Source organism: Heteronotia binoei, chromosome 6 (assembly GCF_032191835.1).
Source record: "Heteronotia binoei isolate CCM8104 ecotype False Entrance Well chromosome 6, APGP_CSIRO_Hbin_v1, whole genome shotgun sequence".
NCBI classification, from domain to species: domain Eukaryota; kingdom Metazoa; phylum Chordata; class Lepidosauria; order Squamata; family Gekkonidae; genus Heteronotia; species Heteronotia binoei.
In genome coordinates, this window is record NC_083228.1 from 22,283,057 (window position 1) to 22,859,772 (window position 576,716).

The 576,716-nt window shown below is 43.9% G+C and overlaps 4 protein-coding genes across 8 annotated transcripts; 3 read left to right on the plus strand and 1 right to left on the minus strand.

Annotated features, from left to right (window-relative positions):
- Positions 1–50,708: 50,708 nt before the first annotated feature.
- Positions 50,709–318,307, plus strand: ARID5B (AT-rich interaction domain 5B). Of its 3 annotated transcripts, none has more exons than XM_060241097.1 (10): positions 50,709–51,274; positions 51,765–52,019; positions 102,492–102,717; positions 181,911–182,141; positions 247,898–248,010; positions 265,565–265,766; positions 270,032–270,060; positions 284,190–284,287; positions 304,524–304,722; positions 310,594–318,307. In XM_060241097.1, the coding sequence occupies exons 1-10, from the start codon at positions 51,254–51,256 to the stop codon at positions 312,736–312,738; spliced, it is 3,519 nt and encodes a 1,172-aa protein (XP_060097080.1). In that variant the 5' UTR covers positions 50,709–51,253; the 3' UTR covers positions 312,739–318,307. The 3 variants fall into 3 exon arrangements, with proteins under 3 accessions (XP_060097080.1, XP_060097079.1, XP_060097081.1); XM_060241096.1 differs by having other exon boundaries at positions 51,021–51,274; positions 270,008–270,060; XM_060241098.1 differs by lacking the exons at positions 50,709–51,274; positions 51,765–52,019 and adding an exon at positions 52,236–52,358 and having other exon boundaries at positions 270,008–270,060.
- A 36,391-nt stretch (positions 318,308–354,698) lies between these two features.
- RTKN2 (rhotekin 2) lies at positions 354,699–419,287 on the minus strand. The gene is made up of 11 exons (XM_060241104.1): positions 419,130–419,287; positions 411,598–411,656; positions 404,862–404,915; positions 402,926–403,043; positions 402,020–402,223; positions 386,867–386,961; positions 385,037–385,143; positions 371,213–371,344; positions 360,630–360,795; positions 359,800–359,907; positions 354,699–358,163 (listed from the first exon to the last, which is right to left on the minus strand). Exons 1-11 carry the CDS (start codon positions 419,255–419,257, stop codon positions 357,637–357,639), a joined length of 1,698 nt encoding a protein of 565 aa, XP_060097087.1. The 5' UTR covers positions 419,258–419,287; the 3' UTR covers positions 354,699–357,636.
- A 24,294-nt stretch (positions 419,288–443,581) lies between these two features.
- On the plus strand, positions 443,582–465,771 carry ZNF365 (zinc finger protein 365). 3 transcript variants are annotated; one of them, XM_060241105.1, is made up of 5 exons: positions 443,582–443,680; positions 447,045–447,788; positions 456,516–456,696; positions 465,008–465,045; positions 465,193–465,771. In XM_060241105.1, exons 2-5 carry the CDS (start codon positions 447,058–447,060, stop codon positions 465,440–465,442), a joined length of 1,200 nt encoding a protein of 399 aa, XP_060097088.1. In that variant the 5' UTR covers positions 443,582–443,680; positions 447,045–447,057; the 3' UTR covers positions 465,443–465,771. The 3 variants fall into 3 exon arrangements, with proteins under 3 accessions (XP_060097088.1, XP_060097090.1, XP_060097089.1); XM_060241107.1 differs by having other exon boundaries at positions 465,196–465,771; XM_060241106.1 differs by lacking the exon at positions 443,582–443,680 and adding an exon at positions 443,870–443,917.
- Positions 465,772–497,576: 31,805 nt separating this feature from the next.
- Positions 497,577–498,269, plus strand: LOC132573294 (membrane protein BRI3-like). Its single transcript, XM_060240799.1, has one exon. It carries the CDS (start codon positions 497,577–497,579, stop codon positions 497,988–497,990), a length of 414 nt encoding a protein of 137 aa, XP_060096782.1. The 3' UTR covers positions 497,991–498,269.
- Positions 498,270–576,716: the final 78,447 nt, after the last annotated feature.

Below are 576,716 nucleotides of genomic sequence, written 5' to 3' on the forward strand. Positions count from 1 at the left end.
TGAAGAGCAAGAGAAAGCGAGGAGGGGCTGCAGGAATGTTTCTGGCCACCACTGACATCAAATGATTAAAAAAATAAGCTGAATGTGAGCTTGAAAGAATTTATTAGCTTCATCCAGAATTGCGTACATGGTAAGAATGTTAATTGTAAAAATCTGCAATGTAGCATTTCTGGTAAGCACAAGAGCTGAATTTAAGAGGAGATCACAGCTGTGCTTCCCCCTCCACACACACACACACACACATACACACACACTTTCTCTCTCACACACACATACACACACACACACTCTCTCTCTCTTCTTGATTCTTTGTATATTTGGAGGCCAAGAATATCCTCTCAGCAATCAAATTAGCGAGATGTGAGAAGGAGGTCTTTACAGAATTAAGGAACCCAGTGTTAAGCTAATATGTTCCTTTAGGCACACAACTGAACATTGGTAACATTTTGTTCTCCTGTTTCTGCGCTAAGGCGGCAGCAGATCAAGAATCGGTCGAAAGCACATTAGAGTCCTGAGTCAGCCCTGAAGAAGTGATGTTTCAAAATACAGAACTTGAAGTTCTTGTGAAGCTGAAGGAAAAGGGAGTGCAGCCGTGAAGCCAACTCCAAAACAAAGGCCTCCCTCGTCACTTAAATGTGAACAGAAAAGTCTAACAGGAAATTGTTTCCACCATTGGTACATTTTTGATTTGCTACTGAAAGCATCACTAAAGGTTAATTGGGGTTAATTTTCTTTCTTTTCCCCTAAGCTGTGGTATAATCAGAATGCAAACTCCAAAGTGTAACTAAAATGTATAATTTTAGAACCTTTGTGTTATATCAGGGTGGGCCGAAACCTTTGAAAAGGTTCTTCATTATTCCCAAATATAAATACCCCTTAGGACAGGGGTGTCAAGCATGCGGCCTGGGGGCCAAATCAAGCCCCCAGAGGGCTCCTATCAGGCCTCCAAGCAACTGGCTGTTATCTGCTTCCTTCTCCGTCTCTTGCTTCCATCTGCATCACAACTTGCTTTGCCAGGCTTGCTCAATCACACAGGAGCTACAGAGCAAAGCCTCTGTTTTCTCCCTTGGCTGAGGCTCCTCCCTTGGGGTGGAGGGGGGAGGAAAAGCTTGCTTTGTCAGACTCTGTCGCACAGCAGAGCTACCGAGTCTAGCCTCTCTTCCTTCTGTTGACTGAGGCTTCCTCCCCCTCCTGGTTCCCTGGGGAAGGATGGAAAGAGCCAGAGTTTCCTGGATCACACCGGAGAGATACAAAGAAAGCACCTTTAAGACAGAGTGCTAATATTTTAAACATGTTTTATTTTAAGCTTTTAAAAAATCTTTGTTTCTGTGTCCTTTATAAAGTTTATAGCTCTGCTACCTGGCATTACATTTTATGACACACATGGCCCGGCCCGACAAGATCTCATTTATGTTAGATCCGGCCCTCATAACAAATGAGTTTGACACCTCTGCCTTAGAATGTAGTTCTGGAGAGTTGGCATTCCATATTGGCCAGAGCCGGGTTAACAATTAGGCCAAGTAGGCACCCCCCTTAAATGGGCCCCATGCCTTTAGGGGCCCCAGGCTGGCTTTTCCCCCCAGTTTCCCCCCTGCTTGCAGCCCTCCCAGCCTGCATGAGCAGCCAGCAACTGAGCTGCTTTTTGCCTGACTTGCTTGGCGTGGGCGTGCAGCTGCTGCTGACATTCCCATGTTTGCCACTCTCTGCCTCTTCCCCGCAGCTTAGTAAAAGGGGCTTTTGAGAAGGTGCCTGCAGGCTGCAGTGGGGGCCATGGGCAGCGGGGTGGGTGCTCAGACTCTGAGATGATTTGTGAAGAGGGCCCCAAGATTTAAATTGCCTAGGGGCCTCCACAGGGTTTAATCCAGCACTGATATCAAGCTTAGAGAGTCGGGTGGCAAGCCCTTACATCTTCTGCCATAACCTTCCCACCAATAATATGAAGGTGATAATTCTACTGACAACCACACAGTACGTGTTCCTAGACTCTGCTTATCAGGATCAGTCTTGAGCTGGGGAATTCCTTTTTAAAAAGAGCTGTGAAAGTTGCACATGCGCAGTAGCTGCACACGCTCTCTAGGACTGAATGTTGCTGAATATCCTTGCCTTGCAGTGACTCTGCAATGAGGAGCAAACTTGATGAGATTCTATTAAGCATCTTAAGAAAGAGACCAAGTGTGACCAGTATGTCACGACTTGTACGTTTGCCTGTCTCCAAATGGGGCTCTTGGAGGATTGGCTACATTGGGGGTGTGGCCTAATATGCAAAGGAGTTCCTGCTAGAATTCCACCCCTGTGTGGCCTAATATGCAGAGGAGTTCCTGCTACAAAAAAAAAAGCCCTGGATACAAGCAGTGCTCATTAAAGGGAAGGCTGGCTACCCCTGCCGTCATCTGAGTGATGCTGCATTCCACAGTTAGCTGTCACCTTGTAAAGGGAGTATTCTGTGATTCACTGTAAATGCTTTAATTGGATTACTGATTAGCTAAATCTGCATAACTTTTGCATGTGAATAAAAACCAAGACCTGTGAAAGGGAAATAAAAGCATTTTTGTATTCAGATGATGCATGCATCAGTCATAGGAGGCACCATCTTGAAAGAAGCCGTTTTCCTTTTCTCTCCCCGAAGAAGGAATGCTTTCTCTGGGAGGGTGCCTGCCTCTTGTATTGCAAATTATTATTATTTTTAAGAAATCCCTGCTGCTGCTTTAAATGCAGGAACCTTTTTTAAAAAGTTAATCATAAGGTTGGTTAGCTGGTTAACAAGAACACCACAGTCTCATTACCTGTCTGTGCAAAATGGCTTCCAGCATCGCCTCTCTCTGAAGCAACTGCTGATGTGGGCAGGGAAGCTTAAGAGTGAGCTCTTCTCTTCTGCCTAGTAACCTCTCATTTGCTGCAACAGTTTGCCAAGGAGTCATCCTACCAATATAGCACTAACAGGAGGCTGCAGATGGCTTTAAGTAAATAGTATTTCCCATGGTTTTTTTGTAGAAAAAGCCAGCAGGAACTCATTTGCATATTAGGCCACACCCCCTGACATCACCATTATTTATCACTATGGTTTGTGTTCTTGAAGCAGGCACAAGCACCAGTGTGTCCTGTGAAGAAACTCCATTATACAGGAAATCATAAGCTGGTCTTGGGTAGATCAGTTTCTTTCAGGAATATGGTAATCATACAGACTTGTTTCTTAGAGGTATCATGAGGATAAGAAGGTGAAGTTCTTTGGGAGGGAGGGATTTGTGAATGTCCTGCATTGTGCAAGGGGTTGGACTAGATGACCCTGAAGGCCCCTTCCATCTCTACGATTCTATGATCCTACAAATGTTAAATGGTTTGCTTCATGTTTATTAGTATCATTTTTGTACATCTGTAGCCTCCCACAGATTGGAAACTACTCCATGTACATACCAGTTCCTTAAAAAGGGGACATCAAAGACTGCAGCAGCTAATAAACAGTCACATTAATTTTTCATGTAAGTAAAGTGTGGCTCAAATTCTTATACTAAAGACTGTTCCCATATATGGAATAAGAAATCCCAGATGTTTAAGCTGCACTCATAAAGGAAGAGGCACCAGAGATCATTGCAGATTTATGTTGGTTACTGCAGCGTACAAGAGAATTTCAGAAGAAAATCAGCTTGTGTTTCATAGATTGCAGCAAAGCTTTTACTGTGAAGATCATGAAAAGTCATGGTTGGCTTTAAAAGAAATGGGTGTGCCACAATATCTGATGGTTTTGATGTACGAGTTGTATTGTGGACAATAAGTCTACTGTTAGGACAGAATTCAGAGAAGCAGAATAGCTTCCATTTGTCAGACAAGGATCTATTTTATCTCCCTATCTCTTCGTTCTATATGCAGAACTTATTATAAGGAAAGTTGGATTAGAGTTAGATGAAGGTGAAGTGGAAATGGGTGGAAGGAACATTAACAATACGAGATATGCAGATGACACCACATTACTGGCAGAAGACAGTGAAGACTTGAAATGACTACTGATGAAGGTTAAAGCACGAAGTGCCAAAGCAGGATTAAAACTGAACATCAAGAAGCCAAAAATAATGACTGCTGGGGAATTTCACGACTTTAAAGTTAACAATGAAGGAACTGAAATTGTTCCAAGATCAAGGAAGGTTTGATCGTCAACCCGAAGGGTTCCAAGATCGTCAACCTGAAGGGTTCCAAGATCAACCTTCCTTGATCTTGGAACTCAAATCAGAAGGCGATTGAGTCTGGGAAGGACCACCAGGAAGGACCTAGAAAAGATTCTTGAGTGTAAGGATGTGTCAATGGCGACCAAGATAAAGATAAGTCATGCCATAGAACGCCCTATTACTATGTATGGTTGTGAAAGTTGGACAGTGAAGAAAGGTGTCAGGAAGAAACTGGATCCATTTGAAACGTGATGTCTTATGGATACCATCAGCTGCCAACGAGACAAATGAGTGAGTTCTAAATCAAATCAAGCCTGAACTTTCCCTAGAAGCTAAAATGACTATACTGAGGCTATCGTGCTTTGGTTATATCATGAGAAGACAAGAGTCACCAGAAAAGACAATAATGCTGGGGAAAGTTGAAGGCAGCAGGGAAAGAGGAAGACCCAACATGAGATGGACAGACTCAGTCAAGGAAGCCACAAAAGCCCTTAGTTTGCAAGACCTGAGCAGGGGTGTCAACAGTAGGACTTTTAGAGGACATTAATTCACAGATCTCCATAAGTCAGAAGCCACTTGACATCACCAAACACACAACCTCCTAGGGTTGCCAACTCCGAATTGGGAAATTCCTGATTTGAGGAGTGGAGTAGGGTTGTCAGGCTGACTTTTAACTGGTGGGAGGGTTGGGGGTGGGGACATGTGGGGGCAGAGCATAGCATTTCCATTAATTCCTAGATTGACTTGACATCACTTCCTGATTTTCCCTGGAAGTGACACTGTCACTCTGGCGAAGCTGCCAGTTTCACCTCCTGCCATCGCTTGGAATAGGAGCTCAGGCAGAGCCTTGTTACGGAAGGTCTTGGGTAGGGAGGGATCTTAGCAGGGTATTGATATCCTAGAGTTCACTCTCCAAAGCAGCCATTTTCTCTAGGGGAACTGGTCTCTCTCTTTTGGGAGATCTCCAGGTTCCCTCATGGAAGTTGCAAGCCTACATTTTAGCCAACTAGATTTCTTCAGTATGCGGCACTGGAGAGAGAAATAATAACAATTCATCTTCCTCATCATTCCTGTGGAATGCTCAGAGACATGCACTACCTCAGCAATCCTTACAACGATCCTATAAGGTAGGCTGCAATAGACTCCTGCAATAAACAATTTAAAGCATATGGAACGCAACAGAAAATAATCTTTTTTCTGTAACAAGTTTCTTCTGAAAATAATGACTCAGTGTTTCTTCAGAGCAAGATTTTGAGGCACACCCGACTATTTTACACATTTTATAACTGTGGCTAATTAAGTCTTCACCTTCCCTCCCATTCGTCCTTGCCTATTCTTTTTCTGGTTTCGGGCCAATCTGGTTTAATAGGTTACTTGCTGCAAGCGAGCTGTCAGCTCACAGAGGTTTGTGAGGCTTTGTCTGGGACTGAGGCTTGAGCCCTTGCAGAAAAAAAAAATTATATTTGTCCACCAAGTTTTAACCATCCAGGAAGCGATAGCTTTCACAAGCCACTTGGAAGGGTGTGAAGACCGCTTTGGAGGGGGGAACAGAATACAAAATTGAAACAGTTTATTCCAAAGTCGATTGGGCTGAATAAGACTATAATTTCTGGCCCATGGATGCCAATAATTCCATTGCCAAGCCAGAGTCTTATATAACTTTAATTCACTCTACAAATTAGGTTAGTCAAAGGAAGTGTAAACATAAAACAACACTCCCGGGTGAGCTATTAAACATTAACTTTTTGCAGATTTTTTTTTTAAAATCTGGTTTACAGTCTTGCACAAGACATGCAGGGAGTGAAATAATGTTAGAATCATTGAGGAAACCAAAGGAATGGCTCTGGAGGAAGAAGAGATGACTGTACCAGTTGAACTCTGTGTGTGTGTGTGTGTGTTTGTGGTTAAGACCATTTGAAAATATTAACCTAACTTATGTATATTAAAAATATTTATATGCCTGATTTCTTCCTGACCAAGTTGGGACAAAAATGCAATAAAACCATGTAAAATCACATAATTAAAAACATTAAATATTAAAACAATAAATAAAATACATTTGCAACGACGTGAAAAGCCATTACTATAAAAACACTATATGCTCATGTTCTTGTTGGCCTAGACTCAAATCAGTCCTGAAGCTCTGTAAAATAGTTCTGTTTTATGGCCCCCCTGGAAGTCCAGCATTTGGGTACCATTTTGGTCCCTGTAGGTTGGATTTTGGCTCCATTTGCCCAATGAACATCTCCCCAGTGCAGCAAAAAAGAAGAATATGAATAAACTGGAAATCAGCTGAGAGGATAAAAATAAAGCAGTTTTGAGATGCTGTTCTGTGGTTCCTAAACACATAATAAACCATCCATCAATGATTAATGTCTTTACAGAAGAATAATCACAACATTTTATAGAGCTGTTGAGAATGCTTCATGTACAGATCTGGTCATCTTTCCTTAATGTTTAATCATTTATGTAATTGGAATTATAGAATGGGTTGGAAACTATAATTTTGTGAGTGGAAAGAAGATCCTTTTCCCCACAGTACTTCTTTACAAGCCCCAAATAGGCATTGCTGAGGTCATGAAACCCCCCTTTGGCCCAAAAACCCCATTGTTCGGGGTGGGGCAGCTGCAGTGAGAAAAGGGAATTGGGTGAAATCACCCCAATTTGCTCTTCCTTTGATGGAAGCTCAGAAGAGCAAAATGTCTATTAATCAAATAACATGATGGAGTAACTTCACCATATTTATTCTCCTAACTACACTGTCCATGCACCCAGTGGCTCTTTCTCCATCCATATCCCAGAGTCACCAGCACTGCTTTTTGGCATTCACAGATGGCTGCCATAGAGATGGGATAGATGGAAGAAAAGTTGCCACCACAGGCCACCTTCTGCTCACAAAAATGTAATATCCATCCTCAATTGCACAGAGAGAACATACATGTGGGGCCAGTAGAAATATATACATGAATTGTTATTGACTTTTACCACCTCATCCCATTATATAGAGCAGGGGTGGCCAAACTTGCTTAACGTAAGAGCCACACAGAATAAACGTTGGATGTTGGAGGGAGGGAGGGAAGGAAAATAGATGGGAAGGGGAAAGTGGAAAGAAAGCAACTTTAACTTTAAATGAACTCCCCAATCTGCTGGCTGGCTTGGCTTGGAGAAGTGATTTAAAGAAATGAATGCCACAGTTTGGCCACCCCTGATACAGAGTGACATCTGCAGTGGGGCCAGCAATGGTTTGTACTACCTTAACTGAAGTCAGGTGACACTATCTCTTTCTTTAGTACAGTGGCGTCCAAACTGAGTTGGGCACCCAGGAAGTTCCTTGCAAGCTTCTCCACTGTTCCTTCACATGAGCTGATAAGAAATTAGGGACACGCTTGTCAGTAACTGAAACTGTGCCCTGGACCCCTGGTGTTCACTTTGTGGGCAAGGACCCCAAACTGGGTTGTGGCCAACTTAAAGTGGGTTGCACCAGGGTAAGTTGTCAACTCCAGGTGGTAGCTGGCGATCTCCAAGGATTACAACAGGTGACAGAGATCAGTTCTTCTGGAGGAAAGGGTTGCTTTGGAAGGTGGACTCTATGGTATTCAACCCCATTGAAGCCCCTCCCCAAACCCTGCCTTTCTCAGGCTCCACCCATCCAAAAAAACCCTCCAATTATTTTCCAACCCTACACCAGGGGCACAGCCACTATTTCCAGCCCACAGGATGCTTTTCTCAAGGCCTGTTCTCTCTGTCCCCGCGTCCTGAGGTCTCACTTCATCAAAGCAAGGCACACACAGCGAGAACAATGGAAAAAACAAACCTTTGTCCAAAAACCTTAATACAAGTCACATTGAGGACAGCCCCTCTCCCTCCCAGAATGCCCTCCAAAGCACCCCGCAGAGGAACAGTTGGGACCTGACAAGCCTATCTCTGTAGTTTGGAGATCAGTTGTAATTCCAGAAGAGCTCCAGGCCCCATGTGGAACCTCGCAGCCATGTTGTTTGCCTGGTCTGCACAGAGCAAGACAAGCCAGTCTTTCTCCTTGACCAACGTAATTAGACAATTCTTTGAAGTACAGTATCTCAGGCATCTTATGATAATTCTGTCAAGCAGACCCAAGCACTCTTCTTGTATTAGAGATGCAAGGTTGAGCCCATGAGGGGGAGAGTGAGGTGTCAGGGTGGTGTAGTGGTTAAGAACAGGGGACTTTAATTGGGAGGACCAGGTTTGATTCCCCACTCCTCCTCCACACAAAACCTACTGGGTGACCTTGGGGCCAGTCACAGTTCTCTCAGAGCTTTCTCAGACCCACCCACCACACCTGGTGCCTGTTGTGGGGAGGGGAAGGGAACACGACTGTAGGCCACATTGAGACTCCTTCCTTAGGGTAAAGTGGGGTATAAAATTCTTCTCTGCTTCTTTTCTAGGACTATAGAATGGGATCATAGCACAGGCTGTTGTTTTGTACTTTGATTTTGAGGTGCTGCCAACTGCCAGTTGTTTACTTTGCCCTTTTTGCCTCTGGTTTGTGGTCCAGGATTTTGTCCAGTCAACTAGAGGTTTAGGATCTGAAACGTTCCTTTTTGTGTTTCCCCTCCCTCCACAAAGAGCCACCCGTCGACCAAAGACTTGGCAAAGCTGAAACAGGCAATTGCATTGGAAAGGAGTTTCTCCTTACAACCCTTGCTGCTTCTTTGAAGGGCCGCTTACCCCTGTGTTGCCCGTAATTAAACTCATGACAGTACTTAGCAGGGAAATAAATAACCTATCAGTGAAGCCGTAAATAATTATGTGCATGCAAACAACAGAAGCCATTACCCATCAAGCAACAGCCGTAAGCATTAGTTGTTTAATCAATAATGTTACATAATAGTTGAATAGATGCTGGTCCAGCCCCCAGGGGAATCACCTATACTTTTCTAAATGACCGTGTGCCACATTTAGCCAGGCTTTTCAACAGCATTTTCAATTAACTGTGATGCCCAAGAGCGCCTTCCTCAGTTCTGGGCTACCATTTCCAAATACTATGTCAATTAAATCAGGTACAAGTCAGTAGGAGTAACGCTGAAAAACAAACATATCTTATTGCCTGAAATACAGCTTCCAAATGAAGGCGGGATCATTTACCGTCAAAAGGAGATCATGTTTGAAATGGTTATTCATAAGTTGACACTGTGGAGGTGGTTAGAGCTTGGATCAAATATCTTTTAGACACAAGTGGGGCCGTGGCTTTGTGGTAGAGCATCTGCTTTGAATGCAGGTAATCCCAGGTTCAATCCCCAGCATCTCCAGTTTTAAAAAGTATCAAGTATTTGGTGATATAAAAGACCTCTACCTGAGAACCAGCTGCCAGTCAGAGCAGATAATACCTGTTATGTATTGTGTTGTTGCCTGAGCTTGAGGCAGGCACTCCTTGGAAACCAGGATCCTGAAGCCTTACATATTGTCTTGTTGCCTGAGCTTGAGGCAGGCACTCCTTGGAAACCAGGATCCTGAAGCCTGGAAGAATTGGCCAATCAGGATGCTAGGCATGTAACAACTTGTAACAAAGAGATGCAAATGAAGGATTCTAAAATGAACCAATAGGAGTCAACTGTTGCCTGCTGGGGGGCATGGTTAACCATGGCCAACGTGTATATAATGAATGAAGTGCCTATGCTGTTTGTGACTGTTTCTTCTTGCAAGAAAGTGTTCTTGATTGATTCAGAGCTGGCTGAACTCACTTTACAATAATACCAACCTTAAGGGTTTGACTCCATGTAAGTGAGCTTCATTTATTCCTGGGGGAGGGTGGTGTTGTCTGTGGCTTATTGGCAGAGCAGTCTGCTTTGCATGCAGAAGGTCCCAGGTGGAGTCCCTAATAGGTGAAAGAATCAAGTATTGTAGGTGATGTGAAAGACCCTGCTCTGTCCATCAGGGTGGACAAAGCTGAGCTTGATAGTCCAATGATTGACCCAGGAGAAGGTGGTTTCATGTATTCATATCAGGTCAGTGAAGCTCTCATATTTTCAGTTGACCACTCACTGTTTGATGATAGCCGAATATTTCATGAAGTCAGCAATGCTACTGTATAGGTGGCAACTTTTTTTGTATTTTTGTGTTTGTGTCTATGTCTGGAAGTCATATCAACCTCTGGTGACTGACCCCTACTGGGGGCCTGGGGGATATTCAGAGAGGTGGCTGAAAGCCTACCACCAATGTTCCCTCTAAGCTGCAGAGTCTTGTGAGCAAAAATTCTTCTTTGTGAGCTACTAGCATTAAAGATGTGAGCTACTGCATACATCATTGTGCTCTGGGGGCATTTTTCCTGAGCTAAGGCAGAAAGGTGTGAGCTGGAGGCTAAAAATCTGTGAGCTAGCTCACGATAACTCAGCTTAGAGGGAATACTGCCTACCACTATCTTCTTGATTTGGTATTTCAAGGAGGTCTCCCATCTGAGTACTAACCAGAATTCACCCTGCTTAGCTTCCGAGATCTGATGAGACTGGGCTTGCCTGGCCTATCCAGGTCAGGGTGGTGACCACTTCTAACACTAAATTATGATGTTGTCCGTTGGTTGCAAGGGCTGTTAGCAGTAAGGCACAAACCCAGCTCAAGTTGTTGTGTATCATTCCCTGCTACTCCATGTTCATAACAATCCTGTGATGTGGGTTCATTTGAGACTAGGAGAGCAACTGACCCAAGATTGTGCAATGAGGTTCATAGAAGATGTGGGATTTGAACCCAAATCTTGCTGGTCCTAGCCCAATCTCTGTACCACTGCACTGGACCCCCCCCCCCCCACAGCACATATTCAGCCTGTGTTGTTCAAGCTGCACTGGCTTCTAGTGAAGTACCAGATCACGTTCAGGCTCTCGGTGTTAACCTTTAAGGCACTTAATGATCTAGGACCCGTGTATCTTCACGCCTGTTCTCCTGGAAAAACCCCAAAAGAGCATTGTACTCGGCAGATAAGGACTAATTGGTGGTCCCGAGCCCGAAAGGTATCCAGCTGTCCTCAACCAGGGACAAGATATTTTCCATCCTGGTTCCAGCCTGGTGGAACTCTCTGCCCAACAACATCTGCGCCTAGTGGAACTTTATGCAGTTCTGCAGGGCCCGTATGGCAGAGATCCTTCTCCAAGCATTCTGTTGAGGACAGTGACGATTCCATCTACCTGGCACACCCAATCCCTGCCTTCCCTCCATGAGGTGGTGGCATAACTGGAAGTTCTGAGCATCATCTATTCACGCTGGTGGTTGTGGTTTTTATTGTATTTTATTGTTTTAATTATGTCTTTATTATATTCTACTGCTGTGCACTGTCCTCAGCACTATCTTTACAGGAGACGGAGGTTTAAAAATCCAGTTTAATACATAATAATAAGAACAGCCCAAACTCAGCAAAGGTAACAACAGTTCCCAGTTTCATTCATTCATCCATCTATCTTAAAAGCTCCCAGTTTCTTCTCAACAGCCTTGGATAGCAGTTCACTACCATTCCCATTTTTCAGAAGACTGAAACTGCAAGATTTTTGCTCATGAAATCTGAATACTGAGTTCATTCCTTTTCATCCCCAGTGTTGCCAGTTTCCAGGCTGTGACTTAGGGCTGCCAAGCCCACAGTCTGGGCGGGGATTCCCCCGCCCGGGAGGTTCCCAACCGACCAGCACACATTGGGCTAGTGGGGGGAACCTCCCCCTACGTCGCCAGCACAATAACGTCACCCAGAAGTGACATCATTGCGCCGGCAACATCGCACAGCAGCCACTCTAGGTGTTTCTGGGAAAATTCTATGGTTTTCCCAGAGGCTCTAGCCATTTGGGAGGGAAAACTCTATGGTACAATGGGTACCATTGACTTTTTCCCTCCCAAATGGCTAGAGTGTCTGGGAAAACCATAGAGTTTTCCCAGAAACACCTAGAGCAGCTGCGCGCGATGTCGCCAGCACAATGATGCCACTTCCGGGTGATGTCATTTTGTCTCGCACGCACTCTGTGCGCACAAAAGTTCCCCGCTCCAGAATGCTGGGGACTTGGCAATCCTATTGTGGCTGGAGATCTCCTGGGATTACAATTGAGCTCCAGTCAAAAGAGATCAGTTCACCTGGTGAAAATGGCCACCTTGGAAGGTGGACTTTATGGCATTTTATCCCACTGCACTCCCTCCCCTTCCCAAACCCCACCTTCTTCAGGCTGTATCCCCAAAATCTCCAGGCATTTCTCAACCTGAAGCTGGCAACCCAATGGCCACATTTTAAAAATGTTGTCCTGAATTGGTACTAAACAATAATTATGAGAGATGCAAAACCCAATATGGTGCTTTATTCATTAGGTGATAGTAGATATGAACATAAGAGTAGCCAAGATGATCCATGGCCCATCGCATTTCCATCTGCAGCAAGTCAGATACCAACAAGGAAGACAACAGCCCTCCACTGCTGACCACTCCCCAATATTTGACAATTAGAGATATTCTGCCTTTTGGTCTGTGAGTCCCATTTCAGCTATCATGATAAACCTATCCTCTAACACTGGTAGTCTGTGAGCTAATTCTTCCATTCTCGGAAGACAAAATCTGGCTACAGGAACCCAGAACTTGACTAAAGGGTAAGTTTGCACCTAGGAGTCTCGACTGAGGATTGAGCCCTACCCAATCTCTTTTACAAGAAAAAGCATTTGCTTTTCTGTTGTTTTCCTGTGGTTGAGCCGCCTTATGAGAACTCTCCCATGTAATCATATATATTTAAACGCATTTTGAAGTCACTAATGTTTGAAAATTCATGTGGGAGAGCTGGTACAAGAGACAATCTAAATGAGAAGGAAAGCCAGCGTACAGTCAAGAAATTACTGTATGATCACACCCAATATCAGGATTCTACAGGAAATGTGTGTGTGAGAATGGGGGATTCAAAACAGCTTTCCAAGTAAAATATTTATAATTGAAAAAAGAAAACTTGAACAGGCTCCCAGTCAATCTTAAAACAAATGATGAACCACAAGGATGCCCTAGGCTGGTTGTAGCAGGGTTGCCACCTCTTGGTTGGGAAATTCCTGGAGATTGGGGGGAAGAAGCCCAGGGGAGAGAAGAGTTTGAGGAGGGACCATGGAATGGAATGCTGTGGAATCCGCCTTCCAAAGCAGCCATTTTCCCAAAGACAATGGATCTCTCTTGCCTGGAGATGTAATTCCAGAAGATCTCAAGCTACCATCTGGAGGCTGAGCAAAATAAAAAAAGTGAGAAACACGGAAAGTAGGAAACCATCCAGGCACAAGCCTCCATGTAAATAAAGTCTCAACAACCAAGGGTGGACTTCAAGGAGTAGCTCCTTTGCATATTAGGCCACACACCCCTGATGTAGCCAATCCTCCAAGAGCTTACAAAAAAGAGCGTTGTAAGCTCTTGGAGGATTGACTACATCAGGGGTGTGTGGCCTAATGTGCAAAGGAGCTCCTGCTAGAATTCCGCCCCGTCAACAATAATAAACTTTTTTTAAACCATTGAGAAGAGAACAAAGCTAGAGTGCACATGGTGAGATTTTTTTTTTTCCATTTGGATTGTAATAAAGCATATAGCGGAATGAGACCACAGTATTCCCAGATTGCTTGTAAACGACTATTTGGAACCACAATGGATTTGTAATATTTGGTATAATTTCAGCATTGGAATTGAAGGTATCTTCCATATGTAAGTGATTGGTTCACATTTTGAAAGACTCACCTGTTGGATTTGCACGTTTGGATTACCTGCTCCAAGCTGGATTTGTTCCATGTATTGCAGAAAAGAATTTGGACTTTGAATTACTGCATAATCTTTTGAGACTTCATTACAATATTTTGACCAAAATTCTTTATTCTTCTTGAGACTTTGTTTACACAGAGGCTTGTGCTCGGTTGGTTTACCACCTGGAGGCTGACACCCCTGGGTGGTGGATCTACTAGCACAGGGGTGGCCAAACTGGGCTTGGGACCCACAAGTGGCTCTTTCACACACAGTCTGTGGCTCTCAAAGCCCCCACCACCCCCATTGACCAGTTTGAAGAAGGCATTTGTCTCTTTAAATCACTTCTCCAAGCCAAGCCAGCCGGTGGGTTGGAAAATGCATTTTAAGTTAAAATTGCTTTTTTTCCACCTCTCCCTTCCTCCCTCTCCCCCCATCTATTTGCCTGCCTGCCACCTTGTCTTACTGCTCTTAAACATCTGACATTCATGTCCTGCGGCTCTCAAACACCTGACGTTTATTCTGTGTGGCTCTTGCATAAAGCATATTTGGCCACCCCTGTGCTAGCATTATTCACGCTAAGCCACAAGCTGCAAGCCATGAGCTCCCACCAAAGTCTCATACCTCTGGCCACACTCAGGCAAAAAGGGAGGAGCAGATCAACTTATTTATTTAGATCATATTTTATACTCTGCTTTTCTCCCCAATGGGGACACAGAGTGGTTTACAACAATGTACTCCCCTCCTCCCTTTTATCTTCACAAGAACCACCCTGTGAAGGATAGGGCTGCCAAGTTCCTGGGCCAGCAGGGGTTCTCCCGCCCTGGAGGTTCTCAACCTGCCTCCCCCAATGTCGCTGGCATAATGACATCACTTGGAAGTGATGTCATTGTGCCAGCAATGTCGTGCTCCAGCCACTCTAGGAGTGTCCAGGAAAACTCTATGGTTTTCCCAGACACTCTAGCAATTTGAGAGGAAACCTCTATGGTACCATAGAGTTTTGTGTGACTCTTGAAGCCACAGAGTTTTCCCTCCCAAATTACTAAAGCGTCCAGGAAAACCATAGAGTTTTCTCAGACGCTCCTAGAGCAGCTGGTTTGCAACATCACCGGCTCAATGATGTCACTTCCAAGTGGCATCATTGCACCGCAGGTGCTTGGCGCACACGTAAACAGTTCCCCGCCAAAAGCCACAGGGGCCTTGGCAGCCCTAGTGAAGGAGGTAATACTGGGAGATGGGGACTGGCTGGACCAGCTTCTGTGGCAGAGTGGGGATTCGAACCTGGTTCGCTCAGCTGCTAGTCTGGCACTCTGGATGAGCCCAGGTCTTCTTCAGCTGGCTCACACATTCTCAGAGTTCCTGATTCCCTCCTCGCTTGTGCTTATCATGATCAAAGACAGAAGACCCAAATTTGCTAATGTCTACAGATGTTGATCTGGCTGCCTATAAATTAATGGCATTTGGTCATTGGGTGATCAAACTTCTGGCACTGAATGAGCGAGAAAGGAGCCAAAGGGAAGACAAAAAAGGAAATGGGCAGAGAGGCGTGCGTTCGTGTGGCGGAGCTGGCTGCCTGACCTCCTGCTGTGTTAGTGTCCACTGTGGTTCTGGGGTTAATTAGTTTTGCAGAAATAATCCATAATCTTGCTGAATCGTCGTTCCACCCTGGTGAATGGCATATACTCAAATCAAGTGAGATGTCTGCTCGGAAAGAAAATGAAAAATGCCTCGACGTATTGGAGAAACCTCTTGGCTCGGGACATGACCGAGAGCCAATGAGATCGTTCGTGCCTCTTTTCAATGATCACTGTGTCTCATTCATTTCCCCCAAATTGCATGTAATGTCTTTCATAACATTCATAACACTGTGAAAACAAAGAGCACATTAAAAAAAAGGAGATCTGGATTAAATTTAACCAGGGGGCGTTTTAGTACATCCAATCACCACAGCATACACAGACACACAAGTCTGCTGACAGGATTTTCTAGGCCTCACAGTATTTCTCTTCAGGCCTTTCTCTTCAGCTTGCCAGGTTTCTTAGAAACACTCGTTGGTAAGCCCTATGAGAACTGTATGGGAACTGTGGAAGACGAGTAGGTTTTTACACCCCGCTTTTCTCTACCCTAAGGAGTCTCGAAACAGCTTACAATCACCTTCCCTTTCTCTTCCCACAACAACCACCTTGTGAGCTGGTTTTGAGCGAATTGTACCTGGCTCAAGGTCATGCAGCGGACCTCATGTAGAGGAGTAGTGGGGAATCAAACCCAGTTCTCCAGGTTGGAGTCCACTGCTCTTAACAACTACTCCATGCTTAGGGTTGCCAATCCCCAGGTGGGTAGCAGGGGAGCCCCTAAGGGTTCTGTGATTAAACCAGCCTCCAATATAATCAACAAGTTTTCATTGAAATTAATAAAGGATGCATAAACAACCACTTAAAGCCGTGAATTGTACATAAGGTGAAATCATACAGTATGCTCAGTCCTTCATAAGGACAAAATGAGGTGAAGTATTATAATAGGCACAGTCTTTCATGGGACCAATAGGCCTCCAAATGGTTTCAGCCAAGAACTGGCAAAGTAGAGTCTTCTTCACAAGTCAAACTGCTGTAGAAAAAAGCCAACAGTAGCAGACAGCTACGAAGGCGGCGCCTCTCTGCCTCCGTTTCTCTGAAGCTTCCACAGGCTGAGTGAAAAAGAATACAAACTAAATATACAGATAATTCATACAAAAATAGTTTCAAATAACCAATTTGAACCATTTTACCTTAATGCAAAAGATTACAAAGTTGATAATGGAAATCAATCCTTCAAGTACAATGAAAGTTATGTTTATAATGAGGTGCTCCAGCATCAATATCTTAAAACTGGGTTATTTAATCCCCAGGTGGGGGCAGGGGATCCCCTGGTTTGGAGGCCCTCCCCCTGCTTCAGGCTCATCAGAAAGCAGGAGGGGGTCAGAGAAGGAAAATGTCTGCTGGGCACTCTATTATTCTCTATGGAGACCGATTCCCATAGGGTATGATGGAGAATTGATCCTCGTGTATCTGGGGCTCTGGAGGGGCTGTTTTGAGATAGAGGCACCAGATTTTCAGCATAGCATCCAGTGCCTCTCCCCAAAGCACCCTCCAAGTTTCAAAAAGATTGAACCAGGGGGTCCAATTCTGTGAACCCCCAAAGAAGGTGTGTGATCATTTTAAACGTGATGACCCGAACTCCCTTTGGAGTTCAATCATGCTTGTCACAACCTTGATCCTCACTCCACCTCAAAGTCTCCTGGCTCCACCCCCAAAGTCCCCAGATATTTCTTGAATTGGACTTGGCAACCCTTTCCATGCTGGCTCTGTAGACCCTTCATCTGTAGTTGAAAATTACATCTCCCACCAGCCATTTCTGTCTGATAATCTATGCTAACTAAGAAGGAAGAACTCCAGCTTTCTCACTTTCTTTTATGGCATTTGGTAGGAGAAGAAAAAATCCGATGTGCTTTCCCTAGCCCTGAATCCTGTCCTGTATATTCTATGTCCCTATAGACCAGGGATGGCCGAAGTTGATTAATGTAAGAGCCACAGAGAATAAACATCAGATATTTGAGAGCCGCAAGACATGAATGCCAGATCTTGGAAGGAAGGAAGAAGGATTGGGGAGGGGTCAGGAGGGAGAGGTGGAAAGAAAGCCACTTTAACTTTAAATGCATTCTCCGAGCTGCCAGCTGTCTTGACAAAGTGATTTAAAGAGACAAATGCCTTCTCAAAGCAGGGTGGTAGGGGCTTTGAGAGCCATGCGATATGTGTGAAAGAGCCACATGTGGCTCCCAAGCTGCAGTTTGGCCACCCCTGCTATAGACAAATGTTGGTGCAGAAGTATGGTTGCCAGGTCCCTCTTGGCCACAAGTGGAGGATGGGGGGGGGGGGGCGTAGGTTTCCCAGATTGGAAAACTGGAAATTTGGGGGTGGAGCCTGGAGAGGACAGGGACCTCATTGGGGATATAATGCCGTATAAAGTCCACCCTCCAAAGCAGCCATTTTCTCCAGGAGAACTGACCTCTGTAGTCTGGAGATGAGCTGTAAGTCCAGGGGGATCCCCAGGTCCCACTTGGAAACTGGCATCCCTATCAGAAGGCTGTGAAACATGTATAAAGCTGTCCTAGTTTTAAGAGCATCATTTGAAGCATTCTCCGTGTTCTACTTTCAGTGATGAAGTAGTTGGGGTGGCCAATAAGAACAGGACCTTTTTGGTTGTAGAAACCTCAGGAATTTGCCATTTGGAAGAGCTGTGGAATGAGTGAACTGCAAAACAACCCCAACCCTCCATCCCAGGACTTTTTTTGTAGCAGGAACTCCTTTGCATATTAGGCCACCCCCGTAATGTAGCCAATCCTTCAAGAGCTTACAGGGCTCTTATAACACCTACTGTAAGCTCTTGGAGGATTGGCGACATCAGGGGCGTGTGGCCTAATATGCAAAGGAGTTCCTGCTACAATAAAAGCCCTGCTCCCTCCCTCCCTCCCTCCAAGCAAGATTTGTGGATTTTTAAAAATCAGACAACTGGTCTATCCACAGGAAGATAAGAGCCAGTTTACACATTCCAAGGGAATAGCCTTTCTGGGATTGTACCAGTTCAAAACTCACAAAATTGTGTTATTGAGCATTTCTCTAATTTAAGAATTAATTATTTCCTACAAATGGACACATACAACGAGAAGGTTTTTTTTCCTAATCTGCTTCCTGGTTTCCTCCTTGTAGTCAATATCTTACATGGAGAGGCATCCAATCTCATGTGTTCCCCCTCATGCATATTGAAGTAGTACAGTCTGGCGCAAAAAGTATTAGTTTGTCTCATTACCCAGCCTGGTAGAACACCCTTCAAGTTGAGATCTGGACCCTGCAGAACCTGATTCAGTTCTAAAAAGGAAGTGTTCTGCCAGGTATACGGTTGAGGTAGTGAGGTCTTTCATGTAGTCTGGCCTAGGGATGCCAGGTCCCCTTGCTGTCACAGCAGGAGGATTTGGGGAGAGTTCTGGGGGTGGAAGGACTGCAATGATGTTACCTGGAAGTGATATTGCGTCAGCACAACATTCTGGTTTGGGGGCAGAACGGGAGTTGTCTTCAAAACCATAGAGTTTAAGCCCTGACCTGGATAGTCCAGGCAAGCAGATTTCATCAGATCTCAGAAGCTAAGCAGGGTCGACCACTTGGGTGGGAGACTTCCTTGATATACCCAGTCTAGAGGACAGGGGCAGGCTGTATTCAGTCACCTCTCTGAATATCCTCTAGGCCCCCAGTAGGGGTCAGTCATCAGAGATTGACATGACTTACAGGTGCAGACACACACACACACACACACTTAAAATATACAAAAATACCCCCAATAAAACCCAAAACCATAGAGTATGCTTAAAAACCAGAGTGTTGACATTTGATGTCCCTAGCTTGATGGTGTCATCTGGAAGTGATGTCATTATGTCAGGGATGTCACGCAGCAATGTCCCTGTTTGGGGGTGGGATTTTCTCCACTGGCCAGCCGTGAGTCAAAGTCCCCCAAAGCAGGGGAAACCCCACAGGGAACTGGGGGCTGGCAACCCTAGTCTGGCCTCCCCCAGCTCTCCTCTCCCCACCCCATCTCACTGTTCAATACACTGATAAACTCTATAAACCACACTGTTGCACACCTGGCTGCTACCTGTCAGAGCCTAAGGTAAATTTTAGCTTTGGTTATTATTGTATGAAATTGTTTTTAATATAACTATTGTTTTTTGTACCCCAGTGTGAGCCTTGCTATGCAATGAAGGGCAGGTTAGAAATCTAATTAAATAAATACAGGCTGCACCACTCAGTTGTTTTAAGCATATAGGTCACCCTAGAGTCTAGACTATATCCATGTTATAGTCCTGAAATGCAGTTTTGCTCTGGGTCTCTAAGAAAGGAGATTCTTGAGCAGCTGCCTACATTGAAGCGAAGGGGGGCTCAATTTGTTTCATAAACTCTTGAATTGTTCTCGGAAGTCAGTAAGGTGATACCCTTTCACCGGACAAACGTGTGCTGATATGAGCATTTGCGCTGTTTCACCAACAAAGATTGAAAGAAATCACTGGGCCTACTTTAACATGCTGGATGTGATGATAGGATGGGAAACTCCTAGCCAAATATTTCTTCAGTGTTTGTCTATGGGTTGTTGTGAAATATCAAAACGAAATAGGATTTCCAGAGATACATTGGTTTTTAACTCCAGAAAATCAATATATTTTTACACTGATAAATGTAGTCAAATCTGAGTGACACATAAAGGATCTCAAAGAAAACTTACATTCCCCCCCCCCCTGAAGCTGTGTGAGATACAAGACTGTGACCAGTAATGGTGTTCCCAAATTCATTGGCATTTTCCCATAATGGGCATCTTCAATTGGCAGAGAAGGGGAAAACATGAGGTAAGTGACTGTACATTGTTCCACACATGATGAGAGAAGACTACATTTGCCACAGGGATTCCATTTTCAGCAGCAGTTCCACATTGAGTGTAATGTGTAGTTCATCCCTATAGTACAGGGACTCAGAATGAGCTGTTGAAATCTCCTCTCAGACACAAACACAATAGCTGCATTTAGGTAGACCATTCTTTTTCCTTAGCCCCTCATTGTATAAAATATCAGGGCAATCGTACTGGCTTCCATCTAAAGATAAATATTAAATATTGTGAATACTCTATAAAACTGCTAAGTTTTTTTTTTTCTCACTCCAGTGAATATTCTCTTAACTGGAATTGTATCTGACATGCTTTCAAGGCCTTGGTTTCCAAGGTAACTAGGGTGTGAGGACATTGTTCACCCTGAATCTCTAACCACTTTAGTAACAGGTGGTATGTGTTTTTTCCCCCTTATAACTTTTCTTTTGTGGAAATGACTATCTTTTGTGACTGTGGTGATATCTGAGTTCTTTAATTCCATACACACATAATTTAAAAGTCTCTGAACCAACCCAGTTACAACCAATCCAGTTACCAAATACATAGCATCAGTATCTTAAAATTGCCTTTATAACTTATTTGTTCATTTTCAGCATTTCATACCTGACTCCTTGTACAGCACTGGGAGGAAAATAACATATAATATTATTTTTCACAGTGGGGGGAAATGTGTGTATATATACTCCCCACCCCCCTCTTTCCCCATTATGGAGTCTCTCACCGAGTTTCACAACGGCTAAAACACAAACAGGAATATTTGGTAGGAAGGGGAAACACAAGAAGGTTGTCTTTCCTTGCCATTCCCTTCAGATTCCCCCTCATGTAAATCTGACAGATGGACATACTCATTCACAAACCAAGGGAGGAGAAATCTCTACCTTTAGCCCCCTTCCCTCAAACCCTCTGCTATCTTCCCTCCCTCCTTTTCTCATACTATCCTCTTGTCCTGGGGGTGGAAAGTGCTGTACAGTCACAACTGACTTATGGCAACCTTATAGGCTTTTCAAGGCAAGAAAAGTTCAGGGGTGGTTTCCCATTGCCTACCTCTACATAGTGACCCTGAACTTCCTTGGTGGTCTCCTATCCAAACTCTAACCAGGGCCAACCCTCCTCACCTTCTGAGATCTGCTGAGAACAGACTAGCTTGGGCCATTCAAGTCAGAGATCTCTTGTCCTAGATTCTAGGACCTAGAATATACTAAATTGTAGTAGGGAAGCTGAACATTTCTTCTAGAAACTAGCTTGACTGAAAAATCCCACCCTCCGGCTGTTTTCAGTTGACTCCACCCATGTTCTCCTGTTGCCTGGAGCTCCATCCCAGAACACCTGTGGATTTTTAAATCCTTCCTGAAAAGTCACATTTCTACAAAGTCAATTGTAGAACCCAGCAACTGCTGATGTAATGCCTGTGGGGGCCTTGGCACGTATCAGTGTTTCCTGGCACCCAGTTGCTGCTTCTTCAGAGTATCATCCCTTCCCCAAATCCAAGAGAACATCCTGGCTTTCTTCTGCTTCGTTGGATCAGGAAGTGCTTCAGAGAAGCAGATGAGCATCACCTTGCTGGCTATGGGAACACCAGTTTAGAAACAGCTGCTTCCAGATGCCTGGTGCAGAACCTCTTAATATTTTGTTCAACTGCCTAATGTTTAGTAATTGCACCCAGCCCTCAGGGCAGCCATTTTGTGGTTGGTCTCACCCCTCATGGTTGCCATTTTGTTGCAGCCCTACGGTATATTTTTATGAGAGGCAGTGTGGCCTAGTGGTTAAGAGGAGTGGTCGACTAGTGTCTGGAAGACCAGGGCTTGAATCCCCACTCATGCCATGGAAGCGCATTACCTCACAGCCTAACCTATATATATAATTTCTTTGGCCACTGTGTGACACAGAGTGTTGGATTGGATGGGCCATTGGCCTGATCCAACATGGCTTCTCTTATGTTCTATCTCACAGAGTGGTTATGAGGATAAAATGAAGGAGAGGAGAATGGTAGAAGCCACTTTGGGTACCCATTGGGGAGAAAAGTAGGGTACGAATGATGTAACTTCCGAAAATGCTCACAGTTTCAACAAGGATGGGGACCCCTGGCTTAACCCCTTGGTTTTCATCCCCAACCCAAAATGAAGCCTTAAAATATCCATCTCTGCTTTCCCTTACCTTTTCCTATCCCTCCCCCTCTTTCCCTCCCCGAATGAACTCACAGCTTCTGACAAAGATGCCCTTTGCACTTGCGCCTTCTTAATCTTCACAAGGGTGTAGATGAGATGCTTGATTAGAACATGTATCCATGCTTTCCTAGACTTCCTGGTCACTCAGAATTTTGTAACTTTAGTTTCTCTACTTCTTGGCAGCCCTGTACACCCGCTGATGAAAGTTAAGCTTCTTAGGTGCAGGCACCTGTTCATTTTGTCATGTCCCTGTGTGATGCACCATGTACGCAGATGGTGTTCTGCATGCTATGGTAGCAAAATCAGGGCTCTTTTTGTAGCAGGAACTCCTTTGCATATTAGACCACACACCCCTGATGTAACCAATCCTCCAAGAGCTTACAGGAATCTTAGACCAGTGCCTACTATAAGCTCTTGGAGGATTGGCTACAGCAGGGGTGTGTGGCCTAATATGCAAAGGAGTTCCTGCTACAAAAGGAGCCCTGGACGAGCAATTATTCCCCTGGTCTTCCCAGCGCAGGCAAATGCAAGTGAGAAGCATGGTACGATCATCTCAGATTTGCACATATTGCAATGAAAATCCGTTGCAGTTTAGGCCAATGTTCCTGGATAAATAAGGGTGCTTCCCCCCCCCCCCCCCGCAACCCCAACGGAACAATCGCAAGAGTCATTAGTTGCCCTGTTCATCATTTAAGTACAGCCTCATCCAGAGCTCCCTTCGAAATGAATGTGCACAACACAATTACACAACGGAAGGGCTGTAGGCTATTCAGTGCAGTTAAAAATAATCAGGCTAGGTATATAATGAAGAAGGAGAGCGAGAGCATCTGTCTCTCCAGAGGATTAAAATAAATACCATCATCCCTGGAGGCTCAGTTGCTTAATAGTTAGAACTCAAGGATTCTTATGTCCCTGGGAAATTGTCCAAAGTCCTCTTCAGTCAGAATAGAATATGGTGCAAAGCTGGGATGGGGGGGAAGGGGGGAGAAGAGACAGAAGACACAATTTTTGTTAGCGATTTCTCTGTGGCTTTCATACTGTGTTCCAGTGAAGGCTGAGGTTCCTCAGAAGCTAACGGGTCCCTGAAGTGAGAAGAATATAAATGTGTTTTGAGGGACAGATTTCCCATCACTATCCAGTTGAAGAGACAGGGGGACTGTTAAAGATTGTTCTGAGCCCACGTTCTCATTTTGTGTGGGAGAAATCATGAGGACCAACAGGCCTGGTTGGCTAATACCACACATTTGTTGAGTGGGCATTCTAGCACATGCCCCACGAATCATCTACTTATGTGCTAGGTTTCTAAGGAGTAGAGTTACCAGCTCTGGGTTGAGAAATACCTGGAGTTTTGGGGGCTGAAGCCTGAGGAGGGTGGGGTTTCGGGAGGGGAGGGACTTCAGTGAATCCGCCTTCCAAAGCAGCCACTTTCTCCAGGGGATCTGACCTATGTTTCCTGGAGATCAGTTGTAATCCCAGGAGAGCTCCAGCCATCACCTGGAGGTTTGGTAACACAAGTGAGAAACATGGAAGGAAGTGAGAGAATCAAGGCTGAGCCTCCACGTGAAGAAAAAGAGGGGGAGGGAAATATACAAAAACCTTATGTAAGTTTATCTCATTCAACAACCATCACACTTAATAACATCCAAGTCAGACCTTTAAACATACACAGACCAAAAATAGTAAGAACAGGAACATCCCAAAGTGTTTCACCCATATAGTTCAAAATAGTGTTGCAATCACAAATTCCACCATTTCCAAAATTTCATAGCAAGGGGGTGTTCTCTGTTCCACAGAATGCTGGAATCACACCATTCAATGTATTAATCCAAAAGAAGACCGGAGCAACTTCCCAAAGATAAGGCAGCCACAGCTGGAAAAGAAAATGAGTCTCAGTTCCCACAGAGAAAATGCCTGCTTTGGAAGGTGGACTCTATGGCATTGAAGCCTCCTGAGGTCCCTGTCCTCCCCTGCATTGAAGCCTCCTGTCCTCCCCAGGGTGTATCCTCAAATCTCCAAGAGTTTCCTAACCTGGATCTGGCAACTCTACCCCACCTCTGCGGGTGGCCAGGGAGGGCATGGTAACTCCAGGGCTGGATTAACAATTAGGCAAATGAGGCACTTGCCTATGGGCCCCCATGCCTTTAGGGGCCCCGGGCCAGCTTTCCCCCCACCTCAGCTTCCCCCTGCAGCTAGTTTGCCTCTTCCTCCATTGGCCCCTTCCCCTCAGCTTGCCTGCCTCATCTCCTCCCCATTGCCTCCCCCTTTGTCCGCACGCCCCCTCCCTCCCCATCGCTTCCCTCATTGTTGCTTTGCTGTTCTTGCTTCACTGTTCGGCCGCTTCCCTCTTCACCTAACCCCTCCCCATTGTATCCTTCCTTGTCTGCCTGCCCCACCTCCTCCCATCTGTCAGCCCAGCCCCAGGGAAACCCATCTCTGGAGCAAGAAAACTGCTTCTGCGCTCACCGGGCTTGCAAGGCACTTTCAGACGAGTCAGGTCAGGAGGAAAGGGAAGTCGTTGAAAAACTCCTTCTGAGCTCTGATTGAGTGGTGGGCAGCGGGCACAGGACACTCCCCCCCCCATGCAGAAATCCAAATTGCCTGCAGCAAAAAAAGTGAGAAAGCCAGCCAGGCAAGCGGGCTCCCTCAGGCTTGCCTGCCCTTCAGCAGCTCCTCAGCCCCTCTTCTGCATCTGGCAGCACCAGGCCAGCCAACACTTTAACTCCTGGGGGGAACTGGGGGCTGCTTTTGCTGCAGGCTCAGCCCTGTAGCCAGAAATTTCTGGGGGGGGGGGCACGGCATAAATTTGGGGTGGGGCCATGGAGGCTTGGCTGCTTTTTCCAGCGGCCAGTTGCCTGGCCCCAGCTCACTCGTTCTCATGCTCTTGAGGGTGGGAAGAGCCCGGGGGAGCGGCAGCAGCGAAAATGGGGCCGTGGGGAGAGCGGGGGAGGCAGGGGATAGCCCGGGGAGAGCGGCAGTAGGGAAAATGGGGCCGCGGGGAGAGCGGGTGAGGAAGGGAAGAGCCTGGGGAGAGCGGCAGCGAGGAAAATGGGGCTGCAGGGAGACGGGGGGGGAAGCAGGGAAGAGCCCGGGGAGGGTGGCAGTGGGGAAAATGGGTCTGCAGGGAGAGCGGTGAAGGCAGGGAAGAGCCTGGGGAGAGCGGCAGTGGGGAAAATGGGACCGTGGAGAGAGTGGGGGTGGCAGGGGCAAAAACGGGGCTGTGGGGAGACCGTGGGAGGCAGGAATGGGGTGGGAAGAGCCTGGAGAGAGCGGCAGCGCAAAAATGGGGGGATGCCTTTTTAGCCACCCTTTCCTGCTGGCTGACACAGGAGCCCCGTGGCGCAGAGTGTTAAAGCTGCAGTACTGCAGTGCTAAACTCTGCTCACGACCTGAGTTCGATCCCAGTGGAAGCTGGGTTTTCAGGTAGCTGTTCAAGGTTGACTCAGCCTTCCATCCTTCTGAGGTTGGTAAAATCAGTACCCAGCTTGCTGGGGGGAAAGTGTAGATGACTGGGGAAGGCAATGGCAAACCACCCCATAAAAGTCTGCCGTGAAAACGTTGTGAAAGCAACGTCACCCCAGAGTCAGAAACGACTGGTGCTTGCACAGGGGAACTTTCCTTCCTTTTCCTGCCGGTTGTAGCAGGAGGCACGGGCAGTGGGGCGGATGCTGCAACTCAGAGATAATTTGCGAGGGGGGGGCAAGATTTCAACTGCCTATAGGCCTCCACAGGGTTTAATCTGGCTCTGGATAACCATCCTTAAAACCCTTCTCCCTGCCTGCAGTCATCTTGCTACAGACTGCGACCCCCCCCCCAACACACACTTTGGGACACATGGAATTCCCAGACTTCATCTTTCATCCTAACTCAGGGGGACATACCTAGAAAAACTGTTGTATCTTGCATTTCAGTCCTGAAGTTACAACGCAGCTAACGCTACAGAGGTGACCAGTGGGAGTCCACTGGTCCCTGGGTGTAAGCTTGCAAATACGTTCTGCCAATCAAGATCTGTGGCGGGAAGTTTAACTGGCCAGGATTGGACCTGGCCAGGCTAAGGGTTGTTCCGGGTTATGTATATAATCGGGACCCGGCCCGCATTTCTCTTTCTTGTGATGTACTCGCTAATAATAACTCGCATGTTGCTTTCAACACGCCTCGTCACTCAGTACATTACAAAAAGTCTACCATGTATTTAAGCCCTCTGAATTCTATAAATCTGTTGTTTGAGATTGTTGGCCCCTATTCTGGCCAAATCTTGTGATTTAAAGCAGCTCACATATGGTGCTTGTTGTGCATAATCCATCCTTCGATGAGCCTGTGCCCTGAATTCTGCCGAATGCAAAAATCTTCAGAAGGCTGAGAAGCTGGACTTCAGTTACCAGCACCAATATCTTTTTGGGGAGTCAATAATATACAACCCCTTTGTACTGAGATTTTAGACACATGGATGACTTGGAGATACAGTGCATGGTTTAGTGGCTAAAATAACAAATCGGGATGTGAAAGAACTGGGCTCGAATTTCTACTCTGCCATGCAAGCTTCCCAGGTGAGCTTGGGCCCATCCCTCTCTGTCAGACTAATCTGTCTCACAGGGGGGTGGCCGTCTGAGGATAAAGTGGATGAAGAGAGAATGATTAGATAAATCAATCCAGGTTCCTGTTGGGAAGAACATTAAGATACAAATTAATTAAAATTGACAGAGCACTTCCAACAGCTTAAATGTAACAAAAACAGTTCTGCATACTAGTTCGGAGTGGGCAGGATTTGAACTCAAGTCCAAGGCCCAAATTATCTATCTTTGTCTCTAAAGAAAGACCTGATTTATATTTTACACAGCTTATGTAGTGAATATATACTGATATATACTGATGACACACTGATATACACAGATTATATACTTATAGGTGTATATGTTCCATGCCCACTCTTGTCACATTTAAACACAGCATATTTATTTATTTAAAACTTTTATTAGCTGCCTTTTTGCCTTATAGGAACTCAAGGGACTTACAATGTAAAGAATAATAAAATACTTAAGAAACACTAGTTAAAATCGATTTTTTTTAAATGCTGGCAAACGCTGTCATGAATAACTGTCTTTAGCTGCTTTCTGAGATTGAGGAGGCCAGGCACGCCTCCCTGGGGAGGTGTAACCATGGGGCTGCCACTGAAAAGGCCCTCCCTTGTGGTAATTACCATGGATACTAGTGTGAGGTAAATAGTGTTACCAGGCCAGTGGAAGGAGGCCCGCCCTGCCAACAGTTTTACATGCTAATGTTGCAGGCGGATGGGCCAGTCCATGGAATTAATACTTTTAAATATGAGAAGAACAAGTAGAATGCTTACAGAAGAATCTGTGCTTTACCTGAGGTCTGAGTCACATGTAAATTAGAATCGCCATATCTGAGGCAGCCATGATATTAGTTAGCTACTTCAGATGGTGGATGGGCTGCAGCACTGTTTCTTCGCTAGAGCTCTCTGGATGGCATACTACCAAAAATGTAGGAGTGGCTGGGATCATGCCCAAAATTTCCCGGGGCAGACACAAGGATGTCTGTCAGCAAAGGGTAATTTCCTGGGGAGACCCCCAGTCCATAATGCCTCCTAAATGCTGCTCCTGGGAGGGCCACCAGGAATAGGGTTACCAGATGTCCTCTGGTAGAATAGGATTACCAGAGCCAGTTCGGTGTAGTGCTTAAGTGTGTGGACTCTTATCTGGGAGAACCAGGTTTGATTCCCCACTCCTCCACTTGCTGGAATGGCCTTGGGTCAGCCATAGCTCTCATTGAGCCATCCTTGAAAGGGCAGCTTCTGGGAGAGCTCTCTCAGCCCCACCCACCTCACAGGGTGTCCATTCTGGAGGGGGGGAGGTAAAGGAGATTGTAAGCCGCTCTTTGAGATTTGGGGTGGAAAGTGGGGTATAAATCCAATTTCTTCTTCCTTCTCTTTTTAGAGGACATATCCTTGTATGTTTCCATCCACTTTTGGGCTCTAAGGAAATTGTCCTCTTTTTGGGTTGGGAGGCTGAGCCTGTTTTGCCCTCTAGTCCCCCAGTGGAGGCAAACTTCAGCTTAAATAGGAGCACTTGATACGATATTTGTCATAGTGATCAGTTGTTTGAAGTAATCATTTGGGAAATATGTCCTCTTTTTTGCTTTTCAAAATATGGTAACCCTAACCAAGTATAATGGGGAGGGGGAGAGTTGGAGGTCAGTCTCATGAGGGGGGGGTGTGTGGAATCAACAAAAATTGCCCTTCATTCCGATTGTGGAAATTTTAGGCATGATCCAAGCAAATTGTGCCACTACTTGCTGCATTAAGGTAGCTGAGTGAGTTGCCAACTCCCAGACGGGACCGGAAGTTCCCCTGGAATAACAACTGGTCCCCAGATTGCAACAATCAGTTCCTCTGGAGGAAATGGCAGCTTTTGATGGTGAAGTCTACACTCTACAGCATCACATCTCTGCCCCCCAGATCTGATCTCTCTACAGGCCACACAAACCCAGATCTTCAGGAATCTCCCAGGCTGGAGCTGGCAAGCCTAGCTCTGGTACATCTATTGTATTTCAGTGTGCAAGAGAACTTCTGGGTGCATTGGCATTTAGATGTTTCAGATGAGTTGGAGGCAGGGCCGGTCCTAGATTGTCTGGCACTAACTTCTAGCACCCCCCTCTGCACAGACAGTGTCACCGAGCCACATGAGGCTGGCGCCCTAGTTTGCCTGGTGGCAGCTGCAGCCCTGGTTGGAGAGCCATGGTTTCTGTCTTGGGGCTAGGCCTAAAGGCAAATCCACACACTGTAAGTCCACAACATGCACAGATTGTAAATGCACAACGTACACAATCCACGGACTGTAAATCCACAACATACAAGCCCCTGTCGTTTTTCAAGAAACAGTCAGCCAGTTCTCTTGTCTCTTGTTGTCCATCGACAACCAATTGTATTAGTAATGATCATTTTGGCTATTCTTGTTCTTCTACAAAGCTGTTACACAAATCCGAAGGGTTAGAGAGCCACGTGCCCTTATTTGCTGAGAAAATGAATTTGCTCTACCCAAAGGACTTCAGTCATGGATTGTATTATATAGTGGGTTCTATACAGTAATGAGGCAAGGTGGTAGTGAACGTAGCTCTTTTATTGAATACAGCATGGTATAGTACTGCCTACAAAGGCTGACTGCTAAGGCCACGGGGCCCTCTATATATACACACCCAAAGTTCCCGTGCTGCCTGTGACTGGACCGTTCAAACCAGTCGGGGGCTCTTGAGTGGAGCAGGGCTCTGGATTTGGATCCTGCTGCCTCTTGTTCCCGAGTTCCCCAAGCTCTGTCCTTCAGGCCCCAGTGAGCCAGTCAAGAACTCCAGCTTATAGATGCAATTCTAAGCACATACGCAACAGATTGAATATGGAAGTGAGGCCCAGCTCCAAGGAAATGTCCTTTCTGGAAAGAAATCTCTTTGGGCTGCAGCTCAGAAGACTGGGAAACTGGAGAAAGACACTTTGCTCATCTGGAGCTCTTTTACTTGAGGGTCACTAGGGTACGGCTTATGCCATAGCCTCATAACTAGCCATGATGTGTTCAGAAGTCTCCAGGTGACTGTAGCAGTAGCTGTCAAAAACAACAGCTACAGGCAGCTGTGGACAGCTCCCTCTCAGCACAGCCTCTGGATGCCAGTTCTTCAACCTCTGACTACTCCTGTTTTTTTCTAAAAACAGTGCAGAATAAAAAGGCTATAAGGGAAGTCATAATGCTTTCCTTGCTGCTGTTAGAAGAAATGAGATACTGGCCAGAGGTTTGGATGAGTAAGCAAGTGGGGAAGCAGCAGCGAGAGGGGCAGATCTGGCCCTGCCATTAGGCAAACTAGGTGATTGCCTAGGGTCCCTGCCTTCTGAGGGCACCAAATTGGGCGCCCCCCCATGTGACTCTGAGATGTTATCAGTGTGGGGTGGGGTGCCAGAAGTTAGCCCTGCCCAGGTCTTTTTTGTAGCAGGAACTCCTTTGCATATTAGGCCATACCCACCTGATGTAGCCCATCCTCCTGGAGCTTACAGTAGGCCCTGTAATAAAAGCCCTGTAAGCTCTTGTAGGATTGGCTACATCAGGGGGTAGGGCCTAATATGCAAATGAGCTTCTGCTACAAAAAAGCCCTGGCATTGACTAGGGTGCCTGACAGTTTAGGGCCAGCCCTGGAGAGCGGTTTCAACAGTAAGAAGCTATCAAATGGATGGTTAGCGTGACAGTTTGGTGTAGTGGCTAAGTTATCAGACTGGGATTTGGGAGGCCCAGGTTCAAATACCCACTCTGCCATGGATGCTCACTGGGGTGTCCTTGGGCCAGTCTTTCTTCTCAGTCTAGCTTACCTCAAAGGGTTGGAGTGGGGATTAAGCAGAGGAGAAGAGAGTGATGCTGGAAGTCACTTTGGGTCCCCTGGGGGGAGGGAAAGTGGAGTATAAACATCTAAATAAGTAATAGTGTTGTTCCCAAGCTAAACTCATGTGATCGTTCAATAAAGGGAGACCCCACCTTAGATACCTTCATCCTAACCAAAAGACTGTGGCTCCCCTCACACTGGGCGGTAGTTTTGTTTTGCAGAAATACACCTCAACTTTACAACAACTCACCCTTCTAACTGCCTTTCTTATTTGTTCATAGTTAGTGCTGAAACTTGAGGAAAAACTCAGCTCTCTGTCACTTTCCAAATTCCAAGCTGGTTTACATGTACCTTGTTTTCTCATCTGTTCACTGAATGTGTGAACTCGCTCAATGGAAAAGAACAGTGTGCAGTCATGGAAGTGCTCTCTGTGGCTGTTTCAATCTGTGACCACTCATGGATACTTTCCACTTGATGCTCTAGACAAGTAAGGACCATTCATGGACAATTCCAGAGTCGGTCAATTTGAACATAAAATTTGAAATGGTGCATTTCCATGATTAGAGGCAAAGGCAGGCCATCTACTCCCCTCCAATGAAGGAAGGCTCAGACAATTAATCTTAATCGTAGGTGTTTTGTTGACTGAGCAATTATATTTGCATATGAATAACAACATTTTAAAGAAGAAAACAGCATACTCTGTTTCTAGATTACCTGTATATATGCTGCAAATGGTGCTATCTGAGCTCCAATTTAAATGAAAAACTGGCAAGCAAGAAGAAATAGCCCAGGATGCATGCACAGAGTGTGTAGTTTAACCTAGACCCTGAATCACTGTGGACACATAGGCAGATGTTGCATTGGCATGCTAACACAGCAGTGGTGCACTCATTGCCATACAGTATAAATGAAAATCTGAGCATGTATTTTGCTCCCTGAATGGAGACACAACGTAGAGCTACGATTCACACTGATATTGCTTACAGAGATATTTGGACCATGAATAACAACAGTCTGAAAAATGAAGGGGGGATTATCTAGTTAAAGAACTGACTCTACTTCTTGTGTGTGCTTTAAAGCTCAGGTCAGAAATGTTGTGCTTTGAAAAAAAAAAAGCTTTATAGCATGAATTTTGACAATTTGTCCCACCCAGGAAGAACTTGTGGCCAAACCCCATTTGGCTTTAATGTCATTTTTTACTAATTGTATTGCATCACAAGAGATTTCCAGGTGACTGAGATCAGTCCACCTGGAGAAAATGGTTGCTTTGGAAGGGGAACTCTCTGGCATTGTATCCCAATGAAAGTCCTTCCCCTCCCCAAACCCCGCCCTTCTCAGGCTCCACCCCCAAATCTCCAGATTTTCCCCAACCTGCAGCTGGCAGCCTTAGCTCTTCGGTAAAATGAGTTTGAAGTAAAATTGGGTCTGTAGCAAAAAATCTCAACTGCCAGATTTACTGATTTAATTCATTCATTTATGACATTCTTTTATAAAAATGTAGCCTTTCTATGGCTTGGGGGGGGATAGGATTCCAGTGATGGTTTCCTTATTGACTAAGTATTGATTTCCCGACCTGGTGCCTCAAGAATAGCCCCGTGTATTGAGTACACGTTTTATATTCGAAATATGTATTTTAAATATTACATGTTTATTAATATTTTGATTGTCATTGTTATGTGTATTTAAAATCTTTTTTTCCAAAATCTTTATCCCTTTTTCTTCTTTTTTGACTGTGCCTTATACATTTTAAAAATAAAAACTTAGAAAAGAATAGCCCCTTGTGTCCACAGCTACCTTTGGTACCCACTAGGGCTGTCAAGTCCTAACTTGGTCTTGGTGGGGGACTCTGTCAGCACATGTGAAGCGCAAGGAGCACAATGATGTCACCTGGAAGTGACATCATTGTGCCTGGCACATCACACTAGGAACACTCTGGGATTAAGGTTAAAAAACCCCTCTATGGTACCAAAGAGTTTTCACCCAAATGCTAGAGTGTCCCCAGTGCAATGTGCCTGACACAATAATGTCTCTTCTGGGTGACATCATCAGGTTGGGCATATAGCTCTTTGGAGGCGGGCACATAGCTCTTTGGGAACGTGGATCCCCCCACCAGTCAGCTCCATGCCAGTGGGTTGAGCCTCCCAAAGTGGAGGAAACCCCGCCCCCAGTGGGCGCTTGGGAGCCACAAAAAAACATTCCAAGACTTGGATTTCCAGCTTCAGGTTGGCAGGGTTGCAGGCAGTGTTGCCAGATCCCTCTAGGCAGCTGGTAGGGGATGGAGAGTGGGCTTACCAGGATTAGGGAGTCTCACCCAATGTTTCAGTAATGTACCCATGTGACTTATGATGTGACCCAGGGCAGTGCTCTGGTTTTGGGGCAAAAACTCTATGGCAGAATTAGCTTCTACCATAGAGTTTTTGTCCTAAAATCAGAGGTTTACCCCAATGTCCCCGACATGCCTATGTCACTTCCAGGTCACACTGAAGTCATGTAGGCACATCTCTAAAACATTTGCTATTCCTCCCTTTTTTTGCAGTAAGTCTCCCCTGATGGTCAGCTGATCAGCAGCAGAGAGGTGGGGCCTGAGAGCAGGGGATCTGGCATCCCTAATTGCAGACCTCTCCCCAGCCCCCAGATCATCATATTGTCACTTTAAAAAGCAGTTTGACCTAATTATTTCCAGTATATTGTTTGGAGGGGGGGGAGGAATTACCTTTGAAAGTAGGGATGCCAGTCTCCAGGTGGGACCAGGGGATCCCCCAGAAATACAGCTGGTCTCCAGACCGCAGGCATCAGTTCCCCTGGAAAAAATGGATGCTTTGGAGGGTGGACTCTATGACTTTGTACTCAGGGCCAGCCCTGTCACTAGGTAAACTAGGTGATTGCCTGGGGCACTGCCCTTCGGGGGGCCACAAATTTGGTGCCCCTGTGTGGCTCAGTGGTATTATCAGTGAGGGGGGGGGGTGCCAGAAGTTAGCCTTGCCTAGGGCGCTAGACAGTCTAAGGCTGGCCCTGTTTGTACCCCAATGAGTCCTCCCCAGGCTTCATCCCCAAATCTCCAGGAGTTCGCAGCCTGCATCTGGCAAAACTGCCCCCTATTCCCTGCTGGGGGCCATGAGAAACCTGCTAACCCTATGTGGAAGTCATTATCAGGCCCAACTCTGTACGCTGTGTTATGAATAAAAACTTCAGCTTGCTTCTTGTTGTTCCTATAAAATGGATATATTTTAAAGTCCTATGGGGGGGGGGGGGGGTTAAAATAACAACTATGTTTCAGTAGGGGAAGCTAGCTATTTTTTTTTTAATTTTCATGTTTGTCTAAGGAAGGGTAGACAGAAAGCATGCTGGAGACGAGCAAGACTCTTGCTTTTAAGTAATGAGTCCATTCTCAATGCGAAAGATAAAAAGCACTCCGTGTTCTCCGGTCTCCTGATTCTTTCTCAGGTGTACGCTCTAATCTCAGACATAACAGGGTATAATTTTATAGAATTAGCCAACTGAGCCCTGAGCCCCATCCGCAAATTGTATCTGTTTGAATATCGCCATTCCCGAACTGCGGCTTAATCATATTTGCTTTTCAAGTTCCGTGAGCAAAAAATAATGTTCATTTTTAATTAAACGGATGCTCAGGGATGACATTTGAGACTATGATGCTGTTTCTCCTATTACTCTTAAAGGTACTAACAAGGCATGACAGGACGTTATTGGATACCGCTCAAAATCCCAACTGTTTGTTTTTCTTTTTCTTCCTCGCCCATCTCCTAAGTAATTGGGGGGACTTGATTTTTATGTGTTGTGGCTGTGATGTCACTTGTTTTCACCCATAATGGGTCTCTTTGGTGCAAAAAAAAAATTATCAGCCAAAATTGCTAATATCTAAAGTGTACACTTTGGTTAATTGCTAGTCGAGTGGGAATCGGATGTATTTGATTTGAACCGATCCAATCTCCTGTGGTGTTTGAAGGTAAGAACAATATTCACATTATAGGTTTAGAGCAAGTTAGTCGCACTGAAGTTCTGTTGAAATCAGTGACCTCTTTGAGGGCTTGATGGTGGAAAAGCAGCATATAAATGTGTTGATTTCTAGGGGGTGTGAAGCATGACTAAGATCTTTTTCACACAGCCTAAGTATTCTGGTATGGCAGCTGGTCAGTTACTGAACAGTAACGGGTTTCTGTTGGCATTTCAGACAGACCCGATTCAGTAACTGGCTGCTACCGGAATACTCTCACCTTTTCACACCGTCCCGCGGCTGTCCCGGTAGTGAGGCATGCCTGAGTCGTTACTAACAAAGAGCAGCTTCTTCCACTTTTCAACCCCTCCTTCTAGGTTGAAATCGCTATGGGGCGCTGTGTGAAATGTCCAGTATCTAACCCGGGAGCAGTTTTTGCGCCCTTTTTCGCCCGCCGGTGTGCGATCGACGGCTTTTTTTTTTTTGGAACGTCGGCTAAAATCGCTATAGCGCTATAGTGATATATCACAACAGCATCACCATAGATCGCCGCCGCTGAAACTTGGTAACTTATCTCAATGGAGCCTAGCCATCTCTATGGTGGTGCTGTTGTGATACGATGCTATAGCGCTATAGCGATCTTTGCCGACGTTCCAAAAAAAAAAAAAGCCGGAGATCGCGCGCCGGCAGGCGAAAACGGCTGGCGCTGGTGGAAGCGAGATAAAAGCGAAACAGTGTGAAATGGCTTGCTTCAATCACGGAACCCTACCAGGAAAAAAAACATGTGTCTGAAAACTCCCATCCCTGTCTCGGATTACTGCAAGGCGGCACAATACCGACTCCCTTCCGGCTTCCACTGATAAGTGTGAAAAGGGCCTAAGTTTCTTTCAATGGAGGCCAGTAAGAAAATATTTCAGTCTTGTCATTATTAAAATTAACCTTTAGGTGCGCCTAAAGGCTCTCTATGATAAGGGCTGCATATTGCCTGATCTTATCAGAGTTTGCTGAGTAGGGTTAGCCTTGCTTAGTACTTGGATGGGGTGGAGCCTGGAGGGAAGGATTTGGAGAAGAGAGAGACCTCAGTGGGGTATAATTCCATACAGTCCACTCTCCAAGGAGCCATTTTCTCCAAGGGAACCAATCTCTGTAAGGAGTTTTAACTCCTGAAGATCTCAGGTCCCACCTACAGGTTGGCAACTCTAGATAGCTAGTGACAAGTCCAGGGCACTGAAGTGCGGGTCAGCATCCGAGCGATGTGGGGCTGGAGGAAACAGCTCTGCCATTTGAATTGGAAACAAGAAAGAGACCCACATTTTGCAGCCAGCTGACAAGAACTAGCCTTGGGAAGCTTCTCAAGGGTGTGTTGCTACTGGGTGTGCATGTGCGCGCGTGTGTGTGTGCTGTTACTGCCTCTTGCTTAGTTTGTGTATTTGTAGACACATCTTGAAACACCCTAAATTTTCTTCATTTTTCTCTCATTCAGAAAGTGGCCCTGTAGAAATTTGACATGGTCGTTTGTGAAGGATGAAGGGGGGGGGGAAGCACACTGCACCCTGTCTCTCCTTAAAGGGCAACAGTGGGATGCAAACAGTGACTTTCCTCACATCTGGTGCAAAAAGCACACTGACTTCTCACATGCGCCAGCAGCAGTTAGTGTGCAAAATTACTCCTGAAACCCTCCCTACACACACACACACACACCCCTTCATGTCTGCAACTCTGATGAATATAACATCCCGTTTTTGTTCCTGGATTATGGTGGGTTTTGTTTCTGTTGTTTAAGAAAATAGATTTCGAAGACTTCAGTTTAAATGGTTTCCGGCCTCTTAGGTACATTTAACCACAAATGTTTCTCACTGTAAGCCGTCAAAACAGCCTGGCTTTATAAATTAACACTTGCAATTCTGGGGGGGGAGGGGGAGACAGAAAATTTTGCTTTTAAAAAAACCACACTTAGCTCATGTATAACCATAGCTCTGCCTCTGCTACCTTTTATTTTATTTTTTTTGCGTGTAATCTACTGCTTTTTTCTCATTTGTCATTGCTGCATTTAATAGTTTTACTTTGCTTTATTGACTTATTAAATTGCAACATTCCAACCACCTTCTGCTCTGAAAATAGCTTTTTATTAGAAGCGTAAGTAAAAACCTTGGAATGCTGAAAAGGAAAGCACAGGAACATTACAACATTGTGCAATTTTTTTTCCCGGCCAGAAAAAAAAAAAGCCAAAAATGTTCACACAGAGAAACGCAGCCAGCATTTGCAATATAAAGTCCAACTTACAATTAAACTAGAATTTTAAATTCCTTTGTGAGTGTGTGCGTATGTGTGTGTGTTTAACCAAGCTGGGGTTGGGGTGTAGTTTAGATAATGATGTTGACAGAACCATCATAAATATCTATAGCAAAAGAGCAACTAGCAATGTTATTCGTCTTCAGATACAGACTGCGGTCTCTACTGCTCTGTATATCTTATTGTAAGTAGGAGCCTATTATGTAATTTCTATACAACATAATGTGTCATTTTAATATTTATGCTATGTTTCAGTTCTTTCTGGGGGCTCCAAACTTCCCAAATCCTACTTATTTATATTATAGTGGGTTCAATGAAAGGAGAAGACGCTGATTTAGTGATCATAGCTCTTTTATTAAGTACAGCATGGTAACGGCTGAACTCAAAGACTGCTGAACTGGGCCAACTATATACATTTCAAGGTTCCTGCACTAGGCGCCATTGGATCATTTAAGCCAGCAGGGGGCTCGTGATTGGAGCAGGCCAGCAGGGATTTGGATCCTACTGTCCATTGTTCCTGAGTCCCCAAGCTCAGTCCTCAAGGCTCCAATGAGCCAGGCAGGAACACTACTAATAACATACACATTAGTCCACGTACACAACATGATTGTACAATTTTGTTCATTGTATTGACTCACCTTCATGTAATTCACCTACAGACAACCTACAGACTACCGAGATCAGAGCCAGTTTGGTGTAGTGGTTAAGTGTGTGAACTCTTATCTGGGAGAAACAGGTTTGATTCCCCACTCCTCCACTTGCAGCTGCTGGGATGGCCTTGGGTCAGCCATAGCTCTGGCAGAGGTTGCCCTTGAAAGGGCAGCTGCTGTGAGAGTCCTCTCAGCCCCACCCTCTTCACAGGGTGTCTGTTGTGGGGGAGGAAGATAAAGGCGATTGTGAGCCACTCTGAGATTCGGAGTGGAGTGCGGGATATAAATCCAGTATCATCTTCATCACCATCATCAGTACTTCTGGAGCAATGGATGCTTTGGAGGATGGGTTCTATGGCATTGCAGTCCACTGAGGTCCCTGTCCTCCCCAGACTCCACCCTGCCCTGCTCTCAGACTTTTATATTTTTATGATGTTCCTATATTTTGTTGTAAGCCACCCTGAGTTTGCTTGTGGGAAAGGGCAGGATATAAATCCAAAAATTAAATTAAATTAAATCCCCAGTTCTTCAAAACTTCTGCAACCTGGAGCTGACCACCCTAATCCTCATCCCCTACCAGTAGCCTGGGATGTCGGGAACTGCATATGTCTTAATCAACCCTCTTCATGCCCTGCCCTGGGTAGTCCAGGTCAACTTGACCTTGTCAAATCTCGGAAGCTAAGCAGGGCCCACCCTGGTTAGTATTTGGGTGGGAGACCTTCAAGGAATACCAGGGTCATGATGCAGAGGCAGGCGATGGAGAGCCATGTCTGGATGTCCCTTGCCTTCGAGCCCCACTAGGGGTTGCCAGAAGTCAGCTTGACTTGATGGCAAAAAAAAAAAAAATCCTCTTCAGCAAGAGCAAATATTCTACTGGAAGAAGAAGAAGATATTGGATTTATATCCTGCCCTATACTCTGGATCTCAGAGTCTCAGAGAAGTCACAATCTCCCTTACCTTCCCCCCCCCCCCGCAAAAAAAAAAAAAACAGACACCCTGTGAGATAGGTGGAGCTGAGAGAGCTCTTACAGCAGCTGCCCTTTCAAGGACAACTCCTACGAAAGCTATGGCTGACCCAAGGCCATTCCAGCAGATGCAAGTGGAGGAGTGGAGAATCAAACCCGGTTCTCCCAGATAAGAGTCCACACCGTTAACCACTACACCAAACTGGCTCCACCAAGCTGGAATATTGACCAATGGAACTGAGGCCATGAACATATTCCTTGAAGAGGAAGCATAGAAATAAAAGACTAATGTATGTAATTTAATGGATATTGTCACTACAGATGAGCCATATACAAGCTCTCCACCCCCAAACTCACCTGATTGCAGACAGTTTTTATACTAATCTTGGGTGGCTGAGGTGGAATTGCTCCTGACCTGCCCATCAGCATCAGCACTAAAAGTCTCTATTTTGGTTCTCAACATGGCTGTGACATTGCATCTAAAAACATATATTTGTGGGTAGTAACGTTGGCAGATGCTGCCTTGAATTGTGAAGTAGGACAGACGACTTGGAGACTCTGACCAAGGGATTGACACAAACCACAAAATGGTGGTTCGTTTCATGGTTCATCGGACTGGATAAACCATAGTTCATGATTCATCATGAAATTTTTCATTTCCTGAATGAATTCATGGTTCGTTCAGAAGTTTGGGAGGCTATGGAACGGCTCCTGTGTGAGTTAGAGACTCCAAACTTGCAGGGAGTCTTCAGCAGGCTCTCCTCCACCTGCCCTCCAAAGTTTGGCAAAGGTTTTACCTAATCAAGGTTTTACCTAATCAAGTCTGACCCTGCTTAGCGTCAGAGATCTGAAGAGAATGGTTTAGCCTGGGCCAGGGGTGGCCAAACTGTGGCTCAGGGGTCACATATGGCTCTTTCATACATATCCTGCGGCTTTTGAAGCCTCACCACTGCATTGAGAAGGCATTTGTTCTTTAAATCACTTCTCCAAGCCAAGCCAGCCAGCAGCTTGGAGAATACATTTAAAGTTAAAGTTGCTTTCTTTCCACCTCTCTCTTCATTTTCCCCCCTCCCTCCCTTTCTTGTGGCTCTCAAGCATCTGACATTCATGCCTTGTGGCTCTCAGACATCTGACATTTATTCTATGTGGCTCTTACATTAAGCAAGTTTGGCCACCCCTGGCTTGGGCCATCCTCTGTGACTGAGCTCAAAAAGCCAGAGAGGTGTTGTTATCAGCAGGAGCAGGCATGAAGTTGGTCGATGAAGAGGGTAAGAGCCTTGAGTCAAACAAGACTTTCCTCTTACAAAGGGGAAGCTTCCTTTGGAAGCTGGAGTGATCTCACATTTTATCATTGGGTAGACGTCACCCCAGAGTCAGAAACCACTGGTGCTTGCACAGGGGACTACCTTTACCTTTAGAAGGTTCTTTGGAAACCTGGCTGAAAGTGACACATGCGCAAGACCTGAACACTCAGGTTGTCCCAGAAAAAGTAAGTTCTGTTTTATGATTTGTCACCCCATGGATCCCCGTATTTCAGACGTGTGTTCTTTGTTTTCTCTTCATTTCTTACAACATACATTCAGAAACAAAAGCTACCAGGTATGCATGTCACAACCCTGGGATTCCCATGCAGGTTTCATGATAAAACAACATGAAATGCAGTTCAGGATTGAAACCAAGTTATTATATAGGTTAGGAAATAAAATATATATTTCTGCTATCAAGTCACAATGGACACAAGGCCAGCCCTAGACCGTCTGGCACCCTAGGCGAGGCTAACTTCTCCCCCCCCCCCCGCACTGATAACATCACCAAGTCATATGATGGGCACCCAGTTCTGCCCCTCCAGAAGGCTGGCGCCCTAGGCAATCACCTAGTTTGCCTAGTGGCAGGACCAGCCTTGAAGGTTTTAAATGGGTTTAAATGATTTTAATAAGCTTCCCATTAACTGTGATCCCTTTTTCGTTGTTACACTATTGAATGGGCATATGGCAACCCCAGCTAGGGGCTTTGAAGGCAAGTGAGAAGCAGAGGTGGTCTGCCACTGCCTTCCTTTGCAGAGTCTTCCTTGGTGGTCTGTCTTCCATCCAAAAGCAGACCCTGATTAGCTTCCAAGATCTGATGAAATCAGGCCAGACCATGCTGCCTTCTCTCCCAGATATAGCAGGATATAGACCAGGGGTGGCCAAACTTGCTTACTGTAAGAGCCACACAGAATAAATATCGGATGTCTGAGAGCCACAAGGCATGAATGTCAGATGTCTGAGAGTCGCACGATAGGGAGGGAAGAAAGCAAATAGGAGGTGGAAAGGTGGAAAGAAAGCAACTTTAACTTTAAATGCATTCTCCAAGCTGCCAGCTGGCTTGGCTTGAAGAAGTGATTTAAAGAGACAAATGCCTTCTCCAAACTGGCTGAGGAGACAGTGGGGGCTTCAAGAGCCACACAATATGCATGAAAGAGCCACATGTGGCTCCTGAGCCACAGTTTGGCCACCCCTGATATAGATGCGTGTTATTTTGAACAAGCTAAGTCTGAAGGCTGGTCCAGCAGAGGCTGGTCTGGTAGTTCACTGGAAGATTTGGTAGTTCATTTATTCATTCATCTGCACTCATCTCAAAATAGCTTCCCCTCCCCCCAAACAGTGACAATATAATGTAAGCAAACAAAAAAAAACCCTGGGAAAATGATATAGCATAACTCTGAGCTGTTCCTGGATTCACTGGACTGTGGACTCCGTGCCTCAGGCTGCTATCCACAGGCCAAGAGCCCCTTAGCCTCTTGCCTTTCAACCCATGCCCAAAATGCAAGCCTCTGAGCATAGCCACATGGAATATCTGTAGCAGTGATGGAACAGAAGTCCCCCCTGGACAGGACCGGATCGACATGTTTTTTGAGGGGGGACAAAATTAAAAAATGATGCCCCCTTTTGGGCCATTCTATCTTATGGTCCCATAGGATACAATGGACTCCATACCCAATTTGGCGTCCCCCCTCCGTTGGCGCCCAGGGCAAGCACCCCCCTCTGCCCCCCTGCTAGATCCAGCCCTGCACCTGGATCTCCTACAGCTGGCCCAAAGCTCCTGTTGCCGTGTGCTGCTGAACAGGAGAGGGGTCTCTGAAGGACCTTCAAGGCAGAGCACAGCAAAGGGACACAGTGGCTGCTGTATCAGCACCTGAGTACAATAAGGGCGGCAGCGCTCTGCTCCAGCTGCCAATGTTCTCACGCTAGCGGTGTGCCACAAATAACTGAGTATGTGCATGCTATTGAAGGGCCAGCCCCTGTTTCCCCATCGATGCCTTGTGATGCCCTCTGGCATCAAAACCAGGGCTTTTTTTGTAGCAGGAACCCCTTTGCATATTAGGCCACACACCCCTGATGCAGCCAATCCTCCAAAAGCTTACATGGCTCTTAGTACAGGTCTACTGTAAGCTCCAGAAGGATTGGCTACATCAGGGGTGTGTGGCCTAATAGGCAAAGGCGCTTTTGCTACAAAAAAAAAAGCCCCAATCAAAACCATCCCATTATCTTGACTATCCTGCAACTCTGGTGTCTGTTTCATGTAGAGGGGTCTTGGCTTGGACTTCCCTTTGAGAGACCCAGCTGGCCTCGAACTCTGGCCACACTCTTGCTTTGCAGTGTGGAGTCACGACCTCTGCTTGAGTGGCGTGAAGACTGTAAGCGTTCCCTCAGCCCTCTTGGAACTTGGCCTGAGGTTTGAAGAGCAAGTGCAGAGCGCTTTTGCCTTGATCACAAAGCAGCTGAGACTTCCCTCTGCAACGAGGAGCCAATTCATACAAGGCAAGTTTTACATTTGTGCCACTCATGTTTTATGAATGAAACCTGGCTGCTGCTGCTTTATCAATAGAGGACTGTACAACCAGAGAATCTTGTCAGTTGTGCAGAGCTGGGGATTTCCTTCATTTAGAGCACAAATGGTTCAGAGGCTGTTTTTATCAGTGTGTGGAAATTCAAACCCAATAAATCTGCTGGGGTCAATAAAGTTCCAGAGGTGAATGGCTGTGAGCATAATAAACTCATGTACTTTGGGCCTTAAGGAAATAGATCGTTTATAAATAAAGATGCTTAGAGCTCATTCACTTGTTGATCAAAATGTGGGAAATAATCCTGCCATATATAGAACCACAGGGCAAGCAGGCATTGGCTATTAAAGTCTGGGAAATGGAGGTGGTTATCTCCCTTCCTGAAAATGCACAGATGTGATAGATGCATTATAACAGGGCCCTTCAGCTCACAGCACCACAAGATGCAGATGGGGCAGAAGAATGGAAGGTTCGGGGAGTTTTACCATGTACACTTGGAACACTAGTAGCCCTATGCCCAAGTCGCATTGAACACTTGTACATCCTGCATGTGTTTGTAAGAAAGAGCCATAGCAAGTTCACTTTGCAGTTGGAAGCAAGGACTAGAACCAGGATAAGTACAGGGGTTAAACTACACGTTGAGCTGTCTCTTTGTTGAATATAACACTTAACCCGATACATGTTTAAAGAAAAATCAAGTGTACTTTGCACAAAGATTGCAAAGCATTCCATGTAACTTGTGAATTGGGCTCGTGCAGAAGGGAGTGAGCAGGGGTGGAATTCTAGCAGGAGCTCCTTTGCATAGTAGGCCACACACCCCTGATGTAGCCAAACCTCCAAGAGCTTACAAAAAAGAGCCTTGTAAGCTCTTGGAGGATTGGCTACATCAGGGGTGTGTGGCCTGCTATGCAAAGGAGCTCCTGCTAGAATTCCACCCCTGGAAGTGAGGGTTGTAGTAGCAGCCAGGAACATAACTGAGCAACAGAGAAGCCCAGGACGCATGAGGCTATCCACTGCATGTGGGGGCAGAATGTGCTGTCAAGTCACAGCCAATTTAGGATGACCCCTTATGGAGCTTTCAAGGCAAGAGGTGGTTTGCTGTTGCCTACTTCTGTGTCACGGCCCTGGTCTTCCTTGGATATCTCCCACCCAAGAACTAGCCAGGGCAACCCCTGCTTAGCTTCCAAGATCTGGCGAGATCAGGCTAGCCTGGGCTATCTGCTACATATTTCCATCCTGAGACTGAAGGAGGAGAGGGATTGGGGTTCCCAGTGCCAGACAGGGGCCTTCAAAAAGCATCTTGTGAATGGTCCTGAACCATCTATGGTCATATGAAGCAAGACAGTGCTGGCTGGAACGCTGCCTCCTCTTCCTCAGCAAAAGACACATCCAAGTCAGCTGGGTTGGGGCCTGCCTAAGATCTGCTTGAAGGGGCTTTTGCACGGCTGCCTGGGGAAGGCAGCTTTCTCAGGTGGGTCCCCTTGTTCTGCATCAACGCAGATGTTTCAGCAGATGTGCAGAAAGCTATTTCTAAGCACGGAGAAGAGGCAAGGTGGTGGTTTCCACATGCTGGCTGTGAGGTGTGAATTGCCCCAAGAGAACAAGTGCACTTAGGGTTAAGATTGCAATCCTGGACCCATTTACTGAGGAGCAAGCCCTGTTGAACGACTGCAACTTTTTGTGGGGGGCGGGGAGACACAGTGGTGGGAAAGGCAGTATTTACTTCTTTTGTGGATATTAAAGGAATGGGAGTTCCTTATAAGTTGTGGCTAAGAACATGTCATGGACTCATAGGTCACCTGAGGCAAACCATCTTCTTCCATCTGCAATATAGGTGTACATGGCAGGGCTTTTTTTGAGCAGGAATGCGATTTCTGCTGGCTTGGCATCAGAGGGTGTGGCCTAATATGCAAATCTGTCCCTGCTGGGTATTTTCTACAAAAAAGCCCTGTGTGAAACAATGGTGATGTTAGGGGTGTGGCCTAATATGCAAATGAATTCCTGCTAGGCTTTTTCTACAAAAGCCCTGATATATGGAGGAGTAGCAGTAGTAGTAATATAACAACAACTGGAAGCCTCAGCGTGGCTTACAAGCTCTTTCTCCTCCTTTCCCCACACCCTGTGAGGTAGGTGGGGCTGAGAGAGCTCTGGCAGAAACTGCTCTTGAGAAGAACAGCTCTGCAAGAGTAATGACTGACCCAAGCTCACGCCAACAGGTGCAGGTGGAGGAGTGGGGAATCAAACCCGGTTCTCCAGATCAGAGTCTGCCGCTCTTAACCACTACACCAAACTGGCTCACATAATAGCGCTGACCTTGAAAATAAAAAAAAAAAGAAATAGCGCTGAACTACCTTCTAGGGCTGTCATAAAGATTCGTGAGATAATAAAGCACTTTGAGCCAATGTTCCCTCTAATTCCACCCCCTACTAAGCAGAGCAGTTCACACTCTGAGCAGAGTATAACTACTGTCATCTTAACATGGGCAATGAGCAGTGCAAGATCCTGTACAGTTCCGAATTACTGCTGAGCAGTTTGGTGTAGTGGTTAAGTGTGCGGACTCTTATCTGGGAGAACCGGGTTTGATTCCCCACTCCTCCACTTGCAGCTGCTGGAATAGCCTTGGGTCAGCCATAGCTCTGGCAGAGGTTGTCCTTGAAAGGGCAGCTGCTGTGAGAGCCCTTTCCAGCCCCACCCACCTCACAGGGTGTCTGTTGTGGGGGAGGAAGATAAAAGAGACTGTGAGCCGCTCTGAGACTCTGAGATTCGGAGTGGAGGGCGGGATATAAATCCAATATCTTCATCTTCTTCTTGTGTTAACGAGTGGCCACTCATGCACACCGCTGAAAGAGAACACTGCTTTGAGCAAAAGAGGAAATGTGATATAGGAATGCTACTCTTAGTGTAATAACGTAGTATTTATTATGTTGTGGTTAGTCTTTAAGATGCAACAAACTGGAACTAAGCGCCAGTGGATATGGTGTTCTCCCCTCAGCACAGAGGAATAAGAGGAGTTAAGGGAAATAAAACAGGTTTGTGGAGGTGAGGGCCATCAGTGGCTACTAGCCTTGGAGAGGAAAGTGAACATCCATAGTAAAAGCCTTTCATTCCTTTGGGGCACTTCCTACATTCACAAAACTCCTGCCGCCCCCCGCCCCCCGCCCCCCGCCCCCCGCCCTTCAGCATGAGTGATCTGTCGACTCTCTAACAGTCTGTGGAAAAGCTCATTCCACTCACTTTATCGAAGCCAGTAATTTATTCCTAGTCTCCTCACAGGCTCACCCCGAACATTAACCCTGAAAACAACCGGTTTAATTGAAAACCAACCCGGGTGCCAAGCCCGTTTCGAACGCTAGGGGTCGCAGGGGGGGGGAAGCGATGACCCGGGACCTGAATCAGCAGACTTGTTGCTTATTTCGGTTCTCACCGGGCGGATCTTGGGGTGTGTTTAATGCTGAGTGATCCTTAGGCAGCGCCGTAACAAGGCTGCTGACATCTCCGGAATGTGCTTCGTATTCTGGTGTGTGGGGGGACAGCGGTGGGGGAGAAGGCAAGATCCCCCCCTCCATAATAGAGCTTTGAAATTTCCTCGTTATCTCTCCCCCCCCCTCCAAAAATATTTCATTTCATTTCATTGGGTTGAGGGGGGTGGGTGGAGTTACAATCCTGCCTGCTGGAAGGAGGCGGGGGGGGGGAGACGATTGGTTAACAGATTCCTGGTCTTGAAAACAATGGGCCGCGCTTATGCACACACAGCAAAGGAGCTATTATTATCATCGCTTTAGATCGGCCAAGGGCGCCAAAGATCGCCTCCGCCGCTCTCTTTTTTTTAATGCCGTCCCCGGATCGTAACGCAGTGACGTGCCTGACATGTTGATAAGAGATCGAGAAGCAAATTTTCTCTTCCGATCTTCGGCGTCCAGGCTGGGGGGAGGGGGGGAGACAAACCGAGGAAGAGCTTTTCGAAAAGGGGAGACGAGAGGGCTCTACAGCCGCGGCGCTCTGCCCAGCCCAGCCCTGCAGTCTCGAGCGAGGCAACTGACGCCCCAATAATAGTCATCACGACAGACCTGCAGTTGCAGCGCGGAGCCGCTCGCGGGCCTCGGTAGCAATTAGCAGCCAGATTTGCTGACTAAAGAGGTAGCTGCAACATGGCAGGCTGCTCCAAGCCGGGCCGGAGGGGGAAGGGGAAGGTCGGGGCGTGTGGGGAGAAACCGGGGCTAGGCCGCGCTCCGAGTCTGCACCGGGCGGCCGCTCACCTGCCTTGCCCACCAGCCCAGTCCTTAGAAAGTGAGCCGACTACTAACCCCCTGTGCCGTTCTTCATTGTTATCACTGACTTTATTCTCCCCAGCGGGGATTCAAAGGGACTTCACGGTGACTCTTCTTGCCCGCCGTTTTATCCTCACAACAACCCCGTGAGGTAGGTTAGGCGGAGAGCGTGGGGCTGGCCCAAGGTCACCCAGCGAGCTTCCATTGGCAGGGTGAGGGGATTCGAACCTGCGTCTCCCAGGTCGTGGGCCGGCACTCTAAGCACTACGCTAGCATAGCGAGGCATATTGCGTTGAAAACCAACGCTGCCATCATTTTCTTGTGCTTTTTTGATTGATAGATTGGATAGCTATGCAGCCTGACAGGAGGGAGGGGATATTTTATAAGTAAAGAGCCCAGTGAGCGCAGAGTTCTGAGCCACAGAGCAAAAAGAAAAAAATGTACCCGTTCACACAAGACGTAACTGCAAACCCGGGTCTGTGTGTACACGTGATAGGGCGCCACCTTCAAGCCTGGGTCTCGCTCCTGTACATGGGTGATGCACGTGTTTGCCTTATTTCGAAGTGCATCTGTAAGATGCACTTTTTAACAAACGTAACGTGTGAATCCTCCGGCACGTGTCCAAACACACCTCCGGCTAAGACAAAAGTTCCCGCGGTTGTCTGTCTTTAACCGCTCTCTTTGGGCTGAAGCGTGCCTTCCTTCCCCGCTCCCCGGGATTCAGAGTATTTACTTTACATTAGCCGAAAGAGGCCCCGCACTGCGGGAGGACGACTCCCCCTCCCCCTCCCGTGTCACTGTCTGGAGCCTCACATCTGCTGGGGTGATTGATGGAGCCTTGAATACAACGTTATTACTCTCTCGCAAGCCGAAATCAAACAGGCTATTAACTACATTACTTCAAAGAACACAGTTCTCAATACAATCTACTTATCTTAATTGAAACTTTCTCTGCATGGGTATTTGCAGAGCAGATAATTTACAGGTGCGTGGCCGCGGCGGGCGTCACGGTCGGAGGAAGGAGTGGCCACCACCAACCCCTCCCCCACGGGAAATATACCTCTCTAAAAACTGGGATGGGGAATCTGGAGATGGGATGCATCTTGGGTCTGTGCAGCAGGAATGTAATTATTACTAGGATGGATTGCAATTGTTATTAGGATTGCAGTGTGGGCCCCCCCCCTCCCCCCCACTAAGGGGGGACAGTCAGAGACTCATTTCTGGTACATTTCTCTATTTTCCTTGTTGGATTGCACAGCAGCCTCTACTTCCCTCCTTTGAGAAGAGGTCGGCGGGGAGGGAGACAGCGAGCCCAGAGAGCTAGTCCCTTTAAGGAATACAGTTCCAGTCCCCCTGCAATCCGAAGTTGCTCCTCTGGCGTGTAAAACGTTTGTGTTTTCAGATGACGGGGGGGGGGGGAGAAATGAGCGAAAGGAGTGGGATGTTAATATTAAGAGAGAGAGCCGAAGGGGGCTTTTTTGCCCCCCCCTTTAATACTGAGGTTCCCTGGACAAATTCCCCTCCTGCTGCCGCTCTGCATATACAGGAAGCTGACTCAGAGTCAATCTTCAAGGCGATCGGGAGGGGGGGAGAGAGGAGAATTCTGCAACTCCAGTTCCTTAAAAGCCGGCTCTAGAGATGTTACCAGAACAATGCAGAGAGAGACTGAAAAAGATACACATATTAATCATAAGCCTCAGCGGAGGGAGGGCGGGAGGGGGGGAGAGGAAGGAGAAAGCAATATTCCAGCTACTTTGAACGTTCAGGATCCCAGTTCCCGCTCACTTTACATCAGAGTAGGTGCACTGAAGCCAATGGACTACTCGTGTAAGGGGATCGTGCCCATGCCCATAGTGGGGGGGCAGGCTTGAGCCAGGCTGACAGCTTCCTCAAGCGTCATCTCTTAATTCCGAAGTAAGGCCCAAAGAACTCGCAACGATGAGCTGCTTACTCGGGAGTAAACGCGCAGGATCGGCCGGGAAGCGTGTTTAGGATCGCTGCCCAGTCCCGGATAGGGGAGGCGTGCCTTGAATGAACCGCCTTCCCAAGAGGTTGAAAGGCGGGCCAGAGTCTGCCTTTTGGAACAGGCTGGTCGCAGCGGCTTAAACGCAAACGTTCCGGCTTAACTGGTTGGGGGACCGGCCGCCGGCGGGCACTTAATGCCGCTGCAGCGTCTTGAAAGGCTGGCGAGAGGAGTATGTAAATAGCGCTCAGGGGGAAAAAAGCCACACACACTCACAGTCCTCTGCATGTTACTGTCCCTTTAAATTATTAAAATAGTTTTCGACAGCTCTCCGCTCTTTGGAATGGTGGGGGGGGGGAGAGACTTTTATTACTTCTTGTAATTTGAGGCTCTGCCATGTTCGTTCTCTCTCTTTATCTCTCTGCCTGGATGAGAACAGGCGAGAGCTCTTGTGTGTGTTTTTCTACTCGCTGCCCTTAAAAAAAAAAAGAAATATGGATTAGATAAGGTTAACTCGCCTAATTCGCACTGCGATATGAACAAGCAATTATGAACACGGGGGGGGGGAGGAAAAATCCAGGGGGGGGTAGTTGCTTGTAAGCCGGGACTCGCTGAAGATCGCCAACCCAGCCCCTCCTGCTTTCTTTTGCCCCCCCCACGCGGTTGCATTAACTTCAGCCACGTGAATATCATTTTCATTTTTTAAAACAACCCTAAATCCTTGTTCCAGCGAGACGCCGCGATTTTTGCAGAAGGCGCAGCGTTGCGAAAGAGTTAAAAATAGGTTGCCAGTCATGTCGACATCCTGTAATTTTATCGCGGATCAGATTACAACTGTCATACTGTACAGACCTTTTATTTCCCTGTATAGTACATCATGTTACTTTTTTTTTTTTAAGTGTGTGTGTGTGTGCGCGCGCGGGGGGTTGGAGGGGTGGAGATCGGCGCCGCGAGCTTCGGTGCCAGCGGTGTAAAATCCGGAGAGAGAGAGAGGATAAATTGCACCATTTTCTATCAACACTGCGAAAAGGAGAAAGGGGGGAAATAATAATAAAAGCGCCGTTTTATAGGGCTACTAGTGGTGGGAAAGCAGCGGTATTGCTACCGCTGGATCGTTTCGGCTATTAGATGGCATTTGCTCTCTGTGCTCTCTCTGATCCCACCCCCCTCCTCCCCAACCCGCGCCCTGTTTCTGGGGCTCTTTAAGTTTTCTCGGGATTTTGCATAATAACTCCGCATGCAGAACAATCGGTAAATCAACCTCCCCCCCCCTCCGCAGTGACTGTCTTACAGTTGGCATGCCCCCTCCCGCTTGCAGTCCCGGGCAGTTGCATTCCGGATTGCATTTGGACCGGGTGCCTAGCGGATCACGCTCCCCCCCCCCGCCGCCAATATTAATGTGAGCGGGCCACACTGCATGCTTTTTAAAAAGTATTCCTGTAGCCCTGGATTATATAAACACATTAGTCTTGGAGCGCGCCCTTGCCTAAAATCTGCATTGTAAACACGTAACTCGTCTGCGCGTGTGTATGTGCCGCCAGAATGACAAGAATGCCGACGCCGATCCGCCCCCCCCCGTCGATCCCTATATATTGATTTCATTGTTCTAGCGGCTAGCCTTATAAATGCAATCGCTGCCTCTCTCTCTATCTTCCCCGCTTGCAAAGTCCGTGATCGGTGTGCTTGTGTGTTCTCTCGCCCCTCCTCTTGTTTGTGTATGTGTTGCAAAAGAGAACAAATGCATTAATATTTATATGTTTATATAATCGATAACCCACTTTTCTCCCCTCCCCACTCCTTCCCCTATGTTAAAATAACTAGCACCGGGCAGCTAATCTACCCGATTAAGTTCCAGAGGAGGAGGCGAGCGGGGGGGGGGAGAGAAATATGGCAGTGAGGGGACGTAATTTAACTATCAAACAAATCTACATGTCTAATAAAAGCAAATCTGCTAAAGAGAATTAGAAAGAAGAACAGCGCCTCTGACTCTCTGCAGGAAATGTTCTTTATATTAGACATATACAAGCAGGTCCTGTCAGATGAGCAACTCAGCCAGCTCGCCTCGCAGCCCGGCAAAAATGGAACGACCCCTTTTGGCGGGGCTTTGGGGGCTCCGAGGGGGTGCGACCGAGTCCCTGCAGAGATCCGGGCGCCGTCCGATTTTGCAAGGGCTTCCGATCCCGACTTTGCCTTGATCTGGTCGCCTCTCAGCCGCGGCTGGCTTAGGCACTGACTTGTATCGCCTGTGCAGGCGGGCAGGAATCGGGCGAAAAGCCGGGCGTCTGCCACACGACTGGGAAGTCGGGGGTCGTGAGAAGAGCTGGGCGGGATTTGGGGATATTTTGGGTGAGCCCGAAGGCTACGATTCAGGTTTTATATTGAGCCTGGGCGCCGGCTGCAGGGAGAGATCGCTTTTCCCTGCCAGGACCTGATGCAATCCATTCAAGCCAACAAGTTTGGAGAGAATGTTGAGTTCAATCAATTCAGAACGTCGAGATGGAGTCCAATTCAGTTCAGGTATTCGGTTCTCCTCTTCCCCTCCGCCTCTGCCCCCCGGATCCCGGCACCCCGCGCCCCCTGGACACCCACCTCCGCCTCCCCCAAACTTTCCAAGAACTTTCCCTCTTCTAATTTCCATTCTCCGCCTCCCCCCCCCTTTTTTTAAAAAAATATGCCCTTGCTTGATCACATAGAGAGAGAGACACACACAAATTATTATCATGGTGCCTATGATCGGATTCCCCCCCCCCCTCCCCATCGGAGGATAACCAGCCAGTCCCCCTAAACAAGCTTCCCCCCCTTTCATTTTGATATTATTTCCACCTTATTCTGGGTCTATTGTAGAAAGGTGTCTCTCCAATATTTCCTGGTCAGATTTGGGTGGTTATGATTATTATTTTTAATGAATTGATCCGCAGTTGCTGGCATGTGCCCCCCCTTCCTCAACCCTCCCCCCTCCCCTTCTTTATTTTATTTACTTATTGTTGTTATTATTATTATTTTCTAGTGGGTCGGCTCGCCGTGCGGCTTACACGGACCTTACATTTTCTACAAGGCTTTTCAATTCCACCTGGAAGGCAAACCGAGGATTTTGTCCCTGGGCGATTTTTTCTTTGTACGTTGTAAGCCGGAGGATCCGATGTGCATAGCGGAGCTACAGCTCTTGTGGGAAGAGAGGACGAGCAGGCAACTTTTATCCAGCTCCAAACTTTATTTCCTACCCGAAGATACTCCCCAAGGCAGAAGCAGTGACCATGGCGAGGTGGTAAACATAAACCTTCTCGGCGGCGTGTGTGTGTGTGTGTGTGTGTTTCTGCGGGTGTCATGGTGTGTGTGTGCAGGACTGCTGTTGTGGATTGCCCCCCCCCCCCCGGCTTGTAATGTTTATTAAAGGACAAGATTGAAATGTCCCCTTTTCTGCCGGCAATGTGAACGGCTGTGCTTTTAAAGGGCTAGCGCCGCGGGAGGAAAAGGGGGCTTGCAAGCTCGCTTCGCGTTGCCAAAACTGGGACTGTCATTTTTAAACAAAAAACGAGGGCTCGGCAGAACGGGGCATGTTTTCAAGCCGCGATCCAGCAACTTGGTGTCTTGTATGCTGAAGGTGATCTTTACTTACATCACCCCCTCCCTCCCCCCCTCCCCCCTCCCCTCCAACGTTGCTGTTTAAACGGCGTCACATGCTTTACTGATTCTCTTCATTTTCAGAGCTTGTTTTTTCCCTCCCCCCCTCTCTACCTCCCCCCTCTCTAAATGGATTTAAATATCGTTCACATCGAATTAGGATTGGGGTGTGTGTGTCTAAGTGTTAGATGGAGGCTTGCGTATGTGCTTTTGGGGGGGGGGGGAAGAGACGAGAGGGGGGTTGGTGGCTCTCCTGGAGTATTTGGGTATGGGGGGGGACAGCAGGCGGAAATTACGAAAGGGGAGGCGAGCGAAGTGAGATCAAAAGCGATTCTTCGCTGGCAAAAAAGAAAAAAAGGAGACGTGTTGAATAAAGTGATAAATGACGGGTCCTGGAAATAATGCATTCAAATAACTCGCAGCTCTGCCTGGGCGGATTTTCAAAGCGCTCCGGTGTGTAATAACCAGCACAAACACGTTAAGCATTAACAGCCAGCCGAACGGCGTGGGGCTGGTGCTTTCTCCAAGTGCACTTACTTTAACACAATTACTATTTTTAAAAAAGAAAAAGCTGAGCATTTCCCCCAAAAGACAGACTCGTGGGGCAGAAGAGTGAATGCCCCCCGCCCCCCCCCCCATCTAAACCCGCCTCCAGATCTTCGCCTTGAGACTGCAAGGGGTCTTGCTGTAGCTTGGGGCCCCGTTGAGTTGCAGTGGGGCAGGCTTACTCTAGAGCAGGGGTGGCCAAACTTGCTTTAATGTAAGAGCCACATAGGATAAACGTCAGATGTTTGAGAGCTACAAGAACAGGCAGGCAGGCAAATAGATGGGAGGAAAGGAGGAAGGTGGAAAGAAAGCAACTTTAAATGTATTATCCAAGCCACCAGCCGGCTTGACTTGGATAAATGCCTTCTCCAAGCTGGCCAGTGGAAGGGGGGGGGGGGGCTTTGAGAGCCACACAGTATGTGTGGAAGAGCCACCCCTGCTGTAGAGTAACACAGCTTTGGCTGCAGTCCCCGGCAGGTCGTCTGAAGAGCCGGCGGCGTGCTTCATTCTTGCTCCTAGGGGGGAGGTGGGGAGAGAGAGAGAACACCTTCGGTCTCCCATTCAGGAAAAGTTTGGGGTCTTTGAAAGTGCCCCGCGGTAGTGGCGGAAGGCGAAAGTAGTCTAGTCCCTCCGGATCGCGGGGGGGGGGGGCGTTCAAAGCGGCAGGGCTGGCGCTGGCTCCCCCTTCCGACCGCTGTGTCCTCTCTCTTCTCCCCCCCCCCCCGGGTAATCCGGAGCCTGCCCGCAATTCGGCTGGCGACTGGAGTCAGCTGACTGCGAGCCGCTGTTCTTGAGGAAGGAACTATTTTAAGGGCCGGGGACGAGCTGTGTTTATGCGGAGAGGAGAGAGAGGTGGGCGAGATATAGATAGATCTAATATATATATTGCAACGGCGCATCCTCCTCGGCATAATAATGCACGGCGGCCAGATGTGGGCGCTTTTGCAGGCGCAATCTGGTGTGGGGGGGGGGCTTCCTCATGTCCACAAAGCCCCCCCCCCGCTGCTCCGCCACCCCAGCTGCCAGACCCTTCAACGATCAATAGGCTGATGGAGTTAATTGTACTCTCCTTCCCACCCACCACCCACCCCGGTTCCTCGAGCCTCCTGCCCCCGCCCCCGCCCGGAGATCATTAATTCGGATTACGTGTTCCTTAATGGCTCCGCTGTGTGTCATGTTCGCCGTACATGAGATCTCGAACAGGAATGGATATATTTCAAGTGGGAGCTTTGGCAAGCCCCTTGTTTTTAACCTGCACTGTGTAATCAGATTCTGCGATTCTTAGCCAAGGGTGTCGTTTTGATGCCCTTCTCTTCTCCCGACCCCCTCCCCCTTCCATCTTTCCTGAATTGACATTTTGGAATATGGATAAGTTATACAAGGAGGGGGGGAGAAGGAACTCTAGAAAGCACAAAGTGGGCGACCTCTCTCTTTCAACTGTGCCCCCCCCACCTCTGCCCTGCAGCTGTCTCCCCTCCTCTCCTCCCTCCTTTCAGGAATACTTATTATTTGCTTTTCAAATTTATTGCTACAACATGGGCTGTGATCTGGAAAGGGAAAGGATTAAATATCCTCTCCCCCCCCACCCATCCCCCTCATCAAAAAGGCTACAGGAATACTAGACCGAGCACTAAACCAGACAGGAAATGATTGAAAATGCTATTAAATCATTTGGAGGTAACTTTGGTGGTTTGGGTTAAGATATTGGAAAAGGGTAAATGGTTGCTATGTCATGTACACATGGCTGACTTTTCAGCCTGATCCTGTGTGTTACTCTAAAGTATGTTGACTCCCAAAGAGGCGTGGATAGTATTTTGCATTCCTGGTCATTTATCTTTCCTTTTATTTTAAACCTGTTTATGAGTGATGGCTCTCTCCACCTCCATAGAGCAGGTTGTGATGAGTAATCAAGTTGTTTACAGTAAGAATGCAGGCTGCAACCGGTAGAGGTGTACTGGCAATCCTAACCAGAGTTATGCCCTTCTAAACCTATAGAAGTTAATGGGCTAACAAAGGTGTAACTTTGTTTAGGACTGCACCACTGGGATTTTAGTGGGCTAAAACAACTGTCCCCAGAGTAGCAGGTCACCTGCTCATGTGTATACTTAGGAGTGAGCAAGGAGGGACTTCCTTGTGGATAATTATGCATTGGATCAGGCTGCAGGATTAAAAAAAAAATTTCGAAATCTCTGGTGGTGAATATTTATAAGCTAGCCGAGTTCTGTGTCTATGTATTTTTTTAATGAAAGGGTTTAGGAAGGGTGTGGGGGATGGGCCACAAATCATTTTAATATGTTTTAATGACCATCTCATGTTATTGTGGTAGGAACATCAGAGAAAATTAATCTTGCCATTACAAGCCCTGAATGTTCCTTAGATTCACTAATGCTCATCTGCATATACATTCCTAATAACTATGCCTGCTTTTAATTATGTTCTTTTTTAAAAAAAATGCAAACTGCTAACAATTAGCTGAATGATTACAGTGGTGTATTTCATCAGGTTTCCAACTGACATGTCTCCGAATTATTCAGCCTATATGAAAATCATTTTTTTAAGGGAGGTGGAGGCACGCCTCAAAAGACAGCAAATGTCTCCTGTTGGAATGTTGGTGACCAGACTGTGGAGCAGGTAGAAAGTTGGTCCCCCCCCCCCCGTTCAGTTGTACACCCCAAGTGATGTCATTTCCCCCGCCGGCCCAAGCTTAGTCATTCATTAGCAGAGTAGCAGCAGCAGCAGTACACACTGATACTTCACTGGCACTGAGCCTACAGAAACTCGCACTGAGAGCCAGGGCCTAGAGAGGGCAACATAACACTCTCATTAAGAACCGTACTCCGTTTTCACTTTACTCCATTAACTTGTTTATAGTCGCTGAAATGATTTTTTTTTTTTAATCATTGATTTTAAATTGTTTTGGATGATAAATCCTGTTCCGAAATGTGCAGCCCAGAGACTGAAAGGGTTTTTGTTTTTTTTACTGATTGGCAGTTTGTTACTTAAGGGAAAGATTTCAGCATTCTTTCTCGGTACAGAGAGCAGTTATTTCAAGTAACTTAACCACAGTAATAATTCTTTTATGTAAATGACATCAACAGCTATTTTTGAAGCTGAGAGAGAGAGACAAGGCTGTATTTAACTGAAAAAAATCTCATGTAACCCTTTGTAAGGCTGCATCCTCCTGTCTGGGAAAAATTGCACTGTGGATAATATATAGAGAAAATAACAGAACCTGGTTTAGAAATTTAATTATGCAGGGAAGACAGTGTGATAAAGTGTGGTTGAAACCCCCACCCCTTTTTTTGGGGGGGGGGATTGGGATTATAAATCTTGCCATGTCAGAGGTTTGGGGTGAGGTCAGAGGTCAACAGAGGCACTTGCTGTGAGTAAAACTGATTATTAGCAGAACGCTGGATCTTATCAGGAGCTGGTATTCAGCTGCATCAAAGACTTGCCCTTTGTTGTATGTAGGGATCTTGGCTTGTCTGAGGAAGGCAGCGGTGACAACTGAGTTCTCAGAATAGCTCTCAGAATTGTAATGTTTTAGATGGGGTCACGGATTGATGGAAGCGACAAAAATAACTGTTAGGGGAACGGTGTGTTCAGCAAATGGGTGCATCCTGGGCTGGTTTGGATAAGAAATGATGCCTATGAAGCTTGCATGGAATCAGCCACATGTGACAAGTGCATGCAAATCTGTACGGCCCATGTATATGCCTGGTAAAATAAGCGCATGCGCATTGTGTGCAGTAGATTGCTTATGGAGTTCATTCATTCATTGTGTGCAGTAGACTGCTTCTGGGGTTCATTATGGGGATTTAGCCAGAAAGTGACTTGTCAGCAATGGCTGGGGCTGATGGGAGTTGTAGGCAAAAACATCTGGAAAGCTACCGTTGGCCACCCCTGCTTAGTATAGTCCATACGGGGAAGGGCTGTGGCTCAGTAATAGCGCATCTGCTTGGCATGCAGAAGGTCCCACATTCAATCCCCGGCATCTCCAGTTGAAGGGTCTGGCAGTAGGTGATGTAAAAGGCCTCTGTCTGAGATGCTGCAGAACTGACTACGATGGACCAGAGATGTGATTTAGCAGAAGGCAGCGTCATGTGTTCATTGGGCCATTATAATAGTATGGAATTTGGTGCCATTCCTAGTCAGTCTTGGCATGCAGAAAGTCCCTGGTTAATTCCCGGCATCTACAATTAAGGGATCTGGCATTCGATGGTGCAAATGACCTCTGCCCGAGACCCTGGAGAGCTGTTGCCAGTCTGCATAGGCAGTGACTTTGTTGGACCAAAGGTCTGATTCTGTCTAAAGCAGCTTCATGCATTCGTAGGGCTGTTTGGATGGTATGGAATTTGGTGCCCTTCCTAGGTGTTGGTAAAGGCAGAAGTCTAGAGGTCTAGCTGAAGGTTCAGAAAGCACACGTCCTCCCTCAGACTGCTGTCTAATAAAAGAAATAACTACTGAATTTATTACAGTACATAAATCAAGCCACTCTCACATGTAGCAGCTGGGCTGGAAAGGAAAATAGAAGTGTGATACACTTGATACTCTAAACCGGACAGCGACTTGGCCTTCTTGCCGAGTGAAAGAAGTTCCTACTCTCGTCCCAGGGTTGAGGGTTCTAAGAGTGGTGAATGCATGAAGATACCACTTCTTCAGATACCGCATATTGTGAGCAGTGACTCACGAAAGCTCCAACCCTGCTGCAAATTTTGTTAGTCTTTAAGGTGCTACTGGGCACTTACTCTTTTATCTGCAATATATGATAGTAACAGGCACTCTCACTGCATGTAACATTTGCTTGTGCTACATTGGAGCCTCCCAATGCATGTTGTTTCCATTTTGTGTGAATGGCGCAAAGCGCATTTTCCATGTGTGTACAGCATGGATTGAACCTAGATTTTAGAGGGAACACATTTGCATACCAGGAAAAATAAGTTTGTTGCCCCATTAGGGCTGGTGCTAGGGTTTTTGGTGCCCTAGGCAAGCTGCCCTCCCCAGAAATTTAAAAAACAGAGAACTGTAGGAGAAATGAAGAAACTTGAAACCATTTACATTTTTAATTTACAGTTGTTTATTTCAAATTTTATTTTATTTTTTTTTAATTGTGAGATTAAGCAGTAAAAATTGTGATAACACTACTTGATTTTTTAAGCTGGAGGTGCTTCACAAGACCTTCACATGACCATTTCTACTTGATCGCTTTAGTTGGAGGTGCCGGTGAGAAGACCTTGTGCATGTGAGAAAGATGCTCTAACACTGAGCTAGGGTTCCCACCCCATGGCTCTGTTAGAGTAGGAAGGATGAGAGGCAGCATACAGCTTCAACAAGAGCCAGTTTTTAGAAACTGTAATTGGCTCTTCAGTTTTTACAATTGGTTAATTTATCCCTGACGGGCTCTGTAACAGACCTGGAGAATGCAAAACTGGCAGGGCAGCCTCTGCACTCCATGGAGACTGCTTTCCATTGAGGAAGGCAGACTCCAAGGAGCACACAAGCTGCGTGGGAAGGGGGGGCACCTGGCAACACCCCCTAGGTCAGGTGGCACCCTAGGGCACTGCCACACACCAGCCATGGCCCCATTCATATGAATTGGTGCTTGCATTTTTCAGGAGGACCATGCATAATGCCTCCCATTATGCACAACTGGGACAGCAAACTTTAGTATCTGAATAGGGCTAATATCAATTGCCTTTTCAGGTTAGCTGCAGGAATGATGGCTTTGCATTGTGGTCTAAACAGTCAAAATTAAGTATGGAATCGAGACAGAATATTATCAGTCAAGGTATACCTGACTCGCTACTTCCAGATTTTAGAGGGTGATGACTGCAATCCTAAAAACAGTAACTATTGAGTAAGTCCCATTGAATGTAGTGGGATTTGCTTCTGGGTATGCAGGTTTAGGATTGCACTTCAGCCACTGTGGCCTGTAATGGGTATGAGTCAATATCTGCAGCTTAAAGCAGGCTTTTCAGTATTACTCAGTGTCCAGGAAGAATATCCACATTCCAGGAATTCTTTGAGGAACAACCTATCTCAGCTTAGTGGGGTGAAAATGTTGTGAAAGCAACGTCACCCCAGAGTCGAAAGTGACTGGTGCTTCTTTACCTTTACTTGTACATGAGTAACACACTATATAAAAACAGTGGGCTGATTTTCCAGATTTACAGTTTGAAAGCCTTGGATTGGCTTGTGCTCCATGTCCCCCCCCCCTTGAGATGTTTTTGATGCTATCATCCCCCCCCCCCCCCTCCTCCCTAGTGTACTGCTGTGAATTTCCCCCAGGAACCCAAGGAGAGTACTGAGAATTTCAGGGCATGAGGGTTACTATAGCACCAAGCTATTCCAGACTCTCTCTTCTCTTGCTCTGATTGCATCAGGCCTGGCACAGGGCAGGGTAGGGTGGGGGAAACCATTGCAAGGATTGGTGTTGCTCCAGTGATTCACAGCATTAACCCCAAGCTGGAAATTTGGTAACAGTTCCTTGAGAAATAGAGTGCTGTTTAGTGCAGGAGAGCCTCATGCCTAGTCAAGGTGAGCGTGAACACATGAAGTTGTCAGCATTGTTTGGCAACAGCTCTCAGGGGTGTTGAACTCATTTGTTATGAAGGCCGGATCTGACATAAATGAGACTTTGTCAGGCCGGGCCACATGTGTTGTGGTGTAGTGGTTAAGTGTGTGGACTCTTATCTGGGAGAACCGGGTTTGATTCCCCACTCCTCCATTGGCAGCTGCTGGCATGGCCTTGGGTCAGCCATAGTTCTGACAGAGGTTGTCCTTGAAAGGGCAGCTGCTGTAAGAAGCCTCTCAGCCCCACCCACCTCACAGGGTGTATGTCGTGGGGGAGGAAGATAAAGGGGATTGTGAGCCGCTCTGAGACTCTTCGGAGTGGAGGGCAGGATATAAATCCAATATCATCATCATCATCATCATCAATATAATCATCAAAAATGTAATGCCAGTAGTGGAGATATAAACTTTATAAAGGACACAGACAAACACAAAGATTTTTTAAAACTTTTAAATATGCTTAAAAGAGTAGCACTCTTGCAGTAGTTTGTTTATTTAACAGTTTCTGATAACTGACACCTCTTGCTCTGAATTATTGCATCAACATTTGGAGACAATGTCTGTGCTGTAGCAATACTGAATAGGCTGTTTAGGTGTTCAGGTGTGTGTAAGCTTCAAACCTACTTTTGATTTATTGACATTCATTGCAGAAATCTCATGGTCGATGCCTTGAGCCTAATACCCAGGGGAAAACATGAAAGGGCTGGGCATTGTAAATTTTTGTACATAAGTTGCTTCATGCGCTGGTCAACCAATGAAGAAAATAGAGGCTTTGCTCTGTAGCTCCTGTGTGATTGAGCCAGCCTGGCAAGGCAAACTGTGATGCAGACAGAAGCAAGAGAGAGAAGGAAGCAGATGATAGTGAGGTGCTCGCAAGCCTGATAAGAGCCCTCCAGGGGCCTGATCTGGCCCTCAGGACACATGTTTGACACCCTTGCTCTAGGGTCTCAGGCAGAGGTCTTTCACATCACCCAACCAGCATTGCAAAGGGATGTGATTTTTTTATTTCTGTTGGCAACAGGGTTGCTGGGTCCCCTGCTATGGCAGGAGATGACTTGCAGGTAACCCTCTCTGAGCTGTATTGCGACAAAGTTACCAATGGGATAATGGTGTGATACTACTTCCTGGGAAACCCTGGAAGTGATGTCAGTCTTATCTAGGAATTTACAGAAACTCTAGGGCTTCCATAGTATCCATCAATTCCTAGAGAGGCATGTTGTCACTTCCAGGTTTTCCCCGGAAGTGACATCATGGTATCACTGACAGCACCCCCCCATCCCTGCCCCCCCCAGAGTCCTGCAGGTTGCCAGGTCATGCCTGACACCCCTTGTTGGTAACTGTACCTTTATTCAGGAATGCCTTAGAAAGTGCCTTCCCCAAAATTTAAACCTCCCCTCCTGAATGACATCACTGGAGAGAGATGCTGCTTTGAAGGCTGCCACTGTCTCAGTTGTTTCCCCCCACCAAAAATAGGGCTTTTTCCTTCTGCCTGACCAGCTTGCTCCATTAAAACATTTATGCCCTCCATAAAGAACCTAATTGCTTCGCCGAGCTTTTCAAGTTCCAGGAATTCATTTGTTGCTGTACAATTTGTTACTAATTTTAGGACTAAGTGTATTAATTCTTTTTTAAAAAAATGAATTATTTATTGTGATGCAGTGCATTTAATTATTTTTACTGTCATCCACTTTGAGGGCCACGTGACAGAAAGGCAGTCTATAAATCCAAACAGAAAGAAAATGGTGCACTGACGTCTCTGCCAGTCACTCAGCAGTACTGGGTGATTTGAGACGTCAAAGATTCACCCTCTCGACTCCCCCACCCCTTTTTTCTCCCTGTGGAGTGACCAAGAGGATGTGGTCCATGCAGGGGTGGAATTCTAGCAGGAACTTCTTTACATATTAGGTCACACCTTCTGATGTAGCCAATCCTGTAAGAGCTTACAAGGCTCTTTTTTTGTAAGCTTTTGGAGGATTGACTACATCAGGAGTGTGTGGCCTAATATGCAAAGGAGCTCCTGCAAGAATTCCACCTCTGGGTCCATGTGTATGGGAGTGCTCCAACCTCATTAAAGAAATCCTTTCCTTTTCAGCCTCTCTTGCTCAGTTAAGATGCTCTACTGCAATAACTCACTACTAACCAAGAGGTTGGGAAATTTCTGGAGATCTGAGCATGCAGCCTGGGGAGGGCACGGTTTGGGAGGGGATAGTGCCACAGAGTCCACCCTTCAATGTAGCCATTTTCTCCAGGGGAACTGACCTCGGTGGTTTGGAGCTTGGAATTCTGGGAGATCTCTGGGCCCCACCTCTAAGTTGGCACCTCTGCTGGTTTGCGATGTAGTCCTGATTCAGGGGGAACTAACCCTTACCCTAAATTATGTGTTTGCTGGAATGGCAAGTTTTCGATTCATCGTCATCTGAGTGCACCTATTTCAGTAGCGTTACTGTTGCTGAGGAGGTATAGAGCAAATCATTGTCTAGCTGGAAGGATCCAAAGGGGTGTCATGTAAATGGTTCTGGGAAGGTAGATTCAGGCGGGTAGCTGTGTTGGTCTGAAGCAGCAGAACCAAGACTGAGTCCAGTGGCACCTTTAAGACCAACAACTACCTTGAATAAAACTGTGTTGGCCTTAAAGGTGTCACTGGACTCAAACTTGGTTCTGCTCTGGGAAGAGCAGAAGTCCCTCAGCGCTGCCACCCTATTGGAGAGCAGTCTTGATGACTTCATGTAATCTACTCAAGAGGAAAACTACTTACCCCTTACAGAATGTGTTGCCATCTCATGGATGCATGAGGGGCTGTAGCTCAGTTTTGGAGTGTGTCTGTTGTGTATGTGGACTCATGTGTATGCTCCTCACCAGCGTTCCTTCCTGGCTCATTGGAGCCTGGAGGACTGAGCTTTGGGACTCCAGAACAAAGGGCAGTAAGATCCAAATCCCTTCTGCCCTGGCCCAACCAGAAGTCCCTTGCTGGTTCAAATGATCTAATGGCGTTCTAGTGTGGGAACCCAGGACTGTATATAGTTGGCCCCATTGGCCCAGTTGGGCAGTCTTCTTTAGCTACTAGTTACCATGCTATAACTCAATAAAGAGCTATGATCACTGCAACTGCATCTCCTCTATGCATTGAACCCCACCATATCATAGTGTCCTTGGATGTTCAAAGCATGAGGTGTCCTGGTTTCAATTTCAGGCGTCCCTACAAGTTTGGAGGGCTGGGTAAGGCCTCTGTGAGACTTTGGAGAAGAGCAGGGGCCATGGCTGAGTGGTAGAGCATGGGCTTGGCATGCAGAAGGTCTCAGGTTCAATCTTTGTTATCTCCACTTCAAAGAATCAGGTAAGAGGTGGTGTGAAAGACCTCTCTGCCTGAGACCCTGGAGACAGCCGCTGCTGACCTGAGTAGACAATAGTGGCCATTGATGGAACAAGGGTCTGATTCCAAGTAAGGCAGCTTCATGTGTGTTCATGTTGCCCGTCAGATTAGGTCATGCACTAGGCTTCAGGTGAGCTGGCTCCTCTTTTGCTATTGCTGCGTGCGCATGAGAAACAGGCACTTCTGCTTGAGGTTGTACCACGCTTCTAAATCAAAATGTAAGAAGATAGTTTTTGCAGTACATTTGAGCCTCTCTCTGCTTTACAAGGCAAATGTGATTTTGGTCTAAGAGGGAGAGCTGGGTCAAAGCTCATCTTGGCCAAGAACCCACTATAAGCTAAAGGCTTGGATCCAAGGGACCGTTTCTGCCCACGGAAAGATCTCTGCCCACAGAGCATCACTTTCTCACTGCTCACCCCAGTACCCCAGATGCCCCCCCCCCGGCACTGTAAGGACATGCTTTATATTAGATGCTTTCTCTTCCATTAGATTCAAGCCCCTCTTGCCTACAAGTAGTGGTTAAGTACACAGACTTTTATCTGGGAGAACCGGGTTTGATTCCCCACTCCTCCACTTGCACCTGCTGGAATGGCCTTGGGTCAGCCATAGCTCTGGCAGAGTTGTCCTTGAAAGGGCAGCTGCTGTAAGAGCCTCTCTAGCCCCACCCACCTCACAGGGTGTCTGTTGTGGGGGAAGGAGATAAAGGAGATTGGAAGTCACTCTGAGACTCTGATTCAGAGAGAAGGGCGGGGTATAAATCTGCGGTCTTCTTCTTCTCTTTCCCAGCTGCACTCTTCCCATGTGCAGTTTCAAACAGCAACATTGGCTTGCTTTGCAGGATGGGTGTGAGAAGGACTGAGATAACGCACATGCTGGAAAAGCTGTTAGAACGAAGCACAAGTTAAAATGCTAATTTGTCATTGTAGTTGTACAGGGATTGACGCTTTGACTTAGCATAATGTAGCTCTTTGGACTCCTTTTCTTGCTGCGTTTGGGGTGTGTGGAATTTTGTTTTCTGTTTATGTGGGAATTGTTTGAGACCACCCCTTTCTGATATTCAGGAGTTTGTATTCTCGGTTTAAATGGGACTTGAAAAGTGTTCCTCCTTCTCTCATCTGTTACCCTCAGCCACGGCAACGCATTTCAGACATGCAGATTACACTTATTAAAGGGTAGACTGAAAACAATCCTGCTAATGTAGCATCCATCTCCAAGCAGGCATTTGCTCAAATTAATTCCCATTTGGAAATCTGGCAGACTCGTAATTGCAATATTAGAGATGCATGTTTGACATTTATCGTCAGCTATTCCTGAAATTGATAATGCATAATCACTCCTTGAAACTTTCTCCTGGAGCCTGTCTTGCTACCAGCTGTAGCCACTGGGATCAGAAAAAGGGTGTTAACTTGAAGATTCCACATAACAAATTTGTGCTCAGCCTGGTGACTGCTCGGGGCTGGCTACATGATCTCTTCTACCTTCATCCTCCTCCCAGTTCCTTGTTTGTTTCCTGCTATAGTGTATGTTTACTCCAAAGTTAGCCCCAGTAAAGGCTGGTGCTGTGTTGCTACCTGTCAGTTCAAACTCCTCCCTCTGGAAAGTGCAACAGATAGAGCGTGGTCAAGCAGTGTTCCTTCTTAGCTGAGATAGTGTGAGGTAGCTCACAGATTTTTTAGTCTTCGGCTCACACATTTTTCTCTTAGCTCAGGTGAAATGGTGCCAGAGCAAACTAACATATGCAGCAGCTCACAGCTTCAATGCCGGTAACTCAGAAAGTAGAATTTTTGCTCAGGAGATACCACAGCTTAGAGGGAGTATTGCTGTGGTGTGGTGGTTAGGGGAGCGGACTAGGCTCTGGGAGACCCAGGTTTGAATTGCCACGCTGCCCATGGAAGCTTGCTGTCGGTCACTCTCAGCCTAACCTACCTTGCAGGGTTGTTGCTGTGAGGATACAATGCAGGAGAGGAGAATGGTAGGGTAAGCTGCTTTGTTTGGATTCCCCCATTGGGGAGAAAAATGGGTTGTAAATATTAGATCAGTAAGTGTTGGAGCAAGACCTAGGGTAACCTTGGTATAGCCGCTGGTAACCTTACTCTCTCTTTTTTGAACCTGAGAGCCAACATGATCATAGAATCATAGAGTTGGAAGGGACCTCCAGGGTCATCTAGTCTAACCCCATGCACAAGGCAGGGAAATCACAAATGCCTCCCCCTAAATTCACAGGATCCTCATTGCTGTCGGCCCTCTACCCTCTGTTTAAAAACCCCAAGGAAGGAGAGTTCACCACCTCCCAAGGAAGCCTGTTCCACTGAGGAATCACTCTAACGGTCATGCAGTTCTTCCTAATGTTGAACCGGAAACTCTTTTGATTTAATTTCAACCCACTGGTTCTGGTCCTGCCTTTTGGGGCCACAGAAAACAATTCCACACCATCCTCTATATGACAGCCCTTCAAGTACTTGAAGATGGAGTGGTTCGTTTCAGGATCTGTGGGACCCATGTTCGAATCGCCACTTGAATCAAGTTTGTATGATGGAAAGTAGATTATAGTTGAAAGTATAATTGCAGTCATGAACCTTTTAAAATATTATATCGTTTTATCTGAACTACTATGTTAGTGGTAATAATTACCTGTAATAAAATGGTTGCTCGGTTACTTTATGATATTTGAATGTAGATTGTAGAATGCGGAATTTTTTATATTAATAAATTTAATCTGAGGTCCCCCCCCCCCAAAAAAAGGGAAAAAAGTTTGTATGATGGAACTCACCCTGAGCCTATTTGCAAGGTCGGTGGGTACGGAAGGGAGGGAGGGAGGAAGGAAGGCCTGCTGCGTGACTTTCAGCCAGTTGCACACTTTCAACCTAACCTACCTCGCTGGGTTGTTTTTGTAAGGTTAAAATGGAGGGAAGGAGAACGATGTAAACCACTTTGGGCCCACGCTGAGGAGAAAAGTGAGGTATAAATGAAGTAATAAATAAGCCTTAATGTACCCTACTGGGCTCTTGGGAGTGGAGGGCATATGCTGTACTAGTTCCATCCTTTTATTATGTAAACTTTTGGTTCTGCATTGTGTTTATTTGCATACTGTACCTTACTGAATGCGTGGATTAGTTCCAGCCTGAGTACGTCCAAGAAGCCATTGTGCTTTATGGAGTATTTTATTGAGAGTAAAGTCATTTGAGACGTTGTGCTCCATTCCAAACTTCCTGGAGAGAGAACATCATTCAATTATAAAAGTGGGACTAGTCCCTCACAGAAGTATTAGCACTACAGACATTAAAGGATGGTACATTATACAGATAGACTGCTCTTGATCAGCAAGTGCGTTGGAGAAAGCCTGCTGGCTGTGATAGTCCCATTGCCACAATCCTCCAGTTTTTCACCACCCCCACTAGCAGCATTTCATAACTAAAAGTGCTTTCAAAAGTTGGGGTGTTGGCCAATTGGGTTCTACTCTGTCTGACCTGCCGCCCTTACCAAGCCTCGGAGAAAGGTGACATCTGGCTTATCCTATAACTTAAGATATGGATAACATAGCATGGTTTTAATACCTGCCATCTTATCCACAAGAGTTTTAGTGCTTTGGCACACTTGTCCTTCTTGTATGGATGTCCCAGTTGCCCTCTCCTGGGTACGCATGGCTCAGGGTCTCCAATTCACCAGCTGTTCTCCAGAGCTTGATCCAAGCCTGATCAGTGACGCTCCATGTTAGACTCTTGTCTTTGCAAAATAAAAAGGGTTTTACATGCTACACCCTCAAGCATGTTAAGATACTGAGCGAGATGGAAAATAAAAAAGAAAGAATGTTCTAATTGAGTGTTTTAAATAAGCATAGGGGTGAATTAATTAGGCTATGCTTTATTTTTAGTTGCCTAGTTACACAGTAGTATATTCCCGAGCACAAGTGAGATAAATTGGCTCTTTTTTTCCCCCTGCTACTTATCCCTTAATCATACTTACTGAATTGCTCAAGAGGCTACAGCATATATAGATTTTGTGTTTCTTAATAATGCAATTACAAAGTGCATAAGATGCAGAATGTATACTCCATCTCTGCCTTCACGGTATCTTTAATTCAGGCTGTTCTTTCGGAAGGGAGGAGTAGTTGGTGAGAGGTGGAGCTGAGGGAAATCTGTCATTGAAATGTTCTTGAAGTGCTCAGTCGGCCCTTTCATCAGCGTTCAATCCGACAATGGCCTAAACTCATAGAACAGTTACACACTTAAATGCGTTTCTCTCTGTGTGTTTGATTCGACTTCTCAACCAGCTTTACTTCTATGGAAACTGGCAGTATGTTAGAGAGGCATTTCTTGTTTTGTAGGCTTGTTGTGGAAAGAGCTAGAGGATGCTGTCGTTTGGTGGACTTAGCCTTTGTCTGCTAGCACGAGTCGCTGAGGGCCAAATTAGATGTGGAAGTCATTTTGTTATGTGCACATGAGACTCTTTCAATATGAAACAGGAGGGCCTGTGTGGAAGTTTTGCAGTTCAAAGGTGTGCGTGGATGAGGGGAACAGGAATCCTCTTTATTTCCCCACATTCCTTTGTTGTTGCGGACACTTTTATTACAACTAAGTGATGGAGTATGGGCAGGTGAGGGCAGGGCTGGCCTAGACTGTCTGGCACCCTAGGCAAGGCTAACTTCTGGTGCCCCCCCCCACTGATAATGTTATTAAGTCACATGGGAGTGCCCAATTTGGCACACCCAGAAGGTCAGCGCCCTAGGCAATCACCTAGTTTGTCTAGTGGCAGGACTGGCCCGGGGTGATGAGGGGAAAGGTGCAAGTTCCCTCACCTGTGTTAAAATGACACACATCATTATTATTTTATTATTACCTTTAATATGTATCCTGCCCTCTCCGCAAGTGGACTCAGTGCGGCTAACACTCAGTTAGTTGTAATAAAAGTGTCCGCAACGACAAACTCCCATTGGCAGTCCCTGCTTTGTACGTAAATAGTGTTGACGCAACCATGGAGGAGAAACTCAGCCACAGTGAAGAAAAAACCCTCCGTGTAAAATGCAATTCTAACTTGTTATGAATAATAAGTATCAAAATACACAAAGGATATGTATCTGATGTGTACTGGTAATATTCTTTTTGTATTTTGATACTTATTATTCATAACAAGTTAGAATTGCATTTTATAGGGAAAGTTTTTTCTTCGCTTTGTATGTAAACAGGGCAGGCCCATGTGTAAGACACATGGTATCTGTCCACATCTTGGCTCCTTTGGCTCTTGGAGACTGAGATATTAACCAGGAAATCCCAGGTTCAAATTTCCTCAGGTCTTCTGGCTTGCTGGGTAGCTGCTTTTTTCTTCCACTCTGCAGAAGTGGAGATGATAATTCTGAGCTCTCTTTCAGGGAAAGATTAGTGAAAAGAAAACAGAATGTGAAATGTTTGAAACAAACCAAAGTGCCACATAATTGCTAAATATTGTTGTCACAGTTAGGACCTGCACTTAGACGGCAAGCTCTAATCAGCAGATTAATCAACTTAAACCTCTAGTTGATTAATTGGTATGGGACAGTTTTGATCGGTGAGGATAAATTAAGAGCTCACTCCAAGTTATTTTGTTTCTGGTGTGTATGTGTTTTAATGAAGGTGCTGAGGTTATATACACAGTAGGTGAGCTTTTCTTTTTAAAAATTAATTTTGGGGGGAAGGTTACGTGTTTTTTGAAGGGTGGGCACTTTTGTCTCGTGTGAAGACTCCAAGCCTATGATTCGGGACACCACCCCCCGCCGCACATTTTAAATGTTGGCTGTGAATGATGCCTTGATTAATAGAGATATCAAACAATAGAAGATTTTTGCAAGAAACCCAAGTGTTCAGGCTTGGTAGAAGTTTGTGAAAACTGCCCCCATTGTTCTGTTACATGGAGAAGCTGGTGAATTATTTACAGATATTTGCTAATTAAAGCACAGATTGTTTTTCTCAGCACAATGGGACACAATGCAAACAAAAGCCAAAAAAGAAATCAGCTTGCATAATTTCATTCTGCTAATGCAGTCTATGTGACTCCTCGGGAAGCAAAGGGGGGGGGGAATATGTATGTAATCTGCACAAGAAAGCTTTTCTCAAGGAAACCGGAGAAGGCAAAAGCGGCAATAAATTGCTTGTCAACTTGCTGAAACTTCAACGGAGCCTGGAGTTCAGTAGGCCATCTGATAGGAAAACATTGTGCCTGAACCTTATTTTCCCCCTCCCTCCCTTCCTCCCTCCCATCTTCTGGTAGGAGAGGAGGAGCCGCTCCCCGCTGTACATTTCCAAAAGAGAAATGTTGGTGCTCACCTTTCTAAGCTCCTCCCTTGCAGCCATACACGGCTTTACTAATAACTTTAGAGAAATTGCAACATTCTACCGTTTGGGTTGGTTCTCTTGCATCAGGGGAAGGCTCTGTATGCCGGAGGAAGGCACCTCTGCTAATAACTCAGATCCGCAGGATCCAGCCTTTGGAGAGCTGCCGTAGCAGCGTAGCGAAGAGGCTGACCTTTGAACCAGGAGGGGTTCGAGTGACACCTCTGCCAGGGACTTAGTAGCAGCCTGATCCTACCTGTGCTAAAAGTCATCTATTTCAGTGAGCATGAAGGATTGTAGTTTAGGTGGTATTCAGCAAGCTTCTGTAAGGCTCAGTTCCTCTGCAACGTGGGGATAATAGTGCTTACCTACCTCATAGGAGTGTTGTAAGGATTACCGAAGTCGGACGAAAATGTGATGCTGGGCAGAGGGGGAGGGGAACTTCTACCCCCATAGTGTTTCACCTTCTATATGTGAGGTGTCATGTTTAAACTGGCACTGTGAGTGTGCCCTAGGACAGGGGTGGCCAACGGTAGCTCTCCAGATGTTTTTTGCCTACAACTCCCATCAGCCCCAGCCATGCTGATATAACCGCCGTTATATGTTTTATATGTTTTATTATTCTACTGTTTTAACTGTGTAAGATGTTTTAAATTCAAATTATGTTAGATTTTTATGTGTTGTGAGTCGCCCTGAGCCACTTCGGTGGGAAGGGCGGGATATAAATAAACTTGAACAGAAGTGAACAGAACAGAACAGAGTTATAGGCAAAAAACATCTGGAGAGCTACTGTTGGCCACCCCTGCCTTAGGGTCTTGCCCAGCTGTCAGCTGGAAAATTCATGGAGATTTGGGGAGGTGGAGCCTGGGGAGGGTGGAGTTTGGGGAAGGGAGGAAGCTCAGAGAGCTATAATGCCATAGAGTCGACTTTCTGAAGCAGCCATTTTCTCAAGGGGAACAGTTCTCTGTTGTCTGGAGATCAGTTGTAATTGCGGAAGACCTCCGGGTGATGTTGCCAGGCTTCTGGTCTGCAAACAAAAATACAAATTGTTTAAACAATAATACCAGTATATTCTCAAATAGACAACTCCATCGGTCCTTAATACAAAGCAAGGAACGTATTCACCGGAAACCAGTCGTATTTTTCTTTCAGCAAATTAATGCCAATGATTGAAGTGTTATTAATTGTTGAAAGTTGTTGGTGTTCTTTCCCAGTGGAAGGAATTCTTTGTGAGAAGCTTGAGAATGCTAATGTGAAACAAGGGCACCAGTACGACCTTGTTGCTATATGGACTGCACATATCAAGAAATATTGGAAAGTCTGACATCATCTTTTACTTCACCTGGATTTTCCCGATGTGATTTAACATTAATTTGCTGAAAGAAAAATAGGACTGGTTTCTGGTGAATAAGTTCCTTGCTTTGTATTAAGGACTGATGGAGTTGTCCATTTCAGAATATACTGGTCTTATTGTTTAAACAAATTGTATTTTTGTTTTTGTTTGTAGGCTGGTTTTCACGGAAGCTTCCTGCTTTTGATTCCCCTGTCCTTCTTTGCCGTGATTCTCTGTTTTGGTTGCACAGACCTCTGGTCTGGGCAGAGGTTCCTATGCTTTTGTGGGCCCCTTCCACTGGGGGAGGAAATGTGCCCACAAATGCCTCCAAATGTGATGTAACGACATCACCTGTAAGTGACATCTTATTGCTGATGTCAGAGGGTGACACTCTAGTTTTGGGGCAAACCTCTATGGTAAAATTGGTCTCAAACTATAGAGTTTTGTCCAAAACCCAGAGCATCATCCCCTGATGTTGTCATTTCCCATTGATGCTGTCAATGTGATGACATCATCAAGGGTGGAATTCTAGCAGGAGCTCCTTTGCATACTAGGCCACACACTCCCTGATGTAGCCAATCCTTCAAGAGCTTACAAGACTCTTTTTTGTAAGCTCTTGGAGGATTGGTTACATCAGGGGTGTGTGGCCTAATATGCAAAGGAGCTCCTGCTAGAATTCCACCCCTGGACATCATTTCTGGCATGTGCCAGAAGATCCCAGAACAGATCCTGGAGCACCCTGCTGGTAGCCAGGTAGGACCTGACAACCCTACCTCCAGGTGGGGCCTAGAAATCTCCCAGGACTACAGCTGATCTCCAGATGACAGAGATCAGTTCCCCTGGAGCAAACAGCTGCTTTGGAGGGTGAGCTGCTGGCACTGAGCCCTGCTGATGCTCCCCCCACTTCTCAAAACCTGTCCTCTCCAGCTTAACCCCCAAATCTCTAGGTATTTCAGAAGCAGGATTTGGCAACCCTAAGGTGGAGTTTGACAACCTTAGTGTGCTTGCACAAGGCACCACTGACCTGGTTTAAACATGATTACAAGTTCATTCAGTCCTCAACTGGCGATTTTTTTTCTAATATGTCCTCCATTAGGCCTGAGTGGATACAGATGACGCGTGTCAAACACTCCGGGTCCACTGTAAATGCTGAGTACGATGATCAGATGTCGGAGTTGCACAGTCATATCCCACAGATGGGCGACATGTTGCGCTTCTTCCAGAATGCCATATGCACGCTTTTCTGTGCACAACTACAAATGGCAATCCTTTATGTCTTGGAGACAGTTGTCGGTTAATTATGCTTACAATTTGCATGCTTTCAGTCGGCATGTTGTTGGTTCAGAACTGCCAAACTTTCCGTGGGTTGTCTTCCAGCTAGCCCTCCCCCTTCCTCGTTGCAAAAAACCTGCCACTCAGTCCAGGTAACTCGAAAGCCTTGCTGCCGCCAGCTCCCAGTGCTCGGAAGTCACGGTTCAGCCTTTGGACCGCTGCTTGTTGGCTAGGTAAGAAAGGCTTTGCTAATGTGAAAAGCCGGGCCTTGTGTTCGAGTCCTTTTATCACTCTTCAGGGTGACCAAGAAGTGCAACCCCAGGGGAGCCCGAATAGGTTCGGTTTTCAGTGTCTTCCACCGCATTCGGTTGGGCAGTGCAGTTGGAGAGATGGCACTTTGCCAGATGACTGAATTTGTGACTGAGGAGGGATTTGAACTGGAGATAATTCACTAGTTCTCCCTGTATGTTTTCTATGTGACTTTTCTGCAAAAAGAAGCTGCTGGCTGTCTATGCTTATGCGCCTTTTGACTAAAGCAGGTGTATCTGTCTCCTGTTAAGTGCAGGTCAAGTGATCCTTTTTGTTGGATAGCAAACTTTCCCAATTGTGTGGAATTCTGCAGGCAAGAATGACGACTTGTCAAAAGTCTGACATTCCGCTGTGCCAACACTGAGGGTCTTATTAAAAATGACCCTTGGGGAACTAGTAGTGCTTTAATTCAGGCCAATTCAGTGATAGCGGTTTTCATCAACAATTGCCTAGGAAAATTAGGCACCAATTAAACAGCTCTCCTCCATACTATACTGTATTCCCTTCCCCAACAAAATTGTCAGCACTTGGCTTTCCATTTCAACAGACTTTGTTCACCTAAACATCTTTTGGGAAAATTGCTTCGACTGAAAGGTAGTTTGTTGAAATATTCACCAGAGAGCGAAACGCTGAAGAAACTTGTGGGGAGATGGGTTTGTGGGGGACTTTTCTGTTTCAATAAAGGATTTAAGTTTTTTAAAAAGCGAAGTAGAATCATTATAGTCGTTCTCTTCAGGCTTGCAGACAGCAGCTCAAAGATTGCCTCTCGGTGTCCAGACGGGAAAGTACTTGTACAATATAAAAGACGGAGGCTGGTCTATACCTGGACCAAAATTAGGTGTTTGAGTCTGGGGAAGGAGAGGGTAGCATGAACTGGACCACTCTGGAGGAGGGATGCACCATTTTTGAATGCTTTCTTATGTGTAAACCTTGACCTTTTAAAAAACCTAGCAGAGAGAGTTGTTGTTGCACAGTATACTCCCTGATGACCTAGCTTTCTACATAGAAGGAGGATTAAAAATGCATTCTTCCTGCTGCAGATTGGGTGAAATGGTGCTGTCAGAACTATACTCCTCCAATCCTCAGCATGTTCTTGCCCCCCCCCCTTCAGGTTGCATTGGTATGCCCCAAATGTATTAGCAGTTTGACTAGTCGAGGGGGGGGAGTGCAAACTAGTATCTTCCATGGACAGACCTGAAATGCTGCATGTCTATCACAGGCCTTTCCGGTGTCATTACTGAACTGGGTTTGCCAGGCAGTTTTGTCTTTGCAAGAAAGTATTTTCTCACATGTGTTTATTTTTCTTTTTTTTTCTTTAAAGAACTATCAAGTCTAATAGTTTAGTTATTTCTTCTCTGCTTTTCTCCCCGACACAGTTCTGAAACAGCTTACAGTGGCCTTCCCTCCTCCTTTTTTATGCTCTCAGTAAACCACCCTGGAAAGGTAGGTTAGGCTGAGAGAAAGTGACTGGAACAAGGTCACCCAGTGAGCTTCTGTGGCATTACATGGTTTTGAACCTGGACCTCTTTGTGGGAATACCTCTAAACTTTTGGGACATGTGTCTGATACATTTTTATGGTCTGATTTCTGAAAGGGGGTGCACTTCCCAGATTGTCCACAGCAATTCATACGCAGGACCTGCCCTGCCACTGGGCAAGCTAGGTGATTGCCTAGGACGCCATCCTTCTAGGGGGGATGAATTGGGTGCGCCCCCCATGTCATTTGGGGATGTTATCAGTGCAGGGGTGGGCCCCCCAAAGTTAGCCTTGCCTAGGGTTCCAGACAGTCTAGGACTGGCCCTGTTCATACAGTGTCCACATTGCCAAAGGTTCTTTCTCTTAAAAGAGATTAATGATTTATTGTAGCATAGTCCATGCCGAAAACTGGAAGTGGGAGGGTTGAAGATATTTTCCCTAATGCAAATTATTACTGGCCAGTTAAATGGCAGCCAGCGTGGCTTGTAATTAACCAGAGATTTCTGCCACATTTCCTTTGCCCCATTTGGCCCATATGTCTGATGTTAAGACTGGAGAAGCTGAGCAGAGAGTAATACGGAGGTGTTCAAATCATTCCTGGCTCCCGGAAGTCCTTAAATGACCCCTGGGTGTAGGGGATGGTTGCCAGCCTCCAGGTGGAGCCTTGAGATCTCCCACGTTTACAACTGATATCCAACTGGCAGAGATCAGCTCCCTTGGAGAAAATGGCTGCTTTGAAGGGTGGACTCTGTGACATTGGATCATACGGAGGCCCCTCCCCTTCCTTCCCCCAGACCCACCCCCCCAAAGTCTCCAGGTATTTTCCAACACAGACCTGGCAACACTAATGGGTGGGGACATTCTTAGCCTGTCTGTTGCAATCCTTTAATATAAAAGCCTTTCAGTTTGTCTTAATATATTTTTAAAAAAAACAAGTGGTTAGCACCATTCAGTGCTCTGTATTTTTTCCTGTCCCAATTAAGTCATACGCACTTGTGCTAAATTGTATTGTGACAGTTCAGCTCTTAATTTCCCCCCATCTTCGCTTTCTTATTAGATATAATAATCTGACCCCCCCCTCTATTTTGATGCATAAAAATCCCAACCATCTGCTGAGTCAGACAATTTTGATTTCTTTGTATTCAGAAGTCCGAGCTGGTGGTTGCTTAGACAACAGGGACATAATATTTACAGGATAATGATTCTCAAAGAAAGGGCTGGCCAGGGTTTTGCCAGCAATTGTTGTTTCAAGCTTGCAGGATAAATTATATGACCATTTTTTTTGTCTACGCACACACCATGTTACCAGTGATGAGCCAGCGTAATCCTAAACAGTTATACCTTATGAAATCCACTGAATTCAATTAGGTTGGAATGGTATTATATTAATGCCATTTAGTACTGTGCTTAAAAGGTAAAGATAATTCCCTGTGCAAGCACCAGTTGTTTCCGACTTTGGAGTGACATTGCGTCATGATGTTTTCACATCAGACTTTTAACAGGGTGGTTTGCCATTGCCTTCCCCAGTCATCTACACTTTCCTCCCAGCAAGCAGGGTACTCATTTTACCGACCTTGGAAGGATGGAAGGCTGAGTCAACCTTGAGCCGGCTACCTGAACCCAACTTCCGCTGGGATCGGACTCAGGACTGTGCTTACTCGGGTCTATTTGTGACAAATCTGAGTGATTGGATGTCACAGATTTTACAGGCATCAGATAGGGTTCTCAGGTCCCCCGTGGCCATTGGTAGGGAATGGGATGGGGACAGGGTCAGCCCTAGACTGTCTGGCAGCCTAGGCAAGACTAACTTCTGGTGCCCTCCCTTGCACCAGATAACATCACTGAGCTATGAGGATATGTGTGCCCAATTTGGTGCCTCCAGAAGGCTGGCGCCCTAGGCAGTCACCTATTTTGACTAGTGGCAGAGCCGGCCTTGGATGGGGAATAGGTTTGCCAGATCCAGGTTGGGAAATGCCTACAGATTTGGGGATGTAGCCTGGAGAGGTCAGGGACCTCAGTGAGCTCCAACGCCATATCAGGTCCACCCTTTAAACATTGATTTTCTCCAGAGGAACTGATCTCTGCGGTCCAGAGATGAGCTATAATTCTAGGGGATCCACACAGATTCCACCTGGTATCCCTAGCGTTAGAGGTGCCAACTGACAAGAAAACAATAGACTGCCCTGCTCTTATGACTTTAGGATGAGTGGGTGGATCTCCAGGGAAAGGATTTCATGTAGATGGAAGTCAGGAAAGACTTATTTCTTGAGATCCTGGAGAACCACAGCCAATCAGAACCATCGTTACTGAGCTAGTGGTTAATTGCTAACAGTTTAACTGAATATAAGGTAGTTTCATATATCTGTATTATTTGTGTGTGTGTGTATTCAGCAGCACATTAAGCTTGCAGGAAGATGAGCATTGTTGCTTACTAAGGCTTATTAATGTCAGTGGGTCAAGGCACTGTGAAAGGCACCAGGGTTGAAGGGAAATACCCTAATTGGGTTTGGGTGGAATCAGACTCTTCTGGATAATTCATAATGAAAGTGACATTGATTTATGTACAATTGGGGGGGGGGGGGCAAGGAGACAATGCCTTCAACTATTAAAATAATATTTATATAGGTGGTGTGTTTTTGTTTGAGATCTTCATTTTAGGTTGTAGAAAGTAGTTTGTGGGTATAATTGCCAGTAGGTTAAATAAAGGACTTAATCTGTTGTTGGGTTGTTAAAATACACTGAGCAAGAGGCATCCTGGGTGGCTTTTCACGTCTGTCTAGATCTATAATTATAGATGACATCAGTGTAATACAGCCGATTCCTTTAATCTTCTAAGATCTGTGTAAGTCGTCTGTCACAGAATACTAAATTTCTATGGGTTTTAATATTGCTGTTTCTCGGTTGGTTGGTTTGATTTGAAGGGAGCCACTGCAAAGAACTGAAAACTTTGAATTGAAAAAAATATTAGCCCCTCTAGATAGCACTTGGGGCCAAAGTTCAGAAAGTCAGGAACAAAGCTAGGGATGACTTTGGGTTGCCAACCTCCAGATGGTAGCTGGAGATCTCCTAGAATTACAGCTAATCTCCAGAAGACAGAGACCAGCTCCCAGAGGTGGAATTCTAGCAGGAGTTCCTTTGCATATAGACCACACCCCATGATGTAGCCAATCCTCCAAGAGCTTACAAGGCTTTTTTTGTAAGCTCTTGGAGGATTGGCTACATCAGGGGTGTGTGGCCTAATATGCAAAGGAGCTTCTGCTAGAATCCCACCCCTGCCAATTCCCCTGGAGACAATGGCTGCATTGGAAGGTGGACTCTTCCAGCATTATACCTTGCCAAAGTCCTTCCCCTCTCCTCCAACAGACTCCATCCTCAAAATCTCCAAGAATTTCTCAACCTGGAGTTGGCAGACTTACAGATGAGGGTGGAGTTGGGAGAATGGCCAATCAGGGATTAATTGATGATAGAACATGGAATGTGGGAAATGAAAAAGTATGTTGTGCTGGAAAGCTTATGAATCATGGCATGTACTGTAAAGTAGGGTCACAATAAAACATGAAAAGGTGGAGCAAGTACATATCCTATCCATAACAGACCTTTACAGATGTTGCATTTGGCAAAATCCAACTGTGCTGTCAGGAGCATGCGTTACCCACAATTCTTCCAATACACGTGGCCAACATTTTGTCAGAATAGGAAAATATGTGTATTTTCAATCCCCAGATGTAACAACTGAGAAGGTCTAATTTTTATGCTATTGTAATGGTTTTAAAAATTAAAAAATGTGAATGTAACTGCATATGCAGGAGAGGTTTCAGAAGGTAGCCATACTGGTCTGCAGAAGAAAAGCTAGGTTCGAGTTCCGCAGCACCATAGAGATTTTAGGGGTATGAGCTTTCAAGAGTCAAAAACTCGATGGCTCCTTGAGCTCATATCCCCAAAATCTTAATGTTCTCTAAGGTGCTTCTTGGACTTGAATGTAGCTCTTCCATTGCAGACCAACATGGCTGAATGTAGATATTTCACTTAAAATTATAGAGTTGGTAGGGACCAGACAGGCTATCTAGTCCACCCCCCTGCTTAATGCAGGATCAGCCTAAAGCAACCCTGACAAGTGTTCACACAGCTGCTGTTTGAGGACTGCCAGTGAGGCAGAGCTAGGGTTGCCAAGTCCAATTCAAGAAATATCTGGGGACTTTGGGGGTGGAGCCAGGAGACATTGGGGGTGGAGCCAGCAATAATTGAACTCCAAAGCATAATTGAACTCCAAAGGAAGTTCTGGCCATCACATTTAAAGGGACCGCACACCTTTCCAATGCCTTCCTTCCATAGGAAATAATGAAAGATAGAGGCACCTTCTTTTGGGGCTCATAGAATTGGAACCCCTAGTCCAATCTTTTGGAAACTTGGAAGGGATTTTGGGGAGAGGCATTGGATGCTATACTGAAAATTTGGTGCCTCGACCTCAAAACACAGCCCCCCCTTGAGCCTCAGATACCTGCAGATCAATTTTCCATTATTTTCTATGGGAATAAGTCTCCATAGGGAATAATAGAGTTCCCAGCAGACTTTTCCATCCCCTCCCCTTTCTGATGACCCTGAAGTGGCGGGACGGCCTCCAAACTGAGGGATCCCCTGTCCCCACCTGGGGATTGGCCACTCTAGGCAGAGCTCACCACATACAGTTGCCAGATTCCCTGGTGAAGGCAGGAGTCTCCCACTTCTAGACCCCACCTTCCCACTGCCAATCGGCTGGATGGCAGGGAGGAGGGGAAAAGAGAGATCCGGCATCATTACCCAGGTGACCTGGAAGTGATGTCACCACTTCTGGGACACGGCGGGGGGTGGGTTCTGGTATTTTGACAGTATGGCAGAAGCCAGATTTACCACAGAGTTGAAGAGGTTGGATTTATACCCTGCCCTTGTAGTCTCAGAGTGGCTTACAATCTCCTTTCCCTACAATAGACAGCCTGTGAGGTAGATAGGGATGAGAGCTCTGTCAAGAATTGCTCTTTCAAGAGCAGCTCTGAAAGAACTAGTGACTACTCAAGATCACACCCAGCAGATGCATGTGGAGAAGTGGGGAATCAAACCCAGTTCTCCCAGATTAGTGTCCATACTCCTAACCACTTTAAAAAAAAAATCCTAATATCCTGCCAGTACCTTTCCAATATCTTTCTAACTGTATTTAAACCCATTATTACAAGTCTTGTTCTCTGCTGCCCGGAGAGAACAAACAGCCACGTTTATTTTCCATTATCTTTCACCCCGGAGTAGAGCACTGGTTCCTAATAGATCTGTGAGGAAAAGAAATATGTTTCATCATTTGAGAGATGAATGAGGCGGGTCAATATACAGTCTTCTTGACTGACAGGCCTCTCAGAGACTTGGGACATGTAGACTTCAGTTTCCTATCCGTCTTTCCCTCTACCTTGCACACGTTGGGTTACTACTACATGAGAGTTCCAGCAGGAAATTTTGTCAGCTGTGTATTTATGGCTGATTTCACTGGAAAAGCATCCCTCCACCCACTCTTTATCTACTGTAATCTTGAAAGTGCCTGAATAATGTGCCATGGATCACTGGTCTACAAACTGCTTTTTTTAGAATCACAGTTTGGTAAGCACACTCTAAAATAATACCCATATTTCATAATGATGGCGGCTTCTTTGTTTGCGGCTGCCAACTTGGTATGAGCCTTAAAGTGTCTGGGAACAGTCAGGAAGATGCCAGGGGAAGGGGTAGCAAAGGCAAGGGCATTCCAATTTGATTACAGTCAGAAGACGCCTGGAAGAAAAGTGCAGCTCATGGACTGTTCCCCCCAACCCTACTTAGCTGTCCCCATGTCAAAGGCTTATGTAGGTTCAATACTGCAAAATCACTGGAGCCCATCCCTGGGTGATTTTGCAGTATCATCATTTGCTAAAGTCCACCTAGGGCTGCTGGCTCATTGCTTTTCAATGGAGCCCGTACCCAAATTTAACTGCCAGGCAGAAAGCGCTGAGATGTCAAGCCATATACATATGTCATTCAGTCAGGTGTGCATCTCATATCTATGTGATGCAGGATGAAAGAAGAAACACATCAGGAAGTCATGACATACACACACACATAAGGCACAAAAAAATTATGTAGGAAGCAGGACTTTTTTTGTAGCAGGAACTCCTTTGCATATTAGGCTGCACCCCCCTGATGTGGCCAATCCACCAAGAGCTTACAGTCGGCCCTGTAAGAAGAGCCCAGCAAACTCTTGGCGGATTGGCTATATTGGGGTGTGTGGCTTGATATGCAAAGGAGTTTCTGCTACAAAAAAAGCCCTGAGGAAGGAAGGAAGGAAGGAAGGAAGGAAGGAAGGAAGGAAGGAAGGAAGGAAGGAAGGAAGGAAGGAAGGAAGGAAGGAAGACATAATGAAATCTAAGTGCCAGTGGTTTGTAGCAGTTTCTATAACTGAAAAATATGTTGTTATGCTGATGGGATTAACTGTGGACCTCTTGGCATGAGAACTGAGATGTTTTGTTCCACCTGGCTGGTACCCTTTGGGGATACAGAAAAGGGGCTTTGTATCCCATATCGTATGCCTTGTTGGTACATTTATCTCCCTGAAACCACACCAGTGACGCAGCAGCGGTAAAACAAGTTTCTGAAATGATTTCTGAAAATGTTCTGACTGGAATACATATTTCTGTGGGCTCTAATCAAAGGCTTCCATCTGGGATCAGTTTAGGTTAGGCCATAAAGCCCATAATGAGCTGCAGGAGGCCTGAGTCACTCCTCTGTGCGCGCATTTGGCAGTGGTGATAACAGGGTGCCTCGGCCATCATGAGGAATGCCCCTTTTTTTCCTTGCCATTTATGTGTGCACCATCATGCAGAGAAGTGTAATGTGTGAACTGGGACATCATGGGTATCGTTGGCAGCAATTAAAACAAACTTGTGTGCTTAGGGTTGCCAAGTCCAATTCAAGAAATATCTGGGGACTTTGGGGGTGGAGCCAGGAGACATTGGGGGCAGAGCCAGGAGCAAGGGTGTGACAAGCATAATTGAACTCCAAGGGAGTGCTGGCCATCACATTTAAAGGGACAGCACACCTTTTTAAATTGCCTTCCTTCCATAGGAAATAATAAAGGATAGGGGCACCTTCTTTTGGTGCTTTGAAACTTGAGGTTTTTTGAAACTTGGGGGGTATTTTGAGGAGAGGCACTAGATGCTATACTGAAAATTTGGTGCCTCTACCTCAAAAAACAGCCCCCCCCCAGAGCCCCCGATACCTCTAGATCAATTCCCCATTATACCCTATGAGAATCGATCTCCACATAGAGAATAATGAAGTGCCCAGCAGACATTTCCTCTCCTCCCTCCTGTTTCTGGTGACTCGGAAGCAAGGGATTGGCATCTCTACTCATGAGTTGCTGCCAGCTTCTTCAAAGTAACACAGACACACCATCCCAAGAGGAAGCCTTTCCAATTGGAGACCGAAGCCTCTAGAGGTGGAAAGTCACATGGTGGCTTGGGGGGCGGAGCTTCCCCCCACTGGCAGCTGCCTGGGGGCAGGAAGGAACCTGGGAAAGCGGAAGAACCCCTGCTGGGACCTGGGGATTGGCAAGCCTATGTGTGCTGAATGGGGGCGAGAGTGTTTTTGGGCCACTGAGAATTGCTTCAAACCACAACACAAATCAGTAAAGCTCTGCCATTTCTTATACTGAGTTTCCCCGAATTGTAGTGAAAAATTTTTTTGGCAAAAATCTTCAATCATGTTCAAGGCACTGCCCTTAACATTTAAAGCAAAAGAGTCTGAGCCTTGCACATTTGGGAAATTAGTTTAATACAATTTTCTGCCCTGAATCACTGCAAAGATACAAATAACCCCCCCTGTGCTATAAACATTTAGCAACTGGAATATCATTTGAGAGTGTGGGATAACTGGTGGGAAAACATATCTGGTTTTGGTTGGAGGGTGATTTCTACCCCCCTTCCCTGTGCAAAGCTTTTCCACCTCTATGTGGATCCATCAGAGGTGAAACTAAATTGGGTTTAGCTGTCTCTTTTATGTTTCTCTTAATATGACTCAAGCTGAGTGTTTTGTGTTGGAGGCAGTTTTAATTGCACAACATTGAAATGGTCACATACAGGCTTTGAAGTTAACACCCCATTAAGCTGAGTGTGGGAAGTTCGTGGCTCCGTTGGTGCCCCGTTGTCGGGCTGGATGTGACTGCAAGGCTTGCGCAGACAAAAAACCCCCTCCAAAACGCACAATGGTTGCATTTCTGCTCTGTTGCCACAGGTAACATACAGAAATGCAGCTGCATTAAAATATAGATATTTCATCCTCTAATGGGCTGGGAGTTGGAGACAAAAATAGATTATGGAAACTGAGAAATTTTGTAGAAGTTGCAACAGTTGCAAAATCTGGTTTTGAGGAAGATTTCCAGATGGGTAACTGAGTTTGTTACTGAGTAACAAAATGAAACAAGGGTCCAGTGACTGTACCTTAAAAGAGTAACACATTTTATTCCAGAGTTCACTGCATCAGATGTATCTGTTTTTTCTCCAGGGAAAGGTCAGGACATCAGAACATTCCCAGCACCTGAGCAAGTGAATTCTGACTCATTAAATGTTGGAATAAATGATGTTAGGTTGTTTTAGGTGTCAGTGGACTTCTATTGTTCAGGAGAAATCGAAAGTGTTTACAGAGTACATGTGTGTATAGAAGGAAATCTTACAATGTGCACCTTCGGCTTAATTGACTATGTTAATATGCAGGACTTTTTTGTGGCAGGAACTCCTTTGCATATTAGGCCACACCCCCTGATGTAGCCAATTCTCCTGGAGCTTACAAAAGGCCCTGTGCTAAGAGACCTGTAAGATCTTGGAGGATTGGCTACATCAGGGGTGTGTGGCCTAATATGCAAATGAATTCCTACTCCAAAAAAGCCCTGTTAATATGTTTGTAATCATGAGGTCTAGGAAAGTATAGAAATTTAAAACAAAAAAGCTTTGATTCCTCAGGTGCAGTACATACAACTGGGTGGTGTGCTAGATAGGCAGTGTTGCAAAAAAAAGAGTCATCATCCACCAGGCCCCCATAAAAACTCCTTTCTCCTCCCTTGTAGAGTCTGACCTCTTCTATAATTTTGCTGATAATTGGAATGCTCCATACTTTTGCAATCCAGTTATGCTCAGACACAGGTTCTGGCTTCTCCTGTTGTTGCAGCATGATTGTGAGGTGAATAGCTGTTAATAAAAACGTCATGTTTTTATGAAAATGCGCTGCATCTTCATCAGATACGCAGGGCTTTTTTTGTAGAAAAAGCCCAGCAGGAACTCATTTGCATATTAGGCCACTCCCCCTGATGTCACCATTGTTTCACACAGGGCTTTTTTAATAGAAAAAGTCCAGAAGGGACTCATTTATATATTAGACCACACCCCCTGATGTAAAGTCAGCCAGAACTGTGTTACTGTGCGTTCCCGCTCAAAAAAAGCCCTGCAGGTGTGTATCCAAAAAGCATGGTCACAGGGGGCAAAGTGTAACACAGCTTATGTACTTGATATTCACATAGATTTCCCCCCAAAACAGTTGTGTTTTAAAATAGCTCCACTCAATACACAAATGTGGACCTGCTTCAGCTACATATAATGTGTGTACCTTTCCACTCCACTCCACCAAGTTGGTAGCCTTTCTCCAGCTGAAGCAGCCTTTCTCCAATTTAAGAGAAGGATTAGAGTCTGAGATCACACACAGTAAATAATGCACTTTCAATCCTCTTTCAATGCACTTTACAACTGGATTTTACTGTGTGAACTGGCAAAATCCAGTTGGAAAGTGGATTGAAAGTGCATTACTTAGTGTGTGTGATCGCAGCCCAAGAGTACCGTATGATCAACACAATTTTCAAGTATAAAGTCCTGAGCGTCAAAGTTCTCTTTGTCAGATACCTTCATCAGATACCTTCATTGGAGCTTTGAATGTCAAAACTTATACCCTGAAAATCTGGTTGGCCTTTAAGGTGCTTCTGAACTTGAATCTGGCTCTTGTACCAGAGACCAACACGTCTACTGTAGAGAGAGAGCCGGTTTGGTGTAGTGGTTAAGTGTGCAGTCTCTTATTTGAGAGAACCAGGTTTAATTTCCCACCCCTCCACTTGCAGCTGCTGGAATGGCCTTGGGTCAACCATAGCTATGGCAGGAGTTGTCCTTGAAAGGGCAACTTCTGGGAGAGTTCTATCAGCCCCACCTACCTCACAGGGTTTCTGTTGTGGGGGAGGGGAAAAGGTGAAGGAGATTGTGATTGCTCTGAGATTCAGAGTATAGGGCGGGATATAAATCCAATTTCTTCTACTACTCAGCAGAAACTTACTCCAATTTATGTGGATGAAGAACCTCTTCTGTTAGAGAATGCCTCCTTAGGTAGGCAGAAGTATTCTGCAATTACAACAAATCATATTTTTTCCTCATAATCAGGGCTTTTTTTGTAGCAGGAACATCTTTGCATATTAGGCTACACCCCCCTGATGTAGGCAATCCTCCTGGAGCTTTCAGTAGGCTCTGTACTAAGAACCCTGTAAGCTCTTGAAGGATTGGCTACATCAGGGGTGTGTGGCCTCATATGCAAAGGAGTGAGTTCCTGCTACAAAAAGAAGCCCTGCTCATAATATTTTTGTTGATGGATTGGTTCTACTGAAATATTTGATGCTGTGGAACCCTGATCAGTGAGTGATTGTCCTTGAGAGATGTTTTCCCACACTCTCAAATGATATCCCAGTTGCTAAATGTTTATAGCAAAGGGTGGGTTATACGTATCTTTGCAGTGATTCAGGGCAGAAAATTGTATTAAACTAATTCCCAAATGTGCAAGGCCCCAGTTTGGATTGGGAACATAGTGTAGCAGGTGGAGATAGAGATGTAAAATTTCCGGAAATTATGAAGCTTGGGGAAAAAAAACAGTTTTTTTCCAGTTTTTTTTTGGGGGGGGGGGATGAAAAGTATCGGGAAAATTGGGGGGGAAAGCTACATTTGCACTTCTTTTTTCTTTTCCAGATTGAAAGTCATTCTGTTACTTTAGGAACATAAAATATGACTATGGACAATTTTACTTGGGATGAAATTATAACTAGCATATTAAAAATATAGTGTATCCAAACAATTATTACAAATAGAATTTACTTTTAAAATATTTATTTTTAATTATAACAAATGGAGCAACAATCTCCTGAACTGTTTACTAGTTTATATGGAACAGACAAAAAACCTCCACAAAACAATTTTTAAAAATCCAGAAGTAACAATTATTCATATTGCCTCTCCACAGTATTAAATAAAAATAAAAAAAACTAATTCTCATAAAAATAACTGAAGAGGGGGGAAGTGATTAAAGGGCTGGAGCACTTTCCCTATGAAGAAAGGTTGAAACGCTTGGGACTCTTTAGCTTGGAGAAACGTCGACTGCGGGGTGACATGATAGAGGTTTACAAGATTATGCATGGGATGGAGAAAGTAGAGAAAGAAGTACTTTTCTCCCTTTCTCACAATACAAGAACTCGTGGGCATTCAATGAAATTGCTGAGCAGACAGGTTAAAACGGATAAAAGGAAGTACTTCTTCACCCAAAGGGTGATTAACATGTGGAATTCACTGCCACAGGAGGTGGTGGCGGCCACAAGTATAGCCACCTTCAAGAAGGGTTTAGATAAAAATATGGAGCACAGGTCCATCAGTGGCTATTAGCCACAGTGTATGTGTGTATATAAAAAATTTTTGCCACTGTGTGACACAGAGTGTTGGACTTGATGGGCCGTTGGCCTGATCCAACATGGCTTCTCTTATGTTCTTATGTTCTAAGTGTATAGAAGGGAGTGTAGGACTAAGTTTCAGTGAATAGGCATGACCTAGGGCTTGCTTGTCCTCAGTGCACAGAAATTAGAACAATCTGATACCATACATATTTTTTGAAAATGATTTGGAAAACCTTTGAACACCTTGTCTTAAAATACTTTATTCATCATGTTACAACAAAATGTTCCATAATACATTTCTTTTCTTTTCTTTTTTTCAATTTTTCGGGGGGGGGGGGAGAAAGGCTTCAGGGAAAAAAATGGGGGGAAAACCCCGGGTTTTTTTTCCAAATTTTTCTGTTTTTTTCCGGGCCTTCACATCTCTAGGTGGAGAAGGGGCTTTTTTGCCACTTGAAACCCTAGTGGTGCTATTTGCCCCTTTGTCCCCCATTGGGGGCTGACGTATGACCCATCAGGCCATGTGAGCACCCCAGGGGGGCAGGTTGCATAGGGGGAGGAGCATGTAAACTTCAGGAGCACCCTGAAACACTTGACCATGCATAAGAGATCAGGGAAGTGATGTCATAACCATTCTTCATTGTTTAGCTGGTTTTAAACGATTGTCGTGTCTCTTGTATTGTACACCGCTTTGTGCCTTTTTGGAACTGAAGAGCGAGACAGAATTTTGATCAACAGCAAACCATTTGATCCACCGTCAAGACTGTAAGATTATTGTCTGGCCTCTTACCAGCATACTTAGCCGAAGAAAGGAGCCTGAAAGGGTATGGTAGGAGAGGGAAGTTGTGTTTTGTCGTAACTGCAGATAATTACTAAAATTTTAGCGCCGCATTATTCAGTCTAAATAGGCAATTAGACAACATAATTATTTGCCTACAAGATGTCTGTAATGACTTTAATACCTGTGATGCTTTAGCTGTTCCCAGTCCTAACTGTTGTTGTTCTTGTGTTACAGTCAAGATAGCTGGGGTTTTTAAAAATGGTTTTAATGAATTCCTTCTATTTTAAGAATGGCTAAACCCTACAAAGCCTATTCAAAGAATCCTTCTGAGAATCTCAGATTTTAGTTCCTTCACTACCTGATGTTTTGGAGGTGAGGAAGCGACTTGCTGAAAGTTTTCTAGTGAGAGCTCATGTCTGAGGCAAGGCGCAGCTTCCCTTCATCTGTTTGCACAACAAAATGAGCAGATGTTCATGAGTGTAATAGTATGCATGCTTTTTCTCATTTAGGGTTGCCAGCCTCCAGGTGGGGCCTAGAGATCTTCTACTTTTACAACTGATCTCCAGCTGGCAGAGATCAGTTCCCCTGGAGAAAATGGCTGCTTTGAAGGGTGGGTTTTATGGCATTGTACCATGCGAAGGCCCCTCCCCTCCCCAAACCCCACCCTCTCCCAGCTCCACCTCTAACATCTCCAGGTATTTTCCAACTCAGACCCGGCAACCCTATGTGAATCACTTTTTACAGGAAATTATTGGGGTTTTCCACCTTTTTAATCATTCTGGCCCTGTCTGGCCTTCACTTTGTGTACATCTCACTTTGTGTACATCTCACTTTGTGTACATGCAGTCTGTGTACATCTCAGGGGTTATATATGGGACAACACATGGGGATGCACTTTCACATCCCTACTCCTCCACTTGCACCTGCTGGAATGGCCTTGGGTCAGCCATAGCTATCGCAGAGTTGTCCTTGAAAGGGCAGCTGCTGTGAGATCCCTCTCAGCCCCACCCACCTCACAGGGTGTCTGTTGTGGGGGAGAAGATATAGGAGATTGTAAGCCGCTCTGAGTCTCTGATTCAGAGAGAAGGGCGAGGTATAAATCTGCAGTCTTCTTCTTCTTGACAGACCTCCAGACAGGGCCTGGAGAACTGCCAGAATTACAACTGATCTCCAGACAATGGAGGTCAGTTCCCCTGGATAAATTGGCTTATTTGGAAGATGAACGATACGGTATTATACCCTGCTGAGCTCTTTCCTACTCTCCCCAAGCTCTGCTCCCAAAACCCCCTGGAATTTCCCAACTTAGAGTTGGCAACCCTAGCAAGAAGTTCCCACTTTAACCATTTATCCACCGCCATGAGCCAGCTGAGTAGAGGCTTCTGAGACATAGATATTTCATGTATGGGGCTGTTTTATATTGAAGGTTGTATGTTTGGGCAGGGGAGGATGCCTGAGGCAACTTTAATGCTTCTCTACATGTCAAGTCTACCTGCTGACCCAGGTGTGAACCTGTTCTTTACTCTTATGATATCACATGTTTTTGTGCATAAATCACAAGCAAACATTAGCTTAGTATGTTTAGTATTAGCTTAGTGTGTTTTGGAGGACATTGTTTGATAGTTTGGTATGAGCGCCTCTAGGGATTTTGGGGGTGGGGGGGTCTTTCTTCCCATTTTACTTCATAGCAGACCTGCCTGGTAGGTTAAACCAAAAAGACTGACCTTAATTCTAGGGTTGAATAGGGCTTTGGACTCCAGTCCCCCATACAGGGTTGCCAATCTCCAGTTGGGGACAGGGGATCCCCCGGTTTGGAGGGCCCCCCCCGCTTCATTCTTATCAGAAAATGGGGGAGTGGAAATGTCTGTTGGGCACTCCATGATACCCTATGAAGACTGATTCCCATAGGATATAATGGAGAATCAGTCTCTGGAGCTCTGGGGAGCCAGTTTTTTGAAGTAGAGGCACCAGATTTTCAGCATAGCACCTGGTGTCTCTCTTCAAAACACCCCACCACTCAAGTTTCAAAAAGATTGCACCAGGCGGTCCAATTCACTGAGCCCCCAAAGAAAACACTCCTATCCTTTATTATTTATAAACTGGCTAATTAATAGGAAGCAAACTGACTAAATAAATAGGAAGCAGAAAGTATAAATGGGCAGTCTTCACAGTGGAGGACGGTAAGCAGTGGGGTGCCGCAGGGCTCAGTACTGGGTCCCATGCTCTTTAACTTGTTCATAAATGATTTGGAGTTGAGAGTAAGCAGTGAAGTGGCCAAGTTTGTAGATGACACTAAATTGTTCAGGGTGGTGAGAATCAGAGAGGATTGTGAGGCACTCCAAAGGGATCTGTTGAGGCTGAGTGAGTGGGTGTCAACGTGGCAGATGAGGTTCAGTGTGGCCAAGTGCAAAGTAATGCACATTGGGGCCAAGAATCCCAGCTACAAATACAAGTTGATGGGGTGTGAACTGGCAGAGACTGACCAAGAGAGAGATCTTGGGATCATGGTAGATAACTCACTGAAAATGTCAAGACAGTGTGCGATGGCAATAAAAAAGGCCAACGCCATGCTGGGAATTATTAGGAAGGGAATTGAAAACAAATCAGCCAGTATCATAATGCCCCTGTATAAATAGATGGTGGGGTCTCATTTGGAATACTGTTTGCAATTCTGGTCACCGCACCTCAAAAAGGATATTCTAGCATTGGAAAAAGTCCATAAAAGGGCAACTAGAATGATTAAAGGGTTGGAACACTTTCCCTATGAAGAAAGGTTAAAACGCTTGGGGCTCTTTAGCTTGGAGAAACGTCGATTGCAGGGTGACATGATAGAGGTTTACAAGATAATGCATGGGATGGAAAAAGTAGAGAAAGAAGTACTTTTCTCCCTTTCTCACAATACAAGAACTCGTGGGCATTCGATGAAATTGCTGAGCAGACAGGTTAAAACAGATAAAAGGAAGTACTTCTTCACCCAAAGGGTGATTAACATGTGGAATTCACTGCCACAGGAGGTGGTGGCAGCTACAAGTATAGACAGCTTCAAGAGGGGGTTAGAGAAAAATATGGAGCAGAGGTCCATCAGTGGCTATTAGCCACAGTGTGTGTATATATATAATTTTTTTGGCCACTGTGTGACACTGAGTGTTGGACTTGATGGGCCATTGACCTGATCTGACATGGCTTCTCTTATGTTCTATGTTCTTATTTCCAAATGGAGGGAAGGCATTTAAAAGGCACATGACCCCTTTAAATATGATGGCCAGAACTCCCTTTGGAGCTTGCCACACCCATGCTCCTGGCTCCAACCCCAAAGTCTCCTGTCTCCACCCCCAACTGCCTTGAGTTTTTCAACCCTACCCTCCGACTACGTTTGACATTGTAACTACTCTACTAGGGTCTTATAAGAATACAGACTTCTGTTTCATCAGGCATTAACTTTGATCACTGTATTAATTAAAAGAAATGGGACTTCAGAAGTGCGAGAATTTAAAGGCAGTGTTTGAAATTATATGTTTTGACATTGCTTTAGTTAAAAGTGTAACATGCAGGGAAAATTGCATGAAATTTAGTGCCTGGCTTGTAATTTTAAAATATACATGTATGTGTGCTGGGAGGTTCTGAAGTCAACTTCTTGGTCAATAAAAATTCACGACCATATTTCTAACAAAGTCACCCTTCACTTATTGATTGATGAGCCCATTTGACAAGCTGCATTTCAGCAGATGACGTTGTTGCAGTATGTTGCAACCAGGACTTCTAGATTCAGATAGATTAGGGCAGAGAGAAACGTTGCAGTCTTTTTACTTGAATAAAACTGCCCACAGGTTTATATTGAAATTTCCCCTTAAATGGGGCTTGAGAACAGCAAGCTATATGTTTTGCCAAACACAAGATGGGCTGAACATCTTGACATATGCATTAAGGTCCTTGAGCACAAATCTCGTGTTCGTTTGTCCATGCCTGATGCTCCTCTCGTGGGCCATTTCACTGAGATGGGCCATGGGGTGGAGGATTTTCGATTTTTTATACTGTACAAATATGAGGGGAGGGTTGGTCATGAACAGGATGTACGTAAGGTGTTGCTTAAAGAAGAGACTTTTTGGTCCTTTAAATTAGGCACCCTGGCTCCCAATGGTCGTAATGTCAGTTTGGATTTTTCTTATTATTTATGATTCATGATTTAGGTGTTTTCCAATTAATTGCTCTTCTTGTTACGGTTAAAAAAATTTTTGTACTTGTGTACTGTGGTACTGCATCTTTAAACTTGTAGCGGCTTGCATGCAGCTGAATGCAATTAAGATCTTTTAGATTGTGAGACTCCCGGGCGTTCTTGCTGGACTTCCTGGGAGGAGCCAGCAATCTTGACTCGGAATGTTGAATGTATTTACTATGAATGTAAGTCTTATCAATTATTTTTTAATAATCCACTATATTTATTTAAGCCCAGAATTGTATGGTTTGTAAGGTTGTTTATGTTTAGATATGAAATACTGCAAGACTCCGGTGTGAACATCTGACGAAGCCGTTCAGTGTGAGACGGCCGGCTCCCCATGATCAACTCATGGAATTGGGGTTTAGCTCTTGCACCACTGACAGTCTCGGAAGAATGGCACTGGGATTGCCTCATAAAGTGTGGAAATGATTGTGGTGGAATCTGTTGTATTTTGAACTGATGATTCAAGTTTTTCCGGTTTTGTCGGATTTTTGCCGAGTCAATTTGAAGTCATAGGAATTCACTTGTATAAATTGATGTTTGTGCCAATTTCCCCTTAAATAAATTTGCCAAACACAAGATGGGCTGAACATCTTGACATATGAATTAATAATATTGTTTTTTTTCAGTACTGACTGGGGTTCGCAAACAAAACACTATAGCAACATGAGGTTTGGAAGCTACCTTATGTGTGTATTTTACAATTCTGGTCAGATGCAAAATAATTGAGATGGATACGTTATTTAGTTTCCCAAGAGTCCCAGCTTTCCTTTTGCATCGTTGTGATTCTTTTCTTAAAAGGAAAAAGGGAATTTCTATCCCTTGTTGCTACAGATAAATTCTTTGAAGCAGGTGAGCTACACCTAGTGAAATTTCAGACTTCAGAGAGGTTATATAGGAGACAACACATATATGGACAACATATATAATCTTTTGACCCAGATTCAAATCCCCACTCTGCCATTGGAACATGTTGGATGATCTTGAAGCAGTCATAGGCTCTGAGGCTAGCCTACCTGACAGGATTATGAGGATCAGGGCTTTTATTGTAGTAAAAAGCCAGCAGGAGCTCATTTGCATATTAGGCCACACTCCTTGACATCACCATTGTTTCGCATAGGGCTTTTTAATAGGGAAAGCCCAACAAGGACTCATTTGCATATTAGGCCACACCCCCTGGTGCCAAGCCAGCGGAAACTGTGTTCCTGTATGTTCCTGCTTTAAAAAAAAAAAAAGCCCTGGTGAGGATAAAGTGGAGCGAAAGCGAACATTGTAAGCCGTGGAAAAATTGTCTTCCACAAAACCCGTCCCTGGGGACCACTAGTCTAATGCTTGCAAACCTTTGCTATAGCTATATGCACTAGTTTTAGAATCAATTTATTTGTATAGTCAGGTTTCCAACCCATTTTTGAGCCCCCTCCCCCACTAGGTGCCCTCAAATTGGCTTCCAAATTACATCCCTAATGATACCATCAACTGAAACAAAGCCAGTTTGCTAGACAATCTTTTTAAAATCCTGATGGAATTAAAACAGTGCCTGGCTAAAGACCTTCAAATGCCTTCTGGAATAAAGGGTGCTGTCATTAGCCATCTAAAATGCAACAAGAGAGGCTGCCTGGCAGGCTTGCCTGGGCATGGAGTTCTCCAGTGAGGGTGCCACCACTCCGAAGGCCACCTTGTTTCTCTCACTAGGTTAAGGCTCCCAAAGCAAGGTGTCTGTTAACCACTTTTGGTATAGCAGGAGGGACCATACAGGAGATCAGATTCCTTTGGGATATCCTCAAAAGCATACCTCCTCCTTGTTTTGAATTTTTAAGAACCTCAAGAAGAGTGCATCACCAGTTTCGTTGCTTTACCCTACATCCTGTATTCATATACTTTGTTTTGTTCTGACCCACCCTCTTCCTCTCCACCCTGTGATGTAGAAAATTATACACACGCCCATCCATCTGACTTTGTATCATGCACACGGCTTACTGTTGACTGGATTTACACACAGTGTGCAAGTTCTGCTAATATCACATTACTGTTATTGTTGTTATTACTATTATTTTTGCAAAGACTCTTTAATGTGGTCCTGTATGCTGAGATCAATGATGTAATTATAATCAGACCTGATAATAGTGATTATTAATGTGTCATGAACTTGCCACAATGTACCTAATAATAATGATGATGATGATGATAACATCTACAACCTGGGCTTTTTTTGTGGTGGGAACTTTTTTGCATATTAGGCCACACACCCCTGATGTAGTCAATCCTCCAAGAGCTTACAGAGCTCTTAGTACAAGGCCTACTGTAAGCTCCAGGAGGATTGGCTACATTGAGGGGGTGTGGCATAATATGCAAAGTTGTTCCTGCTACAAAAAAGTCCTGACTCTACAACTATTATTATTATTACTATTGTTGTTCTTGTTATTTTACCTTGGTTGGGCCCTCAAGGTGTCTTGTGGACTAGAAATTCTATTTGCAAACAAATTAAAACCCATGTTTTCATCGGTATTCCTTGCAAACCCCTCCCCCAAGTTTACAGTCTAAATTCAGAACATGGGAAGATGACAAAGAGTTGGTACCAACCAGGTTTTCTGCTTTATTGTACCCATTTCTCCTCCCTATGGCATCCTATCTCATGTGCCCTTTGTCCGTGCAGGTCCTGTTACACCCCTCCCCCCCCCAACCTTTTCAGTCATCAAAAGGGGCTCTTCCTCCCTCTTTACCCAATGGAAACGAAGTGGGTAGGTTTAGGGTTTCCAATTCTGGCTTTGGGAATTCCTTGAGATTTAGGGGAAGTACCTGTGGAAGGTGGAGTTTGGGGACCGAGTTTAGCAGGGGCATGTTGCCATAAAGTCTACCCTTAGGAGTTCCCATCTTCTCTAGGAGAACTGATCTCTGTAACCCAAAGTTATAATTCTGGGAGAACTTGAGTCCCCACACGGATGTTGAACAACTTCTATGTAGGAGCCAACCTGAGGGGAGAGGAAGGGTGATGTAAGCATGGCATATGTACCTCTTATGGAGCTTCTGATATTTGAAACTCCCAGTTTTTATTTGTTCCTTTTTTAAAACAAAATCATGAATGCATTGTGAAATAAATTTGGCAGGAAGCCTGAGTACACCGTTGATTTTAGAAGGGAAATGGTTGCTCGCACAGCATATCAGTAAACAGTTTATGGTCTTTGTGTGTACCTTGAAATACTTCTGTGTCAGAATACAAAGGCTGTATTCTCAATAACAGGATTATTCATTGGTGATGTAGTAATGATTGTACTCGTCTTTTGGTTATTAAATTGTTTGCTTTCTTCGCTTTGAATGCCAACCAAAAGTTAGTCATCGCAATTCTTGGAAAGGATGTGAACAAACTGGTAATGAAAGTAATCATCATTTGGTCATAACAGCTACTTTGGAAAAAAAAAACCCAGCACTTTAACCAAGGCCGATCTGGGGCTCTGATATATATGAAAAATAACCTTTGTCTTGATGAGCCACCGGGAAAAGGTTTAAATTTTGCACAAACAGGTTTATGCCTCAAAACCATCTGTGGGCCATGTTTTGTTTAATACATTATAGAATCAGCATGTATACTGCCTGTGTGGAAAAGCTGAGGGCTTTTACCGCCTCCTGGCTTTTTTTCACAGCATATTTACACCGTGCATAAAAGTGGTAATTTAATTGACCGGTTAAACATTGGTCGGATGGTGGTCAACTGCAGAAAGCAGTAACTGACTAGAACCGTGACAAAGAGAGATTTATGCTAATTACACAGAATCGAGTTAGGTAGCATTTATAGGCCTTTTCCAGCTTTCAAAGCACTTCACTGTGACTTTACCTGAAATAATCCTTACAACAAGTCTATAAAAGAGGCCATGCTACAGATGAGGAGGGAGCCGGGCCGGAATGAACAGTGGCTCACCTCAAGCCTTCTAGTTAATTTGTGGATGTGTTAAGATTAGTGGCCCTGTGGCGCAGAGTGGTAAAGCAGCAGTACTGCAGTACTGTGGTCTGAACTCTCTGCTCACGACCTGAGTTCGATTCCGGCGGATGCTGGATTCAGGTAGCCAGCCCAAGGTTGACTCAGCCTTCCATCCTTTTGAGGTTGGTAAAATGAGTACCCAGCTTGCTAGGAGGAAAGTGTAAAAAAAGACTGGGGAAGGCAAAGGCAAACCGCCCCGTAAAAAGTCTGCCATGAAAATGTGAAAGCAACGTCACCCCAGAGTCAGAAACGACTGGTGTTTGCACAGGGGACCTTTCCTTTCCTTTCCTTTCCTTTCCTTTCCTAAGATTTGAATCTGGGCCTTCCTTATCTCATGCTAGCCACACTATGCTGTAACAGCTCTTCATTTTGCCGTTTACTCTGACAATGTTTGTTTCACACAGAAAGCTTTGGACTGTGTTGTTGCTATTCAGTTATCTGGTTGGAGGTCATAAAAGATTCTAATCTTTAAAAAGTCAGTCAGTTTACAAACCTGTCTTTAGATTTTGGTATTGTTCTAAATATGATAGGATGCTGATATTCTGAGTCATACAGGGAAGGGGGGATTATTAACAGTGCTGTCTTCGCAAAATATGACCTCCAAGTCCTTTATAATAAATGGGTTTAGAAGGGTCTGTCTCTGCACGGGTTTGCACTGGTGATCAGTTTTTTCTTATAATCGAAAGCAACTGTGGGCTCTTTCTAGAATGTGTAATTTATCCCTAGACTTACTCTTCTCCCCTGTTGTTTGTTTTCTGAGTCAGTATGTTACTATTTGAGCAAATTATGCATTAAAAAAGAGAGGCATTTGTGTCCTCATGTGAGTTTATCCCACCCCACCCCCCCGATCGCTTGAGAGAGAAAATCATTTGTGAACAATAAATTCAGAAGATTTAAAACATTTATTAGGGAAAGTATACCAAATGCTATTGCAATATGAAACAGAAGCAGAACAAGTGAAAGATTGTATGATTAAATGGATGAACAATTTTGGAGAGAATATATCCCTATGAGCCAGTGGGAAAACTTATGGACTAAAGAAATTAAATCTTCCGAGTCCCAAATGTTAAGGAGAATTGGTATAAAATGTTTTTAGATGACGCATTACACCCAAAGAAATGGCAAAAAGGAACAGGAGTTGCAATGGAAAATGCTGGAAATGTCAAAGTACAGATGCAACATTTTATCATATGTAGTAGACATGCAATAAAGCAAGACAGTATTGGATAAAATCCAATTTAAAATTATTAAAATTTAAGTTTGCTTAAATACTCTATCCAGCAACATTACAAGAATGCGCAGTGAACTGTTTAAATATATAGTAATAGCGACAAGGGTGATATTTGCTGAAAAATGGCAGGTTGAAAAATGCAATAAAGTAAGCTCTGATAAATGTAATAGATGAATAAAATTAAATTAGACAATAGATAAAGTCAGGGCTTTTTTTGAACAGGAACGCACAGGAATGCAGTTCTTGCTGGCTTGGCACCAGAGAGTGTGGCCTAATATGCAAATGAGTCCCTGCTGGGCTTTTTCTACAAAAAAAGCCCGGGATAAGGTAGATGAGCATGAATGATTGTCTATCTCTTTATCTGTGCTTATGTTTATGTTCATGAAATATGATTATTTATGTATAATTACAGTAAGGTATTTCCAAGTGGGTAGTCCTGATGATTTGAAGCAACAGAACAAAGTTAGAGTCCAGTGGCACCTTTAAGACCAACAAAGTTTTATTCAGGGTGTGAGCTTTCATGTGCATGCAGTCTTGCTCAGACTGAATGAAATGGAAACAGAAATGACAATCTTACATATAGAAGGGGGGACAGTAAATTAGCATGTAAGATTCTATATGTAAGATTGTCATTTCTGTTTCCATTTCACTTTGTCTGAGGAAGTGTGGGTGCTCATGAAAGCTCACACCCTGAATAAAAGTTCATTGGTCTTCAAGGTGCCATTGGACTCTAACTTGACAGCAAGGGATTATGTTAGGGTTGCCAGGTCTGTGTTGGGAAATACCTGGAGACCTTGTGGGTGAATCTGGGAGTGGATGGGGTTTGGGGAGGGGCCTCAGCATGGTACAATGCCATAGACTCCACCCTCCCAAGTGGCCATTTTCTCCAGGGGAGCTGATCTCTGCCCGCTGGAGATCAGTTGTAAAAGTGGGAGATCTCCAGGCCCCACCTGAAGTCTGGCAACCCTATTTGTGTGTGTTTGTGTGTTCTTGTTTGTTTTTGTTAGTAAAATAGAAAATAAAAACATTTATTCTCCCCCTTTAATTAGGGACTAATTCACATAAGCTTGTATGAATGGACATAATTAGATATGAGACACATGGTACTCAAGGGAATTGGTTCCCACACTCAGCAACAAAATCACAAAGCAAGGGCTGTTGTGAGAACAACACACAAGGGTGGTCTTAGTCAGGGGTTTTTTGGTAGAAAAAGCCCAGCAGGGACTCATTTGCATATTAGACCACACCCCCGACATCGCCATTGTTTCACACAGGGCTTTTTTTGCAGAAAAAGCTCAGCAGGAACTCATATGCACATTAGGCCACACCCCCTGATGCCAAGCCAGCCGGGACTGCGTTCCTGTGTGTTCCTTCTCAAAAAAAGTCCTGGTCTTAGTAGTTCTAGGGCACTGGGCAGGAGTTCAGGATAGGACCCCAGAATCACTGCCATCCTCCCCCTTGGCCAGGCAGTGGGCTACCCACATCCCAGGCAGACACAAGCAGTGGAAGTGATGGCAGCCTGTTCCTCTTTTCTCTCCTCTGTTGGGGCTGGGAGGGACCATTTGTGGTCAGCCCCCCTCAGTACCTTTGGGGCTGAAACAGCTACTCCAGTTGCACTTTGGCTAAGACCTCCCCTGACAGTATGATATAATGTAAGCTGACTGGAAGGATAGGATAAAAATGTGTGTGTGGTAGTGGTGGTGGGGGACTGGTTACGACAAAAATACAAATTTAGACAAAAATCCAGCTAACACTTGAGAGTTCAAAGTTCTTCCTGCGAATTTGCTTGTAATGAGTGCCAATGCAGTTTGGTTTAAGGCTACATTCTTCAAATAATTTACTTCAGAATCATTCAGTTGGCATAACCTAGTTCACAGTGCTCTTGGTGACTAAGCTTTGCCTGGTTTAAAATATCTAATTCAAATAATTAATTGTTCCCAGTATCTGACTTAAACTTTCTTTTGCCAGTAAGGTTACACAGCACCCCAGAAACACACACACAACATTTAACAAACTTCTACCACTTCATATTCCATGTATTCCTCAAGAACAATGGTTGTGTCTCACAGTTCCTGCCCCCCAGGGTTTTTTTGTTGCAGGAACTCCTTTGCATATTAGGCCACACACTCTTGATGTAGCCAATCCTCCAAGAGCTTACAGTAGGCCCTGTACTAAGAGCCCTGTAAGCTCTTGGAGGGTTGACTACATCAGGGGTGTGTGGCCTAATATGCAAAGGAGTTCCTGCTACAAACCTCCCCCCCATTTTTTTACTTTTTAAAAGAATTAAGACAAATACCAAAACACAATCGGGGTATAATTGACCTCCATTGGTATAAATGGGCAGATGATGCCACTTTATGCCCAGGAATTATATTGACCCCAAATATATAGCAGAATCTTGTCTAATATGTCATTTTTTTTCTTTATGTGGTCAAAACGTCACTGGGGTCAATTCAATGCATAGTGAAAAACTTCATGTTTAAGCTATTCCCAGTGTAATCCTGGGGGCAGCTGCTGTGGTGATGACCAGCTGGTGATGCAAAAGAGATCCTTCCCTCTAGATGTTCCAGAGGGGGAAAGAACAACAGCGCAATCCCAACAGAAGCACATGGCTTGAAGAACCAGGATGAAACCACTATCTGAGCTAAGTGGCAGAAGCTTCACCAGTCACGCTCCCAGGTCTCCCTTGGGAAATCATTACTTGCAAGCAGGGCTTGAATTCAGCAGGAGCACAGCTCCTGAACCTCCAGCCAGGGTTTGCATGCAGTGGGGAGTTCTCTCCCCCACTGCACACAGATCCCGGGGCATATGCAAATGAGATATGCTACTAAGCTCCTGCACCTTTTCCCCCTACAGAACATCCCCTGCCTGCAAGGATACTAAAGAGAACATGTGCAGTGATGGCAAACAGCATAGGTGCCATGGCAGCTGCAGCCATGGCTGTATGTCTCTAGTATTGGGGGGGGGGGTTCCATTAGCCAGGGAGCCCCCCCACCCCGAGACACATGCTGTAACCATTCAAATGACACTTACCGATCCTCAGAGGAAGTTCTCTGCAACCGCTTCATCATCCACTGCATAGGTCTCCAATCCTGAAAGGTAGCGGGTCCCATTGTTGCTTGGCTGGCTGCAATAGAGCCCGGGGGGGGGGGGGAGGGCAGCAGCTCATCAGGCCAAACCATCTGGGGGGGGGAGTGCCAGCATCCCTGCCCCCCAATCATAGGCAACTCAGCTGGGTACACATCCCCGAGAGTGCGCCCCACTGCATGACATGGGGCATGGTGTTAGGTGACCCTGGCTGGGATGGCCTCCTACGTACATATTGCTAGTTTCAGACATGGGTGCAGGGCCAGCCCTGCCACTAGGCAAACTAGGCAATTGCCTAGGGCTCTGGCCTTCCGGGGGCTCCAAATTGGGCGTCCCTCATTTGGCTTGGTGACGTTATCAGTGCAGGGGTGTGTGTGCCAGAAGTTAGCCTTGCCTAGGGTGCCAGGTAGTCTACGGCCAGCCCTGCAAGGATGCACAGTTGTCAAGGCGGTGCCCGGGCTTGTGGAGGGGGACGGGGGAGGCAGGTGCATACTCCCAGGCTGGAGCAGCTGGATTCCCACCCCTGTTTACCTGTCAGTATGTGGTTACCCCTTTGGATTAAGCCTTCGGAGAGGAGGGAGAGGTAACTGTTACAGTTCTGAAACGAGGCACGTTAGACACATGGCATAGATTCAGCTCTCCACCTTGAGTGCTAGTGCTATGCGTTCCCTCTGTGGTGCAAAGTGCTCTATCTGGACCTCTCCCACCATGGAAGTGCATCACTGTGCACTCTTAAGTGTGCACAGCAGAGACCTCTGAGACAGAGTCCTGCGCCACACACCCTACCTGCTGAACTGTGGCTGGGGAGGAACAGTGGTTCAGTGGTAGAGCATCTGCTTGGTAAGCAGGAGGTCCCAGGTTCAATCCCTGGCATCTCCTACTAAAAAGGGTCCAGGCAAGTAGACATGAAAAACCTCAGCTTGAGACCCTGGAGAGCGGCTGCCAGTCTGAATAGACAATACTGACTTTGATGGACTGAGGGTCTGATTCAGTATAAGGCAGCTTCATATGTCCATGTGTTTATGCAGTGCAGAGTGTCTGTGATTGGATACAGGGGACAGTTTGGCCATTGCTGGGAACAGGGTGATTGGTTGCAGCTGTGCTCCACCGGAGCTTGTGGGCAGGACTACTCTTCTGTGGGGACGCTTGGCTTGTCCTGTTATGTGAGCATCTTTGGGCTGTGCCATGGTTTTTGGCAGAGGAACTTTCTGCTGGTTGGCGGTGGGGGTGGGAATTACTGGGCTGAGGCAATTTAGGGAGCCAACTAACTCCTCCCACACCCTTGAGTCTACTTTTTTCACACTAGTGCAGCAGCTTGCACCAGCATGGCCTCATGACGAGCACATCTCAGAGAAATGCCGGCAGAGCTCCTTGTGTTCCCCTCGCCCTCCAACAAGGACTGTGCTGTCAGTGTATAGTCTATCGTCTAAACTCTTTTGTCTTATGAAACTGTTTTGGATTTTGTTTTGTTTTTTACTTGCCAAGTTGTGCTTAAAAAAAAATACCTATTTATCTGAAGGGGTCATTTTGACCTCCGTGAGGTTTTTGCACCATTTGGCTCAAGTGGAACAGCTAAGGTCTCTGCTGTTTGTAAACTGAACTCTGCGTCACCTTTCTGTCACTTCTGAAAATTGTTATCTGCTAGTAAGCCAATTGGATGCCATCATTTTGCAAGGGCAGTAGGAGAAAGACAACATTTCAGGAGTGAAACCCTCCCTGCACAAACAGCTGTGTCATTTGAATGTAGCTGACGTTGGAAAAGCTGCTGGAATTGTTACGTTCTTAAACTGTCGTTATGCTTGTTATGCGGTTATGGTTTTAGCAGATGGTATGATCAAAAAGGGGAAAGGGTCAATTCGACCCCAATAGCAATGTTTACCCACTGGAGTACTGTTAACTGCAATAACTTTCATGACAGAACTTTTGCAACAATAAAGCTAAATTCTTTGTCATCTCCAACTGGATCAATTTTCAAGTATGACCCCTCCCCCCCCCACTTGTGATTTCTTGGAGGTACATCCTACCCCAGTAGCTTTATTAGTACCAGGCCTCGGATTCAGCGGGAGCTCACAGGAGCACAGCTCCTGAACCTTTCTGAGAGTTCCGCCTCCTCCTTCCCACCTTGTCCATTGAATAGTAGGTGCAGCTGCATATCAATCCCTGGATGAGCTCCACTACCTTTTTTTCTACAAAACGACCCCTGATTAGTGCAGTTGTTTTTTAAGGGGGTAGAGGGTTGGAGAAGATGGTTTTAATTGTGTGGGTTTAAAAAGTAAATTCTTCTGCTGCCTTCTTGGATTTTGTAAAATGCACTTCTGCTTATTCGTCATCTGTGAAATGAGTCGATTGTTTCCCGGAAAGATACAGTTTTAGAAATGCTTATTTGATGTGTGTTTTTTTTAAAAAATGTTGTAATAGGATCTGTGTTGTTAATTAAGAAACACAACAAAAAAGAGAAGTACTTCTTTAATGTGTATTCTCTGCAAACCCAGCTACATTTAAGTTGCTTTTCAGTAAATATATGTTTAAAGAGGGGGGAGAGAGAAGAGGGTATTGTTTAGTTTTGATCTTGAAAACGTTTCCTGGGAACTTGAGAATGTGCAAGTTTCTTTTGGTAGGAAACTTTGTAGAATTCCTGTAGTATTTCTTGGGGGATTACATCAGTTAATTTTTTTTAGGATAAAACTTAAATTCAATATTTGTGTATAAGCCAGGGAAACTGTACCATAAACAGAGGAATTTTCTGGTGAGTCAGAGTTCCAGGAACCCCAGATTTACTTAGATCATTTATGTGAGAACGAGCTACAAAGCATTAGTCATCTGGCTATGAATTTTTACATTTGCAAGCTTAATTGCATTTTCAAAACGTATCCTTTCCATTTGGCAGTGAATGGAATGTTATTTTCTTCAGCCTTCTTGCTTTCATGATATCAGCCTTGATATTCTTGGTAATTTCTTATCGTGTAGAAAGCTGACTCAGGACAAAGACAAAACACACAGAAGGCTTGATGTGATATCCTTATATCTATTTGTGGTCAAAGCTGTCTTAATCTTTTAAGGCGCACTATAGTCATAGATAAATGAGGGATGCATATTAAAGCACAGGACAAGTAGATAGGCAGAAACAGGAAGATGTTGCCAATTTACCTCCAAAAGAAAGAGGTACAGTGTGATTAATTGCAGGTTGCAGTTTTTGAAACCACCGTAACTATTAGTTGTGAGGAGTTCTTACCCTTTGTAGCCATTGGTTCAGCTGCTGGAGAATGTCATAGAATGTTCATGAACATTCCAGTTGCTCAGAACATATAGATTAAAAACAGGTTCTGTGTACTCCACAGATGGAGCTGTGTGCTCCTGATGGGAAGGAGTTTAGCAGGGAGGAACCATAATGATTTGGGGGGGGGGGGGTTGTATTTTTATGTGCATGCGCGTACACGCGTGGGAGTGTGTGTGTGTACTGGAAGTCATGCTGACCTCTGGTGACTGCCCCCTACTGTGAGTATGGAGGATATTCAGAGAAGTGGCTAAATAAAGCCTGCCTCTGCCTCCAGCTCTGGTATTCCAAAGAGGACTACCATCCAAGTAGTTGCTAGAGTTCACCCTATTCAGATGTGATTAGATTGGGCTTGCCTGGGCTTATTCAGGTCAGGGCAGAAGAACATAATGGTTGAAGTGTTATTCACTGTTAGAACCCATGTGTATGAACGCTGAGTAGCATATGTATATAAAAATATATTGCTGTGAATATACATAGACTCTACTGGGTTAAACTACTTTGAATTGATGACTGAGTAAACGAATCCAGCAACAGGCAAGAAAACGCCCCCAAGGAGATGTAAGAAAGCAAGAACAGCTTGGTATTATCAAATATCATGGAGCCAAATGTGACTTTATCTGTCTGTTATCCCTTGCCTTGTTAGGATGAAGTTATTGCTGCCTCAGAGAAGGTAACAGTGAAGCTTGAAGATTTAGCCAAATGGGCCCAGGCAGATTGTTCGAAATGGAAACGTGGCCTTCGGGTTGAAGCCCTCAGACCCGCGGAGCTGGGCAAGAATGGACAGAAAGAAGCCCTGACAAGGTTCAGGCAGTCCACGCACAACAGCGGCCTCAACTTTAAAGACATTTTGAAAGAAAAGGCTGATCTGGGTGAGTACCAGTTCCTCTTCTGCATTTGACTGACTGCCGTCTCTGCTGGTCGTCGTTACCTGTGGGAGGAAGAATTTGGGGTCTGCAACCCGAATCCCTGCGTAATGAGTTCCGTACGCCCGAGGGGGCTTTGTGTTTCCCGTATACTAACTCCCCACACCACTATTTTGGAAACTGTGAGGGGACTTTCATAATGAATGTGAAGGTGGCCTAAGGGGAGGGGGGATCTGATGTTCATAGAGGGGGGAAAATGAATTGTGATTCTGTATACCCATTCGTCCTCTGGTGCTCTCTGACTTAAAATTGCGAATGAATGAATGAATGAAGCTGGAGCAGAAGTTCCAAATGGTCCCTCCCTGATCTCATGGGGCTCTTTATCACCACCTGCTTTTGAAAATCCATCAGTTTTTTTTTTAAAGCAGTTTGCCCTGTGGCACTGGGGGTTGCCAACCTCCAGATGGGACCTGGAGAGTTCCTGGAACTATAACTGATCTCCAGACAGCCGAGGTTAGTCCCCCTGGAGAAAATGGATGGTGGAAGGTAGACTTTATGGCACTATACCGGGGGTAGCCAAGCTAGCTTGGGAGCCACATGTGGCTCTTTCACACATATTGTGTGGCTCAAGGAGGAACTTAATGCAGGCTTACTCTCAAGGAAGCGTACTTAGCATTGAGACATCAGTCAGCCTCTGAGCATTGACATAGGCAAATATTTCCACTGTGTGTGAATTGGGGAAAGAGAGGGAAATAGGCCACCCCTCCTGTAGGCTGATCCTGCATTGAAAATGGGGTTGGACTAGTCCCATTGCATCATGCAGGAAACTGGATGTCAAGCTGAGCAGCCCTTGCTGTGCTGCAAGCCAGCATGATAGAGCCACACAGTTAAGCGATGCAAACAATGTGCATTATGAGATCACCCACTGCATCATCCACCAAACTGGATGTCAAAGTGAGAAGCCCTCACTGTGCTAGTAACCAGCATGGTTGGGCCACACAGTTCATTGATGATAACAGTGGGCATGATTAGATCACCCATTGCATCACCCAGCAAACTGGATGTCTAGCTGAGCATTCTTTGCTCTGTGAAAAGCCATTATGATAGGACCACCCAGTTCAGTGATGCAAACAATGGGCATTGTTATATCACTCACTGTAGGGCTGGCTAAACCATGGCTCGGGAGCCACGTGCAGCTCTTTCACACATATCGTGTGGTTCCCAGAGGTCAAGGAGGAACTTAATGCCGGGTTACTCTCAAGTAAGCGTGCTTAGCATCAGGACCTCAGTCAGCCTCCTAGATCTGACCCATAGGTAGGTGAATATTTCCGCTGTGTGTGAAGTCGGGAAGGACAGAGAAGTAGGCAGGCTTGCAAGCTCTTCTCCTCTATTGCAGAAGTTGCCTAGAGACCTACAGGGGCGAAGAAAGCGCAAGAGCCGAGGGAGCCACCGGAAGGAGGGATGGAATTAAAGAGGGCTGCACAGGGTTCCCCCTTAGATTCATAGCTCTCGTTGGAGCTGTATTTTCTAACCTTGGTATCAAGGCAAAGAGAGATGCAGAATGATGATGCAAACAGTGGTCAGTGATTTATGTGGTACATGTGTGTTTCTTTCTCCCACTGGTGCAAAAAAATAATTCCCTAACCTTTCTCTAAGCTGTTCTTATGGGGACTGTTATTCTCAGCGTTTGTTTGTTTTAAAAGTTGTCTTCTAGCATGGCCGTGTTGTCAAGTGCATACATATGTATTTTATTTTTCTGTGCAAAGGAAGTATTAAGAAAGACACGTGTGTGATATTTGTTCATGTCTTGTGGCTCTCAAACATCTGCTGTTTATTCTATGTGGCTCTTACGTTAAGTAAGCTTGGTCACCCCCATACTATACCTTGCTGAGATCCCTCCCTTTCCCAAACTCCTCCCTCCCCGGAGAGGGCAACCCTATATGGCTCTGGGGACTGCTCTTTGACAGACAGAAACCCCAATCTTCCTTGATCGTACAGAACGACTGGTCCTGCTTTTTGGATTGTGGCCATGTAATTTACTCTTCTTGCTGTGACTGGGTGTGGACCTGTGTGTTTGCTGCAATAACGTTCTCTGTAGTTGCCTTGCAAGATCACGTGTCTGCTTTGTAGATTATTTTAAAAGATGTTTATTTTAAAAGATGTTTAAATAGCTCCAAGGGTAAGCCATAAATAGAAAAAAGATTAAAAAAAATTAAAACTGAAAACTGGTACTTTACCAACTTTATATTGGTAGGACAGTTGCCTTTGGCATACGCTGTGTGCAAGGTTAGGTTGCTCTCTGGTACAGATTGGTGTAGCAGTGCTGGCTGAAAGTTGCTTCCTCCCTGCCATGCCCATCTTTCTATCAGAAGGAGCAATTTATTTAGCTTTCTCCAGATGGTTTGTGGACTGGATTGGACTTTATAGCAATTTATGGGCTGGGCCAAAGAATAGGGGAATAGCCTTGTAATGTGGAAGGCTGGGAGATATTGGGGTTTAACATGCCCAGCTCATTAAGTTAGGTTCTGTGACAACAAAGAGAAGTAACAACAAATGGTTAAAAATATGGCATCCCATGTAACTCAGTCCTTTATGATTAAGACTCAAGAGAGCCATTGTGCCAGAATTGGGGACTGGAGGAATGTCCTGATGGGAATTCTGTTTATGCACTGTTGCCCTCCGCTAGCTGAAGGAGGGAAGCCACTTAACTAGCAAGGGAGTCTAACACCTCTGTGCAACAGGCCAGCTTTGGTTCCCCTGCCTTCTATACTGTGTTTGCTCATTGGTCTAAGCAACAAGAGGAAACTGTTACTGTGATGAGATCATCCTTCTTAGCTTGTCTTCTCCTCCTTCTTACCTTTTCCCTTTGCATTTCTCCCAGGTGGGTATCTGTAAAGGTCTGTAGTAATTAGGACTGCCAAGTCCCAGCTGGGGGTGGCGGATCCCCTGGCTTGGCAGGCCCAACCTACCGGCAGGGAGGAGGCTGCCAGAGGATCCCCCACAAAGAGTCATGTCACCGCAAGGTGTGTGCAGCACCAGGAAGTGACGTATCATGCCAGGCACATTGCGTGGGGATGCTCTAGGAATTTGCAGGAAACTATGGTTTCATGCAGGGAGGCTCTAGCAATTTTGGGGGGGGGAAACATCTCTGGTACCATAGAGTTTTCCCCAAATTGCTAGAGTATCCCTGCATGAAACCATAGAGTTTTCCACAAATTCCTAGAGCATACTCGTGCAACATGCCCGGCACAATACATCACTTCTGGATGATGTTATTGTGCTGTGCATGTGTGAAAAAAAGTTCCCTGCCAGCAGTTGCAGGAGACTTGGCAACCCTAATAGTAAAAGAACAAAATTTGATTCCAATAGCTTCTTAAAGGCCCAGACCTGGATAGTCCAAGCTAGCCTAATCTCATTAGATCTAGGAAGGTAAGCAGGGTCAGTTTGTTTAGTACTTGGATGGGGGATACAAGGAAGTAGATGGTTGTCACACAGAAAAAAACGATAGCGAGCCACCTCTGCTTGTCTGTTGTCTTGAAGAATCCCATGAGGGGTTGCCTTAAGTCAGCTGTGAGTTGACTGGGGCGGGAGTGGAAAGCACCTTAAAGACCAACGAAAAAACAACAACCCATATCTGATAATCTGAACTTCGACTCACAAGCGCTTATATTCTGGAAAAGGTTATTGTTCTTCAAGGCACCACTGGATCTGAATATTGTATAACCCAGCCTTTTTCAAAGAACTTGCGATGGCATACGTAGCTCTTCCCTCCTCCATTTTATCTTCGTGATAATCCTGTGAGGTTGATTGTGTTAGAGAGTGTGACTAAACCAAGGCCACTCTTCAAGTTATGTGCCTGAAGTAGGAACATGAATCTGGGGGTCTCTTCCCACTGCTAATTGGACCTTCTAATTATTATACACTACAGTGGCTTTCAAGAGCCCTGTCTCTCCCGCCTCCAGATCAAAACCATATTTTAATGTTTGTCATCTTTATGTGGTTAGAAATAATACTGGGATAGTATCCTTAGTGGCACTGGCAGGGTTTTTTTTTTTTTATTTAACAGTTCATTTCCTAGCATCTGTTGGGCACGTCAGAGGAAAGTTTCTGTTTCAAGGGATGTCATTTTGTTTTTAATGTGCTCTGGTTCTGTTTTCCACCAGTCAACAAATAATCCTTTGTGGGAAGCTGACAACAATCCAGTCACGTCTATTCAGCAGCCAAAGAAAATGATCACAAGCCTTGTATAGCGAAATTCCCTCCTTGTATATTAAAAGAGAAGAATTAGGGACATATAATGGGATCTGAACTTGGACAGTGTGCTTGAGCTACTGAGAGCAGAAGAAATTTGGCTTCTGACTCTGAAGAGGGTTTTTTTTTTTTTATAAAATGCTTCCTTGAGTGACTGATTAGACTGTCAGTTACAAAACTAGGCCTTTATGAAGCCCAAGGGTATAGCTGGACATTCCGTTAATTAAACTTGTAGCTTTAGGTAATCGGCCCATTCTGGAAAAGGGAGACAAAGAGGCCTGTTTCGGCTTTTTAAAAAAAAATCAAATCAAATATGAATTAATTTATTTTTTACTCTGAAATTCTGGAGCTGAACCAAGAGGGGATTGTATATATTTTGCTTTCCTCATCGATAAGTAACCTCGAGGAACCAATTCCTCATTAAGGAAGTGGTCTTGTCCAGCGAAGCAAGGAAAACAACTTGTAAATGGTGTCAGGTTGTCCAAACTTGGGCTAAGGCTTTCATCAAAAGGAGTTGAAAGCACGGCTTAATTTTTTTCGTAAATGTAAGCTTTCTTTTCTTTATTCCCTGGGACAAAGGGACAGATGTGATCATGTCCAGGAATGTAAAATGTGACTATTGGTGTAATAGATAAGCCTGAGAGCCTCGTCTTTAATTTAGGGCTTATGCATACATCCATACATGCATTCCTTCCAGTTTGTGAGAACGAACAAATTGTAAAAATTGGGCTGTCATCTGTAGAGCTAACATAACACATTATAATGTTACAAGAAATGGGGGCAGGTCTCTATCACATGGGGGGGGGGGCTCCGCTGCGTAGTGTTTTGCCCGTAAGATCTCTTCAGGCAAACTAATGGTAATATATTATTTTGATTGCCAGTCTCCAGGCAACACCTGGAGATCTCCCACCATTACAGTTGATCTTCAAGATCGGTTCCTCTGGAGAAAATGGCTGTTTTGAAGGGTAGATTCTATGGCATTATAACTCATTTAGGTCCTTCCCTTCCCTGAACCCTGCCTGCCCCAGGCTCCACCCTGCAAATTTCCAGGTATTTCCCAACTCAGAGCTGGGAACTCTCCATATTATAGTCTGGTCTCTCTGTAGGGTTGCCAATTCCCAGGCGGGGGCAGGGGATCCTCCGGTTTAGAGGCCCTCCCAGGGCTCTTTTTCTAGCAGGAGCTCCTCTGCATATTAGGCCATGCCCCCCTGATGTAGCCAATCCTCCGAGAGCTTAGAGGGCTCTTAGTACAGGGCCTACTGTAAGCTCCAGGAGGATTGGCTACATCAGGGGGGCATGGGCTAATATGCAGAGGAGCTCCTGCTAGAAAAAGAGCCCTTCAGGATCATCAGAGAGCGGGGGGGGCGGGGTATGTCTGCTAGGCACTCCATTATTTCCTAAGACTGATTCCCTAGGGTATAATGGAAAATTTATCCATGGATAGCTGGGGCTCTGTGGGGGCTGTTTTTTTGAGGTAGAGGCACCAGATTTTCAGCATAGCATCTGGTGACTCTCCTCAAAATACCCCCCCCCCAAATTTCAGAAACATTGGACTGGGGGGGTCCAATTCTATGAGCCCTAAAATAAGGTGCCCCTATTCGTTTTTCCAAATGGAGGGAAGGCATTTAAAAGGCATGCAGTCCCTTTAAATGTGATGGCCAAAAGTCCCTTCAGAGTTCAATCATGCTTGCCACACCCTTGCTCCTGGCTCCACCCCCTAAGTCTTCTGGCTCCACCCCCAAAGTCTCCAGATATTTCTTGAGTTGGACTTGGCAACCCTATATCTCTGGGAGCCATTATTGGTAAGATGGGGCTCACTGGCCAATGTTCTTTTAAAAAGGGAACCTCTTCCCTGGCCACCCCCTTTGTTTTATGGTACTTTTCATGTTTTTTAATTGAATGTAGCTAGCATGGTTTTGCTTACTGTTAAGCTGAGTGGATCTAAAATGAACAATAAATCCATTTTTCACATTTTTAAAAAAATATTTCTCTTTTGGCAAAATGAATATAGTTGAATTGAAAATGATAGCCTCAGTGCAAGATTGTTATTCTCTTGAATTTCACATAGTGTTGCTGTTGCAGTGGCTTTTAACATTCCTGCAGAATTCAGTAGAATATATATCCCCAATAAAGAAATGTAAAGGGGGAAAAAAAATCTCTTTCAAGCCCACAGTCCTAAGATGACTTTGGAGCGAACTTCAGTTATTTCAATTGATTTTCCCCCAGCAGAACATATGTTTAGAACTGGAGAAGTTGAAAAGATATTGTGCCTGAAACTGAATAACATTTTGGAATAAGTTTGCAGGCCTCTTTGATCTCTGTTTTTTTTAAAAAAAAAACCTCTGTGATACTTTTCTGTTAAAAAAATAAATCTTGCACTCCCAGACTATTAAAATTGTAATAGATAATCGTGCTTTCCCTTTGCAGTCCTGTTTCCAGATACATTGGGAAGAATCTAGACAGTCTGAAAGTGCTGTAAATACTGTACGTTGTGATCCGTGTTCCCTCTAAGCTGCAGAGTCTTGTGAGCAAAAATTCTACTTTGTGAGCTACTGGCATTAAAGTTTTGAGCTATTGCATAAATTATTGTGCTCTGGAGTCATCCTTCCTGAGCTAAGACAAAAATGTGTGAGCTAGTTGTGAGCTATTGCATAAATTAGTTTGCTCTAGGGCCATTTTTCCTGAGCTGAGACAAAAATGTGTGAGCTGGAGGATAAAAAATTGTGAGCTAGTTCACACTAACTCAGCTTAGAGGGAACACTGGTTGTGATTGTACAAAAGTGTAGAAAAGTATGACATTGGTCTTTGAATTCGGATGCTTGAGAATCTTGGCTTTTTAAATAAATGCATGTTGCTGATCTTTATGTACTTTGCTTGAAGGTGTATGAGCAACACCTGTTAAATATTGGATGCCATAGGCGTGATCAAACAATATTTCCAGTGGTTTCATCATGCTGTGACATCATATTCGTTGCCCTTCCTAGTGACTAGCAAACTCTAAATAAGTCATACAGTTGCAGAATAAATCAGGTTGAACTGATTTTCTTAATTTGTGTGGTTTAAACAGGGTGCAGAACCCAGTGCCTCTAAACCAGGGCATTGCAGAACGCTGCAGCTCTCAAACCAGAGCAATAATTTGGGTCTGTTTTAGCTCTTCATGCTGCTTTACCGTACCCAAATTCTTCTAGATAGTTTTCACATGCTGATGTCAAGCCCAGGTGTACATTCTCCTATGGGGGGTGGATTTGTCTTTGCATTGTTATGATGTCCCTAAACATTTTTTCCAAGTCAGCATGTGTAGGATCACAGCCTTACTGCTAGGGCTCCCAATCTCCAGGTGGACCCTGGAGATTTCCTGGAATCACAGCTGATGTCCAGGCCACAGAGTTCAGTCCTCTGGTATGTTTGGCTGTTTTGGAGGCTGAACTCTATGATAGGGTTGCCAAGTCCAATTCAAGAAATATCTGGGGATTTTGGGGATAGAGCCAGGAGACACTGGGGTGGAGCCAGGACCAAGCGTGTGACAAGCATAATTGAACTCCAAAGGGAGTTCTGGCCATCACATTTAAAGGGATCGCACACCTTTAAATGCCTTCCCTCCATTGGAAATAATGAAGGATAGGGGCATCTTCTTTGGGGGCTCATGGAAATGGACCCCCTGGTCCAATCCTTTTGAAACTTGGAGGGTATTTTGGGGAGAGGCACTGGATGCTATGCTGAAAATGTTGTGCTTCTACCTCAAAGAACAGCCTCCCCAGATACCCACAGATCAATTCTCCATTATACCCTATGGGAATCGGTCTCCATAGGGTATAATGGAGGGCCTGTCAAACATTTCCTCCCTCTTCCCACTTTCTGATGACCTTGAAGTGGGAGGGGCCTCCAGGCTAGGGGACCCACCTGGGGATTGGCAGCCCTACTCTACCACATTATACTCTGCTGGGGCCTTTCCCCTCCCCAAATCTCATTCTCCTAATAGCTGCCCCTCAAATCTCCAGGAATTTTCCAGCCCAGAGATGGCAACTTTCCTTTACAGCTGCAATGACCCATAGGAAGGGTGGAGCTTTCTGGTTTCTCAATAACCCCTCCCCCCTCTCTCTGATGCTGTCTCCTGGATTCTCAGATCTACAATATTATGCAACTGGCATCAACTGTGTTTCTCTGTTTATCTCAGATGTATGACAGGCATTGCAGAGCCCTGTAGGTGGATGGCTTCACTTCTGGCACCAAGTGTAAATATGTTTTGCTTAGACCTGGAGGCAACACAAAAGAACAGGGAGTGGAAGGAGTTAAGGGGCAGAGAGCAGGAGGAGAGAGAAGATGGTTTGGGTATTACACCACTTCCTGTCCTTGGAGTTTGTTGCAAACAGTATTGGGAATGAGACAGCTAACGGCAGAGGCTGATATTGGCTCGTGGGACTTGATTCTTTGCTGCAAAAGACCAGTGGGAGTTATAGCGTAGCCTCATTCTTGCATTTTCCCCACCAGGCTGCGAAAGTAAGGCTCAACCTTTCAGCCTACCAGCTTTAGTCATAGAATCGGAATGGACCTCCAGGGTCATCTAGTCCAACCCCCTGCACAATGCAGGAAACTCACAAATATCTCCAAATACAAATAATACCAAATACAAATAAATGCAAATAAACAATTTACTTCTGAGGAATCCCATCCAAATGCAAGGTGCTACTCTTCTGTAAAAGTTTCTCTGGATTGCAGCCCTCATCCTGTTTATATAATTAAGGTTATTTCTTTCAGATGTTTATCAAAATAACAGAAGAGCAACAATATTCCGTACATATAAAAATAGAATTGGTTGCGGAATGCATTATTCATGATGAGTATGAGAACCTGTTTTTCCAGAAGAATTGGTCTGATTAAATCATTTAGTTGTAGGGCCTCTAGTTATTTTTTTTTGTTTTTGTCTTCAGAATTATTGAAGAGCTTTTTTCCCCCCAAGCAAATGGACTTGCGTACCCATATTTGGTAAACCAGATGAAAATAGCTGAATGAGTGGTTATTCATTTTACAGATTTTTTAGCAACCATAACAGTGCAAACATGTCCATTAAACATGGGAAAGTTGCAATTTTTAAATATATATATCTATATTCCTTGGGCTACAGTCTGCAAGGGGGGGTTGGAATCAAATTATTTTATATAACACTGCTTCTTACAGAGTTCCTTTAAGTGAAGTATGAAAGCTGTAGTGTATGCTTTATTGGCCTATAAATATGTCATTATACTTGGACTACATTTATATGCTCCGGATTGGCGTTTAAGCCAAGAAAATATGTCTCTACAGGTTGACTTTTTATTGAAACCCTTTGAGGCATACTGCAGAATGTGTTTTAGGATAAGGTTATTAAAACGGTGTTTTTATTTTTTTTGTGTGCAGTGGGCTCATTGTCAGTTACACCACCACAAACTGTCTGTGGATAGGCGGTTATGAATGGCCTTATCTCCAAATGTGTCTTTGGAAAAGGAAGAGAAAGATAGAAGACTCAGAACTCAGATTGAGGAAAGAAGCACAAAGCGGTGTGGGGAAGGGAGGGGTGGTGGACATTGAATTACTTAATTCAGTGCTTGAAGGCACTGTCTGTTGGGGCGGTATAGTGTCTCTGGCCTCCCTCCCTCCCCCCGCCCCTTCTCTTTCTTTATATGCTGTTCAAAATTCATCCAGACTTATTTTATTACTGATTTGTAAACTGCTTGGATGCTGTTTACAAATGGATGCTGTCAGACAGGGGCATGTTGTGTGTAGTTCAGTCACTGAGGGACCATTTGCGCAGCGTCTTCTCTTGTGTTTAGCCTGGTGCTTTATTTTTAAACAGGACTGGGGTGGGGTCACTGTAAGGAAATTACAGGAAGCTGGTGATAGTCTGGAAGGAATCTGGTAGGATACAACCAGGACTTACCGTAGACCATCTGGCACCCTTTGTTGTTGTTCAGTCACACAGTCGGGTCCGACTTTGCAACCCCATGGACAAAGTCACGCCAGGCCCTCCTGTCTTCTACTATCCTTCGAAGTCTGCTCAAATTCGTGTTAGTTACATCAGTAATGCTGTCCAGCCATCTCATCTTTTGCCATCCCCTTCTTTTGCCTTCTTCTGACAGCCCTCATGAACTGATAACGTCATCAAGTCACACGAGGAGCACCCAATTCTGCACCCCGAGAATGTCAGCACCCTTGGCAGTCACCTAGTTTGCCTAGTGGCAGGGCCAGCCCTGGATACAACCTACTAAATGTCCCCAAGGTTTATCACACTAGTGTTACCGAGTCCTCACTGGCAGAAGACTTTTTTGTGCATGCTATGTGTGTGGGTTGTGATGATGTCACCCAGAAGTCATGTATCGTGCCAGGCACGTCATGCAGGGACCCTCTACACAACAACAGAAAACTCTGGTTTCGTGTGGGGATGCTCTTGAAATTTGGGGGGGGGGCTCTATGGCACCATAGAGTTTCCTCCAAAATTGCTAGAGTGTCTCCATGTGAAACCATAGAGTATTCAGCAGTTTCCTAGACTGTCATGCGATGTGCCCACTGTGATATGTCACTTCTGGGTGATGTCATCATGCTGCATGGTGGCAGGACTCTTGGAGGGCGAGGATCCCCCCCCCCCGGCAGCATCCTCCCTGCCAGCAGGTTGGGGCCCACAAAACTGGGGATCCCCCGCCTCTGGTAGGAACTTGACAGTCCTAAACCACTCCTTTTTCAAAACCTCTGCTTGCATGTTGTGCAGAAAAGTGCTCTGTTTTGTTCCATGCCTCTTGATTGGTATAATAAAGTTGGAGTCCACTGACACCTTTAAGACCAATAAAGTATGATTGGTATGTTTATGCTGAGGACTTCTAAACTTGCTTGGTCACTAGGTAGAATTTTCAGTTCCAGGTGGGGTCTGGTGTCATCCCAGGAATTATGACTGATCTCCAGTCTACAGGTATCAGTTCCTGGAGAAAACAGCAGCTTCAGAGGGTGGGCTGTATGACATCACATCCCTCTTTGCCCAGATACTGACCTTTCCAGGCCCCACCCCCCATATCTCCAGAAATTTCCCAATGCAGAGTTGGCAGCCCTGTCATTGGGTAAGTAAGTATTCACTCTTGGTGACCAGGCAAAGAAACTCTTCTAAGCTGGAAAATTAGCCAGTTCTTTCACTGTTCATTCAATATTCTTGGTGCCGAGGCAGGCTGACCCATTAATTTCCCAGGATAGTTCATAGTGGTTGGGCCATTTCCCTGAAGGGAGACTGGCAGCCAGGAGCAAGCTGAGCTGTGCTGGCAGAGCTTCATCCTGAGCTGTGGCAATGATGCCAACGGGTACAGCCTCACCCATCATTGCTATGGCATGGGTTCAAGGCAAGCAGAGAGAGACCCTTTGGCTCAACTGTTTTTATGTCTCATTCTGCTCAGCGGAACATGCCTGCAAATCAGGTTGTGACTTTTTTGTGGCCTGCTACCTTTTGTGTCCTGACCTAGATGGTTCAGGCTAGCCTGATCTCATCATATCTGAGAAGCTAAGCAGGGTCAACCCTGGTTAATACCTGAATGGGAGACCACCAAGGAAGTCTAGGGTTGGTTCGCAAAGACAGGTAATGCCGGACCATCTCTTTTAATCTCTGCCTTGAAAACCCTCTGGGGCCGCCGTAAGTCGGCTACAACTTGACAACACTTTCCACTATCACTACCTCTCATAGGCCAGTTTTATTTATATTTATTTACACCCTCAATTTTAGACTGCCCTCCCCCCGCCAAGAAGGGATCAGGGCAGCGTACAACATAAAACTAATGCAATGTAAATATAATACAATTAAAACCATAAAATCAGTGCTACTGAAAGATGGCGATAAAAATCCAAAAAGAGCCAGCGGTTCGCAGGGGAGGCAGTGGGGGGTGGGGTGAAAAGTGGGAGTGCCAGAGGATATAATCATTGCTGTCCTCAACCAAAGGCCTGGAGGAACATCTCTGCTTCTGCTCTGGTTCGCAATGCAAAATTCTTTATGCATTTGAAGGTCTGGATTCTATGAGACAGAATCATCAGGTCCTCTGACCATGCCTTCCTTCATTATCTCCAGCCTCTCTTCCGAGTGGTAACAAAGCCCAAAGTGAATATACTCATTCTATAACATGAGTTCATTATTTGCATTTCCATCCAAACTAGTAATGTATATTTTTAATGCGGGAAAACTGTGCTATTTTAAAATGTAGCTTATTTGATCATTTCATTAATCACAAATTAAAAGCTTTTGAGTCAGCTTGTCGTTGAGGTTTGTGCCTGGGGCCGGAGTTTGAAGTAACAGATGTTATTACAGGCAACATATTTAAGATCATTTTCTAGGCACTAAGTATCTCGTATGGCTTTGTTAATTGAGAGAGGCTGCTGTGTTAATTAATGATGTTGAAAATGACTTTTCATAGAGTGTTTTGTTTTTTAATTTTATACACACACACACAATTAATTATATATTACTGCTGTCACTTGACCTGAGCTTTTGGGAAGGCCCGGAACTGCTATTGGCTTAAGTGATAAACAAATATTTGTCACAATACTATACAGTTTGAAGAGGAGGTGTGTACATGTGAACGTTCATTGGTTATTTGCCAAGCTTCAGTTTTGCATAGATGTACCTCAGTAATTAGTTGGTGGTGTATTCTACCTGGTTTCCAGGGTCCCCTTCCTAGTCCTACAGCATCCGTCCCCAAACTTCCAAAGAATTGACACAAGTCTATCAGAAACCACAACATTCAAAATATTTTAACCTTCCAGAACATTCAGTTGCTGATCTAAAAGTAGCAGTTATTTTACAAAGGAATTTCAAAGGGAGATTAGAAAGAGAGACCGCTGAATTGCAACTGGTAACGAAGCTCAAGACAATGCTTCCACTTGGACTGAATCAAGACCTAGGTTTCCTGTCTCATTACCTGTGCTCATTTCTCCATGCCAGCTGCCTCTCTGTATATAACACCTTATATTGTCATTTGCCTGCTAATGTAATTTAGCATCTGAAATCACTTCACTTTCCATATTTGAGACAGAGGCACTCACATTCAAGCTGTATCTGAAGAAGTGAGCTCATGAAAGCTCATACTCTACCACAAATTTCATTAGTCTCTAAGGTGCTACTGACTCTTTTCTACTGCTACAGACTAACTCATCCTGATCTGTTCCCAAACTTTTAGTGTTACCACTCTCATTCTGGTCAAGGTAAAGAGTGGCTCTTAAAGGGTGGATTTACTGCTGCCACCCAGTATGAGTGCTGTGGCAGAGAAAAATGGGCTGCATTGATTAGACCTAACATTAGAGAATGATTGGACATTTTGGTCTGAAGTCCTTTGCAGCGGCTATAGAACAGTGGTGGAGTGCATGTTTTAAAGGTCCCGGGTTCTGGGTTCTGTCCTTATCTTAAGGGGCATGGTTGAAAATGGCTTCTTCCTGAGATCTAGGACGGCCAATGGATCATTAAGAGTAGACAGCCCTTGGCTAGATGGCTCACTGGTTTGAGTCTGAGTAAGACAGCTTCATATGTATAAATGATACAGTCCCATGAGATGGCTGACTAGGTGTTTGTGGAACGCCATAGAAATTTAGTTAACACAGCCGCTCATTGGTTTTATTATATTTCCTTTGTAATCCAAGCACTATTTCATTTCTTTTCAATATTCTCTTAAGTAAGAATAGTCAAGCTTTTACAGAAGCAGTTTTAAAGTTGGTACCTTATATCTCTCTAAATACCTGTTGTCCATTTTCTACCCTCTTGGTAATTTTTTTTTAGTTCCAATTTTGTCCAATTATTAAATTCCCCCACAAACTTTTTTTTTTAAGGCCACAACTGTAGCTTCAATCCAAAGCAACCAAAAGGGTTCATTGGAGGTTATGTTTGAGCACATATTCAGTGAATCCCCTGGGGCCACTCAGCTGCCCACTGAGAATTTGGATGATTAAAGTCCTGTTGGTTTCCCCCTTTTCTCCAGGGGTGTCCGTTCCATTAGTTTTGACACATATGGCAGCGGCAGTGTATTTAAACCTGGTTGAATAGCCTGCGTTTGACCAGCTCCTCTTAAATGATCGGCTCAACTGGAACGGCTTTTCAATTTGGGGTCAAAAGTTACAGAGGAAAAGAGCTGAGCCTTTACTGTATTGTGTTCATCGAGCCTGGCTCATCAAAGCAATACAGCTGGTATTTCATCTCAGACTCTGATGCTCTTCCAAGTTTTTTTTTTCCAGGCTGTAAATTACCTAAGATATTTTGCATTTTGTAATTTCTTTTAACATGTATACATCAAGGCCTTCCTATTTCAGGGTGGATAACAAGGGGAAGAAACTTGCCCCAAGCAGCATAGAGGTCTCTCTCATTAAGATACCTATTGAATGTCCTTTCCCCTGACCCAAAGCCATCATGTGATTTGTAGCTGCCCTAATGCTAGAGCATCAGGCCTTGCAAATCAATGGAAAACATCGAAAGCCGAGTGGATTCCAGTTCTAAGCAAACTTAATAAGAAGTAAGCCTGATTGAGCTCGATGAGACTTATTTTTGAAGTAAACTTGCATATAGAATTGCACTGTGCGTCTGCTCTGTTTCAAGTTATTTTGTTCAGTCTGTAAATCACTTGAATTGCAGTGATTTTTTTTAACATGTCATGTGTTAATCATTAATGAGCCTTTCTGCTCATTGACCCCGATGCTGGAAGACAGGTGCAGTCCGGCTCCTTACTGACCAGCTGTCTCTAGTACAGCCTGTGAAATTTCAGCTTGGTCGAATATTTCGGCCAGTGACCTAGTAGAATAAAAAGTGAAAATTCAGGGAAGGGGTCTGGAATATTGAGGGGGGGTGTTCCCCCTTTTCCATGGATTACAGCATGCCTTTAGCCATTGTTGATTCAACAGATGGAATTAGACACTTTGAAATATTGGCTGAACTACCTGGATCTCTTTAAATTATTTCATTACCCAGCTCTGTGTTCTGTTCTGCTCCCGTGCAGGACCTTTATTATGTCTAGTGTTTATGTCATTGCTTTTCTGTACTCCACTTTATGTGTTCCTAAGATTGTGCTTTTGTATATTGTTGGCATAGAAAGAAGACAAAAAGGAGTACTTTAACAATGTGATTCTCAGTGAAGCTGGAAACCTCTCCTAAGTTCATATCAAGAGTGTAACTGTGTTTAGGATTGTATTATACATTTCATTGATTAAAGTGAGCAAGCTGAGTATTTTACTAGGTTGTTCCCATTGCTAGAATTTAAAATTGCAGACTTTTGGCTGGGTTGCCAACCTCCAGGCGGGGTCTGGAGATCTCCTAGAATTACAACTATAGATTACAGAGGTCAGTTCCCTTGCAGAAAATGTCAGCTCTGGAGATGGCAGCCCTGAGATTCCTACCCTTACTCTGGATTAGAGGGCAGTCTTTTCCATTTAATGTCTATAATAATCAGTAGGAAAAAACTGGTTTTGCTAGAGGGCTGGATGATAGTTGTATGAGCTGGTCATATAGTGAAGTTGACTGAATATTTCCTAGTTACACAGGTATGTGAAGTATTCCTACAATGCCAGTGTTGCTAATGTTTGCTTTGAGCTTTAATGAAGGCACCATAAATGAGAAATTACAACCTACATGCATTATCATAGCCTTGAGAAATTGTTCTAAAATGCAGTGGAAAAAAACAAGTAATTAAAAACTTCACTAGTGGTTTTTGAAAATAGTTTGACAGATTGCAGTTTGGATGGTTCCCCCCACCAATCGTAGCACTGAGCTTGACCTTGCTTAATAGAGGCCTGTATTGTTGCAATGGTGATCAAGAACACCTTTCTCCCCATTTATAGTCAGTGCCATTTCTTTGACCCTTACTTGTCACAACATTTCTTTCCAATGATTTAGACACTATGTCAGACAAAGACATTTGGAAGTGCATGGAGAACAGGAAGTGTATCTATGTAAAGAGTCAGCGTGGTTTGGATGGTCCCCCTCACCAATTGAAGTGGTTAGGGTTTTGGGCCAGAGTTTGGGAGACCAGGGTTCAAAACCCAGTTCTGCCAAGGAGCTTGGTAGGTGACCCCGTGGGCCTGACCCCCCACCTTACATGGTTGTCGTGAGGATAAAATGGAGGACGAGAAACTTGTGTACATTGCCCTCAGTTCTTTGAGGGAAAAGGCAGGATCAAAGTGTATGATGCATGCGCAGCATCTGAAGCAAAGCTGTTGCATCTTCCCCCAGCACTGGAGGGAAACACAGTCTGTTGGTCGCCATGTAGAAGTTCCTACACCATGCGGACCAGGGGAGATGTCAAAGTCTCGTTTTGAGCCTTGGAGAAAAGGCTGGGAAACGTTCCTGAGGTGCAGATGTTCTGAGGCTGTGAACAGTACCAAAAGGAGATAGGAGTCTGGAAGTTTACCCAGAGACATCTTGAATTTGATCATATACAGTTCAAACCAGCTTCCACCCACCCTCCAACCAAATCAGAGCCCGGTCTGAAAGTTCAGCAACTTTTTTGGAGAATAAGTATTTCAGTGCAAGATAGATTCAGGTGGGTGGTTATGTTGGTCAAAAGCAGCAGAACAAAGTTCAAACCCAGTGGCACTTAAGACCAGCAAAGTTTTATTCAAAGTATAAGCTTTTGTATGTACATGCACACTACTTTCAGATACACTGAAAAGCAAATTGCCTGTCCATATGCCTAGGCAGAGGGTGAACTGCAGATTAGCATAAGGCATAATAAAATTGTTTGACAGATGCAAGGACCAAACTGAAATGACAAGCTTAGTTTATATGGTCAACGTTTGTTTGGATTTAATTCTGGGGGAGAAATAATAGTGAAGGAAATAAATATGTCGAAATAAGAGATTGGTGAGTAGATGCACCCTTCTTAATTATGGAATGCTGAGAGTGATTAACTGTTATCACGCATGATGTTAAACCCAAACAAATTAAACAAACCGAAAACAATTCAGCAAGGTTTGCAACTCAGCAAGGCCCAGGGCTTTTTTTTGAGCAGGAACACACAGGAATGCATCTCCGACTGGTTTGGTGTCAGGGGGCCTAGTATGCAAATGCGTTCCTGCTGGACCTTTTCTTTTAAAAGCCCTGTATGAAACAATGGTGACACCAGAGGGTGTGGCTTAATATTCAAATGAGTTCCTGCTGGGCTTTTTCTACAAAAAAAGCCCTTTGAAGGCCTTTCGTAGGTGGATTGCCTATTACTCTCTTGTCTATGGACTGAGTGGGGATAGTACACCAGAGGAGCTTCCACATTGACGTTGGGGAATGTGTGACCTGCTTTTTCAAACTTTGGCAAATAGCATATATGCAGGGCTTTTTCTGAGCAGGAATGCACAGGAACACAGTTCCAGATGGCTTGGCATCAGGGGTGTGGCCTAATATGCAAATAAGTTCCTGCCGCACCTTTTCCTACAAAAAAGCCCTGCATATATGTATTATAAAATGCAATGACTAAGATAATAGGAAATACTTAAAAAATACAACTCACATAGGCTCTAGTGTCCAGAAGAACAGTATCCAAAGATAGGATCATGATAAAACTCAGACAGGGAAAATTTTCTGGAACAGTGGCCTTCTATACCAGATTAAGCCATATCAGGGAAGGCTGAACTGTCTTTGGTGTTTTTGTGCCATCAGGTCACAACTGACTTATGATGACCCCATAGGGTTTGCAAGGCAAGGGACGTTCAGAGGTGGATCACCATTGCCTGCCTCTGTGTAGCAACCTGGGGCTTCCTTGGTGGTCTCCCATCCAGGTATCAACCAGGGCTGACCTTGCTTAGCTTCTAAGGTCAGACAAAATCAGGCTAGCCTGGACTCTCTAGGGCAGGTCCTCGTTCAGTAGGCCAACCTAATAATGCCTGGGTCTAGCAACAGAGAAAGCTGTTGATGTGATGAAGACCAAATGATCACCTCCAGAAGAACCAGCTAGGCACATCTGTATTAGGGGCAGCTGTACATAAGAAGAATCTTCAAAGCGCTTGGCTTGGTTTTGTCCAGTGTCTAAATTTGAGTGAGGAAACACCCCCCCAAAAAAACTGTACAGCCAGACCATTTTAAAAGTCTGTTGTTGAGAGTAAAGTATTGGAAGTTGAATGGAATGTTGTTGCACAATTCTGTTGCATAGTGACTTTCCGGGGTGGGGGGGTGGGGTTGGAATTGGTTCAGTTTATTTTCAGCAGTTGGCACTGGAATGAGATAAATTGGACACAAGTTGTTGGAGAGGTTGTGTTGCCTGTCAGGCTAAAAGAAGCGGAGCAAACACTTGTGGAGGACAAATTGTCCAATGAGATGAAAGAAAACTGCGACGGCTGTTTTGGCCTTAAAAGACATGTCGCAGAAAGTCGATGTACTAGTGACTTAAAAAATAGGCCTCAGATAAAGCAGACTGAATAGCAGTTCTGAAGATCAAAACTGGAAGTATTTAAAAAGGGTTGGGAAGGAAAACTAGTAGCGATGAATTGTGATGACTGCATACAACATGTAGCAAATCAATGTGAGGAGCACAGTGCTACAGAAATAAGCTCACTGAATCAATCAGCGTATCTGCCCATATGCTTTGTGTTGGGGTGGTAAAGAATGCATGTGTTTAATGGTATGGTTGGAAATAACGGCTCTAAAGTTGTTCAGCAAATCCCGAGTTGACCGTAGTACAAATATGATCTATTTGTATTATCCATTGATTTTGCTTCTGATTCCATGCAAGATTGCTTCTTATGTAAGAACATCAGAAGAGCCTTGCTGGATCAGACCAGTAGTCCATCTAGTCCAGCACTCTGTCTCACACAGTGGCCAGCCAGCTCCTCTGAATGGCCAACAACAGGACATAGAGGCCAAGACCTTCTCCTGATTTTGCCTCCTGGCTCTGGGATTCAAAGGATTAGTACTTACTTAAGACCAACAGTCTGTTGAGACAGTAAGCAATATTTTATGTGGCACAAGCTTGGAAACAGATGCCATGCCTAGCTGCTGGCAGTGAGGAGAATCACATCTAGTTTATCAGGCAGAGAAGCTTTAGAGGAAATGAATATTGCTTCTGCAAGGAAGTATGGCGTGGTGTCTAGAGTATCAGACCTAGTCTAGACCTGCTGCAGAATGAGGTAGTCCTTCAGTAGCAGGATGCTGAGGTGATAGACTGAAGTGGTGTTAGTGATTCTGAGGGCTTAGGCAAAAATAAAGGATGGGGATCCATCAGCCCCTTTAAACCCACTTAGTTATAATTAGCAAATGACTAGCTAGATCGATCATGAGTGGGCATCATTTAAAAATGCTACCCACAAATGCATGCGCAATAGCTCATTTGTAAAGGGCAGGTACATAATGTGTTATCGAGTCACAACTAACTTGTGGTGACCCCAGCCAGGGGCTTTTAAGACACATGAGAGGCAGAGGTGGTTTGCCATTCATTGCCTTCCTCTGCAGAGTCTGTCTTGGTGGTCCACCATCTAGGTAGCAATCCCACTTAGTTTCCGAGATTTGATGAGATCGGGCTATACCATGCCATTCCACATCCCCGAAGGGCAGATAATCCCCTGGAAATAGTTGTTGTTGGAATTTTTAACTATCAGAATTCATTCTATGCACTCTGTGGTGTTGTTGATGGAATCTTCAGGAGGCGATGTAGTAGATCAGTCCAGCTGTCCTGTAGGGTCCTCTGGTGTGGGACCCTCAGGAAATGCCCAGGCTGTCCTATAGGTAGGACAGACCTTCATGTGAGGAGGACTGTGGCATTGCCAACTACAGGGGCTGGATTACACTTTTCAAACTTGCCCTATTTTATTACTTCCCTGTAAGAGGGAAAACTAGCACAGCATGCTGCATTGGACCATAGACCCTCAGCATTCACAGGTTTTTGATTCACAGTTTCAGGGCTTTTTTTGTAGCAGGAAATCATTTGCATATTAGACCACATACCCCTGATGTAGCCAATCCTCTTGGAATTTACAATAGGCCCTGTACTAAGAACCCTGTAAGCTCTTGGAGGATTGGCTACGTCAAAGGTGTGTGGCCTAATATGCAAAGGATTTCCTGCTACAAAAAAAGTCCTGCACAGTTTCACTTATTAGATCACATGATGCAACCTCCAGTCAGTTTTTATTTCCTCTGTGCCATTCTCATAATCAGTGCATCATTAAATTCTGTGGGAAGTTTGGTTCTTTTGCTGCTGGGAGACAACCAAACCCTGTCTTGTATGTGTGGATGTTACCATTCACAGCGATCCTATGAATGGAACCCCCATGGACAGCAAAGGTCTACTGCCCTGATTTTTATTTTTATTTTTTTTGCACAGAATTTATACGTGAAGGAACATAAAAATGTGATTCTCCCCACATACATTCTGAAGTAGGACGACCCACTCTGTTACACCAGAACTTTCATTCTGATGGGTGTGTATAGACCAAGGCCGTTTTCCCACTGACATTACCCCGGACCGACGTCCCTCTTCACCGCGCAGCGTCTGTGCGGATTTCCCACCAATTGCTGCGCATAACCAGGAAGAGCCGCAGCTTTTGCTTCACAGATGTAAACTGGTTTTTAGCGGTTTACATCTGCGACGCAAAAGCCGCGGCACTTCCTGGTTCTGCGCAGCAGTTGGTGGGAAATCCGCGCAGACGCTGCGCGGTGAAGAGGGACGTCACTCCGGGATAAGGTCAGTGGGAAAACGGCCCAAGCCTCAAACTAATCTGCTTCCCAGGGTAGTTGCAATATAAAATGGAGCACAGGAAACCCATGTATATTCCTTGAGCTCCTTGAACGATAGGATAGGATAAAAATGCAGAATAGGATAGGGTAGAATAAAAATGTTGTTGGTAGAATTCCTCCCTCTCCCTTGCTATGTCACATTTTTTTTTTAATTTTTTAAAGAAGAAAATTAAAACCTTATATGACGAGTAGAAGAAGAAGAGTAGTTTTTTAATACCCCTCTTTTCTCTACCTTAAGGAGTCTCAAAGCGGCTCTCCCCACTGCAGTCGCCTTGTGAGGTAAGTGGAGCTAAGAGAGTTTGAGAGAACTGGGACTGTCTTAAGGTCACCCAGCTGGCTTCATGGGGAGGAGAAAGGAATCAAACCCAGTTCTCCGCATCAGCTACTTTTAACCACTATGCCGCACTGGTTCTCATATACGTATTCTGAAATTTCCAAAACCGAGGAAATACAACATAATCAGTTCCTTTCCGTGATGTATATTTGCAATACCACAGAAAGGAATTGTGATGATTATGTTTTATTTACTTTCTTATATATGTGGAAGATAGTCAGAAATATATGTGTGGGCAGGTGGACTAGTAAAGAAAATATGGCCTAACAGCTTTTATCGACATACAAGACTGATGTGCCAAGGCATACAATGGAGCAAAATAATGGAACGGATGTTTTTTAAAAGTACTTTCATTTACTAGCAATATCCAGTCAATGAAGTAGCATAAAACTTTGCCTGCAAAGACCTGCTCTGTTACGATTTTGGAGGTAAGTTTTATGCTGCTTCATTGACTGGATTTTGCTAGTAAATGAAAGTACTTTTTAAAAAAACCCGAAGTAGCATAAAACTTTGCCTGCAAAGACCTGCTCTGCTAGGTCTTTTGTCACCCCATTGATCACCAGGGTTGATTCGGCTGATCTGGCTGGCAAGGTGGGTGTCCCCTACGTCCCTCACTGCTCCATGTGCGCCCCTCCTGCAGCTGTGTGCTTAGTGAAAGAGGACGACCATCCCAGATAGGAGTCTTGCTCTGCTAAATGAATTCCTCCTTAATTTAATCCACACTGATAATCAATCCGTAGTCCTACACAGGGCTTTTTTTAAAGGAAGGCAGAGCTTAGAAGGCAGTAGTGGGACTTCCTGGGACCTGGCTCGCTTGCTGGGCTTGCGGGGCTGGGCCGCGCTACGGCAGGGGCAGCCTTCTGGAGCTCAGCTTGCTGGCTGTGCTCATGGGGCAGAGTTCATTGTGGCGGTGGCCTCCTAGAGTCCTGCTGGGCTTTAAAAAAAAAACAAAAAAACCCCGCTGGTCCTACATAGGGGTGGAATTCTAGCAGGAGCTCCTTTGCATATTAGGCCACACACCCCTGATGTAGCCAATCCTCCAAGAGCTTACAAGGCTCTTTTTTGTAAGCTCTTGGAGGATTGGCTACATCAGGGGTGTGCGGCTTAATATGCAAAGGAGCTCCTGCTAGAATTCCATATCAAGATGAAACATTTCTGTAAACTATAGGTAGCATACAACAGCTTTTGAAGATGCCTCAACTGGGTATGAAATAGCCCTGCCGAAATTTCTTCCTCGAACTAGCATAACAAGGATTTCGTAAATGGAAACCGGAATAGGAAAGAGTTTCTTTCCCAAAGCTCGAGTCACATGATATGTATTTCCCCCTTCCCCCGGTTGAATATTTAAATATGCATATCACACCCTCATTTTTGAGATTGCTGGTTTAATGACTTAGTGGGCACATTGACAACCAGAGCATTACATGTGGCTTGAGTAATGTGTCTGGATATGCTTGGTAAGCAGTATTATTCTGACAGTGTTCCAAAGGCCATCTTCAATTTGACTGTGCTCAACTTAGTTACGCTGTGAAAAGCAAGAAAAGGGGGAGCAGGGAGAGAAGGGGGAGGCAGATAATTCAGCAGGGCATTGTGCTGCCGGCTAGAGGCATCACACTTTGGAATATAAATATTGCTGAGGATAAATGAATCATTAACAGAACAGTAGCATGAAATATCTGATGAATGAACTCCAGGAGCCTGTAGAGGAATAAATCCAGCACAGCATCTCTTGGAAAGCATCATAATATACAACAAAAACCCAACAGTATTGGGGCTATTTTGAGATTTTTCAGAAAAGGAAAAACACCCTACATTTATGACCATAGCTGTGAATTATAAATGCATATAGATACAGGGAGAATGATTTCGTGTGTAATAAGCACAAGAAGAGAGGTTTTTAAATCAATTTTAGCAGCATCTGCAGCTACATTTACAGCTTCATTTAAAGTCCAAATGATTGTAAAGGGAGGGGGCACCTGTGAGTGTGGTGGTGTCCTTTAGAAGCTTGTGAATCCTCTTGGTGTCAAACGGAGGAGTGTATCTGGGGTCAGCTAATAATACCATGCTGTATAAAATTATGAAGGTTTTAGAATGCGTCCAAAATACAACCAACAAGAGGGAGCGATCTTCTGGTCCTCCGAGCTCTTTTCAGTCTTCTTCTTTTCTCTTCGAACAACACTAGTGAAAAGAATACAAGGGCAGCTTGACAAGGTATTTGCTTCGCTCCCCCCGCTCCCCATTTCATTCACTGCTGCCCTATCTTTTCACACTTTATTATGAAAGAAGAGAACAGGCAAAAGCCTGAATGTTCTGGTCCTTCTTATTTCAAATTTACATCTGAACAAACAGAGATATTTTGCATCTCTGAGGAAAGCAGCAAGGAGGGCTTTGTGAAAGCGCTTGTCTTGCAGAACCCCATCATGGGTGGAGGCAGGGCCAGCCCTGCCACTAGGCAATTGCCTAGGGCGCCGCCCTTCTGGGGGAGCCAAATTGGGCGGCCCCCCATATGTCTCGGTGATGTTATCTGTGCAGAGGGGGGCACCAGACATTGGCCTTGCCTAGGGTGCCAGACAGTCTAGGACCAGCCCTGAATGGAGGGCACAAAATACTGAAGCCAAAGAGGTCCAGTTTGCATGTCACAAGGTCGATGTGGCAAACAGTCAACAAATGCGTGCTTGGAGTTCCATGCTGGGAACTCAGTTCTCAGAGCCACCAGGACCTGATTCAGATTAGAACTGTGGTGGGCCGGAGGATGAAGCTTAAGTCAATTTCCCAACCTGAAATGAGCAAGGAAGATGCTGTTTGCCCTGTTGGGGGAAAACTTACATGCAAGCATCAGTAGACCTTTCCCCAAAGAGGCACATACCAGCTCTGCTGGGCCTTTGAAGACGCATGGAGAGAGCAGGAGGCAGGAGTTGCTAAATCACGAGGGAAAGGCCTTGAGTACTTCCTCAGGTCTTTTTTGCTTCCTGGACTCAGCCCTGACAAAGGAACTCCTGGATGAGGCCTTGCCACAAATTAAGTAATTTATTCCAAAAAGTTAGCCATTCAAGATTTGAATCCAGTAGCTCTTTAAAGTCCTATGAGATTCCTAGGGTATAAAGAGTAAAGCTCTCAAAAGCTTATATCCTGGGGATTTTGTTGGCCTTTAAGATGCTGCTGGATTTGAATCTTGCTCTCCTACTGCGGACCGACACAGCCTCGGGTTGCCAGCTCTGGTTTGGGAGATTTGGGGGGTACATGGGGAGGAGAGGGTTTGGGAAAGGGGGGCCAACTTGGAGAAGGCATTTCTCTCTTTAAAACACTTCCCCAAGTCAACCAAGCGGGTAGCTTGGAGAATGCATTTCAAGTTGCTTTCTTTCCACCTCTCCGTCTCCCAATCTATTTCCCTTCCTCCCTCCTTTCTCTCCCTCCCTCCCTGTGGCTCTCAAATATATGACATTCATGTCATGCCTCTCAAACATGTCATGCCTCTCCAAGCTTGGCTTGGAGAAGTAAAGAGAGAAATGCCTTCTCCAAGATGGCCGATGGGGCAGTGGGGGCTTTGAGAGTCACACAATATGTGTGAAAGAGCCACATATGGCTCCTGAGTCACACTTTGGCCACCCCTGTGATACATGGTGGTCCAGACCTTACTTTGGAGTTGTCTACTACTGTAATAAATCATAACAAATCTGAAATATTATTGTGGAATAAACCACTTTTATTTGCAACAATAATAATAACAACCCTGAAACATTTTTATGCAATAAGCCACTTGTATTTATTATTTATTTATTGGTTTATTTATAAGTGTAAGCATGGTGTGACTGCTCCACACAGTCATATAATAGCAGGCCCCACTTGGACCCCCTGAGCAAAACGTTGCTAGCTACGGGGCTGTTCGGTAGGCTCTCGTAATGTGTTTGTTCTAATGCAGAAACTAGAAATACCTTTTTGTTCTGCCGCATGAGCATAGTTTCATATTTATACTAGCATCTGGCCCGAGGATCTGAATACTCTATTCTTTAAATAGCTTCACTCCAGCGCTCAAATACTTTCAGACTAGAACATTACCCTACAGTCATACACCTTGTTTACATATCCGCATTAAAAGGCAGCAAGAACTTGTAGTTCCTTAAAACAACAATGCAAGGTGGTTGGGATTCTTTTTTTAAACTTAAAAAAACCCCAAACCTCTGAAATATAGCGAGGGGGACAAAAAGTTCCTCTTTTTGTTTATTTCATTTATTACTTTTATTATGCTAAAAGTTCCTCTTTTAAAATTTATTTTGTTTATTACTTTTTGGGTACGTGTTTCAGTCACGAAGGAAATTCTTGGAGGGAAATTTGTGCCGTTCCAGATGCTTGACAAATAAGAGAAATGCAGAACCCTTCCTCTGCTGGAGTTCCATGAATGTCTTTGGCCCCCGTATTGCGTGCCTTTGGGCGGTGAATACGTTTTGTTGTCCATAGGGGGGAAATAATGGCCAGACCACATAAAGGAAAGCATTAACATAATGTCCTAAATGTATAAACACTATAAGCAGGTGTATAATGATTAGCTGTTTCAGTCCAAAGGGACAAAAGGTTGTTTTTTTTTAAGGTCTTGTGATCTTTGCCCAGCTTTCTTGCAAAGGAATTGTAATTTCCAAATGGCATATTCTGAACTTTCAGCTAGTTAAGCAAGTGTAGTTTTATGAAGGTTGTTGTTGTTGTTCAGTCGCACAGTTGAGTCCAACTCTTTGCGACCCCATGGACAAAGTCACACCAGGCCCTCCTGTCTTCCACCATCCTCCGAAGTCTGCTCAAATTCATGTTTGTTACTTCAGTAATGCTGTCCAGCCATCTTATCTTTTGCCGTCCCCTTCTTCTTTTGCCTTCTGTCTTTCCCAGCATCAGGATCTTCAGTGAGTGCTGCCTTCTCATTTGGTGGCCAAAGTATGAAGGTTATGAAGGTTAGTGATCTCTAAGGGAGAGTTCCCCATACTTCCCTTCCAGGATTCTTTGAATGGGGGAATCTGTGAGTAAAGCAGATACATTTATAGTGTTGGATGTTTAACATCATGGATAACGTGAAGCAAAGGATGTGAACACTTGTTGGACTTAATGGCTGAGGGAATTTAGCACTAGTGGTATTATCTATGGCAGGGGTGTCGAAGTCATTTGTTATGAGGGCCAAATCTGACATAAATGAGACCTTGTCAGGCTGGGCCATGTGTATCATGAAATGTAATGCTAGGTAATAATAATAATAATAATTTATTTATATCCCGCCCTCCCCGCCGAAGCAGGCTCAGGGCGGCTAACAACATCGATCTATACAATAAATTATACAGCAGGTTTTAAAATCACATTCACTTAAAAACATTCCAATTAAAATTAACAATCCTAGTGCTACTCTGTTAGGTGTAAATACTATGGCGGAATCACTTAAGGCGAATTATCAATCGTTCAGTTAGGTGAAGGCCATCCCAAAAAGGAAGGTCTTGCAGGCCTTGCGGAATTGTTTGAGGCTCCGCAAGGCCCGCACTTCTTCCGGGAACTGGTTCCATAGGTGCGGAGCTGCAATGGAGAAGGCTCGTGTATGGGTGTTCTTTAATTTTGCCTCCTTCGGCCCGGAGATAGTCAGCTGGTTCTTCCCAGCTGACCTCAGTGCTCTCTGGGGTTCATATGGGGAGAGACGGTCCTTCAGGTAGGCAGGTCCTGGACCATATAGGGCTTTAAAGGTAATAACCAGCACTTTGTAACAAACCCAGTATATAACTGGCAGCCAGTGCAGTCCGTGCAGCCCTGGATGTATGTGTTCCTAGCCGCCATGTTCTGCACCAGCTGCAGCTTCCGGGTTTGGCACAGAGGCAGCCCCATGTAGAGGGCATTCCAGTAATCCAATCTTGAGGTGACCGTTGCATGGATCACTGTTGCTAGGTCCCGACACTCTAGGAAGGGAGCCAGCTGCCTTGCCCGCTTCAGATGAAAAAACGCCGACTTGGCAGTGGCTGCTATTTGGGCCTCCATTGATAATGAAGGCTCCAATAACACTCCCAAGCTCTTGACTCCTGACTGAAAGCGGCGCACCATCAAAAACTGGGAGGGGAATTTTTCCTCCAAGAGCGCCGCGGCCCACACAAAGGACCTCCGTCTTTGTCGCGTTCAACTTCAACCCACTCAGCCTAAGCCAACCTGCCACAGCCTGCAGTGCCAGGTCCAGATTCCCTGGGACGCAGTCAGGCCAGCCATTCATTAGCAGATAGAGCTGGGTGTCATCTGCGTATTGATGGCACCCAAGCCCATACCTCAGGGCAATCTGGGCAAGGGGCGCATGTAAATGTTAAATAACATCGGGGAGAGAACTGCTCCCTGCGGCACCCCACAATCTAATGTGCGCCACTGGGACAGCTCACTCCCAACTGCCACCCTTTGTCCCTATCCCTTGAGGAAGGAGGAAAGCCATTGTAGGGCCGATCCCCTAACCCCTATGTCGGCGAGGCGGCAGGTCAGTGACTGATGGTCGACCGTATCGAATGCAGCTGACAGATCTAACAGCATCAGCACTGCCACGCCACCTAGATCCAGATGCCGCTGGAGGTCATCTACCAAGGCGACAAGCACTGTCTCCGTCCCATGGCCCGGGCGAAAGCCGGACTGGCAGGGGTCAAGGATGGAAGCATCATCCAGAAAGCCCTGCAACTGCAACGCCACTGCTCTCTCTATAATTTTACCTAAAAACGGTAAATTAGAGACCGGTCGGTAATTTGCCAATTCGGCCGGGTCTGCTGTACTCTTTTTCAGGAGGGGGCGGACCATAGCCTCTTTCAGGGGTGCTGGAAAATGCCCCTCCAAGAGGGATCTATTTATGATGTCCCGTAAAGGACATCTAAGCTCCCTCTGGCAAGATTTAATCAGCCAGGAGGGGCAAGGGTCCAAATCACAAGTTGTTGGGCGTGCAGTTGAGATAATTCCGTCAACTTCCTCCAGGCTGAGTGTGTCAAAGTGATCCAGAACTAAATCAGAAGACAGGCACGGAGCCTCAAGTTCATGTACTGTATGTAATGTGATAGGCAAGTCCTGGCGGAGCGACGTGATCTTATCTGCAAACAATTTCGCAAAAGCCTCACAGCCTATCTCTAATTCTCTCACACTTGGTCTGCCTTGAGGCAGAGTAGTAAGGTTTTCAATTATTCTAAATAATTGTGCCGGGCGCGAATTTGCAGACGCAATCCTAGCCGCAAAATAATTTTTCTTTGCGGCCTTGACTGCCATCTCATAAGACTTCATAAACGTTCTATAGGATGTTCTCGTCGCTTCATCACGAGTATGCCGCCACTGACGCTCTAGCTGTCTGAGCCCTTGTTTCAGCTGTCGTAGCTCCGAGGTGTACCATGGAGCCAGCCTCACACGGGGGCGCAGAGGGCGTCGAGGAGCGATCTTGTTGATAGCCCTGGATAGCCGGCTTTGCCAGGTCTCCACCAGGTCATCAAGGGAATCGCCAGGGGGCCAGGGATCTTGCAGGGCCATTTGGAACCGTTCCGGGTCCATCAGGCTCCGCAGGCGAGCCAAAATAGGCTCACCGCCCATACAGGTTTGAGGCGGCGTCTCCATATGGGCCTTAAGGGCTAGGTGATCCGACCATGGCACCGCTTCTGCTGCGATATCAGTCACCAAGATCCCGGACGCAAAGATCAGGTCTAACATGTGCCCAGCCTGGTGCGTAGGAGTCGTAACAAATTGAGAAAGTCCTAGTGCCGCTATGGAGGACACTAGGTCCATCGCCTGACTGGAGGCCGCGTCATCGGCATGGACATTGAAATCATCCAGGACCATAAGCCCTGGGTATTCCAACGCCCAGCCCACCACTGCCTCCATCAGGGATGGTAAGGCGCTGGCTGGTGCGTTAGGCGGACGGTACACCAGCCAAATCGCCAACCCTTCTCCAAATCCCACGCCAGACCAGCACATTCAATGCCTTCGATCGTTGGGGCCAGGAGAGCCCGAAAGGAGTAACCCTCTCGTATGAATAGCACCACCCTCCCCCCTGCCTGCTAGTCCATGATTGGTGAAAGACCGAGTAACCCGGGGGGGTCATCTGGGTGAGAGCCACCGTCTCCCCATCTCGCACCCAGGTCTCGGTCACGCAAGCCAGGTCCATGTCCTGCCGAAGCAGGAACTCCCTAAGGATCGAGGTCTTGTTATTTACAGACCTGGCATTGCATAACACCAATGACGGAGACGGGCAATTCCTCTTGGCCCCACTACCTGTCACCGTTGGGATGGGAAGTAGACTGGAAGGAGGCTGAGCACTGTTTTGTCTCCGCCTCCTTCCTTTATAGTTCTGTCTATTCCCACCATCATACCTTCCCCTCCCCAGGAGCACTGGAATCTCCTGGCCAATCATCCACACCTATGCCCGGTATGGTCTTACTATTATTAGGGCGACCTCTCCTTCTCACCTGAGTTGTCTTAAGCTCACCGTTTAGGTTTCCACCCCACCATCCACTTTAATCCCTAATTATCTGACTCACTATTTATTTATTCGGTAATTAATCAATATCAAGCCCACCCTAATTTCCCCCTCTAATTGATTAGTCAAAAGTTAATTAATTCCATTCTTAGCATTTTAATAAGAAAGCCCCCCCCCAATTTCAATCCCCCCAATTAATCTGCTAAAAATATAAATATATAAATATATAATATTGAATCCATAGTACCAATCAATTGACTAAAATCTAATTAATTAATTAATAATAATTTACAATCAAAATAGTGGTCAGTAAAAATCTATTGTTCTGTGGAACGATAAAGTGCGATTTTTAAAGTGCTGTTTTTAAAGTGTTGGTGTCCCAATGTTCACAAATGCTCTTAAAGTGCGGGTGCAGTTCATATAGATGTGGTTTCCTTGGGGCCTATTAGCATTCACAGCTCAGGCGTCCCGGAAGGAGTGAGACCCCCCCCCCGTGTCCTCCCAACTGCCCAGCCAAGCCCCCACGCCACCTCCAGTCGCTCCAAGGCTCAGCACACTGGACTGCCTCGCGTCGAGCCCTGCACAGGGCTTCTCGGTCGGGGAACACCCAGCTGCTGGTCCAGCCGCGCCTGGGTAGTGTCCACAGAATGAAAGGTGAGGGGTGAGAGACGAGAGCTGGGGGGGGGGTGCCCACTAAGACGAGCGCCCCAAGACCAGTCCCCAGGTAGCGGAGATATCAACTTTATAAAAAACACAGACAAATACAAAGATTTTTTAAAAGCTTTAAAATAAAACATGCTTAAAACATTAGCACTCGTTGCTCTTGGTGGTGCTTTCTTTGTATCTCTCCTGTATGATTGAGGGAACTGGGCAAAAGAAGCTCTGACTCTTTCGTTCCTTTCCCAGGGGACCAGGAGGTGAAGGAGTCTCATCCAATAAATACTGAGGCTTGGCTCAGTAGCTCTGCTGTGCGATTGAGAGAGCCTGGCAAAGCAAGCTCTCCCTGCTCCCCTTCCTTTCCAAGACAGGAACCTCAGTCAATGGAGAAAATAGAGGCTTTGCTCTGTAATTCCTGTGCGATGAGCAAGCCTGGCAAAGTGAGCTGTGATGCAGAAGGAAGCAATAGAGAGAGAAGGAAGCAGATGACAGTGAGTTGCTTGGGGGCCTGATAGAAGCCCTCTGGGGGCCTCATTCGGCCCCTGGGCCATATGTTTGACACCCCTGGTCTATGATAATTACCCTTTGCCACCAATTATCTGCTGCTTTGGAGCATAGGTGGGCATACAATTGTAGCAGAAGCCAACGTAACTGGAAATAGGAAACAGTGCTGTGATTCCTGTCCAGAACCAGTTATGATGAGACCAAAGTAGGTCAGTAATAGTGTTCAAGAACAAAAGAGGTGCCATGTTTGATAATTTCAGTGGCCTGTCTAGTTCAGCATCATGTTTTACAAAGCAGCCAACCAGTCACCCTAAAGAGCCAACAACAAGACCTTCAGAGGCCAAGGCCTTCCCCTGATGTTGCCTCCTAATGACAGTATTGAGAGGTATACTGCTTTTCGGTGGGGAAGTTCCCTTCAGCTATTGTGGTGAGTAGCCTCCATGAATCTCCTTCCATGAATCTAATTCCCTTTTAAACCCATCTGTGCTTGTGACCATCACCACCTCTGCTGGCAGCAAATCCCACACTTTGGTTACTCATTGATCGAAGACTTATTTCCTTTTTTCCTCTCTCTATGATCTGTTGCCCATCAATTTTATTGGGTGTCCCCGAGTTCTGGTGTTAAGGGAGAAAGAGAAAATGTTCTATCTACTTTCTCTTGCCTGTGTATAATTCATAAACTTGGTTTGCCAGCCTCCGTGGGGCCTGAGAATCTCCTGCTTTTACAACTGATCTCCAGGTGGCAGAGATCAGCTCCCCCTGGAGAAAATGGCTGCCTTAAAGGATGGAGTCCATGGCATTGTACCATGCTGAGACCTCTCCCTTCCTCAAACCCCACCCTCTCCCGGATCCACCCCCAAAGTCTCCAGGTATTTTCCAACACAGACCAGGCAGCCCTCCCCTCCCCAGTCGTCCTTTCCCTAAATTGAAAAGCCTGAAACTTTTTAGACTTAGGAAAGATGCTCTCTGACCCCTTAATCATCTTGGTTACCCTCTTGTTGTATAATTCTGAACACTCCCTTCAGACACCCAGTACAACTGCCACTGGATTTCCAGAGATTCTTAAATGGGGCTGCCCTTACAGGGGAGGGGGCTGTGCAGGGTGGTAAACAAGCTCACTGCTTCTACTTTCTAGGGGAAAAAAGCCACTGCAATTAATTCTTCTAAGAGAAGAAAGAGCAGATTATAACAACAGTATTTAAAAAAAATTAGATGGCCTGACATGCCCAGAACATGTAAACATTTTTAGTGGGCATGTCAAAGGCTGTTCTGCATACCTGATCTGGCAGGTAATAATAATTCCAAACATTTAAGAAGCAATCTGGGCAGCAGAAGTTTGGCACTGGGCACGTACGAGTGTTTTGCTCCAAGTGCTCAATTGAGCAAGGGGTGTTGTTGGTGGTGGTGGGGGATTTTCTGTCCTTTCATTATTTGATCACCGTTCCAAGGTGTCTGCTATGCATGCGTGTAAGCAGGATCCACTTTTGGATCCATTCCTTCTGAGAGCTGCTTTCCATATTTCTGGCACCAGATCCATAGTTGTTTACAGGAAGCATTCCGGAGGATTTCACAGGGGAAGGCTGAGCACCAGGTAGATCAAACTGCCATGTACAGCCATTTTTGTACATGTTGTGGCTTGTCTGCCTCACATTCTGCGTGGGCACGGATTGAATCACATGCATTTAGGGTGCTTAGTGAATTATGTGAATTTAGCACATGACTGCCGAGAACTGATGTAGCCTCAGAGTCAGTGCACTGAGGATGCTGTGAAGGCCTGAGCACAATATCTGAATGACACAACCAGTGTACAGTTGTAGAACCCTAACAGGACACCGTACATTAATGCTACAAAGCGCTAAGGCGGGGCACAGCTGCTCTAGCTGCTACTCCATTCCTCCACTGGTGGCCCCCGTAAGGTAGTAGGCATGTAAGGTAGTTCTACACTACCGAGATCAGTTTCCCTGGAGAAGATGTATGCTTTGGAGGGTGGAGTCTGTGGCATCATATCCTACTGAGCTTCCTCTGCTTCCTAAGCCCCGCCACCCCCAGGCTCTGACCTGAAATCTTCAGGAATTCACAAACCAGAGCTGGCAATTCTACAGCAATAATTTTCAAAAGTTTATTTAGATATTCATATTGTGCTTCAGATAGAGTTATTAAAAACAGGAACATGTAATTTAAGCAAGGAAAGACAGGAAGCAGAACTTCAGCCCCTGGCCTGGTCCTAGATCTACCTACTAGCCAGCCAGCTCATGGCCACAGGTTGTGAGTAGGGTTGCCAATCCCCCAGTGGGGACAGGGGATCCCCCGGTTTTGAGGCCCTCCCCCTGCTTCAGGGTCATCAGAAAGCGGGGTGGGGGGGAAATGTCTGCTGGGCACTCCATTATATCCTTTGGAGATAGATTTCCATAGGATATAATGGAGAATGATCTGTGGGTGTCTGGGGCTCCAGAGGGGCTGTTTTTTGAGGTAGGAGCCCCAAATTTTCAGCACAGAATCCAGTGCCCCTCCTCAAAGCACCCTCCAAGTTTCAAAAAGATTGGACCAGGAGGCCCAGTTCTGTGAACCCCAGAAGAAGGTGCCCCTATCCTTCATTATTTCCAAATGGAGAGAAGGTATTTAAAAGGTGTGCGGTCCCTTTAAATGCGATTGCCAGAACTCCCTTTGAAGTTTAATTATTCTTGTCACACCCTTGCTCCTGTCTTCACCCCCAAAGTCTCCTGTCTCCACCCTCGAAGTCCCCAGATATTTCTTGAATTGAACTTGGCAACCCTAGTTGTGAGACATGTGCTAAGATTCAAGGGCCAAGAGCCCTTTGGCATTTGCCCTTCAACCCATTCCAAAGGTTCATTCGTGCCTTTGGTAAATGGTGGTAAATGGTAAATGCCTGCAATAGGGGATGAACAAAAGCTCAACCCAGATCTCATATGGTTGGCTCAAAAATATTTCCTACCTTCCTTTCCTAAATTTGTTAATTACACAAATACATTTTTGTGGTCAGTGGTTCTTACAAACCACATGCCTCCTATGTGGGAGCACCCATCTATAACAGGAATGGTCAATTGGTAGCCTGGGCACTGAACCCGATCCTTAAATCAATTTTATCTTGACCCCCTTAAGGGCATAATATATTTGTTTATTAACAGCATTTATACCCTGCCTTTCTGCAAGTATTGGCACCCAAGCCAGCCAACAGTGGTATGGATCCCACCTTCTACCAAGGAGCCTTCACCTAGCCTAAGGATAATTCTGCTAACTTCTGTGGCTTAGACTGGAGGCAGAGCCTTTTAAGTTGGAGGAAGAGTCAGGCTGGAAGAAGTCTTCAATGTTTGCTCAATGGCATGGTAGGGTAGCAGTAGGATCCATAGTGATGTATTGAAAGTTTGGAGAAAAACTAGCACATAGTTTCACTTGTAATAATAATAATAATAATAATAATAATAATAATAATTTTTATTTATACCCCGCCCTCCCCGCCGAGGCAGGCTCAGGGCGGCTCACAGACATGGAAGTGCCATGATTACAGTAAATACATTATACAATAAAATACATTAAATTAATTAATTAATTAATTAATTAAAACCACTACAGTTAAGGTGCTATAATACAAGGCAGTGTATGTCAGATGGCTAGGTGTCACTTCAGGATTCAATCTTGTAGGCCATTTGAAAAAGGATAGTTTTGCAGGCCCTGCGGAACTGATTATAGTCCCGCAGGGCTCGAACCTCCGCTGGTAATTGGTTCCACCAATGGGGAGCCATTACTGAGAAGGCCTGCTCTCGGGTTGTTTTCAGTTTGGCCTCCCTTGGTCCAGGAATTTTTAAGAGATTTTGGGAGCTAGATCTCAGTGCTCTCTGGGGGATATATGGAGAGAGGCGGTCCCTAAGGTAGACAGGTCCTCGGCCATATAGGGCTTTAAAGGTAATAACCAGCACCTTGTAACGAACTCGGAACACAATTGGCAGCCAGTGCAGCTCCCACAACCTAGGCTGCCCGTGCTCCCACCGAGGTAGTCCCACTAACAGCCTGGCCGCCGCATTCTGCACCAGCTGCAGTTTCCGAGTTCGGTACAAGGGCAGCCCCATGTAGAGGGCATTACAGTAGTCCAACCTCGAGGTGACCATTGCATGGATCACTGTTGCTAGGTCGCCACGTTCGAGGAAAGGGGCCAGCTGTTTCGCCCTCCTAAGATGGAAAAAGGCGGCTTTAGCAGTGGCTGCTATCTGTGCCTCCATTGTCAAGGAAGGCTCCAGAAGCACTCCCAGGCTCTTGACCCTGCACACTGGTATCAGCGACGCACCGTCAAAGGCTGGTAGGGAGATCTCCTCCCCTGGCCCGCCACGGCCCATGCAAAGGACCTCTGTCTTTGCTGGATTCAACTTCAGCTCACTCGATTTGATCCACCCTGCCACGGCTTGCAACGCTCGGTCCAGGTTTTCAGGGACGTCTCCAGTCCGGCCACCCATCAATAGATAGAGCTGGGTGTCATCAGCATACTGGTGACAACCCAGCCCATACCTTCGGGTAATCTGGGCAAGGGGGCGCATAAAGATGTTAAACAGCATCAGGGAGAGAACTGCCCCCTGGGGCACCCCACAAGTGAGTAGGCGCCTCTGGGACACCTCTCCCCCAATTGCCACCCTTTGTCCCCGACCTTCAAGGAAGGAGGAGAGCCACTGTAAGGCTAGCCCCCGAATTCCTACGTCAGCGAGGCGGCGGGTCAGCAGCTGATGGTCGACCATATCGAACGCCACCGATAGGTCTAACAACAGCAATACCGCCGAGCTGCCTCAGTCCAGATGCCGCCGGAGATCATCCATGATGACCAACACTGTCTCCGTCCCATGGCCTGGGTGGAAGCCGGACTGGAATGGATCTAAGGTGGAAGTGTCATCCAAGAAGCCCTGTAACTGCAACACCACAGCCCTCTCGATAATTTTGCCCAGAAAGGGCAAATTTGACACCGGCCGGTAGTGAGCCAATTCGGCCGGGTTAGATGTAACCTTTTTCAGGAGAGGGTGGACCATTGCCTCCTTCAGGGGTGTTGGAAAACAGCCCTCCGAAAGAGATCTATTTATGATGTCCCGTATAGGACATCTTAGCTCCTCCCGGCAGGCCTTAATTAGCCAGGAGGGGCATGGGTCCAGATCACAAGTAGTTGGGCGTGCAGTGACAAGGATTCTGTCAACTTCCTCCAAGCCGAGCGGGCTGAAGTGGTCCAGGATCAAACCAGAAGACACGCACGGGGCCTCGAGTTCACTCACTGTATCTAATACGGCAGGGCAGTCGTGGCGGAGCGACTGGACCTTGTCCGCAAAAAGTTTCGCAAAAGCCTCACAGCCTATCTCCAATTCCTTAACATTTGGTTTGCCCTGTGGCAATGTGGTAAGGTTCCGAATTACCCTAAATAATTGTGCCGGGCGCGAATTTGCAGACGCAATATTAGCCGCAAAGTATCTTTTCTTTGTGGCCTTGACTGCCATCTCATAGGACCTCATAAACTCCCTATAAGATGTTCTAGTTGCTTCATCGCGAGTACGCCGCTGTTGCCTCTCTAGCCGTCTAAGACCTTGTTTCAGCTGGCGTAACTCCGGGGTGTACCACGGAGCCAGCCGAGGTCGCAGAGGCTGGCAAGATAGAAGGCATCCGTGTTTAGTAGTAGTAGTAGTAGTTTAGTAGTAGTGGGGGCTCTTAAATGTTATCCTAACCATGAAAAGAAGACCTACTTTTCCATTACCACCTTCTGTGTGGCTGAATGCTGTTTAATGACCCAACCACGTGAGTGAGGGTTGAATAGAGTCACCAGCTGGAGTTCTTGTGGGACATCAAAGGTGGACTCTATTGCATTACATTCCCACTGAGCTCCCTCCCCACTCAAAACTCCACCTCCCCAGGCACCATATGCAATTCTCCAGGAATTTCCCAGAACGGAGCTGGCAAATCTAGAAATCAGCACCACACCAAGGAAAGACTGTAGACTGTGTGGGTCTTTCCCACAGGATTGGGTGATTCAGTTATAACCCAGCCACCTTGGAGCCCCTAACATGGCGATCATATGACTTAAATAGGGTCACCAGGTGGCACCAGGAGATCTCCTGCTATTACCATTGATCTCCAGATGATCAAAATCAGTTTCCCAAGAGAAAATGGCTGCTTTGGAGGGTGGACTCTATGGCAGGAGTGGCCAAACTGTGGCTCAGGAGCCTCATGTGGCTCTCTCACACATATAGTGTGACTCTCGAAGCCCCCACCAACCTGTTGGCTGGTGTGGAGAAGGTATTTGTCCCTTTAAATCATTTCTCCAATTCAAACCAGCTGGCGACTTGGAGAAGGCATTTAAAGTTAAAGTTGCTTTCTTTCTCCCTTTCCTTTCCTCCTCCCTCCCCTATTTCCTTCCTTCCCTCATTGCTTCCTTCCCGACATTTATGTCTTGCGGCTCTCAAACATCTGACATTTATTCTATGAGGCTCTTACATTAAGCAAGTTTGGCCACCCCTGCTCTATGGCATTGTACTCTGCTGAGGTACCTCCTCTCCCCAAACCCTGCCTTCTCCAGGTTTATTTATTTATTTATTTGGGATTTATATCCCGCCCTTCCCACAAGTGGCTCAGGGCGGCTGAGAAGTGCCACCTCCAAAACCTCCAGTTATTTCCCCCACCTAGAGCTGGCAACCCTACATGGCAAACTTAATTTTTAGTAGTTCTTCTGTGTAATGATCTAACATCAGGGTCTTAAGAACCTGATTATCCCTGATTTTTATAAACTGTGTACAGGAAAGGGAAGGCGAAGGGGGGGGGGGCTAACCCCTCCCTGAATATTCTGAAAGGTGAATTTAAATTAAGTCATTCCCCAAACTTTATTCTTTACAAAAACAAATCATTGAATTCTAAAGCAGACCAATCTAGACAAAGGAAATGTTATTTTAGTGTAGATTAAATTTATGTCAGAGATATAGAAAGATTATTGTGTCTGCTTCAGATGTAATTTCATGCCTGAGAATTTACATTGTAGGAAAATGGGTCTGGATCACATTAGCCTGGGCTCTGTTTTGCTGTCAGTTTAATTAAATGGAAACTACTGGCAGGGAGACAGGGATAGGTTTATAGAAGCAATGCTATTTTGTACATTGGAGGCGGGGTGCAGGGAGGAGAGAGAGCTGAGGTCTTCCAGTGGAGAAAGGGACACAAACACACACAGAAATCAAACCTGTGATTCACTCTTGTTTACAATGAATTTAGGGATGTTAACCTCGGTTAACACATTTAATATACAGACTGCTTCGCAGCAGCTGCCGCTTTTCCAAGTTTTGAAAGCCGTGACCTCTGACAAAAAGGTTATTACTTTGGGGGGGGGGGAGTTTTTCCAGACAAACTAGTGATCTTCCAAAGTGTATCCCCTCTCCTCTTCCTGTTTGATGTGAATAAGACTGACACCATGTGTAACAGCCGGTGAGTGTCCTGTTTGCATGTCACAACTTTTATTGTCAACGGCATGCACACACGTTAAAAAACACTTTTATAACCAGGAACATTGGTTTATCCTGTTAACATTGTTTGGAAAGCTGCCTTTTGGCTTTGATTTTTGAGAGGAGGAGATTTGGTTATTTTTACAGTCGAAAGCACCAAATTTGCCTGTAGGAAAATAGTGGGGGCAGCTGAAAGGACATGTTTTCTTTCTCTCTTCTTCCTTTTCAGGTTCGTTTATTATATTATGACCCTTCACACTGTGTGTTGTCTGGTGTTTTCTCCACCGGAGTGAAGGACAGGCATTCAGACCTGTTCTTCAAATCTGACTCTGCTCCACATGACTCTGAAGAGGAACTGAAAATGAATGTTTATGTCTTTTAATAACAGCCCTTTTTTTTTTTCCAACGCAGCCCAAAATTACATCAAGCGATTTATGTTTCACTCCTGTTTATAGAGTTAGCTGGTATCTGCTCTGAACTTATATTTATTTCATTTTATTTTGAAATCTCTGAGGTCATTTTCAATGGAACTCGTGACACACGAAAGCATATTTGTGTGCCTCTCCCCCTCCCCCTCCATTTCTTTCTGTACAAAAGAAATCACACACAAACATATGCCAGGCCCAGGACTGTTTTTTTCCTCTAGACACTCATTAAGGTTGCCATCTCTGGACTGGGAAATAACTGGAGATTTTGAAAGTACAGCATGAGGAGGACAGACTTTGGGAAGGGGAGGAACTTCAGTGCCATAGAGTCTACCTTCCAAAGCGGCCATTTTCTCCAGGTGAACTGATCTCTGGTTGTAATCACATGACGCTGCCTTGTATCCATTCAGACCCTTGGTCCATCAAGGTCAGTATTGTCTACTCAGACCAGCCTAAGCCCTCTGGGGTTTCAAGCAGAGGTATTTTCGCATCACTTACTGTCTGGTCTGTTTTACTGGAGATGCCATGGATTGAACCTGGGACCTTCTGCATGCAACACAGAGGCTCTTCCACTAAGCCATGGACCCTCCCTAAAGAATGTCTACCTTTTTTTTTTAACCACCAAGTCAAGAGTCAATTTATGGCGATGTCATAGGGTTTTCAAGGCAAGAGACATTTCAGAGGTGGTTTGCCATTGCGTGCCTCTGTGTAGTGACCCTGCATTTCTTTGGTGGTCTCCCATCTCTGAACTAACCAGGGTTGACTCTGCTTAGCTTCTGAAATCTTATGAAGTCAGGCTAGTCTGGGCTATTCAGATTAGGGAGATGTCCAGCTACTACCTGGAGGCTGGAACACTAATACTCATACATTCCCTCCCTCCCTCCCTTGAGTAAGCCATTACATTGAAAGTGGCATTGTTCTTTCTGTGTAAGCCGGAGCACAAAGGAAGTGATGTCTGTCTGCCTATCATCTATCTATCTAGTACTGCTCATACAACTATTGCCTTAAACAGAGGAAGTGATGTCACACAAATGGAAGTTGATTAACTGAGAACTGAAGTCGCAGCCTCTTTTCTCTTTTTGCTTGCTTTGTTTTGGCCTTAACATATTGCTTTTAGGCCTCTGCAGGAAACTATCCTTCAGCTGGCCCTTAAGAAGCGCAAATACATACCTGGACATTGATCCCATGTCAGCAGGAGAGGTGGGAGGTACCTTTCCACATTCACTGGAGATTTGCTCTTTCTCACAAAGTCTTTTGCGTCAATTTGGATGTTGGGTTGCCAGAGCTCAGCAGGAGGTTTAGGAGGAGAGACCTGCAAGTAGGCGTCACTCCAACACCACAACATCATTTGTAGTGTAAACCTGGAAGTGACACCATTGCATCACCAAAGCACTCTCTGGGGGAATCCTAGAGCGGCACACTGACACAATGACATCACTTCCAGGTTTATGCCATAAGTGACATAATGTGGTGGCATTATGACTCTCTCTCGGCTTGACTTCGCGAACGAAGATTTAAGAAAGGTGCAGTAGTCCACGTCTGCTGCAGGCTCGCTGGTGGCTGACAAGCCCAATGCGGGACAGGCAGGTCCGGCCACAGTGGCTGCAGGGAAAAGTCTGATTTGGGGTTGATGCTGTAACAGTGCGATTCTTCCTCAATCTCCTTTTGTCCTCAAGACCAGCTATGCGTGTGTTCTCAAAGGAAGAGACAGCCTGGTGGATGGTATGCCTCCATGCTTTGCGATCTGAGGCTAGGTCAGACCACTGGTGATCGTTGATGCAACAGGTACCAAGGGATTTCTTCAGGGAGTCCTTGTACCTCTTCTTTGGTGCCTCTCTTTTTCGATGGCCGGTGGAAAGTTCGCCATACAGGGCAATCTTGGGAAGGCGGTGGTTTTCCATCCTGGAAATATGCCCTGCCTAGTGCCGCATGTTTAAGAGCTATGGGGAGAGGGATAATTCGCTTTACGTCCCCACCCATCTGATGCACCAGTCTTACCTCCAGCTCTGCCAACTAGTTGACTCTCCCAACAAGGACAAATAGATTCAGATCTTGTGAATAATCTGCCAGATGAAATTGGTGAATTAGCCACAAATTGGTGAGCTAGGATTTGGATATCATCTGGAGAGCTGACACACTGGATGGCTGGGTAGTGGAATCAAGGCCAATTCATATGTTTCGCACAGTGACACAGTTCTCGGGTCAGCCACATGAAGCTGCCTGTAGACAGACATGTTTGCAGAATTCTGTGGTTGGAAATTAATTCCCACATTGAATTCCTCTTGATTCAGATGTTGTCTTTTGGGATAAAGTATATTTCCCAACCAGGGCCATCCCTAGACTTTCAGGCACCCTAGGCAAAGCTAACTTCTGGTGTGCCCCCCCTCTCACACTGATAACCAATTTTCAAAAACAGATGAATTGTGGGGAAAATGAGAAGCAGAAAACTTGAAATTGCTTCCTGACCTGGATAGCCCAGGTCACTGGGTCACATGGGGGGCACCCAATTCAGCAGCCCGCAGAAGGCCGGCACCCTAAGCAATTATTATGTTGGCAATTATTTTCCAAAGGGGAAATAATAGTTCTCTAAGGAAAATTCAAGTTGAGAAAAGGGTGCAAGGGGGAGGTTTAGATTTGTTTCCTCACATGCTGTGCAGTTTTAATACAAATCATGCCTGTGTGCACTTGGGAACATGTTCTGAGCACGGAACTCCCAGGGTACATCTGTTAACAGGACCTGTGGAGGATACAAGGAGTCTGTAATATGTGGATTTGCTTTTATTCTCTCCCTGTTTTGTTCATGATGCCAAATATCACTGGAACTGCCCCTTTGTGGACTATGACTATGTGCAAAACTTGGGTTTTCTTACTTAAGGAATTGGTACTTCCAGGTCCCATTGTTTTCACTGTGAAGGAATGGAGCATCTTCTTCCCTCTCGCTGGAATTAGTGTGTCTGGAGAGTGCTTAGCTTTTGTTGAAAAGTCCCTGTTTTTCCATGTTGAAATTAGAATTAGAGTGAATTCATGCTCATCACATGACCTTTGTGTATGAGAAAGTCCTCTTCCAGCATAGGCAGGGTTGTTACAATCATCCATTGCTATAGCAGGTGATGTTTCTGCATGTGTAAATTACCTTTTAGAGACAGTATTTGCATTTAACTTCCTTTTGTGTTGCCTGATGCTATCTTAGGCTTAAGTTGTTTAATGTTTGCATGAAGTATCAGTTAAATCTTGTTTTATAACACTTGGCTGTTAAAGTCCAGTTGATATCTCTCCATGAGGATGTAAAGTTGGTTTAGCTGTCATGTTATCTACTGGAGAACTCTTTATTTTACCTTATTGAGCAAAGACATCATATGCGAGGGCTTTTTTTTTTTTTTAAGCAAGAATGCAGTTCCGGCTACCTTAGCATCAGCAGGTGTGGCCTAATATGCAAATGAGTTCCCTCTGGGCTTTTTCTAAAAAAACCTGTGTGAAACAATGGTGACATCAGAGGTGTGGCCTAATATGGAAATGAGTTCCTACTGGGCTTTTTCTGCAAAAATAAAAGATGCCCTAATCATATCATTCATTCTTCCACAATGGTCATTTGACTGTGATTTAGAGGTCAGATATGAGGGGGGGAAATGGAATGTTTTATGTTGGGTTGAAATAAAGTCACTTAAGAATTGCTTTGTTTTGCTTTTGTTGTGCCCTAGAGAAACTCAAGCTTAGGGACAAACAGGGAAATGAAAATAACCCCAGTGCAAGCCAGGCTGAGTTGCCCCTGCACTGGGAGAAGTGAGCACGTCAGTGCCACTCAGCTCAGACCTTGCCAGCAGTGCTTAGCAGTAGGAGTTGGTTCACCTTTTGCATCTTTCTGCATCACTACTGGCCGGAGGTGAGCTGATTCATGTCTTTGGCACTACGAGACAGGTCTGAGCTGAATAAAGCTGCCAGGCATGACAACTAGTGGGAGACTAAGGGAGTGGAGACAGGGTTGGGTGACTGGCAGTAATGGTGTGATATCACTTCCAGAAAAGCCCAGAAGTGATGTGAAGCCTCTCTAGGAATCACCGGAAATTCTTTGATTGTGCCGTAGAGTTTCTGGCATTTCCTAGAGAGGCCCAATGTCATTTCTGGTTGTTTTTCTGGGAGTGACAGTATACCATTTTCCTTAATATTTTTCTCCTGCCCAAGGGGACTGGCAATCCTGGAGCCAAGTGGCCTCTGCAGTGTTGGCAGAGCAACTGAGGCTTGGCTTAGCTTGCTCCTGGCTGCCTATAAACCTCTGAGCAGTGGCCTACCAGGAACTTTTCCTGTAAGTTAAATGCTCAGTCCTCTCCTGGCCTTCTTTATATAAAGAAAACCCTGCCAGGCTCACTTCTTGTTTTTTAACAAAAAAAAAATCCTGCTATCCCTTAAGTTGTTTCTCCAAGTTTCAGATCTTTTACCAAGAAAGGAGAAAGGATCTCCTAGTCATAATGGTACTGAGAACCTCTGCCAATAAAACGATTTATTCTCTGGACAGCAAAGAGCAGCCTTTTGTTCTACTAGTTTATTATTTTAAAAAATTGTTTCCCTCTTCGTGACAAGTGTTTCAAATACTAATAGTGATTTGCAGAACTTCAAAACCATGAGATGTTAACATAAAGAATGGTCAGTGTTTTGTTCTGGCCTTATCCAATTATACACTTCATTTTAGACTTGTAATAATACCACTGTAACTGCAGATTCTGTTTGAATCCCATTTCGGAAAGGTTGTTTGCTGCTACAATGTTTAAATCCCCCTTTTGCTATTCTTTTGCATACCTTGTTTAGTCGTGTAAAATAAAGCAACTAAAAATTAGAAATTGCGACAACTCCAGCAGCAATCTTGAGTCAGGAGCAATGCGCCCTCTAAGCTATGGAGTCTTGCGTACAAAAATTCTATTTTGTGAGCTACTGGCATTAAAGTTGTGAGCTGCTGCATAAATTAGTTTGCTCTGGAGCCATTTTTCCTGAGCTAAGAAAATATGTGTGAGTCAGAAACTAAAAAATGGTGAGCTAGCTCTCACTAACTCCGCTTAGAGGCAACACTGGTCAGGAGACCATGACTCAAAATAAAAAGGACTTTCTTTGAGACTGTGACAAAAGGAGGCACAATTCAGCCATTGTTATGCTTTTCTTTGAAAGCCAGTTTGGTGTAGTGGTTAAGTGCACAGACTTTTATCTGGGTTTGATTCCCCTCTCCTCCACTTGCAGCTGCTGGAATGGCCTTGGGTCAGCCATAGCTCTTCCAGGAGTTGTCCTTGAAAGGGCAGTTGCTGCAAGAGCTCTTTCAGCCCCACCTACCTCACAGGGTGTCTGTTGTGGGGAGGGGGAAAGGTAAAGGAGATTTTGACCACTCTGAGACCCTGAGATTCAGAGTATAGGGCGGGATATAAATCCAATATGTTCTTCTTCCAGCCCAGTTGGTCTTCAAAGGGAGCCTTGAGCATGTACATGCTTACCTTTCTCACATTGATATGAATTGGATTTACAGTGCTAAAGTTTGTCTAAATCATACATACAGTAATTATTTTCAGCGGAAAATGAGGATTCCCCAAACACTTGCGCAGTACTCACTTGTATTTTTTTTTCCTCTTGGATCAATTGTGTGTTTGATACCTTGAATCTGTGGTCCTTTGCACACTTATCTGGCAGTGAGTGCCATCAAGCATTTTGGATCTTGCAGAGGGCAAGGAAGCTTTTGATGTGGTGTTTTTCTCTGCCATGCCTCTTTCCTCCATCGCTCCAGAAGATCTCCCAAATGCCAGGGCTGAAGGTGGCGAACCAATGAGGACCAAAAGCCATTTTGTCCAGACCTCTGCGATGAAGAGGGGCAGGCAGATGAAATTGCCATCCTCTTCCAACAGTGATGCTTTGCTTGATTTGAGATATTATGCTGGTGTAAGAACAGCGCTCCCGTAATAATTGTGTCACCTTGCTGCAGCCTCCAGGGTTGTGCAGCTTTTTGTCCAGCTGTAGTCTAGGGCTGCGATCACAAACACTAAATAATACACTTTCAGCCCACTGTTTACGCACTTTCCAACTGGATTTTCCTGTGTGAACTGGCAAAATCCAGTTGGAAAGTGCACCGATAGTGGTGGATTGAAGGTGCATTATTTAGTGTGTGTGATTGCAGCCTAGGTGTGTGCAATATTTGTTGGTTTCTAGTCTCTGGTCTGGATGGCCCAGGCTAGCTCAGTCTCCTTAGATCCTGGAAGTTAAGCGAGGTCAGTCCTGGTAAGGACTTGGATGAGAGACCACCAAGGAGGCCCAGTGTAAGGTCACTACACAGAAGCAGGCAGTGGCAAAGCGCTTCTGAACATCTCTTGCCTTTTCTTTCATGCAGGTCCAGCATGAAGTTTTAGGAGATCTCATGGAGTTGCTGGGCAGATGGGGGGAAACCTATGGATGAGTGCCCTTGGCCTTGCTGTGCATGGGATCCAAATCCCTGAGACCAGCTTCTGAGTAAGCGGCAGGGCTTTTCTCTGCCAGAGCCCACAGGAGCAGAGCTCCACCTAGATTGGTCAGGGCTCTGGCTAGCCCAACCCACCATGTGGCAGCAGCCACATGCTCCCAGGCAAGGTGATGTGGCCTAATATGCAAATAAGCTCCTACTGGGCTTTCTCTGCAAAAAAAAAAAGCACTGGTGGTAAGCATGTATAGAATTATACCGCAAGAGTCCTGATTGAACTAGCTTTTTATAATATTTCTAAAAACTGTTGTTTGTTGGTCTCTAGTGGGGATATGCCCTGACCGAGATGGCCCAGGCTAGCACGATCTCATCAGATCTCAGAAGCTGAACAGGGTCAGCCCAGGCTAGTACTTGCACCAAGGAAGTCCAAGGTCAGCATGCAGAGGCATATGAACATATGAAGCTGCCTTATACTGAATCAGACCTTTGGTCCATCAAAGTCAGTATTGTCTTCTCAGACTGGCAGCGGCTCTCCAGGGTCTCAAGCTGAGGTTTTTCACACCTATTTGCCTGGACCCTTTTTTGGAGATGCCAGGGATTGAACCTGGGACCTTCTGCTTCCCAAGCAGATGCTCTACCATTGAGCCACCGTCCCTCCCCTTGCAGCGGTAAGAAATTTCTGTCCGTCTCTCGCCTTGAAAACCAAACTGGGTTGCTGTATTTCAGCTGCTGCATGGCGGTACTTCTCATCAACAGTGGGTACACAAATTGGCATGCACACTTAAAGATACCTCGCTCTGGCGATGAGCAACACAGTGCACACGGTGAGGTGTGTTCACGTTGCACGTCTGTCGCCATATCAGCTATGCGTTCAGGAGGACATTTCCACACACAGATTTCCCTTGCTGGGTTTGGAGCCGTCAGGATTTCATTCCAATCATCATACTGCTATTAATTTTTTTTCCCCGTTTTAAATAGTTGATTAAAATCTCAAAAGTAATACAAAAAATAAAATAAAATAAAAAAGTAAACCTCAGAATTACAGAGCAAAAACTAAAACAAAATTGAGCAAGACTGCAAAATAATACTTTCATAGTTTAGCTGTACAGATAAACCATCAAACAGTCAATAGCAAATAAAATTTAGGTATCTCTTTGGTAATTTACAATATGAATTTCTTCGAGAAGTTAAATACTGAAAAAAGGAAAACTGTTTCTCTTCATAATTAGACTTATACAATGGGCTATCGGATGTAATAATTTGTGATGCCAACTTATCTGAAACAAGGATATCCCATACTTTTATAAACTATTTTATAAACCATTTTTAAAAATCTGATCGTTTATTGATAATGCATTGTCTAGAGAAATATTTAATCAATCCACTTCTGGGTTGTTGGAGGTCAGAATAAGGCCTGCCACTACGCAAGCTAGGTAACTGCCTAGGACACCGGCCTTCTGGGTGTACCAAATTGGGTGCCCCCATGCGACTTGGTGACATTATCAATGTGTTCCAGAAGTTAGCCTTGCCTAGGGTGCCAGACAGTCTAGAGCCGGTCCTGTTGAAGGTTCCCCCTCCCCCACACCAGACACCTTGCGCAAAGCCATCTGCAGTGTTGCACGGCTTTAAAAACTTTTGCATCTTTGTGCTTTTAGATTCTTGTCCATTTTTCTGGGCCATCTGCCCGATGCACTGGAAACATGATGATTTTATCCTGTTTTAACTCAATCATCTTTCATGGTTTTTTTTACAATTTCTTTTGAGCATATGAGGGTAATTCTGGTGATTCTGGGCACCCTTTAGGAATGGGGAGAAGCAAAGACAGCCCCTCCCTCTCCCTCGGTTGCGTTTATTTGGATCCCACCAACCTTGACCTTCTTTGTAAGCCAGGGCTGCTCTTTGCTGTACTGCACTATGAAACATTTCTTTGTGTTCAGATTGTGTGTGTGTGTGTTTTTTTTTTAATTTCATGAGCTAGCCAGCTTAATGTTTCACGTAAGCATGGTGATCTGCTAAAGATAGAAACGCTGACGCCAGCTGGCTATTGTGATCTTTGTTAACATGTTGTTTGGATAATAGTTTACTTAGGATAAAAATTTGAGCAATCTTAGAGTGCTGTTTTAAAAGCCCTTTCTCTCTCTCCCCCCCCCCGACTCCCCCCCCCCCCTTCACTTGGCACAGATTAAAAGTGCAGCTTTAAGATATTTCTCCTAAAATAAATTTCAGACATTCTCATTTATAGTCAGCATGGCCTGAATTACTTGCAGACATGCTGGAAATTTACATGCGCTTTTCTCCATTATAAAACACTGATCTGTTCATATCATTAGTTCCCTCATGACTGGAGGTTGGCAGTGCGCCAAGGGCAGTCTAAATCTGTCGCTGTAAATCGTGAGTTGAAATAGCAGAAAGTGGGTTTGGAACTTTGAAAGTGTAAACAGTTTGGAAAATGAAGTAATTTTAGCCTATGATTGATTGCCTTGCGATTCTACTTTAAATTAGCCCAGGGGCTCTGATGAAAATATATGCTTATTATACATATTTTTTCCCCCCTTTCAGTTTTATTTTTCTGGGGGAATAATAGCCTCGTCGGGTAGGCTGCCGAAGAATGTACATTTCTCCTAGTGTGACCTTTTGCGGAAAAGAATAGCTTTATTGTATGTCCATTAGTTTGCCTGGAACAACATTTTGTCGTTATTAAATTGACTTGTTCTGTGTATAAATAAAGAATGGTGTATAATATTTTAAAAAAAGGCTCGGGAAGGCAAAAGAGTGGTGTAGAATGGTGCAGGAGTTTGTACTGAAACAATGCCATTTGAGAAAGGTGAAGGCAGCGTACATTCTTCTTTCGTACATTATGACGTTACCATATGCTGAGTCAAACTAGTGGTCTGTCTAGCCTGTTATTATTTTCTCTAGAGGCTCTCCAAGAGCTCAGGCAGAAATTTCTCCCAGTCCTGCTACTGGGGCGTGAAAAGACTTTTCAGAGCAGCGGAGCCAGTTTGGAAGGTCTGCCAGCTGAACACGTGAAGCTGCTGCCTTGGGCTGAGTAAGGACCCCGGTCTCTCAAGGTCAATATTATCTGTTCTGATTGGCAGCAGCTCTCCAGAGTCTCAGACTACAGCCTTTCATTCCCCCAACTTCTTGACCTGTCGCTGGAGATTCAAAGGATTGAACTTGGGACCTTCTGTATAATATTTGATGCAAGGAGGAGACGCGGTTGCAGTGATCATAGCTCTCTATTAGTTACAGCATGGTGTGTAAACTAGAAGAGTGCTCTGGTGGGCCAACGGAGCCAACTATATACAGTTCAAGGTTCCCGCGCAAGGATGCCATTGGATCATTTAAAACAGCAGGGGGCCTGTGATTGGAGCAGGGCAGCAGCGGGGATTTGGATCCTACTGCCCATTGTTCCTGGGTCCCCAAGCTCAGACCTAAAGGCTCCAATGAGCCAGGCAGGAACACGGATAATGGCACATTGATACACATACACAACATCCTGCATGCCAAGAGGGTGCTCGACCACTGAGCCATGGCCCCTCTTGCAGCATTCAGTCCAAATGTATCTTTCCTTTCCAGGGCTGAGCTGAAGGCAGTGGAGTGTTTCCACAGGGTTGCAGTGCAAGCCAGTTGCACATGGGAGAACATTTTTGCCCTTTTTAATTTAATAAGGGAATGAATTTGCATGTGCTGCTTTACATTTTTCTTCCTGGTCAAAGAAGGGGGGAGAAGATGGATGGCTGCATCAGAATTTGTCTGTGGTTTCAGTTGGGAAAGGTAAAGGTAGTTCCTTGTGCAAGCACCAGCCGTTTCTGACTCTGGGGTGACGTGGCATCAGAGTGGTAAAGCTGCAGTACTGGAGTTGAAGCTCTGCTCACAACTTAAGTTTGATCCTGGTGGAAGCTGGGTTCAGGTAGCTCAGGGCTGACTCAGCCTTCCATCCTTCCAAGGTCGGTAAAATGAGTACCCAGCTTGCTGGAGGGGAAAGTGTAGATGTCTGGGGAAGGCAATGGCAAACCACCCCCATAAAACCACAGCCGTGAAAACCACTGCCGTGAAAACGTCGTGATGCAACATCACCCCAGAGTCAGAAATGACGCTTGCACAGGGGACTACCTTTACCTTTTTTTCAGTTGGAAAAATGTCAGGTCTACATTGCAGTGAAGAGATCTGTTGTGAGCACTGGTTTGTATGTGACTTTGATACCCTTTAACTGGGGAGGACATGGACTGAATATATGATGAACATATGAAGCTGCCTTATACCGAATCAGACCCTTGGTCCATCAAAGTCAGTATTGATTTCTCAGACTGGCAGCGGCTCTCCAGGGTCTCAAGCTGAGGTTTTTCACACCTATTTGCCTGGAGCCTTTTTTGGAGATGCCAGGGATTGAACCTGGGACCTTCTGCTTCCCAAGCAGATGCTCTACCACTGAGCCACCGTCCCTTTGAGGAGAGGGGAATACTCTGATAAATGATCTTCTGTGTGCAAAAGAGGTGCTCTACCACTAGGCTGTAGCACTCCCAGAAGGGGATATCTGCATAACAGTCATGTTTTCTGTCTCATGAGTTACTTCTTGGATATCACAATAGTGGAAATTTTGGTTAATTTAGAAAGTGTAATGGATAATGTTCCTTGTTGTTGACACCCCCCCCCCCCTCCATTATTTAGAAAGACATTTGGAGTGCATGTTTGAGGAGAGGGGAATACTCTGATAAAATTTCTGATAAATGAAAAACCTGATCTTCTGCAGACCTGCACATAGAGCTATCAAGCCCCACGTTGGTGCAGGGAATTCCCCACCAAACCTGTTTCCTGCTGTTGCTTGGATAGGTGGAAGGTGGGGTATAAATTTAAATTTACATTTAAAAACTCGTTGACATAGTGAGCATGATGATGTCACATCTGAGTATAACCTGGAAATGATGGTGATAGCTCTAGGAATCTCCAGAAACTCTGTGGTGAAGCCATAGAGTTTCTGGTGATTCCTAGAGCTACCCACTATTGCCTCTGGGTTATACCCAGAAGTGAATCAACCTGGATGCAGTGTCACTCCTCACACCATGCTCAGCCTGGCCCTACCTGCTCAACTTGCAGTGCAAAGAGTTACACTTTTCTAAGAATGGCCCAGGCTAGTTAGATCTCATCAGAACTCAAAAGCTAAGCGGGGTTATCCCTGGTTAGTACTTGGATGGGAGACCACCAAAAAGGTCCAAAGCTAGTATGCAGAGGCAGGCAAAGGCAAACCACCTTCATTTGTCTCTTGCCTTGAACACTCTCCAGGATCTGTATAAGTCAGCTATGATTTATCAGCACTTTCTACTACCAACTCTATTTAGGATTCCTACCTACCAAGCTTAATGCAGCTTTTCTACTGAGTATTATAGCCTGCTGGGTTCATGATATCCACCCACCCATCATCCCGGACAGGTGGCAAAACAGGGAAATTATCTAGCCCTGAGCAGACTGGCATATGCATCTGGTGAATGGTCTTTGTGGGTCAAAAGTTGTGCAGGCCAGCCTTATGCCCCCCATGTAAAAGAACACTCGGAAAGGAGAGAGGAACTATCTTCTGTCTGCAATCTAGCTGTATGTACAAAAGAGGGGAGAGACAAGTACGCGATTGGGTGTGCGTGTATAGGTCTAGGGTTCCCATGTAGTTGCCTGCATTGCTGAAGAAGCAAGCCACACTTGTCATTTCTGATCTTGCATCTTTGTCTCATCTTTAAATTCTGCACAGATCTGCCTCTGAGCTATCCACGTTGGAAAGTAAAATAAAAGGCACACCACTTTGGTGATGTTGTGTTCCCAGTTATTATGTGAGCCAAAAAGGTAATTGGAAAGATTCCCCTACACACACACGCACAAACCACCCCCCCTAAATGGAAACTTTAGGGTTAGCAAAAAACTACAATGTAAGAATAGGCGTCCTTCTTCAAGCACCGGAGTTAATGGTCACCAACCGGTCCTTGCATTTGCTGAGGAAATGTTCTCTGTTGCAGCTCCATTCATAAAGAAACTGCTGATTGTAGGATGCAAAATGAACCTGAAACAAAAGGCAAAACGAGGTGACTTGGCAATGGGTTATTCCTTAGAATAATGCTTTCTCCCCTGTTCTCAGCTGTTGAAAAAAGAGCAGGTACCAGCAGGTGTGAGATATTGGTAGTAAGTTTAGACGTAGCACAGAATTATCACCGTAAGATGTACATGCTTGAAAATATTTGGACTTTGTCCTGGGGATGCAAAGAGCTGGGCTTAATTTCTGAACAGAAATGTGCCTGGGCCTCAGACCTACAGGGGAACTATGAAAAGATCCCCTCCTCATTACTTCTGTCAAAGGACAGTTTGCAATTGTTTAAGGGGGATGGAAAGATGCTCTTTCTATGCTCAGAAGCACATGTGAATTATTACTGATACATTAAAGAAGGGGCATGAGAGATGGGAGAAGATGATGCTAAGAATATTGCAAGAATATTAGAAGTGGTCCTGTAATCATTTCCAGTATAGGCATTCAGTATCCCTTGTATTCTTTGTTTCTTACAGGTCCATAAAATACCCATATGGTTTTGTTTTTTTTAAAACCCTAATCTTTGTGTAGGCACATACATATTATATAATCTGTGTATGGATAACCTTGTTGCAAAGATGCACAGTATGATTTGTATCCGTAGCCTCGGCACAGGTCACAAGCAAATATTGTCGGGTATTGTCTTGTGTGATTCCATTTTCCCTTTAAAAGATTGTTTCACTGGCAAAATTACCAACTGGATGATTGATGGAGAGGGGGGAAAGCTTATATTTTGCAATGAATCTATTAAATACTGGGGTCAAGATGTATTGCAGTAAAACAGCTCTGCTTTATTAAGTGAAATCAGCACCAGACTTAAACCCAGGGCCAGTAGCCCTGCCTATATACATGCAAATGTCCCCACCCAAAACCCAATGACTCTTAACTATAGGTACAAGTACTGGCCCATTAACTCCTGATTGGCCACTTCCCAAAGACCAGGTGGCTCTTGTTCTGGAGTCTCAAGCTCAGCAAAGTCTCTGGTAACACACCCATAAACATTCCAGTACCAATACATAACAGAATCCTTGGTGAGGCCATGCATCTTGTGTTTCCTGCGCACACTAACACACTAACTACTACACCAGGGGTGTCAAACATGCGGCCTGAGGGCTGAATCAGGCCCCCAAAGGGCTCCTACCAGGCCCTCGAGCAACTGGCTCTTGTCTGCTTCCTTCTTCCTCTCTCTTGCTTCCTTCTGCATCTCAATTAGATTTGCAAGGCTTGCTAAATTGCACAGGAGCTACAGAGCAAAGTCTCTATTTTCTCCATTGGCTGAGGCTCCTCCCCCTACTGGTCCCCTGGAGAGGGAGGGAAAGTGCCAGAGCTTCCTTTGCCCAGTTCCCTGAATCTCATGAGAGAAATACAAAGCAAGCACCTTTAAAACCAACAAGTGCTAATGTTTTAAGCATGTTTTAAGGTTTTTTTTTTAAATCTTTAGTCATGTTTGCCTGTGTCCTTTAAAAAAGTTTATATCTCTGCTACCTAATCTTAAATAGGTACACACATGGCCCAGCCCGACAGAGCCCAGCCCAACAAGGTCTCATATATGTTAGACAACAAATGAATTTGACACCCCTATACTACACCCTTGAGAGATCTTTTCTGTGGAGTCTACCCCTGGTGTAAAACCAGAATGTGAGGCTTTGCCTCTAGTATGGTGGTGTCTTTAGAGTTGTGGAATGGTACATATGTATATATGTGGCATCAAGTCACAGCTGAATTATGGCGATCCCAGCAAGAGGCTTTGAAGGCAAATGAGAAACAGCCATGGTTTGCCTTCCTCTGTAGAGCCTTCCTGGGTGATCTCCCATCCAGCTTCCAATCCTCCTTAAGCTTACAAGATCTGACTGGGCTACACAATACCACTATGCATTCACTATGGAATGGTAGTTAGGGTTGCCAGCCTCCAGGTGGGGCCTGGAGATCTCCCACTTTGGCTACACAATACCACTATGCATTCACTATGGAATGGTAGTTAGGGTTGCCAGCCTCCAGGTGGGGCCTGGAGATCTCCCACTTTTACAACTAATCTCCAGCTGGCAAAGATCAGCTCCCCTGGAGAAAATGGCTGCTCTGGAGGGTAGACCATGCTGAGGCCCCTCCCCAAACCCCACCCTCTCCCAGATCCACCCCCAAAGTCTCCAATAGTCCCTCACTTATTTGTGAGAAAGTATATACTCTTTGGGGGGGGGGGGTATTTTGTATTTATATGTGCATGTGTGAATGTGCGTCAGCATGCACACCTGGAAGTCATGGCAACCCCTGGTGACTGACCCCTACTGGAGGATATTCAGGGAAGGGGCTGAATTAATCCTGACCCTGCCCTCCTGGCTGCTGGTATTCCAAAGAGGTGTCCCCTCCAAGGACTTGCCAGAGTGGACCCTGCTTAGCTTCTGAGATCTGATAAGATCAAGGTCGCCTGGGCTGTTCAAGGTCGGGGCAAAAAAGTATATACTCTCAAAATGGTTCTCAAGGGAGGAGTCCTGATTATTGTGAAAGTTACTGGCAATGGAAGATTTTAGTCCACTGTTTCTCATTTGCAGGGTCGGGACCCGGTACCGGACCACGGAAGCCTCACTACTGAGTCACAAGAAAAGCCAAAGCTAGCCCCGCCCCCAGCAAAGCATGACCTTTCACAGCAATTTCCCAGTGTTTTAGTCAAGGAAAAGTATGAAAAATAGCTGTCAAAAGATTTTCTTGAAACCAAGCAAGCTTGGTTGTAGCCTGAGGAAGGATTCCAGTAGCAACAGCTGAAGGAAGGGCCTACTAAATGTGTCAGCATATTTTGAGGCACAGCAGCTGCCAGGGCCAGTGTGGGTGGTACACAGCACTGGCATTCCTAATGGTAATGGGAACAGCACTTCCAACTGCATACACTGGCCAGTGCTGTTGAGGAAGGGGTCTGTAGGTGGTGCAAACAATTGAACATGGGTATTAGGAGTGCTTGCAAGCTGGAGAAGAACACACAGATAGGTGCATGCAGGTGTGAGGGTGGGAAGAGAGGACCCTGGAAATGTATGAAAAAGTTGCAGACCACCCACTTTCCACACCCATTTTGGCTCAGCATGCGTTTCAGAGAGATTTTTTCTGAAAATGAAGTTACTTCAGAAGAAGAGACAGATTTGGGGGCGTGCCCTGGAAGTGACATCACAAGAAAAGGTGGAGTTTTGGTTTTGGTGGAGTTTTGGTTCAGTGTGCCCTGGAAGTGACATCAGTTGGCCCTTGATCTGGAAGTGACACCACAGGAAATGGCATTATTCCTGGCTCCACCCCCAAAGTCTCCTGGCTCTACCCCCGAATTTTAGTGGGCCACTAAGGAGAAGTGTAAAAATAACTGGGCCATGGGAAAGAAAAGTTTGGGAAACCCTGTTCTAGTCCATTTGCACCTTAGAAGCCAACAAGATTGGGGTATAAGCTTTCTAAAAAGCTTGCACCTCAAAACCCTTGTTGTCCTCTACAATGCTGTTGGACTCAAAATCTAGCTGTTTTACTGAAGAGCAAGATGGCTTCCCTCTGAAACTACTTGGGAAAACTGTAGATGATTTTACAAATCCATTGAAATTCGCAGATAAGGTTTTTTATTTTTGTAAACATGCCAAGGAATTTAAAATGCCTTTCTTGAAGCAAGAATGATTAATGAATACCTATCCATACTTACAGACAGCACATAAAGAAGTAATGATTGTTGCGTTCTCAGAATTGGCTGGGCATTTATCTCTTGTCTGGAGTCAAGTTTGTTCTACTGATGGGCTTAATTCTTTTTCCTGATTGGTTTCCCAAATTGGTAGTTCTTCCCCCACTCCTAGCTGCTCTTCTATCTCAGAGAAATTATTACCAGCCTACAGTTGCCATACCTGCATTTCACCATCTCTGTTTACCCTCTTTGGCTGCCATTTAAGAAGAATTCGGTGGGGGTGGGGGCAGAGTTCCTAGCTTGTGACTTTTATTAAACTACATGGGTCCCATCTGACCATGCTACTGAAATCTAAATCCCTGCTCTCCCCTACCGGGGTAGGGGGACAATCTTGGAGGAAAATGGTTACTACAGGCTAGTTGGATAAATCTAGGGCAAAGAGTCACAAGATTTAAAACACATATTTAATATTGTATCTCTTGCTTATGATCTGTTTTGTTTTGGGAAACCTTTTCACTCTGGAGCTACTTCGTTCTGCCTGGCAAAGGTTGGCTCCGGGGCTTCCTCCACTGCTAAAGCACTTAATGAATTGGCAGCTGGTATGATGCTTAGAGTTCGTGCCCTGAGCTTGGTAACTTTGGCCCACTGAGGCAACCCAAGGCAGATAAATGTCCTGGGGTCTCTTGTTCTTGCCCTTGTCTTTGTCCCATATCTGTCTCATACAGTTAAAATTCTGAGAGGATTAATACATTCCTTCTCTTTCATTCAGAACCAGAGATGTTTATCGTCTTCAGATAGTTTACCTTCATCCAAATTGCAAGAGTGTTTTAGAGTTCCCATGAAATGGGAAGAAAGCATTTTTCAGTTGGGTTCTGTGTAGGTCAGAAAGTTGGGGCTGAACAGTGGAACCAAAAATGGGTTACCCAATGGCATTGGGAAGCCAACCTTTAACCTTGTTACATAGGAACTGGGAAGTGGACTCAATCATGCCCATGCAACTGATGACCCATCAAATTTGAACAATCCGTATTTTGGGACTGTAAAACTTGGCAGGGTGAACTTACATGCCTGTTGGCTGAATTTGGCTTAGAGGGTCTCGGTTAAGCAGAATTAGTTAAACTAGATAAACTCTTACACATCAATTCAATAGCCCTTGTACATTATTAACATTTAATTTATTCTTATTTTAAATACAGAAGTGAGTCATTAAGCAAACGATTGGAAAGGGTTTATCAGTAAAATGTTTTCAACAGAGATTTCCTTCTTCTTCCTGAGTTAGATTCCTCCTCTTCTTTTCATTCTTTCTTTGATAGGCTTCCAAAAAAGTTATTAAAATGTTGCAAAACAAATAAGGTAATGCTGGAGCTTATTAAAAATTGGTTCTTTTGTTCCTATCTGGCACCTGACAAATTGTCTTGTGCCTGCGTCTTACCTGTTCCATTGTGAGAGGTTAACAGAGAAAATGGCTGCGAATAAATTGCTATTGAATGTTGGTTGAAAATTAAGCATCACGCTTTTCTCTATTAAGGATCCCTTCCAAAGCTCTCTATTCATCCCGTTTCCCTGCGTGTCGCTCTAACACTTGTCTCTTACATTATGTTTGGCACACAAGGAGACATTAACTAGAAAAGAAACGCCTGACCATAGTGTTACTAGACTCCATTATCTGGCTGTCACATGCCCACACGGAAGAGGTCTAATTTTGGTTCATATTGACAATGATTTCTGACGGTTTTCCTAACTACCTTTCTGGAGTGCTGCTGGAATTGAGGCAAGCAGACTCAAAAGTAATGTCTCTGCAGCTTTCTAAAAAAGACCAGCTCAGACCATGCAATGAGGCACACTGGCTCAGTAAAATGAATTTATTCTCACTTCTTTGGGTGTCTGAGCCATCAGCATTACAGCCAACTCATTATGTTTTTCTTAAAACATGGGCTGACACAGAGGTGGTGTATGATTAACTCTAAACAACATATAATGCAACATTGTTGGGATTTTAAAAAAGAAAAACATGTACACCGTATAAATTATGCCTTATGAGAATTAACAAGGCTGTTATTTCATTAAGGGTTTCAAAGAGGACATAAATGCCAAGAGCCGAAGCTGAAGTGTTTAAATCACTGGACTGTTTCCAGTCTCCCGCCCCTTATTATGTGGCTTTGTGAGCAGAAGCTACTGTACTTCTTTTTATTATTATTTTATATAGAGAGAGGAGGGTGGGGGGGGGCAAAGTTCTTCCACGAAATTTTTCAGGCTGATAATGAAAGGGCCACTGCAGAAAAACCCAACCAAAGCTTTCAGTTCTTATCACTGAAGGGGAATGGAAATTGAAGGCATCTCTTGCTGTATTTCTGGGAAATGTGTAGCAATGGAAGACTTTTTATTAACGAATGGTACTCCAGTGTTCTCTGCTTGTTCATTCTAGAGCATAAAGCATTTATTTATTTGTACCACAGTTTGCTCTCCAAGGGAGACCCAGTGCGGCTTACAACAATGTTCAGTTGAATCATGTCGGTAAGGTGGTAGAGGGTTGTGTGGAGGACATTCTGGGACTTAATTCCTCCCCTCCACCCCAAAAAACCCCACAACCATCTAAGAACCCTTCATTTCAAAAAGGGGTGTGGATAGAATGGAGCAGGTGCGGAATAGAGTGAAGAGCAGGAGTTGCCAAACTGTGGCTCGGGAGCCACATGTGGCTCTTTCACACATGTTGTGTGGCTCTCGAAGCCCCCACTGCCCCATCAGCCAGGTTGGAGAAGGCAATTTGTCTCTTTAAATGACTTTTCCAAGCCAAGCCAGATAGCAGCTTGGAGAATGCATTTAAAATTGAAAGTTGTTTTCTTTCCACCTCTCCCTCCCCCATCTGTTTCCCTCCCTCCCTTCCATCCATTTTGCAGCTCTCCAACCTATGACATTCATGTCTTGTGACTCTCTGACATTTAATCTATGTGGCTCTTAAGTTAAGCAGGTTTGGCCACCTCTGGTGAAGAGGATGATTGGGGGCCTGGAGACCAAGCCCTATGATGAAGGGTTGAGGGACTTGGGAATGTTCATTCTGGAGAAGAGACAGAGTGGGGACAGGATTGCTCTCTTTTTTGGAAAGGCTGACACTTAGAGGAGGGCAGGGAGCTGTTCCTATTGGCAGTCCAGGGTTTAAATTACGGGCAGAAACATACCAGCTGGACATCGGGGAGGGGAATTTACAATAAGAGTAGTTCAACAGTCAAATTGGCTGCCAGGGGAGAGGTGAGGTGAGGTTCCCCTCACTGGCAGTCTTCAGGAGCAGCTGGATCAACACTTGTCAGTTGGATCAACACGTGCCCAACATGTGGCCGGGAGGCTGAGTCATGCCCCTGGAAGGCTCCTATCAGGCTCCCAAGCAACTGGCTGTCATCTGCTTCCCTCTCCCTCACTTCTTTCTGTATCACAGCTCACTTTGCCAGGCTTGCTCAATTGCACAGGAGCTACAGAGCAAAACCTGTATTTTCTCCATTGGCTGAGGCTCCTCCCTTGGGGAGGAAGGCAAAGCTTGTTTTTCCAGGCTTTCTCAATTGCACAGTAGAGCTACTGAGCCAAGTCTCTCTTCCTTCCACCCAGTTCCCTGGGGAAGGAAGGAAAGAGCCACAGCTTCCTTTGCCCCGTTCCCCGGATCCCATGGGAGAAATACAAAGAAAGCACCTTTAAGACCAATGAGTGCTAACGTTTTAAGCATGTTTAAATTAGCTGTGTTTGTTTGTGTCCTTTATAAAGTTTATATGTCTGCTATCTGATCTTAAATAGGTATACACATGGCCTGGTCCAACATGCCCCAGCCCAACCTGACATGGCCTGGCCCAACAAGGTCTCATTTATGGGTGTTTTTACACTGACAGTTTCTGACTCTTTATCACCACACTGGAAACTCACCTTTTACACCCAACTCGCCCAACAAGGTCTCATTTATGGGTGTTTTTACACTGACAGTTTCTGACTCTTTATCACCACACTGGAAACTCACCTTTTACATTACCTAACATTTTCACAACTGTTTTGCATCGCTGCTGCCCAAAGCATCTACATTTGTTTTGGTGAGATGGGTTCTGGTGCTGCTGCTGCAACGTTTTTCTTGAAACTTGTTTTGATCCGGTCATTTCTCTACAGGCGTTTCAAACTTGTAGAGGTTTTCATGCATTTTAAAAGACTCCTCCAAAAGCCACAAGGTGCAGTAATTTGCATGAGAACTGACAGCACTTGAATTTTTTACATATCATTGCTTGCCTCCTCTTGTAAATTGAATTTGTATTGTTTTTGCAGTGTTGACACGATTTCCAAGCAATCGTATACATTTAACTAAGCACTGGTATTCCGGCTGCCCTCTGATCAGAGACCCACCCCCCAAATTGAAACGCTTTCAGCAGGCAATATAAAAGTTTGGCTATGCAAAATGAGCAGAGTAAGTCCACAAATGTAAAAGGAAAATAATTAAAGTGGAACAGTGGCAGGCAATTTGAAGACTCTCAAACTCTGGATCAAACTGAATGTAAAAACACCCTTGATCAGCTCTGGCCCTCATAACAAATGAGTTTGACACCCATGCTCTAGGCTGATCCAGTAAAACCAAGCTGGCATTTATGTTATCTCTTTTATATGGCAGTATAGAAAAATAAAAAGTTCCATTATGCATAAAATGGGTTTGTCTGTTGTGATTTCATCTTTGTTGTTGATCCAGTCGCATTCGCCAATTATATTGTAATTTTTTCCACCTTCCTTTGATTATCAGCAAGTTTCATGCTAGTAGCCTTGACAACCATGATAATTATTCCTTTTTAAAATTAGTAAGCATATAATTCAAAGATTCTTCGTAAAAGAAGGTAGAAACATAGCCCTCCTTCATGTGCATGTTAGGCCAGCATTCCATTTCTGAGTACAGAGAGACATCATCTTTCTGCTATGCACCTGCTGTGTCATGGGATGTGGTGGTCCAGACAGGGCGAGCCCTAGACTGTTTGCCACCCTAGGCAAGGCTAACTTCTGTTCCTCCCCGGTACTGATAACAAACCAAATCACTTGGAGGATGCCCAATTTGGTGTCCCCAGAAGGCCAGCACCCTAGGCAATCTCCTAGTTTGCCTACTGGGAGGGCCATCCCTGGGTCCTAGGGTTGCCAAGTCCCCAGCTTCCTGTAGCGAGGACACAATGATGTCACCCAGAAGTGATGTCATCAAAATGGTGGTGTGCGCATGGGCCGCTCTAGGTGTTTCCAGGAAAAAACTATGGTTTTCCCGGATGCTCTAGACATTTGGGAGGTAAAAATCATAGAGTTTTCCCTCCCAAATGGCTAGAGCGTCCAGGAAAACCGTAGCGTCTTCCCGGAAATGCCTAGAGCAGCCCCGCGTGTGCCACCATTTTGATGATGTCACTTCCGGATTATATCATCACACCAGCAACGTAGGGGAGGTTCCCCCCACTGGCCCAGTACTGGGTCCAGACGCCTACTTTGCATGATCTTTCACTTCCCTCCATTTTTATGGGAAAGTTGTCTGTTCCCCTGGGTTATCTGTGCCACACATTGCATTAGATGTGTGGAAGAAGTGGAAGCACATTTTCACGATGGTAACTGGATCACTGTTCAGAAAACATTTGATTTCGATCATAGAGACATAGGTGACATAACAGCAGGGTTCAGGAGAGGCAAAATGAAGTACTTCCTCCACAGTATGTAACTTTGGGGAAATCTCTACCACAAAATGTGATGGTGATCCCCACTAGTAAAGTCTGGGGTATGACAGAATGATTCAGAAGTGCTAAATGGATAGTCAAACTGGGTTGACAGACTGTGTGGCTGGGAAGAAGGTTGTGGTGCCTTGTCTTCATAGTTTTTGATGATGTGAAAATGTTTAAAAATTATTGTAAGTCACCTTGCTGAGATTGATGGGATGCCACAAATAAATAAAGGATCAGACAAATCCTGTTGAATGTTGAATGGAACCATCTTGTTCAGAGGCAATAGACTTCTGCGTTTTATTGGTTCCTGAGGAAAACAGCAGGAGATGGCTATCGCCATCCATAACCGTATCATGAGCTTTCCAGAAATATATGGTTGGCCACTGGCATTCTGCTGAGGGCAGAATGCTGGAATAGGTGATCTGATCCCATAATGATGTTCTGTTACTGCATCTCTTATAACAATTCGGATTTTCTTGACTAACAGTTTGTCCTTTTTCCTTATTTTGTATTTGTATGGATGTGATGGATTTTCGAAAGGCAAATATTGCTTCTCGCATGACATACTAGGTGGCTAATTTGTTCACTGGCATCTGACAACAAAGTAGGGTTGCCAACACCAGTCTGGGAAATATCTGGAGATTTAGGGAGTAGAGGCTGGAGAGGGCGGAGTTTGGAGAGAGGAGGGACATCAGCAGGGTATATAGTGTCACAGAGCCCACCTTCCAAAGCGGCCATTTTCTCCAGGTCGAATTGATCTCGGATGCCTGGAGATCAGTTGTAATCCCAGGAGATTGTCAGCTATCACCTGGAAGCTTGCAGCCCTACAACAAAATCACAATCAGGCCTGTAGCTACAGGGGGGGCTCTGGGGGCCCTGCCCCCTGACTTCCTCTAAGATGCCCCAACTTCGCTCCCTCCCCTCTGCCATCCCCAATATGCAGCCCTTTAAATGGTGTGGGAGGACCAGTGACTGCACCTGGGTCCCCCCCATGTGCCATTTAAATCATGGGGGAAGAATGGGGTGGCCCCTGACCTCTCAGCTTTCATCCCTGTGGCCCCTCAAGCAGTGGCAGGCATGGGTGGGAGGGAAGGTCAGGTGCCCTGAGTCACGGTGGTGGTGGCCAGGGGAGGGGAGCCACTAAGTGCCCCCCAACTTTTAAAATCCTGACTATGGGCCTGGCCACAATTAAGCAAAAGCACAGTATCAAAAATAAATTTCAGTGTGTCTCTTGCTTGCTTATAAGAAGGATTCAGGATGGGGGCAGGATGGGACAGATCCGCCTGCCCCAATGAGTTCATCTAATTGTACTGGTACTGTCAAACAAATCTCCCTCCTCTGCCATTCCCTTCCCCTCCACCTCCCTTATGTGCTGTCTCTTTTAGATTGTGTAAACGCAGTCTTATTTTGATTTATGTACAATGAATAGTTAATGCGGGCACTCAATAAGAAATGCAAAATAAATCCATAATACAAATCCCTCATTTGCGAAATCCACTCGTCTTGAGAAACTAGAAAACAGAGTATTCCCCCACGTGTGGACATACCCTCTTCCTTCAGCAGAGTTACTCTTTCATTTGTTTTTCTCTGTGATCTCTAAATCTTTGCAGTCTTTTGGAAAAGGGACACAGGATGGATTCAGCGTTCGGTTTTAAGAAGCAGGAATGCTGTGCTGCTTGTTTTTTTTAATTAAAGTGGGTGTGCTTCTTGATAGAAGCACCTACCCCGCTATTATCTTTTCCCTCCGTTTATATTTAGTTATCTTTTACAAATAAAAAGACTCAGATGGACAAAAGATTTTATGTTTTTGGTTTTGAATGTATTTTATTAATATTGTAAGCCACCTGGAGCTCTGTAGGAAGAAAGCCTACCTTAGGGACCATCTCTCCCCACATGTTCCCCAGAGAGTACTAAGATCGGGCTCGCAAAATCTGCTAGTAATCCCCGGGCCAAAGGAGGCCCGTCTGAAATCCACCAGGGATCGGGCCTTCTCGGTAACGGCGCCTTACTGGTGGAACCAGCTGCCGGAAGAGGTAAGGGCCCTGCGGGACATAGGGCAGTTCCGCAGGGCCTGCAAGACAGTCCTCTTCCGGCTGGCCTACAACAACTAACTGACACTGAGAATTTTTGGATGGAGCTAGAATGCATTTTGATAGACCGCTGGTTTTTTATGTTTACGTTTTTACTAATTTATTGTTTTAACTGTTATTTAATTGTTTTTAAACCAAACCTATGTAAGTTTTATATGTTGTAAGCCGCCCTGAGCCACCTCGGTGGGAAGGGCGGGATATAAATCGAAATATAAATAAATAAATAAATAAATAAATAAATAAATAAATAAATAAATAAATAAATAAATAAAATTTATAAATATTCTAAATAAATAACAATCTTAGGGTTACCAACCTCCAGGTAGGTCAAACCAGAGAGCTCACAGGTATGAGTTTAATAGCCATAAACCTGCAGATGGAGCCTGGAGATCTCTTACTATTGCAACTGACCTTCAGACAATAGAGGTCAGTTCCCCCTAGAGAAAATGGCTGCTTTGGAGGGTGGACTCTATGGCTTTGGAGGTGTCTCCAAACCCTGCCCTCCCCAAGCTCTACCCACCAAATCTCCAGGTTTTTTCTAAAGCAAAGTTGGCAATCCTGATAAATCCTTTACATTTATAAGAGACTGAATATTGGGTTTGAATAAATGCTGGGTATCTCCTGATCACACTTTTCCTGCAGTTTGCATAAAAACGCTGCTGAACGTTCAGCATCACCTTCTCCTAACAACTGCATCATCATAAAATAGCAGCTGAATTGTTAAATTAGAGTTTTTAATACGCTGAGTTTATTTAGGCTTTTCAATATCGTGGAGTGTACAGTAGCTGATTCCTACCCCCTTTTGATTGGGTTTCACTGACCCCAATTCCTTTTGAATTTGACCCACGAATAAAGAAAGACGAGGGGCTGCAATATAACAGCATGATCTACCCCTTTTCTGTAAAGGAATGTATGAGGATGAAGTCGCATCGTTAGGAGGAGGGGGAACCTTTAACTTTTTTTCTGCATCCCCTTGGACTCAGTTGTGATACCCCCAAAATATGTATTTATTTAAGGCATTTTAACCTACCATTCTCCTAAAGAAGACGCAAGGCAGCTTCCAATCACTTTAAAAACTATATCTCAAAATGGACCACAGAGGTAGTTAAAATCTACACCAATACAAAAGAGATTCAGAATGGCTGGAAATAATTTATTATACAGCCACCCTAAGCAGTGCTCCCTCTAAGCTGTGGAGTCTTTTGAGCTACTTTGTGAGCTACTGGCATTAAAGTTGTGAGCTACTGAATAAATTTCTTGGGCCATTTTTCCTGAGCTAAGACAAAAATGTATGAACTGGAGGCTAAAAAAGGTCACACTAACTCAGCTTAGAGGAAACACTGATTAAGCCATCAGACCATAGAGGAAAGGCCCTTCTGAATGCATCATAAAATAGTACAGGAATATCAACAACAGAGTGAAGGCCTTCCATAGTACAGGAACCACTGTGGGAATTTCGCACAGATGATGACGAAATCTACTTACTTGTTGGCACCTTAGGCATGCCTTGGTCTGAGGAACAGGGCTGAAGAGCAGAGCTACAGATTATATTGAGAGAGGTGGTTATGCACATATAAGAGATTCCAAGGCCAGGAAGGGCTATCTAGGTAATAATCAGCACCTTGAATTAGAATTGGAAACAAAATAGGCAGCTAGTGAAGTGCTTTTAAAACCAGCGATTACATGCACACGCTGGCCAGCTCCTACTAATATACAAGTGACAGCAATATACAATATATATTCTGGAAAGTCTCTCTCCCCGCAGCACCGTTTTCGCTGTCGCTGCTCTCCGCAGACTCTTCCCTGCCTCCAACTTTCCCCGCAGCCCCGTTTTCGTTGCTGCCACTCTCCCTGGGCTCTTCCCTGCCTCCCAAGCTCTCCCTGCAGTCCCGTTTTTGCCACCGCTGCTCTCCCCGGGCTCTTCTTCCCACCCCCAAAAGTGTGAGAGAGAGCTGGGGCCCGGAGGCTGGCTGCTGGAAGAAGCAGCCAAGACTCCACGGCCCCCCACCCAAAATTTTATGTCCTGGTCCCCCCCACCCAAAAAATTTCTGGCTACGGGGCTGATTTAAATTGATTTCATGCGATGAATATTACGGATGATTTTATTATGCACGTCCAGTTCTTGATCAACGTACTCAATTTTTGATGTGGTTTCGATGGGGATTGAAAAGATCAGATTCAAATCACCAGCCGTAAAATAACAAGTTCTCCAGGTGGGAGCTTTAAGTACGTATTAGATGGAACTGGGGTTTTTATGTGACTGTATTAGCATGGGATTGAATGGGAGTTTTAGTCTCTTAGAAGAACTGTAAGTGGTCTCTTTACTTCACATGTTAAAACTTATTTTAAGAACTCTTGGAAATTAGGTGATTTCTCCCACCAACCTCCAGCCCCCAGCAGTGGTTTAAAAAGACAGTGGAAGGGAAAGCGCTGGAGAGATTTTCAGCTAATTTACAATCTTTTTGGGGAGAAGAGAAAAGATACATGCCTGCTGTAACAAGATGCACATAGAAATTGGAGGTCAACACTGTCAGTTCTGATGGCACTGATCATGGAATGTGGAAAAATTCCTTGTGTTGCCATAGGTTTGCCAACCTCCAGGTGGTAGCTGGAGATCTCCAATTATTACAACTAATCTCCAGGCAATAGAGATCAATTCACTTGGAGAAAATGGCTGTTTTAGAAGGCAGACTCTATGGCATTACACCCCGTTGAAGTCAATCACCTTCCTTAAGTCCGCTCTCACTAGGCTCCATCCATAAAAGCACCAGGTATTTCCCAAATAAGAGCTGGCAAACCTAAGTTGCTGCCTTGTGATATGAATAATCAACTGTAATATCAATTTAAGGAGCCATGTATATAATTGTTAACAACCATACACTTGTCAAAAACACAGGAGGTGTACAATCAATGCAACATATTATCTGTCCTTTTGAATGGAATCATAAACCTCTAATCATTTGTTCCAATAAAGTGCAATATCATATTATGGAAGTCTGTTTCTAGTATGATGAAGCAGTTTCCAGCTCCTTAGATCGAAAGTTCTTATGCAGATTCAGTAAGGCTTAAATAAAGTGCTTCAAAAAATGTAATACTTGTCAGTTTCATCTGATGGTTCTCCCGGGCTGGAATGGACAGTTGAATACTGTCGACTTGTGAACTAATTTCTTGCTAATACTTCTTCAGAGAGACATACTATAAGTTTGTATTATTTTTAAAAGAGCAGCAACATCTTAAGCACCAATTGTGGCTGGAGAATTACAACTGATCTCCAGACTACATAAATAACTTGCTTGCTTATTTATTTCAAACAGGGCTTTTTTTGTAGCAGGAACTCCTTTGTATAAGAGGCCACACACCCCTGATGTAGCCAATCCTCCAAGAGCTTACAGTAGGCCCTGTTTCTAAGAGCTCTGTAAGCTCTTGGAGGATTGGCTGCATCAGGGGTGTGTGGCCTAATATGCAAAGGGATTCCTGCTACAAAAAAACCCCTGCTCATAAGTAGTTTGCACAGTGAGAGCTAGCATTGTTGGTTGTTTTGGGGCAGATGATAGGCAACTCTGCCAGAATCTATGGATTGGTGCATGAGAGGGTATATATGATTAAGCACATTATCGCTGCTAATTGTCATTTATTTGACATCAACAAAACAAAGTTCTGTATGCCAATCCAAATGGGCAATTTGTTCAAAATAACCATTATCTGGCCACCCGTAGCCAATTTTCTCTCTGTTGTCATCCTTGATTACATTAGCTTCCCAGTGCTGGTGGTGGGGGGTGTTTGGATGTTCCGTGGACCATAAGCTAAGCATGGGTAGATCTGCCTCCTGAAAAGTTCCGGCCACAAAGCCGTTTCCCTGTTGTGTTGATAATTTACCCAAATTTGTTTCAACCTCGCCAACAAAGGTTTGCAGCTTCACCCACTGGGCTCAGCCAATTATTTTATTTGCATTTTTCTTTATGGACTTAATGTGGGTAATTCAGCCATTAATATTTAAAAAGTGCCGTAATTAATTAGCTGAGCCAAGGCATGCTAAGTTAGCATTTTGTGAGCAAATGGAGATGGAAATGATGGGAACTGAAGATGAGACTTGAGCAAAACTCCCTCCACTGGGGGTGGAGTTGTTACAGCCACTACCAGTTGGAGGCCCTAAGCAGGCAAGAAACCAGCAGAGCAGAAGATTTTATGTACCTAGATAAGAGGCAGAGGCTTTTTGAGAGTCAGTTTGGTGTAGCGGTTAAGTGTGTGAACTCTTATCTGGGAGAACCGGGTTTGATCCCCCACTCCTCCACTTGCACCTGCTAGAATGGCCTTGAGTTAGCCATAGCTCTTGTAGGATTGTCCTTGAAAGGGCAGCTGCTGCAAGAGCTCTTTCAGTCCCACCCACCTCACAGGGTGTCTCTTGTGGGGGGGAAGGAAAAGGAGATTGTGACTGCTCTGAGATTCAGAGTATAGGGCCGGATATACATCCAATATCCTCATCATCATCTTCTTAAGCCATTCTGTTGAGACTCCTGGGGAAGACTTTGCATCTGCACCTTCCTCCCACCTTTCAATTTTTCTTAAACATCATATTGACCATGTTTAACAGCCAAAAAGCATCCCAAAATGTCCAGATAACAAAGATTTTGGATTCGCAGGACTGCCTTTTTTGTAACATTTTATGGACAAAGAGCTGAATGTAATGAAGAGGTTCAGATAATGAAATCCATGTAATGAAGAGGTTCAGATAATGGTAGCTCTACTCCATTTGTGTTGTGATATAATCTCGTGTTGGCTGGTGTTCAGTTACCTGGGGGTTTTTAGTGTAATGGTCAGGAAAGCAGGGTAGGCTTCCTGCTAGATCTGTTCTCATCGGATGTTGGTAAATAGGAGCATTCACCAGCCTGCCTCTTATTTATTTGCATTCAGTTATACTCAACCTGTGTGGACTCTGCTTTTTTTAAAAGAAAAAACAAACAAAATCCAATACCCAAGTTAACTCAAATTCTACACCAGGAAAAGTTGGTTTTAAAAAATAAATCACCTGTCTGAATATGAACATTCACTCTTTTATAGCAGGGGTGGCCAACGGTAGCTCTCCAGATGTTTTTTGCCTACAACTCCCATCAGCCCCAGCCATTGGCCATGCTGGCTGAGGCTGATGGGAGTTGTAGGCAAAAAACAACTGGAGAGCTACTATTGGCCAACCCTGTTTTATAGCATTTATTTAGTTTGCATAATTTATTCTGCTTCTGCTAGTCATGGGGAAGGCAGCGTGTCTACAGTGTTCTTGCCAATCCAGCTGCTGGAAATCCTATGGAACCCTTTGGAGGGTTTATCTGCCATCTCCCACCCACTTTAAAAGCTGATCTTCATAGTCTTACAGACTAGAGGCCCGTTCTTTAAAAATAAAAAGTGGAATTTTGCAAGCAGGGTGCTGAATGTTGCACTACCCAATTCTGCAGGTTTTTCTAGCATTCATGGAAATTATGAATGCAGGTAGCTTTCTTTATAATATACTTGACTGTATAGCGCAAAATTCTGGTATTGAAATGCTCTTTAGAGGGGATATTCCCCCCCCCCCTTGAGTTTTATTACTGTGGAAAACTCTATTTTCTGCTCTCAGAATAAAGCACAGCTGTAATATTTCCTGAACTTTTAACCAGGAATAAAAAATTAGGAACCATTACCCAGGCTCTCATATTCTTGCCCCCCTTCTCATACGCTCTATGAGCATTAACCTTGATTGATTGATTGATTGATTGATTGATTGATTGAAATGTTTATATGAGCAACTGGAGATTTGATTGGCTGTGCAAATTTTCAAAAACATTACTATGGCAGCATCTGCCACCACAGCACCAAGATATTCATGGTGTGATTTGAAGGTAAACTGTGGCAACCATTTTGTGGCTGCACCCACCATGCTGTTTCAGAATTCCAAACTGCTCACAGGAACAAACTTATATTTCTTTTGAAAACTAAGTGTTGAAGTTGGGAAGGATGTAGAGTTAGGGAGTAGGGCTGCCAAGCTCCAGCTGGGGGTGGGTTTCACCCCAGTTTGGAGACCCCCAACCCGCTGGGGGGATCCCCACCCCCATAGAGGTCTGACATCATGCGACATGCCTAGCATGATGACATCACTTGGAAGCGATGTCATTGTGCGGGGATGCTCTAGCATTCAGGGTAAAACTCTATAGTATCATTGAGTTTTTACCCTGAATGATAGATTGTCCCTGGCATGATGATGTCACTTCTGGGTGATGTTATCGCACTGTGCACACTCTGCGCACACAAGAGGACTCCCCCGCCACAGCCAAGGTAAGACTCGGCAACCCTGTTAGGGAGAGTTTTTACATCTCCATCTTTTATCACTATTCGCTCAGTTAACATGAAGTGTGTGAAAAGACACATCCCAGACTGAGCATTGTATTGTTTGGCACATACATCAACAGCATAATGTGGAGGTCAGCTTGGCATGGTTAAAATGTTGAACTCGGATCCAAGAGGCCAGGATTCAAATCCCTACTCTGCCATGAAGTCACTCTTTCGTGCTGGCAGCAGAACCAAAGAAGAGCGATTTATCACAAGGCAACCATCTTGTGCAGGATTCTCTAAGGGATTTATTTTGATTAGTTCACTCTTTATTATACAAATCTGTTTACAAAAATAGCTCTATCATGGTAATATATCTCACTCCAAAAAATCAAATGCATGCATACCAAAAGAGCCACTGATTTCAAAAAATTATATCTGACCCCAGATACAAAATGTGCAACCTTGTCCTGAATTTTATGAATACACAGGTGCTCTGCCCGGCAACCCTCATGCTGGTGCAGTATAGAGGCTAAGAGAAGGATCTGTGGCCTAGGAGGTCCCCAATTCAAATCTTGCTTCTGCCCTGATAATCTTACTAGATGGACTTGGGCAGGCCAATCTGTCTCAGCTCCCCAAGGCAGAGAGTTACAAGATGATATTTGTGAAGTAATTTGAACACTAAGCATTTCTTTTGTCCAGAAATGAAAGCCATGTTTTGTTACAAACAACCAAAACAAGAAAACAATTTGTGCAAGATTTCCAGTTCTCCAGATCTTTTTGTCAAGCTGCATGTTTAGAGGAGGGGGACAAGATGCTCTACCCCCTCCCTTTTGTAGCATCCAGCTTCTACAATATGTTGTGTTATTTTGGGGTGTTCCTAATAAAAGGTATTACATGACTTTGGATTTTAGATTTTGCAAGGTGCCTACCTGCTTTTAAAACCCCTTTTTTAAGTATTTAAAGGAGTTGTCCCACCCCTTAAGGAAACCAGGTGGGTGGGGGGTGTTTTTATCTATATTGGGTTGAGACAGCTTTGTTTTTGCTAAACACTCTCTGCCATGTGTTCAGGGTCTGCTGTGTTTGATTGCTGAACAGAAAATTACAAAATCATGAAGGGTGGGGCTTCACCAGCTGACTTACAGTTCAAACTGTTTCTCAAAATAACTACAACAGTGTAAGGCTGACGTGCGATTTATGTCACAGTCGGGTTTTTATTTTATTTTTTTCATGAAAAAGTTTGTGGTATAAATTTTTGGCAGTCTCCCCCCCCCCCCCCCCGCTTCCTCTTTTTGTCTTTCACTTTCCCCCTCCACTTTCCTTTCTATTTAATCCCATGTTTTTGCTTTTTTAATATTTTCCACTCGTCTTGGCTTGCTTCCAATTTAACTGTTTCAATGAGTAAAAGGGGGGGGGAGTTGGGGTGGAAAAATAACCAATCTTTTTATTCAGCAATTTAACTGCAAGTGTATTTGCCTTTTGATGTACACATTTGTGCTAACTTAACTGCCTTGGGAGAGATTTTAGATATTTTGTAGGGTACATCACGCAAAATCAGGACCGAAGGACTGATAAAGCTGATGTGCCAGTTTGGAATCTTAAAACAGGAACCCAGTGTGGGCTCTTAAGATTTACGAACTTGCCCAGATCTGTGTATGTGTGTGTTTTAATACAAACATCTTTCTGTATAATGTCTTGTAATTAGAACAGGAAATCATTGAGTAACTGTGCAATGAATAAGAGTACTTAGACTGAAAGGAAAATTACCTTCCGAGAAATTATATTCGCCGCCACACCACCACCCATCTTCCCCCCACCCCCTCGCTTCACATTACAGTGTTGATAATGAAACTAACAGGCGTAAGTATTCTTATCTTCATTGCATTGTTCTACTGATTCCACCCACCAACCCACCCCCCAGAATTATTTTTTAAAAAATAATCAGTTTTGAAAACAAATGGCCAGAAAATAAATGGCTAATTAGAAAACAAAATTCTGTGTTGCAGCAGAATAGTGGTGACTTGGAAACGTCAATACAATTATCAATATCTTCAAAGGTTGGCACGCTGCCAGGCTCATGAATTGGGTGCTGTGCCCTTCTTTGGTTGCTAGGAGCGCTAGGAAAAAGTATAGAGCTTGGAGAAAGGAATTTGGGTGTAATAAAGTATCAGGAGGTACCCTAACCCATTGGTTTCTATTGAGCAGGAGGGGGGGGGGCAGTTTTCATTTAAATGGGGTCCAAGCTGGATGCTGTTAACTGAAAGCAGGTCTTAATTAATATTTTACCTCGCAAATATTCATCGTGATAAAATGGTGCTACCCTGTAACTCCTGACTCTGCAGAATCTGGGAAATTGCCCAGATGGCAGAATTTACAGCTTATTATATCCAAATGACAAAGGGTGGGGCGATATATACAAGTCTTAGAAGAATTATGTCTGCTTGTATTAAATGCTCTAAGTGCAATACAGATACAAATAAATATACTCCCCCCACCCCCCGTGAACTTAATTAACAGTTGATAGGTATGTGTAATAGTCAAATAAATATTTTGCTTCCCTATTTTCTAGTTGGAACTGGTGTTTCAAAGATAGTTCTGGTACATATTTGGAATTTGTTAAGCAAAAAAAGGGGGGGATCTTTACATGTCTGTTTCTATTGGCACTGGAATGCATTTGCACTAATACGATTACAAGAACTAAGGGGCAGAAATCTTGGCAGAGTTTGGTAGATGGGGTAATTAGGTGCAGGAAGGAACATGCATATTTTCCTCATCAAGCTCTATAAAATCCTGGTGTGAAGTGGTGGGGTGGGGGCAGGATTTTTGGCTTTTGTTTTTTAAGAGAGTGGGGGAAAGCATACTAATGTTAGTAGTGGATTATGGTGGTTGGCAGCTATCATTATGTGATGTTTCTGAACACAAACAAAGAACAAGCTACATTATGTATTTCCTCATTCTGTCTGTAATGAGCTTTTTAATCTAAAAAAGGGTGGATCAGGAATTTATAGGGTTCCCCCTCCACATTTTCCTTTTTGTGGATTGCCCTGTATTGTTTGAAGGATAGAATGTGGTTCAGGAAACTGAGAGTTGGACTGTGACCTTAATTCATATCTCACCTCAACAGAAGGCTAGTTTAACTAACCCTTTTCAGTTGTTACAACTTTGGTGCTCCTGAAGGGAGATCAAGTTACGCATGATGCTCTTGATATGCATGTAATGTTCATCACTTTGTGTGAATTGGGAGGGAAAGGACAATGCCTGCTGCTTTCCAGCTTCAGAATGTGTGATTGGAAGCCTGGCCCAGGCAAGCCTGATTGAATCAGTTCTCAGAAGCTAAGTAGGGTCAGCCCTGGATCGTGCTTGGATGGAAGACCAACAAGGAAGTGCAAGGTTTCTATGCAGAGGCAGGCAGTGGCAGTCGCTCAACTGTTTGTGTGTGCCTAAGCAGGCTTTGGGCTGCTGTTGCTCAAAAAGTAGTTCCCCATGACTCTTAGCAAACTGTCATAGATGCCGAGCATATTTCCAGAAGTAATATGGCACAAGAGGTCTCGTCTGGTGCTCCAAGAAAAAAAGTCATCCCCCCCCCCCCGACATGCCCAAAATAATTTTGTGGATGTCACTTGGTAGGTTTAAAGCTGCCATGCTTATTCAAGTGGTCTGTTTTATTGTCCAATGCATCCCATCTCCTTGCGGAGACAATTTGAGGAATGCAAACTCTCAACAGGAATGCCCACATTTTAAACTCTTGTGTTCCTAACCTGTTAAATACTGGGTTCGATACACGAGGAGACTGGTAGCATAGTGATCAGCTCAGTTTGTTGTCATTAGAGCATAATGAGTAAGCCCGGAACTGAACTGCAAAGGCCCAACGGGACCAACTATATACACATCAGGTTCCCGCGCTAGCGTGCCATAGGCCCATTTGAACCAGCAAGGGGACCCGCAATAGGTCAGGGATCGCAGGGACTAGGATCCTGCTTCTATTATTATGCGAGCTCCTAGCTCAGTCCATCAGCTCCAATGAGCCACTACAGGAGCATTTGTGCGTACAAAACCCCGGACACAACATATGCCTTCAAGGAAACCATGTAAATTCATTGGTGTCTTTCTGGTCTGTGTTCATGCTTGTTGTGTAGGAATATACACACAGAGAAAGACAAATAGATTTATTCAAAGGCACACATGAAGCTGCCTTATACTGAATCCAGTGCGGGATTAAACCCTGTGGAGACCCCTAGCCAGTAAAAATCTCAGGGGCCCCCTTGCAAATGATCTCAGAGTCGGAACACCCGCCCTGCTGCCCATGGCCCCCGCTGCAGCCTGAGGCACATTCTTAAAAGTCCTTTTTTTCAAAGCTGCAGGGGAGAGGCAGAGAGGGGCAAACTTGGTGACAACGCCAGCAGCAGCCACACCAGGCAAGTTGGACAAAGAGTGGCTCCGATGCAGGCCAGTACCTACTTGGCCTAATTGTTAATCCGGCCCTGACTGAATCAGACCTTTGGTCCATCGAGGTTAGTATTGTCTACTCAAACTGGCAGCTGCTCTCCAGGATTTCAGGCAAAGGTCTTTCACACCATCTACTACCTGATCCTCTTTTAACTGGAGAGACTAGCAATTGAACCTGGGATCTTCTGCTTGTAAAGCAAAGGCACACACACACAGAAATAAAAAACTGACATTGGAAGAGGCTATTAAATCAAGGAATTACTTATATGAGGACAGGATTAGGGGTCATTTCAGTTTAACTGTTTCAAGTATCCTGCTGTGTCAGTATTGATCTTTGCTGCCTGCAGCTGATGTGGTAGAAGTTGAAATATTATCGGGCATATTTTCTTCGGCAAGAACTTAATGCAATACTTCCCCACAAACACACACCTTAATGGAAAAGTGATAGTCACGGCTTACATTTCAGTTTATGCCAGAAAAAAATTATTTCTGATTGTTTCAGTTTAACAGAGTGCACCGAGATACATAATTACAGTTAAGTGACATTTCCTAGGTTTTCTTGAAGCCCCCGCCCACTTTCCTTTAGACTGTGCTTTTTGAGGTGGGTAGAACCTGTTCTTTGGTTTCTTTTCTCATATAGGTGTGGCTGAGAGAAAAAAATCTTTGTTACAAGAATATTTTGTTTGCTCTTGCTTAAACAAATTGCGCAGTTTACCCATTCTTTGTGCCTCCTTGGATTGATTTGTTGGCCCTTTTGTGAATAAAGGAAGCGCGGGGTGGGGGGGGACACCTTACAAAGGACTTATTGGATACATTTATGGCTTGGCATTGAGTGGTTGCCTCCCCCCCAGCCCCCATACCTGAAAGCTGTTTAAGAAGCAAAAATAACAAAAAGAAGTAGAACACCAGTCTTGCAAACAGTGGCTTGGTTTTTAATTTTAGCAAGCGGATTGCCTTAAAATGTCATTAAAATGCCACATAACAGCGCAGAGAAATTTATGCAGTCTATTTGTCATGTGCTTTACTGGAAACTAGTGGTTTGATATAAGGGCTCATCTGAGACACTGCCATACACCTTGTTACAAAAGCTGACCACATCCTGACACGCAGCGAAAGTATGGTCTCAACTCAAGACTGTTTATACCAATGTCTGTTTGAAGGTATGATGTATCATTTTCCTAAACAAAACCTGCCAACCAGCCCTCGGCATCCAGGGCAGAACATTAGGGGGCCAGCACTGTTATGGGGGCCTATTCTAAAGATCAGCAATAGAAACAGCTGTGTTATATTCACATGGCTCAGATGGCACTAGAAATGCGTAATGTGTACGGATTTTGAAGCTGTGGGAAATTTTGGTCAAACTGCAGTTTTATTGTTTCATCAAAATCATTTTAGACTTATTTTTTGTGCAAACCAGCTTAAAACTATTTTTTAAGATGCTAAATTGATGCCTTTCCTGATGCCTCTCACATAATGACAAACCATTATTTGTTCCAACTCTGATTTGCATAACATTGTGTCTTAAGCACTGACTAAGAGCCAGATGTTACAGCAGCCCCAGGTTCATCCTGTGGCCACAGATGCTATTTTAGAGGAGAATTTAGCCATGTTAAAATTGGTGTGAGAGTCTGAGCCACCACCCTTGCGGCTATTTCGGCACTCTAAAAGGTGCGGGGGGGGGCAGGAAAACAATATTGCCTGTTGCCTCCATGCCACAGACGCAGTTCAGGCCCTTGTGGCAATTTTTAAACGACTAACCATTATCCTCAAAATGGTGGCAGCCACGGATTCCTCCTGTGGCCACTGCAATGTCTAGCTTGGCCCTTTGCCTCTCCAAAGTTTCAGCCAAGAGGTCTTTTCCAATTCTGCTGAGATCAAGTTAAATAAACCAGGAGTAGCAACATTCATTCCAGTCTAAGTTTTCATGAGTCAAATCTCCCTTCATCAGCTGTGTCCCTGAGAATGTGTGTCCTGACTTTTGAAAGCTTATTTTGGAATGAACAATGTCAGGCTTTAGGGTGCCACCGTACTCCTGTTTTATCTCACTGCTGCAGACTTCTCAGTTGATTCCAGATGAGTAGCTAAATGTGAATTCTTAGGGATTATAACTAAGACCTCTGCCATGCAAAGCATGCCCTCTGCTATTGAGCTATAGGGTTGCCAGCTCTGGGTTGGGAGATTAGGGGAGTGGAGCCTTAGGAGGGCTGGGCTTCGGGAGGGGAGGGACTTCCATGGGATATAACGCCATAGTGTCCGCCTTCCAAAGTGGCCATTTTCTCCAGGGGAACTGATCTCTCGCCTGCAGATCAGTTGTAATCAGGGCTTTTTAAACATCTTTTGAGAGTTTTATTTCAACAAAGAAGTTCCGGTACTCTGTTCCACCGCATTTCCCCAGGAAAAAATAGCTCTGGTTGGAATAGCAGGAGATCTCCAGCTGCACCTAGGGATTGGCAGCCCTATTGAACTGTGACCTCTACAGTTTTGAATTTGGGAACCCCGGATCAAATCTCTGCTTAGCTATGGAATTCAGTGAGTGACCTTAGATAGGTCCCTCTTTCCTTCAGCCTGCTTTACCTGATAGGGGAGCTGTACTTGAAAATACTAATTCAAGCTCCTTGGGGAAAATGTAACAAATACACGCTTCCAGCTCCTGACTCCTTGGGACATCCTGTGAAGTATGGAAGTGTGCCATGGCTGGTGTTCATAGGCTTAAAATGGTAGATTAAATTCTTCTCCTGACTCCTTGGGACATCCTGTGAAGTATGGAAGTGTGCCATGGCTGGTGTTCATAGGCTTAAAATGGTAGATTAAATTCTTCTCATTGGATCCAGAACCCTCCCAAAAACAAAGCTTTGGTTCTCTTCCTCTGATGCCATTTGCTAGACTGGATAACCTGCACTTGCAGAACAAGGAATTGTGTTTTAGATTTTTTTTTTTACTGCCTGCTCTGTGGGCGGATAAAAGGCAGACTACTCAGGAACGTGAATCCTTTGGGGGAGAACCAGTCTAAAAATGGCATTCTTGCAAGTGGCAAGAAGACAAAGAGCCGCACCAGTCACAGGAGATAAAACAAGACCAAGGCCGATGGTACAAAATCAGGTAAAAATATATTTAATTACTCAGTTAAATGTCCAAAAATTCCCTATGTATTTCACCAACAGGTTTCAGTGGGAGAATCTATTCGTCTTGTGGTAATTCTTCAGAGTAAAAGATAAGTACTGTAAGATGAACAAATTCCCCTGATGAAGCCTGTTGGTGAAATTATAGGGAATTTTTAGAAATGGAGCTGAGTAATAAATTATATTGTTACCTGATTTTGCACTATTGGCCTTGGATTTTTTTTTTTTTTAAGTCCCATTCTTACAAGTGGTGATGCAGTACACAATGCAGTTATAGCACATAACGTTTTGGAGCCCAGCATTAGAGCAGTACAGAATTACCTTCCTCTGGGTAGAACTGCACTGGCAAATGGGTGAAAGCTTATTGGCCCAGGAAAGAGGTAGGCTTGGTAGAGAAGACATAACCCAATGACCGTGCATAGCTATCAAGACACTCTTGTGTGGTGTTATGTATTCTGTTAGAAGCCTGAGAATCTCTTTTAAAAATATATATATATATTTCTGACCCTGATAGGTATAGTTTGAAAACTGAAAGTTTGAAAAAACGTAATGACAAAATTTATTGACGTCTAAAGCCCATTTCCTCCCCAACACTCATTATTCTTCTTTGGGACTAATATTAGATTGCTCCAGTTTGAGGGTGCTGGTTTCAACATGAGAAGTTTGTAGAAATGCAGTAGGCCCTCCGTTTTGCGGCTTGGCATTGTTCCTCTGCTATGATAATAGATGCCGAGCTTGTAATCGAGTTAATTTGATTGTTTAAGCGGAAAGATCATAACTCATCTAAATGTAGATGAATCTTATGCACAGATACTGGAAGATTCGTATTGTCATTGGAAGAAATCACGTTCCACATTTTTATAGGGAACATTATGTGAGGAGAGGAAGGAAAGGAGGAGTTACAGGCAGAGAGGGACTTGGTGGGAATCTTTCCTACCCACTCAAAACAGGTACATTTATAAACTCTTGGGGGGGGGGGCTCAAAAAAACAAAACCCTGTTTTTCCATTCAAGGAAACTGTCCCTAGACCAGTTGGACTGGAATAATGGGGAGAGTCAAATCTATGTACGTAGTGTGTTATTGGGTTAGCAATTTAGTGATGCCAGCCTCCAGGTGGGACCTGGAGATTCTCCAGAATTAGAGCTCATCTCCAGAGATCAGTTCCGCTGGAGAAAATGGCTACTTTGGAGGGTGGTCCCTAAGGCATTGTACCCCCTTGAGGTTCCTGCCCTCCCTAGGATCCACCCCCAAATTGTTATGGGGTATATCACCACAAGAATCCACCAGGGCTTTTTTGTAGCAGGAACTCTTTGCATATTAGGCCACACCTCCCTGATGTAGCCAATCCTCCAAAAGCTTACCGTAGGCCCTGCAAGCTCTTGAAGGATTGGCTACATGAGAGGGGTGTGGCCTAATATGCAAAGGAGTTCCTGCTACAAAAAAGGCCCTTGGAGTCCACCTTCCAAAGCAAAACCATTTTCTCCAAGTGAACTGATATCAATCGCCTGGAGATCACTTTTAAGAATGGGAGATTCCCAGCTACCACCTGGAGGCTGGCTGTACTAAAAAGAAAAACCTGCCCTGCCAGTGGCCAGGAGGGACCTGGGAACCCTCCAAATACTGGGGAGGCCCCCTCAGCAGGTTGGATCATTGCCGACCTTCCTGGATGAGCTATGATTAGAAAGATGCCCCAGCATTTATTAATAAGAAATGAAACACAGACTTGCTGAAATGCAAGGGGATCTCTTTTAGTTATTGTGTTTCCTGGAATGGCAAGTTTTGAATCTGTATCTCTGTCTTCCCCTTCTGTGAATGGATCTGATAGTGTGTTATGCTGTTTGCCAAGAAACAGACTGCTAGCTTATTTAGTCTTAGCCCATTATCTTCCCATAGGCAGTGTGCAGGCTGGATGATTTTTGGAAAGGGGTCAGTAAAACCCCGAAGTGGATTGTTAAATAGCAGCATGTATAATGCTGTGAAGCTAAGAAAAGCTGCAGTTTGGCATTGAAACCACATTGTACTGGGAACATTTAGTGAACACGATCAATTAATTAACAATTGCCACAAAGTTGTGAAAACTTTTATATGAACTACTGGGGGAGATTTTGTCACTATCATAACTGATAAATAAAGCTAAATGGCTTATTCTAAACCAGAAATTCCCAAATGAAACAACCGGGACAATTTCTGAAATGTAGAATATGCTACACAAATATATTCAAGTCTGCATGCATTTTGGTTGCAGCCTGTAAGAACTTCAGCCTCTAAGCTGTGGAGTCTTGTGAGCAAAAATCCTACTTTGTGAGCTACTGGCATGAAAATTGGGAGCTACTGCATGAGTTAGTTTGCTCTGGGGCCATTTTTCCTGAGTTGAGACAAAAATGCGCAAGCCAAAGGCTAAAAAACTGTGAGTTAGCTTGCACTAACTCAGCTTAGAGGGAATACTGGTGTCTAGAAAGGTTAAGTAAGCCAGGAAAGTCTAAAGGGGGAGCACATTCAAAAAGCAGGGTGCCACCACTGAAAAGGTCCTGCCTCTGGTTACACCCCCTGCTCACCCCTGAAGGGGGGAACACAAAGCTGAGTTTGAGAAGATAATTGTAGCTTGGGGGGGGCAGACAGCACTAAATAAATGGTTTCAATATTTTTCATGCAGGTGAGGATAACGAAGATTCGAACGTACTGATCCTCAGCTATCCACAGTACTGTCGCTACCGTTCCATGCTGAAACGCATTCAAGACAAACCAACTGCCATCCTAACAGACCAGTTTGTATTAGCCCTGGGGGGCATTGCCGTGATCAGCAAAAACCCACAAATCCTTTACTGTCGAGATACATTTGATCACCCGACTCTTACAGAAAATGAAAGCATATGTGATGAGTTTGGTAAGTCACTTTTCCTTCTGGCACTTGTTGTAAGTTCAAAACCATTTTGTTGCTGAAATTGCTTTCATAATGTGTTCCCTCCCCTAAGTGAAAGTCAGTAATCTAATGTACAAACTTATTAAAAGTAACAGAGCTGTTGGTGCTTGAAATGCTAAAAGCCAACATACTTCCATCTTCCATTCAGCATCCAAGAATGGAGGCCATGTGTTTCTAGCCATTTACAGTTTTGGTATTAAAACTGCTGTTCATCACAAGCAAAAATATGTAATTGGAAATTTGTGTACTCTGCTTCGTCAGCTGGTGTGAATTTAAGAGTTTTGTTGAGATGCTGAATTACTGACTGGCTTTCAAAGATTGTTCAGTATTTATGGACTGAAGATGGCATCTTTGGTGAGCTTGTTCTTTTTGGCCCACCACATCCCCTGGGGGCATGGACTTAGATCCAAGCAGAGCTTTTTTTGTAGCAGGAACTCATTTGCATATTAGGCCACACGCCCCTGATGTAGCTAGTCCTCCTGGAGCTTACATTAGGCCCCATACTAAGAATCCTGTAAGCTCTTGGAGGATTGGCTACATCAGGGGTGTGTGGCCCAGGGCTTTTTTCGAGCAGGAACACACAGGAACGCAGTTCCAGCTGGCTTGGTGCCAGGAGGTGTGGCCTGATATGCAAATGATTCCTGCTGGGGCTTTTTCTGCAAACAAAGCCCTGGTGTGGCCTAATATGCAAAGAAGTTTCTGCTACCAAAAAAGTCCTGGATTCAAGCCTTCCAAATAATTATAGATGAAGAACTTTCAGCTCCAGGTTGGGAAATCCCTGCAAATTTGTGGGTACAGCCTGGAGGGTTGTAGTTTGGGAAGTAGAGGGACCTCATAATGCCATAGAGGCCACCCTCCAAAACAGCCATTTTCTACAGGGGGACTGATCTCTGTGGTTGGGAGATCAGGGGTAGTTCTGAGAGACCTCTAGGCCTCACCTGGAGGTTGGCCACCTTATGTAGATGTGATCCAGATAAACTGGATTCCAGTGATGCCAACAACTGTACATGTTGTCCAAGGGCTTCTTTGAAGTGTCCATTGCTATTGTGCCTCTGGCCGAAGATGCAAGCTACTGTTCAGTTTTTTTATTTTAAAACTATAAAGCAGATAACCTTTTTGGCATGTGATAGAAATGTCTATGGAACTCTGCCTCTTCCACTATTAATTGTTCTCACATGGTCTAGGGGTTATCTGAAAATACACCAGAAATTTAGAATCACTAAACTTTAACTGAACTTTCAGCTTTTCTTAAAAACATGCTGTTTGCCATTTTGAAAACTGCTCTACGAGAATCCTTGTTATTTTGGCAGCTGTGCGCATGCGCATCGCGTTTGAGGACTGCAACCTTGCTGGACATTTTAGAATTGTTAGATAGTGGAAGTTGTGTTGTGCAGTTCTAGTGAGCGACTCCAATGGTGCTGCCTTTCAAAATGACTTAGACATGTTCAGGGGTGGAATTCTAGCAGGAGTTCCTTTGCATATTAGGCCACACACCCCTGATGTAGCCAAAAAAGAGCCTTATAAGCTCTTGGAGGATTGGCTACATCAGGGGTGTGTGGCCTAATATGCAAAGGAGCTCCTGCTAGAATTCCACCCCTGGACATGCTTAAGTTTCACAGGTACAGAGGCCAAGCACTCAGAGCCTTGCAGAATCCAGCCAAAACAATGTGTGCAGAATTGAGCCCATAGAGGTTTGCCAGTTTGATTGGACTGCTTTTTCCAGGTTAACCAAAGTGCCTCCGGGGCATACAGTTGAATATGTTTCAAAGCATGTCTTCTTTGTAAATGCTTGGTAACGCCTGTAATTGGAGAAAGGTAATTTCTGTAATTGTTTACCTGTGCTGTGAAAATAAAGATTTATTAGCTGTATCGCCAGGGGGATAAATACTGCTGCTGAGGGCAACCCTTACAGCATTTTCACACTGAAAGAATTTTGAAATTCATAAATCTTTTTAATATGGATCCTTTGCAGGTAGAGGGTAGTTCTTGTAGAATCATAGCATTGCTTTTAAAATATATTCATTGAGGGAAATATACTGCTTCTTTTTCATCGCGCTGTCCTTGTATTTATTTTATCTATTTATTTTACAAGATTTACCCATGGCAACTGTCTGTGCATTTGAGGTAGCTTATGACAAAATAAAATTGTGAAATACACCACATGTGCTCTGAGCAGCTAAGGGAAATGAAGCACCACAGGTTATTGTGTGTATGTGTGTTTTTAAAATCTCTGATTTTTATAGCATTGTTCAGTACAGGTCACCAAGGATAATTGCTTGCCTCAGTCACAATATGAGATGTTCCAATACAGTGTGAAAAGCAGCATGTCAGCTGGTCAATCAAATGTAAACAACAACTATGTACAAAATACACCATAAAAATATATACAAAGTAATTCTTCTTGTCTATATTAGTTTTCAATAATACCAAATACACAGTATATAGCAAAAAGTTTCACAAAAGGAAAGGATCCACAGTATTTCAGTGTCCAGAGAATGCCCAGTCCTTCTCCCTTCTTGTTTAATCCTGTGTGGTATCCAAATTCCTTATTAATCCTGGCTCCAAAGGTGATGTTCCCTTACACGCCTGTCAACTTGGATCACGTTTCACATACAATGCTTCCTCGAAGAGCCAATCTGCTCAATTTTTCTTTTTGACGTGCACTAAGACCACTTGATCAAATTTCCAGTAGGCACTAGCTCAAAGGGAACATCACCTTTGGAGCCAGGATTTGTAAGGAATTTGGATATCACACCGGATTGAACAAGAAGGGAGAAGGACTGTTCGTTCTCTGGACACTGAAATACTGTGGATCCTTTCCTTTTGTGAATTTTTTTAATATACTGTGTATTTGGTATTATTGGAAACTAATATAGACAAGAAGAATTACTTAGTATATATTTTTATGGTGTGCTTTGCACACAGTTGTTGTTTTCTGCTGTAAACTGTGTTGCCACTTTTGTATGGTCAATCAGATGTAGCAAGAACTAGCTAACGTACTTTATATCATAAAGTCACAGTGTTTGATGTGACTTTTAAGAAGACTAAATCTATTATATGTGTTTGTCTATGACCATTTCTGGAGTAGTGAAATTCCTCACATTGATGTTTTTAAAACTGTGCATTATATGAAATTATCTGCAGTAGATTTTTCCTCGCCAGGCACAAATCTGAAGTTTTCTCCTTCTTATACTGCATTTTGGAACTCACTAAAACTGGAGATTCCAAAAACATGGGGTAAGAAGGAGAAAACTTCAGGTTTGTGCCTGATGAGGAAAAATCTACTGTGGAAAATTTTACGTAACACACAGTTTTTTCACTACCATGGAAATGGTCTATGTCTGTCCATCTGTCTATCTATCTATCTGACTGGATTTGACTAATATAGTTTTTATTTATCGGCACTCCTAATTGGAGATGTTAAATTGTGGTCTTTTCTGTGTTTTTTGCAATCATCGTTTTTACTTATATTGTGAGCCACCTTGATTTCCACATGGTAGGAAGGTGGCTAATATATATACGGGGATGTGGAATGGTGTAGTATAGCCAGATCTTGTCATATCTTGAAAGCTAAGCAGAGTTGGAACTTGCATGGGAGACCACCAAAAAACACTTTGCAGAGGAAAGCAGTGGTAAATCACATTTCCTTAATTACTTACCTTTGAAAACATACGGAGTTGCCATCAGTTGACTGCAACTTGACTCGACTTTACACACACACACACACACACACAAATATATACGCATAAATCAAGGGTCTAAATTTTGGCTCTATACCCAAATGCAACTCAGTACAGAACCAAAGAAAATAAGATCTTTAAGGTATGATGGGTAGGTGGGTTGTTGGAGTAACTAGTATTTGAAAGGAATGGGAAAGTTTTGTACGGGTCTAAATTTGCTGTTCAGCCCTGTCTATAAGTCTGAATAGTTTTCTTCCATTTCCTTTCATCTGAAGAAGTGTGCTTGCACATGGAAGCTCATACTTTCATTAAAACTTTGTTGGTCTTAAAGGTGCCAATGGACTCTTAACTTTATTTTGTTGCTTAAGACCAACATGGCTATCTACCTGGATCTACAATAAGGCAGTTAATATGGAAATTTTTTAAAAAGTGACTGGTAGTTAATTCTTCTGCTTCCAGTGTGGTTTCCAGTTGCATTTATTTCCTGCTAAGTATGCAGCCACTGATCTCTTTTAAATAATCATGTCTTTCCCAGTACCCATACATTTCCTAAATAAAACATTTACTAGGTTACTGTAATGCCTGGAAGAATATTTTCATGGCCAAGGATGTACACGTGTTTGCTCCAATGGGAAGCGGGCCACACCTCTATTTAACAACCCACAGAGTTTAATTATCACTACAGCTTATGTCACGCTGTTATCAACTACCAATAAAAGGATCATAGTCACAGCTTCTACATCTGGTTATCACCATTAGTACTGCTACAATGTAATGATTATCACCAGTCATTTTAATGTTAATTGCTATGTGTCAGAGGGTTTGCCATTGTGGTGTTGAACCCCAGAGCCAGTGGTTAGTGTATCAGACTAAGATCTGAGAGACCCAGGTTTGAATTCCCACTCTGCCATGGAGGACCTTTAGGACTGCCAATCCCCAGGTGGGGGCAGGGGATCTCCTGGTTTGGAGGCCCTCCCCCTGCTTCAGGATCATCAGAAAGCGGGGGAGAGGAGGGAAAAGGCTGCTGGGCACTCCATTATTCCCTTTGGAGACCGATTCCCATAGGGTATAATGGAGAATTGCATCTCGAGTATCTGGGGCTCGGGAGAGCCGGGGCTCGGGATGCAGCATAGCATCCAATGTCTCTCCTCAAAACACCCTCCAAGTTTCAAAAAGATTGGACTGGGGGTCCAATTCCATTATCCACCAAAGAAGGTGCGCCTATCCTTCATTATTTCCAGTGGAGGGAAGGCATTTAAAAGGTGTGCAGTCTCTTTAAAAGTGATGGCCAGAACTCCCTTTGAAGTTCAAAAATGCTTGTCACACCCTTGCTCCTGGCTCCACTCCAATGTCTCCTGGCTGCACCCCCAAAGTCCCCAGATATTTCTTGAATTGAACTTGGCAATCCTATTGACCTTGGGCCAATCCTTCTTGCTCATCCTGACCTACCTCACAGGGTTGTTGTTCTGAGGATAAAAAGGAAGAGAGAATGAATGCAATAAGTTGCTTTGGGTCTCCATTGGGGAGAAAAGTGGGGTGTAAATAAAGTATACGCAGGCAGGAAACAAAAATAAATACGGTCACCTATCAGTTTAAAGCAACACTTATCTAAACATCAAACAGTCCACAGATAAAAGTAGCAGATGCTAAATTAAAAGCTGCAATAAAAACTGCAACTGTGAAAGCAGCAGATAAAAACGTGGACACCAAAATGCCTGGTTTTCACCTGGTGCCTAAAACAGAACAGGTGTAAACCTGTAAGGTCAATTAATATTACACATTGGTTGGCTAGCTAGTGAGACAAGGATCTGGTCTATCTGAACTGAGGTGACAACTCATAAAAGTCTTACGAACCTTTGGCTTCCTGGCTGTTGTGAAAATACCTTTGCTGTCAGCTAAGACCTGGATAGTCCAAGGTAGCCTGATCTCATCAGAGCCCTGGCTAGAATCTGGAAGGGTGACCTCCAAGGAATAACAGAGGCATGACATAGAGGCAGGCAGTGGCAAACCACCTCTGAAATGTCTCTTGCCTTAAAAACAGGCCTTGCTCACCACCTAGTGGAGCATAACACCAACAGATCTAGAACTTCTGGCTACCAGACAATCTTAGGATATCCTGGTTATACGACGTACAATGCTGTATGATAATAATAACCTTTGTTGTATTGGAGCATACTTCAGGGGCTGGTTCGTCCTTCTGTGGAGAGAATGCAGGAGCAGCCCCTGGGGAAGCAGTCATGTTGAGATGCCATTTGTGAAAACCGGGAGCTGTGCATATGGTCACCATGACATGCAGGACTGCGGTAACTCTGGGTGGGGTGGAGGCAGTGACTATCATGCAGATTTCGGCCTCCACATACACTGTCTTCCATAGGTTCATTTCTCACAGATGCTGCCTCTGTGTGGATGTTGCCCACTGCTTTCTTCCGAAGTGCTTATTTGAGGGCTACTGCTAAGTGTGAATCACCCTCTATCTCGAGGGAGAGAGGTAGACATATCCCATTTATCTATCCACGTTAATTTTAGGATTTGGAGCTGCGGTCCTAACATTTTAATTTTGAGAAACCCTGTTTGCATTCACTGGGGCGATTCTGCAAGTGTTCTGTTACTGTGGCCACAGCTCACTGTTGTCATGGCATTCCTCGACCTTATAGCAATGAAATAGGTTAATTGCCATGTAAAACATCAGAGAATATCTCTGACCCTGGATTACATGTAGTTAAAATATGATTTAATTTCCTGAACGTATCTTGCTGTTGTTTTTAATATAATATAAAATATTATATTAGAATATAAAACAAAAAGGCTCCTCTCTCCTTGGTATGCCTTAGGGAGATTAATGAGTTAAGCAGAGCTTTGTGGATCATACTTGCAACATACTAAAGGCCGCAAGGTCTGCTAAGTAACTTAGTAGAATATAGCAGATCTAGTCTTCCATATATAATTCTGGCTGTGTATTACTGATTGTACCGTGTCAGTCTCCATACATTGATGGCATACTGCTGATAAAACTCTGTTTTATCCTTTTTCACCTCCACTGACAGGACGACAAAATGTACTACATTGAGTTACACAAACTGTTTATACCAATACCATGTAGATTGATGCTGCATGTATAAAGCAATGACAGGTAAATCTAAACACAGGCATGGTGGTACAGTAGATAAATGGATTACTTGAAGGTACTGTTGTTTATCAATCAGATGTGTAGTGGGGGAGGGGGAAAGATTAGATTAAGGGAATGTGAGAGAAATCTTCCCAGCGTGTAAAAATAGATGTCTTTAACCTGAGGGAATCTTAGATGTGCTAAAATATACTTTAAAAAAATGGTTTAAGGAAAAGATGCCCGAAGAGGTGTGGACAATAAGTGCTCAAAATAGGTGTTTATCATAAACTGTGTGAAGTACTGACTAGTGGTAACAAACATCTAAATTATGTTTTCTGTGAGGGCTGCATGTAAAACATAACCCAGAGATCCATGAAGTAAATATTCTGCCATTATAGAAGTAAGAACTGAGGGTGAATTGAAAAGTTAGTGGGAAGTGCATTTATTTATATGCTGTTGTCTCATACAAGTCTCCAAAAAGCAGTGTTGCGTAATATAATCATATTAAAACATCACAAAACAGTGAACTAATACTTGGATGAGAGACCACCAAGGAAGCCTAGGGTCATGATGTGGATCCAGGCCATGGGAAACCACCTCTGTACGTCTCTTCATTTGAAAACCCCTAAGGGGTTACCATAAGTTGGCTGTGACTTGGATGCTTTCCACCACCACAACACTCACAACAACACCTGTTCAGAGATTACCATGTTCAGCCGCAAGAGATAAAGGCTGTATTAATGCAAGCGCCCCTTATACAAATTAGATGTGGACCTCTGAAAGATGATAGAGCTCCCATTTATTTTAATTTATATACAAACTGAGGAAAATTATCAAGAAAAATCTATTGATACTTCTAGTTTGAGCCTGGGGTACTGACCTAGTTGTACTAATGATTAAGGAAAGATTGGCACATGGATGTCTTTGTAAAATTCCCCTGTTTTTTCGAATGATCTGATACAATAAAGCCCACACTTATTTTACAAAAACCCTGTGATGAAGGGACCTGAACAGTTTTATGCATTTTGTTGTAGCCCCAGTAGACAGTTTGAAATAAAACGAGGTCCCCAAAATATCTTGACAAAGAAACAATTCACCACAGCATATGAACTGCTATACTTGCTCAAAGGCTTTAAGAGAGAAATGTTTTTCCATCAAGGCTTCTTTCAGTTTTTTTTATTATGCATTATAAACAAGAACATGTTGTTCCTTTATGACTTTTTTTCTCTCTCTCTCTGTTTTGATCTGTGAAGGGGAAAAAAACAGCAAAATTTAAGGGAAAACGGGGAGAGGAAATTGTTTAATATTTTCCCCTAAAAAGGTAAGGTTAGGAGTTATCACAAATTGCAGAGGGTAGGCAGATGAAGATGATTGGTTCTCACCAGGCCTTTTTTTTCCCAATAGAAAAAGCCCTGTAGGAACTAATTTGCATATTAGGCCACACCCCTGACACCAAGTCAGCCAGAACTGCGTTCCTGTGCCTTCCTGCTCAAAAAAAGCCCTGGTTCTCACTGACAGGTGTTATCAGACAGATTTGACTACAATGTAGGAATTCACTGGTAGGTTGACTTTATGAACACAACTTTATAAAAAGTCATGTTGTGCACCAGTTCAAACTTAGTCACCTGCCTATAAATTGCTACTAAAAAGAACTTGATTTGAGCACAGCAGCAAACACTTGGACTCCTTTCCCCATGTGTGCATCTAGTGTTTTCACACTAATGCCACCCCATTACACCATATGAACTTAGAATGAACTGTAGACCATATCTGATAACACTCTTGAAGACACACATTGTAGGGGAAGGTTGGAAATGGTAGAGTAAACTTATCTGCCGTTACTGATTTTGCTCAGCGAGCAATCTCTGATAAGTACCCCATGGAAGATTTCCCCAAAAATCATTTAGAAAAAAACCCAGAACTAATGGCCCCTATAGTTTAGTCTGTCGGTGACCCCAGAAGTTTTTCATACACTTTGTATATGGAGAATCCCCTGAACCACAGTCTCATCGGAATGAAGTGTTTTCATTGGCTAAGAACCACTGCTCCATGGCTGTTCCAAATTGGTGTCATCCCTGCTTTTCTTCCTGCCTGTTCTCTGAAAATATTAGAGATCCGTCTTACTGGCTTGCAGTAGGGGTTAGTGAATTAAGGACTGAGATCCAAATTTAAAACGTTGTGTAAAATTGTAGGTCCACAAGTGTTCCCAAATGTTTAATAGAAACCAGCTCTTTCCCAGAGATCCAGAAGGCAGGCCTGTATTACTACCAAATTCACCCCTTTACGTAAAAGGCCACAAACAGAAGATCAAAGGGTCCTGGTTCTTCATCATGATCCCATTTTATTTGCATTCACGCATGACTAGACTCCATCCATGCACTCATTTCCTTTCAAACACCCACATCGGCTAAGATGGTAAAATATCCCTTGAAAAGATTGCTTTTTTCTGGGCAAGCGAGTAATTTCTCTTAAACAGAAAAGTGTTAGTAAAGAAATTTTACAAGCTGGTTATGATTCAGTCTTTGGTTAATATTCTTGAGTAAGCTTTTGAAAACGCATGTACTTTACTGCCCAATAAGGGAAATGAAAAATGTAAGGGTCATTAATTTCCAGTAGATGCTTCATGGGGTTAAGCCGTAAGGAGAACTGCTTATGACTGGGCTGCAAAGGGAGGGCAGGCAGGTAGGAAACTAAGATTGTCTGATGTCCTATGTCTGGGGTGCCTAGATTTTTAGAAGTAATTAAAAATAAAGCCAGTCCTTGCAATCTATGATGTTGCTTGATTTCTTGCTATTCATTGCCTGATAACTTGTAGGGAGGTGGGAGCTGTTGGAAATTGTGTCTGAGTGACACAAGGAGAGGCAAATGTTCTGCCTGTGGATTCTGATGTACAATATCTCACATATATGTGCTTCTTGCTGATTAATCCTGCAGTCCTCAAGGAACTGGGTACGCGAATGTGGAACAGCACCCAGCTGTCTTAGTGAACTGGCACTTTCAAAGGCTAACCAAATTTTATTCCAGCATAAGGATTAGAGCTCACTTTGTCAGATGCATCTTGTCAATAAAAGCTTATGGTTAAAAAAAATCTCATTAAATGCCACTAAATCAGTGTTTATACTTACTACCAGGGAAGGGTTGCACTGGTAGAACATTGGGTGTAGCACTATGGTTATGCTGTAGCAGTCATTTCCAATTTGGTTGTAATAGCAATGCAGCGGTAGTACAACATTCAACAGTGTGTGGATGCATGCAGACTAACATGGCTACCCATTTGGAATGTTGTGAACGGTGCAGTTTTCACCTGCATTCTCCTCTCTCACAGCCATATGCTGAAGTTTTGCGTTCATGGACCAGTGCATAGTAGGAGCGATGCTATACAGCCCATGTTTGGCATGCCGACATCTGCCATGTTGCAGGAATGTTGTTGCTGCTGGGTAGCCCTGCCTTATGGGCTTTCTGATTGTAGAGAATGAAATTATTCCTTGACTGTTGGCACTATTACTGGCCACAACAAAAGGAAAAAACTCTCCGTGTAAAATGCATTTTAACTTGTTGTGAATAATAAGTATCAAAATACAAAACGAGTAATATCAGTACTTATCACCAAGTTAAAACCTCATACGTTACTCAGTGCTCCTACTCTCCAGTTAAAAGTAGGTGGTCCAAAGGAGAACCAGTCCGCTTTGCAAGCTGTTTTGAATCTCAGATCCTTCTTCCAGGAACCATTCTTATAAGTGTTGTACAATTTTCCAGGTCCAGTAGTGCCAAAAGTATTCCTAGCTTTCTCTAATTAGCATGCATAATAGCGGGAACGCCATAGTAAGTACTATCCTTATCAGCAATGCAGGCACCTGAGATCTGAAATGGCTTGCAAAGCGGACCGGTTCTCCTTAGGACCACCTACTTTTAACACTGGACTGAATGTTATTTAGTGGCTTTCAGCCACATAAGGACAGTAGGAGCATTGAGTAACGTATGAGGTTTTGTGATATGTACTGATATTATTCGTTTTGTATTTGATACTTATTATTCACAACAAGTTAAAATTGCATTTTACATGGAGAGTTTTTTTCTTTTTGTTGTGGCTTAGTCTCTCCTCCATGGTCCCGTTTACATTGTGACGGCACTATTACTGGAGCAGTAGTTCCAGCCAATGCAAGTACAAGTCTAGATTCCAGGGTGCACTTTTGTTTGCAATTCTGTGCATGTTTTGGTTTTTGTAATCAGTTTGATTCTGACTGAATTTTATAATTACTTGCATATACAGATACACACACCAAGGTGTATACACACAGAGTAGTATTTATATTTATATTTTGAGTATATTGGTTATAAGTATCATAAGAACATAAGAGAAGCCATGTTGGATCAGGCCAGTGGCCCATCCAGTCCAACTCTCTGTGTCATACAGTGGCCAAAAAAATTACACACACACACACTCTGTGGCTAATAGCCACTGATGGACCTCTGCTCCATATTTTTATCTAACCCCCTCTTGAAGCTGTCTATGCTTGTAGCCGCCACCACCTCCTGTGGCAGTATCAATAATTAATGGTGGGGAGTATCTGTTACAGTTGTTGGTATTTGTCTTGTGGGGTACCACAGAATTCTGTGTTCTCTCCCATGCTAATTAAGGCTTACATGAGACTGCTGAGAAAGGTCTGCTGGGGATTTGGAGTTATGTGTCATTACAATGCAGATGGTGTTTGGCTCTATTTCTCGTTTTCACTATAATCAGGTGAGATAGCAGACATTTTGAAGCATTCATTGCCTAGCACTGGTTGTGGAAGTGACTAGGGCCAACGAACTGAAGCCCAGTCTAGATAAAATGGAGGTGCTTTTGGTGAATATACCTGTTGGGCATCAAGGAGCCACCTTGTTCTGAATGGTGTTGCAATTTCCTTCAAGAAGCAGGTTTGCTGCTTGGGTGTCCATTTAGTCTTGGTTTTCCGAGGGAGATGCTGGTCTTCTCTGTTCTGTGTAATGCTTTTCCCCAGCTTTATGGCTGATGCGCCAGGCTGTGATTCTTTCTGGAGATGCAAGTCTCGGTTATCCATGCTCAGAGCACACCCAAGTTAGACTGCTGCAGCCTACTTTATCTGGGTCTGCCCTTGACAGTTCAGAATCTTCAGATGGTACAAGTGGCAGATAGACTGCTAACAGGCAGCATTTCTAAGAGACCCATCTTGCCAATGTTAAGACAACAACATTGGATACCTGTTTGATTCCGGGCTTTATTCAAAGTGCTGGTTGTTATGTTACGTATACCGTCTGCAACCTGTTTTCAAATGTTTGGTTTGATAGTATGCCTTGCTGACAGGCAGTATTGTTAGTCCTGCTGCTACTAAAACTGTTTTATAAGAAAGTGCTGGTTTTAATTGTTTGGATTTTTATTTGTTGTGTTTTTATAGTATTTTAGATCACCTGTAAGCTGCACTGACAGCCAGTTTCACTGAGGAAGCATGTATAAATCTTTAAAAGCAATAGTATCACTACTAACTGCTAATTCCTGCTGCTGCTAGTACTAATAATAATAAATAATAATAATAATAACAGCAACAACATTCAAAAGGGTTATAGTATTTCTGCTAGTTCTCCAGCACTTGGAATTGTGTTTTGAGATTTTAAAGAATCTCAGGAACAGATAGATGGCAGTCCAGTTAATCCTTGCCTGAATTTCAGAGCTGACAACAGTTGTTTGATGGACTGCCCTGTTATTATGGTCAAATAAAGCTGATGGTCTATAACTCCTATTTAGCATGTAGGAGATAAAATCTCTGTAAAGAATGATATGGATTGTCTTGATGAACCTTTGGGATTCTTTCCAACAGTGGCTTGAGCTCACAAGCAACATTTTCCCCCAAGTCTGCATCCAGCCCCTGATATTTAGAGGTATACTGCCTCGTTCCATTAAAGTTCAATTTAACTGTCATTACTGATAACCACTAACTAGTCCTCTCCTTTACAGAGTTCTTGAATTTCACTGGAAACTCTTTTAGCTTTCTTTGAATCCAGCTCTTGGGGTGTGGATTTGAACACAGCACCACAGTATGCCAAGAAAGCTGTTAATATCCCAAAATATGCTAAGGCTGAAACATTTTAGCATTTTATCTCCTCTAAAATGTAAGATAGGAGCTAAAAAGCATTTGTAACTTGCATGGATTTTGAGGCCTCCACAAATACGGCTTTTCTGCAGCATCTTTAGCAGTCTGAAAAATATGGAAATCTCTAAAACTCTGGGTAGAATGTCTTAGCTAAATATTGCAGTTCTTTATTTTCATAAAACAAAAAAACAGGGCATAGCCATGGGGAAGTAATGATTAATGCATAGCAGTGTTATAGTGTGTGTGTATCTCTGTATATGTTAAAGTTCTTTTCCGTCATTGTTAGCATAAATCTTGAAGGGTTTTAAATGAGAAATCTGGAAATGTTTTGAATTCTTGGTCCAGCCTTTTTCTTATTTTGTTAATCCAGCTGTAGCATAAGCTATTAATGTTCCCCAGATGTTGTTTATAAAGATTGATTTTCAGTTGTGAAATAATACATACAGTTGCTTTTTTTTTTTTTTTGGAAGAAAAAAGTGATAGTTTCTAATATGCTGTAGAATACCATTTGGAATAACAATTTGAAGACAGAGCAGCTCATATGCCCAGCATAATTGCTTTTGTTAAATGATTTCTTCATTCTTAACATTTTTAGCTCTAATTGCTTCCTGCTCCCCATAATCTCAAAATATATATTTGCACATTGCCACATTCTGTCATTTATTGTAATGTGTAAAATAGTTGCTGTCTCTAAGCAAAATAAAATAAAATAAAATAAAATCACAGATAATGGGGTCACAGACTGCTTGCGGTGCTAAAATAATTTAATCCACATTTGTGGTTCTGTCCTGAAATGACACCAGTTGGACTGAACATCAGATGTGTTCCTGGAATAACACTTCCAGTGCAAATATAAACTTGTAATCATTTGTTCTGTCGTTTATATTTTGGTACTTTCTTGTGATTTTGTTACACCATTGAGAACAGTGACTCCTGTGTAGTATCTCTCTAATATCTCTATCTTTATTATACTGCTTTGATTTTGGTTGATAGTCTCATCAGTGGGGCCAAGACCCATTGAAGACTTTGACTGAGGGGATCCTTTTGAGGATAAGCATCTTCATTAAGAATATAAGAGATGCCATGTTGGATCAGACCAATGGCCCATCTAGTCCAACACTGTCACACAATGACCAAAACCCAGATATCATCAGAAGGTCCACCAGGAGGGCCAGAACTCCAGATGCCCTCACACTGTTGCCCCTCCAAGCAGCAAGAATACAGAGCATCACTGCCTCAGACAATGTTCAGTCTATACGCCATGGCTAATAGCCACTGATGGACCTCCGCTCCATAAGTATATCCAGTCCCCTCTTGAAGCTATCTATGCTTGTAGCTGCCACCACTTCCTGCAGTGATGAATGCCACTTGTTAATAACTCTTCACTGTAGACCAACCATACAATTCTAAATAGAGTTACATCCTTCTAAGTCCACTGAAGCCAGTGGGCTGATAAAAGCATTTTGGATTACACTTGGTATGTGGCCAAGTGCTGCAGAGCTGCACATCTGGATAATGGAATGCATATGAAGATTTTTTTTAATGTTATAGTCCATCTTTTCCACTTGAACTCAAGGCTGATTACACAGAATGAGTCAATACAATAGACAGGATGAGACACTCAGTGAACAATGCAATAGGAATTGAAGTCATAGGCCCAACTAGAAGTCTAAAAACAGAACTGAAGCAAAGTATAAATATTAACATTACACATTAAATGATGCAAAAATTACATAGCAGGATCTTGGTTTCAGGAAGCGGTATGCAGTGGTATATACCACAATCCCTGGTAATTTATCTAAGTAACTTTGTGAAGCATTTAGTACAGGGAGACTCTATTGCTAGTGTAGAAGTGCCCTCTAGAATAACTTGGTTTTGTAAAGTTTGAGGGAACCCAGGAGGAGACGGGGAGCCTTCCTGACTGCCCTAGGTAGGCTATTACATAAGGTGGAGACCACAGTGGTGAAGCATGTGTTTGGTCAATTGTTGATTTTGCCCATTTGCAGATTGGTAATGGAGAGTATTCCTGTCCAGTGAGTTACTCCTACTGCAGCCATAAGTATAATGCAATCATGAATGGCAGCATGAAAACTTCATCTCTCACACTAGTGCTGCCATTTCCAGGAGGAATGTAGTGCAGGAGTGTGTACAGTCTCTCAGTGCCAAGCTCTGCAATGACATGATGGTTGGTACTACATATTACCATTGCAGTATGGGAAAGCCATTAGATAGAGGTTGTTTCCAGCCATCTTTGCCATCCCTGAAACCTTGAACTCCAAATCTGGTTGTATGGCCTTGCACATTATTTTCTGTGCAGTCCTATGCAGTCTGGAGTAACTTGGCATGGGATTTCACAGGAAATGAAGCTACTTCCTGTGAAATGGTAATAAGTGATTTAGGGTAGTTTTGTGGGTGATTGAAGGCTGTAAACCATTCTGCATGTTATGGGTGCAATCCAGGGCCCTTGATGTTCTGCAGTAATGTGCTTCTCAAGTACAGGCAGACCTTATCAGCCTCGGGCATAACAGGAATTTTGGAGTAATGCCTGCAACCAGTTGTTGCAACCAGCCCATTGTGCCTGCAACCAGTTGAAGCAATCTTGGAGGGTGTTCCATTGCCTGAGGGCTACATGGTAAATCATATGCTATGCATATCTGAGGTTCCAGGGAGGAGGCAGGACCATTGAAGGTCCAGCAGGGCATCACATTTGGAGATTGCAACCTTAAAATGTATTTATTTATTTGAAATAGTTATTCGCATCTTATCTCTTTGGACTTAAGCCTGCTCTGCAAACCAGTTTACCCTCCACCAAGCATCTTTGAAATAAAACCATTTTGCAGGCCTTAGAGAACATAGCAAGGGAAGGGGCCCTCTGTACTCGCTCCAGTGAGCCATTCTGAAGCACTGAACCTACCACAGAAAAAGCCTGTTACCTGAGTGTGATGAAGTGTAAACTCCTGAGGGCATCACCAGAAGAAGACTTTCTTAAGAATATGGATGGTAGACAGGAATGTACCAGGAGATGCGTTTCAATAAGTATGAAAAGCTACAGTATACCCCAGGAAAGCACTGCACTCAGTAGATCCAAATCTGCTCATAGTCCCCAGCCCAAGATATCCAGCTATCTTCAACCAGAGTCAGAACATTTTCCATCCTGGCTGCAACCTGGTGGAACTCTCTGCTGAATAACTTCAGTGCTGCAGGACCTGATACTGTTCTTCAGGGCCTGTAGGGCAGAAATGTTCCACCAGGCATTGGGTTGAGGACAGTGACGGCTCCATCTTTCTGGCACTCCCATCCCCATGAGGCCAGTGACACTATTAGGAAAAAAATTAACACCATATTTTGGTTACTGCTTTGTTTTATTGGTTTTAATTTGTTTTTAATGATGTTTATATGATATTATGTTGCACACTGCCCTGAGCCCAGTCTTTCTGGGGGAGGGTGGTCTAAAATAAAATGTAATAAATAATAATAATTTAAGGTGATCAGCAGCACTTTGAGATGGGACTGGAAGCAAACCAATGACCAGCTGATGCAACATGGGTCTTATATGATCCAGGTAACATCCTCAACAGGAAATTGCCACGGTATTTTGTACCAGTTGAAGCTTCTGAGGTGTCCTCAAAGGCAGCCCCATGTATGTGTGTTACAGTAATCCAGTCTAGAAGTTACAGTGGTGGTGCTCAACATAACCGGATCAGCAGAATCTAAATAAGGGGCTAGCTGATCAGCAAGATGTCACAGAAAGAAGCACTTAGCAACAACATTGACCTGTTTCTCCGTTGACAAGACCAGGTTCAGGAACACCCGAGCTCTTAGCTTGGTCTGGTAAAGAAAGTTTAACCCCATCTAAGGCTGGTAAATCAGTCCCAGTGGGGTAGCCATTTTGTTGTTGCAAAACAAAACAGAAGGTGCAGGAGAACCTTGAAGACTAACAATATTTATTTCAATATGAGCTTTTGTGAGATAGAGCTCACCTCTTCAGAGGCAGTGGGAAGAAGGAAACTCGTTTACCTCACTTTTACTGAAAATGACAAAATGGGAAGTTGGGGAGTGAGAGGAATTGAGCACGGAGAGGCCTAGAATCTCATATATTATACCAGACCTCTCTTTGCTCAGCTGCTCTCCCTTTCCCATCTGTAATTTTCTGTAATAATGTGGTAAATGAGTTTCTCTCTTCCCACTGTATCTGAAGAAGTGACCTCTGTCTTATGACAGCTCATAATAGAATATATACTGTTAAGTCTTTAAGATGACAGTGAACTTCTGCTTTGGTAAATCCATGCCAGTTAAACCTTCTGCCTTACCAACAAGCAGGACTCTGTTAGCTGTGTAAATTTACACACCTTTAAAGTTCATGCATTAGAAAACAAAGATGATATTAAACTGATAATAACATGAAGATAAAACTTCATATCTCTATACATTCTTGGATGTTTTTTATGGAAGAGGTTGCTACTTACCTGACACATCCAGCACAGATCTAGCACAGGGCACCTTAACATGCCTTTTATGATGCAATTCAGGCATGGTAAGATGGCAGCATAATATCATTATTCCCACACACACTAAAAATAATACACAGGAAGTACCTGGCTGAGCTGTTAGAAGTCCTGATCTCTTTTAGTCTAGTTATCTAACCACAAGCACCCATCTGTTATCACATATGTAAAACTCCTAGCTGTGGTTTCGAAGTTTCCAACTGCACAATATTGGAACAGTTGAAAGAGAAACCAAAAGTCTATATCAGGGGTGGCCAAATTTACTGGGGGATGCTCTTCAACTTCCTCATCTTCTAATTCAAGCCACTGACCTAAATCAGGGGTGTCAAAAGTGCAGCCCAGGGGTCGGATCAGGCCCACAAACAAGTCTGCTTCCTTTTCCCTCTCGGTTCTTTCTGCATCACAGTTTGCTTTGTCAGGTTTGCTCAATCACACAGGAACTATAGAGCACAACAAAACTCTCAGTGCCCAGCCATTTCATGTTTTCCTCTGGGTATCAGGCTCAAAGCACTGACCATGAGATTTCTGTAATGAATGTCAATAAATCAAAAGCAGGTTTGCAACTTACAGATAAAAACCAGAAATCACTACCCTGTTCTCCAGGCAAGGGCAGAAAGAACTGTAGGCTCGCAGTATTTGTACTCTGCTTGACCATCTCCATATTGTCTGTCCGTTGCTGGGGCTAATGTTGCACTTCTTTTCTGCACCTGAAGAATGTTTGAGGTTCAGGCACAGTCCATAGAAGCTCTCTGTGTTAAGCCCCAGTCCCAGACTTTAAGGTTCAAGTTCTTGGAGATTTGGAAGAAGATGGACCCATTTCTCTTTGGTGCGAATAGGGGTCCCAACCCTCCCGCTCTGGCGGGGGACCCCAGTTTTTCCAGCCTCTTCCCCCGCCCCCCCCCAAATGGAAGCGGGGGAAGGGTGGGAAACGGCGCCAAGGAGCGGGCGACACAGCTGCGCTGCTGCCGCCTCTTCTCCGTAGCTGCTCCTCCGAGATGGGCTCAGCCTGAGGAGCAGCTATGGAGAAGCGTGGCGAGCCCTGAATCTGGGTCCTTCTAGGACCCTGAGGAGCAAGGGGGACGTGCTTCGCTTCTCCGCCGGAGAAGGAGGCGGCAGCGCTGAACTGAGCCGTGGCGGGAGGAGGAGGAGGCAGAAGGAAGGGGAGGGGCGGTGTTGAGAAAGGCAAAAGGAGGGGGAAGAAAAAGGAGGAGGCTGCTGTCGTCGTGGTGTGCGTGCGCAGCAGTAGTGGAATCGCCACCACCTTCGCTAAACCGAGGCTTGAGCCCGCGGGGAGGCCCCGCCCGGAAGAAGAAGGGGAGACGTCGCGCCGCCGCCACCCACCACCCCCAGAGCCAAGCTGCCCAGTCACCAGCCCTCAGAGCCAGGGTAAACCCGAGAGAGCAGCAGCGACCCCTCCTCTCCGCCCTGGTACGCCTCAACTCCTCCCCTCTTCACCTGCCCTCCTCAGGGGGTTGCTTGGCAACGCCCCTTGCGAGGGAGGGAATCGAATGTGTTGGGGGCCGCTGTTTGAGGCGAGGAGATTGGGAAAGATTGGCCTGGCTGCCTCCTCGCCTTCCCTGCTGGCCGGTAGGGTTGCCAATCCCCAGGTGGGGGCAGGGGATCCCCTGGTTTGGAGGCCCTCCCCCCCTTCAGGGTCGTCACAGCCTTGATCTTGGCTCCACCCCTAATGTCTCCTGGCTCCACCCCCAAAGTCTCCTGGCTCCACCCCCAAAGTCCCCAGATATTTCTTGAATTGGACTTGGCAACCCTAGGTGCGAAACACCATAAACTTGGGGTGGGGGGAGAATGAAGTGAACAACCTGATCATCCTGTGTGAAAGGCAATAGAGTCTGTGAAATAATGTGCTTAGTCTCTTAGTTCTCATGTTTAGTTCTCAGTTTTAAAAAAAAAAGTGGGGGGGGGGAGACAACAGCGTAATATTTTCCAATGGCTGTTTATTATGAATTACGTCAGTCTGAGTGGGCATGGGCATGGGACCTGGAACATGCTTGCTTCTTGGAAGGAGGCCTTCCGCATGCAGGAAGTGGAGAGCAGGACTCCATGACCACTTAGGCTGGTCTATCCTCTGCACACTCCCAAGGTCTGTGAACTAGAGCTCTGGGAAAGGGCTCTGAAGATTTTCTTCACTGAGTAGTTCAGAGGGTAGCCATGTTGACATGCAGTAGAACTTTACATTTACATCCAGTAGCACTTTAGAGACTATACAGTACTTTGGGTCTATGCAGGGCTTCTTTGCAGCAGGAACTCCTTTGCATATTAGGCTATACCCCCTGATATAGCCTATCCTCCAAGAGCTTACAGTAGGCCCTGGAATAAGAGCCCTGTAAACTGTCGGAGGATTGGCTACATCAGGGGTGTATGGCCTGATATGCTAAAGAGTTCCTGCTACAAACCCCCCCCCCCATCTATGCACTTTCAAGAGTCAAAGTCAATACTTGGGGGTATGCACTTTTGAGTCCAGTGATTACTATGCTTTGGGAGCTTTGATTTTGTTAGTCTCTAAGGTGCCCCTGGAATCTAGCTGTTTGTTGTTGCCACTTTTATGATATTGATGAACTTCTGGGCTGAACTACGCCCTCGTGTGGGGGGGGAGGGGAATCTATTTTACAACATCTGCTAAATATGTTTTCTTTCAAGACTATCTTTGTATATATGATTTGCTTCCCCTTAGACCACACTGTGTGCCTTTGTGTTTGGTGTTGGAAGCCCTTGAAGGGCCTGTTGTGTTTTGTCTTTGGAAGCATTTTCAATCAATCATGCTATCAAATTTACATTGTTACATTCCCCGAGGTCTTTTCGTACTGCAAGATCAGTAATTATTGTGAACAGAAGACAAACTTTTTTTCCTTCTCTCTCTCTTTTTTTTAATCCACTCTAAGTGCCAACATTCCTAAAGCTAACACAATGGAAAAGAGAAGCAGTTTATGTCAGAATATGGTTACGTTCTTCAGATTAAACTGACTTAAAAAAAAAAAAGTGGGGGGGGAGACAACAGCGTAATATTTTCCAATGGCTGTTTATCATGAATTACGTCAGTCTGAGTTTAAATTGCTATTATTCCTCCTTAATTCTTCTTGGTGCCTGCATAATTTACAGTACTGGCAGCTGTGCAGCTATGAAATAACTATTCACAGCCCCCGTACAATAGATAGAACATGGTGTTGTTGGATTCCCCACCCCCTTGTTAATTATTATGGGACTCCTTTAATTTTTTTTCTTTAAAAAACAACAAAGCAGCATAAAATATTGCAAATGTATTTATGTCTAAAGCTCTTTTTCCTCCCCCTCCCTCTTTTTTTTTTTTGAACACAGCTCTATTTTGCTTTAGGGCTAGTTCTTAACTCAAGCAGTCATTTGTGGTTATTATGCTTTGGGAGATATTATGTCCGGGCTGGTTTAAGAGTATTATTATGTATCACATGACCCCCATGGTACATGTCAGTACTTGAGGCTCCCTTCCAATGAAAACCACTGTAATTTTAGCTAATGCTGTTTTCAGAATAGGTCCATTTGTAAGCTTACCTGAGTTCACTGTATTTTGTTCCTTTCAGAGAACACGTGGATGTTATCAAATCGGGGAAGAACTGGAAGTTCCAGTGTTGTTAGTCTTTCCTTTTAATCCAGCCACAGTAATGAGAGTTATTACTAAGCCCAGTTATACTAAATCCATTGAAGCTGCTTAAGGTATTGCTGTGCAACAGCTTCCAGAAACATGTAAAGTCTGAAGTGTGCCACTTCTGAGTAAACACTGTCGGGATTGGGCTGTAAATTTCAATAGATTATTTATTTATTTATTATTTATTTATTACGTTAAGCTTATATCCTGCCCTCTCCGCAAGCGGACTGAGGGCGGCTCACAACATCACATTACTTCCATTAAAAACCAATAAAACATATAAAACATAATTGCATATTTAAATTATTTAAAAACATTTCATGGTGCTGTATTAATACAGTACGGTATAGCGGTTCTGAAAGTTCGATGGTGACCATCGGTACTCTGCATGGAGCTCTATATGATGTCCAGTGGCAGCTCTCTCTCAGTTAAATGTTGAAGGCCTGTCGGAACAATTCGGTCGTACAGGCCCTGCGGAATGTAGACAAATCCCGCAGGGCCCTTATGGCCTCCGGGAGAGCGTTCCAGAGTTCTGGCGCTGCCACCGAGAAGGCCCTGGCTCGTGTCGTATGTAACCTGGCTTCTTTTGGTCCAGGGATGGACAATAGATTTTTCGTCCCTGAATGCAGTGCTCTCTGGGGAATATGCGGAGAAAGGCGGTCCCACAGATAGACAGGTCCCTGACCATAAAGGGCTTTAAAGGTCAACACCAACACCTTGAAACAAACTCAGAACACAACAGGAAGCCAGTGCAGCTCTTCCAGCACCGGCTGAATGTGCTCCCATCGAGGGAGTCTCATTAACAGCCACGCCGCAGCGTTCTGCACTAGCTATAGTCTCCGGGTTAGTGTCAAGGGTAGCCCCATGTAGAGAGCATTACAGTGATCTATTCTTGAGGTGACCGTAGCATGATCACCATTGCTAAGTCGTTGTGCTCCAGGAACGAGGCCAGCTGCCGTGCCCGCCAAAGGTGGAAAAAGGCGGATCTAACTGTGGCCGCTACCTGGGCCTCCATTGTAAGGGAGGACTCAAGGAGCATGCCCAAGCTCCTGACTTTAGGGGCCGGTATTAATGGCACCCCGTCAAGAGCCGGCAGATGAACCCCTCCCCCCGGACCACCCTGGCTCAGATAGAGAACCTCCGTCTTCGTCGGATTCAATTTCAGTCGGCTCAACCTGAGCCACGAAGCCACGGCTTGAAGGGCCAGGTCTAGATTTTCTGGGGTACATTCGGACTGGCTGCCCATCAATAGCTAGAGCTGGGTGTCATCTGCATATTGATGACAACCCAGTCCATACCTCCTGACAATCTGGGCAAGGGGGCGCATATAGATATTAAATAGCATCAGGGATAGGACTGCTCTCTGTGGCACCCCACAACTGAGAGAGTGCCTCTGGGATGCTTCCTCCCCTATTACCACCCTTTGTCCCCGATCTTGGAGAAAGGAGGTCAACCACTGTAAGGCGGACCCCTGAATCCCCACATCGGCAAGGCGGCTAGTCAGTAGCTGATTGTAACCTTCAGGGCTTTTTTTGTAGCAGGAACTCCTTTGCATATTAGGCCACACACCTCTGATGTAGCCAGTCCTTCTGGAGCTTAAGTAGGCCCTGTACTAAGAGCCCTGTAAGCTCTTGGAGGATTGTCTACATCAGGGGTGTGTGGCCTAATATGCAAAGGAGTTCCTGCTACAAAAAAAGCCCTGGTAACCGTAACCTTTATTGGTAGATTGACTTGGGTGCTGTACAATGTTTTGGGTTGTGAGTGGGGAGGATCTGGGTTCAGTGTTCGAATCAGTAGTTGACTTTTGGCAAACCACATTTATCTTTTGCCCACTTCATTAACATAGGGGTAATAATACACTAACCTACTTTACAGTATTGTTGTACAGACTGCTGAAGTCATGTCTGTATAGAATTGCCAACTCTAGCATGGGAAATTCCTGGATATTTGGGGGGGTGGAGCTTAGGGAGGGTGGGGTTTGGGAAGGGGAGGGGCCTCAGGAGGGTACTGATCTCTGTCATCTGGACATCCATGGTAATCCTAGAACAGAAGTGTCAAACTCATTTGTTATGTGGGCCAGATCCGACATAAATGAGACCTTGTCGGGCCAGGCCATGTTGGGCCGGACCATAAGTGTACCTATGTAAGATTAGATAGGAGAGATATAAACTTTATAAAGGACACAGACAAACACAATTAAAGCTTTTAAAAAAAACATTAGGACTCATTGGTCTTAAAGGTGCTTTTTTTGTATTTCTCCCATGGGATCCAGGGAACTGGGCAAAGGAAGCTCTGGCTCTTTCCTGTCTTCCCCAGGGGACCAGGAGGGGGAGGAGCCTCAGTCAATAGAAGAGAGGCTTGGCTCAGTAGCTCCGCTGTGCGATTGTGACAGCCTGACAAAGCAAGCTCTTCCTTCCCATGCACCCCCCGCATTCCCAAGGAAGGAGCCAATGGAGAAAATAGAGGCCTTGCTCTCTAGCTCCTGTGTGGTTGAGCAAGACATGTAAAGCAAGCTGTGATGCAAAAGGAAGCAAGAGAGTGGGAGAAGGAAGCAGATGACAGCTAGTTGTTTGGGGGCCTGATAGGAGCCCTCTGGGGGCCTGATTTGGCCCCTGGGACAGATGTTTGATACCCCTGTTCTAGAATATCTCCAGGCCCCATCAGCAGCTGGCAACCCTAGCTGGAATACTAGTTTACTAAATTAAATCAGATTTATTTAATAAATTCATCAGAACATTAGGTTTTTAATCTTTTTAAAACTCTCTAATCTGTTGTGATACCTAATCATCCACCTTGTCTGTTTCAGTATCCGAGTTCATATATCATCTGAGGAACTTTTGTTGAAATGACCAGTATTTTGTCAATTGTTGGTAATATTAAATAATAGTTACAGAGTCAACAACATACACACACACAAAGTTTTTAAAAAAAAAAAACCAGCAGGAACTCATTTGCATATTAGGCCACACCTTCTGACATTGCTATTGTTTCACACAGGGCTTTTTGTAGAAAAAAGTCCAGTAGGGACTCATTTGCATATCAGGCCACACCCCCTGATGCAAAGCTGGCCAGAACTGCGTTCCTGGACGTTCCTGCTAAAAAAAAGGCCCTGTGAGCAAAGTATATTGTTTTTTCTTCCTCCTTCAACCCCTCTGAGGTAGGTTATGTTGAGAGTGAGTGGCAGGCCTCAGTTTACCCAGTAGAGTTGCCAGCTCTGTTTGGCAAACCAGTGGGAGAAGCTGAGGTGTGGGTATGATCTCCTTGATGTCACGCCAACATGCATTGCACAAAACCAGAAATGTCATTATGTTGGGGGTGATGATGTAGGACTCACCCTAGAGCGTTTGACCATAGAGCTTGGCATGAATACTTGAGTGGTTCCCCAATGTGATTATATCATTTCTGGTTTTGTGTTAGAAGCAGGGCTTCTTTTTTAGCAGGAACGCAGTTCCAGCTGATTTGGCATCAGGGGATGTGGCCTGATAGGCAGATGAGTTCCTGCAGGGCTTTTTCTACAAAAAAGCCCTGTGTGAAACAATGGTTATGTCAGGGGGTGTGGCCTAATATGCAAATGAGTTCCTGCTGGGCCTTTTCTTTTCAAAAAAGCCCTGGCTGGAAGTAACATCAGACACTGACAGGGTGAAGAGGAGACTCATATTTTTCTCTTGGGCAGCGGTGGGGAATGGTGGCGGGTCAGCTGAGGATGTGAGGACTACTGCAGTAGCAGGAGTCCTGGCTCCCATGTAACATGAAGAGCTTCATAGCTCAATGATGATTTTGGCCTAGGACTGCAATCCAAAAGACACCCTCCTGGGAGTATTGCTCCCAAGATCGCCTGGATCCTGTTCTAACACTCTACCTATTGAACATTCACTCTCTGACCTCTCACTTTGTATCCTGATTTGACCGGGGTGCCCCTCTGTCTCCCTTGTCTTCTAGTACAATGTTAGGTTGCCAGATTGCAATTGGAGAACTAGCCTGTGCCTTCAAAATGTCTGCATCAGTGGTGAAAGAGGACATAGTTACTGTGAGGACATGGTTACTGTGCCTTCTCCTGTCTTTTGAAGAAGTCCTCCAGTCCTTTAATGTACTGTTGCCCTCTGCCCAGGAAATGCTAATCCAATCTCAGATGAATAAGTGACTCTACCAAATTGGGGAGGCTCAAAGATTTCTACCAAATTGGGGAGGCTCAAAGATTTCTTTCTTGATTTAAGGAAGCTTAATAACGCATTTTCAGAATCTTGCATCGTTGAGCAGAGCATAAAGTCCAGAAGGATAATTCTAGAATGCGGGTGAAGAGGGCAAGCCAGCTTTTGAGTTTCGCCACTGTCATATTTTAATTATGGAACAGCAAACGGTGCATTAATGTCCCCTTAGTTCCAAATGCTAGGCATATTTTCCAGTGCGTATTTCTTTAAGGCAAGAAAGGAAGCTCACAGGGTGTGCCAGAAAGTTGAACAAAGAACAAAAAAACACATTTAGTGACTCATGTGAACATTGTTTAATTTTTCTCAACACGCAATTAGTTAATTACTCTTAGCCCAAATAATTTGCATGTGCTCCCCCCCCCCATCCTTATGTTTGTCACTAGAGCAACATAAAAATGATCAAAGCCTTGATTTCTCTCTTGCAGGGTAACATTTACCGCTAGTGAGTTTAGTAATCCTGATTGCTGGAATGGGGGAGTCTGCAGTGGGAGGGAGTGGGGAGGGGAAAATTGATCGCTGTCCTAACTGAGATGGCAGAGATGAAGATTCCAATAACACCAGCCTAATTTTAAAGCGCAGCAAGAACACATTTCATGTATTATTTAGATCAAAAGTAACCAGGAAAATATGATCATTATGAAACTTGCATACATTTACATGGATCCTGTAGGATTTTTTAAAAGGAGACGGCACGCCTGAGTGCTTTGGAAATGAGTCTGCAGACCAGATTTAGAATTCTTCCGGGTTTTTTAATTAAAGGCATTTCACAAGCCATTGCAAGTGGAAAAGAGAACCTTGCAGGATAGAATGTAGCAAAACTTTTTTCCTTGGGTTAATGAGTGAATATTAGGTATTTATAAAGCAGATAAAAGAGGGCGAGGCGGGAGACAGATCTGAAGTTTTATAGAGAGATTTTAATAAAGATTGAAGTACTCTGAGAAAGGGGTCAAAGTACCATTTGCGGAAGCCCTCGTTTTGGCACAGTTTCAAACTCTTGCAGTCTTGCCGGTGTGGCTGAGGATCTAAGATAACAGGAGATGTGCTAACAGTATTTGAAATGAAAAGAGACTGTGGGGAGGTGGCCATTTTGATCCTGACTCTCAAAATCTTCTTTCCTAAGCTCCTTTTCTCCTTGCAGAGGAGAAGGCAGTGTGGCACAATATCTTTTCATTTGCCTGCAAGAGCAATTTTGAGGGCACAAATGGTAGACAGGAAAAAAAGGACAGAGCAATTTGCACAAACACACACACACACACACACCCCACCCCCCACACACATTTATGCTCTTTCCCTCTTGGTTGCAAACCTCCAAGGCTGCTTTTCAGTTAATAATAGTTGGGAGGTGGTTCTCATCTCAGCCACATATGGCAAAAGGGGCCTTGCAGTATGTGTTTAAAAAGAACAACCAGCCTAAGTGAGATTTTGGAAGATCCATTAATGAACTTCACCAGATGTTTTTACAGATAAATTGCAGCCTCCAGAGTTGTCCACTGGCTAATCTGATAGAAAATATGGAGCAAGCTGACTCGCCATGCCTGTGTGCCATAGCCCAGTACAAATCAGGGGCCCTCTAGCAACTGTTTACCGTAAACAGATGCCGTAGAGTTCATGTAGGACCTTTAGGATCATGTATTATGGAGAAATCATATGTGTACACAGACTTTCATGTTTTTGTATTTGAAAGCTGGAAGATCATCAGAAAGGCCTTTTGAACAGTCTTTGTTCCTTTTACTGATAGATGGCTGATGGATGTCTTGAACTATTGATATGGGCAAAAGAGCTCACTGTTTCATTTGGCTGGAGACATAATTTCATTTTTAGAGCACTGAAGGCAATTTGGGGATGGGCTGTGGGTCAGTGGAGGAGCCTCTGCTTTGTGTGCCGAACATCCCAAATTCAATCCCTGGCAACTCCAGTTAAAAGGTTTAAGAAGTAGGTGATTGGAATAGACATACACCCGGGACCCTGGAGAGCCACTGCCACTCAAAGTAAACCAGTGGTCTGATTAAGTATCAGGCAGCTTTGCATGTCCCACTGGAAAAAGAGATCGCAAGTTTGTGATCCCACTTTTCCCTCTAATAAACATTTTTGTAGGTTTTTATATTTTTTCAAAACCTTCCATGCCTTTGTGATGAGAGGCAATGATGGGACAGAAGAAATGTGTGAGTGCCACAGGAAGTGAATCTTCTCTCCTCAAATTGCTTTCCACCTCCCTTGAAAACTTATTGTCTGTCTCCAGTTGTTGTTTTTTTAGTCTTGGAGTGAGTTATAAAACAAACCGGTTTCAAATCTAATTGAACACTGTGGATAGTTAAATATAGTCATTCAAAATAGTTTTTCACTACAGATGTTACGCCATTTTAGAACTTTAGACTAAATAATGTCAGCTCTTGTTTGCTTTCTTAGTATGTTATTCATTTATTGGGAAATTCAAAATGTGAAACATCTGGGAAAGGGCTTCGTGCTTGCAAAAGTAATCTTTGAAATGTGTACATTTCAGACTTTCACTTTAATGGCTGTTTCGGAGTGCACAGGCTTATGTGTTGCAGTTCGTAAAGCTCTGTAAATGTCCTCAAGCAAACTTAAGACATATGAACATGAAATTAGAAAAGATGGTGATTTTTGAAAATGAAAGACAAGTTTGTGAAAGTCTTTACTCAACAGTCCAACTAGTGTCTTGAGTCAAATACATTATGACCTTTGGTGTTCTCTTTAAGAACTGGAAACCAACTGTTATTGGTCCTGTTGTGTCTCTAGTGTATGTGCCCCAATGAAAGGGCTAATTTTTCTTAGCGTTTCAGTGCATGACTTAGAAGATATACACAGCCAATCACGGAGAAATAATTGACTTCCAGTGCTGGTGTATTGCCTTGTTAATAGCTCCACAGCTCTGCTCAACAATTAGTACATACGTTTTATGGCCAGCCCTTTAAGGAACTAGCTCACTCAGCAGAAACTCTGGTAATTGAGAGATGATGCAACAGAGTGACAAATGGTAGGAGAAAATGGAGAGCAAAAATGAGTAGGTTTCATCTTTTATTCTAATATTTGAGTACTACTGTATTTTGTTTAGCTGCAGCCTTTAGCACAATTGCTAGAAAATTGGTCCCAGCAAGCTAACTAAGACTTATTTATGAGTAAACGTTCAAGATAAGACTGAGTTATTTTGTATATGTTTAATATTTTTAGCACTAGAAGGTTGAAAGAAGAGCTTTATGGGTTCTATGTACTCAAGAACACTTCAACCGGTTGAATGCTTTCAGTTCTGTAGCCAATTTTCCCTTTCAATAGTTTATTGTGGATTTTGTCTATAGATAGGGTTGCCAGCTCCAGGTTGGAAAAGTCCTGGAGATTGGGGGGTGGACCCTAGGGAGGGTGGTGGGGTGGGGCTCAATAAAGCCCACGCTTTAAAGCTGTCATTTCATTTGGGGATGAAATGTTGCCCAGAGATCAGTTGTAATTCACAAGGCGACCTGCAACCCCAGACTGGAAGTTGGCAAACCTAGTCATACAAGATGTGCAGTTCACTTTCCAGTTTTGGAATCAGTGTCTTTCTGACATTTTTTTTTGTTTTCTGTTTTTGCTTGGCTCAGATTTTTATTTTTATTTTTTTAAATATAACACAGCGCTATCCTGTTATACCCTTCTAAGAGTCCATTGACTTCAGTGGACTTAGAAAGGTGTAACTCTGTTTGGGATTGCACTGTAAATATGCCCAGTTGTCACCTCATGATGCAGTGTGGTAAGCTGCAGTACTGCAATCCAAGCTGTGTTTACGACCTGAGTTTAATCTTAGCAGAAGCTGAGTTCAAGTAGCTGGCTCAAGGTCGACTCAGCCTTCCATCCTTCCAAGGTTGGTAAAATGAGTACCTATCTTGTTGGGGGGTAAAGTGTAGGTGACTGGAGAAGGCCATGGCAAACCATAATGCTGTAATGTGATGTCATCCCATGGGTTGGTAACGACTCAGTGCTTACACACCTTTACCTTTTTTAGCCCATTGACTTCAGTGGACTTAGAATGGTGTAATTCTGTTAAGGACTGCACTGTAAATATGCCCAATTGTCGACCACTGCACATCTGTATCTATGCTAAAAATGTGTGTGCCCATGTAATACAAACATGTTTTCATAGATTTGTTTAGTATGCAGTGTAGTTGCTATGCAGCAATAACCCTTCTTTACTAGCCCTTCCAAAAAGTAAGAATAATTGTCTAGGAACTGCTGAATAGGTGGGGGTGGACAGCATATGTATTTATGTTTTCAGATAAGTTCAAGAGGCTTTGCTAATGAGGGTAGGACTGGGGTTGAGAGACAGGATGCTGGAGTACATTGTTCCAAATAAAAAAACCCAAGGAACATTGTAGTAAAATTCAGTACCAGCTTAATGAAGACTGGACTTGGGACAAGATGTGAACCCTGGGCAGCATATCTTAGTGCAAATCATGGGGCGGGCGGTGGGGGGGGGATCAGCTTAAAGGGCTCCAGGGAGGTTCCAGGAGATTCCTCTGGAATTGTGGAAAACTTCTGTCAGTCAGGATAATCAAAGCAGGAGTAAATAGGCTTTGGGTCTAACGCAGTATAAGACATCTATCCTATCTGTAAATTTCAGGTTGGTTCATACACAGTCCCAGAATGTGCATATGGTAGAGAGCAGGACTGAGGTGGAATTGCCCTTCCCTGTGACCCATAAAACTTGGGCTTCATATGTAAATAGTAGGTCGTGTTGCTACACCCTTTTTAATAGATGGGCCATATGAACTGAGCCCACTCATTTATGCATCTAGGCAGCCCTGGATTAACTATTAAGCAAAATAAGCATGTGCTTGGGGGGCATCAAGAAAAGGGGGGCACCACAGGAGGGTTTTTTTTTTTTTTGCTTACTGCTCTTTAGTGGTAAAGGAGATACTTTTTAAAAGTTTATATTTAATATAGTTGTGGTGTCTGGCAGCAGACGGCCTGAAAGAAAAGTGAATTTTTAAACTCGTATTTCAGCTTCAGCATTTATTGAGCCTTAATGTCTTGTAAGTTAAGCAGTAGAAGGGCACCATTGTTGGGTTGCATTTATGGCATCAGTAGGCCTTAATCTGGCCCTGCACCTAGGCAGTACTTCTTCAGTAGGAGAAGGCCCTGTGAGTCCAAGGCTCATTTTCAGGTTCCAACACATATGTGTTTTGGATCCTACGTGGGTGGTTGGTGTTGAATACGAACTACCCTTTGAACTAGACTTGCCAGTCCCCAGGTCTGAGTAGGGGATCCCCCGGTTTTGCAGGCTCCTCCCCACTGTCAGCCAGTTGACCAGCAGGGGAAAGCCCTGCCCCAACAACCACAGTGTGCCTTTAGATCTCAGGCAGATTCAGAAGCTTGCAACTGCTTCTGTTTTGGAAGGTGTGTATTTGCGCCTTTAAATCTCAGTAAGACTGCAGCTACGGGGGGCGGGGGGGGGAGCAGGAAGAGCCATATGTGTATGAGAGGGAGGAAGGCAGCGATCCCAATCCCTCTATTGGTTTTGCATTCCTTTCAGAAGCTGTGTAGTGAAAGGGATAGTAAAGAGTTAACTAGAACGTGAGTATGGGAAAGAGGAAAACTGTAAGTTGGTTGAAATACAGCAGATTGTTAAATTCAGCAACTCTGGTGAGTAAAGCTATCTATATCATTGCCCCAGGGAGATCACAAAAGTGTGGGCATGTAAACTATTTTTTGGCTGCTTTGTGAGTGTGTGCACACATGTGTGTGAGTTCACTTTCATTTTAGTGGAAGTGCAGCTGCTGAGGAACAATTTGAATGCGGAAAAAGGAGGAAATGAAGAGGAACTGCACCGCTGTATTTTTATTTATTTATTTTTAGGGAATGGGAAAGTCTCCTGGCTCCACCCCCAAAGTCTCCAGATACTTCATGACTTGGACCTGGCAACCCTACTTTGAATCCACTTGTGTTGATGCAAACTTGTTTTAAATGATTACAAGTACATGGCTTGGGGATGCTGGCCACTCTCTCTACAGCACGCAGAATGTTATAAGAAATAAATTGCATCTGATAAGGTCATACAGAATATTGGCATTTGAATGACTGACAATTCAGTTTCGTTTTTGTTTTTTTAATAAATCAGCTCTGAATGTCCAGTTCTTTTTCTTGGGAGCATTAACAAAAGAGCCTTAAGGTTTGGGAAAAAAAATACATGGCTCTTTCTCATAGTTGTAACTAATGAATGACATTTCTCACTAATTTGACAATGGAACCTAAAATATTTCTCCACAGAATAAAAGTGAAGTTTCCTTACTAGGGTGCAAGGGCCTCTGTAATAATGATAGTAGCCCTTACAGAACAAGTGAATGTTCATTAGCAGCTAAAATAGTTTCTCACGGGCTTAAATGAGTGCAGGATATTTTAAATGAGATGCATAACTGCTTTGTTGAAGCTTTCACTGAGTTGGGGGCAGTTAATTTATACAAGGTGATTACTACAAAACATTAAGTGATGACTTGAATAGATTGTTCCAGGTAGGATTCCATGGACAGAACTTTCATATTCAATGGCCTTGTCTCAAATGCAGTGCTTTTGGGTGGAGCCTATTCGCACATTGAATTGGTGGTCATGAAATACAGGAAGTGATGTACCTGTATGTGTGGACTAGCTTCAAGGGCCATTCTTCATGCTTACATAACTATTTACACAACAGTTCATATTTTCACACAGATTCTTGACGGCAGTGATGGTGTATATAGTAATATATAGGTGTTCCTGTAATGCTTACTTGGCTCATGTTCACCAAAATACTTACTACATTAGCCTCATTATAGACTGTGGGAAAAGCTTCTATTTTATTCCCTGGGTTGAGTCAAAGCTGGAAAATGTTACTTGATTATACCATTTTAGCATAAGTTGGCTGAAGTGTGTTGACTAATACAAGTTCAGAAATCAAGCAAAGACTTCATGTGAGTTTTAAATAGCTCTTTCAGATTGCTTCCCCCTCCTTTTCGCTCTTGATTCATTTGAATTTTTGTATAATAATCTTAATGAGTGCATTAATTTAAGTGTGTGTGTGCTATTGACCTGTGAATAAGGGTTGGATCCAGACTAAATATTCTAATGCAGGAGTGGCCAATGGTAGCACTCCAGATGTTTTTTTTTTGCCTACAACTCCCATCAGCCCCAGCCATTGGCCAAGCAGGCTGGGGCTGATGGGAGTTGTAGGCAAAAAACATCTTGAGAGCTACTGTTGACCACCCCTGCTCTAATGGAAGCAAAACATATACCGTTTTCACACACAGCTTACCTCGCAGTCACAATCCTGTTCCCTCCGCAGCGTCCGGTCGGATTTCCCACCATCTGTGCTGGAGTTACAGGAAGTGCCGTGGCTTTTGTGTAGCAAATGTAAACCGCTAAAACCCATACCGTTTTCGCACACAGCTTACCTTGCAGTCACAATCCTGTTCCCTCCGCAGCATCTGGTCAGATTTCACACCATCTGCGCCAGAGTTACAGGAAGTGCTGCGGCTTTTGCATAGCAAACATAAACCGCTAAAACCCAGTTTACATTTGCTACGCAGAAGCTGCGGCACTTCCTGTAACTCCAGCGCAGATGGTGGGAAATCCGACCGGACGCTGCGGAGGGAACAGAATTGTGACTGCGAGGTAAGCTGTGTGCAAAAACGGTACTAGTCTACGTTTGCTACGCAGAAGCTGCAGCACTTCCTGTAACTCAGGCACAGATGGTGGGAAATCCGACCGGACGCTGCGGAGGGAACAGGATTGTGACTGCAAGGTAAGCTGTGTGCGAAAACGGTAGTTATATAACCCCTTCCTGCTGCAAAACCCTGGTTTGCCCCTCATGCCATTCCTGAAGGTCTCCTCTCCCCCAGGAGCAGCATTTGGAGATCAACTGGCCACAGCTGAAAGGAGATGTGGGACATAACTGTTCTTCTGACAGAAATACCTTCTGTTAACAGAAAATTTAGTTTGGATTAGACTCTATGAAAGGAAGATTTAAAATGTCTATTTTCTATTGGAAGAGGAAGAAAGAAACCAAAGGAGTTGGTAATAATACTGACAAAGGGAAGAAGTTCATTTTCTTTTGAATACCTGCCATGTGGTAGATGCTTCAAGGGTTGCCACTTGGAGGGATTTGATCAGATGGAGAGTTGGTCATTTGTATATGAGTCCTCTGTGGCTTTAAGTAGGATCTAAGCTTTGGATGGCAAACCAATTGGATCTCTGCTGAGACCTCAGAACCCTCTTCAAGCACAGAAAGAAAGAGAGGCATGTGACATCAATTCCTGTGACTGGTGGATACTCTGATTGGCCAGATGTAAACATGAGGAATCTGACTTTTTGTCCTTGGATAATCAACTAAATAGAATTTTCTGCACTTCAGAATCCAGCTCAAGCATCTTACTTAGGCAGTCAGAGCTCAAGAACATACTTAAAAGGTCCATAGCCCTAGATGAACTCAAGCATGAAGAGGCTACTAATTTATTCTTTTAGTGTCTACAAAGATAATATTGGGGGAGGGGGTGCAAGGTCATTCAGAAATTACCCTAGCCCTCTTGCTGACCAGTTGGAAGTGTATGTATGTGCATGATATGGTACATTTTAAAAACCAATACATTATTAAGTTGGGGTGGGGGACTGCCTCCTTGCTCCCCCTTAACACCCATTGACATGAAGATAAGCAACTTTTACCATACTGCTGCAACTGATACCCAGGAAAGGAGGTTGTGGTAATGCTGAGTTCACCAAGTGGCCCCAGTTGATCAAATATCCAGACGGCCAGAGCATCCCTGTAGTTACATTTCTTTGAAACTATTTAGTCTGCTCTTTGTTCTGGAAGTATATGAATCACAAATTTGATTTAATTAATTATTCAAAATAGTATTTTCCTCTTAGTGACTCAGACTGTTTTATTTAAATGACTCCATCCTACCTGCCATAGTGGTATTAGAAGCTGTTCCCACAATGCAAAGATAAAATGAAAAGGGACTCCTAAATGAGTGGAGATACTGTCAAAGTTCGTAGGGCTTGGTAACTATCAGGCATTCCCCAGCTGTATTTTCCAGAACGCCTCAGGTGCTCCAGCTAACAATGGCTTTGGTAGGGGAATTCCCTGCCCCTGGTCCCATTGCTCGCTACCAATGGAAGTGGTGACAGGAGAAAAATTAAAAAGAAAAATAAGGCCTCATCTGCTTACAGAAAGTTCTTAACACAGAGTTCCTGTTAATTCCTAGAGCTACATAGAAGTGACAAAAGGGTAGCGCCTGAAACCTCACCTGAAACCTCACCTGAAAACCTCACCTGAAAACCTCACCTGAAAACATCAGGGCCCTGCAGGACTTGCTGCAGTTTCGCAGGGCCTGTAAAACTGAGTTATTTAAACTTGCCTTTAGAGGCTGAAGGGAGGTAGCTATTACCCCACAGCACTGATAATCTCACTGAACCACCATAAGTGAAGCAAGATCATTCAGAGCAATTAGAAATGCACATCTTGGTTTTAAATGATTGTAAACTGTATTGGTTGATTTTATTGTGTAATCTGTTTTTAATGTTTTATATAGTTAATTTGTTGTTGTTAGCCGCCCTGAGCCCACCAGGGGAGGGTGTGATATAAATTTGATTAAATAAATAAATGAAATATGATAAAAATATGGTTTTACAATAGAGTTTCTAGTGATTCCTAGAGCTACCCTTTGTCCCTTCCAGTACCTTTAGGCATTGCCAGGAAGTCTGGTAAGGACTTGTTTTTCTTTTTAATTTTTCTTTCAGGATGCTGTCTCCCCTACAACTCCCTTGCTGGAACACCATTGGGGGTTCTGTGGGATTCTGAGATCTCTAAACATGCAGAGATTAATTTACAACTCCATGTCCCAGGAGACTGCACTTTTATAAAAAGTCTTGGAATTTTCCTTGAAATGTTTACGGGTGGCTGGTTTCCTCAGCAGTACCCTCCAAATTCATTTTAGATTATGCTTTCAACAGAACAATGTCAGGTTGATCACAGAAGGAACTGCTTTGATTTTAATTTCAGCAAAGTTGTTTCTAAGTAATAAATTACTACATCAGCAACACACTTATCCTCATTAGGTTGATCCTACAAATCGTTTGACAGCGCTATCAAAAACATTTAGTGTGTCTGGGGGAATTGTCTGCGATACATTCTGTTCTGTTGTTAGTTTTATGTGTGTCTTGTGTTAGTTTTAGTCGTGACAGTAGAACTTTAATCATTAAAATTATTACCCAGCTTTAGATCTCTCAGTTGTTTAGCTGGTTAAGTTTGAGTCAATTTATGGAAGGCTCTGTTTACCAGCTCTGCAGTGGTTCATGAAACCGGAATGCTTGGGGGAGGGAAGAAGGAAAAAACAACACTCTGATACAATTTGCATTTACTAGTATGGAGCACACAGAATATTTGGCATTAGCTGTGCGGCTCTGATATCCTTTTGAAGTGAAACAAACCAGAATCCTTGCTGGCTTCATTCTGCATTGCAGAGATAGATGTTCCAAATGAGTTTATTATAATAATAAGTTACCTTGTATATTCTCATTGATATTGAAAATAAAAAGGTAAGTGCACGTCAGAGGGAAGGATATAAAATGACAAATCGGATAATGAAAATCAGAAGATTAAGAAGACATAAAAATTCTTTGAATGAGTCATTGCCATAGATGAGGCTACTTACAATTTTGGAATTGAAGTGAGTAATTTGTGACTCATTTCACCCCTTGACACAAACACAGAGCGCACCAACTTGGAGAGATGACTGTGATAAAGAACATGTCCAATTTTAGATATGACAGTAGCCTCAGCTTTGAAGAATTTCTGTCTCTCTTTTTTTAAAAGTGCTCAGACAATTAATGTCTTATGCATGTATTCAACAATAGTTGCCTAGCAACCATCAAGGAACATGCTGGAGAGCTAGAGATGACTGAACAAAAATGTCAGCTGCCTCTGCAGGTGAGTCAAGGCAGCAGGACTGTTTTCTACAGGTCTTGGAGAAAGGGGGGGATATTAGTTATAACTGAGAGAGTCAATTTATGAGGGGTTTATGTGTATACACACACAAAACACACACACACACAGAGGAGGGGGAGAGGAAGTGCTCCAGTTTGATTTGGGCCCCAGTTTGGAGATAGCCCACATCTTAATTTCCTCACACATCATGCTGACTCAGCGAGGCATGTTAGTGATCCAGGCTAAGGCCCAAAGAAAATGGCTGACACGGCATATCCTGTTCGTATTTCATTGTGAAGGAAAATGATGCACATCTGCTGCACAGAAACAGGGTGGGAGAAAATGTCATTGCTCATTTGCATATGTTAATTGAAATGTCCCATGTGAGTATTTAAAAAAACAACAACAAAAGGCAAGAAAAGTTTTATCTATCAGGTAGATGTTAACCCCACCTGCCTGTAGATAGCCAGTTCTGCAGTTGTTCATATGTATTTGATTAGGATATTGTAGTCCGGGGTTACCAACAGGATGCCTGTGGACACCACGGTGCCCACTGGCACTTTTCCTGGTTGCCCACCAAGTGCTTTTAGAAAGTGGGCAAGCCAAGTGGGTCTTTTGCCCTGCAAGACTTCTGATTGGCCACTGGATGTGCAGATTTTTAAAAACATTGCTTTGGCAGCACAAGGGTCTTCACTGTGTGTCTAAAGCTAAGCCATGACAGTCTTTTTGTGTTTGTCTCTGTTATGTATTGTGTTCTGATTATGTTTGCCCAAGGCTAGAACAAGCATGCTTCCATTACTCTCCAGAATCCTGATGTCTACATTCCGATTGGCCGTTCTCATGGAACCAGCCAATCGGAGCGCAAGGCATGTTTCCAGGAAATGCAAACGAAGGATCTTGTAGAGACCAATAAGAGTAATTGCCACCAACTAGGGGTGTGTGGTTTGACTCTGCCTGAGTGTATATAGCTTGTTAAGTTGCCTGTATTTCTTGTGGCTCTTTGTGTTGAATAAACCATTCTGCTTACTCAGAGAGCTGACTGAACTCACTTTATAACAGTCTCCACCTCCTCCAGCAGCCATTTTGTCACTGCACCAGCCACCACACTAATTCAAAATTCCAACAGTGTCCAGAGGCTCAAAAAGTTGGGGGCCCTTCTGATAGCTGGTTATGCTCTTCACTTTGGTGGAACACACAAGTCATTTACTAATGATCCCCATATATTACATTGATTTGGATGAAATTAGCACTAGTTAAGATCAGAAAACTGATGTTCTCTTGAAGCAGTCTAGCTCTTTCCCTGAAGGAATGGACATTTTTATGTACAAGCATGGAGGTGCATTAAAAATGTGCTTTCTCACTGGCAGTCTGAAGTTGTACGGCTGCTGTAGGGTAGTGCAACACAACCATTTTCACCTGAAAACATGTGTGCTACTCAATACATAAAAGTATCTTTTCTCCCACTTGTGGTTTTGCATTTTAGTACTATACCACCCATGGGCAAAGCTGCCATTCAGACATGGCTGTAGAAGGTTGCAGCAGAATGTAGGGCGGAGGCAGGATTTGAGTTCTCCTTGAGTCTAATATTGCTTTGCTGGCACCGCTCCATGACTAAACACATCAATTCTGTTCAAGTGTTATTGATGCTCCATTCCTGGTTTAAGAGATAGTCCTAAAATAATTCTAGAGACAAATGGAGAGTTTGAAGTAATCATTTGGCATAGAGTCTCTATATGCTCCATGGCTTTGAGTTATTTTTTCCTTTTTGATGTACCAAATCAACACTTGCTTTATTGGCCTACAGTAAGAAAGCTATCAGCAATACATGCAGAATCATAAGACTAACAAAGATTAATTTTGGGTATAAGCTCTCATATCCATGCACACTTTATCAGATACCTGATCTGTTATCTGATGTAGTGTGTGCACATGAAAACTTATACCCAGAATAATGTCATCAGGGGTATTCCCAGCCAAGCTTAAAGAGGCAGTGGTTCGTCCGCTTTTGAAGAAGTCATATTTGGACCCGATGGTACTTGCCAATTATTGCCCAGTCTCGAATTTACCGTTTCTGGGCAAGATAATTGAGAAAGTGGTGGCAGAGCAAGTTCCAAGCTTTCCTGGAAGATACATCCGTCCTTGACCCCTTCCAGTCCGGCTTCCGTCCTGGTCATGGGGCAGAGACTTCTCTGGTTGCCCTTACAGATGACCTTAGAAGGCACCTGGATCAAGGCGGGTCAGCGCTGCTATTGCTTTTAGATCTTTCAGCAGCATTTGATATGGTTGATTACAATGTCATAACCCACCACCTTGCCGACATCGGAGTTTAAGGGATAGCTTTACAGTGGTTTTCCTCCTTCCTCCATGGTCAGGGACAAAGGGTGGCGATTGGTGAGCAGGTTTCCTTGTGTTATCCACTAGAATGTGGTATACCACAGGGAGCTATTCTCTTGCCAGTGATGTTCAACATCTGTATGCGCCCCCTTGCCCAGATTGCCAGAGGTTTTGGGCTGGGTTGTCACCAGTATGCAGATGACACCCATCTCTATATGATGATGGATGGCCATTCAGACTCGGCCCCAGACCATCTGACCAGGGCACTGGAAGCAGTGGCTGGTTGGTTACAACTGAGCCGGCTGAAGCTTAATCCAACTAAGACAGAAGTCCTGTATATGAGTCACAGGGGGCTAAGATTGGGCATCTGACTTCCCACCCTGGATGGCGCATCTCTTATGTCAGCTCAGAAGGTGAGGAGTTTGGGTGTGATATTAGATGCCACCCTTTCTATGGAGACCCAGGTCACAGCTGTTGCACAATCTGCCTTTCACCATCTTTGGCAGGTCAAACAACTAGCGCCTTATCTGGCTCCTCGGGACTTAGCTACAGTGATCCATGCAACAGTCACTTCCAGGTTGGACTACTGTAACTCGCTGTACGCAGGCTTGCCCTTGAGATTGATCTGGAAACTCCAGCTGGTGCAGAATGCAGCAGCGCGATTGCTGACTGGATTGTCTTTATGGGCAAGCAGTTGGCCGATGCTGCACAGTTTGCACTGGCTACCAATTGAGTAGCAGATCCGCTTCAAGGTTTTAGTATTGACATTTAAAGCCTTGTGCGGCCTTGGACCGGCATATCTGCGGGACCATCTCTTCCCATATGAGCCCAGAAGGCCATTACGATCAGCCAGTCACCATCTTCTGACCATCCCTGGCCCAAAGGATGTCCGGCTTGCCTCGACCAGGGCCAGGGCTTTCTCGGCCCTGGCCCCAACCTGGTGGAATCAGCTCCCTATGGAGATTTGGGCCTTCCGGATTTGTTACCATTCCGGAGGGCCTGTAAAACAGAGCTGTTCTGCCAGGCCTATGGTTGAGGCAAGCAGGCATCCTTCTCTTATTACACCATCTAACTGGCCTCCCAGCAATGATTGCCACCTGACTGGGGCTGATACTGCTGACATCTTTGGGCAATCTAAATTGCCTATGATAATTATGCCTTATGTGCTTACACCATCCAGGCCATCCTAAATTAATTCTGATCTGTTGTTTTAATTGTTTAATTGTACTGATGTTTTGTTGTTGGTTTTAATGGTTTTGTTATGTTGGAATCCTCCCTAAGCCCTTGCGGGAAAGGGTGGAATATAAATTTATGGAAATAAATAAATAAATTTTAATTGGTCTTAAAGGTGCCATGGGACTCAACATTTGTTCTGTTCCTTCAGATTAACCTACCTATCCACCAGAATCTATGCAGAATCATGTCTTCTTAAAAATTACACGTTCCTTTTGTTGTTGTAATTTTGCCACATGATGTGTATGGAAAAGCTTTTAATTTCCTACACCCCACTGGTTATTGTGAATCCAAATACTACTAAGAGCTAGCTTGGGACATAGTGGATTAAGTAGACTCCCCTGTTCCCAACTCATTGGGTGAGCTCAGACCAATCACGATCACATTGTATAGCCTATCTCACAGAGATTTTTTTGGGGGGGGGAGGGGGGAGATGGGTGACTCCATGTGCACCATCTTGGAAGGATACACATGTTTCTTTAGCAGGAAAGGAGGCAATGATAAATTAATGTTTCCTATGTATTTCTAGGAGCACAGCTGAAAATGTGACATATCTACCAACAGAATTGAAGTTGGAATATACAGCTGTTCTCAAATGAGTTGCCTTGGTTCTTACCCCAGAAAGAGCCCAGATGCCCAACCCAGCAGCTCTCATTGGTCTGGCAGAAGGAGAAGTAGTCCCATACAGTTTTAGGGTTGGGGAGGGGAGAGTTTTAATGGAATGAAAAGAACAACTAAACCTTCATTCAGTTTCCTGAGTATAGAGAAACTCTTCTTTCCACATTTGGCGAGCGTGCTGAATGGAACGTTCAAACCAAACAAACTTGCTTATTCAGCACTCGCACAATTGTTCATTTACTCTGAAGGAATCTATATTTTGATTGAATTCCATTTTGTATATTGAGTTGTTTCCATCAAAAAGCATTTATGTTGGAAACTCATTGAGAAATCTGGAAACAGACTTCTTCATAGAAACGTATCTTCACACCAGTTTCCTTTTACTTCTGTTCATTCAACTGTGGCACGATGAGTCCCACTTTGTGGGTTGAAGTTGCTTTAATAGGTGAGAAAAAATGACTTTAAAATTAGATTTGGAAGAGGGTGTGACAGTGTCAGAGAAAGCCTTGTCGGGGGTCAGGAGATGAGGCCTTCACAGGCTTGGTTATTGATAAGAAAGGAACAGTTGGAAGAAATTACTACTTTCCCAGGGCATTCCTCTCACTTCTGTTGGTCCTGTGTTTGTTTTAGGTTTCTCTCTCCCCCCCACCACTTCACATATTCACCAAGCTGCATTTAATTTCAAGATGGTGACTTTTCCTGGGAAGATAATCAAATGAAAATATCTTCCACTACCTCTTTATTTGCATGACTGCATAAAGATTGTGAAACAGTTTATTATTATAAAATTAGTATGGCATCGCACAGAACAAGCTGGGATTGCAGCCAAATGAAACAGAAAATGAATAGTTACATAAGGTTTTGAAGCACATGCAGTAGAGTACAAGCACACTGTATATTCTTCTGAATTGTCTCCTGTTTCGTTAATGTTTCCCTTTCAAACATGATTGCATCTCAGTTGAATAATTGTTGCCGTTGTTACGGTAGTTCTGTCTACTCTGTGCTACAAATACATGGGAATGTGTTTAGCTCAGGTTTTATAAACTGAGCACAGTTGACTAATAGGTTCCAAAGAGATAAACAATTATGAAATTAAGTGCTGTACTAAGTACACAGTTGTTAACAGCAGCGAGAAGGTGGTTTTCACCATTTGTGAAACAGTATTTAACTTCCATTCTTTTCTTTTTTAAAATGAAGAAAAGCATGACATTTTAATTCCTGTTGAACAATTTCCTATTTCTCCTCTCTGTTTTCATGGCAGGGTATTATTTTGCAATCAGGATAAAAGCATTATTTATGAAAGTTCTCAAATATTACATTAACTGTAAGTTTAAAGCTGCAAATCAATCTCTTGTTTTATAAAAAGTGTTTTATTGATTTTTCTTTTGCTAAATCTTTGCATGAATTTTTAAGTACTCACTTTACGGATTGGGATTTAGAGTGATTTTATAAGCAAACATGGGGGGATTTTTTAGATGTTATTTTAGGCCTATTGTTGCTTTTCAAAATAAATGCTGCTTATTATTATTACCGAAAGCTGCTTGGACTTCTTTACTCATGGTCAAGAGTCATTTGTAGAAAAATAGGTGGTGGAGCTCATCCAGGGATTGTTATGCAGCTGCACATACTATTCAATGGACAAGGAGGTGGAGCTCTCAGACGGAGGAGGTGGAACTCTCAGAAAAGTTCAGGAGCTGTGCTCCTGTGAACTCCCACTGAATCTGAGGCCTGCTCATGGTGTTTTGAAATTGTTGAGGTACTTGCACAGCAGATAGAAAGACACTTGGCACACACGTTGTCCAAGATCCCCTTGTGTCCAGAATAGACTGCAAATGGGGTATTTTATGGGTCTTGCTGAAATACGGTTGCCAGGTGATGCAGACAAGTCAGCAGGGGACTCACCAGGAGGCTCCAGAAGAGAGAAGGGAGGCTTTGGGAGAGGGAAGGGAAGAAGTTTGATTGAACTCTGAAGTGAGTTCTGACCATTGCATTTAAAGGGACGGTGTTTCTTTTAAATGCCTTCCTTCCATTGGAAATAATGGAGGATTGGGGCACCCTCTTTCAGGGCTCATAGAATTGGACCTCATGGCCCAATCTTTTTGAAACTTGGAGGGTTTTTTGAGGAGAGACACCAGTAGCTATGCTGAAAATGTGGTGCCTCTACCTCAAAAAACAGCCCCCACAGAGCCCCAAATACCCACAGCTTGATTCTCCATTATACCCTAAGGGGGCTGGTCTCCATAGGGTATAATAGCACCCAGCAGCCATCCCCCCATTTTCTGATAGCCCTGAAGCAGGGGGAGGGATTCTAAAACAAGGGATCCCCTGCACCCAACTGGGGATTGACAACCCTATGCTGAAAGCTCAGGACAGGAAATCTACCTGCTAACCATGTGCAGCACTCCCATCAGAAAGCAATGTGTAACCACATGTGTCACAACAGGAAGAAGTTGGCGGCACCTCCCTTGCACTCTTGAAGCATGCCTGAGTTTGGAGAGGGAAGATCTGCAGTCCCTGTCAAGAATGTATATCAGAAGATGTTGGGGATGGCCACGCTTTTAATAGAATGGAGTAGCATTAGTTTTCCTCATTAACAATTGTCCTGCTGGAGGAGTGATTTTCAGGTGGCAGCCAGGAACATACATGTGCCTCCAGGATGCCACTTGTATTGGTATTTTTTATTTACTTCTAGTTGATTCAGAACTAAGATCTAGCAGTGTCTGACTTCCGCAGGTTTCTTATTTTCCCATCCTCAGATGGAGAAAAATAAAAATCAGAATGGAACACATTTATCAGGAATTGAATGAAGTTTATCTGGAAACTATTATTTTGATATAGATGAGTTCCCACCACTAAGATACCAAAGAAATGGTAATGAAGGTGGTGGGTTTGTTGCTACCTCCATTTTACAGTCCACATTATGTTTTGCTGTATCTTGCCATGACAAAACCCGGAAAATGGATGTGACCAGTATTCCCTCTAAGCTAGTGTGAGCTGGCTCAGCTTTTTAGCCTCTGGCTCACATATTTTTGTCTTAGCTCAGGAAAAGTGGCACCAGAGCAAACCAATTTATGCAGTAGCCAAGTTGCTCACTCACAACGTTAAGGCCAGTAGCTCACAAAGTAGAATTTTTGCTCACAAGACTCCACAGCTTAGAGGGAACATTGGATGTCACTCTTATGCATAGAGTACATGCCAGTCAAGCACCCCATGCTGCAGTGGGGTACCAGTTGTGGTGATTTCCATCCCTTAATTATAAACTACCACCATTTCATCTAATGGGTGAGCATCCTGGTCCTGTGTGAAACAAAGCTAAGAAGGGGAAAAGATAAAACTTAGCGTATTCAAAAGGTTTGCAGGGATATATTTGAAACACTGGTAAAGATGGGATTAGCAGAACACAGATGGTTTTAGAAAATAAGTCAGAATGGATAATTAGTTCAGAACTGAGGGTTGAGTCTGAATCTCTTTATAATTAATGACAGGATTAATAGACCAGTACTGCTAAGGCTTGCATTCCTAAATACCCTTGCTTGAAAGTGCCACTGAAATCAATGGATATGCATTTCAAGTACATTGGTTAGGATTGGAGTGTAAGTATTATGTTCCTAACTTCTCCTGGGGTTTTGTTTTCCATTATATTGCAAGTCAAGACCATGCAAGATTGGAGAAAGTAGGAATTCCGTGTGACAGCCAGGAACTGGCCTGTGGGATATAACCTGTAGATGTGTGTATTCATATACGGGTGTTTAGTGTTTGCACAGGGGACTACCTTTACTTTAATCCTAAAATCCAGGGTAGGTCATGGGATGGACTCTAAAAAGTTCCTACTCAAGATAAAAGTTTTACTGGACATTGTAAAAAAACAACAACTTGGTGATGAGTCAGTTTATTGTTCACATCCTCTGAGATTGGTAATACTGATGAGTGGAATGCACAATAGTCATACACCAGTTAGTTACACAATTTGTCCATCTGTTCTTGCTGTACCTGTGGTTAGTTGAAATTATCTGTCCTCTCCAACTAGGCCCTGAGATCATTCCATCTTCTTCCTGTCTTTTCCATTTAGAAAACAACCGTGGCTACTGTTACTAACATTTTCAGCTGTTCAAGTGATATCTTCCCAGAGGCTTTTCATTTAGATGGGCTTTCCTGTTGGAGGAGGAGTGATTTTCAGGTGGCAGCCAGGAACGTACATGTGCCTCCAGGATGCAGCTTGGAGATGTAGATGTATGATATGAACATTTTCTTTAATAAATGTTACTCTTTGTGTTTTGCTACACTCAATGGCTGCTTTTTGGATCAGTGAATCTACTTTTTACAGACTTGTGATCGCTTTAATAGGAGGGGGGAAATGATTTATGCCCCACAACTTTAGTTACATACATTTCAAAACGCTCTGGGATCCATTTCCAATGAGGCGTTATATAAATGTCAAATTATGCAAATTAAAACCACCCATGTTCCCAGTGTTTATTTTCCTGATTATATGCTTTACCTTATGAAGAACGTGTGGCATTTCAGGATCCATCTAGACTAAAAATAAGAAAGCCTTGTTTGCCAATTATGGTTTTTCCATATTCCAAACACACTAATGTTTCTCCTTTCTGTAAATTATAGATGTGACCTTTACTGTTTTTTCATTTTAAAAACCCTCAAGAATTTGTATATTTTTTTTCCTGTCTATAAATATTAAAATATATTAAAATAATTATCCAGGACAGTTGCTTCAGAGGAGACAAAGAAATTGGGAAAGAAAATGAGTTGCACAACTGCGATATAAAACAGAACAAGCAATGTCACGTGTAGCATTTCTAAAGTGCTCACTGTATAATTTTTATGGCTGCAATGTTTTCAAGAGTGCTGATGATGCATTGGGCAGGAGTAGATCATTCTTATTGTGAAACAGTTATTAGTTACTTGTCCTTTGAAAGCTATACTTTAAAGGGGGCGGGGGAGAATGAAGTATGCAGTCATTCCTCATGCAATGTTAACAGTAACAGAACATTTTTTAAAAAAAAGGCTAACAAAGACTGGCTGTTTGCAAGAGAGAGAGAGAGAGAGAGAGAGAGAGAGAGTGATTTATCAGAGCATTCGTCAAGCAAAATAAATGTTTGGCATATTTACTAAGGATGGACTGGAAAAATGTCTTGGCCATGTGTCATGTGCCCTTTCTTCCTTCCTTTAAATGTTACCCTGATTAGTTTGTTTTAATCTAGTGTTCACTGCATTTCACAGGGGTGGGTCTGTTGCTCAGGAAACTGTTCAGTCCCCTCCAGCAGTATTTTAAGTGGAACTGACTTAAAAAAAAAAAAAAAAGGAAGCGATTGTGCAGAATTAATGCAGTAATCTAATACTATATGTCTACAGTCTTTTAAAGGTCTATATAAACAACAAAAACAGAGAAAGGAAACAAGGTGCATGTCGAGACAGTTCAGACTCTCTCTGTATGTTTATTCATTTGTTAAACCATTTATTCAAGGGTGAGGGAAGATTCCATTTCTTTTTCCATATTACAGATTTTTACAGACTCCCATTCCCTCTAGTCTCATATAATGCTAGAGCCTGTGGGCACGTTGAGCTTTTTAAAAAAGTCATGAACAAAGTTTACAGATAGAGATTTCTTCTGAAGGCATTTTAATGCATGTTTAAAAAACATTGCCCTGTGCCCAAAATTTATTTGCACAGTTTAATAGCTGCTTTTCAGAAATTTCCAGAAAGCTTGCATTAAACCAAACATGTAACTCTTCCTACTTTTCTAGTTCAGCCCAGTACAAACTAGACTTAAGTTGGGTATAGCCTGTAGTTTTGAGAATCTCTCTTCCTTATCAGTTAGCCAGTGATTGCACATTCCATATAACATGTAGATTTCCACGCACACACCCAGTGTGCATAGCTTTGACTAAACACTAGAGGGCAACTGAGAGTTTTCTTTCAGGGAATAATTCTGCTGGATTTAATAACATCAGCTAAGTGTTTAAAACATGACAAAGATTGATTTCCCCTCCCTGTGTGTGTATGTTTTTTAATATACATGTTACTTCTGGGGCTTTGTTGACATCAAATAATAAGCCAACAAAAGGGCATGGAAAGGAAATATATAGACAGCCGTGGAGAAAAACTGCCTTTTGCCCAAATAAGGTTTCTTTTTCTTGGCTTCCTCGTATGTTAGATAATGATCAAGTGACAATTGGTCATGAGTTAATAACTCTGGATGCTGAAATATGCATGCCATGTGGTAGAAAAACAGTTCTGTCTCTGAGTGCAAACACTGCAAATAGATAAAGAAAAAAAATAAAAAATGTGGGGAAATGTCTACAAAATTTAATGGCACTCCAGCTTAAATGTACCCTTTCCCCTGAGAATCAATATTGACACCCCTTCAAAAATTATTACATAGCTACCCCCTCCTTGTTATATATTGCTGGTATGTGAAGAACAATCTGTTTTGTATTAAATTGCTTATAGATCCCCCCCCCCCCATTTTGTGGTGCTGACTCTACAAAACAGCAGTTTACAAAGGCTTTTGTCTTCAATCGGGGGGGGGGGGTACCTATAAAATAAGCTTTTATCCTGGGAAGGGGAGAAAGTACCTTTTCCACATATTCTGTCTAATCATATTTCTCTTTCCCCTTATGAAAATCCTTCCTCTTTAAAGAGCTGGTTTTAGCATGCTACATGTTTCAAAATATCTTGAGCCAAAGGATCAAAGGATTGGTACTTTTCCTCATTTTATTATTTATTTAAGATAAACCCCTGCAGCAGGGGAGAAAGGAGTCAGTACCTTAAAGGAAAAAACAGGACAAGGGCAAATGTGTTTTAAATGAGTATGTCAGGGGTCCCCAATCTTTTTGGTCCTTAAGGCTGACGTGTCTGCCACTGTAGCAGACCTCCCACTAGCAGCTCCCTGTTGCTCCTTGGTAGGCTGACAGGTGGGGAAATTGCTTTCAGTGATGTGACATCATTTCTGGTTTTGATAGGAACCCAACATCACTGTTTGGTCTAAGACCATCACGCTGGTCTAAGATTTAGCAGGAACTCTGTGGCAAAACCAGAGTCCCTGCTGAATCTTAGAGCAGTATGATGTCACTTCCCGGTTTAACCCAGAAATGATGACACATTGGTGATGTAATGGCATCCTTACATGTCCTTGCCTCCAAGTCTATGCTGGGAGCCAGGTGCTTACTGGCAAGCCTACTCAGCTTGTCAGGTACTTTTGGAATTTTGAAGCAGGGAGGTGAGCACCATTACAAAATGGCTGGCACAGGAGGCAGAGCCAAACACAAAATGGCTGCCCTAGGAGGCAGGACCAAGCACACACCATTGGAAAAGCCAGGGCTTTTTTTGAGCAGGAACACACAGGAACGCAGTTTCAGCTGGCTTGGTATCAGGGGGTGTGGCCTAATATGCAAATGAGTTCCTGCTGGGCTTTTTCTTAAAAAAACCAAAACCTGGGAAGAGCTATAGGGATATAAACAGACATGCAGATATACAGAAGAATCCCCAGGGATGGTATAACATGAGCATGGAAGAAGGTGGCCAATGGCAGGAAAGGATACAACATACACATATGGTGTATTTACACTACACTAAATAAGCTTTTTGCAACTTGATTTTTGCTATTCTTACATAATAAAAATCCAGTTGCAAAATGCATTATTTAGTGTAGTGTGAACACACGCATAGAGAACACTTCTGGGAGAAGGGGATAGGGTTGCCAGGTTTCTGTTGGGAAATACCTGGAGACTTTGGAGGTGAATCTGGGAGAGGGCAGCGTTTGGAGAGGGGAGGGACCTCAACATGGTACAATGCCTTAGAGTCCCCCCTTCAAAGAGCCATTTTCTCCAGGGGACTGATCAAAGCCACCAAGTAATACACCGTCTTACAGTTTGCAAAAATATATTACAAGGATTGTGTACAACACATAGTAAACAATACAATATTGATAGAGGCCAACGGTGCTAAGGCTTTTCAAGTAGAAACCCCAAGGGGGCAAAAAAAAAAACCCTGTCCCCAAATGAATAAATATAAGTCCAAACTTGGAAATAGTCCAACTGAAATTCACAAGGTGGGTGCTCCTAAAGAATGTAGTGTCAATGCAGCCGCTTTCTTAAAAAGACGTCTCTCTAGATTTTGATGACGTTTCAATTCCTTCTTCAGTTTTAACAGCTCAATTGTTTAGGAACCCTGTTCTACATTCTCTAATCACAGCATTAAGCTTCTCATTTTCAATGTGAACATTGGGCTCTAATGCTGTGATTAGAGAATGTAGAACAGGATTCCTAAACGACTGAGCCATTAAAACTGAAGAAGGAATTGAAATGTCATCACAATCTAGAGAGACGTCTTTTTAAGAAAGCGGCTGCGTTGAAGCTACATTCTTTAGGCGCACCCACCTTGTGAATTTCAGTTGGACTATTTCAAAGTTTGAACTTATATTTATTCATTTGAGGATGGGGGGTTTTTTTGGCTCCCTTGGGGTTTCTGTTACTTGAAAAGGCCTTAGCACCGCTGGTCTCTGTCAATATTGTATTGTTTACTAAGTGTTGTACACAATCCTTGTAATATATTTCTGCAAACTGTAAGATGGTGTATTACTTGGTGGCTTTGATCAGTCTACTAATTACTTCAAGTGCCCTTCAAGCAGCACATTTTCTCCAGGGGAGCTGATCTCTGCCTGCTGGAGATCAGTTTTAAAATCAGGAGATCTCCAGGCCCCACCTGGAAGGCTGGCAATCGAAGGCGAACTCCACTGCTGCAGTGCTTCCTAGCCTCACCATCTCACTGCTGATCTGCAGATCCTGCTGACAGGATCCTGGATCCTTCTCCAGTGATCTCTGGGGAAGATCCAAGTGAAAAAACCCTTTATTTGTATGAAAGAAGTCCGGCACTCATTCTGCCTTCTCAGTGGCCCCAGGAAAGTAGGTGAAGTGCATATTGGATGCCTGGACAAGTGCCTGCAGGTGCTACAATGCCCATGGGTGCCCTGTAGGGGAACACTGGTTGTATGTTTTAACTCTGTGTGTGTTATGCTTAATTGTTGCTTTTAGTTGTGTTGACTATTTTAAAAGGTTGTTTTAATGATTCTGATTGTTGAGTGGAAAGGTGGTATAATTTTTTTAAGTAAATAAAAGCTGCTGCCTGAGACAACATTGAGTTGATCTTTGTCTGTACATAAGGAGCTTCATCTATCTATCTATCTATCTATCTATCTATCTATCTATCTATCTATCTATCTATCTATCTATCTATCCATCCATCCATCCATCCATCCATCCATCCATCCATCCATCCATCCATCCATCCATCCATCCATCCATCCATCCATCCATCCATCCATCCATCCATCCATCCATCCATCCATCCATCCATCCATCCATCTATCTATCTATCTATCTATCTATCTATCTATCTATCTATCTATCTATCTATCTATCTATCTATCTATCTATCTATCTATCTATCTATCTATCTATCTATCTATCTATCTATCTATCTATCTATCTATCTATCTGTCTGTCTGTCTGTCTGTCTGTCTGTCTGTCTGTCTGTCTGTCTGTCTGTCTGTCTGTCTGTCTGTCTGTCTGTCTGTCTGTCTGTCTGTCTCTCTGTCTCTCTGTCTCTCTGTCTCTCTGTCTCTCTGTCTCTCTGTCTCTCTGTCTCTCTGTCTGTCTGTCAGCATTAATTACATTTATACCCCACTGTTTCTCCAGTTGCTCAGAGTAGCTCTCATATGGCAATCTCCCAACCAGGCAACTTCCAGGGCCACACCTATGGAACGCCATCATTGTTTGGATTGTTCACTTACATAGGGCGTCTCTTTTGTCTTTCTTATGAAATGCTCTGTGCTATATAGCTTTAGCATCTTTTAATAAATTCTTTCAGGGAAAAGGAAATGGTTTTCCTTGTGTGTGGAGTTCTTCTTCTAGCTTCAAATAACATGTTCAGAGCCCATTGCAAGCTAGATGTATTATACCAGGTGACAACTGGAGCTCATGGGTGTGAAGGCTGAAAGCCAATCTTAACTTTTCAAGCAGGATGTTCTGTAATAAACAAGGATCATATACTCCAGTAAGATCCTGGGTGGCTCCTGTCCCTCCCCCTCCCCCACTCTTCCATTATTCGCATAGGAAGTCTCCTTGGAAATGTTTATGCAACTTTAGTCTCTGATTTAGTGAAGGAGCTTAACCATCTGCTTAATTTTTAAGCACAGGCATATCCAAATGAATGATTCTATTAATATCCCCCCTTTTCATATAACCTCTAACAGTTGTTGGATGAAAATAGGTTCGCTTGTTGGATATGACAAGAAGAGAGGCCCTCCACAAACTGGGATAAAGAGGATATTGTGATCAGGCTCCTCTGCAGAGAGGAGAGGATGGTATCTTTTGGCTGACAGATACTTCTAAAATGTGTCTTTTCCTGCCTTTTATGGAGCTCATGTTTTACATCTATGGTAGATACCAATAGTAAATTAATTTAAGTCTGTCCTATACAGATACTTGGAGTGTAATCAACAAGCTAATGGTAATTCACAAGTTAATATGTAGGATACAGCGGGTTGTGACTCAGACTTCACCTGGTATGTTTCTGTTTCTAACCATAAAATAAAATGGATTTGAGAACAGGTGGCTTCTTAGAGATCAAAATGGAGGATCGTTCTAAAGTTTAAAACAAACAAGACACGTTGCCATGTAAACAGATCCACAAAAAAATGCCCGTTCTCCTTGCCTGCAAATGGAGAATATTTTCTAGGAAAAGCAGCAAATTGTTTTTCCTACACACAGTGAATGGAAGATCTCATTTCAAAACAAAATATTGAGCAACGGTTGCACATGAATGGACATGTGAGCTAAGAAATTTTGCCAAGTGCCCCCTCCATTCTCAGAGAGCTTACCCCAGAATGGTGCTATTGAACTTGGGAATATCACTCCAGATCAAGTGGTTAGAAGATTGCAGCTAGTCTCCCACGCAAATATTTAAGAGAATTTACAAATGTATGTTGGCAGGTTCAGCTTTAAAATCATGGAGGCACGTCCTTTGCAGAAATGGTCTTTTGATGCACAAAAATGGCAAAATGAAGTAGCTATTCAGAGACCCGAAACCTAGGTACCAAAATCAAGGCAGTCAATAAATAAGCATGTTTGTAAAATGGAATATTACAGATTGTAGGCAGGTTTTGATGGCTGAACTTTTTAATAGCAGGATGTTTATAATGCTTTTGGAGAGAATTGAGAGGTTTAAGTATTGTTCCAGGGAGGTTTAAGTACTGTTCCAGAGAAATTAGTGGGCACCCTCTCTTGGGGAGTTCTCCACCTCAGTGGAAAGGTAAAATAAATATGTGCAAGACAGACAGCAACACTACCAGAACTGAAGTAGCTTCAGAAAAGAAAAATGTGTTTTCCCTCTTGATTAGAGTTGCCAGCTTTGGTTTGGAAAATGCCTGGAGATTTTGGGGGTGGAGTCTGGGGACACTGCGGTTTGAGGAGGGGAGGAACTTCAGTAGGGTATAATGCCATGAAGTCCATCCTCCAAAGCAGCCATTTTCTGCAGGGGAACTATCTTGGTCATCTGGAGATCAATTGTAATAGTGGGAGATCTTCAGGTGCCACTTGGAGGTTAGCAACCCTACGTCTTGATTTTGCCCCTATCAATTAAAACTGGTCCAACTAGCTTCAGTCAACTAATCTGCTGATTATACAGCTTCAGCCTTGTGGCTCAGGCAAAAAGACATCAGCCAGAAAGAAGGACATTAAGGAATAGTTTTAACACCAAAAATAGCAATAGTGTTCATGTAATCCTGGAATAAAGTTTGGGAAGGGATAGAATCTAAATATACCACTTTGTTTATTTATATGCATAGATACTTGTGGAGTTCAGGAGGGAAATGAAATACATTTAAGAAGGGTTGTTTTTTTTTAGGCTGTGCTATAGCTATTTTGGATCTTTATGGGTGGCATCAACTTAGCGGCTCACTACTAAATTGGGTGTTGCCTCTTTTTCACTTTTATACCTGTGGTCTTAACCTTAATTGTAACCTAGTTTTGACCTTTCCATGCTATGAGCCTCAGGGGAAATCACTGGAATGCTGTGTGCTTTAACTTTGGAGAATGAAGCCTCTGAGAATACAGTTGTTTTCAAGCAAACATCTGACATTACCTGAGGAATAGAGCACATATATCTGTGACTATGAAGGTGTCAACCATTGGGCCAGATCCAGTATTTGCAGAATCAGCATTCTAACACAGAGGGACAAATCCCCAACAAAACCTGAATATGTCTGGGGGACAGAGGAAGTACTGTTTAGTCAAAGCTGATTTATGGTGATCCTGTAGGGTTTTCAAGGCAAGAGATGTTCAGAGGTGGTTTCCCATTGCCTTGGAGGTTTTCCATTCAAATAGTAGCCAACACTGACCCTGCTTAGGTTCTGAGATCTGATGAAATCAGGCTATCCTGGGCTATCCAGGTCAGGAATTTGTCAAAATAATGGTCTAAAAGAAGAGGTCTCTAATCTTGCTAAGCCTGTGCACACATTTGGCATTTTGAAAACAGGAAGTGAGACCCACAATAAAATGGTTGCCACAAGGACCAAAAATTGTGGAGGTTCCACAAAATTTTTGGAGATTCCAAGTAGGGTTGCCAGGTCCAACTCAGGAAATATCTGGGGACTTTGGAGATGGAGCCAGGAGACTTTGGGGGTGGAGCCAAGAGCAAGGATGTGACAAGCATGATTGAACTCCAAAGGGAGTTCCGACAATCACATTTAAAGGGACTGCATGCCTTTTAAATGCCTTCCCTCCATTTGGAAATAATGAAGGATAAGGGCACTTCTTTTGAGGCTCATAGAATTGCGCCCCCTGGTCTAAGGAGATGCACCAGATGCTATGTTGAAAATTTGGTGCCTCTACCTCAAAAAACAGCTGCCCCCCCCCCAAGCCCTAAATACTGCGGATCAATCCTCCATTATACCCTATGGGAATCTGCCCATAGGGTATAATGGAGTGCTCAGCAAATATCCCCCCCCCTGCTTTCTGATAACCCCGAAGCAAGGGGAGGGCCTCCAAACTGGGGGATCCCCTGCCCCCAACTGGGGATTGGCAACCCTCATTCCAAGCCACACATCCTCCAGTGATGGAGGTAGCTGTTTCCAAATTGGTTGTCCCTTGCCAACACTGCTAAGATGGTTCTTGGGCTCCAACTTTTCAAGAAAGCCAAGTTTTGGCTGTTTGCATTGCGAAAGAGATGCTTTGGTGAATATCGTCTTTGGGCTGCCCCCCCCCCCGCCGCTGCCCTGCAGCACTGCAATGCAGTGCCGCGCTCCATCGCATCCCATGCCTCTGCGCTGCACCGTGCCCACCCACCCCCTCCTTCCCTTCTCTTCCCTTCGCCTCCCTCCCCCAGTGCGATCACATCGCGCCGCACCTGGGCCCTGCCAGCCACACCGTGGCGTGCATCTTACCTTTCAAAGGAAGCACTGGAGAAAGCTTGGCTTCCACAGGGAGCCAAGCCTTCTTCAGTGCATCCTTTGAAAGGTAAGATGCAAGCTGCATCGGAGCCAGCAGGGCCCGAATGCGGCACTCTGTGATCGTGCTGGGGGGGGAGGGAAGGGAAGGGAAGGGAAAGGAGGGGTGGGCAGCGGTGGGTGGAGGAGGCAGACAAACTAGGCGCTTGCCTGGGGCATTGGGAGGGGGGAGCCCAATTTGGCGACCCCACCCTCCTTGTGCCCTAGGTAACCACCTAGTTTGCTTAGTGGGCAAGCTGGCCCTGTCTTGGGGGTCACTGATCCACAGCTAAGCAGCACGGGCTGACTCCAGTAGATCTATCTGGTTCAAAACACCTGACTAGAGGGAGCAAATAAACAATTAAATTGCTTTGCCTAAGACATTTCTCCTAATGATATATAATTAGACAGGACTTTAGCTGATCAGGCTCCCAGCAATCTCTTCTTAGGTCACTAAATAGGGTCCCTGGGAAATTTGAACTAAACTAGAAAAGGTATGTCTAAATAGATTTGCCATGACATCAGAGCAAGGGGCAGGAGAGAGTTCTCACAGGAAGAAATGTTGGATTTTCTCCAGCAAGGCAAATAGCAGCTGAACACTTGGGGGTGCAGGGGTCAGCTTGCATCAGCAAATGGATTTAACCCAGGGATGGCCAAACTTGTTTAACGTAAGAGCCACAAGACATGAATGTCAGGTGTTTGAGGGAAGGAAGGGAGGGGGGAGGGAGGGGTGGAAAGAAAGCAACTTTAACTTTCAATGCCTTCTCCAAGCCAGCCAATGGGATGGTGAGGGCTTTAAGAGCCACACAATATGTGTGAAAGAGCCATATGTGGCTTCCAAGCCGCAGTGTGGCCACCCTTGATTTAACCCTTCCCATCCTCCAGAATCATGATCTTGATCCATTTGAAAACCCTCCCTTCTCCGAAGGCTGCTTTTGAAAGGCTTTTAAGAAAGACGAGCAATCTTTAATATTTCATCAAGTTCAACCCTGCAGGTTGGCATCATACAAAGATTTCAAAACAAATCGATCATGCCCACAGTCTTACAATCCAATTGAACTGAGATAAAAGTAAATAACTGTATACCAAGGAGACCAGGTGGCACCCTTGTTTCCTCCATTTAACAAAAACTTCAGCTACTGTTATTAAGTCATTTGGCTTTTTTGTCATCCACAGTTTGTTATCCCTGGTCTTCTGCTTTCCTTCCTCTCAATCCCCTAATAACACACTTAGCACAGGAATAAATGCAACAGGTTGCAATTTCTATAATGCTATAACCGCGAGGCAAGTGAGGGATGGAGAATGGCTATCACAGTACATTGCTGTCATTCAAAAACAACGTCTTTTTAACAAACATTTCCCAGAGAATCCCTAACCACCTAAAGGCCAAAACAGAACAGTCTTGTCAGGAAATAACCATATAGAGATCAGAGAAGAGTGAAACAGGATGGCGCTTCACTGATTGCTTAATAGATTTGCTAATATAAATAAGAGGGGAAATGGTGCAGGTTGTCAAAGTCTAGTTACTCAATTTGTCCAGCAGCCGAAGGAGTCCGAGAATGCTCTGGATTGAGTCTTCATGAAAAATGCAGGGCATATCAAATGAAGTAATACATTCCATTCACATTCGAAGCCCCTGGCCATGGCACTGATTCTTGACAAAATGCCCAGGTAGCTAACTGGACCAACTGTGCTTAATGCTTTAGTTTAGCAGCCTGTCTGTAACAACATGTCTTGATATCAGTCAAAAAAATGCATTTTAAAAATCACCCAATAAACTGTATTATGACATAGACTCAACAGATAATAATAAGAAACATTTCACACACTAAGGTAAACTCCTCCGCTAGGCTGGTGCTGCTAATCAATCTGTCCTATAGAAGGGTTGCCCATGATGGAAGGCAAACTCTGTAGGGCATCTTGAGTTCTGTGCTACAAAAAATAAATAAATAGATTTTATTCGGTTTGTATGAGAGCTAGTGTGGAGTATACCCTTTAAACCAACTTATACCCTTTAAGCCAGTGGGCTTAGGGGGCAACTCTGTATAGAATTGGACTGCATGTTGTGAGTGCTGTTCAAAGGATCAAGCTAACTTAAAGATAAATATTATCAAAATATATTTTTATTTATGATGTACATTTTCAGAAAGCCTGGCTTCAGTTTATATATTTTTGCTTCTAGATGTGTGTGAGAGCCAGTTTGCTGTAGTGGTTAAGTGCATGGACTCTAATCTGGGAGAACCAGGTTTGATTCCCCACTCTTCCACATGCAGCTGCTGGTGTGACCTTAGGTCATCCACAAGTTCTCTCAGAGCTGTTCTCTCAACAGCTGTTCTCAAAAGAGCTCTCTTAGCCCCACCTACTTTACAAGGGTGTCTGTTGTGGAGAGGGGAAGGGAAAGGAAATTGTTAGTCACTCTGAAACTCTGAGTGACAGGCAGGATATAAATCCAATATCTTCTCTCTCTCTCCTTCTGTGTGTGTTTTATGATAGTATTAGTAACCACAGAGGAAGACCCTGGAAGTCAAAATGCATATAGTCTTATTGGTTGTTTGATAACATTCAACTGTGAATGTGAAATCGTCAACTTTTTATGTAAAATGACTAAAGCGTATTTCAAGCTCATCATTTTTCTTGAAGTCTGATCTTCAGACTGTTCGTTTTTAATCTTACATTATTTGCTACCGTGTACACCATAAATATATATATTTTATTTATGATGTACATTTTCAGAAAGCCTAACTTCAGTTTATATCTCTCTCTCTCTCTCTCTCTCTCTCTCTCTCTCTCTCTCTCTCTCTCTCTCTCTCTCTCTCTCTCTCTCTCTCTCTATATATATATATATATATATATATATATTTGTATAATATTTATCTTTAAAGTAGCCTGACACTTGGAACAGTACTGTAGGGTTGAGTTTGTCTTCCCCTTTTTCTGTTCACTGCATGTTATGAACCTGTTTGAAAGACTTTCAAGGTACTGAATAGAAAGCACTTTGAACACTCTGGGATTATTATAAGCCTTTAAACTTGCTATAATGTGAAAAATTCATTAACTCTTTTTTAATGTTCACAGATTTCTTTTAATCATTTAAACCCTTCAAAGTTTAGATACGTTCACCCACAGAAATGAAAACCCAGTTGTATTTATTTTGTGCACAAAATAATAATTAAGATTTCACTAAAAAACTGTTTATCATAAGCTTATCTATGAGGCCTATCTACTTTAGTCCAATAATTCATCAACATTTGTTATATGAAAACTCATGTTACAATGATTTTGTTGTTGTTTTGTTTTATTTTTGTGGGCAATCATGTGGGAGGCAAAGACTTCTGAATTCGGACTCTGCCGCTGGACTTGTTCTTTATGACCAAAGTACAATCAATCAAAAAAGTTTATTACGATACTAGATCAGCCAACAAAAATATAGTCAACAATCCATAAAAGCTACTGCTCTAACCATGTGATTCTTTGATCTCTCGATTCTTTGGGTTTGAATGTTTTGTGACAGGATGGATGATTTGTTTGACATTAAGGGCCACATCAGAAATTTGTTCCATCAGATTTCACATGTGATGATTTTCTATACAGACAGCTGTCTGTGTAGAAACATGCAGTGAGTGACAGAAAAACCTGATAGTTATGTGTATACTCTATACAGTGTGAGGAAATATACACTCAGTCTGGTGAAGGTTTCTGAGTCTCAGGCTTTGGTCCTGAGACTCAGGTTTGGGGACTCTTATTCAAGGCCGAATGGTAGCAATTTGAAATCTTAGAGCCTTCAGTGAGCCCAGGCCTTTAATTCAGCAGGAGCTCAAAGGAGCACAGCTCCTGAACTTTTCTGAGGGTTCCCCCTCTTCCTCCCCACCTACCTACCTTCTTCATTGAATAGTAGGTGCAGTTGTATAACAATCTCTGGATGAGCTCCACCACCTGTTTTTCTACAAAATGAACCCTGAGTGAGCCCATTCACTTGATGTCTTCTTTTATGACTTCTGTGCCTCCTTAATTGTGGGATGTACTGTAAATTGAAGATGGGAAGTAATAATCTGGTACTAACATAAGAACATAAGAGAAACCATGTTGGATCAGGCCAATGGCCCATCCAGTCCAACACTCTGTGTCACACAGTGGCCCAAAAAAACAACTGCCATCAGGGAGGTCCACCAGTGGGACCAGGACACTTGAAGCCAATACCAACTGGGGAGGGCCAGGAAGTCCTCTTGGTCTGGACCACATTGAAAATTGGCTCCAGGTTTAGGCACTTGTTAATGTTTGGGCAATTTAGAAGTTTCAGGACTTGTTTTTTCACACATTACATTGTCATTTTTATTACAGGTAAGGGTGTCAAATGCTGAAAGTGACCCGCACTTCTGTAGATCTCTGAGGGGGTATGCTGACATTTCAACTGCATTTTATGTTCTGCATTTTTTTTTTATTATGTGCAGTGATACGTCCTTTTCTACAAAGCCACATGATTGTGACTCTACATGTTCACAGATACCATTTTGGGCAATTCCTAATTGTTTCCTCAAGTAGAACCATAGTTACTTGCTAGTCAGTGCTGCATCACCAGGGCCTTTCCCATGAGTCTCAGGGATGGAATACTGGGAATCTGGTAACTCTGCTTTATGGTTGTCAGTCACTCTTTCTGATGTATCACATATGTATGCAACTTTCCAATATGGAAATTGCTTCTTGTGAACCAAGATTCCATCCAGGAGGGCAAGAAAATTTTCTCAAATCAAAAGTTGGGGTTTCCTGTTATTTTAAATAGTCATGCTCTGGGCTTCTGCTAAAGAAAACAATATTATCTTAATGCCAGTACTTAGGTGTATTTTAAAGGGAAATATGGCCAAAGGGGGGTGGGAATACACACATGCTTTTTTCATATTTGAGAGAGTAGCTGTGTAATTGGCACTCAGCTTTGCATCTCCGAGTACAAAAAGTCAAATGAATGTCAGTCCTCAAAGGCAAGCAACCCACAGACTACAGATGCTGCTGTGGCTGCCCTGAAGCCAATTAAGTTCCAGATGTGATGTTGACTAGGTGGTTTAATTGAATGTAAAGGGTTTTAATATTCAGCTTAGAGTACCAGAATATCTAGTACACCATCTTTATTTGTTAGAGCTATGGGGTTTTTTTGTTTCTCATCAACTCCGACAAAGGGAAAAAAATAGTGCAAGTTAATTGTCTTCTGTTTCCTTTAAAAATGACACTTCCAGAGTAGCAGCATGGAATATTGTTTTCAATTCAGCAGTGTGAGTTTTCATACTGCTATCGCTCTTTCCAAATACAGGAAATCTATGTTCCAGTCTCTCCCCTCAAACATATACACGTGCACACACTTTAAAAAAATAATAATTTATCTTGGGGATTCATAAACTGCAAATGGCGTTAAGTCTTTCTAAAATGGAAAAGAGTTGTTAAGCTGAGATTGTCAGCAAGGGCTTGTGTGGTTCTTGATATTTGCGAAATTTCCATTTCACACTGTTTCACCTCACCCAGACTGACTTTAACACCAGGAAGTAGCTTGATGGGAAAAAGAAATCATTTTACATTGTAGTGAGAACAATTTGCTTGCCAGTAATTAGCTGGATTTTAAGTTTAGTTGGGGTTTTTTTTTGCCATTTCTCTATTTTGAAAAAAAAACCCCACCCCTACTCTTCCACATTTGTCTGTTTATGTTGATTTTGTTTTTAAATCCTACTGCCACCACAGAAATAGTTAATGTCACAAAGGTCAGAATTAGGGACAAAACAGGAAGAACTGTGAAAGAGAGGAGTAGTGCGTAAATCACATGGCTGTTTTTGTTTAGTCATGCCAGTGATGGTGGGGAAGCCCATTCGAGTGGTGCAATGGAGAGATGACAGGGTGATGTATCAAGGTGCTCTGCATGTGTCCCAAAGGTAGCATGTTTTGATTACAAATGAAAAATGTTACAGTGTTCACACTGTGGCTATCACCTAGATGATGACAGATGATAAGCTAGCCATTTACTTCCTTGCTATTGTTGACTGGGATGTTGCTGAACTTTATAAAATGCTAAGCAGTACCTGGTTCCTTTTAAAATTGATACAGGTAAGCTTTTTTTTTTTTTGCCCCAGATATTTATTGGTTTGCAGCACTCAGCAAGCAAAATAACTTTTCCCACATTGAACCTTATCTGATAGCAGATTCAGAATCAAATATTAATTTTCATGTTTACCCCACTGTTCTCTGTTTTATACATTTATTTATTGAGAGAGATTAATTGTTATCGTGTCATAAGATCTCTGGACCCAATCACCCCAGCTCAGGGCTTTTTTTTTTCTTTCAGAAAACCCCCCAGCAGGAACTCATTTGCATATTAGGCCACACCCCTGGTGTCACCATTGATTCACACAGGGCTTTTTGTAGAAAAAAGTTCAGCAGGAACTTATTTGCATATTAGGTCACACACCCTGATGTCGAGCCAGCTGGAAATGCATTCCTGCTCCAAAAAAGCCCTGCTCCATCTGAAATTGTGTCTGTGATTATATATTGTTCACTGTTTTATATTGTATTTTTAGTTGTTTTAAAGCTTGTTATATATCTATTAATGCATGTATATTATCCATCTTGTTGTGATCTGCTCTGAGCCTATTCACAGGAAGAGCAGAATACAAATCTAAATAAATAAATGTGTTCCTAAACTTGAATATGGTTGTGCCGTCAGCCTAGTAAAAAAAGTTGATTAATAATTCATCTTCAGCAATTAATTGATTAATTTGATTATTAAATATATGCCAAAATGCCAACTGAAATGCTCTTTAACATTTTCAAAGAACTATAAGATGTTTATAGTTGAATATGCAAAAATTAGTAAAATTATTAGTCCAATGTAAGCTTAAAAATAAACTAGTAATGGCATGATTTCAGTTGAGGGCCTAACCACCTGTAACACTGTTTCTGAGTTCATCTTAGGTGTTGTTAAACCAGAATATGAGCTCTGGGAGATCTATATTTGAAGCTCCCAGCAATTTTCTGAAATTTAATTAACAGGCCAACGGGGACCTAATTCAGAACAGGACACTGGTGTGCAGGGAAAGCGGGCTTGCCCCCAACTCTTTTTATGATCTGAAACATCTCTGGAAGTCCCTTGTTGCCCCACTGGGAAAACTATGTGTACCCCATCAATATACACTAGTTTCCCCAACAGGTCAGATAGAAATTCCCTAGGTTGAGAAAATGGCATAGAAGAACGGCATAACTCTCCCCTGCCCGGCCCTGTAGTTCCTATGCAACTGAGAATTAAGTTTCAGAAATAAGTGGGAGCCCTAGGGTTGCCAGCCTCCAGGACGGGCCTGGAGATCTCTTGCTTTTGCAACTGATCTCCAACTGGCAGAGATAAACTCCCCTGAAGAAAATGGCTGCTTAGTAGGGTGGGATCTATAGCATTGTACCATGCTGAGGTCTCTCCCCTCCCCAAACCCTGCCCTCTCCCAGATCCACCCCCAAAATTTCCAGGTATTTTCCAACACAGACCTGGCAACCCTAAGCTCTGAATACAGAATTCCTAGTTCAAGTCTGGTTTGTGAACCCAGAAACAGGTTAAGCCCTCAGTACAACTGAATAAAATTGTACTTACCAATTAATCAGCTAAAGTCAACAAAAGTAACAGCACTGATAATTGCCTTTTTATTCTATTTAATCATTTTCTTTGCTGTCCCTTTTGGCAGAATACCACAGATAAGAAAGTACAATATGTGCCTCTTTTGCACGCATGCTTAAATGCCCAAACTAAAGTGAGACATTGAATAATAAGGTCTTGGCCCACCCTAAGGCCAGACTTCCCATTTGGCACCCCTAGACAAGTGCAATTGCTTCTGCCCTGTAATACTACCCCTCCAGTTAGGCTTGGTTTAAGCTCTGTTGCTCAGGAACAGAAGTGAAGGAGGGATGGAGGGTACAAAGTCAAGCTGGGCTAAAGATTGTCAGTACTTGACCACAGTCCCTCTCCTATTCTGCTACTGTCCAGCTGGCTGAGAAGTGTGGGGAGGACCCCTCGCTTCGTGTTGCCTTTTTGGCACCCCTGAATCACTGGCATCCTGGGTTATCAGTATGGTCAGTCTGACCTTGCTCACTTTTTTCTGTATTGAATGGGGGAACTGCCAGGGTCATAGTTCACCTATTATATAAGGCACCAATCACCCTGGACCAGCCATAGTTGCAGCTGCTTTATACTGGGTTAGACTGCAGGGCTTTTTTTTTTTTTTTAGCAGAAACGCACAGGAACACAGTTCCGGCTGGTTTGGCATCAGGGGATGTGACCTGATATGCAAATGATTTCCTGCTAGGCTTTATCTATAAAAAAAGCCCTGATCAGACAATTGGTCCCTGTAGTTTAATAGTATCTTCTCTGACTGGCAACTGCTCTCTGGCTGATAAAGTTCTTTCTCAGCACTTGTTTCCTGACATCGTTTGAATGGGAGATGCCACAGATTGAGCCTGGGACTTTCTGCATGCAAAGCAAACACTCTGCCACTGTGCCACAGCCTCTTCCAGGAATCTGGCAAATTTGACCATCCACTGATTAAGCTCTGCTCCGTGATTTTACTTGGGCTTGACATTTGGTACCTCTTTTTGTGTGAAGCACTGGAAGATCTGTGAACATCGACATGGATTTTCATTTCTGACATTCTCCAAGAACCAATTTAGTCAGAAAAAATAGGGAGAGAGAGCTATTCAGCCAATAACAATTCAACATTTTGAATACTCTTCATGACTAATATCTTTTGTGAGGAGTGACATTTTTTTTTACTCAGTAAGCCATCAAACACTTTTGGAGCTGAGAACATTATAGTGTCATGATGAATACTATGAATTGATCAGCTATTCACTTTTTTAGTCAAGTGAAATGTAATTCGTCTATAAACTCTATCTTGCCATAGCTGAGGGAACCTTTTCAGCAAAAGGGGAAGTATTCCGTCAGGCTGCCTCCTACTTTCTATTTTAATTGTGTATCTTATACAAATGGGGTGGGAAAAAGTCCCACTATGTTATACATGATCTAATCTGGGCACATTCTGTAAGGAGACCATTTCCTGTTCTCATTCCTCAACAACTGGGGGGGAAATGGGAAATTCTATATCTCCTCTTCCTTCCCCCCTTTCAGTTCCCACCTTCCTTACAAGCCCTGCTTAGAGGTGAGATTGTTATTCCTAAACAGTGTTCCCTCTAAACTGAGTTAGCGTGAGCTAGCTCACAGATTTTTAGCCTCTAGCTCACACATTTTTTACTTAGCTCAGGAAAAATTGCCCCAGAGCACACTAATTGATGCAGTAGCTCACAACTTTAATGCTGTTAAGCTCACAACTTTAATACCAGTAGGCAGGGCTTTTTTTGATCAGAAACACACAAGAACACAGTTCTGGATGCCTTGGCATTGGAGGTGTGGCCTAATATGCAAATAAGTTCCTGTTGGGCTTTTTCTACAAAACCCTATGTGAAACAATGGTGACATCAGGGGTGTGGCCTAATATGCAAATGAGTTTCTGCTGGGCTTTTTCTAGCTCACAAAGTAGAATTTTTGCTCACAAGACTCTGCAGCTTAGAGGGAACATTGCTCCTAAAATGTGCTCTTTTGTGCTTTGTGAAGCTTTTCATTTAATTAAAGCATAAAAATGGGAAATATGATGGGAGATTTAAAAATCAATGCCCCCCCCTCAAAAAAAATTTCCTTGAATTTTTATTAAAACGCCACTTTTGAGAACTAGTAATCTTGATGAAACCAAGGTCCTGAGCCAGAGCTAATGCTGACCCCTTCAGATGGTTTGTCCAGTCGTGGATCGCCTCATATCCACGCCTAAGGCGGCCGTTGGCTTCCAGGGGTCTCTCGCGTCAGGCCAGAATGTATCAAGGCGCCAAATAGTTCGGGTGAGTTTTTAGGCAGGCTGACACTTTTTCACCTTTTTTTTTGCTGGCTCCTCACACCGCCCCCCCCCCCCGCTTGGTGCGACTCGGGGTGCTTTCCAAGTTGGGGGGCCGCGCGAGGAGGTCAAGGGGCGCCGCAAGAGTAGAAAGACAAGCCCGCTTTGGGCTGCCAGCCGGAGCTTGGCGGGGCCAAAGCGGGGCGCGGGCTTCTCGCCGGCCCGCCCATGCCCTTTGCCGAGCGCCTCTGCCTCTCCGGCGCGGCTCGAGTCACTCATTCCTCTGTGTTTATGTGAGTAGCGGAGCCGGAGGGAGGGAGGGAGGGAGGGGAGTTGTAAGCGCCGAGGGGGAAAAAAAAAACAACACCGCTTGGGCGCGCTCATTCGGAGGGAGCCTGACAGGCACACGCCGCCGCCACGACCGACTCTCCGCGCTTGTGAGGGGAGATGGGAAGCGCGCGCGGTCGCACGCGGGAGCCTTCCTGAGGAGGGCAGGTTTGACGAGGGGGATGGGTAAGAGAAGGGCTCCTCACGACTCGGATGGGGTCTTTTGCGCGGGGGGGGGGGATGCGCGCGCGCCTGCGAAAGGGGCCCCTTTTCTCCCCCCCCCTCCCTCAGATGACAACCTGCCTCTCCAGCTTCTGGGGCGGGAAGAAGACTTTTGCCTCTTTTTTTAATCCCCCCAAGAGAGGGCGAGATGGGCTTGTATGTTTGTGTTTTTCTTCTTCGCCCTTTTCTCTCGCCACAGCCAGGGCGGGAAGCGGGTCCGGAGCTGTCGGTTTTAACATTACAGCAGCCTTCCCCCCCAACGCACACACACGCTCCTTTCTTTTCTTTTTTGCATCGGAGAGCTAATTAAGATGTAAAAATGTCCTGAAACTACTTGTGTGACAAATGTAAGATTAGAAACAATTAGAAGGGACTCGAGAGGGTTGGTTGGTGTTTAGATTTCTGACATTAGTGTAATGGTCCCGAGAAGTAATGAAAACAATGGTTTACTTTTTAAAAAGAAAAAGGGGAAGGGGAGTTGATAGCAAGTTAGCTGCTGCTATAATCACAAGTTAATGATTGTTTATCACTGTTAATGTTCGAGGCTGGTGGCTGAGGTAGTTTTTAATTTGAAAGCGCATGTAGGTCACTTTTCACCTTAAGCAAAACAACCACTTTGTTCTTTTTTCCCCCCTTCCTCATAGGTTTCTCATAATGGGCACTCTAGTAGTAGTAGTAATACATTTTTAAAAAAAAAATCCCACACACTCTGAAAGCTGAGGATGAGCTTTTCTTCTGTGAGCCATATAGTCTGATTTTCTGATATATCCTGATTTTCAAAGTACCTCCAAATGGTTAGACTGTGTACTGTGGAATCTTTGAGATTTGTTAATGAAGGCATTTGTAGCCTAGCAAGCATACATTGATATGGTAAATTGATTCATGCCTCAGCCATTGAATCATGCCTCTCTTTGATTCATGCCTCAGCCATTGAATATGTACAGTATAGGAGCGCCAATTATTTTATTTCTTGAGCTGTATCTTGAAATTGTTGCTTTTGTGCCTGAGAAGATCTTTGCTGCAAATATCCCTTGCCTAATCGAATATCTGAGGTAATGGCCAGAAGAGAGATTCAGTTAATGCTTTACATTTTACAGAATAAAATACACATCTGTCTAAAGACATTCAACCAATTTGCTGCTTCGTACTGTTTTGTGAGACCAGTTTCGGCTTCCTCAATATTCTTTTGGGTTCTTGTTAGATGTAAACAGCAACAGATTAGTTTTGGGGAGGATATTATGTAGAAGTTTAAGACTTTGAAATACTACAGCTACTGGGAATAATAAACTTCTTTATTATGAGGGGGGGATGGATACGTTTAATATATTTGTTTTCAAGGAGATTGCCTCACAATTGAAAAAGGGCCTTTATAAGAAACTATGCTGAGACCACTGCCTGTTTTGTTTTCAGCGCCAAACCTTAAAGGCAGACCACGCAAAAAGAAGCCATGTCCGCAGAGAAGAGATTCGCTCAATGGCATTAAAGATTCCAACAATAACTGTGACAGCAAAGCTGTTGCCAAGGTAAGTCACTCGGTTGTCTGAATCAAAGTTCGTCATAGATAGATTTTTGCCTTTGCTTTACAACAAAACATAAAAAAATAGGAGCTCTTGCTTTTTTGTGTGGAAACCACACAAATTCTTGATGGATTGTTGTTGTTTTCCTTCTAATGAATTTTGCGCTGCCATGATGTAAGGTATTAACAGCCCTCCCAGTTGACAGGGAGGTTGTGATAGGCTTGTTGGAAACAGAGTCTGTATGTAAAGTTTTGCATGAGAACTAATCTGAACCTTGTAAACACCCACCAGACATTTCCACCGGTATCTACATAGGAAAAATAAACCACTCAAAGCCCTTCTCTCTCTCCTTCCAAATATAAATAGATATGAAATGTGAACCTTCTTTGAGTAATGGATTCCAGTAAACATATATACAGGGGAAAAAACTTACTTAGAAGAATGCCAAGGTTCTGGGTTTTTTTAAATGGAAATTCACAGTGCAAATTTTGTTCTGGACCAGACTCTATAAACACATTCCATTGAGTTTGAACAGCCCCTGGATTTCAGAAGGCCTGCAAAAGATTGGTTTGCACATGTGAGATCATTTCTTGGTGACTCATTCACCACTGCAAGTTGTCACTTGTTGATGACAGCAACATCAAGTGATGACTGGTTCATATGAATGAGCCATTGCATTCTTTATAGCTGTCATCTTACATCACAACACAATGCTTTTGGGTGCCTGTGATAAGCAAGTCACATGATGCACAGAAACAGCCTCCAGCTAATGACTTGCCCCATTGTAGCATTGGTCCTCATGTCCCTTTTGAGTCTGGTATGGCAAGTTTTCATGTCCTCAGAGAGAGGGCCAGGTATACATGACATAAATTGGGGATGCACACATCTCTTCATAGTCAAACGTTTGTCCAGGGACCCACATTCTGTCTCTGTGCAGTTCACAGTGTAGTTCACAGTACTACACAGTAGTGAAAATGGCCACAGGAGGGGCTATTTGCCCCTTCCTTGGGCTCCACTTGTCCTGGGATTATATGACCAAGGATATGTGGAACCCAAGGAAGTGGCAAAAAGGGCTCTCTCTTGGTGGTTTCCACTAGGGAAAATGATGTGGGAGTGAAGGCAGAAGCTCCTCTTTCCCCATGTCAGTGCTCTAAGCTTCACCAAGCAAAGGAACAGACTCTCATCTGCTGCCTCCTGGAACTCCAGCTCTAATGGTGTCTGTTTGGTCACAGTTACATGACCTCCAGTTCTCTGTGCACACATTCAGCTACCGAATGAGAAATCAAGAAATATGCATGTAAAACTGGCCCTAAACATATAGAAATTCATGAAAAAGGGAGAGATTCTGAAAGAGATCTGATGTTTTGTAGGAATGTTTTCTGCAGTGTCTGTGTGTAATTAAAACAAGACGTTTAGGTCTATCTTTTTTTTCCTTCTTCAAATAACCGATAGTGTGCTTTTATATAATAGTGGTTACTTCTGATTAGATCGCCCTTTATCTTGTCCACATTAGGGCTGCTACCTTTGTTTTCTTGTAGGGTTCTTCTGCTGCTAGAAATGTAGCAGTGAAAGATTCATTTACCAAGTATCTGCCTGAAAAAAAGATGGCAGCTACAGAATGATACCTACAGCAGGGATAGTTAACTGATGGCAGGCATGTAGATCAAATTCAGCTAGGCCCATAGCCAGAAATTCTTAAGTTGGAGGGCATTGAAATTTTTCAGGGAGCACTTAATGACTCCCCCTGGGGCTTAGGAGAGGGCAGCACTTCTTCTTCACTGGCATCTCTGCAAAGCACAGCACAATTGTGTGTGGACCCAGACTGACTTAGCCACCAGCCTTCCTGCTTCTGCTGTCCCCCTTCAAATGGCCTTCTCCCCCATACCAGACCCCTCCCCACAATGCAAGGTCTTGGGAGCAGGCAGACTGACCTGGTTGCTTGGCCGTTGGGCGCCTCTGTTTGGTGCTGCCGCCGGTGGGTGGCACCGCTGAGTAGTGGTAACACTGAGAAAAGGCACAGTAAGTAAAGGCAAAAATACAGAGAAAATTGCAACTATGTCAATGGCAGAGAATTGAGTCCATAAGATAAGGTTGAATGGGAGCACATTAAAGTAATTTTGCTGCACGCTAAAGAAGAATGATTATAGGTAACAGAAGCATATGGGGTGGAACACCTCTTTTGTAAGTTAATAACAGACCATTATCTGAGGAAGATCTTCTTCGAAACGAAGCACAGAAATCCAGAGCCTTTGTCCTCCGTCTTAGTTGGACTGTACTTTTGGACTCTGCAGTATTTTTTGATAAGGTTGCTTGCAGTCTGTGTTCATGTCCTGTATTATTCATAGTATTATTGTACAATATTATTCAGACTTTTTTTGGTAACCAGTTGTGATATATTAATTATATAAAAACTTTTCTGGTTGGTTAAATGTAATAATATAAAATTATAAAAAAATAGATACACTGAGATTTGTAATTCCTTTATTGTTTAGTGCCAGATAGTCCTGATTTTCTTTGTATTTTGCTGCTGAGTAGTGGGACATGTCTGCATGCCTCCTTCCCTCCCACTGCCGCCCCCTCCCTCCCCTGCAATTCAGATTGCGTGGGAGGGGTGGCAGGGGAGGCCAGCGACTGCTCCTGCACATCCCTCCTGCATGGTTTGAATCATGGAGGAGGGTGGGGGTGACCCTCAAGCAATAGGGAGGGAAGGCTGTGGGTTGGGAGTCCTGTCAGGAAGTTGCGTTGGGGCCCCCACAGGGTATAGCTATGGGCCTGAATTCAGCCCATTTGCAAACAGCTCTTATCAAATGTTGATCAAGGTTTAAAGAAAGATTTGGCCATAGTTTTCACTCATAGAGGAAAAAGAGGGAATACAAAATTGTAGGAAATAAAAGTAATCCACAGTTTACATATTTCCTCTCTTTTTTATTGTTATATATAAATATTTGTTATGCAGTAGTTATGAGCTGAATATATTCTCCATAACTATGAAGTCCTTATATAGACTCTGATCACTTTGGGTCTGTTTGTACCATAAAATGCAGATCTAGCCTATGAACTATAGTCTGGATGACAAAATGGCTTTTGGAATCCTGAATGTCTTTCCTAATCTAGGCAAAATCAGTTAGGAGATGATCACAGATTGCTTTCTAGGTATTATATTATAACGACAAGGGAGTGCTCTGAAAAATAATACCAGTTTCTACAGTTTTTGAATATGTATGAGAAGAATGACGTGACCGTCATTCTAGAAATGGAATTGACAAGTCTGTCTTAGATATACTGTCATGCTTCTTGAATTAGATTTCATTTATCTTTAGCTGTGGGTATTACTAGAGGGCATCTGTCTATCCAGCTATTCAGCCACTATTTTCCCATTCCACTAAAAAAGGGATTCTAGTCTGTTATTATTTATTTAGGAATTTACAGCCAGCTTTTCTCCCCAGTGGGACCCAGAGTGGTTTATAGCATTGTTCTCTCCTCCAATATCACCCTTGCACATGAGATAGAGTAGGGCCAAAAGAGTGTAACTGTTCCAAGATCACCCATGACAGCGTGGGGATTTAAACCTCGATCTCTCCAATCTTCATATGGTGGTTTAAACTTTGCATCACGCTGGCCATTCTTATGCTCATACAGTGTGAATGCATGTGTGACCTTGAAATTTGCTGTTCTTTCTTGTCAGGCTGAGAATGCTATACAGGTTTTTTTCTTTAAAAAAAAGTTGAAGAGAATATGTACACCAATCCCTTTATTGCCTTGGTTTATAGGTTTTGTAGTGCGTCTTAAAGCCTACAAAAACCGTTTGGCAACACATAATGTGAGACAAAGAAATGAATCTATACGTCCTGAAGAATTAGTCGTATGTCCATGAGCTCTTTTAGAAACTTTTGCCTACCTCCAAACAAAAAAGTAGGCTGGTGTTCTGGATGGTTTGCAGTTTTTTCCCATCTTGTATAGGTTTTGTAGTGCGTCTTAAAGCCTACAAAAACCGTTTGGCAACACTCAATGTGAGACAAAGAAATGAATCTATACATCCTGAAGAATTAGTCGTATGTCCATGAGCTCTTTTAGAAACTTTTGCCTACCTCCAAACAAAAAAGTAGGCTGGTGTTCTGGATGGTTTGCAGTTTTTTCCCATCTTGAGTAGAACAGTTGGTCTACACACAGGGTGAACTTAACCATGGCTGTTCACAGGGCTTTTAATGATCCCATGCACTGTATATGAGTCTTAGGGACCATACAAAGCACTCATTTCATAGTTCAGCCGCTCCTGATTTTGTACCCATGGCCAATTTTAAAGCTTAATGCATTAGACCAGCGTAGATGATATCTCTTAAGGTGTTCCAACCACATGTTTTGTATAGATCTCATGGGGTTGCCAATGTTTTGAATCTGATGTTTCAGGAGATGGTTTAATTAGGGGGAAGAGTTTCCAGTGTTGTGATATTTCTTTGAGGTTTACAGAGAATTCTGTGTGAAGCCAGCCTTAATTTCTGTGTTGATAGGGCTGAATCTGGGGACTTCTTTTGCATTCACATTGTATGTTTTGGGAAGGTTTGAGGCTTGAAGTAATCAAGCAGCTGTGCTGTAGTCCATCATACTTTTATGTGGTTAAATTTATTGTCATTGTCTCCTGGCATATATTGCTCTGTTGTTAACCTACTGACACAAAGTAATGGCAGAAACAAAAGTTAAAGTAAAGACTTGTACTTAAATCCGCATTGCTCTTTTCGATGTGGTCTCCCATGAATGCATAGTTGTCTGTCATACGATCTTCTGGTATCATATTATATGGCAATGCCGGCTTTAAAAAATCATTGTTGATGTTTGATGGACTTTACAAACTATATAAAAAGTTATAGGACTTTCTCAGATTTCCATCAGCACTGAGTGCATAAAACCTCAAAGGACCTGCTGAGCAGATGCCCTCCTTTTCTGAATTTTGTAAAACTACTCACAAAACAGTTTACCTCCTGCCACCCACATGTTGCCCTTCATAAACTGCCATTGAAGTTTATCTTAAAAATGGAATATCATCTGTCTATGTTATAGTAATATATTTCTATTTATTATTCCACTATTTGTATCCTGCTTTGCTCCTTAATGGGAACCCATTGCAACAACATTATTCTCCTCTCCTCCGTTTCATTCTCACAACAGTAAACCTGTTTGGTAGGTTAGGCCGAGAGAGTGTGTGATTAGCCCAAGGTCACCTGGAAGTCTTACATGACACAGCCAGGAATTGGAACCTGGTCTCCCAAATCCTTGTTCTGTATTGTAACCACTATATTACATTGGGTCAGGGCCATAGCCAGGATTTTGTATTTGGTGGGGCCCCAGCAAGATTTGTTGTTTGGAGGGGGGGCAACCAATTTGGTGGCCTTGGGCTGTTGGCATGGTAAGCTGCCTTGAGTTCCACAAGCTAACCCCACTTTGCCTAGGCAGTCACTGCAGCTCCACTCCTCCCACCCCTTTCTTATGTGCCCCTCTCTCAGAGAGACAGAGACCTCTCGATTCCCTCCCCCCTTTGCTCTGCACACTGTGTTAGGGAAGGGGAGAGAAAAAAGTGAAAAGACCAGCAGCAATGCTACTTCTTATTCAGAGTGGTGGTGAGCAAGGGGGACAGATTGGGGGCCCTCCAGTGGAGGGGCCATACAGTTGGAAAGGTGTTTGAAAGGATGGGCCTGGCCCCCCTGAGTTCCCCTGTAGCTGTGGACTTGCATTGGGTTTTTATTTGGATGTTGCTTTGTCCATTCATCTTTGCATACATGCATCTACCTAGTAAAGTGAAGGACTATCTGCTTTCATATTACTTTATTGTACCCTGAGATCTTTTGGGGATTTCTTAGTTAATATACCTTTCGATATGAGGCTGACTCTGTCTTGCATGCAGTGTCTTAGTGGTAGTGCCATGTCATAGAAACCCCACCGCGGGCTCACATAGCTCACTCTCTTTGAATCTGTAGTGATTCAATAAATAATGTTTTTCTTTATTTAGTTCATAGGCCTGTATAAACAATGTGAGAAGATAAGTCAATGTGTTCATTTTATCATTTGTATCGGTTTTCTTTGCCATTTAATTTGTTATTTCTTAGGTGTATAGTAACCTACCTTTGGTTCACCCAGTCGGAGAAAGGGAGGATAGAAACTGAATGTATAATAAATAGAGTAATTAATTAGCTAAGATATTGAAAGGATTTAAATACATAAGTAGTGTAATTCATTAAACAAGATGTGAAAAGAGTTTATGACACCTTCACTTGAATCATGAACCTGAATCCAATAAGACATGTTATAATTAGCCTCATTGGATTGAAATTATGTGGAAGGGGCATTGTGACCTTCTGCCATCTACCTTTTTTTTTGCCATCAAATCACAGCTGACTTATGGTGACTGTGTAGGGTTTTCAAGGCAAGAGATCAACAGATGTGGTTAGCCATTGCTTTCCCTCTGCATTGTGACCTTGGGCTTCTGCATTGGTCTCCCATCCAAGTACTAACCAGGGCTGGCTCTGTTTAGTTTACAAGATCTGATGAGATCAGGCTAGCCTGGGCTTTCTAGGTCAGTGCCCCATCTACCATACAGAGAGCCTATTTTGTAAACGGGGGCCCTTCACGAGAGTTGCCCAATGTAACCACTATATTACATTGGGTCAGGGCCATAGCCAGGATTTCGTATTTGGTGGGGCCCCAGCAAGATTTGTTGTTTGGAGGTTCGTTCCAGTTCATGATTTGTGAGGTCCCATGACCCGGGATGAACCTTCCTTGGTTTGCAAACCAGTGTGGTTCATGCATCTTCCCTCCCTCCTTTCTGCTGGCAGTGGCTACCCAAGAACAGCAGAATGGAAGGGAGGAATATATTGCAAAAGGCATTTAAAATGGCTTTTGCAAATGGGCATTACACACATGTGAAGTCCAGGTGGTTTGTTCACCACTCCCACTGTTAGGCTGAAATAGATACAAGTCATTTCAGTGATCTCTTTCACCCCCCCTCCCCCCCACTTCCAAGTGGGAGTGGGGAGCAAAAGCATTTGCTGAAATCGCTTCTAACTGAGAAGGCATTTTAATGCTTGCTCGGTTCACTTGTGAGTTGCACCACCATAGTGGTGCAGCTTGGAGAAGGCATTTAGAGATGATGGTCTCTTTAAATGCCTTCTCCAAACCCCCAGCATCACAAACCCATTTGCTGACACAAACCCATTTGGGAGGTTCATAGGGCACGCGAGGGTGGGATGGCACGAATCAAGGTTCATGAACCACATCTTATTCGTGACAGATTTGTGATTCAGTTCATGCCCATCTCTAGTCTCTAGACCCCTGTGAATGCAGGCTTTTGGATGACCGTGCCAAGTAGACTACCAGTTTGGTTCCTCATCGCTGAAGTCCAGAGGAGGAAATGAGGAATAAGTGGCAGCAGGGAACCAAAAGATCCTTGGATGCCACAGAGTCCTTGGCTGAATTTCTAGCCATGCACCCTGCTGTAGACTATCTAGAGTAATGTTCAAATGCTAAATGCAGAATTTTAAGCTGTCACTGAGTGAAAAGCTCTTTAAGCTATTAGGGCTCCAGTTTTTGTTCAGCTTGTTTACCTTTATCTGAGAGCAAATAATTGTGTGGACTTTATTACCTAGCATACAAAAGCATTTGGTTTGATTTCAATAGCTCTGAATAAATTCCAGCTGGGGCAGTCTTTTAAGTGACTGAATTACACTGCTGTATTTTATTATCCCAAGGCTCAACTCTAGTGCTTGGGGATCTCAGACACTAGTAAGACAAATTTGTTGCTCTTATCAATGAATTGTGTTCTTCCCAGGATGTCCTTGGGTTATACTTTCAGGAAAATGGTAGGGAATAGATCAGTCTAGGGGGAAATGGGGTTTGTAAGACTTAAGATTTCTGTTTTTGCTGCACTGGAAAGATTTGAGAAACTTGTTCATGGTCAGGTTCCATGAGGAAAATTCAGTGCAAGCTTAATTAAATAGTAATTGCATTTAGTTTATTATGTGTGTCCCATCTCATCATAAGGTCCAGGACAGCTTGCAGCAGTAAATTATACAGCAAGCATAATATGCTTGTATTTTTTATGAATCTGGCAGGCACTTAACTAAAATTTCAAGAGCATGTTACTTCTGTTCTGCAGTGTTGCTGTTCTAAAAATTTTGTCCTCATTTGTGCAAAATGTCTATATTGAGTAAGTCCAATGGCTCATGTAGTCCTATACTGGCAGCTCTTTCTGATTGCCTTAGTGCAGAGACTCCTTATGTGTTATGTGCTATCAAGTGGACCCTATGAATTAATGACCTCTAAAATATGCTGTCATTAACAGCCTTGCTCAGGTCTAGCAAGCTGAAGGCTTCCTCTGTTGAGTCAAACCATCTCATGTTAGGTCTTTCTTCTTTCTACCACCTTCAACTTTTCCTAGGTTTACCGTCTTTTCCAGTGAGCCTTGTCCTCTCATGATGTGACCAAAATACAGTAGCCTCGATTTAGTTATTTCAGCTTCTAAGTGGGCATCTCTTTACTATTCCTGATATATGCAAAATTCTTTTAACTGGAGATGCCAGGGACCTTCTGCATGTAGGAGCTCTACCACTGAGCTTTGGCATCTCCTTTTTGCCAGTCTCCCAGTTGTGGCCGGAGATCTCCTGGGATTACAGCTGATCTCCAGCCAACAGTAATGGGTTCCCCTGGAGAAAATGGACACTTTGGAAGGTGGACTCTATGGTGTTATCTCCCACTGAAGTCCATCCCTACCAAAACACCTCCCTCCCCAAAATCTAACCCCAGAATCTCCAGCAGTTTCCCAGCACAAAGCTGGCAACCCTAATAGCAGCTCTTTTTGAGCTGTGTCCCAAGCTTATCTGTGTTTTCCCTGTAGTAATTTCTGCTGATTTTTAGCAAAAAGTCATTTCAAGTAAACATGTTAAGGATCACTAGTGTATCTCCGGTACATGAAAGCTTCATGAGGGAAATAAAAAGGTTGTGTGAATTAAGCCATCGGTTAACTGCATCTGTAATTAAAAAAAACTATTAAAGCAGAGATCTGAAGTCTTCTTTGGCAATCATCCACCGGATATATGGAGCTGACTGCTCTGTAGTGAATGTGGCCAAGAAGGGGCCTTCTTGATTTTCATGCTTGGTGTCTTTGTCCAACTCTTTATGCCTTCCAGCTACCACAGAGCCCAAGCAGGCCAAACCGTGCATATCTCTATCAATCCGAATCCAAGAAGATTCTGTGTTGAGAAATAAGAACATTTTGCATTCTGACCATCACTGGTATAAATAGCCAGTGTATTAGCATTAGCAGCTGAGTGTGGAACTTTTACTAGCTTAATCTAAACCAGAACCAATCTTTTCCTCCCTCCCACTCCTGGCTCCCCAAGTTATTCATTGGTCACAGTGGCAGATCCTATTGTCTTTTCCCACAGTGGTGAGTTTCTGTAAGTGAGGCTTGCCCCTGGCAATACAGTAAAGAGCACTGGTCTGTTTAAAGGATGGTTGGGTCCAAAAAGATGCAGCCTGATGGTGCCCATGTTTACTCAGAAGTCAGTCTGACTGCATTCAATAGGACTTACTGCCAGATATGTGTGCATAGTATTCCACTGACCATTTTATATTCCTGGACAACCTGGCATTACTGCTAGTAAGGAGGATGAAACTGAACAATCTTTTCTTCTCATATGTTCTGTTTGGGCTGCTCCTTCGTTAGTTGTACAGAATAACTTGCCTTCACATTGATTTGCTTTCATACATGCCATTTTCCCCCTCTGATTTACTGTGAGTATATTTAAAAGGTATTTGTGTATATTGATGTTTGTATTGACCAATCTGGAATACAAGACTGGATGTAGCAGGAGACGTCTTCTTTTTTTGTAACAAGAGAATTTTTGTTAAAAGCCTCCCAGATCACAACTTTGCTCCATGTTTGGAGAACAGGAATTTATAAACTGTAGATGCCAAAAAACTATTATTGAAAACAGCTTTAGTCTGGCATCAAAACCAACACAATGGAATGCAAACTTCAAAAGAAAACCCTAACCCTGTAAAGAACTGCTCAAATAAGAGTACTAGCAAGTTCCCCCACCTCAGACATTGCTGTACAAGGAGGGTTGGTTAAATAAAGAGATTACTTCACAGTCCAGTGGAGGGAATTCTGTGGATGGCACCCCTGAGTTCTAAAATGCCTTGTCAATGAATGGCCCTCAGGTTGCAGAGCCAACACAATATCACTATATCTTGTAGTAAACTGGTTGGCACCCGTATGGGTAATGAAAGCATCCCAAAAGGGCCACCCATACACAAAGGTAATGTCCTCTTTGGGCTCAAGAGACACCCCCAGATATGCAGAAAATATAGCTTTTCTATATAGCCACAGGTATGCAGAAAATATAGGCAGGGGTTTGTTTGTTTTTTTTTGTAGCAAGAACTCTTTTGCATATTAGGCCACACACCCCTGATGTAGCAAATCCTCCAAGAGCTTACAGTAGGCCCTGTAATAACAGCCCTGTAAGCTCTTGGAGGATTGGCTACATTAGGAGGGTGTCCCCTAATATGCAAAGGAGTTCCTGCTACAAAAAAAGCCCTGCTTGCCCCCCAGGTATTCAGAAAATAAGCCTGATCAGGACTGAAAATGCTCCAGAAGGGCTGCCGAGTGTTAAAGGGGAAAATGTGGTAAGGAGAAATTGGACTGTTCAGTGACCTGAGAACTCCTAGTTTCCTGTCCAGGAAGAGTGTCCAAATAGTATCTCCTCACTTGTGGCAATAGACTGGTTTCCCGCTGTGTGGGCAACACAAGCATCACCCAGAGATAGGGGTCAGAACTTACATGAGGGGGCTGCCCAGATATGCAGAGTAATCTTACTTTGTAAATCATGCAGATGGAAACTTCCCCCTTCCCCCACACACCCAACTCCAGAAGACACAGCCTAATGAGAAGTGATTATGTTCCAGGACCACGGAGTGTTGAGAGGAGGCTGGTGTCCCTGGAGCAATGATGTCACTTCTAGTGCAACTCAAAAGTGAGGACGTCAAATCAGGGATGATGCTTTAGCTTTGGCATTTGCTCCAAACTCTGTGATATAACCATAGAGTTTAGGATGAATGCTGGAATGTCACCTCGTAGGATGATATCACTTCTGAGTCGCACCAGTAGCAACATCATTGCACAGAGAATGCCAATTGTGCCACCCCTGTTTTGCCCAAGCATTTCTCCCCACTTAGCAGCAGCATATAGCAGGAGCTGGGGGCAGGAGGTTCAGTTCATGCAGCAGGAAGCTGACAACCCTACTCTCAAGCCAACTTGGACCTCCTTGCTTGCAACTTTTTGGCTCGTATAGCAAAAATCTGAACTAAGTGGAGCATAGAGTGGTCACTGGCTTATGAAGAAGACAAAATCATAGACCTGAACCATTTGAAGGACTCCCTCCCTCTACCATCTTTAATTTCTGATGCTGCTGACATACCCTTAGAGCGACTGGTTGATGAAGATTTTTTTTTTAAAGGAGGCAAGGAAAGTGCTTCTGAACAATAATTTCTTCCTTCTGAGTTGTCAGGCTCAATAATTCATGTGTGTGTAGGGGGGGAGATGGAAGCATGCTGTTCTTCATTATTGTCTTATATTTTCAAGCTTTTGTGAAGAAAAAGGAATAATTCAGTGGTGATGAGTGAATGAAGAATCAAATGTGAAACAATGCCAACCTATATTTCCCTGCATTCTCGATCATTCTTATATTCTCCAGTTTATAAACAGCAACTGTGAAATCATGTTGGTTGTAAAGCATGTGCATATTTACATACAGACCACACTATTTTCCTATGCTATGAAACACTGTGGGTTAGTTTTTCTCTACAGCACAGTACTAAAAGTGATCTGTTATCTGATAATGTTCCATTTATAACTTTTATTATTATTCCAAGACCAAACCAGTTGTTTTTGGGGAAAGGGCCAAGATGTACAAGTGGACAATATAGTACTCGAGACAGATCCAGGAAGATTTTTTTTAAATATCTGGGAATTCATTTTAATGAGCATCTTAATTGGGAAACACACCTGGAGCTTATGGTCTTATGAGCTGCTCAGCAGCCCTTAAGGGCTTTTTTTATTCAATGAGCCCACCTTTAAAATACATGTGAGCCTAAATGTGTTATGGATCTAAGCTTGTGGGCTATGGGCAGTATTGCCCCATTGAATATCTTGAACAGATGAAGCTGCTGTATTATATTGACTCAGACCAGAGGTCTTTCACATCACCTGCTACTGCTCCTTTCCACTTGAGATGCTGGGGGTTGAACCTGGGACCTTCTGCATATCAAGTAGATGTTCTACCACTGAGCTATAGGTCCTTCCCCACTTTAGAGCAAAGTTGAGGCCTTTCTCCAAGGGAAGGGGTGGTCTTCTGCTGGAGGAACAACTGCTTACAGCAGAGAGAGGCTCCATAGGCTGGAATAAGTCTTCAAACTTTGCTGAGTAGGGGGACAGGATAAAACAAGAAGGAGACTAGGAAGTGGAGCCAGCCAAGCTGAGAGATCCCCCACAGCACTTACAGGACAGCAGTGCAGGGGGTCCCTCAGCTCAGCAGTGCAAACAATGGGTATTAGAATTCATCACAGATGACACAAAATTGGGAGGAGCAGCAAACACACCAGAAGATAAAGATAGAATTCAGTGAGATCGGAACATGTGGACGTTAACAAGAAGCAATTTAACAAGGATAAGTGGCAAGTTGTACATTTCGGTAACAAAAATGAGGAATACACATACTGGATGGAGAATGCACTTCTGGGTAGCAGTTTGTGTAAACAACATTTTAGGGTAAGGGTAGACCTTAAGTTAAATATGAGCAGCCAGTGTGATGCAGCAACAAAAAAGGCTAATGTGATCTTGGGGTGTATCAACAGAGGCATAACATCCAAATCGCAAGATGTCATAGTCCCACTGTACGTTGTATTGGTCAGGCCACACCTGGAGTATTGTGTGCAGTTCTGGAGGCCTCACTTCAAGAAGGATGCAGACAGAATGCAGTGGGTGCAGAGGAGAGTGACAAGGAGACCAAGCCCTATGAGGAAAGGCTGAGGGGCTTGAGAATGTTCAGTTTGGAGAAGAGGTAGTTGAGGAGGGACATGATTGCTCTCTTTAAGTATTTGAAGGGCTGTCACTTAGAGGAGGGCAGGGAGCTGTTCCTGTTGGCAGCAGAAAAGGCTTGCAATAATGGATGAGTTAACACTTGTCAGGGATGCTCTAGGCTGATCCTGCATTGAGCAGGGGGTTGGACTAGATGGCCTGTATGGCCCCTTCCAACGCTGTGATTCTACAATTCTGTCTGTAAGAAACATTGCTTCGTCCTAAACACAGTTGGTGAATCAATACTAATTACCACTGTTGGTGAAGAGTCTTAGCCAAGTAGCCCTTGGGATGCTGGATTAGGCTTGACTCTGCTTGCCCCTTGCCACCAGTGGCCCTCTAGGGCAGTGGCCCACCGGGAGATTTCCCTGCAAGTTAAGTGGTCAGTCATCCCAGAGATAAAAGCCACTTTTTTCCTGGAAACACCAGCAGCTTCTGAAAGCTGAGGCAGGGCTTCCCTTCCCTCAATCCAGAATAAATACAAGTCTGATCCAGCACTGGTACCACTTGAATGAATGAATTGATTCTGAGGCTCACAAAGAAGTTCTGGTGTGAGCAAACAAAACTATGAGGAGGTGATGGGCCGAGAGCTCCCACTGTAAAATGATTCAATAAGCAATATCTTTAGAGCAGACAGCTATTTATGGGTTCCAACTGAGGTTTTATAAGCAAATCCTTAAATTCCATATTGCTTTGGGTGGGGGAGTTATAAATTATAACTATTCCTGTTATTGCTGTGCAGCTATTTTTTTTTTAAACTTCACAGCTTGAGATATTTACAAAATATCTTTTCCCCCAAAGTTGACGAAAGCATTTGCAGAATGAAATTGTGGAAGATGACAACTGCTAATTAGAGGGCAGGTATCAGCACTTGCCTGTTGGGGACAAATTGTGCACGTGTCGAAGCAAAAGTTTAGCTTGTTACAAAGTGTTGTGGCCACTTTGATTCCTGTCTTTACCATGTGCCTGAATGTAATGTCACAGCAGGATGTATAGTTGTTTGCTATCTCAGGTTAACATGAATGTATGTCTCACTATGTTGGCCTCTTTACAATTGCAGCAAAGTGAAATCTGTTCCAGTTATTTGAGGAAGGAGTAGAGGTCCATAAACATTTTAAACTTTTTAAAGATAAAGTGCTTTGATACTAGCTTTTAAAGATTAGGGATTATATTTATGTGTTATTTTATCTGAAGCTTGCATGTTAAATGTGAAACATGAATGCATGTGTTAGGACTTTGCATTTTATGGATGACTTTTGATCTCTTTGCAATGTCCGTTGCCTACAGCAATAAAATTTTGTGTTTGTAACAATTTGGTTTACATAAAGTAGTTCATTCATGGTTTGTAAAATGGGTGTTTTATTCTGTCTTGGGCAAAATAAATAATGGTAGAGTATATTAAAGCTAATAAAAATATATTCTACTATTGCATACTTCCATTTATTTACTTTTCTGTTTAGTGGGGACCAAAGTGGCATATGACATTCTCCAGTCCCCCATGTTATCATAACAACAACCTTATGAGGTAGGTTAGGCTGAGTGATTGGCCCAAGCTTTCATGGCTAGGCTTGCCAAACTCCAGGTGGTATCTAGAGATCTTCTAGGATTACAGCTGATCTCCAGACAACAGAGATCAGTTCACCTGGAGAAAATGGCTGCTTTGGAAGGTGGACTTTGTATCATTATAGCCCATTAATTTCCCTTCCGTCCTCAAACCCTGCTCTCTTCAAGATTCACCCCCAAAATCTCCAGGTATTTCCCAACTCAGATCTGGCAGCCCTATTCTATGGCATACTGGAGATTGGAACCAACCCTCTAACCACATGGAGGCTCTCAGCAGGGGCTAGATCTTCAGATTATTTTTGACAAAAAGATTCCTTCAGATTTGTGGACCTTTTGCAATATTTGCCCACACGGTTGTTGTCATGTTATTTGACATAATCATGAAGACTAATCTTTTCCTCTTAAAATAAATGTAAACAATGTTTGGCTCTGTGTGTCATAATTGTAACCATGCAGGTTTTTAAATACTCTGACGTCAATTAATATACCCATCAGCTCTTCCCGGCTCCCTGTCCAATTTTAACACTAGCAGCTCATGCCTCACCCGGAGACATTGAAACTGGATACTTTGTTTATAGAAACCTGGCTGCCGTTCAGAGCATCTGAAGGAAGTTTTCCCACTAGGTTATACAATCATCAAAGGTCATTTTTACATAGCAATGATTGAGGGGAGGGGTGGTGGTGGAAATAACACATATCCAAAATAGATCATGTAATACTCTAGATTCCCTCTTGGGAGATTATTTTATTACTGGTAATAATGCCTAAAAAAATGGTTGTGCATTTCAAAACAGCATGGCTAGTAATAAATTTATTTTTTTTAAAAAAAATTTTTTTAAAAAAATTCATAATATGTAACGCGTTTCACAATTAGATTGATTTGATGGAAGGCATCACTAGAGGATATAGTATCACACCACATTTTCTTTATTTTCTTTTTTTAAAAAGAGGCAGAATTAATCTGATTCCATTATGCTTCTTCTGCCAGAGGTCATGCAAACCTAAAAATCAGGAAATAGCATCCTTCATTAGAAATCCTGATTATGTGTGATTTAAATGTTGCTGATGTGATGCTGGTAAGTTTTAGTGAAATGGGTATATGCTCTGTTATATAGTTCAAAACTGCTTTATATTCCAGTAAATGTTATGGTGGGGCTAAGGTTGCATTTCTGCAGGGTAGGAAAAGAATATTCTCTTTTCGGCACTGCCTTGGTGTACATTTGTCTACTGCTCATAGAGGAGGATGGTAGAGGAGGTCCTGGCTGTTGAATAAATGTAATATAATATATGCACAATGGCTTTTCTGCTCATGGGCAGTCCAAGGTATTTCTGTATTTTTGCAAGCTCACCCTGCAGTGAGGACCAAACTGCCCAGGGTGAGGCTAGAAGGCAGGTTTGCACACAGTCCCCAAGGGTGTAGAACTTTCTCCATACAAATGAAAGCCAATAATTTACCTATATTGAGGGAAAGTAAAGAGATATGTCCTAACCTGGACAGTCCAGGCTGGCCCAATCTCATTGGATCTTGGCTGCTAAGCAGGGGTAGCCCCGGTTAATGCTTGGATAGGAGACCACCAAGGAAATTCAGGGTCACCACGCAGAGACAGGCAGTGGTAAACAACCTCTTTTGGCCACTCGCCTTGGAAACTCTGCAGCATCACCATAAGTCAGCTGCAACTTGATGTTACTTCCCACCACTAAAGGATTTTGGATTCTGTCACAGAGCTTAATATGCCTCAACAGTGTCTGGGGAAAATAGCAGTTTCCAGCTATGTCTTGTTTGGCAGCCCTTTTCTTTCAGCCCTATCAGTCCTGCATTGTCACAGTCCGTCTCTTTCTACTTTTTGGTGTGATGCAGTAATATAATGGAACCTTGATAAATGGATTTTATCTGTATGGATTAGCAAAACAGCATCATTATGGTAGATAATTTACGTGAAGGGAAGGTTCTCCCTAGATCCTTATCAGTAAGAACCGATACTTTCAATATATGTAAAGGTGCCTTCATTTTTTGCGGCACCTTGCAGCTGGAACATCCCCAAAAACTGCAGTTGACTGTCCCATCATTTCCACACCGGTGAATTTATTTATGTCATTTTTAATCTGCTTTTCTCATCGAGACTTGAACTGGATTACACAGTGTAAGTCAGTGCAGTCAGCAGGATGGGACAGCCAATAAACACCACAATAGGATTTGGATTGCAGAAATCTGAAACAGAGCATAAACAGGAACATGACACCTTAAATGATGCAGAAATTACATAGTAGCAGCAGCAAATATCCACTATGCACCATAGTATAATTTGCAATTCCTATTTCTATATCTTTCTGAACCATTTTGTTACAGTACATGACATATTTACTTTTATAGGAGAAATAGGTGCAGTCAGAGGCTCCATTGGTTGAAAGGCTAAATGTACTTGCTCTCTGTGGTGATCTGAGCCATTGAGGTCAAACCTGCTCACACCAGCATAAATCAAGAGTAGGTTCTGTTTCTTGGTCATGTTAAAATGTGAAGGAAAGCTGGGATTTTGGAGTGGAATACTGAAAAGTACACACACACACACAAACACACAAAATATTGAGAGGGGCCAAGGGTAATTATCAGAGCATCCAACAAAGGGTCTGCTTACGTTAAAAGCATAGTGAAAACATAGTCTGTTTTCTCATTGCACTGTAAACCTTTATTGACCATTTGCAAATGTAGTGACTAAAAACATAAGGGTGATTTTAAAATGATTCAGCCTTGATCTTCATAACACTGAGGAAGAGAAGACACAATGGGGAAGAAGGGGGTGCATCTTTTCAATGGGAATGAAAGGTGGATCAGGTTAGCTTTCAAGATCTAATCTGGCATCTCCTCTTTTCTTCCAGGTAAAATGTGAAGCTAAATTGCCTTTGTCCAAAACCAAAAATAACAGCAACTGCAAAAAGGGCTCAAGTGAGGATAAATCAAAGGTTTCAATAGGTGAAGAATGCAGAACGGATGAACAGGCATTTCTTGTGGCACTTTATAAATATATGAAAGAAAGAAAAACACCAATTGAACGAATACCCTACCTAGGTTTTAAGCAGAGTAAGTAGAATTTTCATTGTGGGATTTTTTTAAAGGGGGGGGGGCTGACATTCTAGAATATTTTGGTTTTTCAAGTTTTATTGGCTTGATGGGGGTAGAACAACTGTGTGGGCTGCAGTAGCTGCTCTCTCTTCTCTCTTGTTTGTAGGATACACCATACAAAGCAGTGGCCATGATACAATGGATTATTTAGAGATGGCCAAGGGTTCAGGCATGACTAATTAGGATTTTTGGCATTTTTCTCTCTTCCCCTTCCCCCATGCCATTAAACAAACTACTTTTGAAACACTTTTGCTATTACTTTTATTATTAGAGAAGCGTAAATCCAAAACCAGTTTAAGACACACAGAGTTCTATGCTTGATTGTGTAGGCCTTGGCCAATTTTAAAAACACACACAAAAACTCCAAATAGGAAAACACTCACACACATTCTTGGAACTCTTAAAAGTCTACAGGTTTTTTTTTTATCACTGAGTGATATGTCTACCCACCTATCTTCCATCTCAGGTTTTTTTTTAGTGAATTGCAGGTTTTCCTTCTGAGCTATTGCAGCTAGATAAATTTATGGTTTTAAAATCCACTGATGGTGACCCAGCAATAGGCAGGTTTAAAAGGCTCCTGTTTTTTCTCTCTTTGGTAGAACTGCAGTTAATGTCTTTCGTTGAATTAATAATGTGGTGTACTTTATTGTACCCAGATGGTCCTTGTTGGAGAGGAAAAGCCCTCCCACAAATATTAAAGACAGAGTGGTCGTCAAGTCACTTTTTACAGTGTTTGGAGATCATAATTAACAGAGAATATAAATATAGACAGGATTGTTTTCCAGCACAGAATGTAAGGCTAAGAATTGCTTTGGAATGGACCTTTTCAGAGATTTCACAGTTTATAAAGCAGTCATTGCTAGAGACTCTGCAGTTTTGATTAAATCCTGCTAAAATTCTACAAGGACAGAATAAACATAATAAACTGTAAAAGCAGGATTTTTTTTAAGTCAAAGGTACTTAAATTATTCTTAAGGGAGGATGCTTTACTTGGAAAAATTGCTTTCCCAAACTGATCTCCTCCGATTAAAGCCGTGTGCTATTTTGATGAAGAATGTCAAACCTGTATGTTTTACATAACAATTTACATACCTAATAGCAATTGACACTGATTGCAATAGACCTCTAGCAGCCCATTAGAAACTTATATAACTCCAAAATGATTACAATGTTTGCCTGGAAAACCGGCTGCTTGAAATAGAAGTAAAATTAATGTGCTAAGAACAGGTTTGTTGCATTATGCATTTGATTCCGATTAAATCAAGGCCTCAGAAAAGCTCTTGATAGCCCAAGGAGTAGAGAGTTCAGTGACGCTTTTGTTTAGAATGTTTTGTGATGAAAAAAATATGTGTTGGGTCCCCCCCCCCCCTTTGTATGTATGTCCTTAATAAAGAGGCCCACTTAAAAGACAGACATCCCACCCCCTACACACACTGAATCTCAATTACCCAGTGTCAGAATGAGATCATTCTGCGACATAAGCCTGAAATAAACTGCTTTGTTTCACATACCACATCCATGTACAAGTTTTTTTAAGCCACTTGATTATTTCGATAAGACTATGTAAGAAAGTAAGTAACTGAGCTGTGCATAGGGCGACAAGGATTACTCACCGTGTTTGTCTACCTTTGACATGTGTAAATTTTATGTTTCTAAATATTGAGTTGGAAGACCTAGCTTAGATACTGTCATTTCTCTGCTGGTGAATAAATATAGTGAGTATTCTTTGCTGTGCTATCTAGCTAAATAATGAGCTCTAGTCACTGGGGATACGCCCATAATTTATGTCATATTGTGGAAGCAATTCGTGTAAAGCAGTTCATGAGAAGCTTTTCTACAGAGTTGTAGAATATGGGCTTGGCAAGGCAATAGGAAGGGAGAGAAAAAATGCAGGTGAACCTGTTTTTATTGCATTCTTCAGACTTCTCATTACAGAATACCATAAAAGTGTTTTGAGGACTGGCGCCTTTTCCCATGCATTTATAATTTAGATTTTATAAGGCAATCTAATTAAAGTAAAGCAGACATATACAATTTAAAAAAAAAATTAAATCGTGATCATAACTGAGGACTTAGAACACTCTCTCATACACCCACATACAATAATGTCTTTGAAATTGATATAAGTAATTATTTCCATCACAGAAATTGCAGTTGTCAACAAATGGCTTCCAAATTATGTGAAAGGACTGAATGTTCTCGTTTCCTTATTGCATGTGTTTGAGAGATCAATGTTTCCCATATCTGTGATGAGCCAAGCTTTTAGTCAGCCATTCTCATACCTGTTTGGGAGTTGGCAATTCAGAATTCTGTAGGCATTCTAGACTATTAATGTCATTCACATTCACTTCATTAGACATTCATTCCAACATCCAGAGAAACGGTTTCAGACAGTGGGGCCTATGGTCACTACTGTCCCTGTCACCATGAGCATAGTTAAAGACTTCTAACTGAGCCAACTGAATTCAGTGGACTTAGAAGGGTGTAACTCTGCTAAGGATTGCACTGGTAATCTTTTGCGCATTCTTGTAATCTTGGACATTTTTGCCTCCCTGAGCATAAGTATGCAGGTTTTGTAAATAAAGGGTTGGAAATCTCAAGAACCTGATGGAGGCACTGAGTCTCGTCCTTGAAATTAAATGTCAAGAGCTGTGGTAGAAAGCAACCATAACACAACCCAGTTCAGTTCCTTTTCCCAGTTCCACTGGTCTAAGCTTACGTAGGTAGCCAAAGAACTACTTTGGTCAAAGCTATCCAAATGATACCTTCAAGCTAGGCAATATTACAGTAATGCTATGTTCCTTCGAGCTTTCCAAAATTTCTGCCATTTTTAATTGTATAAAAATAGTTTTTTTTTATAATTAAAACAATTAAAACTCAGTGGGTTTTTTATATTCTGTTCCTAGAGCACTGTGGTGTTCTCTGAAAGCTTATCAGGATAATAATTGAGAAGACTGATGAGCCCTGGTAGAGAATTCTTTCCTCCAAGGGCCCCTTTTCCTCCCATTATTGAACTTCCTCAGAAATGTTCAGCCATGGGGGAGTGTATTTTAGGGTGTACTTGTATGGGATTATGATGAGGTCTTACAGCACCTTAAGGTGAAATAAGTATGTCCTTAAAGCCCAGTTCCTCTGCCATCCACAGTGGTCCCAAAGCTCAGGGACTTGTCAGAAAACATTGGTATGTGAATGGTCCCTGTAGATATAAACTTTAAATGGTGCCAGATGACTGATGGGCTTCAGAAAACAGGTTCCTTGCATTTTCAGTAATGCATTCATTTTCAGTAATGCATTCAGCCAAGGGTTTAGCCTATCAGTAATTCATTAGGAAGGCCCACGATCCAGAAGGCCGTGTGTGGAAATACTTGTCCTTTTCTGCCTGTGGGTGTGCTCACCCATGCCCATGCTATGTGCACAATTATTTGTGTGAAATAGACTCCCACGTGTGCATGCAGAGCCAGCCTGACCATACCAGCAACCTGTCTGGCTGCGTAGAGAATTGGAAGTATTTTCAATGGTACCAGTAAAGTGGTGTGGCTTCCAAGACATGCATGCCACTATCCCAATGGCAACCATTGAACTGGTGCTTGCTACCCTGGCCCTTCTCTCTCAAGGCAGGCGGCTGCTTATGTGAAGAAAATAGCTGCTGCGCATGTAGAAGCCTGTTTCTTCATGCAGAAGAGGATCTCTGGATCCCAGCCAAAGTTTCTTATCTGAGTGGCAGTAAATAGTTGTCTAATCAATGACTGCTTTGTATGTACTCGAGTTTACTGCTGCATTAACTAGATCACATTTTAAAAAGAGTACTCTTTCTAATTATAACTAATATGCTATCTTTATATAGGAACATATAAAAGTTTCATTTTTAAAAAAGAAATGCTGTTTATTTCCTTTTTGGAGATTTAAGCTTTGTAATCTTCTCTCTTCTACCTGTAGCTATATTCTAACAGAATGGTCTCTTGTGCTTGCTTTTTAAAAAAGGAATGATGTACATGTATACATGTATCAAAAGGCAATGTTTGTTCTTTGAATGATGTAAATGTTATTTTCAGAGGGTGGATTTTTTTCTAAACTTTTTTGTGGATGTGATTGTTATCTTTTTGCTTCATTGTAAAAGAAAAAAACTGTTTGATTTGCATTTCTTTGAAATAAACTGGTTAATGCAATGCTTATCTAAATACTTATTGTCCCTCTAACAGTTAACCTTTGGACTATGTTTCAAGCTGCTCAAAAACTGGGAGGATATGAAACAGTAAGTGTTTAAGTAACTTAAATGAAAAAAGGCAATCTTAACTTTTCCTGTTTTGTTTTGCTTTTTTAAAATACATGCTCGTAGAGCAAACAGTAATGTAGGACACAAACACACACCATGCAGGCTTATTGGGCCTTTCTTTTTGGAAACAGCTCCAATTAGTTCCAGGTTTGGCAAAACTGTAAACCTGTAAAAACACACACAACCCCCCCCCCCCCAAAAAAAAAGTCTGAGTGGAAAACATATACAACTCTTCCCTGTCAAGGAAATTGGTTGGGTATGTAATTTTTTCCCATGTTGAGAAAGGGCTATTCTTGTACAACAAGCCAAGATTGCATAAAACAAAATTTCACTTGGCACAGTCTCTGACATCTGTTCATGTTGAATACGGGAAATGTATTAAATGCTTTCAAAAGTAATCAGCATTGTCCATTAAGGAATAGCATGGTGCAGTATCTTTTTCTCTAGTTTGTATGCTAGAAGATCTTTATTACGCAAGGGTCACTGCCACATAAACAGGAAGTTATCAAAAATATAAAACCAAGAGGGTTGGGGGAGAGAAAGAAACATTCTGATGCTTTCTTTCAGCTAACCATATCTGACACGGCCACTTTATTTTTAGCTCACGGGGAAATTTGATGGTTGTGGATTTTACAGCATGTATTCCAAACCAATAAAATATTGGAGCAACAAACTGTGATTAAGATCTTGAAATGAGAAGAAAGGGCTGCAGTAATGTGCCACATGGAGATGGCATCTGTAATAAATCCCATTTGACATAAGACAATAGTCAGTGGAAATACTTTCTTTGCCCATGATGGTCAAATTAAGTTGTGCATTTCCTGCCACAGATGAATACAATAAATATATGTAGATATAGTTATTTGTCTGTTACTTTATTCATCAAGTATAAATCTAGACTACATCCACCCTAGAATGTAGTAACAAAGGAAAACACTAAAGCTAAATTAAGTGCAGCAAAAATGTAATCGCCTTGGTGATTGTCTCATATAAGTATTTTTCTAATATCCATGCTGTTAAATGATACAAATGTGTTTGATATTGTTGTGATAATTAAAGAAATGGTGAATATATGCAAGTATTTGTTAGTTTATTCTTTAGTTGACGTCCATTCCTATGTATTAGGTTTGCCAACCTCCAGGTAGGCCTGGAGATCCCCCAGAATTATGACTGAATTAAGAGTTTCCTTTCCTTCCCAAACACTCCACCCCTAAATAGCCAGGAATTTCCCTACACAGTGTTGGCAACCCTACTATTTACCATGCTGTGAACAGAATAAGATTTTTAAAACCCCGGATCCTCCCCCTTTCTCCTGTGCCCCTCTACAAGCTGCCTCTGAGGGTTAAGAAGGAAGTTTTGCAATGAGTGGGATCACTCTCAGAGGCTGCCAATCCATAGGAAAATACCACTTCCATCTTGTTTGAGGTCTTCTGCAAGTGGAGCAAGAGCTCATGAAAATGTGAGATGGGATTTCTGCTGATGCCCTCTTTGTGCTGCAGCTTCATAATACCATGCCCAACTGTCCTTCAGCCATGTGTTGTGTTTTCCTGATGCTATGTCCAACTATCGGCGAACCGTCAAGAGCCCCTGGGGGGGTCCTCAAGGGGCTGCTAGGGGAAGAAGGTTCCTGGGAACCAGACCTTTAATTCAGGAGAGCTATACTTGAAATTTGAGAGGCAACTGATAGATCACAACATAGTACTTAACCGTACAGCGTGATCCAAAGCAAAGTTACATCACTCTAAGGTCAATTGAAGTCCGAGGACTTTGAAAGGCATAACTGTGTTAACGATGACTTTGTTTGCTCTGATGGTTGAAGACAACCTATAGTTATAGCCATAATTTCACCTCTAGGAGCTGTTGTGTTATCAGGGGGACTAAATTAATGAAAATTGAGTCAATGGAAAATAAAAGCAGAGTAACTGATCTAAATCATGGTTTGCCTGCTTTATGTTTGGATACTCAAACCATGGTTTGACGATGTCTGAGCCAAGTCACTGTGTGATCAAATTTGTCTGTTGGACTAATTTAAATATAAACCTTTTTCACTGTTTTAATTGTAATTGGTTTGTATACTGTTGGATTTTATCTTTTGATGCGTTGGTCACTGCTTCGACTAGCTCATAAGAAAATGCATATATGTGCTTTAAAGAGACGATATGTTTTTGGCCAATTAGAATTTGCCTTGATTTCATTTTAGATGGAATTTGATGGTTTTTGTTGTTGTTCAGTCGCACAGTCGAGTCCGACTCTTTGTGACCCCATGGACAAAGTCATGCCAGGCCCTCCTGTCTTCCACTATCCTCCAAAGTCTGCTCAAATTTGTGTTTGTTACATCATTAACACCGTCCAGCCATCTCATCTTTTGCCGTCCCCTTCTTCTTTTCCCTTCTGTCTTTCCTAGCATCAGGATCTTCTCCAGGGAGTGCTCCCTTCTCATTTGGTGGCCAATGTATTTGAGCTTCAGCTTCAGCATCTGATCTTCCAGTGAACAGTCTGGGTTGATTTCCCTTAGGACTGACTGATTTGATCTTCTTGCAGTCCAAGGGACTCTCAAGAGTCTTCTCCAGCACCATATCTCAAAAGTATCTGTTCTTCTGCACTCGGCCTTCCTTATGGTCCAGCTCTCACAGCCATACATTACTACTGGGAATACCATCACTTTAACTATACGGGCTTTTGTTGGCAGGGTGATGTCTCTACTTTTTATTATACTGCCCAGGTTCGCCGTAGCTGTCCTCCCAAGGAGCAAAATCTTGTAATTTTATGGCTACAGTCACCATCTGCAGTGATCTTGGATCCCAGAAATGTGAAGTCTGTCACTACTTTCATGTCTTCCCCTTCTATTTGTCAAGGTGTGATGGGGCCAGATGCCATGATCTTAGTTTTTTTGATGTTGAGTTTCAGGCCTACTTTTGTGCTCTCCTCTTTCACTCTCAACAAGAGGTTCTTTAGGTCCTCCTCATTTTCTGCTGTTAGAGTAGTGTCATCTGCATATCTGCGGTTGTTGATGTTTTTTCCGGCAATCTTAATTCCGACTTGTGCTTTTTCCAGCCCAGCATTCTGCATGATGTACTCTACATATAAATTAAATAAGCAGGGTGACAATATACATCCTTGTTGAACTCCTTTTCCTTATCTAAACCAATCAGTTGTTCCATATCCCATTCTCACAGTTGCTTCTTGACCCTTATACAGGTTTCTCAGGAGACATGTGAGGTGGTCTGGTACTCCTATCTCTTTAAGGACTTGCCACAGTTTGTTGTGATCCATACAATCAAAGGCTTTAGCATAGTCAATGAAGCAGAAATAGATGTTTTTCTGATACTCCCGTGCTTTCTCCATAATCCATCGAATGTCGACAATTTGATCTCTAGTTCCTCTACCTCTCCGAAACCCAGCTTGATCTTCTGGTAGTTTTCGATCTATATACTGCTGAAGCCTAGCTTGTAGGATCTTTGACATGACCTTGCTGGCATGTGAAATGAGTGCAATGGTGCAATAGTTTGAACATTCCTTGGCATTACCCTTCTTTGGGATTGGAATATAAACTGATTTTTTCCGATCCTGTGGCCACTGTTGTGTTTTCCAAATTTGTTGACATAATGTGTTCATCACTTTAACAGCATCATCTTTTAGGACTTTGAATAGCTCAACTGGGATACCATCATCTCCGCTCCCTTTGTTGTTAGTAATGCTTTCTAAAGCCCATTTGACTTCACTCTCCAGGATGTCTGGCTCAAAGTCATCGATTTCACTGTCATGGTTGTCAAGGACACTGAGATCCTTCTTGTATAATTCTTCTGTGTATTCTTGCCACCTCTTCCTGATCTCTTCTGCTTCTGTTAGGTCCCTACCATTTGATGGTAGTGCTATCTTAAAATACATAAGAAATTTCTGTGTGATCAGTTGCAATTTGAATATTGCCTTTGATTTCACATGTGTTGGAATCAGGTTTTTTTTTCTGTAGCAGGAACTCTTTTGCATATTAGGCCACACCCCTCTTATGTAGCCAATCCTTCAAGAGCTTACAGGGCTCTTATTACAGGACCTACTGTGTGCTCTTGGAGGATTGGCTATATCAGGAGTGCTTGGCCTAATATTCAAAGGAGTTTCTGCTACAAAAAAAGCCCTGGTTGGAATGCTCTTGCAAAAATTAAAATACTAATTCTCATACTTTTACTTGGAAATGTGCTGATAAATGAAATTTTATTGCAAGGAAATGACTTTATGATTGCTGTTTTATGAACAGACATTTTAAAAGAAAGAGAACATTTATGCATAGATCTTTGGGTTATCTGCATTTTAGAGACAACATGCCCCCACCTACCATATTGTGTCCCTTTTTTTTCCTGCTCCTGCTGAGAGCAGGGTTAGACCTGCCAAGCAAGCAGAACATGTGGAGATCTATCATTTCTCAGATCAAAGTTGAAACCAAGGGTCATGTATTGCCACAATATTCTGTTTCTGTGTCTGTTCCTACATTCTGTATCCAACCTCTGCCCTAAACCTCAAAGCCATCTCTCACTGATGGTGGCCATATTAGTAAGCATGGACATCAGGACCTCTTCCTAAGGAACTGCCAGTGCAATCCTAAGCAAAGTTATACCCTTCTAAGTATAGAAGTTAAGCTGTGTGTATACAAGAAAATATTTTAAATTAATATGTTCATTTTAAGCATTCTCATTATGCGAAGCTTCTGCCTGAAATGCTGAAGAGTTGCTATTAGTTATACATAACCTCACTCTGTAGCATTTTGTAGTTGGCTCTGCCTCCTGTGGCAGTCATTTTGTGGTTGCGCCACCATCCTGGGTTAGAGTTCCAAAGGTGACTGCAGCCTTGGAAAGGTTGGGGACTCCTGGGGTGCATATAGAGCCCTTTGGATCCCAGCACCAATGTTGGGCAAGTGACATGAGTTCTGTGCATGTCCACAGTATATCTCTTGAATGCATAAGTGACTGGCATGCAGCAGTAGAGACTTTGGCCCCTTTCAAATAGCCTTTGTAATCCGTTCTAGCTGCAGATTGCTGGTGGACTTTTTTGGTGTCATTTCAGACACAACCATTTTGGCTCCTAGTTGCTAATGGATTTTCTTTACCTTTTCAAACAAAGTCGCTTTCATCCCACTTGCAAAGTGTGGTCGAGATCATTTTTTTAAACATCTTTCTTCCATTTTCAGGTGTTCAGAATGTCTGTAATGTAGTGTTTGGAATGTCTGTGGGGCTTCTGAAAGTGCCACTTCCCCCTGCCCTTTTTACAGTGTGTTCTTAAAAAAAAAAAAAAATCTAACTTTTGTGCTATAGTGTTAGACCACTATAGCAGTTCAGTGCTATGTTGCCAGCTTTCAGATGACAGCTGAAATTGCAAAGACATGGCTCATTAATGGATTTCAGGCTCTTCTGCATTCTCATTTTCATTGCTTTTGTGACTTGTTTGGGGGGCTTTTTTCTTTGTGCATATTTCACTCCTTCTAGTGGTCGATTTGATATTACATTGCTGTATGTCTAGCATATCACCTTGCAGATTTAAACTGTAGGTTTTTATGCCTGACGTACGGCAAAGTAATATTGGATCAACAACTAGAGGGGAAAAAAACATATGTGTTAAAGAATTCAACCCTGAACAAAACAACACAAGCAAAGGAAATGAAAATGTGGAAGAGCCTTTAAATATGCTTTCTGAAGCCTCAATTTCCATGTAATTTTACAAGGAATTAGCCAGGCAATGGATAACAACCAATTTAAAATAACAATGCAAAAAGGGTCTTTGATTAACATCTTATAATAGCATATGCTATCTGAGACTGAAGTACAGAGGGAGATGTCTGGATTTTGTTTTGATCTCCTTTGTTGCTGCTTGCTTGTGCTTAAACACCAAAATCTTCTGCAGCATTTTTTTTACCAAGGCCTTCAGAGGTTAGAAAGCTATTTGGAAGTGCTGGATTTTGGAACCACATACAAGGCAGGATATGGCCAAATAACTAGCTAAACTTAGGGAGACTAAATAATTTTTATTATCCATTCAGTAATTCCTATCATATAATAACAGGAATGTTCAAAATTTCTGTTGTTACATCAAAGGAAATGGGCCGTGATGACTGATTTTTGTTCCAGACAATAATAGTTGCCCAACTATGGAAGTTGAACTGAGGAACAATAAGCCTGTCATTGGTTTGGCTGCTGCTGCTGAAGTATTGACTATCACATAACTTGTACATGTGAACTCACCCTTCAAATAAATGAAAGCATTACAGACTTGCAAGTAAGGCAAAAACAGGCAATTTTTGTTTTGTTGTCTTCAGTTGGACATCTCCTTGTTCTTCAAACCTTGCCTGTGTCAGACTTCAAGATCTAAGTGTAGAAAAATCCCTTTTTGATTACTCAAAATAAATGACTTGTTTCCCTCTGAGGCAAAGTTAAATAAGCATTCTGGAAGGAACAGTGCCTGAGGTATTCCCCTCCCCCTCCTCTTCATGTTGGATTCAAAACAAGGATTCTGAGAGTCATTCATAATTTAAAATCAAGGGATATTTACCCTGGCACCTTTTCCAAAGATAATCTGATTGTGTTCAAAGTAATTTTGTAATTTGCACTGACTGTGGTGTTCTTCTGTGTTTCAGACTTCAGTTCGCTGCTTGATATTTATTACATACTGTTATCTCAGGTCCACTTTTCAATTCAACAGATAGTTGTTCTCCAGTGGGGTGCAAAGTTATTCCTGCAGTTTGTAGGCTTTTGCAGGGGTGCAAAGTTATTCCTGCAGTTTGTAGGCTTTTGCAGGACTTTGAAAACAAAAACTGCCTTGCTGAATCAAATTCCATCTAGTCCACTATTCTGTTTCTCTAAAGCAGCCAATCAATCAATATTTATTATGGTCAGAGACCAGCATAAGTCACAGCATCTCTTAAAATCATCTAACATCCATGAAACTAGAAATTCTAAAAGTTTATTTTAATAATTCCAAACATTTCAGCTTTCTATTTGCTACAGTACAGAATTCTGCAACCACATAAGTTACAAGTTTCTGCATATTTTCTAAAAGATATTTCCAGAGTACTTCAGTCCTAAAAGAATTCATATACTTCAATGGTGTAAATTTAGAGAGAAGTGGAATGATAGTTGCCTTCTTGATAAAATTTACAATGCAAAAGAATATGTGTGGCAGATTCCAACCACTTTTTCAGAACAGGGACAATATTGTTTTTGCAGCGGCCACTGAGAAAACCTACCAGATAGTACTACAGAAGGAAAAGCGAAGAAATGTGCTTTCGAAAAGGCCCAGCTATATCTCTCATAGGTAATAGCCGAGATATATGGTGCTGTCGCATAATTCGGCCTTGTTTATAGACTACTGTAGTTTGTAGGGAGCATCACTTCATCATTTTGAGATAAGCAGCCAATCAGATATCACTGGAAGCTCAAAAGCAGAGCATGAAGATGACATGTTCTGCCGTTGTGTGTCATTATTATTATTATCTGTTTATTTATATTCCGCCCTTTCCTCATAGGGCGGAGTACAACATGAATAGTAAAATCACAATAAAATCAACATAACAATTAAAACAGCATTACAGTAAAACCAATTTCAATATACCGTCCAAGAGAATAGTTCAGCAGGACCAGATGACATAACAATACGATGCAGCAAAACAGCGCAGTAGTACAGCAGGGGAGGCCAACCGATCTAATGAATAGATGCCCACCGCCTCACTCAAAAACCTGGTGGAGCAGGTCCATTTTACAGGCCCTACGAAAGGCTAGCAAGCCAGGTAGGGTCCGGATCTCCATAGGGAGCTGATTCCACCAGGTTGGGGCCAGGACTGAGAAAGACCTGGCCCTGGTAGAGGCAAGACAGGCATCTTTTGGGCCAGGGACAGTCAGAAGATCTTGGGAGGCCGAACTAGGCGACCTCCAGGGCATATATGGGAAGAGATGGTCCCACAGGTATGTTAGTCCCAGGCCACGTAAGGCTTTAAAAGTCAGGACTAACACCTTGAAGCAAATCCACCACTCTATAGGCAGCCAGTGCAGGCCGCGGAGCACCAGCCGCATGCAGCCTTGTGGGAAACTGTGGTCTGGACGACATGCCCTTAAGCAGCCACAGAATAGGAACGTGATATGGAGAGACAAAGAAACTTTTAAAAGTTTAAAGTAACTTTGAAATATAATTTTCCCTCTTTCATTATAAAAATAAGACCCCAGTTAATTTTTTGCAACCTGTTGCTTCCGTGGCCATCTCCCCCCACCTCTCCCTGTATCAGAGCTGTTCACATCCACTGTCTTAATATTCCTCTAAGGTATTAATTATCCCTCTATTGCAGAGCAAGGGCTGAGGCTGATAGGCTGTGGCTTGCTAAGGCCATATAATGAATTCAAGGCTCAAATATGCACTGACTCACCGGCAGAAGACGGACTGCCATCCAGCAAAAGTACAATATAAAACCAGATTAAAAACAATCAAGTTAAAACTAAAAAGCATTCGATGGCGCCAAATAAATACAGTATGCATTATTGTCCTGAAGCCGGAGAAAGCAAAGTGGGAATTTTTGGGGAGGGATAGGGGATGTTTTTCATTGTTTAAACTGCCATCCTAAATATTGTTAAACCATCCTATATATTGTTTACAACAGCAAAACACAATACTCAACACCAAATTTTCCATAAATCCTTTCCTGTATTATATGATTTACATAAACCATACCTTTCCTCATAATTGCAAATATATTTACATACAATTCTTCCTCTACTAAATATATTACCAACACCATAAAACCAAAACACAATATATAGCTTTTTCTACAAGTATTCATAACAAGGTATACAATCTTGCATTGTTCTATTTGTCCAGTTTTGTTATAGGTTGCACGCTCCCCATCAACCATAGCAACCAATAATCCCATCTATATTTAGGTGCCTTTTAGGTATCATAAGTCACTAGCTTTTTAAATTTTCAACAGATGTATGTAATCATTCTTTCTGGGGTTGTGTTTTTCATTTTCTGAAGTTGCTTCCATGTTGTATAGTTGTATAGTTATCAAGTTCACAAGTCTGTTTCAATGAGAAGGGCAGGGTATAAATCTATTGTCTTCTTCTTTAGCCAGAGTGCAGCCCCATCCAGAACAGGGGCTAGCCCATATCCCAGGTCACACCTTCCCCCACCCGTACCCCATCATTCTGTTGGGATTAAGTTTCAGATAGTTAGCCCTCATCCATGTCAAAACTGCCTCCAGGCCTCTGTTCACAGTTTTCACAAGCTCCCTGGGATCTGCTGATTGCACAAGATGGAGATGAGTGTCATCTGCACACTGGTGGCAGCTCAGCTCAAATTTCTGGATGATGTCTCCCAGAGGCTTTACATAGATGTTGAAAAGCAGCATCATTTGTGGAAATATTTCCATCAGTCAAGTATGACGTTCACTCCTTCCCCTTTCCACTGAACAATCGGTTTTGTTAATCAAAACAAGGAAAGTAAAACAGATGTTGTACTGTCCTAATACTCCCTTCATTTCACTAGGTTACCCTTTTATTGGTTTAAAACAAACTGCTTACAATACTGGTTGTTTGAAAGCATTTATATAGGTCTGTACTTAGACATGGAAGTAACAGAACCTCCTGCAATACTGCATGACTCCGGATTAACTATATATATATTTTCTTTCTGATTTTAATTTGACATGAATAAGCCCATTCAAGAAAAGCAAAGTTTAAAAGTAACCCACTAAGTAGGGACTTTGTTGGTTCTTTAACACAATAAATCCCAGCTTGTTTAAGAAATAATAGAAAATAGAAACCAAAATTACAGCAGGCTGGAGCCACTCTATTCAGTCATACTCCTTTTTCCATGGAGAGACTGGTGCTCCATGCTAATCAAGACAGTTATTAATAGTCTTGAGCCTCCAAATAAATGCTTAAATTATAAACACCATATATTATTACAGCCTTAGAAGACACAGAGAGATTAAAAAGAATTATCTTGTATAGAAGATCTTATGCCAGTGTTGTAACGTGCTTGCACCATTAACACCAAGCAGTCCGCTTTAGTTTCGCCTAGCCAAGAAAAATACAGGGAGTATTCTCCAATGTGCTGTTTATATTTTGCAAACAAATTCTTAAGTTAGGTTTTGCACCCCTGACGAACTCATTTCAATCACAGGTAACAACAGGGTGGAGGCCAATAATGAGTTTCTTGCTTTACAGTACACCGAAAGGCAGAATACTAGTTTTGCATTCCCTAGATTTAAGCCTTTGGAGCAAAGAATATGCATCAAATATTTTAAAAGGATCAACTAGAATGGGGAGGAGATGACTTTTTTATCCATATGAAAGCTACAATAGTCAAAAGTGGATTTGGGTATTTATAGTGGTGTAGTAACAGTTGTATAGGTAAGGTTTGCACAACTTGTGACCCACTAAGCCTAATGCAGTCCACCAGCAATGTCATAAATATGGTTTCCTAGGGCTTGGGTACTCACTCCCATTTTTGCACTTTTAGACAGGCAGAAACATGTAGTTTACTGAGTCATACTTGGGCCAATGAACACGGCCAGTGGAGTGTATTTGCCTTGCTGAGTTACAGGTTGTACAGGCATAGTGTAGGATATACCATAGCTGAATGTAAGGTGTGCCACCCCCATACCATTTTAACATCTTCCTCAATAAAGAGATATGTTGATAACTTCTTTTTTTTAATGGGCTAATTGTATTATTTTTGCCTGTAAGCTTCCTTGGGCTAGTCTCTAGAGAGACGGCATATAAATTTCTAAACTATGTAGAAAGAAAGATTTTTTAAAATCATTGTTGGATAATGAAATGTTAAATTTGAATGGCTGCAGGGATTTGTGAATTTTCCAGAAGTCAGTGCTTTGTTCAGTCTCTTAGAAGATGATGTCAGGCTTAAGTGCTTGTTTTTGAAGTTAAATAAAACATGGTGTCAAGACTCCCAGGAACGGCGGGTATTTCAGCACCACGTCAGCATAACTTAGCACAGTCACTTCAGTAAATAAGTGAAACTGGTCTATTGATTGCAAAGCAAGCGTGACTGCCAAAAACAAATTGAATTTGGATTAGACAATGAATGTTCTATTGAATGTTTCCACGCCTTAAAAATTAATGTTAACAGATAGGGAAGAAAGACATCTCTTCTTCTAAAATGTACATTTATCTTGGAATTTTAATTGAAAGAGCGCAACCCATTTTTACCTTCAAAACTATAATAGCACTTGGTACAGAATCCCAAAATGTGAAGCTCTTATTTGCTTTTGTGGCATTTTATTTCTCTTGACTCTTCCACAGTTATTTCAGTAACTATTTTGACACACACACCCGTCATCCTCAAACAGACACAATGTCATCATAGGCTGAGTTGTACCCAACTTAGTCCCCTGAAGTCAGTGGGTTCAGAAGGGTGTAACTCTGTTTGGGATTGTTCTGCTGTGTTGTTTTTCGCTGAGTTTCCCGGATGATGACTCCTTTACCTTGAAGATCTGTTGAGAGTTTTTGTTTGTTTGTTTGTTTGTTTGTTTTAAAGATCCCAAGCTTGTACACCTAATATAAACTGGATTGCTATAGGGTGGCTGTGGTGATACTAGGGTTGCCAGGTTCCCCCCGGCCACTGGTGGGGAGGGATCGGGGGATAAGGTAGCTAGTTCCAGGTTGGGAAGCTCCTGGAGATTTGGGGGCGAGGCCTGGGAAGGAAAGAGACCTCAATGAGGGACAATGCCATAGAGTGCACCCTCCAAAGCATCTATTTTTTCCAGGGGAATTTATCTCTGTACTCTGAAGATGAGCCATAATTCCAAGGGATCCCAGGTCCCACCTTGGGGCTGGCATCCATCGGTGATGCATTTAGCTTTCCACATATGGAGGACAAAGCAGTAGGTTTCCAAGTGGTGTGTCTCATGGGCAAGTAGATTGCCATTCATTCCTATTCAGAGTTACTCCATTCTAAGCAATTGATTTAAATAGCTTTAGATGACAGCAGTGCTTTTTTTTGTAGAAAAAGTCCAGCAGGAGCTCATTTGCATATTAGGCTACACCGCCTGGCCTGGGAGCACGTGGCTGCCACATGGTGGGTTGGGCCAGCCAGAGCTCGGGCCAGCCCAGGAGGAGCACCACTCCTGTGGAATGCAGCAGGAAAAAAGCCCTGGATCGCAGTAATTCTGCATGGCAATACTTTGCTAGTAGGAAATTTTGTTCGCAAGGAATGAGTATTTTGTGCATACAATATCCTGACAATATATGGATGAAGAATGGCTCATAGTGTGTACATATAGGCTGCATTCAAATTGGCAGCTCGCAGTGATGGCCTCTCAGCTTATAAAAAGCTGGCAGTTTGAGGCACCCCACTGCAAACAGACAATGCACACCCAGCTGCCAGAGAGGCATGGGTTGTGTGCAACCAGAGGAGCAATGTAACCATTTGTGCACTTGTTTGTTACGCACTGGTCATTCAGATGGCCCAGAAACACACCATGCAAGCACTTCAGCAGTTTGCCACCAAGAAGTACCCAGTGGCATGTTGAGGGAGCAGGAGACAAGATGGGTGCTCTTCCACCGCAGGGCCCAGATGTGCGAGTGTAAATGTACCTTTTAAATCCGGGGGTGGCTGTATCAGCCCAAATTGCTCATCTGAATGCAGCCACAATGTCTATGTTAATTAAACTATTTCTGTAATTTTTTTTTTAAATTGAAATGTAGACATCAGTTGTGTGTTAATTCAGTTTTTTTCACATACTAGACAGATTTATCAAAGTTGTTGGGATTTCAAACTACTGATGAACAAATAGGCATTTTGATTTAATCGGCTGCTAGAAGTAGGTGGTGGTTGTGTCTAATGAGAACAGAACAAAGATAAGCTTCAAGGATGTTTCTCTGAAATTATAACATTACCAAATAACATGTCTTTTTGCTTTTGAAGCATGCTTTCTGCAAAGGAAGCATTTTATCTTTATGCAGAGTAGGAAAGGCACCATTTACCCTATAATATTTAACTGCTCCACTCATCTCCTCTTTTTTAGATTAAAATTACAGGCCCCAAATTACAAGTTTTGATATTTGTTTTCGTTTGATTGCTGCCTTTGGCTCTTTGGTGAACTGGCAAGCTCTGTGGGTGACTGTAAAGAAGCCTGTGGGTTTGAATATATTAAGTGCCACAATATTCCACAAAAATGACTCCATTCCTCCGTCAATTGTCTCCACCGCTACTCTACAATTTTCACTAACCATGCCCCCTCTCCTTCCCACCCCCCCACCATGAAATGCATGCAGAAAAGGGTGAACTCCTTTCCCTCTCCTGTTCCTTATTTATCTTCCTGATTTTCAGGATTGCAAGCTATATAAAATAGCAGTGGCATTCAGAAGCATTCTGTTGCCAGATCTTCTCTGTTACTTGTATTGGATCCTGATAGTTGCCCCAGTGAACTTACCCCCGCCCTCACCCCCAAACTGTGGTGTGTAACTTAATAATTTACAAGATGTTTGTTTTCTTCCATTTGGCCAAGTATAGGACATAGCTTAAATATTAACATTGGAGAGTGTTTAGATTTCATTACCATCTGATCTATATATTTCACTGACACAGGCGGATGAAAATAAACAGCTTGTAACATATAGAGTTACAGACTGTGTTTTTGTGTGGATTTAGGGGAGCCTGTGACGGATTAAGGGCTTGCAGTTGGATTCATTTTTCACTAACTCGGTTAAAATAACTATGTAATCATTATTTGTGCTTAGTTTGAGATTCATTTTCATAATTTACCAAGGGATTTGTCTGCATACATTTCGATGGTTAATGGCCCTCAATTGATTGAAGTTCCTTTTCAAGAAATTGCACACACAAAATAGCAAAATGAGTTGATAATGAGACTGCAGTAAAACCCAATTGTTAAAAAAGAAGAATTATGGGAAACAAATGCACAAAATGTCATATTTTGCTGAAGGAACCGTGGATACATGTACAACCCATCAATACAGGGGCTTTGTCCGTGTTTCTGGTACATGCTGTTCTAAATTTGCCGTATATATGTTTGTTGCTGTGATCTCAAATGCTGTAAGAGGGGGGGGGGAATCTGTAAAGATACAAGATTAAATTTTCCATTGCCATTTTTGCAGATAACAGCCCGTCGACAATGGAAACATATTTATGATGAATTAGGTGGTAACCCTGGAAGTACAAGTGCAGCCACATGTACTCGTAGACATTATGAAAGGTAAGATAACAAATATTGAAATGCTTGTTTAATAAAGGGGGGAAATTAATTTGGAGAACCTTCAAAGCCTTTTGAAAAGACTTTGGTTGCGGGGGGAGACCTCTTACAAAGGAATAGTAAATATTCCATCACCAGCCTGGCCCTATAATATACTGTAATTTAAACGCGAGTGTGAGTGTGTATATGTGTGATGGCAAAGCAAACAAATCTGCCATCTGATTCCTTTCTGTTTCATACCTTCATTTTACTCATCCTTCTCATGCAGAAGCTGTTAGAAATGAACAAAACAGACAATAGCTTGAGGAAATCATAATCATGAATTAGTATGATGGTTTATTTTGTTTTTAAAAGCCTGTTCCAGATCTGTGCAAAGCAATCTGTGGCCATTTCAAATTAGTAAGGGTGTTCTTCCCATTGTAAGTCGCAGGAGAGAGAGAAAAATTCTTCTTCCTTGTTCCTTTAATGTTCTCTCCTTCCCTTCCTGCTCCTGACAGCCATTTATCTTTCTAAAGTGCAAAAGACTCACTGTTTTATAAGCATTGATTTTATACCCTTTTCTGAGTTAATAATAGTTTCCAAAGCTTTGGTATCCAGGGTACATCAGATAACACGATATAGTTGTGATGCTTCCTTAGAAGAATTCTGAGAAAAATGCAGGCCATTAATAAAATATGTGTGCTTTCAAGCTCTGAAATAAGCAATGTGATCTCATGCTCCAGATCGCTAACTAGCTGCCTTCAGGGGCCAAGAAAGTGTTTTGTTTATCACCATCTACGAGCATGGCATGTTGTTTTTTATATTAGACACATAGGGCATACATGTCTTATTTGAAGGGTGAGCTGTTAGCCGTACTGATAAAAGTGACAATTGCAAACCTTAAATCCTAGTGTGAAAAACACAGTATCAATAACATTTTGTCAGCAATTGGTTGCTTCATTACGTTAATAAAGTGTAGATAGATGCCAGTTCTCCATTGTTTATTTTTATTTATTTATTTTACAGCATTTATATCCTGCCTTTTTATGAGAGTTGCCAACTCTGGGTTGGGAAATTCCTGGATGGGGGGGTGGAGCCTGGGAAGGGCAGGGTTTGAAAAGGGGAGGGACTTTAGTGGGGCATAATGTCATAGAGCCCACCTTCCAGAGTGGCCATTTTCTCTAAGTGAACAACTCTGTTGCTTGGAGATTAGTTGTAATAGTGGGAGATCTCCAACCACCACCTGGAGACTAGCAGCCCTGCTTTCTACACTCACAAGACAGCTAACAAATTTAAAGTGTACATGATAAAATCACATTTTAAACCAACCAAACAACAACAACTACATGTCATAAAAACATTTAAAATTAGAACTGGAAAAAACACACAATGTCATGAAAACATCCATTGAAACATTTAAAGCAAGCTTGCTGTAGTACAGTCAAGAAATGGAAGCCTGAGTAAAGACATGTCAATGAAAGAATCCATGCAGATAGGAATGGACTGTTTTCGATAGCTCCTGTTGCAACCCAAAAAGAGAAGGGGGGGAAACAATGTAAATATACAAGTAAATCAGAAAAAAACTACAACCACCATACAAACCATGTACAGATTAATAAATTGTAATCATAATTAATACAATACATAGTCCAGAGAGTGCAAAATCATATGGTGTTGACTCTTCAAGATTAACCAGTTCAATTTTTCATACTCAGCAGCCCTTGAGTACAGTTTAGAAAGAAAGTTGATCCCACTGAAACCAATGGATTTTAAGTACACAGATGGCCTCTTAAGTCCATTGATCTCTGTGGGACTTTGGCTCTACTCATTGCAGTTGAACTCATCAAGAAGGAGGGGGGAAACATTCAGTAACTTGCCTGTGGACCCCTGCACTCTTGTGGGATGGGCACTGTTAGTGTCCCTCAACTGCTGGTGGTCTTTTGAGTGAAAGGTTGCTGTTAAGCACTAATCGTTTGTTTGATATAAGCATTCTGTGGATAGTGGTGTCCTTGCACTGCCAGGTTTTCAGTGTTGCCATTGAGCAGGTTTTCAATAGTGGCAACAAAAGCATATAGAACTTGCAGTGTTTTTAAAAACAGTATTGGGCTTACTTTGTAGGATAGTGTGGATTTAAAGTGCAAAGGCAGATGGGGAAAGAAATGGGGGGCGGGATTCTCTCATTGTCCTCAAACTACACCATGCCTGAAATGGATTGGGGATTTCAGTAAGTCTTGCCTCGTATTGGTTGTGGGGGGGGAGGGGTGCAGATATTCCATGTAAATTCTGGTGACAAAGGCTGAATATATTTAGCTCATGTGAGTATTTCCCTAAGTTGTGCAAAGTTTTGAAATTGAAGTTTTAAGAAAACCAAAGGTTTGCTGGCATTAGGCTAAAACTCTGTTAAAAATGCCATAGCAGAATTTTCTAAGTGTTTGAATTACTGTTGTTAATGGTTTGTTGTAGAAAGGGGGAAATATGGTGGTTTGTATATCCTTTGCAATGCACCAGCCTCCAGTTTTAATTGCTACTGTCCCTTTAACAAATGGATCTCAGGTAACAGATCCAGGCAGGGACCTCAGTCTGAGACACAGAAGAACTGCTGCTAGTCAAAGACAACAGCATTGTTATCTATAGGATGACAGTAAAAAACTGCTCCCTGCTCCCATTTTTTAAACAATGTTAACTTCCAAATCGTGTATAAAAGCTTTATTGTTAAGGCTTCTCCTCCAAATTAAAAGAAGAAGGCTAAAAATGACTTATGAACGTATCTATGTTTAATTGTCTATGTCTCAAATCCAGTAAGCAGCTTCATTTAAAAAAAGATATGATGTTGCCTGTGGGTTCAGTGTTATTTTTAGCTATGAATTGCAGGCTCTTCTTTTGTTTTATTAATAAGTTCAATAATGCAAGTCCAGGTTGGTTAGGTTTTGTGTGCATGTGTGTTTTGTCAAATCAATGGATGTTTTTATTTAAAGCATAGCAGGAATTGTATAATGCCCATGAATGCATTATTGTCGCTGTAGGGCTGACTGGTCTGAACCTGCCTTTCTGATTGGTTTAAATCAAATCAGCCCAAGCACTTCATAAAAATGTCTTTGTCAGCCCAGTTTTGCTTCCAAGCCTATTCATCTCTGTCAGTTTTTAATATTAGTACCAGGCTCTTGGCCATAGTCCATTAGTACTGTACTTAATTGCTCATGTTACAGATGATTACCAATATAAAAAGCATTAATGTTTTCCCATTGTGGGTCTGTTGCTATGTGCATGACTCAACACTTGCAAAGATTACAAGCTGCTGTTGTTATTTTGGTCATGAGGCTTTAATTCTCTGCTGTAAATTACCTTGAGTGATCATATAAAGTAAAAACAGTGTGTACCCATGTTATGGAGCTGGGGGGACTCTGATAGAACCTCACATGCCCAGCAACACGAGTTCGCATTTCTGAAATTCTTCATGGCTCACTTGTCAGAATCCTGTCTCTCTCTCGTATATCAGGGATTAAGCAAAGAACAAACAATGTATTTTCTCCTAGAACGACATCCTTTTCAGTGTGATGCAGGAATCATTTATTTATAAAGTTGGCTTATAGACCACTCTCCCCTTTGAAACAGGGCTCACGGTGGGTATACAAGCAGAGTCAGATGAAATTTTTAAAAATTAAAACAATATAACAATACCAGATGGACCTAAAATGAATCAATTTTGTCACTACCCCATGGGGGGAGGGATAAAAAGGGGAGCCAGGCAAGATGGAAACCATTGCTGACCTCAACCATAGGCCTGGTGGAACATCTGCCTTACAGGCGCTGTGGGTCAGTATGAGGTCCCACAGGGCACGGATGTCATTCAGCAGAGAGTTCCACCAGGTCAGGTTTCATTTGAGGGCTTTTTCTTTGAACTTCAGCACAAAAATGCACGATGGCCAACTTTTAATGCCCCTGCGTAAATAGGTGTAATTGTGTAAATGATCAGGATGTTGTTATTTTCATCAGGGATTTTAAAACAAAGCAAAACAGATGACAATGAACTACATAGCAATGTTTTTGAGAGCGCAGATTTCTGAAATTAAATGTACTTTTAGAAAGCAAACAGGCTATTCAGCCAAGTCAGGTGCCCACTTCAAACAGTTTCTACTACAATAATATTATATTGGGAGGACTTTCCCCTTTTGTTGGTTCTATGTATGCTTTCACAAGATAAATCAGATAACTTCCGCCACACAGTATTAAGCTATACCATTATGGAGGATTTTTTAAAATGTAAACACACATACAGAGTAGAAATGCCTTCTTCCCCAGACACAGGATAGTTCAAAGTATGAGAAAGGGGGACCCCCAATGAATCCTGCATTTTAACTTCAGACATACTCTGACTTGCAACAGCCTCCTGTGATCTCGGTTCTCTGTGAAGTTGCTTTTTCTTAAAGCCACAGACACAGCTTATGCAGTATTGTCCTGTATAGGACAGGGAAGACATGTCCCCATTCAATATAACAGAACTTTGAAAATGTTCTGTCCCTGTTGCTTTTTGTAGAAACCAGAGAATCTTGAATCTACTTGTATGCCAGCTGTCTTTTTTGGTACTGATCGATGCCAATATTTTGACCGGTTAAGACACTTTCTGATTAGATAGTCCTGAAATTTGGTATATATGTAGTACATGGCATTCAGATCACATCTGCTCTGCAAGTACCATGACACAGATCCCAATTGGGGAGGAAGGTGAAAACCACTAATGAGATGGAATGGGAGGGTGTGGAAGTTCTACCTTCAGTGAATTGAATCCTCTTTTAGATAGCGGAGGATGGATTTTCAGTAAGGGCCAGGAATGTAGGGCAACAGGGCAAGGCACACACAGGCAGAAGGTGTGGGAGCTTCTCTTGACACTTCCTCCAGCTGTGGGATAGGGAAATATCTCAGCTTGTAGAAGTCAAGCTGTGTTTACCAGTGTACATGTGCCTGTTTACATATATCAAACAAATATGTCTCAAGTTCAGATAAAGCAATTAATTTCAGCTGTCAAAATAGGAATTTTTATGGTATTCAGGGAAAAAGAGGCAACAAAATCTCTACTGAGCATAAAGGTTAGAACTATGACTTGAGGGATAAACTCTTGGACTTCCTCTAATAGATAATATGACTAAATTGACATTGAATTGACTATCTAATAGCCATCATAAAGTTAACTGAATTCTAAGCTAAAGTGACACTGTTTGCCTCCCACCCACACTCCCATCTGCCTATTGATATTTGCCATGTCAGTCCTAAGAATCTGATGACTGTAGGTAGGAGTACATATCTCATTGTTTTATGTGGACTTTCACTTTATTTTCTGTTCTAGAACCTGAAAATTAGCAAAAAGTCCCTGCTGATAAGCAAGAAGAAATCTTGGGATCAGTTTTGGCTTTCAGAAAAGCTCAGTTTTAATAAAACAGAGTTTATAATAAAACTTTTAAAAAGTATTTTCCTGATTAGTGAAATTTTGCACAGTTTTAAACCATTTTTAAAAAATATACTGTCTCATCATACTATAATATACTAATATAATATACTACGAAGTTTTATTTGGGAGCAAGCCCCTTTGGTTCATTGGTTTCTGGGTGGGGAACACACAAGTGCTTCTGTCATATATTCACTTCTGGAGGACTGTATCAGTTCAACAGGATTTACCACAGACATTTGCAAATGCCTTCACAATGCAGAATGTCTTGGTGAATCCAGTGAGCAAAGTGTCTGTATATTGACAGAAATTCTCCCACTCTGCTTAGCTAAGTTGGCAGGGCTTTTTTTGTGCAGGAACACACAGGAACGTAGTTCCAGTTGGCTTGGCCAGGGCTCCGGGTCAAAAAATGGTCTCTGGCAGAGGGAAGGCACTAGGTAGCCATGCACTCCCAGACCATGCACTCCATCCCCTCTGCCACCTCCAGCCTCCAGCAGGCTTGCAAAGAGAGTAAGAAACATGGAGCCACCCATGAGCACCCCCTCCCAAGAGAAGCTGGGCTTGCTACTGCTCACTCCACCACGTGTGGCTCTCTCCAGCCGTGTTGTGGGAGGGGGGCAAAACAAGGGATTTCATTGGGCTATATGAGAACACTGATCCATGAAATATGGCTGATGGCACTGTACTGTTCTGTGTCAATATGTGGAAAATAACCTATTGAACGGGTGACATCACTTCAATAACCTCTTGAACGGGTGACATCACTTCTAATATTCAAATGAGTTCCTGTTGGCTTTTTCTACAAAAAAAAAGCTCTGGTTGGGAGTCCTTCTCCAGTGAAAGAGGCCCTTCCTCCTCAAGAAAGAGCCTTAGCAGGAGTGGACTGGCCATTTAACTTACAGAGAAGTTTCCTGGTAGACTACAGCACTAGAGGGCCATCTGGTGGCCAAGAGCAAGTCGGGCCAAGCCTCAGCAACTCTGCCAGTGCCTGGGGGATCACTGGGCTCAGACCTTTAATCAGAAATGGCAATTGGCTCACTAGTTGTTTGTACTGCACTGCTGCCATTTTGGAGGATGAAGCAGTGGGTGAGCTAATGCCCATGGTTGGCCCCATTGAGTTTAATGGCTCCTATAGTGCTGGATTCTAATGCAACAAAACTTGCTCAGCACGGCTTGTCCGAAGTTCTTTCCACTCCCAGTCCAGTCCCTTTTCTTGTACTAAGGAAAGCTCCAAACTTATCTGCAGGATGTGGTAGAATAGAATTTCATGCTTTCAAATATTCAAAATTCTCCAAAATCGCCATTCAGATTTTGAATATGCATTTTTGTCTTTAAAATTCAAATCTTAATGTTCATTTCCTCCTTCCTTTGAAATTCCCCAGAACTTTTGTCATTTGATTTCTTTCAGCCCTGCAAGTTTTATTTATTTCCAGGGTTTTACTTTGTTTTTGTTTTGATGGGCTATGAACAGTGAGTTTCACTGGTTGAACTTTTCCAAGTCTGCAAGGAATTTTTGTGTTTTAAATATATGGGAATTGAATTGTGACCCATTGCAAACATTTATATATTTTTATTCATTGCTCTTTATTGTTATTATTAATATATTTATACATTTTGAGCTGTTGTGGCCGTGAGCTTTTTTACATTTCATTTGTTCATATTCCACGGTTTCCTCTGGTGTGTTGCTATGAACAGCAGGCATCTTGTGGGGGAGGTATTTTGGGTCTGTTATTTTATTTGGGTTTTAACTTGTGATATTTTAATACTGTAAGCCACCATGGCCCAGGAGGAAAGGCAGAGTATAAATATTTAATTAATAAATAAAAATTCATGTGGCAAGTGTCAAATATGAAAAGTCATACTGAGCTGTTAAATATTACTAAATGCTAAATACTGTTGCATGCAATCAAGCCAGTACCAAACTCTATTGCTTATATGCTGTGAAACCCAAATATTAAACACTATTGCATGTCAACTGACAAAACCTGTCAGAAGTCTTCTATTATATTTGAAATATTAGAATAAACTATCTCATATAGTATATTGAAATAAAATTGCCATAGGATGTCAAAATGCAGGTATTGAATTTTCAGTAAATATTGAAACATTCAGAGAATGTTTGGTGTAAATTTGCTATCAACCAGCAGCGTCACTAGGGCGGGGCCAAGGGGGCCATCGGCCCTCCCCTAGAGCATTCTCATTGGCCCCAGTTTGCAGAAGGCCGGGCCGAGGAGCAAATGTCAAAGGTGCAAACGTAAAGCGTGCTCTTGTCTCTTAACAAACATCGTACCCCTATTTAGGATTTAAGTAGCGTTATGCATTTGCATTCTTTTTTTTTTTTAGAACAGTTTTCAATATATATCGTAACCCACCTGCAGTCTTCTGGATACGCTAGGGGGGGATTATTGAATCTAAATGCAATATCGTATTTTCAGGGGGGGAAACCCTCCGGAGACGCCACTAACAACTTTGCACGCTGCTTTCTCTTCCCCCCCCCACTCCCTCCTTGCTCCCGCTCCCTGCAAGGACTCGCACCGGCTCTGTGTTGGGGAGCGCCAGCTCCCACAGGCTGCTGCACGAACAGTGCACGGAGAGAAAGGAAGCGGATCAGCTCCACACCGGTCCCAAAGGCGAAAAGGAAACTGAGGAGGGCCGGAACCAGCAACAAGAAGGGCAGAGGGGGTGACGCAGCCCTCCAAAAGGGGTGATGCCCAATGGGGGGGGGGTGACTTGAATCAGTTACACCCCAGGGTGCAACCCACCCTAGTGACGCCTCTGCTATCAACATTCACTTTCACAACAGAATTATGGAAAACAAATTTTGCTTTAGGATTATGGGGGGGGGAAGGAGCCAGGACCAATGAAGGCCATGAAACTTTGGCTATGGTGGCAAATGGAGCCTAATCCCTTGATAAAGCCCACTGGTTATCGTTTATTTCCTCCTCTCTACAATTATATGTGAGAGTTTTAAGACCTTGGGGTGTGGGAATGTATATGCCTTTGTGTTGTCAATACGTCTTATTCCTCTATACCTTCCTCCCCTGTAAGGTAGCCAGATCTCCCACTGGACACTTTTGGGAAATGGGAGGGGGTGGGGTAAGGTTGCCAGATCCAGGTTGGGAAACTCCTGGATATTTGAGGAAGGAACTTGGGGAAGACAAGGACCTCAGTGGGGTTCAGAGCCCCAGAGTCTGTCTTCTAAAGCAGGATTTCCCAAAATTTTCTTTCCCGTGGTCCAGTTATTTTTACACTTCTCCTTCGTGGCCCACTAAAATTTGGGGGTGGAGCCGGGAGATAGGAATTATGTTATTTCCTGTGGTGTCACTTCCAGGTCAAGGGCCAAGTGATGTAATGTAATGTAATGTAATGTAAAATTTTATTTATATCCCGCCCTCCCCCGCCGAAGCAGGCTCAGGGCGGCTTACAACATCTAAAATGAACAATACAATAATAAAACATTAAAATCACATTAAAACCAATCAGTAATTAAAACATTCCTAAATCCAGGGCACTCCCCCAAACCTGCCTCTTCTTCTGAAGTAACTTTGTTTTCAGAAAAATCTCTCTGAAACTCATGCTGAGCCAAAATGGGGGTGGAAAGTGGGTGGTCTGCAACTTTTTCATACATTCCCAGGGTCCTCTCCTTCCATCCTCACACCTGCATGCATCTATTTGTTTGTGTGTTCTTCTCCAGCTTGCAAGCATTCCTAATGCCCATGTTCAATTGCCTGCACCACCTACACACCCCTTCCTCAACAGCACTGGCCAGTGTATGCAGTTGGAAGTGCTGTTGCCATTGTCATCAGGAATGCCAGTGCTGTGTACCACCCACACTGGGACCTGGCAGCTGCTGTACCTCAAAATATGGTGACACATTTAGTAGGCCCTTCCTTCAGCTGCTGCTACTGGAACCCCTCCTCAGGCTTGCTTGGTTTCAAGAAAATCTTTTGACAGCTATTTTTCATACTTTTCATACACTGGGAAATTACTGTGAAAAGTAGCAGAGAATTGTACTGCAATTAATGAATTAATTTCAAGTTATATAAAGTTCATACAAGCTTTTCTGCAGTTATCCCAAAAAGGATATATACGAGGGGCTTGCAGCTTTTTACTGGCTGTTTCCCATGCCTTTAAAAGCAACCTGTTGTGCAGATATTTAGCCAGTGAACTTCTTTCATCGTTTTTAATATATACAGGAGGAGTTTAATTTTGGTGTCAGACAGCTGTTAAAAGCAGGACCAGTAAAGTGGTTCCAAGTTCATAGTACCATCACTTCCAGTGCTGTTGCGATACTGTATACAGCGGTAATCTCCAATAATCTCTTTCTGCCCCACACCTCTAACTCTCACTCACTCACACAGAAATCTCATAGAAAGGCCAGCTGGCTACAACTGGGAGTGCCAATTTTTCATTGACAGAGCTCCTATGTCTGCAACAACAGTATGATGAACAGAAAAGTTTCATCCAGTAAAAAGGGAAGGAAAGAAATAAAGGGAAAGAAGGAAATGGAAGGAAAGGAAAGACATGGAAAGAAAGAACATAAGAGAAGCCATGTTGGATCAGGCCAGAATGTCCACCGGTGGGGCCAGGGCACTAGAAGCCCTCCCAATGTTGCTTCCCTCCACCCCCAGCACCAAGAATACAGACAGAGCATCCCTTGCAGAGGGAAAAAGAAAGAAGGGGGGACAAAGGGGAAAAAAGCCTTACTCACCATCAGATTACCCCAGCCAGCAACAATTCTGCCCAGGGGTTGTTTGGTAAAAAAAAACAGCTACTGGAATGCCCACTCCCTGCCCCTCCCAGCTGAAAAAAACACACACCCCTTCTTTACCGCCCAGGCCTCCCGGGGAAATCTCCCCAAAAGAACATACTTCAAGGCACATGAAAGCTAATACCTTGAAGAACACTTCATGGATCTAAAGTGCCAGTGGACACTGGCTTTTCTCTCAAACACTGGGAGAGGGGGAGAAGGAAGGAGAGGGAGCCCAGTTCCTCTCTGCACAACACAGAGACGGGGGAAGCAGAGGTCATGCTTTGCTGGGGGCAGGGCTAGCTTTGGCTTTTCTTGTGACCCAGTAGTGAGGCTTCCATGGCCCGGAACCGGGTCCCAACCCTGCAAATGGAAAACAGTGCTCTAAAGCATCCATTTTCTCCAGGGGAACTGATCTCTGTGGTCTGTAGATGAAGTGCAATTCTGGGGGATCTCCAGGTCCCACCTGGAGGCTGGCATCCCTACTTGCTTCCGCCGTTGTGCTTCTGTATACTTCCTAAACTTTGGAAAACAAGGCTTGTGGCTAGGCCTTTCTGTAAAGTAAAATGAAAGAATCCCCTCCATACATATGTAAACTTACTGTAGTGTATTAAAAGCAGAATATATATTTCCAATTTAAATTTTATTGAATTTTTTAAACTTAACTGACATAATAAACATAACAAATAGGGGGTTTCATTCCAAGCATTACAAACCATTAGTGTGTGAGATCAACACATGTATCCATAAACCAACATTCAGACAAAGTTACAAGGAAGTTACATATTAATATAATTTTTGATTCACCACTGAAATGCTCCTCTTCTCATCCTCTCCAGTGCTCTGTGAACTCTCCTCCATTTGGGGACACACTTGAAACCGAGTCATTCACATTGTTTTGATGTTTATTTCCCTTTCCTGCATGCTCTAATAAGCAGCAATGTCCGTTAACAATGTTGACATTTAAAATATCATAGGCAGCTGGATTGAAATGAATGGGGCACTTGACACCTCAGAGCTATTGTTATGGACTCCCCGCATACTCAGACAGATGGTCCTTTTTATTGGTTACACTGATTTCTTGGTTTAAAAGGCCTCATTCCACAGCCATAACAGCAAGAGGTTTATTATATTTTAAAATGTAACCTGATACTTGGGAGAACAAGTCAGAGGCCTCTTTGCAGCCTTGCGGCTGGACTGTCACACTCCTTCTGACTACGAATCCTGGCTTAGAAAACAATCAGCTAATCTTTCTTGGTTTCAGATCAGTCATTTGTAATGTATCCAAACAGTTCAAGCCCCGGTTTTTGCTGAATTTTTTAAAAGAGTATCTGATTGAAATGCTGTAAGAATTTTATTTAAGGTAAAATGTCTCTTCTTCCAGTCTCCCCATCCCACAAAATGAAAGCAAAAATCTATTTTTACCCACAAAAACAAGTTAGGTCAGCATGAGACCTTGGAAATGGGTTCGTGCAACAGCTGTAACGATGTTTTCTTACATTGGGAAGTAATTTAATACACAAGAGAGTCTAGTATTCCAGTTGAAAAATGTCTCGGTTTGCTTAAAGCATTCAGAGATAACTTTGTAAAAAGTGCATTTCAGAAGACATCTGTAAGTGCTAACAGCCATTCTACTCAAAAAGGAAACCAAGGAGCCTATTATAATGTCTGTATACAAATCTTTATGGTTACTTTACCTATGAGCTGTAATCAGTATGGGTGTGTTTTTTAATTGGGCGGGGGGCGGGGGGGAAGACTGACTGTAAAAACATCCTGAGATGAAAATTAATCCAGTATTATTCCATGCTGTAAACTATAACTAGTTCTTTGTCTAACAAAAAAAAAGCCAAGCAGGAGATTTGTCTTTGTCACATTGGCTCAGTTGGTTCTGTTTTTGTTTGCTCCTGTCTTCCCCACCCCCACAACCAAATCCTTCTATTAAGTAAGCAAATGTGTTTGTATTGGCCACTGGCCATAAGTTTTTTAAAAAGTGAAGGTCACAGACATAAAACCACTTACATATAAAAAAACTACAAATACAGGGATACCTGTTTAAACTGGAAACCAAATGTGGTTTGTGCAGTCAAACATTCAACTTGAGGGTGGAGCCAGAGATAATATCAAAAGATAAAGTTGCAGCAGAGTCTTCCCTTATAGTGTGGGACCTGTTTCCTTTGGGGGTCACAGTCTGTGTAACCAACATGCATACTGGCAAATCAGATACTAGCTCAGCTTTCCATTTTCAAACAGACTGCTATGCTAATTTTTAAAGTGCCAAAATATGATGTATTCTTTAACTCTTCCCACATTTAAAAATATTTTAATAACAGTTATAAAGTTTTTTCTGGGACTGGGGGGAGCAGGAGATTCATGGTGTTACAGGTGGGTACCAGGAGGTGTTGTCCTCGGGTGGCTCTTCTTCACTCAAGCTTCACCATGTTGAAAACCCACAGGAGCTCAACTTGAAACAAATGAGCATTGGTTTATAAAGGAGGAAAACACCTCTGCTGCTCTCCTAATGTACATTTGCGCAGACCCAAGTATAACTAAAAGCAAATACATTAAGCTGAAATAATAGTTTCTGATCTCCTTACTTCTCTTGTTGCCTGTTCTAAAAACAGGGACTCTTAACTGTCTTTCGGGAAATGTTTGCAATTTGTATGGTTGTGTAGCTAGTTTTCCATCGAGTGGGAGAGGCTGAAGATCAATTATTTGCCATGGCCTTACTCCTCTCCCTTCCAGTTTTGATAAATAACAAGGGGTTTTCTACTATTTCTTTCCTTGGAGCTTTATCATTAAGATTAAATAACTGTACTCTCAAGCATGCCACTGAACAAACATCTTTTCAATTATGTGAGTAATGGATGCTTTAACAAAAGAACTATTGAGAAGCCTGAAAGCATGTTTCTCTCCTCCTCCCCCCACCCTGCTAAAAATATTAAAATTAAAGTATCAAGTGACAGAAGAATGTAATTGTTTACCCCTTAGAGCAGTTTCTTAATTCTTTAGTCTTAGAACATTGTGTGTGTGTTTTGCAAGATTTGTTCATGGCGTGTTCTGCAATATTTGGAGCTGGCATGAAAGCCAGTAGTAAGAGATGCATGAAGTGTTTTAGTTTTGTTTTGTTTAAAAAGAGGACATTCCCTTCCAGGGCTTAGGACTTCTTTGTGCCTGATCATAGGCTGAGCTGTTTCAAAAGTAGGCCACAGGAATCAGTTTTTGCTATTCCCTGTGCATATTGGGGAACAACAATCACACACACCTGCCCTGGAATTGCCTAAACTTTGAAAAAGCATATAGTATATCCCTCTCCATCCCTCCCTTCCTTCTTTTCTTCCTATCCTTGGATTGCCAAGAGTTTATGACTAAACTACAGCTACTTTCAGTATTTCACAAACAGTAATGTGGAAAACACCTCCTTTTTCGTGGACCATTTCTGATCACACCTTGCAAAATATTCATGCCCTGTCTTTCCTTCGAAGATGCTCTCATCTTGTCAAGTCTGATTAGGTAGCTAGCACTTTGAAGTCATTCCATTCAAAATATAATCTCTGATTGGGTGAGGTCACCCAATCAGACTTGACCGGATGAGAGCACCCACTCTCATCCTGTTATTTAAAGCTTTATTATACTTCAGTAGAGGTCCAGTTCTTAACACTTTGGACCTTGTGTTACCATCCAACTCCACTCCAGTAATGGGAGGTGTGCAGGAAGGATGTGGGAAAGAAAGGATCATGAGCAAAGAACTACAGTAGCATCAGCAGTCATTATGTGTAACACTGTTATTATTCCCATGCAGTCATAAGAACATAAGAGAAGCCATGTTGGATCAGGCCAATGGCCCACCCAGTCCAACACTGTGTGTCACACAGTGGCCAATATATGTTTGTGTGTATATAAGTCCTGTTCCTCTTGCGTGGTTTCTTTATTCCTATGTTATAAGAGTGGCAGAGGGGAGAGCCGGTGGGGGGGGAGGTGTGTCAACAGTCACACTGCTCCCATAACTTATGGATAAAGGCATGTTATTAAGCATTATAAATGGATCTGCCTGTCTCTAGCCCTTTTTTTAACAAAAAAAATGCTGCTTTGGGGCATTCTTGTAGCCCTTTTGAAGCCAATTGCACAAGGATAGTTATGTTGGTCTGTAGCACGGGTGGCCAAACTATGGCTCGGGAGCCACATGTGGCTTTTTCACACATATTGTGTGGCTCTCGAAGCCTCTCATCAGCTGGCTTGGAGAAGGCATTTCTCTCTTTAAATCACTTATTCAAGCCAAGCCAGCCTGCGGTTTGGAGAATGCATTTAAAGTTGCATTCTTTCCACCTCCCCCCCCCATCTGTTTGCTTTCCTTCCTTCTTTTCTTCTTTCATCTTGCGGCTCTCAAACATCAGATGTTTATTCTATGTGGCTCTTCCATTAAGCAAGTTTGGCCACCTCTGGTCTGTAGTATGAGCTAGATTTGAGTGCAGTAGCACCCTCAGAGATCCAACAAGGTTTTCATGGTATAAGCTTTAGAGCAGGTGTGTTGAACTCATTTGTTATGAGGGCCAGATCTGACATAAATGAGACCTTGCCAGGCCATGTGTGTCATAAAATGTAATGCCAGATAGCGACTATATAAACTTTATAAAGGACACCGACAAACACAAAGATCTTTTTAAAACTTAAAATAAACTATGCTTAAAACATTAGCACTCTTGCAATATTTTGTTTATTTAAGTTCATGATAACAGACATCTCTTGCTCTGAATTATTGCATCAAAATCTGGTGACAATGTCTGTGCTGTAGCACTCTTGAGTATGCTGTTCAGGTATGTGTCTGTAAATTGCCAACCTACTATTGATTTATTGACATTCATTACAGAAATCTTGTGGTCAATGCTTTGAGCCTTAGATCCAGGGGAAAACATGAAACGGCTGGGCACCGTGAGCTTTTGTACATCAGTTGATCATGTGCCAATGGAGAAAATAGAGGCTTTGCTCTGTAGCTCCTGTGCGATTGAGCAAGCCTGGCAAAGCAAGCTGTGATGCAGAAGGAAGCAAAAAAGAGAGAAGGAAGCAGATGACAGTGAATTGCTCACAGGCCTGATAGGAGCCCTCCAGGGGCCTGATCCAGCCCTTGGGCTGCATGTTTGACACCCCTGCTTTAGAGAGTCAAAGCTGCCATCATCAGATACAACCTTGTATCAGACAAAGGGAGTTTTGATTCTTCATAGCTAATACCCTGCAAGTCTTCTTGGTCTCTGAAGGTGCTACTGGACTTGAATTTAGCTCTTGTAACCCAATTATTACTATGGATTTTCCCACTGTTTTCTGTTCATTGGAGTTTGGCTTAAAAGAATACTTGTTTGGCATAGGCATTAATAAGCATAAAAAACAACTATACATCTATTTTTCCTCTTAAAAATTTTTGGAGCTATATCTTTCCCATGGCACGAGGAAGGAATGTTGGCTAATGAAGTAAAAGAGCCCGACCCTTAATGTCTTTTATGAAATACTAATGATGAAGACATGTTTGACATGCTGTGAAATACATTTTTCTAATGTGAAGTTTCTGCCTTTTGTTGGAGATGAGATAGAGTCCCCAGAGGATTTTAGAATTTGTAAATACAAAATTATCTGCCTCCATGATTTCCCCCCCCCCCCATTCCATTCTTTTTTTAAAAGGATGGCAGAAAGCCAGATTACTTACATTACAGTAATAGATTTGATGACCTCTGACTTCAGCTGCAGAGAAGTACATTGAATTTTTCATTACATCAGAGAATGCAGAAAGCTAAAAACCCAACATAGCAGGCACCATTATTTAATTCAAGGTTTAGCCAAGCAAAATCTTGTGTTTTTTCCTGAAAGAGAACTGGGGGGGGTGGGGTGGAATAGCCACAATTAAATGTAATATCACTTTGATTGTAGTAAGTCAGGATTAATACAACACTGATTTGTTCATTGAAGTTGCATTGATTTTACAGTTGTCTTTATTTTAAAGGGGAAAAAAGAGATAATCTTTTCACAGTCACTGAATTTAATCAGGAGCTCAGCTGATGGCAAAGACTTCCCTACTGTTTCTGCTCTGGGCTGGAAAATGTTATTCTTGTATTATTCCAAGGGGGGGGAAATAGCCCCGTGCTGTTCTGAAATCTGCTGCCTGTAAAAGGATTGTTCTTTAATACGCTACTGCTTACACATTCTAGTTATGTTAATTATCCTATAAATAATGCATTTTATTAAGAACTGAATTGTATTTATGATGAAAGCATTGGTCAAACCCCACCACCAACACAGCTCTGATATACTTGGAAACTAATGCCTTTCTCTCTTCCCTCTGGCTTTCCTGATGAAATTCAGATTGTAAGCTTCTCAAGGGCAGGGACCTTTGTCTCCCTTTGTATGTAAGAAAGTCTATATATGTTAATGGTTCTGCATGAATACTAATAATTACAACATATTGTAACTACATGAGCTCCTCTCCACTTTGTTCTGCAAAATTCCTTCTCATGAACTAAGGTTTTTTCCCCTCACTTCTTCTGACAAACACAGCCACTGTTGAGAACTTTCCTCAGATGTAACTGGTTCGGTTTCTCTGAGGTCTGTGCACATTCTGGGCCATTTTGGGGGTTCAGGTTTGGGAAATGCTTCCCTTTATCTCATACTGTGGGGTTTTCAGGTCTCCAGCAATGTAACAGCAAGTTAACACAGAAAAACAAGCTACTAATTTCAGGCATGCTGATGTTCTGCGGAATTATTTGTAAAGCAGAAAACCAGATTCTTCCTATGTTGGGCAATATTGGCCTACATTTGACTGAATTGTGTGTGTGTGTGTGTGTGTGAAAGTGAGAGAGAGATGTTGTAATCGTATGTTGGGTTTGAATGTTCCACAAGCTTTATTACTCTTGTACTATAATAGCTTCTAATAATCAGATGATAAGATCACATCCTGTGCATAATTTCGTTGTACCATGGCAGGCTAACTGAAGAGAGAGAGAAAATTTCACTGAAAATTCTAGCAAATGGAAACCTCTCTGTCAAACTGCAAATGTGCAGTGTTAAACTTCATTTTAATCCTCTGAGCTTTACAATACAGTTATGTTATATTCTCTTGTAAACGTTGCTTTAAAAAAAAATCCCAGTTGCTGTAGAGAAATAGCACTGCATTAACATTTTCTGTAGAAGCGAGTGAAGCATCTGCCCTAGAACAAGCTATCCTTGTGTTTCAATTCATTTTTTACCTTAGTCATGCCTCTCTCCAAATACAAGAAACATTTAATTCCAGATTTCCTGCTGTTGGCGCTAGGCCTTTGACCAGCTATGCGAAATGTATTTTTACTGCTGTCTCTCTGCCAGCTGCTGAGCTCAGTGCAAAACTGCTAAAATGGAAATGTATTCCCAATGTCGAACTTGTCAACCAGGGTTCCTAATTATCACTAGATCTAATGAGTTCGAGGGGGTGCCTGTGACAACAGAGAGGCAGAATGCTTTCTTTCTTTCCTTTTTTTGTTGGATAAAATTTAAAATCACCACGGAAGGTATTTTAGAAAGAGTGCTAACAGTTGACTAATCTTGATCAAGTCTGGCCTTGTTTCTATTCCTGTCTAAACCAGGAGGGTGATCACACAGAATATTTTATTTTTAAGAGGCCAGTGGTGGATTTTAGTAGCACCCTCTAATTTAAAGCTATGAGCTTTTGAAACATTTGCCGACAGAGTATATGTAGATTTCAGTGGCCCACATGTTCCCATGGCAACCAAAGTCTAACAACCCTTTCTACAATGCTAACAACTATTGCTGTTTAAAAAATGTTTTTTTAGTCCTACCTGTTTCTTTATTCTAACCCATGGCAGAAAGGGTACATATGTATTGCTCAGGGTGAAACCCAATCTCATCTCCCTGGTTTAAAAGTCCTCTGCACAGGAAGATGCTATAGTGTCACTTGGGTGTTTTGGGCTTCTTACTGATGAAATTTGCCACCTCACGCACGAACAAGATTATATTTTCCCCTTCATTCTGCCTTGTTATGCTTCTTTTTATTACATAAACATTAACTGTAATGTTACAGTGGGAAGCAAGTATTTGGCAAAGTCTGTATTATTTCACTAAGCCTGCATAGAGAGCTGTTTTCAGTTTTAGCAGCTGTAACATGTTTAAACTCCGTCTGTAATGGGATCTGAAGACCAATATTCCCTGTGGATGTTGCTTAGCTTCATTACTGGCCTGCTGCCAAATTCAGGGCTCGAAAGTATTATTCACGCCTCTCTGCACATACTCATGTCAGAGCATGCTCAGATAATGAATTTTGTTTCTAATATGGCATAAATTAGGTTTACATTTTAACATAATTTATGTTGCATTTTATTAAAATGTGAAATCACAAGCCAGCTAATCCCAGCTCTCTTGAAGCCGAACTGTGTTTGAACATCTAAAAGTATCTTAAATTAAAACTGCATGGCTTGGAGCTGGTTCTGAAACAGTCTAAAAAAAAAAATCTGTGTCTGAGCGAAAGAGTTGTCTGTCCTGAACTCGTCAATGAAGCTACAAGTTAAGGAAGTTTGATATTTGAACAGATTGCTAAATTTAAAAAGCAAAAGTGTATTTCTTTTCGCAGAAACCTGTTTCTTAATTGCCATATTAAAGTTCAGGCTGTAGAAGGTAGACTGAGTATTTTATTAGTCCAGCAAATAGACATTAATTTAATCATATTGAAATGCATTAGAAAACTTTTATCTCTGAACTGAGATTCAGATTGTAAAGCCAACTGTCGCTTGTCATTAGGGGCGTTGTGGTGGGAGATGGGTTGTGTAAAGACCAACTGCCTCCTGCACTTCCTGTTGACGTTTTCTGGGCACCTGCCCCCTCTAACTCTGCCTCCACTTTCAAATATGTGAACAAACACTGCACACAGTGGGTTAGATACTGTGAAGCCCCACCAGAAGGCACTTGCCAATGGCAGATCTTCCCCACATCACTTCCCCTCACAGCCCTTGAGACCTCCCAGAGCTGATGCCAGAGCAGGTCTCTTTCACCCACAGTAACACTACAGGCGGAAGAAGATGGGTGTGTTTTTGCCCAGATTTCCCAAGTGATTTGAGAGTGATTTGCCCAGTTCTACACTGCAGCCCCTCTGAATTCGTGGCTTTTTGACCATGTCGATTCCATAACCTTCCATGTCGGTTTTTCAGAGAAGGTGACTGGAGGAAGGAAGACAGCAGGAAAGTTCTGTGTCCACTAGTAGCTTTTAGCATGTGCTTTACTGAAACCACATCTGTATTTTTATGTATCTGATGGTCAAAAATGGCCAAGCTAGATGGCATAGGGATTACAGGAGGGGATATACCAGGAGGCATCAAAAAGCAGCATCAGGATGGGGAAGAAGTGTCTAGTTCCAAACCTAATTTGGTAACCATTTCAAGAATTCAGACCCAGGGCATGAATTGGCCCAATTCAACCTTGTTAAAGTTTTTTGAAAGAGCGAAACTCATCTTTTTATTCACCCCATCTTTCAGGCTTAAGCACAGCAAGGCTGATTTGCTGGATTAGTCTGGGACCATTGCATTATTTTACATTCAAATGGGTAGCTGTGTTGGTCTGAAGCAGCAGAACAAAGTTGGAGTCCAGTGGCACCTTTAAGACCAACAAAATGTTATTTTGAGTACATATAAATAAATAAATACTTGTTGGTCTTAAAGGTGTCACTGGATTCAAACTTTGTTCTATTATTTTACACGTGTACATCTTAAAAACTGAAGTGTGAACATAAGAAGCAGATATCTGGAAATGCTTTTGGCATCTGGGTATGCTCAACAGAGGACGAGGACTGGCTATGATTTCCTGACAACTGTGTACTTGCCAGCAAAACTCAGTTAGTTGCTGATTGTCAGTGAAGTGACCTACTATGGGAAGCACTCAGTGGGTTCAGTTGTATTTTGTTAAAACTGAGCTTGTGATTTGGACACTGAACATTCTTATCTGAGGTTTTACAAAATGGTTATTACAAAGAACTCTTTTGTAGCCAATACATTTTTTTTAATCCTTTGTTGATGAGAACTTCTAGTACTGATCAATGATTTGTTCTTTAGATTAATCCTGCCATATGAAAGATTTATTAAAGGAGAGGAAGATAAGCCACTACCTCCTGTGAAACCTCGAAAACAAGATAATGTTCCCCAGGAGAGTGAAAGTAAGACAAAATTGTCTGGAACAAAACGGATCAAAAATGAAAGCCAAAAGAGCAAAAAAGAGAGAGATAATACACAGAAGTCCCAGGATGCACCCGAGGTTAGTTTTTGTCTTTCCTTTTTTAATTAATGGTTTTAGTTTTTTGCAGTGCTGTTTTGACCACTATATATTCAGAAATAAAATTTCCCACTGAATTATATCTCTCTAATAAGAGTTACTTTTAGGGTCAGTGTTCATGATACTTTTTGTTGATGTGGGTATTGACTCCTGGCAGTTTTCAGATTCCCCCCTTGCCATGACAGCCCTTCAAACAAGCATTAGGCAACTTGCAGTAAATTAATTTGAAATTATATTGGTGTCCATGATGTATTTGAGGAGCCTGTTGTTAAAAAAAAAAAAAAAAAGGAAGGAGGACTCAGTTCCCCCCATGACTCAAAACTTGTTGGGCTTTTTGACTTCTCAGGCTACGGAAAGGCACATAAGCGCTATGGATGCATTCAGACATCACTTTTTGCCAGCATTAAACGGGATGTGCATGAACCCAGTTTCTTTTCTACTTCACACAGGCACCATGCTGTTTCCTCCTTGCACAGAAGATCCAGGGTTAGAAACTAATTCCAATTATCTGTGACATATGAAAGCAGTTGTACACATTAACAGGAGTTAGATTTTCCTGTAGAATCTTGGATTGTAAATCTGTGTTTAATCTTCGTTCTCAACTCTAGTTTATGGGGGATTGGAACTAACTGAGTTAACCCTGTATTTGTATGTCACAGGTTACCAGAGATAGTTTCTAACCAGGATTATCCCTTCAAAGATACATTTTACAATGTTGTTTGACCGAAAATAATTTGGAACAAAAATAACTTGTTCCAGACTGTGTGCTCATCAGTTCACATACACTGGGTATATACAGGAGGATTGAGTAGGTAGTGTAAAGCCAGTGGTTAGACCCACCACTGACATAGTAAGGATGTGACAATATATTGTTGTCTTTTACCCATTAATTCTTGTATAGTAAAATGCTCTGGAGACACTGCCCCCATGTGGCAGAACCTCATATTGCAAGCATTGCCATTTTTAGGTCCCTGTAGTTTGCAATTTAGCTTTTTGGGAAACAGTGTCATTAAAAAACAAAACTTGTCACATGAAATCCAGTGTGGGAAGCTTTGCAAAACAAATTGAACTTCAAGGTTCAAGTCAAGTATTAAAACTGGTGCAGGTCTGAGGGCAGGCAAATTTTCTTTGATAGATTTTACTAAGTCAAATTCCAAATTGAGACCAGTGTGGTTTGCTAGAGTTGCCAACCTTCAGGTAAGGTCTGGAGATCTCCTGGAATTATGACTGATCTACAGACCACAGTCATCAGTTCCCCTGGAAGAAATGGCTGCTTTTAGAGGGTGGACACTATGGCATTATACCCTGCTGAGGTCCCATCTGTCTGCAGAACCTTTCTCTCCCACACTCCACTTCTCCCAAATGTCCAGAATTTTCCAACTTGGGAGTTGGCAACCCTCTGGATTGCCCATCACTAGCTTGCAAATGAAGGGCAATTGCTGCAAAGAATCCATGATGGTTGCAAGCCTGAGCTTGAATGAAAAGATGCTTTTTACACTTTCACAATGAAGAAATTTCTTTGCAACAGATTCTTCGTAGTTTTTAAAAAAAAGGAATAGTAAACAGAGACGAGTTTAGAAAAGGCATGATCTTGATTAAAATACACGAGAGAGGTATACAGATCTGCTTAAGCCACTTCAAGCTTGCAACACAGATTGCCAAAAGCACGGAAATTCAAAGTTATGACTAGCATTCCATACTTGTTCTTTTCTTTGTGCCTTGTCATTTACTGGGGTGGGGGGAGAGGGGTTGGATCAGTGAGTTCTTCTGCTGCATTGCATACCATATGTCCCCTAATAGCTAAATGCAATGTAACAAGCGAGCAACGGAGTGTCAGTCTAAACTCTGAACTTCCTTACTTTTGTTGTCTGGTATCTCAAATTTCCTGCTTTCTTCAACTGCAGTTATTTTTTTTAATGCAAGTCATAGGTCAAGTTCTTAGATTGGAAGTAGACTAGAAAGAACACAAAATGCAATTATGTGGGTTTCCCACTGCAAGAATGTAATTATTTTCTCATGTAGACTATAATGTGGATGTTTTTAATATCAGATTCTCCCAAATTTATCAGGAATAGAACAATGCTTTCAAAAACCTTTAACCCGTGGGTTGCTGGAGGCCTTTATTTTCCTACATTAAAAAAGTATTCCTAATTCTTTTCCTGTAGAACAATGTTGGTAAGGATCTCATTCTCATTGACTGCTTAGTTTACATTGTCTTCCTTTTCCTCTCTCCTCCTTTTGCAAACCAAGCTAAGGTTCAAAGCTTTCTGGTTAGAATAAACTAAGGTTATTGTGATATGGTTTAATAAACAGTGGTTTGTTTCTTGTTTATGAACCTGAATTCTAAAGAGGGATTAAAGCATTCTTTAGAATTCTGATTTGAAGACAACAAAACATACCAAAATAGGGCCAATTATTAAGAACTATATGTAAAACCCATTATCAGAAAAACATGTATGTATGGTTAAAAACATTTATCGGCCCAACTTTAGCCTCATTATACGATAAAAATACAATTTATACAAAAGGGAACTATTGTGACCTGACATGTTTTGGCCCAAAACAGCTTTCTTCAGTGATCAACAATGTCTGTACATAAAGGCTCATGATACAATAATAAAAAACTTTATTATACAAAAACAATATACAAGTTGATATAGGACCAAGAAAGGAGTTAAAAAGCAATATAGGTAATACAGGGTAAAAGAATGTTTGTGAGGCTTTCAAGAATCTGACCTTGTGCCTTCGTCAATTGCATACATGCAGGGTGATGTTTCCTATTGTATTCCTTCCAGTCTTGGTCCAGAGCAGGGGTGGCCAAACTTGCTTAATGTAAGAGCCCCATTAAATAAATGTCAGATGTTTGAGAGCCACAAGACATGAACAAATATTACACACGTCTTTATTAAAACTCTTAATACTTTCTTTGCACAGAAAGATAAAATACATATGTATGCACTTTACAACACAACCATGCTAGGAGACTTTTTAAAAACAAAAGCTGGGAATAACAGTCCCCATAAGACCAGCATAGGGAAAGGTCAGGGAATTATTTTTTGGCACCAGTGAGAGAAGGAAACAGACATGTACCATATAAATCACTGACCACTGTTTGCATCATTATGCATCTGTGTTTGCCCTTGACACTAAGGTGAGTAAATACAGCTCCTACAGGAGCTATGAAACTAAGGGGGAACCCTGTAACATCCTTTTTAACTCCATCCTTTTTTCCAGGGGCTTCCTCCGCTCTTGCGCTTTCTTTCCCTGCTTTAGGTTTCTGGGTGGGTTAGGAAAAGCAGGCAACTACCAGCTCACTGCACCAGGCTCCACTCCCACAGAAGAGGGGGGAAGAGCAGGAGGATGCCAGCAGGAGGGTAGAGCTGTGCCCATGTCCTCAGCAGCTAGGGTCCTTGTGCGGGTAGGCAATATGGTTAAAGACAGTGGGTGTAATCCAGAGAAAAGAAACTTAGTCCCTGCTAAAGCCCTATAAAGATGAGATTTGGTTAACTGTGCCCTACTAAATTGCTTTCAGAGGGATGTCTTGACTGCCATTGTTGGATTGTGTCCTGTCAATTTCCTCGCTCCTGGGACTTTGAAATAACCATTCAAATTATTTATTTATTTCATTTATACCCTGCCTTTCTCTCCAGTGGGGACCCAAAGCTGCTTACAGCATCCTCTTTTCCTCCATTTTATCCTCACAACATCCCTGTGAGGTGGGTGAGGGTGAGAATGTGCGACTGGCCCAAGATTACCCAGGCAAGCTTCCATGGCAGAGTGGGGATTCAAACCAGCATCTCCCAGATCCGAAGCCAACACTCTAACCACGTTACATCACAGTGTCCTGGTTAACCAATCACTTATATTTAAATGGTAGTGACTCTCTCTCTCCTTTTCCTCCACATCCTTGGGCATTACATAGGTAATGGCTGCTGAACTCCTGAAGTTCATAAAGCAATCTATATACAATGTCACATGCAGAATTGTTGTTAAGAGAGAACAGAGAGTTGTGCAACCCATACAGAAATAGCCACACATTTCTCAGGATTATGATCTGTGTTGCATCTGATTCCAAGATTGTTTTTGCAGAGATGAGAAACATTCACATGCTAGTTTGTCTCATGGAAGTAATTCCCTAGCTGTAAAATTTTAAATTGCTTCATCTTGAGAAGTTATGTGGTTTCTAACGTTCTTCAAGAATGAATCATTTCGGGGGGGGGGGGGAGTCATCTCAGACACCTACCATGATGGAATGGTTAAAGTGTTGAGACAGGACTGAGGGAGAACTGGGTTCAAACCTCTTCTCAAATACCCCAGGGTCAATCACTCTCTCAGTGTAAACTACGTCACAATGTTGTTGTGAGGAACAGAGAAGGAAGAGCTATAATACTTCTCCCTTATCTTCTTAGAGGCATTAATTGCTTACAGTTTAGCATTGCAATTTGCTGTTATGACTAAGTACAAAAGGAAATATCATTTCTGCTGCACAGTGCTGCTGAACCACAGCTAGAAACTCCCATCCAAGTTTTGCCCATGTTATTAAACATGATTGTCCTTTTTCCTTTCTGCTTTGCTCATCTGTCTGGTATTTCCCTGTAATTGTGTAAGCTCTAGAGACCAATGCTTGAATATATATATATATATTTGCAAAATGGCTAATGATGGTATTTGGACTGCAAAACCCAAAAGCTTTTTTTTTTCCGGCTGCCTTTCTCTGCTATGTATGTAATATACATGGAAGCAGTCACTATGAGTAACAGATACTTTAACTAATAGGAAAGCCTAACACACTGGGAAATTTAAAAGCAGCTGCAAAGACATAAATCTTGGAGAGGATTGATTCACTGACTGTCTTGCATTGCACTACTACGCCCTTTAATGCAGCATTTTTGATGATAACTCTCCCAATGCCTCCTCTTTGCAGCTAAGAAAGGGAGGGGGGTGCTGAATAACAGTAACAGCAGAGTTCAAACTAGGCTGCAGCTTTTTGACTGCCTTCTGCCATGGCCTGCTTGAAGAGAGGGACAGTCATTTTGAAAAGGGTTGTCAGTCGGCTTGATCACAGATGGAGCACTCCAGTGACCTCCCAGGCCACAGTTCATTTATCTACATAATGGAATGAATAGCAAAAATTGAGTGCACAAGCTTTATTAACGAAGGAGCATAAAGGCTTATATTGGCTTTGATTTAAGGAAGCCTGATTGAAGAAGAGGGCAAAACGCTCTTGCAGCACATTGACAGCTTTAGTCTAATCTCTAAATAAAACAGCCCCCCCTCCATTGAGACACAATGGCAGTTGTTTAGTATGTTGGCAGCAGTGCCGAGTCTCTCCCTTCCCCCCTCCCACTTGCACATTTTAAATATTTTAAGAGGGATGATGCATTTTGAGATTAGATCTAAAGTACAGATTATAGCTGTAAAACCAGCCATGTTTGAGGCTCGTTATATGCTCATGTATGTGTTTTAGATATTTTTGGATTCCGCTGTGAAGGCAGTAATTGTCCCCTTAACTAAAAGATAACCTCAGCAAAATGCTGCCAAACCAGCATATTGATGGGACCCTGTTTGATGCAGTCTGGGAATAAACATCTATTGAACACATCTTATTATGACCCTAAAGAGAACTACTGTTTCTTAATATTTTCATAAGACAGATGTCTCTGTTTAAATCTAATAGTAGTTATTAAAGCTTTCAGACTTCAACAAAATGATTGACATTTGTTTCTGAGAGATTCTACTATGTCCTATATTTAAATTTTGGAGGGTTTTTTCCCTCCCATGTTTCAGTGGTTTTTCCGCCCCCCTCACTGCTAGCAATTGATTTTATTTATTTGTTTGCTTGCTTGCTTTTAGGTTTCATCTGAACAAGAGAAGGATCCAGAATGTGCAGATGAGAAAAGCTTATCTGAACTAAATGTAGTCGATGAGATGAAGCCATCTATAGAAGTGCACCAGTCTCCAGCACCGGACACAGCTGAAAGTGCTCCTCTGGATAAGGCTGACCCAAATGAAACCAACTCATACACAGAGGAAGTCAAGGAAGAGGTTCCACCTGAGGACTCTTTTCCAAGCACTTTGGTGCCCTCAGATGAGGAAGCTGTTTTGGATTCAACAGCCAGAAAACTATCCAGTCCACCAGAGGACCTGGATGAACCCAAGCAGGAACCCAGAGCACAGAGATTTGCCAGCTACCTAGAAAGTGACGTCCACGAAATTCCATTCAGTAACTTCTCCACCGTCGAACTGCCAAGTCCGAATGAGATAGCGGACAATAAACTCCCAGAGATGGCAGACTACATTGCAAACTGCACAGTCAAAGTGGACCAGTTAGGAAATGAGGACATACACAATGCACTGAAGCAGAGCCCCAAAGTCCTTGTCGTGCAGAATTTTGACATGTTCAAAGAAAAAGAGCCTTCAGGTTCCATTAATGGCGATCCCGGTTTCAGTTACACGCCACTGCTCTACTCCAAAGGCAATCCAGGCATCATGTCACCCCTAGCGAAGAAGAAGCTCCTGTCCCAGGTCAGTGGGGCAAACCTCTCGTGTAGCTATCCGTACGGCTCACCCCCTCCTTTGATCAGCAAGAAAAAGTTGAGCAGCAGAGAAGAGCAGTCCTTGAACATGCCCCAAGCTCCTCATGTCCCTGCGATGGAGGCTACAGCAGTGAGCAGGCCTTCTGTGATCCAACATGTACAGAGTTTTAAGCCCAAGGGTTCAGAAGAAAGGAAATCTGTGAACGATACTTATAGGGACGAATTGCTGTTAAAGAAAGTGGATTCAGAGTGCTGCGATTTTACCAAGCAACACCTGACCACTCTGGCTGAATCCTATGCTCTTAAATCAGAAATTCAGGATATGAAAGACAGAATGAATGAAAAGAGAGGCCTCCACCATTCCCATATGCCCACCTTCTTGACAGACTTTTACTCGTCTCCTCACCTGCACAGTCTTTATAGGCATACAGAACACCACCTTAATAACGAACAGACATCCAAGTACCTCCTTCGGGACATGTACAGAAAGTCAGAAAACATTTCCATGTTCCCTCAGCACAAGCACCCAGACAAGCGCAACTTATGCTATCATCCTCTTTTGCATCAGCAAGAGAAAAAGAGCCCACTGGAAGCCTCGGCAGACGATCAGCCGACTGATCTGAGTCTTCCGAAAAGCTCTCACAAGCAGACTGTAAAAGGTTTGGGGTCTGGCCTCTTGCATGGGTCAGCGGGGCAGCCAGAGAGCAAAAGTATCCCTCAATTCCAAGCCTTGAGTGGCCAGCCTCTGGGTGTAGACTGTAATCCCAAAGCTTGCCGTGTCTCTCCGATGACTGTCTTGGCCCCCAAAAAGCAGCACGGCGAGCCTTTCCTCAGGTCTGGCAAACCGCAGAATTTGAGGAAGATGGAAGGCATGTCCCACCCCATCCTCAGCCACAAAACAAATATCCAACCCATCGGGGCGGCCCGGCCATTGAAGCGCGGCCTGGAGGATTTGGACAAAGCTGTGTCAGAAAAAAAGATCCGTGCTGTCTCACCCCTGCGCTTACCAAAGGAAACGCCTGCTAAAGACAAGGGTCTTGAGCCAGAGGCTGACAGCAGCAAACCGGTGCATGGCTTGCCCTCCAGCAGCATGCTGGAGGGCCACAAATTCCCCCTCTCAAGCCCCATCTTCACAGGCTTGTACCCAGGGACTCTCTGCAGCGGCTTGAGCAACCGCATTCCTGCTGGGTACTCTCATCCTCTGCAGTACTTGAAAAACCAGACAGTGCTTTCTCCACTAATGCAGCCTTTGGCACTCCATTCATTCATGGTGCAGAGACAATTCCTTACCTCCCCTGGCAATTCACAGCAGCTTTACAGGCATTTAGCTGCGGCAACCCCTGTCGGAAGTTCGTATGGTGACCTTTTGCACAACAACATTTATCCTTTGGCTGCTATCAATCCTCAGGCTGCTTTCCCACCTTCTCAGCTGTCTTCTGTACATCCAAGCACAAAACTGTAAATCCTTCTCCCTTTAAGAACAAAAACAAAAAAAGAGCAACATTCCTTTAGCCTGTGATGTCTTGCAAAATTTAAAACAAACAAAAAAAGAAAATCTGTATTTGTATTAATGGATAAGCGGTTTTGTCTCTGATTGCCGAATGCTTCAAATGTGATTGAGACAAGACTGGTTCCGTTGGGCTTCTTTATTTCACCTCTAGCTCCCAAATCTGCTTCTTCTGTAGACAGTCACTTTGCCTAGTAGGATTCCAAAAGGATCTCTGTCTTGCTGAAAACAAGTCGCAGAGCAGACCAGGTGGCAAGTTAGGCCTTGTTTTTGCTCTTGGAGAAAAAAAGGTCTGGGGGTTTTTTGTATGTCACTTCCCCTCTTTACTTCCCAGGAGTGGCTTTGGAGCATTTCAAATCAGAAAGAAAGGGCCAGTCTGATGGAAGAGGAGTTAGGCAATACACATGATGATCAACAGATGTTGCTTCTTTGGGTACCATTTTGTTTCCTGACTAGCAGGAGTCCAAATCAATGCAATGTATAGTACAAACCAACCTTAACACTATTAAACCAGAAAAAAGTAAACACTGTTCAGTTGGACTGTACATACCTGCTTCAAAAATGGCAAACAGGATTTACTAGTGTCAGGTTTGCTTGTATAATTTATATAGGTTTTTATTTTCCATTTACCCTGTGCTCTGTTTGGTGTTCTTTTTTTAATTAAAAGTCTTTTTGCCTGCAACTTTTTTGTGTAAAAGGAAAAAACAGCGATGGCTGTTGAGGGTCCTTTTTAACACATTTGTATTTTTTCCTTCTCTGCTTATTCTTCTTTTTTTTTTTTAAGAGCAGCTTTTGGGGGAGTAGCTATTGTCATTGTTTACAAAACAAAAGCATCCATTTTTGACAAGCCTTTACAATGGACAAGAAGCTTACTGTAGATCATGCAATCGTGTGATAATTCCAAGCATCATGTCCTCCTCCCAAGGCCTGATCCCAAAAGGTGTCAAGCTCTCACCTCACCTGTCAGAACAGTCCTAATTTGTACATAAGTTGATGTTCGAGCGGATACTGAGATTTGGCTTTGCTGTAATCATGGTCTGTGAATTTGTTAGGAACTGTACTTCTTCTTATCTAGGCTGTGAAACTGCCCTGCATACTAGAAAGGGACCTTATTCAGGACTATGCTGGCAATGTGTTACTCAATAACAGAGGAGTCTAGAAGACCTTTCTTGTAGGCTGTGCAACTATTTCAAGAATTTTAGCCGCTAAAAGAGAGAAAATGTATTCTAGTTACAAGGCGGCCTGGATTCTGTGCTCCGGAAGGGGGATTGGCTGAGAACTGATGTTGTGCAGAGAAGAGGCTATGACTTGGAGCAGACCAGAGTTTGAAGGGCAGTTTGGGGGACAGATTTGGCACTCTTTGCTTGGTGGTTCCTTCTGGCCCACTGGGAGGTTCCTGGTCATCGGTCCTAAAAAGCAGTCTCTCTTGTTCCAGGGAAGCACTTTTAAGATTTGATTTAGCATTAAACCATAAGGGCAGCTAAATCTGTAAAGCATTTAAATCCCAAAGTACTTGACTCTATGGTCCCACTGAACAAAAGTTATTAAAGTCAGTGAAACTTTTCCTGAGCCTGGGTGTCCTATTCACTCTTAGGGAAACATCCCTGCTGAAAGCTAAAACTGTCTTTGAGATGTTTTTCTGGAACAGGCAGAGTGACCAGATTTACTTCAGGAAATAAGACCATGTTTTTTTTAAAGGATATATATTTAGAACTGGGCAAGGGTTCAAAGAGGCCTGTAATGTTGGCTTCACCCACTGACTTTCTTCTTCACAAGACAGGAGAGGTTTCGGACAAAGTCGTCTTCTCCACTCAGACACAGACAAGAGGCACATTTCAACACAGGCACAACCCCATGTCCCCCTTACATGCATGAACGGCAACAATGGTGGACCTCATGTGGCTGCTTGCTCTCACTGGCTTTCGTCTTGGCTTATGTATGAGGAAAGAACACCTCAACAGTGAGAAGTGACATCTCTGATTGCCCAGTGTTGTTGTTTGTACTGGGTCAGAGGGTTTTTGAAGAGCCCTCGGCCTGCATCTTTGAGAGAGTAGCGTAGGTCATTACATAATAAGGGGCAGACTCTTGGAGTTTACACAGGAGGAAAGGTGCTAACAAGCTCTTTCCATGTGCCTGGGCTTATAGGAGAGAGCGTGTCTGAGGTATATAATGGGGACAAGGCCTTTGATAACGAATTTTATGTTGAGGAGAAGCCACCCCCAGGGATGGGGAAGGGCAGGTTCAGCCTACAGGTTGCCAATTACTTGTCTCTTGTCTTATGTCAGCTCTGGACACTGCCCATTGCCACAAGTGGCATTTCAGGTGCTGTGTTTAGCTGTGGTCAGGTCAACGAAACTGTGACTGTTATCTACATTGAATAGAATCTGCACGGTAGCTTTAACAACACAGTTGCATTCTTGGAAGTTGTCAGTTCAGGTCTCATGGACTTGCCCAAGTTTCACCTTCAGCTCTCGAAGCATCAGCAGCATGTGGATCTGACCCATCTTCCCATGTTGCAAACAGCTGGCTGTCACCAATAATCCAGTTTACAGGGCAGCCCAAAGAGCAGTTGGGCTCAAGGTAAACACAGACCCACTAGAATTGCATGGGCTTCTAACGGAGGCTGAGACTCAGCAACCTTTCCCCACGTCGTAAGGGTTTTTTTGTTAAAGAGTAAAAAGTCACTAAGTGGTGGGTTCCCCCCCCCTCAGGAAAGCAGCCTTATGATTGTGTGGATTCATTTTATGGGACACCTCTGCTCCGTGTCTTGAAGTGCGGACAGCAGAAGCATTTTTTTTTACAGCGTGAAAACCGGTTGTGCTCTGAACCCTTCCCAGATAGCAATTCAAATGCAAAAACCATCAAAAACTACTGGAGTCTACTGGAAACTACTTAAAAGAACACCTTGCATGCAATGCCAGACAACCTATATTAAAATATCCTGTGATATGAAGCCAATTGCAATATATAATGTAACCTATTTAATATACAATGGTGGGGGGGACCAGAATAATAGACATCTACTGTTAAAGATCAATGTTATCTTCAATTAAATGCTTTTATGTTCTTGTGATAAAACTATAACTGATGATGCATAAGCAAGACTAGTAGAATTTAGAACCTAAATGTGCCAACGCAAACTTTTTTTCCCTGCTGCACTTCAAATATTAAAGAAAGAAAACAGCAATCACAGTTGCGTTTGATCATATGCCATAAACGGCATTGTTAGTTGTTTTTTTTAAAAAAAAATTGCACTAAACCTGAGTAATGTTATTACTGAAGGAGGGGAGGGGGGAGATGAGGATTGTACAAACCTGTAATGGATATTGTTAGAATTGTGGGCCTGGTATTGTAAGCCAGGGAATGCAATGCCTCTGATTTGTGTTGGATAATCAGCATGTCAGATTGTTTCCTCGCTCTTATGTTAAGGGATGTTTTTAAAGAATTGTCTTTTGGTTTGGAACAGCACAGCCCTGTCAGTTACTCAATGCAGATGAAGGCAATTTCTATTGGCTCATGATGGTACCCCCCCCCCCCCCGGCAATGTTCCCTGGAAAAAGTAGCATGGTGCATGCATCTTTTTTTTTTGCAGATGTGAAACTGCTCCCCTCTGTTGAAGCAGTGTGCTGGTGTGCATTATGGGTGCTCGCTTGCTCTTGTATTCACAGGTCTTGCAACCCTTATTTTTAAAAGAACAAAGTTTGAGTCTAATGGCGCCTTTCTAAGACCAACCAAGTTTTATTCTGGGTATAAGCTTTCATGTGCATTCACACTTCTGAAGAAATGTGCATGTACGTGAAAGCTTGTACCAAGAATAAAACTTTTTTGGTCTTAAAGGTGCCACTGAACTCAAACTTTGTTCTACTGCTTCAGACTAACACAGCTACCCAACTGAATCTACCTTATTTTTGAAAGTTTGCCCTGGCAACCCTATCCATTAATCTCATGTATTTATTTTACAAGTCTCCAGTTTCAGTTTTATTGCATTATTTTGGAATGTGCTCGGACTGTTCTAAAATATCAGAGTGCAGGGTTACTTGATTTCTCCCTCTTTGTTCAATAGAAGAATAAAGTTCACAGTGCATTGGTCAAAATGAGCCACGATCGCATAATCCTCGGTAGGAGGGTTGTGCATTATTCAAGAATGCTTTTTAAAAACAAATCTGTGATTTCTCTTAAATGTTAAATTTTCTGTGTCAGAGACAGACTTTAAATAGGGCTTTGTTTGAGTTCAAGGGGCCTTTTTAATGAATGAAAGTTGTGTGAGTTTCCCTTCATGCAGTCAAACTATTGTTATTGGTACGTTGGTACAGAAAACAGAGGAATCTAATTGGCAACAGAGTAATAAATCCATTTACCAAGAGCTGATTCCAAGAAATGTTGCAATTGCAACAAATTCTTGTTAAAGATTCTGAAAGCTAGCAAAGGAAAAAACCCTCCCATTCCCATGTCATGTCTCTGTGAAAGACTTTAGAAGCACGAAAAAATTCCAGAACTCTGTTGGGTAAGGCCTTTTGCCACTGAATTAAATTGAAATAGATGGTTAAGTTTCAGTGTAACTCCTAGCCTCAAATAAGATGACTAAATTTCCACATGGCTAGGCAGATCTGCTGGCTACATGCCATGTTAGGAACAGCTCTCTGGTAGGGCAAAGTCATATGTGACCCTCCTATCAGCCCTAACTACCTGGGTTAAGCCACCTGAATGAATGTACGGGAGAAGCCAGAATGGCACCAGTAGTATGTCAATGAGGCCTTGCTTTGGTGGATAAATGCCCACAAACCCTGAACTCTGTCCTATGGTGTTGTGACTCACAGAAGCCAGGAGGTGGCCACAGAAATATTGTGTGTGGTGTTGTGTGCCTTTGGAAAGGGGAGATTGGTTTTTAGTCACTCGTTCCACTTGGTCAGACCATGTGACAGTGAACATGGTCAAATTTCATAATCTGTAATGCTTGTACTGACAACCTGGTTTCACTGACATCAGCTCTGCATTATTGCAACTCTCATTGTGAGCACTTATCCAATGTTGCTGTAAATGTATTTGATATTTTTACATGTATTTTCCCCCTCCCTGACCCCTCGTTTAAATATGGTCTAACAAAGGCAGCAAAATCTACTAGCTGTTTATACTTCGTTTCCAAACTTTCTTTTGTTGTAAATAGTGTATACATTCTTGTGATTCAAGTTATTGTAGCTTATATGCGCTGTAAGGTGATTATTTGTATATAGAACAAAATGGCCCAGTGATATTATATAGTTTCCCATTTTTTAAAAAAAATATAATAATAAAGGGGGTTATTGAGTAACCTTTCACATTAAATAAGTTTAAACACTACCGGAAAGATAGAGAAAAAGCTGAGCCAACTATAAACACTCAATTTTTGTATGTTTTCCAAATTGTACGTATTAATGCTTTTGATACTGTATTATGTGCCAATAGTTTCCCAATCACATAGCAAGCAAAAGATATTTTGTACTTTTTGATCCACTGTAATATTTAATAAAAAATGTTACTATCTGTTCCCTTTTTTAATACATGTTTTGACTAATACATCACTAAATAGTTCTTAACATTTAAGGGATTACAGATTGGTCCAGGTGACCTTTTGACCTTTCCTGTTCAAAGGAATAAAAACCCTTAAAATCTTGCAACATTCTAGATGGGGAGGAAAATTAGAGTAAGGACGTGTCCATGACTGTGCCTCCATCACGACTGCCTCCCTGTGTACTGAAAGTTGCTCGAGATTGGACCAAGTCAATTTCTCTTCTGCTCTTCCCCTCCCCCTTCTCCAATTCTTACAACATCTGGCCTCAACATTTTGCAGCTCCTTGAGGATAGGAAGCATGCTCAGTCTTCACAGAGCTGTTTGGAGAAGGTGTATGTGAGTGTATATTTTCATGCATTCCATTACACATGAGAAATTCTTATGTCACCTGTGGGTGGGCCTTTTCACTGACAGATAACCAGATCCCCTATAAAGGAGAAGAGTTACTCTGTATCATGTTAGCTTGAACACTGACGAGAAAAGAATTCTGCAACCTGTATAGATTATATGGTTTTGAATAGGGATGGACACGAACCTCATCGCGATAACCACCTAATTTGTGACCCACGGTTCATGCAATCAAGTCTCCCACAAACCACCATGTTTTTGCAGAGTTTTGTGCCATTCGTGTCAGCAGTTCATGAGGCAAGATACACTGGCAGAAATCAATTGTCAAAGCATCAGGGGGGATGGACTTCTGCAGCCCTGGAGGCACCAATAGCAGCCCTCCAAAGCTCACTAGGCAGCACTGGCTGCCAACAAGAGAGCTTTCATTCTGCTCTATGGGAGCATAACAGATACATACCCCCAGATCACACGCAGCTGTTTTTACTTGGCCAGCAGAGAAGGAAGGCAACTGGAAGTCTGTGAACAGTGGAGTTGGTGTATTTGGTGCTTCCTCAGGGTTCTGAGGCATCTGCTCTGCTTAAAGCTTAAGCAAAGGGGCTCAGCCGGTGGGTTCCTTGGCTGAGGAGCCATACGCTGCCCTTCAGTGGGATTTTTGAACTCCTGTCCCCAGCTACGGCAGTGTCTGATGGGCTCAGGATGCTAAGCCACACCTGTCCCTGCCCTCAAGCCAAGCAGAGGGACTCAGCCAGTGGGTGCCTCTGCCAAGGATCCGCCCTCCCACCTAATTGTCAACCCCCGTTTGTGCTATGAGGGTGAGAGTGGGGGATAGGGGTACTCATCATAGGAGGAAGAAATCCATCCTGCCAGCCTACCAGTGGCCAACTGTACTGGGGTGTCACCAGGGGTCTTCATAACAAAACACCTACCTAACACCTCTTGAACCAAGATCTATCTCATAGCAGAACACCTACCTCATGGACTGACATCCACCTATGCAAACCTTTACCTTGTCAAACATCCACCCATACAAGCAAGCTCATTTGACTGCACCCAAGATTTCCCCATCTACAGGTGACAGACAGGTGATCACCTCCCAGGCCCAAGGGAGACCCTTGGCCACTTCCAAGGGTCCACAATGAGGCAGACAACAGCCCAAGGGGGAGTGTGCAGGCCACCCCCCCCAAAAAAAACCCCTGTCATCGGGGAGGTGAAATAGAACACACACACTGTTAGCTGTAATAGCACACAAATGAAGAACAATTTTAATTAATGTCAATGATGACAGAATCTTGTTATATTTTTACACATTATTGCCTCAACATGGAGCATTAAAGCAACAGAAGACAACTGCAGATTTAAACCCCACCCTTCTCTCTGAATCAGAGACTCAGAGCAGCTTACAATCTCCTATATCTTCTCTCCCTTACAAAAGATGCCCTGTGAGGTGGGTGGGGCTGGAGAGGGCTCTCACAGCAGCTGCCCTTTCAAGGACAACTCCTGCGATAGCTATGGCTAACCCAAGGCCATTCCAGCAGCTGTAAGTGGAGGAGTGGGGAATCAAACCCAGTTCTCCCAGATAAGAGTCCACACACTTAACCACTACACCAAACTGACAAATATTTCTAAGACAAAATAGCCTTAAGTGCTTTGAAATTAAATAGAGTGCCTTGTCCAAAATAATTACTTGAAAACTTGGACTTAATCACGCAATTAATTAATTGGACCTACAAAATATACAGGGCGGACATAAAAACCACTATGATGGCATAGTTTGGTACATGCCATTACTATCTGGGGTTCACTGACGAAGGGGTTCACTGACGAAGAAGTCATTGGAACGAGGGGATTAGCTAGAATCCTTGTGTGGACTAGGACTTCATATTGGACTTCTCATGGACTTGATGGTTTCCATTTGAGAACTAATGAATGTGAACTTATAATGGACTTTGTGAATTAATTTCTTTGTTTATTGGACTTTATGTACTCTGCCTGTTGCTTTAATGCTCCATGTTAAGAGGCAGTAATATTGTGTAAAAATAGAACAAGATTCTGTCATCATTCTTCATTTGTGTCCTCTTACAGCTAACAGTGTGTTTGTTCTATTTGGTCTTTCACGCTGTAATCCTTGGGGAGGCGGCAGATGACCACTTCCTGGGCTTGAGAAGGATTGCCCACCAATAGCAACAATGTCTACGATGAGGAGGTAGGCAGTCCTTGCCTCCCCAAGCCAATCATCACCAAACGTAGAGGGCAGGTAGAGGGGCATCCCAGGGAGGTCTGCAAGTTAGATACCTGTAGCTTCAGGGGGGCTGTTCAACATACCCCTCCTGAATGCAGCTCTGATTCCCCGAGAGAGTTCTTTCCTTGGGACACCTGTTTTGGGGAGGGGGCACTACTCAGTTCCCACACAGCCAATCATCACCAAATTTGGAGGGCAGGTAGAAGACAATTAGCTGGAGACTCTCTGTGAGTTTGGCATCTCTAGCCTGCAAGGGAGGGGGGTACTCTACCTCACCACAAACCTCATGAAATGAACCAGGAAGGTTTGTGAAGGTTCGTGGTCCATGAGACACCACAAAATGGGATGAACCTCCATTTTCCAGTAACCATGGGGACAGACACAGACCTATACAAGAACTCAAAGCCCACCCCCTGAACTGGGATGCAGGAAATATCTTTCTCTCTCCCCACCCCCCACTTTCATACTTCACGTCCAGCTTGATTAACAGTTCGGGGAAACTCACACTTAAATATTTTGTGATATTTTGCTTGGTCCTGATAAAAATGCATTGCTTTTCTGGAGCACATGGCAAATGTTACAACAGGCAAAAGAACTGAAGCCCTTGCTTCTCTGAGGTCTAACAAGGCTTCTAGAAATGAGAGCATAATCTCATAATGATCAGATCAATACGCTACACAAAACAGTATTGACAAATCTGACAGCAAGCAGTCGGACAACAAATTCAAATCAAATGAAGTATTTAGTGGCTTGACTGTAGGAGCTACACTAGCATAACCCCACAAAACTATATTCTCTAGTTACAAATATAACTCTTTTTAAGACAAGTAAAATAGACATATAAAAAGCAACACTTGGTTGAAAATTTCAGTTATCTTGACAGCAATCTACACAATGTTTTCTCATTTAAGGATCAAGAACAAGATTGTACAAAGTCCGTTCAAAAAGAGAAGGGGATCCTACCCATGTTTATTCAGAGATACTTGTTTATATATTTTCTCCCTTTACATCATGGGACGTGCATGAACAAAAGCCATAGCAGACAAGAAATGGATTCAGGAGAAGAATTGAGAGGGAGTGTGGTGCAGTGATTAGAATGTTGGACTGGAACTGGGGAGGTCTGGGTTCCAATCCCTGTGCTGCCTTGGAAGCTTGTTGGAGGACCTTAAGCCAGTCACACAACACACTCAGTCCAACCTACCTCACAGGGTTGTTATAAGGATAAAATGGTGCCTTAGATCCCTAGTGAGGAGAAAGGCCAGGTATAAAGTAAATAAGTCTGAGTCCAACATGCTAGCCACTGCACCACCCTGGCACTTTCAATACACAGAGTTCATTGGACCTTATTCCCTAATGAGGGCATGCAGAATTGCAGCCATAGAGTTGGATTCAACCAGCTTTTCAGCTGGTGAAAAAGGAAAGAGCACCACCAAAGACGAATGTGGTGGGGATCATACGATCTGCATGGAAAAGAGCCGTATAGGATGAGGGCTGTAACAAGCAGGACGAGGTTGTGTCTAACAGTTCTCCCAATTCAACTGAGAATGCTGTAGGACAGCAGTGTCAAACATACGGCCCGCAAAAGTCATACCATTACATAATGTTTATTTTTAAACATTACAATAACAGCGGCTTCATTCCCTCCATAACTTCAGTCTTATAATCATTATACAATAACTTACCTAAAGAGTACAAATGTTCTCCAGATACTAATAACTTTCAGTATGTTCCTTGTGTTTCTTCACATGGACACTGAGGAGGTGGAGAAGAAATTGGAAATATTTGTTGTTTTCATTTCTACCAGCCTGCAAAAGAGGCAAACATTGATGGAACCTTACAAATTTGTCATTTCTGCTCTGTCTCCTGGATGCAAATAAGATGCGCTAAATGCAAGTTTTATTGTCCTCCTGTTATGATTTTTTTGCAGCCACTTCCTGGTTATACAACACTATTGCAGATTCTCTGGGATGTCCATATAAATCTAGATATTAAAGTGGCAATATTCTAGTCTTTCTCCACTGATCTTTAAGAACAGGTTTATAAAGAAAAGTAATGTTGAATGGACATTAATCTTAATGGTAGCATTCCTATATAACCATGATGGCTTCAAAGATGACCAGAAAACTGGTCATTCTCTATATATACCTGAGATCCCTGCAATATATACAGCTGAGATCTCTGCAATTAATTTAGCATTAACATTGAATAGTTAAGACTGGTGAGTTAATGCTGTAACATCAGCATCTAGCATGATTTCAGATTCAAATGAACCAAAGTCAATGCTGAAATATACAGATATTCTCATACTACAATAGCCAAAGGTTCAATTAAAAATAAGGAACAGCTCTGTGGGTCCTTCTATTTAAGACATGATGGTCTGACAATGTCCCATTAATAAGCACTTGTATGGCAGGCTTCAGATACATGAATCTGCCTCCTAAATTTAATTAAAATTTAAATCTACCCACTAAATTTAAATGATATAAAATTTACGATAAATAAGCCATTCAATACTGTCAAGCACTTTTTTCCACATCTATAAACAGCAGCATACAGTGTTTATTCAAGTTATTAACTAGTTTGCTTATATCCACAGAACTTGTTTTGATGCTATTTGGAACAGCATTTCTAAAAATTAATTTGTTCCGTTAGCTGTTAGCTGTTGTTGCCCAGGTTTTATAATTTTTAGAAATGTAATAAAGTTACATGAGTATATTCTATGGCAATTCTATCTCTTTTTCTAGAATTAAAGTCCTTTTGGCTTCTTTCCAAGAATTGGGCAACAATTATGAAATTAACACCTGCATTGTAATTGAAAGAGATTCCAGTAGTGCATCTATGACAATCTTAACAATTTCAGGACATTCACTGGGTTTTTTAAATTTTTTTTACTAATGTTCTTTCCTCTCTAGTCACATTCATGTGTAGAAAACCTGAAGTCCAAATGAGGTCATTTAGGAATTTTAAATATTTATTTATTCAAATATTTTTGTAATGCTTTCCTTGAAAGGTCAACACTTAATCTAGCCAGGATATTTTATCAAGTATATAAATTAAATAATACTTTTGATATTACTTGCAGCTTTTCTGTGAACATATGAAGCTGCCTTATACTGAATCAGACCCTTGGTCCATCAAAGTCAGTATTGTCTTCTCAGACTGGCAGCGGCTCTCCAGGGTCTCAAGCTGTTTTTCACACCTATTTGCCTGGATCCTTTTTTTGGAGATGCCAGGGATTGAACCTGGGACCTTCTGCTTCCCAAGCAGATGCTCTACCACTGAGCCACTGTCCCTCCCCACTGTGGGAGGTGCCCTTCCATTATATACTCAGATAAGAAGGGCTTTTAAAGGGTAATATTCTTGCAAGTACCTTCAGAGTTTAATTTTCATTTTAAATTCCAATTCTGTTCTAAATCATTTGTGTTGCTAACTTGGTACCCAGTTCTGTCTGACATTTTGCCATTTTGGCATTTAGCTTCAGATTCAATTTCTGCTTTTTGTAAACATATTCCTTATATCCCCTGCATCCCAAATAGCTAGTGTATCTTTAGTTGTCTGTAATCAATAGGTGTAATCAAGGATTTGTTTAATGCCCTTTGTCAAAGATTCATTATGTAAAAATAATGGGATTGAATCCATAGTTTGGTTCCACTAACGAAGAATAATTCACCAGCCAAATGGAATGTTTCTGCCTCCCCCCTCACACTGCAGCTCACTGAACTGAGTCGTGAATTGAGGAGCGAGGTCTGTGGTGAGAGGGGAAATCAGTGAAAATCCACCTTCTTTCTGTTGATGGAAACGGACATTGAATTGAACCCAAAGTATTTGACTTCTTGTGCTGATCATACTACCCTCATGAAAAATTTCAGGTCATTATTATTGATGCACAGTCAGCATATGTACTGGATTCAATGTTAACACTGAGAATTTTAATTTTAGAAAATGGAGCTAGTGAAACCTATTAATCCACAAATATGAATTTTGTGCGGGAGAAAATCTGTGAATGTGTATTAGATGAAATTGGGCAGTTGCCTGAATGAATGCTTTCGATAGACATCTCATTGTAATACCCTGGTGACTACTCACTCAAAATTCTAATTTTGCATCTAGAATTTCATTAAAACACTCTCTTGTAATCAAATTCTCTTATAATATCTGATACAAATTTATCCTCTTGCAGGAAGTTTAAAAAAAACTATTTGTTTGTAACATGGGGCATATATACAAAACAAAATAATTTATTGTTTAGTCCTCTTAAGCAATATGTATTTTCCTGTTTTCTTTCTGAACACATTGAGAAAAGTAACATGGTTAATCCTAACAAAAATGGCTATTCCCAGCTTTTCCTATTATTAGGTTGCCACACAATCCTTACCTAGTTTTAATTATGTACACTATTTTTCATTGCCTTTTCTGTATGTGTTTCTTAGCAGAAAATGCAACTTCCTGGATTTTTATTCTTTACATACTTTCTCCTTTTATTAGGAGAGATTAAGCCTTTAACACTCAGCAATAATGTACCCAATTGTCTCTTCCTTAATAATTATTCGATAACTGACTGCCTAATAATTCTTTACCTATTCATCTGTCCTTTCACAGTCCTGTTTTTGTTCTGTATTCATGGTTGAATCTGTTAGGATAATGTGGTATGCTTTTATAATCTCTAATACTTGCTGAGCTACAACTACCCATTCATAATCTCCCTTGAATTGTAGTGAGAAAAGCAGACTATAAATGAAGTATTGTTTTTGTTGTTAATACTATTGAATCCCTAGTAGTAATGGCTCATTCTTTCACAAAGCAATGGTGTGAAAGATTTTAAATCTGTATACATCTTTAGAACCTACAGATAATTTTTAAAAATCAATTTTATTATTGAATTCCCATTTCAAATTCAATGTCATATTGCGGTTTTGATTCATAGATCTTACCAATACAGTACGTATGTCAATTTATTTCAATCAGAATGCTAGTTCTACACCTGCTTCACAACTAGATTCTAGAGGTAAGCCCTTCTAAAACACTTCTTCTTAAATCTAGTTATTTTACCTTCTCTGGAATCCCAGAGAGTTTTACATTTGATTTCCTTGTTTCAAAGTCCAATTTCTCCAGTCTAGCTCTTCTTTTCTGTAAATCATCTTTCGTAAGTGGTGCTCAATACAGATGTCCTGACTAGTCACTTTCTTAACTTTCTATATCTTCTGGCTTCATACCCCTTTGCCAGTTTTGTAAATTCTTCTGTTTTGGGTTTAATACTGCTATGTTTTGTCCTTATTCTTACAGCTGTTATTCCAGTTTAATTTCTCTCCCATTTTTAATTGTTCCTTAATGCCCCAAGGTTTATTCTCTTCTTAGATTTCTTTAATCTGGATGATCATGTAGAAATATGTTGAAAACTTGGAGGGAGGAAGATGCTGTTTTAAATTCCTGCCACAAGCTCTGTTTTGTGCTGCTCCTTGAAAAAGTGGCCATTTCCTTTTTCAGTGACTGTGGTTCTTACTTCATAGAGAGCCCCCTGGACCAGTCCAAATATCTTCAGGGGGGATTCTTGAGTATTGTTAGCATGTGCAGGATTAGGGCCGATCTGTACATGCAACAAAATCATGTAGACTGTACCACTTCGGATGACAGCTGGAAGATAGTATTTATTTTATGTAAGTCCTCCCCCCCCAAAAAAAACCCTCCATACGCAAGAAGAAGATTATCATGGAACTGGAAGGCCAGATAGAAGAAAAGTAGCAGAGCAGAAAGAAAAAACAGGTTGCTTACCTGTAACTTATGATCTTCGAGTGGTCATCTGTGCAGTCACACACATGGGTTTTCCCGCTGGGACGAACCCGACCTCGGAGAATTCAAAGCTAGCCTTAAGCGTTATTTTTGGCGCGCACTTCCTCCCGCCCTGGGGAGCAGGCATCCACTGCGCATGCCTGGAGCGAGGGGAAGGCGCTCCACCCACCAGTTTCTTTCCAGCCGCTGTTACGTGTAATGGAGTCTAAGAGATGTCACATCGCAAAAGAAACAGCAGCGGGGACGGATGGGTGGGCGTGTGTGACTGCACAGATGACCACTCGAAGATCATAAGTTACAGGTAAGCAACCTGTTTATCTTCTTCGTGGTCTCTGTGCAGTCCCACACATGGGTGACTGATGAGCTAACCTGTATGGAGGAGGGTGCTGTTTCTGAAAGAGAAATTCAGAGGTTAAATCATACATATCAGAACAATTAGGTACTCCACTTACCATAAGAGAGCATGACAGCTCAGTTGAAGATGGAGCGGAGTACGGCTTGCCCAAAAGAGGAGTCTCGCCTCGCATGAATGTCCAGGGCATAATGCGTGGCGAAGGTGGATGATGAAGACCATACGGCTGCTGCACAGATGTCTTCAATGGGTATGCCCCTCGCGAAAGCAGAGGATGTGGCTAGTGCTCTAGTAGAGTGTCCCCTTATGGGTTCTGGCACTGGTTGTTTAGCTAATTTGTAACAGAGTGATATAGCTTCAACCAGCCATTTAGATAGTCTCTGTACAGAGATTTTTTGTCCCTTCTTGTGGGTCCCGTAGGAAACAAACAATGCTGGATCCTTGCGAAATGCAGCAGTCCTGTCCAAATAGAACGCAAGGGCCCGACGCACGTCGAGGTTATGGAGAGACCTCTGTCCCGAATCGGAGGGATGTTGGAAGAAAGATGGCAAAGTTGTTACACTTTGAAGGTGGAATGGAGACACCACCTTGGGCAGGAAGGTGGGGTCCGGTCTCAAAACCACTCTATTGTGATGGAAGACAGTGTATGGCGGATCAGAACGAAAGGCACAGATGTCACTGGCTCTTTTAGCTGAGGTAAGTGCCACTAACAGGGCTGTCTTCCAAGATAAAAGGTGTAACGGAATAGACGCCATCGGTTCGAAAGGTGGTTTCATCAATTGGCTAAGCACTACAGATAAGCTCCATGTAGGGTAAAGTTGCCGTGTCGGAGGTTTTAGATGGAGGATTCCCCTCAAGAAAGATTTTGTAATGGGGTGTGCAAACACCGTACGGCCGTCTATACTGTGGTGGAAAGCGGAAATGGCTGCTAGATGTACTCTCAGTGAGGAGTATGTAAGACCGGATTCTGATAGGGAGACAGTATACGTAAGGATCTGCGAGATGGTGGAAGACGCAGGGTGAAAGTTATTACGCATAGCATATTGTGTGAAACGCTTCCATTTAGCTGTGTAGGATTTTCTAGTAGAGGGTTTTCTAGCGTTTAGAAGGATGTTTCTGACGTCGTCAGGAAACCCTAAGAACTGATCCTCCAAGCTGTTAACTTGAGGACTGATGGGTCGTGGTGTAGGACTCTGCCCCCCTGCTGTGACAGAAGGTCCTGCACCTGTGGGAAGTAGTGGTAAGTGTTGTTTGAGAGGAGAAGCAGGGTGGTGAACCACGCCTGGCGTGGCCACCAAGGCGTGACCAAGATGCAGTTCGTACGGTCCAGCTGCAGTTTCTGAATTGTCCTCGTTATAAGAGGGATTGGTGGAAAGAGGAAATGAAGTGGACCGTTCCACGTTTGTATGAAGGCATCCCCTAGTGACAGGGGGGAGGGAGGGCCCCTCATGTAAAAAATGTCGCATTGAGCGTTGTCCGGGGACGCAAAAACATCTATGGTCGGCGTACCGAACATAGTGAAGACAGGGAGGAGGTACTTCCTTTTGATTGACCATTCGTGATCGTTTACTGACATCCTGCTCAGGGTATCTGCCTGAGTATTCTGTACCCCTGGGAGGTGCACTGCGGTCAGATGAATCTTGTGAGCAATGCTCCAAAGCCACAAACGCAGGGCCATCTTGCAGAGGCGGGAGGATGCAGTCCCGCCTTGTCGATTGATATAGAACACGGTCGCCACATTGTCCGATGTTATCTGTATGTGACGACCGTGCAGAGATGGCAGGAAGGATTTCAGTGCTCTGTGAACGGCAAGGAGCTCGAGACAATTGATATGCAGGAGCTTTTCGTTCGCCGTCCACTGTCCCTGTGCCATCAACGAGTCGAGGTGGGCTCCCCAACCCCATCTCGATGCGTCCGTGGTGACAACAGTTGAAGGTGATTGAGTCAGGAAAGGCATTCCCTGCAGGAGGTTTTGCCGATTTGTCCACCATTCTAGGGATGGTAGAATGTGGCTGGGAACTGAAAGTAATGTCTGTTGAGACTGACTCTGTGGGTGAAAAGTCCTGACAAACCACAGTTGTAGTGGTCGCATGCGCAGCCGCGCGTGTAAGAGAACCGCAGTCGTTGCAGCCATGAGGCCTAACATGCGTTGAAATATGAAGGCAGTTTGTGTTGGATGGGCAATTATTTCGTTGGCTAGGGATTGGATATTTGTAACCCTGTCCATGGGTAGGTAGGCCTTGTGATCTCTGGTGGATAGGAATGCCCCTATGAACTGTATTGACTGCGAGGGGGAGAGTTGAGATTTTTGATGATTGACCTGCAGTCCTAGAGTAGTAAGTAGATGAAGAGTTATTTGGATGTGATCTTTGAGTTGATTCTCGGAACTCCCCACCATCAGCCAATCGTCTATATAGGGGTAAAGGGCTATGCCCTGTTGGCGGAGGAACGCTGCTATGACCGCCATACATTTTGTGAAGACCCTCGGGGCAGTTGAGAGTCCGAAAGGAAGCGCCCGAAATTGGTAGTGGGCGTTCCCCATGGCGAAACGGAGGAATCTCCTGTGGCAGCCGTTGATGGTTATATGGAAGTACGCATCCTGAAGATCTATAAGCGCCATCCACGCGTCTTTCGGAATGAGTGGCAGTGTGGACTGTAGGGTAAGCATGCGAAATTTTGTGTGACGTATGTACTTGTTCAGTCTGCGTAAGTCTAGGATTGGGCGCTGGCCCCCGTCCCTCTTTGGTACCAGGAAATACCTGGAGTAAAACCCCGTGCGATGGTATTGGGGGGGGATTGGCTCTATGGCCTGTTTGGCCAGAAGAATGTCGATTTCGTTTTGAAGAGCCTGTGAGGGAGGAGTGGTGGTGAAGCGAGAGTTCCTTGGTTGAGAGGTGAACTCTATGAAATAACCCTGTCTTATGATTTGAAGTACCCACGAGTCCGTTGTTATGGACTGCCACGTCGTTAGGAAAGGGAGGAGTCTGGGATCGGAAGGAGTGGAGTCAAAGAGACTGCTTGCTCGTTGGAGTGGCCTTTTTGGAAGGTTGCGGTCTCTGGCGTTGCTGGAAGGGCTGCTTTGCCGGGGGTGCCCGTCGTCTCCAGTAATCGGATTGCTTTGGAGATCTGTTACGTTTGTAAAAGGGGGTTCTCCAAGGCCTTTGCTTGTTCCCTTGAGGTTGTTGTTGTTGGGTTACTCCCAATCGTTTGGCCCGCTTTCTACTGTCATCCACGGTGGTGAGGATATCATCCGTAGTGGCATTAAAGAGGCCTTGGCCATCAAATGGGAGATCCTCTATTTTGTATTTGATATCCTGTTGCAAGGTGGACGAGCGTAACCATGCGTGTCTTCTAAGGGCTATTGCGGTCGCCATTGACCTGGATGTGCAGCCCACAGAATGACGAACAGTGTTAATCTGCTGCTTGCTTAGGCGATTAAGTTCTCTTAGTAACTTGGTGGCCTGCCGTTGAGACGTTTCAGGTAGTGACGGCACTAGATTGGTGAGTTGTGCTGCAATGTTATGTGCATATGCTGCGAAGTGGGCCATGTAATTGTTGATTTTCGCTGATGCCGTGGAGATAGAATAGAGTTTTCTCCCTAGGGTATCCAGTTTCCGCCCCTCCTTCTCCGGTGGAACAGGGTGACGTGTTTGTTTGGTCCTTGACGACGAATGGACAATCATGGAGTTAGGCGCTGGGTGATTAAATAAAAATTTTGACTCAGGGGCATGGATCTTGTATAGCGACTCAACACGTTTCGACGTTGGTGGTATGGAGGCTGGCTTATCCCAAGCCTCCTTCAGTGCCTCTAGGTGGACCGGTAGCATGGGCAGTGAAGAGGTGGCAGGTAGATCTGCGTTAATGAGGTCATGTACGACGTCAGTGACCTTGGGAAGGTCGGTTGTCAACTTTATGTTCAATGCCGTGGCCATGTCCGTTATGAGGTCCAAGTAGGGCTTGGCTCCCTCTGAGGGGGAAAGATCCGCAGGTTTGACAATGTCAGAAGCTGGAGAAGCTGGTTGTGACAAGGACCGTGAAGAGTCTGAACCTTCAACGTCCGAGTCGTCGTCATCTCTTGGATCCTGAGGGTTAGGTGTGAAAGTTTCCGTGAGAGGTTCCGTTTGCAAAGGCAGTTCGTGCTTGTCTGGTTGTTTAGATGTTGACGGAGCAGGTGAGGTTGAAACGCGACGGTGAGGTGATACCGCGTGTTCGTGGCGTTGGTACCGTGGTGGGCTTTGCTGGGGTTGGTACCGTGTCGAGTCCTGTGGTTGGTAGCGGTCAAGGTTCTTACGGTGTTGGTACCGTGCTAGGTCCTGCTGCTGCTGCCTGGATAAGTCACGCTGTTGATACCGGTGATGGTACCGATCCCGGTGTTCTAGATCCTGGTACCGGTCCCGTTTCCGGTACCGCGAGTCTCGGGCTCTGCGGCCATGGTAAGATTCAATAGAAGGAGATCTTGAAGGTGAGTAGGGCTGGTAGGAGTATAGGGATGGAGAACGCGATCTGCTACGGTACCGGCTCCGTGCATCCCTGCTAAAAGAGCGATCATGGTACCGTATGACGTCCTCTCTGTCCTCTCTGTCTGGGGGTGGCGGGAACCGCCGACGCAGCCTGTCTCTGTTGAAAGGGGACGCAAGGTGTCTGTCTCTGGAGGGTGATCTTCCCCGGCGGTTATCCTGTACATGGTCGCGGTGGCGCGGAGAATCGAAGCGGGGTGGAGACACCATAGCGTCCTTGTAGGTACGAGGCGCAGTTACGTCCCGAAAGGAGTCCGGTTGTAACTGCTGTTGCAGTAGCTGGGTGGGTGGTTGAGTAGGTTCCTTTGCAAGAAGGTCTTCTGGCAGGAATTCTGTTATCGATGGTGATCGAGAATGAACGCGGATAACCTCAGATTCTATGGTATCAGCCGGCGTTAGGATTGGAGGCGCCGCTGGAGCCGTGAGCACTCGGAGGGAAGAGACCGCTAAGGCGGCTTTCGCGTCCGAAGCTCTTTGATGGGGTGAAGAAGATTGCTCTTTTCGCGTCGACTCACCCCTTTCCGCCGATTCACCATGTTTTTTCTTGGAATCATGGTGTTTTTTCGGGTGTTTTGAGGGCTTAAGCTTCCTGGGAGCCAGAGCCACAGAGGTTGTCTGTACCGTAGGGGCAGTCCTCTGTGGTGTGAGGGAAGGTGCAGATTCCTGTGAGTCCGGAGTCTGAGACATAGTCGGTCGCAGAGATCTCGTCAGTAGGTGGCTATTTAGTCTGGCGGCCCTATTTTTTCTAGCTTGTTTGCCGAACTGGGCACAATGAGTACAAGAGTCCGTTCTGTGAGTTTCACCCAGACAAATCAAACACAAAGAGTGGCCGTCTGAAGTGGGGATCTTAGTCCCGCAACGGGTACACTTTTTAAAAGTGACCTTAACTTCTTTTCCTTCCATACGCCCGGGGGGAAAGGGGGGGGGTAGGGAAGGAAAGAGAGGGAATAAAACGGGAAGAAAATAATCTTTTTTTTTTTTTTTTTTAGCTGACAGCGAAACGGTGAAGAAAAGATGAGAAAGGAAGAAAAAACCAAACTTGCGGCAAGTGGAAAAAGCGGCTGAAGAGGCTAGGATGAAGAGAGACGCAGCGAGGAAGGACTATCCCGGGCGGCGGTCGGAAAGAAACTGGTGGGTGGAGCGCCTTCCCCTCGCTCCAGGCATGCGCAGTGGATGCCTGCTCCCCAGGGCGGGAGGAAGTGCGCGCCAAAAATAACGCTTAAGGCTAGCTTTGAATTCTCCGAGGTCGGGTTCGTCCCAGCGGGAAAACCCATGTGTGGGACTGCACAGAGACCACGAAGAAGATCTAACAGGAAACTTTCTAGAAGGAACAATTTTAAAATGATACCCTAGTCTGAATTGGTCCAGTCATTTCTCCTGCCTCAGGCCTTTCCCATCAGATTCTGCAGTGTGTGAGTAGACTGGGCCTCATAGCATAGATCCCACACATCCGGCATGTGCTGCCCTCCAGCTCTGCTTTGAAGACGGGATTCTTGTTAGCCATTACCTGCCAGTGTTATACTAAATGCCATAAATAACTGAAAATAGAGCAGTTCCTAATGACTCCACAGCAGCCAACTCGCCCTCCCTCTCTGTTGTCCAGTAATTCCCAAATGGAGAACAAAAGATATTACAGAAACAGAAACTGCTACAAGTGCAGGTTTAGAATCACAGACTCCTAGAGTTGGAAAGGGCCAGATGGGCCATCTAGTATAACTCTCTGCTCAGTGCAGGATCATCCTAAAGCATCCCTGACAAATATTTGTCCAGTTGTTGCTTGAAGACTGACAGTGAGAGGGAGCACACCACCTTCCTAGGCAGCCAATTCCACTGTTGAACTATTTTTACTTGGCAGTTCTTCTTTTGCCATAGATTAGGAACTAATGTAACATTTATGTGCCTCCAAGCAAAAGAAAAGAAAAGAAAAAAGTACAGTGTTTCCCCCTTTCTCTAGGGAATCTGCTTTTTCACAGATGCTTTTCCTGTCACAATGAAGAGGCATTCTCAAGCGAGACCTGGGACTGATCGTTACTGTTAGGGAAATGTTTTATTGTGCAGCACCAGGACATGTTAACAAGCTCTTCGAACTAGAACCCACATTCATCGAAAATTGCAAGCAGACCACCTTTAGTTATTTATGGACTGTATAAATGAGATCTTGGTCACATTGGCATTGAACAAAAGAGCTCCATCTTTGTCCGGCTGCTCTGCCCAGTTTCCAAATGCGAAAGCAGCAAAACTTAACAGTTAGGAGCTGACAGATAACATTTAAGGCTTTGGGGGCTTTACTGGCTTGTCCATAAATCTTGACATACATTTTTGACAGGCTTTTTACCAGTAAATATTAGCTTGCATGGGAAGCCCTTCTTATGCCAAAGGAATCATGTGCTAACTTGTGCCTCACGTGGCATTAAATATATCATGCTGACAATCAGTGCACCATTCATCTTAAAGCAGGCTGGAGACAAGTGTGAGAGTCACAAACACAGAGGGGATTGTGAACTGTAGAGAGCCCCTGCAGATGACAGCAAACTCCCCCCCCCCCCCCCCAGTCATTTGAGAGACATTTCACATGAATTCTATGACGGACACTTCAGGGGATTTCCCAGTTTGTCAAGTTTAACAGTGCTACTTGTACAACTTAGAGCGTCGTGCATGGAACTACCTCCCTTTGTCAATATTACAAATTCATTTTTTTTTAATTTCTCCTTGCTTTTATGCAATTGGGCTGAATTGGGATCATAGCCTTTTCTGATGGGAACTCTATTGCTGAGGTTCAAATGAAGAAGTAAAAGGCTTCCCATTTTATAGATGATTAAAATTCTGGATTACGGAGTGGCCATAGAGGTTTGCATCTGGCAGAGGAACAACTCACTACTTGTGTTCTCTACCAACTATCACAGTAAGGCACATGCACGCATGGAACTGTAAGAAGGTGACTTCAATAAAACTGTCACTGAAGGGAAGAGAATGGGGGAAACCACAAACGCTATCTAAATAGCAGCACTCTCTCACATACACTACAGCAAACACTGCCTTTCCCACAAGACAACTCAGTTTAGCAACAAGCAATTTCTAACAGCAAAGCAAAAATGTGAATCTGTATTTGCTTTCTGAATAAGACATATGTATGGAAGAGGCAACAGCTTACATAGAGCCCTTTGCTAAACCACTAAGAACTGGCAGAACATCATGCATAGATAGACCTATTGATCACTACTATCCACTTCAGTAGGAACATCTGCTAAGTCTTCTGGTTGGATACTGTGCTAGTCATTTACATTATTTGCTGCCATTCTCCCTCCTGCTGCCCTCTTTTCCTTCTTAGTTGGCCTCCTGCCACTGTGAAACACAGATCATGCAGGCACCATAAGTTACAATTGACATTGAGAAAGATTGAGAGATCTTGGGGTCATGGTAGATAATTCACTGAAAATGTCAAGACAGTGTGCATTTGCAATAAAAAAGGCCAACGCCATGCTGGGAATTATTAGGAAGGGAATTGAAAACAAATCAGCCAGTATCATAATGCCTCTGTATAAATCGATGGTGCGGTCTCATTTGGAGTACTGTGTGAAGTTCTGGTCGCCGCACCTCAAAAAGGATATTATAGCATTGGAGAAAGTTCAGAAAAGGGCAACTAAAATGATTAAAGGGCTGGAACACCTTCCCTATGAAGAAAGGTTGAAACGCTTAGGGCTCTTTAGCTTGGAGAAACGTCGACTGAGGGGTGACATGATAGAAGTTTACAAGATAATGCATGGGATGGAGAAAGTAGAGAAAGAAGTACTTTTCTCCCTTTCTCACAATACAAGAACTCGTGGGCATTCGATGAAATTGCTGAGCAGACAGGTTAAAACGGATAAAAGGAAGTACTTCTTCACCCAAAGGGTGATTAACATGTGGAATTCACTGCCACCGGAGGTGGTGGCGTCCACAAGCATAGCCACCTTCAAGAAGGGGTTAGATAAAAATATGGAGCAGAGGTCCATCAGTGGCTATTAGCCACAGTGTGTGTGTGTGTGTGTGTGTGTGTGTGTGTGTGTATATATATATATATATATTTGGCTGCTGTGTGACACAGAATGTTGGACTGGATGGGCCATTGGCCTGATCTAACATGGCTTCTCTTATGTTCTTATGTTCTTATTTTTAGGGATTATTGCTTGCCAAAAATAAAACAACATCCACACCCACCTCCCTTCCAAAAACCTTATCAGTGTCCTTAGTTTCACACTGAAAATGGTGGTGGAGAGTGTAAAGTGTTGAGAGAATGTTTTCTTAAGTAAAATTGTGGGCTGGGCCTGAGGAGGGGGAATCTAAAACAACATCTATCCAAAACATTTTAGTTGGCTTGCTCAAAGTGCTCCAAAATAGCGAGCACAAGCTTTCAGTTTCCCCAGAATTCTGAAACACACGTGTGTTTGCTCACACTCAATGCAGTTTAGAGCCATTTTAACTGTCCTCTCCTTCAGTTCTAAACCAGCCCCAGGAGTGTTTAGTCCTCGAAAGCAGCATCCCCCAAGAGCTCAGCGAGGCTCCCAGACTGGCTTATTTCTGGAGGCTGTGCAAAGCTTCCCAGTTTGAAAGGTCTTTTGATGATGGCGGGGAGGGGCCTGTGCCTGTAGCAAGTGAGGCCAGGCACAGACAGTAGTCAACCTCTGGAGTCACTGATTTCATTTCTTTAACATTAATTTTTACTAATGTATTTATTGAGAACATTTCTGTGTTGCCTCTTCAGAGTCCTGTTTGAGGCAGCTTGCAATTAAAAATCACAGTATTTAAAAACAAGCCATTAGATGTCAGCAGCATGAAAACTGCATGTAACAGAAGCAGATCCTTAAGAAACTGCTAAGGTATAATCCCATAATTAAAAATCTGGGCAAAAAGAGGAAGAGGAAGAAGAAGAGGAGGAGGAGATTGAATGCTTCACCCGAAGCCTCAGAGTGGCTTGCAATCTCCTTCCTCTCCCCACAACAGACACCCTGTGAGGTAGGTGGGGCTGAGAGAGCTCTTTCCAGAACTGCTCTTGAGAGAACAGCCCTAACCCTAACCCAACAGCTGCATGTGAAGGAGTGGGGAATCAAACCCAGTTCTCCCAGATTAGCTTTTAACCACTATTCTGTGCTCTTAACCATTACACCAAGCTGGCAAACAAAACAAAAAAATGTGTTTCAGTCTGAGGCGTAAAAGGAAGTAAAGCTTGATGAGCTTCAAGGGAGACGGCATTCTTTAAGAACACAAAACAGGGCTCTTCTGCTGGATCAGACCAGAAGTCCATAACTGTAGCACCATTAATTTATATTGGTTTTAAATTATTTATTTAACTTAAATTTACGAATCTGTATTTAACTATATTTTATTGTATTAATTTTATTTTATTGTTATATCATGGTATATGTATCATGTCTTGTACGCCATGTCTTGGCAGGGAGGGCGGGATATAAATAAAAATTTATTATTATTTTTTATTATTAGTTCAACATTCTGTCTCATACAGTGGCCAACCATTTCCTCTAGATGGCTAACAACAGGACATAATGGCTGACATCAAAAGACCTGATGTTGCCTCCTGGCTTCCTCTTCCAGAGGTTGACTGCTTCTGAAAGTGGAGAGTCCCTTCAGTCACCATGGTAGTACCCATTGATAGACTTATCCTCTATAAATCTGTCTATTCCCCCTATAAGGCTTTCTGTGCCTACATCCTCTGGTAGTATTTTGTTTTGTCCATCCTGGATCTACTGCCCAATAGCTTCATTGGATGCCGTCAAGTATTTTGGGAAAGGGATAAATTTTTCTCTTTGTCAGCTCTTTTCACTCCATGCATAATTTTATAAATCTCTCACGTCACCTCTTTATTGTAATTTCCTTTCTAAACTGGGAAGTCTCAGATTTTTCAGCCTTTGCTCAATAGGGAAGGTTCTCCAACTCCTTAAACATCCCTCCTCTGTACTTTTTCCAGCTTTGGAATGTTCCTTTTGAGGTAAGGCTAGGAAAAACAGGTTGCTTACCTGTAACTTATGATCTTCGAGTGGTCATCTGTGCAGTCACACACATGGGTTTTCCCGCTGGGACGAACCCGACCTCGGAGAATTCAAAGCTAGCCTTAAGCGTTATTTTTGGCGCGCACTTCCTCCCGCCCTGGGGAGCAGGCATCCACTGCGCATGCCTGGAGCGAGGGGAAGGCGCTCCACCCACCAGTTTCTTTCCAGCCGCTGTTACGTGTAATGGAGTCTAAGAGATGTCACATCGCAAAAGAAACAGCAGCGGGGACGGATGGGTGGGCGTGTGTGACTGCACAGATGACCACTCGAAGATCATAAGTTACAGGTAAGCAACCTGTTTATCTTCTTCGTGGTCTCTGTGCAGTCCCACACATGGGTGACTGATGAGCTAACCTGTATGGAGGAGGGTGCTGTTTCTGAAAGAGAAATTCAGAGGTTAAATCATACATATCAGAACAATTAGGTACTCCACTTACCATAAGAGAGCATGACAGCTCAGTTGAAGATGGAGCGGAGTACGGCTTGCCCAAAAGAGGAGTCTCGCCTCGCATGAATGTCCAGGGCATAATGCGTGGCGAAGGTGGATGATGAAGACCATACGGCTGCTGCACAGATGTCTTCAATGGGTATGCCCCTCGCGAAAGCAGAGGATGTGGCTAGTGCTCTAGTAGAGTGTCCCCTTATGGGTTCTGGCACTGGTTGTTTAGCTAATTTGTAACAGAGTGATATAGCTTCAACCAGCCATTTAGATAGTCTCTGTACAGAGATTTTTTGTCCCTTCTTGTGGGTCCCGTAGGAAACAAACAATGCTGGATCCTTGCGAAATGCAGCAGTCCTGTCCAAATAGAACGCAAGGGCCCGACGCACGTCGAGGTTATGGAGAGACCTCTGTCCCGAATCGGAGGGATGTTGGAAGAAAGATGGCAAAGTTGTTACACTTTGAAGGTGGAATGGAGACACCACCTTGGGCAGGAAGGTGGGGTCCGGTCTCAAAACCACTCTATTGTGATGGAAGACAGTGTATGGCGGATCAGAACGAAAGGCACAGATGTCACTGGCTCTTTTAGCTGAGGTAAGTGCCACTAACAGGGCTGTCTTCCAAGATAAAAGGTGTAACGGAATAGACGCCATCGGTTCGAAAGGTGGTTTCATCAATTGGCTAAGCACTACAGATAAGCTCCATGTAGGGTAAAGTTGCCGTGTCGGAGGTTTTAGATGGAGGATTCCCCTCAAGAAAGATTTTGTAATGGGGTGTGCAAACACCGTACGGCCGTCTATACTGTGGTGGAAAGCGGAAATGGCTGCTAGATGTACTCTCAGTGAGGAGTATGTAAGACCGGATTCTGATAGGGAGACAGTATACGTAAGGATCTGCGAGATGGTGGAAGACGCAGGGTGAAAGTTATTACGCATAGCATATTGTGTGAAACGCTTCCATTTAGCTGTGTAGGATTTTCTAGTAGAGGGTTTTCTAGCGTTTAGAAGGATGTTTCTGACGTCGTCAGGAAACCCTAAGAACTGATCCTCCAAGCTGTTAACTTGAGGACTGATGGGTCGTGGTGTAGGACTCTGCCCCCCTGCTGTGACAGAAGGTCCTGCACCTGTGGGAAGTAGTGGTAAGTGTTGTTTGAGAGGAGAAGCAGGGTGGTGAACCACGCCTGGCGTGGCCACCAAGGCGTGACCAAGATGCAGTTCGTACGGTCCAGCTGCAGTTTCTGAATTGTCCTCGTTATAAGAGGGATTGGTGGAAAGAGGAAATGAAGTGGACCGTTCCACGTTTGTATGAAGGCATCCCCTAGTGACAGGGGGGAGGGAGGGCCCCTCATGTAAAAAATGTCGCATTGAGCGTTGTCCGGGGACGCAAAAACATCTATGGTCGGCGTACCGAACATAGTGAAGACAGGGAGGAGGTACTTCCTTTTGATTGACCATTCGTGATCGTTTACTGACATCCTGCTCAGGGTATCTGCCTGAGTATTCTGTACCCCTGGGAGGTGCACTGCGGTCAGATGAATCTTGTGAGCAATGCTCCAAAGCCACAAACGCAGGGCCATCTTGCAGAGGCGGGAGGATGCAGTCCCGCCTTGTCGATTGATATAGAACACGGTCGCCACATTGTCCGATGTTATCTGTATGTGACGACCGTGCAGAGATGGCAGGAAGGATTTCAGTGCTCTGTGAACGGCAAGGAGCTCGAGACAATTGATATGCAGGAGCTTTTCGTTCGCCGTCCACTGTCCCTGTGCCATCAACGAGTCGAGGTGGGCTCCCCAACCCCATCTCGATGCGTCCGTGGTGACAACAGTTGAAGGTGATTGAGTCAGGAAAGGCATTCCCTGCAGGAGGTTTTGCCGATTTGTCCACCATTCTAGGGATGGTAGAATGTGGCTGGGAACTGAAAGTAATGTCTGTTGAGACTGACTCTGTGGGTGAAAAGTCCTGACAAACCACAGTTGTAGTGGTCGCATGCGCAGCCGCGCGTGTAAGAGAACCGCAGTCGTTGCAGCCATGAGGCCTAACATGCGTTGAAATATGAAGGCAGTTTGTGTTGGATGGGCAATTATTTCGTTGGCTAGGGATTGGATATTTGTAACCCTGTCCATGGGTAGGTAGGCCTTGTGATCTCTGGTGGATAGGAATGCCCCTATGAACTGTATTGACTGCGAGGGGGAGAGTTGAGATTTTTGATGATTGACCTGCAGTCCTAGAGTAGTAAGTAGATGAAGAGTTATTTGGATGTGATCTTTGAGTTGATTCTCGGAACTCCCCACCATCAGCCAATCGTCTATATAGGGGTAAAGGGCTATGCCCTGTTGGCGGAGGAACGCTGCTATGACCGCCATACATTTTGTGAAGACCCTCGGGGCAGTTGAGAGTCCGAAAGGAAGCGCCCGAAATTGGTAGTGGGCGTTCCCCATGGCGAAACGGAGGAATCTCCTGTGGCAGCCGTTGATGGTTATATGGAAGTACGCATCCTGAAGATCTATAAGCGCCATCCACGCGTCTTTCGGAATGAGTGGCAGTGTGGACTGTAGGGTAAGCATGCGAAATTTTGTGTGACGTATGTACTTGTTCAGTCTGCGTAAGTCTAGGATTGGGCGCTGGCCCCCGTCCCTCTTTGGTACCAGGAAATACCTGGAGTAAAACCCCGTGCGATGGTATTGGGGGGGGATTGGCTCTATGGCCTGTTTGGCCAGAAGAATGTCGATTTCGTTTTGAAGAGCCTGTGAGGGAGGAGTGGTGGTGAAGCGAGAGTTCCTTGGTTGAGAGGTGAACTCTATGAAATAACCCTGTCTTATGATTTGAAGTACCCACGAGTCCGTTGTTATGGACTGCCACGTCGTTAGGAAAGGGAGGAGTCTGGGATCGGAAGGAGTGGAGTCAAAGAGACTGCTTGCTCGTTGGAGTGGCCTTTTTGGAAGGTTGCGGTCTCTGGCGTTGCTGGAAGGGCTGCTTTGCCGGGGGTGCCCGTCGTCTCCAGTAATCGGATTGCTTTGGAGATCTGTTACGTTTGTAAAAGGGGGTTCTCCAAGGCCTTTGCTTGTTCCCTTGAGGTTGTTGTTGTTGGGTTACTCCCAATCGTTTGGCCCGCTTTCTACTGTCATCCACGGTGGTGAGGATATCATCCGTAGTGGCATTAAAGAGGCCTTGGCCATCAAATGGGAGATCCTCTATTTTGTATTTGATATCCTGTTGCAAGGTGGACGAGCGTAACCATGCGTGTCTTCTAAGGGCTATTGCGGTCGCCATTGACCTGGATGTGCAGCCCACAGAATGACGAACAGTGTTAATCTGCTGCTTGCTTAGGCGATTAAGTTCTCTTAGTAACTTGGTGGCCTGCCGTTGAGACGTTTCAGGTAGTGACGGCACTAGATTGGTGAGTTGTGCTGCAATGTTATGTGCATATGCTGCGAAGTGGGCCATGTAATTGTTGATTTTCGCTGATGCCGTGGAGATAGAATAGAGTTTTCTCCCTAGGGTATCCAGTTTCCGCCCCTCCTTCTCCGGTGGAACAGGGTGACGTGTTTGTTTGGTCCTTGACGACGAATGGACAATCATGGAGTTAGGCGCTGGGTGATTAAATAAAAATTTTGACTCAGGGGCATGGATCTTGTATAGCGACTCAACACGTTTCGACGTTGGTGGTATGGAGGCTGGCTTATCCCAAGCCTCCTTCAGTGCCTCTAGGTGGACCGGTAGCATGGGCAGTGAAGAGGTGGCAGGTAGATCTGCGTTAATGAGGTCATGTACGACGTCAGTGACCTTGGGAAGGTCGGTTGTCAACTTTATGTTCAATGCCGTGGCCATGTCCGTTATGAGGTCCAAGTAGGGCTTGGCTCCCTCTGAGGGGGAAAGATCCGCAGGTTTGACAATGTCAGAAGCTGGAGAAGCTGGTTGTGACAAGGACCGTGAAGAGTCTGAACCTTCAACGTCCGAGTCGTCGTCATCTCTTGGATCCTGAGGGTTAGGTGTGAAAGTTTCCGTGAGAGGTTCCGTTTGCAAAGGCAGTTCGTGCTTGTCTGGTTGTTTAGATGTTGACGGAGCAGGTGAGGTTGAAACGCGACGGTGAGGTGATACCGCGTGTTCGTGGCGTTGGTACCGTGGTGGGCTTTGCTGGGGTTGGTACCGTGTCGAGTCCTGTGGTTGGTAGCGGTCAAGGTTCTTACGGTGTTGGTACCGTGCTAGGTCCTGCTGCTGCTGCCTGGATAAGTCACGCTGTTGATACCGGTGATGGTACCGATCCCGGTGTTCTAGATCCTGGTACCGGTCCCGTTTCCGGTACCGCGAGTCTCGGGCTCTGCGGCCATGGTAAGATTCAATAGAAGGAGATCTTGAAGGTGAGTAGGGCTGGTAGGAGTATAGGGATGGAGAACGCGATCTGCTACGGTACCGGCTCCGTGCATCCCTGCTAAAAGAGCGATCATGGTACCGTATGACGTCCTCTCTGTCCTCTCTGTCTGGGGGTGGCGGGAACCGCCGACGCAGCCTGTCTCTGTTGAAAGGGGACGCAAGGTGTCTGTCTCTGGAGGGTGATCTTCCCCGGCGGTTATCCTGTACATGGTCGCGGTGGCGCGGAGAATCGAAGCGGGGTGGAGACACCATAGCGTCCTTGTAGGTACGAGGCGCAGTTACGTCCCGAAAGGAGTCCGGTTGTAACTGCTGTTGCAGTAGCTGGGTGGGTGGTTGAGTAGGTTCCTTTGCAAGAAGGTCTTCTGGCAGGAATTCTGTTATCGATGGTGATCGAGAATGAACGCGGATAACCTCAGATTCTATGGTATCAGCCGGCGTTAGGATTGGAGGCGCCGCTGGAGCCGTGAGCACTCGGAGGGAAGAGACCGCTAAGGCGGCTTTCGCGTCCGAAGCTCTTTGATGGGGTGAAGAAGATTGCTCTTTTCGCGTCGACTCACCCCTTTCCGCCGATTCACCATGTTTTTTCTTGGAATCATGGTGTTTTTTCGGGTGTTTTGAGGGCTTAAGCTTCCTGGGAGCCAGAGCCACAGAGGTTGTCTGTACCGTAGGGGCAGTCCTCTGTGGTGTGAGGGAAGGTGCAGATTCCTGTGAGTCCGGAGTCTGAGACATAGTCGGTCGCAGAGATCTCGTCAGTAGGTGGCTATTTAGTCTGGCGGCCCTATTTTTTCTAGCTTGTTTGCCGAACTGGGCACAATGAGTACAAGAGTCCGTTCTGTGAGTTTCACCCAGACAAATCAAACACAAAGAGTGGCCGTCTGAAGTGGGGATCTTAGTCCCGCAACGGGTACACTTTTTAAAAGTGACCTTAACTTCTTTTCCTTCCATACGCCCGGGGGGAAAGGGGGGGGGTAGGGAAGGAAAGAGAGGGAATAAAACGGGAAGAAAATAATCTTTTTTTTTTTTTTTTTTAGCTGACAGCGAAACGGTGAAGAAAAGATGAGAAAGGAAGAAAAAACCAAACTTGCGGCAAGTGGAAAAAGCGGCTGAAGAGGCTAGGATGAAGAGAGACGCAGCGAGGAAGGACTATCCCGGGCGGCGGTCGGAAAGAAACTGGTGGGTGGAGCGCCTTCCCCTCGCTCCAGGCATGCGCAGTGGATGCCTGCTCCCCAGGGCGGGAGGAAGTGCGCGCCAAAAATAACGCTTAAGGCTAGCTTTGAATTCTCCGAGGTCGGGTTCGTCCCAGCGGGAAAACCCATGTGTGGGACTGCACAGAGACCACGAAGAAGATCCAGAACTACACACATACGGTATTCCAAATGAGGCTGCACCATTGATCTATATGGGGGCATTATAATATTGGCCATTTTCTTTTCAGTTCCTTTCTTAATAATCTCCAGTACAGTTTCCTTTTTTCTGCGCTGCAGCACACTGAGTTGACACTTTCATTCATCTATCTACTAAGACTCCAAGATCTTTTCCCCTTATTCTCAGCCTATACTTGAAGTTTGGGGGGGGGGGGGGGGGGTTGTTTGTTCCAATGCGCAACAACTTACTGACATTGACCCTCTTCTGCCATACTGTTGCCCATTCATCTCCTGGAGCTTTTCACAGTCATCCTTGGTTTTCATTTTCCTAAATAATTTAGCACTGTGTGCAAATTTGGTCAACACACTATTTATGCCTAGTTCCAGATCACTTATGAATAAATTAAATAGTACTGGCCCCAATACTGATCTTTGTGATACCCCACTACTTACTTTCCTCTATTGTAAGAACTGTCCAGTTCTTCCTACTTTTTGTTTTCCTGTCACTTAGCCAATTTTTAATCCATAAGAGAACCTGCCCTCTTATCTCACAATTCCTGAGTTTACAGAGGAGTCTTTGGTGAGGTCTCTTGTAAAAATAAACTTTTGAAAGTCCAACTATATAATGTCTACCAGGTCACCATTGTCTACATGCTTGTTCACTTTCTCAAAGAACTCCAAAAGGTTGGTGAGGCAAGACCTCTATTTGCAAAAGCCATGCTGATTTCCCTCAGCACACTTGGTTCCTCTATAAGTCAATAATTCAATCTTTGATTACAGCTTCTGCTCATTTTCTTGGGACGGACATTAGGCTAACTGGCCTGTAATTTCCAGAAACAAACAGTACCAATTACTGTAGTACCAGTGAAAACTGATTTAAAAACATCCTCCCACCACCATTGATGGCAGGAGTTAAGTATTTTAAAGAAAACAATGGCTAAGGAGAAGTATTGAGGCTTCCTAGCTTGATCTTTGCACCAAACTCTATAGCACTTTTAGCCACAAGTCAGCTTGGAGGAATCCTGGCCTAACTTGGTTTCTTGCAACCACCCAGCACCTGCAACAAACTTGTTTCCCATGTACTGTAGAGCCTAATTTTGTAGTTTAGCCTTTAACCACCCACTACAGTAGCTTAAGTTAAATGTATTCTTTAATGATGTTTGTGTAACCTGAGCATATGTCTTAAAAATCATTAGCACTGCAAAACTACAGGAGGGGCCACATATCTAAATTAAAGAAGGCAAGTAACAAAACATGAATGAAGAGGCTGGAAATGCAAATATTTCTCAGGACTCACACAAAGGTTCACATGGCAGTGGTTCTCCATTGATTTCTCACTGATGCTGCAAATGGAGAGTCCGTGATGCTTGATTTACTGCGCACATTGCTGAACTCAGTCACTCCATGGCCATCATTTTCTCATCTGTACCACCAGGGGGGTTTCTTTCAGGCATTTTAAAAAATCATATCTGGTATCATCAGCAGCAGCCTTTATTGGCATAAAAGAAATCAGTTATACAGAGTAAGAGGATTACCAAATTATACAGAATAAAAATTACCCATAAAATACAAAAGGTTCAGTTAAAATTTAGAAACATCATTACCAGTTAAAATTATGGTTACAAAATCCTCTGGCATATCATGGCGGCCAGAAAAATGAACTTGACTACTATTTTAGTGTCTTTCGGGGAGAAACTGCTCAAGAGCCTACAGACTGGTATATTCCTACAGGGTTAAGTTACGACAGTATGTCAGTTTCTGACTTTAAACTATCGTATGTCAATTACATTGGGTAACTGATATGGTGGATAGCTTAAAACTGGTAATTGATCTATTGCTACAGGTATATGTCAATTGTTGTTTTTTAAAACATTAAAAAAACCCACTTAAGACAGTGATCTTTCCCAAAAGATCATATCAGTCCAGCTTTGAGCAAAATAAGAGCAAAGAGAGGGAAGCTGGAATGCAGATGATTAGGCAACAATGTTATGTGGGTGCTTAAAAAAAACTCTTTGCAAAGTGAATGCCAAACTGGAGCAAAACCTCCACGCAGAAACAAACAAGGCTGTGCTAATGTGGAATAAATTCCTTAGGAAGAAAACGAAAATGGATGTTCCCAACATTTCTCAAAGTTAATTGCCACTGCGGTTGACCTGATTCAGATGAGCGGAGCAATATTGCATGTCAGAAAGGGGGTTTAAGCACCCCTCATTTGGATCAAAAGACCCCCTGTTAAGACCCCACCCTTCACTCTAGGTAACGAAGGTTAACAAAATGCCAAATAACAGTATAAATACTAACGGGTTACAATATGTTAATTCAACAAAGCATTTCAATCAATAAATTCCATTAAAACCAAACACAGTTCTGCCACAAGGCCTTCCTCAGTGGTACTAATCATCAAAATACACACCATAATGTACAATTATTCAAAATACAACATTTCTGGCCTTTAAAACCTAAAAAAGGGAAGAAGGAATGGGTGAGGGAGAAGAAAAGGATTGTCTAAATTAATTATTCTGTGAAACATTTGTAAAATTTAGAATAATAGAATCCCAGAGCTGGAAGGGACCATACAGGCCATCTAGTCCAACCACCTGCTCAATGCAGGATCAGCCTAGAGCATCCCTGACAAGTGTTTGTCCAGCTGCTGGTTAAAGACTGCCAGGGAGGGAGAGCTTGGTCTCCAGGCCCTTAATCATCCTCATTGCTTTTATCTGCACCTGCTCCATTCTCTCCACATCCTTCTTGAAGTGAGGCCTCCAGAACTGACCACTGCGGTGTACAGTAGGACTATGACATCTTACAGTTTGGATGTTATGCCTCTGCTGATACACCCCAAGATCGCATTAGCCTCTTTTGTCATTGCATCACACTGGCTGCTCATATTTAACTTACGATCCACCTTTACCCACTGCTACCCAGAAGTATCTCCCCCATCCAGTATGTGTGTTGCTCATTTCATTACTGCAAATTTAATGTGTAGCCTCTCCACACCCTCACCCAGATGATTTATACAAATATTGAAAAGTACCAGGTCCAGAATTGAGCCCTGTGGCACCCAACTGGACACCTCCCTCCATTCTGATGAAATGCCATTGATAACTACTCTTTGAGTGCAGTTATCCAACCAGTTTCCTGTCCATCTAACTCTCCTACAGTCCAGTCCACAGTTCTCTAGTTTACTCTAGTTTATAATTTGCAAAACTGTTTCCTATATTACTCACACAGAAGAAGTAAGGCCAGTTCATTAACTAGAGAAGTTGTTGTTGTTCATGGTCCAAATGTAAGACCCAACTCCACTCACACTCTAATTCAGGGGTGGCCAAACTGTGGCTTGAGAGCCACATGTGGCTCTTTTCACACATATTGTGTGGCTTTCGAAGCCCCAACCACCCTGTCAGTCAGCTTGGAGAAGGCATTTCTCTCTTTAAACCATTTCTCCAAGCCAAGCCAGTCAGCAGCTTGAAGAATTCATTTAAAGTTAAAGTTGCTTTCTTTCCACCTCTCTCTCCTCCCTCCCCCATCTATTTGCTTCTCTTCCCTTCCTCCCTGCTCTCAAACATCTGGCATTCATGTCTTGTGGCTACTTCACAGAGTTGTTGTGAGGATAAGACAGAGGAGAGGAGAATGATGTGAGCTGCTTTGGGTCCCCACTAGCGTGAAAGCAAACAAAGTAAATAAAAACAAATAAAATTTGCCATGAAAAATGCTAGCATGAGCCCTTTGTGGATCCCTTCAACAACACACCTGCATTGGCAGTAAGTCTCATCAGCCCAGTGGAATCAAATGCCAGCAGGTGCTCTGGGTGTAGAAATATTTCTATAGAGAAAGCCCACCGGATCATTTGTGTACTAATTCCTTTTTATATCCCTTAAAACATGCCTCTTTCACTTCCTGCTTGCCCATCACTTTTATATTCAAGATGCAATTCCAAGTCAATTAGCTTTATTCCATGAAATGGCAAAGACTATATTAAGATATAGTGACCCTATTATTATTGCTCCGCCATGGCAAGTACTTTTAAGTACTTTTAAGATCTTGATCGAGCAAGTAGTGAGGAAGAAAGAGGCCAAGAGTATTATTTGACAGACCACATGACCAAATATGCAGCTCTGTGAGATGGGACTGTTGGAAACGAAAGAAAAAGTACTGCCGGTAATTGGAGGAAACCATTCTCACTTTCTTAGAGTGCCATCAGAAGTTTTGCATTTACTAAAACAAACGTTTGCTATTTGACAATAGACTCGGGACAATGAAACATTCATAACCACAAAGGCAAGGGAGAATGTACACATTAAAGAAACTCCATAGTCCTCTGGAAGGAAACAAAGACATTTCACACGTATAACCTCTGTGGTGTTGGCTCCCCACTGGCACAAATAATTAATCCATAAAAGTATTGTGTTTATAAAGGGCAATGAGAACATTTTGGTTGCAGCAGTCACATGACAGATACAAACTTGGGGTTTGGAGCTAAATGTGATTCAAAACAACCTGTCTGCCTTATCAATAAAAAGCTTAGCATAACAACTAGGGGGAAGGCCAGCTGACAAATGGACTTAATGTTTGCAGGAACTGCACGACAATGGAGCTAACGGAGAATCTAATGCAGCATCACAGATGGGTTTGACCTATTCATTCCTTTGGAAACTGACTCATACAGGAGTTCTGTATGAATGGCCAAAGAGAGATGGGAACTGGTAACCTGAAGATCTTTGCTTTCTTTTCACAACAAGTTGCTAGACCCCATGGTTGAGAAGTTATGCATGAAGCAGGGCCACAACCAGGGTTTTTGGTTTAGCAGGGCACAATTTTTTGTGGGGCACCAACTATGGTTATATTTTAAACACCTGGAGTCTGTCATCCCCCTCCCCCCCCCCAAATGCAGACTTTAAGCCCACCATTTTATTTCCAAACTAACTGCTTCTAAAGCTGTTAGGGAAGGGGAGGAGAAATATGAGTAATTATTATTATTCCCTACTAGGGCTAATAGTAGTTGGGGGTAGAGATTGTATTGCAGAAATGGTATAATGGGATGGGGGAAAGTTTTCCCTCCCCAGGGCCTGTGACCCTGATCTGAAGACTACCCACTTGCAGCTGCTTTTTACTATTCAAGCACATGTTCAGAAATCTAATCAAAGACCCCCTAAGTGACAAAGTTTGGCAATCCCACCTGGAATCTGATGGTGTTGAGGCAGCACGGAACTAGAGGGCCCTTGCCGGCTTGGGGACGGTTTGCAAGATGAAGTGAGGCAGGCACAGACAGGTTAGAGAGACCAGCGGCGTTTGATTGGAGGACAGTGCATGCCTGCTTTAGCTGGGATTGGATATGGGCGGCTGGGCCAGGAACTTGAACAGGCAGCATCTTACATGAGAGAGCATCCAGTGGTGGTGATGAGGAGTGTGAGAACTTGGAACTTCCATTGCTAGTTGGAAGCTGGGCAGTAAGTGGTGGAGCTCCGTCCTTTGCATTGGAGTTAAAGTGGCAAGGTAAGGACCCTGCGGGCCCCTTCATAGCTATGGGCCTGGCAGGAAGGTACATGCAAAATGCCTAATGTTTAATAAGTCAGGGGAACTGTAGAACTTCTAACAGTCAGAGGGTGGGGCAAAAGACAATGTGGAACTCCCTCTTTACCCTTCACAATAACAGGGAAAATAAATTATGCTGATTAAGAAAATACCTGCAGATGACAGCTTTTCCACAGAATTTGGATTTCCTTGGCACTGAATATTGCTTTTTCCCCCCTTCTGGCAAGGAGTACATATAGTAAATCATAGGAGTGCAAGAACCGTCCCTTGCATGCTGACCATGTTGTTTCCGTATCAGCCTTGGAACACTAAAGAAAATGGAGCAGGGGTCTCCAGGTGCTGGGGAAAAATAAAAACAATTTACAAAGTGTCTTCTAAGAGCATTTCATAGTTCTCATTCCAATAATCCTACCACTCTGCAAGGTGGGCCAGAGGATGCTGAGCTTGAGCACCTTTATCCACAATGCTACTCTTCTTAGCTCCCATGAAGTAGCAGAAGTTGGTTGCAAACTGTTTTGCTGACTTGGTTTCCATCTCACACTAATAGGCTGCACTATTAATATTGCCAAGGAAAAAGCTTTGTCTGATGTGGGCCATTGGTTGCCATTGTCAGATCCAAGCTCTGTCAATGGAGCTATTTTTGACATGATGCATGGATTATACAATGGATTAGGGAAAAGACAAAGGAAGGAAGGAAGTTAACCAACAGAAAAGGAAGCCTCAACCAACAGAAAAAGGTTGGGAAGTATTTCAGGTCATGTGAAGTCTGCCTTTCAGCACTTTTGAGGTGGACAATTCTTCAAAGGAGAAAGCATTTCAGGGTGCAACTTTATTGGGCCAAGCAAAAGGGCCATCAGACTAGACTGAAGATGTAGCTGCTTTCTAAGAGGAAGGAAGTGATCCAGTGCGTTTAGTACAAAGGATATCAGTACGCTGCTCTGCTTCATTTCTCAACACACACCCTGACCTAGGCTAGCCTGATCTCATCAAATCTTGGAAGCTAAACAGGATCGGCCCTGATCAGTTTTCAGATGGGAAATCACCAAGAAAGTCCAGGGTGGCTACACAGAGGCAAGCAATGGCAAACCACTCCTGAATGTTCTCTTGCCTTGAAAACCCTACAGGTTCACCGTAAGTTAGCTGTAACTTGATAGCACCTTTCACCACCTTTGTTACTTTCAAGCTGTCACTAGACTCCCTTTTTGTGAAAATTTCAGCAAAAGACCACATCACACCAACTCCAGTGTTCCAGTTTAAACAACAAATAAACGCCAAACATTACAATTAAGAAAGGGAGAAGTAACAGAAATCACAACTTCCTACCCCCCCCCCCCAATTTTGTATTATCTTTTGGAAAATGCACAGGACAGATGCCTAAACTGTGCTTGAGGAAGATCTCTGGAAATCACTCCAAGTAGAAGAGCAAAAGCTTCTCTTCCGAGTTGCCCCAAACCATTTGCAGTCATGTGAGAACGCATTGTGCACAGTGGGTTGAAATACACAAAATAAAGGCATGAATCATTGATTCCAATAGAGTTAAGAGCATCTTTCCCAATCGGACTGTAAAAAGCTTAACTTTAGCTGGATTGGGCCTTATGCCATTATTTTAAGATCAGCAACTTCTCAGGCAAAGCAGTGAACTCACATCTGCTTTAAATGTCTCCAAATGAATGAGAGAAAATAGAAACTATTAGAAAGTTAAAATGTTAGAGGTTTAGAAAGTTCTTAAAATGTTGTTCATGCATCACTTCACCAGTCCAAAAACAAAAACACAAGATCCCCCCGCCCAAGGAACACAGGTGCGTCTGGTCCCATTATTCCTACCCAAAGACTAGGAGGAAACGTAAAACAAAGTAGGGGGCCTGTATTCAGGAGTGCTATCAGCCAGGAAATAGACGCAAGAGGGATCTTTCTGTGTTGTTGTATCTGTTGAAGGGATCTTTGACTCTTGAAAGCTTCTACCTTGAAATTGATCCATAAGGTGCTGCTTGAACTGCAATCTGGCTGCTGTATGGCAGACCAACATGGCTACTCTCTGAAACTGATTTTTGTAAGATGATGGATACTTATGTTTGTTCCAGTTTCTATTTGACTCCATTCTGCTGGCTGGGATTAAAAAAAAAAAAGCCACATTGCATGTCTCATCTTCTGTTCCATTGGCACTTAAGATGAAGTTGTATCTGTGGTTAGGTCTCTTGCCATGGTGCAAAATTTCCCTCTTTCCCCAGCAATCTCCCATAACATGTGATGGAAGGGTTGTAAGTGCCCCTCGGTGCCACCAAGGGAGGAAACCTGGCAGCCTGGCGCTTGCACAGACCAAATGTCTACCTTCCAAAAAGTTCTGGGGGGGTGATGAGAATTGCTAGCTTTGAACATTAGAAACATTTATCCACAAAATTATCTCAAACCCACAACAGCTGGATGTTGCCTACTGGTGGTTGTTTTTTGTACATTTTGCTCCATTCTTTCAAACTCTACTTTTTCAACCAATTTGGGTTTCTTAATGGGGAAGCAAAGACTAAGGATTCCAGCAGCAAAAACCACACAAACACACTCATAGCTGGTCTCTCTTATGTATAGTCCCTTGGGAATAAGCCCCACTGAGGTCAGTGAGTCTTCTTTCTTCTTAAATACGCAGGAGGTAGTGGCAGCTGCAAGCACCGACAGCTTTAAGAGGAGACTGGATAAACATATGGAGCAGAGATCCATCAGTGGCTATTAGCCATAAGGTATAGCTGGAACAGACGGAATAGCTGGAAAGCCTGCAGCAGACGTGGACTATTGCACCCTTCTTAAATCTTCGTTCGCGAAGCCAAGCCGAGAGAGATAGCTGGAACACTCTGTGTGGGGCAGTGATGCTCTGTATTTTTGCTGCTTTGAGGGGCAACAGTGGGAGGACTTCTGGAGTTCTGGCCCCACTGGTGGATTTCCTGATAGCACTTGGTTTTGGGCCACTGAGTGTCATAAGAGTGTTGGAGAGGATGGGCCACTGGCCTGAACCAACATGGCTTCTCTTATTTTTTTAAGATTGGGTTGCAAATCTAATTATTAGTTCACACCAAGGCCTAATGGGGGTAAAAGGCCCTGATGAGCTTCTCAGGATGCTTAAGGGTTGCAGTAACAGGTGGTACACCTTGAAAGCTGAATATGTACCAGTCTCTGCCAATGAGCCATCTACATGCCATTCATCACAAGTATATTATGAAAATGATCTGCAGGAAGCTATCTCAACCCCACTCCCTCCTCTGGTTTCCATATTGTGAAGTTGTACTGGGTCCATAGTGTGTTTTTTTGAAGACTTACCACATGAAGTAACTTTCATTTGGTTTTCTAGCACACAACAGTGCATGAAGTCAGGACAGATGCTAACAACTTCCAAACGAGAGTTTTGGAATCTAGTTCCATCAGGTCAGAATCCCCCAAATTAGCTTTTAAAAGCAGGTGCATCTTGGCCTTGCTGATATAGTTATTTTTCTTCAGGAAGTATATGAACATTTTGATAGCTATGTAGATATAAAAAATGTTTAAAGATTATTTTTTTCCTGGAGTAAAACCAATTTATTTTGATGTTTTGCAGACAGATTTTTATGTGCAGTTATATTAAGCATATGGGAGATCTCAATATAACCATTTGGTAGTGGTTATATTAAGATATTATCCTATCTTGTTTCAGCCTAATCCCTTGAAGCAAATTGCTGCAACTTTGGCTGCAGCGAAGTATTCATTAAATCATTCATCTGTGCCGGCTTCCACAGTACCCCCAACTAAAAAAAAAGAAAGAATCCAGCATTCTTTGTAAACTCATAAGTCAATCAAGCTTCCACAGACTGAAATGTCTGGTAAGCTCCTTGTAACAGTTATGACAGTTCATTGATGATAACTGGAGGGAAAGTCTAGTATGACAGCATGTCTTTAAAAGAACAGAGGTATTTGTGCTATTTTATACAATGAACCACAGGTATGGGTCTTTTGAGTCCAAAAAATAGCAGAATGTTTTAAGGAATAGCATAGTTGGCTTTGGTAACTGCCTAGAAGTCACTACTTAGGCCCTGCACTATTTATCCCTGGTCCTAAGAGGTGAAGTTGATGAGCAGCAGGGACAGAGCCTTTTCTGTGGTGGTGCCTCAGTTTGGAGTTCTCTCCCTCAGCTTTTTGCCTCATGTGCAACCCATCTGGGTTTAGGCAATGGATGGACACTTTGTTTTTGAAGTGTTTTGAAATTATGTTCACAGAGTTTCACATAGGCTGCTTCAGGAGCTGCCCAGATGAGAGTTTTCAAGCAGGATATAAAACTTTTAAAAGACATGAACAGCACATAAACAGTGTTCGTGGTGTAAAGCCTTAAATCTGCAGGCTCACACAGTGGATATACACAGAAGCTGACAAGTTTGTTTCTCACATGGCACATATCAAGTGCGAACAAAATGTACTTCTGTTTAAACACTCATACATATATCTGGGAATTGCAAAGGGGGGGTTGGCAGCTATGTGCAGCTGTTACTTCACATGCAGCTGTTACTTCACATGTGTCCTTAAAACACCTATCAAGGTATACCTGGAAACCCTAATCAGTCTAAGGACCTCTGCCCAAGATATTACCCCCCCCCCCACAACTTATAGTGACCCTGTAGGATTTTTAAGCCAAGAGACATTCAGAGGTGGCTTGCCAGTGTCTGCCTTTACTTAGCTATCCCAGTCTACCATAAGGCAAATCGGCATACATTACCAAGTGATGAAGCCCACACAAGACCCAACTGTTTCACTGCCCCAAATTATAGCTGTTTTACTTTTTCAATACAAGAACCAAACCAAATCTAGCTGTACTGCACGACATGCTTATTTGTCCAGTGCCCCTTTACATACCTTGGAGAATGCAGGAATGGCAGAACCTCCAGAGAATGCTGTGCTCACTTCGTTCAAATGAGATGGATGTCAGTTTCCATAATGCACCCAATTACTTTTATGAATATTTCCCTTTTTAGCACCATAATGGCTACAGTCAGACTATTAGGATTGCAATTAACATCCGCTATCCATTAGCTTTATCTTGGCTGTATCAGCACAGCCAAGCCAACATTTTTGTTCCTGCACTAGCCCAAGGGATCCTCTCAGTAGACTGTACAATTTTTAAAAAGTAGGTAAACCCAAAATAGCTCCTTAATTTCACAAAGGTTAGAGAAGCATGGTTTATAGTTCTATAAATTAGTCTTGTCTACTTTAAAAAGTACAAGGGAACAGATTTTACTCAGACAAATACATTCCTTTGAAATGTTAGGAACAACCCCCTCCCCCCTCCACACACAAACAAACACATTGCTTTGCTAGCAGTGTTCCAAGACAAAGTCACCCTTTGGAGGCCAATACAGCAATCGTTCTGGTAAGAAAAAGGAACATTTATTAGTACCCAAATGACACAATATTTAACTGTTATAAACGTATTTTCTTCTACAGACAATATAGCTCAGAATGGCAAAAGGTACAAACTTTAGCAGCAAAACATTTAAAAATAAACTTACTTACAGTCCTTTCAAGTATATATAGCAAGCTGCTTACCTAGCCTTACTAACAGCTAGCAATCTCCAACAAACTTTAAAAAAAATGTAAACATATTAGGCTAACACATAAACATACAAAGCAGTAATGAACATAAACTCCATTTATCACATGCCAGGTTAATCAAAAGAGTACCCAAAGTATTAATTCCTAATTTTAGCTACAAACAACTCTTGACTTCATTAGTTACAAGTTCCTAGACAGGGCAGAAGGAGCCCCTCGACAAGCTGTCCCTTGATAACACCAAGTAGTATCTAAGATTTATAGCAGCCGAGCTAACCACTACTTAAACCCCAGCCCTCCACCTTCTACACTCCCCAGTTCTCCTGCTGAAAAGGGTGCCAAACCCCTCTCTCTTTAAGAAGCAGAGGCAATTCAATCTCCAGACTAGGAGAAGCAGGGAGTTATTTTGGCCTTTCTACATAACATCTGCAGGGCTTAGAGCCACAGCCATAAGAGCCCCTGACACAGGCTTTATCCTAGAAAAGGAAAGACTCTGTTGCCTTTCCGGACGTTGGAAGCCATGTCAAACCAAAGAAAGTTGATCTCCTTTTTGTCTCAAGGATTTCATGCTATTCCTACATGCAAAGTACACAGAAATAGGCTTCTGAGAAGGAGGATACAGCCTTGTGAATGTGCAGTTAAAAATATAATTAACTTCAGTAGATGAACTCTATCGCTAAGTGGTGCCTTGCAAGTTCAGTCACAGTTGCAAAGTGCTTTAGAACTACATCAGTTAAAGCAGGGCTTCCTCTATGGATATATTTCATGGTGCTTCTCTGTGCTATTGCAGATTTCTAATGAAATAAAGACACAGGATTTGGAGCACTTTGTGCATTGCTAATCTGGAGTTCAAGGCATGGAATAAAAGCAAATATCAATAAACTCAGCATATTCCTGAGAGTCTTAAAATTGAGAAGATTGCTTAATTGGCACTCCCTCCTGCTAACAGAAATATGCCAATTAAAAGGATTCTACTATACTCATTAAAGGATTAGAGAGCATTAATGTCATACTAACCCTCTGCTACATTATCTTTATTTCTGCTGCTCTAAGAATATTTTATGAACACAGTGAATACGAGAATACAGATCTTCAAAACGACATTAAGTACCCAGCATCTTATACACAGAACTTCATGAGAAACCAAAACACAGGTTAAAACCATAGCAAACACACCATTAAAATATCATGTTCATGTATCTAGTAACTTGTCCTCTTACAGTATGTTCTTACTAAGCAAAAGGCTGTAACCAGCCATTTCCTTGTTAAAATTCAAACACATGAAGAAGAACAAGCAGGGATGTCATTTGAGAAGAATGCCTTTAAAAAAAAAAAGCTTCTACGTTATATTGTACACTCCTGGTTCCAATCAATTCATGTTGGTTGTTAAAGAAGTTTCAGTTTTATCTGAAAGTCTGCTCATTTCCTGTATTTTATTGCTCATCTTTGCAACCCAGAAACAATTTCCCTGCACAAATTCATGTGTGTGGCTTTCTAAAGCTGATTAGGCAGTGTTCCTCTAAAGAGACATCTAACCAAATAAAATCTTTAAAACATCCCCCTCCCCGCCCCATGATATACAGTTAAATTCTGATGGTGGCATTTAATAATAGAGGGGAAAGAATGGCATCAAGTGCCCTTAGTAAATACCCAGGTGTTGCCCACCACTTACATATACATATTCCCCTCAACATTCCTGTTGTACAAAGCCAGGAAAATAAATAGGAAATATCTAATAAAGTCAGCTGCTCTAAGAAATGTTTATTCAGTGTGGTAAATTCTGAAAGTTTTTTTTTAAAATTGAAGTCAAGACAAAGCATATGCTTGATTAGCCAGAGAATCCCCAGAGAAGCTGGGAACTCTCACTAGACTAGAACTGCGATGGAAAGCACTGGGAGGTGGAGATGGGAATGTAAGAAACCGTAGGGAAGGTCATTACTTCAGAATGGGAAAATAAGATTAAGTATCTGATGCAAACCACTCCAGAGGATCTCAAACCACATTGGACATTGCAGAGTTCATTAGATGTGTCTTACCAACTCCAGCTTGCGGGGGAGGGGGAGGAGAAAGACAGGGTGGGTGGGAACTGAAGAGCTGGGTTAAAGGACAGAGGGTGAGGTATATATCCAAACAGAATTATTTATTGCACTGAGTTTTTGAAGATTCCTCGTGCAGAACCAAATTTTAAAAATCCAGATAACCTGATTACTGAGGGAGTTTAGGGAACAGGCATGCATACTTTTACAGGTAGATACAGACAGTAGCCTTAGTTAATTCTTACAAGAAGAAGAAAAACTTCATTCACAGCAAAGTGCATGCCAGCTCAACAGCATTTCACAAGCTTGAGATGACATATTTTAAATAGTTTGAGAGAGATCCATTGGCTTAATTATAATTATGTCATCAAAGATAAGATGATGTTTTGGAGAGAAGAACAGTCATGCCCATCTAAAGGTTTTCCATCATTTAAAGGGGGGAGGGGTAGAGAAACCACTGATTTGTATGTTTGTTGATAAATCTGGTTTACACTTCAGCTCTGACAAGCAGAACAGAACTTTTGAGAGGGGAGAAAAAGAATTGTCTTCTTAAAATAAATAAATAAATCTTTTCGTTCTAGTCTCAACATCCTTGAACCTTAACTACATTACAAAAAGTGTTTCCACCCATTCTGCTGAAAGTTGGTGATCAGCAATGACGCTGTAAATGTGACGTACGAAACATCCCTCTCTCTTGAAGTGAAAGCAAACGTCAGCATTATCCCTGCAACTGCAACCGAGATCTAACCTCTTTGACCGATTTCTGCCTCGGAGCAGGAACTGGCTTTGTAGAAGAGACAGGAGTTTCTTCGTCAGCAGAGGTACCTTTCCAGCAAGAAACTGATATGCGAGGAGCCACAACAGGTCTCTGCAAAGGAGGCAAGGAAATCTGCCCAGAATCAAATGAACAGATCCTATGTGCAAGAGGAGAATTATTCTCAATGTTCTCCTTGTTCAATTGAGCGGGTGGTATTTGTGCTGCTGAGGCATATGGTGGCTTATCAGATGGTGGGAGAGGCGCTCGTCTTTTGGTGCCTTTGCTTCCACTAGGGTTGACAGTTTCTTTGCTAGCGCCTGGAAGTGTGTTCTTCTGCACAACCATCTGGTGAGAACCATCAAACATAGCAGACCATGGAGGGGACAAACATTCTTCATATTGGCCAACCTGGAACTTGCCATTTGTTTCCTCTTTTTTTTGTTGCACTATGTCAATTAATCCTTCATGTTTTACTGGGGAGTCAATACCTAGTAACATTTTAAGACACAACATAAAATTCTTATTAATGGGATATTTGGCTGTAATGTTACTCCCAGAGCTTAAACTATATACACTACAACCAGGCCTCAGATTCAGCAGGAGCTCACAGGAGCACAGCTCCTGAACCTTTCTGATGGTTCCCCCTCCTCCTCCCCACCTACCTACCTTGTCCATTGAATAGTAGGTGCAGCTACATAACAATCCCTGGATTAGGAGAGTAGCCAGCCAGCCAGCCAGCAGGGGCTTTACCATGCCCCCCAGCAGCCCTCATTAACCCCTGGAGAAGCCCAAACCATCCTTTCTCCTAGGAGCACTTTCTTGGGAGTAAGCCCCATTGAGTAGACCTGCTTAGGGTTGCTGTTGCTTACATCCTCTCCTACAAGACCACTGGAAATTCCCATACTTTCCACCCACTATAATACCATGAAACACTAAGCAACAAGGCACACTATAAACTATCATGATGACTAATAAACTCATGTTTTTACTGTTCACTGTATAATAGGTTTCACTATGTGGAATTCAATCAAGTTATTGTCCATTCTTCACACCGCAAAAGCAGGAGGCTAAAAGCATTGTGGATTTTCAGAAATTTGTAATTAATTCATAGCATTAATTGGGGAGGTTATATTTTATACCATTATTTTTCTGAATCTATTCTTTCTGAATCTGATACTTTCATTTGGATGCTCATAAATGCCGCTTATAATTTGATGTCTTTAAAAAGACTATAATGCACCTTTCACAGTTTGCATCTGGCTGTTGCTTGTAGATACTGAGATATCACTGAACTATAATCAACAGGGCAGAAGTTATGTCAAAAAAGTTCTCTAGTAGTTGCCAAGTAAATATCTGGAGGACTCCAGACAACCAAAACTAAGAGCTCTAAACTATACAATCAGCAAGATCAGGCGGCAGTTTGTCACAGATGTGTGCGTGCATGTACATTTCTGGATATTAACAGAAGTTTTTTAAAAAATACGTGCATGCAGAAATTATTTACGGTACTTCATTTCAACCCATTATTCTCTCCAATGGGGACCAGAAGTAGTTCACAATGCTCTTCTCTATGCAATCCAACACCTGAGAAGAAGGCTGGACTAGCTGTCTGCATGCAGAGAGGGATGTTCTTAATAAAAAGCACTGTAACATTACATTCCTGGACCTGGAGACCAAAGTGGCACACTCCTAGGAGGGTTCTACTCTGTCTCATTCGATACATGCAATTTGGCTCCAGATCTTTTCTTCAAGTGTTTTCATGACTGTTCTATGCAAGCTAACAACTCTAAATATATTGTCTAGTGCCCACCAGCACACACAGAAAAAAACATGACACCAGTGCTCAGCAGTAGCTGATTATAGCTCATAATCAGTTTGGTCAGAACAGAAGATGATTTTAGTTAGTTATTCAATGTTCTTTTCTCTCTCTCTCTCTCTCTCCTGAGATACCAACAAGAGAGCGCTATTTGGACACAGATGCTGGGCACCGATCTTATCCAAGCCTCACTGAAAAAGGCAGGATGTTAACACAAAAATAGATGCAGACTCTACAGAGCTGATGCAGAAGATGGCCATTAGGTTGTAGTTCAGTGCCTCGTTCAATGCCCTGCTACCTCCACTTACACATATCTTGATAAACTGAAGTTGCCTCTTTTGTTAAGAACAATGGTGGTTTCAGTGGTGACATAATCTCAATTTTCATGAATTCTTCACAACACTGTTTCCACTGACCTGAAAAAAAATCAGAAAGCAATTAGCGGAACTGAAAATGTCCTACTTTTAAAAGAATACTATAATTATAAGCAGTTCACACAATTATTATCTGACAATAATGGACAATTGTTTCATAAATACTGTAGCTCAATTCCACCAGATTGCTGGCAGACTATTGTGCCACCAGTTCTAAGGCAAGTATGGAGCTTTTGACATCTGCAGGGATAAAGAGAGCTGAGATTTCTCTAATGTCTAGTGTGGGATTTGAATAATCAGTTCTCATAACTTGGCCAAGCCTGTTTTTATGATTTATACCTTAATGGCATTACTTTCACATATCTGACAACCATTGATTTATTTTATTACAAATAACTATTTTGGGGAAAGAAGGGGGCAACTGAAGCAAAACACAGAAAGGCTCTGCCAAGTAGTAGTATGAGATGAGTAATAAATAAATCCCTTCATTTCATTACATACTACTGAAACATTCCGTAATGAATAGTTTCCCTCTAAGCCCCCACAACATTAAGAGCACAAAGGAATCAAGGATCCGGATAGGGGGAAGTTTAAATGTTTCTTGCTCTTCCCTTGCAGAATATGCCAGCTACTGTAATAGGAAAAAGAGTTCTTTTTTCTCCTGGCAAATGGCAAGCTCGTTATGCCCTGCCAGCTCAAAATGTTCAGCACATTCTTTGAACTTGCATAGGTGTCCCTGCACAAGAGCAGGCACAGCTACTTACTGAAATCATAGAAGTGCTGCCAAAAAGCTTCTGTCCACTTAGAAAGGTCTTCCCGGTCTTCAACTGCAAAAATGTGAGTCACAGCTTCCCCGGCCTCGGGGTTGATAATACAAAAGTTTTTGGCTTTTTTCTGGCAATCTTTATCCACAGAACGAATTCTGGTTTCCTAGACATTGTTATATATACATTGTATATATATACACACACACACACACACACACACACACAGAGAAAGAGAGAGTGAAATAATGCGCACACACCACCACCACCACCCCGAACAAGGAAACACAAGTCTGAAGTTACTCAACAGTCATCAATAAGGCTATTTTTCAATCCAAAGGTTTTTATTTTTAAGGTACTTAGGTCATTAATTTGGTTTTACAGGCATAATAAGACTAAAACAATAGTACAGTTATATTACGTACATATAATGGAGCTCATTATAAGCAACTTTTATCTAAAGCACAGGTGGAAAATAGTTTTGATGCCATTGCAAATAATTGCTTTTAGAGAATGGAGGCATGTTTCATATTCTAGAGTTATAAGACTAGAGTAACAGAAATAACTCACTGCCAATTTAAGTGCTATATGCTGTTGAAAAAACAGGTTTCCTACCTGTAACTGATGATCTTCAAGTGGTCATGTGTGCAGTCACACTGATGGGAGTAGGCGCCAGCGCCGACCTCGATCGGTAAACTTCAAAAGCTGTGGATTTCCGCGCCGACGTCCCAGTGCGCATGCCCGGCAGCCCCCACCGCGCATGCTCACCGGGACAGGAGCGGACATCCCGCCAGTTCCTTCTGGCCGCCGCGTCAGCCCCTCAGGAGGGACCGTCAGCAGCGGGGAAGGCGGGCGGGTAGTGTGACTGCACAGATGACCACTCGAAGATCATCAGTTACAGGTAGGAAACCTGTTTATCTTCTTCGTGGTCTCTGTGCATCACACTGATGGGAGATTAGCAAGCTCAAGCCTACCTGGAGGCGGGTGCGACGGTCCATCACGAGGAGATCGACTGCAGCACAGCGCGGCCCACGGAGGAAGCTTGTCTCCGCCTCAGATCCAACGCGTAGTGTGACACGAAGGTATGTGGCGATGCCCACGTGGCAGCTTTACATATGTCCTGCAGGGGCACCCCCTTCAAGAAGGCAGCCGAGGTTGCCACCGCTCGCGTGGAGTGAGCTCGGAGTGGGCCAGGGAGAGGCATCTTGCTGAGCAGATAGCACAGGTGGATCGTCCCCATGATCCATTTGGACAATCGCTGTGAGGATATCCGCTGACCCGCGGAGGGCCCGGCATATGAAACGAACAGTCCAGGGCCCTTCCGCGACGGGTTCGTGCGATGGAGGTAGAAGGACAACGCCCGTTTCACGTCCAGAGCGTGCAGGCGGCGTTCATCGTCGTTGGCCGGTGACGGAAAATAGACCGGCAGAAAGATTTCTGAGTGTAGGTGAAACGGTGAGATCACCTTTGGCAGGAACTTGATATCAGGGCGGAGCATCACCCCGTCCGCCGAGAAAATGAGGTAGGGGGCATCGCAGCGTAGTGCCGCCAGTTCTCCCACCCTCCTAGCAGATGTGATGGCCACTAGGAAAGCTGTTTTCCATGCCAATAGGTGTGGAGAGCAGGAGGCCATTGGCTCGAAGGGTTTCCCCGTTAGGGCCCTCAGGACCAGGGACAGGTCCCAGGCTGGAGCGGGGTTGCGTACCGCCGGGTACAGTCTCGCCATGCCCTTAAGGAACCTCTTGGTGTCCGGGTGCGTGAATACCGACCGACCCCCTATGTGATCGTGCTGCGCGGAAATGGCTGCCAGATAGACACGCACCGATGACTGGGCCAGGCCCCTGTCAAGTAATGCAATCAGGAAGTCAAAGATTACAGGCAGTCCCGCTCTGATGGGTTGTGTAGAGCGACCTGACGCAAAGTCAGCAAACTTCGCCCACTTGGCCGCATACGACTTCCTTGTAGAGGATTTTCTAGAGTTCAACATGACAAACTGTGCCCTGTCGGAGATCACAGGCGCCAGGCAGTCAGCCGGAGATGCGGAACATCGTGATGTAAAACCCGTCCCTGGTGGGAAAGCAGGAGGTCCGGGGCCTGTGGGAACTGATGAAACCTCTCCTTGGACAGGCGCAGGACCAGGGGGAACCAGTGCTGTCTCGGCCACCACGGGGTCACCAGGATCCCCTTTGGACACTCCCGTAAGAGTTTCTGCACGACTTTGGTAAGCAACGGGATGGGTGGGAACAGGTACACCGTGTGGTGAGTCCAGGGTATCAGGAGGCCATCTCCGAGGGCCAAGGGATCTGCTCCCCCCCTGCAGCAGAACAGGCCACACTTTGCATTGTGTCTGGTGGCAAAAACGTCCAACTCCGGGGTCCCCCACTTCTGGAAGACCGGGTCCAGAAATTCCCAGTTCATCTCCCAGTCGTGGGATAGGGCTCCCCCGCGGCTGAGGAAATCCGCCTGCACATTCTTCATGCCGGGCAGATGTGCAGCTTGCAGGAAGACCCCCAGCGACCTGCACAGCTCCCAGATCCTGATGGCCAGCTGGCAGAGGCTGCAGGACACTGTCCCCCCTTGTCTGTTGATGTATGCCACCGCCGTGGTATTGTCGGTCATCACCGCTACCGACTGTCCCAACAGGAGGGCTTGAAAAGAGAAGATGGCATGGAAGATGGCCAGTAGTTCCAGCAGGTTGATATGTTGCTGACTGTGGTGAGACGGCCACCTGTCTCCGACACATACTCCTCCCATGTGGACTCCCCACCCCCACAGGGATGCGTCCGTCGTGATCGTTAGAGCGGGCGCTGGCTTGTGGAAGGGCGCCCCTTCCCCTAGGCGCTGCCTCTGTCCCCACCACTTCAGGGAGTCCAGAACATCCTGAGGTACCGTTAGGAGATGGGAGAGCGGCTCCCGGTTGCACTTGAAGCTTCGCAGGAACCAGAGCTGCAGTGTCCGCATCATCAGTCTTGCGAAGGGGAGCACCGCCGTGGTGGCTGCCATGAGTCCTAGAAGCCTCTGGACCTTCCTCGCAGAGACCACCGGATTCCGCTGAAAGGCCGCTACCATCTGGACAATGGCGTCTGCGCGATCGGGAGGGAGAAACGCCCTGCACTCTTGCGTATCCAGTATAGCCCCTATGAATTGCACCCGTTGTGCAGGCTGGAGACGGGACTTCTTTTGATTGATCTGGAGGCCCAGCTCTTCCACCAGGGCTAGGGTGATCTCTATGTGCCGCAGCAACGACTCCCTGGTCTCCGCCACCAGGAGCCAGTCGTCGATGTATGGGAAAAGCGTTATCCCCTGCAGCCGCAGGTGTGCGGCTATCACCACCATAGCCTTGGTGAACACTCGCGGGGCCGTGCATAGCCCGAACGGCAGAGCCCTGTATTGGAAGTGTTCTTCCCCGACTGTGAAACGAAGGAATTGCCGGTGGAAGGGGTGAATTGATATGTGAAAGTACGCGTCTTTCAGATCGAGCGTGGCCATCCAGTCCCCTGGTCCCAGTAGCGGGAGGATATACGGCAAAGTTGTCATCCTGAACTTGTCGCATCTTACGAAGAGGTTCAGGGCCCGCAAGTCCATGATGGGCCTGAGGCCCCCATCCCGTTTCGGGACTGCAAAGTATCGGGAGTAGAAGCCACGTCGCAGCTGGTGCGCGGGGACCTTTTCGATCGCATGCTTGCAGAGGAGGGAGTGTACCTCCTCCCGGAGGGTCTGCGAAGGAGGGGTGTAAACGAAGGTCGGGGTGGGTGGAGGGTCGGAGAACTCTATCCCGTAGCCCTGTTGAATAATCGACAATACCCAGCAGTCCGACGTAATGCGGGCCCAGGCAGGGAAAAAACGTGCCAGTCGGATGAGGTCCGAGTCCACAGGGCCACCCAGGGGTGGAAGGCAGTCAAAGGCCCTGTTTCTGTTTGGATCCCTTCTGCCTGGATGTCTGAGCAGGAGGAGAATATTTGGGCTTTTGCTGGTACTGGGGCCGAGTAAACGCCGACTGTTTGGAACGCCACTGTCTTTCGGGTGATTTCGAGTAGGGCTTCTTGTGCCACGTCTTTGGCTACTGCCTTTTGGTTGGAGTATGAGGGCTTGACACTCCCAAGTTCCTTGATGTCTTTATGCTTTTATCCAGCTCTTGGAGTACTGAGTCCGTGTTAGAGCTGAACAACCCTGAGCCATCAAAAGGCAGGTCTTCCACATATGCCTGCGTGTCGTGTTGCAGTGCCGTGGACCGGAGCCAGGAGTGTCTGCGGAGGGAAATGGCCGTCGTCAATGCCTTGGCACATGTGTCTCCTGAGTGTTTTGCCGAATTAAGCTGCTGCCTTGCCAGAGTCATGCCCTCCTTTTGCAGCTTCCTCAGAGCGGTCTTTGCCTGTTGAGGGAGAGAACCGAGTATGGTGGAGACTTGGTCCCATAGGGCGTACTGATATCTGCCCATACAGGCCGCATAGTTCGCAATTTTGACTCCCAGAGAGCCTGTGGAGTACAGCCTTCTCCCCATTGCATCCAACTTCCTCCCCTCCTTATCAGGGGGCGTGGAGTGAGTCTTTTTCGCCTTCGAGGAGGAAGACACTACTACGGAATTCGGTTTGGGTTGAACGTACAGGAACTCCGCCGATGACTCCTGGATCCTGTACATATGGTCCAGCCTGCGGGAGGACACAGGCGTGGACGCCGGCTTGTCCCATGAGGACTTGGCAGTCTGTAACATAACGTTGGTGAGAGGAAGCGCTACCGCGGTGGATGTGTCCTGCTGAACTATATCAAACACCGTGTCGGTAACAACGGGTTGCGGTTGGACCGTCGGTAACGAGAGGGTTTGGGCCATTCTTTTTATCAGGTCGCCGTAGGACTTGAGATCCTCCGACGGCGAGATAGGCTGTTCCTCCGAGGTCTTCCCCGGTGGCGATGGTTCGTCCGGGGAAGATGGTCCTCCGTCGGGCGACGAACCGCCCCGCGACCTGGGGGACTCGCCCGAGGAGTCGGACAGATCCGACGGCTGCACCGGCTTCGGGGACACTGGAGCTGTCGGGGTCGACTTGGGCTTCACCGACGGGGTGACCTGCTGTTGTTCCTTCCTGCGCGGCTCTGGAGGCTTCGACGCCGACGCTGACGGGGCTTCTTGCACTGTGCGGAAGGAAGTGCGAGACCGATAGGATGTTTGGGAGGCTTGGTCCCAGTCAACTTGCCGTGGTGGCAGCCATGGATAGGGTGGTTGGGCTGGATAGGCCCCGTACAAGTACTGCCACTGTCTTTGGTCCCACGGGACCTGGGCTGGAGCTCCGCGTGGCGATTTATCTTCGTCCTTGCGGTGAGGAGATCGGGACCTGCTTGCTGAACGGTCTCGATGCCGATCACTTGGCCGAACCGACGGGCTAGATCGAGGAGTGCTTCGGCCGAGAGGGCTGCGATCGGTACCGATTCGTTGGCCCGACTCAATCTCCGAGTCTGAGTCCGAGATCACTAGTTGGGTCGACCTCGACTCCAATGGGGTGCCCGATTGGCGTATCGGGGACGCGAAGAGCTTGAGAGGAGGGACGATCAGAGCCGTAGGGTCCGCAGGAAACACCGGTGCTGAGAGCGGCGCCGATTTGTGTCTCTGCTTCTTCTCCTTCTTCGCCTTCGCCGCAGGCGCCCCTTTGTCCTCTTTGCGCCTCTTAACCGGCATCGAGGATTCCGAATTAGCCGCCAAGCCCGATCTCTTTCTAGGGCGATTGGCATCGACCGACTTCAGCGCCGACTGGTCGGACTGACCAGACGGCTGTTCGGCCTGCTCCATCGGCTGACGACGTGGAGAAAGAGCCTGCTCCATCAACGCCGCCGCAAGTCGAGCCGCCCTGTTCTTCCTGGTTTGCCGCGAAAACTTAGCGCAATGAACACAGGAGTCAGGACGGTGCCGCTCACCCAGGCACAGCAAACACAGTTTGTGCCCGTCAGGAGGGGCAATTTTACTCCCGCACGAGGAGCAGCGGCGGAAAAAAAACCCACCGTCTTTCCATATGAGGAAAGCTAGCGGCGGGAAAAAACGAAAGTAGGGAGAGGGGGCCCCGAAGGGCGGGAAAAACTACCCCGCTCTCCCGCAGCTATAACTAACTATCTACAACTATACTATAACTATAACTACAACTATCTAACTAACAACTATAGAGGAAAAAATATCCAAAGATAAAGTTCACCGACCGTGGCAGAGAAGATCGACTGATCAGCGCGGCGGTCAGAAGAGAACTGGCGGGATGTCCGCTCCTGTCCCGGTGAGCATGCGCGGTGGGGGCTGCCGGGCATGCGCACTGGGACGTCGGCGCGGAAATCCGCAGCTTTTTAAGTTTACCGATCGAGGTCGGCGCTGGCGCCTACTCCCATCAGTGTGATGCACAGAGACCACGAAGAAGATTGTATCACAATATACAGGCAAACCTTCTCAAAAAACATGACCATGTTTCTCAGTGGCATGTTCCTGAACTACTTTTCCAGATCCCATATTTTTAAAGAACACTGAAATAGGCTTAATCTTCAGGACTGGCCTTGACTGTTGTTTTCAGTACTTTTTTTGGTAGAAAAAGCCCAGCAGGAGCTCATTTGCATATTAGGCCACACCACCTGGCCTGGGAGCCATAGTGGGTTGGGCCAGCTGGAGCCCTGGCCAGCCCAGGTAGAGTTCTGCTTCTGTGGGTTCCAGCAGGAAAAAAAAGCCCTAGTTGTTTTAATCATATATAAGGACAAGTGAAAAAGCAAAGGCTTCTTAAAAAGGTAAAGGTAGTCCCCTGTGCAAGCACCAGTCGTTTCTAACTCTGGAGTGACATTTTATCACAACATTTCCATGGCAGACTTTTTACAGGGTGGTTTGCCATTGCCTTCCCCAGTCATCTACACTTTACCCTCAGCAAAGCTGGGTACTTATTTTACTGACCTCAGAAGGATAAAAGGCTGAGTCAACCATGAGCTGGCTACCTGAACCCTGCTTCCGCCAGGATCAAACTCAGGTCGTGAGCAGAGCTTGGACTGCAGTACTGCAGCTTACCACTCTGCACCATGGGGTAAAGGCTTCAAACAGTGTTTTATAAATACACCTAGACTGTTGCCTTCAAATATCTTGTAACTTTCAAAAAACTATTAACCAGTTACAAGTTTAAAACATTTTAGCTTCCTTCACTTTCATCACTTTAAATCCCACAGCTATCTGTTAAAAACAAAGATGCAATAACAATGAATAAAGCAGATATCTTGGGGAGGACCTGTAGCTCAGTGGTAGATTATCTGCTTGCCATTCCATAGGTCCCAGGTTCAATTCCCAATACCTCCAGCTAAAAAGATCATGTGGTAGGTGAGATGAAAGACCTTGAGACCTTGGAGAGTCACTTCCAGTGTAAGAAGACAATACTGACTTTACTGAGCCAAGGGTCAGTATCAATATAAGACAGTATCTTGTGTTCATTTTATTCAAGGGACACCAACTAAATCACAAGAGGTACATAAATGGCTTGTGCCAACTCCATCAACTATAAAGCTGTCCTTCAAGAAACACTGGTGCTCTGAATGATTCAGTAGCTGCAGGTCTTAAAATGTGGATTGTTATTTGAATGTTAATGTTGCTCCAGCTATAGGGGAGCCACTTTACTGTGAGATGCTCCCCATCATCTTAAATAGCATTTATGTGACCCAGCTGTGGATAAGGGACAGTACATGGACACTACTCACTTAATATGTGCCAATTATGTGATCACCTGTTCACCCTTGGTTTGGTCACCTAAGGACATGGGTTCTGCCCATGACCTCTGCTCTGCAGAGAGAAGCCCACATGATCAGACCCTGCCCGGATGGTTTAAATGACCAAATATTATCCCAGCCACACACTCATGGAAAAGGAGCTATTGTGCAGTCAAGGTAACATTTACATTCAATTAATAAGACACCTTTTGAAACTTGCAATTACAACATCATTCCAGTTTAGTGATGCCTGCTTTCATGCCTTCAAAACACACACATAGAGGGGTTGAAATCCCACACACAATTATGCATGTCCAACGTACCATTAATGTCACTGCAGGTGAACTGAACAGGACTGCAGCCTAATTTTTATCATGTCCATACCAAAATACCTGGTCACTTGCCTTATCCAACGGTTGTAATAATCAAGGATAAAAATAAGCCATCATCTCTCTCGGCACAGTGAGATGGTCATTAAATCTATCTCTGCTACAAGCCAAAAACCTACCAATAATAGAGACAGGAGGCTTCTCATTTAATCCCATTTCACTTCAAGCACGTACCGCCTTTTCTACTGCACGTCAACTCACATCAGCAAAGATTAAATACGTAACTATAAAAAGTAAGTTACATATATTGTCATGGGGGAAAAAACCCTTAGGGCTGACATTCTTTGAAAATCTGCAAAGCGTTCTTGAGAGGGTACATTTTTAAGGAGGCATTACCAGAGGAACTGCTTGAAATACAAACACAGCTGTTTGTAGCATATCTGATGAATTTGCTCATTTAAATTTTTTTCCCATTCTAAAAATAGAAGATTAAGTAATTCATCCATAAATGCTGCGTCCTATTAATGCAGGTAACCATAGATACCAGTATAAAATTAAGTCAAATAGATTTACATTTGACAGGTTAGAACTTCAAGCCACTCAGTGACACAGTGCATTTAATGCTTGCTGTGTATCTTGTACCACAAATGCATTTATAAGACAAAAAAGATTCTCAAGCAAGAGACATTTTATACCTCATTTGATTATTTAAGTGATAGAAGACGCTAACTTCAGCAGTAATAGGTTGATATCCTTCTGAAGCAGTTATACATTATGCAACAGATGGAACGTAGCCAAGGAACTGCATATTAAACGTGCTATTTAAAGGGCCCACAACCTCTCCAGCATAATACACAGATCTGCCGCTAAAGCTAAGTGTTTACACAATGCTGCATTCTCTCATCTCTGGATAAAACATTGTCCCCACCTTTGTGTACTTGATATTAAGCTTTCTTGGTCTGATTTTGGATACCAGGCCTTTTTGGGTGCTTATAACTACACAATAGCCACACAACTTATTTGATTAAACTTTTTGTTTTAGCAGTTTCTAATTTAAAGTCCTACACACTTATATGGCAACCAGTTCCCCGCGACTTTTACATCAGCTGCTACAAGGACAACTGGACAAAGGAATTGCATAGATGGACCAAGTGCATCTGCTGTTTGGTACCCTGTTGCAGCTCTTGTACTCAAATAGTATCAGAACAGTGCAAGAAGAAATTATGACAGCAGCTGCTGCACTGGTCAACTTGCCTGAAAGTGGCCTTCCAGTAACCTGCTGGAATTGGATTGGGCCTAAGTCTAGCTATGCACTACATTTATCTCTCTCTGACAGCATATAAGAAAAAACTTCCTTTGCATTCACTGCCCCAAAAATGTAAAGCTAGGCTGCCAAAAAGAGCTGTGAAATATTGGCAACAAACAAACATAAAAAATTATCTCTCTATGACCACATTCTGGCAATTTGTTACACGTTTATTTTAACATGCAACTTGTTAGGTATTATAGTTTTGTTTTCTGATGTTGTCTTTGGCTAAATGCAAGAGTTTAATAACTCAACAGTGCAACTGTATGCATCTTTAGTCCAAAAGAAGTCCCAGTTTATTCAGTGGGGTTTACTCCTAGACAGGGCTTTTTTTGAGCAGGAACACACAGGAATGCAGTTCCGGCTGGCTTGGTGTCAGGGGATGTGGCCTAATATGCAAATGAGGTTCTGCAGGGCTTTTTCTACAAAAAAAGCTTATTTGAAACAATGGTGACATCAGGGAGAATGGCCTAACATGCAAATGCGTTCCTGCTGGCTTTTTCTGCAAAAAAAAAAGCCCTGCTCCTAGATAAGTGTGCACAGGATTGCAGCCTGAATCTAAATATTGATGGTATTAGGAAAGCTCATTGGTTTTGGGCAAATCTAGAAAATTGCACCATTTTTTAAAAATGTCAGGGTCTTCAAAAAGTGGAAGTTTATAATATGATTTTGCAGTGCCTTGACACAGTGCACCATGTACCAAGATTGCTTTCAAGCATTCATGTATATTAAAGCCTGGACTGCTTACTACCCATGAGACATAGACGTAGAGGGAGAACATTTGTGCTATTTCTACATCTGACGTATAAAGCACACCCCTAACCATATGCTCTGCAAAACGCTTTTTCTTAAAAGAGTGATCCAAGTCCAGACTGTTAGGCTGGAAACTCACGTAGATGGATTCCAATGCCACTTTGGACACTAGAAAATTGACCAGAACATCTCTTATACCCCATGTACCCATTCTTCCCCAGAACCATATTTTTATAATTTTGTACTAGTTATTCTTATTGCACTAATTCAAGCTTTAAGTTATCCACTCCAATGAAATCTGTTTTAGTTCAGGACCCACTTGGAACCAATTATTTACCCAGAGTCTCTCCAGAAACATCGCTGCTAACACACACACACCTGGCATATCATTATTTGCACACAGAACTTAACAAAATAGGCATTGAATTAAAGAAAACCTACAAAAGTAACATCAGAATTCGACTTCAGTTAACTAAATGATGCCATTTTACCTTGTTGACAGGAACGGTCAAAGTGGGCTCCACTTTAGCGTCTATTTCCTCCGGTGTATAGTAACAAAAGAGCTTCCCACCTTTCAACACACAGTACAGCCTCCTCCAAGAAGTCAACTTTCCTATGATTTGCTGTAAGAAGAAGAGATGACATTTATTTTAATGACCCACATTTTCAGAAAACTAAAAAAGAACGAACCATACATACACATGGAAAACTACTTTTGCAAGGAATGACGGTGCCTATAGAGTCACACGGTTGCCCTCATAACAACATTATGGTCCTTTAATATGTAATCTTTCAGGAAGGACTAACATAAACATAAAATCTGGTTCCTGAAGATTTGAGTTTTAACTGGCCATCTTTTGATGCTTCATTGCTACAGAAGCAACAGTGCAGCAAAAAAAAAAAAAATCTATCACACCAAATGACAGGAAGGTGGATCCAAGGGTGCCCTTCAGCCACTGTGACAGCACTTGCTCCAGTGGACCAACACTTTGCAAATGCAAAGTTTCCAAAAACAGCTTACATATTCATGCTACATAAAGGAAAAACAATGAAATAATCTCAAAATCTAACCTGTGTGTCCTCTTTTAAAAGTTGATGAAAGTTTCTAATTCCTTGCAAAGATAGGTCTAAACTGTCTTCCATCATGCTATTTAGCCCAATTTTAGGCAACATTTTCACAATTTTGCTATTTGCCATTTTTTCTTCAAGTTTTAACAGTCTGATTTTTTGTCAAGTTTTTTGCAATTCCCTATTTGTGTGCATATAAAGAAATCTAATCTCGCATGATTGCAATCCTCTCACATAATCATGTAAATAATAAAACATAGTTTGTATGAAATTGGTATGCCTATCACCCTTTTAATTTCATAGATAACTTTCCCCCTGAATTATTGGACAAAGCCATCACAAATAATCTGCTAATAATTTCCCCCACTTTCATGCTTTTAAATTTACATAAATGTTATCAACCTTATAAGGAGTTAAATAATACAAACTGATGACTTTACTAAATTTTTTTTTCATATTGATACAGATTGAGTTGCCACATGTGACGTGATGATACTGCAGCGCCAAGGAGCCTCGGATAGCCAGACCCATCAGGGGCCCGGTGTGGAGAGCCCCCACTTGGGACTTGGAGTATGTTGCCTTGTGTTGAGACTGAGGGGACAGCCAAACATCCCCCCCAGCATGGGGTCAGGGGAGCTGGACAGCCCCCTCCAAGCAGGCAGGAGGCACTCCATGTGGGAGGCAGAGCCCTGGCCCATGCCCACAACAGGCGGCAGGTAGACCTGGCTCCTGGGTGGGGACTCTGCTCAACCTCTGCTATTCCTGCGGAAGCCAATGGGTAGACCTGGCGTCCGAGTTTGTCTTTGAGTAGGTGGGCAGTCCCAGCCTCTAAGTGGAGGGGGGAGGAAACGTGACCATAGACCTGGGCTCTGCTTTCCTGTTAGAGATGACTGGTAAACTGGGCCTCCGTTTCCGTTTTAAAGTTGATCTGCAGACGGGTCCACTGTCACCCTTGTAGTCAAAGGGCAGACCTGGCCCCCACAGTTTTCATTAAAGACAATGGGTTTTTTAACAAGTAAAATAAAATAAAAATAAAGACAACAGTTAGATCTGGCCTCCACAGTTCCCTTTAAGGACAAAATAACAACAATAGTGCCTCCATGCTCCCATGAAACCCCATGAGAAGACCTGGGCTCCACTTCTCTGTTAAAGCCAAGGATAGACCTGGCCTGGCCTCTGATTCCCTGTTAAAGCCAATAGGTAGACCTGCTCCCATGTTAAAGCCAATCAGTGGACTTGGCCTCTGCCTCTCCATTTAAAGCCAATCAGCAGACTGTTTAAAGCCAATCTCCACGCCAGCAGACTGGTAGACCTGGCCTCTGCTTCCCCATGCCAGACAAGGGGCAAACCTGGCCTCTGCTTCACCATTCCGTTTGATGGGTAGACCTGGCCCCTGCTTTCCCATTCCAATCACTGGGTAGACATGGTCTCTGTGGTCCCATTCAAGCCAATGGGTAGACCTGGCCCCCAGATCTCCAATGAAGCCAAGGGGGAGAACTAGAATTCTGCTTCCCTGTGGAAGCCAAAGGGTCTACCTGGGCTGGAGAGCAGACCTACCTAGCAGGCAAGTGACAGAAGTCCCCCCTTGAAGACCAGATCTACCCAGCCTCTGAGTGGCAAAGTCCCCACCCTCAGAAACCAGGTCTACCTGGCCAGCAACAGGCAGTTCTGGGAAACCCAAACCAGGATTCTGAAGTCCCTGTCCTCGGAGCCTCAGGACTGCCCATGGAGCCTGCAGGCCTCAGCTGAGGTCTTGGCCTGTCTCCCTCATGGGCCCTTGTGACTTCAGAGGCCAGGTCACAATGGGCCTTGGCTGGGTGAGGAGGCTGCTGCCAGGAGAGACATTGTCCCAAGTCAGCAGGCCTGGGCAGCAGCTGCAGCTCCTGAGGTCCTGGCCTGTCCCCCCAGAGGTCTTTGTGACCTCAGAGGCCAGCTCACAGTGGGCCATGGCTGGCTGGGGAGAGGCTGCTGCTGTGGGGAGGGCACTGTCCACAGCCAGCAGGCCTGGACAGCAACTTCTGAAGTCCTGGCCTGTCCCCCCAGGGTCCAGCCAGCCCAGAGGCCCTTGTGATCTCCTAGGGCCTGGCTGCCTAGAGAGAGGTTGCTGCTGCTGAAAACAAGGTCTACCCAGCTGGAGCAGCACCCCCACGCACACACTGGGTAGATCTGGCCTCTGGAGAGAAAGTCTATCCCAGCCGGAGAGAAGGTCTGCTGAGGAGTGGCTGAGTTCCCTTTTGGATAGCAGGTCTACCTGGCCAAAGTGCCCCCCCAATCCAGTACACCTGGTCTCCAGTGAAAAGGTCTACCCAAGTCAGAAAGTAGACCTTTTTTTAGTTTTATGTACTGCTATCCCTTCAAGTAATGTATGGCTGTGAGAGCTGGACCATAAGGAAAAACGAGTGCAGAAGAATAGATGCTTTTGAGATGTGGTGCTGGAGAAGACTCCTGAGAGTTCCTTGGAATGCAAGAAGATCAAATCAATCAGTCCTAAGGGAAATCAACCCAGACTGTTCCCTGGAAGGTCAGATGCTGAAGCTGAAGCTGAAATACTTTGGCCACCAAATAAGAAGGGAGCACTCCCTGGAGAAGATCCTGATGCTAGGAAAGACAGAAGGCAAAAGAAGGGGACGGCAAAAGATGAGATGGCTGGACAGTGTTACTGATGTAACAAACACGAATTTGAGCAGACTTCAGAGGATGGTGGAAGACAGGAGGGCCTGGTGTGACTTTGTCCATGGGGTCGCCAAGAGTCGGACTCAACTGTGCAACTGAACAACAAAAATTCCTATAAGTAAGAGGTTTTGATAGGAACTGGCCAACAGACCTTTCATTTTTCATATATTTTCATTTTTCATACATAAGACCCTCAAAAGTTCTAAGTGAACTACTTTATTCATAAATTAAAAATCTGACAAGACCTGGCTCAAACCAGCTAATATTAACAATAGCATTTTTACTGCTATATTAGCAAACAAATTTAATTTAATCAATTTAAATATATAAAAATGATAATTTCCATTTACACTTCATGCTCACAGACCAACAGGTCAAAAGCAAACAAATTTGATAGTCTAATAGTACAAAATAACACTGTTCAGTTATACAGAAAGTAACCAATCAGAAATACTAAGTACAAAAAATTTAAATGACTACTAAGAAAACACTATTAAAAACCATAGATTAAAAATTTGCCACTGTAAGAGTTACACATGAATTGATGTCAGCCAAAAGCTTTGTAACTGCTTATTTTGAAATGTACCCCACTTCTGAAAGTGTACTGTGATCCACTTATCTCTAGTGAGTTTGTGCTTCTTGCGATCATTAAAGAAGTGCCAAACAGTGCCCAGATTCCCTGATTTACAATCGCCAAATAGTTCAAAAAAGGGAATCCCTAGGAACCTGCCTACTAACTCCCCCAGTGGTAAAACATTTAATATAGCCTTAGTAAAGAGTATTCTAACTTTGGGGACAGTTAACAATTTACAACATGCAGGCAGAGTTCTTGGAATAGAGAGACCCAGATAGTACAAGAATAGTACACCCTTTGTGCTCTACAGCCGGTGTTCCACTTGTCAAGATGTAACACTCTGAATTTAATCAGTTTACATGCAGAGGAGTATTCCATTTGTTTCAAAGTCTCATAAAACAAAAATGATAAAACAGGATTCTTAAAAGGCAGTCCAACAGTACAAGAGCAACTTTTGATATCATTAATTAAGAACAAAAGCATGGTTTTAATGTTTGTAGATGTTGCAAAAGCTTTTGATAAGCTGGAATGACAATTTTCATTTCAGATATTGGTACAATTCAATATAAAGCATACTTTTAGGGAGGGGCTGTGGCTCAGTGGAAGAGCATCTGCTTGGCATGCTTAAGATCCCAGATTCAGTTCCCAGTATCTCCAATTAAAAGATCAGGCAGTAGGTGACATGAAAGACCTTGGCCTGAGTTCCTGGAGTGCCACTGTCAGTCTGAGTAGACAATGCAACTTTGATGGACCAAATGTCTGGTTCAGTATAAGACAGTTTCATGTGTTCTATATATACCAAAGCTATATATACATATAGTATAAAGCATTTCCGTAAGACAATAACACGTTCCAGCTTTCAAGGTATTTATCAGGAATGAATGAAGAACCAAAACGATTAACTGGACACTGGGACCCTTATTTTGTATCCAGTTAGCCTTTTTTTAGTCTTTAATTCATTTTTTGGGGTTAAGTTTTTGTTCCCCTCCTTTTTTCTTCTGTTACTTACCAGGAATGCCCATTCTCTACTCCCATTTCTATAATTAGATAGACCCTGAAGATTTTTTTTTTAATTCAAAATTGTGGAAGGAGGTGGAAAATAACCTTCAGAATTGGTCACAATGACAAATCTCATGACTGGAAAGAACTACCAGTTTTAAATTATGATTGTTTTTATTAGTGTCCTGGCCTCACTGATGGAGCTTCTGATGGCACCTGAGTTTTTTTAGCCACTGTGTAACACAGAGTGTTGGACTGGATGGGCCATTGGCCTGATCCAACACGGCTTCTCATGTTCTTAAAGTGCTAATTCTAATTCCGTTGATAAGCATTTGACAAAAAAAAAAAATTAAAGTTTAATTGGGGCAAATAACAATTGTAAGAAACCTATTTGGACATAGTTAGGCATAAATGACAATAACAGGGAAACCTGCTTAGTAACAAACTCTCTAAATGGAGATCCTATAAAGGACAGAACAGAAACTGTCAGGCAAGATAAAAAAAGTACATGTGATTTAGTCATATTTATCCATGCAGTTACAAATTACTTATAAAATACTCTGACATGGCTTGTAGGCTTCTAAATTACAGGGTAAGGAAGGAAAGGATAAAGGACAGAGGTTCAACAAACATCTTCCTGAGGTAAACTGATTAGGAAGGACAGGTTTCTTACCTGTAACAGATGATCTTTGAGTGGTCATCTGTGCAGTCACACATATGGGTTTATCTGCCAGGATCGAGCCCAACCTCGGAGAATTCAAAGCAATCCTTAAGCATTAATTTTAGCGCGCCTTCCCCTCCGTCCCGGGGAGGGGGCATCGTCTGCACATGTCCAGTCGAGGGGGAGGTGCCTAACCCACTCAGTTTCTTCCCGCCGCCGTAAAGGTGTAGTAAGTGAATTGATAGTAAGCATCCAGCAGCGGGGAAGGAAGGGTGGATATGTGTGACTGCACAGATGACGACTCGAAGATCATCAGTTACAGGTAAGAAACCTGTCCATCTTCTTCGTGGTCTCTGTGCAGTCCCACATATGGGTGACTGGCAAGCTATTTGTCAGGAGGAGAGGAGTACGAGAGTCCAGCATTAGAAAGGGCTAGGGTGTAAGTCAGAATTTGGGTGATTGTGGAGGAATCAGGTTTAAATCTATGTTGAAGTGCGTATTCCGAAAAGCGTTTCCATTTGAAGGAGTATGATTTCCTAGTGGCAGGTTTTCTGGAGTTGAGCAGGATATGTCGGACCTCCGGTGGGAAGCTCAAGAACTGATTTTCCATGCTGTAAGGCGGAGGAGCATTGGGTTGTGGTGTAGGACTTTGCCCCCCCTGCTGGGAGATTAAGTCCCAGACTTGAGGGAATCGGAGAAATGTGTTGTTCGATAGGAGAAGAGTAGTGAACGAGGCCACCAAGGTGTTACTAGGATGCAATTGGTGTGGTCTGTCCTTATTTTCTGTAATACCCTCGTGATGAGTGGTATTGGCAGGAATAAGTAGTGTAGTGGTCCGTTCCATGTTTGGAGGAAGGCATCCCCTGCCGACAGAGGAGATGAGGGGCCGCACATATAGAAGCGAGGGCATTGTGCATTGTCTGGGGATGCAAATGCATCTATTTCCAAAGTACCAAACTTCTGGAACAGAGGCTGAAGATAACGACTGTTGATGGTCCATTGGTGGTCGTTGATTGAGTGTCGACTCAGAGCGTCTGCCTGAACGTTCTGGACTCCCGGTAGATGCACTGCTGATAGGAAGATGCTGTGGGCGATGCTCCAGTGCCAGAGGGCTAGAGCTCGTTTGCACAATCTGGTGGAGGCCGTGCCTCCTTGTCAATTTATGTAGAAGACAGTGGCTACATTGTCTGAGGTGATCTGAACGTGCCGGTTGTGAAGGGACGGGAGGAAAGATCTCAGCGCTCTGTGAACTGCTAGTAGTTCCAGGCAACTGATGTGGAGAGACCTTTCGTAGTCTGTCTACTGACCCTGTACTGTGAGTTTTCTCAAGTGGGCTCCCCATCCCCACTTGGAGGCGTCGGTGGTGACAATCACAGAGGGAGGAGTCTGAGTAAATGACATTCCTTCCAGGAGGTGATGGTCTACCGTCCACCATTTCAACGAAGGGATGATGTGGGCCGGAACAGTTAGTACGGTAAGTTGGTGCTGCCGTTGAGGATGAAATGTCCGCACAAACCACAGCTGTAGAGGACGCATGTGGAGTTTGGCAAAGTAGAGGACAGAGGTGGTGGCCGCTATGAGGCCTAGCATCCTCTGAAAGGTGAGAGCTCTTTGGGAGCGATGCATGATTATCTTGTTGGCCAGAGACTTGATATGTAGCACTCTGTCTGCTGGTAAATAGGCCTTGCGTGAGATAGTCGATAGGTGCGCCCCTATAAATTGTATGGACTGAGTAGGGGTCAGATTGGATTTTGTGTTGTTGACCTGAAGGCCTAGGGTAGTCAGGGGGGAGAGGGTAGCCGAGACATCGGTCTGGAGCTGTTCCTTGGATTGGGCGACAACTAGCCAGTCGTCTATGTATGGGTAGATGGAAATTCGTTGTTGTCTCAGAATTGCTACTACCACAGCCATGCACTTTGTGAATACTCTTGGTGCTGTTGAGAGGCCAAAGGGAAGAGCGCGGAATTGATAGTGTTGGTCTCCTATAGCGAATCTGAGGAACCTTCTGTGATGGTGGTTGATGGTGAGGTGAAAGTAGACATCCTGCAGATCTATCGATGCCATCCAGGCCTGCTCCGGAATCAGTGGTAAGATGGACTGAAGAGTGACCATGCGGAATTTTTTGTGTCGGGTGTGGAGATTGAGTTTTCTGAGATCCAGTATGGGGCGCAACCCCCCATCTCTCTTTGGCACCAGGAAGTAGCGGGAATAGAAGCCTGTGTGATGATATTGTGGTGGAACTGGTTCTATAGCTCCCTTGTCCAGCAAGCTCGCAATTTCTAGGAGCAGAGGTGGGGAAGGAGGGGTAGCTATGAACCTGTGGTGTCTTGGAGTCGAATTGAACTCTATGGTGTACCCGTTTTGGATGATTGTCAGGACCCAAGAGTCCGATGTTATGGACTCCCAGTTGTGGTAGAACGGCTGCAGTCTGATGTCTGGGCAATGTAGGGACTGTCGGAGAGGAGTGGGGGAGTCAAAGAGACTGTTTATTAGTCGGTGTTGCCTTCTTTGAAGTTTGAGGGCATGCCCTCTGCTGAAAGAGTTGTTTTGCCTGAGGAGGCTTGCGCCTCCAAGGTTCGGCCTGACGTGGTGATCTGGAGCGCTTATAGTAATTTGGCTTCCAGGTTTTCTGTCGCATAGCTAGGGATTGTGGTTGGGTGACTCCCAACCTCTTAGCCCTTTTCGTGCTGTCATCTACGTTGGTCAGGATATCATCTGTTGTGGCACTGAATAGGCCTTGCCCATCAAAGGGCAAGTCCTCAATTTTAAACTTAATGTCCGGTTGTAAAGATGAGGACCTGAGCCACGCGTGTCTGCATAGGGCAATTGCAGATGCTAGGGTTCTGGAGGAGCACTGAGCTGCGTGACGTGCCGTATTGATTTGTTGTTTGCTGACCCTCGCGAGTTCTTGTAGGGCATGAGAGGCTTGTTTCTGTGCTGTCTCTGGTAGAGATGTAACTAGAGTATTAAGTTGAGTCATCAGATTGAACGCATATGCTGAGAAGTATGCCATATAGTTATGAATTTTAGTGGTGGCAGTGGTAGGGGAGTAGATTTTTCTCCCAATAGTGTCAAGATTTTTGCCCTCTCTTTCAGGAGGAACAGGGTGTCTTGTTTGTTTGGATTTGGACGAGGAATGAACTATCATCGAGTTTGGTGCAGGATGATTGAAAAGGAACTTAGATTCAGGAGCATGAACTTTATAGAGTGATTCGACCCTCTTCGACGTTGGTGGTACAGAGGCTGGTTTGTCCCAGGCTTCTTTTAATGTTTCCAGGTGGACTGGAAGCATAGGAAAAGATGAACCTGCAGGGAGGTCCACGTGCACCAGGTCATAGACTACGTCTGAGACTCTAGGCACGTCAGTTGTAAGCTTCACATTGAGGGAGTTCGCCATATTAGATAGTAAGTCTAGGTAAGACTTGGGTCCCTCAGATGGAGAGAGGTCGGATGGTTTGGCAATATCTGATGCTGGAGAGTGCAGACCTGAGGCTGAGGAGTGGGACAATATAGATTGTTCTGCCTCAGAGTCCTCTTGGGTATCAACGTCTGGAGTCTTGATGGTTTGTTCTGGACGCGGATGCTGTATTCGCGGTGCAGTGGGTTCAATGGAGGTTGAAGCAGCTGGTGACAGTGGTTTCGGCTCCGGGTCATAATGAGTAGCATGTTCACGGTACCGGGGGCGGTCCTCGTGGTATGAATGCTCTGGGTGTGGAGGGGTGTCTCTGTAGCGCGGACGAGTGTCTTCGCGTGAACGATCTCAGTAGTAGGACATTTCCCGGTGTTGAGAGTCCTCACGGGATCGAGAGTGCTCACGGGCGTGACGTCGGTATAAGCTGGGAGAAGGTGATCTGCGGTATCTTCGATACCTACGAGGAGATGGTGACCTAGACCTTGATGGAGTGTAGTAATAGTAGTGGTCTCTGTGACCGCTTCTGGATCTTCTCTCTCGGATGCGAAGAGGAATCTCTCTCGGAGTCGACGGTGCTCTCGTAAGTGAAGGTGCCGTTATTGTTTGTCGAGGGGCTGAGACTTCTCGAAAGGAATGCGCGTCTAAGATATTGAGGCGCTGGCTTTTCGTCGAACCTGGAGACTCAGTGCTTAATATCTGATCTGGAAGGGACTCGTGCACCAAAGGTGATCTAGAGCTAATGCGGATGATTTCGAGTGGCGTAATGGCAGGAGTCAAGGTCGATTTCGAAGCCGGAGTTGTTTGGATCGAGGTTGCAGAAACCGTAGCCGGGTGAGGCATCAGAGGTCGAGTCGTTGAAGTTGGATCCGGAGGTTTATGGCTTGCCTTAGGCTTTTTAGGAGACTTCGGACCCGAGGGGTCTTTCGAGGTCGACTCGGTGCGGTGCCGCTTCTTGGAGTCGTCAGACTTCTTTAGGTGTTTCCCGGACTTAGGCTTGCTGGGAACCAAAGCCACAGAAGCCGCCGGTTGAGACGTTCCCCTTTGAGTTAAGGAGGATGGGGAGGTCTGCGAGCTCGAGGCATGCGACATTACTGGGCGCAGTGATGACTCTAGCAAATGGCTTTTGAGTCTTGCCGCGTGGTTTTTCTTGGCCTGTTTGCCGAACTGACTGCAATGCACGCAGGAGTCTTTACGGTGTGCCTCGCCGAGGCAAAAAAGGCAGAGAGAGTGGCCGTCAGTAGACGGGATTTTTGCAGCACAGCGGATGCACCTTTTAAAAGCGATCTTTTCCTTCCCTTCCATCCGCCTGGGGGGGGGGGACAAAGGAAGACGAAAGATAGAGAAAGACTTTTTTTTGTAACAATACCAGTTGAAGAATGAAGAGAAGACGATGAACATGTAGGAGATATAGAAATCCGAAGGATTGCAATGAAGCGGGAGATCAGCGAGGTAGGTGTTTTCCGGACAGCGGTAAAGAAGAAACTGAGTGGGTTAGGCGCCTCCCCCTCGTCTGGGCATGCGCAGACGATGCCCCCTCCCCGGGACGAGGGGAAGGCAAGCTAAAATTAACGCTTAAGGATTGCTTTGAATTCTCCGAGGTTGGGCTCGATCCTGGCGGATAAACCCATATATAAATAAATAAAAAGTTATTATTATTATTATTGTAGTTTTAAATTTTATGTAACTATTTTTTAAATGTATTTATTAACTGTATTTTAAAATTGTTTTATACAATATCATGGTACATACCATGTCCTGTTAGCCGCCCTGAGCCTGCTTCGGCGGGGAGGGCGGGATATAAATAAAAATTATTATTATTATTATATGTGGGACTGCACAGAGACCACGAAGAAGATCTAGAGCATATTAGTACACTTTAGAGATTAGGCAACAGATAGGAAGAGGGAGAGACAGGATTTCACAGTATAAGTGATCGACAGAGATGGGCAATAGAAAATGCTACTTCTGCAAACTGTTTTCTAAACTGAACTATTATGAGCCTTTGAATAAAAGGGGTGGGAACTAATCATACCAAACTGATCACTTTAACTCCCATTACTAATGTAGGTCCATTCTTTCTTTTCCTCCATTACCATTCTTATCCAAATGTCCTTTAGAAACCACTGACTGTACCAATTTTTTTTGTTAGAATGTACCAATTTTTTTTGCTGAATTTTTTTGTTAGAATGATTGTTAAACCCCACCCCCCCAAACCCACACCGTTTTAATAAAATGTTAAACTCATCGATATCTTCGTGACAGAGGATTAATTTTTTTTTTAAATTATATACGAAAAGACAATGTATTTACACAATCTTTTAAAAATAAAGACGTAAAGGTAAGCCAGGCTGAACTGAATTAGGGGCCTAGCCTTAAAGGATTCCCGAAGGCTCACCTATTGAGAAAACTTCCACTCATTCAGCATTCTCTCCAAAATGCGAGAACTGAAAAACTAAGCATCTCTAATAGGATCTGTATTTTCAGAGATAAAATGCTTGTCAATAGCAATTATGGATTTAAAAGGCCTGACCAGAGATATTATGTTTGGGTCAGTTCATGTACACTGAATGGAGCCCTTACCACTCTCTAACAGTTGATCTGGGCAAGGAAGAGGAGCACGGGGACACAGGGATGGAGGGATGGAGGGAGGAACAGGCAAAAGGAACAAAAGAGAAACTGAGTAGCATAAGTCTGATAATGTAAGCCTAAACAGTTGTACCATTTTAAGCTCACTGATTTCATTAGACTTAGAAAGGTGTAACTGTGCTTAGGATTGCATTGCGAGTATAGCATCTGCTGATTTTAGAAAGAAAAACCTAACACGGCAACAGGCTGCAGACAGACTGCTCTTAATCAAATGCTTCTGGCCTGTGGGTGAAACAGAAACATGTATTGATGTGGCCCAAATAGTCTGTTTTAAAAGCACATTATATAAGGAAATTTTTTAAAAATCCAAAATAATTGTTTGTTTTATGAAAATCATAGGTATTTATGGTTTTGAGGAGAAATATATAATACCTAAGCTAGCTGTTGCAGTTAAATAGAACAATTTAAGTGACTGGTGACAGATGATCTTCTCATACAGAATGGCAAAAAACATCCCCAATTAATATGCTCCATGATTAACCTGTTGAGTAGTAATGATTAATCCCTCAGGGACTTTACAGGTTTTTGCTTCAAAATAATCAAATCTTCTTTCAGCTTTCTGATGTTGCTGCAAAATTAATCTAAAGAAATTTCAAAACAAATCACTGCTTTAAAATGCACAATGTGTACCTTCTTAAAAAGATCTACATCTGTATCTGAATTGCAAGAATATATATAAAGGCTTTATCAAACAAGTAGGATTATTTTTTGTAGCAAACTCATTGAGTTTTCCTGCCCAGCAATTTAACATGACTTTAACTGATTTGATTTAACCCAATCAGGCCCTTTGAAGCAAAAGCTTTTTTAGATATTGCTTAGAGACCTTCCTATACACAAACAAAACATCCTGCCTTAATATTGGCAATCACAGGCACCATTTACTGCTAGTGGCAATGGAGTTGTTACCCTGTATGTAGATCCTGTGTCACTATGAGAAACATGCAAACACAGGAAACATATACAGGACAAATCACACTGTCTTCCCACACAACTTCGAGAGCAATAATTCAGTGAAAAGACCCCATGCGACTGGCCCTGCCCAGTTATAAAGAGACCAAACGGATGGAAGGAGGGCAAAAATTGACACTTTGATTTCACTTTGAAACTGCTACTGTGTTCTACAAGATTCCTTAGCAAAAACTGAACATCGAAGCCCAGCTTTTTAGAATCCAGGCTTGCATAACACATATTAGCAAAAACAGGTCACACACTTGAGTTCTGTGCCTGTGCTGAAACCAACCTCAGAAGCTTTGAGAGCTAGTCCTCAATGCTTTTTGGCAGCTTTTCTCCTCGGCTCTGGGAAGCAGGCAGGGGCATAGCCAGGATTTTTTAGGTCAGGGGGCTTTTAAAAATTTTGAATGTCCCTCAAAATTTTTAAACGCCCCCCTGAAATAAAATGGTGGGGACAGCAGGATGGGTATTCCTGCTTCTTGCAGCCGATGGGCTGTGAGAAGCACAGAGACCCTCGATCTCTAGCTGTTCTGTCCTGCTTGGCTGAGCAGAAGGGGAGAGAGAGGTGAGGCTGGTAGGCCCAGTCTTCCTGCTTCTCACAGCCAGTGGACTGTGAGAAGCTAGGAGACCCACAGCCTCTCAGTCTCCTGTCCTGCTCAGCCAAACAGGAGGGAGGAGAGGCAGGCGGGGCTGGCTCAGAAGACCTGAGTTGGGGGGGGGGTGTTTGCAAGAAGCCAGAAGTTGGGCCCCCAGAGGGCCCCCCATAGCTAAGAGCCTGGGAGAGGCATCAAATGCACATGCCTGGAGCTGAGGGGAAAGCTGCGTTCCAAGGTAGGTTCCAGTGCAGGTGCAGAACCCAAGTGTAGGACTGCACAGAGACCACAAAGAAGATCAGAACATTTCCAAGATTCAACACAAATGTTGTCAAGTCTTCAGCTATTACCACTAAATAATATAACAAAACAGTTACAAGGAACAGAACAGAAAGACATCCACAGAAAACAATATACAGTCTTTCAAAAGGTTAAGTGCAACATTTTAACAATAAGCTTAAAAGTTTCATAAGAACAACTTTTAAAACTCTGCTAGACTTAGCCAATGTTTAAATAGTTTCAACAGTTTAAGTATTTGTATCAATAACTAGTCTTGGAAACCTTTCAGATTTTCCTTCTTAATTTTGCTGTGGTTGATCTTAAAAGTTCTGACATTGTGAATACAGTATTAATTCAAGACAGAAAATTTCCCCACGCAGAATAAACCTCCAAAGAAGAAATGTTCACCATTGATTGAACAAAATTTGTTAAGAAGACATAGTTCAAGGTCTTGTTTACCTGTTGATTAAGAAAACCCGCCATCATATCCTTAGTCATGCAGGACGGTTGAGCAACTAGACGACAACACATACTGCCATACAAGGGAAGCCAAAAAGATGATTCCTCTAAAATGAAAACCATGAAAATTGTACATTGTTAGATTAGCAAGTGCTCAATTGCTTTGAATCTTTCAGAGATGTATGGATATAAGGTTTTAAAATAAATACTAGACAAAAATAAATTTCTGCTTTGTATTTCACAGCACATAAATAAGAATGGATATATTTGCATCAAAATGGACTTGGACAAAACATCTCTATCCCCCATATGATGCCTCGTGCATTTTCAGAGGGTGAAATCTCCATTGATTAAGATGACTTAAGGGGACCAAGACATGCTATAATCCTTAGCAGGTCACCATGCTTCAGAGAATTACTTTTTCTTGGGTTTACTATAATTGATACAGTGTCTATTGTTCATCTAGCAACAAAGTCTGTATGCCTGAGTTCATCTTTGGTTCAGAACAGCAGGTTTTGAACTTTCTATTATCTTCAAAATCTAGAGAAATCTAGAGAAAGGATCCTCGATCTTGTTGAATCTGTGCGTAGTCTGGAATTTTGAGAAAGGGTAGTAGGCACTACTATAGAGGAAAATACATTGTTTGATTCCAGCTTCTAAAGAAAGGGGTGGGCTTATTTCCTGTACACAGAACCACAGTGAGAGGTTTCCAGGCCCAAAAGGCCTAAGGAAGTCTGTACGTATGGCCAAGTTGTGTGTGCACAACTGTGATGTTTTTGCCCAAAGTGGGAGGAATGCTTTGCCAGTAAGTCAGCTAGTAGGGAATGATCAGAAGCTCCACTCTTCTTTCTGTTCCATTCAAGACTCTTGGGATTTTATCCCCAAGACTCAAGAAACAATGGGCACCAGGAAACATGTCAGATGGCATAGCACTCATGGATGCCAAATTTGGGTGTACAGGGCAGCTTGCAGCATTTCTCCACCCCCCCCCCACCCACACAAAGGGCAACTGGAGTGCATTTCCAATGAAATCACTGCAGGTAATGGTTGCCTGATCTCTGTAATCAATCATTGCAGAGAACAGAAAAACAACTTTCATTAAGTAGGTGATACTAGAATTGCTTAAGATTTGAGAGAAATATGCAAACATGTTTCACAAAACTCAGAAGAACTTGGATTTGAAATACAGAAAGATACTGGAATAATTAAAATTTTCCCTTTCCCTAAGTCTGAATATTTGGGCTGCAATCCTCTTACGTGACAGCAAGCCACACTCAACAAAGATGCAGTTCCTAATAAGCATGCATAGGATAGGCTGTTAGACTAGAAAAGCATCATGGGAAAGGGATGTGGGTATAGCTGTGAAGGAACATGTTCAACCACCTTAAATAGAAGTTCGGTGTAGTGGTTAAGTGCATGGACTCTTATCTGGGAGAACTGGGGTTGATTCCCCACTCCTCCACTTGCACCTGCTGGAATGGCCTTGGGATAGCCATAGCTATGGCAGAGGTTGTCCTTGAAAGGGCAGCTTCAGGGAGAGCCCTCTCAGCCCCGCCCACCTCACAGGGTGTCTGTTGTGGAGGAAAGAAAGGAGATTGTAAGCCGCTCTGAGTCTCTGATTCAGAGAGAAGAGCGGGGTATAAATCTGCAATTCTTCTTCATTCCAGCAAGTGTTTTGAGACAGCAAATAGAAGCACCTCCCTCCCACAATCTGCAGGGTTTGGAAGAAACTGCAGGGGGGGGGGAGATAGCCATTGTATATTACCATTAAGCCAAGATGCAACATTTTGTTCATTCATTTTTTAAAAATCATACTATATTTGAACCTACCATTTCCTTCAATAGTAAGGTTGTGAGTCTTGAAATTGTCCTCAATGCTTTCCAGTCCCAAAGTTGCATGTGCCAGTAAGCTGTATTTTGAACCACTGGTTAATATAAAGCAGATTGATTCAGTACAGTTAATCCAAAGGAATTTGTATGCCTTGTTCTTATGGCAGAGTCTTCCAGCCCTTTTAAATAATTTTACTCAGTTTGGAGCTATTCATAACTACCATTTATTTACTTTATTTATAACCTGACTTTCTTACTGAGACTCAAGGAGGATTCCAGGATCTTAACAATACAATCAGACATCATTAGATGCCCAATGAACAATTCAATAAGATTAGGATTACAGAATTAGGGAACAATGAGAACAACAAATTAAGACAGGTAAATTAAGACCTTAGAGACTGTCTCTCCCCATATGTTCCCCAGAGAGTACTGAAATCTAGCTCACAAAATCTGCTGAAAATCCCCGGACCAAAGGAGGCCAAACTAAAAGCGACAAGGGAGCGGGCCTTCTCAGTAACAGCACCCCAATGGTGGAACCAGCTACCAGAGGAGGTACGGGCCCTACGGAGCCTTAATCAGTTCCGTCGGACTTGTAAAACCGTCCTCTTTCAAGGTGGAACTTTTAAGGTGGAACCATTGCACCATCACCACAAAAACTGTGTTCATATGCATATTAAGACTATAGCACCATTTTATGTTATATTGTAATTTAAATTATTAATTTAAATGTTGTTTTTATGTAATTGTATTTTAATTGCAAATTGTTTTGAATTTTATTGTTGTATCATGGTACAATGTACTATGTCATGTAAGCCACCCTGAGGGTGCTTCGGTGGGGAGGGCGGGATATAAATTAAAATTTATTATTATTATTAAACTGTAAATACAGAATAATATTTATTGTGATCTACAAGGTAAAGATAATGCAGCAAATGCACGTGATACCTACAGTAATCATTGCAGAGGATTTCCTTCCTCTCATTATTGTCAAAAACCATGTCTGTTCCACTGTTGTTTAGATGTCTTTGGGCACATTTTAAGTAGGATATCGACAAGCTGGAACGGGTCCAAAGGAGCGCAACAAAGATGGTGAGGGGTCTGGAGCAGTGTTCCCTCTAAGCTGCAGAGTCTTGTGAACAAAAATTCTACTTTGTGAGTTACTGGCATTAGAGTTGTGAGCTACTGGCATTAAAGTTGTGAGCTGCTGCATCCATTAGTGTGCTGTTGCGTCATCCTTCCTGAGCCAAGACAAAAATGTGTGAGCTGGAAGCTAAAAATCTGTGAGCTAGCTCACGCTAACTCAGCTTAAAGGGAACACTGGTCTGGAGACCAAGTCCTATGAAGAAAGGTTGAAGGAGCTGGGCATGTTTAGCCTGGAGAGGAGGCGGCTGAGAGGTGATATGATCACCATCTTCAAGTACTCGAAGGGCTGTCATATAGAGGAAGGGGTGGAATTATTTTCTGTGGCCCCAGAAGGTAGGACCAGAACCAATGGGTTGAAATTAAATCAAAAGAGTTTCCGGCTCAACATTAGGAAGAACTTCCTGAACAGGCTTCCTCGGGAGGTGGTGGGCTCTCCTTCCTTGGAAGTTTTTAAACAGAGGCTAGATGGCCATCTTACAGCAATGAAGATCCTGTGAATTTAGGGAGAGGTATTTGTGAGTTTCCTGCATTGTGCAGGAGGTTGGATGAGATGACCCTGGAAGTCCCTTCCAACCCTATGATTCTAAAGGATTTTGCCACTTCCTTTTGCAGCCTCCAGCATCCCTCAATAAGCTGCTCCAGAGGGCTAGGGAAACCTTGGGACTAGTGCAGGATTTAACACGGGAAGCTACAATGGGAAGATGAAATCAACAGAAATAACCCCCACATTCTTGCACAAACAGAGCGAGAGCTTAGGGCCTTGGAGGCAAAAAAAATCTACCACACTACTTACAGCTCCCTATACTACAATCCATGACATTTCTGAATAGCTCCTGACCCTCATGATTTTTTTTTTCAGGTCTACAATTAGAAGGAAGAGATAGCAGAATTCCCTCTCTGAACTCTCATTTATATTTTTTAAGATCAAAACCATTAAGTAGCAGCTTTAGGTTTTAAAGTCATTTGTGGCTTGTTTTGGCTTATTCAGCAGGAGTAGAAGATAACAATTGAACAAGCTCCATTTTCTTCTAACAGCTCTATAATTTTTGCCTGCACCTAATACGGAGGTTCCTTCCCTTCCCTCCAAATAATTTACTTTATAGGGTAAAAACTACATGTTGCACAGCCATAAAGGATAAATACCACTGCTGCACAATTCCCATTAGCACATCAAGGGAAAAGTCTTTGTACAGTTGAAAACAAGTTACTGGATCCCCACCAAAAGATTTTCAGTCACTAGACAAACACACAAAAGCCATCTGTAATTGAATAATTCTGTTCCATTTAAAATAACTGAATTTTTAAAAAATAAAACACAGATGAAAATCTTCTTGTGCCGAATGTTTAAGTTAGCTAGTTTTAAAAGATCTGTACTATTTATAGTGCAAGATATGCCAAGGAAAACATACTACTTAACCACTGAAATATGCTTCGCAGTACCATTTTCCTTCTAAAACATGATATTTTCTCCTCTTTTTGGCTCCCTTCAGTATGCCATTTCCAAATTCTTATCATTTGCCAATTGCTTCATCTTCCAAATCTTTATCAGTTTTCAAATTTAACAGGCTAATTAGCATCACTTGCAGTATTTTGCCAAAATGTTTGAATTAGATTATTGCCTTAAATGGAAGTATCTTTTTAGAAACCAACGAGCCATCGTTGCTAGGACTGGAAGAGTATTTTGTGGCCCCAGTTCTTCCTACACGTTTTAAAAACTTTTTAATACCTCCATATTAAAAAAAGACCCTTCTGGCTCTCAAGCAGCCTGTTCTGTCAGTACACTGGCTATATCTACAGAATATTTGTTCATAAGTGGTATATTGATATTCCTATTACAATAAAGGTACTGAATCTAGGCCAGAGGTGGAACGCCTGCTAGACTATTTGCATGGCCTTCCAAACGCACTGTGTTCTATGATCACAGATCTTGCCCTGCACCCCCATTACGCCAACTGCCTCGCCTTCACACTTTAAGTAGATATTAGGAGCAGTGGAAGTGTAATGAAGAAAAATGTCATGTAAGGAAAGAGACTCAGGCAAATATTGCCTCTCCTTCTTCAGCTGACATAAGAAGCCCAATTTTGTCTCTTCATTGCAGCCAATTGGTATTTTGTCTACAAAGTTCTCTGGGACTCCCGACAATAGCTTCAGATGTCTCAGGAGACTGCTGGGAGGAAACAGAGAAAAATCTGGGGAGGGATGGTGGCTCAGTGGTGGAGCATCTGCTTGGTAAGCAGAAGGTCCCAGGTTCAAACCCTGGCATCTCCAAAAAAGGGTCCAGGCAAATAGGTGTGAAAAACCTCAGCTTGAGACCCTGGAGAGCCGCTGCCAGTCTGAGTAGACAATACTGACTTTGATGGACCAAGGGTCTGATTCAGTATAAGGCAGCTTCATATGTTCAATCCAGTTTCCATTCAAGGCTTGTGAAATACAAGCTGAAGCCTACTCTGAAATACAGCACTGGTTTATACTCAAGAGCAATATGGTTCTTAAATAGAACTGAAAACTGCTGAAGAGTTGAATAATAAATATGATTGGTTTCAAATGCAACAAATAAAGAGTTTGGTGGATAATGATATCAAAACTGAAGAAAAGAACAAACAGAAATGGGAAAAGTTCTGCTTGGAGACATTATATAATTTACTTTTGGAGACAATTGGAGACAATATATAAATTACTTTTAAAATGGTCTGCGGAGGATGAAGTAGTGAAATATCAAATGATTAAATGAGCAATTAATGTAAATAAAGAAATACAGATGGAAACTTGGGAAGACTTGTGGAAGAACTTTATGAAGCTTTCGACGTGTCATAGTATTAAAGAGAATTGTTTTAAAATGTTGTATAGATGGCATAGCACTCCTAAAAAATTGGCAAAGATGAACAAGATGCCAGATAGATGTTGGAAATGTAAAAAACATGAAGGTTCTTTCTACCATATGTGGTGGACTTGTGAAAGAGCAAAAAAGTATTGGCAGATGATTCAACAAGAAATCTCTAAGATCTTGGGATATGAATTTAAGAGAGTTGCAGAGACATTTCTGTTGGGATTACAAATGGAAAAATTTCTAAAAGAAGATAGAACTATAATTTGGTACTTGCTTTTAGCTGCTAGGACATTATATGCGCAGTTGTGGAAGCAAGAAAAAATACCAGAGAAATGGGATTGGATTGTAAAAGTTATGACATGGTGTGAAATGGACAAATTAACAAGAACTTTAAGAGACTATGATTTAGAAGTTTTTAAGATGGAGTGGAAAAAGTTCAGAAGATATGTAGAAAAAGAGTGGAAATAAAAGAACATTGGACAATTTTTGATAATGATTAAGTCTTAGAAAAAAGAAGAATATTAATTTTTGTTTTTATTAGTTAAGGGTACCTTTAAATATTAGTATGTTAAGTAAATAACACCGGCGGGGGTCAAGTAACGGGGGGAGGGGTGGGTAGAAAGTGATATATGGGATAGATAAAAGAGGTTATTAATGATAAGAAATATAATTTGTTACCATATGTTACCAATAAAATTGTTTTACACCAAGAGCAATATGGTTCTTCACTGCAGCACTATAGTACTATGGCCTCCTTTGTCTCTATTCTCTAGTTCATCTCGACATCCCTCACTGCCAGCCCTGTGTCCCGGCCACTGTGAGAAATCAACCTTGAGATGCTGTGCAAGGAGAACAGCAGTGCATGGATATCAAAGGGGCTTCTAGCTGACAGCCAGGAGGCAGAGACCAATCTGCGGACCCCTTGGCCGGGTCTTCTCTGGCTTAGCTTGGCCAGGTGCCTCCCCCCATTTCTGAGGGAAAAAGAAGGCAGTGTCATCCCGGGCAAGGGGAGCAGCCAGCATCCCAGAATGACCACAGCTGGGTGGATGGATGGATGGATGGAGCTGCCGGCTGTGTGAACAAAAGGCACTGAGAGGAGTCGGGCATCACCCCTCTCTGAGGAGCCATGGAGACCCAAAGCAGCTTAAGGGGAGGAAATCAAATTGAAAGCTTGGCACAAGTCGAAGGGCAAGAGCTAAAGGGCTCTTGGCCTGGGGGCTCTGTAAGGACCAGGAACCTGGATCCCTATTTTCATTGTGTTCCCAATAAGGTACGTAGACCCTCCAGAAGGAGAGCCATATAAACACAACAGGATTTAAAGGGGGACTGTATATTTTAAAAAGCTATCATGAAGGTAGAATGCCAGCAGGGGGGTGGGGACTTTCCGGTGTTTTGCACTGAGTGTCACATGTATGACTATCTGTCCACAGGACAGAAGTCTTGGGTGTGTGCTTGATGCGAGGAGCTCCTGGTACTCAGGGAACGAGTTCGTACCCTTGAGGCCGAGGTGGTGGAACTGGAGAAGCAGAGAGAGTCAGTTAGGCACTCGGAGAAGACTCTTGGGGACGTGTTAGATGAGCCCCACTCTGAACATGGCAGCCCCATTGCTGCCAGGGAGCATGAGGGTCGAGAGGGAACAGGGCACCGTGCTGAGGATAAGGGTAATGTGCCCTCGGAAGGGATCACTTCTTCAGTTGGTGAGCGGGTATCCTTTTGTACCAAGGAACCATCCCTGGGCAGGGAGGGGGGGGCCTTGGTAGTTGGTGATTCGATCCTTAGGCAAGTAGACAGCTGGGTGGCAAAACCATGTAATGACCATATGGTGACTTGCCTGCCTGGTGCGAAGGTAGCGGACATTACACGTGTTGTAGATAGGCTGATAGTGCTGGGAAGGAGCCAGTGGTCGTGGTGCATGTTGGCACCAATGATGTGGGAAAATGCAGTCATGAGGTCCTGGAGAAAAAATTTAGGCTGCTAGGCGGGAAACTTAAGGCCAGGACCTCCAAGGTAGCCTTCTCAGAAGTGCTACCTGTTTCACGTGCAGGAAAGGAGAGACAGGCACAAATTAGAAGTCTCAATGTGTGGATGAGACGATGGTGTAGGGAGGAAGGGTTTAAGTTTGTTAGGCACTGGGATGCTTTCTGGAACGAGTGGGAGCTGTACAAAAGAGACAGTCTCCACTTGTCTCCAGAAGGAACCAGGCTGCTGGCGCTTATAATCAAAAAGGTGGCAGAGCAGATTTAAACTAAATCTTGGGGGAAAGCCGACAGAAGATGAAATGTCTCTGGTTCGGGAGGACTCATCTCAAAGAGATGAAAGGTTAGTGGTTACTTTTCTACCAGGTAATGGATCAGAGTTGTCCACTGAGATGGTGACAAACAGTATGGACTGTCTGCCAAAATCTCGAGGCAGCAGGAGGAAGGTTGCGGGCCTAACTTGCCTGGGAAATTATAGATGTTTGTATGCAAATGCTAGAAGTGTTCGAAGTAAAATTGGGGAGTTGGAATGCTTAGTGTTGGGGGAAAACATAGACACTGTGGGGATTTCAGAAACTTGGTGGAATGAGGAGAATCAGTGGGACACAGTGATTCCTGGATATAAGTTATATCGGAAGGATAGCGAGGGAAGGGTTGGAGGTGGGGTGGCTCTGTATGTCAGAGAAGGTATACAGTCCAGTAAGATTGAGGTCAGAGAATTAGATTCCCTTCTAGAAATGCTTTGGGTCAAAACAGAGGGCCCAAAAGGAAATTTAACTATGGGAGTTTGTTATCGCCCACCAAATCAAAAGATAGAGGATGATTATAATATGATGGAAGGATTAAAGATAGTGGCTAAACTTAAAAACTGTCATAATAGGTGATTTTAACTACCCACAGTTTGATTGGGTCAATATGTGTTCTGGTCGAGAGAAAGAGATTGAGTTTCTAGACACTCTCAATGACTGTGCTATGGAACAGATAGTCATAGAACCTATCAGGGATGGGGCGATCTCAGATTTGATCCTAAGTAATGCCCAAGACCTGATGAGAGATGTAAACGACCATTGAACACTTATCATGAAGGGTCCTTCTCCTCTGAGGAAAGGAGGACATCTTGTGGGTGATTCCCATCCTACTTGTAGGAAGGCAGGAACTAAATCTTTTTTCCCACTTCCTGTTCATGCTGGGAGTCACCCTCAATCTCAGTTCGGCAACTCTGAAAAGCAGTAAAACTAGAGAGAGAGTGACTGATACAAACGTTAACAGTAAAAGACACAGTGCAAAACAGAAAGAAATCACAGATACCAATTAAGAATAGAAAATGTGAAGAAGGGAGGATAAAATCTTTCCTTCTGGTTCTGTCATTTTAGTTAGTTTTTGTTTAAACTCAAGTAGCAACACCTCTCTGGAGAAAATAATGGCGTCTGGGAGGGGCCAAGATGTCATCCTTTCCTCAGAGGAGAAGGACTCTTCACGGTAAGTGTCCAACGGTCGTTCTCCCTCTGAGTTGGAGAACATCTTGTGGGACATCTTAAAGCAGTGTCCCTAAGGTAAGGGAGGGTAACTGCCATCGATCTCCTCCAGAGTGTGTTGTAAGAGCTTGTGACCAAAATTTGCATCCACAAACTCATAGACATTGATCTTCTAATGTTTAATGAAGGTGAAGACCGAAGACCACATAGCAGCTTTGCACACGTCTTCCAGTGAAGCTTGCTTCGCAAATACTGCATTTGTGGCTGCACTCCTTACAGTGTATGCTGTTATTTCTGCTGGCACTGATAGGACCTGTCACTTACAGGCCTCTGTTATGCATAATCTTATAGTTCTACTGATAGCCGCATTAGACAGCTTCTTGCCCATGTGTGTGGGTGGGAGAGATTTATAAATAGCACGTCTGTCTTGCGGATATTTTCCATCCTGATGATGTATGATTTTGGAGTTCTTTAAACATCTAGTGTATGCCACACCTTCTCCTTTGGATGTACAAGGTGTGGGCAAAAAGAAAGTGAGTCGATCTTGTGGGATCTGTGAAAAGATGGATTTTATCTTTGGCCTGAAAGCTGGGTCAATGCGAAGCACAACCTTCTCTGTGGAAAGAGAGAGCTCAGACTTTACCAATAGGGTACCAGTTTTGAGAACCTTCTTGTGGAGGTTGTTGACATTAGAAAAATGGCATTCATTCTAAGAGATGTAATAGAAAAGTCCTTAATCAGCTCGAATGGTGGTCTTGTTAGAGCAGAAAGAACTGTATTTAGTTTTCACACAGGGAGTCTGTGGTGGTTGTGACAGTGTAGCTCCCAACTTAAGAAGTAAAAATGTGAGAATGTTTTAAAATACTCCCCTTATAATTGTGATGTAGCACTGAGGAAACAGCTGCAACTTGACTTTCAATGTGATGGCTTTCAGACCCTAGGACAGGCCATCTTGGAGGAACATGAGGATCCCCTCCGCCTTTGGGCTTGAACACATCCACTTGTTTTCTGTTACCCCAATGCATGAGTGTCATTTTGATTATACAAATTCTGTTTGTATAAGATCTATGGAAGGCCAAAATTGTATCCATAACCTGAGGTGGTATCCTAGGAGAAACAGTTTCTTCCTTTCAATTTCCATATGGTCAAATGATAGCATTTCAGATGTGGATGGACTCTCACTCCTTGGCAAAGCATGTCTTCTGAGACTGGAAGGCTTAATGGAGGTTCCACTGCTGGATCTTGGAGATTGGCAAACCAAGGTCTTATGGGCCAGTATGGAACTGCTATCAGAATTTCTGCCTTAAATTCTCGGACTCTCCTGATCAGTCTGGGTAGAAGTGGAGGGCTGGTGAAGAGAATTTCTTTCAGCCACAGCACCATCAGTGCATCTGTAGCTTCCGCCTTGGAGTAGAGATCTCTGGAGTAAAGCCTCTTCAGTTGTTGGTTCTCTGGAGACACAAATAAGTCAATCTTTGGGTATCCAAAGTAGATGATGATTTATTGGAAGACCTTCCTGTAGAGTGACCACTCTTCCTTTGTGATGACCTGACAACTGAGCCAGTCGGCTTGAACTGTTATTACTCCCGTTACATGTTCCATCTTGATGGATGTCAGGTGCTTCTGAGTCCATACAAATAGTTTGTGGGCTTTCTTGTGAAGGGGTGATGAGCTGGGCTCCCTATGCATGTTGATATAAGCTTTGGCAAATATGTTGTCTATCCAACTAAAATGTGTAATTCCTCTGTTGCAAGTCGTAATAATGCTAGCCTGATTACTCTTCACTCCAATACATTTATTCAAAATTTAGTTGCTTTCTTGGATCACTGACCCTAGATCGGGTATTGATTGAACATGGCTCCCCAGCCACTGAGGCTGGGACGCGTGAAGATTTGGTGCTGTTCCAGACTCCCAACATATATTTCTTGGTCTATCGATGTAGGCTGTACTTCACTGCTAATGGATTTGAAGTGAAACATCTATCATTTTGGGGGATGTGGGTCTGATAAGGCCATAAGTATATCTGTAGCTGTCTGGCATGAAAACGTTCCCCACTGGGTTGCATCTGTAGTAGAGATTAGAAGATTGTGGAGTTTGGCCAACATCATCAGATAGGATAATCTGGTTTTGATCACTGAAGCAGCCAGTTTCTTGATCTTTTGTGCTTTGAGGTGTGAGGTTTCACCAGCACCTTAGTAAACACCTGAGACACTGAGGCTAGTCCAAAAGGAAGTGCCCTGAATTGGTAGTGGTGGTTGCTGAAGCAGAAGTGGAGATACTTCCTGTGACCCCTGAAGATTGGAATGTAAAGGTAGGCTTTGGTGAGATCGATGAACCTCAAAAACTTTTGAAGGTGTAGAGAATGAAGATGACTCACCAGTCTTTCAATCTTTTTGGGACTGAGAAAAAGATGGAATAAACCCCATACAGGATCTTTCTTCTGCTGGAACCTGTTCAGTGGCCTTGATGTGTAGAAGGTGTTGTATGGCCTATAGAGTGTTGTGTGTGTGTGTCAGTGACTGCTTTTTAAAAACAATGCAGAAAAAGCATTTGGAATTCTATTTTGCAACTGCTGGAGACTATTTATTTGCTCCAATTATCCACTGTTGTTTAAGGTGGACTAGATGTGCTTCATATAGTCACGTCTTGCTGCTTTTGAGGCTCCCTGTCGCATCTCTCTGACTGCTTTCCTCCTGACTTTTTAACTCTATTTTTGAAGCCTAATTTGAAAAAAAGCTGTTTGTTAGAATGTCACGGTCTTGTTTTGTTGTTGTTGTCTTTTTGTCCTTTGTTTCAACTAAGGTTCTGTCCAGACTCTCTGCAAAGAGTTTGTCTCCATGTAAGGGATAGGCAGTGACGATAATCTTGGAATCTGTCAGAAAGGAGGCTGCTTTCATAATTTTATTAGCTACCTCCACTGCCTGATTATCATCATGAATAGAATGCATAAGCTTTCTCATCCAGATGCTATCCTGGATCCAATTGCTGATGAACTAATGTCTATTAAGGGTGCTTCCTGGACCCTTCTCGGGACAATTTTTTTTTTAAATTTTAAGTCAGGATTGACTTTGATAGTGTCATGGCCATCTTCAGATATGATGCCATGGGGTTGCAAGGCTGTAACAGGTGCATCTCCTAAAGGAACCTTAAGAAACTCATTAGCAAAGGCAGACACATGATATAACTTTTAGAGAAAAAACTGGATACTGTTTGTTAGCAATACTCCTTCTAAGCTGTGGAGTCTTGTGAGCAAAAGAAATTCTACTTTATGGGCTACTGCCATTAAAATTATGAGCTACTGTATAAATTAGTTTGCTCTGAGGCCGTTTTTCTTGAGCTAAGACAAAAATGTGTGAGCCAGAAGCTAAAAAACTGTGAGCTAGCTCACACTAACTCATCTTAGAGAGAATACTGTTAGCCAGTGGTCAGGCCTACTCAGCCCTGATCTGACTGTGGAAGTAAACTGTAAAGGGGGTAGGCGTCCTCCCAAGAATACTCTCTGGGAAAGAACTCTCTCACTCTTTCTTAATTTCCTTTTTATGCTCGTCCTCCTCTTGTTCATTAAAACTTCTCATCTTCCTGGAGGACTAAGGCAAACAAATTCTTTGCCAGTAATATTGGTAAGCCTCAACTTTAAAATCTAAGAGGTTCAGGCACCTCAAGCTCAGCCTTCTCCTCATCTGAGAAAAATTCCCCTTTCAGAGTGATCCTCCTCCCTCTCTGGAGCTGAATTTCTACCCCTTTTTGAATGACATATTCTTTTGTTTTGTGCAGCCTTAGTTGGCCGGTAAGTACCCCTGTTATGACTGGGTCTACTAAGAGAGGGAGAGGATGAAGAGATCTTGATCTAAACATGGTTCTGCCCTTTCTTGCAGAAAGAATACATTTTCTCACACATCTGCTTTCTCATCTCAGAGAAAAAATTGTGCGTAAAAGACAATGGCCCAATACTCATTTGTGAGCTTCCCTGAGTAGCCTCTTGGTGATCTACTCTAGAACCAAGTGTAGAGGAGGATGAACCCTCCAGCGGATTAAGCTCTGTGCCGCCGCTTGCTATGCTCACTAAACGCAGTCTAACTGGAAAGAATGACTCACCACTGGTTGTTTCCTGTCCCGATTGAGTGCTGGGCTGCCTTATCTGCTTCCTGGTCGGAGGAGTGTTCTCTGCTGCACCATGCCGGCTTTTCGCGCTTGTTTTATCTTTGCCTCCTTCAAATGAGGCTGACAGGGAGACCAAGACAAGCCACGAATGGGTCTTGCCGGCTCCACTCTGAAAGTATCCTCTGAGAGTCTCCCTCTCTCAGTGCAGAAGAAAGCCATCAGGCCCTTTGGGAGTCCAAGACAAGCCGTGAATGGGTCTTGCCGGCTCCACTCTGAAGGTGTCCTCTGAGTCTCCCTCTCTCAGTGCAGAAGGAAGCCGTCACTCCTCACAGCCCAGTTAAATACAAATAGCCCAGCAAGGCAAGTCCTTAGGGCAAATTGCTGCAGCAATGGGTAAAAATGGACACTGGCAGAGCCTTGTAACTCCACAGGACAGAAAGAGTTATAGAGGGAAAACAGTGAATAAAGATGCACAGGACAAAGTAGAGCAGAATAGAAGGTCAATAAGAGGGGGGGGGGGGGAATTGGACTTGTAAAGGAAATTCTCTCTCACAGAAGCTACTAGGTAGAATAAGATAAGGCAAAGTCTATTCTAGATTGCTCTCCCTACTGAGGCAGGAAAAGAACTGAGGTTGAGGATGACTCCCAGCAGGAACAGAAAGTGGGAAAAAAAGATTTAGTTCCTGCCTCCCTACAAGTAAGATGCAAATCACCCACAAGATGTCCTCCAACTCAGAGGGAGAAAGTGATTGCACCGCTTGGGAGCAGTGACCATACCGTTATTGATTTCACCATTTGTATAAATAGGGAGTTGCCCCAAAAGACCAACACAACCACGTTTAACTTGAAAAGGGGTAAATTCTCTGAGATGAGGAGGCATATGAAGAGGAAACTGAAAGGAAAGGTAAATGCAGTCAAAACCCTTGAGGAAGCTTGGAGGCGATTTAAAACTACAATCCTAGAAGCTCAGATAAAATATATACCACAAGTTAGGAAAGGCACAAACAGGTATAAGAAAAGGCCTGCATGGTTAACAAACAAAGGTATGGAAGCTGTAAAGGGTAAGAAGGATGGAAAGAAGCGGTGGAAAGCTAGTCCAAGTGAGATTAATAAAAGGGAACACAGGCTGTGGCAAATCAAATGCAAGACTGTGATCAGGCAGGCAAAAAGGGACCATGAGCATATTGCAAAAAAACATAAAGACCAACAATAAAAATTTCTTCAAATATATTAGAAGCAGGAAACCAGCCAGGGAGGCAGTGGGGCCCTTGGATGACCAAGGGGTAAAAGGATTACTGAAGGAGGATAGGGAAAAGGCTGAGAAGCTGAATGCATTTTTTGCCTCCATCTTTACTGTGGAAGATGAGAAGTGTTTGCCCACTCCAGAACCGCTAATTTTGGAAGGGGTGTTGAAAGACCCGACAAGAGAGGAGGTCCTACAACTGATAGACAAATTAAAAAATTAATGTCACCAGGTCTCGATGGCATATATCCAAAAGTTCTGAAAGAACTCAAAGATGAGCTTGTGGGTCTCCTGACAAAAATATGTAATCTTTCATTGAAATCTGCCTCCATTCCTAAGGACTGGAAGCTGGTAAATGTCACCCCCATCTTTAAAAAGGGTTCCAGAGGAGATCTGGGAAATTACTGACCACTCAGTCTGATTTCAATACCGGGAAAGTTGGTAGAAATCATTATCAAGGACAGAATAATTAGGCACATTGATGAACACAAGTTATTGAGGAAGGCTCAGCATGGGTTCTGTAAGGGAAGATCTTGCCTCACTAACCTGTTACAGTTGAGGGGATGAGCAAACATGTGAACAAAGGGGACCCAATAGATGTTGTTTACCTTGACTTCCAGAAAGCTTTTGATAAAGTTCCTCATCAAAGGGTCCTTAGTAAGCTCGAGAATCATGGGAGCTTGGGAGTAAAAGGACAAGTCTTCTTGTGGATCAAAAACTGGCTAATTAATAGGAAACAGAGAGTGAGTATAAATGGGCAGTCTTCACAGTGGAAGATGATAAGCAGTGGGGTGCCACAGGGCTCAGTACTAGGTCCCATGCTCTTTAACTTGTTCATTAATGATTTGGAGTTGGGAGTAAGCAGTGAAGTGGCCAAGTTTGCAGATGACACTAAATTGTTCAGGGTGGTAAAAACCAGAGAGGATTCTGAGGCACTCCAAAGAGATCTGTTGAGACTGGGAGAGTGGACGTCAATGTGGCATATGAGATTCAATGTGGACAAGTGCAAAGTAATGCACATTGGGGCCAAAAATCCCAGCTACAAATACAAGTTGATGGGGTGTGAATTGGCAGAGACTGACCAAGAGAGAGATCTTGGGGGCGTGGCAGATAACTCACTGAAAATGTCAAGACAGTGTGCGATTGCAATAAAAAAGGCCAACGCCATGCTAGGAATTATTAGGAAGGGAATTGAAAACAAATCAGCCCGTATTATAATGCCCCTGTATAAATCGATGGCGCAGTCTCATTTGGAATACTGTGTACAATTCTGGTGACCGCACCTCCAAAAAGATATTATAGCATTGGAAAAAGTCCAGAAAAAGGCAACTAGAATGATTAAAGGGTTGGAACACTTTCCCTATGAAGAAAGGTTAAAACACTTGGGGCTCTTTAGCTTGGAGAAACGTCGACTGCGGGGTGACATGATAGAGGTTTACAAGATTATGCATGGGATGGAGAAGCTAGAGAAAGAAGTACTTTTCTCCCTTTCTCACAATACGAGAACTCGTGGGCATTCAATGAAATTGCTGAGCAGTCGGGTTAGAATGGATAAAAGGAAGTACTTCTTCACCCAAAGGGTGATTAACACATGGAATTCATTGCCACAGAATGTGGTGGCGGCTACAAGCATAGCCAGCTTCAAGAGGGGTTTGGATAAAAATATGGAGCAGAGGTTCATCAGTGGTTATTAGCCACAGCATATTATTGGAACTGTCTGGGGCAGTGATGCTCTGTATTCTTGGTGCTTGGGGAGGGAGGGGGGCAAAGTGGAAGGGCTTCTAGCCCCACTTGTGAACCTCCTTTTTTTGGCCACTGTGTGACACAGAGAGTTGGACTGGATGGACCACTGGCCTGATCCAACATGGCTTCTCTTATGTTCTTATGTTCTTGAGCTCACTTTCCAGGTCAATACTCCACCACTTGCCTTCACAACTGGAATTGGGCATCGAACTGCCTCCTCCTGGCAGCTAAGCCAAAGTGGCCACAGCAGCAACTGATCTGTCCCCAGCTCTCTTCCCCTGTACATGGAAAGCAATTTACAGTAACAGACCCTCCTCTCTCTCCCTCTAACCCCAAGCTTAGGGGAGAAGTAAATTCTTGAGACAATTATTTGGTTTCCATTTGGGCTGATCTCTGGAAGGGAAACTGACAGCTGTTTCCTGATGCTGCATCCTTCCAGTGGTCTGGCAAAATGCCAATTGGATCATTCCTTTGTTCTCTGATCTCCCCCTAACCCTTTGTAGCAGGAATTCAGGTTTTTAGAGATTGCTAAAGCTTCAATTTGCACTCCCACACACTATTTTCAGATGCTTTAGGCAAAGATAGCACCAACCACCATCCCAAATCCTAAAGTAGGTTTAAATTAGAAAATAATTCACTTACAGTACAATTGTGTCACTGAGTAATAACAATTCGGGGTTGCCATCATCTGATGCAGAGCTGAGTTTCTTCCCAGTAGCTTTGCCAATAGAGGTTTTCAGTTTCTTAACTAACTTCTTGGGAGTGTTTGGTATGACTGATGAATCTTCAGTACAACAGCAGCTATAGATTTCAACTGTCAGCTGGAAGTCTGGCTCAACTTCCTCACTAGAAACAAATTTTTGTGTATACACAACTGTTAAGCCATAATAAAACGAAACAAATCACATCTAGTTCTACAACTCACTGGTTTTGAAAGGTTTAGTGCCAAATGTAATAATCATGTGTTCTCTAATACAAGACTGCTTCTCTCTCCAAGATTCTAAAAGGGGTCTTCCCTGATTTGAGTGCAGGGGTAGGCCTACTCATTCAACCAGCTGTTACCCCATCCAATAAATTCTTGTATGACAATTTCAATGAATAGAACTTACTACCTTCTGAATATGCGTAGAAAAATTCTAACACATCTATAACTTTCCACAGTGGAGCCCTAGAAAAAGTGAATTTCCAGGATCAGAGACTAGTTATAGGCACTTAGGATCAAGTTCCAGCTTTGGTTAGATTTCCTTAGTCTCCCTCAAATAATTCCATCATACCATCCAAAAATATGCAGATGTTATTCTCCTATACAAGTAGTATTTATGATTTAACCTTTATGAATCTCTGATCTAGCAAGTTTACAGTGCAATTCTACACCATTAATCCATACTCTTTAGGCCAAATGTGCTTAGCCTAGAGTAACTGCCCATGGGATTTTGAATATTCTGAGGTTTGAACTTAATATTCACTGTAAGAAAAATCTGAGTTTTTTAAAATGAACTCAACAAACTGCAGCTTGGTGAGGAGCTTTTCTGACCTGAAGATACTTACAACACAGTTACATTTTCAAAACAGATGTCTGTTATTGCTTTATCCACAATAAGCAAATCCGTATCAAAGATTTGAGCTCCTATTTTGAATAAACAAAAAACTGAGTAACGCTGGCTTCCTGGAAAACAAACAGAATACTTAGTATTACAAAAGATGTTATATACCACAGTGTAAAACTGCCACATTAAACAAACCTAACTCAGCATCTGATGAAAATATTAAGGTAGTGATGATCTTCTTCCCATGGGTTGGAACTGATCAGGTCTTGGGTTGCAAGCTCCTATTGAGCTGTTCCTTTTTGGATTGCTTTTAGTAAGGACCTGCAGCTAGAGCCTCTTGTGCAGACGGCAGTGATTCTCCACACCCTGCCTCTCTTTGCATGGATGGAGCAAAACAACAGTGAGGCAAGGTAACTCAGCAGGGGATAGGATTTCTTTTTTGTAGGTCTGGCTGTTGCTGGTCTTCTCATCACATGGTTATGATGTTATTTGTCTTCCAAGGGCTTTTTTTGCAGCAGGAACTTCTTTGCATATTAGGCTACACACCCCTGATGTAGCCAATCCTCCAAGAGCTTGCAGAGCTCTTAGTGCAGGGCCTACTGTAAGCTCCAGGTGGATTGGCTACCTCAGGGGTGTGGGACCTAATATGCAAAGGAGTTCCTGCTACAAAAAAGGCCCTGTGTCTTCCTGCCGTATGGTAACAGCTTAGTGGATGCTATGCTTCCATCTGGAGTTCCAGGTGGCTCCCAAGTCTGGAAAGGTATAAGACTACTGGGTTGGGGCATTGACTGGATCATGCTGAATGTGAGTCACTGGGCACATGCAGCCCCCTTTTGCGCACACAGCTCTCTAAACTCTGAAAGGAGAGCAGCATGTGGTAATTCCTCACATTGCATCATGCCTTTACTGTCCAAACAACTTTATAAACGTATGCTCAGCAAAACATTGACTTACAAATGTGCTTTGAAAGCACACACAGCATAGCAGTTTGTAGAAGAAAAATGTGGACCTCATACTTTAGCTGTTTAGATTTAGTATTAATAACTTATCTTCAAAACCTGCACAAGTAACTCGGTCCCAATATGGCTATATATTTTTAAAAAGAAATGGAAAACCATTAAAATGTCTTCAGGGTGCACGCTGTATTATGAATGCACAATGAAGGATTAGTGTATTTTGTCATACTTAGCCTGTCTGCCCTTACAGAAAATCAAAGTGAAATCAATGGTGGAAGACAGCTAGAAAAGACTCAGGGTTAATCTCCACAACACAACAAACTGCATGCATTCATGAAGACAAGCCAATAATCTATTCAATAGAAACAACTTTAATTTAGATACTTTTCCGGCAAGGTAATTCCCAGCAAACACTGTTTTACATTTCTTGTCCAAGTTTTAAGTACTAGTAGTATTTCCTGTAACTTCTTCTGGTGTTACAATATTCCCATGACCCAGCCTGTGAAAACTGCTATATACTTGCATCGTTCTGCACTTTGCCAAGAAACACATTTTAAGATGCTTGCAAATCTATAGCTCTTCTCTCAAACAGCTGTAACTGTCAACACCGTGTTAGTGTTTCATGCCGCACAGAGAGGGAACTTTGCGGAATTTTTACTTTGCTTTTCTCCCAAAGCAGTTTACAAAAATACAGTTTAATAAATTAACAGACAGGAAGGAAAGAGTACAACAGACTACAGCCTGGCCTTGTTACGGATCCATTGGGCTGCCTCTCTGAAGGGTGCAGCAAAGGCCCTTTCATTCATTCCCTCTGGCATGTGTCCTCTGTCCACACTCAGGCTTAAGTACAAAGAGAAGTTCAGAATAGCTGTTCCTAAGAATGCCCCTTTCTTGCTAGTTGGATTTCTCTGATAACAGCTATTAATAAGACATCGGGCTCCCATTCTTGGTTTTAAAATAGCATTCAAAAAACATACATACTATCTTTATTGCTGAAGTGATCAGAGCCTTTCCACATCAATGGTATTCGAAGGTCTAAAAAATAAATAAATGAAAAGTCAGAAGAGGTTGTCACATTCCAGTCTGCTTTCCACTTAATCTCTGTCTAGATATAAGCCAATCTTAACAGAACCTGGCCAATCAGCATCGGTAACAAAACTCTGCTTTTTGCTTCTTCCTCCATGAAGGCCAAAGGTAGAGCCTGATATCCTCACCATTTTGAATCTGCAAACCACTCGGCATGTCAGATAAGACCTTACTTACTTACACGACGAGACCTTCAGATCCTAGCCCAAGAACATTCCCCTGCCTCCCTTTAATATTCACCCTCATGAAGAGTTCGAAAGAACCTGAAAACTCATATGCTGTTATGTCATTTGGATGGTCCTAAAAAACGCTATTACATAGAGTTTGTTTTTATGTTTTCTTTTGGCACTATTTTACAGTTGTATCAGCTGAAAACATTTTAGAAATGCAGATACAGACATCTAAAATATTTGAAAGATCATGGGGGGGGGGGGAGGTGTTTGGGGGGAGTGAGGGAGTTGTTGGAGCTGAAGTCTGAAAAAGCCCCGAAGATAATGGTACTATTTCAGCTTGGGAACCTCTTAGGGGATTACAGTTCAGTAAGGTATGAAGTGCCAAGTTCTGCTAAAGGACTTTAAGCAGCAGAGCTGAAGGCCTCTACCTGAGACTTGGAGAGCCACTACTATTCAGAGCAGACAACTGTTGAGCTAGATGGACCAGCAGTTGAGCTAGATGGACCAGCAGCCTACCCTTTAGAAAAATACCAATCTGCTCAGCTGAATCCATGGGAGAATCTTGCATAGAATATTCTATTTTTGCCTTGCCAGCAAATAAGCAAAATGGTTCAATACCACAGCAAAACAGATGTTGGAAGACACTATCATGTTGCATATTTTTCTCAATACACTGGAGAGAAAAATTAGGATAAATCTAGCTTTAAAATTAAGCTGTACAGTATTTTAAAAAGTAACTTGACTTTAAATGAAAGTATGGGATAGCAGAAGTGACCAGCTTTATGTCATAAGAGGTTAGATCTCAAATCAAATTCATCAGCAAACATTCTCTGGCCTGCAAAGCAGATTATAAAAACTTCATACTGGCAATAAATCTCATAAAACTCTTCCTCAAACTGGTCTTTGTGTTTAGTTGGGCAACAGGTTACCCTTTTCTTAGAGTCATGTTAATGTAAGGGAAAAAAATCATACTACAGCAGGATTAGGGCACACTTTACTCCAAACAGAAATAATTGATAATGATGGGAGTATGGATTTGTTTCCTGCTTAAAAAAATGAGTGATTATTTTCTTCTGCGTTCACCAAATAATCACTTACCAGACTTATCAAGCCTGACAACAGAGATTTTAATTTTTTATTTGGGCAGGTAAGTTTCATTTGTTATTATTTATGTACTATCAATGTACATAGATGTTGTACAACATACAACAAGAACCAAAAAACAGTTCCCTTCCCTCAAGAGCTTGGATACTAGGGTGGGAATCTACATCAAAGGGAAGATAAAGTCAGGCAAAGCTAATGGGCAGTGACATATACTTCAGCTACATGTCATTTGGGAATGAAGGATTAAGTCAAAGTCACAGAAAAAATGAATGTTAACAAAGGACAAGGTGGAAGGGAAAGATATATTTGAGGGAGAAGTTCAAGGCATAAAAACCAACACTGCATAGGTAAATCATTTTTAAAAATACTAATAGTAGAATTGGAAGATCCTTGCTGAAGATCACAAGATCCTTGCTGGGTTTTGACATCTTGAAAATCCTAAAACTCTGTTCCTAATTATCTTCTCAGGCCCTGCTTCCAATGCCCCTGCTGAGGTTAGGCAGGTAGCAACCAGAGAGGAATTATGAATATCTGCACTATCAAACCTGGGAATCCCTGTGACTTGTATAGATTAGTAGATCTTTTTTCTTCTGAACACCCAAATCCAAGAAAAATTACAAAATAAAAAGATAAACTGGATACGAATACATCCAATTAGATTTTTTGGTTGCATACCTGATCATATTACAGCAATTTAAATGTCTTTTAAATGATTTTGAATTTTTAGTCGAGACTAGTAGTACTTGAAGGAGTTGTTTCAAGTATATATGAAAATTAAATTAAAATTATATATGGTGCTATGAGTGCATTTCATCATGCTGGAGAAAGGAAAGAGACCGGAAATAGTTGAAGCCTTTGAGGCAATTAAGAAGAAGAAATCCCCCCTTAAATCACTTTCAACTACATTAAGAGAAAATTCCATGATGCTGTTCCGTAAGGCCCTTTACAATAATTTAACTTTATATTAAATAAAACATCTTCATGGCAATCATAATAAGATACATTAATAAAACATCTTCATGGTGTTGATAATAACAATAAAGGTACTCATGGTCATATGCGGTAGAGTTGCAAAAAGCCCCCAAACTTTTTGAAAGTTGATATATAATAAGATCAATAAAATGTTGAAATTACATTTAATACCTGATCCATCAGTAGCTTTGTTAAATTTATTCACAGGAGAGAAGTAAAAGTTGGTACATAAATCATGGATAATAATGATGATGATGATGATGATGATAAAAACAGCAGCAAGATTCATAAAATCTCAGCATTAGAAGTCCACAGAAGTTACAATTAGTATGTTGTAAAAGTATTAGTGGACTATGATTCTGATGGGAAAATTAACTCATCAGATTATATTAGCAAAAATATCAAGTGAGTGAAGATGCTGTCTATGTTCTTTGGAATCCATTTGTTATCTTTTACTAGTCTATTCAACAACTCTCCACCTCCACAGTAATAAGAATGTATGGAAATATGTGATTTGACAAATAATTCAGGCATAAGTGATAAAACTGTAAAAACATCTTATTAAAAGGTGTAAAACAAATGTGTGACTGTGATTGTAAACACTTTATTTTGTCCCATTCCTTTTATTATTTGATTTTGCATTTCCCTTTAGGGATTTGTCTGTATGTTCTGGCATTTTAAGGTATTATGTATAATTTAAAAGTTAAAAAATAAATAAAAATTATGGAACTCTCTTCTCAGTGATATTTGTCTGTCCCCCCATCATTAGCCCTGTTCAACTGACACAGTTAACACAAATATAACCTGCTTGTATATGTATACACATGCTTGTACAAAAAAGCCAACAAGCCCTTACTTGACAAATGAAATAAGGTACCAGTTCATGGACAAAAGTGAGTTTTCTATCACATGTTCAGTTGCACATGCTTTGAATATAACATGAGAATTACCCAATGCATGCATAAAGAAAAATCAAGTGTACACCAAAAATGGATTGTAAGTATGTTCGCTGTAACTTGTGAACAGGACCACTATTGTCCACCAGCAGTGAAGACATTTTTGTTTTGTCTGGCACTCTAAGTGATCCCTCATTCCTCCCTTATGTTTTAATTGGTTGTATTGCACTTTATACACTTATTTTAGCTCTGATTTTTTTTATTATGCTTGTTTTAATAGTAAGCCTCTTTGGTGGCCCTGATGGGGCTGAAAGGTGGGATACAAGTGCTGAAAATTAATGATGTCCAGGTGAATGAACTTTATTTAAAACAACAAGCCTCACTTCCAAGCTGGATGCATTTAACACTTTGCAAGACTTATACATTTCCTTATATTATACTCTTGCAGGAGTAATTCACCGAACCAGAAACTCACATTTCCATTTTGTTCTACCTGCATACTCAGGTTATGGAATAAAAATATCAAAAGCCAATACTTTTTGCAAACCATTTAGATGACAAGGCCCTGAATATGACTTCCTCAAAATAATCAATGCAACTGTCTAGAACAGGGCTCACCAGCATGGAGTGCACGGGTGCCACGGTGCTCAGGAAGTGTTTTCAGAAAGTGGGAGAGCCAGATGGCACTTTTCCCCAGGAAGGCTTCTGATTGCCTGAGTAGATCATCTCTGAGTGACTGAAGGAAAGCCATGTATATATGCAAATGAAAACTGTATGTTAATTTTTAAAAAAAAGAAAAGGTAAAGGTCCCCTGTGCAAGCACCAGTCGTTTTCGACTCTGGGGTGATGTCGCATCACGATGTTTTCATGGTAGACTTTTTAACGGTGTGGTTTGCCATTGCCTTCCCCAGTCATCTACACTTTCCCCCCAGCAAGGTGGGTACTCATTTTACCGACCTCAGAAGGATGGAAGGCTGAGTCAACCAGGAGCCGGCTACCTGAACCAGCTTCCGCTGGGATCGAACTCAGGTCGTGAGCAGAGCTTAGGACTGCAGTACTGCAAGCTTTACCACTCTGCTTCATTTTTAAAAAGCATCCTGTTAAACAAAGCTTCTGCCTGCCCTGAACGGTTGAGTTTTTAACAGTCATGTATAACCTTACTCCCTGACATTCTGTGGCTGGCTTAGCCTCCTGCAATGGCCATTCTGTGGCTGCCCCTACTGCCAAAGGGGCCTGTGGGCTCAGAAAGGGTGGGGACCTCTGGTCTAGAACATTATTTCTATATACAAAATAACTGATGTCCAGGGGCAGCCTTTATGCTATTCTTCACAAATCATACCACCATTATCCCATTATAGGAATGTAGTTAGATAATGACTCCTCTTATTGTGGACATTTTGTTTACAATACTGGTTAACCAGAGACTTAGTATTATATAATCACAGCAATATTGTTTTCATTTTCAGTACTCCTATCACTTCTCCATTTATTTTACTCATTTATTCCCTACTTTTCTCCCCAATGAGTATCAAAACTCCCCTTCTCCGCTTTATCCTCACAACCACCAGGTGGGATAGTTTAGACTGACAGTGTGTAACTAACCCAATGTCATCCAGCAGGTTTCCATCGTAGAGGGTATTTGAACCTGGGTCTCCCAGATCCTAGTCTGACACTCTAGCCACTCCGCAATGCTGCATCTTTTTTTTTGGGGGGGGGGGGGGGAGGAGGTTTTATTTGTGTGTGTGTGTACCTGGAAGTCAGGGCAACTTCTGGTGACTGACCCCTACTGGGGGCATGGAAGATATTCAGAGAGGTGGCTGAATAAAGGCTGCCCCTGCCCTCCCAGTTCTGGTACTCCAAGGAGGTCTCCCATCCAAGTACTTGCTTGAGTCATCCCTGCTTAGCTTCCAAGATCTGATAAGAGTGGGCTTGCCTGCGTTATCCAGGTCCGGGCCATAATGCTTTCTCTTGTCCATAAAATCCAATTAAAAATGTTTACAATCAAGTTATTTTTAAAAATTACTTTAACTTTCCAAATGGATTTGACAACAAAGTTCTCCATGTTCAGGAATTTCAGAGTAAAAGAATGATGGAACATGTGTTTGAATAGAGAGCATCCTGACCTTCTCCCTCTGAGGGAGGACGTCTTGTGGGTGATTTCCCATTCTAATTGTAGGGAGCCAGGAACAAATTTTCAACTTCCTGTTCCTGCTGGGAGTCACCTACTTTCCTCACCTCAATCTTACCGATTCCCCACCTGGAAACTACACACCGTCTTAAGCTCCATTTGAACCAATCAAAGACATCTCCATGGCATTCCTTCGGATGAAGGTTATGTTTTTAACAGCTGTAACATCTGCCTGTAGGGTTTGAGAGCTAGGGGCATTATCGGTCAATTCAAAGCTTTGCATCTTTCACAAGGACGAAATCGTATTGTACACAGACCCCCACATTCCAACCGAAAATAGTTTCTAAGTTCCACACATCACAGGAGAATTGCCTTACCATCTTTCTGTCCTAATCCTAGGCACCCTAAAGAAAAAGTATGGCACACCCTGGATGCAAAAAGGGCACTAAAAGCCTACATTTACAGAACTGAGACAATAAGAAGACGGATTCCCTTTTTATAAATACTTCTCCACCACACACTGGGAAAAAGATGTCCAAAGAGGCAATTAGCAAGGTGATTCGTTTGTGCATATCAGAAGCATACAAAGCACAGAAAATACCAGTCCCAGATGAGATAACAGCCCATTCTGTCAGACACACGGCCACAAGCACAGCACTAGGGAACAGAGCATCAGTTGAGGAAATCTGCAAGGCAGCGATGTGGTCCTTCTTGTCTACATTCATCAGACACTATAAAATCAATTCTTACAACTCTGCGGATGCAGCTTTTGGTCGTAGAGTACTGCAGAATATTATGTGAGTCACCAGTGGTGTTTACCCTCCCTCACTCTAGGGACACTGCTTTAGGATGTCCCACAAGATGTCCTACCTCAGAGGGAGAATGACCACTGGATACTCACTATGAAGGGTCCTTCTCCTCTGAGGACAGGAGGACATCTTGGCTCCCCCAGCTTTATGTTGGTGACTCTCAGAGGTTCTTGCCAGTATGTAAGCAATCAGAGTTAAGAACACATCATCTTACTGTTGCATCAATATATAATATTCAAATACAAGCTTTTCTTGTTTATAACTCATTTAGTCAAACTGTTGTCTATCGTTCAATGTTTCTTCTTATTTGAATGTTTTTCTAGTAATTTCTTCAATTATGTCATAGCTCCACTGCTTGTGGAGCTGCCGAAATGAGGAAAGTGGGTGACTCCCAGCAGGAACTGGAAGCTGAAAATTTGTTCTTGCCTCCCTACAAGTAGGATGGGAAATCACCCACAAGATGTCTGTCCGCAGAGAAGGAGGACCCTTCATGGTGAGTATCCAATGGTCGTTCTTTAAAGTTCCAAAAATATAGGAAACTAAACATACCTGTTATGGCAACCTTGCCCTTACAAGCGTCACGGTCTTTAGCAGCAAAATCTGAACACCTGACAAAAGAAGCCAAAAATTCTAATTAAATCAAGTGATGAACTTTTCGTACATTCTTCTTCCATTCAAGAAAAAGTGGCTTAGAGACTAGATTAATGGGTATCCAATAATGTCTTACATGCTTCATTTACGAGCCCAGTTAAAAAAGCATTTTTTGTTAATTAACACCCCCACTAGGTTGTGTTACTTTCTACTTTTCCAATGTCGTGAGCACAAACAGGGCCCAAAAGATTGTGCCCTGGGAGAGTTTCTCTACTTTCATCCTTTTTTTTCTTTACAGTCATATATGTTGCTAAGTCTTCTAGCAACTACCCTACCTCATGCATAACAGAATGTAATGTATAAACAGAAAGATCAAAACCCATTTGAACCTAAAATAATTCTAGAGTTACTAAATGTTTATTATTTATGCCCTACTTTTCTCCCCAATGGCAGGGAGGGCAGGGTATAAATCGAATTAAACACAAACACAATTTCCATAATTTTCCTCTCATCCGTGTTAGGCTCATAGCCACCCTGTGAGGCAAGTTAGAGAGAACACATGACCAGCCAAAGATCCCCCAGGGAGTTGCTGTGTCAGAATCGGGATTTGAAACCGAGTCTCCCAGATCCTGGCTTGACACTCTGACCATGATGCCACTCCAAGACTATTGATGCAAACAGCAGCTATGTAATGCACTGAATTTCTCAGTGACCGAGGGCAGGAGGGAATACTGTTGTCAGTGTGGCCCCTCTGTCTCAGCACTTGTGAGGAGCTGAATCACAATTTGGCAACTGCAAAAAAACAGGACCCCTCGCCATCTCACACACACAGTTCAAAAATAACTGGACTTAAATGTTTCAGAGCATCATAAATTTCACTTTAAAGCCAAATTACCCCACACAATTTGTCTTCTGCATCATCCAGCACACTTGAGAACAGTGACACATGTTGCTGTTTGAGATGCACCTCTGCAGAATTATACTGGGGATTCATAAGACATGTCTACTGCCACAATTTTAAAAAAACACGTATTTAAATTTAAAAAAATATTTAAACCCCACCTGACCCAGGCCTTTCACTTTTCTGTACCATTCTTTATTCTTACCAATAAGTCCCTCAGGCTGAAGGGTTGTGAACCACCTCATCAATCACACCCTCAGCTTTAGGAGTGTGAGGCAAAGTGGGCTCCTTTTGCTTTTATTTTAACACTCAGGTTTCCTTAGCCTTAACCAGAGGTCAGAGTAGATCCCAACCTGAACCCCCTTTCCACTGAACATAAGAGAAGCCATGTTGGATCAGGCCAATGGCCCATCCAGTCCAACACTCTGTGTCACACAGTGGCCAACACACACACACATATATATATACACACTGTGGCTAATCGCCACTGATGGACTTCTGCTCCATATTTTTATCTAACCCCCTCTTGAAGCTGTCTATAAGAAATGTATAGATCCCACAGAGTTTGCTGTAGATTATATGTATTGATGAGAACATAAGAAGAGTTGGTTTTATATCCTGCTTTTCACTACCTGAAGGAGTCTCAGAGTGGCTTACATTCCCTTTCCCTTCCTCTCCCCACAACAGGCACTCTGTGAAGTAGGTGGAGCTAAGAGAGCTCTGAGAGAACTGTGACTGACCCAAGGTCAACCAGCTGGATGCATGTGGAGAAGTGGAGAATCAATCCTAGTTCTCCAGGTTAAAGTCTGCCGCTCCTAGTCACTACACCAAACTGGCTCTCAAGAGTAAGAAGCACACTTATTTTAATTTACTTGGTTAGCATGATGTTTAATGCCTTCCCCTTCTAAGTTACCAGTGCTAGAAGGTGCTTTGTGCTTACAAAATATGTGCTCTAAGAGTCTCAGGTTTAGAAACAAAAACAAGACAAGCTTTAACATGCCACTGTTTTTTATAGGAAAAGCATCCAAACCATACTTGTTTAAATAATTTTCTGAAGTCCCTACTGGACTCTCTGACTATGCAGGATACTTCCTGTCCCTTCAGTTCTTCCTCCAAAACCTGGCCCCTCTTTTTTTCAAGTGATCAGTGGCTGTTAAAACTGCCTCCAGTTCTTCCCCTTCTCTCCAGCTTTTTGTGCAGCCGTTCAAATTTGATTGGATCGACCTGAACAGGGAAGAAAAGAGGCTGCAATCTTCTCCTGTCATAACTACCTTAGAAACTTCAAACAGTTTGTATTGCTTCATTCGTCTGAGAAAATGTAGTACTTTATTTCTATGAGGTGTCTAAACATTTTAAACAGAATTCTTCGCAGCTATACAAAGCTATGGTACTTGGGGCTTCTTGGTGGAAGCCTTGACAGCTAATTCACATGACACTTGTACAGATCCAAGGTTCTTTTAATGACTCTGCCCAGTCACCCTTGATGCATACTATGCTTCTCTAGGGAGACCTTCATGAAGCCGCCTTCCTTCAAATCCCTTCTCAAAATACAATTATCTCCTTAAGCTGCCACTTGCCTTCCACCTTCACCTGCAAAAAGGGACCAAAGCATGCACAGTTGCATTTTAGTGTATTCATCCCATCTTAATCTTGCATTTTCCCATCCTTCCCTGCCTTTCGTTGCCTCTCTACTGTAAATTATTTAGAATGTAAGCTTCCTGGAGACAGGCTCAGTTTTCAAGTTCTTGGATATATTGGGCATGGTATGAAATGCCATGTGCTTTGAAAATAAAATCTATAATATATGTGAAATGCTTTACTAAGAAACTGCCTATTAACTGAAATCTGCTTAAGCAATTCTACCTTTTCAAATCTGTTAGCTGTCCAAATGTGTGAATGACAACAGAGTCTTTGACAGTGAGTGCCTGCTTCACTTTAAAACCAGTTCAAATGTTGTCCTTCCAAAAGAAATTAAGAACAAAAAATACCCGATCAAGCAAATGACCTGAGCTGGAATGCATCATAGTACTTAAATCAGTACTTAAAAACCCTGAGCAATCTGCTGGCAATGCTTGGCCCCATGGCAGGTACTCATTTTCCTTGCTCTGTAGCCCATACCTGGATAGCCCAGGCTAGCCTGATCTCATCAGATCTCAGAAGCTAAGCAGGGTTGACCCTGGCTAGTACTTAGATGGGAGATATCCAAGGAATACCAAGGTCATGACACATTGGCAGGCAATGGCAAACTATCTCTGAAAGTCTCCTGCCTAGAAAAATCCTAAGGGGTGTTGCCATAAGTCAGCTGCGACTTGACAGCAAAAAAATATGCTTATGTAGTTAACTAAACTGACCAGCAGATGGCACCAATTAATCATTTTTGTGAAAAAATTACAGACAAGGTTAAGAACAGCATTAAGCACTGCATGGAACCCTAAGAGATATGTTCAACTTTTCAAATGGTTTGGCCCACCAAACACATTAATATGTCATCTCTGGACAGTCAAACATGACTACCAAAGCAGTCCCAAGAGCACGTTTATGGTTCGCACAAGGGTTGTTTTTTTTAGAAGCCCAGCAGGAACTCATTTGCATAGTATGCCATACCTCCTGATGTCACCATTGTTTCATGTAGGGCTTTTTGTGGGGAAAGTCCAACAGGAACTCATCTGCATATTGGGCCACACCCTCTGATACCAAGTCAGCTGGAACTGCATTCCTGCTCCAAAAAAAGCCCAGATTTACACAATTGGTTCTGTTTTCTTCCAGAAAACAATTATTCCCCAATCCTTCCTTAACTGGAGACGTAAAGATTTTCCATTAAAGGCCCCTGTGTTGCTGTGATATAACTAAAACAGCTTCATTTCATGAGTATATGCTGTTCTTAAGGAGATCCTTTTGAAGGAATCTGAACCATGCCCCACAGCTGAAGTGCTCACTGTCACATCAGGCTCCATCCAGTCAATCTCCACCCTCACAGCTGGGCCATTTATATGTTCATCCAGTCACACAGAAGCCAGAGAAACCTGCTTCTATTTAAAGTGCTCTCTTACGTGTCCCATGCAACATCAATGAGCTTTCCCACCTATCACAATATCTCTTGTATTTCCCTCTAAGGGGCTCTATGTGACATACATAACTGTCCTCCTCCATCTTATCCTCAGAACAACCCATCCTTGAAGGTTATGCTGTGACAAAATGTCAGCCAGTGAATATTATGGACATTTGAACTCCAGCTTAAACACTATACTTAGGTTTGCAGGATCACTCTATTGGAATACTGCCTCTGTAATGAGACTATTAGGCAGCTCCATGGCACAGAGCGTTAAAGCTGCAGTACCTTTACTTTTTTAATGAGACTATTGCATTTTCAGCCTCAACAGCATTAAAAAAGAGGACATTTTTGCATTCACACATTAGGGCTGCGGTCGCACTCACCATTAAATCCATCCCTAACCCGTCGCTATTATACCCCGCAGCTTTTTAACAACGAATTTCCTGATCAGACATCCCTCCATCCTTAGGTTCTAAGCAGCATTGGTCCCATTCGTTGGTTGATCAGAGGTCTCAACCGGACCTCATTTTTTGAGATGGCATTCCGCACTCGCACAAGCGCAGTACCATGGGATGTGCTTGGCTTAAAAAAAAAAAAAAAAGGTGCCAGAAAAGGTGGGCGATCTGACACCCCCCCCCCCAATTTAAACACCCGGCCAGGGAGGGGAAGCCCAGGAGTTCTCTTTGCTGTCTCTCCACCTGGCAGGGAAACGGCAAAGATGGGTCATCTCCCCCCCCCCCCCGCATTTAAACGGGACAGGGTAAAAGCCGGAATGGGCCGGAACAGGCATCAAACAACGTAGACTGTCACAAAAAATGAACACCCCGCTAGGTGTTTAAATGGGGGGGGGGAGCACGGGAACTCTCTTTGCCGTCTCTCCACCTGGTGGGGAGAAGGCAAAGGTGGCCGATCTGACTTTTCCTCACATTTAAACACCCCACCTGGGTGTTTAAAGGGGGGGTGGGAAGCCCGGAAACTGCCTTTACCATCTCCCTGCCTGGCAGGGAGACGGCAAAGGTGGGCGATCTGCCTTCCTCCCCCCCATTTAGGAAAGGTCCCCTGTGCAAGCACCAGTCGTTTTCGATTCTGGCATGACACTGCTTTCACAAAGTTTTCATGGCAGACCTTTTACGGGGTGGTTTGCCATTGCCTTCCCCGGTCATTACACTTTCCCCCCCAGCAAGCTGGGTACATATTTTACCGACCTCGGAAGGTTGGAAGGCTGAGTCAACAATTGCTGGCACAATTATATCATTTGGAGTGGGCTCTTGCAGGGAAGCGGATGTGCGCTTGCAACGAGTCGGCTACAATGGAGCGTTCAAACATAGAAAGTACACGTGGGAGTCGTTGGAAGCATTCTTATTCTGGATTACTATCAAAATGTACTATCAAAGAAGTCCGCGTCTCAGTTGTGGCAGTTCGGGACACGAACGAGCCAACGACCATTGCCAGATGCTGATGTTTGGACAACCACATAAAATCTGACATGCATCTGGCTTTCATCCATGCCCATCTCGTCAGTTTATGTGCATCTGACCTCAGCCTATGAGATCTTTCAGGCTTATCAAGCGTGCAAGACTGGACAATTGCATCAAATGTAAACAGAGAAGAATAAACCTGAAAACATTATCTTTAGATGAAGGAGCAAACATTATAAAGGGAATAATGCTTGATCCACCTGCAGTGTCTCCTTCTATGGATTTCCATCTACACAACTCCCTGTATAAGAGGGATGAATATCCTTGGAATACTTCATCTGGAAAAGTAGCCTCCAGCCCAAAATTTGTGTCCTCATTCTGAAGGATTACAACCCATTTTCAATTAGCACCTCCTTTGAGTGGACTGCCCCCTGACACCTATCTCATTCGCATCACATTCCTTTGCTGACACTAGGCTCTTCCAGTCAGTCCTTAAAGGATTCTGTGAGTCACAGCTCCTCCACAAGGATCCCAGATAGAGCATTTGCTTGGAATGCAAAAGATGTCATTCAATTCCTGACATCTCCACTTCAAAGAGTAGAAGTAGCAAGTGTTGGGAAAGACACTGCCTGAGACTGTGGAGAGCTGCTGCTGGTCAGAATACACAATACCAAGCTAGATGGAACAACAGTCTGACTCAAGTGTGGCAGCTTCGCCTATCTGCTTTCCAACAGCGTAGAAGGAACTGTGGGAGCATCTCTGCCTGATGGGTGAGATTGAAGCTGCATTTCTGTTCCCTCCTTTGTTAATGGTATTTAAGGCTCAGCAAGGCCGAAGGTTTAAGCCAAAGGGCTGTTGGCCCAAAGCCAGTAGCTCTGAGATGTTCCTGGGTTCATTGGCCTAGCTCATTCGTTTTTCTGGGTTGCTCAAATTATATTTTTGTGTTTCTTATGTAAGCTGCTTTGAATCCTGGAAGTGGGAGAAGAATGGGGTGAAAATGTGTAAAAATTAACAAAGAGCACACAGCTGTCAACAGTTAAGGCATTTGTGAATATTCTGAGATGTATTATCACAGCATCAACAGTAGGGGTGTGTATTTTTATATACTGGTCCAAATGTACGTCTTAAAAATACCTTATCAGTATTTTCTGAATATATTCAGGTCTCCGGATAGTATCTGGGATTTTTTGGGATACCGAAAAAAGGGTCTGGAAAATCCCAGAAATATTTGAACACATATGAACATATGAAGCTGCCTTATACCGAATCAGACCCTCAGTCCATCAAAGTCAGCATTGTCTACTCAGACCGGCAGCGGCTCTCCAGGGTCTATTTGGCAGTAACTGGGAATATCGGGAGCCAGCATTTTAAGGCTCCTGAGACTGTTCTCTAACTTTACATTTGTTGGGCTCACAACAGCATTCCTATTGGGTTGGCTTTGGCGATTCTTCAGTTTGACATTGGCTTGGATTCTCGAGTTTTGCATTAGGCTTGCCACGCTGTCAGTGCTTCTGTCGAGATTGCCAAGTTCTGCATTGGTTCTTTGGGCTTGTTGATTCTGATTCTGTCTGCCTTTGGCTAGGAGTTGCATTCCTTGCACCTGTGTCTTTGGCTATTCTCTGTCCTGTAGAAAGCATGGCATTTATCCCTCCACCTATGGGCACCATAAAATTGGACCTCTTGATCCAATTCACTTGAAACTTGGGAGCTATTTAAAAGAAAGTGTTACTACAATTTTAATTCCGTTTCCTCACATAACAGGCCCTCCAGAAAGATTCCCCCCACCCAGGAAATAATGGAACCAAATAATATTGGAATCCGGGGTGGGGGTGGGATCAGATCCAAACTGGTATTTGGAACCTAGATAACCAGAAGTACCAGTATTTTTGGCCTCTTGATATTGGGATCTGGAAAACTTTTTTTTTCTTTCTTTCTTTTTTGAGGTGCACATCCCTACTCAAGAGAATTCAAGGGTCTTAAAAGTTTGTATGCACAATGCCCAGTCTGCACAAAACTAATAATTATGGGACAAACCTTAGGTTATGTGATATATTAAACATCAGAAATCTCAATGCATTGTTCCTGACTGCTCTGCTGTATGGTTGACCCTCTCTGTTACCTCTGTAGCTCAGTCTTGTAGGCCAGGATGCGAGCATTGCAAACCATCAAGTTTTTAACCGCATGCAACGTCTGGTCTTTCTGCGTGGTCACAGCAAGCAGTTTACAAATTCCTTCTCGCATTCGCATTTCAAAGTCAATTTTTTCTTGAATGCTGAAACCCTGAACAGAAAAACACAAATTGTTCTTTAATAAATCCCAAATGGCAGAATTATGATAGAACAGCCTCAGTTAAAATAGAAACATTTAATGATTTCATTAAGTGCAGAAGCCAGAGGCATTTTGTTAAACAACAATGACAGAAAATATCTCAGACCTGGAGTTTGTCAATAAGGCACCATTAGAAGTTTTATCTTTAAGCTATATCAAAACAGATAGTTGTAAACTAAAGACAGCTGATGAATGCAGATGCTTGTGCTGAAATAACAAGAAATTTTTAACTCAGGGCAAAAGACATGTAGGTATTTTTGAAAGTGTCCCATTAGTTAATTAGGCTCCTTCTTGGTAGAGGGAAATATGGTTGCTATAGAGCCCTCAGGTAATGGTATGGAGTCACTCCCAGCTAGGGCTGCCAATCTCCAGGTGCAGCCTGGAGATCTCCTGCTATTACAGTTCATCTCCAGACAATAGAGATTAGTTACTCTGAAAAAAATGGCTGCTTTGGAGGGTGGACTCTACAGCATTGTACCCTGATGGGGTCCTTCCACTCCCCAAACCCCACCTTCCCCAGGTTCACCCCAAAAATCCCAACACAGAGCTGGCAACCCTACTCTTAAGTATAAACTTACTACACTGAAATAATTGTCTTCTTAAAGCTCACATTCTTAGCAACAGAAACATCCACCTGCTTTTCCACTTGAGAGTGCATGTATTTTTCCTTTCATGAAGAATTCAGAAAAGGGGAGGGGGGAATCACACATGAAATAATCTTTAGGTTCTGTAACTGAAAACTAAGCACCTAATCTGAAAACTCCTATGTGGTGTAAGTTGCTTTAGTAGTCTTCCATTCTGACACTCAACTTTAGCTGAAACAGGGGACCCGCATTTTAATGTTTTCTGTGTATGCCCACCTTTCAACTTTTATAACAATAGTCAAGCACTGAAATAACTAAGGACAAGATCCTGACTGCTTTTTAAAAAAGAGAGAAGAGGGGGGAAATGGCAGTGGTACAACTCTTGCTATCCAGTATACATATCCAGTTTTAGTTCTAACCTACCAGTTATACAAAACCATTACTTTATATACCCTACTTAAGTGTCCTAGAAACATATATATTTTGCCCTTTCCCTCCTCTTTTAGCACAAGCAACTAGTATCACTTTGCTTTCTGTTTCCCAAATTAATCTTATCACTGAAAGACTTCTTCACACATTCAAACCCTTATGTACCTGCAAAAGCCATACAGTTTCTAACTATGAAGAACTCCCAGACTGTATGCTGCAAAAAAACAAAAACAACCCAAAATGCATTCTGAAGCATAAAGCCATTATGCTGAATGTAGCCACTACTCTATGCATTCTCAGACAACATATAGTCAGTGACATCATAAGGGAAGCAAGGATGTACCAGGATTCAGCCCAAGCTAAAAGTGACTGGTGCATGGGAATCATAGCCGCCTCATCACACCACCTACAAAACACAGCGTCATCAAAGTGGGCTTGGGATATGGTATTAATTGGACCACCATTCAAAAAATACCTGCTCATTGTTCTTTCTGAGTACAAAAGTGAAAGATCTTTTGATATTTAATCCCCTGCCCTGCCAGAACCATATTTACCAAAAAGAATGAAATATTGGACCTACCTGAAGTTTCTTTCTCTTCAGCGTGTGTGTGTGTGGCGGGGGGGGGGAGTCATCCAGAACTGGTTAGATCATGCCTCTGCTTGCTCTGATAAGGCTATGCAAAATTCCTTTGTGTGGCTCCTATTGAAAAGCCCTAGGCTGATCTTCCAGTCATGTTCAAGCCCTCCTGTCCATCTATTTTTTTTTCCTTTCTCTATTTTTTCCCCTTGGGTCAGAAGTGGATGACTTTGCCACCACTTAAGAGGAAGAACCTTCAGGTAGGTCCAATATTTCATTCACCTTCATTGGGGGAGGAAGTAATCCAGAACTGGTTAGCTGTACCCCAGCTATGTTCAGGTAGGATCCAAATTCCATTTTATGCTTTCACCACTTGTTGCAAAACCCAAAGGCTGCTTCTGCCCAAGTCAGCTGATCTATTCTATAATGTCTCAATGTGGAGACTGATATCCACGTCATGGCTCTGAATATCTCCTCCACCATTGCTCTGGTGGAGTAGATTAGTGTTGGCACCAACGTCCTGATGGAGTGCAGTAATCTCTTTGTGTGCCAGCAGGCCTTGAGCCTCATAAGCCTTTATGATGCACTGCTTGACCCAGTAGGTGATGGTGGACTTGGTTCTATGGTCTGTGTGAAATGAAGAGGGCATCTCACTGCCTGAACCCAGCCATTCTGTACAAGTAGATGCAAGGGCCCTGCAGAAGCCCAGCTTACATCACAACCTTTCCTGTGGATGTTTTGAGTTCAGGCAGAATAAAGATGACACCTGTGGAATGCATTCAATTTGGGCTTCAATCAGCATGGTTTTAAATAGCTTTCAAACATCTTGTAGGGGTTCCCCCTCAGCTTCCTTTTTACTATTCCCCTCATTTCTGTAAAGTTTCCTCTTTTGAAACCAAACGTTACAATAACTTTCCGTTGACTTGAGTGCTGAACTTAATAGAACTATAGTAACTGTTCCAATTAATGTAACAATCTCTACATCTCTCACCAGACCCACACAGAACCAAGTCCAAGATCATACCCCTCTGGTTGGCTCTGTGACCAACTGTTCCAGTGCACAGTCATTTATGATGTCAAAGAATCTCATTTCTACAGGACGACTTCAGCACGTTTACCCAGTCAATGTAAGAGTAGTTGGAGTCTCCAGGATAATACCATTATCTGCTTTAGTCACCTCCCTTATTTCCTTCTCAAGCCTAAAAGGTTTGATCAGGTGGGCGACAGTACACCCCCACTTTTAAGTAAACTTGAGGGCCCAGAATTTCCACCCATATAACTTCTGTTGGGGAATTAATCCCTCTGACTTTAATTTACTTAATTCTAAACCCTCTTTGATATAACTACCCCAACCAGTCTATCCCTGTCCTGCCTATAGAGCTTATAACCAGGAATAACTGTATTCCATAGATCTTCCTAATAATAATTAATAGGGTGACCAATTAATGCTCATAGTTTGCATCACTGAAGATGATGATGATATTGGATTTATATCCTGCCCTATACTCTGAATCTCAGAGTGGTCACAAGCTCCTTAACTCCCCCCCCCCCAACCAAAGACACCCTGTGGGGTAGGTGGGGCTGAGAGCGCTCTTACAGCAACTGCCTTTTCAAGGGAAAAACTCCTACGAGAGCTATGGCTAACCCAAGGCCATTCCAGCAGCTGCAAGTGGAAGAGTGGGGAATCAAACCCAGTTCTCCAAGATAAGAGTCTGACCACTTAACCACTACACCAAACTGGCTCTGAACTGCATGGCCCTGAAGTGGTGGCTTGTAGCACCAGAGGGCTCCTCAGCTTGACTTGCAGTTTAGAGGATGATGCAGTGGGTGATCTAATAATAGTCGTTTGCTTAATTGAGCCCAGTGACCCTACAATGCTGGCTTGACATCCAGTTTGCTGGATGATGAAATGGGTGATGTGATAATGCCCACTGTCTGCATCACTGAACTGTGGGGTCCTACAATGTTGGCTTGTAGCACTGGAGGCTGCTCAGCTTGACATCCAGTTTGGGGGGGATGATGCAGTGGGTGACCTAATAATGTTCATTGTTTGCTTCATTGAGCCCCATGGCCTTACAATGCTGGCTTATAGCACAGCAGTTTGCTGGATGATGCAATAGGTGATCTAAAAATGCCCATTGTCTGCATCACTGAAGTGCATGGCCCTACAATGCTGGCTTGTAGCACAGCAAGGGCTGCTCAGTTTGACATCCAGTTTGCTGGATGATGAAATGAATGATGCAATAATACCCAATGTTTGCATCACTGAACTGCCCAGCCCTACAATGTTAGCTTGTGGCACCAGAGGGTGTGGCAGAATTCCAAGTGAGACTGGGCCATTTCTGTCTGGCAGCCATTTTTGTATAGTACTTTACCTTAGCTTATGATGCTCTATTTGGTTCTTCCTCCCATAAAGCTCTGAGTCTAGCTAAGTGCTGCATTTTTCCAATCAGTGCATTCTGACCTAGAAAATAGTTTATATTTTCCCAGTCCATGGTACTTAGCTTCCTAAGCCTAAAGACAGATTACCAGGCTCTGTAGGAACTCATGATATGGTATATGTCTAAGACCTTCCCTCTCCACCAATAGTATTTGGAGGGGAGTCAGAATAGTCTGGGACTTCAGGCCCTCAAAAATATTACATTAAAAACATGCAAAATTCATACCTGCTGTGTGAGGAATAGGGATTTGTCAAGTGCATTTACAGCTATATGGGATTCTACACGTACATAATGTTAGTGTTTGCTTTTGTTCATTTTTGATCTGTTCATTGTTGATCCTTAGGGGTCTTGGCAGATCAACAAGGTTATATCCTTTATCAAATTACAGTGCACTCTAATGGTATTTGACTAATTCTGTATGGTGTATACTAGAATGTTATAAATTTGAAGGCTTCTGCATTATGGTTTTCAAGATTCAATAAAGTTTCTAAGATAAAGCCAATGCATTCTCTCTTCTTGTGGAATCTCTCTTGCCAGTCTTAATCCAGCCCATAGAATTTCCTGGACTCTGACATCCCTCAATAGAGAGCTGCTCAGCTTGGCTTCCAGGTGGGGGATGATGCAATGAGTGACTTAATAATGCCCATTGTTTGAATCACTTAGCTCTGTGGCCCTACAATGCCAGCTTGTAGCACAGCGAGGGCTGCTCAGCTTGACATCCAGTTTGCTGCATGGTGCAATGGGTGGTCTAATAATGCCCATTCTCTACATCATTGAACTGCTTGGCCCTACAATGTTGGCTTGTAGCACCAGAAGGCTGCTCAGCTTGTCTTCCAGGTGGGGGATGATGCAGTGGATGACCTCATAATAACCCTTGTTTGCTTCATTGAGCCCCATGTAGCACTGGAAAGCTGCTCAGCGATCCTGTTCACTGTAGTGGTTAAGATTGCAGACACTGATCAGGGAGAACTAGGTCTGATTCCCCACTCCTCCACATGCAGCTGCTGGTGTGAGTTTGAGTCAGTCACAAAGTCTCTCAGAGCTGTTCTTGAAAGAGCTCCAGCCCCACCTACCTCATAGTGTGTCTGCTGTGGGGGAAAGAAAGGAGATTGAAAGACGCTCTGAGATTCCAAGCAAAGAGAAGGGTATAAATCCAACTTCTTCTTACCTTGACTTCTCATTTGGGGGATGATGCAGTGGGTGACTTCATAATGATCATTATTTCTTCCATTGAGCCCATGGCCCCACAGAGGTTTTAAATTATAAACAGTGCAGATTTGAAAACTCTAATATGTCAAATTTATTGCATTATAATGGTTGTAAGCTGCTCTGAGCCCTGGTTGGCAGGGGCTGAAGCAACATTTATTTATTTTATTTTATTTTATTTTATTCGATTTATATCCCGCCCTACCCCACCGAGGTGGGCTCAGGGCGGCTCACAACACAAAAAGCTAACAAAGTCTAATAAATTTAGTCTAATTTAAGTCTAATAAAATTTAAGTCTAATAAAATTAATTAATATAGTGCTGGCTTGTAGCACAGCAAGGGCTGCTCATCTTGACACCCAGTTTGCTGGATGATGCCTTGGATGCTCTAATAACGCCAACTGTCTGCATGGCACTACAATGCTGGCTCGTAGCACAGCAAAGGCCTCTCAGATGGACTCACTCCAGGGCTTCCCAGGCGACACCTGGTGAAACCCACCCACCTGCCCAGCGAAAGCCCAGTGGATGCTGGGCCTTAAAACTCGCTCTGTCGATGCATTCTTTGATGCTGCCTGAGGAGCCCCAGTAGGTAAGTCAAGAAAAATACTGGAGAATCCCTGGACTGCGATTGGGAATTCCACTTCCATGAGGGAAACCCAACAGCTGACCCGGTATCCCAATGGGAATTCTCTTGGGCACCTCAAAGCCAAGGCGACCAAGCACCAAGCCCTGTCCTAGGCCACCCCTCCATTTCTTAAATCTTTCATTATCTCTCTCCCAGTTTGGTGTGAGCCAGTCTGGTGTAGTGGTTAAGTGCACAGACTCTTATCTGGGAGAACCAGGTTTAATTCCCCACTCCTCCACTTGCACCTGCTGGAATGGCCTTGGGCCAGTCATAGCTATCACATGAGTTGTCCTTAAAAGCGTGGCTGTTGTAAGAGCTCTCTCAGCACCACCTACCTCACAGGGTGTCTGTTGTGGGGGGAGAAGATAAAGGAGATTGTAAACTGCTATGAGGCTCTGATTCAGAGAGAAGGGTGGGGTTATAAATCTATAAATCTTCTTCTTCCTTAGCAGGAGTGCAGCCCCATGCAGAACAGGGAATAACAACAAACAATAAAACAGACGTATAGAGCGAGATATAAATGCAATATCATCTTCTAAATGCAATATCCCTCCCCCCTTTCCTCTCGGAACCTGAGGGGCTATGCTCAGGGCGGGAAACCGAGCGCTCTCTCTCACACACACACACCCCTCACTCACCGACTGTTTCGCCACCTGCCCGCCGGCAGAACCGAACCCCCCAGTCTCCCGCCAGCGCCTCATTGCTCGCCGGAGCCAAGGCCGCCTCAGAGCCGCCGCCGCCGCCGTTCAAACTCCCCGCCCCGCCTCCTTCCTCCCAGCTCCGGCCCAACCGCCGCGGCGACCCCGCCTCCAGCCCCAACCGCCGGGGGCTCCGGCGTTGAATCGCGCAGAGCGCCCAGAGGCCGTTGGGAGGCTTCGGGCAGCGCCTCTAGCGTTGAAGGGGCCGCGAGGAGGGCGCGAGCGGTAGCTGTGGGACGGCCGCTGGAGAGCGTCGCGAGTCTCCTCTTCAGCACAGCAGGCAATACCAAAGAACGGTTTTCTTTTCGTGAGTGGCATTGGAAAAGCAAGCGCTGAGCGCCACGAAGAAGAAGAAGATGATGATATTGAATTTATATCCCGCCCTATACTCTGAATCTCAATCTCCTTTTACCTCCCGCGCAACAGACACCCTGTGACGTGGGGTGGGGCTGAGAGAGCTTTTACAGCAGAGAATCTGAGCAGATTGGATTCACAGATTCTGGGTGGGATTGTTGACCCCCCGTCAAATTGGGATTAAAGTTTAGGAGCACTATTGGACCGTTTACTGCTCTTTGAGCAACAAACTGATGCCATGGCCTTAAGTGACTTTTAACAGTAGCATCTGATTAGGAAACTTTCCTCTCTTCTCAGCTCTGTTGACCTGGCCACCCTCATCCATGCTTTTGTAACCTCCAGACTAGACTTCTGTATCATACTGTGTGGGTAAATTCAGGTGGGTGGCCATTTTGGTCTGAAGCAGCGGAATAAAGTTTGAGTCCAGTGGCATCTTTAAGACCAACAAAGTTTTATTCAAGATATAAGCTTTTGTGTGTATGTATGGGCACTTCTTCAGATACATTGAAAGGAGTTGGAAATCCATACATATAGGTAGAGGGTGAGCAGCAAATTAGCATACAGCATATTAAAGTTGTTTGACCATCCTTGCAACCAACTTCACCTAGCCCAATCATTTTTGTTGCAGTGCCCTCCTATTGGGAGATTTGGTAATCCTCCATAAGAGCAGTGATATCCTTGATGACTGAATGAATAAAAGAATAAAACTTTGTTGGTCTTAAAGGTGCCACTGAATTCAAATTTTGTTCTACTGCTTCAGACAACATAGCCGCCCATCCGGATGTATTCTTGGTGACTGTTTTGATCTTATAAAGCGATCTGCCAAAGGGATTATTGCAGGACACCCTCTTTAGTTCACTTTTACAAATTTCTGTTTTAGGAAGCTTTTTATTTATTCATTTGGTCAATTTTTATGTCACCTCTCCAAACTTGAGGCAGCTCACAATTTTTTCTGGCCGAACTCAGTAAAGTTTTGAATGGGCTTGTCTTCTTTTCAATAATAAGAGTACTGGAAAATGTTATGGCCTGCTTAATTATTAAAACAACGGTTTGTGCATTTTTTCTAAGCTCCTGAGAAATCTATATAAGTGGGATCACATTTTTAATTTTAAAAAAATTTCAAGATAACAGCACGAAGGGCAAAGATTAAACCCTCCTGTACCAGTGCTGCAACCCCAATCCACATTGACCCTGGGCTGCTTTTTAAGGCTCAATTACACAGGTAGTGCAATCACAGGTTGTACCATCTGGCATGCAGTTTGTCCACAAAACATACCCTCAATCGCTCTACAGTGGCAGGGAAAGATTTGCATGTGGGGAAGTTTAAGTGTTACCATCTTGGAAAAAATTTGATCATCCATTATTTCACCAGTAAATTCATGGAAGGGTCTGTGAACTCTTTCATCTACTTATCACTCCTATTTAGTACATTTAATTATATTATGTTTTCCCTCTTATTTGCTGATTTAAATATCAGGTAAGGGTGGGTGGTGGCTTATAAATGTTTTTATTTGTACACATTCAAATAGCTTATTTCATTCCCTGTATGTAAAGGAAGTTAATTAAATGTTAAAAGGTTATTCCAGAATAAGTGCTATATGCTTTTGGTGGTGGAAAGTGCGAGTCACAGATGATTTATGGCGACCCCCATGGCGTTTTCAAGGCAAAAGACTTTCAGAGATGACCTGCCATTGCCTATGTAGCAAACTTGGACTTCCTCAAACATCTGCTATCAAAGTAGTAACCAGGGCTGACCCTGCTTAGCCTCAGATCTGACAAGACTGGGCTGTGCTGGGCCATTTGGGTCAGGGCAATATACTTTCCGTCTGACAAAAATTAAAAGAACACACTTTAGAATCAACTGAGATTAAAGAAATACTTTCAAATATCCAAAGTGAACAAACGAGTAATATTATTATCCAGATTTCAAAGATGAACTGATTAAAACTCTTATTCTGAAAATAATAATAATAATTTTGAAGTACTTGTTACTGTCAGAGGAAAACTGTCCATAAAGATTAGTACAGAGATAGGGAATTTCCCCCTTGTGTATCTTTTATTCTGAATACAGGAGTTTCTTTTTTGTAAAATGCATATTAAAAGCATAGAATAGAAGATCCATTGACTAAAGTACTGGCTTGCATTGTTCACTAAATTGACTGGCTCCTTATGCATTTTCACTTCCAGGTCCAAAATACTGAAGCTTTCTTGGAGATTGAAACAGACTTCTGTAATAAAAATGATCCCGTACAAGGGAAAAAATGAATATGTCTCAAAAAGCAATTTATGAGCAGCCAGTATTAACTACAACAAACAGAGGGGAGAAAATGACCTGGAAGAGTGATGATCACACAGTTCTCTGCCACAACAGTCCCTAAAATTGTTTCCATATAGAAATCAAGGAATCATAGATAATAGAGGTGGTTATGGGTAAAACATATAATCTTGTTCAGAAATAAATGTTTGTTTTCTGTTATTATTAAAGCAATTAACTTCCCGTAAAATAAGTAGTCTTGAACTTATCTGTTACACAGACACACAGGGCTTTTTTTGTAGCAGGAACTCCTTTGCATATTAGGTCACACACCCCTGATATAGCCAATCCTCCAAGAGCTTACAGGACTCTTAGTACAGGGCCTACTGTAAGCTCCAGGAGAACTGGCTACATCAGGAGGGTGTGACCTAAATATGCAAAGGAGTTCCTGCTACAAAATAAGCCCTGCATACATACACACACACCTATAAACCTGGTTCAGTTTATTTGCATAAGAAAAGCTTGCTCTGCTAAAGTGTGAAGTGACTGCATGGAGGACAGGCAACAATAGGACACCTGTACCTTTAGTAGTTGAGCAGACAAAAGAATTTCCCACAAATGTCCTCTTCTATACAAGCAGCACAGGAAGATGACCTTAGATTTCCAGTGCAATCCTAAACAGAATTATACCTTTCTAATCCTTTGAGTCAAAAGTCTTTGACTCTGCCTGAGATGGCACAGAGGTTAGAATCGTACAAACATTTTCCTGGGAGTATGGCCCATTTAATAAAATGGGGCATACTTCTGGGTAGACCTACTCATACTGCTCATAGGGTTGCCAATCCCCAATTGGGGGCAGGGGATCCTCTGGTTTGAATGCCCTCCCCCTGCTTCAGGGTTATCAGAAAGCAGTGGAAGGGGGGGTTTGAATGTCCACTGGGTACTACATTATACTCTATGGAGACCCACCCCATAGGGTATAAAGGAGAATCAATCAGGAGGGCTGTTTTTTTAAGTAGAGGCACCAAATTTTCAGCATAAAATCTGGTTCCTCTCTTCAAATCCCCCCCCCCCCCCAGTTTCAAAAATATTGGATCAGGGAGTCCAATTCTATGAGTCCCAAAAGAAAGTGTCCTCATCCTTCATTATTTCCAATGAAGGGAAGACATTTGGAGAAGGTGTGTGGTCCCTTTAAATGTGATTGCCAGGACTCCCTTCAGAGTTCAATTGTGCTTGTTATGAACTTGCTCTTGGCTCCACCCCCCAAAGTCCCCAAATACTTCCTGAGTCAGACCTGGCAGTCCTATTGCTGAGTAGACCTGCGAGGCAAGCTTTTCTTATGCTTAGGATAGCCCTGTTCTCTTATAGCACAATCCTAAACGGCATAGTATCAGGAGGGTAGCTGTGTTAGTGTGTGGCGAAATTCCAGTCCAGTAGTAGAACCTTAAAGACCAGCACAATCTTCTAGGGTATAAGCCAGTTAAACCTTGCTCCATTTGACTCACAAAAGCTTATGCCCTAGAAAATGTTGGTCTTTAAGGTGCTACTGGAATTTTGTTCCTAAACAGAATTATACCTTTCTAAGCCTACTGACTTCAATAGATTTGGGCTGTAACTGCTTAGGATTGCACTTTTAAACTCGTAACATATGACTATTACAGTTGCTAAGAATCTTAGCACTCCAATCCCAAAAACATTAGCTAGTGAAAGGTAGTTGTGCTTGATATTATGTATGCATGCTTACTCAGAAGCAGCCCTGCTGCATTCAGTGAAATTTACTCCCAGGTGAGTGGGCCTAGAATTGCATCATCAGGGCTTTTTTGAGCAGGAATACAAAAGAACGCAGTTGGCTTGGCATCAGGGTCCAATATGCAAATGAGTTCCTGCAATATGCAAATGAGTTCCAATATGCAAATGAGTTCACAGCATAATGCACAGGGATTTTTTTTTTGTAGAAAAAGCCCAGCAGGAATCATTTGCATATTAGGCCGTGCCCCCTGACATCACCATTGTTTCACATAGGGCTTTTTTTCCTGCTGGGCTTTTTCTACAAAAAAAAATCCCTGTGCATTATGCTGTGATGGTGGAAAGTATCCATCAAGTCACAGCTGACCTAGGGTGACCCCGTAGGGTTTTCAAGGCAAGAGACTAACAAGAGGTAGTTCGCCATTGCCTGCCTCTGCATCGTAACCTGATAATCACAACTAATGTAAGCCCATTTAATACAGTTAACTTGCACCAGAGTCGTTCCACCTAGATCAGTACAGCAATATGCAGAATTGTGTACAACCCCCACATGCTTTTTATAGTAGAGAAGGAACATGAGGAGAACAGGAACAGGCAAGCATAACTATGTGGGCGTGCTAGTAAATTTGTCAAAGAGAAGTAATAAATCATCACTAAAGATTTTTTTAAATGGTCATGACAGCCATATATACATGGAAATTTATTTTCTCATTATGAATCCATCAGTACTCAATCAGCCAAACTTTCATGGCTTTATATTTTCCCTAAGGTACATTTATCTGGGAGCTGTTGAGAAGTTGTCAGAGAACACAAGAATGCAATAAAAAAAAGTATTAAAATTTGGATCTGTCTATTTTCCAGCTGGAAGCATCCTGGGTTGCTGTTTTCTTTTGCTCCCTGCTAAATTTTAATGTCACAGAGTATTTTGGGGGGCAAGAGCTTTTACTGTCTATTGTACTTTTATCCCATCCTCCCTCCAAAAAACTCAGAGGCGCATACAAAGTTCTCTCCTTGTCCTATGCATAAAAGGTAAAGGTAGTCCCCTATGCAAGCACCAGTTCTTTCCGACTCTGGGGTGACGTTACATCATGACGTTTTCACGGCAGACTTTTTACGGGGTGGTTTGCCATTGCCTTCCCTATGCCCTAGGCATACTAGCAACCAATGTGTCAATAAGGACACAGCATGATGCTTCATGCATTTGCTTCTCTGTGTGTGGGGTTGCAGTATATAAACAAAAAAATAAGCCCCCAAAGTATCTTATAATCATAAGCAAAGATAATTGTTTAGAGCCTCCTTCAGCACAAGGGTCCAACACAGGTAACATTAATAACCATTAAGTAACATTGGTTAAGCCTACTTTTTCCCTAACAATCCCACCCCTAGACACCACAAGGCCATCTGAACCAACAAGTGTTCTACAGGCCTCAGATTCAGCAGGAGCTCACAGAAGCACAGCTCCTGAACCTTTCTGATGGTTTCCCCTTTTCCTCCCCACCTACCTTGTCCATTTAATAATAGGTGCAGCTGCATAACAATCCTTGCATTAGGAAAGCGGGCAGCCAGCCAGCCAGCCATCAGGAGCTTTGCCATGCCCCCAGCAGCTCTCATTAACCCCTGGAGAAGCCCGCACCACCCTTTCTCCGCTTCTTATGTGATTTTGGGTGGCAGCTGGCTTGCTGGCCTTTTGACTGGGGGGGTGGCGGCCCAGAAGAGTCCCAGGCGAGCGAGGCCTGCTTGGGCTGGCTGGATCTCACTTGTCAGGGACTCTCCTTTCTTGCATCAAGTTGCTTTTGGCTGAGGGAGGGCGGCATATGCTAATGACTTATGCTAATGAGCTCCATCACCTATTTTTCAGATCACACAGGGGGAAAGGAGAATGATGTAAACTGCTTTGGTCCCCCCCCCCACTGTGAAGAAAGACTGTCATTTTCCTATGTAGAGGCTGTAGGGAGGAGGAAGGCAATGGAAACCTGAAGTCAGAAGGGCAGATAAAGCAGGCCTCACTCGCCTGGGGCTCTCCTTTCTTGCATCAAGTTGCTTTTGGCTGAGGGAGGGTGGCATATGCTAATGAGTTATGCTAATGAGCTCCACCACCTATTTTTCTACAAAACGACCCATGGTTCTACTATTCATTATTAAAGGGAATTGCTGATTCACACATTATAGAACATACAGGCTGGGTTTATTTATTTATTTATTTATTTGAGATTTATATCCCGCCCTTCCCACAAGTGGCTCAGGGCGGCTTCCAAAATTGATCAAACATGAAAATTAAACAATTTTAAGTATTAAAAACAATTAAATATTTAAGCAATTAAAACCTTAAAAACCAGAGTGGGGGTTCCCACTCTGTATTACAGACATGAATTGCAGTTTCCCCTCAAATTCCTATATGTGTGGTGCCTGATTAGCATAGGGATCACAGTGTGTGAAGAGAAGGGGATTTGGTCTCTCCTCTGTGCTGTTTTCTGATCTCTTTGCCTGGAATACACATGCGCGCTTGAACTCTTGTCAAGTTCAAATTCAACATGAATTTATTTTGCATGTTCTTTTTTGGGGGGGAGGGGGTGTTCCCTATTCTCCAAGTTCAAATTACATCAAAGGCAAGAGCCTTCTAGCTGCAAGGAACACAAAAGGAAATTAGGGAATGTCAAACCAGAGGGCTATTAGATATGCTGAACTCTTCCCAGTCTCATAAGTGGCCAGATGTCTCCAATCAAACAGGCCTTCCTTTGAAAGTTTTTCTGGCACAAAATAGATGGAGAAGTCATCCCACCCCCAAGCATGTCTGCTTATTGTGAAAACAAAATCTGGCAACATATGGACTTGATTACACTGAAGATGCCCTGTTCTCCAGCGTCACTGGACAGCGGAGACCAAGAGGTTGCTCACAATCATTCATGATTTGGCAAACAAAGATCTTGTTCAAAATTTCCACGCACTTAGTGGTTTATTCCGGCACAGGTCTTGAAAAACATCTCATGCTGTTAGATGGTATATGAAATCTTCAATAATTAATTGCATTAGTACGCTTTTCTGGTGCAGGGATGCCTCACCAGCTCTTTGAACTTCTTGGAGAAGGGAATTTATTTTGCATGTTAAGTTGGGAGGGAGGAAGATGCCAGTGACAGAATCTGCTGATGTTTCCTCTGCATATTTTCACACACACAACTGTAAATATAAAACAGATCAAACAGCAGTCGAACAGATGCCAGAAAGAGGCAAGCTAATGGGAACCTCACTTTGGAATGTGTGTGTGTTGCAGCGCTTTGTGCCTGTTTTGTGCCATTTGGAAACCAGTGACCAATCCAGTAACTTCACTGCAGGCAAATGCATCTCATCCACAGGGATTTTGTACGTGTCACACTCAAGGTTCGAGGTTGCTGCCTCACAAGCCTTACTTGCACGAGCAAACCTATTTGTACCAGAAAATTGGCGGAATATGGCAAGTTTGCATGGGGAAAAAAAGATACAGGAACAGGCTGTCAAGAAGAAATATTTTTCAGTGGGTAATTGGGTGAGAAAAGTGCAGAAAACTGACACGCTAGCTCCGTTACAGCTTTTCAGAGGGAGTTTAAATCAGATTTAAATTGCGTGTGCATAGACCTTTTCTTAACCCCTTGCAAGAGAAGTAAATTTTATTTTATTCTTTGTAGCCTATCTATCTCTGTCTATTACTAATGTGGTCCTGGTTCATGGAAGAAGAAAGGGTGGAGAGCAATGAAAGGTATGATTAGCTGCAGAAAGTGATTCCTGTCCACATGGCTTTACTCCTTACTAGGATACATGCACTATAAAAACTGAGTGTTAATGTCAGTCTGGCTGTAGTCTCTGAAAGTACCAGATGGTTGCATTCAGAGAAAGAACTTATGTAAGTCCACCTCTTGTTTCTTTTCTTTTCTTTCACCATGGGGGAAGACGTCAAGCATGATGGAATATTTTCTCAAGCAAATGTTGACTACTCTAGCCATCTTTAGGGGGATGGATAATTTCTAGACCCATTCCAATAGATTCAGGCTTGAGTTTGGGAGGGAAACAGCTATGGTTGTCCTGATTGATCATCTTTACCGGGAGAGTGAAAAAGGAAGTGTGTTCCTGTTGATTTTTCTGGACCTCTCAGTGCTTCAGTGCTGTCAACCCTGGTATCCTTCTGGAGAAGTTAGATAGGCTGCTCGTTCTGCTTTGAAAGCAAGTCCCACATTGAGTCTCCACCAGTTAGAGATCAGGTAGTAGATGTGAAAGATCTCCACATGAGATCCCCAACAGCCATGGCCAGTCAAAGAAGACAATTCTGACCATGATAGCCTAGTGTTTATGGAATTTATGGAAATTGAACTCATGAACCCAGGGTGCGAAAAGACAAAACAAGAGGAAGAGAACAGAGATAACTTTTTCCCCTGACCCATAATACCAGAACTTGGAACCAATGCTCCCTGTGACGGAACCGGCCCGATTTGACCTTCAGACCCAGTCCCGTCAACTCCCTTTTGGGTTGCCAACTCCTGGAGGGAGCTAATGTTCTTCCTGCCGCTTGGATGCAGTGCCACTATCTGCTCAATTTAGGGATTCCTGACTGAGAGGAACAGGACTCCCAATCCCCTGGGAAGGAAGGGAAAGAGCCAGAGCTTCCTTTGCCTAGTTCCCTTGATCACACAGGAGAGATACAATATCTTTAATTGTGTTTGCTTTATAAAGTTTATACCTCGGTTGCTTGTCATTACATTGTACTAAACACATGGCCTGGCCCAACAAGGTCTCATTTATGTCAGATCCGGCCCTCATAACTAATGAGTTCAACACTCCTGCTCTAAGCTATGGAGTTTTGTGAGCAAAAATTCTGCTTTGTGAGCTACTGGCATTAAAGCTGTGAGCAAGCGATTTGGCTACTGCGTAAATTACAGCTTGCTCTGGGGCCATCCTTCCTGAGCTAAGACAAAAATGTGTGAGCTGGAGGCTAAAAAACTGAGCTACCACCCAATGATGTTGATGGCACTATAGTCAGGTAAGACAAAAGGAAACACTTCACTTGTTGAGTGAAAAATTCACTGCTTATGTAATGATGGCCATGAGTACAAAAGGCTTTAAAAGGCAATTAGACAGATTAAGGGAGGATAGATTCATCCATGGACAGTAGTTATGGTGACTACAGGAAACCTCCATATTCAGAGGCAGGAAACCTCTGAATACCAGTCCTGGGGTGTAACATGAGAAGAGGCCATTGCCTCTATCCCCATTTGTTGGTTTCTAGAGCAACTGGTGGGCCACTGTGTGAAACAGGACACTTGGACTAGTGGGACCACTAGTCTGGTCCAGCAGGGCTCTGCATTCATCATGAAGTGTAATGAGCCAGCAAAGTTAATTTTAGCTGAACAACCAAATAGAAAAAGGAGGCAAGGAGTAAACATTTCTCCCTCCTGGAATTGTCTGACATACTTAATTCTATAGATCTTAAAATTAGGCTTAGAGTGAAAGAATGGCACAAGCATAGCTTGATCAAAAGAAACAGATTAATGGATCTGTCTGAGAGTTTCTCTCTTGGCTGAAATATGTCAAAGAGAACAAAGACAAGGTTTGGTGAACAGCCAAAACAGTTCTACTAAGAATGGTTCACATAGGGTTGCCAGTTTTCTTTTTTTACTGGCAGGGTTTCTGCTTTTTCACAGCTATGTGGCTTGCAGAAATTCAGCAGGTAGGACATTTTGTGGCCATGCAGATGCAATTATGGAAAGATTCCCCAACTGGATTTCCTTCTCTTGTGCAACTGTTAAAGCAACCAGGAGACCTGTTTGAAAAACATTTCTTGATCCTAGGAACATACAGCTCTGTTATTTTTCCAGGGTGCATGGAATTTGCACATCAGAAGCCTACAAGCAACACAACAACCATGTTGATCCAAATGGAAGATTGGAAGAGTAAGCAGAAGACAGTCAAATGAAAGGAATACTGTACACATTAAATACCATCCCTCTTTAGGTGCTTCCACACAGGGCCCAGCAGGAACTCATCTGCATATTAGGCCACACCCCTGACTCCAGGCCTGCCGGAACTGCATTCCTGCTCAAAAAAGCCCTGCTTCCACACAATTTTTCTCAGTCTTCGTGCCTAAACTTGAGCACCATTTTGGGGAGCATTCACATGACCGTTTCCTCTAACCATTCATTGATCTTCTTCATATTTGGCATGCTCTTTGTTAAACCTGGGTTGCATCCACACAACGAAATTTTCCATCTGGCTTTCATGGCTGCTATAAATGCAGAGGCATTTGCACTGGCAACAGAGCATCCAAAGGGCATGATACAACAGTAAATCAATAGACTGCTATTAAATCACTGATTAAATTTTAAAAAAAAACCTGCCAGGGGAGCTTGCTATGTTGAAGTCTGGTCACCACTGTGCTGTATTGGCAGCGACAGCGACGGAAACTGTATCAGCCTGTCCCCATGTAGAAAACCCAATGGTTATGGGTGAGCTTGCTGTCAGTTTGACCTGACCCCACAGCAGCAATGCTTGGGCTTTGCCAATGCCAAGACAGCCTGGCAGATACCAAAAGGTAAACCACAAAGTATAATACCATAAACAAGGTCTTAGTAAATAACTCAGTCGCAGTATTCATTTTCTCTTCAGATTCAGAAAATGGGGATCAATTAGGCAACCAGACTGGCCAATGCCAGCAACAGAACCATCTACTGACAGCAAAGGGTTACCTCTCGGGAATAATTGCTGTTCACAGAAAGGTGGGGTGCTGCTGACGTACTTGGACTGACATAACACTGCTGGATTGTTAGTGCTCTATGTGCTGCCTTTTTGTTGTCTTGACAACAGAAATGATTGGGGGGGGGGAGCCGCTTCTCGTTTCCCCCCTTTCCTGTTAGCAAACTCCCTTGAACATTGTGACATATAAGCTTTTTAACAATTAACTTGAATGCACAACATTTTCCTCTCCTCTAAAAAAAACAACAAAGCAGGCTAAATGTAGGCAAACCGATGAATGACAGGACAGACCCAGTACATACAAGTAGATTCACATTTCTGGCTACTCATAGTGTGATCCTAAGTGGAATTACATCCTTATTGATCCCCTGAAGTCAATGAGGGGCGCAACTCAGCTTAGGAGTCAGGATTGCACGGTCAGATTCTCCAGCTTGGTTGTCTTGAAGATTGTTATTTGGGTTTGTTCTTTGTGCATCACCACTTTTTTGACATTTCAGACATCTTACTTTCAAAATAGTTAAGAAGCTTCAAGATAAAGAAGGCCAAAACAGAAATGTCAAACTTCCATTTCCCTCAAGAAGACTAAAAAAGGAACAATTTTTTTTATTAGTGAAGTGCCAAAACAGCACTTGTGTAACTTCTTCACTGATGCTAACGGCAGATGATATTTAAAAAGATACGAAGCACCATTAAGGCAAAGACTGAATCGAGAAGAGGGATGCATTTTATGTCTTTCTGGCCTGGGATTCCAGTGGTAAGAATGAGCATGTGCCTATTTTTTTTTAATCACAAAACATTCCAATTGTTCTTTCTATCAAGCAGCTATAATGTTGGTAGTAGGTTGTTATATGCATTTAAGGGAGATCAGCTTTGGAATTTTACACATTAACTGATAAGTAGATGGTACTTGCTGATCCATGCCTGTATTATTTTGCACACCCAAAAACACTCAACAGAATCCCAAAACTATGGAAGTTATACAGCAACTAATAAAAAAACAAAGATAATGATAACATGACGCAGAAGATAAACCGTAAGAACATTGTCAAAGACAGATGATCATATGTGCTCATTAAGAAACCTGTACACATCCAAGGAACAAACCATGTGCATAGCAATCCTTAACAGACACAGCACCAATGTTCCCTCTAAGCTGAATTAGTGCGAGCTAGCTCACAATTTTTTAGCCTCCAGCTCATACATTTTTGTCTCAGCTCAGGAAAAATGGCCCTAGAGCAAATTAATTTATGGAGTAGCTCGCAACTTTAATGCCGGTAGCTCACAACTTTAATGTCAGTACCTCACAAAGTAGAATTTTTGCTCACAGGACTCCACAGCTTAGAGGGAACACTGCACAGCACCACTGGATAAGAATCCAGATATTGGGCTGCCGCTTTGTCCTACAAATTTTTTCACTAGCAAAAGCGGGAGGAGAGGGACAGGACCCTGTTGACTACCCAGAAGGCTATTTAAAAATCAAAGGCCTTGTGTAGGCAAAAGCCACATTGGTGAGCAGTTACAAGGAAGAAGGAAAGTGGAAGAGATCAAGTGGGAACACCAATAGAATCCAACCTATCTCATTTTGACAGAGAACTTCCTCAGTGTGGTGTTTCAACTTGTAAAAATTGTGTGTTCTTTTTAATTTCTGTGTTTTAATATGGGGGTTTATAGGTATGGTTGCTGTGGTTTAAAAAGACAGGCCTCTAGAGTTAAGAAAGGGTAGGCTGGATGGATGATTGAAACGTGTTATAACTGGATGGTAGCAGTACCCTAGAAGGCAGAGTTGACTGGTTGGTTCAGAGAGGCTTTGTGTGAGAGAGTGCAAAGCTAGGGGGAAGTGTGTATAGGGGAGGAGGGACTTTTTTGCATGTCTTATTTTTGTTGCTTGTGTGCCCATACTTTTCTCTTTTCCACACGTGTTTGGCTCCATCTAGTGGTCGCTTTGGTATTTCATCACTGTATTTCTGGTTCATTTCCCTGCACTTTTTAAGTGCTCAGGAATAAGCTGGTGATACATCAATGAAATACTAAAATGCAGGGCTGGCCCTTCCACTAGGCAAATTAGGGCGCAAGGCTAGGGAGCACCAAATTGGGCATCCCCCCACTCCCAGTGCCCTAGGGAAATGCCCTGGCTTGTGCACCAGCCAGCTGGCTTCACTTCACCTCCCTTCTGATGCCCTAGGACCAGCCCTGCTTAAGTGAGCACTACAGTGAGCAAAACACACATAGAAAAAGGGGGGAGGACACAACACAATACAGGCACACAAGTGGCAAAATAACACACGTGGGAAAGCCCTGTATTGATTAAGGAGCTGTAGAGTGTGAGAGAAATCTGTGTTCTTTATGGAAGTTATTAGCCTAAGCAGCAAGTGAGAAAGTAAGCCCTTATAGCTAGGACTGTTTAAGGAACTTTAGAGAAAGGAGAACTGTACCTATTTAAAACCATTATGCTTATGAACCTCATTTTCAACTATTACACTGTTAAACATCTAAATCTAGTACACTGTTAAACATGCAACCTGTGGGCCAGATCAGGCCTCCAGAGAGCTCCTATCAATCCTGCAAGTAACTCATTGCTGTCTGCTTGCTTTGCCAGGCTTGATCAATCAAGCTACAGAGCAAAGACTCTATTTTCTTCATTGACTGACCAGCACATGAAGCAACTTATGTATAAAAGCTTGCAATGCCCAGCCATTTCATATTTTCCTCTTAGGATCAAAGCGCTGATCATGAGATTTCTGTAATGAATGTCAGTAAATCAAAAGTAGGTTTGCCGCTTACATACACACTTGAACAATGCCTGAACAGCATACTTAAGATTGCAACAGCATAGTGCCTCCAGATTTTGATGTAATAATTCAAAGCAAGAGGTTTCAGTTATCAGAGATAAACAAAATATTCCAAAAGTGCTAATATTTTAAGTGTGTTTCAAGTTTAAAAAAAAATTTGTAAGGTTTATATATTTGCTACCTGGCATTACATTTAATGACACTCAGGGTCTCAAGGTCTCAGTTACGTCAAATCTGGCCCACATAACAAATGAATTTGACACCCCTGTAAAATAAACTACATTTATGAAAAGAATGTTTTTATTTAAAATAAAGATCCACTTTGACCTCAGTCACCTGCCCCCCATTCTGTCATTCTACTAAATATAATTAAACCATCCTGTTCTTTGGGTCCTACAAAGAATTCTAAAGCAAGAGCCTTTGGTGGCAATGAAAATAAGTCAGTAACATTAAGGAAGGCAAGGAGGCAGCATAACATATGTCACATCAGAACACTACACTGTGCTACATATAAGGGACTTCAGAAGAGTTTTTAAAAATCACACTCAAGTTATTCCTTTTAAAGAAATATAGTTTCTTCAAGGATTACTAAAGCCCCTACAGAGGCCTATGAATCTTCTATTACCTATCTTCCAAGGTCAAGATGTCAAAATTGCAGAATGATTACAAAAACAGCTAAACTTCAGAATCTTATAAAATTCAATTTCTGAAATAAGCTTCTTGTCAATACAGCTGAATTTTTGCAGTCAGCAGACACCTATCCACACCAACAAATACAGAACATATTTTGAATGACCTTATCATGCTTTTTTTTAAAAAAGGGAAAGCCCTGCTTACAAATATCTTCTGATACGTGAAATCATTGGAGAACAAAAATTCTATACAATGAATATATTTTCTTTCTTGTTTTGTTAGCTATTGGCTATATATCTATGTTGACGAAGGAATGTCTTTAATATTTGTAAAGCTGCACTATACGTGTTTTTGGTAAAAAAAAATATATCTGTATTTCCCCCCTTTTATTCTAATCTGTATCCCCCATAAAACTAAAATAAAAATCTATTAAACCCCCGCTTCTCCAAAAAAACATTTTATACAATGCATCTGTGCTATGCAAATTTATATTTATACATTATTGGAGTTTTCAGACTTAAATTTTGTCCTCCACTCTGTTGAATGTTATTTTTGTTTATTTTAATAATAATAATAATAATAATAATAATAATAATAATAATAATAATAATAATAATAATAATAATAATAGGAATCTTTCATTGCAAAGGCTGCAATTAAACATCCTCTTCTATTCTCTTTTCCTCTTCTTTATATTTGCCAAGTGGGGGAGAAGCAGCATCACAAAGATGGAGTGACTCTACTCCAGGTCAGGACCAGATCTACATGTTTTTTGAGGGCAGGGGACAAAATTAAAAAATGATGCCCCCTTGTGGGCCATTCTATCTTATGGGCCCATAGAACAGAATGGACTCCATACAAAATTTGGTGCCCCCCTCTCTGGTGGCACCCAGGGCAAGTGCCCCCTCTGCTCCCCCCTAGATCCAGCCCTTCTCCAGGCTTAAGTGTAGCTTTCTCTTCCTAGGAATTAGAGGTATTTCTAAAATTCCAGACCTTTGAGGTAGTTTCCTGGTGAATCATTTAGTGAGGGTAGCCCTAATCACATCAAAGGCATTTTTCCTCAGCTTCTTTCTGATTCCCAGGATTTTATCTGCTGATAAAACTTTCCAACAATATATCATCACTTTAAAAAAAAAATAGTTTCAAATCAACTCCTTCAAGTTATTCACCTGTTCCACTGCAATGTTGACATCCCAATCTTGAATTCTGCTACAGACCCCAAATTGCTTGATTTTGCAATTATGCCACTGAACAAGAGTTAAGCAGCATAAGGATTTTACTATTGAGATGCTACCTGCAGAAATGCTTTTCCATGCTTTACTATTGATGCATTTTGTGTGTATCCCTTAAAACAGGGATGTCAAACTCATTTGTTATGAGGGCCAAATCTGACATAAATGCGACCTTGTCATAAAATGCAATGCTAGGTAGCAAAGATATAAACTTTATCAAGAACACAGATAAATACAATTTTAAAATTAAAAAAACCCCTGAAAACATGCTTAAAACATTAACGTTGATTTTAAAGGTGCTTTCTTTGTATCCCTCCCATGGGATCCAGGGAGCTGGGCAAAGGAAGCTCTGTCTCTTTCCTTCCTTCCCCAGGGGATGAGGGAGAGAAGCCTCAGCCAACAGAAGGAAGAGAGGCTTAGCTGAGTAGCTCTGCTGTGCGATTGAGAGAGCCTGGCAAAGTGAGCTATCCCTCCTCCCCTTCCTCCCCAAGGGAGAAGCCCCAGCCAATAGAGAAAACAGAGGCTTTGCTCTGTAGCTCCTGTGCAATTGAGCAAGCCTGGCAAAGCAAGCAGTGATGCAGAAGGATAGCAAGAGAGGGAGAAGGAAGTAGATGACAGCTAGTTGCTCAGGGGCCTGATTCAGCCCCAGGGCTGCATGTTTAACACCACTGCCTTAAAGAGTTATCATTTAAAGAGTGTTAATCCACCCCCCTCCCAAAAAAGGACCCAAAGCAGGCTATAGTAACTTAAACTATTGAAGGCAGAATAATACAACCACAATATTTAAAAAAACCCCAAAAGATATCTGAAAAATCATTATACAATACCATTATATAACCTAAAACCTCTCCAGAATAGCTGTTTCACAAAACTTAAGAGGCTGGGCAGGTGCTCTCCACAGTTTCCAGAAAAGCCCAAGGCTGATCAAAGCAGATTTAACTTGCCTCCAAGAAGGCACTATTGGAAAGTTCACCACGGGATCACCACGGGAAGAGCCCTGTAATCTCTTGGCTACATGGTGTGTGTGTGTGGGGGGGAAGTGTAGCCTAATATGCAAGGGAGTTCCTGTTACAAAAAAAGCCTTGAATACAGGGCAGCTTCATGTGAGTTCCCTTGGAGAAAATGGCTGCTTGGAAGGGTGGACTCCAAGGCATTATACTCTGCTGAGGTCCTTTCCTTTCCCAAACCTTCAGCAATTTCCAAGTGGGAGTCAGTGGCGACCCTCTCTTGTAGTCCTCCCATCCTTCTCCTAAAGGAACAAGGCACTGCTTTCCACCTGCCAAAGCCAGTAGCACTAGGGTTGCTGGGTCTGTGTTGAAAAATACCTGGAGACTTTGGGGATGGATCCGGGAGAGAGTAGGGTTTGGGCAGGGCTTTTTCTTTCTTTCTTTTTTTTTTTTAAAGCAGGAACGCAGTTCCGGCTGGCTTGGTATCAGGGGGTGTGGTCTAATATGCAAGTGAGTTCGTGCTGAGCTTTTTCTACAAAAAGTCCTATGTGAAACAATGGTGATGTCAAGGGCTGTGGCCTAATATGCAAATGAGTTCCTACTGGGCTTTTCTACAAAAGTAGTTTGGGGAGGGGAAGAGCCTCAGCAGGGTACAATGCCCTAGAGTCCACCCTCTCAAGCAGCCATTTTCTCCAGGGGAGCAGATCTCTGCCAGTTGGAGATCAGTTGTAAAAGCGGGAGATCTCCAGGCCCCACCCGGAGGCTGGCAACACCAAGCAGCAGCACCCACTAGGCCACACCGCCCCCTCCCCCCAAATGCATCTGCTTTCCCTGTTCTTCGCCTTTCCCCTCCCGGCCTCAGCCGTGCAGCTGGTCTCCCTCCTCTGCAAGCCCTTTGCAAAAAGCCCGGCCTCCCGCCGGCCCGGGTGACGGTCCCGCCCTCGGCCAGGCCTTCGGGAAGGGGGAGGGGGGGCAGGCAGCGAGGGGGCGTGAGCAGGCGTGACTGCGCCGGGCGGGCTTGCCGTGATTTACGGCTCTGCTGAAAACGGCCGCTTCTCTTATCTTCTCTTCTCCCCCCTTCCCCGCAGCATCAGCACCGCCAGCAACAAGTCAGGTAAGGCGCCGCCGCTTCGCTCTGCGCCACAGCCAGGACGGGCCGGTCGGGGCGGTAGGAGCCGGGAAGGGGGCGGAGGAGGGCGAAGATGCGTCGGGGCTGGAGAAGAAGGCCGGCCGGCGGCAGCCGCAGCAGCAACCGGGCGCCGGGGAAGGTCTCCCGCTAGGAGCCGTGAAATGCAGCCGCAGCCGCCACGCAGAACTGGGGCTGGAAACAAGCCCGGGGCGCTGTGGCCGGGTTCGTCCTCCTTCCCCCGCATCTGCAAGGTTAGGTGCCCCACATCGCTCCGACCTTCTCCTCGGGGGTGATCGCCCCACTCCCAATCTGCATGCAGCCCTGCTGCTCTCCGTTTCCTACCCACCCACCCCCAGCGCGCCTCCTATTTGATCTTGCAAAAGCTCCAGGGAGAGGAAGGAGGAGGAAGAAGCCCAGACTTTGCAGAGCTTTTCCCTCGCCTACGCTGCTCTCGCCCGCCCGGCTTCTCTTGTCACCTTGCCGTCCTCCGCTCCATGCCTGGAGTTGGCTTGTCAGCCCATGGGGGGCGGGGGAGACAGATTTCCCGGCCTCCTGCCTAGCTTGGCTTAGGGAAGCCCTTACTGTTGACCCGGATTCGTCAAGTCGCCCATAGAAAAAATCGGCTTCCCAAGGTTGGGGGGGTGGGAATACTGTTTTTTGCTCCCCCCCCTCCCATCATTCAAATATGCACATTGTCTAGGTTTTCTTAGGCACTGGATAAATACTGCCGTTTATTTGGTATTCCCTTTACTGTTCAGGTTTCAGACTATATGTTACGCTCCCCAGATTGACTGCTGGTAATATTTGAGGAGCTGGACTTGAAATTTCATGGCTTGTCTGACAATTTTTAGAATTTCAGTTTGGCTTGTGCCACATTGCCCGGATGACAGTCGAATTGTATTTGAGAACATCCAAACAAGCAGGCAGAAGGCACAATCTAGAATTAAAGTACTTGGAACTCCCATTTATGTCCTAAGGAAGGTTGGAGCATAAAACTTCTTTGGTCTTAAAGGTGCTTACTTTGTTCTGTTAACTTCTGAGGGTAATCGACGGAACTTTAAAAGTGCTAAACTTGGACTGGATCAGTCTGAATCACCAAACACAATAACAGCAGGAGAATTAGGAATGCATCCCACCCAGGCCTAGCGAGAAATCAGTATTATTATTATTATTATTAGGGTTAAAGCAATTTTATTTGGTAACATATGGTAACATTATATTTCTTACATCATTAATAACTTATTTTATCTATCCCACATATTACTTTCTACCCACCCCTCCCCCCATTACTTGACCCCCGCCGGTGTTATTTACTTAAAGTACTAATATTTAAAGGTACCCTTAACTAATAAAAACAAAAAATTAATATTCTTCTTTTTTCTAGGACTTAATCATTATCAAAAATTGTCCAATGTCCTTTTATTCTCCACTCTTTTTCTACATATCTTCTGAACTTTTTCCACTCCATCTTAAAAACTTCTAAATCATAGTCTCTTAAAATTCTTGTTAATTTGTCCATTTCACTCCATGTCAAATCAATCCCATTTCTCTGGTATTTTTTCTTGCTTCCACAACTGCGCATATAATGTCCTAGCAGCTGAAAGCAAGTACCAAATTATCGTTCTATCTTCTTTTGGAAATTTTTCCATTTGTAATCCCAACAGAAAAGTCTCTGCAACTTTCTTAAATTCATATCCCAAGATCCTAGAAATTTCTTGTTGAATCATCTGCCAATATTTTTTTGCTCTTTCACAAGTCCACCACATATGGTAGAAAGAACCTTCATGTTTTTTACATTTCCAACATCTGTCTGGCATCTTATTATTCATCTTTGCCAATTTCTTACAAGAAATCAGTATTATTACGTAACTAGAGTTATCCTTTTGAGATTCGGGCTGCCTAACAATAAAACTTTCCCATCTTTAAATAACACCAAAGCCTCCAAAGTTACAATGACCACATAGCTTGTGCAGAATCTTGAAAATTTCCTTTTGTTTATTATATAGGTATTGTACCAACATCCTGCCTTTCCTAAGCAGCTGGCTGATGCCACAGCTCATTGTTACAACATCTACACAGTACTGGCATGCATAAGGTCCCAGGCAGTGTTCCTTCTAAGCTGAGTTGGTGTGAGTTAACTCAGATTTTTCACCTCCAGCTCACACAGTTTTGTCTTAGCTCAGGAAGGATGACCCCAGAGCACACTAATTTATGCAGTAGCTCACAGCTTTAATGCCAGTAGCACACAACTTTAATACCAGTAGCTCACAAAGTAGAATGTTTGCTCACAAGACTCTGCAGCTTAGAGGGAACATTGATCCCAGGTGCAATCCCTGGCATCTCCAGTTGTTGTTGTTGATTTTAACAGACCAGGTATTAGGTGATGACCATGATCTGGAAGGCCCAGGTTAGCTGAGTCTCGTCAGATCTCAGAAGCTAAGAAAGGTTGGCCCTGGTTAATACTTGCCTGGGAGAACACTGAGTCCAGAGTTATCACACAGAGGCAGTCAATGGCAAACCATCTCTGTTCATCACCATTAGATCATGAGATCCTGGACAGCTCCTGCCAGCCAGAGTAAACGATGTTAAACTTGATGGACCAGTGGTCCTGACTCAGTACATGGCAGCTTATGTAATGCTTCGAAGTATTGAGAAGGTTGCAATGAGATTTAACAATATCTACTCAGTTCCTTCCAACAGACTGGTTGATTGATTTGGAACATTTATATGCCCCCTCTCCTGAGGCCTGCTCACAAAGTCAAAACAATAAAATAATAAAAACAAACATAATGATCAAAATTAAGATGTCAGGTAGGTGCTTGTCAGGGAACAGCAGAAAAATAATATGATATCTGGAAAAGCCCTCAGGCCATAAAAACAGCTGCTTAAAAACAGCTCCCTCCGATGAAATGCCTAAATAAAGACAAGTGTTTTGACTTGGTGCCTAAAGGACAGGCTGGTAGGCACTGGACAAGTTGCAAGGGGAAAGCATTCCAAAGGTGAGGTGCCACCACAGAAAAAGCACTGTCTACTTAGCATCCATTTCCTCTCTGTAGGCCGGGACACAGAAAGCAGGGCTTGGGAACAGGATCTTAACTAGTGGGCTGGAAAGAATGTGCTCTCTTCTTAAAGACTTAGCAACTCTACACACCTGTCAGTCTGTTTTCATTATTTTTACTATACGTACACAGAATATATGACGTGATGCTGCCTTCTACCAAGTGTTACCATTGGTCCATATAGCTTGGTAGAACTTGGTATAAGGCAGCATCATGTCAGATATTCTAAGTACATTTAGTTATCTAGTTGGTGTTCTCTTTCCTGACTGGTGATTTTCCCTTTCATGTAGGATTTGGAAAGTAATGCAACAGAACGCTTTTGAAGAAAGCAGATACCCCTGGCAGGAGTCATTTGAAAATGTTAACGTCTGCATGCCATTCCGTTGCCCCAGATGTGGGGACCACACCAGATTCCGGACCTTGTCTTCCCTGAGAGCTCACCTGGAGTACAACCACAGCTACGAAGAAAGAAGCCTCCTGGCAAAATGCAACCTCTTTTCTTCTTTCAAAGACGCAGACCTGATCTGTGCTTCCGAGCCCCTGATGCAAGGCATGCTTGGGGATAGCATGAGCATCATGAAACCAAAGCCGTCCTACTTAAACTTCTGCGACACGACCCACGAAAACGCAAAGAACAGGAAGACGCTGGAGGTGGAAGCAGAGAGGCCTGTGTCTTTCGGGACAAATTACATGACGGGTGAAAGCGACGAGGAGTTCATTGCTAAGCCGGGTCTGGCAACCACAGACTCCAAAGCTTCATTTGAGGCCCACGTGAGGGAGAAGTTTAACCGAATGGTGGAAGCTGTGGACAAAACGATCGAGAAACGGATTGACAAGCTTACCAAAGAGCTGGCTCAAAAGACGGCTGAACTCTTGGAGGTTCGAGCGGCCTTTGTGCAGCTTTCGCAGAAGAAGCAAGAAGTGCAGAGGCGGGAGATGGCCCTGAACAGACAGGTGGATGTCGCAGTTGAGATGATTGCAGTGCTGAAACAGCGCCTCACGGAGTCTGAGGAAGAGCTCCACAGAAAAGAGGAGTAAGTAGAAGGATGGGGCATGTCGCAAGACGAGGGTTGCCAGGTGGGAGTGGGGGATCCCCTGATTTTGTGGGCTCCTGCCAGCTGCCAACCAGCTGACCAGTAGTGGAAGCCTCACCCCCAACAGTCACAACCCCACACTGGGGACATTGCATGGTGGTGCTCTGGTTTTGGGGCAAAACTTTATGGGTTTAGCCCAGTTTTACCATAGAGTTTGTCCAAAATCCAGAGTATCACCACGTGACATCCCTGGTGAGATGTCACCTCCTGGTGTGACGACATCATCATGTCAGGGACATTACTTGTGGTGATGTTGCCCCCCTACTCTCAGAAAGCTCCCTTCCACCCCCCGCCGGCACAAGGTAAGGACTTGGCAACCCTAGGCAAAACAGTAGGCACATATCCTACTTTCATTCTTCCAGCCTAAGTTGTCTTCCTTCAAATTCAGTGAATCTTCCAGTGGAAGAAGAGCCACTGAACGTGGAGGAAGGTTCATTAGGAAAAAGTGCCACCTAAGTTGACTCAGTGAAATTGGCTGGGGTTTGTTTTTGGGGTGGGTTTGTGCAAGAAAATGTGGCAGCCAGAATATTCCAGGTCATGAATGGCCAAGCAGGTGCGAGACAGACTCAGGCCTGACTTCTTACGTGCTGTTGCAGCTCACTGAACACGAAGTGCCCCATGGCATATCCTTTAGTATGCACCATACTTAGTATTGTCTCATGCCTAGGGCTAGACATGACACAGATCCCCAAGGTGCTAGCCACTACTACCTACCAGGGATCTTGTCATACTAATGCAAGGAGCTAGGAGGATGGATGGTGTATAGTTACACAGGCTCTCAAGTTTCAAATAGTTTTTGGCTCATAAGTCAAGTTTCTAGTTCTCATCTTTATAGTGAAACATTTGAAAAACCACTGTAATGTCAGTATCTTCCAAAGACTCCAAAATCTATCTGTAGCTCTGAAGTGTCTCCCTGTTAGTGATTTTCCCTGCCATAACAAGGCTTTTTTTTGTAGCAGGAACTTCTTTGCATATTAGGCTACACCCCCCTGATGTAGCCAATCCTCCAAGAGCTTACAGAAGGCCATGTAAGAAGAGCCCCATAAGCTCTTGGAGGATTGGCTATATCAAGGGGGTGTAGTCTAATATGCAAAGGAGTTCTTGCTACAAAAAAAGCCCAGCTTCTGCCCATTTCTTATGTACTTTACTTCTCTTCTTCTTTGCCTTCCTCTCTCTCCTTCCTCATGGAATCTGAGAACCCTCAAGTATGGCGATAGGAATAAAGTGATGCACCTTCAACAGAACACATGCTAATGTACACAGACTCCTCCCTTGCCAAGTTCTGATGTGTCCTGGGGCTCCCCAACACTGTCACAGAGCTCTGCTCCCAAACCAGATGGACTATAATTGTCTGTGAGCATGCAGAATTGTTGAAGTGCATGCTGGGGCAAGCGCAGACCCTTCACTGGTGTAGAAGAGAATACAGCAACCTCTGGATGTGCAACACAGCCCCACATTGCTGTGGAGCACACCTACTGTTTGGCCACAGAACTTTATTTATGAGTCAGCCCATGTACTGTTTACACCGGCGTACACCTTGTTGCAGGTTCCCTTCCTCTTTATGTCTGTATTGTCTTGCTATGCTTATCACAAGGTAGAGAGCACCTCTACCATGAGAAGTAGGCAAGTATAAACCAATTGATTTCAGTGCAGAAGAAGGCAAGCATTGGATTGGCTGAATGTATGATCCAGCGGTTTTATTGCATGCACCTCAAGACAAAAACTGCACAAGGACAAGATGTTTATGTCCCTGTCTTGTTTATTTACTTGGTGCTCTTCCTCCAAGGAGCTCAGACAGGCAAACCTGGTTCTGCCCCCTCCGTTTTTCAAGCTCACAGTGATCGGGTTCTCTATTTCTAATTGTGATTGATGAAAGGAGCTTTGACTGTCAAAAGCTTACAGCCTGAAAGTTTTTTTTTGGGGGGGGGGGTTTAATATGTGTGGGCGTGTCTGCCTTGGAAGTCATGGTGACCTCTGGTGACTGACCCCAACTGGGAGCCTGAAGGATATTTAGAGAGGTGGCCCTGCCCTCCCGACTGCTGGTATTCCAAGGAGGGCTCCCATCCAAATACTTGCTAGGGTTTATCCTGCTTAGCTTTTGAGATCTGATGAGATTGGGCTTGCCTGGGCTATCCAGGTCACAGCACATCCTGAAACACTTGTAAACTGGTTTCTAAGGTGCTACTGGACACAAATTGTCTAGTTTTGTTTATAAATTGTTTAGGCTGACTGGCCCAGAGTCTCCCAGTAAGTTTCATAGCGCATGTAGGTTTGCAGTAGGACTCTCAGGTCCTAATTCAGCTCTCTACCCAGTACACCACTCCAGTTTTAGAAGCCCTGCTTCTAGAGAAAAGTAGGAATCTGTGAATCCAGGTATCACTTAGGGAGTAAAGTCAGCTTGGTTGTGCTTTAGATCCAAGAAGGGTGGGAGAAAGCTCTCAAATCTTCCTGTCAAGTTCCTGCCTTTCCTCCATTTAGAAGTGAATCAGATCTGCAAACTGAACATTATGGGATCACTTTTAGGTAAGAATTGCAATTTGGTTTCCTGCTGGTTTCCATGAGCAAGTTCCAAATGTGCGTTGGCAGTTCCAGCCCTCATAAAAATACTTTCATGTTGCATCCATGAAAAATGTAGCGACTGCTGGTGCATTATTTATATGTGAACTACTTAAAAGCTGCAATCCTCAGACTGCCTACTCCTTGGAATTCCCATTAACACTCAGGGAAGAAATCAGAGGCAGACGCTGTTGAGGCTGTACTCCTAGTGTGAGTTTGTACTTTCAGAAACCCAAACATGTTTTGCTGAAATGTGTGGTGCTGCTGCTACCAAAATTGGCAAGCACAGGTGCGCATCAGCTGAGAGGTGTAATCCCCACTGAAGCAAGCCCCGCTCAACTTCCAGGTAGTCAGGATCAAGCTATAAGAGTGGCACAGGGAAATAGCATGTATCTGCTTACCAGCACTGGGATAAGATCAACTTTGGCTTATCTTTGGGTGCTCCTTGCTCCAATATATCAGTCTATACCAGGTACCTGCCTACAACACTGACAGAAGCAGGAAGTAGTGGTGAAAGTGGCAGTGGCCTTCCATGCCATCTGACCCACAACTCCAGAGATATTTGTTTGTTTGCTTACCTCCTGCAGTCATTTGTGGAACGTGAACAGCCTGGGCCATGTCTTCTCTTCCAGTGAACAAATGCTTCCTTTCTTGGTCCCCTGGAGGCAATTTCTGCTCCACACAGGCAAATGGGCAAGGGAACATTTGCCAACATGCAACTTCTAAAGGAGCTTGGGAGCTGCCCAAGAGTCTCATTGGTGGAGCTTTGTGCATCTATTATTGGTGGAGCATTGTGCATCAAAAGAAGCTCTTGCAGACACCTCCGATCCACTTGTGGATTAAAAGGTCCCTGTCGTGGCACCTTGTCTTTGGAATGCCTTCCCCTTGAGACTTACCTGGTGCCTACAAGCCAGTCAAAACACTTGTCTTTACTTAGGCATTTAATAGGAAGGAGCCATCTTTTAAGCAGCTTTTTTATGGTCTTACATGCCCAGGGAAATGCTGATCACCAATTTGGGTTCAGGAAGCAATTTTTCTCCAGGTCAATTTGGCCAGGGATCCTGGAGGTTTTCTGCCATCTTCTAGGCATGGAACAGGGGTCACTGGTCTATGTGTGTGTGGGGGAGGTATTTTTCCTGCATTGTGCAGGATGACCCTGGAAGTCGCTTCCAACTCTGTGATTCTATGCAGGTTCCATTTTTTAGCTAGCCACTATTTATGTGCTGGCGTTTGAAGCAGAATTGTCTTATTGAGGTGGTTTCCAATGATGTCTTTGGTTCTACCATCATATGATTTGCTTTCTAACTGCCCTGTGTGGTGAGATCCATGGAGCAACAACTGGCTGAAGCCCACCATGCAACCTCCAGGGTCACCCCAACTGCTGATTTTCGCATTCGTAATTGCCCTCCTGTGGCTCAGCCAGAGAGTGTGGCAGGTACGCTAGTTTTGAGTAGAGTAACAGAGCTGATGTGTTTTTAGTGCTGGCATCTGCAGGTGCCAAAAGAGTCCAAGTGTTCTCCAGCAACACCTCAAACATCTAAAGCGAGCAAACTGTGTACTATGACTATTGCTTATTCCCTTTGGCATTGGTTACCTGTCTTTTGCTTGCCAAGTTTTGCGCTAGTGTTTAGAGACTGGCCTCTGTGGGAAAAAAATCCACAGAGAATCCAAGCTGTATTAGTAAGGGTTTGTTGTGCACATATTAGGACCCAAAATGCATTGCACACTCAAGCTGGAGCCAAGCTCTTATTTTACTAATGACTCAAGAGTTTTGGGAGGTGGGGAGAGGGAAATGAATCCAGTGCATAGGAAAACTTGTGTGAAAAAAATTAAAAATTAAGGGGCCGAAGAGCTTGGAGGAAGTGAGATTTATATTGCGGCAGTATCATTCATAGTACTCCCAGGTTTAAGTTAAAGGACACGTTCGTGTTTTGAGGAGCCTCAAAACGCAAACCAAGGATAAGAAAGGAAAAATACAGGGAAGGAAAAAAGGAGGAGAAAACAAGAGTTATGCATGAGGTCAAATTTAGCGGTGCAGGAGTGATATTGATGTCCCTAAACAATTGCAACATTTTCTGGGAACAGATTTACCTGGGGAAGGTACCATGAAGCAAATTGGTCCCTTTGGAGGCCAAACATGTGAGTCTTAATGTTCCAAAACAAAAAAGGCAATTCCTTCATTTTGCTTTATTCATCCATACAAAGCTTAAAATGATAGATCTCATTCTGAACAATGGCCCCAGAGTATGGATTTTTTTTTAAAAAAAATTCACAATTGGGCCATGTTAGATAGTGGGAGGTTTTCTGCAAGCCCAAGAGAACCTACAGAACTGCAGGAAAATCTGGAAAAGGTTGTATGTTTGATTTTCTTAGAACCAGAGGATTCAACTGAAAAAATGCCGAGATCTTGTGAGATCATAAATGGCATGACAGTGGAGATTTTTTAAAAAATCTGCTGAAGGATGAAAACAGCAGGAGGAGGAAGAGGACGATGACGATAAAGACGTGGCAGTGGGCAAGGTGGTTGGAGAGAGGCTTGACACAGAAAGGTCTTATCACCTGCAATGAAAGTCTTGTGACTGAGACTCCTGTCCATTCCATAAGAGGAGACTCAAGATGATGCTTCTTCCACTCCTGGCCAAATGAAAAGTTGAGAAGAGCCTACAAAATTCCCCATCTATTTTTTGTGTTTACTTCATTTATTTTTAGTCTGCTTTTCTCTCTGAGGCTCAAGAGGGCTTGTATGCTCTGTGCCACCACTGAATGTCCTCCTTGAAGATGCATTTCCACTTAACACGATGCTTCTTCCTTCACACAGTCTATGTGCTCTTCCACAAGGATGTAGTGGAATACCATTGCAGGGAAGAAACTTGTAATTGCTGCAATGTTCAGGGCTTTTTCTTGTAGCAGGAACTCCTTTGCATATTAGACCACACATCCCTGATGTAGCTTGCAGGGCTCTTCTTACAGGGCCTACTGTAAGTTCTTGGAGGATTGGCTACATCAGGGGTGTGTGGCCTAATATGCAAAGGTGTTCCTGCTACAAGAAAAAGTCCTGGCGATGTCTGACATCTGAACTAGTTCTGGTCATTTCTCAGCCTTTGTTAGCAGGATCCACTTTATTTTTTACATTGAACTATGGATAATGTGATGGCAAAGGCATTCCTAGGAAAGTATACTGGTTACAGTAGGTTGGGTCCTCTCAGTTTTTCTGCTGATGTAAGCTGTAGAAAGAGTGATCTTGGCCCATTCCCTTCTTCACTGCACCTGTCCCACACAGGCTTCTTGTCATCACAGCTCCTACAGTCCCTGGCAATAGCCTTTCAAAGGGTCAGAAGGGATCCTTCCAGCCTCTTGTGCCAACAGAAAAGCTGATGGAATCAAATACAATATACTTGTGCAGGGGGATATTGTTATTGTTCTAATGGTGTCAATATTCTGAAAGTAACAAAAAAAAATCCTTGATTCACCCAGGAACGATCTACTCTTCTTCTAGGAGACTTTTTAAAAAGCTGTATTTTTGCATTCAGATAAGATCTATTCACTGTGTATGAGTACATTGATATAATACAGACACTGGATTTTAGAAATGCCTTTAAATACAGTATGATATTGTTTAGCCCCAAACAGTTCACCTGCAACCATTATCAGTTGTGAAAAAGCCTCAAGTTAGTCCCATCCCATTAAAAGCATTGGGAAAAGTTAATTACAGCTATCAAGTTTTCTTGTTTTTGACCAGTGGGGCTATTGCATCCTGGAGTGGCTCCCCATGAGCAGTACCTAAGTGAAGATTCTTGGTTTGAAGGTTGTATCTGATGATGGGTGGTCAGCCAGCCGCTAGCCCACCTAATTTTGCTGCAGGATTGGAGACTGTGGCTGGATGGTTGAGGCAGAGCCAGTTGAGACCAAATCCATTAAAGATGGCGGTCCTGTGGCTGGGGGAAATGATCCGAGGTTGAGTGCCAACTCCCAGCTCTTGATGGTGTGCTATTAACACTGGCATTGACCGTCAAGAGCCTTGGTGAGCTCCTGGATTCCTCCTTACCTATGGAGGCCCAGGGTGGCATTTTTCCAACTGCACTACATCAGGCAACTAGCCCCCTTCTCTCTTGCCCCAACTTTGCCACAGTGATCCATGCAACATTCACCTCAAGGTTGGGTTACTGTAACTCACTACATCAGGCTACCCTTGAAGCAGACCAGGAAACTACAGCTTGTCCAAAACATTGTGGCGAAGGTACTTACAGGTACCCCAATGCCATCACACATTCAGCCTGTGCTTCACCAGCTGCACTGGCTGCAGGCGGAGTACTAGATCCACTTAAAGGACTTGGTTCTCGCCTTTAAGGCCCTTAATGCTCTGGGACCAGTGTACCTTTGGGACAACCTCTTTTGATACTTCCCCCAAAGAATCTTGCACTTAGAAGATCAAAACCTGCTGGTGGCCTCTGGCCTTAAAGATATCAGGCTGTCCTCAACTAGAGTTCCAGGCTGATGGAACTCTTTTACTGGTGACATCCATGCCCTGCGAGACCTTGTTCAGTTCTGCAGGGCATGTAAAACAGAGATGTTCCACCAGCCTACGATTGAGGACAGCAAAGCTCTCATTATGGCCTCCTCCATCACTGGTCCCTGATCCACCTGAAGGAGGGAGCAAAACATAATTTTAGGCCACTGTTGTCCTTGTGTTTTATTGTAAATTGAAATCAATTTTCTGTGCATGACCTTGAACCCTTCGGGGAAGAGTAGTCTATAAATTTAAACAACAACAACAATAATGTCCCCCAGCTATGCAGCATTATCATTAAATGCCTCCCTAAGTTGCAGATGGGAAAAAAAGGAACATAAAAAAAGCATTCCAGAAAAGGCAACTGTATATGGGTATATTGGTGATAGATGCTTATCTTATGCAGACCTCAGGGACACAATCATTGAGACCCTGTTCAAGTGACAGCCAAGCTCTTGAGGTTAGGTTTGATTCCTGTTTGTTAAGTGACTCTTGTTAGAACAAATACCTGATAGAGAAGCCTTGGATGCTGAGAGGTTATCTACAGAGCAAGTTTGGAAGCATAAAACAGTTCCCCTGTGCTGGTGTCAGAAATCACTCCAAGAGGGGAGGAGGAACCAGCTAAAATCCAAAATGTCCCCCCCCACACACACATTTGCCCCAGAAAGTCCTGAATACTCATCAGGTTTGAATAGAACTACCAAGGGGCTATATGCCCGCCCCGTTAAGAACCACTCATCATTAATTAGTTTCGCATTGCAACAACTTTTACTTGGTTTAGCTTTTGCTAATGATAAGTGCAGGATGTATTCTCTATGTAGGGAGTTTATTTTGCAGCTTTTTATGCTGATCATATTGTATCTACTTCGCCTGTCTGAATCTGATCCTAGGATAATGGTATAGATGTGTTATTATACGTTTTTGTCTGGGGGCAGGGGGAATTTAGGGTTAGGATTTTGTGAATATTTGACTGCACTTGTTGTATACTGTTGTTTTTTTTAAAGGTTTAATTAATAAAAGAGAATGGGAAAAAAATAAGTGCAGGATGTAGCATTCTTGGAGGAAAAATACTAAGAGTCAAAAACTTCAACCTAGGAGACCATCGCTGTCCTATAAAGAAGACTTCAAATGCACAGTTAGGCATTTATGTGCTATTGAATTTGTCCTGACAGAGGTAGGCAGTCTCTCTCTCTCTCTGCTGCAAAAAGGGATACTTCTCTGCACTTTTGGTTACATAAGGATAAAATCTAATGTTTAGTATAGGATCAGGACTGGGGCAAGTACGGCATGCAGAAGAGGGAATTTTCTTTTTTAATCATCTAGAAAGAACTTGCTTTGATTTCTGTTTCTGGAAACATATACCTGATTGAGGACGGGAAAGGAATGACCGTGTTGTGACTCAATTCTGTAGCTGTAGTCCTGGTAGAATGCAGATTGCAGCTGGCCCTGAGCATCTGTGGGGAGGGCACAAGGATTTCGCTAGATTCAAAGCCCGCATCCACTCCTCCCTGCTGCTTGTTAGGAGTAAAGAAACACCACTGTGCCATGCGGCAGCAATTCCAAAGGGGCTGCATTGTTTTATTTTTGTTTTGTTGTCACTGCAGAGAAGTCGTCACGTTTAATCACTTCCTTGAGGAAGCTGCCGAGAAGGAGGTCCGTGGTAAAGCCAGGCTTCAGCACTTCATCGAGAATCTGCTGCAGCGAGTGGATCTGGCAGAAAAGCAGCTGGAATATTATCAGAATCAGCAGATCGGGGCCAACTACAGTGATGTCAATGAAGACGTGGTAAGCAGAAGAGGGGCTGAACCCCTTTTTGCTTGGGGGGGGGAGAGCAAGGGAATTTGTATGGGAATAAATGCACACAGAATGAATAAGCAGTTTGTTCGTTGTAGTGTGATAGGGTTTAAAAATGAAACAAAACCAGCTCTGTGCTTCTTTGGACCTGTTTTTTATTTGTATGTTCAGGTTTTGTTCTACATAAGCAGCAGCTAGAATATGGCCTGTGCTGTTCAACAGTAAAGGCACAAAGTAGATATTTCTTACATTTTCCAACTGCTATTCCCACAAAGCGTTCATGGCAATATGCAGGGCTTTTTTTTGTATCAGGAACTCCTTTGCATATTAGGCCACACACCCCTGATGTAGCCAATCCTCCAAAAGCTTACAAGGCTCTTCTTACTGGGCCTACTGTAAGCTCCAAGAGGACTGGCTACATCAGGAGCTAATATGCAAAGGAGTTCCTGCTACAAAAAACGCCCTGATAATATGCATGATCTTCTCTCCCTGCATTTAAGGCCCAGATCCAGCAGAGCTTTTGCATAGTTGGAAGGACCTCTGCATACAGAATACTACTTTCTCACCTCCTCCTGTGGCCTAAAATGCCCCCTGAAATTCTGCTCCTGAGAAATAGGGGATCCCCAGGAACAGCATTTCAGGGGCCTTTTGGAGTACATCAGGGAGGTGAGAAACAGAGAAGGAAGATGAAAGCAAAGTTTTGTTGAGAGGAATTGTACTAATATTTTGGCTGGAGATAGAGTTGCCAGGCTGTGCCTGACTGCTGGCAGGAGGGTTGTGAGTGGGGATGGGGGGCGGGTCATGACACCATCTGTAGCACTATGTCATTCCAGACATAGGTAGTTCTAGGAATTACCGTCACTCTATGGTAAGAGTTTTCGACTATGCCTAGAGCTATGTATGTCACATCCATTCTTTTACCAGAAGTGATATGGCGCTGCACGTGGAACTGAAATTTATTTATTTTTCTCCCCCACTGCCACTCAGAGTGGTAGGGGGGCAAGGGATCCCCCACCCTCACTGGGGATTGGACTCCTAGCTGGAGAACTACCACACTCAAGCAATCCTACTAATGACAGGAGGGCTCTTTTTGAGTAGGAATGCACAGGAACACAGTTCTAGCTGACTTGGCATCAGGGGTGCGGCCTAATATGCAAATGAGCTCCTGCTGGGCTTTTTCTTCAAAAAAAGCCCTGTGCAAAATGATGATGTCAGGGGTGTGGCCTAATATGCAAATAAGTTCCTGCTGGGCTTTTTCTACAAAAAAAAGCCCTAATAACAGGAATCCAATATAATGCCCAGGACTAAAAAGCCCAGAAATACAAGAGTCCAGTGTTCCAAAAACTGCACCCATTTTCCCCTCAAGTGAGTGAGGTGAGAGTCCAAAGAGGTAGAGTAAGTGAATAAAGAAGGGATCGGAGGGCGGAGGGAGTGATCCCAGCGCTTGCTTTAAGCATCAGAGGTGGAGCCAGGCAGACAGACAAGGAGGAATCACGCTGCCCTCTCCACAGCTGGCGCTCGCGAAGCGCTGGGTTTGCAGAGGGGGTGGGTGCTTCCTCCTTGCCTGTGTGCCTGGCTTCATCTGTGATGCTTAAAGCAAGCACTGGGATCGGAGGGCGGAGGGAGCGATCCCCGCGCTTGCTTTAAGCATCAGAGGTGGAGCCAGGCACACAGGCAAGGAGGAAGCACACTGCCCCCTCCGCAGCCGGCGCTCGCGAAGCGCTGGGTTTGCGGTGGGGCCACGTGGAGCGATCCCAGCGCTTGCTGCAAGAAGATGGAGCCAGGCAGGGAGGCGCGGGGGAAGCGCCGGATCGGAGGCAGAGGCAGTGGATCGCCCCCCCCCCCCAGGAAGGTACGTACCTTCGCTCCATAAGACGCACACACTTCCCCCCCACTTTTTTTGGGGGGGGGAAGTGCGTCTTATGGTCCAAAAAATACGGTAGGTTATAACTGTTGTAGGAGAGTGTAGGAACTGATGGTTGTTGGTTCACTGCCTATTGCTTGAAATGTCAAATGCCCCTTTTAAAAGAAACACAGTGATCAACAAAGAAATGTGATAATTGAGCAAGGTGTTTGTGTGTGTGTGTGTTTGGGTTGGTAGTCACACTATACTTCAAATGAGCCATGACTGCTAATTTGTTCAGGAGATGCAAAGTAGCAAAGGAAACACTTTCCCGTGATAAATGCCATGAAAACTGATGAGAAAGGTGAGATCTATTACTGGGCTGCTTCTGAGGAGTATGCCAGTGAATTGTAATGCATGACCTTACAGCCAGAGAGCAGGCGGTTTGTAGAGACTGCAGGTAGCAAATACTTGCAGTCACCTAAAGTTCAGTGCAAATTTTAGTGTAATCTTAAAGCTTTGAATGTAGGCAATACAATATAAGTAACTGGTACCAATGTACAAATGGAATATTTACAAAAACCACTGGTCAGCAATAAAGATATTCACACTCCCAATGTGTGTACATGCATTTGATTTAGTGCCAGCATGTGTATATACCACAATTCCCATGGAAGCACAAGAAATAAAAGCTGAGAAAATAGAGCAGGGCAGCTTCCTGAGGATTTCCTCTTTCATTTAAAAACAAATGCACACTCACATGTTTCTTGCCTTTGTGGATGTGAAGATACACTTGATGAAAGTATGTGGGCCATGCCTGATGAATCTCCCAAGACAGAGGGATGGATCATAAAACCTCTATCTCTTGGGGATGGGATGTCAGTGCCTTGCCTAGCTCTTCAATCCTCCCCGTGACCAGCAAAACCAGTAAAAGCTATGCAAAACAGTAAAAATCATGTAAAATAAGAGGAGCAAGCAGGGAACTTGTGATGAATTGGGGGTCGCATTCCCTACTGGCCCCCTTCCCCACTCTATCTCCACTTCTCCCCTTATTGGCTCCTGCTTTTCTAACAGTTTCCCCAGCTTCTACCCCATTTACTGTCCTCCAATTTGCCAGCTGCCACCTTTCCACTTCCATTCTTCCCAGTTGCCACTTTCCCTTCCAGCGTTCCCTCTAAGCTGCAGAGTCTTGTGAGCAAAAATTCTACTTTGTGAGCTGCTGGCATTGAAGTTGTGAGCTGCTGCATAAATTATTGTGCTCTGGGGTCATCCTTCCAGAGCTAAGACAAAAATGCATGAGCTGGAGACTAAAAATATGTAAGCTAGCTCACGTTAACTCAGCTTAGAGGGAATACTGTTCCCTTCCCATTTCCTCCTGATTCTCTTCCTCCTTTCCTCTCATAGCACCTGGGGCCTCTCCCTCTCCTATCCCTGAGTCTTGCCTTTGATACCCTCTCTGCCTCCAAAGGAGAGGAAGTAAAGCAAAACATAGTTAAAAAAAGAGCTAAGAATCTTATGAGATCTCAGCTGCCACTTTGTGTTTCCTGGGTGATGCTATCTGGAGTTGCCTAGGAAACCCAAAATGGCAGTCCATATCTTGTAAAATCTGGCACTTTTACATTTTTGAGTCACATGATGGGGCCCCAATAGCTGTTAGATACATGATTATGTCAATACACAACATTCCATGCAGGTTTCTGCATTCAGTGATTCATGGTGCTGAACTGCAGCTTTTTAGTACAGTGTAACAGGCCTAAGTATATGTCCCTCCTGCCTAATGAGCAGGCATATCAATTCAATTAAACACATTTGCTGAGAAGTTCCCTCTAATAAATCAATAGCAGGAAGTTTCCTCACTGGAATTTTTCTCCATTCTCAGCTCTATTCACAGATCACAAAAATGGCCCCAATTATGTGTTCATCTGATCTGGAATCAGTTTTAAGTCTCTGGGTGTGAAACCAGCACAAGTCTGAAAACACCCAGGAACTGGACCCTGGAAATCAAGGAAGCCATTCACACAACTGTCGAGGGAAACAACGTAAGGGTAGAAGAGGCTTCATGGTGGCAAGTTCCACCTTCAGATTATGCATAGTCATTCAGCAATGTTGATGGGAACTATGTCTGTACCAGTGTATGCACACACACTTTCCCCTCAATCAGGATTATGTGGACAGGTGTCCACATGTGTATATTTGCATGCATGTAGGATCTCCACAAACCTTTGAATAAATGTGTGTAGGCTGGGATGGAGTTTGCTGAAATGATGTCAGGGAAAAGGGTGTTTGGTAACAGCCTTGCGAACCTAATGAGGGCTTTAAACTAAATTGTACGGGGGAGTGAGACAATAATTCAAAGCCTTGTATGATTCCAGAAACTGGGGATAAGAACATTAAAGATTTGCAGAGAGTGGCACATACGCTAGGTAATGTTAACTTGCAGGTTTGTATGGAAACCAAACCCTCGGGATGCATAAAACGTGGATTCCGATGTCTCTACACTAATGCACAGAGTATGGGAAACAAACAGGAGGAACTGGAAGTCCTAATAAAGGAAGAAGACTATGACATAATAGGCCTTACTGAAACGTGGTGAGATGACACTCACAACTGGAATATTAGGATTCAGGGGTACAACTTATTTAAAAGGGACAGGCAAATGAGAAAGGGCAGAGGCACAGCAGTATATGTGAAGGAGGTATATACTGGTAAAGAAATATGTGAATCTGAGCATGGCAGCTCAGTTGAGAGTCTCTGGATAAAAATAAAAGGAGTAAGAAACAACAGTGACATTATTGTGGGGGTCTGCTATAGACCACCAAGTCAAACAGAGGACTTGGATGAGATACTTCTACAGCAGATTGCAGAGTTCTCCAAGAGAAGTGATACAGTGATCATGGGAGATTTCAATTATCCGGACATCTATTGGAAGTCCAACTCTGCTAAAAATGAAATGTCAAATAGATTCCTGACTGGTCTTGCTGACAACTTCCTTTTTCCAGAAAGTGAAGAAGGAAACAAGGGGATCTGCTATCTTGGATTTGATTCTCACCAACAAGGAAGAATTGGTTGAAGAAGTGGAAATAGTGGGCACCCTGGGCATGTGATTTTGGAATTTACAGTCTTAGGGAAGGGAAAAGCTATACGTAGTCAGACTTATATGTTGGACTTCAGAAAGGTAAACTTTGATAAACTTAGAACTATGCTGGGTAAAATACCATGGTCAGAAATACTTAGGAGGAAGGGGGTTCAGGAGGGGTGGGAGTTTCTTAAAAGTGAAATACTGAAAGCGCACTCACAGATGATTCCTATGAGAAGAAAAAATGGAAAAAGCCTAAAGAAGCCAAAGTGGTTCCATAAACAGCTCTCTAAAGACTTGAGAAATAAAAAAACCTCCTTTAGGAATTGGAAGGAGGGCCTTATAACCAAGGATGAATATAAACAAATCATCAGTGCTTGTAGAGAAAAAGTTAGGAAAGCTAAAGCTCAGTATAAGCCTAGGCTGGCCAAAGATGCTAAAAACAACAAAAAAAGAGTTCTTTTCTTATGTTCAGAGTAAGAAAAAGAGCAAAGACATGGTAGGCTCATTGCAAGGGCAAGAAAGTGAAATTGTAACAGGTAATAAAGAGAGGGTGGAACTGCTCAATTCCTACTTTTCCTCGGTCTTCTCTTCTGAGGGAAATGGTGCTCAACATGGTAAAAACAGAACATATAAGGAGGGTATGAAGTTCCAACCTAGGATCAGCGTAGGGGTAGTACATAAACACCTAGTTTCTTTAAATGAAACTAAGTCCTCAGGGTCAGATGAATTGCATCCAAGGGTTCTAAAAGCTTGCGGATGTCATTTCTGAGCCTCTGGCTATTATTTTTGAGAATTCTTGAAGAACAGGAGAGGTGCCGGAAGATTGGAGGCGGGCAAATGTTGTCCCCATCTTCAAAAAGGGGATAAAAGAGGATCCGGATAACTACTGACCCGTCAGCTTGACGTCTATACCTGGAAAAGTTTTAGAACAAATCATCAAACAGTCGGTCCTGGAACATTTAGAAAGAATGGATGTGATTACTAAGAGCCAGCATGGTTTTCTCACGAACAAGTCATGTCAGACTAACCTGATCTCTTTTTTTGAGAAAGTGACTACCTTGCTGGATCGGGGGAATGCTGTAGACATCATTTATCTTGATTTCAGTAAGGCTTTTGATAAGGTTCCACATACTATCCTTGTTGACAAGTTGGTAAAATGTGGTTTGGATCCTGTTACCATTAGGTGGATCTGTAACTGGTTGACAGATCGCACCCAAAGAGTGCTTGTAAATGGTTCCTCATCCTCTTGGAGAGGAGTGACAAGTGGAGTGCCTCAGGGATCAGTACTGGGACCTGTTTTGTTCAACATCTTTATCAATGATTTGGATGAAGGAATAGAGGGAATGCTTATTAAATTTGCAGATGATACTAAATTGAGAGGGGTTGCAAACACAGAAGAAGACAGAAACAGGATACAGGATGACCTTGACAGGCTGGAAAACTGGGCTAAAACCAATAAAATGAATTTTAATAGGGATAAATGTAAAGTTCTGCATTTAGGTAGGAAAAATCCAATGCATGGTTATAGGATGGGGGAGATTTGTCTTAGCAGTAGTATGTGCGAAAAGGATCTAGGGGTCTTAGTGGATCATACGCTGAACATGAGTCAACAGTGTGATGCGGTGGCTAAAAAGGCAAATGCAATTTTGGGCTGTATCAACAGAAGTATAGTGTCCAGATCACATGATGTGATGGTATCGCTTTACTCTGCTCTGGTAAGACCTCATCTGGAGTATTGTGTTCAGTTTTGGGGACCGCATTTTAAGAAGGATATAAACAAGCTGGAACAGGTCCAGAGGAGGGCAACGAAGATGGTGAGGGGTCTGGAGACCAAGTCCTATGAGGAAAGGTTGAAGGAGCTGGGGATGTTTAGCCTGGAGAGGAGGCGGCTGAGAGGTGATATGATCACCATCTTCAAGTGCTTGAATGGCTGTCATATAGAGGATGGTGTGGAATTGTTTTCTGTGACCCTGGAAGGTAGGACCAGAACCAATGGGTTGAAATTCAATCAAAAGAGATTCCGGCTCAACATTAGGAAGAACTTCCTGACCGTTAGAGCGATTCCTCAGTGGAACAGGCTTTCTCGAGAGGTGGTGGGCTCTCCTTCCTTGGAGGTTTTTAAACAGAGGCTAGATGGCCATCTGACATCAATGAAGATCCTGTGAATTTAGGGGGAGGTGTTTGTGAGTTTCCTGCATTGTTCAGGGGGTTGGACTAGATGACCCTAGAGGTCCCTTCCAACTCTATGATTCTATGAATAGAATAATAAAGTTGGAAGGGATCTTTAGGGTCATCTAGTTCAGCCCCCTGCACAAGGCAGGAAATTCACAAAAACCTTCTTCCCTACATCCAGTGACCCCTGCTCCATGCCCAGAAGATGGCAAAAATCCTCTAGGATCTTTGGCCAAACTGACCTGGAGAAAAATCGCTTCTTGAACCCAAAGTGGCAATCAGCATTTCCCTGGGCATGTAAGAAAGGGCCATGAGAACTAAGCATTGGTGCAACCCTTCCTGTCCTTCTCATGAACTGCCTGAGCATACAGAATCAGCATTGCTGTCAGATGGCCATCTAGCATCTGTTTAAAAACCTCTGAAGAAGGAGTGTCCATCAATTCCCAAGGAAGACTCATTTGACTGAGGAACTGCTGTAACTGACAGGAAGTTCTTCCTAATGTTTAGCTGAAAACATGTCATTTCCCTTCCTCCTCCCCCATACATATTGTTTGTCTATACTGTTATGTGAATGACTGTGCCACGTGATTCAGAACGTGATCCAGTTCTGGGGTGAAACACTGCAGGAAAAGACCTATGGCTGTTTTTTTGGGGGGGGGGGCAGAGGAGGCATCTTTTTTGTTTGACAAGTCACAGCCAACTTATGGCAACCCTTTATGGTTTTCAGGGCCAAAGACTTTTCAGAGACAATAACTCTGGTATTCTTTGATCAAGCTAGACTTGATCAAGGGATCATGATCAAGCTAGGCTGGGCTTATCCACATTAGGGTGTCCTAGAGAGCTTTAACAATAGAAAGCAGCTTTTCAGTTAATACTTAATTTAGAAAAGAAATAGATAACAGATGATGAATTGGATCCAGAGAATTTCTGCATGCAGAAAGGTTAGGAGAATTTTTGCTGATTTCACCCTCCCCGTACAGAGCCCCCCCCCCCAAAAAAAATGCTATTCCTCAGGGGGGGCGGTTTTCCCTTGTTCCCCAGAAGTGTTATGAGGGGCATTTTGGACTGCAATGAAGGGGGGCAGTAAGAAAGTTGCACTCAGTGGGCAGAAATCCCTTCTGTGTGTGGGAATCATTTGATGAATCCAACTCAACTTATTTCCTACTTGTTTCTATAAATCTGAATAATGTGTCCATTTTGTCTTCCAGTTTACAGACATCTCATCCAGTAAGAAACCTCGATGCCTGTATGTATGTCAGTTCAATGCCATAATAATATGTGAAATAACATTTCTGAATCACGTGCTGCTAAAACTACATTCTTTATCTTCTCTTTAATATATGCTTGACCATCTCTTCCTCCACCCCCTCCCTTTTTTTTCCTTTCCCACCAGCAGCCGGGGAAACCAGCATGCTTTTTACAACACCCCTGATGCGAAACCACACTCTTTCCAGAAAGGACGACTGCACCTGAAGAAAACCAAGGAGGACAAAATGGGGGTCCATCCCATTAAACTCTTTTATGAACCTGTTGACTGTTCGAGGGAACTTTGGAGACCTCTGAAGAAAGGGGAGATGCCAAATGCCGCCCGAAAGGTTAATGTGAAATCAAAGATCAGTAAAAAAAGTAAACAGCTCTACTAAGAGTCTATATAGAAATATATTATCTATCTAATCTATCTATATACACATAGTGCAAGAACTGGTGGCCGTAGGCTACTGCGAGTAGATATTCAGTCACATCCATTGTCTAGTTGCTGTATCTTTCCCTGTTCATTTGGGTTACGATGATATATTTAATATATAATAATCGATACATAAATAGAGAACACTAATTTAACTGCCTCATTTCCAGGACTTTGGGTTGTCTACATGAGGTGCCACTTTATTTTTGCAAGAACATTCTTTAAATTAAGTCCCGCATTCCACTGTGCACGCACTCCTGATGTCGACAGACGTTCTTTTTAAAAGTCTGTTTTGTTGCTTTAATTCGCAGGAGTTCCTTCCATTGGCACTTTGATGAAAGAGGTCTCTTTTGGAGGGGCTTGGGCCTGGACCAGGGAGGGGGGTTAGAGAGGATGCCACAATCCTCAGTGCACTGAGAGCTGAGCATCTCCCTCTGATTTGAGGGCGGAAACAGCATGGCAGCATTTTTGGGAGTACAATCAAGCAGGAGGGCTCTAAGTGGGTGACCTCCCCTCTTCCCTGCTGCCACCATCTCCTCCTATTCCCAGGGACAGACAGTAGGGAGGAACTGCTGGACTGTGGCCACTAGGGGCATTCTCCTGGTAGCCAGGAGGAGGCAAGCACAGGAGCCAATTGCTGCTGCTGGGAGGAAAACAGATGCTTTCATGTTGAGCAAAGAACAGTGCGAGAGAATCACAATGAGTCAATCAGGGGAGGGGCTCCTTCTGTTTCCTCCTGTGGCAGCATAGTTACTCCTGTGGTACAGACAATAGTACAGGAAAGCACTATAGTAATTATTTCTGTGCCTTGAGGGTCAGCACAAATGCAGCCGTTTGTTTGTTTATTTATTTATTTATTATCCCTCTCCTTCCCCAAAGGACCACCCTTTTCATGGCACTCAGGGTGACATAATGGTGGATTACCTCTTTTTATCCTCCAGGTTTGGGCTGATGAGAGAGTGACTGGCCCAAGGAGTGTCAAAGCTGAGTAGGGGATTTGAACTCAGGTCTCCCAAGACCAAACATTATATTCAAGGTATGATGCTATATATCTTAGAGCAAAGGTCTTTAACCTTTTCCAGAGGTGGGACTTAATTTTAATGTCCAATGGCAGCCTGGGACCTACTGAGCTGCAGGCACATGACAGGAAGTCCTGTGACATGATTCTGCATGTCAGGAAGACAGAATCATATGAGGTGTACGATACAATGTAGGCTGCAGTCTGACTAGTGCCTTGGAGAATCTTAGCTTTCTAAATGGGATATGAGGGTAATAAAGATGTAGCCAGAAATTTTTCCCTAGTGTAGCAGCCCAGCTTCGAGACAGTAATTGAAATTCCAAAATAGAAGAAGCGCTCTACCTCACCTGTAGCCCATGGAAGGAGACCAGTTTCACCAAGATATTCATGCAGGCAGCCCTGGATGTGAGACCATTTGAGAATCCTAGGAATTGGGCTCCATGGGGAAAGGTGTGATAGAGATATATAATGCATTCATTTTTTTAAAACTGCAGATAGGATATAGAGTTTGCTTAATCATTAGATTGCTATTCTTGCATCAGATGGGCTGGTTCATCAAGGAGCCCCCTTAAAGTAGGCTTTTAAAAAAATCCTGCATAGGATTCTGCTGAGAGGTTCTAGACCCACCAACAGCCCCTTCTTGCCATACAGCAGCTAGGATACAGATGAATGATGTCCAGTAGCAACAGTGCACCCTCAAAAAACATGTTCCCCAGCTATATTAGGGATGCCAGCCTTCAGGTGGGATCTGGGGATCCCCCAGGAGATCCGTTCCCCTGAAGAAAATGGATGCTTTAGAGGATGGACTTGATGGCATTGTACTCCACTGAGGTCCCTGTCCTCCTTAGGCTCCATCCCCAAATCTCCAGGAGTTTCTCAGCTTGGAACTGGCAACTGATAATTGGCTGGTATAAGTGAACTCCATCAACAGATGCTTAGGGGTGCTTGCCAAGTTCTTCTGCCTACTGCATTTTGTAAAAATTGATGTATTCCAATTAACATCCTTGAGTCTGATCCTCTGTAACAAGGATCTACAGGCCAAGTACAACCCATAATTTTTTTTTCTAGAATCGAGTATATGGCCTAGCTTTTACTTTTATTCGGTGGTATGTTTTTTCACAGTATTTTGCCCATGTTGAGTGCAATGGGGCCTAAGTGTCTTGATGGTTTTGTATGTAGCATGAAATGGGCCGAAATTGCCACCAGCAGAGTACAGAGCTATGTGCTCTGTGGAACAGGCAGCTGTTTTCCATTTTCTTCCCGGTGGCAACTGCATTTGGTGTCAGCTTCCACAGTCCAAATGCTCTTCCTTGTTGGCTTCAGTGGCAATTGGTTTTAACCCATGCAGTGGCCACAAAAAGGCAGGTAGGGAAAGGAGGGTTGTTTGTTTGCCAAGGGAAAGTGTTCCTGCAAGAATGATGCCTTTCCTTACTTAGAGTAAGCAGCAGAAGATATGAAGTCTGAGCCAAGGAGCTGTGAATAAAAACCTAAGGCTTAAAATTTCAAAGCCACGTACATAGTAGTGATGTTAATCTGATAGTTGATTATCTCAATCAGACGCGTGTGAAATCCTACTGAGAAATTCCACGCAACTTCTTCAGGTATCCTTAAAATGACTTTAACTCGATTATCAAGAAAATGGAAACATCCTTAAACAATGGAAACAGAAAGACTGCCTGCTGTTGAGCTACAGAACGAGATATAACAATATATTTGGCCTTCAAGAACAAATGAAACCAAATCTTGGCACTTAAAGCAATTTTTAATGCTAATGTTGGGTTACTAAATGTCCTCTTTTTAGAGCAGTGGTCCCCAACCTTTTTGGCACCAGGGACTGGTTTTGCCGCCACTGCCATGGCCTGCCCTATAATTGCCAAGTCCAATTCAAGAAATACCTGGGGACTTCAGGGGTGGAGCCAGGAGCAAGGGTGTGACAAGCCTAATTGAACTCCAAAGGGAGTTCTGGCCATCACACATAAAAGGGACTGCACACCTTTTAAATGCCTCCCTTACATAGGAAATAATGAAGGATAGGGGCACCTTCTTTTTGGGGCTCATAGAATTGGACCCCCTGGTCCAATCTTTTTGAACCCATGGGGGAATTCTGGGGAGCGGCACTGAATGCTATGCTAAAAATTTGGTGCCTTTACCTCAAAAAACGGCCCCTCCAGAGCCCCAGATACTTGCAGATGAATTATCCATTATTTCCTGTGGGAATAAGTCTTCATAGGGAATAACAGAGTTCCCAGCAGACATTTCCATCCCCTTCCCTCGCTTTCTGATGATCCTGAAGCGGGGAGAGGGCCTCCAATCTGGGGGATCCCCTGCCCCCACCTGGAGATTAGCAAACACAAAAAAGCCACATGAAAGGAAGAAAGGAGAGAACACCATCAGGCTCCATGTAAAGTCAGCTTAACAGCACCTCTTAAAAATAATTCTGATGTCTTCAGTAATGTCTGGTCAAACACTTTTATGATGCAAATTCAGTTTATTCTACTACAAAGCAATAAGCCCTAGGAACGTGTGGATTGATACAAATTAATGTGCAATACAGCCAAGTACGGCTCTTCCACTAGGCTAGCCACTTGCCTAGAGCGCCGGCCCTGGAGGTGCGCCAAATTGGGCACCCCCACCTTTTTGTTTTTAAAAAATCCTCCCCGCCCCGATCACTGCGATCTTCCCCTGCTGCCTTGCCACTCTTCTCCCCGACTCCTTTCCTGCCCTCCCAGGCCCGATCGCCGGCTCTTCTGCCTCCTTTCCCACCCTCCCAGCCCCAATAGCCACTCTTCTCCCCACTTCCTTTCCCACCCTCCCAGCCCCAATCACCAGCTCTTCTTCCCGCTACTCTCGCAGCCCCGATAGTCTTGCTGGCTCTTCTCCCTGCCTCCTTCCTCCCAGCCCCAATCGCCACTCTTCTCCCTGCCTCCTTTCACGCCCTCCCAGCCCCAATCGCCGGCTCTTCTCCCCGCTTCCCTCACAGCCCTGATCGCCTGGCTGGCTCTTCTCCCCGCCTCCTTCCTCCCCGCCCCGATCTTGGGCTCTTTGCCTCCTCCTTCCTCCCAGCCCTGATCGCCGGCTCTTCTCCCTGCTCTTCCTCCCAGCCCCAATTGCTGCCATTCCCCCCCCTTCCTCTCAGCCCCGATAGCCGCTGTTTCCCCTCCCTCTCAGCCCCGATCGCCGGCTCTTCTCCCTGCCTCCCAGTCCATGCCCTCCCTCCCAGCCCCAATCGCTGCCATTTCCTCCCTCCTTCCTCCCAGTCCCAATCGCAGGCTCCTTTCCCTGCCTCTTTCCCCTCCCTCCCAGCCCCGATCACCAGCTCTTCTTCCTGCCTTCTCTCCCAGGGAAAGTGGGGGGCAGGGGGGTGACAGGTGGCAAGGCTCCCTGGGGCGCTGCGGGCCTTTGGGCTGGTCCTGTAAACATCCACAACAAACGTTCTTCTTCATCAGCTGTATACACATACAGTATTAACAGCAGATTAATCAATAGTGCGACAGGTTTAATTGATTTAATTTCCCTGTTTTGCTTCAATGCTTTGTCTCAGCCAAAGCTTATTTCATATTCCAGAAGAAAGGAGTAAGGTGTGTGGGGAGGTGAGTCTTATAAAGAAAAAATGGCTGTGGGAAATGTTTTTGCAAACTATATTGATGATCTGTTAAAACAAATTATTTAGGTTTCACTGGAGGGTTATGTATTCTTCCAAAAAAAATATAGCATGCAGCACCTTTGGCATGTATTTCTTTTGGATGGCATTAGGTGCATTGGTTTCTTCTAGTAGCTGACTGAATTTTCTAATGAAACTGGTCCCACTTTGAATTAAATTATTCTTGTCATTTATTTTGTTTTCTCTGAATATTCCAGTGCTCTGGCATTTTGATTTTCTGGCACAACAGGTTCTCTCAATTTAGAATCAGTCCGGTTCTGGCAAAGCGGTAGAGCCGAGCCTCATCGCCCTCCCCTCCACGCAATCAGAGGGGCAATGAGGCTCGGCTCTACCACTTTGGCAGGAACTGGGCTGATTCTAAGTTATTTGAAGAGCGCTGAAGGAGGCTTCTTCCCCCCGCACTTCCAGAAGTGTGGGAGGGGGCAAAACTCTTCCTCCTCCAGCGTGCTCTTCAAACAGCTGAATCACCCGGGGCACTGCTGAAGTGGGTAGGGCTGTCTCCAAGCCTCCTGGCTCCTCTGCTTGCAGAGGAGGGGGGAGGGGAGGCGGAACATGGCGCAGCGCTGGGGAGGGGTGGTAGTGGGCCGTGGTGCCTCATGCATGGGGGACAGAGCTGTGAAGGGCAAGTGGGGGGTGGTGGCGGGCAGGGATTGGCAGCCCAGTTGCTAACAGGCCACGGCCTGGTAGTGGGTCATGGCCCGGGGTTTGGGGACCCCTGTTTTAGAGCATATGCCCTCTTTTTTTTTTTTGCATCTTTCTCCTTTAGAGCTGTTTAAAAAAACTACTAAAATGACCTCTTTTGGGGTTAGAAGGTTAGGAATATGCCTTGTTAGTAGCAGTTTGAACAGCTTAAATAGCAGGGGTATTTAAAATGAGATTTGAAGCAGTCAGGAAATACTTCCTCATCTTTGCTTTTCAAAATATGATAATCCTACACTAATGTGGCTGCATTGCTTCTTCCCTTGTGTCATTCTAACCTTTCATGAACAGAGGTTGTTTTTTTTTAATCACCTCATGGGGTGGGCACAATTAAACTGGAAGCTGCCATAATAGTCAAAAACATATTTTTTTGAAGGAGCGTGTGGTAATAAAGCAATTATGTATTGCTTTAAAAATTGCCAAGAGTTCTGGGTGATGAGGGGATACATTGCTCCTTATTGTTGTGTGTTAAACCCGTATAAATATAAGGAGAAACCTGCTGGGAAAACAAAATATGTCAGAACCTCACTGACTCCATGAAGACAAAGGCAAGGGGACATCTGGCAGGTTTTAAAGCAAATGGTGTCTGATGTCCCACACGCTTGCCTTTGAGGAAATGGGGTTCTGTGTGCCCTCTCTGTAGTGTCAGTTGACTGTGCATTGTTCTGCTTCGCTGGCAGGATTTTGTTTTCATTTTGTCTCCCTAAAATGACCGAGGTTTTAAATATAGAATCAAGCTGTTTTTTTTGTCTTGTGAATGCATACCAAGCCCTAGGCTACCTATGATTTCTATTAAAACCTTTCTCTCTCTCTCTCTCTCTGTGAAGTTGCAGCTGACTTATGGTAACCCTATGGGGTTTTCAAGGCAAGAGACATTCAGAGGTGGTTTGTCATTGCCTGCCTCTGTGTAATTACTCCTATCCAACGAACTAACCAGGGTCAGCCCTGCTTTGCTTCCGAGCTCTGATGAGATTGAACTAGCCTCGGCTATTCAGGTCAAAATCCCTACAGAGATTTCGCCTAAGAAAGTCGATCCAGCTTTATTTATAATGTTAACACTTTGACATTTTGGTAGTAACTTTGCTCTTAACATTATTTATTTCTACATTCCCTATTTTTCTCATCAGCGGGGTCTCAAAGAGACTTACACACAGAGGGGACCACCCAAAGAGGCTTATGCTCTCTTCCATTTTAACAGGTAGTTTAGGCTGAAAGAGGGGGACAAGCCCAAAGACATTCAGTGAACTTCAGCAGCAGAGTGGGGATTCAAACCTGAGTCTCCCAGATCCAAGTCCAACTATACCACGCTGGCAGTTAACTTGGTCACATTTCATTGCGTAAATGCGCATATTACTGCCCCACCAAAAAACATCCTCGATATGTGAGGATTGTCTTTTTGTGAGATACTGTAAACAAGGCAAGAGAATTTTTGCTTTAATAAACAAAAGCTACCACTCACTGTTAGAAGGAAAGACTGTCTTCTCTGTTTTCTTTTTTCAGTCCCTAAAACTTAAACCAGAACCAAAAATAACCTCAAAAATAAGAAAGTGTGCTCTTAATTCTCAACTCTACCAATTAAAATTTGCCCTTGCCTATTAAAAGTAACTTCCTCTACCACCTATGACTTAGGGAATCTATTGCCTGTTTATTTTGAGGCAAATAGCACTACAAGCACCATTTTAAATGATGCCACTTCCTGCTTCAGGAAATTGGCCAGTTTAAAGATGAATAAATTCTACTTGCTATCTCTGGAAACTTGCTCGATTTTATCTTGAGCCCCACTTTGCCAGATCTTGTTTGACCCCGCACCCTCCACTTTAGCAATTATGATTTAATGTAGGGCTACCAGGACCCATCAAGGGTGGGCAATATCCTGTCCCATGCTGCCGTCCTTTGCAGCCAAGCAGCTGACTGGCAGGAGGACTTACTTGTAGTGGGAGAGGCCTAGGCTGACAACACAGCAGCAGCATCACTTTCACAGGAAATCACACCATCATGTGACTGATGATGCGGGATGCTCTGATATTTGGTCAGAACTCTATGGTAAAAAAGGAGTCAACCACAGTTTTTTGCCCAAATACCAGAACATCCTGCATCACCCACGATGCAATGATGTCACTTCCAGTGCACACCACTTCCCTAGGCCTCCCCCCACCAGTTATTCCCTCCATCCCCACTAGCTGCTAGGAGGGACCTGGCAAGCCTAGTTTAATAAGCATTGAGAAATTTTGATCTTGCTGTATATCAGTTTAACACATACTGTATTTTTTGCACTTTCTTAGTCTCTTCAGATTGTTTTAAAAGTTTTGGACTGCATCCCTTCTGTCAAATAACTGCTGATTTGTACTGATTTACTACACTTGACCCCCAGTGTATCCTTTGGTTCAATTAGCACCCTATAGCTGATGTGACTTTGGACTGTATTAATTACAGCAACAGTGATGCAGAACAAAGAGTGGGGCTAGCTTCTTGATGGTTATGATGGTTGGGGGGGATCCTCTGGGCTATTTATTTATTTATTTACTTCATTTATATCCCACCTTTCTCCTTAATGGGGACCCAAAGTGACTGTTCTCCTCTCCTTCATTTTATCCTCAGAACAACCCTGTGAGGTAAAGTTAGGCTGAGTGTGTTGGACTGGCCCAAGGCCACCCAGCAAGCTTCCATGGCAGGGTGGGGATTCAAACCTGAGTTCCCTAGATCCCAGTTTGACATCACCACCTCCAGCAAGTTGACAGGAGGGTGTTCCCTCCCTTCTTTCTGGCTCAGGAAGGTGACGGGGATCTTTTCCCTCAGGAAATTAGAGCAGATGTAATAAGTAGTAGTACTGTGCCTCGCATTTTCATTATAGAGAGGGGTGACATGGGCCAAGACAAATCAGAGCAGGGGCTCACTTTGGTGCCTGCTCCATTCCTAATCTAGAGGCCTTTCTGTAGTGATCCTCACCAAACAAATATGTTGCACAGATCTCAGCACGTGGTGGTATAGCATGTTTTAGTGCCTCTGCCCCTCTCAATGCCAGCACTTCACCACTTCTGCCACTGCCCAGATTTGAGTCCAGTGACAATTTTTTTTTTTGGTGGGGGGGAGGTATAAGCTTTCAAGAGTCAAAGCCAAGAATGAATCTTGGTGTGTAGAAGAACGTAAGAGAAACCATGTTGGACCAGGCCAATGGCCCACCCAGTCTAACACTCTGTCACATAGAGGCAAAAAAATCAGGTGACATCAGGAGGTCCACCAGTGGGGCCTAGAAGCCTCTCATTAGAAGCCTTCCCACTGTGCCCCCTCAAGCACCAGGAATACAGAGCATTATTTGCCCCAGACAGAAAGTTCCATCTATACCTTGTGGCCAATAGCCACTGATGGACCCCTGGTTCCATATATTTATGATCCCCTCTTGAAACCATCTATGCTTGTAGCTGCCACCATGTCCTGTAGCAGTGAATTCCACATGTTAATCACCCTTTGGATGAAGTACTTCTTTTTATCTGTTTTAACCTGACTGCTCAGCAGTTTCATTGAGTGCCCACGAGTTCTTGTATTGTGAGAAAGGGAGAAAAGGACTTCTTTCTCTACCTTCTCTATCCCATGCATAATCTTGTAAACCTCTATCATGTTACCCCTCAGTCATCATTTCTCCAAGCTAAAGAGCCCCAAGCGCTTTAACCTTTCTTAATAGGGAAAGTGTTCCAACCCTTTAATCATTCTAGTTGCCTTTTTCCAGTTCTATGTTATCTTTTTTGAGGTATGGCGACCAGAATCGTATACAGTATTCCAAATGAGGCCACACCATCTACTTATACAAGGGCATTATGATACTGGCTGATTTGTTTTCAATTCCCTTCCTAACAAATCCCTAGCATAGTGTTAGCATTTTTTATTGCAGTCGCACACTGTATCAACATTTTCAGTGTGTTAGTTACCATGACTCCAAGATAGTCTCCACCAGTTTGGACCCCTTCAACGTGTATTTATAGTTAGGGTTTTTGGGCCCAATGTGCGTTACTTTTCACTTGGCCATGCTGAAGCTTGTTTGCCATGTTGATGCTCACTTGCCCATCCTCAACAGATGATGATGATGAAGATATTGGATTTATATCCCGCCCTATACTCAGAATCTCAGAGTGGTCACTATCTCCTTTTACCTCCCCCCCCCCAACAGACACCCTGTGAGGTAGGTGGGGCTGAGAGTGCTCTTACAGCAGCTGCCCTTTCAAGGACAACTCCTACAAGAGCTATGGCTGACCCAAGGCCATTCCAGCAACTGCAAGTGGAGGAGTGGGGAATCAAACCCAGTTCTCCCAGATAAAAGTCCGCACACTTAACCAGTATACCAAACTGGCTCACAAAGATCCCTTTGGAGTGCCTCACAATCCTCCCAGGTTCTCACCACCCAACAATTTGGTGCCATCTGCAAACTTAGCCACTTCACTGCTTACTCTCAACTCCGAATCATTAATGAACAAGTTAAAAAGCACCAGACTCAGTACTGTGTGACCATCTGCTTCACAGCACAGTCATTGAGAGTGTCTAGAAACTCAATCTCTTTCTTCTGACTTGAACACATATTGATCAGTGTGAGGGTAGTTAAAATCACCTATTGAAACAGTTATTTCGTCTAGCTGCTATCTTTAATTCTTTTGTCATTTTATAATCATCTTCTATCTTTTGATCTGGTGGGCCATAACAAACTCCCGGAATTAAGCTTCCTTTTGGGCCCACTGTTTTGACCCAAAGCATTTCTAGAAGCTAATCTAATTCTCTTACATTCTTTGTTTTACTGGGCTGTATACCCTCTGTGACATACAGAGCCACCCCACTTCCAACCCTTCCCCCACCCCCAATCCTTCCAATATAATTTATAACCAGGAATCACTGTGTCCCACTCTGTGTCTTGCCACTCTGCTTTTACAGAGGACTAGGGGAATGAGAAGGAAGATTATCTCTTCCAACTCCTCGGATGGGTGTGGCAAGTAGCTGGCTAGGAGCAGGGTAGATGGCAGGCAACCCCCCCCCCCCTTAAATTCTGACCTCAAGGTGACTGCTTCAAGTCACCTAACAGAGCTGGCCCCATCACCACAGCACAACTAAGCAAGGATTTTTGCTTGTTTGTTTCAAAAGGCCTGTATGATTAGGATGGAGCCTCAGGCAAGATATTTTATTAGACTGTGCCAATTAGAAGTATTCTGCTTTATCACAATGTTCTTCTACATGACTTTTTGCAGATGTGTTTTAGTATTTGCTGATCTTCATGCAAGATGTTTAACATCCGAGTGATGGTCCAGGCAAAATTAATTTTCTCCAGAGAAATAAAATAAATAGCTGAGCCATGTTTGTGTGTAATTTATTTTTAAATGCTTCTAATAAGAGGTGTAAAATGTCTTTGTGTGAGGTGGATTTACAGTAAGTGTGTTGAGACTTGTGGAAAATGTTATTGTTTTTTACAACTGTGAATATTTGATAATTTAAAAAAAACATCATTATGTTTGTGGCAATAAAAAACAGGGTTTGCAATATATTTAATAGAAGCAGAATTCTAGAGTATTTTGCCATTGTATAAATAACTCCCAATGGAATTGGTGATTAATTTGTCTGTTGAATAATAATAATAATTATTATTAATTTATTTATACGATGTACATGGAACAGTCTCTGTATATGTCCAGCTTTCACAATGCTGTTTCAGCACTGATGGTCCTATTTTTAAAGGCTGGTAAACATAGGCACATTTATATCACTTGATAGCTGAAACAAGTGTGGATAGGATATCACAGATTAAATAGCTCAAAGGAAATTTTCGTGTCACCTCATGTAACTGCAAAACGAACATTTCCCAATGGAATCAGTTCACACATTTCGGGTTGGAACGGTATAGGATAAGAAAGCCTTCCTTTCCCCAAAAAAGTGGTACATTTTACCTTGTATTATGCTATGTATATCCCCACCTATGGCTGACATCACTGAAACAGAAGTGCTTGCCATAATGTGTTGTATTACATGTTATGGAGGGATGGGGCAGAAGAGCTCAACCCAAGGCCTCCAGTTTTGGTGGCAGCCTGGAGTTCTTTGTAACATGTAGTTCTGCCGTCAGCTGCCAGCCATCCAATGCAGAACAATGAAGCTTACAGAAATCAAGTGGTGTACATGCCTGTGTAAACCAGTGCTCAGAGGTCATGACATACTTAGTATTTGTTCAGGTATCTCATTGTTCTATATGACACTTTGCCGTGTTGCGCATTATGTGCTGGTGAAACAAACTGTAGTGCATGTTCTTCTGTTGTCAGGTGTTGTGTGATGAGAGATTTCATTTGCAGTCCAAACAGCCTCAAACTATTTAAAGTATTTCTTCTGCTTTGCGCACTACTTGCTCTCTTTAAAGATGTGGGGGTGGAAGGAAAATGCACTCCACATTCTCAAAATGAGAGGATCTTTAAAGAGAACTAAGGGGGGAACTATGCCTTACTAAGAACACAAAATGGCTCCCTGTATTACGTCTCCACCCACCTCTTTCTGAAAAGTCTAGTTCAACTCACTGTGTGCTCCAATGTCTTTATATGGAGCATATTGAACTGGTGGTGGAAAGTGGCATCAAGTTGTAGCTGATGTAAAGTGACCCCTGGTGGGGTTTTCAAGGCAAGAGTCACTCAGAGGTGGTTTACCATTGCCTGCCTCTTTGTAGCAACCCTGGGTTTTCTTGGTGCTCCTCCATCCAAATACTAACCAGGGCTGACCCTGCCTAGCTTACAAGATCAGACTAGCCTGGGCTATTTAGGCCAGGGCATATTGAACTAGGTGATACAAAAGGGGCTCAAAATGGGGCCATCTTTTGCCACTGTTTCACCGGGGATATTTTTTATAATGTGTAGTTCTGCCCTAAACAAAGTAGGGTTTTTTTTAACTGACTCAAGAATGAAGTAGCTTTCTCATTAAATACTTAAGCTGTACTTTTTGATGACCATGAGTCACTGAAAAGAAACAACTCAGTGATTCTGTATGGCTATGATTAGTTTTCATCTCATTTTTAAGTTTCTGTTTTTAATTAAAAGCTCTGTAGGCTGCATGTGTCATTTTCCCTGATCCTGAATTGATCGAGTCATCATCCGCTGAATCAATCAGTTTCAAAGCAGTTGGAATGCACTGTAAACCCAGAAAAAGACATTTTAGACTCCTATAAAAATCTAATAAAATACTATATTTCTCAATCATTGTATTGGTGCCATATATAATGATTCTATGTAGTTTCTAAGCAACATCAACAACTCATCCCATCTGTATAATGTGTAAGAGTGAGCTCCCAGGAAAATTCGGCTATAATTTCAGGATTCAAGAACACTTATATTTTATTCTTGATTTTTGGGTACCAGTTTGGGATTCAAATGTGGGGAGGGGGTGTAATCTGGAATGTCAGGACCATTATTTTCAATGGGTGAATCAACTGAAGGACCTAGTGCCACTGTTTTTAAAGATAATGGCACATAGTCCTCCCTCTAATATAAAGACTAAATTTCCATCAGGAAGGACAAAAGGATCCATTTTACAGACCCTGAAGTGGGTACGCTTTGGCAGTTCTCTCCACTGTTTTCTGTTGAGGGGGGGAGGGAAGAACAGTGTTGGCCTGCCAGGAAAGCAGCATTTTTAAAAAAAATCCCAATTTTTTAACGTACTTACAGTGACTGATTGACCCCCAAAAATTACTTTTCCACTGAAAGTGGTCCTTGTGGTCTGTTGTCTCCTTTCACAAAGTAAGGAAGGCATCCTTTGCAGAAAACACCCCTGCCCCTTGCTGCAATCTTTGAAAATACTTTGAATTTTTTTTTGGGGGGGGGGGGAGTAGAGCGCATGTGTTTGTGATTGCGTGCAGTGTGTCAGCTATCCAGTTGCTATAAGACACATCTTCATGCTGGGCAGAGGTACCTTAATTATTTATGACTGCTATTTAAGGAGTTTCTGGTGGGGTGGGGTCTCTCATTTCTCTGAACATGTCATCCAGCTCACAGCAGCAGCTACAGGCCTTAAAAATTTCACTGGGGCTCATCTCCAATGGTGATTGACTGGCAGCACTTTGTTGCAATGATCCAGTTGGAAGGGATAAGTGCTCTTGCCCTGAAAACCAGGAGAATCAAAGAGAAACAAGATGCCTGCTGCTGCTGCTGCTGCTGGTTAATACCTGAACATGAAAAACAGGTGCTTTTTTTCTGGTAGTGCTTATCATAATGCTTAAGAATCCCAAGTTTATATTAACCATTCCAAGAATCATGTTACTAACCACAACAGTTATTTTTGTGTATTTTCAATTCAGGAATTTTGAGATGCGTGGCCCTAATACTATTCACTCATTGTGGCCTTGAACCAGCAAGTGATGGGGAAGAGGGCATAGATTTGGCTGGCTTATTTCTTCCTCTCAGTGCTCCTTGTCCCTGTGCTGCACTCCAGGCCGCAGCATGGATTTACATATTCACTCAGTACATGCAATCTGTGTACAGCTACTGGATTCATACAAGAGGGAAAGAGCCAGCATGGGTGACAGCAGCAAGGTGGGGAGGGAGGAGATAAGGCTGCATCAGCCTATCCTTTTCATCCCTGCACTTCCTCCCAAGCCCAGGACTTCCCCACAACACCACCACCCAGAGAATTTATCTCCTCCCTGGGAAGAAAACTGTGATCAGTGTTACTCAAGAAAATGTGGGCAAAAATGCTGCAGATAAGTATGCATGCAAACATGGCAGTCAAGTTGCATATGCATGCAAGGCTTTTTCCTGGGGGAACGTGACAGAATGGAATTCTGGAACCTCTTCATGGAAACAAAATTGTCCAAAAAAATGTTCAAAAGTTCATGAGGAGCACCGGTGTGTTTCTCCTTCATTTCCCTCTGAGAATTCTGAAACCTCTTTTTCCGGGGAGGGGAGGATCCTGCAATCAGTTATCTAATAAAGCCCATTGTTTGTATCACTCAACTGCGTGGCCCTACAATGTTGGCTTGCAGCACCAGAGGGCTGCTCACCTTGACTTCCAGTTCAAGGGAAGATGCAGTGGGTGACCTCATAATACTCACTGTTTGCTTCATTAAGCCAAGTGGCCCTCCAGTGCTGGCGTGGAGTACAGCGAGGGCTACTCAACTTGCTATCCAGTTTCCAGGATGATGTAGTGAGTTATCTAATAAACCCCATTGTTTGCATCACTGAACTCCCTGGCCCTACAGTGCTGGTTGTACTACCAGAGGACTGCTCACTTTGACTTTCTGTATGGGGAATGATGCAGCAGCTGACCTACTAATACTGTTCGCTTCATTGAGCCAAGTAGCCCTACAATGCTGGCTTGTAGTACAGTGAAGGCTGTTCAGCTAGCCATCCTGTTGCTGGATGATGCAATAGGTCAGGGTTTTTTTCTGAGGGAATGCAGTGGAACAGTGATCTAGAACCAGTAGGTTTGGCCTCCCGTCTCTTTTCACTTTAGAATACTTGTGTCGTATCTTTCCAGCATTGTATTTCATACTTCATAAGACAAGGACTTTTTGGGGGGTGAGGTGAAGTGGAGATGCACCAGAATGGAGTTCTGGAATCTCTTTGTGGAAACAGAATTCTCAAAAATGTCTAAAAGTTCATGAGGGGCAACCAAGAGAGCACAACAGTCAGTCCAACAAGGTATATTCAAACATAGTTGCTTCAAGGTCATCATTCAGCGTTGGGGTTAGCAAGAACCAAAAAAGAACTGAGGAAGTTGGTGACATCTCTAAAGTTTGGAAACTGCTTTAAAGTAGAGATAAGTCTGAAACGCATGCAAATAATATTGTTTCAAAGAATCCTGTGTGTTTTGCCTTCATTTCTCTCCTGAGAGTTCTGGCGCCTCTTTTCCCAGGAGGAAAAAAAAAAAGCCCTGCATAAGACGGGATCACTGAGATCTCAGATGCGTCCTTTGGAATTAAGATAGAAAGCAAAACTATTTCATATTTACATCCGGTCTCACCTTTTCAGAAAAATAACCAAATGCAACCAGTATTAAAAGTATACTGCAAATGATCGGAACAGGCTGAGTTGTGTCCTTGCTGTCTTCACCCACATCCCTTCCCCTTTATTGCTCCTTGCTCTGGGAAGTGCAGAAGCTGACAGAGGCAGAGGAGTCCTGGCAGGTAAATGGAAGAGGTCCACCACCCAACTCCCTCCTGCCAGCAGCAGAATGGCTGGCTACTGATATAATCTGTGGGGTGAGGTCAACTGGCAACGGAGGGACCTCAACATCTCCCTCTCCTCTCAGAAGCAAAGGTTCTCAAGTCTGAGAAACCTGTAAAAGAGTCTGGAAGCAAAGGGTCATTGTCTGGCAGGTCAGGGTCAGAGGTACCTAATTGTGCCAAGCAGAGACAGAACTGTCCTGTCAGAAGTGTCTGGTTTGCCAGATTCCTCCATTAAGCCATGTGAGAAACATGGAGAGAAGTCCATAAAAAAAGGAAACTCCCAAGTTTCTGGCCTCTTGACTGAGATTTTTCTTCCCTGGACGTCCTGAGAAGATAGCTGAAGTCCCAAGACCTGACAGCCCTGAGGCTGCCCTACATTTACTAGTTATCATACCTTGGCCCTAGAGCTGGTATTTGGAGGCACCATCTCAGAGGGCCAAACTTTCAACACTATCTAGACATACCTTAAAAGGAATCTCATACTCATGTAACATTCTGAGCAGTCTGGGGTTTCTGTAGGGCTGTCAGGCCCCTCTTGGCCACTGGTAGGGGATAAGGTTGCCAGATGCAGGTTGGGGAACTCCTGGATATTTGAGGATGGAGCCTAGGGATGAGGCGATTCATTAAGTTGAATTAATAATATGAATAAAGACCTCAGTGGGATACAATACGGTGTAGAGTCCACCCTCCAAAGCATCCATTATCTCCAGGTGAACTGATCTGTGTAGTCTGGAGATGAGCTGTAATTCCAGGGGATCCCACCTGGAGGCTGGCATCTACTAGGAGGTGTGTGTGTGGGAGAGAAATCTATCCCCAAATGACATGTGCATGAAAAGAACGCATGCATGCTCCCCATTTGTACTGTGCTCTTGATCTTAAAGCTGCAATTAATGTTGGGACATATCTGTATGACTCATACTTGGAAAGATCTTTGTATGTACATTCCCAACAATAAATGGAAAGATTAATGCATATGGTTATGTCAGAAACTGAACCTTTCAAGTAAAGGAAATGGGCCACAATAAGAGCTCTTGCTATATTCTATCAAATTGCCAATTTGGCTGCTCTAATCACCCACTCTATACCAGTCACCTCCTTGAATCTACTCCAGCTGGAGCTTACTCATTTGATCCTTTGCTTTGCGTCACCAAATATTGGCTGCTGTTTGTTCTTGCATCGGTTTGATGCTGATTATTTCTGAACTTTCAGTCTGAAGTGCTTCGATTTGTATTTATTTTAGTCTATGTGTATGTTGTGCAGGGTTTTTTTAAAAAATAAAAGTCAGAAAGTATCTTCTTGTATAAAACAAACACTCTTACTACAGAAGCAGTTAAAATAATGAACAGTATGTTTTCATTTCAGTTCACATAAGGGTTGCCAACCTCCAGAAGGGGTCTGGATGTCTCCTGAAATTATAAATGCTCTCCAAACTACCGAGGTCAGCTTCCCAAGGGAAAATGGTTGCTTTCAAGGGTAGACTCTAGAGTACTATGCCCTGCTGAGGTCAAAGTCAGATCAAGTTTATTCTATTAGTTCACAGCCACAGCAGATAACATTAAGAAAAAAACAGTGTGACATAGCATAAACAATCACAACACACTTTAAAACCCATAAAATATCACTTTGAAAGATCTAAAAGCATAATATAAAATTAACAAACGTGAACCTTAGTAACACAGGGCAAGGTTTAACAACAAACTACTGATCTTATAATAGCACTAAAAGCCCCAAAGTGAGCAAGATAACTATTTGTTGACCACACTGGCATCAGAAGGTTATGACTGAATCTTTATAACTAAGGCAATAAATCTTGCCTTTGGTAATATGACCTATTTATTTTGGTCTGCAAGTAATATTACAAGTTTGGACTGGGGTTGCCAAGTCCAATTCAAGAAATTTCTGGGGACTTTGGGGTGGAGCCAGGAGATATTGGGGGCGGAGCCAGGAGCAAGGGTGTGACAAGCATAATTGAATTCCAAGGGAGTTCTGGCCATCACATTTAAAGGGACAGCAGACCTTTTTAAATGCCTTCCTTCCATAGGAAATAATGAAGGATAGCGGCACCTTTTGGGGCTCATAGAATTGGACTCCCTGGTCCAACCATTTTGAAACTTGGGGGGTATTTTGGGGAAAGGCACTAGATGCTATACTGAAAATTTGGTGTCTCTACCCCAAAAAACAGCCCCCCCAGAGCTCCCGATACCTCCAGATCAATTCCCAATTATACCCTATGAGGATCGATCTCCACATAAGAAAAAAGGAAATGCCCAGCAGACATTTCCCTCCCCCCCCCCCAACCCCCTGTTTCCGGCAACTCTGAAGCCAGGGATTGGCATCTCTACTCATGAGTTGCTGCCAACTTCTTCAAAGTAACACACACACCATCCCAAGAGGAAGCCTTTCAATTGGAGACTGAAGCCTCCGGAGGTGGAAAGTCACATGATGGCTGTGGGGACGGGACTCCCCCCCCCCGACGGCCAGCTGACTGGGGGCGGGAAAGAGCCTGGGAAAGCGGGAGAACCCCCGCTGGGACCTGGGGATTGGCAAGCCTAGTTTAGTTTGCTAGTGGTAGGATATCCAATTGTGCCTTAGTAAAGGCCTTCCTATATTCAAAATTTAATAGATCAGTAAGATAAGGTGGAAGATTTAATGGAGAGGAAGAAAGCTTCCTATAAACGGAGGCTACTCTCAAGGTGCCTAATGAAACAGCATCAACTTGATCACTTATATCCAACAGCCTTTGTTTTATTAAGTTTGGCCTCAAAAAAAGCTCTAGCCTTATTCGCCTGAGAAACCAAGTTCAGCTACTGCATTTAATCCATGACTTTTCAATGAGTTAAATTTTATCTCCTAATAAGCCAGGGTTAAAAAAAACTTGGAAGTAGGCAGAAATGAATTTTCAACCAAAAATTAATGACTACTTTGAAGACTAGAGCTGATATTGGAAGCAAGGACAACTCAGATCTAACTATAGCTGATGCTGTTGAATTTGGAACTGCTAATAACATGCGGGCAACCAGAGGTTGCAGGGGACTTGGCAACCCTACCCCTAATTTTATTTCCTGGTTCTTCCCTTTTTTAGATGCCATCTTGTTTCTGGCAGATACTTTTGTGCCTCTAACAGCTTTGTAAGATGCAGAATTTGAAGGTTCTCCCATTGCTACATCTCTATGATACAGAAAGCTACACATTGATTTATCAACATATCACTTGTGCTTAAGATTCTAGGAAAAGAGAGGCTAGAACCCAAGCCTGTTTGAAATAAGGCCTTCTGGGAACACTTACCCTAATCCTAGATCTGTGAGAACTCTTAGTAATGCACTCCACATCATTTCTCCAAATATTCCAAATGCTAGCTAGGACCAAGCTCTGGCATAAATTAATCTATGTCATGGCATTTTTAAAAACCTTGATAAAGCCTAAGTTTTGCAGAGAAGGCATATGAGAGATGCAGCAGCAACCGACTCTGGGTTGAGACATTCCTGGAGATTTTGTGGGTGGAGGTGGAGACTGGGGAGGGAGCAGTTGGGGAGGTGTTGGACTTCAGTGGTGTGTAATGTCATGGAGTCCACCATCCAAATCAGCCTTTTTATCCCCAGGGGAACTTCTCTCTGTAGCCTGGAGATCAGTTGTGATTCTGGGAGATATCCAGCCAACAACTAGAGGCTGGCAACCCTACAGCAACCATCTACACTGGGGGCTTGAAACCTCACCTAGTTCTATTCTACTTCAATCATTTTAGAATTCTTAATAACAACAGTGACAAGAACAACAAAACCTTTGTTCAAAACATACAGGCTAGAAACATGCTTTAAAGAAAACTCAACCCAGAGATGATCAAGTTTCTTCTGGCACCATTAAGAGACCATCTTCTGCATGTTGAGACCTCTATGATTCCCAGGGCTATTTTTGAGCAGGAATACACAGGAACACAGTTCCAGCTGGTTTGGCATTGGGGTGTGGCCTAATATGCAAATAAGTTCCTGCTGGGCTTTTTTCCTACAAAACAGCCCTGTGTGAAACAATGATGACATCAGGAGTGTGGCCTAATACACAAATGAGTTCCTGCTGGGCTTTTTCTACAGAAAAAAAATCCTGGTGATTCCAATTTCTCGACCCCTTGGTTAACTTCACCTTTTGAACTTGAAACACTAATCAGAAACGGTAGCTACTAGTGCTTTCATAGTTCTTTAGAATATTTGAGGTGCCAGTGCAGAAACATAAGGAGGAGAGGATCCTCCCCATCAGGGTTTCTTTTTTTGAGATGTTCCTCTGTATTTAGATATATTTGGTGTTCCAGATTTTTTCAGATGACATGGAAGCATCCCAACTAGCATCATGTTACATAGATACATGCCCTACTTTCTGATTCACAAACTTTCAGTGTAAGCTTTCAGTGTTTTTAAATAGAACTAAGCCCAGTATATTTTCCTAAACAAATAATTAAATGTGGCTGTATTAATCTAATTTAACCTAATTCTACTACTTGTTTCCCATGTGCATAGATGTCCACCATCTACTTCAAAACAAGTGACCTCATAACCTGAAAAGTGACATCTTCATAGTGTTTTTTGAGGATTTTTTTTAAAGGGCAAAATTCATGCCAACCTTTTTCTTGTTTTCAAGCGAACAAAATATGTGAATGCAAGCCATGTTCTCTGGAACAACATTTACACTGAATTTATAAACTGAATAACTGAATTTATGAATAATTCAAGCTAACAAAGGATCCATTAGTCATGATTGTGATACTGGTAACTAACTGCATTTGGCCACTGACCTGGACTTTTTTCAGTTGCTAACAGATGGGAGTTCAGTCAGTACAGCACAGCCAAGGTCTGTAGCAGAGATGGGAGAGCAAAATGACCTGTAAAGATACCTTGGCCCAGTTGTTCAGTGTCTGACCCCCATCCCCTGGGGCGTATCTATATCCCAGGCAAAATTTGGCTTTACAAGTCATTCTCTCTTCCCAGAGAACCCTAGAAAATGTACTTCTGTAAGCATGGAGTTTCTCAACACCATCGCCATGCTATAGTTCTTGGACTACTTGTGGGGGGGGGTGGCGGGGAACTGTAGGGTTACCAACTCCAATGTGGGCCTTGGAGTTCTTCCGGAATGACAACTGATCTCCAAACTACAGAGATCAGTTCCCTTGGAAGAAAGGGAAACTTCAGAGGGCAGCCTCTTACAGTATCATACCCGCACTTAGGTTCCTCCCCTCCACCACCTAATCACCAGTGCTATTTTACTATTGTCTGTTCCAAGGGATCCTGCATTTCCCATTCCCAATTTCCCATGTCCTGGTAAGTTTTAGTAGTTGACTGATTTAAAGCCAATATAATTCTGCAGCATAAATATATACCCCAAATATTTGAGTCTCGAGAAAGGGGCTTTGATGGGCCAACAAAGTGTCTTTCTGCTTAGAAGACTACCTGGAGGAGTTCAAATCAGAGGTAGAGATCTCCAGGCCAAAAAAGGACATTTATAAAGAAAATACAGAAAAGGAAAAATATATAGCATAAGCAAATAATAAACCCCTTTATTACATTAAAGAATTTTTGAAATACTGTCTATAACATACAATAAAAATTACTCCTGTTGGGATACATTTGTATTCAACATTTTGCATGTCGAATTTTGTAACGAATTTGTTTATCACATAAGTTATTAGTTTCACCATTACTGGATACTCAGTACTGCACACCTTCGCCATTGCAGCATACTTGATATTATTTTTGGCAAATAGGTAATATAAAGAAAATATAGAAAGAAGAAATTATTATATATCATAAAACAGAAAATAGAAAATGTTTCTTCCCAACACCCCTTCATTGCACAAACACACAAAAAAATTCTGAAACACTGTGTAATAGAGTAAAATAACTTCAGTTGGGATACATCTATATTCAACATTTTATACTTGACTAATTCTCATTCTGCTTCTTCATTGCAATACATTTGTATATAATATTTTAAACTACTTCTCATTCTAAATTTATCTCCTGCTTCTATACATATAATACACACGCCATCTCTCCTTGAAGTTCATTAACTGATCTGTTTCTCAAATAAGTTAATTTCACCAACACTGTCAAGTTTAATACTTTGAATAAAACTTTGTCTAAAAGATGCTACTGAACTCAAACTTTGTTCTGCTGCTTCAGACCAACGCAGCTACCCACCTGAACCTATCTAGATGGAAAGGCAGACACCCCCAGACTTTTGACAGGGGCTCCCCAAAGTATCCCCAAGGCCGAATATGCAAAGAAGATCCTGCTACAAAAAAAAAAGCCCTGGGAGATGGTATTCCTCCACCCTGGTTCCCTCTCTTCTTAGCTTCTGTCTATCCACTGACTCATTCTAAATTTATCTCATGCTTCCATAAGGAGAGTGGCGTAGAGTGGTAAAGCAGCAGTACTGCAGTACTGTGGTCTGAACTCTCTGCTCACGACCTGAGTTTGATTCCGGCGGAAGCTGGATTCATGTAGCTGGCCCAAGGTTGACTCAGCCTTCCATTCTTCCAAGGTTGGTAAAATGAGTACCCAGCTTGCTGGGGGGAAAGTGTAAAAGACTGGGGAAGGCAATGCCAAACCACCCCGTAAAAAGTCTGCCATGAAAACGTTGTGAAAACAATGTCACCCCAGAGTTGGAAACAACTGGTGCTTGCACAGGGGATCTTTCCTTTCCATAAGGAGAGGGTATAATAAATGTGAGTACTCCACCAAAGAACCCACTAGCTAAGGTTTAAACACAGGTGCAGAGCGCACCCACCCATGGAGTTGTATTATTTTATTCTGCAACTAGGTCCAGAGCACACCCATCCATCGGGGTGAATTCTACTCTGAAGATAAACGGAAGCACATGTGAAGCTGGCAGGGCCACTCCTCGAGTCTAAAAAGACAGGTTATGAGGGACAGAAAGGCAAACCAGTGATCCTCCTCATGGCAGCTTGGCAGACAGCCCAGCCAGACACCACAAGGAAGGGAAGTGTGCCCATAATGCTCACAGGCCCCCTCAGGCCCAAATTCATAGATCCTCTAGTCACAGCCCATTCCTAGGTGAAATTTCTGGCTCTTCGCCATTAGAGGAACAAATTGTACAGATTACCTGTTGTGATTGTGAATCTTACAAATGCAATGAAAAAGGGTTGTCAAACAGTGGCTTGCTTGTACAGGCAGATCTTTGCTGAAGTTGATGTTTGCTGAGGTGGATGTTGTTCCACGAGGTAGGTGTGCTATGAGGTAGATGTTGGTTCATGAGGCAGGTGTTTTGTTATGAGGTAGATGTTGGTTCATGATGTAGGTGTTGTGTTATGAGGTAGATGTTGGTTTATGAGGTTGGTGTTTTGTCTTGAGGTAAAAGATGTTTGAGTTGGGTGTGGGGCCAGCCCACCTCCACCCAGCAGAGGCAGCCATCTTTCCATCCAAGTGCCAAGGCTGCAACCCACAGTCAGGATCACCCAGAGAGGAGGAAGAATGAGGGAACATGTGGGAGGACAACGGGAGGCCTAGATCTTACTCTGCCAGGTCCAGAGGGGGTGGCCCAGTAGAGAGATGCTGACCTTCAGGAAGGCCAACTCGTCCACTCTGGCTGGGTCCAGGTGATAGCAGTGGGGGCTGAGAATGTCTCCAGGTGAGAGAATACTCACTCACTCTGGACACTGGTGGGAAGGCAGGGCAGGAGATTCATGGCCACACAAGAGAGGTTGGCTAGATGACGGCCTTGCAGGACCAGTACTTGAGAGAAGCAGCGTAGGTACCCACCAGCTAAACCCCTGTTTTCAGCTGAAGCAGAGACCGGGTGGCTCAAAGCCCTGAGTGAGTCCACCTATAACCAAACCGCAGCAGCAGAGAGCGAATCACACCATGACAGATGTTGGCTGGTTTGTGGTTTGCGAACTGAAGTTTGTGGCAGTTCTGCTTCTAATGAGGCATCTGTTCTGCTTTTAACAAGCTCCATGCCTCTTTCTTTTACTGTCACCAGCCAACAGAAAGGTGGGAGGTGAACCGACTGAACATATAACATTCTGAGCCCATAGAGCAGAATGGGAACTCTGATTGTTGGCCTGGAATGCCTGTTAAGCTTTGGAGGGCTCCTATTGGTGTTTCCAAGACTGGAGAATTCCACCCCCCCCCCATTGCCTTGGAGTTTTGCAAACAGTTTAATTTGAGAGGCTGCAGTCGGTCTGCAAAATGTATCAATTCACAAACCACCATGAACCACTATAAAAAGCACTACAAATTCATGAAAGTTCATAGAGGCAGAACTGCCACAAACTTCAGTTCACAAACCTGCCAACAGCCATAATGAACTTTAGTTCATAAGTTGGTTCGTGCCCATCCTTAGTAATGTTGCTATTTTTTCATCTAGAAACCCCTTTAATTGCCAGAGGAACTCCAGATCTCGCATTTAAAACTTGACTATCTATTAATAAGAATAGATTGGTTTTTTTTAAAAAAGCAGAATTGCACCCAAACTTCAAATGAAGAGAAATGTGAAACTCTGAAGTTTTTATCAGATTAGTTCCAGTTTATCTCACCATCTCTACTCAGTTTGTGTTGAACAATAATTAGGATTGGTGACGAACCAAACCATAACTAAATGCATATACCAGATATCTCAAAGGTCTTACCAAATCCAGGTAACCCTTAACTGATATGAAATAGGAGATTCACTTTTCTGAACTCAGTTCATCTTAACAAGGCACCGCAAAGCAATTAATATTAACAGATGCAATACACTCTTAACTAACGTAAACAGTCCGTGACTGGAAATTCTAGGGAGGGTTTTGTGTTTTTTTATAAATACTAATACAAAATTAATTGCAATAGGAGACAGCAGAATTTTTTTTAACTGTATATATTCTTTGTCCACTAGGGGATGATAAAACATAATGAACTATTTCAGAGTTTAGATTTTATTTTTTTTTTCTCCTTTTGGCATGCTTCCTGGGCTTTTCCTTGTAACAATTTTTTTTGTTCTCTTTTGAAACCAAAACCTTCTATTCCTTTAGCTAACTAATATTCAAACTGAATTCAGCTTAATTTGGGGGATCTCAATTTGGGGAATCATGCGTCAAAAAATTACCGATTCAACATTAAGGGCTGATTTTACAAGACTTTTTGCATGCTAGTAAGATTGCAGGTTCATTTTTGAACACAGTAGTAGGCTAGTAGGTGGATGAGAGACCACCAAGGAAGTTCAGGATTGCTACGCAGAGGCAGGCAATGGCAAGCCACCTCTGAACATTTCTTGCCTTGAAAATCCCTAAGTTAGATGTGACTTGATGGCAAAAAAAAAAAAGTAACAACAACATATGAATTGGGTCCCCCAGTAGGGCACATTTTTAAAAGGCGGGACAGCTGAAAAATACCGGCATGTTCCCATCAGCAGCAAATATAGTTAGAGCTTCATGCCAAAATGGGAAAGAGCTAGAGATGGCAAAAGGACACATGAACTCTTAAGTTGTCTCATATTGAGTCAGACCATCGGTCTGTCAAGATTAATATTGTCTGCTCTAACAGGCAGTGGCTCTCCATGGTCTCCGGCAGCAGGACTTTTTTGTAGGAGAAGCCTAGCACATGAACTAATTTGCATATTAGGCCACACACCCTGATGTCACCATTGTTTCACACAGGGCTTTTCTGTATAAGAAGCCCAGCAGGAACTCATTTGCATATTAGGCCACACCCCTGGTGCCAAGCCAGCCGGAACTGCATTCCTGTGCACTGTTGCTCAAAACAACAACTGTCCAGCAGTGGACTTTCATGTCACCTATCACCAGATCCTTTGAAACTGGAGATGCCAGGAACTGACCTTTCGTATACAAAGCAGAGGATCTACTCATGAACCATAGCCCCTCCCCAAAATTAACACATGAACCTTGGTCTACTAAGGTCACTATCTCCTCTGACAGGCAGCAGTGTTCCAGGATCTTAGGCAGAGGTTTTGTCACATCACTTACTATCTGATTCTTTGAAACTGGAGATGCCGGGGATTGAAGTTGCAACCTTCTGCGTGCAAAGCAGATGCTCTACCATGGAGCTCAGCCTCTCCCCAAGGAGGGAATGGGTTGTGTAAGCAGCCCAGGGCCACCATACATGAGACTCAGTCCATACATAGTAATTGTCAGGTTCTGCACAATCCCCATCAATTACAACCTCTATGATGAAATCAAATTAAGTTTATTCATTAAATGAAGATGTTACAAGTCCAAGACTTTGTCTTGGTAAGACTGGGGTCCTCCAGCTCAGGAATAAAATTATAACCTTGGGTCTGGACTGTTACAAGTTTAAAGCACTAGGAGCCTTTTTTCTCTGCCAATGAAGCATTCCCTTTTACCCCCCTTCTTTGTTATCAGCGCCAGCTTTAGCAGGTTACTCTAAAACGAAAGTCTCTGATCTGTGGCCTTCAGCTCCAAACAGTACCACACATTCAGGGTGAGAAAGTTACTTGTTTAGCATTACAGACATAATACAGTTGATAAATCAGCAAGCAGATTAAACAGAGCAATTCCCTTCTACAGCAGGTCTCACCACAGCATTGGTCTGAACTCAAAATGGAGGTGCTTATGGCAAGAAGCATTCTTGACAGTAATGTCAAAATGCCCACTGATGCATGATTCCCATAGGAAAGCTCAACTGGCTGCCAGTGCCAGGAAAAACTGGAAGTGCCTCCCATATCACCATCCAGCCCTTCTTCCTAATTCAGTACAAGATGCTTCTCTGCTCTCTCTCACTTTTTTTGCCATCAAGTCAAGCTGACTTTAGCCAACCCCTCATGGGGCTTGAAGGCAAGGGAAGTTCAGAAGTGGCTAGCCATCATCACCTGCCTCTGTGTCATGACCCTGGTATTCCTTGGAGGTCTCCCATCCAGATAGATACTAGCCAGGGCCGACCCTGCTTAGCTTCTGAGATCTGATGCGATTGGGCTTGATGCTTTTTCTCTGGACTATTGTAATTTGTACTAGGCAAAGGGATATCTGGATACAGATGTGTTTGTATAAAGTGCCATCAAGTTGCAGCTGACTTATGGCAACAGAGGTGCTTTGCCTTTGCCTTCCTCTGCAGAGCTTTCCCTGGGGGGTCCCCCGTCCAAGCATTGACCCTGCTTAGCTTCCAAGATCTGACAATATCAGGCTACCTACCTGGATACAGATATAGAAGCATAAATAACTTGTATTGAGGTGAGAAGGAGGAAAGTGCTCATAAGCCTCCCATTCACCCAGTGGCCAGTTGTACTCCCAGCGTGAACAACTGTTTCCTCCCCAACTCAGCTTGCTTAGAAAATCCTCCTACAAACACTCATTATCTGCAGAGCAAGCAGCAGCTGAAGCCACAGGCACATTTAGGCACAGGCACAGGCACATTTAGAACATTAATGTATATTTATAGTAGTAATTCCCAAAACTATGTACCATAAGATATAAATTAATTACATAATTAAATGACTTTGAAAGATCAGCTTAACTAAAGTTCACAGCTTAACTAAAGTTCACAGATGAGGCTGCCTGCTGCTTCCCTGCATGATTCACTGATCTGGTCATACATCCTTCCAATTTACCTATTCTACAGTCATGTAGATATAGATATAGCAGAATTACCTTCCTTCACACGAACAAGGCTGTTCATTGCATCTCTGCATGAGTCACTGTGCTGTTTCACTGGTCTCTTCTCACTTAGGAAGCATTCCTAGAACAGTAACTCATGCAGAAGCCCAGAGGTAGGTTTTCGAAGGTGATTACTATAATACACAGTCAAGCTAAAATTGTGGAGTGTGAAAGAAGTGTGCCTCCAATTTTGAGAGTTTAAAAAACACCTCAGCTATCAAAAATTTGCAAAACACTTGATTTATATACACAGGGAGAACTCTTCCAGGTTTTTAAGGAAAAGAACAAAAGTGCTATCCTAGAATCATGATTTCTTTTATCTTTCCCTTTAAATTTTGGAAGAAAATCTACTGAAAATTCCCTTATCTGAGAAGCACAAAATGTCCAGCTAAGTGTATATCATATACACTTAGTCAGGGGTCATTTTGTAGAAAAAGAGGTGCCGGAGCTCATTAGCACAACTCATTTGCATAACTCATTTGCATATGCCACACATGTACCCCTGACATAAAAGGAACGTGTACTAAATTGTATCAGCTCAGCATCTACCTTTAAATGCTTCTTGAATTAGAATTGTCATAATAAAACCTTACTCCCATCATACTTTTAAAATTAGTTTCTCCTCTGTAGCCACAGTGGCATGATGAATATTTCCCTCTGTCTGCTTTATATGTTTTGGTTATTTTCACATTTTTTTTTGTTGGGGAGGGGGAAATATTAGAAAGTTTGTCAAATCTTAGAGTTCAGCAAAATTCACACAGTGGGTTTGAACAATGGAGCCCAGAAGCAAGTATGGGGGCAGGGGGTGGGGCAAGAAAGAAAGAGCACAATAAAATTTAAAGGTTCCAGAGTGCTGCTCCTGTGAGCTCCTGCCCAAAATGAGGCCTGCACTTAGCTAGCTTTTCTTCCAATTTCCTGCTCCATTACCAGTAAGAGTGCAGGCTGTTACACACATCAGGGTGTCTCATTGTAAAGTTATGCTATGTCTGAGCACAGTGCCAGTTCCAGAGGTTTTTTTTGGGGGGGGGGGGCTAGGCAAACTATGCCCTGGGGTCACTTCTCCTCTGCCCACAATCAGGTTGTGTGCTTACGCTTCCTTTTCCTGTCTACCCACCAGCATTGCCTGGCCTCAGCATGGCTTCTTCACACACTCAGACACCTAAGGTTGGATCCTAGAATTCTCTTCTCCTCGTTTCCAAGGGAGAAAGACCACCTCCAGCTGAAACTTTTTTTTCTGATGGAGACTTTCTCTGATGGCAAGCACTCTGTATTTGTGGAAGGAAATCTTTCTCTATTGAAAGAAGACTTAATGGAAGAGGCTCATAAAACCTGGGACCATTTGCATGCAAAGTAGGTGCCCTACCTTTGAATCACAATCCCTCCTGGGGCAATACAGACCAAAGACAGTTGAACAAAGCAGGAGTCAAGAGGCACCTTTAAGGCCAGCCAATTTTTATTTAGAACGTAAGCTTTTGTGTGCTCTTAAGCACACTTCATCAGACGAGGAATCCAGCACAGTGAGCAAAGCCATACATAGCTGAGCAGAGCCATACACAGCTGGTAGGCAGAGGCCCAGAATGCAACATGGTACAGATTTAAGAACCAATGACAGTGAAGTAAAATTATCTGGTAGGCAGTAGTTTAGAATGTAAAATGGTACAACGACAGAATAGTAAAATTAACAAATTGAGCAAACCTTTGATCTGAGTACCATGAGCATGCGAAAGCAACAAAACAGCAGTATGCAGTAAAATTAACAAATTGAGCAAACCTTTGACCTGAGTAGCATGAGCATGCTAAAGCAACAAAACAGTAGTATGTCAAAATATGAGATTGTCTGTCAAAGACAATGGGAGATGGGTTCAATATATGTAATGGGATAAGCAACCAAAGTCCCTGTTTGAATGTGTCAATACAGCTAAAAGAGAAATACATTGGATAGTGATGTTCTTGTCCATTTAATTTACTTTTTAACATGTAAACATAATACTAGTTTGCCATAAAAAAAAAGGAATACAATAAAATATAGTGAAAATGGGTAAAGCATATGTAATGAGATATTCAGCCATGTTGCATTCTGGGCCACTGCCTACCAGCTGTGTATGGCTCTGCTCAGCTATGTATGGCTTTGCTCACTGTGCTGGATTCCTCATCTGATGAAGTGTGCTTAAGAGCACACGAAAGCTTACGTTCTAAATACAAATTGGTTGGCTTTAAAGGTACCACTTGACTCCTGCTTTGTTCAACTGCTTCAGACCAACATGGCTGCCTGCTTAGACCAAAGACAGGTAAAAGATTAAGATATCAGGCTATTGAAGTTGCTAGCAAAAAAAAAAAACCCTTATGTATGACACCCACAGGACATTAATTGATTGACTTATTGATTAATTGATTGATTTTATTATATTTATATCCCACCCTCCCCTAATGGGCTCAGGGCAGCTGATTTCTGCTCTCAAGACCCAACAGATCACACAAGCCATCAAGAGACTCTAAAGAATGTCTTTAGAAATACTATCTTAAAGTCTGAATTGAAGGAGAGATGAGGCCACAAGATGGGAGTGGTTACAAAAAAGGTAGGAGATGGAATGCAACCTTGCAGGGGTTGAGACAGGCACTTCTGTGCTGAGCGAATATACCATGTGGACTCACAGCAGGAAAGATAGTCCTCAGGAATGTGGGACCTGAAAAGTAGACATCAGCTGCTTGAACTGAACTCAGAAACCAATGGGCAGCCAATGTAAAGACTGCAAGAGCTCATGATCTTTCCAGCCCACCCTGAGAAAAAACGGGCTGCCACATTTTGTGCTGACTGTAGTTTCCAAATTCTCTCCAAGGAAAGCCCCATGTAGAGGGTGTTAAAATAGTCAGACTTCAAGATTACAGTTGCATGGATCAGTCTGGCACGTGGCAGTGGATCTTCTGCCTTGGACAAGGACCTCTTTACTTCCACCCATTTGTGTATTTGTTAATAAAATGAATGTTACAGAAATACAGTAAGTCTCCAATGCTTTCTCCTCCAAAGGAAGTCAAGTCCAGACAGCAATACCCTTGGGACTTCTCAGCACTCAGATTTATTGGATCAGTCAATGCAACGACAACCTTAAGTCAGTAAAAACTGCATCCTTATTAAAGTAAAAATATTTCACATGGTTATTAACAATATATTTTTAAGTTTAAATAATTACCTCATTTATTACTGCGCAAAAAGGAGGGGAGGGGTGGGAAATCAGGAATTGGAACTGACCAATTGAGACTCTTAAGAAAATTAGCCTTGTTTCCAGGAGATCACTGCAAACGTCAGTGAGAGGGGTTTCGAGTGGAGTTTGAAAAGCAAGGCATGAAATGCATGTGAAGCATGGTGGCCACCGCCTTTTGACCCTATGTACCAGTAATTCTCCTTCTTAAAAGGCTATTTTTTCAGAAAGATTAATTAAAACACAGCTTTAATATACAGAAGTGACCTATTTCTATTTGTTATACATCTATTTTCAGGTCCTTGTTAAGCTCTGTCTTGTCTTCACTACACGTCACTTTTTCCTTCTTCATTCTACAGACAGTGCTGGATTAAACCCTGTGGAGGCCCCTAGGCAATCAAAATCTTGGGGGCCCCCTCGTGAATTATCTCAAGAGTTGGAGTGCCTGCCCTGCCACCCATGGCCCCTGCTGCAGCCTGCAGGCACCTTCTGAAAGCCCCTTTGACAAAGTTGTGGGAGAGAGGCAAATTTGGCAACGACGCCAGCAGCAGCTACACCAGGCAAGTCGGGCAAAGAGTGGCTCAGCTGCTGGCTGTGCATGAAGGCTGGGAGGGCTGCAGGTAGGGGAAAAACTAGGGGGGAAAGCCATCCCGGGGCCCCTGAAGGCATGACACAGAGGCAGGCAGTGGCCAACCACCTCTATTTGTCTTTTTTTCTTGAAAACCCTACAGGGTCGCCATAAGTCAGCTAACAAATAGCTTGGGGCTAGGATACTTGAAGGGGAACCTCTCTTCTCAGACTGTCCAGCTCACCAGCTAAGACTTGCCTATGAAGCCCTGGTTTCTATGGTCACCCCCCTGGAGATAATGCAACTAGAGAGACAGGGCATTTTTGGGGTAGAACCTCAACTTCTGGAATGCTGTCGCCCCAGGGGTGGATCACCTTTGGAATGCCTCTTGCTTTGTGGCTTGCCTCATGCCCACCACACTATCTTTTAGATGCCAAGTCAAAACATACCTTTTTACCCAGGCTTTAACTAAGGAGTTTTGTCTGCTGCTCAATGTTTATTTAGTGCAGTGTTCATGCCCCTTACCTGTTTTATAAATATATATATATATATATATATATATATATATATATATATATATATATATATATATATATAGGGGTGAGGTCACACTTACATTAAATCCATCAGCAACCCATCTTTAAAGCGCCGTTATTTCGTATGTCAGATAATCCGCCGCATCCTGTTTCCCGATCAGACAGCTGCTGTTCCTTTACTCTTCCGATGGTATGCCGTGTTGATCCCGTCCCCTGCTCGATCACACAGCGCCCTCCGGAACTTCTTTCAGATGGCGGCAATCCGCATTAGCGCAGGCGCAGTGCTGGGCTAACAGAGGGTGTGTTTCTGCTGAGAGCATGCGCGTTTGCAGTAGCGGGGTTTCCGGCTATTTAAACCTTTTTTTTTTTGTTTCCCCGGCAGCTCTATCGATATATCGATATATCGTTGTGTCGAATTAGCATTGCCTCTGCCTTGCGGGGCGTGTGCGGGGTGGGATCTTTTTGCAAGCGCCGGTTATTATTTTATTTTATTTTATTTTGCAAGCTCTCCAGCTCTAGCGCTGCTCCCTGGGCGCCTCCTGCCTTTCCTCCCGTTGCAAAAGCCGGGTGCAAAAAGTTGGCTCAGCAACGTTTGCCGATTCTCTGGCTTGGGGAGGGCGGCTCGCCCTGCCTGAGCAATGGACAATAAGCCCCTCTTGCAAGACAGACCCCCCGCCTACAGCCCGGCCGCCCAGGGAGGCGGCTACGAGTATGGGCAGCAGGGGGGCTACGGGACCATCCCTTCAGTCCAGCCGGGCTTTCAGCCGCCGCCCTACACGTACCCCACGGGGTCCCCCGCAGCCTATGCTGTTCCTCCTGCTGCTTCTCCGCATGCCTACCCCAACACCACCTACACGATAATCCAACAACCTACAACCACTACCTCGGTTGTAGTAGTAGGTGGCTGCCAGCATGCAGAGTCGGAGTCCTGGAAGACACACTTCACCTGTCTCGGCGTCTTTTGCGCGATTGCCTTTTTCCCTATCGGAATTCTTTTCTGCCTTGCGTTGAGGCAACGGAGATGCCCTAACTGCGGGGCGACGTTTGGTTAAGGGCTCCATCGACGACACAGACGCACAGAGGCTTTTGGGGAGCCGTAACTGTATTGTAGAACCTTTTCTCCCTCCCTGCCCCCCCCCCCAATGTAAATGCCATGTACAATCACGTTGATGCTTCAGAGCTGATTTTGTATAAGTGTGACGAAGTGAAATCTTTTGCATGCAAAAGCTGTTCCAGGGGCATGTCTAACGCAGGGCGCGAAATCCTTACCCGGCTTCTTGTTTAAATGCACCTTTTGAAAAAATTTAAATAAAAATGGCTCTTTTTTTTTTTTTGCACTACTTTTCGGAAAAGATCGCCTCACATGCTGGAAATCTCGATACTCGCATATCGAGATTTCGATATATCGCTATTACGCAATAAACTAAAATATATTTTAAAAAAAAGGCCGGGCACGCACGTTTCGGAAGCCCCCCCCCCCCAATTAAGCTTAGGAATACAGCCGCTAATAAGCAATTTTTTCGAGTTCCTTCCTTCGATGGCGCAGTGATATGCATTTTGTTTGTGGCGGGAAGCGGGAAGCGCTGCTGTGACTCAGCAACGATTGCCCGTTCAGATGCTCCAGAGCGCTCAGGAAGCGTCTTGTTCCGGATTAAAAGCAGTAGCAAATTAATCCGCGAGCAAGGCGCATCAGCGTGGAACGGGCACGGGCTAAGCACGCTTCACAGATGTGGACGTGTGAACGTCCGGGTAAAATCCGACATGCTTGCGGGCTCAACTCATGCCCGTAGCGGGGTTTTTTGGACGTCTGACCGCACCCTAAATTCAATATTATTGTTTTTACTCATAAGCTGCCTCAAGTAGGATTCTGGAGACGTGAAGTCTGCATTTTCCAAATCAATACATCTCTCATCAGTGTAGTGTAGCTAGAAGCTAGCCATGCCTGGGCGTGCATCTGATTTGCACCCACTTTTCCTGTTGTGAGCCAAATCACGGCTCCTTTATTTCATCTTCAATTGTAAATAAAACTTTTCTTTTCAATCTGTTTTTCCATGCTTTGTCTCAAGCCTATTTTTAGCAACGACTTTTACCTGTTACCCCAAGTGCAAGACCCTGGAGAGCTACTGCCAGTAGACTGATAGAGTGCAATCGCATGAGAGGTTTGTCCCAACCCAGCCATGCCTTCCCTCCGGATTTAATGTGCATGATCACACACGCACATCTGACCCCTGAGTCCTGCCTATACTTAGACAATACCATGTCGTAGAACAGACTGGGACTGGATTAAATAGCTGCTGGGAATGTCCTAGTAGCAAATCTATAACATGCATGCGGGGCACGTTTCCTGGCTATCTGAATGGCCTGGGTATGCAATGCACCCACCCCACATGTGCAGGAGCAGTCTGAATGCCCCTCTTGTGCTTGTGCAGCCTGTGCCTCTCCTGGCAGCAGGCTGAGGGGTGTGTGATTGTAGGGGCATGCATCAAAGAGCACCGGCTTTTCCACAGCCAGGATACTGCCGTGCCAGATTCCCAGTGTGATTGCACCCATGTTCACATTCCATAAGTAGCATCATGTGTTCATGTATAACTGGACTGGCTAAAAACATTTCCAGTTAAAGTCAAAATAAAATAACAAACCCATCTTGATATTATAATACACAGTAACACATGGATGTTGTCTGAGCGGTGATTTGAATCCAGGTCTTCCCATCCCAATCCTATCCGATTAACTACTATGGCTATATGCTGGTAATCAAGCAATTTCCAGAGCATGAGGAATGAATAGGAAGTATTATCATAAAGCTCTTGAATATTTATTTTTCCTACAGCAGTTTTTGTTCCTGATATAATCCAGGTCTTTGGTTCTGTATATAATTCAGATTGTTGGTTCTATGTTCATTCCTGGATGAATTTTCTACACAGCAAATAACCATAGCATGAATATCACGCGCTACAGTTTAAAATGCCATGCTAATGTTTTTCCACTGTTAATTACAGCTAATGGTATTAATCGATCATCAGACATAATGCTGCAAAAATGTAATTTAAAATGTAACTGCAGTTGTTAGGAGTGATGTATTTCACTAATCTATGCAACTAACTAAAACAAACAAAAAGGATAATTATTATTATATAATAATTTTCATTGCTTTTGTTTAGAAGAGCAAAGCCAAAGGAAAGCACAGCAATCAGCATTGAGTCCTAAGCAAAACACAGGAGTTTGACTAAGTTTCAGCTTGACATTTAACTTCATTGAGGAGCTGTGGCTCAGTGGCAGAGCATCTGCTTTGCATGCAAAAGGTCCCAGGTTTGGTCCCTGGCACCTCCAGTTAAAAAGAAGCTGGCGGTATATGACATTAGGCAATAGCCAATGACCTCTACTCCTCGTTTGCCTTGAAAGTCCCTTGCTGGGGTTGCCATCAGTCAGCTGCAGCTTGATGGCACTTTACACAAACAGTATATGATATGAAAGACCTTGACTTGAACCTTGGAGAGATGCTGTCAGTCCAAGTGGATAATACTGACCTTGATGGACCCAGAGTCTGACTTAGTACAAGGCAGCTTCATATGTTTATGAGATAAAGCAAAGTACCTAAAGATACCCATGCTAACTTGATCTTTTCAGATCTTGGAAACTAAGCAGGGTCGGCCTTGGCTAGTATTTGGAAGGGTAACTTCCAACGAATAGCAGGGGCATGGCAATGGCAAACTACCTCTGAAACGTCTCTTGCCTTTAAAAAAAAAGTCCAACAACACCTAGAGGTGCATAATGCTAAAAGAGGTAGAATTTCTGACTGCCAGACAATCTCAGGATCTCCTGGCTATACTATGCACACTACCACAGGTTAATTAATTAATTAACTAACTAAAATTGGCTCGGATCCAAAATAAACAGGAAGAAGCCAGCAACCTTTGGGCCAAAGCAACAAACATATAGTGAAGAAGGCTGTGGGGGTTAGTGGCAAAAGCCTCCAGGGAAAAGTCAGCTCAATGGATGGAAAAGCTGAAAGACAAGAAGAAAGGAGGAACAGAAAAGGGGATGCCTCACACTGTCCTGGGCCTGGACTTCTGCAGCCTGTAAGGCCTTAACCCTTTCTTTATAACTAAAGCAGAGGAGAGAGAAAGCCCCTGGAGCTGTCCTCCCCCCCCCCCCCCCACCAAAAGCTCTGTCTTTACACAGTTTAAGAATAAAAAATACCAGCCCTCCAAGCCCTGAGCTGCTTTTCTGGATGTCCCTTTCTGGAAAACATATACCGAGGACAGCGACTCTGCAAAGTTGCAACAAGTGATATCCTATGCAGGCAGGTAATTCTGATACATCCCAGGAGTGATTAAGGTTGCTGACAAGCCTAAAGAAAATGTCTAGTCCTTTTAAAAAAGGCTGAAGCTTTCCATGGCATGGAGGTAAATAATATCCCATTAAGCCTGTATTAAAAAGAAAGGAACAGTTTTTTCTTCAGGCAGTTGTCAATCCAAATTGAGACCTGGTTACATTCCATGGTAGAATGAGGTTCCTGCAGAGTCCATTCGGCCTCATAACCAATGCAGAGTTAGGACAAACTTATCTCTTCCCAATAGCAGTTGACTGGAAGGCGGTAAAGCCAGATCTGTATATTGTGTGGAGAGAAGCAGTCAACCTACTAAGCAGGCTTGTTCTTTGGGCTCTCAGGAACCTTAAATTGTTTGTTTCATGCATGTTTTGTAGAACTCTAGCAGTTCCCTCATGAACAATTTGTGCACCCTGTTATACACATGGGGAGCTACTGATTGAAATCTTCATTTGACAGCAAACTATGGTTAGCACAGTGTGGTTACTGGCTTTTTTTTTACATCAAGTCAAGCTGACTTTGGGTGACCCCTAGTGGGGCTTGAAGGCAAGGATATTAAGAGGTGGTTTGCCATTGCCTGCCTCTGCATCATGACCCTGGTATTCCATCCAAATACTGGCCAGGACTGGCCCTGCTTAGCTTCCGAGATTTGACAAGATCAGACTTCCCTGGACTCTCCAGGTCACGGCATTACTGGCTGTCTTAAGCATTTCAGTGTCTCCTGGCTACCTGACCTCAGTCCAATCTCAAATCTGAGAATCCTGCTGCTGTCACAAACTGGAACAAGCCGCATCCAGCACAGCTGAAATTGACCTCTTTGAAATGTGTCAGCTGAACATTGATATGCATTAGCAAGTCTCTGTATTTACAATCAGTGCCAAATTAATTGAGTACTTCACACTTCAACTTTTCGTGCTTTGTTTACTGAATCTGTGTTATGTTGCTCAGTTAACTAATTGCCAACAAACAGAGTTTCAAAAAGTGCAGAGGTTGCCAGGTCAAGGAACAAAACAGACAATTAACAAAGAAACTTTTCATTCATGATTTATTTAAAATGCTTTTTGAGTCAGTCCATGGAATTTGCTTGGAATCTTTCTTGGACTATGCGGGAATCCTTAACAGGGAGGACTTTGGCCGTTTCTACACTCAGGTTTCATCCAGATTTTGTAAGTACTCAATCTGCCTGCTATAGATCCACATCTCCTAAATTGATTCTGCTTTCACACCTTTATGAATAAAACAGTGTAATCTGTGGATTTTTACTTCTGTATTTGTATTGTTTAATGCACTTCTGGGCTATATTTTTCTTTAAAATGGCATTTTGTAGTTCTACAGGCTGTGCATGAGATAGTGGTGCCTCTGCAATATTCCCCTTAAGCTCAATATGTTTAACAAAACTAACTTTGCCTTAATTTAAAAGTGACAATTGTTTTCACTCATCAAAAACCTCTACAGATTCTTTCATAGTGTTGAAGATGGGGCCATGTCATGACTGAACTACGATCCTCATACAAATTTAAACTGGAACCTTGGAGCACACACTGAGATGTAAATTAAACAAGAATCTTACATTGAAATGCAAACTATGGAGGTTTGGGGAGGAATTTGGAAACCTGAAGGAAAAGTTCTACAATTAGGACTTAGATCCAGATCTGGAAAAAGCTCCTGGCCAAAACAAGTTTTGAGAACCGTGGGGCGACAGCAGGATGAAAGTGGTGTCGGTAATCATTTGCACAAAACAAATGTAGAAGCTAGAAAAAACTGCGAGGCAAGACAGAACTGAAGGCAGTATGTAATGTAGACGGGTGGCCAACAGAAGTTCTCCAGATGTTTTTTGTCTACAAATCCCATCAGCCCCAGCCATTGGCCATGCTGGCTGGGGCTGATGGGAGTTATAGGCAAAAAACATCTGGAGAGCTACTGTTGGCCACCCCTGATGTAGAAGGTAGCTTTGGAATGCTCACAAAGAAAGGATCAAACACTAGTACAGAAAGTATATCCATTCTCGTAGTAAGTTGGTGGCATATTTATTGTAGCTGACCTGTAACAGGTAAACAGGTTGTGTGGCACTGGATAGAGGATTCTACCATAGAAGAAAATTTCCACTATGGAATACTGATGCCCCTTCTAGTCTACCGTTTTGGCACCTTAACCCTAAACTCATCTGGCACATCTCCTTTCACCATTCCTGTAATATCATATTGTCATATTGCTGTCATCAGTGGAACATCATGGGATGTGACATCCTTGCAACCCTCCATGCAAATCTACTGAATCAAGCTCAAGAATTAAAAGTTTAGGAGTCAAAGGGGTGGATTCCGTAATGACCATATCAGAGTTTGCAGTCTTTATATCAGTGCCTTGACCTGGATAGGCCAGGCTCGCTTGATCTTGTCAGATGTCAGAAGCTAAGCAAGCTTAGCTCTGGCCAGTATTTGCATGGGAGACCACCAAGGCACACTAGGGTCATGATGCAAAGGCAGACAATGGCATACCGCCTCTAAACATCTCTTGCCTTGAAAACCCTATGAGGCTGCCATAAGTAATATGTGACTTGATGGGGGGGGAAATGTCTAAAAGTAACCTGACAAAACTGCAGGAACCATTTCTAATTTTCCCAGTTTGGGGTTCTTTCCACCCAGGGCTGATTCCCCATTTTACTCTCACTGCTGCTGCAAATTCAAAGGCATTCCCCGTGACAATGGAACCTCCATACTGAGATTTTCTTGATGCTTTACCCTTTCATCTGCCATTCCCTCCATGTTACTGGAAGGCTTTTTGCTGTTTGCTGATAGGACTATTGCTATAGCATTAGAGCACTATATTGATACACCTACAACTGATGATTTAAAAGAATGACAAAAAGCCTGCTGACAGAAAAAATGGCAGGGGTGAGGGGAAGTTGTGCCAGATGTGGGCAGGCAGGTTTGAATGTCTGCATAATCCCCTCTTCAGCGATCCCAAACCTGCCTCGGATATTATCTTTGTGGAAAGAGTGTACAAAGGCAGGCTTAGGGAATCCCACTGGGGAGACAAGGAAAATCCCAGAAGGCAGGTGAATGCACAGCAATATTGTCTTGAAGCCCAAATAAAAAATGCTGCTGGACAGGGATTTGGTGTTGCAACCAGTGTTCCCTCTAAGCTGAAGAGTCTTGTGAGCAAAAATTCTACTTCGTGAGCTACTGGCATTAAAGCTGTGAGCTACTGCATAAATTAGTGTGCTCTGGGGTCATCCTTCCTTTGCTAAGACAAAAATGTGTGAGCCGGAGGCTAAAAATCTGTGAGCTGGCTCACGCTGACACTGGTTGCAACTCCTTTGTTTTTGACAAAGAAGACTAGGTCATCTTTAGACTTTAAGTAGTAAGAACTGACACAGCAGATCTTTAGGCTGGTTCATACACTCATCCATCCAAATATTGTTACTGTGTGGTTGAGAAAGCAAGTGTGTGCTCCATACATAAGTCTGACCATTGGTAGATTTCATAGAATTATAGAGTTGGAAGGGACCTCCAGGGTCACTAGTCTAACCCCCTGCACAATGCAGGAACTTCAGAAATACCTCCTCCCCACACACACATCCTCAGTGACCCTTGCTCCATGCCCAGAAGACAGCAAAAACCTCCAGAATCCCTTGTCAAACTGACCTTGAAGTGGCAGCCAGCATTTCCCTGGCCATGTAAGGAACAGCCACAAGAACTAAGCATTGATGCAATCCTTCCAACCCCTCCTTCTCATGATCTGACTAATTCACAGAATCAGCATTGCTGTCAGATGGTGATTGTGACAGAACCGGCCCGATTCTGCCTTCAGACCCGGTCCCGTCAACTCCCTATTGAGTCGCCAACTCCTGGAAGGAGCTATTTCTCCTCCTTCCACTTGGGCTCGCTGCCACCACCTGCTCAGTCTAGGGGTTCAGATTGAGAGGAACAGGACTCCCAATCCCCCTCTCCAGCTATGAGGCCAGGCCTCAAGGCCCTCTGCCACCCAGTACTTGGGTGTCACAGAGACCACAGCACTTCTTCGGGGAACCCCTGGAGGATTGGCACCTTATCCAACTGCATGCCTTCCCCCTTCCCCTGGGCCCCCTTCTTAAAGCAGCGTGGTCTAAAGCAGTTGGGGATCTATGTGGTACAGAGTTTGACTGCCAGCATTCAAAACAGCAAAAATCTTTAATTAAAAGAGAAAAAGAAAAGAAAAGAAGAACAAAACAAAAACAGTTGCATGTAAAAGGTTAGCACAGCACAGCACAGCACAGCAAACAGCATGACAAAGAAAAGGTGGTTATAAACGCATCCTACTGTCCCTGGTCTAAACTTGCCCTGCTTTGTGGATGACTTACTTGGTCTGACTGCCTGGGGGCCTCCTTTTCCTGAGTAGGCCTATCCCACAGTCAGGAGCCCCCATGCTCACAACCTCCTCCTTTGAGCGCCAGCTGAGGACTGCCTTTCTTCCTGGTTAACTCAAATGCAAAGGACAAAAGAACTTCCTGCCGCTCTAGGAGGCTTTCCCCCTAGAGTTGCTGGTTTGGCTCTGGAAGGGAGGGGGGGTTGGAGGGAGGCTAGGCCAAAGCCTGCTTAGCAGTTTCATGTTCCCTCCCAACTAAGATGGCGTTTCTCCACAGTGATCAACCTCTGTTTAAAAACCTCCAAAGAAGGAGAGCTCACCACCTCCTGAGGAAGCCTGTTCCATCAAGGAACCACTCTGTCAGAAAGTTCTTCCTAATATTTAGCTGGAAACACTTTTAATTTAATTTCAACCCTTCTAGGGCCACCGAAAACAATTTTGCACCATCCTCTGTATAACAGCCCTTCCAGTACTTGAAGACAGTAATCATATCACCTCTCATTCGTCTCCTCTCCAGATTTCATTTCAAAGATCCTTTCTTCTGTAATGAAGGCAAAGGATTGTGCCTCTCAGTTCACAAATGTCTTGTGTCTGTAGTGAGGAGCAATTGCCAGGAAAATGTGGGGATGGTTCCTAAAGATCCAGTCGTTTCTTACATTTCTCATGCAGCTTGGCAGTCTAAATTGAAACCAATCGATGGGAAGTGAGTACCATTTCCCACATCATGGCCGAAATCTAGCAACAGAAATCAGACTTATAGTTCCTATAAATGTATGCTGTGATAGGCATCTAGCTCTACTGAATTGAATGCATATATTTAAGGATGCACAATCTCAGCTGGCTCTGCTAAAGTTAGATTGGGAACATGGTTCACACATTGGAACAAAGCAGTTTACAGGGAGCTCCAGCTTCTCTCAGGCATTTGACCGGTGTAACTGCATGACACACATGTTTGCAAACACGTTCCTTCTACATTTTGGGGTGCATGAATTTTTAAAAAGTCTTAGATGCATACTGTGGAGGGGGGAATGTGGAGAGTCCTGCAACCCGACAGTTGACTAGATTTGGAAATCGAGAAATTTTGGAACATGAGTTGGTACCTTGCCCGCTGGAGCAACCCACAGGCTTTCAGCCCCCTCTCTCAACAACAGAACTCACTGAAGCAGTATCATAATTGAGTTATTTGCATTTCATTAGCATTGCCAACATTCATTTTCATACAATTAAAAGCAGAATAGCATTTAATTTGGTTTTAATAAGATAGTTAATGTGTGGTAACTAAATTGCTAACGGATTGTTAAAGGGGGGGAGCTGGCAATCAATTGAAATCAATACATAAGATATAAATCTTGTTGCTGTGCCATTAAACTCAAAATTGCATAAATAACAAATGTCTAATCAGATCTCACATAATGAAGGACTATATGTATTTATTAAGAGTTATTTGTGTGGCTGTCAATTACTTCTATTAAAGCCAGGGCTTTTTTTGAGTAGGAACACACAGGAATACAGTTCCAGCTGGTTTGGTATCAGGGGCTGTGGCCTAATATGTAAATGAGTCCTTGCCGGGCTTTTTCTATTACAAAGACCTGTGTGAAACAATGGTGATTTCAGGGGTGTGGCTTAGTATGCAAATGAGTTCCTGCTGGGCTTTTTTTGTAGAAAAAAATTGAAGTATTAATAGAAAGGATAAATGAGAAAGCTCTGATAAGTACTAACACGTTGAGCACCACAAAGTACCCATCCCTTTGGTTATCTCCACTATCTTTGCCCTCTCCCCACAGCTGCTTTCCTGTCTTCTCAAAGGCTGGATTTCACAGTATTTTTCTATGTGGGAAAGGTCGCCACCAGGCACTCCCCTTGTGGCAAAGTTGTCTTTTGAAGGTACTTTCTATGAGAAAATCTAGGGCTGCCAGCCTCCAGCTGGCACATGAGGATCTAACATTATTACAATTGATCTCCAGATGACCAAGATCAGCTCCCATGGAGAAAATGGCTGTTTTGGAGGATGGATTCTATGGCATTATACCCTGCTGAAGTCCTTTCCAAAATCCTGTCCTCCACAGGTTCTACCTACAAATTCCATTTCTTGCTTTGAAAACCCTATGGTGCCTCCATTGATGGCAAAAGAAGAAGAGGAAGAAGAAGAAGAGGAGGAGGAGTGTGGTGTAGTGATTAGACTAGGATTTGGTAGAACTGGGTTCAAAAAACCCCTGTCTGCCATGAAACTGGCTGGCAGATCTCTGGAGGTCAGGAGAGGCCTAGACCACTTCCAGATTTTGAGGCTCTTTGCATCATAAAAATAACCTAAGTGTGTGCGCAATGTGGTTAGAAGGGTCTTAATGGCTCTCAACAAACAGCACAAGAAAGAATGCACAGAGGGGTGATGGGCAGAACCTGTAGACCCCTCAATAAAGTCAAAATATGGGTGAGTTTGAACCAGGGTTGTATGCTGAAGCAGATGAAGCAAAATAGACCCACTCTAAGCAAAGGAAAGGGAGCATAGATCAATGATAACAGTATGAGTCTCCAGAGTCAATCTTTGTGACAGCAACTGACAGATTTACATGAATACAAACACTACCTTGAATAAAAGCAGGCAATAATCTAGATCATGGCACTCCAAAAGTAGTAATGGACACATTCATAGCATTATGTACATCTTTACATTATTTAAAAGACTCCTCAAATTGAGGCCATTAGAAAACAGTGAGTAGCCCCCTCCCCACCAAAAACCCCCCCACCAAAAACCCAACACGGGGAGGGAATCTGATTTAAAGACAAATAAAGCAGGAATCAGATAGCGATTGTTAGTGATCTCAATATGTTAACTATATTTTGGTGTTTGAATTCTCTACAGAAAGATTGCAGAGATGTAGGATCTATTTGTTAAAATTTTGAATCTGTCCACCTTCCTGTTCAAAAAACTAGGGTACTACAACTCTAAAGAGGAAAATGTCATACAGATAATCACCACCAGCAAATTATTCCTGGCATTACAGATGACAATGTGGATCAATAAATACAGAGCAAAAAATTCAGTTGTATAAGCATGGCAGACTCATTGATCAGTTTGATTCATAGAAATTAGAAGCATTTCCCTAGAACTCAATCTAATGTGATATTTCTTTGATTTGTCATCTGGTCTGTTGCGGAATGCCCAACAATCATATATTGAGATATGCGAACATAGTCTTGTTTGGTGTTGGGAGCCCTGATCCAAATGCTAGTTCCTGCCCCCATTACACTAGAGAAGAGGCAAGAACTGGGAGCAGAGAGAGGTAACAAACAAATGCCACCAGGCAGGAAAAAGAAAGGAATGCTCCAGTGGCCCTGTTACATACCACTCACACACTTTATTGCAAACAGTCACATGGGATCAACTCTCTTAAGGTCACCTGACTCCTAGGAAGAGAAGGATTCTGGTCTGTGGTAATATTATCCTGGCTTGAATTGCCTACAAGTCCCTTTCCTGACCGGTACTTCCAGAAGCTCAAAGCACACAAAAATTATGTCTGGCCCACAGGTCTCTTGGTTTGAATCCTAGAGTGCTTGCTAACTAGTACAGACTACATTTCCCCATTTGAAGAACTTGGAACCAAAGCTCTGTTGCTTTTAACTTAATGGGTCACCTCACCAGTCCAAAGGGTCTGAACATGTCCCACAGAATATTTCCATAGCATGATAACAGATTTCCACTTGCTGTTACCATACTCAGTGCTGCTGCTGAAAATGTGTAAGTTATATTTCATTAGTGCATCAAAGTGTGGGTCACAGAAATCAAGGCGTGGGCTACCTTTGATTTTCTCACACATTTGGAGTAGATTCCCTGATGGTATTACTCTTGAGCACAAATGATGGTAATCAATACAAAACAACCTGGTTTCCTGCCCCAGGAGCTATACATTCAAAGATTAGAGAATCTGTTGCTTGAAGATAATCTGTATTTAGCAAGAATTAGGTCATGTTCTTGGAATTAATCTGACCTATCTCAGTGTTGACATTGGGTGCGTTCACACACACTGAATAACACACTTTGCAGCTGGATTTACAAAATCTACTTGCAAACAGTCGCCGTGTGAAAGCACCTTCTTGTCTTCATAAGTAGGTGTAATGTACTGAGTGACGAGACGTGTTGAAGGCAGCATGCTTTATTAGCAAGTACATAACAAGAGGGAGAATGCGGGCCGGGTCCCCAATTATACACAACCCGGAACAACCCTCTGCCTCGCCAGGTCCAATCCTGGCCAGTTAAACTTCTTGCCACAGATCTTAATTGGCGGAGCGTATTTTGTGGTGCGCACTATGCGCTCTGCTTGGCCGTTGGTGGCTGGATGGAAAGGGGCAGACCGAATGTGCTGGATGAGGTACCTATTCAGGAACTACTGGAATTCCCGGGAGATGAAAGCGGTACCATTGTCCGTGACAAGGGTCTCGGGGATCCCATGGGTGCAAAAGACCCTTCGCAAGGCTCTGACCGCCACCGCGGTGGAGGTTGAAGTTACGCGAATCACCTCCAACCACTTGGTGTATGCGTCGACTAGAATAAAGAATATATGGCCCTGGTATGGCCCCGTAAAGTCTAGGTGTAGCCAGGACTACAGCCTCCTATTGGACTCCCAACGGTGGACAGGAGCACTGGGCAGATCTGGCCGGGACTCTTGGCAGGGTTGGCACCTTCTAACCCACCCTTCTATCTCCTCGTCCATTCCCGGCCACCATACATAGCTATGGGCCAGGGCCTTCATACGCACTATCCCCAGGTGTGTTTCGTGTAAGGCTTCCAGCACTTTCTTCCGCAGTGGAGGGGGGGAACCACCACCCTGCTACCCCAGAGAATGCATCCCTTGTGTATGGACAGTTCTTCTCTGCGAGATGCGAATGCCCTGAATTCTGCGTCCAGTTTGCCTACGGGCCACCCCCTTCCCACCCAGTCTAAAACGCATGCGAGGATGTGGTCTCTGCCCGTGGCCCGAGCAACCTCAGCGGCGTGGAGGGGACTCTCGGGTAGAGTCTCTATAAGCATCACATGGTGGGCAGGAGCGGGATCCGGATCCATAGAGGGCAGCGGCAGGCGGCTGAGGGCGTCAGTGTGCCCCAAAGCTTTGCCAGGGCGGTGGACCAGGGCATATATGTATGAGTTGAGGAACTGGTTCCACCGCAGGACGCGCTGTGACAGAATCTGCGGTGTCTGGCAGTCCAGGGCAAGGAGGCCCAGAAGCGGCTTGTGGTCCGTGGCAATCATGAAACGCCTACCATACAGGTAGTCATTGAATTTATGCACACCCGCCACGATTGCCAAGGCCTCCTTGTCTATTTGGGCATAGTTACACTCCGCGGGGGTCAGGGTCCATGAATAATAGGCCACAGGAACCTCCCTCCCGTCCGGGAGTTGGTGCCCCAGAACGGTGCCCACCCCGTACAGGGAAGCAAGCCAGAATCACTGGTAGGGATTTGTCAAAATGGTGGAGCACAGCATTGGAAACTAGGAGTTCCTTGACTGCCCGAAAAGCAGCGGCCTGCTTCTTTTCCCAGACTCACGGGGCATGTTTATCGAGGAGCCTATGTAGGGGTTCTACAATGGCCACTTTGTGGGGCAAAAATGAATGGTAAAAATTTAATAACTTTAATAACAAGAAACTTTGTAGCTCCCCCTTGCATGTGGAGGCCGGAGCGTGGACTATTGCTCTGGTTTTGTTGGCCATCGGGTGGATTCCCATGGCGTCCACAGCAAACCCCAAGAACTCCACCCTCAGCACCCTGAGGGAACACTTCTCCCGCTTCACTTTAAGTCCCACCATCTGGAAGCGGTGGAGTACCTCTAGTAGACTGCTGCTGAACTCCTCAGTGTCCAGGGCGGCGATCAAAACATCATTGAAAAACGGTTGCACTCCGGGGATCCCTTTGAGAAGAGAGTCCATTATGCTCTGAAAGATTCCTGGAGCCACACTAACCCCAAATTGCAACTGCCGCACCCGAAAAGCTCCCCTGTGAGTCACAATGGTCTGAGCTTCTGCTGTCTCAGCGTCCACTGGGAGTTGCTGGTACGCTTGGGCCAGGTCCAGTTTCCCAAAAACCTTAAAGCCTGCTAGGGCTGCCAGGACATGGCTGACCACTGAAACGGGGTATGGCTTGTCCTGGAGTGTTTTATTTATTGTGCACTTATAGTCAGCGCATATGCGCACATCTCCATTCAGCTTTACTGGAGTGACTATGGGTGTTTCCCATGCAGCGTAGGATACTAGTACTCCCTGGGCCGTGAGGCGGTCCAGCTCCGCTTCTATTTTGGGTTTAAGAGCGAATGGAACTCGCCTGGCCTTCAGCCTTATTGGTCTCATGTGGGGATAGAGAGGTAAGGTGATGGGAGGCCCCTTGTAGCACCCCAGGGACCCATCAAACACTTCTGGGAATTCCCGGCACACGTGCTCGAAATTGTTTGTTTGCATCTGCTGCACCCCCACGATTTGAATGCCCAGCGGTCAAAACCAGGCCAGCCCCAGCAATGTGGTGAGCTGGTGCTTGACCATGAGTATGTCCAGCGTGCCCTTAACGTTCTTAAACTCTACCCTTACAGCGGCCCAACCCAAAATCTGTACGAGGCTTTTTGGGAAGTCCTGCACTATGAAATCAGCCGGTCGCAACCGGGGCCAGCCATGGGGGCAAAGTTTTCTAAGAGATTCCTCTGAAATTATGGAGATGGAGGAGCCCGAGTCTAGCTCCATTAGGCATGGAGCACCCTCGATGAGGACCGACACCCTGACCTTATCGGGGGTGGTGATGGGAAAGTTCATTACCTGCAGGCTAGTCAATGCGGTCGAGTAGGCATCGGTCGAGTCATGGTGGGTGTACTGGTGTCTGCAGTTGGCCTTGGCCCAGCAAGCCCGCGCACCCACTCTTCCGCAGTTCCTGCAGTCCACGTTGCGATAAGGGCAGTCCCGTTGCTCATGTGGATCTCCACAGCTGGCGTACTTGGTGTCTCTATCACACGCGGCCAAGTGGGCGCTCTCGGACCCATTCCTGATTGGCGGCGGAGCTGGTGTGTCTCCTCCTCCTCTGGGTTGGCCGGTGCCATCTCCTCCTGGTGGACGGCTTCAGCTTGCGGGTTTTGGTAAGCTTTGGTTGCTCTCTTGAACGTGGTGGCTTCGTTGAAGGTGAGTTGGAGGGTGAGCTCCTCCTTTGCAAAAAGGTTTTGCTGCAGTCTTTCATCTCAGAGGCCCCAGACGAATCGATCCCTCAAGGCTTCCTCCAGCTTGTCGAAGCTGCAGTTCCCCGTAATTTGGTGGAGGGTGGCCAGGTAGACGGCGGCCGTCTCTCCCACCCCTTGATCCCTCTTGTGGAAGAGAAATCGGTGGGCGATGATGGATGGCTGGGGCAAGAAATGCCCAGTCAGGAGTCTGACCACCTCTTCGTACGTTTTCTCGGTGATCTTTGTGGGGGCCGAGAGACCCTTGGCTATCTCGAATGTGGCCTCCCCACAGACGCTCAGGAGCATGTCTCTCTTACGGTTGTCGTCTGTAATCATGTTCGCTCATAGGTAGCAGTCGACCTGCTCCATGTAGGTCTCCCACCTCTCAGGGTTGGCGGGGTCGAACTCAGCCAGGTGGCCCGTCATCCCACTTGGGTTAGCGGGCGCAGGCGCTTCAGTCTCTCTAGACTGTGTGCCTTCCTCGTCTCCAGCCAGGTCAGCGAATTCCCACTTGGGGAGTTACCTGGCTAGCATCCCATCCTCGTCATCAATGTAATGTTCTGAGTGACGAGACGTGTTGAAGGCAGCATGCTTTATTAGCAAGTACATCACAAGAGGGAGAATGCGGGCCGGGTCCTCAATTTATATACACAACCTGGAACAACCCTCTGCCTGGCAAGGTCCAATCCTGGCCAGTTAAACTTCCCGCCACAGATCTTGATTGGCAGAGCGTATTTGCGAGCTACGTCCGGTGACCAGTGGACTCCCACTGGTCACCTCTGTAGCGTTCGCTGTGTTGTAATTTCAGGACTGAAATGCAAGACACAACAGTAGGTAAAGAGTAACATCCTAAGCAGAATTACACCTTTCGTAGCCCATCGACTTCAATAGGCTTAAGCTGTAACTCTGTTTAGGATTGCACCAGAAACCTAAACCCTGGGATGTTTTCAAGTGATAGGCTCAGAGATTTCTCTTTTTTTCAGCTGAGAAAACAAAGTACCTAAATACCAAATTAAAAACATGATAGGCAAGGAACATGTTGTGCTTATTATACTTTCCCACATGGCAAGATGAGTAGGATGGTATGCAGCCTCAAAAACCCATAGTTACACCCTGCCTTATAGCTGGAACGCGGTAAGCCACGTACTTTATAATATAATGCTTTCGGCAGCGTTCCATGAAAAATAGCAGCAACACAGCTGGGAAGACGCTGAAGTGAAAATGACGTGCCGTCATAAGAACATAGGAAGCTGCTTTATGTATCCCATCCTTCCCCCCCCGCTCTAGAAAGGCTGACATTTTCCTCCAGTCTAAGGACATTCCTACACCTTATGTGGCTCTTCCTCTCTGAAGCTGAAAGAAAGGCTTCTGACTTAGCTGAATGGTGAAGTAAGATACAGGCCTCTCTGTCAGAATGGCCTAAGCTCTCTTTTGGAGCCAACAGCCTTGCCCAAGAGCCTTTAACTAGAGATGTCAGTGATGGAGCATGGGACCTTATGGATGTGCTCTTACCTCACCATGGGTGCATCGCCTGTAAATAGAAACTAAGGGCATGATTCAGCCAGATATTTAACAGTTTTTAAGACTTGTTTTTGATATCTGTATGGTACAGTGCTTAGAGGCGACCCTGCCACTAGGCAAACTAGGTGATTGCCCGGGGGACCAGTCTTCTGGGGGTGCCGAATTGGGCACCCCCATGTGACTTGGTGACATTATCAGTGCAGGGGGAGGTGCCAGAAGTTAGCCTTGCATATGGTGCCAGACAGTCTAGGGCCAGCCCTGACATAGCTATAGAGTCCATCCTCCAAAGCACCAATGAGCTGTGCTCAGAATGAGCACAATGTCACATGGATGCTCCCCCAAACAGTGGAGGTATCCCACTGTCCTCATGAAGAAAAATCCTTATTCAGAAGCAGCCAACATTTCAGCTTCCAAAACTGAACAGTTCCCATTGAAAGAAATAGCCATTTTGGTTTCACAAACAAACCCAGTTCACTGTCTCTCAGTGCAAGTGTGTGACATTCCAGATTTGCATTATGCACTGACAGATGGGATAAATGAAGCCACCAGCATACTCTGAAGACAGGATACTGGACTTGACAGGTTGCGGTACATGCTGACGAAGGACAATGGCTAATTTATGAGTGAAGCAAAGGGCTCAGTCATCCCAGCTGAGATCTTTATGGAGAGCATGGCACTTTCTGTCAGGTACCACACATTAAGATGGATTCTGGGCGCCGAAGAACACTGAAGCGTAGCATCACCATTCCAGGTATTTGCTGGTAGACAAGAGGGGGGAGAGAGCCTGTTTGCCTGTCTTCTTTGGTTGAAGCATAGCTGCTAAGAAAATGTGTTTAAGATCAGTTTAAGAATCAATGGAGGAATAAAGTCTATACATCATTTGATAGCCTTGTCAAAGGTGCACGAGCCAGCGGTACATCCATACAAGGACAAGGTCTGGCTGTTTCTGGAGCTATGGAATGGGAAAACTTCATCCTTCTGCAATTGTTCTCAAATCTCAGAGGTGACGTAGCTCAGGAAATGGATCACAAGTGAACCAACTATTGCCAGAAGCAGAACACTGGCATTGCTTCAGTAGTGCATAGAGCAGCTTGTGCCAAGGTAGCTCCAACAGTAACCCCCTGAGGCAAGTTATGCCCACATAATTTTGCCCATCTTGCCCTTCATCAGGGGTTGGCAACAGATGCTTACAGAGCAAAAATGCATCAAAATTCAGAGCAAGCGGTCAATTTTAATAATACTGTTAATTGATGTGTTGTATAATAATCCATAACGTTTCCACAAACCAAACATTGGTTGTTGTGAATCTGTTGTTACGAAGCATCACAATAATGAAGTCTCACAATCAGTACCCTGGGATTAGAGAGGAGGAATCACTGGGATTAAAGAGGAGGAGGAGAAGAAGAAGCATAGATTTATACTTTGCTCTTCACTACCCAAAGGAGTCTCAGAGCAGCTTACAATCTCCTTTCCCTCCCCATCCCCACGACAGCCACCCTGTGAGATGAGTGGAGCTGAAAGAGCTCTAACAGAAACGGCTCTTGAGCAGAACAGCTCTTTAAGAAATTGTGAGTGACTCAAGGTCACATCAGCAGATGCATGTGCAGGAGTGGGGAATAAAACCTAGTCCTCCCAGATAAGAACCCACACACTTAATCACTACACCAAACTGGCTCTCAGGACTGTTCACTTCTAACACTGCCTAACCTTTTTGTAAAGGGTCTCTAAGACAGTTTCATAAAAAATCTCTCCCTTTCATGCACCCCAGACACACACAAATGGGCTCCAATTGAGTTTGATCAGAAAGATTTCAGATGAAATATAGTTAAGAGGATTCTGCTTAAGAGTGTGGTTTGTAATACAAGAAGTCTTAGGCTTCAAGAAGCATTTTAATGGGCTGAATCTTACACAATTTTTCTACAAACAGCATTTTTCTACAGTGCAAGGAACCTTCTACTCAAGCTAAAGAACTTCCAGTGGTGAAAGACACCTTAAATTTTAACCCATAATCTCTTGGGATCCCTGCTCTGTAGTACATGGATAATAGTACTGATTTACTTTACAGAGATGTGGTGGTGATTAGTAAAAGGATTGGACCCTACCTACTTTTTCACTGGCACAAGACAGAGGAGGGACATTTTTACTCAATTCCTTCTTCTTTGCAGCCCCATCCCATGATCTGTGGCATTGCAGTTTGGGAGATTAAAGGGGGTCCTTCCCTTTTCCCTCTTGTGCCGGTAGAAAAATTAGTGGAGTCCAATCCATATAGTATATAAAGCTTTCTGAATATAGCATATGAAGTTTTCTGAACTAGAAATAGAACTATGTGTTGCCAGCAAGAGATGGTGTGGGACGTGGGGGGCAGCTGTCAGTTTTCCTGGAGCTGACATCACACCTCTCTAGGAATTGCCAGAAACTCTATTGCAAAATCACAGAATTTCTTGCAATTCCTGGAAAGAACTGACTTTTCCTTGAAAGTGGCATCACACTGTTTACCTGACAGCCTTTTAATTTTTTTTTCTCTTGCTACCACTCTGAGAATGGGAAACAGGGATGGAGGTGCCCTGCCCCCACTAGGGGGCTGGCAGCCATGCTAAACATTCAAGTATTATTTGGCCATATCTGGAGCATTATGAAAATAAAGAGACATAGCTAGTGTGGTTAATAGGAGTGATAGAGCAGACAATGGGAGAACAGACGAAAAGTGATGACAACTGTTAAAGGAAATTAATGAAACACTGAAGTTAATTGCTATTTTCTAAAGATGATGAAAGTGGATGAGACATTCATACCATATGTGATGAAATGTTTTATGGCCTGTCATTCAAAAGATGGCTTTAATTTGTGTATTTTTTTCTTTTCATGACTATTCTATATGTAATGGAACAACTAGATCCAATTAGGCATAAAAATAAGAAAGATACAGTAGGCGGAAGCTTTTAAGTTAGATAAATATAGACAAGAGGGAAAAATACAGCATATGGTGGTCTTAAGCAGAAACATGACTGAGCAATGTGTATTGGAAAGAGGGAGGGGGGAGGCGTCACCATTTTGTCCAGAGACCCCACTGTCACTGTGGTCTCAAAATGTTTGCACATGACATGGGAAACATACCTTCACGTGACTTTTTTTTTGGCGGGGGGGGGGGAGGGAACAGTAAGCCAATGCAAAAAGAGCCAAATGTGCATTCCTTGTTATGATTGGGACCCCCCAACCTTTGTTAGTTGGAAAGGCGATTCTTACCATAATATAATTTAATGGCTTTCTGGCCAAAAGTGAGCATGAGCAGAAATTCCCCCTCTCAATATTATGTCAAAATTTGTGGCATGCATGACAAAAAGCAGCCCCACACCCAACTGGATAGAACGTACAAATGAGTGGGAATCAGCAAGGGCTGTACAGAGTCAGCCCATATTTTTAAGCTAAATCTGTGTGCCATTGTTCCCTTCAAGGAGGTTAGTATATGTGTGGTTATCCTCATTTTTAAAAATCCCCACAAGGCTGTGATGTAGCTCAGGCTGAGAGACAAAAGCCAACTAATTAATGGGTAGAACAGATGTTGATAAAACCCCTGGACATAAGGAAAAAGTTCTCAAGTCTCTTAGGCAGACATTCACCATGATTCCCTCAACTCCTTAGCTCTTCCATCTTTTGCCATAAGGGATTAAGCCACACTCCTTTCTATAGCTGGACTCCACCTTGAGTACATGCCGCTGAGACCCCTTGGGGAAAACCCCAGCTATGGAAACTAAGGTAATCTTTTTTTATAAATGCTTAGAGGTCTCAGAATCAATAGCCTGTGCTATTATCACATCAATTAGGATAAAGCAGTTAGGGTGAGAAGACTGGTTTTATCACCTTTTCCTTTGTTCTTACTCAGTCTATTGTGTTTTCAATTGCTGTGTGAACTTATTTTTTATTACAAATCCTCTACATTTTAAATGCAGCTATTCTGGTCTTTGGGGGGGGGGGAGGGGGGGCTCCCTCTTGGGTATCCTGCCCCCCCCCCCAGGGAAAGTGTATGCGCAATACATAGCCTCTCCTTTCCCGGTGTAGTGAACGCCGCGTGGTCACTGTCTGGCTATGCCTGGCAGATGGTCACTGCAATGGCCTCTCCTGCATTACTGCATCCGTGGCAACACCTTCCCGCTGGTCCCCCCCTGTTTCTCACAGAGTTTGCCACGTCATGGTGTGACCGAATGTCCGGCGGTATAACTGGATGGGCAGGCTGGGCTCACCAACCACGCCAGCCAAGAGAAGGAAAACTCTAACATCAAACCCGGGCAGATAGAGCTCGTTAATGTAACACCTACCACCTGGAGGACTCGCTGCCGGCATCTCGGCTTACTGGGCCATGGCAGATGACCCCAAGGTGAAAGGGTGGAGCCAATACCGCGCACACTGTGCTTCACCTAAAAATTCCTCTGCGCAGGCCTGAAGGGCATATCCACATCCACAACCCACAACACACCAAGTCCTGCAGCGATGGGCAAGGGGCAAAACGGCAGGTGGAAGATGCCACTGGAAGCCGCAGTCCCGATCCTGCATGTAGGCGGTTCAGGGTATTGGTCGCCTGATGCTGACCCGGAGACGAAAGCATTTTTCGGCAGCACCCTGAACGACCAAGCAGCCTTATCTAGGGACAGCACTGCTTGCTCCACACGGAGAGGGGCCTAGAAAAGGTGGCCTAAACAAAACTCGTCTCCCCCACGGTCAACGGGCATCCTTACTTGCGGTCGAAAAATAACAACAAAGAAAAGGCATGCACCTGCCTCACAAAGTGTGCAAAGACTAAAGCTTGCATGTTGGAACATCAGAACCATGCTTGACACAGTAGACGGTGGTCGCCCTGAACGACGCTCTGCTCTAGTTGCCCACGAACTTCTCAGGTTGAATATTGACATAGCAGCTCTCAGTGAGGTCCGTTTCCCTGACGAAGGTAGTCTTCAAAAACATGGTGCTGGCTATACCCTCTACTGGTCGGGTAAGTCAAAGGCTGAGAGCCGCCTTTCTGGCGTTGGCTTCATGGTCAGGAACTCCATTGCCTCCAAACTCGAAAACCTGCCAACAGGTCACTCAGATCGCATCATGTCCATGCGCCTCCCACTTCAAAACAAGCAGCATGCAACACTCTTCAGTGTGTATGCCCCAACCCTTCAGAAAAGAACAAGTTCTATGCTGATCTACTCAACATCGTACGGAAGACCCCTACAGAGGACAATGCCAGAGTAGGTAAAGACTCGGAAGCCTGGAAAGGAGTACTTGGCAAACACGGCATTGGCAACTGCAATGATAACGGGCGCCTCCTGCTAGAATTCTGCATGGAGCACCAGCTCACCATCACCAACACTATCTTTCAGCAGAAGAACAGCCTGAAGACAACCTGGATGCACCCACGGTCCAAGCACTGGCACCTTATCGACTACATTCTGGTGCGCCAGAGAGACCTTCGAGATGTCTTACACACCCGAGTAATGTCCAGTGCGGAATGCCATACGGATCATCGTCTTGTACGCTACAATCTCCGTCTTCACTTTAAACCCACACCCAGGAGAGGAGGTATCCCTCGGAGGAAGCTTCAGGTTGGCAGCCTTCAGTCAGCCGAAGTTAAAGCTGCCTTCCAGGCAAAACTCCAGTCAAGAATTGAGGACCCCAGTTGCCCCACAGACCCTTCTCCAGAAGCACTCTGGGAACACCTAAAAACTACCATCCTGTTGATCTCTGAAGAAGTCCTCAGGTTCTCCACAAGGAAGAACAAGGACTGGTTTGACGAGAACAATCAAGAGATCCAAGAATTACTAGTGAAAAGAAATCTGCCTACCAAGCACATCTTGCTCAGCCCTCCTGTCCCGGGAAAAAAGCAATCTTTCGCGCTGCATGTAGCAACCTCCAGCGCAAGCTTCGAGACATTCAGAACGAGTGGAGGACCAAGCTTGCAGAGAGAACCCAGCTGTGTGCAGACACTGGTGATTTAAGAGGGTTCTACGAAGCCCTGAAGCCATCATATCAGGCTCAGAGTCCATTGCGTAGTGCAGACGGCCAAGTGCTCCTCACAGACAAGGCATCCATACTGAACCGGTGGTCGGAGTATTTTCAGGTTCTCTTCAGTGCCAACCGCGTAGTTCAAGATTCAGCAATCCACCTCACCCCACTTCAACCAGTGAAAACAGAGTTGGATGAGATCCCCACCTTAGAAGAGACTGTTAAAGCCATCAAGCAACTGAAAAGTGGCAAGGCAGCGGGAGTTGATGGAATCCCACCAGTGATCTGGAAGCATGGGGGCACAGTACTACATAGCACACTTCACAAAGTACTTGTCACCTGCTGGGAACAAGGCAAACTACCACAGGACTTTTGTGATGCAATCATCATCACTCTACACAAGAACAAAGGGAAAAAGTCAGACTGCTCCAACTACCGGGGGATAACCCTGCTCTCCATTGCAGGCAAGATCCTTGCCAGAATACTCCTGAACAGACTGGTGCCCACCATTGCAGAAGAACTCCTCCCAGAGAGCCAGTGCGGCTTCAAAGCTAAAAGGAGCACCACTGACATGGTATTTGTTCTCAGGCAGCTCCAAGAGAAATGCAGGGAACAGAACAAGGGTCTATATGTGACTTTTGTCGACCTTACCAAAGCTTTTGATACCATTAGCAGGAAAGGCCTGTGGCAAATCTTGGAACGTTTAGGATGTCCCCCAAGGTTCCTCAGCATGATCATCCAGCTACATGAAGACCAGCGAGGCCAAGTCAGACACTGCAACGACCTCTCGGAGCCCTTCCCAATAGGCACAGGTGTAAAGCAAGGCTGCATTCTCGCGCCAACTCTCTTTACGATCTTCTTTAGCATGATGCTTCAAAGAGCCGCAGTAGATCTAGATGATGACGATGGTGTCTACATCCGCTATCGCACCGATGGCAGCCTGTTCAACCTGAGGCGACTAAAGGCTCACTCCAAGACAATGGAAAAACTTATCCGAGAGCTACTGTTTGCTGATGATGCTGCACTCGTCTCCCACTCGGTATCAGCTCTGCAGCATATGACGTCCTGCTTTGCAGAGGCTGCCAAGCTATTCGGCCTAGAAGTTAGTCTGAAGAAGACAGAAGTTCTCCACCAGCCTGCACCGCAGGAAGATTATCACCCTCCCTGCATCACTGTGGGTGAATCAGTTCTGAAGACAGTCCAGCAGTTCAGCTACCTGGGGTGCATCATCTCCTCAGATGCCAAGATCGACAAGGAGATTGACAACAGGCTGGCAAAGGCAAACCGTGCATTTGGCCGACTGCACAAAAGAGTGTGGAGCAACAAGCATCTGTGTCATGCCTGCCCCTGCTGACTCAGAGCAGGTGCCTGCTTCTGACCCCGCCCCTGCTGTGCAGATGCCTTCAGCAACAGAGGACGTAAGTCCTGAAGGAGCCAGCCAGCAGCAGGGGCCACCTGAAACCAATCTGGCCACACCAGGTACTAGCTCATCTCCCCCAGACTCACCAACACCTGGGGCCCGCCTGCGCGAGAGGAGACGCCTGGAATTCAGGAACAGGCGTAGAGAGGCGCGCATGCGGGCTAGAAGAGATCTGAGCCCGGAGTTCTAACGAGCCAATTAGCCAGCAGTATATCTGGGATCCTGGCCTCAGGCCAAACTGTGCTGGCAACAAGCGAACACCCTTGGATGTGTCTGCGTCTCGCACCCCTTGCTTCGGACAGAACCTGTGCATTCCTGACCCGGCCTGACTCATAGACTGGTATTCTGGACTCTGGCTTTGCTTATCGGACTGGCTTAGGTATCGTTTGATCTCGGCTTTGCTTCCCGGCTTCTGACTCTCGGCTCTGTTTCCCGGCTTCTGACTTTCGGCTCGGCTCCCCGGTTTCTGACTCTCGGCTTCCCTGACCAAGCTTCCGTCTCACCCTCCAGCCTGCCTGTTTACGTTATCAATCAACTGGACTGTTTTACGACCACTCCCTGTGCTTCGCCTGAGCTGTCTGCGAGAGGTCCTGGCTCGTTGCCAGGACGATAGCAGCCGCAGCTTCGTGTCAGAGACTCGGGCCGTGACAGCTTGCCAGCACCCAAAACTCACCAGGCACGCTCATGACGGACCAAGCGGCAGAAGGCATGGACCCCTTGCCGGGGCTCCTAGACCAGGTGCAGCAATTAACCCAAGCGGTGATTACTCTGCAGCAGCAGACTGCGTCCAATGCCGTGGCCTTGGCTGCCGCCGCCGCTCCCCGCTCTCGCTGCCCGGTGAGCATTCCTGAGAAATTCGCAGGAAACCTGGAAGAGTTCCCTGCCTTCCTCGCCCAGTGTGAACTATACATGGAGATAAGGCAGGGCGACTTCCCTACAGACAAAACAAAAGTCTGTTTTATCCTGAGCCTGCTTAAAGGGCCAGCGGCCAAGTGGGCCACTCCTCTGCTGCTAGAGCCCTCGCCGCTGCTAGCAGACTACACACGGTTCAAGGCACACTTCCAGGCCGCCTATGCCAACCCTGTGCGTGCTGAGACAGCTAATCGCAAGATACGGGCTCTGCACCAAGGCCAGAACTCTGTGTCTCAGTATACCACAGAGTTCCAGCTGCTGGCTCAAGACCTGGCCTGGAATGAAGCTGCCTTGGTGGACCAGTACACTGAAGGCCTCTCGGATGCCGTCCTGGACGAACTGGCACGCACCGACCGCCCAGCCGCCCTCCAGGACCTGATCCTGCTGTGTCTACGCATTGATGGGCGACTGCAAGGTCGGCGCCAGAGGCAGAAGAGGGGCGCTACTCCAACAAGGCCCCCCCCGGCGGCTCCCGTTCCAGGTACCCCAGCTTTACCGCCGGCTGTAGAACCCATGCAGCTGGGCGGCGCCCGCCCTCGCCTGACCCCCGAGGAGAAGAACCGACGGCGCACCCACAACCTGTGCCTGTATTGTGGAGGGGACGGGCATTTTGCAAGCTCCTGCCCGGCCAAATCAAAGCGCACCCCGAGCTCCGCTGCCTCGGTAAAAGGCCAGCCCCAGGTCTAGCCGGATCTCCTGGCCTGGGGCACTCCTTGAGGTCCTCTAGCTCCGTCCATCCACCACCCACCCCGTTCCTGGTCCCGATCCGCCTGCAGCTTCCCGACGACCGGTGGATCTTCGTCCATGCCATGTTGGACTCAGGGGCTGCCTGCTGCTACATGGACAGCCACTTTGCCAAGGAGCATGGCGTCCCCGTTCGGGAAAAGGGAACTCCTACACTGGTCGAGGCAGTGGATGGTCGTCTGCTGCGTTCGGGGCCGGTCCGCCACGAAACTCTACCACTCGTTTTGTGGGTCCAACAGCGCCAAGGGAAGCAGACCTTCGATTTGGCCCGCATGCCACGCTTCCCTGTTATCTTGGGCCTGTCCTGGCTGCAAGCCCACAACCCCCATGTGGACTGGGTGCAACGTGAACTGAGTTTTTCGAGTACCCTCGCACCCTGTTCCCCGCTACCACCCGACTCGACTCAGGTGCCGCCTGTCAACCAACCCGGTTCCCCACGCACCACCAGCCTCCTGGGGGCCGCCACCACACTCCCAACTCCCTACCAGGAGTTCGCGGACGTCTTCAATGAGAAGGAAGCAGACCAGCTTCCCCCACATCGGCCCTACGATTGCGCCATCGACCTGGTGCCCGGCGCTCCGCTACCCGCAGGCCGCCTGTACCCCATGGCAGACCCGGAACTGGCTGCCCTCCGGGAGTACTTGGACAAGAACTTGGCCCGAGGGTTCATTAGACCCTCCACCTCGCCCCTGTCTTCACCTGTCCTGTTCGTTAAGAAGAAGACCGGGGACCTGCGACTCTGCAACGACTACCGGGCCCTCAATAAGATTACCATTCGGAACCGCTACCCGCTCCCACTGATCCCTGAGCTCCTCGACCGCGTCAAAGGGGCCACGATCTACACCAAGCTCGACCTTCGCGGGGCCTACAACTTGGTTCGTATCAAAGCCGGGGATGAGTGGAAGACCGCTTTTGGCACCAGGTATGGCCAATACGAACATCTGGTCATGCCCTTTGGGCTCACCAATGCCCCCGCCGTCTTCCAACATTTTATGAATGACGTTTTCCGTGACCTGCTAGACCGGTTCCTGATCATTTATTTAGATGACATTTTGGTCTACTCTGCATCCGAACAGGAGCACATCCACCACGTCCGCCAGGTGCTACAGCGACTCCGAGCCAATCGCCTGTATGCCAAGCTGGAGAAATGTGCTTTCCACCTCCAGTCCGTTGAGTTCCTGGGGCACATCATTTCCCCCCAGGGAACCCAGATGGATCCGCGGAAGGTCGACGCCATCCTTCAATGGCAGGCCCCTCGAAGTCGGAAGGACATCCAGCGCCTCCTGGGCTTCGCCAATTATTACAGGCAATTCATCGCGGGCTACGCCGACCTCACCAAGCCCTTGACCAGACTCCTCCGACCGAAGGAGCCCTTTCAATGGACCCCCGAAGCCGACCGGGCCTTCCGCCAGCTCAAGCAGAGTTTTTCCTCCAGTCCCCTTCTGCGGTACCCTGACCCGAGCTTGCCCTTCATGGTGGAAGCAGACGCCTCCAATGTGGCCCTCGGAGCCGTGCTCTCCCAGCGGGACGAGCCTAGCCAGCCATGGCAGCCCTGCGCCTACTACTCCCGGCAGCTCTCGGCTGCCGAACGCAATTACACCATTTGGGAGAGAGAGCTCCTGGCTATCAAGGTGGCCTTTGAGGTCTGGCGCCACCACCTTGAGGGGGCCAGGCATCCGGTCCAAGTCTTCACCGACCATCGTAACCTGGAACATTTGCAGACCACCCGCCGGCTGAACCAGCGGCAGATCCGGTGGTCCCTGTTCTTCTCACGATTTGACTTTACCATCACCTACGTCCCGCACTCCCAGAACCAGAGAGCCGACGCTCTGTCCCGCCGGCCGGACTATAACACCTCTAGTGCCACCGAAGCCCCCAGGGCTAGTATTCTGCCACCCTCGGTCTTTGCCGCCACTCTGACCGCACCCGCCCTGGTGGCCGAGATACAGGCCAGCCAAGACACCGACCCGTGGGCGCAGAAACACCTGCAGGAACCGCAGCAAGACCCTGCCGGAGAACTATCCACCCGGGATGGGCTGCTCTACCATCGGGAGCAGTTGTACGTCCCTCCCGGGCCTCTCCGATCCCGCATCCTCCGGCTGGCCCACGATGCCCCCCCGGCTGGGCACTTCGGGCAGCACAAGACCGCCCATCTGTTGACCCGGGACTTCTGGTGGCCTCGCGTCCGAGCGGACGTTAGTCGCTACGTGGCGTCTTGCGAGGTCTGCCGCCGAGCCAAGAACGTACCGGCCAAGCCCTCCGGTCTCCTGCAACCCCTGCCGACTCCCGCCGGTCCCTGGGACGTGGTGTCCATGGACTTTATCGTAGACCTGCCACGATCCCAGGGCCACACCTGCATTTTCGTTGTGGTGGACCTGTTCACCAAAATGGCCCACTTCGTCCCCTGTGCCAGAGTACCATCCGGGCCGGAGACTGCCCAGCTGTACCTAAACCACGTCTTCCGCCTGCACGGGTTACCCACACAGGTCATCTCGGATCGGGGCCCACAATTCACATCCCGCTTTTGGCAGGCCTTCCAGCACGGTTTGGGGACAGAACTACACCTGTCTTCCGCCTACCATCCCCAGACCGACGGGCAGACCGAGCGGACCAACGCCACCTTGGAGCAGTACTTGCGCTGCTATACCAGCTATCAGCAAGACAACTGGGCCACTCTGCTACCCCTGGCAGAGTTCGCGTATAACAACGCAGTCCACAGCTCTACGCGGACCACGCCGTTTGCCGCCAACTATGGACTGCACCCCCGATTCTTCCCTCCGCTCGGCCCCTCCGCCAACGTTCCCGCAGCCACCGACCGACTTGAGGAACTCCACGCGCTCCACGCCCTCCTGCGCACCCAGCTCCAGCGCGCCAAGGACGCTTACAAACTGGCCGCGGACCGACATCGCCAGGACGGAGCCCCCCTCAAGGTCGGAGATTCTGTCTGGCTCTCGACCCGGTACCTCCGGACTCCTGGCCGGTCCTCCAAGCTAACCGATCGGTTCATCGGGCCCTTCCCCGTAGAGGCGCAAGTCAACCCCGTGGCATTCCGCCTACGCCTTCCGGCCCACCTCCGGATACACCCCGTATTCCACCGCTCCCTCCTCCAACCAGCGGCAGCGCCGGACCCAAACAGGGACGTTCCACCACCGCCTCCACCACCGGTGCTGGTGGACGATGAGGAAGAGTTTGAAGTCCACCAGATCCTAGACTCCCGGCTGCACCGAGGTCAACTCCAGTACCTGGTGGACTGGGAAGGCTACCCTCCCGAGGATCGCTCCTGGGAACCGGCTGCCCACCTGCATACCCCTGACCTGCTCCGGCAGTTTCATGAGGCCTACCCAGATAAGCCAGGCGGCTTGGATGAGGGGGGGCCTGAGGGGGGGGATAGTGTCATGCCTGCCCCTGCTGACTCAGAGCAGGTGCCTGCTTCTGACCCCGCCCCTGCTGTGCAGATGCCTTCAGCAACAGAGGACGTAAGTCCTGAAGGAGCCAGCCAGCAGCAGGGGCCACCTGAAACCAATCTGGCCACACCAGGTACTAGCTCATCTCCCCCAGACTCACCAACACCTGGGGCCCGCCTGCGCGAGAGGAGACGCCTGGAATTCAGGAACAGGCGTAGAGAGGCGCGCATGCGGGCTAGAAGAGATCTGAGCCCGGAGTTCTAACGAGCCAATTAGCCAGCAGTATATCTGGGATCCTGGCCTCAGGCCAAACTGTGCTGGCAACAAGCGAACACCCTTGGATGTGTCTGCGTCTCGCACCCCTTGCTTCGGACAGAACCTGTGCATTCCTGACCCGGCCTGACTCATAGACTGGTATTCTGGACTCTGGCTTTGCTTATCGGACTGGCTTAGGTATCGTTTGATCTCGGCTTTGCTTCCCGGCTTCTGACTCTCGGCTCTGTTTCCCGGCTTCTGACTTTCGGCTCGGCTCCCCGGTTTCTGACTCTCGGCTTCCCTGACCAAGCTTCCGTCTCACCCTCCAGCCTGCCTGTTTACGTTATCAATCAACTGGACTGTTTTACGACCACTCCCTGTGCTTCGCCTGAGCTGTCTGCGAGAGGTCCTGGCTCGTTGCCAGGACGATAGCAGCCGCAGCTTCGTGTCAGAGACTCGGGCCGTGACAATCTGAAAAAAGGCACAAAGATCAATGTTTACAAAGCAGTTGTGATGACAACCCTCATCTACGGCTCTGAATCGTGGGTTTTATACCGTCATCACCTGCGATTCCTTGAGCGCTTTCATCAGCGCTGCCTTCGCACCATCCTCAACATCCACTGGAGTGACTTTGTGACCAACACTGAAGTCCTCAAGAGGGCGGAGGTTACAAGCATCGAGGCACTGCTGTTGAAGACGCAGCTGCGCTGGGCAGGGCATATTTCTAGGATGGAAAACCACCGCCTTCCCAAGATTGCTCTGTATGGCGAACTTTCCACCGGCCATCGAAATAGAGGGGCACCAAAGAAGAGGTACAAGGACTCCTTGAAGAAATCCCTTGGCACCTGTCGCATCAACCATCACCAGTGGTCTGACCTAGCCTCAGATCACAAAGCATGGAGGCACACCATCCACCAGGCTGTCTCTGCCTTTGAGAACGCACGCATAGCTGGTCTTGAGGACAAAAGGATCGAGGAAGAATCGCACTGCTACAGCACCAACCCCAAATCAGACTTTTCCCTGCAGCCACTGTGGCCGGATCTGCCTGTCCCGCATTGGTCTTGTCAGCCACCAGCGAGCCTGCAGCAGACGTGGACTACTGCACCCTTCTTAAATCTTCGTTCGCGAAGTCAAGCCGAGAGAGAGAGAGCTCTGGTCTTTGTGACCCATGGTAAAGCCCCTGTTCAAGCCACAAGTACTAAGGAATGGGGAGGGGCTGCAGTGACCCTACTACAGAGTTGCTAAATCCCAGTTGGGAAATTCCCAGACATTTGGGGGTGGAGCCCGGGGAAGGCATGGTTTGGGGAGGGTGTATAATGCCAGGGAGAGCATCCTACAACACAGCCATTTTCTCTTGGCGAAGTAGTCTGTTATCTTAAGATCAATTCTAGTTCTGGGAGATCTCCAAGCACAACCCAAAGTTCGGCAGCCCTATCCTACTCCCCAGGAGGGTTTAAGAACAAAGTTTATAAGGGCAAGGTGGCAGAGGTGTCCTGTGTTCAAGTCCATAGATGGATAATGCCCTTACTACAGATAGTGAATAGTGGAGGTGAAACCCAGAAAAAGACAGAGAAAGAGATAGAGAGGATGAGAATTCAGGACCAGAAAGAAAGATTTTTTTTTTCTTTCTGCCTGGCATGCTACCTGGATACCAGGTTCATCCACAGCAACACTGCTAATCTTGGAGACAAGGGAAGACAAACCAGATGAGCAGGCCTTGCATCAGCAGTGGCCTCCACTTACTAGCTCACCCTCTTTTTCTCACAAGATGGGGCCTAGGGCAGGGCCAGCCCTAGGGCATGTGGCACCCCAGGCAGGCTCAGCACTTGCCACCCCTCTCTGTGGCACTGCACCCCACTGCCCGCATGGTGAAGAGAAGCAACGGGGAGGAGGAGAGGCCAGGAGGGGGAAGAGAAGCGATGGGGAGGAGGCAGAACAGGCAGTAGGGGGAAGAGAAGCGACGGGAAGGAGGCGAGACTGGGCAGGGGAAGAGAAGTGATGGGGACAAGGTGGGACTGGTAGACAGGGGAAGAAAAGCGATGAGGAGGAGGCGGGACGGGTGGGCGGGGGAAGAGAAGAGACAGGGACAAGGTGGGATTGGCAGGGAAAGAGAAGTGACAGGGACAAGGTGGGACAGGCAAGCTACAGAGGAGGAGAAGGGGCGGACGGAGGAAGAGACAAACTAGCCATTTGTCTAGGGCATGGGGGGGAGGGCTGAATTCAAAACCCCCTCCCTGTTGGCACCCTAGGCAAATGCCAAGTTTGTGGGTGAGCTAGCCCTGGCCTAGGGATCCACAGCCTCCAGGTGGGATGTAGGAATCCTCTGGAGTATAGCTCATCTCCAGTTCCAAGCTAATCTACCAATAGGGTTGCCAAGTCCCCCATGGCCTCTATGGTGCCATAGGGTTTCCCTCCCAAATTGCTAGAGTGTCTGGGAAAACCATAGAGTTTTCCTGGAAGTTCATAGAATGGCTGCTGTGCAACATCACTGGCACGATGACATCACTTGCAAGTGACATCATTGCGCTGGCAATTTTGGGAGGGAATCCCCTGTCAGCCCAATGCAGGCTGTTGGGTTGGTGACTTCCCGAGTGGGACAATGCCCACCCAACCGAAGCTTGGCAGCCCTATCTACCAAGAGCAGTTCCTCTGGAAAAAATGGCTGCTTTGAAGGGTAGAATCTAGGGCACTGTACCCCACTAAGATGTGTGTTCTTCCCAGGCTCCATTTCCAACTCTCCCTGAGGTTACCAACCTGGATCTGGCTTCCATGCCCCCTAATCCCCTACTGGTGGCCAGGGGGTACCTGGTAACCTTAATGGAGTCAGTAGTTCTGCCAAGCGTTGCCACTTCTTTTGTCCAAACCTGGGAGGGTTGGGCTGACCTTTCAAACAGGTACTGGACATTGGGGGCTGCCTGCCACAAGACTCTTGGTGCTCCATTAGTTCTAGCAATCATGTGCATGAGCCTTAGGGTTGCCAATCCCAAGTTGGAGGCAGGGGATCCCCCAGTTTGGAAGCCCTCCCCCCACTTCAAGGTCACCAGAAAGTGGAGGAGGGGGAGGGAAATGCCTGCTGAGCACTCCATTATACTCTATGGAGACTGATACCCATAGGGTATAATAGAGAATTGATCTGTGGGTATCTGAGGCGCTGGGCGGGGCGCTGTTTTTTTAAGGCAGAAGTACCAAACTTTCAGCATAGCATCTGGTGCTTCTCCTCAAAAACTCCCACATTTTAAAAATATTGGACAGGGGGTCCAATTCCATGAGCCCCCAAAGAAGGTGCCCCTATACATTATTTCCAAATAGAGGGAAGGAATTTAAAAGGGGTTCGGTCCCTTTAAATGTGATTGCCAGAACTCCCTTCAGAGTTCAATTGTGCTTGTCACCGCCTTGCTCCTGGCTCCAAACCCCCCCCCCCCCCCCCAAGTCTCCCGGCTCCACCTCAAAGTCCCCAGATATTTCTTGGATCAGACCTGGCAACCCTAGTAGGCCTTAATGGACAAGCTGGTGCTGTATAAATATTAGATTTGCAGACAGAAGGATGACCTACAAATACAGTACACTGCTTGATTATTCTCCACTTGATGTTTCCTATAAATACAGCCTCAACTGGCAAATATGAATCGAATGAAAGGTAGCTGTCTCTGCACACCGGGAAGTTAAACGGTGAGCTTTTTAATACTGTTGATTTCAGTAGGAATGGTTCACATGCTGCCCTCTTAATGAGAGTACTTGTTTAATGAAGTCTCATTTTGACGACAATGGCTTAGAAGCCATTTCTACCCTTTCCTAAAAGGAAGGTTTGGCTGTTACTGAAGAACGTATAACCAACTTTTCCTTGATAGACAGAATCAAGAATTGTGGGGATTTCCTTCTTCTCACTGGTAAAGGCCACTTTTGCATTCTGTTCATGTAGAAAGAAATATGAGAAATCTTTAGTCATGAACATAACATTAAAGGAAAAGTGTGGGTATTTTTTTTTAGCTTTGCCACATAAGTGGTACTTAACAGTAGCTAATTATGTATCCGCTGTTATGCTGGCATCAGTAGATATTCTTCTGTTTTGTTTAAGTATATATGGTTTGGAGTCCTAAAATAATAAACACTTTCTATAGACCTCCATCAAGTAACAGTGCGATTTCACACAGACAGTGATTTTAGACACAAGGCATATATGGAAATAGGTATTAAAGAGTCATGATAATGTCTGTTGGCTTTGGCACATACTTCTTTCAGTGGGATGGGACAGACGAAGATAGGCAATTCTGTCTGTGTCTAGAAAGGGGCTGTGCACAAGCAAAGCAAGGGAAAATGTTTGGTAGGCAGTTCTAACTTCTTCATTTATTATAAAAGGGAATGTTGGGAGAGGGGAGAAAACAATAAAGGTTTCTTAAATATAACTATAAAGCACCACTTTGATGAAACAACACCTCTATTTAATGGTTATATACAGTAGATGAGGGTTTAGCCACTGCTAAATCCGCCTTCTTCCACCTTAGGAGGGCGAGGCTACCAGTAGCTCACAAAGTGGAATTTTTGCTCACAAGACTCTGCAGCTTAGAGGAACATTGATGCTCACCCCTATTTTTTTGGGGGGGGGGCGGGTTACCCAAAATCTTTAACCCCCTATGTGTACTATCTTACTAGCCCATGCTATTGCAGAGCTTTTTTGTTTGCAAGACTGAACATTATACCTACAATGGTTTTGCAAGGGAGATTTCTGAATAGACCCTACAGTGATACAACCTGCCCTTGTGGCCTTAACAGGATTGATGTATGCTTTGTCGGGGACAAAGGGTGGCAATTGGAGAAGAGCTGTCCCAGAGGCACTTACTTAATTGTGGGGTGCCTCAGGGGACAGTTCTCTCCCCGATGTTGTTTAACATCTACATGCACCCCCTTGCCCAGATTGCCCGGAGGCATGGGCTGGGTTGCCACCAGTACGCTGATGACACCCAGCTCTATCTATTGATGGGCGGCCGGACTGGCGATGTCCCTGTAAATCTGGACTGGGCGCTGCAAGCCATGGCAGGTTGGATCAAGCGGAGTGGGTTGAAGCTGAATCCAGCGAATAGAGAGGTCCTTTGCGTGGGTCGTGGCAGGCCAGGGGAGGCAATCTCTCTACCAGCCTTTGACAGTGCGTCACTGATACCAGTGCGCAGGGTCAGAAGCCTGGGAGTGCTACTGGAGCCTTCCTTGACAATGGAGGCACAGATAGCAGCCACTGCTAAATCCGCCTTCTTCCACCTTAGGAGGGCGAGGCAGTTGGCCCCCTTCCTGGAACATAGCGACCTGGCAACAGTGATCCATGCAACGGTCACCTCGAGGTTGCATGGATCACTGTTGCTACTAATGGGGACTTTGGGGTGGAGCCAGGAGACTTTGGGGTTGGGGCCAGGAGACGTTGGGGCGGAGCCAGAAACAAGGGTGTGACAAGCATAATTGAACTCCAAGGGAGTGCTGGCCATCACATTTAAAGGGACAGCACACCTTTTTAAATGCCTTCCTTTCGTAGGAAATAATGCAGGATAGGGGCACCTTCTTTTGGGGCTCATAGAATTGGACTCCCTGGTCCAATCGTTTTGAAACTTGGGGGGTACTTTGGGGAGAGGCACTAGATACCATACTGAAAATTTGGTGCCTCTACCTCAAAAACAGCTTCCCCAGAGCCCCTGAAACCTCCAGATCAATTCCCCATTATACCCTATGAGAATTGATTACCACATAGGGAATAATGAAGTGCTCAGCAGATGTCCCCCCCCCCCCCGTTTCTGGCGACTCTGAAGTGAGGGATTGGCCTCTCTACTCACGAGTTGCTGCCAGCTTCTTCAAAGTAACACAGACACACCATCCCAAGAGGAAGCCTTTCAATCGGAGACTGAAGCCTCCGGAGGTAGAAAGGCACGTGGTCCTTTGGGGGCGGGGCTTCCCCCCACTGGCCAGCTGACTGGGGGCGGGAAGTAGCCTGGAAAAGCGGAAGAACCCCCGCTGGGACCTGGGGATTGGCAAGCCTATGTCTACTGCATGGGATAGTCCCATCGGGACTGCAATCCATAGGTCTACCTGCATCTAGTATTACTGGGCTGAGGTCACAATAAATTTGTTGGTTTTAAAGATGGTGCAAGAGTCCTTTCTATTGAAAATGATTCCTTTTCTGTTCATGTGGGGTGGGACTGAAAATGGGTCTTCCCATAGCATGTTTTATCTTCCACGACCATGCATAACCACCATGTTTTCCCCCATGAAAAGTTTTTGAAAAGTTATGTTGAAAATTCCCCTTGAGATAGAATAAGTGCCTTGCTAATTCAGGCCAGGGGTCTATCTAGGGATGCCAGCATCCAGATGGGACCTGAGAGTACAGCTTATTTCCAGAGATCAGTTCCCCAGGAAAAAAATGGAAAAAACTCTATGGCATTGTACCCCACTGGAGGTCTCCCTATGCTCCACCCACCAAATCTGCAGGAGTTTTCCAGCATGGAGCTTGTAACTCTATCCCCCAGCCCCTCAATAGTGCCCAGGAGGACCACTGGAAAACCAAGGTCCACCCAGTTTTACAATCTGTGGCATTTGGTAAACAACCAAGTGCTATATGATGCTTACATAGAGCCATGCGCTTTTGTTTGGTTCCCAGCACCCCACTGCCTCTAATCATGGATTATTTCACTTTCTGTGGCTAATATTCATCAACAGGCCTAACTTTGGTGAGCTCTTTTTAAAAAGACACTTGAGTGTCCCAAATTCAGGGAGTTTGTTGCCTTGAGATTCAATTGAACCAAAACGCTTTTGATAAGCCAAGGATCTTATTTCTAGAAATTGCATATCTGATTATCCATTAAAAACTATTTCTTACATGCTTAATTTATCTCTTTATATCGGTGAATTACCATTCATTTGGATGCAAGTTTGAGTTAGTCTGAGGCACACAGAAAGCTGTAAGGCTAATTTTTATCATTATTAACTTCTCTGTTCTTTAGATTCTGTTCAAATTACTTTAAAAATGTTCCCTCTCTGGAGGGGTTTGCCAATGCATCTCTTATTAACCCCATTTCAGCCAAGTTTTCATCCCTTCACTTCATTATCAGTGTTCCCATCCAGGCAATTTACTGTACTTATAAAACTAAAGATTATTAGCTGTATAATAGGTTTCTATTTCATTATTACTACTATTGGCCTGGCAAAAGCCACTGCGGTTTGACAGATCACAGATTAACAATACTCTATGCACATTGAGCTGCTAAATGAATTTGACAATAGCTCCATTCACTTAAGTGAACATTTTAAAATTCATAAAGAACTGAGAAGGGTGCCCAAGAAGATCATAACTAGTAGTCTATTTCTATGGAGACACACTCAAGGTTCTATTAGTCTGGTAATTCATTTTTTTCTAAAGTGCGTAAGAAACAGCTATATAACGTCTCAACTGATTTCTGGTCCATCACTCAAACTTTTCTTTTTATACATTTTGGTCATACTTCTCTCCCATCACTCAAAATAATGTGTTCCAGACTCCTCCACATACACATACACGGTTTGAATCCAATGTTTCTTCACATTACTGGAAATTTTACCATGTTTTTAAAATATAGCATTTTATATTTGTTAAGTCTGCAAATGTTCTGAATTGTTCAACAGAAAGAAAAAAATATGTAGACAAAACTTTTGGGGTAAAAGAGTAGCTATTCTGAATGTTCTAACACAGTACACATTTATGAATGCCTAAACCATATATGAATTGCAGAAGTAATTTCTTTCTGAACTGGATGGGGAATGGTATCAGCTGCGTGTCAAGTCTGCAGATTCAATAACGAGTCGATGTAGATACAAAGAACTAGTTTATTGATGCTGGTTACTTGCGGCCTTGGCCAGAGCTTGAAAAGACTGAAGAGCATATAATAGATACATTGCATATAAGGAACACTTCAAAGGGATTCCTACGGGCCGGGGAATCTAGCAAAGGGAACATTCACACATAGATGTTACTAATACATTCTCATGTTGATTAGAGACCCACGGCCTTGGTACTCCTAGGCTTCCTGCCTCCCCCGAGACTGAGCTGAGAAGGTTCAGATAAGACTTTTCACACATCACCATTTCAAAGCAGGGACACTCTCTACGGAAGGGAGTGGGGAACAGGGTTAGCAGCATTTGGTTACACTCTGGTTCTACCCAGCATGCTCTTTGAGTGAGCCAGAGTTAAAGCCAGACTTGACACTACGGTAGGATGCAGTGTTCAATAAATAATATCCAGCAGGCCTAAGAGACAGGGTTATGTCACAGTGAATAGCTGTATGAATGCTAACCCTTCCCTATACAACTTGGAATCGTACCACATGAACATATGTTCAAATGTGCAGATTTGAAGAAATGAACTATACTGTGCACACAAATATTTTTAATAGTGGGAATTACCTATGCTAAAATTCTATCTATCTATCATCTATCTATCATCTATCTATCTGTCATCTTCCTCCTCCTCCATTAATTTTTAAACCCTAGCTTTCTGCCTTTACAAGGGCCACCAAGTTGTTAACAAATTAAAATATACATAATAAAATCACATCTGAAAACCACTTAAAACCAGCCCTCCCACAAAAAGCACAAATCATTAAAACAGGGCTAAATCATTAAAACAGGGCTAAAATATGTACAAAGACATAAGACAAAACAACAGCAATTAAAACCTTGATCAGGAGGTAGGGCTCACTGAGGGAATACTAAATGAAACAAACTAAAAGTCTTTTCACTGGTGGAGGGGTAGCGACAGAAAGGAACAGATGAATCTCCCTGGGGAGAGATTTCTGGAATTTTGATGCCATTGTTAACCAAAGCTTGGGTTTGTGTTCTCTGGGGAGTCAAGTCTAATAAACCACACCAAGTGTGGTCTCAAACACTGAGTTCTGACACAGTTACTGTTGCTTATATACTCTCAAGTACCTTCCAGAATGCCCCTCCCACTTATGCATTATTACATGGCTTCAATTACCATACAGAACTTTCAACTGGCTGCTGTGTGTTCCACAAATCCCCCCTCTAGCACTGAGAGAATCTCCACTTCTCTCACAGTGCTATTTAATGCAAATTATCACACTGTCTTTTTAGCGCCTAAATAAATAAATAAATAAATAGTACTGTTCTGCAATTGGTCCTTAAGATCAAAATCTAAACATCTTAAACAGATTAGGAGTACTCTGCAGACAACAACATAAACATATTGTCATAACAATGAATAGGATAGAGGAAAATAATACAATGTGTAAACTTGAAGCTATATTATTAAACCATTCTCTAATGGGCTTGAAAATCAAGTTCCACCAACTATGTGTGTGGAACACAGGCTATCACAGCAATATGTTCTGCCTCTTAAAGATTTTATCGTAATTGTCAGGAGTGTACACATAACAAGATTGGTTAATCAAAGCACACGTACCCCCTTTGGCAGATAAAATAATGTCTAGAGCAGGGGTGGCCAAACTGTAGCTTTCACACATATTGTGTTGCTCCCAAAGCCCCCAACACTGCTTAGAGAATGCATTTAGAGTTGCTTTCTCCCTCCCTCTCAAACATCTGACATTTATTCTGTGTGGCTCTTACATTTGGCCACTGCTGGTATAGAGCCATCTGATTTTGTAAAGTAATTTGCCTAATTTTTTATTGCTCTTCTGCCTTGAGAGTTTCCCTGGAATCATTAGCTAAAATTTCAACCACCGCTTGGAGTCTCCACTTATTTATTTATGTTAATTTCTAGTTCACCCTATTCCACGAGCATGCTCAGGGCAGATCACAACAGACTTAATAACAATAAGCAATAAAATTAGGAGTAAATAAGCAATTAAAACAATTAAACAATTAAAATAATAAAATAATAAAATTACTCCATTTCAGGTGGAAGACAACTTCATCTAACCCTCAAAATAAACCAAAACAAGTCAGAGGCAAGTAGATTTTAAAAATATTTTTCAGCCTGTTCTAAATCTCGGTAATTCCTAATTGCATGATTATATAGAGCTTATGTTACATAAATCCCAGGAACTAGTACAGCTAAATAGCATATCTCTTTCCTAAGAGTGGGAAGAACAGGGTATGCTCTTTTCTCACATATCCAGTGATGTCCAACTAAGGCAGGTACATCAAGATCTATATTCTACTTGCCCATAAAAACAGCGCTGTAATAGATTCTGAACATGTTAGCAATAAAATTTGCTTTTCCTGATCTACTTGTATATCTACTCTTCCATTTTTTCCTATCAGGAAAGAATTGGTTAAGGTTCTTATAAGAAGTAGTATGATTAAAATTGGATCACCATGGTTTAGTCTGATTCTTTCCCCCAAAGCATTCCCAATCTAAAAATTCTGTATCATTCTGATCCCATTGGTGCCATTACCCAGGAAAACAACAATTGACCTAATATTTTTTTATCTTTTCTTGTGGTGTTTATTTGATAGTGCCAGTTCACTGGTGTCCTTTGAACAATAAAGAAGTTGATACTTTTAATTCCCACCCTTGGCCAAGAGAAGGCGATAGATGGCCCCTGAGCCCTGGCTCCTTCCATCTTCAGGTTCCTTCCCCCACTTCCTCCACCATCTGCAGTCTCCCTTTTGCAGCTTTCTCTCACAGTTGAGGGCATTCATGCTACCAGTTTCCGTTTTGATTGCAAAAGCACATACATCCTTATCCACGGGAGCCCACTTCTTCCTTCCTTTCCTTGAAACCTTTTTATTGCCCCAAAAGTCCCCTTCAGCCTTCTTATCCCTTCCAGCAGCTACTACTGGTGCTATAATCTGAGACTGGTCCCTCATATGCTGACACACCCTCCTGATACCTATTGACATACACTTTATAACAAGGGTGGGGAACCTCTGTCCCGAGGGCTGTATACGGCCCTCGAGGTCACTTGGAGTGGCCCTTGGGGATTGCTGGGCCGAACTGAGCCATGTGGCAGCCTCCATGGGGCCTGGCTGGCCAGCGAGGATCATGGGGCCCAGCTGCGCTGTGCAGCAGCCTCCCCAGGGCCAGGCAACAACAACAACAACAACAAATTTTATTTGTATCCTGCCCTCCCCGCTAGAGCAGGCAGAGATTACAGGGCCCAGATGTACTGTGCGGCAGCCTCCCTGGGGCCTGGTTGGCCAGCCAGAATTGCTGCAGGGCCTGGAAAAGTTACTGTCACAGTTCAGTTTGTACTTGATTTTCCCAGATGGTGTGGCTTAATATGCTTATGAGTGTGTGACCTAATATGCTAATATTAGGGGATGTGGTCTAATATGCTACTGAGTTGCTGTTGGTTTTTTCTACAAAAAAGTCCTAGACCTATGCATTTGCCTAGGGCGACGGGTCCTGTGTGTGTGTGTGCGCGCGCACCAGATTAGGCTCTCCTCACAAGACTTCAAATAGAAAAACAATTTTTTGCATTAATTTTGCTGGCCTGAATTATTCTTCCTCTTCAGAGCAGTTTTTTAAAGTTGATAATTTTTATGGCCCGTGAATGATGTTATAAATATCCATATGGCCCTTGGCAGAAAAAAGGTTCCCCACCCCTGCTTTATAAGCTTGTTCCACTAAATGGGAAATTGGGAGGATCAAACTAGCAGGATGCTTTTGTAATTTTTCATGTACTGTATATCATGAGCTGCCTGACCAACAAACTAGCCTTTAACATTTTCTGATTTTCTACTGCTGCAGGATCCAGATTACCAAACTTCCAAAATGCAGATATCAGTTACCCCAAAAACATAGAAGGGTCTTCATCTTTTTCCTGTCTCATACTATACATCCAATTGTAATTCACAATTCTTGGGACAGCATGGTATTTCTATAATTAGCAACCTACTCAACTCAGTATTATGGTCCCAATTAGGGTCTTGTAGGGGAACCAAAACATCCAGGGCTCCTGTCTGATTTTGTTTATGCACCTACAGGGCTAATGCTCTAGCCTTTTCAATGACTAATAGCTTCTCCTCAGGAGTCAGCAAATGGCTCATAAGCATCTAACAATCCTGCCAAGCAGGCTGGTGTGAAGCAGAAATCATAGAACAAATCTTTTTGGAGTCCTCTCATAATGAGGACAATCCCAGCTTCCAATTGTATAAATCCACTATACTGAAAGATTGGTACACCATCACTGTCTGACCAGTTGAACCAAGTAATCCCCTCAGGGGGGGGCCATCACATTATAATGTTCTGGTTGCTTTAGCCCTGACCTGTCTTGAAGTTCCTGAGAGGGTGCCAGGCACAGTAGAATCAGGTAAGGGGCAAGATATTCAAGGGCTTTGTAGAGGAGAGTTGAATTGGGGTGCCAGAGTGATTTCCTGCAAAACAAACGTAGTTTCTCCCAATCTAGAATTCGGTCCCAAGACCTGGGCTATGTGACTCAATGAGTCTGGCAATGGGAGATATAAACAAAGGTAGTTTGGGGGGCAAAGCATCTGCTTGGGTCCAAACTGGCCAAATATCTACTTTGGCCAGCACTGGCTGAACTGGATGGTGACATGGGACACGGGGAACCCCCTCTCCACAAATTATCAGGCGCAATTGGGTCCAGATTGTAAGAAGAAGGCTGACATCTGCCCAAGGCCCCTTTCCCCTTGTGTTCCAATGGGGAGATGATTACAGGCATTTTCTTAGCATTTCTTGCGACATTTGCAAGACATTCTTAGTCACAGTCCTCCAATACACCGAGCTTGTTAATTACATACATCTAAAAGGCAACATAATTGTATTCATCAAGCTTTTTTCCTTGTGTACAAAAAATTTCAAAAAATCTCTAACAATAGCAAAGTCATATGTTCCTTGATCTGGCCATGAAAAATTGGCCAAAGCATTAGAAGGCCACTTCAAAGTATAGCAATCCAACAATCTCAACATCAGATACTCATCCACTAACAATAGCTTACCATTCCTTATAATGCAATTGAGGACAGTTCCTGAAGGGATCTTCGAACCTCCCCAACCCATTCCAAAAGGGGTCTTGTGTCACAACTCACCTTTGCCACATTCCTGCATTAAGTCAGCAACCCATCTCCTGTTTTGGAAGCTTCTTAAATGGACTCCAACCTGTAAATCCACCAGGCCTGGTCATGAATACAGGGGTGTGGTCCCTGGTACTTCAAAGGAGTCCTATGCTGCCACTATAGGATCCAGGCATTGCTACATCATTCTCAGACATGGCAGAAAACCAGAAAGGGGTTCTGGTGGAGTTGGTAAATTTGTTAACCAAAGCTTAAGTTCATGTTCTCTGGTGAGTCAAGTCCAATAAACCATACAAGGTGAGGCCTCAAATACAACAAGAATTAACTTTATTTGGATAAAGGGAACTCTAGCTTGAAACGCCAGCAGTTCAGAGTTCTGACACAGTTAGAGTTGCTTATAGACTCTCCAGAACATTCCAGAATGCCCCTCCCACATATGCATTATTACACAGCTTCAGTCACCAGCTTTCAGTTGGCTGCTGTTGGTTCCACATCATGATCAAAAAGGCCCTCTCTTGGATTACCACCTGCCTGATCTCAGAATACAGTGGCATCTGAAGCAGGGCTTCCAAAGATGACCTGTCAGGTAGGTTCATAAGGGAGTAAATGGCCCTTCAGCTAAGTTGGTCCCAAACGATATTGGGCTTTGAAGGTCAACACCAGCACCTTGAATTGTGCCCCCTAACAAACTGGAAGCCAGTGCAGATGGGCCAAGATTGGAGTGATATGGCTCCCACAATGCTTTCCAGTCAATTTCCTGGTTGTAGAATTCTGTGCTAATTGAAGTTTCTGAACACTCTTTAAGGAAAACCCTAATTTTGCTACCATTTGGAATTATGATACATTGCATGGTGAATTCATAGTAAATTCAGAACTGAGCAGGGAGCTCTTGCACATTTCATCGATTTGTTCCATGATACTGCTGTAATGTATCAGTCTTTGTATTAATTACATCTATATCAAACTATCTTGGAACTAAAGGTAGTGTCCATATTGCTCCCAGGAAGCCTCCCAGTACTAAACCCGGATTTACACTGCTTCAGCAGCATTGCTGCCCTGGAACTATACTTAATGTCCAAAGACCTAGAAATACATGGATAAGGTTGATTGCAGCATGAGGTCTTTCCCAGAAAACTGGCATCTGTCCAGGAAGGAGAGTGGCAATTCCATATGGAATCAATATCTCACAGAACTGCAAGCTTCTAAAATGTAACAAGAGAGCCATCAGATGAAACCACAGATGAGCATCTCTGATGGGACTGCCACAACATGTTAAGAGCACCTTGACAACAGCCTCGCAGGACTATAGCTCCCAGAATACGGATCTCTAGATGTATCATCTCTACATGATACAACAGCTTTGATGAAACTAAGCATAGCTGGGTTTGGTGAATGCCAAGGTGGTAACCTCCTGTGTGTGTTGCCATGAAGTCACTTCCAATTCATGGTGACCACTCAGGGCTTTTTTTGAGCAGGAACACACAGGAACACAGTTCTGGCTGGTTTGGCCTAATATGCAAATGAGTCCCTGCTGGGCTTTTTCTACAAAAAAACCTGTGTGAAACAATGGTGACACCAGGGGTGTGACCTAATATGCAATTGAGTTCCTGCTGGGCCTTTTTTTTTTTACAAAAAAAGCCCTGGTGACCCTATGAATTAATGACTATTGTTTACAGCCTTGCTCATGTCTTTGGGGGCCATAGCTTCCTCGATTGAGTCAATCCATCTAATGTTGGATCTTCCTCTTTTCCTGCTGCCTTCTACTTTTCCTAGCATTCCTGTCTTTTCCAGTGACTCTCTTCACAATGTACAACAGCCTCAGTTTAGAGGGTAATCTCTTAGGAATGCTATATATGCTGCCTTGATGATCAGGATGTATGAAAGGTGAGAGATATAATAACACCTTACTGAAACATTTCTCAGTTGTCTATCCACAAAATAATCAGAGACATGTAAGGAAAAACAGAATGAATCTCAAATCAGATAAAAGTGATCTGCAGGTTACTTTTTGCCAACAAAAGCGACAATAAACCAAACACTACAAGGCTAGAACAGTGGTCAGTCAGATTGCTGTCACTAGATACAGAACAGACTACCTGTTTCAAGCAAAACACCCTGCACAACCGAAGCTGTGACCATGTGAAGAGCCTGAATGCTGGTGAACCGCTCTCATAGATAAAACCAAAACCAATTATGTACAATAGGACTCGTGTGACAGCAGGCAACCGTATCTGACATTGTTTTTAAGCTGACACCTGATTTTGTTTCTGAAAGGTGTATTTTTTGTATTAAAAGTACTGACATCTGACAGTCTCAATGGGTCTGCTATTAGAGCAACAGACTCCTTATATTAGGCAGAATTCATTGTCAGCTGAAGTAGATTATGACACAAGGAGACTGTAAACCTTTGTCAGCATAAGAGGCCCCGCATGGTTGTAAGACCATGTTGGGGGGTTGTTGGGGGGTGGTGTACCAACGAGCTAAAACTTTGAATGAAAGGAATTGGATATTTATACACTTGGAAGTATAAGGACTAGCTTTCCAAATGGAGTCCCATGTGGCAGGAGGTAAATCTAGACCAAGGTCCTTATGCCATTTATTTTGATACAAAACAGGGTGATCTAGATCCAGAGACAAGATGAGAGAATAAAGTAGGAGACCTTTACGCTGTAGATGAGTTCGATTAAGCAAGACTTCAAAAGGGGTAAGAGATCCATTTAATTTAGAAGACAGTGAAAGCGAGTTGATAAGATGTTTAACCTGGAGATACTCAAACCATGGGATGGTAATATCAGAATTTTGTTGGAGATGTGCTTTATTGAGCAATGAACCATGCTGAGTGATGTCGGAGATCCTAGTTTTGTGAAGTAGTTTCCAGAGCTTGAAAGAATTAGAATCCCAACCTGGAAGGAACCAAGGCTGCCCCAAGAAGGAAGAGATTGGTGAAGTATTAGGGGCAAGCAGACCCTTTAATTTGTCCCAGATCAGAAAAGTGTTGTGTAAAAAAGGGTTATTGTTGATATGATATGATCTGGTGTGTGGAGAGTTCCAGAGTAAATCATAAAGATAATGGGAGTCCAAAAAGGATTTTTCAATGTGCACCCAGTCGAGAGAGGATTCAAAGTGAGTCATGACAAAAAGAGATGCTAGCTGAGATGAATAATAATGTTTAAGATCAGGCATTTTCAAACTTCCTGAGTTGTGGGGGCGAATCAAAGTAATATGAGAAATTCTGTGGCGTTTAAACCCCCAAAAAATTTATTAAGAAGTTTTTGCCATGAGTTTAGCTCCTTGGGGGAGATTGTAATGGGCAACATACGAAAGAGGAAGATAAATTGCAGGAAAATCATAGATTTAAGTGTGCTAAGTCTTTCAAACCATGAGAGAGAGAGAGAGTTAAGATCTCTAAGAAGGAAGGAAAGCTTGTGTGCCAGCTTAGCATGATTAAGAGCTTTAAGGTCAGAGCGATTGAGGGGAATGTTACTCCCTAGGTATTTCCAAGATTTGTCCACCCATCTATACAAAAAAACATTTTTTAAAGTGATAGTTAAGGCAGAGGATAGAAAAATAAGATACATTTCTGATTTAGAGAAATTAATTCGAAGACCTGAGACTGAGCCAAATGAAAGCAAAGCCGTGTTAAGATGACAAAGAGAGGAAGCAGGATCAGATAAATAGAGAGCCATGTGGTCTGCAAATAGACTGATCTTGAAAGTGCGATTATTGACTGTAAGATCCTTAATATTTGGGTTTTGGAGTATGAATTCTGCAAGGGGATAGCGAATAGAAGGGGCAACAGGGGGCAACCCTGCCTTGTACCCTGGGAAAGAGCAAGAGGAGAAGAGCAAAAGCCATTGGCAAGAACACAAGCTTTAGGATGGGAATAAAGAGTTCTAATCATGTGAAGAAAGAGAGGGCCAAAGCCTATATGTGCTAGCAGATTGTAGAGATAGTTAGGTTCCAAGCGATCAAAAGCTTTTTCTGCATCAAGATTGAGGATAAGAGATTCTATTTTGTGTAGCTTAGAGTAATGAATTAGGTTTAGGGTTTTACGAATGTTTTCTGATATATCTCGTGAAGGCATAAAACCTGTTTGATCACTGTGGATATATTGGGTGATGAAAGTGTTGAGACGTTTAGCGATAGTGGCAGTAAAGATTTTTGCATCCTGATTGATGAGTGAGATAGGACGATAAGAACTGGGGAGAGTGGGATCCTTGTGTTTTTTAGGTATAACAATAATATTAGTTTCAAGCCAGGTATGAGGAATGTTACCATAGGATAGAATATGATTACAGGTTGAGGTGAGAGGTTCAACTAGTGCAGGAAGGAAGTGCTTATAGAATTCTGCTGGAAACCCATCATTTCCAGGAGTTTTACCTGATTTGAGAGATTTAATAGTATTACTGATTTCTTGAGGAGTGAATGGGGCTGCCATGATGTCTCTATGTTCAGGTTTGAGTTTTCGAAGGGTAGGAACTGAGTCAAGAAAAGAGCGAATTAAGTCAGTAGTTGGTGTCTGTGAGCTATAAAGGTCTGAATAAAACTAGTGAAAGCAGATAGGATTTCTTGTGAATCAGAGGTAATGGAGCCTTTAGAGTTTTTAATAAGATTGATAAAGTTGGAGGAGACTTTTTGTCTGACTTTCCAAGAAATAATCCTCAGTGTTTTAGGTGTTTTATGCCATGAGCGTTGTTTAAGAAAAAGTAAATTACGCTGAATTGTATTAGTTTCAAGTATTTCTAGCTTCTTTCATTTGGTAATAAGTTGCCTATAGACCTTAGGGCTGCCGGAGAATCTGTGCTTGTGCTCTAGAGACTGAATAGCCAATAGTAAGTCTGACCTTGTCTTTTCTCTTTCTTGTACAAAGAAGCGAGTGATGTAATCTTCCCACGAAAAACGGCCTTCATGGCATCCCAAACAACATGCTGAGGAGTTTCAGCGTTCTGATTAAGCTCAAAATAAGACTGAAGTTCTGAATCAATATCTGTAACAAAAGACTGATTTAATAAAAGAGAATTGTTGAATTTCCAGTTGAATTTTTTCTGTTGAAATGAAGCTGGGCGGAACTCACAGCCGACCCAAGCATGGTCTGACCAAATTTGATAACCTATAGTAGAGGAAGGAATAGAATTAATGAGATCAGTGGTAACAAGAACATAATCTATTTGGGTGTGTATATTGTGACATGCAGAGAAATAGGAAAAATCCCGTTTGTTGGGATGCTGTAAGCGCCACACAAACCAAATTCAGTAAAGAGTTTGTCTAGTGGGGTGACTTTAGAGGAATCCTTTTTAAAGTGACGTTTACCAGTGTGATCTGTCTAAGGAAGAGTTAACAATGACGTTCAGGTCACCTCCTATAATAATTTCACCTTGTCTAAATATGGAGAGATCCGTCAGAACATCTCTGAGAAAAACAATTTGGTCAGCACTGAGGGCACAGAGGGATACAAAAGTGAACCGTGTGTCTTGAAGCTTGCCTTTCAAAAAAATAAAACAACCTCTAGGATCTAATTTAACGTGGATCTTGTAGATGCAGATTAGCTGAAAGTAAAATAGGAACACCCCTTGATTTAGAGGAGCCTGGAGCAGAATATTGAAGGGGAAACGTTTTAGAAAATAAAACTTGTGTTTTTTAGAAAGATGTGTTTCTTGAAGGAACACTATGTCTGGATGGAGTTTCAAAATGCCTGTGGTCACCCTCCTTTTCTTGATAATGTTATTAAGACCACAACAATTGAGGGAGATAACCTTTAAAGAACTAGCCAATGTAAGGGGAGGAAGGAAGAAGATTATAGCTCGCCAGATCAGAGTTTTGCCATAGTAAGCTCTTTATGTATGCTTGGCTAAGAAAGGCCTCACATGATGATTAAAATGATACTTCCATATTCTTACAGATGGGACAGTGAAAATATAAATGTGGAAGTTTTCTCTCTGCTACATGAACAATTGGTGGTTTGGTTGGTCTGAGCTTGGGTTGGCACTGGTGACACAAAGGCTGAAGAAGACTTCAGCCCATCATACTGCGTATTCCTAAATCTGGCTCTGACTAATACAGATATTGCATCACAGTAGATATCATTTGGGAGGGAAGACAGCATGGTGTAGCCCAATCTTGTCAGACTGTGGAAGCTAAGCAGGGTTGGTGTTTGGATGGGAGCCTCTGAAGGAACATAAGAACATAAGAGAAGCCATGATAGATCAGGCCAATGGCCCATCCAGTCCAAAAATCTGTGTCACACAGTGGCCCAAAAAAAAATTATATATATATATACACGCACACACACATACACTGTGGCTAATAGCCACTGATGGACCTCTGCTCCGTATTTTTATCTAAACCCCTCTTGAAGGTGGCTATGCTTGTGGCAGCCACCACCTCCTGTGGCAGTGAATTCCACATGTTAATCACCCTTTGGGTGAAGAAGAACTTCCTTTTATCCATTTTAACCTGTCTGCTCAGCAATTTCATCGAATGCCCACGAGTTCTTGTATTGTGAGAAAGGGAGAAAAGTACTTCTTTCTCTACTTTCTCCATCCCATGCATTATCTTGTAAACCTCTATCATGTCACCCCGCAGTCGACGTTTCTCCAAGCTAAAGAGCCCCAAGCGTTTCAACCTTTCTTCATAGGGAAAGTGTACCAAGCCCTTTAATGATTCTAGCTGCCCTTTTCTGGATTTTCTCCAATGCTATAATATCCTTTTTGAGGTGCGGCGACCAGAACTGCACACAGTACTCCAAATGAGACCACACCATCGATTTATACAGGGAATTATGATACTGGCTGATTTGTTTTCCATTCCCTTCCTAATAATTCCCAGCATGGCGTTGGCCTTTTTTATTGCAAACGCGCACTGTCTTGACATTTTAAGTGAGTTATCTACCACGACCACAAGATCTCTCTCTTGGTCAGTCTCTGCCAGTTCACACCCCATCAACTTGTACTTGTAGCTGGGATTCTTGGCCCCAATGTGCATTACTTTGCACTTGGTCACATTGAACCGCATCTGCCACGTTGACGCCCACTCACCCAGCCTCAACAGATCCCTTTGGAGTTCCTCACAATCCTCTCTGGTTCTCACCACCCTGAACAATTTAGTGTCATCCGCAAACTTGGCCACTTCACTGCTCACTCCCAACTCTAAATCATTTATGAACAAGTTAAAGAGCATGGGACCCAATACCGAGCCCTGCGGCACCCCACTGCTTACCGTCCTCCATTGCGAAGACTGCCCATTTATACTCACTCTCTGCTTCCTATTAATTAGCCAGTTTTTGATTCACAAGAGGACCTGTCCTTTTACTCCATGACTCTCAAGCTTTCTAAGGAGCCTTTGATGAGGAACTTTATCAAAAGCTTTCTGGAAGTCAAGGTAAACAACATCTATCGGGTCTTCTTTGTCCACATGTTTGTTCACCCCCTCAAAGAAATGTAACAGGTTAGTGAGGCAAGATCTTCCCTTACAGAACCCATGCTGAGTCTTCCTCAATAACCCGTGTTCATCAATGTGCCTACTCATTCTGTCCTTGATAATGTTTTCTACCAACTTTCCCGGTATTGAAGTCAGACTGACTGGCCTGTAATTTCCCGGATCTCCTCTGAAATCCTTTTTAAAGATGCAGGTGACATTTGCTACATTCCAGTCCTCAGGAACGGAGGCAGATTTCAATGAAAGATTACAGATTTTTGTTAGAAGATCCACAAGTTCAACTTTGAGTTCTTTCAGAACTCTCGGATGTATGCCATCCGGACCCGGTGACTTATTAGTTTTTAATTCGTCCATCAGTTGTAGGTCCTCCTCTTTTGTCACCTCAATCTGACTCAGGTCTTTCAACACCCCTTCCAAAATTAGTGGTTCTGGGGCGGGCAAAAAAGTTCTCATCTTCCACAGTGAAGACAGAGGCAAAAAATTAATTCAGCTTCTCAGCCATTTCCCTATCCTCCTTCAGTAATCCTTTTACCCCATGGTCATCCAAGGACCCCACTGCCTCCGTGGCTGGTTTCCTGCTTCTAATATATTTGAAGAAATTTTTATTGTTGGTCTTTATGTTTTTTGCAATATGCTCCTCATAGTCCCTTTTTGCCTGCCTGATCACAGTCTTGCATTTGATTTGCCACAGCCTGTGTTCCCTTTTACTAATCTCACTTGGACTGGTTTTCCACTGCTTAAAGGAGTCCTTCTTACCTTTTACAGCTTCCATTACTTTGTTTGTTAACCATGCAGGCCTTTTCTTATGCCTGTTGGTGCCTTTCCTAACTTGTGGTATGTATTTTATCTGAGCTTCTAGGATTATAGTTTTAAATAGTCTCCAAACTTCCCCAAGGGTTTTGACCATATTTACCGTTCTTTTCAGTTTCCTCCTCACATGCCTCCTCATCTCAGAGAATTTATCCCTTTTAAAGTTAAACGTGGTTGTGGCGGTCTTTTTGGGCAACTCCCTATTTATACAAACGGTGAAATCAATAACATTATGGTCACTGCTCCCAAGTGGCGCAATCACTTTTACATCTCTCACCAAGTCTTGGGCATTACTTAGGACCAAATCCAGGATCGCCCCACCCCGGTAGGTTCTAAGACCATCTGCTCCATAGCACAGTCATTGAGAGCATCAAGAAACTCAATCTCTTTCTATCAACCAGAAGACATATTGACCCAATCAATCTGCAGGTAGTTAAAATCACCTATTATGACACAGTTTTTACGTTTAGCCGCTATCTTTAAGCCTTCCATCATATTATAATCGTCTTCTTTCTTTTGATTTGGTGGGCGATAACAAACTCCCATAGTTAAATTTCCTTTTGGGTCCTCGATTTCAACCCAAATCCTTTCTAAAAGGGAATCTAATTCTCTGACCTCAGTCTTACTGGACCGTATATCCTCTCTGACATACAGAGCCACCCCACCTCCAACCCTTCCCTCCCTATCCTTCCGATATAACTTATATCCAGGAAAGGCAATGGCAAGCCACTTCTGCTTCTCCCTTGCCTTGAAAGTCCCTTGCTGGTGGTCACCATAAGATGGTTATGACATTATAACATTTCCATACGTACTGATTTTATCACCCTCAGCTGGATAGCCCAGACTGGCCCTATCTTGTTAGATTTCGAAAGCTAAGCAGGTTCAGTACTTGGATGGGAGACCAGCAAGGAAGAATCTGCAGAGGAAAACAACAGCAAACCACATTTGCTGCTTCTTACTTGCCTTTGAAAGCCTGTGGATGGGTTGCCATAAATCGGCTGTGACTTGGTGGCACTTTACAGACAGAGAGAGATATCATTCACTGGGGTTCAATTTAAGAGACAGGGGAGAGGACCTCAAATTTATTATACTTGATTCTTACAGAATGTGGACTCCGAGGCAGAGAAATCAGGTGTAAGGAAAGGTACAGAGCTGCTGCTCTAATAAATGATGGATAGAAGGAAGAGCTTTTCCCAGTCCTTCATGAAAAGCTGCAGCTCCCACAATTCCATCATCTTCAGATCTGTTCAAGGAACAGAAGCCCCTGTTTGCTGAAAGAGGGCTAAAGCTGAGAGGGATTCATGGGGAAGAGGAATAAATATATATTTAGTGTCGAAATTCTGCCCATAAATGGTAACAGAAAATGGATGGGATCAAGAGGATTTTTGTTTTAATTGTTTGAGGCAGCCCTTTCACTGAGATGGTTACCAAAAGAGTTTCCATGGAAACTAAGGGCAAAGGACAGAAGTCTTACTGATTGAGCTCCAGTACTCATATGCTTTTTGTTGATCAAATATGAATTTATTTACTGTGTATATTTTTATCCTGTCCTTTCTCCAAGGAGTTCAGGGTGGCATATATTGTTTCCTCCTCTTCAATATTATCCTTTAAAAACCTCAGAACTGTGATGTGGGGGGCATATAGTGGGAGACTTTGTGCCCTGGGCATCTATTCCCCACTGCTACTGAACAGGGCAATGGGGGGATGACAATTCAGCATCACACCAACAGATGATGTCACTTCTGAAGTAAAGCCAGAAGTTATATCATTGTGGTGGGACAACACTCTAGGATTAACCATAGAATTTGGGGTGAATCCTAGAGCATCACCCCAAGGTGATCATGCAATTTCTGATTTCACATGAGAACTGAAATTGCATGTTGGTGTGATACTGAATAGCTTTCCAATTATCTCACTGGGGTACCAGCTAGGGTTGGCAACCCTAGGTCCAAGGTCACCCAGTGAGCTTTCAGGACAAAGATGGTACCTGAACCTGGGCCTCCATGATCCCAGTCCGACGCTCTATAACCACTATAGCATACAGGAATAGTGGTAGAGACTGGAGAAGGTTGTTGACACATGAGGTTTGACAAGAATACTTGCCATGAATGTTGTTGTTGTTAACATTCAGTTGTGTCTGACTCTTGGTGATTCTATGCACCAGCTCTCTTCATGTTTTCTGATCTTGTACTGTTTCTTTGAGTTGTTCCATGCTTAGGCTGGTGTCGATTTTTATGGCGTCTAGCCATCGTGTTCTTTGGTGGCCTGGTTTCCTTTTGCCACTAACCCACCCAAGCACAATTGTTTTTTCTAGTGAGTTCTTCTGCATGGTATGGACAAATTAAGTCAGCCACAGTTTTGTGATTTTTCCTTCCAATGGTGTGTCTGGTTTTATGTGCTCCAATACTTGCTTGTTTGTCATCTTTGCTGTCCAAGGAATGCACAGGAGCCTTCTTCAGCACCACAGCTCAAATGAGTTGATTTTCCTCCTGTCTTGCTTCTCCATGGTCCAACTTTCACAGCCACAGGTTGCTATGGGGAACACAATAGCACAGACTAATCTGCATTTGGCTGCAAGGCTGATATCCTTGCTATTCCTTATTAGATTCATGCTCATCGCTGCTGTGCGACTCCGTGTGACTTGATGTTTTATTTCTGGACTGCATTTGCCGCTTTGGTTGATCAGTGATTGCAAATGTTCATCTGCACTGTGGGGTATAAAGAATTTTAAAACCCCTTCTTTCCCTGGTGCTCTGGAGGAATTATCTCATAAGTGATTTCAAACTTGGAAGGAAGTTGTAGAAGCCAGTCCTCTGAAAGGAGAACCATAGACACAGACAGCTAAATAAAAATCCTTTCAGAGATTTTGGAACCAGAACTTTATGGCCAGTCAGTGCAGAACACTTCCTTCTTTTAGAGCACAGAGAAATGTTCTAGTTGTCATGAGCTTAAAAAAGATCAGAAGAAACCTTTACAAAAACTGTTGATGGAGTCCAGAGATAGCAGATGCATGTATAGTAAGTCTTCTAAGTGAGCTAGAATGTCTCATTCAAAGAGAACTCTTTCAAAGACAACTGTATATTCTTCATCCCATCCATTTTGTAATAAACACATGCAATTCAAATTCAAAGGTGGCATAGGGTTGCACATTCCTTGAGAGAAATTCAGTTGCAAGTTTGCAGTGGCCCAACTAAGGCTGCAACCACAGAATGTGTAGAAAGGGTGATTAAGCCACACTCACCACTTTTGCAACCTGAAATACCTCCAGGGAGCTGTTGCTTGCCTTGGTCAGGGCACCATATGTACTGGTGGGGCACATGTAAGTTTCCCCATGGGGGCAAATGAGACCCTCTTGGTGCTGTTTCAGGTCAGAAAAATATAGCGTTGCCAACTCCAAGTTGGGGAATTCTTGGAGGTTTAGGGGTAATGCCTGGGCTGGGCAGGGCAGGGCAGAGTTTAGAGACAGGAGGGAGCTCCACCGGCATATAATGCCTCTGAAGCTGTCATTTCCTCCACTGGAACTAATTTCTGTAGTCTGGAAACCAGTTGTAATTCTGGGAGAACTCCAAGCCACATCTGGAGGTTGGGAACCCTAGGAAAATGTAAGTTCCTTCTGCCTGCACACACTAGTTTCAATCCAAATTGAACCTCCACATTCCTCAGTACTGAGTTTCCAGTGGATGCAGTGCACATTTGATTGAAAGGAAGTCTTCCTGGTGGACCTGGACATCCTGCAAGGACTGTGTAATGAGTATTTAGGCCCACAGATGCAGCAGTCTGTAGCTCTCCATCTCTGATATAGGCTATATTTGCAATTTTGCTTGTAGGAAACTAAGGTAGTTATCGTTTTAAGTTTCATAAATATTCCAACTAGCACAATTTTATATGCTTGCTAAGTTATAAATGATGCAAGTTATGTTGATAAAGCAGTAAAAAAAGTTTAGGCTTGAAAAGGAAGTAAGCAGAGAACATCTTTCAATTTTTCACAATATTTCCATGTTTTCTCCCCCCTCCCCCCCTCCGAACCCTTTCCCCACCTCCCAAGTCTTCAAAATTTATGGAAATTTTACATCTCTACAAGGTACTAATAACACATTTAATGCCTTGAAAAATCACATAAATGCTATTCAAGAATTAGAGTTCAACTGTGGAACCAAGGTCACAGTGAGTTTCCTATGCTGACTGCACTTTTATTGGCAGGATGCACAGAGAAATGGCTGTATAGTTTGGTCCTCTTAGGACTATCAGCTTTACAACAGTAAACAATGTCCCCAGTACAGCCAGCAATCACTTACAGTTTGCTTTCTGTGAACAAAAAAAGTGCCTGGGGTCCAAAACAACCCCAGGTATTTATGCATTTTGCTGTTGGGATACTTTTTACCCTAAGGTCATGTGACACATATCGGCAGAAAAATACCACATAGGTTTACTTTAAAAAAACACTTGTTCAGGGAACCATGTTAGGTGCTATGGAGAGATAGTATTTCATGACAAACTGATGAACCTGATAAATATTTCTCTTATAACAGAGAGAGAGATTTGAAGGGAAGAAAAATATCCCAAGGTACAAAAACATAAAAAATAGTTAATTTTAGATATTTTCTTTTAAAAGTAATAAAAAACTGTTAGTTGTCTAATATCTTAAATTCCAAATGTAGTTTATATTGTTTTAACTTTAAAAAAAAGCTTTGTAAAGGAACCACATTCAGGCCCGTAGCTACGAGGGGGCCTGTGGGGGCACAGCCCCCTGACTGCTAGGCAGGGCCCCCTGACTTGGGGCCCTTAACCAGCCTCCAGTGCCTCAGCTGCATCCTTCTCCATTCTGCTGTCATCATACACCATTGCTTCTGCTTGCTTAGGGGATGTGATCATACACAGTTACTTCTGCTTGCTTAGGGGCCGGAAGAATTCTCTGACCCCTCAGCAAGCAGAAACAACGGGGCACTTTCGGAGCCCAGGACTGAAACTTAAGCTCCCTGTTGCTTCTGCTTGCTTAGGGGCTGGAAGAAATCTCTGACCCCCCCCCCCCAGCAAGCAGAAACAATGGGGCACTTTCAGCGCCCAGGACTGAAAGTTAAACTCCATGTTGGGCTGACGTTGGGCTAGAGGGCACCTGCAAGAAGAGGCCGTTCTGGACCTCAAGTGGGGTAGCAGGGATAGGGGGCGGATGGCTCCATTGCAGACAGGGCAGGGTAGGGTAGGCTGGCACACACAAGTGGAGGTCCTGACTGCAGTCCAGGCCTGGGGATCAGTGGAGAGGTGATGTTCGCCTGCAGGGGTTTTCTGGCCTGGTCTCGATGGCCACCTGAGTGAGGGTGGGAGCTATGCTTGGGCAGCCTTGGCTCACTCTCTGGCAGGAAGAAATCAGAATTGGAGGTCTTGTAGCCCCAGAAGTCAGTTGCAACTTGGTGGTGCCTTCCACCCCCTCCCTTGTCCCGCCGGGCTTGCCTAGCTGGATCATGCTACAGGTAAGGGCAGGAGACCATGTGGCACATATCTAAATCTCTGAGTGGCTCCCCACCAGAGCTGCTGGAAGAGGGGTGGAAAGGGATCACCTTGGGGCAGCTGTGGGGAGGGGGGAGGCTGTATGGCAGCGAGCTGGCAGCTTTCTTCCTCAGTGGTGGTAGCAGAGGAGGCCATGGAGGTTGGGGCCACTATGTGCCCCTTGAAAAAAATCAGGGCCCCCCCAATTCTTCAAATCTTTATTACGGGGCTGACCATATTGGTGTAAATTATTTTAATATGTAAAATAGGGGTGATTCTACACACACACCCCAATCCCATTCTGACTCATGTCAAAGTCTGTTTTTGCTTTATTTTTTTGTTTTGGAGTTTTAGTATTGTGACACACAATTGCTTCTTTCACCACAAAAGCTTTCTAATTCATTACAAAGGAATTTGGCCTTAGTTATACATATACCCCTGAATACAATATGTTTTGGGGTTGGTTTTTTATTTAAAAAACAGGGTGGTTATTAAAGAAGTCAAATTGGAAAATATTCCTAATTTCAATTAATGTCTTAATCACATTTGTGCATAGTGTTGCCAGACAGCAACTCAGAATGTGTGCATTTTTCTTAAAATCTTCCCAAATGCAGCAGAAGCCGCTTCTTTCCCCATTTCAGTCTTGGCCCTGTCGTCCACCATGATCCCTCTGCCTGCAGTGTGACCCACTTATAGTCCTGTTTGGCATACCTGGAAGGGGCAGGGAAGGAGGAAAGGGTGAGCGACAATACTGAGGACAGAACAAGCAGAGGAAATCATCAAGGAATTTAAAGTTATGGCCATGTTGTTTGGATCATGACCTGTCAACCCTATTTATATGCTGCCCTTCCTCCAGTGAGTTCAAGATGGCATACATGGGGCTTGTTTCACACTGGCATTCAGTCGCTAGCTGGCAAATTTAGGGTGTTGAGGGTAAAACAGCTGCAAATTATTTTTAGTGCCTTCAAATGAGAAGGCTGGCTGAAAAACCACTGGTATTCTGCTCCATGAAGTCTGGTGTTTTGGCCTGGAATCTGTTTCTCTCTGTATCCAACAGCAGGTCAACAGACTTCACCATGGCTGAGTGTTCTGTCTGGAATTTTTCTTCACAACAGTAAACCTCAGAGCAGGAAGAGTCGGAAGAACTATGCTTAGACCAAGAGGAGGCTGAAGGCTAGCTACGTTTCCTTCTCTCATCACTTAATTTATGTCCCTGTCCAAGCCTGATTTTACATGATGGCCTTACTTCAAACTGACCGCTAATTAAAATATTACTTTCTCACATGATGGTTACTACATTTTAATATATTTAACAATAGTCAAGGTGACCAAGTGCAGACAAATAATTCATTCAGAAAAATCTGCCTGTATAAAAAGGAATCCTACTTGGGGCAAACTACATATTTCACACAAATGTATATAATGAAGTCTTTTTTTGTAAGTAGCCATACAAGGATGCAATTTTTGATTCATATACTAGGGAGTATACAGGTTGTTTCCAGGGTCTTTAACCTGCATCCTGGTGGAACAGTCACACAGTTTTAGGGTTTCCTCTGTTCCTGTGAGCACAGTGCCCAATTTGGGTCACAACTGCTTCATGTATGGACAACCTTTCCCTTGCACAATCAGGGCTGCCAGCCTCCAGGTGTGGCCTGATCTCCAGCTTTTACAACTGATCTCCAGCGGGCAGAGAAAATGGCTGTTTTGAAGGATGAACTCTATGGCATTGTACTATGCTGAGGCCCCTGCCCTCCCCAAACCCTTCCCTCCACCCCCCCCCAAAGTCTCCAAGTATTTTCCAACACAGACCTGACAGCCCTATGCATAATTTTCCTGAAAGGAAACAATCCAGGTGTGTGTGGTGGGGAGCAGTTTGGTCTGTTGGGGAAACTCATGAGTGTATGTGAGGGTTTCCCTAAATAACACACCCCAAGGATCAACATGGATTGGAGAAATTGTGGGGGGGGGGGAGACCAGTGATTGAAGGCCCTTTTTCATATGTGCTACAGACATGGTCTAAATCAGGAACTGTATAGGAGGGAATAGAGGAGAATCTGCAACTCATATGTGACTGCTACTCAAGAGCATGTGACAGCGATATCAGACCCCACCTGTGCCCTCAGTTATAACAAGGGGTACAGGCAGAACTCTTTCACTGCTAGCTTTCTCCCACTCAAAATTGCCTCCTCCTGCTGTTTCCCCCCACATATACACGAACACACACTATAGAGTTTCGGGCATATATATACTCTTGATTCAAGAGCTGTTAACAAGTTGTTATAGCTGCCAGGGTTGGAAAGCTCCAATTAAAAGTTACTTTGATGTGCAAAGCAATCAATAAATCTAGCACTTGCCTCTGGACCTTTACCCCCCCTTCCCAGTTTTTATTAAATAAACTGCAATGACATAAATTTAACCAGTTTTATCTATGACAAATACATATAACATAAGGCCATGTAACCATTTTCCTCTGCATCCTCACTTTTTAAAAGCTACAGATGATTAGACAATATTAACCAGATTTCAAGGGCTTTCACTGTGCTTTTCCCCATTCCACTTAAATGCCTTTCCTAGACCACAACGTCAACATGCACAGGGTGTCTTCCAGGATGAGCTCAAGCCAGTGACTAGTCCAGCTCACAACATCTGCCTTGGCACTCCAGCGAAAAACTTTCTCTTGGGCTTAGTTCCTCAGTATAACTTAAATAACCCATTCAAATTCTTCTTTTCTTCTCCACCCCCTCCATTGCTTTGAAGGAGACTTTTGCCTCAGGAAGCCTGAAGTCAGAGAAACACCCTAGGGTCAGCTTTGAAAAAACCCGTTCAGACACCAATACAAACAAACACTCTGGAAAAACAGACAGGAAGTCAGGAAAGCCCCTTTTGTGACTAGACTATCAGTTTCAGTAGCATCATCCTCTGGATTTTAGGTTCTACTGTGAGGGAAAATATAGAATCAAGACAAGAATGGCAATTCAGCAGTTTTCCAAATTTCTCTTTTTAAACGAAGCAAAGTATTATTGAATGCAGGATATTTTCCATCAGTTTTAGCTATAGTTTTAGTTTTTGACTGAGAATCTGAGCAGAACAGTAAGCGAGAAAGGAAGCAATTAGGGTTTGTAACTTGAGTAGTATTAACTGAACCTTGTTACGCAGGCAGAGAATCAACAATTTTGCTGTTTTATTGTTTTTAAACTTAACTAGATAGGCACATTCCAAGCAGCAAGGGAGCACACAGCCTCCAAAGCTTTTTTTTTTCTTTTTAAAGTAAATTAAAATAAATTAAAACAAATGATTCCAAAACAGCACAGGCATTTGGATAGAGGGAATTGCCACACTCACCAGTAATTACTTCATAGACAATATCTAATAATATTTGCAACGCCCACTCAACCACATTCTACACAGCAATGGCAATGGAATGTACTATCGGCAGGACAAATTACATTTTGGCAAGAAACAAGATCGTTGCACTTTGAGGCCACTGACAATGTGCTCTCCCCTCAACTAAAGCAAGATCATCTGTCTCTCTTAGGCCACCATTTTAGGCGAGGAGAGTGCTGATGAAAAGCAGAGCTTCCTTCTCCAAGAACTCTCTACCAAGAGAACACTATGGAGTTTCCGGCACATATATACTCTTGATTCAGTTCAGTGGGTGTTTGGGGGGAAAACTGTAAAAGACATTTTTTGTGTGTGGAATTTTTAAAATCTAACTAATGGCTGAGGTTGTACATTATGGGGATACTGCTGATTGGTTTGATGTTAATTGGGGTGATTCTGTCTTGCTGACTGTTTTAATCTTGTGGATTATTTAAAAATATTGTCTGTCACCACAAGTGTGTTTGCCAGCTACCTGGCAACATATATGCTTTAGAACAAACAATTAAATAAAATGATGGGAAAACCTTTCACAACGAACATCTGTTTGTTGGGTGGGAAACTGATTAGTAAATAAAAGCCCTGAACTTTCTTTTAACAGCTCTACTATATTCTGGCTTTCTTTCTTGTATGATGCTCAGATCGCTGCAGATATTGCTGAAACCAAACCTCCAAATCTAGCCTGAGGGAACAGTTTGTACCACTGTGTCTGACTTAAAATTCCTAGATAACTTCTAAACTCACTGCCCTCTGCTGGTATCTTCTGTGTGGCTAGTCAAAACTGCTTTTCAAGTCAAACATCTTGGATCTCTTAGATCTCTACCTACCTAGTGCCCCTGAAACAAGGAAAAGAGGGGAGATTCTTTCCTCATTGTGGTGATGAAAGGTGCCCTCAAAGCTAAATTGCAGCCGTGCTATCCCTATTCAGATCATGCATGAAGGCAGGGGTGTTTGCATGTGCCTTAATCTTTCCATTCCTTCATGGTTCCACCTTTCAAAACATCTTCTCTGGACTATTAGTAGTTTTAAAAGAGAAAAGACAGGTGGCCAGCAATGTTCCCAATAAGCTGCAGAGCCTTGTGAGCAAAAATTCTACTTTGTGAGCTACTGGAATTAAAGTTGTGAGCTACTGCATAAATTAGTGTGCTCTGGGGTCATCCTTCCTGAGCTAAAACAAAAACGTGTAAGCTAGAGGCTAAAAATCTGCGAGCTAGCTCATGCTAACTCAGCTTAGAGGGAACACCGGTGGTCAGTCTTTTCCCTTTTCCACATCTATAAGAGTCTGTGGAGGTTGATTTGGCTAGGTGAAACTGTATAGGGGTGGGTTGATTAAATCCCCTCTCCTTTAACTGCATAGATTGTGGCCTGAACTGGGAAAATGTGATCCCAGCTCTCCCAGCTCTTCATCTGTTTTGGGCCTCAGTTTCTGTTCTTCAAAGGCCCTAGAAAAATGTGGGTCCACCCAAAGCCAGTTCTCACCCTATGTACAGTACAGTTTATTATTTGATTTTGGAAAGTTCAAATATTATTTGATGTCTGAGATCTGCCACGATACAAATAACCACAAGAGTGAAAGAGCCACTCATTTCCAATTTGTAGGTAAATATTTCCATTTAACATATATGTTTGAAATCTAAAATTTCACATAAAATATTTGAGTGTATTTATTTAAAAATTCATGTCACTTGTACTATGTCCAAAGCAACTTTAACAATATAACATGCCACACTGAAGCAAATTAATAAAAATAACAATAAGAAAGCAGCACAATAACATAACAATCATAATCCTACAGCCCTTCAACATATCCTGTCCTGGAAATGACAAATTTCCAGCAGAAGATAAATACAATAAACAAAAACATAACCCATCAGCAGATAAACCAAACAGCAAAAGATTTAGCAGATACAGAGCTCAATAATGGTGAGATTTCATTTATCAAGATCTCACTGGACCAAAATTCCAAAACCTACTCTTGGGTTGGAAATGTTCAGATAGGGCCAGATAGGATCCCCTGAAATTACAACTGAGCTCTAGACTAAAGAGATCAGTTCCCCTGGAGAAAATGGCTGCTTTGAAGGGTAACCTCTATGGCATTATACCCCGCTGAGTCCCTCCCCACTCCAAACCCTGCCCTCCCCAGGCTCCACCTCCAAATTTCCAGGAATTTTCCAAGCCAGCAGTGAAGTCTCACAGTGAAGGCCACCCTTCCAACCAAATTCAGACCTGAAACTTACAGTACAAAGGGAGAGGGATGACATTGTCGATTGCACTAAACCCAGAATTCCAAGATGTCACCAGGAACTTGACTGTGGCTGCAGTGTTTCCACACCAGGGTGATACTTTATGGTATTCTGGTTGCTGATGCAATTCTGTGTGAAATCACTCTTGCAGTGGAGATTCCAGACAGCCCAAGACAGTCCATTTTCTCTCCATTTTTACAGTGGTTTCCTTTTCATGCCTTGACATTGTGTTCTCACATGGCTCTCAAGATTCTCCATCCAACCTGTTTCAATTTTTTAATTTTATTTTGAGGAGTACTGGTAATCCAGCACTGCACAGAAATAATGCAATACCTTTTTAAAAACGTTTGCAGACACCACCAATGATCTCCTTCCTTTCCCTAAAAGGCAGGCTGAGATGTGGGTGATTACTCTTTTTATTTTTTAAAAGAAGTATGAGTAATGACGGACAGGAATAATGCTTTAATAACCTTTTTTAAAAACCTCCTAATAGTTGCAGAATCTCCAACAATTCCCTCCCGTCTCTTTTAAAAGGCAAGCAAATCAGTCCTTTTATGTTAATTGCTACAAGGGACTGGCCCTTTATGGCCATTAAAAAAAATGAAAAAGAGTAATTAACTAGCACATTGCCAAAGTCCTGGAATTGCTCCTGCAGATAGAGTTCTGCGCAGGAAATGCCTTTGAAAAACAGGATTAAAATAAAGCAGATTTTTGTGTGTGGAAGGAATGGCCTGTGAATAAACAGAGGATGACATCATATGGAAACATGAAATGAAACTGCACCAGTTGGGTGGCTGAAACATGGGAAATCTTTGGCATGATGGCTGCCAGAGTCACCACTACAACTTGAGAAACCAGGTGAACTTAGAAACTTTAGCAATTTTTTTTCCAGCTCTAGCAATCAGCATATTAGTGCAATTTCTAGGGTTTTTTTAAGGAGTAACACATCTTCCATCGTAAGTCAACCAAATGCTTACCGCATAAAAGTGATGTGGGTAAAATCACTGCATGCTGGTTTTACCTTTCCCAATATTGACATAATAATCAGGTGTTTGCCATGTATCCTAATTGTCCACAAAAGAGCTCCAGTAATTTTGTTAAAACAAAGGCATATAAAGCCACCAAGATCAATTAACATGTTTCCTAATACAACATGAAACAAGCATCAGGCATCTCCAAGATGAGGGTCTGTTTATGTTTTTAGCAATTTTTGTTCTTGGCCAGACATAAATTTTGTGTCTTTACGCAGAACCCAAAATAATTACCAGACACATTCCCTGGATGACTCAGCCTGCTGAACCAGCTCAAAACATGTGCTCATCCCTGGGAAGCAGAGCTGTACAGCCCACCACTTCAGTAAACCTTGGAATATGCCGGAGACTGCTGCATAATATATTCCTGCACAACCACATATGTTGATAGAAGACGGAAAACTGAACATGTGTAAATTAGCAACACTCTTACCCTTTCCCAACACTTCAAGTGCAGAGAATGAACACATGTAGGGGGAGTGGAATTGTGGCTGGCTCAGTAATGAAGCAAGGTGATATAGTGAACTTATGTGAAAGGTGGGGGGGGGGGGGCAGCAACCTTCATTCCCACCCAGAAACACCTACCACACCTAGTTCCCCAAGTCAAGATGGGTATTTTCTGTTCAGGCCCCTGGGTGGAAGAAGTGGGAACAGTAAGATGTGATTGTGAGGTTGGGCAGGGGCGGGCTGTCCACTAAGCAGCTCCAGGTAATTGCTTAGGGTGCCAGGAGTGGTGGGGCACCAAAAACCATGTCTGTCCCTCCTAGCCCCCCCCCCAGCTTCATCACCAGGGAAGAGCCCCTCAGTCTCAGCAAATGGACAGCAGTGGGGAGCCTGTTCCCTCTCTTGGGGGAAGGGCAGGGGGGCCTGCCTATGCTGCTGGAGAAAGAATTGGACAGGCAACTTTTCCTCGCCACCATCTGGTATGAAGGATGGGCATTGGCACATCCTGCCCATTATTCTCTACAAAGAGATCCCAAAGTGGCTTAAAAAATTGTTCTCCTTTCCTCCATTATAATAGACCCAGTAACATAGCTTAGAGAGAGGGGGGGGGGGGAGGGAGGGGTTGATCAAGGTCACCCAGCAAGCTTCCATGATAGTGTTGGAATCTGAATCTAAGCCTCACAGATTGTAGTTTGACACTCCCACTACTACACCAGGTTGACCCTCTCACTGTTGAACCACCACTCCCTGGTGACTGCAAATCCCCTTCCCCCTCCCTACACCCACTAATTTGAGAGTATTATAGAGCCCAGATTTGTATATGCATACAGCTTTCTGTCCACAGTTAGGACACTATTTCTCCAGGGTTCTCAATTGTGCAGAAAGAGCTGCACCACACACTGGTTCTGGACACAAACCCTGTTCAGACAACGCATCAAAGGAGAACACAACATGAGTTAAAGGGGAAGCAGGAATGACTGCACTGACCTCAGATGCTTTCCACCTACACGTGATCAATTTTTTGTGTGTGCTTTTGCTCACTGCTGGCCAGCTGGCCAGTGGGGGAACCCATCCCCAAGCAGCTATGTCCCTGACATGATGACATCACATGAAAGTAACATCATCATGTCAGGGATGTTGCATGGCGATGCTCTGGTTTGAGGGCAAAGCTGTATAGTTTGAAGGCAATTTTACCATAGTTTTGCCGTCAAACCAGAGCATTGCCATGCAACATCTCTGACATGATGATGTTACTTTCATGTGATGTCATCATGTCAGGGACATTGCATGGGGATGTCACTGTTTGGGGTGGAGACCCACCCCATTACCAAAATGCTCCCTCCCACCCCACCGCCGCTATTCTGGGAGCAGGGCCTGCTCGCCCACTAGGCAAACTAGGTGGTTGCCTAGGGCGCTGGGAAGGGGGGCACCAAATTGGGCTCTGCCCCCTCCTGGTGCCCAAGACAACTGCCTAGTTTGCCTCTCTCTTGCCCCATTGCTGCCGCTAGCCCCTTTCCTTCCCGTCTGCCACATCCTCCACGCCTCCCTTCCAGTCTGCCGTGCTCTGCCTCCACCCACCACCGCAACAAGGCTGGCCCTACCAACTTCAAGGCAGCCGGCAGTGCCACATTTTGAGAAGAGAAAGCTGGAGAAGGCTTCGCTCCCCCCTCACTTCCAGTTCCGGAAAGGAGGGTGGAGAAGTCTCCAGCTTTCTCTTCTCAAAACGTGGCCCTGCCGGCTGTTTCGAAGCTGGTTGGGCTAGGCTCATCACGCATCCATTTTTTCCAGGGAAACTGATCTCTGTAATCTGGAGATGAGTTTTAATTCTGGGGGATCCCGAGATCCCACATGAAAGCTGGCATCCTGACACTTGGAGGCTGACAACCTTGCTTGGGAGTACAATAATCAGGAAAGTATAGTATCTATGTAGCAGCCACAGTAAATTGTAGAGTGCACTTAGCTGAGTGAGCAACAAGTTATGAAGGTCTGACTATCAGTAGAAGGGACTCTCTGCTCTCTAATCTCTACACACTGCACTGCCCTGCACAACTGTCCTGAAATTAGAGTGGGGAGAGAAAAGAAAATCAAGACATTTAGAAACTCTGGATATGTCTTTCCTAAGGAGCTGTCTAGCTGAGCCCAAAGTCTAGCCAGTTTGCACACTAATTGCCAGTGCTGACACTGAGAGGGGAAACAGGAATGAAAACAGCTGCAAGAGATTACTCCTGTCCTGTGGCCCTTCCACTATGAGGCAGGGAGGAAAGGCGAGGGCAGTTCTCACCAAAAACTGACACTTGTTAATTAGGATCAATATGCATTTATGAAACTGCACAATAATTATTTCTTTAAAAAGTGCTAGTCCTTCTGTTGTACAAGGAAAGGCTGAAGGAGCTGGATATGTTTACTCTGGAGACAAGTGAAAAGTGATATGATCACTATCTTCAAGTACTTGAAGGGCTGTCATATAGAGGATGGTGTGCAGTTGTTCTCTGTTGCCCCAGAAGGTTGAACCAGAACCAATAGGTTGAAATTAAATCAGAAGAGTTTTCAGCTAAACATTAGGAAGAACTTCCTGACAGAGCAGTTCCTCAGTGGAACAGGCTTCCTTGGGAGGTGGTAGGCTCTCCTTCTTCAAAGGTTTTTAAACAAGGAATAGATGGCCATCTGATAGCAATGTTGATTCTATGAACTTAGAGGGAGGTATTTGTGAATTTCCTGGAGGTCCCTTCCAACTCTATAATTCAATGATTTTACCTCCCCAGGAATGTATCCCCAGTGGAAGATGCTTGTTTTCATAGCCATCGATGAGGCCATCAGAAGGAGGGCCAGAAACAGCCAGGTACCCATCCACCAGGCCTGGATCCAGATCACCTGTGAATCCTCACCTCAAGAAATGTTTATATGGAATTGTCTGTCATTTGTACATTTGTATTTTTCTTCCTTTGAGCTGCTTTGGGAGCCAATGGCTTTGGATCCAAACTACGAATTCTGATAGGTTTGAGTTCCACCCATGGAGCACAACTTTTCAGACTTCCCTGTGTCACACAGCCCCAAATGACTCCCTTCCCAAATCCTGTTCCTGGGAATCCTCTGTCCTTCAGAAAGAGGATTTCACAGGGCACTACGGGATATTGCAGGATGATGAAGAAAAGATCATGCTCTGCAGATCTCTGGAAGCATAAGTCTAGACTTGTACACTCAATTCCCTGATGAATATTCAACAATTCAAAAAGCCCTCCCAAAAAACCCTTGCCATCACCTGAAATGAACACACAATTCTTTTCCTGTTCATCCTCTCAACATTATCAGTGTGTGTCAACAGATATTAATCGTAATCAGGGGTCGTTTTGTAGAAAAATAGATGGTGGAGCTCATTAGCATAACTCATTAGCATATGCAGCCCCACCACCACCAGCAGCCAAAAGCAACCCTGTTATGTATGTGGACTTAAGAGAAGACTTGGATATTCCTGCCGGCTCACTGGAGCCAGGCAGACTGAGCTTGGGGACATGGGAACAAAGGGTTGCAGGATCCAAATTCCTGCAGCCCTAGACCAATCAGAAGCCCCCACCAGTTTGAATGACCCAATGATGTGCTAGCACGGGAACCTAGAGATGTATATAAGTTGGGCCTGCTGGCCCCATCCCCAAATGCTTTCACAGTGGGTGCTGAGGTGGTCCATCTTCCTGGCGGGTTACCTGTACGACCTTAAGTATCGCCCTGGGAAAGTGATGGGTCATGTGGATGCTGTGAGCCGACTGCCACTGCTTTCCATGGACCCAGACCCGGCCCTGGCGTTCCAGATCATGTCACTGGAAGCCCTCGCAGACCGCCCGCTGCACGCAAAGGACATTGCCCGCTGCTCTGCCAAGGACAAAACTCTCTCCCGAGTTCTGAACTGGGTGTGGAGGGGGTGGCCTGAAAGATGGGTGGTGGGCTCAGAATTCTCTGCGTTTGCATCCCGCCGGGACAACTGTCTGTGCATAAAGGGTGCCTGTTGTGGGGAAGTAGGGTGGTGGTGCCCCCGGTACTGCAGCAGCGCATCCTAACAGCGCTGCACAAAACCCATCCGGGGATAGTATGCATGAAAGTGCCGGCCCGCAGCTATGTTTGGTGGCCAGGAATTGATGCCATAGAATCCTGGGTGGCCCAATGTCAGCCATGCCAGGAGACATGACCGGCGCTGCCCCGCGCCCTGGCCCAACAGTGGGAGTCCACTTGCAACCCCTGGTCCCACCTGCACCTCGACTTCATGGGGCCATTCCAGGGACATCTATTCTTCCTCATTGTGGACTCCTACTCCAAATGGTTGGAGGTAGTGCTCGTAGTCTCCACTTCTTCATGGGTGGCACTAGGGGCGCTCCGCAGGGTTTTTGCCACACACAGCCTCCCAGACACGTTAATATCCGATAATGGGACAGCCTTCACTTCAGCCGAGTTTCAGGATTTCTGTGGCCAGAATTTAATAAAACACATAAGGTCAGCCCCCTTCCACCCAGCCACAAACGGCCAAGTGGAAAGAATGGTGCGGGCTACGAAGGAAACACTCTGCTGCATCATATATAGGGTGTGGGAAGCGCGCCTTGCTGAATGCCTCTTAGCACAGCATTCCACCCCCAGTACAGTCACCAGCCACAGCCCATCAGAGCTTCTCATGGGCCGGCGGCTGACAACCTTCCTGGATTGCATACACCCGTACCGCGCACCTGACCTACAAGAGATACCAGAGGCGGTCCGAGCCCTCTGGGGGTTCAACACGGGGGACTTGGTGTTTGCCAAAAACTTTGGGGGAGGGCCAGCCTGGATATCGGCATGAGTATCCCGGGTACTAGGAACCATCATGTATGAAGTCATCACAGAGGGGGGATTCACAATAAGACAGCACATTGACCAATTACGCAGGCGAGAGGCGCCCGAGGGAAAAGACGAGAACGCAACCACTCCGGCACCTGATCTAGGTGAAACAACCTCTGAGCTGGAGGAAGTGGAAGAGCCCTCTGCAGCCAGCTCTAGCAGAACAGACGAAACCACCCTCAGCACCAGAGGCTGCGGAGGGCCCAGTCCAGCCGACAGAATCCCCCTTGGCACCTGGACCTCTGCAAAGAATGCCTGGTGCAGAAACTGTGTCGCCACCAGCTCCAGTGCTCAGGAGGTCGACGCGAAGGCACCGCAAGCCCATGTACCTTAAAGACTATGTTCACTAGGCTTGCGAACTAAGGGGGGAGGGATCTTATGTACATGGACTCAAGAGAAGACGCGGATATTCCCGCTGGCTCATTGGAGCCAGGCAGACTGAGCTTGGGGTCGTGGGAACAAAGGGCTGCAGAATCCAAATCTCTGCAGCCCTAGACCAATCACAAGCCCCCACCAGTTTGAATGACCCAATGATGTGCTAGCGCCGGAACCTAGAGATGTATATAAGTTGAGCCTGCTGGCCCCATCCCCAGTCTTGTATTGTAACCTTTACTATGTGATTCCTAATAAAGAGCTTGTTATCACTACGCCGAGACTCTGCCATGCATAGAAACCACTATATTATAAACCCTATGCAAGAAAGGGGAACCCCAGATGAGTGAGGTCTGCTTGAACTGGTTAGAGATCCTGAGAGGAAGCTTTGAAATTTTCTCTGGGGCTGGCCTAAGCATGCACCATCCCAAGTGTGCCTGCACAGAAGGCAAGAAGATGAAAAGGATTCCTGTGTTGGAGAGAGACTTGGCACAAGGGAGTCCAGTTTAGAAAAATGGAATAATAGGATGTAACAATAAACAAAGAAACAGAACATTCAAATCCAGGCAGGATCCAGAAGGTCAAAATTAAGAGGCAATTTAGTGAAGTAGATGAAAAGGCTAGTTTTATTCACTAGGAAAACAGATAACTTTGATAACTTAGATTTTTTTTTTTTTTTAGAGACAGTGTAGTGCTCATTCTGGCAAAAAAAAAAGTAATTTTTTTTTTGGCTCATGATAGGACTTAGTGACATGGCATTCACATGCTTTAGCTGTTCTTGCAGAAACCCTTCCATGTGATATTTCAAATTATTTAAGATGGCTTCAGTCACTTACAGGTTATCAAAAGCAGTGCCAGTCATACAGTGAGTCCTCAACCATACATTTGGCAGAATACACAAAAAGGGAGAGAAATTCCTAGGCTTGCTTCTTTTCAAAGCCTAAATCCATCAACAGCTAAATCCCAAACCATTAGCTCACAGCACAACATTCTATCTATCTATCTATCTATCTATCTATCTATCTATCTATCTATCTATCTATCTATCTATCTATCTATCTATCTATCTATCTATCTATCTATCTATCTATCTATCTATCTATCTTTAATACGAAAGCTCATAATGTCAGCCCAATATAAATTAGTTTAATCATAGTAGCTATAATTATTTTATGTACTCAGCCTTCAGGTGGTGGCTGGAGATCTCCCACTATTGCAACTTTGGAGGGTGGACTCAATGGCATTATACCCAATTGAAGTCCCTCCCCTCCCCTCCCCTCCCCTCCCCAAACCCAGAAGGCTTTGGGCTTCACCCCACAATATCTTAAGGTATTTCCCAACCCAGGCCTGACAACCTTATCCAGTACCCCATCCCTTGCCATTTGCCAAACAAGACAAGAGAAAAATGTGGAGAATGTGGGTATGAAACATATTGACCGTCCTCCTTAGAAACGGCGAGTGGAGACTTCGCCCACTATTCTCTCCTCAGAAGGGTCCTGTGTAAAACTAGTTGCTGATCAAAGGGATGAATAATTGTTTCTTGCATAATAAGCTCCCTCTACTTACGTCCTCTCAGAACTGTTGTGTGTTCATCTCCTATTCTGATCTTCAACATAGTTGTGTCAGCCCACCTGAATGTGTCCTAGGGCCAAAGAACAGGCTGCCTCCCAGCAATGTGAACCCTGAACAGGCAGCAGTCACTAGAACTGCAACTGCAACACTTTCCCCAAGAGCATAGAGTCTGCATGTAGTGGGCAGGAGGACTGATCACACCTCAAAAAAACATGCATAGATTTCAGCAAGCGTAGCCCTGGGGTATGGTGTTTTTAATGCTCAAAATTGGGGATGGGCCAAAGCACCTTGGACTCTAGGACAGCAGCCTAGCCTCGTTTAAGCATTCATCAAATATATGGATGCAAGATGCATCAGGCACCCTTTGGGGTGTGGCTGATGGGCATGATCTCACTCTGCCATCATGCACGGACACTGAGGGTCTCATGTGAAGCAGGCTTTTGATATCATGCAAAATATAATAGGCACTGAGGAGACTTAAAGGAAGGGGGAAAAACAGAGGATTATTTTTCCAGGACAAAGGAAAATGAAAATTGTTAATAGAATAGTATTCAGAAGAAGTGTAACATCTTCTGGGTTTCATTTTTATGCACAATGGACCTAATAGCGAGCAAGGTCTAATATTCTGTTTATTCATGCTCTGCTTTGTGCAACAAGATTTGTTCCATATGAGGATCATAATGAGGCTAACTATCCTTGACTCAGATTTGAAAAGCAATTGGACCATTTCAGTATTGTAAAGCTTCTCGGTTGGTAGAAAAATATGAAACACACACTTAAAAACATCCCTTGTTATGGTCACTTCTGGGGTGAGGAGTATAAATCCTCATTTTTAAAAAAGAAGAAAAAATGGAAATGATATTGGGTAATGTAGTAACTCTTATTATGGAACTTTAAAAGTTTCACTCCAGGGGTTTTAAATAATTGAGAACCCAAATTAGTAGAGAGTGGCATAAAATTACAGTTTCTTCTTTGAGAATACAGAATGTACTACCCAGAATAGACTAAGAAACAAGGTTTCTGCAAACCCTTTTCCCATTTCTATTTGCATTTCTGGCTGTTTCAGTTGCAAAAAGAATAATTAAGGCCAAATTAGCTCAAAAGAAAGTCATATCAAACTCTGTGGAAATGTAATATGTAAAAGAACTTCGATTCAGATTGAATGTTCTGGGGAGGTAAAATGCAGATGGGGGGGACACATTTTGACTCGCAAATGGAAAAATGAGACTGGGTATTCATATTATATCTACCAAAAGAAATTCTGCTATCTGTGTATTAATGGGTAGCAGAGCAAAGAATTCTAACCACCTTCCCAGTGGATTGTTCTGGAAAGTACAGGTAAGGAAGCTGGCTGTTCTGATGAGATTGCAAGGGAATTTGGAACAAATATATCACTTGAATACTGAAATACGCCAATTAGAGTATGAAGGACTACATTCAGTACACATTTTCATGTTGGATAAACTATGAATACTTTTGACATATAAACAAAACCCTGAAATTCTTAAGAGCGTGCAGTTCTGGCTCAATGGCCAATTCAGAACAAAAATGGTAATAGTTTTAACAGCCCCTTCAATGAAATAATATAACAAAAGGTCAGTTCCCTGGGAAATAAAGACTTAAATTTCAAACAGAAACAGTGTTAAACAACTGCAAATCAAATGTTTAGACATTTCTATCCCTCATTAAAGGATGGTTGCCAAGAAGAGTTGCCAATGTCCAAGTGGGGCCTGGAGGTCTCCCAGAATTACAATTGATCTCCAGATGGCGGAATTAGTTTCCTTTGAGAAAATGGCTTCTTTGGAAAGTTAACACTATGCCGAGCTTTTTTTGTAGCAGGAACTCCTTTGCATATTAGGCCACACAGCCCTGATGTAGCCAATCCTCCAAGAGCTTACAGGGTTCTTAGTACAGGGTCTACTGTAAGCTCCAGGAGGATTGGCTACATCAGGGGTGTGTGGCCTAATATGCAAAGGAGTTTTTGCTACAAAAAAAAAAGCCCTGACTCTATGGCATCATACCCTGCTGAGGTCTGCCTCTTGCCCAAACCCTACCATCCCCAGACTCCACCCCTGAAATCTCCAGGAATTCCCCAAACTAGAATCAGTAATTAACTAAAAGTCACTCTCCCTATTTAAATGGAAAGGCCAGATTTCTCTATTCCTCCACCCAGGTGGTACTTCATAGGCTTACTGCTGGATAATGCTGGCAGTGTCGTCTTGTTGGCCCTACAGCAGGGGTGGCCAACAGTAGCTCTCCAGATGTTTTTTTACCTACAACTCCCATCAGCCCCAGCCAGCAAAAAACATCTGGAGAGCTACCGTTGGCCACCCCTGCCCTACAGGACTGCCTCAAGCTACTTCAGTCTTTCTTCTGGTCTTGCTGAGGCACTCTTCTTATCTTGTCATGAGGACTCAGTCACAGATATCCTAGTTTCTTCCTAGGTTTAGCAATGGTCTTTCCATTGCTTCAATGGTGAAACCTCCGTACATTCAGCCACTGAATCACCCAGCCCTTAGAAGGCCCCAGCTGGTAACCACCAGCCTTGAAGATCTTTTTGCCTTCCAACTGCCTCTCTGTTGCCTCTCTTATACCCTGCCCTGAAGATTCCATCCAATCAGCTGCTGACACATGGACAAGTCTTGTTAGGTCTCCATAGGGTATAATAGAGAATTGATCTGTGGGTATCTGGGGCTTGAGGCGGACCCTGTTTTTTGAGGCAAAGGCACCAAATTTTCAGCATAGCATCTGGTGCCTCTCCTCAATCCCCTCCCCCAAGTTTCAAAAAGATTGCACTAGGGGATCCAATTCTATGAGTCCCAAAAAGAGGTGCCCCCATCCTCCATTATTTTCAATGAACAGAAGGCATTTAAAAGGAGTGCAGTCCCTTTAAATGTGATGGCCAAAACTTCCTTCATAGTTCAATCATGCTTGCCACAACCTTGCTCCTGGCTCCACAGCCAAAGTCTCCTGGGTCCATCCCCAAAATCCCCAAATATTTCCTGAGTTGAACCTGGCAAACCTATTTCAAATTTGACTGCTACATAGCAGGAATTGGGATTTATTAATTAATGCTTCTTTAATTAAAAACAGTAAACAATTCTGGTCTCCAGTTGCATGTACTTTCATTGATAGTAGCCAATCTCCTGACTGTTATGTGTCTGTGTACTTTTGGACAGGTTATTTTTCAAATGCATTCTATGGTTCCTCAGTTACTTCCCTTGGTCAACAAGAGACAATCCCTCTTGATTTACTTAAACGGCACCCAGTTAGTCCTAATGAAATTAAATATCTAATCATTTAAAAGCTGAAAAGGCTACAGGCCCTGATGGGCTGTTTTCTGAGTTATTTAAAAAACTAGAAATAAGGCCCATTGTGGGAATGAATACAAAGGGCTCTAGAAAGGGGCTCTGGGTGAGTGCCCCAGCCTTGGGCACTCAGCATCAATCGTGGCATCATAACATGATGATAACCACACAAACACTGAATCTCAGCATTCCTTTTGTCTACATTGCGTTGTTGTTGCCTTTTCCTGTTGTATCTGGCCTTAAAGCATTTAGTATCAATATGTGCTTGAAGTGTGATCTGTTTGTTTTTTTGGGAACGGGTGGTATGGTTGTGTTATGGTATACCATAGAGTATGTGCTTCCAGGCGGCCAGTTTCTGAAGGGGAACTGATCCAATTTCAGCTTTCCATCTTTTCCCCCCTCTTTGCAGCCTCTACCTAGGAAAAGGACAGTATTTCTCTACAGTGGGGACCATAGAACATCATTCTCCTTTCCCCTTTGGTCTGCATAACAACCCTCTGAAGTAGGGTAGGCTGAAAGTCTGTGACTGGTCCAAAATCACCCAATCAACTTCCACAGCAAGAACCTGGGTCTGGTGGACCCTGCTCTGAAGTGCTAACTACTACACCACGCTGGCTGTTATGGGGGGGGGGCGGCTGCTGTTGAACAGGAGCAAGCAGCTAGGCCTAGTTAAGTCATGCCAGTCAGGTGGCATAAAGTCACCCAGAGGGTGCTGCCAAGCCTAGGGTATCCAACCTCCAGGTGGAGCCTTAAATTCCTGGTATAACAACTGAACTCCAGACAACAGAACTCTCTCCCCCTGGAGAAGATGACTGCTTTGACGGATAGACTCTATGAAATTATATTCAGCTAAAGCCTCTCCCCTCCCTAAACTCTGGCTTCCTTAGACAATACAAAATTTCCAGGAATTTCCCACCAACCTGGAGTTAGCAACCCTAGTCAGAACTGGCTCCAATGAGTTCTCCCTAAAAGGCCAAAATAAAATCATACACACAAAACCCCCCATTTTATATATATATATATATATATATATATATATATATATATATATATATATATATATATACACATACACATACACACATACACATACACACACACACACACACACACACACACACTGTGGCTAATAGCCTCTGCTCCATATTTTTATCTAACCCCCTCTTGAAGCTGGCTATGTTTGTAGCTGCCACCACCTCCTGTGGCAGTGAATTCCACATGTTAATCAACCTTTGGGTAAAGAAGTACTTCCTTTTATCCGTTTTAACCAGACTGCTCAGCAATTTCATCGAATGCCAACAAGTTCTTGCATTGTGAGAAAGGGAGAAAAGTACTTCTTTCTCTACTTTCTTCCATCCCGTGCATTATCTTGTAAACCTCTATCATGTCACCCTGCAGTCGACGTTTCTCCAAGCTAAAGAGCCCCAAGCGTTTTAACCTTTCTTCATAGGGAAAGTGTTCCAACCCTTTAATCATTCTAGTTGCCCTTTTCTGGACTTTTTCCAATGCTATAATAACCTTTTTGAGGTGCGGTGACCAGAATTGCAAACAGTATTCCAAATGAGACCGCACCATCGATTTATACAGGGGCATTATGATACTGGCTGATTTGTTTTCAATTCCCTTCCTAATAATTCCCAGCATGGCGTTGGCCTTTTTTATTGCAATTGCACACTGTCTTGACATTTTCAGTGAGTTATCAACTACGACCCCAAGATCTCTCTCTTGGTCAGTCTCTGCCAGTTCACACCCCATCAAGCTGGGATTCTTGGCCCCAATGTGCATTACTTTGCACTTTGCCACATTGAACCTCATCTGCCACGTTGACGCCCACTCACCCAGCCTCCACAGATCCCTTTGGAGTGCCTCATAATCCTCTCTGGTTCTCACCACCCTGAACAATTTAGTGTCATCTGCAAACTTGGCCACTTCACTGCTCACTCCCAACTCCAAATCATTTATGAACAAGTTAAAGAGTATGGGACCCAGTACCGAGCCCTGCGGCACCCCACTGCTTACCGTCCTCCACTGCGAAGACTGCCCATTTATACTCACTCTCTGCTTCCTATTAATTAGCCAGTTTTTGATCCACAAGAGGACCTGTCCTTTTACTCCATGACTCTCGAGCTTTCTAAGGAGCCTTTGATGAGGTACTTTATCAAAAGCTTTCTGTAAGTCAAGGTAAACAACATCTATTGGGTCTCCTTTGTCCACATGTTTGTTCACCCCCTCAAAGAAGTGCAACAGGTTAGTGAGGCAAGATCTTCCCTTACAGAACCCATGCTGAGTCTTCCTCAAAAACCCGTGTTCATCAATGTGCCTACTCATTCTGTCCTTGATAATGCTTTCTACCAACTTTCCCAGTATTGAAGTCAGACTGACTGGCCTGTAATTTCCCGGATCTCCTTTGGAACCCTTTTTAAAGATGGGGGTGACATTTGCTACCTTCCAGTCCTCAGGAACGGAGGCAGATTTCAATGAAAGATTACATATTTTTGTCCTGCAATTGGCACGGAGTTGGAAAGGGTCTGAAGGGAGGGAGGCGGCGTGGCGGGGAGGGGGGAGGTGCGGGGGGTGGAGCTGTGGTGGGGAGGAGGGAGGCGTGGGGGGGTGGAGCTGTGGCGAGGAGGGGGAGGCATGGGGGAGGCAAAAAAATGGAGGGGAATGGAGGGGCGGGCAGCGGTGGTGGTGGTGGCGGATGGCAGTAGCGGCGGGGGACGGGGGAGGCAGGCAAACTAGGTGCTTGCCTGGGGCACTGGGAGGGGGGTGGGGAGCCCAATTTGGCACCCCCACCCTCCTGGCACCCTAGGCAACCACCTAGTCTGCCTAGTGGGAGAGCTGGCCCTGGTAGTGCTATCTTGCTCCCAGAAGGGTCTCAAGTGCCTTTTACTTGTGTTTGTATTTTACTGTGAAACCAATCTATTATCTGTTTTAATTTTGAAAAATTAAAAATCATGGTATTTTCAAGGTCTTGGAGATGTTTTAACTGGAGCATTAAAGGCAATGATACTGAATAATAAAACTCTTTAAATAGTTATTTTCAGCATAGCAATAGCTGGACAGCACAGTAATTTGGCCAATTGCAGTACGTCTGCAGTTGCCCATTTCTTTTATGTGAAAGGTGGCCAACAAGGCTTTTTCTTCTGGAAAAAGAGGTGTCAAAACAAAGAGGGAAATGAATGAAAAACACATAGGTGCCCCTCATGAACTTTCAAACATTTTTTTGAGAATTTTGTTTCCACAAAGAGGTTTCAGAACTCCAATCCAACCCATTCCCCCAGAAAAAAAGCCCTGGTGGCCAATATTTATCAGTGGCCATCTGTGTTTTCAATGTTAAATTGGTAGGCTAACTACTTTGCAGGATTCCCATTTGAATTAGTGCTTTCAAGCAATGTGCTGAGCAAATTCAGCCAATGTTTCTGTGTTGTATTTTAGGGACCTCAAATTATATCAGCTGTGTGGCCATGTGTTTGGAGACAGGCAGTGCCTTCTAGAGACTACAGCTTTGCTCTTAACCCTGAAATGTTGGCTACGTCTCCATTATAGGACAGGATCTCCTAGCTATGTGCTGCACGTGTTGTCTGATTCCCCCCAACTAACTGTTCACATTTAATTTTTGTGGAAAACACAGTCTATTGGTATTTCTCTTTATTCTCTCTTTATGTTAGAAGAACCTCAAGCCTTTAGGGACTCAACAAAACAAAAGGAACATAACAAAAGACTCAACATAACAAAAGGAAGGGGGGAAAGTACAATTTTAGCATTACAAAGGAAGAAATTCCCCACAGAGGAGGTAAAATCCTTGTACTTGTTTTTCTTCTTGTTATGTTTATAACTTATGCCAATACAGGTACTGAACACTCAATTGGTACTACAACCTCATCGGATTTGTCTGAACATATTATTAGATGGCAGAATCCCCTTTTGGAACTCCAAATCTGGCATAGTACAGTTTTTAAAATGCCCATCTAAATGTCACTCTGAGGTCAGTTGAAACAGTAAACAGCACCTTTAGGTTGAGAAGATTACTTCTATCATTAGATGGTCTATTTATTCCAACAAAAAAACCTTTCTGATTTCCAGGGGAATTTTCCCTGTTCTACATTCCCCCCTCTTTAGCTCTGGGTCCTCAAGCATGAAAACTGATTCTCTAAGTCTAGGTTGGGTGGTTCAGATAATGTCCCAGAGTATGATCTTATTGGTTGAACCTTCCATCATCTCAGAGTTCTCCCACCTACTGACACTCTTTAGATAGATTCAACAGTGAAGCAAAGGTCTGTTATTGAAAGGCTGGAGCAACAGAAAACTAGACCTTTTGATATTGAGGACCACCCTCACTCCTGTAATTGTGACACCCCCAAAGATGCCTTTAGGAAACCCATTATCAGCTAAAACACTACCAGGCCTTTGTAAGCCAGTCGACATGACTCCTAATGACAAACTACCTGACCCATATTAAAATATATTCTTGCTCAACCTTAAAAAAAACCTTTGGGTCCTCATAGAAATATAGAGCTGGAAGGGACCTCAAGGGTCATCTAGTATTCTAGTCCAACCTCCTGCACAATGTAGGAAATTCACAACTACCTCCTCCTCCCATGTTCCTCCAGTGACCCCCAACTCTATGCCCAGAAGAAGGCAAAAAACCTCCAGGATTCCGAGGTCAATCCAGCCTGGAGGAAAATTCCTTCCTGTCCCCAAAGTGGTGATCAGCATTTCCCAGGGCATGTAAGAAAGGGCCACAACATCTGAGCACTGATTCCTTCCTTCCTGCCCTTCCTCTCATGATCTACCTAAGTTCACATAATCATGATTGCTATTAGATGACTATCTAGCCTCTGCTTCTATCTAGCCTCCAAAGAAAGAAGGCCCATAGCATCCTAAGAACAGCTGCTCCACTGAGCTCTGTCAGGAAGTGCTTTAACTGTCAGGAAGTTCTTCCTAACATTTAGCCAAAACTCTTCTGATTTAATTTCAGTTCATTGGTACTGATCTAACCTTCTGGGGCAACAGAAAAGAACTCCACTTCATCCTCTTTATGACAGCCCTTCAATTACTATATCACATCTCAAAGAAGTTTACTGATCCAGCTAACTATAGGTCACTATTTTATTTTTATTTTATTTCATTCGATTTATATCCCGCCCTACCCCACCGAAGCGGGCTCAGGGTGGCTACATCTGCTGGATGTGACAGGAAAACTCTATGCAAGACATTTTCAACTGAAGCTGGAGGCATGAGTACATGAAAATTTCTGACATCTAGGACACCTATGACATCTGTGTCTTAATCTGTAAAATGTGCTTAAACCATCCACGCTGTTTTTATCTGCTTGTTTATTTGTTTTACTTTTGGATTTTTAACTGTTCTATTATGTTGTAATCTGCCCTGAGCCCATTGTGGAAAAGGGCGGACTATAAATCCACAAAATAAATAAAAATAAATAAATAAAATGACTTGCTGAATCTTGGATTTTGACAGGGGAATTCAACTCTAGACCATTGCCTTCTATTAGATCATCTTACTAATAAATACTTGAATTTAGGCAATTATATGTGACATTTATCAATCTCAAAGCCGCATTTTATTCCATCCCAAGATACCATTTGTGAATAGTTTGTTAGAAAGTATTAAAGGCCTTTACATAAACTCCATTTTAAAAATCAGATTAGGTGTCTATGGCCAACTGTCCAGCTCACTTAAAACCTTAAAAGGGATATGTCAAGGTTGCATCTTGGCCTCAATGCCTTTCACTAAGGCATGCCTAGATATTCTCCCACT

Excerpts from the sequence above, each read along its gene's own strand:
- ARID5B (XM_060241096.1), top strand. The coding sequence starts at position 51,254 with ATGGAGTCCAATTCAGTTCAG. Across the intron at positions 182,142-247,897 it reads AAGCATATGTGATGAGTTTG|CGCCAAACCTTAAAGGCAGA; the intron begins GTAAGTCACTTT and ends TTTTGTTTTCAG. Across the intron at positions 284,288-304,523 it reads ACTCGTAGACATTATGAAAG|ATTAATCCTGCCATATGAAA; the intron begins GTAAGATAACAA and ends TTTGTTCTTTAG.
- RTKN2 (XM_060241104.1), bottom strand. The coding sequence starts at position 419,257 with ATGCGAATGCGAGAAGGAATTTGTAAACTGCTTGCTGTGACCACGCAG. Across the intron at positions 404,916-411,597 it reads GGGCAAGGTTGCCATAACAG|ACCTTCGAATACCATTGATG; the intron begins GTATGTTTAGTT and ends TTTATTTTTTAG. Across the intron at positions 402,224-402,925 it reads TTTGAAAATGTAACTGTGTT|TGAGGAAGTTGAGCCAGACT; the intron begins GTAAGTATCTTC and ends ATTTGTTTCTAG.
- ZNF365 (XM_060241105.1), top strand. The coding sequence starts at position 447,058 with ATGCAACAGAACGCTTTTGAAGAAAGCAGATACCCCTGGCAGGAGTCA. Across the intron at positions 447,789-456,515 it reads GAGCTCCACAGAAAAGAGGA|AGAAGTCGTCACGTTTAATC; the intron begins GTAAGTAGAAGG and ends TTGTCACTGCAG. Across the intron at positions 456,697-465,007 it reads GTGATGTCAATGAAGACGTG|TTTACAGACATCTCATCCAG; the intron begins GTAAGCAGAAGA and ends TTTGTCTTCCAG.
- LOC132573294 (XM_060240799.1), top strand. The coding sequence starts at position 497,577 with ATGGACAATAAGCCCCTCTTGCAAGACAGACCCCCCGCCTACAGCCCG.